The sequence below is a fragment of the Oncorhynchus mykiss genome, chromosome 5, assembly GCF_013265735.2.
Source record: "Oncorhynchus mykiss isolate Arlee chromosome 5, USDA_OmykA_1.1, whole genome shotgun sequence".
Taxonomy (NCBI): domain Eukaryota; kingdom Metazoa; phylum Chordata; class Actinopteri; order Salmoniformes; family Salmonidae; genus Oncorhynchus; species Oncorhynchus mykiss.
The window spans coordinates 69,967,942-70,409,184 of NC_048569.1; the positions used below are offsets into that span (position 1 = coordinate 69,967,942).

Sequence of the window (441,243 nt, forward strand, 5' to 3'; positions counted from 1 at the left end):
GCCTGCAGTACTGTGGTATGCAACAACCCTGTCTGAATAGTCGCTAATAAATATTAAATGTCTCTCGGCAGCATTGCTTTTTGTTCATTCTGAGAATTGTGTGTCTGTTTTTAGAGAAAGTGTGTGGGATCTCTTTGGTGTCGTGAGTATGAAGGTGCTGTGAGAACACAGAGCTGACAGTGTGACGTGATCACCAGGTCAAGGGTTCGGTGACAGTCATACCACTCTGTGTGATGTCAAGGGGGTTCAGTGACTTGGAACTGTCTGTCTGCATACTTCAATATTCTACATCATCTGCAACCACTTCAGAAAACAACTCTATCGACTCTCTCAGTTCTCAGAGTTACACGTCCATAATAAAACAAGCATGCTTCAACAGATGTACAAACTCCATTTTAAAACCAGGACAATAAAATCAGTGACAACAGCTGCTAGCAACAGACTTCTGTGTTCTGTGTGTGCCAGCAGTGTTAAGCATCAGTGAGATGTACAGTATCTGTACCTGTAAAAGAGGGGCAGGTCCTGCTGGTGAGTTTGCTGAGGAAGCTGCCGTCCTGTCCCCTCCTGAAGCCCAGGGTGAGGACGTATTTCTGCTGGGTGGACGGGGGATTGCTCCAGTCTGTGGTTTGGGGCAGCAGGTGACCTCCACTGGGGTCTGGGGGACAGGCAGAGAGGAACAGGAGGGCTGCGTAATTAACATGAATACATTCAAGGTAAATCTTAATCTATTTATTTATTAGGTTAATTTCATCAATGACAGTGTACATCAAAGGCATACAGTACATCTCAGAAGTGAGAAGTGGTGTGTTGCACCATATTTAGCGAACAGCTCATTTCTCTCAAATCAATAGAATCCAATCAGTCTTTTTAGTATATGACCAATATAATGCACAGTATGTGTGAGAGACAGACTTGGGTATGCTGATTCTTCTTGAGTCTGTTGATTGCTATTCTCACAATGCTCTGACATACAAGTAGTGTCTTTAAGTCTTGTAATGTTCTACAGGCCAATTCACCCGTAAATATTAAATTCAAAACCACACACAAATGTCAGCCCTTTCATATGTTACTGCCTGTATGCATAGTGTACCATAAATACGTAAAAATGGGGAAATTGCCTTTTTCATCCCCCAAGGCAAAGTTGACAGAAGCCACAGCAGGGGATGATGTGTTCTCCATAGAATTCCAATGATTGGATTACAACTAGGCTGCATCCCAAATGGCAATCTATTCCCTATTTAGTGTAATACTTTTGATGACAGTTCATAGGGAATAGGGACCCTACATAGGGAGTTGGGTGCCATTGGAATTGGATAGCCTACTGTATTACCAGTGTCCCCCACAATGGATGCTTTGCTCCCAAACCAGGTCACTCATTTGGGTTGTTTTCAAGGCATTGCTGACCCTTGGGTCAAAGTTACATTAATGCTATTAGCCTTAAAAGGATTCACCCCAGACAGACACTCACCCTCAAAGTGGTGATGGATGGATGATGAATTCCCTGCTGTGTCTATGAATATACAATACAAAAAAGCAATACCCTTCAGCAAGACTCACTGAGTCTTATAATAGTAATACTGTAGCCTAGACTTTTGGAGCAACTCAAGTGAATGTTCCTCTTTCCTCTCTCGGTGTGTGTGTGTGTGTGTGTGTCTGTGTATATCTCTCCCTCCCCTGTGTGGTGGTGTTATTGATGAGGCTGGTCCAGAGAGCACTCCCCTCTCCTCTCTGACCACTAACCTGTGTCACCGGGGGTTACTGGTCTGGCTTGTTATCCTGGCTGGGTGGAAGCAAAGAACTGAGCACAACTTTAGTCAAGGCCTTCAGAGATCCTCAGCCCTTTTCGTCCACTGTCTCTGGGTACTACCCTTCCCTTCCCTCCTCCTTCCCCTCTCCTCTCCTCCTCTCTTCCAACCATTCCTGCTGATGACCTTCCTGGACACTACAGCTCATGCCTCACCCCATGGCAGTTTGAGAAATCGAACCTGTCTGCGGACACATGCACCATTCAGAGCCCATGTCTCAGTGTAGAGGGTAATTAAAGTGAGTCTCCAGAGGTTTTGTATTATTTCAGCCTGTAGTTTTGGAAGTAGTGCTCCCTGAAAATGTTGCACAATTGTGTACTATGTCATCCATTTCAAATATGTTATGTCCTGCATTTGAAAAAAAAAATATAAATGTTTTTTTTGCAATACGTATAATACGTTAACGAATTCCAATTCGTACAATATGTTACAAATTTGTAAGTGCTTAAGATCACGTACTGCATCTTTAAGAGTTAATGGAACAGCACTTCTCAAATTGGAACACACTTACATGGGGGGGTAACCAGCTAATGTGGCTACAACACGGTAGAGGGCAGCTTATTTGATCTAGACAGGGATCTGTAGATATGCATTTGTTTCGATAGGAGGGCATGGTGGAAAGATGAGGCAGGGCAGGCTAATTGAGGCACTGGCAGTGTGTGTGTTTGACCCCTGCTAGTTTGAGATGCAGGCTGACAGTGAGTAGAACAGGCTACAGTACAGCCTCCTGCTGAGAGGAAGATGTGGGGGAGAACCAAGTTCATCTCACTCACTCCTTCTACTGGAGGGAGCTCTATCATTTCTAAAGGATGAATCTCATAGAGATGAGTCTATTCCTCGCTCCCATTCCCCCTGGTCTATATTCCATACCTGTGAACAGGTAGTCTGTGAAGGCAGGGTTCTGTTTCCTGAAGGTCTCCTCAGCCTTGGCGATGCAATCCCCCACGGAGTCCCCAGCAGAGCACGGGGTGTACATGACAGAGAAACCATCCTCCATGATGATCGCCTCGTCCAACAGAGCCTGGGATTGTGGAGTCGTGAGAGGCAGGGAAGAGAGTAAGAGAAGACCATTATCTAATTTCCTTTTTGATTTTTTTAGATTTTACCCTTATTTTACAAGGTAAATTGACTGACAACACATTCTCATTTATAGCAACAACCTGAGGAATAGTTACAGGGGAGAGGAGATGAATGAGCCAATTGTAAGCTGGGGATGATTAGGTGACCGTGATGGTATGAGGACTAGATTGGGAATTTAGCCAGGACACCAGGGTTAACACCCCTACTCTTACGATAAGTGCCATGTGATCTTTAACGTCCCATCCAAAAGACGGCACCCTACACAGAGCAATGTCCCCAATCACATTGGGGTATTTTTTTAGACCAGAGGAAAGAGTACCTCCTACTGGCCCTCCAACACCACTTCCAGCAGCATCTGGTCTCCCATCCAGGGACCAACCAGGACCAACCCTGATTAACTTCAGAAGCAAGCCAGCAGTGGGACACAGGATGGTACGCTACTGGCCTTACTCAGAGGTAGACACTCCTAAAATGATGAAAGTTACTAAATGCAGAGCTGATTGAATTGTTCAGGCTGCTACAAGAGCTGCTACAGTAGATCTGCTGATTTGGCCATTGAAGGTTACATTTGTTCTTACTGTTTTCTGTGCTTTGATGGACTGGGGAAAAAAATGTATTGTAAACAAGAAAATGTCTAAGAATTTTAAACATTGCTATGCTTTCCGTTGGGTTGTTGGGATGAATAAAACATTGCAACTGGGAAACTAACGGTTTTCCTGGACTAATCTATTCTCCCTTTAAATCCACTCTGAATGAGAGGGAACAGATTATGGATTGGGGATTAACATGGCTTTGGTTTTACCATAACCTTTTACATTTGTCTGAAGCTAAAGGGAAATATTACCCGACCAGACAATTCAGCTTTCCATCTACTTATTATTTCAGATGACATTAGAATAAACAGATTACAGTACTATGTCAATGAGTTCGTTTTGAGCTTCAGATCACTAGCTAGCTACCTTATTAAATCACCTCTATTGATAAGTTAAGGAGAAAGAGCTGAGGCTTCAATAGTCTGACCACCCAGAGAAACACAACATTATCTCCCTACAGTACTTAGGGAGATAATGTTGTGTTTTCGCCCATTGATTCAATTATTTGGGGGTGTTCTGTTTTGATGGAGAATTTCTGAGCCATTTGTCAGCAGGCAAGAAAATATATCACAATGAAACAAATGGGCTCTAAGATATTTTCTATTAACATTCATTTCCATGTGCATGTTTAGTGAGAAAGTATTGCAATAAAATATGGAATGAGTTAGCTGTAAAGATTATCCATAAAAAGGCCATGCGATAGAAAAACAAAATGCCTCCTTGACGTCAATACCAGTCCGAAGTTTCTCCCCTGCTTATTTGACAAAGGAAACATTCAAAGTAGAAGTAGTGTGGTTCTAAATCTGTGGCCCTCACTGAGGGACTTGAAACCCACAGTGGGTAGAAGGCTGTGTGTGATGTTGGGAGCTAGTTTAAGGGCCGTCAGGATAAACACACACAGACGTATTGAAATTCACATGGGACGGAAATGAATAAAACGGAAGGTGCTTGATGTACTGAATACTAAAATCTATCCCGCACTCATCTCACTTCAAGCAAATGCAAATCAAGGCTCGATTTCAAGCGAATGCAGATCCGTACAAACCCACTTTCAAGGGCAAAAGCATTCATTTTGCCCTCTGAATTAAAAAAAAAAAACTCTTCACCTTTCCTCTGCTAAACTTGAAGTGCAGAAAAGCAACTTCAGCGAGTGTAATTCCCTCTATGTTTGCATGTGTTCCTTCGCCAACCTCCAACATCTTATGGAAACTCATGTACAAAGCTTGGGGTTTATATTCAGTACTACATGGTTACAATGCTAGATATATGCAAGACAAGTAAAGATGGGAAAACATAGCAAACACATTACATGTATTCTGTCAATTCTGTAAATTGTGTGATAGTAGTGGTTGAGGTCATTAAGGTTAGATTAGAGAGAGGACAATGTTTGTGTAACCATACAGTAGTCTAGAGGCTGATTCATTGGATGACCTTTGCTTGCCAGTGTTGAGGTTAGGTTCACTTGGTGCCACCCCGCTGTGCTCTGGTTCATTATAAACCGTTTACTGCTATGCAGCGTTCTGCCTGATTGATATGCAAAGAGCTACCTCAGTCGGCAGTCTTTTAAGTAATAATCATTCATTGAGCTTTTGATTGGGCGGTGGGCCCCTCGTCTCTGCTCTGGGGCCATCTGTTCTCACCTGCCAATACAGTTTGATGAGCTTGCTTATGTGTTCATCTGAGCCCCCGGACAGCCAGTACACCCAGTCAGCAATCATGGCACTCCTAATGACAAGGACAGAGACACACAAAAACTATCAGACAAATTTCAATCAGGATGTTACACTCTGTGGGGAGAGAGGCACAAGAGAGACAGCACACACATTCAATAGCTAGGTGAAAACTGCATACACAATAGTCTAGCATAGCACAGCATGGCACAGGAGAGCAAAGCACAGCAGAGTCAAGCAGAGCACATACAAAACAGAGAGGTTTTCATTCTTCTAAAATGGAACAGCATAGCACTGATAACATTATCAAAAGAACCATCTGCAGCAATATCAAAAAGTCAACCAAAATAGCAGACATAAGACCCAGTTTCAGTGTTTCTGGTGTCCCTGCGATGTAAGGATAACTATATGTCAAGGGAAAATTATTGCCTGGCATCCTGCCATTCAAAAACCTTTATGTCGTTTTTGTGTATTTGTCCCATGTTCTCAGAATAACCAGGTTGCCAACAAAAAAAAAGAGGAATGAATTGCACATGACATGATACAAAAAAAACATAAGGGACTGAAAAAGCATTCTACCACGTTTAGTCTTGGGAGCACTATGCCTGTAAGTGGATCTTGCACAAATGAGTAACTGCATAGCGTAAACGATCACAAGGTCAGGTATTGTTTGTTTTGCAAAGAGTACCTTTGGGTTACTTTAGCATGCCCCATTTATAGCCAATGCCCGTCCATGGCTGGGGGCTCTGTATATGGCACACTGTGTCGCCTTACAGATGTCACATCTGATAATGCATAAATCCTCCACAAACATGTTCACCAATCATCTGTGAAAGACCCTTAAAATCATCCCACCATGCAGTCACACTCCTGTCTGTCTCTACTACACTACCTCTATACTCGTGGAGGCACATTGGATTTGAGTTTTTATTCTTAAGACACTGTGGTAACATAACTGTAAAATCATTTTCAGTGCTTTGGTAGAAAGTGACACAAGCCGCCAGAAGAACACATCACATTTGTCAAATTGATGAAGCAACTCTCTGATTTTACATCAAAGATTTATTCTCTTTTTGGCTGATGTTTGGCTCCCCACCAGAAAAGAAGCTACCAATAAATTATCTTAAGCGTTGGTACTTGTTGGGACAAGGGCTGGAAGAAAGAGGCTGAGTGGCGATGATGATAATAATAATATTCTAGGGGCGGTAACCGAAAGGTTGCTGATTCGAATCCCTGAACCGGCAAGGTGGAAAAATCTACCGTTCTGCCCTTGAGCAAGGCAGTCCACCTCCGACAACAATTGCTCCCTGGGCGCCGATTAAGGCAGCCCCCCGCACCTCTCTAATTCAGAGGGTTTGGGTTAAATGCGGAAGACACATTTCGGTTGATTGCATTCAGTTTTTGACTAGGTATGCCCCTTTCCCCTAGTTGCAGTTCAACCCTGTTGGCACTGGCCAGGTCTCTAGCAGCTAGGATCATGCCTTGGCCTGCCAGGTTGCTGTCTCCCCTGCTTCCAACAATCTATACAGTGGCTGATGGCTGCCAGATGTGCTGTGATCACTGAAAGATAATCCCAGTAATTGGTCATGATTGGTTCATCTGACATTGATGATGATGGCTCAGCTCTAAGGGATGGATGGATGGGCCAGTGGGCCTGGATTGCCAGAGAGAGAGAGGCCAGGCATGGTTGAAGTCATCATCACAGCCACAATCAATGAACCTCATGAGAGCACTGGTGTGTTTGAGAAAGGAAAACCCAATTGCACTCCCCAAAGAGTGAAGCAACTGATTTCCCATTGTTGGACCAGCCTCTATTGACTACAGCGGAGGTTAGGACTCATGCCTGGTTAATGGGCGTGAAGTCCATCTAGTAAGCCCTAGAGTCTTAGCATTCCCACAACAATTAAATGGTCAAATGCATTGGTAGCTTTCAATGTACATCAGAGTGCTAACTCTATGCGATCTCTACAATAAAGCCAAGATTGCGAGAAGCCTGCATCTTGGATTTCCCCCTCATGAAGCATTCAATGGAATGCTAATTGCTGGCATAGTTTACATATAGCATGAAGCTGCATATAGAAACAGCTATTGTTTGGAAGCAGAGTGCCATAGTTCTCAGTCATCTCAGTTTAAAATATATTCTCTTTGTTACAGAGTGAAAGCAAACACCCATTTAAAATCCTGTCATGCCACTCTTGTAACAGAGAGAGCTATAAAAACAGGTTTGCCAATAATGTCAATTGACCCCTTAATCCCCTTTTCTGAGGGTCCAAGGTAACAGGGATGATTAGATCAATAGCTCCCTTACATGAGAGGCCCTGTCTATTGAGTGATGTCACGGAAAGTAGATGTAGCTATCAAAAGCCTTTTAAAAACATCTTCAAAACACTTGGAATTGGAAACCTTTCCGGTTGCACTGTGACCGCCCTATGAGACTAGCCTCCTGCCTCCTCGTCCTCTTGATATCTCCTTTATGTCGATGCTGGCAGTCAATTTGACAGAGTTAAATTCAACAGGCAGACTGGGATTTGGGTTAATTTGAAAAGTTCCTGTTAGTGCTCTCACTCTGGCCACATGGGGGGTATGGACGAACAATAAGAGATTTGTCAAAGGACAGCATGACAACCTAAAAACAACAATCTCAAGACAGAAAAAAACATTTGGGACCGGCCTGACCCCTCATATCAAGATAATGACCAGTCTGACAGCATGGGGCCGTTTGTGACGGCTAGCCTGAAAAAATGGCCAATAGAGGCAGCTTGTGTAGAGACTTCACAATGTGACACCATTAAAGGCTAAGGAAGAAAAAAACAAACCAAAGTGATGGGGAAGGTAAGAGGAAGGCCACAGCAGCCCCACAGCACAGTGGACTACTAGGGGATGGTCAATTCATCATCACCACCAACTCCCTTCACACAGCAGCTCAGCCCAGGTAGCTGTACTGTACCACAACATAGATATGTTCTGATACTCAGGTGACACACCATTGTAAGAATGGTCTTTCAAAGCTGCCGAAAATAACAGCCCAACCCAACACGCCACAGCTGCTCCATTAGCAGCACATGCAGCTGTAGAGAATGGCGTTGTTTTCTACTGGTGTCAGCATTCTACATACTCTTGGCTCCCGAGTGCAAAAGGTTTGGCATTCAACAGCTCTTTTCTCACACAAATCCGAGGTCTGGGCTTGGCTAATCAGATGTATGCATAATGGAAGACAAAAGTGAATTGTATAAGAAAATGAGTTAGTGGTGTGTACAGGATATTTTTCTCTCCATTCACCAGGCACTCAGTAGCCTACCTCCTCTAGTTCCCATAATCATGGCATACATGTGTCTATTGATATACATTTGATTCATTAGGATCCCCATTAGCCAATGGAGACAGCTAGTCTTAGTGGGCTCTGACAGATAACAAAAAATACATTACAGACAAAAGACTTTACATACATTTACAAATATTAAAATGTAGTCTGTGAGCGCGTGTGCATCTTTCAGTTACACATACATGTCAGTACATACAACAAGTATTTCCCACGGGGGAGAGGTGTGGTGCCGTGAGGGGTTGCTTTATATGTTTAAAAAAAAAAACAGGTTTGCTGTTCACTTGCACATTCACTCATGGCTCTGTATAATACTGTACATTTCCTTGAATTTGTTCTGGACCTGGGGACTAAAAAAAACTGGTGTCTCGTGGGGTCAGTGCTTTGTGTAAGTGCAAACAACTTGCAATTTCCAACATGTTTCTTATAAAAAAAAGAAGTGAAGCAGTCAGTCTTTCCTCAACTCTAAGCCAAGCGAGACTGGCATGCAGTGGCGGTTCTAGCTTGTATGGCTCCCTGGGAGAACCCCACCTTCAGCTACCCCACAGCCAACAACAAGCACCATTCTGCACTAACTGTCATTTTTATTCAGACAACATTTAAAACTATATAAATATAAAAATATATACAAAATAAGACTCATAAATATCAAAAAGTAACAAAGACAAATAGAAACAAATTGTAGTATATAAATACAAATACAGAAAATCTAATTATTACACGATTACCCCATTGCTAACAAAAAACACACAAAAAACTAAATTGCACAAATCCTATATCACACAAATACACAAATAGAATAACACTTATAAAGAAGAGAACCTGATTATTACACTATTGCACTTCAAACAAGAAACACACAAACTAAATTGCACAACTGCCATCTAAACCCTGACCTTTCTTGCCTTCCTTGATTCAAAGTAATCAATTACATCATCATAAGAAATCTGCCCAGCAATTGCATGGTTAATACTGATGACAGCAAGGCCACTAAGGCATTCCTGTGGCATGGTGGACCTCAGGTAGGATTTGATGAGCTTCAGCTTTGAAAAGCTCCTCTCTGCTTCAGCTACGGTCACTGGAAGAGTAAGACCAATTCTGAGAGCAGTTAATAAATGTGGATACATTTCTGAGAGCTCCCTTTTGTGTATAAATATCAGCAGCTCAAGCAGGGTCCTGGTCTTTTTTTTCTCTTTTTCGTTTAATGTTTAGGAAAGGCGTGCCGCTAGCGGGACACCTCGACAACATCCGATGGAATGGCAGAGGGCCAAATTCAAATTAAATTACTATAAATATTAAACTTTCATGAAATCACAAGTGCAATACATCAAAATAAAGCTTAACTTGTTGTTAATCCAGCCGCTGTGTCCGATTTCAAAAAGGCTTTACAGGAAAAGCAAACCATGCGATTATCTGAGGACAGCGCCCAGCACACGAATGCATAACAAATCATTTAACCAGGGAGTTGCGACACGAACGTCAGAAATAGCGATATAATATATGCCTTACCTTTGAAGATCTTCTTCTGTTGTCCTTTTTTTCGATAATGCCCTTCTTTATATCCATAAAAACTCAGTTTAGCTGGCGCGCTTCAGTCAATAATCCACTCAGTTTCCCTCCATCAAAATGCATACAAAATGAATCCCAAACGTTACTAATAAACTTTTCCAAACAAGTCAAACAACGTTTAGAATCAAACCTTAGGTATCCTAATACGCAAATAAATGATACAATTTAAGATGGAGAATATTGTGTTCATTACCGGAGATAAATAAGAAAGAACGCGCTTTCCTCCACACGCTTGGAAACACTACAGCCAAAATGGGAGCCACCTAGAAAAACTAAAATTTCTGGGTCATTTTTCCAAAAACCCTTTCTAAAGACTGTTGACATCTAGTGGAAGCCATTGGAACTGCAATTTGGGAGGACTTGGGCTTATAATTATACTAGCCATTAAAAACAGTGGTAAGGTGAAATTATTATTTTTTGGGATGGTTTGTCCTCGGGGTTTAGCCTGCCATATCAGTTCTGTTATACTCACAGACATTATTTTAACAGTTTTAGAGTGTTTTCTATCTAAATCTACCAATTATAGGCATATCCTAGCTTCTGGGCCTGAGGGACAGGAAGTTTACTTTGGGCACACTTTTCATCCGGACGTGAAAATACTGCCCCCTATCCAAAAGAAGGGATTTTTTTCCCCCCTTTAAGGGGTGGATCAGCTTAATATTGTGGAAAGAATGTTGCTTCCATCAATGTAATTGTCTGCATCATTTTCAATCCCCCATATACACGCATGCATACATAAACACATATATACATACACATACCTATATAGACATACATATATTTTTTTAGAATATGCATTTATTATTCCCTGCAAACACTACCACCCTTCCCCAAATTGGAGGCAAACCAATAAACACTTAGGCATCTACCTTCAGTTTATATATCTTATACACATTTTACAGACACAATCTATTTTACAATAGTTATATTTTGTTAGTTTTTAGTCCTTCCTTTGTTTCTGATGTCCATCAAGTTTGATTTATATTTGTAACTGTGATATTTCACAAAAGCTCTGAACCTATATACATTCTACAGACCCTGTATGTTTTACATTGTTTATCTTGTTATTAGTCCCACCCTTCAGCTCCATTCAACCCTTCCCATCTATCTCTCAACATCACCCATTTTGGATTTCTATTTGCCATATATTTTTCAACTGTGCAGTGATGCTTCACAAAAGTATTGAACCTTTCTATTCTCATAACTTCTACAGATTGTAAATTAAAAATATATTTTTTTACTAAAATAATTATTATATTATTGATTGATTAACTATGGTTTTTAAAATCACCCAGTATTGCTATCTGCAGGGTCATGGTCTTTAATGGCAAGTCAGGCAAGTTCTTCAGTTCCTGCACAAGCTCTCTGCCATCCAAGTCTGAGTGTTTTTTATATAGTGCAATGTCATACTAAGGGCCTCACGTTGTTCTGTCAGCTCCTTATTTGAGAGACTTTGGAAGGTTGATAGCACTCAAACTTGTCTCCTACATTTTCCAATGTGGAAAATCTTTCCTGGAGGGCTGAGGTTGCAACATCAACAACGACACTGAAAAATGTCACCTCCAGCTTCATCAGGCATCAATCAAAAGCTCATCAAATGATTTGTATGAAAAGTTCTGCTTTGTGGACCTCAGCCTTTTTTTGCTGTAGAACAGCCTCTACATTCATTCCCTCGCAAATATCATTGGCTGACATTTGTGTAGTCATAAAGCCTGTTGCCCTGTAGTTGCTGAGACCTCTCTCTGTCTTTCTGAGAAGACTGACTGCAACATCCACATGCAATCTGGGAGACTGCATCAGCTTGCTCACATGTTGGATCTGGCTCAAGATGTCATACCACACCACTGTACAGATGCTGAAGTGGTATGATCCCACCTCCTCTGAGAAGGACTGGGCCTCAATCTTTATCACAGGGTCTTTGGTTTGATCCCTCACCTCAATCAGTGCCTCTCTCACCGCTGCTGCCTGATACCTCAGTGCCTCTCTCACTGCTGCTGCCTGATACCTCAGTGGCTCGACACTCTCCCACCTTGTCTCAGTCCACATCTTCAAAGTGATGTCCACATGTTTTTTCAGGATGGCCCATCACTGTGTGGAGGCTGAGAACAAGGTGTACAGTTTGTGTAAGATGCCAAAGTAACCTGTGGCATCAACAGAACTTTTAGCAGCATCAGCCACAATCAGGTTCAATGTGTGAGCCCCACATGGTATAAATAGAGCTCTTGGATTCATTTCCAGGAGTCTGGATTGGACACCTTTGTTTTTGCCTCTCATGTTGGCCCCATTATCATAAGACCTGCAGTCTTATGTCCCCTGCAGTCCTCAAAAGTAATTTTTAGCTACGCTAATCTTTTGAGAATCATGGGATCAAATGTTGGCTCCTCTGCCTCCAAAACTCCCATAAAATGTTCCTTTATGAGGGACTCCTCCTCCTGACAACTGTTCAGTGTGGATGACAATTGAGTTGGAATCTAGAATTATAGAGAATCATTTTGCCAGCTTGATGTCACTCACCATTATTGAAATTACCTTGCTGCTCAACAAATCAATGAGTTCATTCTGTATTTGGTGGCTAAGGTAGCTGGTGGTGTGACTCAAGGTCCATTTTTGGACACGGCTAAAGTGCTCTTTCATGACTGGATCAAATTGTGCCATCAGTTCAACCTCTTTGAGGAAATGTCCATTTGATGGAGAGTACAGTGTTTCTGTGTGTCCCCTTAGTGCCAGATCTCTAATTGTCAGACTGCACAATAGCAGTCAGACGTGTGAACACCTCTCTCCATCTTATCCTCTCATCCTCCATAAGTACCATCTCATGTTTATCAATTGTTTCCCCTTTTTTGATCCTCATTGCCAGTTCTTTCCATGTTTTCATGCAGTTTTGGTGTTCTGAACTGCTGTTGTGTGAAGTCTGCAACGAACTTGCATGTTTCCAGTTTGTCAGACCTGAGTTTGCTAAATTACATTTCTTCTTAGAAAAGAGTTTGTAGCAGAAGAGGCTGTTGTTTCTTTGGGAATACACGGACCAACTTCTAGGGATTGTTTCACCACTCACCAAGGTCTTCCTGAAATACTGGTGGTGGCAACTTCTTCCATCACTCTCATTCCTTGGGAAAACAGAGTTAGGTGGTACCTCACTTGGTTCTCGCAAACTAGTCGTGTCCGAATTCTGTCAGTCAGAACTGAAGGCCAGTCTGTAGACAGTGGTTCATCCTCAGCAGCAGGATTTGGTGGGAATGCATTTCTAATGGTGAGCACATGGACATTAGTTTACACACATTATTCACAGCATTTATAGTTTTATAGTGGTGGAACATCCCACATACATACCCAGTAATAATAAAATCATCATTACCTACAATATGGAAACTTAAAACTTTGCAAAAGGGAAAGTATTTATTTTGTTTATGTTATGCAGGGATGTACACAAACACATGCGTGTGTACTCACACACACACACACACATGCACACACACACACACGTGCTCGTGCACAAACACACCTGAAGAATCCTGCTGGGGAGAAGTGGAAGCAAATGGGTCTTCATCCTCAGGCTCAGACAACATTTGGGAAAACACCTGTGTGGCTGAGGAGGTGGATGGCTCCTCATTCTGAGGCTCCGAGATCATTTCTGAAGAGGCCTGTGTGGCTGAGGAGGTAGATGGCTCCTCATCCTGGCCAGTGCCAGAGGGTGCTCCAAAATATTTCAGAAGTGCCCCTGAATTTACATTGAAATACAGTATATGAGTCTGACACCCTAAATACATTTGTTGCACATTTAAATATATGTCATTATGCACCATTTATAAAACTTTCAGAATAGGAACCACATGAACCATACAACCAACCTCATTGGCTAATACTAGGCATAAGACACCCCAAAAGACTCAATATATCACAAAAGATACAAAATATCAGCATGATATAGACGTCTTCTAAGTAAGCCTACAGCATTGGAAATTCCCCTTACTGAGCTCAGGACATAGTCACACAATCACAGAAAACATTTATGATGTCACCTCAATGAAAGTTAACCAAATCAATAATGTGCTATTCAGGTTGTAATCATTTTGCTGCAGGCTACACACATTATCATGATGAAACTGTGTGAAATTATATCTAATACTATGTAAGCTAGTTGGACAGAAAACGGAATATTGTCGCCCTATGTGTAATAGCATAGCAAGCAACATAGCAACATAGGCTAGTATAACACTATTATTTGTTAGCCTATTTCATGACATGCATAATATTATACTCATAAAGAGATGACATAGCTGCATACCTTTATCTTTTGCGCATTTCTCCTCTTCTTCTTTCCTCTTTTTCCTAAACTGGGCACCTGATGGCTTAGACATTTTCTTATCCATTTGTGTTGATTTGGCACTCGAGCATCAATACATTACCCATCCCCCAACACTGTCAACCAAGAGTCAAGACTAAACCAATTCACCTTGGTGGTGTGCAGACCGGTTTTATATTATTCTTAACCATTTCATAGTGTGACTGATTTTACTAATTGCATTAGTACTGTACAAAGTTAGAGGTGAGCTATTTGATAGATTCCCCCGCTCCCACAACCTCGGGCTTCCAGTGGGGAGACCTGAGGTCAACCTACCCCCACCCCCCTCCCCAGCTCGTACTTCTGAATGGGAGACCTTCCCAGGCAGTAGCCTGCCTAGCTCACAAACTACAATCAGGGTGCCCACTCTGACAAGGTTAATTGACCCACAGTCCCACATGGTGACATGATATCACTGAAGTGACGTGCAAATGAGTGATAGAAAACCAAATTACGCAAATGTCACCATTTGGGCAAATGCCCATGTCGCCCATACCTAAATCCGCCACTGCCGGCATGCATAGTATTAATATTAGCCATCTGATTACAGTGAAGTAGTTCTTTTTAAATGGAATGCACATTAGCGGTGCGCTGGTCACCTGTTTGTTCACCTGCACGCAATTGCTAATAATCCATCTACAACTGTCCTACTGTACTAAAGTGAAAATGCCCGACCCTAACCTGCAAATATAGAAAATTATCTGTAGGCTACAGTCAGAGAGGACGGAACGATTTCACAGGGGGTGCAGGATTTATTTAGCCTAATTTAGATATTTTTCTGCTTATAATTATGGAATTTTGGTAGGCTATTTGTTAGTCTATAATTAAATACATGCACCTTCTCTCCTGTCTTTGTATGTTTCCCTAGAAGACTAAATAAACCCTTGCTCACTAGAATATGTCCTAAATGAGAGAAAGAATGCTTCAATCTAGTTGACGTCGGTAAAGTTCCTCTGCCTTCTCTGCTTCTTTCACAGAGCAAAGACGTTTAGGGACCTTGGGAAAAAAAATATTATTGGGGGGGGGGGGGGGGGGGGGAATGTCTAAATAACATCAGTTTGACCAGTTGTGAGAAAATAGAAAGCTGTGAAAATAACCCCCCAACATGTTTCTGATAAGATTTCAGTTCGGCTTGGACACATGTTTTATGATGCTTATAAAGATAGCACCTCTCAAGATGCTGAAACGAAGAAATCATATTTCTCGACTCCTGAGTCAGTACCATTTTACTGCAAGAAATGCTTAATTCTACAGGAGTTCATATTAAGACTATGTGAGAAGTTATAGACCTACAGTCAGTGTCCATATTTCAGTTTCCATTGTACCCATCTGAACAGTAGGCTACATTTCCCTTCTGTGCCATAGGCTTTTTTGAAGTCCCCATCTTGTGACTGTCAAATTTCTATAGCGCCGCACAATCATCATTCACATAACATAGGCACTGCTATCATCCTCTTTTACCATTTCATCAAATCTTTCCCAAACATGACTTTTCTGGCCCTCTCTTCTCTTTATTTTCAACTCTCCATTTCACAGCTTTCGCTTTTCGAATTAAAACACAGACATTGTCCTTTTTGCCTCAGTGGATAGACCTTAACTTTTGCTGCCCGATTGGCGTGTATGCTATCTGGCGCGTGTAAAGTTAGGCCCTGAAGCTTAGACTTATGTACTAATGCCAGTTAGACAAAAAATAATGAAAGAAAAACATTTATAGATTTTTTAAAATGTATTGTTTCAACCCGACCGCCACCTACCCCGCCCTTCATCCACACAATATTCCATGACCCTTAACCCGCCCACACCGCGGATATAACTGTGGGGACTGCAAGTTATGAGTCAACCTGCGGATCACTAATGCACATAACGGCCACATTTGTCAAGTGATAAATGTTCCTACAACATGTAAAACATATTTGCCAAAAAAAAAGGCTATTAGGATCACAGCAGCATTGTATGGGTATTCAATAATTCAGAGCCACTCTATTCATTACATTTCTGTGCCAACGCAGTTTGACACTAGAGAGAGGAAACCATGACCCTTAATTGCTTAAATGGACAAATTCCTTTGTCTAAAATCCCATTCTTCACAGAGCCTTTTTCCTGGGAAGAAACCCTCTACAGGAGAGACATGTTATAGCATACGAGTGGTCAAATAAACATTCCTATTCAATCTTCAAGGTGGCAACCTGTAATGTAATTGTCTGCAGATGACTGTCCAATGATGGAAAGTGCACCAAATGTCAGGAAAATTGCAAAGCACAATTCAGTGGAGGCACGGTGAGATCCTTCTACTAGCAGGATTTCTTCATGGAACAAAGGGAAGAATCCATCACATTCTCACTACCATTGGCATATAAAAGAACAGAACCATTAAATGAATATTAAATGAGATTGATGTTCGTTAATTATCTGCCCACCTGAAACGGCTTAAGGAATGCATTCACTTATCCATGTAATTAGCTTTGATATGGCTTTATATAATTTCCAAGAAAATGGAGTGCCTTATAAGCAAGGCTAAGCACAAAATCTCTTGAAATTCCAAAACAAAAAAGGTTTTAGTCTATTGTATGACAAAGATTCCATTGTAGCTCATACACCTACTGTACCCAGAGAGGTACACACAAGCAATCTTTACCAATGTGCCATCCAGAAGACACATTTAATCAGTTATTTTCAGCAGGCCAAGATTATGGCTGCTTTTCTCATAGGTAGCCAAGCGGTTAAGAGCGTTGGACCATTAAGCGAAAGGTTGGTGATTCAAATCCCAAGCCGACTAGGTGAAACATCTGTCAATGTGCCCTTGAGCAAGGCACTTAACCCTAATTGCTCCTCTAAGTTGCTCTGGAATAAGAGTGTCTGCTAAATGACTCAAATGTAAAATGTCATAACAGAAACCGCATATGCAATGCCTTGACAAGGTGCATCCCTCAGTTCACTAATCTACGATGATTTGAGCCTAGGCAAAGATGCTGATTTTCTGTTTTGGAGTGTCCAGGACAGAGCAGTGTCAGCATTGGCTGACCTGAGGGGAATGGACAGGAGTCTGAGACGTGTCCGGAGGAGAGACAGAGCACTGTCCACTGCCTGTGTCCTCCTCTCCCTCTCCTCCCTGGATCCCTGACAACTGTACTGTAGCCATTCAGTTCAGGCCCAATGCCAGAACCCCAACACAGAGACCCAAGAAAAGGCAACTGACCTTCCCATTGACTGTTTATCAAAGCCCTAATGCACACGGAAAACTGCTAAATACATAAGGCCGTTTTATTTTTGTATTAGTAGGCAGGTCGCTAAATTTTGATTTAATTGGTCCCCCAGACAATTCAAAAGAGGGATGGAGGGGGGAAAGAGTGAGAGAGATTAACCAAACTTAACCTGCTCTCTGCTCCAGTCCATTCCAATGATGTGGTTCGATAATGATGAAACAGGAAGGGACATTAACAAAATAAATAGCAGACGGTCGGCTGTGGCTCTGGAGCCCTTTGAGATTTATTCCCTCCTCATTCAATATAGAATAAGCACCGTCATATGTAGGGAACTACTGGTGGACACATTAACAACACCGGAGCTGTAGGAAGTGATGGCTTCTAGTATCTGGGTTATGGCAGCGTTAGAAGAGAATGTAATTATGAGTCTAATTGTCCTCTACCCACTACTCATACTACAGTGAGCAGTTAGTATTTATGTGTCTCCATGAACATATTTTTCCTGGAAAAGACGGATCCAACAGTCGGCGAGCCGATGTTACAACCCGCTGACTGGACATGTGTTCATCCTCCCTCTGTAAATGACTTGGGGCTTTAGCCAAAGTTAATCTATCTTCATTTCCTGTGGAGGACCCCCTCCTCACACCCTAGCATTTACCACCAACTCTTACCTCGCCGCGGCACATGGGTTCCCCAGCAGTCGATACACCATGGCCTGGCGCAGATGGTGGCGGAAATAGATGGGGTTTAGCTGGATGGCTCTGGGAAAGAACAAAGAGAAATAAAAAGAGACTAGTGTTATTGAAGAGAGATTCAACCAGTTCAGAATGGTCCTTAGTTTCATTGTCTGAGAATCTGTTTAAACGCACTTGCCTCAAAAACAGCCTTTCTTTGATGCCTGGTGGTTACATTGTACAACAAAATTAAAACAACATATTGCTGAGTTGTTCTTTTGGGTCACTTAAAAGGGGAAAATATTGTTGTCATTGTGCTGAGTTAGAGTGATTTTGGCTGAGGCTGTTTCAGACAAAGAAATATACTTTTATGGCAGATCAGTTATGGAGATTTATGAGGTAATCATAGAATGAAATGTTCAATGGGAGCGAGGAACTGTGATGCAAGAAGGGAAAAGAATTAAGGTCTGATAGGTTTAATGTGAAATGTGAAATTACTCTGTGCAATTATTGTTCCTGATGTGTTTGCCATTTTCTACAAGCCTTGTCCTCTTAAGGCTAGGCTTAAAAAGACACATCATCAAGATAACTACTGTAAAGCAAAATGAAATAAACAAATTAAATGATAAACATTTTGCTGGTAGAGTATGTCTTGACAGTGGATTTAGAAGTGGACATGACATTTTTTTAAATTCACTTTAACTTGATTGGTCAACTCCCCCAGCCCCCCTGCATCAATTTACATAATTTGTATCCTTTTGGGTTCCTGCAGTTCAGTGTTGTGGCACTAACTTTACCCACTCAGAGGGCTGTACGAAAACAAAAAAATAGTCATCAAAGATGTGGGATAAAAGAAAGGAACTCAGTTGGTGAGGGATAAATATGGCACCATAACAATTAGTAGAGACCTTGAAGAGTAGGAATTTGTAAATAAATAGTTAACATGTAAAAAGGCAAAAAATGTGCTCAACCACGCGGTTCATAAGTCAATAATAAGGTACTATAAAGTATGATTTTTTTTTTTTATGCAAATACTTATATTGGTGAATAAAATATTGCATTGTTGACAACACACTATATTATGCAACAAATTGGTGAAACTGCATTTCATGCCCCTTGAGGTCATTTAATCCATATTCAGACTAAATGTTGCCTCTAAAATAATGCCTATAATATTAATACAAAAATTCTACTTTGCCAAATATTAATGATCTCAAAAGGTAGTCTGAACATGTGCGAAACATGTTGGAAAAACCTGGATCATTTCAAAATGGAAGAAAACTGTTTTAGGTGACATTGCACTATACACTGAGTGTACAAAACATTAGGAACACATTTCCACTACATAGACTGACCAGGTGAAAGCTATGATCCCTTAATGATGTCACTATTTAAATCCACTTCAAATCAGTGTAGATGAAGGGGAGGACACAGGTTAAAGAATAAACAATTGAGCCATGGATTGTGAATGTGTGCCATTCTGAGGGCAAGACAAAAAACATTTAAATGCCTTTGAACGAGGTATGGTACTCGGTGCCAAGTGCACCAGTTTGAGTGTTTTCAAGAACTGCAACGCTGCTGGGTCTTTCCTGTGTGTATCAAGAATTGTCCACCACCCAAAGGACATCCAGCCAACTTGACACAACTGTGGGAAGCATTGGAGTCAACATGGGCCCCAATCCCTTGTAGAGCGCTGTCCTTTCTAAAAATAAACATTAAATCTGAGAAAAAAAACTATTGGAAGTTGTAGGATTTTATAGGGAAATATATACAGTACCAGTCCAAAGTTGTCACACCTACTTTATTTTTACTATTTTCTACATTGTAGAATAATAGTGAAAACATCAAAACTATAAAATAACACATGGAATCATGTAGTATATTTGACATTCTTCAAAATAGCCACCCTTTGCCTTGATGACAGCTTTGCACAATCCTGGCAATCTCTCAACCAGCTTCACCTGGAATGCTTTTCCAACAGTATTGAATGAGTTCCCACATATGCTGAGAACTTGTTGGCTGCTTTTCCTTCACTCTGTGGTCCAACTCATCCCATCCCTGATTGCAGAGGCCAAGTCATCTGATGGAACACTCCATCACTCTCCTTCTTGGTCAAATAGCCCTTACACAGCCTGGAGGTGTGTTGGGTCATTATTCCTGTTTTAAAACAAATTATATTGGAAATAAGCACAAACAAGATGGGATTGCATATCGCTGCAGAATGCTATGGTAGCCATGCTGGTTAAGTGTGCCTTGAATTCTAAATAATTCACTGACAGCATAATCAGCAAAGCACCCCCACACAATCACACCTCCTCCTCCATGCTTCACAGTGGGAACCACACATGTAGAGACATCCGCTCACCTACTCTGTGTCTTAGAAAGACAGGGGTTGGAACCAAAAATCAAAAATTCAGACTCATCAGACCAAAGGACAGGTTTCCACCGGTCTAATGTCCATTGCTCGTGTTTCTTGGCCCAAGCAAGTCTCTTCTTATTATTGGTGTCCTTTAGTAGTGGTTTCTTTGCAGCAATTCGACCATAGAAGTCTCATTCACTCTGAATGAGGCCTTCACTCTGAACAGTTGATGTTGAGATGTGTCTGTTACTTGAACTCTGTGAAGCATTTATTTGGGCTGCAATTTCTAAGGCTAAGTAATGACGGACTGTCATATCTCTTTACTTATTTGAACTGTTCTTGACATAATATGGACTTGTTCTTTTACCAAATAGGGTCATCTTCTGTATACCACCCCTACCTTGTCACAACACAACTGATTGGCTCAAATGCATTAAGGAAAGAAATTCCAAACACCTGTTAATTGAAATGCATGCATGCTGGTTGAGAGAATGCCAAGAGTGTGCAAAGCTGTCGTCAAGGCAAAGTGTGGCTACTTTGAAGAATCTCAAATCTCAAATATATTTAGATTTGTTTAACACTTTTTTGGTTACTACATGATTCCATTTGTGTTATTTCATAGTTTTGATGACTTCATTATTATTCTTCAATGTTGAAAATAATACAAATAAAGAAACACCCTGCAATGAGTAGGTGTCCAAACTTTTGTCTGGTACTGTAAATATACATATATTTTTCAAGAGGAGACAGTTAAAGGGTTAAACAGAAAAGGAGGTGGTGTCACCCCCTGATCGGTTTCATCTGCCCTCCAGGTGTTGCCCATCTTCCCCATTATCCCCTGTGTATTTATAACTGTGTTCTCTGTTTGTCTGTTGCCAGTTTGATTTGTTTTGCCTACCAGCGTTTTCCCCTCTGCTCCTGTCTCTCGATATGTTCCTGTTTCCTAATTTTCCCGGTGTTGACCATTCTGCCTGCCCTGACCCTGCCTGCCATCCTGTACCTTTGCCCCACCTATCTGGATTACAAACCTCTGCCTGCCCTTGACCTGCTTTTTGTCTGCCCCTGTTCGATTAATAAACTGTTGTTACTTCGACATGGTCTGCATCTGGGTCTTACCTGAAACATGATAGTACAACCTGTCCATGACTGACCCAGCAGACTCGGACCAGCTGCGCAACGCCATCTCCTCCCAAAGAGCCACCATTAATAGGCACAAGGAATTGCTTCGTAGCCTTATGGAGGGGGTCCACACCTTGGCCCGAACACCATGACAGGGCGTTGGACATCTTGCTGGAGCAATTCTGTGGGTTGGCTCGGAGGCAGCCTACTACGAAGGTAACCTCACAGCCCCTCAGTAACTCGGCTGTTAGCAGCGCCGCCTCACCGGTCACTGCGCTGTCATGATGTGGCCCTTTCTGAGTGTAGATCATGCCCCCCCCCCCCTCACCTCTCCTAACCCAGGATTATTACCTCAGGTCATAAATACCAGGTAGAAACTACCATGCAGTATTGAGGGAGTCTCCCAGAACAGAGACCTGGCCAAACTTCTAATCACCAAAAAGGTGAGAATTAAACAATATTGCTACTTTTGAGAATGTGGGAATAGTCTGTGGACACCTCGCTGTCCCTTATGAGGAGTGTTTCATGTAGTGATCTCATGAAGGACAGGAAACACACATAACTGTATCTCAGAGTGTACATTTCCCAGCTGTCAGGTTTACATCTAAATATTGTGAAATGTATGTGATTACACATAAAACTATTTGTGAAAAAATATGTGCTACTAACCTTCTAAATGAGTATGGATTTTCATATAAAGATTAACTAGTCAGTGGCCAAGCCGACATGAGCATAGACATTACGTTGGCATCATGGACTGCCCTTTTCTACTGAAATCCACTCCTGATGAAATTCACATCAGACTAAGCAAACCGCAGCGTGAGCTGAGGTTGCAAATGGTTTAATTTCTGAGACCAAAACCTGCCGGGTGACGCTGGTGTGTGAAGTGGTTTAAACTACAACTCTACCAAAGGGCAAAACCATACCACATGGAGCATTGGCTACACGGCTGGAAATTGTTAAAATCTGAGACTAATCGATCCCTACAGAATAAGAGCAGATCTAAGACATGAATTACTAGTATGCAGCTAGAAATCACGTAAACCTAGGACGAGAATACAGACAACCGCCAATACTGCTATTCTATGAGAACATTCCTGAATGGTACTCTGAAGTATCCATTCTAACAACATGAAGGATTTTGATATTTTGGGAAACGCAACCAGAGAGACTCTGATGAACTCTCCTGCAGACGGACCTGATTCCAACAGAGAAGACAACAACAACATGTGGTTGTAAATATGAATTGCTAATTTTTTTCAAACGAGCGGCCATTCATGGGCAAACGATTAGCATTTCAATCAATATAATTATAGACTGTGTGTAATGAATCCATGTGGTCTTTCCCGCTCTTTCTCAGTCCACACTCTCTTCCCTTTATCTACCAAGGCGTCATATCGGCTTAGCCCACTAGGGACTTTTTCCATCATTGTTAGTAACCAATATCTACTGCTTGTTTGTTATGTACAGTGGGGCAAAAAAGTATTTAGTCAGCCACCAATTGTGCAAGCTCTCCCACTTAAAAAGATGAGAGAGGCCTGTAATTTTCAACATAGGTACACTTCAACTATGACAGACAAAATGATAATTTTTTTTCTCCAGAAAATCACATTGTAGGATTTTTAATGAATTTATTTGTAAATTATGGTGGAAAATAAGTATTTGGTCAATAACAAAAGTTTATCAATACTTTGTTATATACCCTTTGTTGGCAATGACAGAGGTCAAACGTTTTCTGTAAGTCTTCACAAGGTTTTCACACACTGTTGCTGGTATTTTGGCCCATTCCTCCATGCAGATCGCCTCTAGAGCAGTGATGTTTTGGGGCTGTTGCTGGGCAACACGGACTTTCAACTCCCTCCAAAGATTTTCTATGGGGTTGAGATCTGGACACTGGCTAGGCCACTCCAGGACCTTGAAATGCTTCTTACGAAGCCACTCCTTTGTTGCCCGGGCGGTGTGTTTGGGATCATTGTCATGCTGAAAGACCCAGACACGTTGCTGATGGAGAGGTTTTCACTCAAAATCTCACGATACATGACCCCATTCATTCTTTCCTTTACACGGATCAGTCGTCCTGGTCCCTTTGCAGAAAAACAGCCCAAAACATGATGTTTCCACCCCCGTGCTTCACAGTAGGTATGGTGTTCTTTGGATGCAACTCAGCATTCTTTGTCCTCCTTCATCTGACCATATGACATTCTCCCAATCTTCTTCTGGATCATCCAAATGCTCTCTAGCAAACTTCAGACGGGCCTGGACATGTACTGGCTTAAGCAGGGGGGCACGTCTGGCACTGCAAGATTTGAGTCCCTGGCGGCGTAGTGTGTTACTGATGGTAGGCTTTGTTACTTTGATCCCAGCTCTCTGCAGGTCATTCACTAGGTCCCCCCGTGTGGTTCTGGGATTTTTGCTCACCGTTCTTGTGATCATTTTGACCCCACGGGGTGAGATCTTGCGTGGAGCCTCAGATCGAGGGAGATTATCAGTGGTCTTGTATGTCTTTCATTTCCTAATAATTGCTCCCACAGTTGATTTCTTCAAACCAAGCTGCTTACCTATTGCAGATTCAGTCTTGCCAGCCTGGTGCAGGTCTACAATTTTGTTTCTGGTGTCCTTTGACAGCTCTTTGGTTTTGGCCATAGTGGAGTTTGAAGTGTGACTGTTTGAGGTTGTGGACAGCTGTCTTTTATACTGATAACAAGTTCAACGAGTGGAGGACAGAGGAGCCTCAAAGAAGAAGTTACAGGTCTGTGAGAGCCAGAAATCTTGCTTGTTTGTAGGTGACCAAATACTTATTTTCCACCATAATTAGCCCGGGAATTCCCTCATCGATTCCTTCATTGCCTTGACGACGGAGGGAGAGGAGATTTGATTTCGCTCGCCCATCCAAGGATTCTACCTCGCCTCCGAGGCATCCCGAAAGTCCCCGATGGCCCCGTTGCCGAGAGAACCCGAGGCTACCCAAGGTTCCCCGAGAGTTGCCGAAGACGGCCAGGTCACCGTTTCCCGAGTTATGCGACTAGGCAGAGCTGGGTTGTCTCCAGCGGAACGGCTATACAGGCTCAACACTAAGAGTTGCCTGTATTGTGGGACTCATGATAATTTTGTGTCCTATTGACCGTTAAAAGGAAAGGCTCTCCGGTAGGTGCGGGTACTCTGGTGGGTTTTCTGATTCCTTTACTCACACTCCGTTTAATGCCATTCTGCTGTGGGGCAATCAGTCTAAATCTCTCCGGGTCCTCATCGATTCTAGGGCTGATGAGAGCTTTTTGGACTCTACCCTGAATTCCCGAGCTGGGCATCCCCACTCAGCCCCTCTCCATTCCCATGAATGTTAGAGCACTGGACAGGAACTCCATAGGTCGAGTCACCGACAACACCACTCCCATCAACCTACGTGTGTCAGGAAACCACAGTGAGGCATTCCAGTTCCTGCTCATTAAGTCTCCTCAGCTTCCAGTGGTATTGGGATTCTCCTGGCTCCAGCGACACAATCCCCAATTAACTAGTCTACTGGTGCCATCATGGGCTGGAGCCCATTCTGCCACGCCCATTGCCTGAAGTCAGCACAACCTGCCCCGGGACGTCTTCCTGGGAAGTTACCCTGGACCTCTCCGGCATTCCCGCAGAGTACCAGGACCTCCGGGAGGTGTTCAACAAGGCCCGCGCCACTTCGCTTCCGCCGCACCGACCATATGACTGCAGGATTGACCTTCTCCCTAGCACTACTCCGCCCCGGGTACGACTGTACTCTGTCGGGACCAGAGACCAAGGCGATGGAGACCTACATTGGGGATTCCCTAGCTGCAGGATTAATCAGTCCTTCTTCCTCTCCCGCAGGCACAGGGTTCTTCTTTGTGGAGAAGGACAAGACTGCGCATCGACTATCGGGGTCTCAATGACATAACGGTGAAAAACCGGGGGGGGGGGTGATAACTGGATGTTTGTTACTGACGCCGTCCGCTCCGCGGTCCTGGCTCGGGTCCACACCTCCAGGTTTGCCTGCCACCCGGGCTCCCGTCGGACCCTGGCTTTTGTGCGACAATGCTTTTGGTGGCCTACCATGGTCCCTGACCTGTCCGCATTCGTCGCCGCTTACACAGTTTGTGCACAGAACAAGACTCCCCGGCAAGCTCCGGCTGGTCTCCTCCAACTTCTGCCGGTCCCTCACCGTGCCTGGTCTCATATCTCCCTGGACTTTGTCACGGGTCTTCCCCCATCTGGAAGGCATTCTGCACCTTCATTGGGTCGTTGGCCAGCATGTCCTCCGGGTTCCACCCCCAGTCCAACGGCCAGTCAGAGCGAGCCAACAAGGACCTAGAGACTACTCTGCGCTGCCTGGTCTCGGCCAACCCCACCACCTGCAGACAGCAGCTTGTGTGGGTCGAATACACCCTTCCCTGCTCTGCCACGGACCTGTCACCTTTTGAGTGTCCCCTGGGGTATCAGCCCCCACTCTTCCCTGAGTAAGAATAAGAGGTCGGCATAACTTCTGCCCAGATGTTTGTCTGCCGTTGTCGTCATACCTGGATGAGAGCCCGGTCGGACCTCCTCAAAACCACCTCCAGGTATGGATGACAAGCAGATCGCCACCGGACCCCGGCATTGGCTAGGGCAGAAGGTATGGCTGTCCACCCGGGATCTGCCCCTCCGGGTGGAATCCCGCAAACTCTCCCCTCGGTTTATCGGCCCGAAGTCATTATCCCCTCTGCTGTTCGCCTTTTGTTCCCCCTCATATCCTTTGCCCGCCCCAACCCCATCCACTGAATAATTAACTGGTTTGAAAGCAGAGCTATTAAGCGCACAATCCACATTAACCTATAACATTTTTTTTTTGCCTGTCTGATGCATCTGAACTGAGCTTATGGTCAGTTCTAACATGCCATGGATCTTTAGCTAAGATACTGTCAACATCATCATCATCCCCACTCCCCCTCTGCATCACTCTAATGTACAGTAAGATGTCTTCTAAACTTCTTATGCATGGGAGGATCCTCGTGTCTAGACAGGGGAGAGTGTGCGTCACACTCAGTGGTGTTAAGTATTTAAGTAAAAATAATTTAAAGTACTACTTAAGTCGTTTTTGGGGGCATACTTGGCTATTTATATTTTAGACAACTTTTACTTCACTACATTCCTGAAGAAAATTATGTACTTTTTCCTCCATACATTTTCCTTGACACCCAAAAGTACTCGTTACATTTTTAATGGTTAGAAGGACATTCATGAATGTCCAATTCACACATTTATCAAGAGAAAATCCCTGGTCATCCCTACTGCGTCTGATCTGGCACACTCACTAAACACAAATGATTTGTTTGTAAATTATGTCTGGGTGTTGAAGTGTGCCCCTGGCTGTCCATAAACTAAATAAACAAGACAATTGTGCTGTCTTGTTTGCTTAATATTAGGAATTACCAATAATTTATACTTTTACTTTTGATACTTAAGTATATTTTAGCAATCACATTTACTTTTGATACTTAAGTATATTTAAAACCAAATACTTTTAGACTTTTACTCAAGTAGTATTTTACTGGGTGACTTTCAGTTTTACTTTACTGGGGTATCATCCCCCGCTGTTAAGGAGTCTTTTGGTCCCAGACTTGGCACTACGAAACCACATACCATGCGGTAGCAGAGAGAACAGTCAACAGTCTATGTCTTGGGTGGCTGGAGTCTGACACTGCCTGGTATCGAAGTCCTGAACGGCAGGAAGCTCGGCCCCAGTGATGTACTGGGCCGTACGCACTACCCTTTGTAGCGCCTTGTGGTCTGATGCCGAGCAGTTGCCATTCTGGTGATGTTCTCAATGGTGCAGCTGTAGAACTTTGAGAATCTGAGGTCCCATGCCAAACCTTTTCAGCCTCCTGAGGGGGAATAGGTGTTGTCGTGCCCTCTTCATGACTGTCTTGGTGTGTTTGGACAATGAAATTAAGTCACATTTTATTGGTCGCATACACCTATTTAGCAGATGTTATTGTGGGTGTAGCAAAATGCTTGTGTTCCTAGCTCCAACAGTGCAGTAATATCTAACAATTCACAACACACAAATCTAAAAGTAAAAGAATGATCTTAGGCTTGTGTGCGGCTGCTCGGCCGTTGGAACCCATTTCATGAAGCTCCCAAAGAACAGTTATTGTGCTGACGTTGCTTCCAGAGGCAGTTTGGAAATCGGTTGTGAGTGTTGCAACCTAGGGCAGATGATTTTTACGAGCTACAGCACTCCCATTCAGTGAGCTTGTGTGGCCTACCACGTCGCGGCTGATCTGTTGTTGCTGAGCTGTTCCAATCCACAATAACAGCACTTACAGTTGATCAGGGCAGCTATAATAGGGCATACATTTTACTAACTGACTTGTTGAAAAGGTGGCGTCCTATCACATTGCCACGTTGAAAGTCACTGAGCTCTTCAATACAGGCCAATCTACTGTCAGTTTTTGTCTATGGAGATTGCATGGCTGTGTGGTTGATTTTATACACCTGTCAGCAACAGGTGTGGCTGAAATAGATTAGTCCACTAATTTGAAGGGATGTCCAAATACTTCAGTATATATATTTGCTACTGCTTGACTAAAGAAAATCTTGGTCGAACAACAGCCTATTGACCAAACAATCGACTAATTGAGATCAGCCCTAAACCAAAGTGTCATGTGACTAGTGTAACAGTAAAACTTTAGACCGTCCCCTCGCCCATACCCGGGCGCGAACCAGGGACTCTCTGCACACATTAACAACAGTCACCCACGAAGCATCGCTACCCATCCACAAAAGCCGCGGCCCTTGCAGAGCAAGAGGAACCACTACTTCAAGGTCTCAGAGCAAGTGACGTCACCGATTGAAACGCTATTTAGCGCGTACCACCGCTAACTAGCTAGCCGTTTCACATCCGTTACACTCACCCCCCTTTTGACCTCCTCGTTTTCCGCAGAATCGCTCCACAAAAGCCGCGGCCTACTTCAAGGTCTCAGAGCAAGTGACGTCACTGATTGAAACGCTATTTAGCGCGCACCACCTCTAACAAGCTAGCTATTTCACATCCGTTACACTAGGGTGGGCATTCCATGTTCCTTTTTCTATGTTTTTGTATTTCTTTGTTTTTGGCCAGGTATGGTTCTCAATCAGGGACAGCTGTCTATCGTTGTCTCTGATTGAGAACCATACTTAGGTAGCTCTTGCCCACATGGGTTGTGTGGGTAGTTGCTTTCTGTTTTTGTGTCTGCACCAGACAGAACTGTTTCGGTTGTTCCCTTTGTTGTTTTGCATTTTAGTGTTCAAAGTTTCGAATAAATAATATGAACACGTACTACGCTGCACCTTGGTCCTCACCTTCTTCCACCAACGGCCGTTACACAAAGATAATTCTCTTTGGAGGTAATACGGTCAGCATTTGATTGCGAGGTATTCTAGGTCGGGTGAGCAAAAGGACTTGAGTTCTTGTACATTATCACAATCACACCATGAGTAGTTAATCATGAGACATACACCTGCGCCTTTCTTCTTCCTGGCGAGTTCTTTATTCCTGTCTGCGCAATGTACTGCGAACCCAGCTGGTTGTCTGGACGGGGACAGTATATTTGGAGAGAGACATGATTTCGTGAAACAGAATATGTTACAGTCCATGATGTCTGTCTGTAAGGAGATCCTCACCCTGTGCTTGTCTACTTTATTGTCCAGGGACTGAACATTAGCAAGTAATATACTCGGAAGCGGTGGATGGTGTGCACAGCTCCTAAGTTGGACTAAAAGTCCACTCCGAATACCTCTTCTCCACCTGCGGCATCTTGGAGCAGCATCTGGGATAAGTTCAATTGCCTTGGGGGCAAACAAACAAAGGTTCTAATTTGGGAAAGTTGTATTTCTGTTCAGAATGCTGGTGAGTTACAGCCGCTCTGATATCCAAAAGTTATTTCCGGTTAATAATGTAAGAAATAACAAAACAATTAAAAATACTGCGAAATTGCTTAGGCGCTAGAAGCAGAGCTGCCATGTCTTTTGGCACCTTCTTTCTCATTGACAGGTCCTTAGTGATGTGGACACAAAGGAACTTGAAGCTCTCGACCTGCTCCACTATAGCCCCGTTGATGTGAATGGGGGCATGACCGGCCCTCCTTTTCCTGTAATCCACGTTCAGCTTATTTGTCTTGCTCACATTGAGTGAGAGTTTGTTGTCCTGGCACCACACTGCCAGGTCTCTGACCTCCTCCCAATAGGCTGTCTCATCGTTGGCGGTGATCAGGCCTACCACCGTTGTGTCATCGTTGGCGGTGATCAGGCCTACCACCGTTGGCGGTGATCAAGCCTACCACCGTTGTGTCGTCGGCAAACTTAATGGTGGTGTTGGAGTCGTGCATGGCCACACATTTGTGGGTGAACAGGAGTACAGGAGGGGACTAAGTATGTACCCCTGAGGGATCCTCCGTGTTGAGAAACAGCAGAGAACATTCACAGCCTTTTATGAAGCCATATTGTTCTGTTATTGTGACAGGGCCAGAGCATATCACCATCTCCCTAATCAGGAAATCATGGCAACTTAGTTATTTTCTCTCCTTAAAAGTAGAACACTATTCTCCTTTGATGTCTGGGGACCTGTTTGTCTGAATCTGGTCTGACATTGTCTGGCTGGCTAATTGACATCTCAGCACCACTCTCAATGTATTGTAAACACGTACCTGCAGCTAAGGAGAAAAATCTGCTAGAAAGTGAGATAATGCAATATGAATGTCAGTGCCACTGATCACTTTGGGAAAGTTTTGTTAACTCCTTGCACAGAAAAAAACCCACAAATGCTCAGTATCCTTCCCTAAAACTGTTTATGGCCATACTATTTTATCTACATGGAAACGATTATCTGAGTAGGGCTTGGCTCTTTAAAGCCTCCCAGGTAATTACAGCCATTAATCTGCTGCCTTAACTAAATGGCTGGCATTTAGATGAACGCACAGCTTTTTAGCTATAGTTTCTTGTACGTAAGTGTTCTATTTTAAACTTTACAGACAGAAATGGCAAGTAAATGGCCATTGTTCAATGAAGGTGAGGTTCATTGCTTTTAGGGAAGAAAATGGAAACTTCCTCGGTCACATATATAGCTTGAGAACACACACCGCTACAGTGTAGCACTACATCAGGAACAATAATAATGAAAATGCACTAACTGGTAAAACATAATGACTCAATCATACTTTAGATCTGTACGTACATCAATTCATCTACTGAGAAAAAAAGAGGAAAGTAAATCTAATTTACATAAGGGACACTCAAATTTTCTCAGATGACTTTTTTTCCAGTCTGAGGAGGATGTTGGGATCTCAAAATAACTGTTTGTAGATGACAAACATTTTGTAGATGTGCGATTTGACAATGTCAGAACAGAACAGCATTGGAAGAGAGATGGCATCTACAACCTGAAGACGAGACAGACGCAGCCCTGGAACAGAAAGTCATCCATAAACGCTGTCATCACAGCGGGTTCAAAGACTGCACCATGGTATTTTTATCTGTATTGTTTTGTCGGGTTCCAGCCTCCTAAACTAATACATTCAAAATACATTTATGGGGGAATCGTCATGGCTGTCTTTGATCGAATCCCGCCTTTCCCCTCATCCTGCTCAAAGCCAGCTCCTATGAAGCAACAGAAAATACAGAATGCAGCACATTTACAGCCGGTAAATGCAACAACAACAAAAATACAAAAGGGAAAAAAATTATCTGTAATCCATTTGTGGTTTCAGGAGCTGTGAACATGTGCGCTTGCTTTGAACCCATTGATTTTCTAAGTGTTACCAACTCCATAAAGCAAACTTTCATTCAGAATTTTGTTGTGCAACCAACACAGTACGGCTGAGAAAGAAATGTAGGCAGCTGCCATTAGTTGAATAATAATATTCACTTGTTCAAAGGTAGGGCATACTACCTTATATATATATATATATATATATATGACATACTGCTCCTCTGGAAGTATTAAAAAGCCCTTTTCAAACTTTTCTGGCCAAATATCCTTTTCTAATGTTTGACTGGTTTTACATACTCCCAAAACATATTTTCAGTTCAAAACCTCTGCTCTAAACTACCGGTCACCCTGATCCAAAATGACCACATGCCAGAGCTGAAATCGCCAACAGTAGACAGAGCCCAAAAACGACCAAACACTGTTGACTTGTCTGTTAGTAAACAAGCCTTGAGATCCTTTGTCACTAGTTCATGTTCTGATTCTATACTGCACATCAACATCTTTGGATTAAATATACTTTTCCCCCTTCACCCATCTACACACAATACCCCATAACGACAGTGAAAACATGGTTTTAGAAATCTTCACAAATGTATTGAAAATTTAAAAAATAAATCTAATTTACACAAGTATTCACACCCTTTGTTAGAATCCCCGTTGACATTAATTACAGCGGTGAGTCTTTCTGGGTAAGTCTAAGAGTTTTGTACACCTGGATTGTACAATATTTGCACATTATTCTTTTGAAAATGCTTCAAGCTCTGTCAAATGGGTTGTTGATCATTGCTCAACAACCATTTTCATGTCTTCCCATAGAATTACAAGCAGATTTAAGTCAAAACTAACTCAGCAACATTCACTGTCTTCTTGGTAAGCAACCCCAGTGTAGATTTGGCCTTGTGTTTTAGATTATTGTCCTGCTGGAAGGTGAATTCATTTCCCAGTGTCTGGTGGAAAGCAGACTGAACCATGTTTTCCTCTATGATTTTGCCTGTGCTTAGCTCCATTCTGTTTCATTTAATCATTAAGGACTGTTTCAGTCCTTAATGATTACAAGCATACCCATAACATTATGCAGCCACCACTATGTTTGACAATATGGAGTGGTACTCAGTAATGTGTTGTATTGGATTTGCCTCCAACATAACACTTTGTATTCAGGACAAAAATGCTTTGCCATATTTTTTGCAGAATTACTTTAGTGCCTTGTTGCCAACAGGATGCATGTTTTTGAATATTTTTATGCTGTACAGGCTTCCTTCTTTTCACGTTGTCATTTAAGTTAGTATTGTAGAGTAACTACAATGTTGTTGATCCATCCTGGCTGCTATCACAGCCAATAAACTCTAACTGTTTTAAAGTCACCATTGGCCTCATGATGAAATCCGTGAGCGGTTTCCTCCCTCTCTGGCAACTGAGTTAGGAAGGACGCCAGTCTCTTTCTAGTGAGCGGGTGTATTGATACACCACCAAAAGTGTAATTAATAACTTTACCATGCTCAATAGGTGTCCTTCTTTGCGAGGCATTGGAAAATCTTGCTGTTCTTTATGGTTGAATCAGTGTTTGAAATTCACTGATTGACTGAGGGACCTTACAGATAATTGTATGTGTGGGGTACAGAGATGAGGTAGTCATTCAAAAATCATGTTAAACAATATTATTGCACACAGAGGGAGTTCATGCAACGTATTATCTTACTCTTAAAGCACATTTTTACTCCTAACTTATTTAGACATGCCATAACAAAGGTGTTGAATACCTTCTGAAGACACTGTAGCTCTCCATACATAACAGGTCCAGACAGGGGAAATGTTTAGTTCCCAGGCACTGTGTGCTTCCAAGGGTAAGAAGACAGTGGGGCCAAGACAGGGTGAGTTATGGGGGTCCAGGTCTGGGTCCTAATGGAGGGGGCGGTGGACAGGTGTAATGGTCTGACTAACAGGCAGGTCGGAGGGACAGAGGCAAGTGGAGGTCAGGCAGGTGGGCAGCATGTAAACTGCTCAGAAATAACTAGCTTTATCTCTGCTCCATTAACACATCCTCCCTTTTATACGCATGGAATCAACAGTATACAGATAAATACTTTTCAGACTGCTTTTGGCTACACATGATGGGGGTAATGGTTATGTTATCCTTCTGCACAAAATGGATGTCTATGGGAGTTGTATTCAGGCTGGTTGTGGGTAAGTCTGACTTACTCTCACTGCTGAGTCCTTTGCTGGGTGTTTTTGTGAATATAAAATCTGACAAGCATCCTCATCCTTACCTATGGGAGTGGTTGAGGGCTATCTTCGGTCTCTTCAGTCTCAGGTAACAGGCAACAAGTCTGGACTCAATCAAACTGGCAACCTTAGAAATGTCTTCATACACCGCATGCAAAGATTGTTCAACTGCAGCGCCTTTTGAACACAGCTGAGAGAGAGAGAGAGAGAGACTTTCACTACACAAATCTCACAATTGAGCTACAGAACAATCTCTCCCTCGATAACAACCTGAGTATTTCAACATTAGAACACAAAGCTTCTCAAAATAGACAGAAATTAGTAAAATCTCAGAAGGCAGAATGTTGGCACATTTGACATCAAGTCTAAGAAATACTTTTGCCTATGCAATTATCATATGAACAGAACATTTCAAACAAGTCCTGTTTTTTTTCCTAGGGATCATGGAAAACATGTCAGATGTGTAGTTGGGGTGACCAGTAACACACAAATGAGTCATCAGAGGAGCATAATCAAATGACTATGACAACATTTTAGTGCCACTGGCAAAACTATGCAGCATGTGCTAATTATAGGACCTCTCAACAATGTACGGTAAAGGATTCATGAATTATTAATTTGCATATAAGAGACAGATGTACCTGGTGATGCACTAATGAAATAATTTATTTCAGCAGACAATAAACTGAGATTTTTACATTGTAGTATACCCCTCTGGTCTAGTGTTCAAAGCAGGTTCAAGGAGTTATCCAGATAACTTGCCTAAATATTCTGATATAGTGTAACATTTTACTTTTAAAAAGATAGGCATGGTCTAATAAATTCAGCATATCTAACTTTATATTTTTTAATGAACCAGAAAATGAATAGTTATTTGTGCTTGATCATCAAAGTTTCTCTGGGCATGAACGTCTAGTTCTGATTTACATTTGGCTTGAGTTTTCAACTTATGTGAATTCAACGTCAAATCAACAAAAAAGGTCACCACGTCATTAAAAGTTGGATGAATAAAAGACGAAATGCCCTTTCATTGATGACTTCTTGAAAATCCAATCAGTTTTCCACATTGATTCAACATCATCACATAGATTTTCTGGGTTGAAATAACGTGGAAACAATGTTGATTCAACCAGTTTTTGCCCAGTGGGTTAGCTGGTTAACTAATGTATCCAGCTCTGTAGTATACTGCTCGAAGTTTGCTGCTTTGTGGGATTTTCAAAGTACATACGCTTTGTAATAAGCTGCTTTGTTTTAAGCATACAACATTGTGCCATACAAGACAAACAGATGAACACAACTGTATCTAAAAGATGTATTACATTAAAGGCCATGACATTTGTAACACATGATATCTGTGAAAATAGAGGTCATATACCCTGGGGGAAAGCTGGCTGCTGCCATAAGTTCTGGCAGTTTTCATTTCAAGTTTTCAACACTTTGATTTAAAAAGGTTTGACAATCATTTTACAAGACCGGGGAGGGATGGAGACAATAAATAATGATGTAATCTATTTGTTTAGGAAGTGAACAAATAAATAAATAAATGAGGAAGGACTATGGACAGATTTAATTTAAATATCAAGTACCTCCAGAGCTGTGGTAAAACGACTGGCTGCGATCCCATATTTCTTCTGTTGGTAGTATGAGTCGGCATCCTGTAAGGCTACATCCAGCCATTTGTCAATTTGAGGCAGAAAGCCGAGATTAGGTCCACTTGGAGGACCTACTATTTCAGAGGCTTGACACATAAATTGTGAAGCCGAGGAGGTGACTGGGGACTTGGAGGGCTGCTGGGTAATGTTGTGCTGCTCGTCACCATACACTAGCTTCATCTCCGCCGCCAACAGGCTTTTTAAAGAGATACGGAGGGGTGGAGGTAAGGGGCTTCCCTCATCACACACCCCCTGCTTCTCCACTAGTGGTCTATCACTAACACCCCTGCTGTCCGTCATTCTCTTCTTGGGCCTGGTGCTGTTTCCCCTCACTCTCGCTTTCCTCCTCTTATTTGGGCCACTTTCCTTGGGTGGTGGTGGTGCCTGGGTATTGTGAATCCGATTAACTTCTGTCTCTGTAGCCGAGCTGGGTCTCCCCGGCGGAGCCTGATTATCTGAAAGCTGTGGAACTCCTGCAGATTGAACCATGATGCACCTGCAGGAGATGATCACCAATATGAACAGATAATGTAGACTCATGAGGCCAAATATACTTGTTACTGTGTAGCCTGGCCCAAAGCATTGTGACTGTTTGTGTGTGGAAAGAAATCATCTCAAAGAGAAACATGGTTTAGATGTCAAATTCCTGCAAAATATGCGTTATAGGTTATAAACCAAATTCCTAGTCTACATCAGAACTTTTCAAAGTAGAAAATATGAAGTTTCTCAAACATGAGGTTGGCCTAGAGACAGATTACATAATGGTAGGCCTAACCTTGCCCCCTGTCTAATTGTGCATTAACCAGGGTAAGGTAGGCCTACAACTGTGCAATAATATGTTATATGTAACCTAGACTGCTTTCAAAGTCAGAGATTCTGAAAGTAATGCGGACGCTATCCACAGATCTTGCTCAGTGGCGACATCAATTCGCTGCTAATGGATGCGTTTTTGTAAACATATTAGGCAACACCATATATATTTAATGGCTCTTTGGTATGTAGGCTAGATGGGAATTGTTACTCACCTATATTTTGCTTGCTTGTTATGTGGATTGTATGCATTCGATCATCTGCATTCGGTTCGTAAAACAACATTCTGTTAGACCATTTGAAAGCGTTCTTCAGGTGTTTGGATTCCATGCTTTATCATTCGCGGCAAATTTGTGCAGCAAAAAAAAAACACGCCTGTTCATAAAACACGTATTTGATTCCAGTATATCAACATGAACCAATAGACTTAGGTGAAATGTACACTGTCTGCTGCAACTTGATTACAGTTTTTGGGTATGGCGAAAGTGGCATCCAGACTAGAGTTTCCCCAACTCCGGTCCTCGAGTACAACCAACAGTAGGCCTACATGTTTGTTGTAGACACGGACAAAACAGCTGATTCGACGTGTCAAGGGCTTGATGATTAGATCCGTTTCTCAAAGTGGGGTCTGTGGAGGTGCTGCAGGGATCGGTCCACAGCCAGATCAAAAATATTCATATTTAATTAATATTACTAACAACTATAGGTTAAAATAATTGGCCAAGAGATCCGTGGAATAGGTTTAGAGTGTGTAATACAATAATATGTATCTACAATCTATGTTATTAATCCTGGGCACCATGGGCCCACAAGGATATTTGTGTCCACAGTGCTCCACCAATTAATTATACGTTTCAACTCAATAGTTCCTTTTATTTAAAAAAAACTTTTATAAATGCACTACTTTAAGAATGCAAAGTTTTCTCTCTGCCTCATGGGAAAACATTTAGAATTGCAGAATATTAGCATTAAAGCTGCAACAACAACATACATATTTCTGCACCATGACATGTGTGCTGCGAAACTTTCCCTAATCTTTATTATTATTTTCTGAACACATTTACGTGATTTGTGGAATGCACATGGCATTTTGACTTGGGACCACCAGTTCTGCTCCGATAGTACATTGAATAGCATGGTTACATCTGTATCGTTGTTTCAAATCCAGTGCACTTAGACTGTTGGTATATTCGTGTCATTTGAGGGTCGCATCATGAGCAAAGTAACTTGTTTCATTTTACTTCACCTGTGAGAACCATAAGCAAGTCTAGCCATTCATAGACGCTAACTACCTTTAGGTTTGTTGATGAAGGTGTAGCCTTCCCGGTGGACTTCTGTTAAGAGCCGTCTGACGCTTACTGTTCATCAAATGCGGTACGGTTTTGGAAACATAAGGAACATAGCTTTCATATCAGTGAGAAATATTTTTCTCAAAACAATAGGTTAAATTACACCACACCTTTTATAGAGTTAGGTTTAGTGTTCCCACACGGCCATATCTCCATGTTACAGTGTGTGTTTACGGAAGACAGACTGGAGACAGGAGACCACCTGTGCCTATTAGCTATCTAGGGTGTTCGAACACCTGTGTGTAAGAAAAACTGGGGAGGAAGTCTAGCGGAAGTGCAGTTTGCCTGCTGGAGGCACACAGCCTATACACTTGCTGTGCAAACCTGCTACAGTAAGTGTATATTTTTTGAAACAATTATTTCTCTCTGATATGAAAGATAAGTTCCATATGTTTCGAAAAGTGTATTGCAAGCTACGATTATTGACGTTTCTAAACATTAAAACAGAGCATCGGGATTGTTGTTTACATGGTCCCACCAGTAAATGGTGCTTATAGCTGAGAACCCTTGGGATGAGGCAGAATGCCTTATTAATGCCATGGCTTCTCAAGAGCAAGTGGATACTGATTGGCAGGCTGAAAATTATGCTTCTGTTGGAGCTCCTGACAATATAGGCTACCAGAAGTACCTTGAACCAAAAATAGAACATTATTTGTGCCTTTTATATGGTCTTTATATGGGTACAAAGCATTTGAAAAGTCTCTCTGGAGGAAATATTTAAACAAGGAACTGCGTGCGCTATAATAATCTATAGTTTCAACAGTGAGAATGAAGATGCTCAGATGGCTTGACAGTAACTTGCTATGTTTATAGACATCCCATAACTCACAGCGACATTGTACCTCAGCAACAGCTTGGTGACAGATGTATAATTTTGCCTCTAAGGAGAGTGAATCTGCCATTTGTCTCCAGCAGAGGTAGTTAACATTCTGACCTCTCAAGATTAATGAATGTTCTGCACACATCCATTTTTATTTGATACCTACAGTATATCCATGAATCTGTGTCTGACTTTGCTATTAGTCTACATGTCAGTCTCACATGTGGTAGTCCTAACACAACTTGTGCTTATTGTCAAGGCAATTTTGGGGGTTTTCAGAGAATGTTAAACCTTATCACATGCAGATGGGGATAAGTGTATGAAGTAAATTAATAAAATGTCTGAACCCTCCCATCCCAATCGCTTAGATGGTGTAATTCTGCCATTTTTAGTCTGCTGCATCAAGATGGCACTTAAAACTGACAGACCCAATTAAAGAGAAAATGTGTCAATGTCATCAGATGGCCCCAAGTCTTTTTTGTCTCTTCATTCTCTGGTTTAGAATGTGAAACTGAAATAACACTAAAAGCTTGGTATTGTATGATACTCATTTGCCATTGTGAAGATTTATCATACAACTTTGACTTAGAGTTCCTTAGAAATGACAAAAGAGCTGGAGGGTGCTCAAGTATGGTGTCACATTCAGCTCTGCTAGGACTACACTCAACCTGTCTGTGTCATTTTACCAATACCCTGTACTGTGCTATGGGGTTGTTAATGGTTCAGAGTGAATGATACACTAGACAAAGACTATGAGTGTGTAGAGCCATTTGATCTCCTGTTGTTTTGAGGGTCAAAGTACAGTTTCAGCAGGTCATATTTTCAGTAGACTCAATAAGGATGTCTTAATTTTCAACAATAAGACAGGTGTTGTTTAAATGCAGTAGCCTCTCTAACCCCCATCCAGTGATTTCTTGAGGGTTCTCTCCTGTGGCAGAAAGCTTTTGTTGTTCCTAGGGCTGAGACAGTCATGGAATTTTGGATGACGGTAATTGGCCAGCCAAATGACCACGGTCACAGTAATAACAGTTCGAAATGCACATTTTCTCCTCTCTTCCGCTCCTGACTGCATTTGTTGCATTAGAAATTGAATGAATAGAACGTGGATCCCCTTTAAGTCAAAGATTACATAATGGGTGGACTGGTGGCCATTGCGAGTGTACCCATAGGAGCAAAGCAGGAAGTAAAATATGTGCTAAAATATGTGCTGTGATTTGTTGATTAAACTCAACTGATGTTACAAACAATACATTACATTGGATGAGCCACATCAGTTAACATCATTTGAATGAACATTCTACATTACCATGCAAATTATTGCATTACAATACCAGACTGCCATTGCGAGTGTACCCATGAGTTTACCAGTCAAGTCAAATTGCCAGGGTTAGAGGTTCCAAGACTGTTCTATTTATTATATTTTTATATGTGCTGCTGCTGCATTGTCTAGGCAACCGTAGACTACTTTGCTTGTTTCAGTGTAACAGTATAACTTTAGACCGTCCCCTCGCCCATACCCGGGCGCGAACCAGGGACCCTCTGCACACATCAACAACAGTCACCCACGAAGCCTTGTTACTCATCGCTCCACAAAAGCCACGGCCCTTGCAGAGCAAGGGGAACTACTACTTCAAGGTCTCAGAGCAAGTGACGTCACTGATTGAAACGCTATTTAGCGCGCACCGCTAACTAAGCTAGCCGTTTCACATCCGTTACATCAGCAAGAAACAAAGTTTCATCACGTTGTTAAGAGTCCATGTTATGGCTAAAACTGACTCAACCTCACAAATGTCCGGTCGTCCCATCTTCAATTAGCTGTTTTTTTTTTCACTCAAATGATTATAATTTTTTTTTACGGTTATGATGGTTATTTCATTTTCATGTCGGTCTTCATTCATAACCGTCGGTTACACAGTTGTACGATAATTGTGCCAGCCGTAGTTGTTCCTTTCCAGTCATCTGAGTGACAGGACCATGGTACTGGCACATGTTGCACAGCAGATTGGACCTAGACAATTGACGCAGAACAGCAGACACAGCTATTTCTCTGTTGCCTATTGTTTCCCTTTGATGCATATAAATAGCTGTTTATTCCACCTTTTGCTTACCACTCGTTTTAGTGGCTGGGTTCGATGTCACAGTCCACACGGCCTGGCAAAGTGAAATTTATAAAAGACCTCAGCTCTGAATTATTAGATAGTCCATTAGAGACAATCTTATGGTGCTGTAAATGGCTGTTATATGACTAGTGCGGAGTACATCTGTGTGAAATACTCTTATTACAGAGCAGTTTCTTTGCATCTGTATTTGTCTAGAGGGCAGTTAAGAGCTGTACCATTTCCTGGATAAGTAAGTGGAGGGCTGTTATAGTGTGCCATATTTCACGTTAAAGAAGTGCTTCTGGATACAGCTGCACTTTCTAAAGTCAAGCCGTTATATTTTTCTCTCAATCTCTTTGCTAATAATGAGATAGCAGCTCATCCATATGCATCTACCTTACCCGAGGAGGACCTTGGGAGTATGTTTATGCTTAGTCTAACACACTATTCACAATGAAACAGAAAGCCACGTCACAGAGGCATCCTTGAGATTTCTTGCTGCTACATTTGTTCCTTCTCATAGTTGTAACCCAATACATAGACCTTGCTCACCCTACCTTGGGAAAGATAACATGGATGATATGCTACAGTGGAATCCATCTCCTTGCATGTTCAGTAGTCAAGCGTGGAGAGTCGTAATGACATGAAAGGTGTCGTCGACGTCTCCCGATGGAGAGGCTGCTGCTATGTGGATGGTTTGGAGGAGGGGTGGGTAACTCATTCTGGCTTCCTCTCTGCAGCGGTGGGTCTACTGTTAGACCCTATAGCTTGAAGCTTTTCCTGAGCCCCAAAGAAATCAGCAATGACGAAGGAAATATAATAACTTGAGTGGATATCTAATGAAGAAAGTAGGGCCATATAAAAATCAGTTTGCTCACAAAGGCTGACACGGCTGATTAAATAAATCATGTAAACTGGTTGTAGCTGGAGTCTAACAGCAAACAGCATAGGGAGACAAGGCTAGTACTCATCGGGAGTCAAAGTTAGTACCAATGCTAATGTAGTGGTTCTGGTTAGAGGAGGAAGAGGAAGAGGATGGGGAAGGGTGGGTGCTAATGTAAAATTAATTTAGAATTACAAATAATAATTAATTAAAATCATCAGTCCGTAACTGATTAACAATACAAACAAATTGGTTCAGAAGAGATTCTGACTTCTTTTTCTAAATAATGAACATAACAGAATCAAAGTGAAATGGAAGCTCTGTGTTATTTTGTTACTACAAAAACAAAAAGCTAAATATGCCAACTTTGTAATCCTAGATACCGCTGAGTTAATGAAATGGACATCAATATGCTGCTAACAGTGTATCTTCCTCTACTGTCCCTGTCCCCATACTGGGCTTGAACAAGGGATCCTATGCTTTGCAACACACGTAACCACCTCCTTGCCAATGTACCAACCGTTTGAACTATACAAACAGTACCAATTAGACAGCTCCATCAACGACATTTCAAGCCAACTGTGGAGTGAGTTTACAACACGTTCTTAACTCTGTTCCATCAAGGGTTAAACCAATTTCAGCACTGAACCTTGACTTCAAATCATAAACCTTTACTAAACCTTACTCTCTGCCAATGCGTAATTAAATCCATATGTCATCAGATTTATTTTGGGGTAAATCACCATGAGAATAAGTATCTGGTTCTTAGAGTAACATACCATGGTGTGGAATACATGTGGATGAGAAAATGCTTTCGGGCCATGTCAAGAGCCCTACAATCTTCTACTCCGTATATTTTCATCTAAAACGATACACTTCAAATAAATAAAAAACTGTTGGATATACCACACATTATCTATGTGTCCCTCTAGAAATGCGGCTGAGGTCTGGCTTGCTATGACAATTCCCTGCTTCGGTGGGAAGTGTTCTTTATTCATACTCGGTTGAATAACTTTTGAGGGTGTTGGTACTAGACATGATGCAGGATTTCCAACCACAACATTACTGACGTAATATAATGTATGGTTCTGGGCTAATGTACTTGCCCAACTTTAGTTTAACCTCTTTTTACTAAAAGTAAACAGGCTTGGAGAAACATCTTTAATGTCCAAACAGGCTTGGAGAAACATCTTTAATGTCCAAACAGGCTTGGAGAAACGTCTTTAATGTCCAAACAGGCTTGGAGAAACGTCTTTAATGTCCAAACAGGCTTGGAGAAACGTCTTTAATGTCCAAACAGGGTTGGAGAAACGTCTTTAATGTCCAAACAGGGTTGGAGAAATATCTTTAATGTCCAAACAGGCTTGGAGAAACATCTTTAATGTCCAAACAGGCTTGGAGAAACGTCTTTAATGTCCAAACAGGCTTGGAGAAACGTCTTTAATGTCCAAACAGGCTTGGAGAAACGTCTTTAATGGGGCCCATTACTTTGTATGAATTGACCCCATATTGAACAGCCTTTGTAGTGTATAAATAAATATGTGCTGTATATGAGAATGTTCTAAGAAATGGCAAGGTCAATACAATGTTCAGTGGATCTGTTTCATTAACACACTCAGATCCCCCGTGTGTAAGCCGTTTCCACTGTCAGTTGAGATCTCAGCTGTCTTGGATCAAGGACAGTAAGCTCAGCTGTACCTTTGTTTTACCATCAGATGCATTCTAAAGGTTGCATGGCTGTACATTTGTGTTCTGTGTACTATAGTGAGCTTTACTTCCCACCACTTTGTCTACAACAATACGCTTTTAAGTGATACCATGTTTTAACATACAATAAATTCTCATCAAGAGAGATGCATAAAACGTGCACACAACTACCTGTTTGCCAAAAAGGAGAATTTGGATCCAAAAGCTAATAGTGGATGCAGGATAAGAAAGTGAGCTTGGTGGAAGGCGATGAGAGACAATGGCATTTGAAGGAAAGTGAATTAATAAAAGCATGGTAAAGATTGTTATATTATGTCAGAGAAAGAGTGCATCCATTGTCTTCTCTGTGGATTTCAGTGTTAGCCACAGTGGGCCTGGCAGCATGGATGATTCTGTCTCTGTCAGTGTTATGGATGGTGCTGGCCTAATGCTGTTGCTGAGTGCTAGGCTTTTCACGGGACCCACAGAGTGTCATCACTATGATGTTAAAATGAGCTCACAGCCCAGACTCAGTACCAGGAAGCTTCTCTCTAAAGGAGAGATGCTCTAGGTCGGGAGGGGAACCTTGTAATATTGGATGTTTCATTTATTAATTATAAATGTGAAAAAACAGACATGAGACCCTCAACAGTAACCCATTAAATATAAAGAATGTTGTTATTGGCATATTGATAAACATTGTTTTATTAATGCTGTAGAAAATATCAATGCAGCTCCTGCCTCTGGCATTTCATAACAAATATTCTACTTACGCTGTATGTTTATCTGATTCTGGTGGTGTTTGTCGATGAGTTATTGAGCAATTATACCAGCACTGTGTGCATGTCAGTGAAGTGTTGTCTTTTACTTCTTTCAATTAGAGGCTATTTGTGTTTTTGAATGTACACAGTGATTGACAATGATGTAGATGTGATTGGGATAGATGTTGAGTCTAGCATACATATCATGGCTGATTGATTTGTCTGAAAGCTATATTACCCAGTACCACGATCACCATGGTGACATTCAGGATCATATCTGCGTCATAAAGGATGCTGGCAGGATTTTGTTTCCACCACCTGAAGTAGTTAAACCATGATCTAGACTTTAGGTCTACCACAGAAGGTGAGCTCTTTCGTGAGGTCATGTAAAACATAATTGTTTCGCTACACAACCCTTCTATAACAACACAACACTTCTGAAATAAAACAAATGTTAGTTGCAACAGAAATCAATGCCTTCTGTAATTTGCCATTAATATCAACTGGTGTAGCCTACCACCTCAAGACCAAGTATTGATACATTACAACCCAATGTTCCATTCTACCATATAATTAAAAAGACAGAGACACATTTTCCACTCAGATATTGAGGTTGGCAAATGAACTAAATCACTCTGATTGTAGCCAAAACCCGATGTTCGTTCAATGAATATATCTGAAACATGCTGACTCTATTCAGTAGTCATTGAGATTTAGTTTTTTTTAAACGCTGCTCCACATTTGTTCACATACTCAACTATTTACTAACTCATTTAGGCAATGTTCTGAGGCACATTCCCACTCTCTCTCTCTCTGTTGTCGTAAACTACAAATAATAATAAACAACTTTGTTTTAGAACAGGGGTCTTCATCCTTTTCTTGCCTTATGGACCCCCTCTCATGCAAATCGGCAAACCAGGGAACCCCCATCATGTTATGTTTTTTTCTCCACGTGTCTTGTCTTATCATCCGGTGAATAATAATGGCAAGGAGAAGTAATTAACATTTTAAAATGAATACATTTGGAAGATATTTTTTTGTTTGTTATTTTGACCTCACCACGTTACAATTGAAAGTGTAACATCTGACATAGTCTATTAGCTAGAAAGGTAACTCTAAACTACGGCTGTGATGATTATGGAATTTTGGGTAACAAACAATTAACTGTCATGCAAATAGACATTGTTATTGCCATAATTGTAATTTTTGTCATATTATTTTTTCATAACACATCTTTGAAAACCATACCTAATGAATGCAATACAGCTTTGGTGACACCCCTGTCTCAAAAACCAATGGTTTTGATAGAAATGAAAAGAAATTGGTAATGAAGCTTCTCCTCCTAACCCTGCCATTCTGCTCGTAAAATGATTACCAACTTTACCCACTTCATTTAAGAAAAAAACTGCTATTGGGTAAACTATATCTAGTTGAATATGAAGTTGAATTCCCCCTTCTCCTAAAATGAGTGTAGTAAGACGATAATGACAATTATTATATGATACTGTAATTGTGCCAGCCATACTCCAAACACATCTTCGATTATTGCTGCTGTTAAGCTGGTTAAACAAAGGTTAGCAATGTTTTGGAAAAATTTATGTCCAAGCCAAGAAGGCTTGCCATCAGCCAGCTTGACAGCCAGCTGGTGTGTCAGATACTCCAGTGAGTGTAATTATCTCAAATCAGTGTAATTTGCTCAATATTAGGAGTTCAAAAATAAAGTTGACATCAGTAGAAAGAAGATATTCCCATCTTTTTGGTTAAACAAAGGTTAGCAATGTTTTGGCAAAAATGTAGTCCAAGTCAAGAAAGCTTGCCATCAGCCATTCAAAAGTTTGCACACAACTACTCATTCCAGGGTTTTCTTCATTTTTACTATGTTCTACACTGTGGAATAATAGTGAAGACATCAAAACTATGAAATAACACATATGGATTCATGTAGTAACCAAAAAAGTGTTAAACAAATAAAAATACATTTTATATTTGAGATTCTTCAAAGTAGCCACCCTTTGCCTTGATGACAGCTTTGCACACACTTGGCATTCACTTAACCAGCTTCATGAGGTAGTAACCTGGAATGCATTTCAATTTCAACAGGTGTGCTTTGTTAAAAGTTAATTTGTGGAATTTCTTTCCTTCTTAATGCGTTTGAGCCAATCAGTTATGTTGTGTCAAGGTAAGTCCATATTATGGCACAAACAGCTCAAATAAGCAAAGAGAAATGACAGTCCAAATGACAGTTACCTCTGCTGCAGAGGATAAGTTCATTAGAGTTACCAGCATCAGAAATTGCAGCCCAAATAAATGCTTCACACAGTTCAAGTAACAGACACATCTCAACATCAACTGTACAGAGGAGACTGTGTGAATCAGGCCTTCATGGTCAAATTGCTGCAAAGAAACCACTATTAAAGGACAGCAATAAGAATAAAACACTTGCTTGGGCCAAGAAACACGAGCAATGGACATTCGACCGGTGGAAATCTGTCCTTTGGTCTGATGAGTCCAAATTTGAGATTTTTGTGTCCTACCGCTGTGTCTTTGTGAGACGCAAAGTAGGTGAACAGACGATCTCCGCATGTATGGTTCCCACCGTGAAGCATGGAGGAGGAGGTGTGATGGCATGGGGGTGCTTTGATGGTGACACTGTCAGTGATTTATTTAGAATTCAAGGCACACTTAACCAGCATGGCTACCACAGCATTCTGCAGCAATTGGCCATCCCATCTGGTTTGTGCTTAGTTCCACTATCATTTGTTTTTCAACAGGACAATGACCCCACACACCTCCAGGCTGTGTAAGGGCTATTTTACCAAGAAGGAGAGTGATGGAGTGCTGCATCAGATGACCTGGTCGCCACAATCACCCGACCTCAACCCAATTGAGATGGTTTGGGATGAGTTGGACCACAGAGTGAAGGAAAAGCAACCAACAAGTGCTCAGCATATGTGGGAACTCCTTCAAGACTGTTGGAAAAGCATTCCAGGTGAAGCTGGTTGAGAAAATGCCAAGAGTGTGCAAAGCTGTCATCAAGGAAAAGGGTGGCTACTTTGAAGAATCTCAAATCTCAAATATATTCTGATTTGTTTAAAACTTTTTGGGGGTTACACGATGTTTCCTTATGTTTTGTTTCATAGTTTGGGTTTCTTCACTCTTATTCTACAATGTAAAATAGTAAAATAAAGAAACACCCTTGACTGAGTAGGTGTGTCCAGACTTTTGACTGGTACTGTATATATATATACAGTGCCTTGCGAAAGTATTCGGCCCCCTTGACCTTTCCGACCTTTTGCCACATTTCAGGCTTCAAACATAAAGATATAAAACTGTATTTTTTTGTGAAGAATCAACAACAAGTGGGACACAATCATGAAGTGGAATGACATTTATTGGATATTTCAAACTTTTTAACAAATCAAAAACTGAAAAATTGGGCGTGCAAAATTATTCACCCCCTTTACTTTCAGTGCAGCAAACTCTCTCCATTAGTTCAGTGAGGATCTCTGAATGATCCAATGTTGACCTAAATGACTAATGATGATAAATACAATCCACCTGTGTGTAATCAAGTCTCCGTATAAATGCACCTGCACTGTGATAGTCTCAGAGGTCCGTTAAAAGCGCAGAGAGCATCATGAAGAACAAGGAACACACCAGGCAGGTCCGAGATACTGTTGTGAAGAAGTTTAAAGCCGGATTTGGATACAAAAATATTTCCCAAGCTTTAAACATCCCAAGGAGCACTGTGCAAGCGATAATATTGAAATGGAATGTAGTATCAGACCACTGCAAATCTACCAAGACCTGGCCGTCCCTCTAAACTTTCAGCTCATACAAGGAGAAGACTGATCAGAGATGCAGCCAAGAGGCCCATGATCACTCTGGATGAACTGCAGAGATCTACAGCTGAGGTGGGAGACTCTGTCCATAGGACAACAATCAGTCGTATATTGCACAAATCTGGCCTTTATGGAAGAGTGGCAAGAAGAAAGCCATTTCTTAAAGATATCCATAAAAAGTGTCGTTTAAAGTTTGCCACAAGCCACCTGGGAGACACACCAAACATGTGGAAGAAGGTGCTCTGGTCAGATGAAACCAAAATTGAACTTTTTGGCAACAATGCAAAACGTTATGTTTGGCGTAAAAGCAACACAGCTCATCACCCTGAACACACCATCCCCACTGTCAAACATGGTGGTGGCAGCATCATGGTTTGGGCCTGCTTTTCTTCAGCAGGGACAGGGAAGATGGTTAAAATTGATGGGAAGATGGATGGAGCCAAATACAGGACCATTCTGGAAGAAAACCTGAAGGAGTCTGCAAAAGACCTGCGACTGGGACGGAGATTTGTCTTCCAACAAGACAATGATCCAAAACATAAAGCAAAATCTACAATGGAATGGTTCAAAAATAAACATATCCAGGTGTTAGAATGGCCAAGTCAAAGTCCAGACCTGAATCCAATCGAGAATCTGTGGAAAGAACTGAAAACTGCTGTTCACAAATGCTCTCCATCCAACCTCACTGAGCTCGAGCTGTTTTGCAAGGAGGAATGGGAAAAAATGTCAGTCTCTCGATGTGCAAAACTGAAAGAGACATACCCCAAGCGACTTACACCTGTAATCCAGGTGAAGCTGCAAAAGGTGGCGCTACAAAGTATTAACTTAAGGGGGCTGAATAATTTTGCACGCCCAATTTTTCAGTTTTTGATTTGTTAAAAAAGTTTGAAATATCCAATAAATGTCGTTCCACTTCATGATTGTGTCCCACTTGTTGTTGATTCTTCACAAAAAATACAGTTTTATATCTTTATGTTTGAAGCCTGAAATGTGGCAAAAGGTCGCAAAGTTCAAGGGGGCCGAATACTTTCGCAAGGCACTGTATATATACACACTACTGTTCAAAAGTTTGAGGCCACTTAGAAATGTCCTTGTTTTTGAAAGAAAAGCATATTGTTTGTCCAATTAAAATACCATTAAATTGATCAGAAGTACTGTGTAGACATTGTTAATGAAGGCCAGTCGCCTCTTCACTGTTGACATTGATAGTGGTGTTTTGCAGGTACTATTTAATGAAGCTGCCAGTTGAAGACTTGTGAGGCGCCTGTATCTCAAACTAGACACTCTAATGTACTTGTCCTCTTGCTCAGTTGTGCAGCGGGGCCTCCCACTCCTCTTTCTTTTCTGGTTAGAGCCAGATTGCTCTGTTCTGTGAAGGGAGTAGTACACAGAGCTGTATGAGATCTTCAGTTTCTTGGCAATTTCTCGCATGGAATAGCCTTCATTTCTCAGAACAAGAATAGACTGACATGTTTCAGAAGAAAGTTATTTGTTTCTGGCCATTTTGAGCCTGTAATCGAACCCACAAATGCTGATGCTCCAGATACTCAACTAGTCCAAAGATGGACAGTTTTATTGCTTCTTTAATTAGCACAACAGTTTTCAGCGGTGCTAACATAATTGCAAAAGGGTTTTCTAATGATCAATCAGCCTTTTAAAATTATAAACTTGGATTAGCTGACACAACGTAACATTGGAACACAGGAGTGATGGTTGCTGATAATGGGCCTCTATGCCTATGCAGATATTCCATAAAAAATCTGTCGTTTCCAGCCCCTGCAGTACCTCCGTGGATCCCTAGGGGGCCGCGGGCCCGGGTTGAATACTCCTGCTTTAGAAGGAACCATATAATGAGGATAAAGATAAATCTCTGCTGGGTATGGTATCCGCAATACACACACATCCAAAAAATACAAATTAATAAATTAAGACATATCAGAACGAGCAATGTCTCTATTACACAGGTATAAGAGTTCACATCTTGAGATTGAGATTTGTAAACTAATTGTATTTCCTCAATGAGGCTGGTCTTTTCATTTTATAAGAAGATCATTACAGTGTCAAACTGTTAAGCTCCTGAGAAAATAATCATGCATTTTCCTGCTTCAAAAAGTATTTACACGGTTGCCTGTTGAACATTTGATTCCATCTCCTCTTACATTTCTTGATAGGATTAGATTAGGTTTTTAACAGAATATGATCCTACACTCAGGAACTTCAAACCCCTAGGGGGAAGGAAATACCCCGGGGAATCCTAGTCCTATGTGAAAACAAGGCTAAATAATTCAGCGGCTCAAAAACTGGGTTCTAAAGGTTCAAACATGTGCCAAATCATGTTAATTATATTCTTGTTTTATTCTTCAGAATATTGCAGAGACATTCAAAGACAATGGTCAAAATGGATGGGTGTACATTGGGAATCTCTATGAATGTATTCTAATAGACCAAGCTCAAATAAACGTAGCAGTTTCCCTGTACATTTGAGATTTAACCTGTGTTAAAACCTGATTAAACATAGCACGTTCGCGCTGCTTTCTGCAGAATCTCACATCACTTTTGTTATGGCAGCGGAGATGCACCGCCTCGTTAAGATTTGTGCGGTTAACTGCTCATCTTTTCATATCAACATTGGTGACTATAAGAGTTGGGTAATTTGTCTGGACTTGGTCTATCAACATACAGTTTAATAACCATGTCGGCGGCGTTCTCATTGAAACGTCAGAGCTGACTTGGTTTTTCATCGGACTCTATTCTGCTTGTTATTCCGTTCACTGTCAAACACACAGCAACTGGCGCAGGAGCGGGAGTCGACTGTTTTACCTTCAAACTTAGGGAAGGTATAACGGTTGCACGAAATGTAGCTGGTCCAAGACATTCTGAGAAAAAATGGTAAACTGACTGTTGATAAGCTTTTTGGGAGTATTGACGGTAGAAACCGGGTGCAGTTGAAAAACCTTTGCCACTCCCGTTGCTTCAGTCATCGCAACAGTCAACCATCATTAACTGTGTATTAACTGGGAAAACTCTTTCAAGGATTGCTCCGATTCGACGAGCAAAATAGAGATTCTCCCATAACTCAGGTATGTCTTATAAGCTATCAGCATATTTTACATTGTTTAATGATTTGTCTTAGATCATGTGATTTATTAGGCCTATGTTTTTAAGGCCAGTCTCCATCCTTATTCTATTTGCATAATGCAACTGATGATTCATGCCTCTTGAGGAAAACTATCAAGACGAAACAAAGTTGCAGTTTCTGATTGATTAGTGTGTGTGTGTGTGTGTGTGTGTGTGTGTGTGTGTGCGCGCGCGAGAAAGATGATGAGTAACTGAGTGAGTGTGTATTAGGCCATATTACCCGGAGGTCGATAATTCCAAGTGAGATAATTATTACTACGTCAACAAAGTGATGAAATATTATTATATATTCATATTTAGAAAGTCACATTTTTCCTCCACAACATGATCATCGAATTAATAAACTAGCTCTCAAGACAGAGAATGTGGCTTACAAATAAATAAAACAAGTCTGAAAATAACAGTATTCGATCTCCATTGCAAAATCTGGTGCGACATTTCGTAGTATCAGAGCTTTTATTAATTTTAATTGAATTAACAATTGAGACAATAAGAAGTAAGCAGCTTTGCTAACTTCCCCAGTGTTTTACGATTTCCCTCACATATTCCAACATTGGGGCCAGGCCAGCTCTAGTCTCCTCTTTAGAAAGCACTGCGTCGCTGTTCATGGTGCTGATTAAGACAGTTTGCGGGCCATGCGTGTAGTTCTTGTTCGACAGGAGCCATTTCTCCAGCCTGGCTTTTCAGTTGAAATCACCAGAACTGTGCGCAGAGGCACCAGCCATCAGGCAGTACGGCATCAGTTGCCTCATCTCTCTCTCTTTAAATGAAACACTAGCTTGAGTCCAATTTGACACAGTAAATCAGTACCACAACCAACCCCGTCAACCATTGCCACACATACTGGTCGGGGTTGAGGCACTTATTGGATACTCACAACATGAGATTCATGATTGTATGACACCTTCATATTCAAAGCATTTGAGATATTCCCTGCCTCATACAACTACAGTATAGTTGATAGCTGAAAAGGATAGCATAAATCACAACGCTCCAGTCTCTGTACAGTGGATAGTAGTGATAACACTATGTAGGCCTGAGGCCATCAAATTGCTTGCTTATCTCCTGATAACAGTGATTGTGATCATAAAGGATAGCTTGAGATATGGTTTTTAAATTCACTCAATTAGTGGCACTGCCAAACTCAGTGGTTGTTACCCTCAGGACTGTTTGCCTGTAGATGGCAGTACAGGTCAGATATTAATTTACACACAACACCATCAATCCTGATAGGCCATTGACAGGTCTAGTGTAATTGGGGTATCATAGCGAGATATTGTTGAATTATTCATTGTGGTATGGTGATGGACTAATGTATCTTTATCATGATTTATGTTTGGATGAATGGTGATGTAAAACACTGACCTCAGTGAATGTGCAGAGTGTACAGTAATGTGCATTCTAGGCCTTCATCTAAATTCTGTGGATTACACAGTTGTGCATTATAGACTCTTTGCATAATTTCATGAAGCAGACCTGGATATATTTTATCAAGGCATGCTCACAGCTGATGTACTGATAAGGTCAATACTGATTCAGTGAGAACTAAACTCACTGTGAAATTAAGAAGTTATATTTAATTTATCTGGATACGGTAAGCAATGCACAGGCTCTATTGGGTGTCTGAGTCACAGGTATCATGGTTTGGTGGTCTGTTGGTGACCCTGTGTTCCTCTTTGTAGAGATGAAAGCCAGACAGCTTTGACATCAACCATAATACAATTCTCTTTGTATTTTTCTGCTGGCCAGCTCCATGTCCATCATATGAATATTTACAGCTGTGCTTCCACACTTCACTTTTAATTTGTATTTTAAACAATCATTCCAAGGGTCATGCTGTCTGGCCACTGTCGTTGTCTCATTGTTCATTATTACTGAATCCAGGGTTACATACTGTAGACTGCCAACAGAGATTAGTTGATTCAGTTTGAATGTCTACTGCATAAGAAGAGGGGGAAAGGGAGATAGACAACCATTTAAAAAGATATTCAGAGAAATAGAGAGAGAGAGCGAGCGAGAGTTCTCAACATCCTGTTGAGTACTACAGTGGAAGAAGTAAAAGAGTGAAGAAATATTCACCACTGAATAGCTACAGAGCTATGAGTTTACTTGATGGGTTCCAATTCTTAGTCAAGTTGTCATTGTCAAATGAAGTGGTGAGTGTCATTTAGAAGATTGAATTGTTCTGTTACACAAACCAAGGATTTTAGATAAACCAATATTGAATACAGTTGGGTTATTTGACTTTTGTTTGGTTGAAGGACATGGTGTTGGGTTGATCAAAGTGGGTTGCTGGTACAAACATGTATTTCAGGTTGTACATGAGAGCCTGCTTGGCTAATGGGCTGAAGGTAATGTATCACGTTTGTAATACTTTCTATGTTAAACTGCCATCAGTGCCATGTTGTAATTACATTACATGTTATGCTTCATGTTGTGCTGGAACCTGAGTCATGCTGTTGGTCTGTCCTGACTGTTTACTGGTTGCCATAGGCACAGGAGGGTACTATAGACAGCTCATCTAAATAACAGCATGTTTTCTCTATGAAGGGTCACTGCCTCACTCTGCCTCACGCTCAACAACAAATCATATAACAAGCACAGAAACACAAAACGTTAACTAAGACGCTGCTTTATTTACTCACGTCTCTCAGGGTCACTTTATCGCTGGAGTGTCCTTTCTTTCAATACTTAAAACCTGAATGTTGTCTCCTTGACACACATGTACTGTATGTCCATTGTTCGTGAATCCACTCCACAGTGTGTATTGGAAACAATGTTTTCTCTTTTCTCCATTGAGTTAGACTGATATGTAAGCTGAGTGTTCCCCATTCTTTCAACATGGCTGACTAGCCACCTCATGACTACTTTGACTTTCTAAACCTGGTTCATATGTGTTTGAGGTCTCCACAGACATGAACCATGTCTAGTGTCAACAAGACAAGGTAGTTTTTTTTACAGGTTTATTTTTGTAGCTCATGTTCATTGTCCTAGTCATCTCCATTTTCTGACTTTGTGAACAGTGGCTATCTCCTTGTTTAGCCCTGTCGCCAGGAGACTCTTTATAGTCACCTTTAGCTTTTGACCGTCCCGGTCACGTCAATATGAGCACAGCTCCTCTACCTCGGTCACACAGGCTTGAAACACGGCAATTAGCTGTGCAGTCACAGCTAATGTTAAGGCACTCTGTCAGAGGGAACAGGGGGATGAGACATGGATTACGTCCAAAATGGCACTCTATTCCCAATATAGTACACTACTTTTGACCAGGCCCCATATGGCTCTGGTAAAAAGTAGTGCAATGCAGGGAATAGGGTGCCATTTGGGATGTACACAGAGTCACAGAGCTGACGGATGGCAGAGGGCAAAGCCATGTTACGTAACACAGCTCTGGTGATGGTCAGACTCAGACTCATTGGGTTCATTGAGCAAATTGATAAGACAGCATTAGTCAAATTTGAATATTCCCCATTAGGGAAGTCACACATCAAGTGAATATGGGGAACGGCTTCATTTAGTATCTTTGGTGAGTATGACACTAATGAGCTCAGCTAACAGTTCTGTATGTATTTGGGTGAAGTAGGACTGCATTTGCTGATATCTTCTTTACTATAGTTAATCTTTTTTGTATTCGTAAACCAATATAACCTACCTAGTCATTACTGGGGAATCAGACGCCTTAAAAGTCATATTGATCTTTTTCATGCTCCCAGTACTGACATTATTACTTTCCATTACTTTCCTATTTTTCTGGATATTTTTCTGGTTCATGAAACCAGGCAGTTTAAACTTTATCTTTGCATTTTGAATCCTCACCAGTACTTAAATACTTCAGCGTTGTATCATTATGCAACATTTCCAGGATCTGTCTCGATAGCATAATGGGATTCTAAACATGGCTTGGAAAATTACAAGCAACAAAGCATTCAAGTATTGAATGTGGAGCTCAAGGCAAGATAAAAAAAGTACATTTATTAAATTGTGCTTCCTACTAATTCATGGGCTGTAGTTATTCATTTTAGTCTGTGGTTTTGACTTGCAGCGTTGTTTGCACACACAGAGGACATAATGAAATAAGATCTGAGGGAAAGTAATCATGAAGTGAGGGTATAAAGTGGCAAGTGTTCCCCACATTGATCATCCGACTCATATCCCCTGGGGGATACAGAAGACTGGAGTCAATTATCATCAAAACGTTTGTACATCTGCAGTCTATCTGAGTTATTACTGCCAATAAAGCACAGAAGCTCAGATGCAGATTTGCATTCAAATGCAGAGGATATTTCCTCCCACACCGAAGAAGATAGCATCTTTTTCACTTATGAAAATGGCTGCTTCGTTAGGAGCAGGGGGCCTCTGCCTGTACAGTGCTTAAGTGTAATCGTCCAGGTCTTGTGGAAGAGAAGTGGAGGTCAACTGTTGTTTGCCAACAATCAATTGGGGTTGGCTTTAGCTTGATTAATTTAATGACAACATGAATATATTATTGAGATGTCCTGTTCAAAGATCGGCCGGACCCCTACTGTGGCTCTCCACAGCTAATGCAGAGGTGTGTGTGTGTGTCTGTGTGTTCGCGCTTGTATCCTTATGTACTGGAACGATGGAGCTAGTTGGGTGGTTGGTTGAGTGTTATTCAGAGAAAAAGGCTCCACATTGTCTGTATGATTTCTGTTCTACTGCTTAGCTGATGTTGACGCCCGAGTGTGGCTGGGGACAAACTTGTGTCTTCTCAGCTGTCCATACATACATGTCCCTATGTCCCCACGTGTTTGGCTGCATACGTTGTCACTGTGTGCAGCACGATGATGAGGACTGTGACTATCCGCCTTGACCCACACAATGGGTCCATCCACCAGCCCTGCTCCTAACAGCAGCACTGCCCACTTCACCAGATTAAACGACTGACCACCGCAGTAATACACTATATGGATCACCTGTCTATTGGCTATAGATCTTTCTCACAGGGCCACTGCCAAGGTTATAGATGGCAACATATTGCACTACAGGCAGGCGCTCATGGCTAAAACACAGCCACGGACACTGACTGAGCCAGAACATCCTCATGAGATGGATAGAATAGAAACTGCTAGCTATCTACAGTGCTCACGAGTGTAAACAGTACTAGTTGTACATTGCCTAAGGAATGCCTTTCCAAATACCATTCAGTATACAGGCTACACTCTTAGAAAAAAAGGTGCTATCTAGACATAAAAGGGTTCTTCGGCTATCCCCATATGAGAACCCTTTGAAGAACCGTTTTTGGTTCTTTCCATAGTGGGTTCTTTCCATAGTGGGTTCTACATGGAATCCAAAAAGTGTTCTACCTGAAACCAAAAAGGGTTCTCATATGGGGACAGCCGAAGAACCCTTTAGGAATGCTTTTTTCTAAGGCTGCCCTTTACAGGTAATGAAATTCTGTTATATTAGTTATTTTTTTCTTTGCTGAAGATGTCACTAACAAGCTTACCCCAGAAGCTCAGGGTTCTTTCTCACTAGTGTTAAGGAGAGTTGGTAATGTAATTATTCTAATTGTTTATTCTCTCTCTCCATCCTGAGTAAATGGCCTGCACTCACTGCATTCATCTGAATTACCTGTACTGAAGCAGTTGTACATTACCTTCTATTCTCCACCACTCCTTCCCTTCTCCTTTCTCCATTTACAGAAGTGGATGTTTGACTCTAGTCTCAGCCCAATGCTCCTGCGGCCTTCCGCTCTCCATGACAAAGTAAGCAGCAGTTAAATCTTTTATTAAATTGCTCTGTGAAAAATGTAACAAATCAGTACTTCCATGTGTTTTAGGGAAGCCTTGTCCTCTACCGATGGCTCTGTGGGACACCCAGAGAGAGAGAGGGCGGGGTTTGTACATTGATACGGCTTCCTCTTGCTTTTTAAGCCTAGAAACACTTGAAAACATGCCACACTCACTCATGTCTCCCCCTCGTTCGTCTCGGGTTGTTATTGTTGCAAACATTCAAGACCTGAAAATGTTGTGTGAACCTTGTTGAACAGATCATGACCCTTCCTTCCAGGAAAAGTAGGCCAGGAGCCTGATAGATATGAGGATCATGTTCTCCCAGGCCTTTGTTGGTCAGTGTGGGGAGCAGAGCAGAGCAGAGCAGAGCAGTGGAGGGAGGGAGGAGTGGAATAGCCACTGGTTATAGGAGAAGTGCTGGGACATGTGTTATCACTGCAGTGAGGATGAGACCTCTTTCACCTAGCTATGTGATCTACTTACTGCCTCACTTTGAACTCAAATGAGAACCTTGGGTAGAGCCACCGCTGCCTCTCCACCGCTTCTTCTGTTCTCATAAGCACTGGGCCTCTTAGGAGTAAGAGGGTTCTCCAAGGTTATCTCTGGGGAGAGCTGATATGAATATGCAAGTGAAATTATGGATATGAAGGTTGATCAGACAATTAAATAATTCCTGTCAGCTAGAGCACTTTGGCTAACACTGACCACTTTGCGAATGTTTTTATTCTCAAGCCCCATCTGTTATATTTGAAACATTTTAAGAGTAGGTTTAAAGAAATGCATTTCCTTTTTGAATAGTCAAATGCTTCCGTTTGACTTGCAGGTGAAGATCGTGACCTTTGTACGCCATTTGATGCATTCTGCAGTCTATATCTGGCTGACCTCCATTCAGCCTGGTATTAGAGTGAATCAGTAATGAGCTGAGTGGCCCTAATACGCAATTTTTCACTCTCAACCCTCACACAGCCCTCTAAACTTCTTTGGACAAACGTAATTAAGAGCTTGAAATCAATGCACTATTGCATTAAAAAAAAGCACAAACAGTGAAGACGGAGGGGGAGAGATTTCGCCATATAGTTAATTATAGAGTATATATTACCAAACAACTACTTTATGTTGTTTTTGTTTTGTTTTTGTGTGCCCCTCCTAAACTGCTCAGCCCTGCTTCACTTTTGGTTTTACAGACAAAATTACCACGTCATCCGTGTTCTCGATAAAAGGGATGGTCTATGTGTAAAAACGACAACAGGATTGCAGATTAATGGCCAGACCTGGACATTTACAGTTGGTTATTACCAGTTCAATGTTGGTTTATTAATTTGTTTCCCTTTTTCTGAGGCGTGGTAAAAATGTCAAAATGTTCTCTAGTTATTTAATAGGGCAAATGTGCTTACCAGTAAAAACAGCCTCTTGTGATTCCCTAAACTACAACTATGGTAAATCCCAAACAACCTGGTCATCTACAATAGGTCATTGTGTTGTGTAGAGCTCACTAGACACTGAGACAGTGTATAATCTGAATTTCAGAGAAGTGCAGATGGATTGTCCTCCTTTTTAGAAGCAGTAGCATGATAGACAAGGTGAATGTAAAATGGCTTCAGAAACCCTGTTGTAGTCAGACAGGTATTATCAAATACGGCTGGGTTGATTCTATGGAGGCAGCATTAGTATGCCGAGCCCACAGTCATGTCCCTGCTTGTGATGATATCATCTGTAGTGCTCTCCGTCAAATGTCGCCCCATAGTTTACTTGGCCTTACAAAAATTACCCTGGAGCGTGGCCAAATGCACAGCGAACATGGTTGAGCAGCAGCCAACCTGCACCTGGGAGCAGAGCCTAGGAACACTGTTCGAATTTGCTGACAAGTATTCTTAAGCAGTGAGCCCTGGTGACTATTGGATTATGGGAAACAATAATGTCCTGTCCTACAGGTAGCTCTGTCCTACGGCAGCCAGCAGAGGAGCCGACACGGTCCTTAGACAGGCAGCTAACCAAGAATGCAGTGGTTGATTCTCAGTGGCATTGAACAACACTGAACACACGTCAGTGATTGTGAGACAGATTGGGATGCTGTGATCTATAATAGACAGCCATTGTGGCAAAGGATCAGGTGTAAATCATCGCTAACCCAGATCCCTCATCCCATGAACATCACATGATGGCTGCATGAGGCATTTGCAATGCATTATGTGAGGAACAGATGGTGCCATAATAAATCCCCTCATATCAAGTGCCTATATGTCACATCTCATAAAACAATCATCTGCAGTGTCTTTCAAGTGGCTTAGCGAGCCAGAATGTACTTGTGTGTGTTGCCTTCTTGCCCCATAGACTGTACAGTGAAAAAATCCATGTTGATTTGTCTTGGATATATATAAATATACAGTACATGTGTAACCGATGTGAAATGGCTAGCTAGTTAGCGGTAGTGCGCGCTAATAGCGTTTCAATCTGTGACGTCACTCGCTTTGAGACCTTGAAGTAGTGGTTCCCCTTGCTCTGCAAGGGCCGTGGCTTTTGTGGAGCGATGGGTAACGATGCTTCGTGGGTGACTGTTGTCTGTGTGCAGAGGGTCCCTGGTTCGAGCCTGGGTATGGGCGAGGGGACGGACTAAAGTTATACTGTTACATTGGTGCCGTGACCCGGATCACTGGTTGCTGCGGAAAAAGGAGGAGGTCAAAAGGGGGGTGAGTGTAAGCGATGTGAAATGGCTAGCTAGTTAGCGGTGGTGCACGCTAATAGCGTTTCAAATCGGTGACGTCACTCGCTTTGAGACCTTGAAGTAGTGGTTCCCCTTGTTCTGCAAGGGCCGTGGCTTTTGTGGAGCGATGGGTAACGATGCTTCGTGGGTGACTGTTGTCTGTGTGCAGAGGGTCCCTGGTTCGAGCCCGGGTATGGGTGAGGGGATGGACTAAAGTTATACTGTTACACATGTTAAATATAATTGTCTTACGTCAGATGGCATCACTCCTACACGACCCTCAACCAATATGTCAGGTAGAATGTGGAACTCATCTAAAGAAAATTGAGATTTTGCTCATCCGCCTAACACAAATTCCTAATCCACTTTTGGTAGCTATCCAGCTACTGTAGTAGCCTAGTGCAAGTTTGTTTGAATGGCCATACGGTAGCTAGTTTGCCAGCTTGTTGATTAAGTTGTACGGCACCAAAGTTGTGGGACTGTTTTCAGAAATCAGCATGTATCTGACTCTGACAGCTGGCACTGTGCCTCGCTACTTTGTAACATTTGGCCAACGTGATAACGTGACAGAGAGCAGTCGGCTCTGCTGTTGTACTCGGCGCACTAATCACGGCAGAACAGTTATAATGAAAATAATTATAGTTATAATTTTGCATTAGCTAGAACGTCACTTCACTTCACTAGCTAGCTAGAGGGAGTATTAAGCACTGAGTGTGTGAACTGGCGCTGTTAGCAACCCTGCCTTTTGTTTCATATGTTTGTTTGTTTCATATATTTGAGAGTTGTTCAGCCAGCAAGCAGACACTAGCTAGCTAACGCGTTAACCAGCACATTTTTGTGTACATTCCGAATTTCATAAATACTAATTCTACCACCACAAAACCCCTTAGTTAGATGTAGAATTAGGTAGTGAAAAGTTGCCCACGGAAAAAAACATCAATAGTACCGACAGGTTTATAATTGTTGATAAGATGAACACTTTTGAGAATAAAAGAAGTTCAGTGGACGATATCACCTTAGTAACATTTTCAAATTTTAGGACAGCATATTTTTAGCTATCCCATGAGTGTTTTCGCTTATTAGGCCGTCGCACTATCCGACGTGAGACAATGTGTTAAATATATTAATCTAAATGACTCCAAGGTGTAGGATCAGAATAACAACCTGCAGTTGACCCAGTCATTACTGTGATTTGTTAATAATGAAGTATTGAGCTCCTACAGTATCTCCTTGGCTGGTAGCAGTCAGAGAGATGATGAACCCGGTGAAACGACTTGGCAGGCCACGCCAGCCACTACTGTCCTGGCTCTCAGAATGGACTTTGATTAATGTCCACTGTCCACCCTTACAGTCCCTGGGGCAGACGGACTCAGAGACCAGGTCATTGGTGTCACATTAAAGTGCTGTATATGCTGTGCATAGAGCTCCCTCTGGGTGCTCTTTCTTTACTTTGGGTGTGTGTGAGGACGCCGGAACATTATGTTTCTGTGAAGGGGTGGTGTGTGTTTTTTCCCAAACGCACACGTATACAGCAATGATTTATATATACATTAGGCTAATACATAGCATCAGCAATCCAGAGTTGAAATGCATCATTGTTATACAGTTGTTCTGTGCATCAAGGTTTGAGCTTTCCAGAAATGCCTGTGTATCTCAGATAGGCACTATTGGTATTGTACACACCACTGACACTGCTCACTGGTGTCTAAACGCTACACAATATAAACCACTTTCAAGCTACCCTCTACAACATAGCTCATGGAAACTACCATGTGTGAAGAGAAAACTATTTTGCTATTGATTTGTGTGCTACAGCTTTCAAATCAAAGTTTATTGGTCGCATACACAGTTTAGCCGATGTTATAGCGGGTGCAGCGAAATGCTTGTGCTACTAGCTCCTAACAACAAAATACAAAAAACAAGAAATCAAGAAATGTCAGAACAAATTCCAGTTAGCAACCCAAATAACACTGTATCAATAATCCAAATGCAATCTATGTGTATATAAACAAAAAATATATAGTGAGAATGATATGTACAGCAGTAGATATATTAGCTATGTCAAGAATCCAGTATATAATCAAGTATATGAATATACGGTGTGTATAAACAGTGTAACAAAAATGCAATGTACGGTAGAAGATATATTGTAATGAGCTATATGAAGAGTATACAGTGTGAAAAACACTATAAAATAAACGTGAAGTATCCAGTGTTTAATGTCTCTATATACACGGGACAGCACTATTGTCTGTTTGTATGTGTGTGTGTTTGTGAGAATGGGTATATGCTTGTGTGCCCTAACCCATCTGGACAAGAGGAATACCTATGTACGAATGCTGTTCATCGACTACAACTCAGCATTTAACACCATAGTACCCTCCAAACTCGTCATCAAGCTCGAGACCCTGGGTCTCGACCCCGCCCTGTGCAACTGGGTATTGGACTTCCTGATGGACCACCCCCAGGTGGTGAGGGTAGATAACAACATCTCCACCCCGCTGATCCTCAACACTGGGGCCCCACAAGGGTGCATTCTGAGCCCTCTCCTGTACTCCCTGTTCACTCACGACTGCGTCGCCATGCACGCCTCCAACTCAATCATCAAGTTTTGCGGACGACACTACAGTGGTAGGCTTGATTACCAACAACGACGAGATGGCCTATAGGGAGGAGGTGAGGGCCCTCGGAGTGTGGTGTCAGGAAAATAACCTCACACTCAACGTCAACAAAACTAAGGAGATGATTGTGCACTTCAGGAAACAGCAGAGGGAGCACCCCCCTATCCACATCGACGGGACAGTAGTGGAGAGGGTAGTAAGTTTTAAGTTCCTCGGCGTACACATCACGGATAAACTGAATTGGTCCACCCACACAGACAGCGTTGTGAAGAAGGCGCAGCAGTGCTGAAGAAATTCGGTTTGCCACCAAAAACACAAACTTCTACAGATGCACGATCGAGAGCATCCTGTCGGGCTGTATCACCGCCTGGTACGGCAACTGCTCCGCCCACAACCGTAAGGCTCTCCAGAGGGTAGTGAGGTCTGCATAACGTATCACCGGGGGCAAACTACCTGCCCTCCAGGACACCTACACCACCCGATGTCACAGGAAGGCCATAAAGATCATCAAGGACAACAACCACCCAAGCCACTGCCTGTTCACCCCACTATCATCCAGAAGGCGAGGTCAGTACAGGTGCATCAAAGCAGGGACCGAGAGACTGAAAAACAGCTTCTATCTCAAGGCCATCATACTGTTAAACAGCCACCACTAACATTGAGTGGCTGCTGCCAACATACTGACTCAACTCCAGCCACTTTAATAATGGAAATTGATGGGAATTGATGTAAAATGTATCACTAGCCACTTTAAACAATGCCACTTAATATAATGTTTACATACCCTACATTACTCATCTCATATGTATATGTCTATACTGTACTCTATATCATCTACTGCATCTTGCCATCTTTATGTAAAACATGTATCACTAGCCACTTTAAACTATGCCACTTTATGTTTATATACCCTACATTACTCATCTCATATGTATATACTATACTCTATACCATCTACTGCATCTTGCCTATGCCGTTCTGTACCATCACTCATTCATATATCTTTATGTACATATTCTTTACCCTTTACACTTGTGTGTATAAGGTAGTAGTTGTGGAATTGTTAGGTTAGATTACTCGTTGGTTATTAATGCATTGTCGGAATTAGAAGCAAAAGCATTTCACTACACTCGCATTAACATCTGCTAACCATGTGTATGTGACAAATAACATTTGATTTGATTTGATTTGTATGTGTGAGTGCAGGAGTCTGTGTGTGTGTGTGTGTGTGTGTGTGTGTGTGTGAGCTTGTGTGCGTGTTTTGTGTGAGTGTGTGGGAGTATGTGTGCAAAAATGTCTCCTGCCCAGGACAAAGTACTGGGCAGGTTGCCGGCTAGTGATAGCTGTTCAACAGTCTGATGGTCTGGTGATAGAAGCTGTTTCTCAGCGTCTCGGTCCTGGCTCTGATGCACTGTACTGTCTCTGTCTGCTAGATGGTAGCAGAGTGAACAGACTGTGACTCAGGTGGCTAAGGTGATATTCTTGGCCTTCCTTTGACAGAGTGCTGTAAATGTCCTAGTGTGCAGGTAACGTGCCCTCCGAGGAGTCATGCGGTTGAGGATGGTGCCGTACCGGGCGGTGATACAGCCTGACAGAATGCTCTCAATGGTGCATCTGTAGAAGTTTGTGAGGTTCCATGACAAATTTCTTCAGCCGCCTGAGGTTGAACACGCGCTGTTGTGCCTTCTTCCCCACAGCGTTGTGATGGGACGATCCTCTTTTGGGTCAACTTGTTCGTAAACAATTCGATTGAATATAGGCACAAAAAGTAGAAAAAGACAACAGCAAGAGACAGAGAACAATTCTGAATGGGTTTAGGAAGAACTAAAAACATTGACAGTTACAGTGCCTTGCGAAAGTATTCGGCCCCCTTGAACTTTGCGACCTTTTGCCACATTTCAGGCTTCAAACATAAAGATATAAAACTGTATTTTTTTTGTGAAGAATCAACAACAAGTGGGACACAATCATGAAGTGGAACGACATTTATTGGATATTTCAAACTTTTTTTACAAATCAAAAACTGAAAAATTGGGCGTGGATCAGTCTTCTCCTTGTATGAGCTGAAAGTTTAGAGGGACGGCCAGGTCTTGGTAGATTTGCAGTGGTCTGATACTCCTTCCATTTCAATATTATCGCTTGCACAGTGCTCCTTGGGATGTTTAAAGCTTGGGAAATATTTTTGTATCCAAATCCGGCTTTAAACTTCTTCACAACAGTATCTCGGACCTGCCTGGTGTGTTCCTTGTTCTTCATGATGCTCTCTGCGCTTTTAACGGACCTCTGAGACTATCACAGTGCAGGTGCATTTATACAGAGACTTGATTACACACAGGTGGATTGTATTTATCATCATTAGTCATTTAGGTCAACATTGGATCATTCAGAGATCCTCACTGAACGTCTGGAGAGAGTTTGCTGCACTGAAAGTAAAGGGGCTGAATAATTTTGCACGCCCAATTTTTCAGTTTTTGATTTGTTAAAAAAGTTTGAAATATCCAATAAATGTCGTTCCACTTCATGATTGTGTCCCACTTGTTGTTGATTCTTCACAAAAAAATACAGTTTTATATCTTTATGTTTGAAGCCTGAAATGTGGCAAAAGGTCGCAAAGTTCAAGGGGGCCGAATACTTTCGCAAGGCACTGTATGAGCAATATGTGGAGCTTGCGTTGGCGAGAGAAGACAATGTACCATCTACCTTTAGAGGGGATTAGGGGGAGTTTCAGTAGCCTGAGCTCGCTGAGACAGGTTGCGTTCAACTTAATTATGGAAGAAGAGCAAATTTGGTTTCACATTTTAACTCCCGTTGGCTTATGGTGGATGGCTGATGAATCTGTGATTGTGTGGTGGTGTAGATGGAGGTTGTGGGTAGATTTGATGGAGAAGATTGAACACATTTAGCCATAACTGCGGCCTAAGCTCCCCAGCCCTCTATAGTTCTCTAGTCTGATGGAAACCTACAGTATGTGAATAGCTGTGCTCCAGTGATAACACAGACCACGAGCTCTGCCAGCCCCCTCGGGATAAACAATGGATTCACTAAAGGTTTTGCTGTGTCCAGACTTCTCACATCTCTAGCCGGGGCCTGCTGAATACTAATGCTTTGCCGGCTGGTGTCCATGCATGAACAAACAGACCGATAAACAAACAAACAAACAAACAAACAAACAGACAGACAGACAGACAGACAGACAGACAGACAGACAGACAGACAGACAGACAGACAGACAGACAGACAGACAGACAGACAGACAGACAGACAGACAGACAGACAGACAGACAGACAGACAGACAGACAGACAGACAGACAGACAGACAGACAGACAGACAGACAGACAGACAGACAGACAGACAGACAGACAGACAGACAGACAGACAGACAGACAGACAGACAGACAGACAGACAGACAGACAGACAGACAGACAGACAGACAGACAGACAGACAGACAGACAGACAGACAGACAGACAGACAGACAGACAGACAGACAGACAGACAGACAGACAGACAGACAGACAGACAGACAGACAGACAGACAGACAGACAGACAGACAGACAGACAGACAGACAGACAGACAGACAGACAGACAGACAGACAGACAGACAGACAGACAGACAGACAGACAGACAGACAGACAGACAGACAGACAGACAGACAGACAGACAGACAGACAGACAGACAGACAGACAGACAGACAGACAGACAGACAGACAGACAGACAGACAGACAGACAGACAGACAGACAGACAGACAGACAGACAGACAGACAGACAGACAGACAGACAGACAGACAGACAGACAGACAGACAGACAGACAGACAGACAGACAGACAGACAGACAGACAGACAGACAGACAGACAGACAGACAGACAGACAGACAGACAGACAGACAGACAGACAGACAGACAGACAGACAGACAGACAGACAGACAGACAGACAGACAGACAGACAGACAGACAGACAGACAGACAGACAGACAGACAGACAGACAGACAGACAGACAGACAGACAGACAGACAGACAGACAGACAGACAGACAGACAGACAGACAGACAGACAGACAGACAGACAGACAGACAGACAGACAGACAGACAGACAGACAGACAGACAGACAGACAGACAGACAGACAGACAGACAGACAGACAGACAGACAGACAGACAGACAGACAGACAGACAGACAGACAGACAGACAGACAGACAGACAGACAGACAGACAGACAGACAGACAGACAGACAGACAGACAGACAGACAGACAGACAGACAGACAGACAGACAGACAGACAGACAGACAGACAGACAGACAGACAGACAGACAGACAGACAGACAGACAGACAGACAGACAGACAGACAGACAGAGAGGAGTAAGATGTCTGTTCCTGGTGATCCAGGAGGCCTGAAGGACAGCCAGCAGCCAACCACATGATTAAGATGCCTGGTCTTGTTAGCAGAAAAAAGGCAGGGTTGCCATACACTGTGTCATTAGTTCAAACTGTGTGCTTTGCTCTGTGTTTGTTTCTGCAAATGCAGAACGGAACATAATCTTATTAATGAAGGCATATAAATTGCAATCGGGCTGCTGCTAGTTTCTCTGTCAGGTGTCAAGTTATGAATTTCAAATGAGGGCTTTAACAAATATCACTGGAGCACTCCAAGTTGGTTTGTTTGTCTGTGATTTTTCCTCCCTTCATCAAAGCGTGTGATACATTACAGGTACACCAGTAAAGAACCAGGAAGTGCTCATGAGATTATTTGCTCCTGCTCGTACACGTTCCCCCATATCACTCTAGTCCATACCCATTGTACGGTTTAGGAAGTGGCTCGCTATTTTTGTGCGCAAGTGTGTTCCCAGATGATAGTAGCAGGGGATTTACATTTTTAAAGGTAGTTCTTGGCAGGTCATCCACATTCTCATACAGCAGAGGCTCAGTTTGGAATAGAAATAAGGGGGACATTCGGTGGGATATTTAGTGCAGCATGTGTGTATTTTCAGATGTTGAATGGTGGATCATGCCATTTGCGCAAACTTACCACATCGTTGTGTGATTATCTGAATGCTGGACATGAAGTGGTGGCCTCAAGCATCTTTGTCAGTGAGGTGGGGAATAATAGCAGAGCTGGCTGATTTTTCAAGGACAAGAGGACAAAATGGTTAGCATGAAGTGCCATCTTCAACCGAGACAATATAAAGGTCGTTCCACAAAATGAGTGACTTTTGATATTTTAAGTAGGAATTGTGCACCAATATTGCATTTTAAAAGCCTGTTATATTAAATGAAGTGCCCTTTAATATAGACCACATGGAGAATTCAATAAATCCGTTATCGCTCTTATTGTAAAGTTATTTTGTTGCTTTGGCAAAGTCATTTCTGAAGATTATTATTTATTTCATGTGATTAGTGATTCATTTGTGTCTGTCCCTAATTTTAAGGACAACCCTGTTACGTAAACTGAATTTAAGAGCATAACACGTCAACCCTGTTACCCATAGGTAGACAGGCTAGAAATGTTTTAACAAAAACAATATACATATATTTTAATTTTGCATTCAACTGCACTTCCCTGTTGCACAAAACAAGCTTCCATTCCCCCTGTCACAAGGGGATTTATGGGTGATTTAAGATTAAAACATCAACCCTGTTAAGGTCAACCCTGTTACTTTCTTTGGCACTTAATAGACTCTTACTATAGTCTTTTTTATTTTATTTAACCTCTGGAGATGGGGAAACTTTTTTTAAATTAAGTTGAACCTGTGCTTTTTATGACAGAATGTAAAATATTTCTGAAATCAAACATGTATATTTTTTTTATACCAAGTTACAAAAGCAACTGAATTGGTGGACCGCCACAGAGAAATGTGTGAAATGGCTGCTTACACTACATTTGTGTTGTTGTTGAATACCAATAGGAGGAGTTTGTTGAGATTCACAAATGTCGAAGATTCAAAGCAGTCAGAGCATGACAACCCTGAAGGCTTGAGAACTAACACCCAGACGCAGGCGGAAGCACAACCAAACAGACAATCCCAGGTGCTTCGGAGTTATGACTAATCAGTGGAGAGAGGGCATGTTCACTGATTTCACAGCTTCTCATACAAATCTACATTGTGCAACATACTGTAGAAGCTTTAGAGCCAGGCTCCTAACACTGGAACCACTATGTTCAATTTAGAAGCCAATAATATTGCTGTGCTTCCATTTAGAAGGAAATGTGTTGTTGGGCTATTTATTGATATTTTCATATTATTTAGACAGAAATGTTCCTCTCAGTCTGATGCTGTTGCTTGATTAGTATGCAGCTAAGCTAAGTGTCCAACTACCATCATTCGGTGCACAACGCCAGAAGTAGGATCATGGCAGCACCCACCTTGTAATAAAGGACAGAGATGTCAGAAGTGTTTCAGTCCTCCCTGGTGTTTGAGAGAGAGAGAGGATCCTTAGGAGGCCTGAGACTAGAGGAGTTAAAGCTACTTTGGCTCACGCTGTCTCCCTCAGCTTAAATCAGTAGAGCTGGATAGAGGATGGGACAGTTAAAACTCCTCTTCTGAGGAACTCACTGATCTCTGGCTCTCACTTCAAAGAGCCTCATTATGCTACAGATCCTCTGTAACTGCCTTTACAGGAAGTGGGTACTTATTGCGTTAATCTGAAAAAATCTGTCATTAGCAGTCAGACTGCTTTTGATATCCTTCACTGAAGTTTTGTTGGGATTTGAAACCAGTCCAGCACCATGTGAATGGCAGTTTTGTGACAAGCCATAGTCCCACATACCGTAATTCTGAATTCATGACACATCATATGTGTAAACGTCAGGGTTGATATTGTCCAATCTTAAATGCTCTCCAGGCATATACTGTAGATGCATTCTGTCTCTACTTGACGTAATTGCATAGGATATGAAGATCTGTCTACAGTCAAAAACAAAATACGTTATTAGAGATGTTACCCACTTATTGATACCATATTTTAATACAGCCTGTCATTTACATGCCGTACAAAAGAAGACAATGTGGTTCTTCAATCATTAACATAGCTAATGGCTTCCAAACTTGGTAGTCAGTTCAGTGGACCAATGTTCCCCTATACTATGAGAGGGAAGGGTCAGAGCTCCATTGAACAAGGAATAGGTGCCCCATTAATATTCCAAAACAGGTTTTATCCCCAGGTAAAAAAAAATTGGAAGGCGGCAAAAACAGAAGAACATTTGTTGTCAAGGATGAACAGATTGGTTTCCAAACAGCGGCGAAGTGTATTAGATTACCCAGTGAGGAGTCTCAGCCTGACGTCTGAAATGAGGCCCGAACTCTTGAATGCCTAAAAACAAATCCATATTTGCTGGAGGGACCTCCACGGCTCCCCAAATCCCACTTTAATGTCTTTAAATATCGAAACCTCATTATTCTGTTGTCAGAGAGGGGCATTGAGAGCCAGAGGAAGAGGGATGCCATAGTGGGCATAGGGCTTTGCACAGGAGGTGCACCGCAGAATGTACTCCAGAGATTATAAGGGGGCCGAGGGAGCAGGACTCCATACAGGAGAATGAATAAACCCGAATACCTTTCTGTTGTGTTGGTTCTATAAATTCTGAACTGGTGTAGAAGAAGTATGTAAATAAATCTGGAGATGGAAAAAAAACACTGCTTGTTTTTACAACAGTATTTATTTCCTGGCTTCAGAGTGTGGATCAATATTCCTTATTCTAGTACCAATAACTGTGGCTGTATGTATGTGGCTGTAGTTTTATAGACTGTGGCTGTATGTACATACTGTATGTGGCCGTATTGTTATAGACTGTGGCTGTACGTATGTGGCTGTAGTTTTATAGACTGTGGCTGTATGTACATACTGTATGTGGCCGTATTGTTATAGACTGTGGCTGTATGTATGTGGCTGTAGTTTTATAGACTGTGGCTGTATGTACATACTGTATGTGGCCGTATTGTTATAGACTGTGGCTGTACGTATGTGGCTGTAGTTTTATAGACTGTGGCTGTATGTATGTGGCTGTATTTTTATAGACAGTGGCTGACAGAGCATGAGTATGTGTGTTCTCTGTCTAGGAGTGGAAAAGTGGCAGAAAAGTGGTGAATTTGTGGGATGAGGTGGAGTGATGCTTTTCCCACTGATATGAAACTGGTAAATTGCTCTGGGTGATTGGATGAGTACCATAGCATGGTGATGGGTGCATCCATGGCTCTATCCATGCCTGTTTGAACAGTAGGAGGTGCTCTGACACTATACAAAGGGCTCCTGGGAGGGGTCAGGATTGGTCGCTTTAATTCTCCACTTCAGGTAAAAATAATCTGTGTCCTGCTGAGCCTCAATCTGATAGGAACAGACGAGGCATGAAAGTACATGCAGGGGGATGAGGGCCCAGGGAGCTGTGGTGGCTGAGCTACCAGACAGCCTACATAAACACTGAGGCTCCAGGTGAGTCCGTTCCCTTACTTCTGTGTGATATGGTGCCCTGGTCATGTGACATGTGCCAGGTCTCCTCCCACTGTGCCTGCCCCAACCCCTCCTCCTCTCCTTGGCTGCAGCCAGGTCTGTTTGTCACTAATGGAGCTGCACCACTCAGACCTCAAGAGGAGGCACCAAGCCTTGAAATGGTGGGCATAAATCATGCATCCCGCGCTCACTACGCATCCCCCTTTTAAAAATGCATGCTGTTGAGTACGGCCCTCTTACGGGATGAACACTCCCAACGAGAGAACAGAACAGGAGCATGGCTGAGACAGACAGCCGGGTGAGGCGCTTTCAACAGGGAGCCTCCTTTAAAGCAGACCTGCTGCTATTGCCGATTAATGAATGTCTTCCCACTTCAACGTATTGGCTTAGAAGGCATAAATGGCACTGATCCCATCGTTCATTTATTTCCACTCTGACTGATATTGACAGCACAGCTCGTTGCCGATGTGTTATTTTACCTCATGCTTGAATAAACCAGGACATTTATGCATGGTGTGAACAGTCCTACCAGCTCCTGGCTCTCCTAATGGAACTGGGAGCCCCTTCGCTGACCATTAGTGCAACACAAACAATGATGGCCAGCAACAGAAAAATAACATCAGATTGTGAAGTTCCATCCTTGGTTCCCACTCCTCTCTCTCCATCCATTATTGAGTCATGATGCAGTGTGTCACAGTGGTGGTCTGCTCGGAGAGGGGTTGGAGGCACACAGGTGGTGATCCACTGGCCACTGATTGGGTTGGGTGTTTTACAAATGGTCAATAGAGGCACAGTGGGGGCACACTGACATAGTCATTAACTGTGGAGAACCATTTGTCTAAGCCACTGTAGGGAGGAAGATCCCACCCTGCCCGTTCATGTTTCTTGTTATTGGCTGCTTCACAAACACACACACACACACACACACACACACACACACACACACACACACACACACACACACACACACACAAATCCAAATTAAATGTAACTCACACTACACATTGGGACATTCTTACAAGCTTGACTTACAGCATTATTGGAGATAATGATCATGAATCAGGTCTGAGTTTTGTCATTGTTAATGTCCATGATTCATTTAAAGACTAGAGAATGACGATGCTTCTGAATACAGAACAATATCCCTCTAAGATTTGTGGCAGTTTTTTTACTCCAACATGCGCATAATGACATCTAAGCATGGCTGGAGCGGACACAAAGAGAAGATTTGGCAGATATCTCTTTAGCTGCAAGGTTTTCCCATACAAACAGTAATTTGTTTGTCAGATGAAAAAGACCTGATTTCACAAGTAAAACATTGTTTACTGTAAGCTTTACATCCCCAAATTAATACACCAGAGAGAGGGGAGGAGGAATTACCTTAAAATAGCTTTTAACAAGCACTACGATTTCGGGTTATGCTTATGAATTGTGTTTAACCACACACTAACAGATAGGACAAAAGTAAGGTAACCAATTGATAACTGAACAACAGGAATGGATCCACTGAGATGAACAACCTCGTAGCCTAATGTAGATGAACGGCACTTAAACTGCAATTAGTGACATGCTCTATGTCTGTATGGAGTTTAGAGCCTCTTCCATTCATTCTACTGTAATCTTCTAAAGGGCTTCTTCGCAGTTCCAATCTACCCCTCTGCTGTACAAGAAGTCCATTTTGACCAGCCATTTGAGTCAGATGTGGTAGTGCTTGGGTCACCAAAGTAACGTAGTGCTTCTATTGGGCTTATCAAAACAGCAACCATTGCCTCTGAAGGGTGTTGTGGCTGTTTGCTGCACTCCATTTCATTCATGTCTGCTGCTTTTTCCAGAACATGACATTTTCTTCCAGACAAAAAGGAGTTCTTTTTTATTTTCAGTTTCTCTCCATGTTCTTTGAAAGTATATTTTCCGGTTCAAATCCCTCTAAAGTAACTTAGGGGTAAATAAAACCTTCGTCCTAAAATATGACGGGAACAAAACAACAAATGATATGCTTGGCTTGAAGCTGGAATTGGCTTGCCCTTTTTTACTCTGCACATTTGGGTCTTGCGGCTTGTGCTCACGGCTCAATAATCAGGCTAGTGCTCGGCCACAGAGAAAGAGACAGCAATTTTCTTCCTTGTATCTGAACATTCGACTGCACATACAGTACCAGTCAAAATGTTGGACACACCTACTCATTCAAGGGTTTTTCTTTGTTTTTACTATGTTCTACATTGTAGAATTATAGTGAAGACATCAAAACTATGAAATAACACATACGGAATCATGTAGTAACCAAAAAAGTGTTAAAAAAATCGATGTATATTTTATATTTGAGATTCTTAAAAAGTGTCCACCCTTTGCCTTGATGACAGTTTTGCACACTCTTGGAATTCTCTCAACACCTGGAATACTTCACCTGGAATGCTATTCCAACAGTCTTGAAGGAGTTCCCACATATGCTGAGCACTTGTTCTCTGGTTTTCCTTCACTCTGCTGTCCAACTCATCCCAAACCATCTCAATTGGTTTGAGGTCAGGTGATTGTGGAGGCCAGGTCATCTGATGCAGCACTTCATCACTCTCCTTCTTGGTCAAAAAGGCCTTACACAGCCTGGAGGTGTGTTGGGTCATTGTCCTGTTGAAAAACAAATGATAGTCCCACTAATCGCAAGCCAGATGGGATGGCGTATCGTTGCAGAATGCTGCGGTATCCATTGTGGTTAAGTGTTACTTGAATTCTAAATAAATCACAGACAGTGTCACCAGCAAAGCACCCCCACACCATCACCCCTCCTCTTCCATGCTTCACGGTCAGAACCACACATGCGGAGATCAACCGTTCACCTACTCTGCGTCTCACAAAGACATGGCGGTTGGAACCAAAATGTTCAATTTGACTCATCAGACCAAAGGACAGATTTCCACCAGTCCAAGCAAGTCTCTTTTTCTTATTGCTGTCCTTTAGTAGTGGTTTCTTTGCAGAAATTTGACCATGAAGTCCTGTTTCATGCAGTCTCCTCTGAACAGCTGATGTTGACATGTGTCTGTTACTTGAACTCTGTGAAGCATTTATTTGGGCTGCAATTTTTGAGGCTGGTAACTCTAATGAACTTATCATCACCTGCAGAAGAGGTGACTCTTCCTTTCCTGTGGCAGTCCTCATGAGAGCCAGTTTCATCATAGCGCTTGATGGTTTTTACGACTGTACTTGAAGAAACGTTAAAAGTTCTTGAAATGTTCTGCATTAACTGACCTTCATGTCTTAAGGTAATGATGGACTGTCGTTTCTTATTTGCTTATTTGAGCTGTTCTTGCCATAATATGGACTTGATCTTTTACCAAATATGGTTATCTTCTGTATACCACCCCTACCTTGTCACAACACAACTGATTGGCTTAAACACTAAGAAGGAAAGAAATTCCACAAATTAACTTTTAACAAGGCACACCTGTTAATTGAAATGCATTCCAGGCCTCATGAAACTTGATGAGAGAATGTCAAGAGTGTGCAAGGCTGTCATCAAGGGAAAGGGTGGCTACTTTGAAGAATCTCAAATATAAAATATATTTGTAATTGTTCAACACTTTTCTGGTTACTACATGAATCCATATGTGTTATTTCATAGTTTTGATGTCTTCACTATTATTCTACAATGTAGAAAATAGTAAAAATAAAGACAAACCCTTGAATGAGTAAGTGTGTCCAAACATTTGACTGTTACTGTACATCTCACAGCTGCCTTATGTAACACGACCAGTTATTTTTCGAGTTTCATAACCGTTGAGAGATTCTGCACCGTCATCTTCCCCTGACGCAAATCCATTGTTGACAGGTGGCACAGTGCAGAAAAGAGATGGCTGGTGGGAATTATCTTGTTGTTGCGTGTGCTGTGGCTTCCTCTCGCCCTGAGAATTAGGCCAGGCACACATCATTTGTAGACCTAAATAGGGCAGACACGTCCTGCTCTGACTCAGAGATACATCTGAATTCTAATCCCGTTCACCGTGGGATTTTAGTATTTGCATTATTTAGTGGAGGAAGGCCATTAAACAAGGCTCTGTTAAGTTTTAGCCACTGACATGACTGCCTGTCATTTGTGACTCTATAAACTATAACACTGAGTGGCAAAAGTCATGACCACATTGAGATGTACTGTAGACTGGGCTATGTGATTGTTTTGTTAGAAAGACGGGGAGTGAAACAGAATTGTCACACTAACATTCTGAAGAGCTTCAAATTTCTTCTGGTGAATGCTCATCACATTGAATTTCCAGGAATAGAGGCCTTATAAACACAAACTTCTTTCCTTTTTTTTTTGACCTCATACTAAGCTAGACACTTTTTGAACACACTGCACACATACAGAATCACATCCATTAGCCTCAGACTGTTTGGATCCATTAATTTTCCTTATTCAATTTGCCAGTAAGTCTACAAATGGTGACCTTAAAAGTCTGAGGTCATGGGTCACATTGTACAAAAGCTTGCATTCTAGTCTCTATAAATGTAAATATAAATGTAGAGAGAAATATTCATTACCAGTAAGTGAAGTTGGAAGACAGAATTTCCAGTAATATTTCATCCACACAGATGCCACCTTACATACTGTAATAATGTATTGGCCACGAACAGCCTCATAATGTGCATACTTGTTCTCTATGCTGTAGTAATGCAAAAATAGCTGCAGTCAGTATTATTTAACAGCAGATTATTATAACTCTTATTATTGCTATTTGGAAATCGGTGCTCAGTTAATTATTCTAAAAGGAGCTGCAATATGCTCATTAAAGTGGAAGAATATTCACATTCATGTCTCAGGTCAGCATTTTTCATCCTTAATGTATTCCATGTGTAAAATACCTTGTGGAGTTGCAGTGACAGTAATAAATAATGGAGGGATGATAAATGAACATTTCTAGGCCAAGCTATGCAAGTATGATAAACACACAGCATATGTGTGAATGTGTAATGGCACCGCTGTTGCCACAATGTGCCTTGTAAGGTCCAATCCCCTGACAGAACATCTGTATCAGTGAGACTAGAGAACCCCCACCCATACAGTACCCCACACACACACACACACACACACACACACACACACACACACACACACACACACACACACACACACACACACACACACACACACACACACACACACACACACACACACACACACACACACACACACACACACACACACACACACACACTAACACCCTACCCTTGTTTCAATTCACAATGATCCAGCTCAGTTTAATATGTAATTATTTTACAATATTATGTGTCTCACCTTGGTTTATGACCTGTATCTGCAGTAGATGAGGGCAGTGTACGTAATCAACAAATGTGTCTCTTTGAGGTCTTTAATGAAGGTGGACCAAGATAGGGAGGGAGTCCATATGAATTACCTTTAGAATGGAGGGTATTCAGCTCTTCACTCTCCCATTTCAGATTTAATCAGGCCCTGGAAGGACTGGCTGAGATTTACAGAGAACGAGCAGGAAGAAGAATGGAGGAGTGAGAGAGGAGGGAGGGAGAGTAGGAGGGGTGTGTTGAAAAATAAGACTTTCTCTGAGAACCACTATGAGGCCATTTCCACATTCAGTATAGCTTTTTAATTCCTCTAAGTAATTGTGTGTCTTTTCACAATGGGATTTATTTTACAGTGCAGCACACACTGGGCCTATGCCTATGCTTACTGCCCATAGAGCTCCTGTTGGCTGCTGTACTGCTCCACTGTGGCTGCCGATGCAAGCATAGCAGGCTTTCCCTGAAGTGTAATGGAATGATAAATTAACGATCATACATACAATACTAGGAAATGAACGCTAGCACTCACACATACACAGCTGTGTCCTTCAGAGATAGCTGTTTCATCATGGGTCTCCATTCTCAGTGGTTACAGGAAAAGTCCCTCTATCTAATAGTCATGCACTCCCCCTCCCCAACCACACACGTCACACTATATCCCTGGACCATTCTGCATAACAGGGATCTTGGCCCTCTGCTATCGATTTTCCCGCTGTGTTCACCTGACTCCTGGTATAGGGGTAATTCTCTGATTCAGAGAGGCCATGGCGTATCCTTGGTGATGGCAGACAGCAGTCAGTTCTTCATAAAGGTGTGACAATTCCACACCCCTTTCCTTTACAGGTTAGAACTTTTGTCATGAATCTTGTTTTGGAAGCAGCTCTTCAGAGTAGTCACTAGCTGGCACAGTCACAAAGTCCCAAAATCGGATTTGAAACCTAACCCCAACCTTAACCACACTGCTAACCCTAATGCCTAACCTAAACATTAAATTAAAAGCAAAAAGCTCATTTTTGATTTCATACATTTTTACAATAGCCATTTTGTCTTTGAAGCTGGCCTATCTAAGGGGAAATCGCTCAGTTCTGCATCCAGGACAAGACTCATGACAATAAACATCAACCTGCCTTTCCTTCACCCCACTTTCCCAACTTTCCCCTCTCCTCATTAATTCTTGAAACCTGAGGTCTTATATCCTATTGTCATCTCTCATTTTCAAATGACTACAGCTTAATGTGACACTGCTGGGTCAATGAATACTGGACATATTGATTTCCAAAATACACCTGGCTTGACCTTTGTATTATGTGTGTATGAACACTATACAGTGCCTTCAGAAGTATTCATACCCCTTGACTTATTCCAAATGTCGTTACAGCCTGAATTCCAAATTGATTACATCGTTTTTTTCTCGCCCATCTACACACAATGCCCCATAATGACAAAGTGAAAAAAAATCTAAAATGTTTGCGAATTTATTGAAAATGAAAAACAGAAATATCTCATGTACATAAGCATTCACATCCACAAGTCAATACTTTGTAGAGGCACCTTTGGCAGTGATTACAGCTGTGAGTCTTTTGGGGTAAGTATCTAAGAGCTTTCCACACCTGGATTCTGCAACACTTGCCCATTATTATTTTCCCAAATTCTTCAAGTTCTGTCAAATTGGTTGTTGATCATTGCTAGACAACCATTTTCAGGTCTTGTCGTAGATCTTCAAGTAGATTTAATTCAAAACTGTAACTAGACCACTCAGTTAATGTTTGTCTTCTTGGTAAGCAACTCCCTTGTAGATTTGGCTTTGTGCTTTAAGGTATTTTCCTTCTAAAAGGTGAATTCCTCTTCCCGTGTCTGGTGGAATGCATACTGAACCATGTTTTCCTCTAGGATTTTGCCTGTGCTTAGCTCCAGTCCATTTATTTTTTATACTGAAAAACTCCCCAGTCCTTAACGATTACAAGCATACTCATAACATGATGCAGCCACCGCATTGTTTGAAAATATGGAGAGTGGTACTTTAGTGCCTTGTTGCAAACAGGATGCATGTTTGGAATATTTGTGTTCTGTACAGGCTTCCTTCTTTTCACTCTGTCAATTAGGTTATTATTGTGGAGTAACCACAGTGTTATTGATCCATCAAGTTCTCATAGCCATTAAACTCTGTAAATGTTTTAAAGTCACAATGCAATCCCTGAGTGCTTTCCTTTCTTTCTGGCAACTGAGTTAGGAAGGACGCCTGTATTTTTGTAGTGACTGTGTGTATTGATACACCATCCAAAGTATAATTAATAACTAATAAATAAATAATAAGTTAAAACGGATATTTAATGTCTGCTTTTGAAATGTTTACCCATCTACCAATAGGTGTCCTTCTTTGTGAGGCATTGGAAAACCTCCATTGTCTTTGCTTGAAATGTACTGCTCAACTGAAGGACCTTATAGATGTGTGGGGTACAGTGATGAGGCAGTCATTCAAAAACCGTGTTAAACACTATTATTGCACATAGAGTGAGTCCATGCAACTTATTATGTGACATGTTAAGCACATGTTTTACTCCTGAATTTATTTAGGCTTGCCATAACAAAGGAGTTGAATACTTATTATCAAGGCATAAGGCGAGACCCAGATGCAGATGGTTGGAGTCTTACAATGTTTAATAATCTAAAGGGGTAGGCAAGAGAATGGTTGTGGAAAGGCAAAAAGGTCAAAAGCAGATGGCATCATGAGGAAGGACAATTATGTGGATATTGTGGCGTACAGCAGGAGTTGCAGACGGACGGAGGGCCCCAGTGACCAGAGACTCCTATATGTACTCCTCCATAGCTTTCTCGGGTCCAGACAGAGAATACAATCGACCCCGAGGTGGTGTAGTACCTGGGAGAATATCGATGGCTCAATCATATGGGTGGTGCGGGGGAAGGGAAGTAGCCCGTGCCTTACTGAACACTTCCAGGAGGTCATGGTGTTCTGTGGGGATAGCAGAGACATCCATAGTCTTGCTAACATCCAGAGAAAGGTGACTTGAGGAAGGCTGCGCTGCTTGAAGGTGGTAAGGGCGATAAGGGAGTCGAGATCCATCGGCAATTCCCGAGCAGTTAGCTCATCCTTTACCTCCTCAGATAATTAGTGCAAAAGACTATCAAAAATAACTCTGCATTCCAGGCACTCTCAGCGGCCAACGTGCGAAAATCACGCGGTTGATTTTTGCACGTCTGCATTCTGCAGTTCGCAGTCTGCCACACTATGGGAGTTTTGACGTAAGTCAAGCAGTTTACTGGCCACCTTTCTCCCAGAAACCGGAGACTCAAAAACCTTTCTCACTTCTGCCATGAATTCCTCCAGATGACCACAAATGGCAGATTGTTGCTCCCAAACTGCCGTAGCCCAGGAGAGCGCCCTTCCCGACATTAGCGTAATGAGGAGGTAAGTGGGATTCTCTGGGAGCCGTGATAGGCTGTACAAACTTACCACAGATAGGGGAAAAATTACTGGGTGAATGGGGTTTTTCAGAGGTGGCAGGTAGTCTCTGTGCTAACTTCCTGATTTGCTCCATAATAGCCTGGTTGTGGCATTCCGTCAAGGACCTGAGCCCTTCCAAAAGGCCATGTACCAACTCCTCATGTCTCCTAATGGTGGCTCCCTGCAGGGAGACAACATGGCGGAGCTGGTCCAAGTCTGCTAGGTCGGTCATGGCCAGTTCGTACTATCAAGGCACAAGGCGAGAGCCAGAGGCAGACACTGGAGGCAGTTAGTTGGAGTCTTACCATGTTTAATGGTCCAAAGGGGTAGGCAATGGAATGGTCGTGTACAGGCAAAAAGGTAAAAACCAGATCAGAGTCCAGGAGGTACAGATTGGCAGACAGGCTCGTGTTCAAGGCACGCCGAATGGTCAGGCAGGCAGGTACAGTGTCCAGAAACAGGCAAGGGTCAAAACCGGGAGGACTAGAAAAAGATGAATAGCAAAAGGAGTACGGCAAAAACACGCTGGTTGACTTGACTAAACATACAAGACGAACTAGCAGAGAGAGACAGGAAACACAGGGATAAATACACTGGGGAAAATAAGCGACACCTGAAGGGGGTGGAGATAATCACAGGAACAGATAAAACAGATCAGGGCGTGACAGTACATAACTCCACTTTGACATGATGTGGTATTGTGTGCAGGCCAGTGACAACAATCTCAATTGAATCAATTTGAAATTCAGGCGGTAACGCAACAAAATGTGAAAAAAGTCAAGGGCTGTGATACTTTCTGACTACTTTCTGAAGGCACAGTATATACTGTCGTATAGTCACTCTTTAAAGAAAAAACATTTCCTTCAGGCACACATATTATGACGCCCCCCATTTTATATGGGCTACTGCCTCAAGGCACTTAAACCTTATTGGGTGTTGGAACAAAGGTGAAACCTAATGGGAAAAAGAACACAAACTAACAAACTTTTTTGATATACTCAGAGGACCATTATTAGCATGTTTTAACCACTCTATATAAATGTTAGATTATCGGACAAACAACAAGAAGGTCTGATTTCATTATTACTGAAACAGGATCCAAGTGGTATTGTAACGGTTGTCGTATGAAGAAGGTGTGGACCAAATCGCAGCGTGGTAAATGTTCATGTTATTTTTATTTAAACTGGACACAAAATAAAATAACAAAGAGAATGAACAAAACGAAACAGTCCTGTCAGGTGCAGAAACACAAAACAGAAAACTACCCACAACCCATAGTGGGAAAACAGGCTGCCTAATAATGGTTCTCAATCAGAGACAATGATTGACAGCTGCCTCTGATTGGGAACCATACCAGGCCAAACACCTAGAAATATAAAACACAGAACAAACACAGAATGCCCACCCCAACTCACGCCCTGACCAAACTAAAATAGAGACATAAAAAAGGAACTAAGGTCAGGCCGTGACAGGTATATATGAAGATCCAGTCCATTTAAAAAATGGAGGCCTCTTACAAAAATATTCTATCTAAATGCTTGGCGGAAAGAATTTAAAAGGGTATGTCAGATATTATTCATCCTAATCAGACAGGTTTTTTTACATGGACAATACATTGGAGATAATATAAGACAAGTACTGGAAACAATAGAATACTATGAAATATCAGGGAAAACAGGTATGGTTTTCATAGCTGATTTTGAAAAAGCTTTTGATAAAGTACAACTGGAGTTTATATAAATGCCTAGAATATTTCAATTTTGGAGAATCTGTTATAAAAGGGATTAAAGTTATGTATAGTAACCCTAGGTGTAAAATAGTAAATAATGGCTGCATCTCAGAAAGTTTAAACTGTCAAGAGGAGTAAAACAAGGTTATCCACTATCGGCATATCTATTTATTATTGCAATCGAAATGTTAGCTGTTAAAATGAGATCCAACAATATTATTAAGGGATTAGAAATCATGGCTTAAAAACAAAGGTGTCATGTGCGCTGATTTTCTAACCTCTCTGGATTAAAACCAAATTATGATAAGTGTACTGTACTATATTATGAATTGGATCACAAAAAAATTATACTTTTACATTACCGTGTAGTTTACCAATAAAATGGTCTGACGGGGATGTGGACATATTCGGTATACATATCCCGAAAGAAAAAAATTATCTCACTCCAATGCATTTTATTTTAAAGTTAGCAAAAATAGTTGTGGGTGAATTTTGGCCCATTCCTCCTGACAGAGAAGATGTAACGGAGTCAGGTTTGTAGGCCTCCTTGCTCGCTTTTTCAGTTCTGCCCACAAATTTTCTATGGGTTTGAGGTCAGGGCATTGTGATGGCCACTCCAATACCTTGACTTTGTTGTCCTTAAGCCATTTTGCCACAACTTTGGAAGTATGTTTGGGGTCATTGTCCATTTGGAAGACCCATTTACGACCAAGCTTTAACTTCCTGACTAATGTCTTGAGATGTTGCTTCAATATATTGTGGCAGACCAGGGTGGTTGGGTCAAGACGTTTACATAGATCAGACACGGACAGAGTATGACTAGCTCGGTTTCAAGGGTGTCTATTAAATAATAAATCAAAAGAAAAGGATAGGTCTCCCCCATGAGACCCTTTCCGGGATACTGTCTTCTGGGTTCCGGGTCTTCCTGTATCCTGTCGGGCACACAAACTCAAACTCCCTCGTCTTAGCTCGGGCACCGTCTCCAACTACACGGAAGTCACCTTAATTCCCCAGTCCTCTCCTGTGTGCTGCCCGTCTGGCAGCTTTATGGGGCTTGTACAGCTGGTGAGCAATCAGCCCTTGATTACTCACCAACTCTCCAATCAGACCCAATTAGTCCTGAGCGGAGAGCCCGTCTAGACCTGGCACGTCCAGCAGATGGAGCCATCGCCTCATGATGTATACTCCTCGACGAGTCTCCCCCTGGTAGCTGACCTGCTGTACGCCACAATATCCACATAATTGTCCTTCCTCATGAAGCCATCTATTTTGTGAAGTGCACCAGTCCCTCCTGCAGCAAAGCACCCCCACAACATGATGCTGCTACCCCCGTGCTTCACGGTTGGGATGGTGTTCTCCGGCTTGCAAGCCTCCCCCTTTTATCTCCAAAAATAACAATGGTCATTATGGCCAAACAGTTCTATTTTTGTTTCATCAGACCAGAGGACATTTCTCCAAAAAGTACGATCTTTGTCCCCATGTGCAGTTGCAAACCGTAGTCTGGATTTTTTATGGCGGTTTTGGAGCAGTGGTTTCTTCCTTGCAGAGCGGCCTTTCATGTTAGGTTGACTTTGGTTTTACTGTGCATATAGGTACTTTTGTACCTGTTTTCTTCAGCATCTTCACAAGGTCCCTTGCTGTTGTTCTGGGATTGATTTGCACTTTTCGCACTATAGTACGTTCATCTCTAGGAGACAGAACACATCTCCTTCCTGAGCGGTATGACGGCTACGTGGTCCCATGGTGTTTATACTTGCGTACTATTGTTTGTACAGATGAATGTGGAACTTTCTGGCATTTGGAAATTGCTCCCAAGGATGAACCAGACTTGTGGACGTCTACAATTTCTTTGTCTGAGGTCTTGGCTGATTTCTTTTGATTTTCCCATGATGTCAAGCAAATAGGCACTGAGTTTGAAGGTAGGCCTTGAAATACATCCACAGGTACACCTCCAATTGACTCAAATGATGTCAATTAGCCTATCAGAAAGGCACAATTAGCCTATCTGTTTAAAGGCACACAAACCACAAAATATATGGGGATTGGAAATGATGCAGACAATTACATTGATGGAAGCAACAATCTATCTGCAAAATTAAAGCTGATCCACCCCCCCCCCCCCCCCAAAAGTACAAACAATAATAAAAAATAAATAAAAAAACACTCACACTTGATTATTTTTATTTGATAAAAAAATATATATATAGCTTACGCGATCTGACTTTGCTGATAGCTACTTTACTGAGGAAAAATGTGCTTACTATGACTGTGATATGTGGTTGTCCCACCTAGATACTGTATCTTCAAATAATGCACTAACTGTAAATTGCTCTGGATTAGAGCATCTGCTAAATGACTAAATTGTAAAATGTAAAAATTTAATGTTTTTCTCCTGCAGTATCTGAAGGATTAACTTTTTGAGCAGTCAGTAATCCTCTTGTAATGTAGTATTTATTATCCCTTATGGAATCAAACAAGATAGAGCTCCATTACTGACATATATATTATACAATAGTGTGTTGTTAGAGCTTTTTACAGTTGTCAGAGGCCTCACATTCTCCCCATGCCACGACCAATTACATCAATGAAGAACTTGAAATCGAATACAAAAGACAGACTTCCCTTTACACTTGAAATTATGAACAGTGGAATATGTAAGGTATCTATCAAGTTTCACAACACATACTGGAATTTTAGCCTAAAATGCATCATTCGCAGGGTAAAAATCAATTTAGGTCCATTTCACACTTTCAGGTTATTCTATCTCTCTGGTGTAATTTTTTCCCACTCAGTTTAAACACATTATGCTGCTCGGGGGAACTTAGAGTTCTATGGGGTTGACAAATTCAGCAGTACTTTTCCCAAGGTTTTCCCTTTATTTGCCAAGGAAGAGTGAGGCAGACCGGGAGGATGAGGGGAAAGAAGCTGTGCACTTTTTCCTCTGTTGTCAAAAACAAAGTAAGAGGTCGTTTTTTACATCAAAGAAGATGGAAAGCCCAGGTTTCATAACGCAGTCTCATCAACCTGGTGTCCTGTTTGTTTTGGAATACAAATGAGCAAAAGGCGCCGAGCAAAAACAGTTTCCCCGCAAGGACACTGAATGTGATGTCAATGTCAGGCAAATGTTTCGGGAAGAGGTTGTGCAGAATTCTGAAACAGCCATATTTGCTTGACCTTGCATCCAATGAGAAACACCACTTCTGCCTTACTTCCCCTGGTCACTACTTTATTTATCAGTTCTCTACTAGCGCACTAATGCATTATCATGTCCACAATGCAGACACATCCTACTAAGTTTAGCAGCACAGTAAGCCCAGCTTTATGGCCAGACCAAACTCCCTAGACTCATGGGCAAGTGGAAATGGGAGGTCAAGAAGCTAATATGTCCTCGACTGTCTCAGATAAAATAAAATAAAACTATCTCAGATAAAATCTTTATAAATTAATTTCATTTTTTACTTATTCCAGACACTGTCTGGGACTCCTGATCGAGGGATCAGGTCACCACTAAACCAGGCTTTTGTATATCATAATAATTTCCCTACAATAAACCACACTTTTATTTTTCAGATAGATTCAGAGGTCTGTCCCTTTCCCCCTGCTTCAGAGACACTTCTGTCGTCTCTTGTAGGCACCAAAATACTCCCAGGCACATTATGTGAGTCAGTGGCAGTCAGTGCCGTTTAAGATGAGAGAGGAAAAATTTGAGGTGACAGACAGTGACACATGGACAGACAGTGACACATTCAATACAGCCTTGCACACTCTTGCCTGCCTCTAGCTGATATAGGGTGTGATCATTAGCCCAACAGTTGCAAACGAGAGTTTGGACAAATTCAGGTATTTTTATCAATTTTCAACAGAATCAGCAGAATTATTACACCCCTGATCACGCGTAAACACAGTTCACTTTCATAACAGCCACGTTGTATTCCTTCTCGCATGTATGCACTCTCCTCCTCTCACTTTGTCCCTTTGCTTGTGGACTTCAATGCACAAAACATCAGCTGTATGTGACCAGGCAAAAAAAACTTTACAAGCCAAACCATATCATAACTGCTACACACAGCCTACATCGTTGCCACAATATTAGATAAAGTAACGTCATAGTCAACATAGCTAATAAAATTAATGAGTTAGTAAACCTGCTACTATCATGCAGTGGCATTACAGTGTACAGTCAGTAAACAGTTTAGCACTTACACCGGCGGGCCCTGGTGGCAATAAATTTGGGAAAATCATAAGCTTACCTTGACTTGGAAGTATTGGATAGTCATAGGCAGCTAGCTAACATAGCATCTATCTGCTTGAGCAGGGTGTTTGAGGAGGATAAACTAGCTAGCTGCTTTTGCTAGCTAAGTAAGTGAAACTGAAAGTGAAATAAAATGTCAATCTCTATTTCTCTCTTGCTTCTCCTTAATTTTGGAAGAAATTAATTTGTTCAAAACTGTTCAACTATTTTCTGTCTCTGTCTGAGTCAACTACTCACAACATTTTATGCACGTCAATGCTAGCTAGCTGTATCTTATGCTTTCAGTACTGAATTCATTCTCTGATCCTTTGATTGGGTGGACAACATGTCAGCTCAAGCTGTAAGAGCTGTGATAGGTTGGAGGACGTCCTCCGGAAGTTGTCATAATTACTGTGTATGTCTATGGATAGGGGTGAGAATCATGGTTTTGTATTGTAGTCAATGTACCCAGAGGAGAATGGAAGCTAGCTATCCTCCGGCTACACCTTGATGCTACCCTACAGAGTGCTGTTGAGGCTACTGTAGACCTCCTTTGCAAAATAGTATGTTTTAATCAATTATTTGGTGGCATGTGATTATATTTAGTATAGTTTTATCTAAAAATTATAACTTTTTAAATCTTTTACTATTTACATTTTTCTGAAAATCACTGAGGAGGATGGTCCTCCCCTTCCTCCTCTGAGGAGCCTCCACTGATGTGAGTGTCTCTAAGACCATGCCTCTGTCAGTCTGGGCATCAGACAGAGTAGAACAGGTAGCTGATGCTCCAGACAGAGAGAGGCTGAGGAGGGCTGTAGGCTAGAGGCTTCCTTTCCCAACCCGTGGAAATATGTTTTGCCAGTAGTGGGCCGCAGCAGTCACACTTGTTGACCCCGTGGCGCGGTATAAACAAGATTTAGTGGGCAGTCAATATGTGCCAGGCAGCTCCAGCCCTTCCCCGTTCTGATGTAATTGGAATGGGCTCTCAGATATGGTGGATCCACACTCTCCCAGTTCCTCACTCAGTGATGAAGGGAGAGATCCTGCACGACCAATGAATCCCATTTCACTCTGCATGATGTAGGGCACAGACAAAGTCCCTTAAGACTCAATGGGTGGTCAAACGCCTAAATAATATTGGACTGTATACAGACCATTCATAGTGGTTAGCTTGGATGGTTCAGCATCATAAAGCTTTTAGACTTTTTGTTGTTGTACATTTTTAACATCATATCTAAATGCAGTGCATTAGTCCCCCTTTAAAAAAAGTTACGACACATTTCGTTTTTCTTGTTGTTCTTTCTGTATTGACTGTGCCAATGAGAGAGGATTGTTGTGCTTTGGAGTTGAAATGGCTCTGTAAGACGCATTTAATTTCACTCTCGCCTCTCCCCCCCATATAGATTCATTACAGTTTGATGATATCAGATGATTGCTCTCTCACTCCTGGAACAATAGGCTGCCGGTCCCCCTGGCATCAGATATAAATTTGATGGGCTTTTCGCTCAGACATCAATGAGTGAGTCACTTTTGCCAGAACGTCTGCCTCTAACCATATCCTACTAGAGATGAAGGAAGAGAGAAATTCAATTCAATGACTTGAATGCGAAATGAGTGTGAATGGTATTCTGTTAAAAAATGGTTTGGTACCAAAATCTTTTAGGTTTACAAATATACAGTAGAGCAATGTGCACATTGTTATCACTACTCTTTTAAAACTTGCATGCCTTGATTAGAATGGTGTGTAGCTGACATTGTATTGATATGTGGCACAGGGGAACTCATAGCCTAAAGAGTTTTGTTACAGTAGCCTTCCATATTCAGCTCATTGGTAAATGTTGCAGATCCTCTCACGCTATGTTTTTCTTATTTAAACATGGATAAAGCCGGTGTTCTTTGTTTACAACATACACCATGGCAGTTGTAAATTCATTTGTAGACACTAATGTAAAATTATTTACTTTGTATTACAGATTAGAATGAGCAGCACTATTTGAGAGCAGCCAGCAAGGACACAAACCACACTGTCATTACAGAATACCTGTGGAACTGATTATGGCTTACCGCACTCTCCGACACAAGGGAGGAGCAATCACAAATGGAAGCATTTTCATTTCCATTAATTTAGTTAGAGATGAAAACCTGACCCATTTACTAATCGTGACGTTGGCACGGTTTTAGCAGGGCCTGTGCTTGAGACCTAGTTGGTAGACAGATTACACCATTAGACTATCATACCTTCTCTATATGCGGAACCCCCTGGAGGTGGTATCCAGGAAACAAGTGGTCGGTGGGGCTTTAAATCAATCACAATACTTTTAGAGAGATAAAGAGACCTACAGTACTTTGCTGTGCTTTGCAAAATGTAGTTCATAGTGGATTGGCAGGCAGTTGAGTGGTGGTACATACAGTATGTGACGATGGTGTGGCGTGGGCTCTATTTTAGATTGGTGCTCTTTTCAGATTTACTGGAAGGTAACTAAGTGGGTGAGGAGAAGAAGAAGCAGGATAAGGTGGAGGAGGAGGAGAAGAAGCAGGAAAAGGAGGAGGCTGTGGCAGCGGACAAGGAGAGTGGGTCAGACGACATGGGGGTTGGCCACAGCAGCGGCAGCTGCTCGTAGCCAGGCATAGGCAGGCCGATCATCAGAGTCAGCCTGAGGGGGGCCTGGTTATTACACCAGCGTGTGCTTGGCACCATGCTTTCCTCTCTCCTCTCGGGGCAATGGAGCCACGTGGTGCTGTACCCAGCCTCTCTGTGTCTTCCCCAACATCTGTCCACATGCTTGTTCCACATTGTGCATAGAAAACGACCAGTCTGCATGATGGCAGGCACCTCAGAATGACAGCCCAGGCTGACATATGGAAAAGCTGGCGGTGTTTCATATAATTCTAGAGAAGACCTCTCCAGCTTGGCCCATTGTACATGGGTGGAGAGAGTGGCAGGGTGAATGACTAACATTTGAGTAAATTTCAAGTGTCTCCCTATACAATAGCCACTTTCTGGGGGATCATCTTGTTGCCCATGAAATACAGTATAGCCAGGATGGATGCTGTTGTAGTTCTGACCATGAGTCATATGGTGGGGGCGTCCTCCTCTCAGGCTTTGAAGAGTGAACGTGGATCCACAGAGGAGAAGTGGGTTGGTGTAATTTACATTGTTCGTGGTTCTTAACAGATATTAGAATCCACAGTCTGCGCTGAATGCAGAGCTGTCATCAGAGTATCCACAGGCAAAAAGCAGCTTTTAGATTCAGTGGGTGGAATGAATCTTGGATGAGGTCAGGGCAACGTTTCACTGCTAATGACCAACGTGCATTAATGTGAAAAGTGCATTAAAACTTTCAATGGTTGTCTGTGATAAAAATGGAGCACGTCAATTAAAATATGCAATATTTATGAAATGATATAAGAAACAATGACACTGAACAAGGAAGACCCAGTTAGCTGGAGGCTATTTTTTATTTTCAAATGGTTCAGCTCACTCAAATGGGAAACAGGCTGTGCATTGTCTTTCATTCAGTGAAAGCAACAAGCAACCACAGCATGTGGGTAGCTAGCCCAGTAGTGGCCTTTTGTGACGACACAACTGTCTTCAAGGACAGCTATGCCCACATGAGCCAAACATCATCCACATCACAAAGGATTTACAATACAGCAACCTCTTTGGCAATAGACAGTGGCACAACTTTCACTGTGGAAACACACACACACATATTCTAAAATTGCATTTTTGTGTTGCGCTTTTTCTCAGAGTTGTAAAAGCAAACAGAGCAGAAACTGGCTACTCTTTATTTGACTGATGTAGCTGGCAAGGTAACTACTGTTTAACTTTTTTCCCAGTGCAGTGCTGAGCTTGTAGTGTAACTGACATGTAATGTTAGCTAATGTTTCATCCCTTCTCGACTGAAGTTCCGTCTGAAGAGAATCATCTAGCTAGCTAGCGAGTAGCTACCACAGCCAGTTCAGCTATAGCCTCTAGCTATATGTCAGAGTGCAGTATCTAACAACTGTTGTGTGTATGGAAATGTTTTGTAATCTTTTTATCCCGTTTCAACAGAAGTAAATTAATTTGGCTAGTTATCATCAGTTGATGTACCATTAGAGCTATCCAAAAGTTGGCTAACGTTAGCTAGCTAGCTCACAAACTTTCGGTATTATTTTTACCTCAATCACACTAGATCTGAATCAAACGATGAAACCAGCGTCCAAACGCTCGATATTCTGATGTTTTTTGACGTAGCAATGTGAGTTTTTATTAATGTCAGTATAGCAATGTAACGTTATTGATCTGTCAGTTTCTCTAGCGACTTCCCTACTTTTCATACTGACATGATATAAACAGCTCTACAGACTACACCGTCATGGTGCAAACTCAGTACACAACACAATAGTGATGATGATTGAATACAGAGACTGAATGTTTGAATGCCCAGTCATGTTCATATAATCTCAGACATAAATTACTGCAGTTTACGACCATCCGTAGAACATCCTATATGCCAGTGAAACTGAATATCATGCACTCAGAAATGCAATTCCTCTGCTGAAAATGTAAAACCAAAAGGGGACATATTTGCATGTTATTGTCTTGTGAAGGATGGCTGAATTCTGGCAAAGAGTATGATCTGCTATCTCAGCATGTCTACGGATTCTCCCTTCTCTCTGTTTTTGTTTGCTTGGAAATGTTGATACTGGAGACTGTTATCAAAAGAAACAGTGTAACCTATTATTGATAGAGGTTAGGAAATGTATTGCCATTAATTGGAAGGTTGGTTATGCTCCCACAATGTCACAATGGATGGCAGAAATGTCAAGTTATGTATCACTACTAGATTAGATTTATTACAAGATTAAGGGTATACTGTGCAACTTTCATCAGGTCTGGCTGCCTTATATGGACGAGCCTACTGTATGACAAAAGAGTCTGTATTGAAAACATAACAGTCACAAATAGATTTTTTTGTTGTTGTCATGGCACACGAGTGACCTATTTGATTTGCGCCTGTCTCAGTATACTAATCCATTGATGAGGCCGCAGGGACGCCGTGGTCCAAGAATAAGGGCAGTGTGGCTCAGATGCACAAAGAACGTCTCTCCAGAATGTGCTCACTCCCACCATTTCGTATACATTGTTTCATAACTTAATTGTGTGCATTGTTTCCTTGTCTATCAATTCCCCATTACATATATCACAAGTAGTAGCCTACATTTGTTTAATTGCTAAATTAAATTGTAATTATTTAGCCACTATGGCCTATTTATTGCCTTACCTCCCTCATCTTACCTCATTTGCACACACTGTATATAGACTTTTCTATTGTTGTCACGCCCTGACCTTAGTATTCTTTGTTTTCTTTATTGTTTTGGTTAGGTCAGGGTGTGACATGGGTGATGTATGTGTTTATGTACTGTCTAGGGGTTTTGTAGGTTTATGGGGTTGTTTACCATCTAGGTGTTTATGTATGTCTATGGTTGCCTAGATTGGTTCTCAATAAGACGCAGCTGTTTATCGTTGTCTCTAATTGGGAACCATATTTAGGCAGCCATCTTTGGGTATTTCATGGGTTATTGTCTATGTGATGTTGCATGTTTGCACTCAGTATTTATAGCGGTCACGTTCATTTTGATAGTTTGTTTAATGTACTTTGTGTTTGTTTTCATCTATCATTAAAAGGATGTATTCACATCACGCTGCGCTTTGGTCTCCTCACTACGACGTTCGTGACAATTGTGTTATTGACTGTATGTTTGTTTATTCCATGTGTAACTCTGTGTTGTTTGTGTCACACTGCTTTGCTTTATCTTGGCCAGGTTGCAGTTGTAAATGAGAACTTGTTCTCAACTGGCCTACCTGATTAAATAAAGGTTAAATAAAAAAAAAGACCGTTAATTCATATAATTTCTAATCTGCAATGTTTGTTTGGTTAGGGTTATTTCTGTTGATGCATTCAATTTATTATTAGTCATTTACCGTTCTCATTGTTGGAGTTGACATGTGTTTTACAGAACTCACAACCTATGCTACACTTGTGAGAAGTTTTGTCAATTTATTAATCGTCTTTTGTTTGAAACGCTCCTGTCAATGTTGAGTAAGGATGCACACCTGATTACGCATATAGAAGTAGGACTAGTCTACCTGTACTGCGGATGTCTGGTAGTATTTCTGCTTGTCTTAACTCACCACCACTAATGAGTTGTGGAGCTTCTCAAAGTCATTTTTCTTCACCTCAAACAGCAAGTAAACAAAGTCTGTTTTTAGAATCAATTAATAATGACAATAGTTCATCAAAGGTTTTACACAATATTTCCAGCTCTATCCCTTTCGATAACCACTTGGCATGAAACTGAAAAATGTAATGCTCTGATAAGGTGGAAACCTGATTACTTCTTATCCCCTGCACAAATAGCCTGCAGTTGTGTCTTTTATGGGCTCACTGGCACGGCCCAGAATATTTGATACAATGTTTCAACTTTGCTAGGGAGAGTTTTGGGGCAACCCTGTTAATAGTTGATACAATGTTTCACGATCGTTGCAGACAGACTGTGCATAGCCAATGTGATTTACAGGTTATTTATTTGTATCATCATCTTTTCTCCCTGCATGCCTCAATGTTTTTGTGTTGGCTTTATGTAGGTTATTATTACATAGTTGGGAATGGCAAGAAAAGTTACTTTTAGATTTGTATAATTTTCATTTAGATTTAGATAGAATGTGGATTAACCACAGACAATGATTTTGAGATACAATGACTTTTATAAATGAAATTAAACTGTTCCACAAAAATGTGCATATGAAAATCATAAATGGCATGGAAATTGGTAGAAATGGTAAGATACATTTGCACTCCAAATGGAAAAGCTTGTCGAGCACTGGTGTAGCCTATTACCAGCAACCTCAGGAGCATAACAGCAGGAAGGGGAAGGAGGGTTAGGAGGCTATCTTGATCTCTGGCTCCTTCTTGAGTCATTTGTGTGTATTGATTTTTAATCGAACAGCTTGTTTAAGCATCAGAGAAGTTCAGTACAAATAGCCTAGTTGATTTTATTAAAACACATAGGGTGTGTCTATATAGGCCTATGTAATAATACACCAATCTATTGATTGTCGAAAGAAAAGAGTACTATTGTTGGACCTAGATTTTTGTTGTTGTTGTGACAGCCTTAGTAGAAATGCAGGAAATTACCTTTAGATGCCACAAAAAAATCTGAAGGAGGAACCCCTGCCAGATTATGTCCCACACACTTCTAAAACCGAAGTTGCGCCCCTGGACAGTGGACGAAGAGTGGCTAAGTTTCCCCTTATTCTTAAAAAGAACTTCCATTTTCCAAGTCGCCATATCAACTGTAGCACTTGAGTTGCTTGATATCTATCAGTGCAGTTTCACAATCTAAAGTTATGTTCAAGTGCTTATTCAGTCTTTGGTTCCCTTGAATAGGCAGCTGAAAAAAACATGGAAAATATTTGTACTTACTGCTTCCATCACGTGGACTGGGATATGTTCCGCATTGCGGCGAACAACAACATTGACGAATACGCTGATTCGGTGTGCGAGTTCATTAGAACGTGCATTGAAGATGTCGTTCCCATAGCAACGATTAAAACATTCCCAAACCAGAAACCGTGGATTGATGGCAGCATTCGCGTGAAACTGAAAGCGCGAACCACTGCTTTTAATCAGGGCAAGGTGACCGGAAACATGACCGAATACAAACAGCGTAACTATTCCCTCCGCAAGGCAATCAAACAAGCTAAGCATCAGTATAGAGACAAAGTAGAGTCGCAATTCAACGGCTCAGACACAAGAGGTATGTGGCAGGGTCTACAGTCAATCTCGGATTACAAAAAGAAAACCAGCCCCGTCACGGACCAGGATGTCTTGCTCCCAGGCAGACTAAATAACTTTTTTGCCCGCTTTGAAGACAATACAGTGCCACTGACACGGCCCGCTACCAAAACATGCGGACTCTCCTTCACTGCAGCCGACGTGAGTAAAACATTTAAACGTGTTAACCCTCGCAAGGCTGCAGGCCCAGACGGCATCCCCAGCCGCGCCCTCAGAGCATGCGCAGACCAGCTGGCTGGCCTGTCGGGCTGTATCACCGCCTGGTACGGCAACTGCTCCGCCCACAACCGTAAGGCTCTCCAGAGGGTAGTGAGGTCTGCACAACGCATCACCGGGGGCAAACTACCTGCCCTCCAGGACACCTACACCACCCGATGTCACAGGAAGGCCATAAAGATCATCAAGGACAACAACCACCCAAGCCACTGCCTGTTCACCCCGCTATCATCCAGAAGGCAAGGTCAGTACAGGTGCATCAAAGCTGGGACCGAGAGACTGAAAAACAGCTTCTATCTCAAAGCCATCAGACTGTTAAACAGTCACCACTAACATTGAGTGGCTGCTGCCAACATACTGACTCAACTCCAGCCACTTTAATAATGGGAATTGATGGAAATTGATGTAAAATATATCACTAGCCACTTTAAACAATGCTACTTAATATAATGTTTACATACCCTTCATTATTCATCTCATATGTATATGTATATACTGTACTCTATCATCTACTGCATCTTTATGTAATACATGTATCACTAGCCACTTTAAACTATGCCACTTTGTTTACATACCCTACATTACTCATCTCATATGTATATACTGTACTCGATACCATCTACTGCATCTTGCCTATGCCGTTCTGTACCATCACTCATTCATATATCTTTATGTACATATTCTTTATCCCTTTACACTTGTGTGTATAAGGTAGTAGTTTTGGAATTGTTAGGTTAGATTACTCGTTGGTTATTACTGCATTGCCGGAACTAGAAGCACAAGCATTTCGCTACACTCGCATTAACATCTGCTAACCATGTGTATGTGACAAATATATATATATATATATATATATATATATATATATATATATATATATATATATATTATTTTTTTGATGAAACACCATTTTCCACCACCATTTTTGTATTTTCAGACAGGACATTGCACACCCTTGGCTGAACACAGTGTGCAACATCCTAAATTGGCTGGAAATCTGAAAATGGGGGTGGAAAAAGGTGTTTCATAAAGAAAGTACACATATTTCCCATTTTTCCCACCTTCTCGCAATTGAAGCTACTTAAGGAGGAAAATTATGCCTTTGCAGCCTGAATGGAGGATGCACATCAAGCTAGGCGTTTGTGCAGATGCACTATTGGCTGGCTAGGCTACTGATTCCTAAGTTATCTGATGACTGTGAACAGGACAGCACTGTTTAAGATAACACGGACATTAAGTTGCTCTATTATATCCGTTTAGTTATACCAGCTGAATTACTACAGTCACAACAATGTACTATGTTCCGTGTTACCACATTAATACAATATTGTTATTAGTGTAATTACAGCATTTCTACACGTTTACGAGCAACTCAATGTATACTGAACAAAAATATAAACTCAGCATGCAACAATTTCAACGATTTTACTGAGTTACAGTTCATATAAGGAAATCATTCAATTGAAATACATTAATTGGGCCCTAATCTATGGCTTTCACATGACTGGGAACACAGATACAGTGGGGCAAAAAATTATTTAGTCAGCCACCAATTGTGCAAATTCTCCCACTTGAAAATTACAGGCCTCTCTCATCTTTTTATCATAGGTATACTTCAACTATGACAGAAAAAAATGAGAAAAAAAATCCAGAAAATCACATTGTAGGATTTTTTATGAATTTATTTGCAAATTATGGTGGAAAATAAGTATTTGGTCAATAACAAAAGTTTATCTCAATACTTTGTTATATACCCTTTGTTGGCAGTGACAGAGGTCAAAAGTTTTCTCTAAGTCTTCACATGGTTTTCACACACTGTTGCTAGTATTTTGGCCCATTTCTCCATGCAGATCTCCTCTAGAGCAGTGATGTTTTGGGGCTGTTGCTGGGCAACACAGACTTTCAACTCCCTCCAAAGATTTTCTACGGGGTTGAGATCTGGAGACTGGCTAGGCCACTCCAGGACCTTGAAATGCTTCTTACGAAGCCACTCCTTCGTTGCCCGGGCGGTGTGTTTGGGATCATTGTCATGCTGAAAGACCCAGCCACGTTTCATCTCCAATGCCCTTGCTGATGGGAGGTTTTCACTCAAAATCTCACGATACATGGCCCCATTAATTCTTTCCTTTACACGGATCAGTCATCCTGGTCCCTTTGCAGAAAAACAGCCCCAAAGCATGATGTTTCCACCCCCATGCTTCACAGTAGGTATGGTGTTCTTTGGATGCAACTCAGCATTCTTTGTCCTCCAAACACGACGAGTTCAGTTTTTACCAAAAAGTTATATTTTGGTTTCATCTGACCATATGATATACTCCCAATCTTCTTCTGGATCATCCAAATGCTCTCTAGCAAACTTCAGACGGGCCTGGACATGTACTGGCTTAAGCAGGGGGACACGTCTGGCACTGCAGGATTTGAGTCCCTGGCGGCGTAGTGTGTTACTGATGGTAGGCTTTGTTACTTTGGTCCCAGCTCTCTGCAGGTCATTCACTAGGTCCCCCCGTGTGGTTCTGGGATTTTTGCTCACCGTTCTTGTGATAATTTTGACCCTACGGGGTGAGATCTTGCGTGGAGCCCCAGATCGAGGGAGATTATCAGTGGTCTTGTATGTCTTCCATTTCCTAATAATTGCTCCCACAAGCTGCTTACCTATTGCAGATTCAGTCTTCTTAGCCTGATACAGGTCTACAATTTTGTTTCTGGTGTCCTTTGACAGCTCTTTGGTCTTGGTCATAGTGGAGTTTGGAGTGTGACTGTTTGAGGTTGTGGACAGGTGTCTTTTATACTGATAACAAGTTCAAACAGGTGCCATTAATACAGGTAACGAGTGGAGGACAGAGGAGCCTCTTAAAGAAGAAGGTACAGGTCTGTGAGAGCCAGAAATATTGCTTGTTTGTAGGTGACCAAATACTTATTTTCCACCATAATTTACAAATAAATTCATTAAAAATCCTACAATGTGATTTTCTGGATTTATTTTACTCATTTTGTCTGTCATAGTTGAAGTGTACATATGATGAAGATTACAGGCCTCTCTCATCTTTTTAAGTGGGAGAACTTGCACAATTGGTGGCTGACTAAATACTTTTTAGCCCCACTGTATGTATCTGTTGGTCACAGATACCTTAAAAAAAGGTAGATGCGTGGATCCAAAAACCATTCAGTATCTAGTGTGACCATTTGCCTCATGCAGCACATCTTCGCTTAGAGTTGTTCAGGCTGTTGATTGTGGCCTGTGGAATGTTGTCCCACTCCTCTTCAATGGCTGTTCAAAGTTGCTGGATATTGGTGGGAACTGGGACATGCTGATGTACACATCTACCCAGAGCATCTCAACCATGCTTAGTGGGTGACATGTCTGAGTATGCAGGCCATGGAAGAACTGAGACATTTTCAGCTTCCAAGAATTACAGATCCTTGAGACATGGTGCCGTGCATTATCATGCTGAAACATGAGGTGATGGCAGTGGATGAATGGCACGACAGTGGGCCTCAGGATCTCATCACGGTATCTCTTTGCCATTGTTAAAATGCAATTGTGTTCATTGTCCGTAGTTTGCCTCCCCATACCATAACCCCACCGCTACAATGGGGCACTTTATTCACAACATTGACATCAGCAAACCGAGCACCCAGACAATGCCATGAACTTGGTCTGCAGTTGTGAGGCGGTTGGACATACTGCAAAATTCTCTAAAATGATGTTGCAGGCAGCTTATGGTAAAAAATTAACATGAAATTCACTGGCAATATCACTGGTGGACATTCCTGCAGTCAGCATGCCAATTGCTTGCTCCCTCAAAACTTGAGACATCTGTGGCATTGTGTTTTGTGACAAAACTGCACATTTTAGAGGGGCCTTTTATTGTTCCCAGCACAAGGTGCACATGTGTGTGCACATGTGTAATGATCATGCTGTTTAATCAACTTCTTGATATGCCACACCTGTCAGGTGGATGGATTATCTTGGCAGAGGAGAAATGCTCAATAACAGGGATGTAAAAAAAATGTGTGCCCAAAAGTTGAGAGAAATAAGCTTTTTGTGCATATGGAAAATGTTTGCAATCTTTTATTTCAGCTCATGAACCATGGGACCAATACTTTACATGTTGCGTTTATATTTTTTTCAGTATAAATTGAGATTCTTATTTTGTGACCATGTCTACACAATAGAATCACAACTGAAACTCCCTTTGAAGTGTAGAAATCTATTAAACCTAGCCTTCTCTGACTCCTCTGCCCTATTATTTTAACATTAATAGGGTACAACTTCAACGGTTGTTTGTACCCTCTATCTTTCTCTACTTGGAAAGGCTGTCCGTGTTGCTGAAAATATTCTTTAGGTGAAATCATATATAGTGGCAGTCCCACAATGCTTGTAGCAAACAGAGCAATATTCTTAACATTCTCCATGTGCTGCAAGTAGCCTATCAATTGTGAAGTGCTTGCAGAACAATGGCTCTATATGGTGGCTAAATCCAATCCAGGGTTTAAATAATTATCCCTCTCAGGTGGTGTATGCTCATATGCACTGGTGATCATTCTGTACTAAAAAACAACAAACACTCTGGCAAATAAAATGCAGTCAAAAAGTACCTGTGAATGTGATGCAACAGCAGTACGTTCAGGGAAGTGATTCATTCTGGGAATAATAGCTACTTCAGAAATGCCCACACATTGAGATACAACACAATAGGTAACCTATAATGGGCTGGAGTAAAATCGTGACTTGAAAAGAGGAAGTTAAATTGCAGACAAACGGAAACAAATATTCCTTGTCTCTTTAAAAAATATTTAGCAGCTTTATTGAAGTTCTTTCCAGGGCCACTAGGTGTATCTCTGTTCCATTTTTCGATCAGCGCATCCTCTCTCCAACAGGGATGAGAAGAGACCTCGGCATTTTATCAAGCAGGTGCACCCTGAATCGTGAGGAGCAGATAAAAAAAATATTTCAGTTCTTTAGTTTTCATGTTGTTAAGACAAGGAGGGTTGCGCAAGACCCAGAGCAAATGGTCGTCTGATGAAGGAAAACATTTTGGATTAAAAACACTTATTCCGGCTGAGGGGGACCCTTTAGTTTGTCTTTATTCTGCGAAATTGGACCGAATTATGACGAAGTATGAAAAAGCAAGTTTTTAACCTTTGAAGTGAAAAGTCCTATTTTTTCTGGCAAGGTTTGTGTCCCTGATTTTAAAGAGCAATGCACTCTGAAATAACGGAACATGGCACTAAGGAAAATTGTCTGAGGTGACGACGAGTGGTGGAGATCAAGCCTTATGGTAAATATACATGTACGCAAATATGACTGTTTAAACATGTTACTCGGTCCCAGCTTTTGTGTACTTTTATCAAATGGGGATTTTAAACGCGAGCCTTTGTGTCGAGGTTAATTGTAATCTTTTGGAAAGGAGGTGATAAACAAGTTTAGACTGCCTAAATGTATTTAATTTCATGCATAATGTGTATATTGCATAGCCTATATAATTATCCTAGAGTTATGACGAATTTCAATTGGGGATGATGGAATTGTGGCTACATTAAACGATGGAGCATATGTTGCTATAGATGCTTGACAATATGCTCCTGTTCAGCTCTCTGGTGAAATCTCTCTGTTGGAAGCTCACACACTCACGTGCATGTATGTTGAATATGAAAATGTGATACATCTACTTTCATAAGGGTCAGTTGTGCTGATGCCAGTTGCACAGGTGCTTAGGTCCAAAATGCACTGTCCATTTTAACGTCAGTTGCAGTCCTGAGAAGAGACCTAACCCTATTCAGTGCAATTAAGATAGAACACCATCCTCACTTGATGAAGGAAAATCAATTTCCACCCTTAATTGAAATTAATCAGCCAAATTACTTGATATTAATTGACCCATAATTAAGGATATATACCTCACGTTGAGTCGGGAATGTCTTAGCCTTCATTAATTAATGTCAATGGGTATGTTCAGAGACGACTGAGTAGACAATTAAAACACTCAGCTGGTGGCTAAACATTTTATGCTATGAAGATCTGAATGTATTATATAGTAAATCGAGTAGGCAACGTTTGATGGGCAAGTTCAGCACTATTGGCTATAGGCACGGGGAACCAGAAAACTGGATAAATGCGGTATTTATGTGCGCTCAATTCATAGCCCACAGACAGGACAAGCTACTCATAGCAGTAAAAGACTGGATTAGTTTATTTGGCTTTGGCAAATAGTCGTTATTGATATTATCTACAATATGGATGTTTAAGGTATGTTTGATATGGGGGATAAACTCACCATATGATCTTCAAGCTATTGGTCATTGACTTACATCGATTGCTATATGCATAAGTGGGCATTTTTCAGATAAGCTCCTATACAGTGCGCTCTGGCGTGGTGCTGTTAATTACAGTTTTATTGACATGAACACTGCATGTTGTGTCGTTTTAGCCACATTGGATTTTGCTCCTGTAAAAGCTCATAAAATGAGGTAGTAGGTAGGCCTAAACCAATCAAATCGTACACAATATTAGCGTCAAGGACACAGTTGAATGTGATTTGAAATAGAGAGCGATATGATTAGTTGCTCTCAAGCATTTCGCTACTCTCGCATTAACATCTGCTAACCATGTGTATGTGACCAATTACATTTGATATTGTAACGCAAGCACAAAAAATGATCAATTATGTCTACTGATTTGTGAGAGCAACGAGTAAAATATTAGCTTTTTCCGTAGCCATTTAAGTTAACATCTTTAACATTGAAAGTAACATTCAAAATTGTTCATATAAATGTTAATTTAAATGTCTAGCTAAATAAAGATATCATTTTGACTCACTCAACTCAACTAGAATGTATGGAAGGAGCCAAATTGATTTGAAACAATGGGATACAATGTTGCTAATGCTTAGGCTACTGTTTTTTTTTATTTTTTTTTTTTACATTTATTTATGTTTATTTATATTTTTTAACATCTGTGTCATCAGTAGTTCATACCTCCAAAAGTCTCAAACCATTGATCTATTGTCAAGCCAGTAGCCTGAAAGGTTAGAGCTTCTTACAATAATCTACCTTCTTTCCTTTAGCCCCTGGCAGTCTCTTAACTCAGCTACCCACTCTGTACATGGGAGGGAGCTAGTTTATAAATTATGGAAGTGTTGACTTCTGCGTTCCTGTTGTTTCAGGTGCGTTACTTTAGAATTATATGGCCGATTTAGTGAACTCACCCTCATAATGTTGGTTAGGACATTTTTGGAAAACTTTATTTTTCAGTGCATTATGCACAGTGCCTACCGTTGTGCTAAATCAACAGCCTATGACAAATGACCATTGATGGCAAATTCTATTGTTCAAGTACAGAAAGTCAACTCCAGGTCTCATAATGCATTATTCATCTAATTTCCCTTGTTTACAAGTATTGCAAAAAAAAGTCTGATTGCCAAATTGTCATTGGAATACTACTCTTTTCATTACAGTATTGGCAGAGAGCCTCCAACTGTCGCATGTCTTTGAACATAACATTCTCTGTCTGGGCATTTATATTTAGCAAGATGACCGTCACCAGTTTTTCTTTCTATACTACTATTTTAGATTTTTTATTTTATTTTTAAAAGCTAAATACTTTCCCTTTACAGATTGCATGGACTGTATTGGCACATGATCACAGTCAGACAGTGTGGCTTTTAGTTTCAGATAATAATTCCACAAGCTAATAGACATGTGGGAAGCACACCTGCTTTAGCTATGGGATGGAAAATATGGAAGATATCTGCTATCCTTTCCTCCTTAGATGATTGCTGTGGAGTTTTCTGTTACAAGTTCTGACCTGGTGTTGCTTAATTTGGGGCCATTTTGGAACTGTCTGCATTTTTTGCAAATTTTCTAGCATGGGCTCCAAATGGCCCCTCTAAAGAAGGCTTTGTGAGTATCCTGTGTCATGGATGGTGTTTGGGATTTGCCATGGTAGGTGGTTTTGCATGTTAACTAGCCATTTGCTAGTTATTTAGCCCTACAGTCTTTCTTCAACTCAAGTGGACTGATGGTCTCCTCTTGTCAACATGAGAGCTGAGCTTAATGGTTATTTGCTGTGTTTTTGGTCAGTTCATTATGTCTGACTGATCTGAGGTGGGAAATGGGTGCAGCGAGAGCATCAGCTCTGACAGGGAGCACAGCAGGCTCTGGGAAATGGGGCATTAATCAGGTCGGAAGTGTGTGTGTGTGTGTGTGTACCCATGGAGGGACGTTGGAGCACCCAATCTAATGAGTGGACAGAGGCACAGAGCTCTGCTGTGGGACCTGACCAACCCTCTGGTCTGATGGCTCAGGTTCTCACCTGAGGGCATCCAGTCCTTTTACACTTATTTTGTCCATTTCCTGAAGAAAATCAAAACACATAAAGTGAAGCACAGTATGTGCCAGGGACTCAAAGTGCAAGACAAAGCTAAACGGCTTTAATGGACTTTTATCTCTGTGTCCCTGTGAGGAGTGCAGTTTTTGCTTGTTGCTCGCTTCCTCTCATCTGTACTCCACTTCTCACCTATCCACAGCTGCTGGAGTGAAAGGACGTCTCAGCCAATCGATCAGAGTCCTGTAGCTCTAAAGGTGAGAGAGAGCTGGGCCACAGCAGCGCTCTCACACTTTCCAATTCAGTAGGCTCTGTGTTTTCACAAGAACACCTGTCCTTCCACTCAGGGGGGTGGCTTTTAAAGCCAGATCAGAGCAAAGTGAAAAAATATTGGATTCATATCGAGAATTAACAACCACAAATGCTCCACTAAAGTTTTGACTCATTTATGTCTCTTAAAGAAAGTTTTGCCCTCTATTTGTGCCCATTAAGAAATCAAACCCAAGTTTGAGTCCCACCAGGGGAAACTAGCTGAGTGTAGGTTCTGTGTTTACTCTCTCCAGCTCACAGGCTTGGCCCTTGAGGACATCCCAGTCCCTTATGAGCTCTGCAGTAACTAACTGACTAATTATTGCTTTGATGTAAACCAATTTTAGGGGGCCCCCTGGATCCTAGGGGTGGGCTAAAGTGGAGCCGTAAGACCTGTCTGCCCCAGGAGAGCTGGGCTGGGGAGAGCCTGCCACATTTGTATTAGTGGAAAATATTATCTAATAGTGGAGTTGATAATTTTCTAAGTATGATAATGACTTTCCCACGCCTCCTCCTGACCAGGCCTATTCCCTGTGCCCTGAAGTGAGAGAGTGGGAGGTAGTGTTTCTCACTGAGCACAGGGACACTCGGAGAGAAGGCAGGAAGCTTTTCCATTTTTAAAAATTTCACGCCAACCTAGTGCTTCAGCTGTGACCCCTGGCAAGAAGGCACGAAGATGGCAGTCAGGTGAACCAAGTGAAGGGAAAAAAACAGATGCCCTCCCACACAACCAATCCATCCATGCTGCATAAATGTAGTCAAATTATGAAAACATGTTTTCTAAATACAGGCTCTAACAAGGGCTGTGATCAGCTGATCACTGCCTCTCCCACCTCTACTCGCTACCTGTCCCGGTCTTTATCCATTGATTGTGTTATCAATGTTTGTTCAACTTGTATTCCCTTTTCTTTCATTGTTTTGTTTGGCAGTTCTTGCTTCATTTTGTTCAGTGTCTCGACACCCAGGTGAAATGCAGTTAAATATAAACTTGATTTGAGAGAATTGACCCAATTTGCTATGTAGAAGCACCAATGAAGCTGTCCAGTTATGATGCTGTTTATCATCTTGGTAAACAGTGTAATATGGGGATGTGAGACCAGAGGAGGAGGCTTTCTTAAGGGGGCTAATTAAGGATAAGGGGGTAAAGTAGGGAGTAGTGTAGGCTATAGTGTGCAGTGTGATGCAGGACTTCACCAGAGCTGCTGCAGACGCTGGGAGTAGAGCAGGCTGAATAATGCGCAGCCACGTCACCCCTGTCGTCATGCACTTCAGTGCTCCGCCACGAGCTGCAGGCGTATGCTGGGCACCATACGCTGTGTGTTTCTCTGTGTGTGTGTGTGCAGTTTGTGTGCAGTGTGTGTGTGCAGTGTGAAGCGCTCACGGCTTGCCATTACAGTTTTAACTTCTCCATGTTCCCAGTACTCCAGAGCACTGAGGGGCCATCAGAGTTGATGTGACATGACAGCACAAGAAAACCTGCTACAGTCAGAGGGACTTAAGCAGTAATTGAGTAAATCATGGAATTTGTTAAGTGTCATTAGCCATAATTAAGATGGTAGTAATGATGAAAAACCAAAATGGTGGATACTACTACTTGTATTAGTGATTCTACTACTACCGCTGCTACCAAATGTAATTGATGATATTATTGGTATCAGCGTTCTATCATTTTTTATTAGTAGCACACATAGTGGTGGTGGTCATTTGTCATATGATCATTATTGTTTCTTAATCATCATTTCCTAATGGATTTACTATAGATTGTAGCTTTCTTCTTATTAATGTATGGATGCTGGATGTATTCATCAGTCTTTATTAATAACCCCAGCCCTGGGATTTCCCCCAGTTTGGAGACAGGCCTCAGTGGAGCTGCTGCAGTCAAGTCTAGTTATTCACTTCCTCACAATGTGACTGACATGTTTTACTGAAGGATGGTGATACAATGGACATTGTCACAAACGCTGCTCAATTTGTTATGAGCACAGAGGAGGCTTCTGACTCCTGTTCTTAATTCACAGCGACATCTCACTGTCACACCGCAAAATCCCCAAATCACACTCTGGCCATGGCGAACCTGCTGGCTAAGCATCCACTGAAATAGTCATAAGCAGTCATCTATAAATTCCCCAAAAGCCTTTATTGGAGGTGAAATTAGATCATTAAGGTCAGTGGGAGCTCGCATGGATGTAAACCACACAGTGATGGAAGGTTTAGTCTGTTGACTGACTGCCACCATAACTCTGCTTTGTGCCTCTATGTTCTCTATGCTTTACAGCTTGGGCTGAAATAATAGGCCGTTTGTTTTCCAGAGTACACCTCTATATAATCGGGGACCTTCCAGTGGCTCCTATGGGGAAAAATGTGCTGAACCTCATTAAACGCTGTTCATCTACCATCGTCTCTCAGTCTATGTACTGCATAGCCATGCCTTTTCTGTGGTATTTTGCCACTCCGTATACCCGTCAGTTTATTAATAGGGTAATAAATGAAGTGGTGATGACGTATTGTGATGCATCAGGTATAGATTGTCTATAAGTGAACAATGACATGTTTTTTTACATAACATACAGTCATAACATTGCGTCCCATTTCAAAGCTTCCCATTTCAGCATTGACACTTGGCTGCAGTGTCCCTGAGCAGGTTAGTGATTCGACTCACACTGGGACAAGTTCCTGCACTGGATCTGCACGATGCATGCTTCTCCATGTACTCTGGGAACCAACAACATACTAACAACATGGAAAAAAACCTGGAAAAACAGGATGATACATGAGTTACTCCACTTGCAAAATAAATGGCAAGGTTGATTTCATAGATTTCATTTAATCTTTTTCCTTGAGCTTATTATGTTGGGGTTCTTAAGCAGGGGATTTTCAAAGGATTTGTTAAATGGATATCTTGGCCACGTGTGAAATTTGTTCTCAACACCTGGAAGGGTTTAATCACACACAGAAAGTATGGAAATTGGAGGCAAAGTGGCAACCATTTGTTGTCCCCATTTAGGGAAAGTGAGGAAAATGGAATGAGAAATAATTTTCTAGAAGGAAAACATGAGCATATAGTACAGAATTTAATTGATTTTCCTTTTGATTCAAATGACATCAGGGTGACACTATTGTTATGCTGCAGGTATGACGTAGATATTACAGAGTGTTAAGGCAGCTACCATAGGTTTGTGGCCCAGTGTTGCTGGGATGTGTACAGTACATTACCACCCCAGAGAGATTTAGCTTTGGGAGAGACCTCACTAAACTCCTCTCACCATAGGCCTGTTTGAGTTAGATTGTCATAAGGATTAAAGGACACAATCTGATCTCATCCTCTGTGCACACACTCATTTTACTTCATCTCCCTCACACAGTGCAGCACAACATTGTTACCAAATCCTGCTTTGCTCCAACCAGCCAGCTATCATCCATCCAGCCAAACCTCGCCCCTCCTGGATTCTGAAAAAAGATTAGAGCCAAAGCCTTGGTTTTTATTTGCCTGTCTGCAGTCTAAATATTTGTCCGGTGTGTCAGAGATGACAAAGGCTTGCGGCGAGGTCCATGTGCAGTTTTTCTTAGCCTCCCCATTGTAAAAACCTCACAGTAGTTTTATAGCCTCATTAACAATACAGTACACAATCAATGCCAGAGGTTTTCATTTCATTCCTCTGTTTATCTGTTTGCCTAATTATTCCAGGGCGCAAACTGCTTGCGATGCATTTGTTTGGATGCATATCATTTGTATGCCTCTGTCAATAGATGCGATTTGTTTGAAATTTGGTTTTGTTGCAAGGGTTCAAGTGAGAGTGGTACCAGTAATGAATGTGTTTGGCTATATACAAAAAATAAGTGATTGTAAATATTACCATTGGGTACACCTGGACATCTCATCTGCTGTGTCTGGGATGGTTTAAAACTATCAGACCACTGCAAAACTCCTCCAACCCAGAGCACTTAATTTACATTTACTATGGGTGATATAAAGCTCTGTTCCAACCCTGTATCCTTGTATATTCACACACACATACGTGTACTTAGGTCTACAGGAAGACCAATAAACGGACAGATCTGCTTGACCAACCTAAGTGTTTCTTTCAACATGCTCACAGCTACAGTGTATTTTTAGAACTGCTGTCTAAAAATGTCCAACCTTAGGGTGTGCTTAATGTCTTGGGGTTGTGGGTTGTTAGGATCACTTCATCTCTCCATGGTGTCAACCTACTTCACCACTGGGCCACTCATTTTAAAGTAACTTACTACATGCAGAGGCATCATGCCCATAGGGGGAGCTTGGAACACTCGACTCCTCAGATGTGTCCTGTTTATAATATATATAGATATAGATATTTTGTATACATTTCGGGTTTCGAACCAGCATCTGTAGCAATGCAGTTTGCACGAAGCAGTTTCTTAGACCACCGCGTCATTTGGGAGGCTCCATCCACAAAGTTTTAATGTTTATCAATTGCGTTGCACAAAGTATCACACGACTCTTAAAAATGTCAATTTAAATGTTCATTTAAATTATCACAGAAACAATGAGAAAATATGGAAAAATAAATGATGAAATGTAATGTATAAATCAGCCTGTGTAGTCATCTGCCAGAGAGTATCCCAGAGCCCAATGAAATACATTTGGGACAGATAACTCACACTGGAATCAGCCCGAGCTCAATCCCCGCATCGTAGCCATAAGTAATACTGCCGAAGGCAGCACAGACTCGGGCCACATGACTCTCAACCAAGTGTCCCGACTCTCAGCCGAATTGGCCCAGATCCTCTGTGCTAGCTGTGATCAGTCAAAACACCTCAAAACAAGACATGGTATTAAGAACAAGATGAAACTAGCTGAAACGAGCCACCTATGATTCCCCACATGGCAGCTTCTTGTCATTGTTGCTAGCTATCTGTCTATCCAGAATCACACAAACTTCTGCCTCATTAAATCATGCGCAACGTTTTCGTGACATCAGCTAACCCGTCTATAGAGGATGATCCAAATATAGCTTTCAAATATTTGTTTTATGTACCGTACTGTATGCAAGGTGGAAAGGTTTCTCTCCTAAGATTTGGAAGTAGCCAGTTAATGTGCAAGGAGAAGCAAGTCAACATGTCGCATTACTTCAAGGCTCGGTTTGCAACTTTATTATGTTATTCTTCTGAGCATATTTCCCTAATTAACGTCAATCTCCTTGTTGAGTAAACATGTTCAAAAGGGTGCTCTAGTCATAAGAATATGGATGCTCTTAGAGAATGTTTGGATCTCTTTTCCCATTTCCATGCTAACACTGTCATAATTGAAGTTTCTTTATGTCCCCCACTATGTGTCTATGACAGGTGTCATCGCATTGTAAACAAAATAGGATTTCCTTCTCTCTATGAACATGATCTTCTTAATTCTCCCTCCCTGGTCTGGAAGAGGAGGAGGGCTCCCTTAACTAATGCCCAGTCACTCAGTCAGTCTGCTACTTGCACATGATTGATGAGGTGTCACTAGGCAGACTGTGATTCCCCTGTGCTCTACTTGATGGCAACATAGCCAGAATGTAACAGCCAGTAAAGCCCTGCTCTGTTCATATTTCTTCTCTCCACCTCAGTACTAATTCGTTATTTTTTATTTCCTGCAGGATATAGACCCACGCCTCGACTGGGGTTGATTTATCTGTGGAAGACCTGCTGCAAATGGCTGCCCTGCCTGCGTCGCCAGGATGGAAAACAGGACTGTCAATAGGATGCGGTCTGACGAATAGCAGCAAGTGAAGATGTTGCCTCCGCCAGTGTGAAATCAGTGGGGAGTACTTGCCATGCAAAGAGCCTTTGAAAGTTTTGACAGCCGCACGTTTGGGAGGCCTCATACTTTTCCTTTGATTGTACCCTTTTCTGTGGGCGGACCTAAAGTGGATTGTTGCTGCTAGCGTTGCGGTGTGGTGAGCCCTAGTTGGTGTGTGTGTGTATCTACTGGTGTGGCAGAGGGAGCATGCCCCTGCAGAGGCCTGGCCGTCTGAGGCTGCACCCTGCCTGGAGGGTCATGCAGCCCCGGCTGGGCGTAGGCCTGGGTCTGGGCCTGGACCTCACCTTCCTGCTATGGATACTGAGCCTAGCACAGCAGGCCCCGGTCACGGCCTCTCAGAAACTGGACGAGACAGACCCTGTGGTCACCACCGTCTACGGCAAACTGAGGGGCGTCAAGAAGGAGCTCAACAACGAGATCCTGGGACCCGTCATTCAGTTCCAGGGGGTACCTTATGCCGCACCCCCCACGGGCGAGAGGCGCTTCCAGCCCCCGGAGCCGCCCATCTCGTGGCCGGAGGTCCGTAACGCCACGCAGTTCGGCCCGGTCTGCCCTCAGACCATCGTGGAGGGGCGTCTGCCAGACGTCATGCTGCCTGTGTGGTTCACTAACAACCTGGAGATAGTGTCTTCTTACGTACAGGACCAGAGCGAGGACTGCCTTTTCTTAAACATATATGTTCCCACTGAGGATGGTGAGTTAACAGCAGGACCAACAGGAAAAACAGACCTAAACCAACAACCCCTTTTAAAATATTTTCCTGTATGTTTTGTACTGACAAGAGTGAGAAAAGCATGACCTCTGCATGTTTACGTGCATGACACTGCTTTTATGTGTGTGAGTATGTATGTGTGTGTGCGCCTCTGTGTGTGTGTGTGTGTGTGTGTGTGTGTGTGTGTGTCTGTGTGTGTGTGTCTATCTGTGAGTGTGCGGCTGTTCATCAGTCTCCTGATCCCTTCCTCACGCACATCCTCCTGTTTACCTCAGCACGTCCATTCAGGTGAGACTGGTTCCTCCTTTCCCCTCCTCCTCCTGCTTCTCCTCCTCCTCACTCCTCACTCCTGACTGATAGCAGGTCATCATCTGTCCATTGTGTGTAGGCACAATGAATAGGGCTCATCAAGGAGGAAGCTCATGTAAATAATGATTATTGATTGATTTACTGACTGATTGATTAATGAACTAAGCCAGTAAGAGCAACCCACTGGGCACAGATGTCAATTCAACGCCTATTCCACATTGGTTCAACGTAATTTCATTGAAATGACGTGGAAAAAACGTTGATTCAACCGGTGTGTGCCCAGTGGGAACTCTCTTTGCTACCACATTCTCTCCTTCCTCAGCAGTCAGATAGTGGTGTTGCATGCTCCAACTGTCCTTAATGGAGCTCCATGTTATTTTTTAGTCTTCTATTCATTTTACAGTAAAAAGAATATCCAAGGAATGTGCCAGGAAACCGGGCAAGAAAATATGTAGACAAGGAGGTATGTATGCACTGGAATAAATAACAGAGAAAACAGAGAAGGGAGGGCCGGTGGCATGGGGCCCCAGAGAGAGGCGTCTCCCCTCCCCAGTCAGCGATCCACCGAGAGGTGAGGAGAGGAAGTGGGGCCCTCTGATTGGCTGCCAGGTCCCAGGTCAGAGAGTATCCTGTAATTGATGACGTGTGTGAGGAGTTAACTGTGGTGAGACGTCGGCCACTCTTAAATTAGATGGGCGCACGGTGAACTTGCAGAGTCTAATCTCAATTAAAAGGGATGGTATCGCTGTTCCATTGGCTTGCTCTGGCTTTATCGATCATGGCTTCATCAAGATAATGTTCTCTAGGCTCCTTCCCTCCCCACTCCTCTTTCTTTCTTTCTCTCTCCTTCCTTCTCTCCCTCTCTTCTGCTGGCTGGCAGAGTGGCAGTGCATTGTGCCTCTCAGGGCCGGTGACAGCGCCCTTGATAAGGCGTGTGGTGTTAATGCAGCCACTCTGGCAGGCAGGAGGCTGGGGGGGCGCTCATTAAACATCCTCTCTCTGCGCCCTCTCTCCTCTCTGCTGAGCTACACACACTGGGCAGGGCAACCCCTCTCCAACCCTCCTCCCCTCCGAAGATTTGGGTTCTGGCATATCAGGCTCCGACACTGTTATAGCATTGCCAACATATTCCCACATCATCTCAGATATTCCATCCCACTAGCAGTCCTCCAAGTCCCTTAATTAAACATATATACCCAGAGGTAGTCACACATATAGTATTTCGTAGACATATACAGTAGCTCCAATGTACAGTTGAAGTCAGAAGTTTACATACTCCTTAGCCAAACACATTTAAACTCAGTTTTTCACAATTCCTTATATTTAATCCTAGTAAGAATTCCCTGTCAGTTAGGATCACCACTTTATTTTAAGAATGTGAAATGTCAGAATAATAGTAGAGAGATAGTGATTTATTTCAGCTTTTATTTCTTTCATCACATTCCCAGTGGGTAAGAAGTTTACATACACTCAATTAGTATTTGGTAGCATTGCCTTTAAATTGTTTAACTTGAGTCAAACGTTTCGGGTAGCCTTCCACAAGCTTCCCACAATAAGTTGGGTGAATTTTGGCCCATTCCTCCTGACAGAGCTGGTGTAACTGAATCAGGTTTGTAAGCCTCCTTGCTCACACATGCTTTTTCAGTTCTGCCCACAAATTTTCTACAGGATTGAGGTTAGGGCCACTCCAATACCTTGACTTTGTTGTCCTTAAGCCATTTTGCCACAACTTTGGAAGTATGCTTGGGGTCATTGTCCATTTGGAAGACCCATTTGGAAGACCCAAGCTTTAACTTCCTGACTGATGTCTTGAGATGTTGCTTCAATATATCCACATAATTGTCCTCCCTCATGATGCCATCTATTTTGTGAAGTGCACCAGTCCCTCCTGCAGCAAAGCACCCCCAAAACATGATGCTGCCACCCCCGTGCTTCACGGTTGGGATGGCGTTCTTCAGCTTGCAAGCCTCCCCCTTTTTTATCCAAACGTAACGATGGTCATTATGGCCAAACAGTTCTATTTTTGTTTCATCAGACCAGAGGACATTTCTCCAAAAAGTACAATCTTTGTCCCCATGTGCAGTTCCAAACTGTAGTCTGCAACTTTTATAGGTTTTGGAGCAGTGGCTTCTTCCTTGCTGAGCGGCCTTTCAGGTTATGTCGATATAGGACTTGTTTTACTGTGAATATATATAATTTTGTACCTGTTTCCTCCAGCATCTGCACAAGGTCCTTTGCTGTTGTTCTGGGATTGATTTGCACTTTTCACACCAAAGTACATTCATCTCTAGGAGACAGAACGTGTCTCCTTCCTGAGCGGTATGACGGCTGCATGGTCCCATGGTGTTTGTACTTGCATACTATTGTTTGTACAGATGAAGGTGGTACCTTCAGGTATTTGGAAATTGGTCCAAGGATGAATCAGACTTGTGGAGGTCTACAATTTTTTTGTCTTAGGTCTTGGCTGATTTCTTTTGATTGACCCATGATGTCAAGCAAAGAGGCACTTAGTTTGAAGGTAGGCCTTGAAATACACCCACAGGTACACCTCCAATTGACTCAAATGATGTCAATTAGCCTATCAGAAGCTTCTAAAGCCATGACATAATTTTCTGGAATTTTCCAAGTTGTATAAAGGGGCAGTCAACTTAGTGTATGTAAACTTCTGACCCACTGGAATTGTGATACAGTGAATTATAAGTGAAATAATATGTCTGTAAACAATTGTTGGAAAAATTACTTGTGTCATGCACAAAGTAGATGTCCTAACCGACTTGCCAAAATTATAGTTTGTTAACAAGATGTGTGGAGGAGTGGTTGAAAAACGAGTTTCAATGACTCCAAACCTAAGTGTATATAAACTTCAGACTTCAACTGTATATACCCAATATACCTTTACTAACTAATCATATCATAACTTGTCCCCTCTCTCCCTGTTCCTCTTTGCTTAATCATTTGACCTCCTTTCCTGCCAGTCAGAGCCACCATGTTGAACCCCCCCCCACTTAACACGGAAATTGGAGAATGACAGATGTCACATGACTCTGCCGCTGCCGAGTGCAAGCCAATGAAGTGGCTGATCACACATTTTAATGTCTCTCTTAAATGTTCACTTGATGATGGCAAAACTGCAACAACTATGTTACTGTGTTTTGCTACATTGTCTATTTCCATGTGTTCTTATTGCCTAAAAAAATGACACAGCTTCCTCTAAGTTAGGGATATAATTTATTGATTGCAGTGCTTCATGGGTAAAGCAGTTTGATGAGATGGAAGGATGTTTTAGTCACCACAAGCTGCAACACACTGATGTATGTCTCATTCATTTTTTGGCACTGATCACTCAGCATTTTGCCACTGCAATTATCTACTCACTCTATATCTCGGGTCACTGTGGAAGCACACACAATTCAGGCAATGAGTAGAGCTCAGGGACATCAGTAATGCAGTAAAGAGTCATGTTTTGTGCCTCTCTTTTATATGTTTATTAGTAGGCCATTTTTCATCATTCCAGACCACGTTGATAATAGGATTTCAAATTTACAGATCAGAATGTCTCAGTCACATTGATTGTTTCAGGGGAGAACTAATTCATCCTCTATATCCCCTGTTATACTGCAGAGATTTTCTGTTAATGTTTGTATTCATTCAATGTTTTGTTCCTCTTTGGGCATACAGTGCCTTGCGAAAGTATTCGGCCCCCTTGAACTTTGCGACCTTTTGCCACATTTCAGGCTTCAAACATAAAGATATGAAACTGTATTTTTTTGTGAAGAATCAACAACAAGTAGGACACAATCATGAAGTGGAACGACATTTATTGGATATTTCAAACTTTTTTAACAAATCAAAAACTGAAAAATTGGGCGTGCAAAATTATTCAGCCCCCTTAAGTTAATACTTTGTAGCGCCACCTTTTGCTGCGATTACAGCTGTAAGTCGCTTGGGGTATGTCTCTATCAGTTTTGCACATCGAGAGACTGACATTTTTTCCCATTCCTCCTTGCAAAACAGCTCGAGCTCAGTGAGGTTGGATGGAGAGCATTTGTGAACAGCAGTTTTCAGTTCTTTCCACAGATTCTCGATTGGATTCAGGTCTGGACTTTGACTTGGCCATTCTAACACCTGGATATGTTTATTTTTGAACCATTCCACTGTAGATTTTGCTTTATGTTTTGGATCATTGTCTTGTTGGAAGACAAATCTCCGTCCCAGTCTCAGGTCTTTTGCAGACTCCATCAGGTTTTCTTCCAGAATGGTCCTATATTTGGCTCCATCCATCTTCCCATCAATTTTAACCATCTTCCCTGTCCCTGCTGAAGAAAAGCAGGCCCAAACCATGATGCTGCCACCACCATGTTTGACAGTGGGGATGGTGTGTTCAATGTGATGAGCTGTGTTGCTTTTACGCCAAACATAACGTTTTGCATTGTTGCCAAAAAGTTCAATTTTGGTTTCATCTGACCAGAGCACCTTCTTCCACATGTTTGGTGTGTCTCCCAGGTGGCTTGTGGCAAACTTTAAACAACACTTTTTATGGATATCTTTAAGAAATGGCTTTCTTCTTGCCACTCTTCCATAAAGGCCAGATTTGTGCAATATACGACTGATTGTTGTCCTATGGACAGAGTCTCCCACCTCAGCTGTAGATCTCTGCAGTTCATCCAGAGTGATCATGGGCGTCTTGGCTGCATCTCTGATCAGTCTTCTCCTTGTATGAGCTGAAAGTTTAGAGGGACGGCCAGGTCTTGGTAGATTTGCAGTGGTCTGATACTCCTTCCATTTCAATATTATCGCTTGCACAGTGCTCCTTGGGATGTTTAAAGCTTGGGAAATCTTTTTGTATCCAAATCCGGCTTTAAACTTCTTCACAACAGTATCTCGGACCTGCCTGCTGTGTTCCTTGTTCTTCATGATGCTCTCTGCGCTTTTGACGGACCTCTGAGACTATCACAGTGCAGGTGCATTTATACGGAGACTTGATTACACACAGGTGGATTGTATTTATCATCATTAGTCATTTAGGTCAACATTGGATCATTCAGAGATCCTCACTGAACTTCTGGAGAGAGTTTGCTGCACTGAAAGTAAAGGGGCTGAATAATTTTGCATGCCCAATTTTTCAGTTTTTGATTTGTTAAAAAAGTTTGAAATATCCAATAAATGTCGTTCCACTTCATGATTGTGTCCCACTTGTTGTTGATTCTTCACAAAAAGATACAGTTTTATATCTTTATGTTTGAAGCCTGAAATGTGGCAAAAGGTCGCAAAGTTCAAGGGGGCCGAATACTTTCGCAAGGCACTGTATGTAAAAGAGAGGCACATTTGAAGTTGAGTGTTGTGTAATTCAGGTTGAACTGTGATAGTGTGGTACTTCTATTTCACATCCGGGTTTCCCAAACTTTTTCACTCTGGCCCGCCTTCCAGCTTTTAGGAACACCCCCCCCCCCCCCCCCCGCGCGTGCATTCACTACGTCTATTTCTATGGGCACAAGCACTGTGCACTTTTCACACCCCTCTTGTTGGCGGAGAGAATTTTGCAGGTTTAAAGCTTATTTCTTGCAATTCTACACATTTCGTCATGGGGTGCAAATAAAATGTTGCATTTTTAAAGCAAATTTTCTTGCAATTACTAATTACTAATTACTTACTACATTTTGCCATGTCTAATGTGTATTTATGTGATTTTTGAGTGACTAAAAAATGACAACAAAATCTATAGGTTAAAAAATCTAAATAAATGACTAACATGACAAGAGGAACTGATGATGCACTACCCAATGTGCATTCTACTATTACAACTTTCAAGAGTAAGTTTAAAGCCGGACTGAGTTCCATGCATTTTTTAAAACACTCCCCATCTAGTAAGATATTAGTTAGGTTTTTCTCCAAATTTGCATCCACATTGAGGGTATTACAGAGCTGATTTAGAATAGATCTGTGTGGTTGGGGAAAGTCGGTGAAGCTTAAATAAAGCTCTTTAATCAATTCGGGGATGGTTTCTATGAGCTGCTGTTCAGTTGTTATAGTAGTTCTGCAGTACTCCAAATAACTGGAACCCAGTGTAGTTAGTGTTATGATGAAGGCTGTTTTACACATAGAGTGATATATAGTTGCCCTTAGCACTCCCACCCCCCCTTTCCATTTATGAGGTCTCGTCCCAGTTTTGTAATGGTTGAAGGGGGCTCCTGGGGGAGGTGCAGGACCTCAGGAATAGATTTTTACAGCTCCAATAAGTTTCCAGCCTTCTCCCTACTGTCTCCCCGGAGAGAAGCTGTCTGTAAAACCTGGGCTAAAGTTTTAGTTTTAAAGGTGTGCTGTAGCTTTCTTTATGTGGGCTGAAGCACTGTGGGTGGGTGGGTGAATGTGTATATGATTTGTATGTTCCATGTGTTTCAGTCTTTCTCTGTAAGAGAGATCAAAAGAGGCAAACCTGTGTGTTTGTGTTTGTGCGGGCAAACGTGGGTGTGCATTTGTAGACTTTTCTGTTCACATACAAACAGGCTTGTTCTCTATCAGGAAATCAGAGATAAAGTGTTCCAGTGGTGAATGTAGTGCTAAGTGTATTCAATTTGAGCAGAAGTGTACAATGGCGGGCTCAGCGTTCATAAGAATCAGGCTGTGAGTGAAGTCATTAGAGTTTGGTAGAGTTGGGAAAGGCCCTATATGTTATTCATGGTGGATTGGATTCTCTCTGCGGATTGTGCATGCACATACAGAGGGATTTAACTGCTGCGGCGTGTAGTAAGAATGTGTGAGTCGTGGGACTGCTCTGTAGACTTAACGAGGTGCTTCCAGACTTCATGGCAAATCTAATCTGTTAATTTTCAATTGATCAATGCTGATTCCACTACTGAGAGCCACACTTCAAGTGTATTTTCAATCTGAAAAAGTAATACCTCACCTGGTTTTGATATCTCCGTGCTCTCACCGTGAGTTTCCATCAAATGAGGTATGAAAATGTTGATTGGGAAAGTCTCCCCTGATCTTTTATGCTGTAGCAGGAAGAATGGTGGCTGAACATTTACTATTGTTGTCATACTAAGATGTTTCTGTGAAGGTACAAATGGGATTCCAAGGTTCCAGTGTTGATAGCTTCAGTTATATATTAATGACGACTGTATTATGATAAATAAATGAGTATCTTCATTTTTGAATCTTTAATAAATGGCATTAAACTGAAGATAACAGTCCAGGCATGACACTTATTATAGAGCTAGTAGTAGGGAAACAATGGAAAACTACAGACCTAATATGGCTTTCTGTACTGTTCATTTCTAAGAAATGGTATTTTGATGCAGTGTGAAATGCATTGCAAGCTCTCATGCATATTTAAAATATACTGTTGAATCAACATAGATATTGCTGCCGAGAAGTAACAGCTTTTTACCATAGTTTCAATTTCATATTCACAGACATTCTTTATGGGCCTTTCCAAAATGTCCTTATACTATGTAATGCATGATGGAGTGCAATGATGGAGAACATTCAACAATGACAATGCAATGAGTAGAGAGGGAAATGTTCCCACATTTAGAGTTAGTTTTCTAATCAGTGTCAATAACATGTACTATAGCCCTAGTGTTGATGCACAGACGTACAAGCACTGTACAGTATGCGCATCTTTGCACTTTTACACATGCCGACGTATGTTCATCGCAGTAGGGTTTGATTCTATCACTTCATTTTTTTGTGATCTCATGGCCTATTCCTCGGAATTCAGAGCAGGGTTGAATAGAGGCTCTTTAAGAAAACACAGGCCCGGATGTGCAATGCTGCAGTGAAGGAGAAAGAGAAAGCGAGGGATAGAAAGAGGGAGAGAAGGAGAGAGAGAGAGAGAGCGCCAGTGGGTGATATAATGTTTGGACCGACTTGGTCGGTGGCAGCTGTGATAAATTCTGAAACGCCAATTCACTGCGGCCCATTTTAAAGGGCCAGGCCACACTTTAGTGCAGAGTTGCTGTGTGCCCCATTTGAACTACAGTGGGAAACTGTTAAACATCATCTTCCTTGACATACAATCCACTAATTGCCCAAGGACATGTTTGCTATGTGTCAGAAGACTGTGAGGTATAACTCAAACAGAATGGTAATGCCAATGGCAACCTGTGATGAAATGTGATGGTACAGGAACCTTGATTTCAGGATGATGCAGTATTGGAAAGTGGCTTGTTTGTTGGTTCTGTGATGAGTAAAACCCCATAGGTTTTATATAGGCCTTACATTATGGATACCTGGGACCGTATACTCAGAATACCTTGTACTATACCTGTTTTTTCTATTTGCACTGTAGTCCAAAAGTGTCAATATATAGTACATTAACCAATTGCCATTGATAGTTTTACATCAGTTTAAACGTATTTAATAATTGTCAGGGTGGGCATTTAAATAACAAGTCCACATCATCAGGCTCATTTCTGGCTACCAACTGCACACCCATTCTTGTGATCAGGGAGTATGAAATTTGGTTTTAGCCGACTGCCAAGTCACTTTAATTATGGTTTATGCTAAATTAGGGAGTGTCGGATGAAACAGATTCCGTGCTGCACTTGGCCCTGTTCCCGGTTGAGCACAGTGCATTTTCTCAGTAAGTGACAACTATTGAACCTGAAGAAGAGGGGGGAAGAGAGAGAGAAAGAGAGCGGGTTGGAGTGACAAGCTGTTGCAGATGGCCACCGTGCAGGGGAATCTAAGTAAATGCAGGTTTCACCTTGACTTGATAATGGGAACAAAGCACCTGACCCAGAGTGTGTTAATCAATGGGTTTAAGTTTACCTCCCAGCTGCTACCTCTTCTACAGTCTGGCTGTTTACTGTAGAAAGGTCATTGGCACATTTTAATTCCCATGTAGAAACTCATTTTTAATACTTTTGGCCCCCGTAACAAATATGTTTAAGTGACAGAGGTTAGTCTTGGAATAAGAAGTAATAAACTGTAATTTGCACATACAGGAGTCCATAAATCACTTAGCCAGGAGCCACGTTCTACTGAGGTGCTCCATATCAGAGGGTGTCATTAATAAATGTTTAACCGCAGCAGTTGTCGAGGCGGCTTTCAGATGCATATTAAAGATAAATCCATGAGGATTTGAAACCATTAAGTACCTTCACCCTGTGTTCACTTGTTTTAATGTTTAATTTCAAACAAAAATCAGGAGTGGTCGAGAATGGTACATGTGGGACTTGAATACTTCGGGGACTAAGCCACAAATTACCCAGGTCTCCCAAACTCCCACTTTCCACCAAACATTTCATTATTGGCCTGGAGTTAAAGCCAGTAATTAGTTTCACCAATCCACGGAAGTGTGACTAATTGGAATTTAAGGCTTCTGTCGGTCAAAGGAACAGCAGATAACTTGCTCCCCTGCCCGGCAATCTCTTACACACTCATATACAGTACACACACACACACACACACACACACACACACTCTCCCTCACAGACACACACACACTCCCTGAAGTATCCAGATACAGTCCACCACAGCAAAATCAATGGTCCTCTTTGTGTCTGCACAAAGGCTGCAATAGACACCTCAGTGCCTCTAATTAGACGAGAGCTGTCAATAACTCATCACTCCTGTCATTAAGCATATTGGCAACCAGGAAATGGGCCGCAGTCAGTTTTTTTTCACTGGTTCAGCGGCTCGCCACACTGTCCGTCTCCCATCGGTGACAGTGCATATTGTCGTTATAGCGGGGGTCATTTAATCACAGAGTTCATAATGTGTGCACGCAGCTAGAAAAGTAACATGTATTCTGGTGGGTGGCCTCTCCACTCATCTTGCAACCAGGCGACGCTCTGGTCTGACAGGTAAAGGCAAAGGTGATGATTAATGGAGGGGTGGAGGAGTACATTAAGTGACGATCAGAAAACAGGCAGACTGGGAGAAATCAGCCTTGAGGTCCGGCCGCGCCGAGCAGGTTCCACAAGCAGTTGAAACTATGAGGAGTTCACCTTGAATATTAATGGCTGGGCAGAGCCATCAATCCCTGTGGCAGCCAGGCAGAGGGAGAGAGGGAGAGAGGTAGGTACGGGAGCTTCAGTATCAGACCGCTGTGGTTATTCTGTGTCAACTGTGCAGCCTGCTTACAGCAGAATTGTACGTGGACATGATAGACAAGTCAAAGCAAAATATTTTCAATCCAACTGCAACTACTGTACATTCTAAATAAAAAAGGTGCTATCTAGAACCTAGAAGGGTTCTTTGGCTGTCCCCATAGGAGAACCTTTGACGAACCCTTTTTGGTTCCAGGTAGAACCCCATTGGGGTTCATTGAACAAGTAGACATTCTTATGAAAAATGGGCAGAGGGGAAAAAAAACGAAATGTATATTGTTTTACAGTGTGGTAACTCAAAAATAACCAATCATTAGTACACTACAGTGCATGAAACCAAAACAACTACAGATCTATTAAGCCAAAACAATCACACAGAATCTTATTTGTATATGTTTAATTCCGACAGTCTGCAGAGTGGAGACTTGTTTGAGCTGAGTATACTCCCCTGAGGTGTTAAAGGATGTCAGTGCAGAGTTAAAAGCAGACATCAGAGTCCGGCTGCGCCAATCACATGCCTCACTTTGAGTCAGTAGTCGACTCTATATAGAATGTGCACCATTTCAAGTCTGAGTCACACTCCTTTTTGTGTCTGACTAACTTTGGATCATCCCACTCAAACCGCACCCCGAGCTAGGATGTGATGCTTTGTTGTCTATTTTATGTTTGTGGGTGTTCGCCAGAGCTGAGTGTATCAGTGTCTCTGTGTAAGAGATCTAAGCCCAAAGAAGTTAATGTTAGACATCAATAATTCCATAAAGCAGAATTTCATGTTGAGTCAGAGGATAACATGCATTCTAGACTCCTTTTGTGCTGTCACATTGTGACAAGAAGGGCTCTATTCAATCCGTAGCGCTGAAGATCCGCTTCATAGTGAGATTGACAATTAAAGGCAATGTCTCAAGCGGCAATTACCTTTATATTTTATCTTCCGCGTTCCGGGTTGAATCCAGACCGAAGAATATGACAGTATATAGCATCATCTGCTGTAGTTACATTATTGTCATATGATTTAGGAATTTTTCAGTTGACCCCGTCAGTGTTAGTAAATCATACATTTGTATGCTCTTGCATGTGGTATACAGATGTAGGATCTTAATTTGACCACTCTTTTGTTGCTGAGAATGTTCCATAGCAGGAAATGCAGATGAGCGTTGTGATTTACATACATTTACTGAAAACCCACAGTAACAAGGTTATATTAACAGTTTTGCACTTTTCATGTAGCCAATTTTTGGCCAGGTTAATAATAGCCTAACCATGGATTAAGCAACATTATTCTAGTCCAGTTTCTGCAGGATTATTTTGCTGTGAAATTAAAGTCAAATTAAGATCTTACACCTACATCTGTACTATATGCCACTTTTTGACACCCTCTAGCTATAGTAATTTTAGCATAACCTTTAAAATAGCAGGATCTTCTCTATGAATTATGCTCGAATAATGTCTGACTGTTGCAGGCAGCACAGGACCCAGGAACTGCATTCATGCCATCAGAGTTCATATTGTGGGATCACTAAATTCAGTTCTGCTCAGGGTCACAGTGAAGAATTCCAATAGTATTGGACAGGCAATGGTCAGGGTCACGTTTGCCATCTCCCTCCAGCGCTACTCCATAAAGAGCTTAATCGGAAGCCTTAGCACTTAGACCAAAGGTCAACACAGACCAGAACCACAGAGAAAAACTGCAACAACATTCAGACTCTAGAAACATTACTTCCTGTAGGGCCAAATCATTTTTTGTTGGAGATTGTAACAAATGCAAAGAGCATATTTTCTGTGTTTTTTTCAGGAGGATTTATGACTTGGTGATATAAAACGGCACGCTATACTCAAATAGCTAGCAGCGATTTAGCCACTAAAGCTGTCAAAACTCCAGCTGTTGGTCCTTATTAACCAGTGTAGTGGCATTTAGGAAGCCACATGACAAGCTTGGCTAATTCTCTACCTCCTTCCTCGTAAAAGAAGAAGAGAATAAAACTCAGGCTGAAAATCAGGTTAGCCCAGTCCACAGATTTGAAATATCAAGTTTGTTAAATCACACTGGTCTTTTGCTGGTCCCTGACGTTTGAATAATCGCAGGAAGACAGCCTGGCTTTGGCTTTTAATGTGCTTGATGGTAGTCCACTGTGACTTGGCCCTCTTTGTTCCGCTGTTTAAATGTTCTATCTAGCTGCTGACACAGAGGCCTGTGTTTAATTGTATTCAGGGCTCTTTGTTTGGGATTTTGGAGCGCCATTATGCCAGGAAGTCGGGTTAATTGGTGTTTCTGCTGATAGGAAGGACCTTTAAACAGCTCAAACTGAGTTTGACATCTCTGGCCAGATATTGCTCAATGCCTCTCAAGCCACTGCTATAGCAGATCTGTAACAGGATGCTAGTTTCACTGAGGCAGTGTGGAGCAACAGTTCCCACTGTACTGTATATCACAGGATATCGGAACAGCGACTTGTTATCATTTGCTCTCGTGACACCTGTCTCAGTGCACTCAGCTCCTGATGTCTCAATAATGGGAAAGAAGGAAACCTTAACTACTCACAAATTGTGTTTTCCAAACGTTCCCATATATCAAAGGAGATTTGCACCTGACTGATAACTTGCTTTTTATATCCAAAGGCATTTCAAAGTTTGTCAGGGAGATAAAAGTGTGCCAAAGGAATAGGGTGTGAAATGCTGTTTCTTTTCAAATCATTATATTTCTGGTGTTTCTCTTAAGCCCTTAGAATTTATGGTCACCTGCTTGTCAACTGCAGTGCTTAGATGATGAAGCAGAGGCTCTCCGCATTAGAGTGGCCCCCCCCAACCCTAAGATCCTGCTCTCTGATATCTGCCACTGTCATCTTCCTTCAGCCAGTCATCGATATGCCTTGTTCTCAGTCTCAGCAAACAGGCAGTGCAAATCAAATCAAATAAAATAAAATAAATTGTCACATGCGCCGAATACAAGTGTAGACTTTACCGTGAAATGCTTACTTACAAGCCCTTAACCCAACAGTGCAGTTCAAGAAGAGTTAAGAAAATATTTACCAAGTAGACTAAAATAAAAAGTTATAATAAAAAGTCATACAAAAATAACAATAATGAGGCTATATACAGGGGACACCGGTACTGAGTCAGTGAGCGGGGTTGCAGGTTAGTTGAGGTCATTTGTACATGTAGGTGGGGGTGAAGTGGCTATGCATAATTAATAAACAGCGAGTAGCAACAGTGTAGAAAAGGGAGGGAGAGTCAATGTAAATTGTCCGGTGGCGATTTTATTAATTGTTCAGCAGTCTAATGGCTTGGGGGTTGAAGCTGTTGAGGAGCCTTTTGGTCCTAGACTTGGCACTCCGGTACCGCTTGCCATGCGGTAGCAGAGAAAACAGTCTATAATTTGGGTGACTGGAGTCTCTGACAATTTTAAGGGCTTTCCTCTGACACCGCCTATTGTATAGGTCCTGGATGACAGAAAGCTTGGTCCCAGTGATGTACTGGGCTGTACGCACTACCCTCTGTAGCGCCTTACTGTCAGATGCCGAGCAGTTGCCATACCAGGCGGTAATGCACCTGGTCAGGATGCTCTCAATGGTGCAGATATAGAACATTTTGAGGATCTAGGGACCCATACCAAATCTTTTCAGTCTCCTGAGGGGGAAAAGGTTTTGTCGTGCCCTCTTCACCACTGTCTTGGTATGTTTGGACCATGATAGTTCATTGGTGATGTGGACACCAAGGAACTTGAAACTCTCGACCCGCTCCACTACAGCCCCGTCGATGTTAACGGGGGCCTGTTCGGCCCGCCTTTTCCTGCAGTCCACAATCATCTCCTTTGTCTAGCTCACATTGAGGGAGAGGTTGTTGTCCTGGCACCACACTGCCAGTTCTCTGGCTTCCTCCCTATAGGCCGTCTCATAATTATCGGTGATCAGCACTACCACTGTTGTGTCGTCAGCAAACTTAATGATGGTGTTGGAGTCGTGCTTGGCCACGCAGTCATGGGTGAACAGGGAATACAGGGACTAAATACACACCCCTGAGGGACCCCAGTGTTAAGGATCAGCTTGGCAGACGTGTTGTTGCCTACTCTTACCACCTGGGGGCGGCCCGTCAGGAAGTGCAGGAGGGAGGTGTCCTTAGCTTAGTGATGAGCTTTGTGGGCGCTATGGTGTTGAATGCTGAGCTGTAGTCAATGAATAGCATTCTCACATAGGTATTCCTTTTGTCCAGGTGAGAAAGGGCCGTGTGGAGTGCGATTGAGATTGCGTCATCTGTGGATCTGTTGGGGTGGGATGCGAATTGGAGTGGGTCTAGAGTGTCCGGGAGGATGCACTTCATGGCTACCGACGTGAGTGCCACAGGGCGGTAATCATTTAGGCAGGCTACCTTCGGTTCCTTGGGCACATGGTGGTCTGCTTGAAACATGTAGGTATTGCAGGCTAGGGAGAGGTTGAAAATGTCAACCGAGAGCGTTATCACACAGTCATCCAGAACAGCTGGTGCTCTGGTGCATGTTTCAGTGTTGTTTGTCTCAAAGCGAGCATTAAAGGCATTTAGCTCATCTGGTAGGCTCGCGTCACTGGGCAGCTCGCGTCTGGGTTTCCCTTTGTAATCCGTAATAGTTTTCAAGCCTGCCTCATTCGACAAGCGTCAGAGCCAGTGTAGTAGGATTCAATCTTAATCCTGTATTGATGCTTTGCTTGTTTAATGGTGCGTCTGAGGGCATAGTGGGATTTCTTACAAGTGTCTGGATTAGTCTCCCGCTCCTTGAAAGCGGCAGCTCCAGCCTTTAGCTTTATGTAGATGTTGCCTGTAATCCATGGCTTCTGGTTGGGATATGTACGTACAGTCACTGTGGGGACGACGTCATTGATGCACTTATTGATGAAGCCGATGACTGAGGTGGTGTACTCCTCAATGCCATTGTAGGAATCCTGGAACGTATTCCTGTCTGTGCTAGCAAAACAGTCCTGTAGTGTAGCATCCGCGTCATCTGACCACTTCCGTACTGAGCGAGTCACTGGTACTTCCTGCTTGAGTTTTTGCTTGTAAGCAGGAATCAGAAGGATATAATTATGGTCAGATTTGCCAAATGGAGGGCGGGGGAGAGCTTTTTATGCATCTCTGTGTGTGGAGTAAAGGTGGTCTAGGATTTTTTTTCTCTGGTTGCACATGTGACATGCTGGTAAAAATGTGGTAAAATTGATTTAAGTTTGCCTGCATTAAAGTCTCAGGCCACTAGGAGCGCCGCTTTCTGGGTGAGAATTATCTTCTTTGCTTATGGCTTTATAGAGTTGGTTGAGAGCCCTTTAAGTGCCAGCTTCGCTCTGTGGCAAAAAGACGTCTACGAATAATATAGATGAGAACTCTCTTGGTAGATAGTGTGGTCTACAGCTTATCATAAGGTACTCTACCTCAGGCGAGCAATAGCTCAAGACTTCTTTAATATTAGACACACAAATAGACACACACCCCGACCCCTCATCTTACCAGTGGTAGCATCTCTGTTCTGCCGGTGCATGTAAAATCCTGCTACCTCTATATTGTCCGTATCGTCGTTCAACCACGTCTTGGTGAAACATAAGAGTTTTTGATGTCCCCTTGGTAGGATAATCTTAATAGTTGGTCCTCAATTTTATGTTCCAATGATTGCACTTTTCCTGCATCTTTTCTTCACGCAATAGGCGTGGATCTGTGCCTGCTCCAGTGAAAGCAGGATATCCTTTTCGTCAGACTCGTTAAAGGAAAATGTTTCTTCCAGTCTGAGGTGAGTAATCGCTGTTCTGATATCCAGAAGTTATTTTCAGTCATAAGAGACGGTAGCAGCAACATTATGTACACAATAAGTTACACAAAATGCAAAAAAAAAAAAAAAAATAGCAAAATTGGTTGGGAGAATGTAAAACGTCAGCCATATTCCTCAGCGCCATCTTCAAGCGTTTAGAGGAAATATGTTTTTGACACAATAAAAGGAGGGCTGAGCATTCACTGTGGTCTCTTTAATTATCCCATGGGAGAAGAGGAGCTGGTGATTAATGGGAGTAGGGACCTTTTGAAGGACAGACAGACAGACAGACAGGCTGCCAGCCCAGCAGGAGAGGTGAGAGGAGACAGGCAATGACGTGTCAGATAGAATGTTCCCTCTCTCGCCCCCCTCAGCTCTTTGACATGCCTACTGTTTAGCATAGAAGCGCACCTGCTGTGAGGGTCCCTCTTAAAGCAGAGACAGAGCACTAACTGTCCAAGGGTTGGTTCAGGCGTCTAATGGTCAAGTTAAAGGAAAATACCACCCAAAAACTCTCTTTTAGTATTTGAATTAATTAGTTCATTGTTGACATAGTCCCAAAATGCTTTGCTTGTCAGAAACAATCGACAGAGGAACGCTAGATCCACATTTGGTGTGATGTGTGCAAGGCTTAAAGGAAAACTCCACCCCAAAATGATCTTTTGGTAGTCCATTGTTGACATAGTCCAAAATGTTTTGCTTGTCTGCAATCAAGTTTTCAAGATATGTAACTTTCAAAATACAGAAATCATCCCAATATGATACAAAACGCGGCATCATATGATGCAAAATGCAATTTCTGTATTTGATGTATCTGATATCTTGAATACTTGATTGCAGACAAGCAAAACATTTTGGACTATGTCAACAATGGACTACCAAAAGATCATTTTGGGGTGGAGTTTTCCTTTAAGCCTTGCACACATCACACCAAATGTGGATCTAGCGTTCCTCTGTCGATTGTTCAGCGCGCTGTGTTTTAGGGACCAACCGCTGTAGAAGTCTGACTGACATCGGTCAGCAAATTATGTTCAACAGCAAACTCTATTGGTGTGTCTGAGCCCTTAGAACCGAGCTATATTGACTGATGTGTATAATTGATTGATAAGAAACGCTGTGTCTGTAACATAGCATAGATTAATCTTAAATGACAGAAGGGCACCAAGCTTTGCAGTTGTCATCTATACATTCAGTACAGTAGATTCTATTGGGACTCCATGAGGCTTATATTTAGCAGATTAAGTTTTCAGAAATGTATTCTGCATTGATATCCCTCAAAAACATACGATGGCAAAGCAGCAGCCTCTAGGGGCAGGCTGAGTCTGCCAGAAAGCCCCTCTGACAGCCCCTTCCCCTTCTCCTTCCCTTCCCTCCGCTGGGTCGGAGACACACAGGAGACCATAAGGGAAAGCACTTCCCTTTTGTTGAGAGAAAACAAGCTTGAAGAAATGTGTGAACTCAGGGGCGGCGTCTGACACATCGGGCCCAGCATCGGGCCCTGCAGCCTGACCTGCCAGATTGGAGCTTCTGGGGAGGGGAAGCGAAACAGCGATTTCCGCCAATGTTTGGTATTTAAGACTTGGGAGGAGAATAAAAAGAGATTGATGTTGTGATGGATTGTCATTGACTTATGACCTTTTCCCCCACATTTCAGTACGGTGAGCCGTTGTCAAATGGCAGAGGGAATTTGCAAAGCTATTACCTTAGTGTCTAAGGTAAATCATATGCCTCTGAGTGGAGATGGCTCCCATAATACCTGCCATTTACTGGCCAAATTATCTATTATATTCCTGCTTCATATTTAGTTGGCTCCAGCCTGGCTCTGAGTCTGAGGGTAGGGAGGGGGTGGAGAATGGAAGCCTCCGCATTATTCACACCATGCAGGCCTGGCTTCTATAGTCCTCTTTTTTTCCTATTCAGATATTTCTTTGTGGATGGCTTTTGATACGCTTTGAGAGACAAGTTCAAATGCATTTTTTTTACTACCAGGAATTTATCAGTTGAGGAGATTTTCACCTTTGGAGATTTCAAATCTGTTTTCGAAAATTAAAAACATCCCCAAAAGGGACTTCAAACTGAGGGAGGCTTCATCATATTGTTTTTGATGGCCTGGTGGAAGCAGCAGCAGCATTTGCAACAGCTGTGGATTCGCAAAAACTGTGTTTGTGTGATGAAAGGAGCATAATTGAATTGAAGGATGTAGGAGGCCACGTTATTAAGCCCTACCCTGCCTGTTTGTAAGGAATTAAAACACCTAAAATAAACCAATGGCGGGGATATTAATTGAATCAGAAGTTAGACTTTCTGAGCAGGGATGATCTCTTTCTTATGCTAATCTGACGTCATTAGCATGCCTGCGGTAATCTTTCCCCATGCAGACTGAGTCACTGTTGCGAACTTCATCTTTCGGTCCATCTGAAAACATGATGCTGTCAGCGAGGGTAAAGCCTTGTGCTCCATACTAGCTACTGTGTGTTCATAAAAAGAACACATAATCAATTAGTTATAATGGACATTGAGAACCTAATGTCAGCTTTAATTATGAAGACTGAACCATTTTTAGTAGTACTCATACCATTGTTTATGTTTCGAGTACCAACAAATGATTTATTCTGTGTGATATACTGTCTCTTAGTTCACAGTGTTCCATTTGAAACCAGGTTGCATTTTGCTTCATGGGTTTCCAGGTAGTCCAGACTATGTGCCTGTAATTAAGGGTGTCGTGATGCTTGATCCCAGTCGCTAGGTCCTTGTTGCTAGGTCGAGACACTTTTAATGACTTTGGAATATGAATATATTAAAAAATAATTAGCTGATCTGTGGTGATAATCTCAGTCAAGAGTCAATTAGTAGGTTTTTTTGTTAACGTGACAAAGGTTCCAGAGATAGAGAGGTGACAGTTATTAATTACCTCAGTTTGTCAGGCGCTCTCTATAGAGAAACCCAGACTCAGAGACCAGGGTAAACTGTCTGACATGCCAGCCATAGCCCCAAACAATGGAGAATTTAAGATATTTGACATACTGTACAGGCTGACTGAACACCCTCTCTCCTCTGGTGCTATTCTATTCTGGGAGCCATTTGTTCCTTTCACTGGGCTTATCTATGCCTCCTCCTGTCCTGCCATTCTTAGTTGGACTGTGCCTAGGTGTGGGTAATGAGGATCCTCAGACCTCATTGCCCTTCATTACCACTCGTCCTGATGGGACTATTTCTCTGTACGGAATGTCACCCTCAATGTGTTATCCATTGGCGCATCTGTGGAAAAGAACCCTTACAATTTTCTATCTCTATGAGGGTTTTAGTGATCAGGTCCTCATAGGCTTTAGAGTACAACGATTACACCTAGTCACCCATGTACTGTATAGAGTTATTTTAAAGGAATTGCTCTAATTCAAGCTTCATTGTAATTGTTTTGTGAAGGATAAAGGTTCTCCTATACGTAAAAGATGTTGAAAAGACAATAAATAATGTTCCAGTACCAATACTGTACCAATGTTTTTTCTTTATTTTTACTATTTTCTACATTGTAGAACTATGAAATAACACATATAGAATCATGTAGTAAGTAAAAGTGTTCATATTTGAGATCCTTCAATGTAGCCGCCCTTTGCCTTGATGACAGCTTTGCACACTCTTGCCATTCTCTCAACCAGCTTCATTAGTTAATCATCTGGAATGCATTTCAATTAACATTTGTGCCCTGTTCAAAGTTAATTTGTGGAATTTATTTCCTTTGTGTTGTGTCATGGTAAGGGTGGTATACAGAAGATAGCCTTATTTATTATTCCAACTCCATATTATGGCAAGACCAGCTCAAATAAGCAAAGAGAAATGACAGTCCATCATTACTTTAAGATATGAAGGTTTCTGAAAGTTTCTTCAAGTGCAGTCACAAAAACCATCAAGCGCTATGATGAAACTGGCTCTCATGAGGACTGCCACAGGAAAGGAAGACCCAGAGTTACCTCTACTGCAGAGGATAAGTTCATTAGAGTTAACTGCACCTCAGATTGCCGCCCAAATTAATGCTTCACAGAGTTCATGTAACAGACACATCTCAACATCAACTGTTCAGAGGAGACTGCGTGAATCAGACCTTCATGGTCAAATTACTGCAAAGAAACCATGACTAAAGAACATCAATAATAAGAAGAGACTTGCTTGGGCCAAGAAATGAGCAATGGACATTAGACAGGTGGAAATTTTGGTCTTAAGAATCCAAATGTGAGATTTTTGGTTCCAACCGCCGTGACGCAGAGTAGGTGAACGGATGATCTCCGCATGTATGGTTCCCACCATGAAGCATGGATGAGGAGGTGTGATGGTGTGGAGGTTCTTTGCTGGTGACACTGTTGGTCATTTATTTAGAATTCAAGGCACACTTAACCAGCATGGCTACCACAGTTCTGCAGCGACATGCCTCCCATCTGTTTGAGTTTATTGGGACTGTCATTTGTTTTTCAACAGGACAATGACACCTCCAGGCTGTGTCAGGGCTATTTGACCAAAATGGAGAGTGCTTCATCAGAAGACCTGGCCTCCTGAATCACCCGACCTCAACCCAATTGAGATGGTTTGGGATGAGTTGGACTGCAGAGTGAAGGAAAAGCTGCCAACAAGTGCTCAGCATATGTGGGAACTCCTTCAAGACTGTTGGAAAAACATTCCAAGTGAAGCTGGTTGAGAGAATGCCAAGAGTGTGCAAAGCTGTCATCAAGGCAAAGGGTGTTTACTTTGGAGAATCTAAAACGCTTTCTTAAAACACTTTTTTAGTTACTAAATGAGTACATGTGTTATTTTATAGTTTTGATGTCTTCACTATTATTCTACAATGTAGAAAAATATACAAATAAAGAAAAACCCTTGAATGAGTACGTGTGTCCAAACTTTTGACTGGTAGTGTATATTTTTCCCACATTCCTACTATGATATTACCCCTGTATCTCGTGCGGTTAATTAAGGGCTTGATATTTGCCTTTGTGTCTAAGCCTCTCTACTCATAGCATGTTCACACATTATATGCCCTATAATTATATGCACATTATATGACCTATATGCTCTTTGTGCTGAATAATACTGTGAAAGTAAAGAATAATTTGTCCTGTTGTAGCCTCGTTATAAACCATTCTGTTCTCGTGAACATCAGGTTGGTTTGTACGAGGCTAGTCCTGCGTTACCCTCACCAACACACATGGACCCAGATGAGGGAGGGGAAATTGGATTTGAGCAGAGAAAGTAGGCGCAAAGAACTCCAGATATTTGTTTTGATATACGTAGGTGGTATTTATTTACAGTGCAGGTCGTGGAGAAAACGTTATTTTTACAAAAATGAAGGCTACAAAATTTTCTTAAGAAATTTTCAAGAGAAAAGCTGACAAATTAAACTTGGTTAAAAGTTTGGTTTAAGGCAATACTATGTGTTTAAGGCAATACACTACATAATTTGCATAAGCATGAATGTTTCTAATAATACTGAACAAAAATATAAACGCAACATGTAAAGTGTTGGTCACATGTTTCATGAGCTGAAATGAAATATCCCAGACATTTTTCCAAAAGCACTAAAATCTTATTTCTCAATTTCTTTTGGCACAAATTCATTTAAATTCTTGTGAGCATGTATCCTTTGTCATATCACAAAGCTGGTTAAACAGCATGATCATTACACAGGTGCAACTTGTGCTGGGGACAATAAAAGGCCACTCTAAAATGTGCAGTTTTGTCACACAACACAATGCCACAGATGTCTCACGTTTTGATGGAGTGTGCCATTGGCATGCTGACTGCAGGAATGTCCAACAGAGCTGTCGCCGGATAATTTAATGTTAATTTCTCTTCCAAAAACTGCCTCCAACATCGTTTTAGAGAATTTGGCAGTACGTCCAACGGCCTCACACCAGCCCAGGACCTCCACATCCAGCTTCTTCGCCTGAGGGATAGTCTGAGACCAGCAACCCGGACAGCTGATGCAATTGAGGAGTATTTATGTCTGTAATAAAGCCCTTTTGTGGGGAAAAACTCATTCTGATTGGCTGGGCCTGGCTCCCCAGTGGGTGGGCTCCCCAGGACCACCCATGGCTGTGCTCCTGCACAGTCATGTGAAATCCATAGATTAGGGCCTAATTTATTTATTTAAATTGACTGATTTCCTGATATGAACTTTAACTCAGTACAATTGTTGCATGTGGCGTTCATATTTTTGTCCAGTAAAAATGTAGACACCACCTAAACGGTAGAAATAAATGTAAAAGAAATTGGCATGAACCTGTGGCTAAATCAGGGTACTTCATCCGCTCGCATTCACATCGGAGCCAGTTCTCTGAGTAGCCTACAAAAAGGTTGGCGATACCAAACAACAGATATACAATCTAAACATTTGTATAAATGATACAATTACCAGTCTCTGGCATGTGTTATTTTATAATGCAAAACAAAATGTTTGATGGGACCAGCGTTAGGATAGGTTAGTTAGTAAGCAATGTGTAAAGCGAACGTTCATGTGGGGGGAGAAACGGAGAGAAATGTCCGATTTGAGGAGTTCACATGCACATTCATCATCACAGGCGCCTACATAGAAAAACTGCATCAGCATATGCTTTATTGCCAGAAGCTGAAGCAACCCCTTGTGCCCTCTGAAATAAATTAGGTGAAAACAATCTGGAGGATTTGGAGGAACAAATTTGGCTACCAGAATCAGTGCCAAGTAGAGGGCTAGATAGATAGATAGAAGGTACATGAGGTGAGAGCGCTAGTGAGGAGCAGTCCTGGGGTGTATTCATTAGTCAGATTCTCCAAATGGAAATCGTTTTGCAACAAAACTAGAGTTTCTATTGGACAAATTCATGTAGGCCCCTCCCCGTTTGTTAGTTTTGGTTTCGTTTGGTTCCTAAAGTAGGTGGGTTACCTTGCAAAATGTTTTGCAACAGACGAAACGGAATCGGTCTAATGAATACACCACTGCTTTATACTGTAACTGATGACAGCCTCTGAGTGGACTGTGTTTACCAAAAACATTTATTGGGATCTGTATTTTGATTGGTATGTAGAGTGCTCTTTAGAATGCTTTTTGTCTAATTTGTTGGCCTTTACCAGTACTGCAGGGTTTAGGTTTTATTATTTGCTAAGCAGGGTGGATTGCTGGCGAGAGGCTTTATTGGTATTTGCGCAATATTGATTAAGTGACACCATGGAGAGCTCTCCTCTCACCTTCAGTGGCTGTTTTGTTATTGGTTTGATTACTGTAATACCATGGTGACTGATGCACTTTACATTTAGTCATCATCCATATCTGCAGAGGGTACACAGGAGGAGGTGCTTTCAACAGGCCAATTTTTATGTTCTCCTGAACATTTTTATTGTTTGTCTACTGATCATTATCTTGTCATTTTGTATGTTTTGAACAAATGTTTTTGAAATAGCTTTTCTGTTCTCTACCAAATGCTGATAACAACAGCAAAGCAAAAGTTCCCAGAGTAGAACATATCATACCCAGTACCCAGTCATGCCAGTACTATGTGGCTTTATAAAAAAACATGGCCCAACCCAGCCCAATCCCCTGTTTGATCACTGTAAATGGATATCCCTGGGCCGTGTGTTCACCCTGCTGTTCTGCACCTGAATCCCAGGGAAATAATTCTCCACTCTGTAGTGTCGAGTCTCAGGAGAGCTGGCCATTGTCTAACCTTACTGCTCGTTTAAGTTCAGGGGTTTATTGTCATTAATAAGGGAAGGGAAACAAAATCCCTGAAATGTTCTCCCTCTGTGTTCAGCAATGAGTTGCCCTTTGATGCTGTGGGTGTGTGTTATTGATGTTATTAGTGGTGGGTATTGAGCTATAGAGAATATATGTGGCCCTCTGTTTAAATTTAGAACCGTTTTTTTTATTTTTTATCTCACCTGTCTAATTAGCTGCGGTAGAGACTAATTGTTAATGGCACTGCCATTAATGCTCTGGGTTCTTTTTTTGATTCCAAATGGAGCGGGCTGCTTTTGTGAGGCATAATTAGGTTTTATAGTGTTACTCAAACCAGCCCTTTTTGTGGTGGCAGACAGTCCACACGGTTTTATCAGCCACTATTCTAGAGAGCAATTAGTACGACTACAGCATTTGTAGTTCTTCCGTCCCTTTCTGCTTAAACCAATAGATTAGTATTACTGTGTTAGAAGCACTGCTGTGTTTTTTCTCTCAACCTGCTGTTAGACAAGCAATTATCCAGTAGTTTAGCTTGTGGGGTGGAGCCTTGCTGATTTCTATAGAGTCTTGGTTCTGAATAAAGAAATTCTTAACCAGATCTATGGACTGAAGTGTGGAATGCCAGGCATTAGGAGATGGGATTCCTCCTCATTTGTAATTTGGCGTTGCTCTCTACTAATTTGACGCGTTACATGGTTTTTCAATTCCGCTATGTTTTGCCTGCTCATATATTTCACTTTAACTCCAGCCCATTAGATGTAGGCCTATACCCCCCCCCACACTACTGTGTTGTTTGACCCGTTCCCAAAGTTGTAAAGGATGTTCAACAAACCAAACAAAAACAAACTTCTTCTTCATTGTGTCTCTACTTGTATGGTCTCACTCCAAGAAGTGTGTTTTCTCTATAATCCTGGCAAGCGAAGCGACTACTGAGAAAACAGCAATTAGAGGGAGTCATGGAGATGATTCACATTGTCTCCCAGTATGGAAACCATATGTAGTCTTTCCCATTTCTCCAACAGTAGGAGAGTTAGTACTGTTTATGTCTGTGGGCTGCAGGCTGTTGCATCCCACCAGTTAGCAGATACATTGATCCCCAGCTATCCAATTAGTCCAAACACACCATTTCATCTACACACTGAACTCAGTGCAAAAACAAGTGGATTGGGTTCAGTCAAATGACACCAAATGTTTTGTCTTTTCTCCCTTTGTTAAATTCACCTGCTGAATTGTTTGAGTGAAAGTATGAGTCCCCCAGCCCTGTGTGCCCTGGTCCAGGTATCCTCTTTAATGACAGAGTCGTCCTAGCCTGGACATACAGCTGGAGCTGGGCGTCCTGAGCTGAGCCCTTTAAACCATGTCAGTGGGAGGCTTAGCACACCACATTTTCATCTCCATCCGCAGCCCATGAAGTGGATCTCCTAAGGGCTTATCGGTTACACATCAGAGTAGCCTTTCATGTCCCTTCCACACTGCCATCTGAACCCAAGAAGCTGGATGTTTTTTTTAAGGTGGTGGAACAATGTAGATAGATGTACATAGATGTTGATGCAATCCGTTGTTTGATTTAACAAATACTTATCAAATATCAAAATGTCGCTTGTGGTTTTGATGTCAGTCAGAGAAGTTGAAGGTATTGTTGGTGAAAGATTCACACGGATTGCTGAAGGCAACACGTATAAACGATAATGCACACCCGTTGGAAATTGGATAATCAAATCAAATCAAATCACAGTTATTTATATAGCCCTTCGTACATCAGCTGATATCTCAAAGTGCTGTACAGAAATCCAGCCTAAAACCCCAAACAGCAAGCAATGCAGGTGTAGAAGCACGGTGGCTAGGACAAACTCCCTAGAAAGGCCAAAACCTAGGAAGAAACCTAGAGAGGAACCAGGCTATGTGGGGTGGCCAGTCCTCTTCTGGCTGTGCCGGGTGGAGATTATAACAAACATGGTCAAGATGTTAAAATGTTCATAAATGACCAGCATGGTCAAATAATAATAAGGCAGAATAGTTGAAACTGGAGCAGCAGCACAGTCAGGTGGACTGGGGACAGCAAGGAGTCATCATGTCAGGTATTCCTGGGGCATGGTCCTAGGGCTCAGGTCCTCCGAGAGAGAGAAAGAAAGAGAGAATTAGAGAGAGCATATGTGGGATGGCCAGTCCTCTTCTGAATGTGCCGGGTGGAGATTATAACAGAACATGGCCAAGGCGGTTCGTTGCTCCAGAGCCTTTCCGTTCACCCTCCCACTCCTGGGCCAGACTACACTCAATCATATGACCCACTGAAGAGATGAGTCTTCAGTAGAGACTTAAAGGTTGAGACCGAGTTTGCGTCTCTGACATGGGTAGGCAGACCGTTCCATAAAAATGGAGCTCTATAGGAGAAAGCCCTGCCTCCAGCTGTTTGCTTAAAAATTCTAGGGACAATTAGGAGGCCTGCGTCTTGTGACCGTAGCGTACGTGTAGGTATGTACGGCAGGACCAAATCAGAGAGATAGGTAGGAGCAAGCCCATGTAATGCTTTGTAGGTTAGCAGTAAAACCTTGAAATCAGCCCTTGCTTTGACAGGAAGCCAGTGTAGAGAGGCTAGCACTGGAGTAATATGATCAAATTTTTTGGTTCTAGTCAGGATTCTAGCAGCCGTATTTAGCACTAACTGAAGTTTATTTAGTGCTTTATCCGGGTAGCCGGAAAGTAGAGCATTGCAGTAGTCTAACCTAGAAGTGACAAAAGCATGGATTAATTTTTCTGCATCATTTTTTGGACAGAAAGTTTCTGATTTTTGCAATGTTACGTAGATGGAAAAAAGCTGTCCTTGAAATGGTCTTGATATGTTCTTCAAAAGAGAGATCAGGGTCCAGAGTAACGCCGAGGTCCTTCACAGTTTTATTTGAGACGACTGTACAACCATTAAGATTAATTGTCAGATTCAACAGAAGATCTCTTTGTTTCTTGGGACCTAGAACAAGCATCTCTGTTTTGTCCGAGTTTAAAAGTAGAAAGTTTGCAGCCATCCACTTCCTTATGTCTGAAACACATTCTTCTAGCAAGGGCAATTTTGGGGCTTCACCATGTTTAATTGAAATGTACAGCTGTGTGTCATCCGCATAGCAGTGAAAGTTAACATTATGTTTTCAAATAACATCCCCAAGAGGTAAAATATATAGTGAAAACAATAGTGGTCCTAAAACGGAACCTTGGGGAACACCGAAATTTACAGTTGATTTGTCAGAGGACAAACCATTCACAGAGACAAACTGATATCTTTCTGACAGATAAGATCTAAACCAGGCCAGAACTTGTCCGTGTAGACCAATTTGGGTTTCCAATCTCTCCAAAAGAATGTGGTGATCGATGGTATCAAAAGCAGCACTAAGGTCTAGGAGCACGAGGACAGATGCAGAGCCTCGGTCCAATGCCATTAAAATGTAATTTACCACCTTCACAAGTGCCGTCTCAGTGCTATGATGGGGTCTAAAACCAGACTGAAGCATTTCGTATACATTGTTTGTCTTCAGGAAGGCAGTGAGTTGTTGCGCAACAGCCTTTTCTAACATTTTTGAGAGGAATGGAAGATTCGATATAGGCCGATAGTTTTTTATATTTTCTGGGTCAAGTTTGGCTTTTTCAAGAGAGGCTTTATTACTGCCACTTTTAGTGAGTTTGGTACACATCCGGTGGATAGAGAGCCGTTTATTATGTTCAACATAGGAGGGCCAAGCACAGGAAGCAGCTCTTTCAGTAGTTTAGTTGGAATAATGCACATCCTTTAGAAACTGTAACACCACTTTCTTTGTAGGTTTGATTATCATCAAGCCTGCAGTGGATTTGATTACGCTGCACCTCGGGCTTATTTAGTTGAAAACCCTATTATGAGCTAATAAGTGCTACGCCTGTCTTTATTTCCTGTGTGAGAGTTAGCAAGGACTCTTTAACTCAGAGGTCGGTGACTTTGTGGATTCAGCCGGCCTGGACACATTAGGCTACACTACATTGCTTAAACTAAATTGATTGTGAGCCTTGAGCCATTCTCAGGAGATTGTCTCTCTTTGTCATCGTTTTTCACATGTCGGCTCCACTAATTGATGTAATTAATTTGCTTATTGATGGGACTCACTTGCCTGATGGTTTTAACTTTTTTTGTTTTTTTAATCTGACATTTTAGTCAACTAATGAAGCAATCGTGAGAATGATTGTGTATACTTTACAAGTAGTTTGTGTGAAACTAATGACTTGACTGCTATAATTAATTGACCCCAACAAACCTGAATAAGCAGACTTTTAATGAGATGTGACAGAGAAAAAAAAATCCACTCAGAGCAGTTTACTGTAAAGGAAAAGCACTGAGTCATATGCTCTGTCAGATGAATAGGAAATGTCCCTTTAAGGTTGGTCCATGTGTACAGTGTATATATTAATAACTGTTTTAGTTTTAAGTGTGGATTTAGCTTCTAATGGGACTTCTGTTATATTTTCCAAACTTACTACACTGACTGTGTGCTCTGAGCCATCTCAAGGACTTGGGTGTAATCCATGGAAATTCATCACAATCCAAAACACATCTGTGTGACAGTCCTACATGTTTTCAAGGCTCAAGCACTTCTCTGCTTGGACCTTGAAAACATGTAGGACCAAAGGGTCCAAAGCAAATCTGAATATTACCTTCTGAGAATATTTTAGCACACTATTAAGGCGTATATATATATATTTAAAAAAAAAAATGTGCCAGCATACATGTGTATGACGGATTTCACAGCTGTAAAGGAAGAGGTCTCTTTTCTCCAGAGCTGAGGAGCCAATGGAGGGCTGACATCAGCACAGTACCAAGGTTAGCGGGTTGTATGTTGATCTGCAGGTTTAGACTTTAAAACCATGTCATGCTCCTCCATCTCAAAGCAGGACTGAGATATAGATCCATTGGGTGGGAGAACAAAAGGCCGCCATAAACCCAAGGGAAGGGCAACGTCTTTTTTTTCACCTCTCTTCTCTCGTTTTTGCAGACTATGCACATTGCCTTCATCCTCCCATCCCACAATATGAGAGAGAGAAACATGAAAGGCTGCCACATGGAATAAGGATCTTTCTGCCAGTATAGGAGTATGGTGTAATTGGATGAAAGCGGATGACCTTCGCCTCATTCGTTCACACTCATCTAGTGGCAAAATCTGAGAACAACCAGGTGTTAACATGGAGGTGCTCTGCCCCAGCTAATACAGGTCTCGCCATATCAGCTGTCCTGTCTCTGCTGAGTTAAACAGATCCAAAGAGAGACATCATGGTAGGATGTGAGCAAAGTGAAGCACTGATATTTGGTTTTGCGGGGAAAATACCCCCTGGGCACACACTGGTTGAATCAACTTTTTTTCCATGTAATTTCAATGAAACCACGTTGAACTAATGTGGAATAGACATCGAATTGGCGTCTGTGCACAGAGGGTAGTCATGGATCAATGATGTAGACTCTACTTTGATCTTAAGGGCTTCCAATTGGTTATGTGATTTGATTACTGTGGAACTACGATTGTAGGTATGCTGTCATATTGGAGAGCAGGTAAAACCCTTGTCAAGTTCTTGGGAAGCTGCACGTGGAATCTGGGCCTGCTGCAGTTCATCAGAAAAGGAAGGTGTTAGTGAATTTGTGAATGTGGTTTCTGAATTATGGGTGAAGGATTTAATTACCAACTTGGGAGGGATATTCATTCCAGTTTGGTTGGCATAGGCTTCCTAAATAAAAACTGCATACAAGGCCAAGTTTAGTCACTATTGCATGTTCCTCATTTAAACAATACACAAATAAAGGCCTTTTGTTAGTGTAACCTGCCCACGGAGTTATATAGCTAATAAAATATGACCTCTAAGAACCTGTAGTATTCTAGAAATGTCTCAAGGACTAGTACACACAAGTATTCTAAATAAAAGAATGCAATGCAGGGTAAAGGCTAAATTAAATGGTGTATACTGGAAGGAAATGTATTACTGTAGATTAAACGAAGGATTGTGAGGTGAATGACTGTTTCTAGCAATATGACCTTGAAATTAATCAAATTGTTACCTAGACCGTCAAAGTTCAAGTATGTCTTTTTACAGGTCATGTCCAAGCCAAAAAGTGGTTAGACAGTCTTTGGGGTTCTGGAGGACTTGTTCAACACGTCAGGGCCAGCAGGCCATGCTCATCCAGGAGGGGTTAGCCCTAGTTCAAACACTGCACCATCGCTGCACCGATGGTGCTAAAAAATGTACCTTTCTCTTTGGAAGAGCGGGGATAGAGTTCTGTCTGAAATCACGCAGTGCGCCTCGTCAGAGTTTTGACATTAGTTCAGCAGCCTCTGTCACTCTTTCGCTGCGGTGTGGGTGACACACACCTCTGTTTCATGCAGCGCACCAGAGCAGTTCTTCCACTATCGGGAGAAATGGGAATGAATATTAACATATGTTAATTGCATTCAAATTAAGGTTGCTTCGCTACCACACCTACAACGGAAGCGCAACCATGTCCTCGGATTTTGGAGGTGGACGTGTTAAAGTATCTAGTGTCTGCCTGGCATATCTTTGGTCCATGGTGCACCTGGGAAGGAACCACTTACTAGGGAGAATGGGGAAGGGTACTCTTTGCCTGGTCCAGTCAGTGCCCCCTCCACAAAATATAGCTGACAGAGCTTTTTATAAATATTTATGATAAAACTTGGGCTTATACATGATGTCTAGTAGTTAATTTAACATCTGAAGAATTCAAAAATAAGTCAAATGTATAATTCTTAGGGGGCACGTGCCCCCTATGGGCATGACGTCTATGCTTCTAGTCTGCTCTCAGCCCCTGCTTTCTGGGTCTGTTGTGTGTGTGTGTGTGTGTGTGTGTGTGTGTGTGTGTGTGTGTGTGTGTGTGTGTGTGTGTGTGTGTGTGTGTGTGTGTGTGTGTGTGTGTGTTTGTACGCCAGCCTCTCCATGGAGCCAGCCCTCCACAGATGGTGGCAGCCACAGCGGACCCCTGCATTCCCATGCACAGCACGTCCTGGGGCAATCGCCACAGCGATTTACCCGGTCGCTCTGTTGCCGTGACGACTGAGTGGGAGGGTCAGGATGGGGCCCCTATTAAGTGTTTTTCACCATATGCACGTCCTCCCTGAGTGACAAGATCACATCTAATACTAGAGAGACACAGAGGGCACAGAGTTCCCATGGTCAACATTTCTTATTTCCCCATTCTGTAAATTTTTTTACAATTTCACATCCGGTCCATTTTATTATTTTTCTGCAGGGGGTTAATTGTTCCCTGAGAAGATGCATTGCTCAACACCTGACTTGTAGTCATTTATAGCTGAACCAGAGGGAATATTTTCCCAACCCTTTTTCTTGTGGCTGTGCAAAGGACTATTGTCTTGTGTCTTGATGCTTACATTTAATTTAATTGATTTATAATTTTGCATAATTTGTTTTAGCAGAGACTTCCACTTTGGGTGGCGGACTTGTAATTTGAAAGCTGAATAACATTAGGCACTTACTTAGAATGCTTAATAGTGAGGATGAGACCTTAATATACTTCTTATTACTTATAACTTTGAATTACTGCTGGAGCGGGCTGCGATGTATTATAATTCGAGGAGGGAGCCTTTGAGAAGTTGCTCTGCTGAAAAGGCAAGGATGAGGGCTGGGAGATTAGAGTTTAGGCTAATGGGAATCTTAGGCTCATTTTGAGTTGATATCTCATCTTTGGTCCTGCTCGTGAGGGGATTGGATTAATCAAGGCTGAGCTCATCTGTAATGGATGCTTGAGCACACAATCTGACGATTTGGATGCATGGAATGGACGGTTCTCTCTGTTCCTCCCGTGCATATCAGATCTTCATTAATAAGAGAAGGGAGGGGGGGTGCTTTTCAGTTCTGCACACACAGTCCTGTCTGTCTGTCTGGGCTTTCTAAAGAGTGTAGATGGAACTACATGTTCTACTTGACTTATCTACGGTTGAAGTCAGAAGTTTACATAAACTTAGGTTGGAGTCATTAAAACTTGTTTTTAACCACTCCACAAATTTCTTGTTAACAAACTATAGTTTTGGCAAGTTGGTGAGGACACCTACTTTGTGCATGACACATTGTTTACAGACAGATCATTGCACTTATAATTCACTGTACTACAATTCCAGTGGGTCAGAAGTTTACAGTACATACACTAAGTTGATTGTGCCTTTAAACAGCTTGGAAAATTCCAGAAAATGATGTCATGACTTTAGAAGTTTCTGAGAGGCTAATTGACATAATTTAAGTCAAGTGGAGGTGTACCTGTGGATGTATTTCAAGGCCCACCTTCAAACTCAGTGCCTCTGCTTGACATCATGGGGCAATCAAAATAAATCAGCCAAGACCTCAGAAAAACAATTGTAGACCTCCACAAGTCTGGTTCATCCTTGGGAGCAATTTCCAAATGCCTGAAGGTACCAAATTAATCTGTACAAACAATAGTACACAAGTATAAACACCATGGGACCATGCAGCCATCATACCGCTCAGGAAGGAGTTCTATCTCCTAGTGATGAACGTACTTTGGTGCGAAAAGTGCAAATCAATCCCAGAACAACAGCAAAGGACCTTGTGCAGATGCTAGAGGAAACAGGTACAAAATAATCTATATTCACAGTAAAATGAGTCCTATATCGACATAACCTGAAAGGCCGCTCAGCAAGGAAGAAGCCACTGCTCCAAAACCTCTATAAAAAAGCCGGATTACGGTGACAAAGATCGTACATTTTGGAGAAATATCCTCTGGTCTGATGAAACAAAAGTGGAACTGTTTGGCCATAATGACCATCGTTATGTTTGGAGGAAAAAGGGGGAGGCTTGCAAGCCGAAGAACACCATCTCAACCGTGAAGCACGGGGGTGGCAGCATCATGTTGTGGGGGTGCTTTGTTGCAGGATGGACTGGTGCACTTCACAAAATATATGGAATCATTAGGGAGGAAAAGTATGTGGATATATTGAAGCAACATCTCAAGACATCAGTCAGGAAGTTAAAGTTCAGTCATAAATGGGTCTCCCAAATGGACAATTTTACCTTTATGTAACTGGCAAGTCAGTTAAGGACAAATTCTTATTTTCAATGACAGCTTAGGAACAGTGCCTGTTCAGGGGCAGATTTGTGCCTTGTCAGCTCAGGGATATGAACTTGCAACCTTTTGGTTACAAGTCCAACGCTCTAACCACTCGGCTACGCTCTAACCACTAGGCTACCCTGCCACCCCAATAACCTCAAGCAAGTAAGGACAACAAAGTCAACGTATTGGAGTGGCCATCACAAAGCCCTGACCTCAATCCTATAGAACATTTGTGGGCAGAACTGAAAAAGTGCGTGTGAGCAAGTAGGTCTACAAACCTGACTCAGTTACAGCAGCTCTGTCAGGAGGAATGGGCCAAAATTCACCCAACTTATTGTGGGAAGCTTGTGGAAGGCTACCTGAAACGTTTGACCCAAGTTAAACAATTTAAAGGCAATGCTACCAAATTCTAATAGCGTGTATGTAAACTTCTGACCCACTGGGAATGTGATGAAAGAAATAAAAGCTGAAATAAATCATTCTCTCTACTATTATTCTGACATTCACATTCTTAAAATAAAGTGGTGATCCTAACTGACTTAAGACAGGGAATTTGTATTAGGATTAAACATCAGGAATTGTAGAAAAACTGAGTTTAAATGTATTTGGCTAAGGTGTATGTAAACTTCCGACATCAACTGTATATCACTGGGAAGCCAGATGTGGCAGGCACCAGTCAAAAAGCATGATGACTATGCACTATGCAATTTGATTAGGTTGTGTGATTTTCTGTTTTTGTTGGTCAATATGTGTAATTTATTTCACAAAGGAACTAAAAGTAGCAGATTTTTTTTGATAATTTTGGCAGGTTATTATTTTTTGTCATGAATCTTGTTCTGGAAGCAGCTCTGCAGAGTGGTCATTAGCTAGCACAACCAAAAAGTCCTAAAATCTGATTTTAAACCTAACCGTAACCACACTAAAAGAAAAAAAATGTTTTTACAATAAACCCAATTTTGACTTTGCAGCTGGCCTATCTAAGGTCAAATCGCTCAGTTCAAAATTTTGAGCCACCTTTTTCAGTGTTCTTTTATCATTGTTATGTAGTAACAAGAAAACAAACCTCTTACCTTCTGTCTGTCTGTACTGTAGTTGTGTCGCAGGGGCAGCATACTGAACTGCTATTGTAGCTGCTTTTTATTCTGCCTACAGAAGGGAATGGAAATGGGATGTAAAAGCAAGACTCCCCGTGAATGCAATGCAGACGTTAAATACCTTCGACATGGCCCTTTAGCTCCGATGGGAGACCATCTAAATAAGGTTGCTTAAGATTCAGCGGTTCAATTTGAGGGGAGGTCACGGAGTACCATGAAGCCTACTCAGAGGAGACTTGCTCATCCGACTTGCTCAATTTTGCCAGAATTGTCTGTCAGAAAGAAGAGCCTTGTTAGCCTTCATTTATAGTTGTTTAACGAATTACTGTGATAAAAAGATCAATACAGCTAGAGAAATATGTAATCTCAGGGTTCTCCAGCATTGGCTGTGGCATGTTGAGGGTTTCTTTCATTTGTTCTGTATGTCTCAGGTTTTTGAGACAGGTAATATTTTCTACCCTGGCTGCCATGCTTTTGTTTTAGCTAGGTGGTGTCCTCAACTAGCCTCCGAATTACTAGACTGATTATCGCAATCCATGTAGCGAAACAGAATGTAAGCTTGCAAGATGTTCGGGTGGTTGTATGAGGTTACACCTCAACTGCCAGGGGCCAGTTTGTCAGCTTGTCTTGTACACTGTATGGCATTGCTGTTTCTGCTTTGTCATAGGAGGTTTGGAGTCCCATATCTGGGCCTGTTGTTTTGGGTTGTGATGCAGTGCGGGTCTCTTTCCAGCCTGTTTGGGAATGCAAAGGGATTGTAGGCTGTCAGCAGTGGTTTGCTTTTTGCATGGATAGACATGTGAGCTGGCTGGCAAGCTGGCAGGACGGGACGGGACAGGCTCTTACAGGAAACCCCCCTTCCTCTCCTAATGCAGGAAATGAATAACCCTTTTTCCTTCTCTTCTCCTTATTCCTTTGGTCCCTTCTGCCTTCACACTCCTCTTCCTCTAATTTCTCTCCTCTCATTTTCTCCTCTTTGCCGTCTCTTATTCCCAGCTTTCTCTTTAGGGATGGATTGAAATTTGCAGAATAGTTACCTGGATGAAAATGGGGGAGGGTCATGCTTTTTCAATTTCAGTCAATTTAGTACAGGTGAGGGTCATGTAATTTGTAATTGACACAATTTCAATATTTCTCAGTGTTTTAGAATTAATTACTTATTAGGCTGTATATCGATGTCCTCATCTCTGATTCTCCGTTGGGCGTGCAGTATCAAGTGCGCCTACAGGCTATTTAGTGTAATCTATAGCCTATGGCCTATAGGCTACAAAGTGCATTCTTGGAGAAGCACAGAGCAAAGTTATATTTCGAAGATAGCTGCTGGGATGGTGTAAATAAAACTAAGCTGCATTACACACTGCAGTGGATATTCTCACCCTGAGCCTCGGCCTGCTCTGCTCTTGCTAATCAAAACGTTTTTGTGTGCTGTCTAACCAATCACTGTGCTGTGTAGGCCTATGGTGGCAATTCAGGAGGAGAGTCAAAGGCTTCTTTCGATTATTTGTTTTATTGGGCCTAGTCCAAAAAATGGTGCATGCGGACTAGCCTATAGCCTATGTTCTATTCAGTTTAAGGAGGATAGCCCGAAGATGAGAAGGAGGACCGGAGGTCAACTTTGATAGCTTGCTACTACTATAATTGATTTGATTAAAAATAATGTTTCTTTCCCATGATTTATTTATCAGCGTTATTGACCTCACAATAAGCCGTATTTGAGTAATGTACATCGTGGTGCTGAAACTTGAAACAGCAGTGGCACATCGATTGGGAATGGAACACTCATGCTATTGAAAGTAGGCAAATTCGAGTAGGCATAATTATTTTTATTTTTATTTAACTAGGCAAGTAAATCTTAATTTGAATTAGACTTTACTAACAACAAGAGGGCTTTGTGTTTGAGCCTAAATCTTCCTATTTATGAAATAATACATTTGGGCTCCCGAGTGGCACAGTGGTTTAAGGCACTGCATCTCAGTGCTTGAGTCGTCACTACAGACACCCTGATTCGATTCCAGGCTGTATCATAACCGGCGATGATTGGGAGTTAAATCTGTTTGACAAAAGAAAATATCCATAGATTTGTAAGTCAATTCCTCCACCCACAATGCACTGTTTAAATAGCCTACCTTCGTGTCAGTGAAGGCCATTCTTTTATTAAAGACAGTTGCAAATAGCACAGGCCTAACCCTTGTTAGCTTAAGACTTTGAAGAAAATAAAATGTGTCCGATTATGTAAAGTGATCTTTAACAGCGCTTTTGTCCGCAATGCATTATGCTAGAACCAAGCTGTGAAATGCCCGGGAAAGACATGACTCCGATGCATATTGGGAGATACATTGCATTTGGAAATTATTCAGACCCCTTGAATTTTTCTACATTTTGTTACATTATAGCCTTATTCTAAAAATGATTACATTATTGTTTTTCCTCATCAATCTACACACAAAACCCCATAATGACAAAGTCAAAAGAGGTTTTTAGAATTTTGTCCAAATGTGTTAGAATAAACTGAAATATCACATTTACATAAGTATTTATAGTTGTTTTCCTGTTGGAAGGGGAACCTTCACTCTTGTCTTATGTCCTGAGCGCTCTGGAGCAGGTTTTCATCAAGGATCTCCCTATAGTTTGCTCCGTTCATCTTTCCCTCAAACCTGACTAGTCTCCCAGTCTCTGCCGCTGAAAAACATCCCCACAGCAGGATGCTGGCACCACCATGCATCACTGTAGGGATGGTGCCAGGTTTCCTCCAGACGTGACGCTTGGCATTCTGGCCAAAGATTTCAATTTTGGTTTCATCAGACAAGATAATCTTGTTTCTCATGGTCTGAGAGTCTTTAGGTGCCTTTTGGCAAACTCCAAACTCAATGTGCCTTTTACTGAGGAGTGGTGTCTGTCTGGCCACTCTACCATAAAGGCCTGATTGGTGCTGTTGTCCTTCTGGAAGGATCTTCCATCTCCACAGAGGAACTCTGGAGCTCTGTCAGAGTGACCATCGGGTTCTTGGTCACCTCCCTGACCAAGGCCCTTCTCCCCTGATTGCTCAGTTTGGCCGGGCGGCCAGCTCTAGAAAGAGTATTGGTGGTTACAAGCTTCTTCCATTTAAGAATGATGGAGGCCCCTGTGTTGTTGGCACAGGAGGTTGGTGGTACCTGAATTGGGGAGAACTGCCTCGTATTAATGATAGGAGAGGAATAGGTGGAATGGCATCAAATACATCAAGCACATGGTTTCCATGTGCGCCATTCCAACCATTATTATGAACCATTATCTCCTTAGCAGCCTCCTGTGGTTGTTGGGACACCTTCAATGCTGCAGAAATGTTTTGGTACCCTTCCCCAGATCCGTGCCTCGACACAATTCTGTCTGAAAATTATGTAGACCTCATGGCTTGGTTTTTGCTCTGACATGCACTGTCAACTGTGGGATATTTTATATAGGCAGGTGTGCTCCTTTCCAAATCACGTCTAATCAATTGAATTTACCGCAGATGGACTCCAATCAAGTTGTAAAATATTCTCAAGGATGATCAATGGAAACAGGATGCAAACAGGATGCACCTGAGCACAGTTTCGAGTCTCATAGCAAAGGGACGGAATTCTTATGTAACTAAGGCATTTCTGTTTTTTATTTAAATGAATGAGCAAAAATTTCTGAAAACCTGTTTTTACTTTGTCATTATGGGGTATTGTGTGTAGATTGATGAAGAGTTGTGTATTTATTTAATCCATTTTAGAATAAGAACGTAACAAAATGTGGAAAAAGTCGAGGGGTCTGAATACTTTCCGAATGCACTGTATATTGTTTTGTTTCATTGACATTCAGAAACTGAGCTACAATCTTCTATAGCCGAGGAGACAAAAAATGTACTTTGCTTGGGAAGTAATCTAATTCTGTCACTATCGATTGATTAAGCTATTCATTTTCTGTACAATAGAAGATGTTAAACCCAGACTTCTTTTGGGGAAACACTTGTGACCTTCTCGTTGGGTTAAGCAATGGAAGAAAAGTTGCCAGCAGTTAAAGCTGACATTTTTCTACGTTGGTAGGCCTACTCTGTCTGGGTTGGAAAGGCAGCCCTAACTTTTAAAAGTACCATGATCAGATTCCTAATGATGTCTTAGAATGTATTATTAGCAAACAGGGACAGTTTCATTGCCAATAAGACACACTGATTTGGCATTAGAGAAATAATAATGATAAGCTGAACACAGGCCTATCTCTCTGTCCATTCTTAGCCTGTAATTTTGGTAATGTGTGTGGTATAAAAAAATATTTGGCTAATATGTAAAATGACATAGAATTGCATGAAATGTTGATAAAAGGCTATTTTTTCATGGACCTGTAAACATGATGATAGATTCATGCAATGCTTTTACTTTGAAGGAGATCCTTGTCCACCCATACACTTGTCCACGAACCCACAACAGATGGACAGATCAGTGAAAGAACTGTCCATCTGCTGGTTCTTCTCTGTCCTGGTGCAGAAACATAATGAGAACACCAAAGTGTGGGGGCTGAAGCAAGAGGATGCCATGGCAACTCAGCACTTACCTGTAGCACTGAGTAGGAGGTATGAAAATAATGCATGTTTGAAATCGCAGGGGGATAAAATACACCAGCAGGGGCGGATTGGCCATCTGGCAATTCTGGCAAATGCCAGATGGGCTGGACCATTTTTTGGTTGAGTGGGATGGTAGAAATTGACACACAAAAAATATATTTTTTATATAAAATAAAACAATGGAAAAGGTGACGATTTTTATGCTGTTTCTCTGTTATACTAATCTATAATGAGCCTTTGGCTGATCAGTGGGCAATGGCCAGCCCGGTTTTCTGATAGGCTGAGCTCACGGAAACTCACATTCAAAGTCAAATGCGTCATCAGCGAAGATACCTGCTCCAACTGTCATCAGATAGACAGCTAAAATCATGGCTCGTAAAAAATGGAATGTGTGCCTATAGATGTAGAACGAGCAAATTCTACATTGTCACATCACTCAAAACATACTTTTTTTGTATGGCTAAAACCATGATTTGGTCAAACAGTAAAGTGCATTATCCTCATGATTCCTGTAATAAAAGTGTCTGCCCTGCCCCTGTGCCCTCGCTGGGGCCTGCTGCTGTGATGAGCAAACCACTCTCCCCCCATGCGTTCAAGAGAAAAATGCATTCTGATCATATAACTTTTAAAAATGCAATTGCAGCAAAAACACAGCTTTGGAAACTTCGTCCCCTTGTCTTTGTCGAACTGAGGGTAGCAGCTTTCTGTAGGTGTACGTTTTAGTCTCAACTCAAAATATTCAGCTCAATAGCAGCAAGGTTTTACAACCAAGATATTTGATATAGCTTTGAGATATGGAGAGGTGCGCACGGGAAATGCGCACCAGCCATTGGCCTTCATGGGGTAGTAGCCTGACCTACAACTACAACGTTTTTTAGAACATGAAATGTACGGTTGGATGAATACATGGCTCACAGTGGGTATTGTATTTAGGGAAAGGGGGATACCTAGTCAGTTGTAGAACTGAATGCATTCAACTGAAATGTGTCTTCTGCATTTAACCCCTCTGAATGAGAGATGTGCGGGGAGCTGCCATAATCGACATCCACGTCTTCGGTGGATTAACTGCAGAACTATATATTTTTACCTTGTCAGCTCAGGATTGGATCCAGCAACCTTTCGGTTACTAGCCCAACACTCTAACCACGAGGGTACCTGCTACCTGCCATTAGCAATCTAGTTAATGCGTTTTGAGCTTCCACTTCCTAAGGTGTTGAACCCTAAAGTAATTAGGCTATAAAATTAGGGCTGTCTCGAAAATAAAAAATATATATAATATAAAAATTGGTCGACCCAAGAGTCGTTCTTTCCCCTAATCGATTGGTCAATATTTTTAAACATGTATTTTTCCATATACTGTATATACTGTAAACACCCTATGTGTTTTAATAAAATTGACTATGCACTGAACTTGTCTAATACTTTAAGCTCCCTGTTTGATTAAATAATTAGGACATACAAGTGGCAGTTTGTTAATTCTTCAATCACATTCATCTCTCTACTCCGCCTGTCTGCAACAAAATTGAAACATTGTATCAACTATTAACTGGGTCAGGCTAGGAGCAGAAGCTTGCAGTAGCAAACTTGCAATATTGTATCAACTGTTCCTGGCCCTCACGCCAGTGCTCCGGACAGACACAGCACACAGCTGTAAGGGATAAGAAGTAATCCGTTATTTTACAATGTTTCCACTGGATGAGAGAATGACATTTTTCACTTTCACACCGAGGCCTGTGGTTAACAAAAGGGAGAGAGCTGGAAATAATTTTCAAATGCATTGAGGAACTATTGTCATTAAAAACATGTAACATGTAAAAACAGTTTTAAAAACAGTAAAAAACAGTAAAAACAAACTTGCAGTTTGAGGTGAAGAAAAAAATCACGGATCAAACCCTGCATTTTCTATAAAGAAATGTATTCATTCATTTTTATAATGCAAGAGAAAGGCCATTATATCACATAGGAGTATAGGCTCAAATTACATTTTGGCTACTAGATTTCAACAGTGTATGTACAACGTTTTAGACTGATCCAATGAACCATTGCATTACTGATCAAAATGTTGAATCAAGTCTTCCCAAGTGTACCGAATTGGTAAATTGATACATTTTCAAGTACATAACTATAGAGAAAATACAACAATTATATGGTAATGAAAAAAATTATTTACACACTCCCAGGAATGTCATAAATGATGGATATTTAGTTTCCCTACAGAAAAGACACAGCAGGGGTTCAAACTGTAGAACCCAGGTCCTACATTTGAGTATACGAATTGATTTTATCAAATAAAACTATGCTACATTTTATCTCTGGGACCCTCAGGATAACAAATCAGAGCAAGATTACTGAATGTAAGTACATTATTTACCTTCAAAGGTGAATGTATCAAACCATTTGCCATTTGTTGTTGTGCACTCTCCTCAAACAATAGCGTGGTATTCTTTCACTGTAATAGCTACTGTAAATTGGACAGTGCAGTTATATTAACAATAAAGTAAGCTTTCTGCCCACATAAGCGATGTCTATGTCCTTGGAAATGTTCTTGTTACTTACAACATCATGCAAATCACATTAGCGCACGTTAGCTCAACCGTCCCGCGGGGGGACACCGATCCCATGAAAAGCTCCACTGATCATTAGTAGTGGAGAGCTAAGATAATCAGAAATACTATCAGACATCCCCGAATGGGCACATTTAGACATTTGTGCGCAGGCCAGGTACCCTAGACCTACCTCTTTTATTTGTTTATTTTTATTGTTATTATCTTCTTGTGTTTTGTCCCACACCCGTATGGACTCGGGAGAGGCAAAGGTCGAGAGCCATGGGTCCTCCGAAACGCGACCTCGTCAAGCTGTACTGCTTCTTGACATCCTGCTCACTTAGCCCGGAAGCTGGTGACCGAAGTCAGCGTGCATGCGCCCGGCCCGCCACAGGGAGTCGCTAGAGCGCGATGGGACAAGGACATCCCGGCCAGCCAAACCCTCCTCCAACCCAGATGATGCTGGTCCAATTGTGCTCCGCCTCATGGGTCTCCCGGTCATGGCCGGCTGCGAACCATTCTGAGATCAACCCGGGTCTGTAGTGACGCCTCTAGCACTGCGATGCAGTGCCTTAGACCGCTGCGCCACTCGGGAGGCTAGCCTAGGCCTACTTCTATGCGTAATCAGGTTTGTGTCCTTATAAAAGACAATGAATAAATGGACAAAACACGAAAAAGGAATGAAATAAACCAAAACTTATTTCTAACACATGTAGCATAGGTCGTAAGCTCTGCAAACAATGTGTCCACTCTGTAACGACTGTAATAATAATAAAATATTGAATGCATAAACCGAAATTGCTGTAACCAAACAAATATTATAGATTAGAAATAATGAGGATTAGCGGTAAATGTACTACTGGTGATATACAATATGTAATGGGGAATTGATAGACACTAACAGTCAAAGGGCAAACAATTCACACAATTAAGTTATGAAACAATGAATGCACACAATGTGGCGTGAGAGAACGCATTCTGGAGAGAGACGGGCCTTGTGTGTCTTAGCCAGACTCCCATTCTTCTTGACTCAACATTTTAAATTAAACTCAAGAGCCAAGACACTTCATCTTCACACATACTGTAGGCCTAAGGAATACTCTCACAAATGGTGTCAGGTCCAAAGTAGTACCCATTTATCGAAAACCAATGCAATTTCAAACTAATGCAATTTCACTTATTTTCTAAATTGTATTATATTGCTTGGTGTGCCAAGACAAATACCCTTGCGGTGCGCGTGTCTTACGTTGTCGATGCCTGTCTTACAGAGTGATGGACTGTGCCATCCCACGGCCTCTGCAATGGATTAGTCCAGGCGCGAATCAGACCGGTGTTTCTTGTGCCATGATTTATTTCTTTACTATTAGCGACTGCTTGACTTAAATAAAATCTCTGTCGATCAACAATGACCAAAACAATCAACCAGTCAACTAAATGAGGCCAGCCCTAGTGCACATAAAGATGTAATTAATCTCTATTAAAAAATTATAATAATTCTGGAGTTCTATTTTGACAGTAAATAATAGCAACTATAGTCTATTTGTCAACCCATAATTCATGACAATCACGGGATTAGGTTGCACATAAATATATCTTGAAACATGCATTCCTGCTTGGATCAAACAACTTATTTATTGAATACCTCAATATTATTTTTATTATACTTCTTAATAAAGCACTTTTGATTACTTTATAAGATGATTACTCATGATTTAGGTCTGACCAAATCATGGGCTGATGCCACCAAATGTAAAGGTTAGTGATACCAGAGGAAAATGTTAGTCTGCAGCCTTGTAATAGTAATTAACACTTAATTGTAGGTGTTGCAAGGGAACACATATGACAGACACTCATTTGCAATATAGCCTAAGTCAGTAGCATGGACTTTATAACGTACTGTATAAGGCAGAGAGACAAGAGAACAAGAAGAAGCACAGTGACAGCAGAGAAGGGGCTGAGACAGATAGACAGGCAGAGAGACAAGAGAACAAAAATAAGCACAGTGACAGCAGAGAAGGGGCTGAGACAGATAGACAGGCAGAGAGACAAGAGAACAAAAAGAAGCACAGTGACAGCAGAGAAGGGGCTGAGACAGATAGACAGGCAGAGAGACAAGAGAACAAAAAGAAGCACAGTGACAGCAGAGAAGGGGCTGAGACAGATAGACAGGCAGAGAGACAAGAGAACAAAAAGAAGCACAGTGACAGCAGAGAAGGGGCTGAGACAGATAGACAGGCAGAGAGACAAGAGAACAAATTTAAGCACAGTGACAGCAGAGAAGGGGCTGAGACAGATAGACAGGCAGAGAGACAAGAGAACAAAAAGAAGCACAGTGACAGCAGAGAAGGGGCTGAGACAGATAGACAGGCAGAGAGACAAGAGAACAAAAAGAAGCACAGTGACAGCAGAGAAGGGGCTGAGACAGATAGACAGGCAGAGAGACAAGAGAACAAAAAGAAGCACAGTGACAGTAGAGAAGGGGCTGAGACAGATAGAGAAGGGGCTGAGACAGATAGACAGGCAGATAGACAAGAGAACAAGAAGAAGCGCAGTGACAGCAGAGAATGTGCTGAGACAGACAGGCAGATAGACAAGAGAACAAGAAGAAGCACAGTGACAGCAGAGAATGTGCTGTGGCAGATAGACAGGCAGACAGATAGACAGGCAGATAGACAAGAGAACAAGAAGAAGCACAGTGACAGCAGAGAAGGTGCTGAGACAGATAGACAGGCAGATAGACAAGAGAACAAAAATAAGCACAGTGACAGCAGAGAAGGTGCTGAGACATATAGGCAGCACAACAGTGAGACAAACAAAAGGCTAGATCTGTTGCACGGTTATAGTGGTGAGTTGGATCTCTTGTGGTGTTTTTACAGAATGTCTTTCTTTTGAAAATGAACTGGTTAAAAAAGAGGAGGACCATGTCTTGACAATCACTGGTACAGAAATGGTTGAGAAAAGCTGTACTAATGTTATGTGTCAGCAATATTGCCTGTGTTGAAGTGTGTGTAGGGTCAGGGTATATGGTGTGTGTGTGTATGGCTGGTGGCCTGCCGGGGGGGCCGGGTGGGGGTGAGTTGGCAGTACTCGCAGTGGTGTGGGCTGGTGTGGATAAAATGGCATTGCAGAGTTCTTGTCCCAGTCCGCCCGTAGACAACAGCCATGCTACAAGTCTCCAGATATTCTGTGGAAATTTGATCCATCTTTATCTGACACTTTCTGCCCAATGACACCTTTAATGGACTGAGGTGAGATAAGTGTATAAGTCTACTAAGCATGGTGCCGTCCAGTCCTACTGGGTACACTATACTGTGCATTCGGAAAGTATTCAGACCCCTTGACTTTTTCCATATTTTGTTACGTCACAGCCGGATTCTAAAATGGATTAAAACATATATATTTTTTAAACTCAGCAGTATACACACAATAACCCATAATAAAAAGCAAAAACAGGTTTTTAGAATGTTTTGCAAATGTAAAACAAAAATAGAAACAGAAATACTTGATTTACATAAGTATTCAGACCCTTTGCTATGAAACCTGTCAATATAAGTTCCCACAGTTGACAGTGCATGTCAGAGCAAAAACCAAGCCATGAAGTCAAAGGAATTGTCCGTGGAGCTCTGAGACAGGTTTGTATCGGGGCACAGATCTGGGAAAGGGTACCAAAAAAATTCTGCAGCATTGAAGGTCATCAAGAACACAGTGGCCTCCATCATTCTTAAATGGAAGAAGTTTGGAACCACCAAGACTCTTTCTAGAGCTGGCTGCCCGGCCAAACTGAGTAATCGGGGTAGAAGGGCCTTGGTCAGGGAGGTGACCAAGAAGCCGATGGTAACTCAGACAGAGTTCTAGAGTTCCTCTGTGGAGATGGGAGAACCTTCCATAAGTACAACAGCGCTCCACCAATCAGGCCTTTATGGTAGAGTGGCCAGACAGAAACCACTCCTCAGGAAAAGGCACATGACGGCCCGCTTGGAGTTAGCCAAAAGGCACCTAAAGACTCTCAGACCATGAGAAACAAGATTATCTGGTCTGAGGAAAACCAAGATTGAACTCTTTGGCCGGACTGCCATTCGTCACTTCTAGAGGAAACCTGGCATTATCCCTATGGAGGAGCATGGTGGTGGCAGCAACATGCTGTGGGGATGTTTTTCAGTGGCAGGGACTGGGAGAGATCCTTGATGAAAACCTACTCCCTAGCGCTCAGGACCTCAGACTGGGGCGAAGGTTCACCTTCCAACAGGAAACCGACCCTAAGCACACAGACAAGACTCTGAATGTCCTTGAGTGGCCCAGCCAGAGCCCGGACTTGAACCTGATCAAACATCTCTGGAGAGACCTGAAAATAGCTGTTCAGCAATGCTCCCCATCCAATCTTACAGAGCTTGAGAGGATCTACCAAGAAGAATGGGAGAACCTCCCCATAACAGGTGTGCCAAGCTTGTAGCGTCATACCCAAGAAGACTCTGTAATCGCTGCCAAAGGTGCTTCCAAAGGTGCTTCAACAAAGTACTGAGTAAAGGGTCTGAATACTTAAATAAATGTTTTATTATTTCAGTTTTTTTTTTTTTTATACATTTGCAAAAATTCTAAAATCCTGTTTTGGATTTGTCATTATGGGGTATTGTGTGTAGATTGATGAAGGGAAAAAAACGATTTAATACATTTTAGAATAAGGCTGTAACCTACCTAAATGTGGAAATAGTCAATATGTCTGAATACTTTCCAAAGGCAATATATGTATTAGCCAAAGCTCTCAGATTCAATCTAACATGTGCTCTCCTCTCTCTGCCCATCGACTCCTCCCTCCCTCTCTCTTCCTCTACTAGGCTGGGCTGCCAATTTAAAACGGCACAGACTGTTAGGGTTAAACTGGCTCTACATGTTGTAAGATATACTCTTAGCTTTACTTGTTTTCTTGTTTGTTAAAGTAGAGGAACCTACAAATAACTTCCTGTCTGTGTATTTCTTCAGAGGAATGTTCTGTCATCCCTTGTCTTCTCTGTGGGCATGTCTATAGGGAGTCTGTAGTCAGTTTGATTCTCCTTCGCAGGGAGAAGACCAGAATAAACCCCTGCTTGTCAAGCTATCTGCTACGTAACTACACATACAGTTTAATCTACAGCCCCTCTTCCTGCTTTATTGTGAAATATAGCTTTTAGTTTACACAGCTATTGTGGTCATAGATAGTAGAGCTGGGCTAAATAGACAACAATCCATATCTCAATAAATTGCCTGAATTGAGGCGATAACGATAAATAGAATGAGTTTATCACATAAATGTGCAACACAGTTTTTAAAAAAGTACCCTTTAAACTATTCGTTTAATGGTTGTAGCCATCAACTATCACCCATATTAGCAAACGTATTTCATTTCAAACTTCACATTTCTCTAGTATAGGCTACTTATCGTAATGAACGATATCAGCAAAATGCCTGCGATAAGTGATCGGCATGGTTGGTGTCGATAATCTTCTGTTTATTGTCCCAGCTATGATAGATACTGTAGGTCATCATTTTCAGTTGGTTTATGTCACTGCAATGTTCTTGTGCTTTCCTAACCCGCACTTGTTCTGTGCTGGGTGGGACTGGAAGTGGGTTGTTCTCCAGCGCATTGCAACGCACACAGAGAGGTGATCATTGGCTGTCGTCTTCTGTGCGATCCATAGCCGACCGTATGCTCAACGATTTCCTGCCAGCCTTTTAATGTATCTATAGGACAGGTCGATGCCTCCGTGGGAAGAATTCTATATTTTTGTGTGATGAACTACTTAATCATCTCAGTTGGTCACTTGTGTCAGAAAATCCATATCCATTTTCCTTTTGTCTTTTATTGACCTGTGCTTTTCAAGTCATCAGAAAGGGAGAGGGGGATAGCAGATTAATGGGTCAGGTACACGGTTTCATACTTTGATACTAATTAAAGCTTTCTGAGACTAATTTACTAGTTCATTACCCCTCCCTGGATTAGTGATATGTGGGCATTTACCCTGATAATTCTCCAAAGAGTACACAGGGTTCTCAGCGTTTAAAATAACATTTATGGTAGGACCCACCTTGCATTTTTACCCCCTTTCACCACTCCTCTGCCTCACTGTCTCTATCTCTCTTTCTCGCTTGTTCACATTTTGATCCGCTATCCCAGTGTAGCTCTGCCTCTGTGTTCCTGTATCTCTTTCACCCCCTTCCCTCGTCTGTTTTCATGCCAGCTCCTTTATCACTCTCCACAGAGTAAGGTTTGTCTGTGCAGGGTTGCCCTGGTACATATTTGTACAGTTTAATGACAAACAATAAATGGATTTTAAATGAATTTGGAGCTGTTGAGCGGCTCAGTGTCATAGCTATTTTTTACCAGTGTGCCCTCCATGTGGAGATCTGATAAGAAGGACACACTCTTCCTGCAGCTGAAAAGATCTTGATTCACCGTGCAATATTTCTATGCAGATGTCATTGCTAACATGAAGCACTCTACAAACCCCATCCATTAATCCCTCATAAAATATAACCCCAAACTTCTGAAAAGACTCCCTATGGGGATAACTTATATCATTCCAGGCTTTGATTTCCTAGATACACGTACAGTATACGGAATGTACTTTGATGCATGTTCTACAGCCAGACATGATCGTTGCAGTGTTGTAGCATCGTCAACTGTGAGTCACGTTGAACTGTCAGACACATGTTACTAAGGTGATCTGCCAAAACTGATACTATACAACCATGGCTCAATCTAAGAGATGATTTCCAAATAATTTACATTACATCTTCTGTGCTGTATAAAAGTAACCTGATGCTACTTTGAAGTGTTGTTGTTGAAGCTACTGTGCCTCAATCTTGGCACTCCCCCACCATGTAAAACATATTTTGGATGCTATAGAAATGCATTTATTAATGTCTACATTTGTTTTTACCACACTTATTATATTACGGACATCTTAATGCATACTTGAAATTATATTATGTGAGATAAACATACAGATAAAACATTTAAAAAAACATTAAAACATGATTCCTTAAAGTATCATTTCTGGGAGATTTTAAATGTTACTGTGTCCACTACAAAAACCCTAAATACTTAAATACATGTAATTCTGTCCTTGAAACATTTAATTGAAATAGTGTAGAACTCCATTCACTCCTATGGAGGACTACTCCTACTGGGGAGTGCCAATATGGCCGACCGGTAAAGAGAACTAGGCTATTATAAATGGCCAATGCATAGCATCAGCAATCCAGGGTTTATATTTTTTGATTTAATCTTTATTTAACTAGGTAAGTCAGTTAAGAACAAATTCTTATTTTCAATGACAGCCTAAGAACAGAGGGTTAACTGCCTTGTTCAGGGGCCTTGTTCAGGGGGAATAAAGATCAGCCCCCCTCACAATGGGACATTAGGATCTCGTCACGGTATCTCTGTGCATTCAAATTACCATCGATTAAATGCAATTTTGTTCGCTTATGCCTGCCTGTACCATAACCCCGCCGCCACCATTGGGCACTCTGTTCACAACGTTGACATCAGCAAACCGCTAGCCCACACAACGCCATACACGTGGTCTACGGTTGTGAGGCCGGTTGGACATACTGCCAAATTCTAAAAAACAACCTTGGAGATGGCTTTTGGTAGGGAAATTAACATTAAAATCTCTGGCAAAAGTCGACATTCCTGCAGTCAACATGCCAATTGCACACTCCCTCAAAACTTGTGCACAAAATTTGAGTGAAATAAGCTTTTTGTGCGTGTGGAACATTTCTGGGTTCTTGTATTTCAGCTCATGAAACATGGGACCAACACTTTACATGTTGCATTTGTTGTTCACTGTAATTGGTTGCCCCTATATAATCAGACTGTTCCCTTTTCGTACATTTAATTAGAAATCGAAGATGATTAATTGTGATGTAGTTTTGCAATGTTTCCCCATTCAGCCGATCGGTGGAGCCAGCCAATAGTGTACCAGGCTGGCCAAATGAGTGGCCTTGTTGTTCAGTCCGGATGCAATGCTGCTGAGATGTGCTCATTAACTTGAAAACAGGGAAGGAGGAGATCAATTAGCCAGGCTTGGGTGCTGCTGATGTAATTGAGTGATCTGAAAATGGAGGATATTGATTCAGCATTATGCCGTGCACTAACATTCTGACCATAGGTGGACACCAGGGGATACTCAAGAGAGAGTTGCGACAGTGGTAGTTTGGCAAAGATTATTGCCTTGCAGGAACATTCTTCTGATACCTTACCATAGGTATACACTAGGAGATACAGAGAAATAGGCTTAGGACTAGTTGTAACAGTGATAGAGTTCGGCAAAGATTCCTTCCCACTTTTTAAACTTTTCTTAACTGAATCAACTTGGTCTTGGTTAGATGAAAGAGAAGGTTTGCAGTTTAATGGGTAGACTCATAGAGTAGTTAGTAGATGGGGGATTGTTAATGGAAATCGGCATCCTCCTTGTGAGGGTAAAACTGCAGGAAAACAACGCTTTGATGATTAATTAGCATACTGCTTCATTTCTCAATTGTGTTCCATTCTTTGCAAGTGAGCTTTGACAGCGAATGCTTCTCCTCTGTGCCAATCTATTGTTGTATAGTAGACCGTCAGGGGATTGTTGTTGTTGTGGTTTTGTACTACATTTCACTGAGAAACACAAACAGTAGCAGAGAGCGGAGATAAGAAGAACATTGGAGGAAATCCAAAATCAACATGATTATTTTTTGTCATAAGGAAAATCTCTTCATCTTATCGCTCTTTAGATATTGCTGCTCTATTTCAATTTTTGCATGTTCATTTTTTAAATATTTTTTATTTTGGGGGGGAGGGGTTCAAAACAAGCAGGAGATATTGATATAAAATGTACCTTGGGGTGTTGTTGCTTTGGTTTACTAATGCTCCTGTCTCCCTGGCAAGATGCATCGTTCACTTTTAACCTTCGTTCCACTGTTATTCATCTTCTCACCCTCCGAAAAGTGCCGTTCTTTTTAAGTGGATGACGAAGTTTAAATTTAGCTTTGATGAGACGGGATTGAACTTGGTGCTTGGGATGATAGATACAAAACCTCTCCTGGAGAACATTAAGGGGAGTTGGAGCCATCCATTATTCAGCCTTACAGTAATAGCAAAGGCAAGGCAGTTTCCATGTTGTGGACCTGTTCAACTCTCTGTCATTGTGTTGCCTGCTTTTTAAGCCTCTCTCTCAAAAGGTAATGGGCACAGCTTTAGTTCCTATCAGTGACAATACTGATTGTAATTTTTACATAACCTATCACACACTGTTACGTTCAGAACTTTAAAAACAACTTTGCATTACTTTTGTGATTGTTTTCCAAGTACTGTACACAGTTCATAGGATACGTCATATCCAAACTCCAAAATGTTTTCCCTTTGCAACCATTAGGATCGGCATTTTGTGAGTTAGAGTGGGATATATGCAGGTTCTCAGATGGGAGAGATGAAATATTGATTAAAAGCTAAATTTGTAATTTGTAGGTCCAAATCAAAGGCATCAGTGCACACACTGCAAAATGAAAGAAAGAGCACGTGTTTGAATTCATTTTGGAGCTGGTAAATGATGCCTAATTCTGCTGACGTGCTGTTTGAGAGGAGAGGAGGGCTGGGGTTGAGGGATGTTGATGGCAGAGCTGAGCAACGCAGTGCAGTCCTCTCTTTCATCCCCGCCGCATGGTAATGCAGTGCTTTGAAATTGAAATGATTTGAAAATAGAATACACTGGCAAATTAGCCTGTTTGCTGTCCCGCTGGTGCCTGGGCCTCTTTGAACATCTCCCTTTCCTCATCATCTCACCTCCCCTCGCTGAGGCCTGGCTTCAGAAGCATGCTCCGTGCTCTGTGTCGTGTTGGGAGCCTTGGCTAGAACCCTGATGAACATTGGCTGTCCAGCTCCTGTCAGAGTACAACTCATCTGGAGTCTAGAGACCGAGCATCCAGCTAGCATAACATCATAACATGTTGTTTAGGAGTAGGTGCATTGTTTAGCTGCCGGTTGGGTTTGGCCTTTAGTCAGGGCCATGGGGTGTGGCTAGTGAGTGGGGTAGTCTACAGGTGTCAGGATGTGGGTAGATAGGAGTTGTTTGAAGACAAGCCCCTCCTGAATCACTCTGAGCATCCACAGAGACTTAAACTGGAATGAGAAAGTGAAAGAAACCTAGACAGATAAACAGACACAGACAGACCTAAACTGAAATACAGAGGGGGAGAGACTGACGGACAGAACGATAGCAAGAGAGAGAAGGAGAGAACGGTCTCAGAATCTCCATTTAGCTGCGACATAAAAGGCCCAGTTGAGAGAAAAGGAACCAAACCAATTTGATCAGGCTGCATCCCTGGCAATGGCGGATACAAAATGAATACATAAGCAGATCATCCAGAAAGTAATATTTATGTTTAATAAATTATTTGACTCATGAGGGTTGTTTTATGTGTGGCAGTAATGATGGACTGTTTTTTGTCTTTGCTTATTTGAGCTGTTCCTGCCATAATATGGACTTGGGTCTTTTACCAGATAGGGCTGGTAATGTTGTTTAGCTCAGTGTCTGGAAGATTCCTTGTTTGGTCGTTATCTATGGTAGATTATGGTAGACATGCTCAACCTCAGGGCGACATCTAACTCAACCACAGCCATCTCCACGCTTGATTTTCTCAAGTCCTTTTGATGTATCAAAGTGAGACAAACAGATGCATACCGATACAATTTGTTCAGTACCAGTCAAAAGTTTGGACACATTCAAAGGTTTTTCTTTATTTTTACTATTTTCTACATTGTAGAATAACAGTGAAGACATCAAAACTATGAAATCACATATATGAAATCACATACTAACCAAAAAAGTGTTAAACTAATCAAAATACATTTTATATTTGAGATCCTAGAAAGTAGCCACCCTTTGACATGATGACAGCTTTGCACACACTTGGCATTCTCTCAACCAGCTTCATTGAGGTAGTCCCCTGGAAATCATTTCAATTAAAAGGCAAGCCTTGTTAAAAGTTGATTTGTGGAATTTCTTTCCTTCTTAATGCATTTGAGCCAAGGTAGGGGTGGTATACAGAATACAGCCCTATCTGGTAAAAGACCCAAGTCCATATTATGGCAAGAACAGCTCAAATAAGCAAAGACAAAAAACAGTCCATCATTACTTTAAGACATGAAGGTCAGTCAATACGGAACATTTCAAGAACTTTGAAAGTTTCTTCAAGTGCAGTCGCAAAAACCATCAAGCCCTATGATTGAACTGGCTCACATGAGGATCGCCACAGGAAAAGAAGACCCAGGTTACCTCTGCTGCAGAGGATACGTTCATTAGAGTTACCAGAAATTGCAGCCCAAATAAGTGTTTCAAGTAACAGAAACATGTCAACATCAACTGTTCAGAGGAGACTGTGTGAATCAGGGCTTCATGGTTCAATTGATGCAAAGAAAACACTATTAAAGGACACTAATAATAAGAAGAGATTTGCTTGGGCCAACAAACAAGAGCAATTGACATTAGACCACTGGAAATGTGTTCTTTGGTCTGATGAGTCCAAATTTGAGATTTTTGGATCCATCCGCCATGTCTTTGTGAGAGGGTGTGGGGGTGCTTTGCTGTTGACACTGTCAGTGATTTATTTAGAATTCAAGGCACACTTAACCAGCATTGCTACCACAGCATTCTGCAGCAATACGCCATCCAATCTGGTTTGCGCTTAGTGGGACTATCATTTGTTTTTCAACAGGACAATGACCCAACACACCTCCAGGCTGTGCAAGTGCTATTTGACCAAGAAGGAGAGTGATGGAGTACTGCATCAGATGACCTGGCCTCCACAATCCCCCGACCTCAACCCATTTGAGATGGTTTGGGATGAGTTGGACCACCGAGTGAAGGAAAAGCAACCAACAAGTGCTCAGCATATGTGGGAACTCCTTCAAGATTGTTGGCAAAATATTCCAGGTGAATCTGGTTAAGGTAATGCCAAGAGTGTGCAAAGCTGTCACCAAGGCAAAGGGTGGCTACTTTGAAGAATCTAAAATCTTAAATATATTTTGATATGTTTAACACTTTTTTGGTTACTCCTTGATTCCATATTTGTTATTTTCTAGTTTTGGTACTGTATCTTCACTATTATTCTACAATGTAGAAAATAGTAAAAATAAAGAAAAACTCTTGAATAAGTAGGTGTGTCCAAACGTTTGACTGGTACTGTGTATTATTTTAAAACTTTACAAGATGTTGAGTCAGGACACCTCAAGCAATTTAGGATAAAAATTAAGAGTACTTTATAGTGAATGGATGCATAGAATTTCACCCTAAAAAAACATGGTCTGACTTGCTTCCAAATCAAAAAAAGGTGTGTATGTGTAATGAGTGAACATATAAATTGACAAGAAAGAACATCATTTATGCGCAGTGGGGCATACTAATCAATGATTATAGGAACATGTGAAGCATTGATCAAACATCATCATGCATTGCCAATACTACATCTTGTGATTCCAGTACAATTAGCACTATCTGTATCTGCACTTTTAATTGGATCAATATTTTGCTCTGCTGGGAAATTGGTCACACTCAAGTCTATCCTCTCCTTGTGCTTACTTAACTTTATATTGAATGGAGATGCCACTCTTCATGATCAAATGGTCAAGGCCTGAATGATTATGCCCACACTCGGCTGGCCAATAACAGAGCTGCTCAGCACATGCTCCTGTGAGATTATTTATTTTCAGTGTTTCCCCTAGGATTTTTTTTCAGCAGCAGTGGCAAAGTGGGTGTGACCAATGGCGCATTTCAAAGGTCGCCCTCTTCTCCGCAGAAAATTTTTAAAAACAATTTTAAGCTAATTTCCTTCAATTCTTCCTTCAATTGCCATATGACTGAGAGACAATTTGCAGTTTTAAAGCTAATTTGCTGCAGTGATACACTTTCCCACATGGCTTATACAGTGCCTTGCGAAAGTATTCGGCCCCCTTGAACTTTGCGACCTTTTGCCACATTTCAGGCTTCAAACATAAAGATATAAAACTGTATTTTTTTGTGAAGAATCAACAACAAGTGGGACACAATCATGAAGTGGAACGACATTTATTGGATATTTCAAACTTTTCTAACAAATAAAAAACTGAAACATTGGGCGTGCAAAATTATTCAGCCCCCTTAAGTTAATACTTTGTAGCGCCACCTTTTGCTGAGATTACAGCTGTAAGTCGCTTGGGGTATGTCTCTATCAGTTTTGCACATCGAGAGACTGAAATTCTTTCCCATTCCTCCTTGCAAAACAGCTCGAGCTCAGTGAGGTTGGATGGAGAGCATTTGTGAACAGCAGTTTTCAGTTCTTTCCACAGATTCTCGATTGGATTCAGGTCTGGACTTGGCCATTCAGGTCTTGGCCATTCTAACACCTGGATATGTTTATTTTTGAACCATTCCATTGTAGATTTTGCTTTATGTTTTGGATCATTGTCTTGTTAGAAGACAAATCTCCGTCCCAGTCTCAGGTCTTTTGCAGACTCCATCAGGTTTTCTTCCAGAATGGTCCTGTATTTGGCTCCATTCATCTTCCCATCAATTTTAACCATCTTCCCTGTCCCCGCTGAAGAAAAGCAGGCCCAAACCATGATGCTGCCACCACCATGTTTGACAGTGGGGATGGTGTGTTCAGCTGTGTTGCTTTTACGCCAAACATAACATTTTGCATTGTTGCCAAAAAGTTCAATTTTGGTTTCATCTGACCAGAGCACCTTCTTCCACATGTTTGGTGTGTCTCCCAGGTGGCTTGTGGCAAACTTTAAACAACACTTTTTATGGATATCTTTAAGAAATGGCTTTCTTCTTGCCACTCTTCCATAAAGGCCAGATTTGTGCAATATACGACTGATTGTTGTCCTATGGACAGAGTCTCCCACCTCAGCTGTAGATCTCTGCAGTTCATCCAGAGTGATCATGGGCGTCTTGGCTGCATCTCTGATCAGTCTTCTCCTTGTATGAGCTGAAAGTTTAGAGGGACGGCCAGGTCTTGGTAGATTTGCAGTGGTCTGATACTCCTTCCATTTCAATATTATCGCTTGCACAGTGCTCCTTGGGATGTTTAAAGCTTGGGAAATCTTTTTGTATCCAAATCCGGCTTTAAACTTCTTCACAACAGTATCTCGGACCTGCCTGCTGTGTTCCTTGTTCTTCATGATGCTCTCTGCCCTTTCAAACGGACCTCTGAGACTATCACAGTGCAGGTGCATTTATACGGAGACTTGATTACACACAGGTGGATTGTATTTATCATCATTAGTCATTTAGGTCAACATTGGATCATTCAGAGAACTTCTGGAGAGAGTTTGCTGCACTGAAAGTAAAGGGGCTGAATAATTTTACACGCCCAATTTTTCAGTTTTTGATTTGTTAAAAAAGTTTGAAATATCCAATAAATGTCGTTCCACTTCATGATTGTGTCCCACTTGTTGTTGATTCTTCACAAAAAAATACAGTTTTATATCTTTATGTTTGAAGCCTGAAATGTGGCAAAAGGTCGCAAAGTTCAAGGGGGCCGAATACTTTCGCAAGGCACTGTACCTTGTTCTTATGCTATTTGAGTGACTCAAGCATAATAACAAAATCAATGGGGGCTCCATGATTTTAGATTATCCCTGACTGTCTGGTTTTTATGTTGGGGATTGTCAGTTCTCAAAGATGATCTTATTAAAACATATATAAGTCCATTATCTTTTCTACATACTTCATATAGGGGAAACACTGATCTTGCTATGTGCTCCCCGCAGGATGCGGTGTCGCTGACCCCCTCTCCAGGCAACTTCCCCTCAACAGGAAGGGTGCTTATTACGAGGTGTGTCATTTCCTATATCCCTGTTCTCATTCTGACAGCTCCTAATGAAATCCCCCCTGCGTGCACACACACACACACACACATCGATGTTACCTGCCTTTAAATCCTGTCAGTGGCTGGCTCTAATGAGCAGCAGCACCTTTACAATCCAAAGGCGCTGTGACATTTGGGTCCCCAGGTCCTCTCTGCTCTCCCCAGGGGGGATTCCAAGAAAATACATTTTTTGCTGGCATTTACTACTGATATTTGAAACCCAGCATCAGACCCTTTTTCACTGGGTCCAGAGACCCTTGTCATCAGTTGTTAGAATGTCAGCCATGTTACGGAAATCAAATATTTATGAATCTCCAGTTGTTACCATTTGTGACTGATGTTACACAGTATTACACAGTGACTGAGTGTGCAGTACATGTCAAATATATCAGAATATATAGGTATATAAAAGCATAGGTATGTGTATTGATTCATTAGGGGAGAAAACACACAGTAGAGGGCTGCGGGTCCAGACAGAGATCATTGCCGCACGGTCAGCATTTTTCACGTTGCGGGCGGTCAGACATATTATTTTGGGATGAAAATATATTTTTTTGTCTCACAGATTATTTGGAAACATCATCTTTCTGCTTTGTAAAAGCACATCTTTGTCACATTATTAATCTTTGTCGCTGCTTCACCTTCAGTAGCCTACCTTTCCTATTCTAGTTGGGTGTGTGAGATCAGCCTGGTCTCAGACTAGACATAACATAGGAAATACGTGACACTGAAATTATGATATGTTACATTTAGTGGTTTTACATATAACAAGTATAATGCAAATGACTAGCAACCCAAAGGTTGTGTCCAATCTCATTACCGCAAACTAGCATTAGCATTTGAGCTAATTACCAACTTGTTTTTACTACTTAGCATGTTAGATAACCCTCCCCCTAACTCTAACCTTAATCATTTTAGCTAACTCTTCCCCTAACACTAACTTTTAACCTAACTCCTAACCTTAACCATAATCCAGCTAACATTAGCCAGCTTGCTAACGGCAACCACCTAGTCACCTAGCTAACGTTAGCAAATATAAATTGGAATTCGTAACATATCATACATTGTGCAAATGTAACCTATTGGACTAATGGCAATTCCTAACATATCATACACATTGTAATACATAACATTTGATAAGTAATGGATGATGGACATCCACAAATGAATACATACCATACGAAATGTAACATATCATACTAAATGAAGTGTCTCGGATTTATGTATAGAATAATGAAAAATGCGTATACTGTATATGTGGTCTCATTGAAATAGAGTAGGCTGCCTATGCACGGTTGTAGAATCACTGGCAGTTATCTTTCCAAGGAAATGTCTGAAAATCGTCGCACTCCTAAAAGGTAGGCTATAAAAATAGCTTGCAAAAGTGCAAGTCTCCCCAACTCTGCTTTTCTTCCAAATCCGTCAAGTATATTGTCACATAGCCTAGCAATAATGGGCCACGTGAAAATCTCAATTTAACTCAGGCTATTTCTTAGGTTATTTTTGAGCATTTTGATATCGCATGGGTGCAGTATGAAAAGCTGCGGGTGCAGTATGAAAAGCTGCGGGTGCAGTATGAAAACCTGTGGGTGCAGTATGAAAAGCTGCGGGCGCAGTACGAAAAGCTGCGGGTGCAGTATGAAAAGCTGTGGGTGCCGTATGAAAGGCTGCGGGTGCAGTATGAAAAGCTGCGGGCGCAATACGAAAAGCTGCGGGCGCAGTACGAAAAGCTGCGGGTGCAGTATGAAAAGCTGTGGGTGCCGTATGAAAGGCTGCGGGTGCAGTATGAAAAGCTGCGGGCGCAATACGAAAAGCTGCGGGTGCAGTATGAAAAGCTGCGGGTGCAGTATGAAAAGCTGTGGGTGCCGTATGAAAGGCAGCGGGTGCAGTATGAAAAGCTGCGGGTGCGGGCGGGATGAAGAAATCAGTCCCGCGCAGACCTCTACACTGAAGCACATTCAATTAGCATCATGAAATATTCATGCTGGAATGGTTACAAATTATTTTTGAAGAAAGAAATGTTTGATGTCAGGTCTCACTGTGCCGATACAGTATCCTTTTTCTCTCTAGCATGGAAGAGAGCAAACAGAAAAGATGGGGATGATGTGCAATACCAGTTAAATAGCTGAGTGCAACAGGGTTGAGTCCTGTATGACACAGTTGACATAGTTCTCATATGTTACAAGCTGTACTGTATATGAAAGTGCGGGTTGGAAAATAAGCCTTAACTTCCATGGGAGTGTGCTCTAGATGCATCTTGTTCAATTCTGTGGTAATCGGTCCTGTCAACGAAAGCTTCATCCTAGCCTCTCCCCCTCATCTTGTGCTTTAGCCGTCACACATTTTAGTACAGTATGTCTCCCTTCTATGAGGGTAGAGAATGCTCTCTCTCTCTGGCAGGTGTGACCAGTAGTAGGGTGCATAGTTAGACAGTAGGAAAGACAGGCTGCTGGGTTGGAACTGAAGGAAAATCAGGGCGGTTGCCGAGGCTTTTAGTCCCATATGGCATGGTTAGTTGCCTTGGGCTCGACATGTTAGCCTAGACGTGAGGGAAACCTTGTCATAGGTAGGCAGGCAGCCAGCTGAGAGGGTCATCTGTATATTATGTGTGTTCTGCAAAGCAATAGTAGTCACGTGGTCTTCTCTACCCTGCCTATCTGTATAGTTTGCATCTACAGAGCCTTGAAAGCTGCATGCATAGCTGGCTTAAAGCGGCAATCAGCAGTTGAAACAATAACAAAGTTTTTCGCTAAAAAGCTGAGGGATGGTGCTCGAGAAATATAAGCACTCTCAAATTCATAGACAGAGAATAGGAAAGTATTCAGACCATGACTTTTTCGACATTTGGTTAGGTTACAGCCTTATTCTAAAATGTATTTGGTTTTTGCTCCGACATGCACCATCAACTGAGGGATCTTATATAGACAGGTGTGTGCCTTTCCAAATCATGTCCAATCAATTGAATTTACCACAGGTGGACTCCAATCAAGTTGTAGAAACATCTCAAGGAGGATCAATGGAAACAGGATGCACCTGAGCTCAATTTAGAGTCTGATCGCAAAGACTGAATACTTATGTAAATAAGGTATTTCTAAAAACCTGTTTTCGCTTTGTCATTATGGGGTAGTGTGTGTAGATTGCTGAGGATTTGTATTTATTTAATCAATTTTAGAATAAGGCTGTAACGTAACAAAATCTGGAAAAAGTCAATGAGTACTGCATGCACGCTAAAAACAAAAGGTTCCTGGAGTATCCTTTAGAGGTTCTTCAAGTTGAAACTGTGGGGGAACCCCTATAAGTTCTTCGAATAACCATTTAAAAGGGTTCTTCAAATAACCTTTTTAATGGATCCTTGAAGAACATTTGGGGTTAATTTGATGAACTGCCCCCCCTCCCCTATTATTATTATTATTAATAATAATAATAATATACATAACAATAACAACAATAACACCATATTTTAGTTTTCAGTGTTTATTGTTATTTTAGTGGCAAAGCAGAATAAAACCAATCTAAAGATGAGGTAAACTCCCAGCAGAGCCCCAAGTTGAATGGGCATATCCTCTGGCGTGTTGATGTTAATGTGTTGATGTTTTCTGTATCCATATCCAGAATGATTTTTCAGTGCATGGTGATCGAACAGGTTTCCTGTTAAATTCATCAGAGATGAAGTCTGTGAATCCACATTTTTTAAAATTATACAGATGATTAACAAAACATGCACGACAATATTCATACCTTGGTTTTTGTGGAAAATGTGAATGAACTGTTTTGATAATGGTTTTCATGCACATACCTTGTCCATAATGTAGAGGCCTATCGGATATTCATTGAAGAGGTAAGGGAGGAGGATGATACATGTGATCTGCATAACATACCAATTGACATACTTTTGTGTATGCCTCCTCGTCTTTGTATACTTGCAGAAAAGGATGCAAAAGTGAGCAGTTCAGTCGTCTGCACCCAATACATCTTGCCTTCAACATATTCTTATAGCCTACATATTCTTACCTCTTTGTTGATTTGCTATCCATTGAATTGTGATTTGCACAAATATGAAAAGATAGGTGGTATCACCATAAAACAATATAAATTTACATCATTCAAGGGACAAACCTTCCCTTTAAATTGAGACCTTTACATTTTTCAGATAAGTGCCTGCACCTGCTATCCTTTGAAATTCAAATCCAAACGTTTCAGTTGGGCAGTTAGGTTGCTGCAAGAACGCCCACCAACTAACGAGGTTCCTCAATGAACCTATTGGGGGCAATTTTCAGTGCTTAGAACCTTTACGGTTCTTCAAAGAACTTTGAGGATCTTAGAAAAACAATTATTGAACGCCTAATTTGTAGAGTGTAGAGCAAGGACTGACCATCCAGATATCAAAATGATAGTTTTAACCATGGTTTGAGGCAATACAGTGTTTACATTTACTTTGTTTACAAACATTGGAGTAAAACAAGCTTATATTTTGTGTTCTGATGGGGTACGATAGTTGAACTAAGCTCATGGGGCATTTACAAGTTATATTCTTCAAGAATCAATGGGCCCATATCAATAATGTATAAGTCAAAAAATGTATACACCAACTGCTGATTGCCCCTTTAATGAATAGTGCAGGTTGAGGTTACTATCTTGTTTTAGAATGTTAATGCAGTCAAATCCTCCCCAGCCACACCTGTGAGCATTTGTTTTTCATCTGTGTTTGTTTCTGCTTTGAGAGTGTGAGTCAGTCAGTCAAAGAGCCAGCCTCTCTCTGTTATGTGCCTCTAACATTTGAATAGAGTAGGATGGCATTGCATCAAGTGCACAACACATGGGTGAATGTATTCAGTAGTGTCCTGTTCCTGAGTACCACCTGGTCCTGAGTCATTGATCAAAGAGATCCACAGAGCTGTGAGCCCTGTAATTGGCTGTATAGCCATGTACACTGCACTACACGTGTCCCATGGGCACCAGGCTCATGACTCACTCGGCCCCTGGGAATGAGTTGTGCTGTTGGACTTGATTTGAAAGGTAAGTTCTTGTATATTCTGCTCTTGATCAAAATGTTATGGCACAAACTGCATTGTATGAAATATTTCACCATACAGGCTATATTTCACCATAGACATTCAGGAATTTATCAAAGGATGTGAAATATTTGTTCATGCAACAATATGTTTTATAGCCAGTACTGTCGAAGGTCAGTACTTACTCCCCAGATTCATTGGCTTTTGTATGTTAGAGAGCCCGTTGTTTTTATGGTCAAATCAATGATTGATTGAGTTGGTTTGTTTCCATTTGGATAGGCCTAAGATCCTTGACGAATGTGTCGTATGGATGCCCATGTGCACAATGTGAGATCAATTGAGCTCAAAGCATTAATGACCTAATCTGGTTGGAGCCTCAGGGTTCATAGTGCATTAAAGTGTTAAGGGCCAGGAGCCCCGGAGTCGGCCGCCTACTGCACGCCTCACCAGCCCACCTCTTTTTCTGCATTACAGAGTACTCAAGCGTGAAGTTGCACTTTATCAGTCAGAGATGAACACAAATCAATATCGGCACAACGAGGGATATGGAAATTCATTTGGAAGGGGTGTGTAAGAGCTAGGCTGCAGTAATAAATCAATTTATCATCTGACTGGGAGACAGCATTACTGGTGAGACAGACAGTGTGTGTGTGTGTGTGTGTGGGGGGTGGGGGGGGGGGGGGGGGCGACAGAGACAACGGCACAGGAAAACAGTTTGGCAGTTAGACAGACGGAGAGGCAGAGTAAATAGAGGGAGAGAAAGGTAGACTGAGGTAAAGGGAGAAAGAGAAAATAAATACTGGGAAAGACAGAAAAACAGAGTCTCCCTAATCAGTGCAGTGGAGCCAGGTGCGACACAAAAGTGTTGAGGCGCTCAGTACTCCAAGGGGGTCAGAGGGGTTGAAAAGTCAGTGTGCAGGGCCTGGCCCTCAGTCACTTGGAGTTTAGGAGTGACGTGATGCTGACAGCATGCTGTCATGTTGCCGTCCTGACTGGTATGATCCAACCATCCCCTCAGTTAGGGGACAGCCATGCACAGTCATGTCACAGGGCACTGCAGTGCCTTGCTCCAGCATCTCCGTTCAGTTGCTTTATAAGCCTTACCTTAGCTTATGAGAATGTGATGGTTTAATGATGTGTTCCGATAAGGTAGGCTACAGTGTACTTTACTCTTAACTGTTTTCATTTTTTGTCATGTATCTCACAAAATCAATCTCAGCATGGCTGCTGGGTGAAACGGGATGTTTACGCCAAATGTTCTCTCCAGTGTTGAATAACCTCTGTTTTCTTCTCCAGAATGTTGCTACAAATTATAGAGGTGTCATGCCATTGCCTACTGCTCTAGCGTTCTGGCTACAAGACATGAGGAAAATAAATGACTGGACTATTTTAATAGAATGAACAGAAAACAGAGCATTTCCATTTCCCCCTCCCATCCCTGCCTCTCATTGCTTCCCTGTTTTGGTTTTCCTGTACCGTATTGTCATGAAGGAGCATGATCATAAGCAGGATGAGTTTGAGTGATGTGTGGGAAGGCTTCTTTCATTGGTCATACTGTGTATCTCACTCTTTCATGTGCTGCTCTCTGCTTGCACATGCTTGATCTAGCTCGCATGTGTCTAGACTAGCGCTTTGTCAACTTTGTGTGTCTGTGTGTGCCCCCATCTGTCTTTCTGTGCCCCCCCCGTCTGTCTTTCTGTGTGCCTGTGTGTCTTTCTGTGCCCCCGTCTGTCTTTCTGTGTGCCTGTCTATCTGTTTGTCCATCTGTGTTGTGTTTATAGTACAGTCCATTGCAGCGGTCTTTGTGCTGTTACTCACTAAATTAATCCTGTCTTGGTTTATTCTGCTGCAGTCTGACCTATTTCCTGCTTTATTCTTTTGCCAATGAGGGAGAATTAAGCAATTAACCTCTGTGTGTTTGGAGCCACTTAATACATTAACTTTTCCCATTTGCATTTTGACACTCTGTGATCCTACAATGAAATTACTTCATTTAGGTTCTATTTTACATATTTACATAGTATGAGTCCACTAATGATTCAATCTGGAGTATTCTCTTTTAGCACATTAACATTCACAGACGTGGGCTACTTATTGGAACATAATGTTAGAAGACACCCTCACAAACATCCATAACAATTATGCTTTTGTCTGTTTACTTGAAATTGGGAAAGAGGGGTGAGAATGACATGAGGTAAAGCTGTGTTCTGAAAACACCCTATCTGTTTTACTGGGAACGACTTATCTTACATTCTTGAATCTTTTTGAAAGAAAGGGTCCTATTTTGAAGAGCCTTCTTGTTTTGTTACAGTACTTTGTAACAAAAGTCTTACTATCTCATAGCTACCAAGCGCCACAAATGTGTATGATATTGTTTACATTCTTTCTCTTTCAGTAAAAGTTTTCACAGGGAAAATCACTTAAGATGTCTTTCTCTTTTGAGCGTTTTTAAGGTTTGTGTGTTCTTGTATTATCTGTTTCCTCCATCTTCTCCATTCTTGATCCTAGGTCCCCTTACAAAGAAACACAATGATGATTTAGGTGATAATGACGGGGCGGAGGATGAAGGTATTTTTTGATGCCAAACTGATTTGCATGACAAGGAACCCTCCAATTTTTCCTCTTTGATTTTTTTTTTTACATTTCTTGTCCTTTTTTTGAAAGTGAAGATTTTTTTTCTCCGTAATTTTTGCTGGATGTGTTTTGTCTTTTTTGCTTGATGTTTTAAGAGTATGTTTAATGTCGCACATCATTCCAGAGTACTTAATTAATTGTTAATAATCTAACATAGGTTTTTGCTTGAATTCTTTTTACATTTTGTGAACAAATAAATACATGTTGCATCCCATCTAAAAGAGAGTAACTATTAACCCTTCAATTAAATCGTAACACCTTTTTGCATGATTTTTCACAACTCTTTTCCTTTTCCAAAATAAAATATACTATTCCAACCCTGGGGAATTTGATACCCTGATCAATCCTAACACATAAGTCACCTTCAGTTGTGTTATAAAAAAAACTGTAAGTTTCCTATGCAACATGTATGGATGTTCCTGGATCGTTATGGGCAAAGACCTGTAACATATTGATCACAAATCCCTTCCTAACGAGGCCTCTTCATCACTATTTTACACAAGTTCAAGTACATTATGGCACAGTTATGTAAACCTAGGAATCAAGTCCAAATGTTTAAATCAACAAATCTAAAACGGGCTCCTCACTGAAAAGTAACAGACTGAAGAAAGTACTCAAAATACCCCAAATTAAGTTATTCAAAGAGAAAGTGAGAAAGTTAACTTCCTACTTAATGACAGAACACAGTCTTAATAATGCACATCTCCTGTATAATCTGGTGAAATAAGCACCAATTACAGAAAACTAAACTAGGAATGCGGCAGCTATCTTTGATCTGCAGCAACTTGCGATTTCCTGAGTACACACATCAAAAGATTAGAGACACAAATATACAGTGAAATCCCAGCCAGCCTCTCAAGTATTCACTTGATAAAGAATCCAGGCCAGACTAATAATCCTCTCTAAGACAGAAGACAATATGCTGTTAAAACCAACGCATTGAGATGTGTGAATGAAATGGCCCAAGGACCAATCGGCTTGATATCTCACTGGCGGCGCTCTTTTGACATTTAACCTATTGCCACAACAGAGATATGTAATCAAATAACAACAACAACACACTGCCATGGAACCTCAATGTCATGGAATGTAAGATGTGCAGTTCTCTGTAGGTGCCACTCCACCTGTGGATTTGTAATGGATGGAAGCTTTTGTCCTCAGCAGGATTGTGACAGGGACATTCTCTTTATACTGTAGCTTGTTAGCAAGGCCATCCAGATTTGGCATTGGATGGAGATCCAGTGCAGTGCTTTTACAGCTAGTCTTCTGTGATGTGAGCGCCTGTATAGGAATGCACCTGTCCTCACTTACCTCTGTACTTTACCTACAGCTAGGAGTAGCCTAGCATGCCATGGTGTCCACGTAGGATGCATGACCGAACCCTATGATTAGTAGGCCCAGTTTAGAACAAATGGCTGAATTGCCATCTATTCTCAAAAGCCAGCACACACAATTCCCTGGCATCTATTCCTCATTGATGGATGTTTAAAATGGTTTGACCTCTGTCAGAGATGCCTGGAATCCCTCCAAAGGATTTAGAATGTGCACTTGCTTTTGCCACTCACAAAGATGAAGTGAACACAAGAACAAACAGCATAAAGGACTGTGAATGACATGAATGATGTAATGGACATCCTGACAGACACTGTAGCCATAACCCTCTGTGACCAGATGTGTGTCACTTTAATCTGCTGTTGGCATCCACACAAGAGACAGAGGGGGGCTACATATGCACTGTGTGAATATTTCACTTTCACTTTCACAGACAAACAGACACGCAATCTTTCCAGTTAGTCTTCAGTCCTAGTTTTATTTTACATATTTAATCATTTACCTTGCTGTTATGTTTGTAACTATATGGAGAGATCAGGTATTACTCTCCTGTCTCAATGCTGCTCTAGTTTACACACTTGCGTGAATCCAGCTGCTCTTCTGTGATTCAATTAATTAATCAAAGTGAATGGAAGATGTTAGGATTCTGATGCTCAATTTATGAAAATAATTTAGATTTGCCCTCCGGATCTCTCTCTTTACAGTATCTCCCACTCTTTCCCTATTTCTCTCCCCCCTCTCTTGTTCTCTCTTTCTTTCACCAAAAACGTATGCTTTTGCACACACACACACACACACACACACACACACACACACACACACACACACACACACACACACACGCGCGCATGCACATGCACTCAGCAGCTGCTCAGTCCTAATCAATATTCTAGAAGTTATGGATTGCCTACTGAAGACGTGAGGATTAGAGGTGCCCTGGCATTTTCTTCCCGCTTTCACTGGAAATGTAAGAAAGAGAGCGAAGGAAAGAGAAAGACAGAGTGGGAGGAAGAAAATCAACTAAAAGAACAGAGATGGGCTTGCATTTTGCAAATAGAGCATCATGTTTTGCCATAAAGGCATTGTGGAAGATGCCATCCTACTTTCCTTACTATTTAATTACTTTCCTTAGCTCTGAGACCTCCTGCAAGTGTCCCCCAACACCAAACATCGATAAGATATTGAACATGAATGTGGATATTTTGCACCCAAGATGAAACGTCTGTCTCCTTTGTGGAATATAAAAGTAATCAGAAGCCTATTTTTTTGTATCCCTCCCTATCCCCCATTTAATTCAAACCCAGCGGCCAAACTAGATGTCCTCCCTCAAAGACGGCATCAAGTGAGTTGATGTTATTATGCAAAGTTCAGTAAGCGTAACACTTTGTTAAAGGGAAACGTTGGATGTCTGAAATTGAATTAAAAACTTTTCGTGAAGAATGTTAATCATTAAAACATTTAGGTTCAATCTTGTTTATTAGATTCTACGTTACTGATAAAACTAGCCACCTGTGCTGCTTAAATTGAAATGTCAGTTTTAATCTCTACGCTTCTTTAATGCTGACAGTTTATTGGCCCCCCAAAAATAAGAGCCCATAAAATTTCCTGAAACAAAAAAACAAGATTAATATGGAATTTTCAATCACCAGGAACATGTCATACTTGTCACGTATGAAATGAACGGCATCACGTGCAAAGCAGAAATTGTCTCAAAGCTAAGTCAATGTGTCCGAAATTATGAGAAAACTAAAGCGTCCACAATTTAGATTGCATCTCCAGCTGTCATTTTAATTTGTCCTTTAATCATTTCCTTCCCCTTGCAGACATCCGTGAAAGCGGTAGCCCCAAGCCAGTGATGGTATTTATCCATGGGGGATCCTACATGGAGGGCACTGGGAATATGTTTGACGGCAGCATCTTGGCAAGTTACGGCAATGTTATCGTCATCACAGTGAACTACCGGCTTGGAGTATTAGGTAAGGATTTCCAGATTTTGTCCTTATCACTAATCCCCCACACTAGCTACATATATATATATACCGGACAGTAGACGCCCATCAATGCTTTTTCTTTGCCTTGGGGGGACAGTGTGAAACAGAGTGAAACGGAGGTGCTATGGTTTCACCCTCAATGAGATTATGCTGTCATTTGTTTTCATGAATATCCTTATTCTCGCTTCATATGGTGATTTACCCCTCTTGAAAAGCATCAAGGCTTTAATGCACACAACTCTGTGGCAATATCCTCCTTTCACTCACACCAGCAGCAATATGTGTCAAAGGAAACCGAGCTTGGAGGCACAAGATTTAAGATGATAGTAAATATGGGGTATAATTATAACCATGAATACTTTATGACCAGCCCCCAGCATGAGCCCCAGCTTTTGTCCCCATAAAGCAACTATTTCCAAATTGATTTCTCTCCATAACAAGTCTTTATTTGTACAAATTATGAATATTAGAAAACGTGGTATGTCAGATGTTTTTATTGTGAACAATTTGGCAACAACTTGAATGCCTCCTGAATTTAAACTAGCAACGATAATAATTGGAATTGTAAAACATTAGGCCTGATTCCTCTGGACTGGTTTCATGTTGATAGTGTTCATGTGAAGATTTAAAAGCACCAGTTTTGGTGATGATCAGGTAAGTGGTGTGGCTGTGTTTTCACTAATGCTGGTTCTCCTGTCAAGCTAAGAGGCTGTGGTTTGGTGCTACAGGAAAAATGGGAGCATATTCAATCAGATGTATCTTTTTAGCATCACAAAGAGTCTTGTTGACATTTTCCTCAGTGTTTGTATTTACCCCTGTGGCGGTGGGGTAAGCGGATCAAACCACTCAGCTCTGCTGAATGAGATGAGCAGAGTAACGTTACAGGAGCTAAGCAGATGCTGTGTGATGTGTGACAAGCATGCTCTCTGCTCATCTGACCAGCCAATCAAGGGCCTGTCTAACAAGGCCCAGAAGTGCCTTGGCCTCTTTGGCCCTTTTGTAGTCAGGACTGTGTGTGAATGTGCAATAGGAAGTAACAAAGGGGCCCTGTCATCGTGGCCCCTTCATCTTGTGTGTGTGTATCTGTGTGTGTGTTTGTGTGTGTGTGTGGGGGGGAGGGGGGGGGGGGGCAGGGACGAGGAAAGGCTATTTAACCAATGCTGCTACTCCTCCTAATTAACCTGACAATTAGAGGAGAGCAGAAAAGAGGAGGAGAGAGAACGGGAGAAAGAGAGCGAGAGAGAGAGAAAGACTGGGAGAGAGAATGCTAGTGGTGCTTTTCTCTCCCACTAATGATCCTGCCAACATTATTGCACCTTTTGGGTTCTTGGTAAAAAAAAATCTTGCCACCTGATGATTTGTTTTTCTTTGTCAGGGAAGGCATGCAGAGTCATAAGGAGCCCGAAATATGCAGAGTGGCTGACGTGAGCTTTATTTATCGGTTTGGGTGTAGCGGGATGGATTTGGCCAGTGGCCGTTTCTCGGCCTGCCTCCATGTGTGTGTGTGCGCAGATGTGTCAGGGTTTTGTAAGACGCCTTAATGGAATAATGGAACTCTGCTGTCAGCGCATCATTATCAGAATTGCTCTGAATTTATGGGCCGAATCATACTCATCATGGACTCCTGTATAAGACCACAGTCTGGCCGCGCTTCAACTCACATAAGACCTATTTAAAACACAGCCCTGTGCACTGTAGTGTTGGCGTGAACCTTATGGCCTCAACACATTCTCTGGTCCAATCCATCGTTTAGCATCCTTTGAATTCCAGAATTGTAGAAGCTCACAAATATGACCTTTTAGTAGTTAAAGCCAAGGCTAATAAAGGAGTTAATAACATGTCTAAATCAGGATGGCTTTTATTGTGCTTAATGACTCCCTGTATCAGAACCCAGCTGGCCCTGAAAGCATCTGAGCAACAGAGGAAAGTGATCTACCACCGCTGTCTGGGCATTAGCCAGGTAAACAGCCCAGGTTCCACTGCTCCTCCTATGCTAGGCCTGAGCACGCAGCATGTCAGCGTGATATTGCACCAGGCAGGGCTCCGGGAGCAGATGCAGCCAGCCATGTTCTTCCCATTGTTTACCCTTTCAACAATCTTCACCGCTGCCTTTTGTTCTTGCTGAAATAATTGGTTCTGCAGTTTTTTTATTTAATCATTGCATGTGGCCCGGTGTTGAGGATTATTGTTTTTCATGCTTATTTATTTATTCTCCCTGAAACAAATACCGCAGATAATTTGTTTCATTAGTCTGCGTCTCTTTCCTTTCTGTTGCTTCACGGCTGGCCTGCCCATTGGCCCGACTAACATGTTAGCTGCTGGCCTCAGCCTTTGACTGGTAACCCTGGGCTTGCCTGAGGATCTTTAAGAGGGACATGGAAAGTGTCGGACCCCATTTCAATTAGCAATGCGTCTTGGGAGATGCCTAATTTGAGTATGTTTATTAATATGCGTTTAGCGGTTCTTCAGGATTGCCCTTTCTCTACAAATGCTACATGTATACAGTGTCTTGTATCTTGAGTGGATATTATATACTATTGTACAGTGGCAGTTAGTGCTGTTTAAGATGAGGGAGGACGATTTGTTTTCATGAGAATGGCCATATTTCTATTACAGCATATTGGGTGACAGTCAATGTATGAATCATAACCTCTTATCATATCATCATTCTGAACCGTAGTAACCTCCTTGCATCTGCAAAAAACCCAGCCTTACTTATGATTCAGTACTACACAAATTGGTTTAATTATTTCTTTACTAGCCAACTAAATGATAACACAGGATAAACATACACACTTAATACATTAGAAACAGGTCCCTAGCGGACTGACACAATATGGCGGCTTGTTACAAAGGAGATGAAGAGAGAGCGAGAAAGAGACACTTATCGTTGGTACATTTTAGGACCTACTCTCACAGTAACCATATACTTTGCACACGAACCGCCACCCGTTTGGAGTAAGAACTCATACATTTATTTACGTGTGAATGCTTTCGTTCGCAATTTATCTCTGTCGGAACCAGGCCTTCTTAGGAAGGGTGTTAGGCCTTTCCGCAGCACGCTTGTAAGGCTCTGATTGTCCCAAAGGCCCCCCCCCCCCCCCCAATCTTCTACTGTTGTTCACTCTGGAAGATGCTCCTTCGAAGATAGGCTAGCCAGCTGTGTCGACAGTTCCCATTGGTGATGAGAGTAGTAGATAGAATACAGTGATTTGAGAAGAGTAGTAGAATAGGATGGTTTGAAGAGTAGTAGAATGGTTCGACTTAAATTCGCTTTTGTAGATACTTTACTTAGGACAGCTAATCAGCCGTACCAGGGATTGTTCGGGAGGTGACGTTATTGTCTCTACCTTGTGTTGAGATTTCAGAGTTCAAACCACTTTGGACGTGAGCTGCAGCTCAACTCCTCTCTGGTCTGATATGGTAATTCTTAACCCATCATTTTATACAGTTCTTCAAAAGGGGCGGTTTTTATTTATTTATTTTTTTATTTTTTTTATTTCACCTTTATTTAACCAGGTAGGCTAGTTGAGAACAAGTTCTCATTTGCAACTGCGACCTGGCCAAGATAAGGCATAGCAGTGTGAACAGACAACACAGAGTTACACATGGAGTAAACAATTAACAAGTCAATAACACAGTAGAAAAAAGGGGAGTCTATATATACATTGTGTGCAAAAGGCATGAGAAGGTAGGCAAATAATTACAATTATGCAGATTAACACTGGAGTGATAAATGATCAGATGGTTATGTACAGGTAGAGATTGGTGTGCAAAAGAGCAGAAAAATAAAAATAAATAAATAAAAACAGTATGGGGATGAGGTAGGTGAAAATGGGTGGGCTATTTACCAATAGACTATGTACATCTGCAGCGATCGGGTTAGCTGCTCGGATAGCAGATGTTTGAAGTTGGTGAGGGAGATAAAAGTCTCCAACTTCAGCGATTTTTGCAATTCGTTCCAGTCACAGGCAGCAGAGAACTGGAACGAAAGGCGGCCAAATGAGGTGTTGGCTTTAGGGATGATCAGTGAGATACACCTGCTGGAGCGCGTGCTACGGATGGGTGTTGCCATCGTAACCAGTGAACTGAGATAAGGCGGAGCTTTACCTAGCATGGACTTGTAGATGACCTGGAGCCAGTGGGTCTGGCGACGAATATGTAGCGAGGGCCAGCCGACTAGAGCATACAAGTCGCAGTGGTGGGTGGTATAAGGTGCTTTAGTGACAAAACGGATGGCACTGTGATAAACTGCATCCAGTTTGCTGAGTAGAGTGTTGGAAGCAATTTTGTAGATGACGTCGCCGAAGTCGAGGATCGGTAGGATAGTCAGTTTTACTAGGGTAAGTTTGGCGGCGTGAGTGAAGGAGGCTTTGTTGCGGAATAGAAAGCCGACTCTTGATTTGATTTTCGATTGGAGATGTTTGATATGGGTCTGGAAGGAGAGTTTAGAGTCTAGCCAGACACCTAGGTACTTATAGATGTCCACATATTCAAGGTCGGAACCATCCAGGGTGGTGATGCTGGTCAGGCGTGCGGGTGCAGGCAGCGAACGGTTGAAAAGCATGCATTTGGTTTTACTAGCGTTTAAGAGCAGTTGGAGGCCACGGAAGGAGTGCTGTATGGCATTGAAGCTCGTTTGGAGGTTAGATAGCACAGTGTCCAAGGACGGGCCGGAAGTATATAGAATGGTGTCGTCTGCGTAGAGGTGGATCAGGGAATCGCCCGCAGCATGAGAAACATCATTGATATATACAGAGAAAAGAGTCGGCCCGAGAATTGAACCCTGTGGCACCCCCATAGAGACTGCCAGAGGACCGGACAGCATGCCCTCCGATTTGACACACTGAACTCTGTCTGCAAAGTAATTGGTGAACCAGGCAAGGCAGTCATCCGAAAAACCGAGGCTACTGAGTCTGCCGATAAGAATACGGTGATTGACAGAGTCGAAAGCCTTGGCAAGGTCTATGAAGACGGCTGCACAGTACTGTCTTTTATCGATGGCGGTTATGATATCGTTTAGTACCTTGAGCGTGGCTGAGGTACACCCGTGACCGGCTCGGAAACCAGATTGCACAGCGGAGAAGGTACGGTGGGATTCAAGATGGTCAGTGACCTGTTTGTTGACTTGGCTTTCGAAGACCTTAGATAGGCAGGGCAGGATGGATATAGGTCTGTAACAGTTTGGGTCCAGGGTGTCGCCCCCTTTGAAGAGGGGGATGACTGCGGCAGCTTTCCAATCCTTGGGGATCTCAGACGATATGAAAGAGAGGTTGAACAGGCTGGTAATAGGGGTTGCGACAGTGGCGGCGGATAGTTTCAGGAATAGAGGGTCCAGATTGTCCAGCCCAGCTGATTTGTACGGGTCCAGGTTTTGCAGCTCTTTCAGGACATCTGCTATCTGGATTTGGGTAAAGGAGAACCTGGAGAGGCTTGGGCGAGTAGCTGCGGGGGGGGGGGGGGCTGTTGTCCGAGGTTGGAGTAGCCAGGCGGAAGGCATGGCCAGCCGTTGAGAAATGCTTGTTGAAGTTTTCGATAATCATGGATTTATCGGTGGTGACCATGTTACCTAGTCTCAGTGCAGTGGGCAGCTGGGAGGAGGTGCTCTTGTTCTCCATGGACTTCACAGTGTCCCAGAACTTTTTGGAGTTGGAGCTACAGGATGCAAACTTCTGCCTGAAGAAGTTGGCTTTAGCTTTCCTGACTGACTGTGTGTATTGGTTCCTGACTTCCCTGAACAGTTGCATATCGCGGGGACTATTCGATGTTAGCGCAGTCCGCCACAGGATGTTTTTGTGCTGGTCGAGGGCAGTCAGGTCTGGAGTGAACCAGGGGCTATATCTGTTCTTAGTTCTGCATTTTTTGAACGGAGCATGCTTATCTAAAATGGTGAGGAAGTTACTTTTAAAGAAAGACCAGGCATCCTCAACTGACGGGATGAGGTCAATGTCCTTCCAGGATACCCGGGCCAGGTCGATTAGAAAGGCCTGCTCACAGAAGTGTTTTAGGGAGCGTTTGACAGTGATGAGGGGTGGTCGTTTGACTGCGGCTCCGTAGCGGATACAGGCAATGAGGCAGTGATCGCTGAGATCCTGGTTGTAGACAGCGGAGGTGTATTTGGAGGGCCAGTTGGTCAGGATGACGTCAATGAGGGTGCCCTTGTTTACAGAGTTAGGGTTGTACCTGGTGGGTTCCTTGATGATTTGAGTGAGATTGAGGGCATCTAGCTTAGATTGTAGGACTGCCGGGGTGTTAAGCATATCCCAGTTTAGGTCACCTAACAGAACAAACTCTGAAGCTAGATGGGGGGCGATCAATTCACAAATGGTGTCCAGGGCACAGCTGGGAGCTGAGGGGGGTCGGTAGCAGGCGGCAACAGTGAGAGACTTATTTCTGGAGAGAGTAATTTTCAAAATTAGTAGTTCGAACTGTTTGGGTATGGACCTGGAAAGTATGACATTACTTTGCAGGCTATCTCTGCAGTAGACTGCAACTCCTCCCCCTTTGGCAGTTCTATCTTGACGGAAGATGTTATAGTTGGGTATGGAAATCTCAGAATTTTTGGTGGCCTTCCTGAGCCAGGATTCAGACACGGCAAGGACATCAGGGTTAGCAGAGTGTGCTAGAGCAGTGAGTAAGACACACTTAGGGAGGAGGCTTCTGATGTTGACGTGCATGAAACCAAGGCTTTTTCGATCACAGAAGTCAACAAATGAGGGTGCCTGGGGACATGCAGGGCCTGGGTTTACCTCCACATCACCCGCGGAACAGAGAAGGAGTAGTATGAGGGTGCGGCTGAAGGCTATCAAAACTGGTCGCCTAGGGCGTTGGGGACAGAGAATAAGAGGAGCAGGTTTCTGGGCATGGTAGAATATATTCAGGGCATAATGCGCAAACAGGGGTATGGTGGGGTGCGGGTACAGCGGAGGTAAGCCCAGGCACTGGGTGATGATGAGAGAGGTTGTATCTCTGGACATGCTGGTTGTAATGGGTGAGGTCACCGCATGTGTGGGGGGTGGGACAAAGGAGGTATCAGGGGTATAAAGAGTGGAACTAGGGGCTCCATTGTAAACTAAAACAATGATAACTAACCTGCACAACAGTATACAAGGCATATTGACATTTGAGAGAGACATACAGCAAGGCATACAGTAATCACAGGTGTTGAATTGGGAGAGCTAGCTAAAACAGTAGGTGAGACAACAACAGCTAATCAGCTAGCACAACAACAGCAGGTAGAATGGCGATAGATTAGGCAGAGAGGGTCGGATTAACTACACACAGAGCCTAAGTGCGGCTGGGGCCGACAGATAAAACATAAACAAGCAGAATGGATTACCGTGAATTAATGGACAGTCCAGCCTGCATCAGCTATGTAGCCAAGTGATCAGTGTCCAAGGGGCAGCGGTGGATGGGGCAGGGAAGCTGGACTGGCGAGTGTTATCCAGGTTAGAAAACTAACAATGACTAAATAGCTTGTAGCCAGTTAGCTGGTTAGCTTCTGAAGGTTCTTGAGTGTGTTCTAAAAATGTAAAGATAATAGCGGTTCCGTATCACATTGGGTGAGGCAGGTTACCGGAAGGTATAAACAAATTAAAAATCGAAAAGGGATAGAAAGTAAATATGGGTTCAGTGAGTGTTTGGGACACGGCGATTCAGATGGTTAGCAGGCCTGTGCTAACAAGCTAACAGTTAGTAGACGGTGCTAAACACGGTAGCAGTTAGCGGACCGGGCTAAACAAGCTAGCAGTTAGCAGGCCGAATTTGCAAGCAAGGAGATAGCAAGGGCTAGAGAGTTAGCCTTTGGGGACGTCGCGATGGGGGGAGTCTGTTTATTCCTCTTCATGCGGTGACATCAATGGACCGGTCGTGGGTCTGGATATTGTAGCCCAGGAGCTCAAAATGTTCCGTTTGCGATGGGAATCCGGGGGTGAAAAATAAAATAAAATAATAGATAGGTCCGTTATGCTCTGGTTAGAGTCGCGTTGTTCGAACTGGCGAGAGCTTTCCGAGCTAAAGGTTAGCTGATGACCGGTTAGCTGACCGGTTAGCTGAAGACCGCTAGCAATGTTTTGCTGAAGCTGGTAGTTAGTTGGCTAGTTGGCTAGCTTCAGTTGAGGGGTTCCAGATCCGAAGTAAATATAAATACTTTAGGAAAAAAGCTACGTTGGGTGAGGCGGGTTGCAGGAGAGTATTTAGAAGAAGTTGAGGTTCAGCAAAAAGTTTTAAAGATATGTGAAGAAAAAAACGAAAACGAAACGAAAACAAACGATATATACAAGGAACACGACAACACGTCCTACTGCTACGCCATCTTGGATAGTTGTATATGTTTGTGAGGCTGACACACTCTCTGACCTCACTCAAGGGGGCGGTGACTAGTTACTTGTACAAAGTTATAGAAACAATTTACTCTTATAGTTTCACATCCTGCTCTTAACAAAAACACTTTCATAATGTTTGATATTTCATACACAATGTAAAGCATGGAAACTTCGTACATATAGTTGTTATACTTTCCTGTGGGTGAGAGAGGGTCTGGTTGAAATCATCCATTGCCAAGCTGATCTGACCTATTTGGATTCTCACAGGACAGTCATAACACTAGCCAATGAATGAAAGTTTATAATGTAGGTGCACACAGGTTGAGAGACAAATTTGAGGTGACAGACAGTGACAAATGGCCAGGCAGTGACATTCAATACTGCCTTGCACGCTCTTGCCTGCATCAAGCTTATATAGAATGTAATCATTAGTCCAACAGTTGCAAACAAGAGTTTCTACTGGACAAATTCAAGTATGTTTATCCACATTTTGTTCCGTTTGCGAAACATTTTTCAACAGTATCGGTGGAATGAATACACCGCTGATCACACGTAAACACACAGCCATGTTATATTCCTTCTCACATCTATGTGCTCTACTCCTCTCACCTCGTGCCATCGCTTGTGGACTTCAATGCAAAATTAATCAGTTGTACAGTGTATGACTAGGTAGAAAAACCTTTCCAAGCCAAACCGCTACACACAGCCTACATCGTTATCACCATATTAGCTAAAGTAACATCCTAGTCAACATAGCTAATAAACAAAAAAAACTGTGTTTATTTTCATCAAACTTAACATGTGTAAATATTTGTATGAACAAGACATGTGACTAACAGAAATGGAATAATGTGTCCCTGGACAAAGTGGGGGTCAAAATCAAAAGTAACAGTCAGTATCTGGTGTGGCCACCAGCTGCATTAAGAACTGCAAAGCATCTCCTCCTCATGGACTGCACCAGATTTGCCCGTTCTTGCTGTGAGATGTTACACCACTCTTCCACCAAGGCACCTGCAAGTTCCCAGACATTTCTTGGGTGAATGGCCCTAGCCCTCACCCTCCGATCCAACAGGTCCCATACGTGCTCAGTGGGATTGAGTTCCGGGCTCTTTGCTGGCCATGGCAGAACACTGACATTCCTGTCTTGCAGGAAATCACGCACAGAACGAGCAGTATGGCTGGTGGCATTGTCATGCTGGAGGGTCATGTCAGGATGAGCCTGCAGGAAGGGTACCACATGAGGGAGGAGGATGTCTTCCCTGTAACGCACAGCATTGAGATTGCCTGCAATGACAAAAAGCTCAGTCCGATGATGCTTTGACACACCGCCCCCAGACCATGACGGACCCTCCCCTCCAAATTGATCTCGCTCCAGAGTACAGGCCTCGGTGTTACGCTCATTCCTTTGACGATAAACGTGAATCCAACCATCACCCCATGACAAAACCACGACTCATCAGTGAAGAGCACTTTTTGCCAGTCCTGTCTGGTCCAGCGACGGTGGGTTTGTGCCCATAGGCGACGTGGTTGTCGGTGATGTCTGGTGAGGACCTGCCTTACAACAGGCCTACAAGCCCTTAGTCCAGCCTCTCTCAGACTATTGCGGTCAGTCTGAGCACTGATGGAGGGATTGTGCGTTCCTGGTATAACTCGGGCAGTTGTTGTTGCCATCCTGTACCTCCTGTCTTACCGTATGTGTGATGTTCGGATGTACCGATCCTGTGCAGGTGTTGTTACACGTGGTCTGCCACTACGAGGACGATCAGCTGTCCCTCCTGTCTTACGCGTCTCACAGTACGGACATTGCAATGTATTGCCCTGGCCACATCTGCAGTCCTTATGCCTCCTTGCAGCATGCCTAAGGAACGTTCACACAGATGAGCAGGGACCCTGGGCATCTTTCTTTTAGTGCTTTTCAAAGTCAGTAGAAAGGCCTCTTTAGTGTCCTAAGTTTTCATAACTGTGACCTTAATTGCCTACCGTCTGTAAGCTGTTAGTGTCTTAACGACCGTTCCACAGGTGCATGTTCATTAATTATTTATGGTTCGTTGAACAAGCATGGGAAACAGTATTTAAACCCTTTACAATGAAGATCTGTGAAGTTATTTGGATTTTTATGAATTATCTATGAAAGACAGGTTCCTGACAAAGGGACGTTTCTTTTTTTGCTGAGTTTAGAACTAGCGAGTTAGTAAACCCACTACAATCATGCAGTAATGTTAGAGTGTACAGTCAGTAAGCAGTTACACTGTCGGGCCCGGTGGCAATAAATTAATGAAACCAAAAGCTTACCTTGACTTGGAGAGTTCCAGTGTTGTTTTGGATAATCATAGCCAGGTAGCTAACATAGCATCCCCCTGTTTGGGCAGGGTGTTTCAGTAGGCTAAACTAATGTAGCTGTATTTGCTAGCTAAGTAAGTGAAACTGAAAGTGAGAAAAAAATGACAATGTCTATCTATATAAATTTCTCTCTTGCTTCTTCATTTCAAATTAATTTGTTCAAAACTGCTCAACCATTGTCTTTCTCTCTCTTACTCACCAAGCTTATGCTTTTAGTACTAGATTACTTATCTGATCCTTTGATTGTGTGGACAACACGTCACTTCATGCTGCAAGAGCTCTGATAGGTTGGAGAACGTCCCCTGGAAGTTGTCATAATTACTGTGTAAGTCTATGGAAGGGGGTGAGAACCATTAGCCTCCTAGGTCTTGTATTGAGGTCAATGTACCCAGAGGAGTATGGAAGCTAGGTGTCCTCCGGCTACACCATGGTGCTGTAGACCTTCTTTGCAAAATAGTGTGTTTTAATCAATTATTTGGTGACATTATTATATTTAGTATAGTTTAATCTAAAGAGGATAACTTTTTTAATATTTTACCTTTAAAAAAAAAAATGAAATTCACTGAGGAAGATGGTCCTCCCCTTCATCCTCTGAAGAGCCTCCACTGATTGTATAACATGTACAAGTGCAGATTGATGTTTATTGTCATGAGGCTTGTCCTGGAGGCGGAACTGAGCCATTTCCCCCCTAGATAGGACAGCTGCAAAGTCAAAATTGGCTATATTGTAAAAGTTAATGAAAACAAAAATGTAATTTAAGGTTAGGGTTTGACCTTAGGGTTAGCAGTGTGGTTAGCGTTAGGTTTAAGATCTGATCTTATGACTTTGTGGCCGTGCCAGCTAGAGACAACTTTGCAGAGCTGTCTCCAGAACAAGATTCACGATGAAAAACGCTAACCTGCTAGATAAGTAACCTACACACACATCTGAACTGGTCATGTTAGGTAATCCCAATAGTCAGTTGTGGACTGCGAATTGTTCCCAGGTGACTAGACGCTTTGGTGGAGGGAAAGAGAGGCTGTGGCTGAAGTACACGTGCATGTGCCACCAGCAGGGCTGTGGGGGCTGTGGCCTCAGTGTTCTGGTGACACAGTGGATATTAGTGGTGGCTGGTAGAGCGCAGCAGATGTCCAAGTAAGCATGCTTAGTGGCTGGTCTTTCTGTCCTCGACACCCCCCCCCCCCCCCCCCTCGCCCCACAGGCTCACTAGCCAGACCCTCTTTCTAACCATGCTCTCCTAATATAAGTACATAGTTTGGCACAAGGTCTGCCTCAGGAAGACATAGTCAGAACCAAGAAACCACTCAGGATGTGATGTTTCCTCGTACACGGGGATGACACACAGGGATGAGTGTGGCTTTGTTCCTCTTTGTCACTCCACTGTTGTAATCCTCTGTGGATCTCACCGGGCCTGATGTTTGTATTGGTCTGATTTCACTGGGAGGTTATCTGACTGAAGGCTCCCAGCTAACTGTACTGCCCCCCTACCACTTTTATTTACTGTGTCTCGACTCCTGGGGAAATTGCATTGTGACTCCATCTCATGTGAAGCTGCCACAATTTACGACCAAAGCCCCTGAAGTTATTTTGCCGATAGCTGCGGGGGTTTCTGTCAAGCTGACCACCCTCATCCGGTCCAGCCGTGGCATTTATTTTGCTTGCAGATAGGAGATACTGTGAGGAGCTGACGTGCAGGAGGGCAACAACAGATGGATCGATGCGGACTGACACATCTATCTTTACCACAGCGTGAAGGATAAGCTTGCCTTGCTCCTGGGCATTCCTGTGGAAACCAACCAGTGTGGATGATCAAGGTGCTTGCTGGGCTGAGTGCGGGGAGCAGGGCAGCACGGTGCGGGGCTGCAGTCTGGGCTCCGGGAAAACAGATGGATATGTTTAACAACTTGGAAACAAGGCGTATTGGAGGACCTTGTAGCTCAAGAAGGCACCCTGTTCACACGTACACATGTAGAAGGAAAGTGGGAAAGCATACCTTTCTCTGTGCCAGTGTCATTTTTTTATAGGCACTAACCATCCTCCCTAGCTGTAATCCCTCCTCAACATTTGATCCAGTGTATTTTGCAGTTGAATTATTCATATCTCCTGCAGTAATTTAACACAGCCCAGAGGTGTCTTTCTCTTTGTTATAGCAAAGCTATTCTTTTATTCTGCCTTGCTTGAATAAACCCCACTCTCCTGTCAACTCTTGGCTCGAGGAAAAGCGTCTGTCTGCCCCAGCTGCCATGGCCCGGGATGCTGATTGGTTGGCTGGGTGCTGTAACTTGTGTCATATTTTTAGAGGCGAGTGAGAGGGCTGCTGCTGATGCAGGTCAGCGTTTTCCATTTGGTCCTCTCTTACAGCAGATAATAAGTGAGGATGAAGAATATCTGACATTTACCATGTCGTAATCATGCCATGATGTTCTCCCCCTGCTTGTGAAATGGACACTTATCTGTGAAGATGCTCAGGGGAGGTTTGACCAATGGTGGCATCTCACAGTTTAATCTCATGAGTGCAGGTAAAGTCATATTCCCTCTGGTTATGTCAGTTTCATGAATCTTATACATTACCTAACCTGTTCATAACCAAGATACTTTTCCTTTTCACCTTTGTGCGCCAAGCTCATTGAAAAAACAGGTAAGATTCTGTGCTTGTAACCACCCCTTAGACTCATCCTGGCTATACACTGAGTTCATAAACAGAGAGTTAGAAATGAGACTAGAGTAAGCTCACAGAGGTGGAGAAATATCGGTCAGAGGATTTTTCTTTAGCCCCAGGCCCGATTTGTCTGTGCTCTAACTCTTTGCCTTGACTCTGCTGGCCTTGATTATTGAGGATTAAGATTACCAGAACCTCGCAGGAATTTATCTTGGGCCTGGTGACCTGCAGGCATCCAGCGCCACACCTCCTAGTTTCATTTATTGGTAGGTTTTAACCGAGATCCACCGCTGTAAATTGTCCAAAAATGTGGTTACTTAGAGGTGAATCTGTGCCCCAGAATATTTATATCTTCAACCACAAGCGTGAGGCTGGGGCAGGAGCTAGCCTAGCTACTTACTATGGTTTGGTTAAACCTGCTATGCTTCAGCCAATGTGGACAAAACACTGTCATCATGTCCTTTACAATAGACCATGCTTTCCAAAGGACATGAACAGACAGACATATTCATCATAAACTAATTTGTGATCTCTCTAAGTTACATGTTGAGATCAACAACCATATGGTTACAAATGACAAATTAATTTATGATGATGATGATGAGATTTCACTAGTTCTTACTAGCAGACATCAGACATGCACTGTCTGTTCACTGGGGTTTACAATGACATTGTTAATAGTTTTATATTTCATTTCATTTCCTACAACTAGGGCCGGCTCTAGTCTTTTGGGGGCCCTAAGTGAGATTTGGTTGGTTAGTTTATTTTCTGCAATTCTACACATTTTGCCATGGGGCAAAGAGAAAATGTTAGTGTGTTAAAGCACGTTTTCTGCAATTCTACACATTTTGGCCATGGGACGGAGAGAATTTTTCATTTTACAGCTAATTTCCTGTAATTCCCCCCCAAAAATACATGGGATGGAGAGACATTTTTGCAGTTTTAAATACATTTTCTGCAATTCTACACATGTTGTAATGACTTAATAATATGGTTAATATGGTATCTGAGTGAGAATGACTAACTAAATCATTGGTGGACCCCTGGATGTCAGGACCCCTGGGCACGTGACCTGCCCGGTCTGTATTCGACCAGGATTACTACAAGTTTAGATTGTTGGCTAGACTAACTACCAATCTAAAAACTGTTAACTGACATTGCTAATTGAGTGACTGTCAGTGACTGACATAACAAGAGAAAAAACACTGATGCACAAGCAAGTTTCAAATATTTCTACTGTGCTTACTCTCAATAGTAAGTTGAGAGTTGAGAGGGGGCCCTAAGCGACTGCATATGTTGCTTATGCCTGGAACCGGCCCTGCCTACAACCATGTTTTGACTGCAGTCTTTTAGTAATGCCTTATTTTAGTAAATACATCTGCCAACGTCTCTCTGTCTAATACCATCGCAAATCCCGTTGAAGGTCAGTCTTTTTCCCCTGCAACAGGGCGTTTTCATTCTTTCCTTGTGGAAAAATCAACACAATATGGAGGATTAAAGGAGTAGGGATCCATCTCTCGAATCACGTTGCGTGAACAGTGAGACATCCCATGTTCTCTCCTAATACCGAAATGGTGTAAACCAGGCTGCCTGGGTAGACTGAAAGCTGTATGTCTCATTACAGAGGAGAGAACATAGTGTGATCACAACTTGATTTGCATGTAAAAATTAATACTGCAGCATATTGCATCCTGCTGATTCTAATTACTGGAATAATCATTAATAGGAACATTTAATCATTGATATTAATCTCTGTAATTATTATTAATTTTGTCCCTCTAAAACACAACTAGGAAGTGTCACAGCAGTGCATGCATATCAACCTCTTCATTACCTTGGTTATCTCTCTCACTTTCTCTCTGTTTCTCTCTCTTTCTTTCTCTCCCTCCCTTTTTATCTCTCTCACTTTCTCTCTCCATCTAATGTATTTGTCTTTTCTTCCCCTGACCCCCTCCCAAATAGTATGCTTAGATGTTGCAGCTCGGCTGTGTTTTTAGTTAGTGTGTACTGTCTGTGGGTGTTTCTCTCTCTCTCCCTGTCTGCCTGTTACGATATCGTGGGGACGGCATAAACAGTCCACATTCTTATTTTCAATACACATCTCTCTCACTACCATAGTTTAGGATTGACGGATGAGCACAAGGGAGATTGGTTTTAACGCTGTCTGTCTCCCTGTCCTTCTAGTTTAGTTTAGTTTATTAGGATCCCTATTAGCTACTGCACATGCAGCAGCTACTCTTCCTGGGGTCCACATAAAATGTACAAATACATGACAAAGTACAGAAAAGTTATAGACAATGACAGTACTGTAACAAAACAAAACACAAAACAAAAAATGCATATATTCATAATAATATATATATATACAGTACCAGTCATAAGTTTGGACACACCTACTCATTCCAGGGTTTATCTTTATTTTTACTATTTTCTACATTGTAGAATAATAGTGAAGGCATCAAAACTATGAAATAACACATATGGAATCATGTAGTAACCAAAAACATATGAAACAAATCAAAATATATTTCATATTTGAGATTCTTCTAAGTAGCCACCCTTTGGCTTGTTGACAGCTTTGCACACGCTTGCCATTCTCTCAACAAGCTTCATGAGGTAGTCACCTGCATTGCTTTTCAATTAACAGGTGTGCCTTGTTAAAAGTTAATTTGGGGAATTTTTTTCCTTCTTAATGCGTTTGAGCCAATCAGTTGTGTTGTGACCAGGTGGGGGTGGTATACAGAAGATAGCCCTATTTGATATTATGGCAAGAACAGCTCAAATAAGAAAAGGGAAACAGCAGCCCATCAATACTTTAAGACATGAAGGTCATTCAATCCGGAAAATTTCAAGAGCTTTGAAAGTTTATTTTAATGAAAAGTTTCTTCTTATAAAATGGCGCCGGAAGAAATGGCAGCAATTTTACGGGCGCCCAACCAATTGTGCTATTATGTATTTTTTCGCGTTATTTGTAACTTATTTTGTACATAATGTTTCTGCAACCATATTTTACGGCAAAAAAGAGCTTCTGGATATCAGGACAGCGATCACTCACCTCAGATTAGACAAAGATTTTTTTCTTCAACAAGCAGGACGCACAGGACATTCTCCGAACACCCGACAGTTATTTGCAAGCGAAAGAGACGCAGGTAAAGAGGACACAGAGTGGGGTGCCTTGTAAGGATCCGCAGAAGGTGAGTGGGAAAGCTGCCGTTACTGTCAATATTACTTGCCAACGTGCAATCATTGGACAATAAATTAGACAAGGTATGATCACGAATATCCTACCAACGGGACATCAAAAACGGTAATATCTTATGTTTCACGGAATCGTAGCTGAATGATGACATGGATATTCAGCTAGCGGGATATACGCTGCACCGGCAAGCTAGAACTGCACACTCCGCTAAGACGAGTGGGGGCGGTCTGTGCATATTTGTAAACTACATCTGGTGCACGAAATCTAAGGAAGTCCCTAGATTTTGCTTACCTGAAGTAGAGTATCTTGTGATAAAATTGCCTAGAGAGTTTTCAGCTATACTTTTCTTTATTTACCACCACAGACCGATGCTGGCACTAAGACAGCACTCAGTCAGCTCTATAAGGAAATAAGCAAACAGGAATCCGCTCACACAGAGGCAGCGCTCCTGGTGGCCAGAGACTTTACTGCAGGGAAACTTAAATCAGTTCTACCTTATTTCTATCAACATGTTAAATGTGCAACCAGAGGGAAAACAATTCTATATCCCCTGTACTCCACACACAGAGATGGGTACAAAGCTCTCCCTCGCCCTCCATTTGGTAAATCCGACCACAATTCTATCCTCCTGATTCCTGCTTACAAGCAAAGAATTTAAGCATGAAGCACCAGTTACTCGATCTATAAAAAAGTGGTCAGGTGAAGCAGATGCTAAACTACAGGACTGTTTTGCTATCACAGACTGGAATATGTTCTGGGATTCTTCCGATGGCATTGAGCAGTACACCACATCAGTCACTGTCAATAAGTGCATCAAGGACGTCATGCCCACAGTGACTGTAATTACATACCCAACTAAAAGCCATGAATTACAGGCAACATTCGCACTGAGCTAAAGGGTAGAGCAGCCGCTTTCAAGGTGTGGGACTCTAACCTGGAAGCTCATAATAAATCCTGCTATGCCCTCCGATGAACCATCAAACAGAAAAGCTTCAATACAGGGCTAAGATTGAATTGTACTAAACCGGCTCCGACGCTTGTCTTACATGGCAGGGCTTGCAAACTATTACAGACTACAAAGGGAAGCGAGCTGCCCAGTGACACGAGTCTACCAGACGAGCTAAATCACTTCTATGCTTGCTTCGAGGAAAGCAAAACTGAGGCATGCATGAAGGCATCAGCTGTTCCGGACGACTGTGTGATCACGCTCTCTGTAGCCGACATGAGTAAGACCTTTAAACAGGTCAACATTCACAAGGCTGCGGGGCCAGACGGATTACCAGGATGTGTGCTCCGGGCACGTGCTGACCAACTGGCAGGTGTCTTCACTGACATTTTCAACATGTCCCTGATTGAGTCTGTAATACCAACATGTTTCAAGCAGACCACCATAGTCCCTGTGCCCAAGAACACGAAGGCAACCTGCCTAAATGACTACAGACCCGTAGCACCCACGTCCGTAGCCATGAAGTGCTTTGAAGGGCTGGTAATGGCTTACATCAACACCATTATCCCAGAAACCCTAGACCCACTCCAATTTGCATACCGCCCTTGCACATCCACAGATGACGCAATCTCTATTGCACTCCACACTGCCCTTTCCTAGCGATACGCCCTCCCGTCTAGATTGTGCTTAGCAGGACTATCATTTGTTTTCAACAGGACAATGACCCAACACACCTCCAGGCTGTGTAAGGGCTATTTGACCAAGAAGGAGAGTGATGGAGTGCTGCATCAGATGACCTGGCCTCCACAATCACCCGACCTAAACCCAATAGAGATGGTTTGGGATGAGTTGGACCACAGAGTGAAGGAAAAGCAGCCAACAAGTGCTCATATGTGGGAACTCCTTCAAGACTGTTGGCAAAACATTCCAGGTGAAGCTGGTTGAGAGAATGCCAAGAGTGTTCAAAGCTGTCATCAAGGCAAAGGAATGCTATTTTGAGGAATCTGAAATCTAAAATACATTTAGATTTGTTTAACACTTTTTTGGTTACTACATTATTCCATAGGGTTGTTTCATAGTTTTGATATCTTCACTATTATTCTGCAATGTATGAATTAGTAAACATAAACAAAAACCTTTGAATGAGTAGGTGTGTCCAACTTTTGACTGGTACTGTATACACAGCAACACCTCCCTCATAGACATTCCTGTCTTCTATATTTGTTATATCCATGTATTCCTACTGCTGTATCATCAAAGGTGTGTCTAAGTGAGTCTCAGAAATGGCTAATATTTAAATATTATCTAAGATTAGCAAATTACTAATCTCATGAATTTTGCTTCTGAGGCTACATATGAGCTCATTTGAACCATTTCCTAGGTACCTAATCTAAAACTGAACACCATGATAATATTTCTACAAATTCTATTTCTGATAATAACAAGAAAGAATGAATAGATTTTTGGATTATGTTCAGCAGATGCTTTATCTGGTTTAGCTTGGCTGCAGCAGGGTGGTATATTCTTCGTGCCACTTCAGAATAGCTGTCTTGCTGGACTTTTGGTCTCAATGGTGCAGGGGGTGCTGTCCTGTCAGCATGGGAGGTAATGGGGTGGGGGGGTCGGTGCTGTCCTGTCAGCATGATGGGTAGTGGGGTGGGGTGGGGTTTTGAGTGGGGGCCAACAGAGTGGGAGGTTGCTGGCCCCTCTGGGTGGAGATCTGAACCTCCATGCCAGATTTTCTCACCTCCATGCCAGATAATAGTTCTCTTTCCTGTAGATGTTTGCAGTTGGAGTCCAAATAGTGGGAGTGTTGGTTGAGCTAGCAGAGGTGGTAGGGAGGTTATTTGTTGGACAGGGATCTGAGGTAGACAAGTTGGTGTTGGTTGGAGAGGGATCTTCTGGAGGAAACAGGTTGGTGCTGGGTGGAGAGTGATCTCCTGGAGAGCTGTTGGGGGTGAGTGGGTGGAGCACGGTGGGGGGTGGGCTGGGGTTAGTGACCCTGGGTAGCTGCTCGTTCAGAGCCTGTATGGTGTGCTCTCTGTTCTTCAGCTCCTTTTTTGCTTCTAAAACCTCTCTTCTAATCTCCTCCTTGATCTCCTCTACTTTTGCCACTGTCTTCATTTCAGAGTTCTTCCTTTCTTTCACTCTGGAGTTCTCTGACTTCAGATGTTAGGTTTTCTATCAACCGTCTGTGTTTATTCTTCACCTGGCAGAGTTGGTCACGCAGCTACTCAATCTTTACATCAGTGCTGGTGGAGAGCTAGTCCAGGACTTCTAGAGTTCGTTTAACTCTACAAATTCCGACTCTATCTGGGAGAGTCTCATCTGCACCCCAATGGAATTGGGCTTCGGTCATTTGGGCATTTATTTGGCCATGTCCTCTCTGTCTTTGTTCGTTGGGGTGGAACTTGCTTTTGATGTTTTAGTGTTGATCAGGGACTGGTCATTTTTCCCCTCTGCTTTCACCACTGATTTGAGTGTAAAAAGCTGGCTACAAAGGTGTGGAGAGCAGCTTCACTCCCTTGAACCCTTACTGTTCCATTCAGGTATATGTTTATTGTGAGGTACCTGATATCACTTTCTTTCTTCTTGATCTTCCAAAATCTGTGTGTCTATGTGATAGCCCATGGGGCTGTGGTTTAACTCCGACATGGTGGGGGTGTAGTCATTTATAGGGGACCCTCTCATATGCCCAATCCCAGGCAGAAGGCTTAGATTTAGCGCACACTGTCTGCTGATCTCTAATCTGCTTGTTCTCTGTGTCTGCCATCGACAGAATAGATAGCGTTCTCCTCTCTCAATGCCTGGCCCTGCACACAGTGCACAGAGGGATCTGTCTGTACTGTACTGGGCAGGACGATGAGGAACAGAAGCAGGAGGGAGATGGAGGGATGGTGGGCTGGGTTTTGGAGTTACTGCCCGTTGCTCCGTGGTGCAGCCCCAGCACCAGAGTTGTGATGAAGAGGAGGCAGGGGAAAGGTGGATTTATCAGCGCTGCCCTTACAGGTCCTCAGAGAGCTGTGAGGTGGCCGGGGTTGCCAGTTCGGGAAAACCGAGAGGATGCTTTACAACTATCCAGAGATCATATGTTTACTAACACCCTATCACAGCTTCTGACATAGGAGATGGCTTTCCCCTCTATGCCAATGCTGCTCACTCCAATATGATTGTGAAGCATGCACAAACTGGGAAGATATTTCTAGTTTACATACACACCATGTACTTCTCACCATTTACCAAAGGACCATAGTTTACTAGTGGAGAAAATTGCCTGGTGTGTGTGCAGACTGTTTGCGCCGTGTGTTGTTTTTTTTAAGGAGAGGGGAGTGTGTGCAGTGAGGCAGTGTCACAAGGTGTTTGAGCAGACCAGCTGTAATGAGTTCCTTGTCCCATAGACAGATAACAGCCTCTGCTCCAGACATTGTGGAGGTGGGCTAGCTAGACAGACAGAAACATAGAGCATGCTGCTAGGGACATTTAGAGTGGGAGCCCTACATCCACCTTTACTCAACTCAGTAGTAGTGGTTTCTGGTGTTTGTGTATCCGTAAGTGATATGCGGAATGTGTTTCTGTGTGTGAGAGAGTGTGTCTGCGTGTGTGCACATGCTCAGTAGTTGTGTCTGTTAGTGTGCGTGTCTGTGTACATGCATCTGTGTGTGTGTGTGTCTGCTTTAGTGTATCTGTGTGGTGTGTGTGTTTGTAAGTGTGTGTGAGCACTGTGGTGGGTGCGATGCCACAGGCCTGGAGGGGGGACAGATGTTTAGTTGTCTCCAGAAGCCCTCTACAGATTAGAGTGGTGCTCCCAGGCAACTTCCCAGCACAGGGGGAGAGCATTGCTCCGGGCCAGCGATGTTGCTTAACTATGGTAAAAAGAGGAATCTCACATTTAGCTGGAAACTATCAGCATACCGGCTGGTTGGTTGGTGGAGATCGTTTTCGCAGGTTGCTGTGAGGTTTTCTAAACCAATAATATTAGGGACTGAAAATGAGATTTTTCTTTTCAAACTATACTGAACAAAAATATTGACGCAACATGCAAGAACTTCAGCAATTTTACTGAGTTACAGTTCATATAAGGAAATCAGTCAATTAAAATGAATTCATTAGGCCCTAATCTATGGATTTCACAGGACTGGGCAGGTGTGCAGCCATGGGTGGGTCTGTGAGGGCTTAGGCCCACCCACTGGGAAACCAGGCCCAGTCAATCAGAATGGGTTTTTCCCCACAAAAGGGCTTTATTACAGACAGCTGTCCGGGTGGCTGGTCTCAGAAGATCATGCAGGTGAAGAAGACGGATGTAGAGGTCCTGGACATGGTTACACGTGGTCTGCGGTTGTGAGGCTGGTTGGATGTACTGACAAATTCTCTAAAATGACATTAGAGGCGGCTTATGTTAGAGAAACATTGAATTCTCTGGCAACAGCTCTGGTGGACATTCCTGCAGTCAGCATGCCAATTGCACACTCCCTAAAAACTTGAGACATCTATCTGTGTTATTGTGTTGTGTGACAAAGCTGCAAATTTTGAGTGGCCTTTTATTGCCCCCAGCACAAGTTGCACCTGTGTAATGATCATGCTGTTTAATCAGCTACTTGATATGCCATAACTGTCAGGTGGATGGATTATCTTGGCAAAGTATAAATACACACTAGCAGGGATATAAACAAATATGTGCACAACATTTGAGAGAAATAAGCTTTTTGTGCACATGGAACATTTCTGGGATCTTTTATTTCAGCTCATGAAACATGGGACCAACACTTTACATGTTGAGTTTATATTTTTGTTCAGTATAGTTGATGGCACGGGTGTGATGGAATGTGCATTAAGATTGAAGGTTGACCATCTGTAGGTAAGGCACTGGTTTGGATTTATCCTCTCAGTGAAGAGCTGCTATCGAGATCTCCTACAGGCAGTGGCACAGCACTCTTTGACTCATTTAGGATTGGCTGTCATCCAACCTAGATTTGAATATAGAGAAAATGTTGTAATATATTTAGTTTCCACCACTGTCACTGATCTGATGTTCTGTCACACCAATGATCTCAGAGTGTACTGCAGGATGTAGGAGTGCTACTCCAAAAACTCCTTCTTAGAAGCAGATTGTGTGTCTGTGTCGATGCCTGTGCATGTGGGTGACTAGCAGCTGCCACAGTTGGTCCCTTAGTCAAACAGACAATACTGAGACGGACGTTTATCGTAGTGATTCATACTCTTTAACACGTTATAACTGATGAGTTGTATTAATCACACTAATCCAATTACCTGTAACTTTACCATATGTCTCTGTGCTTAATGTCATGAGGCAAATCCACCCGCCGCTGGCAAGTTAATTAGCTTTTATCCTCAGAAGGCTCGTAAGTCATCCGTTCACCTAAATCAGGAGGTTTCAGTCACCAGATTTACTCTGCTTGTTCACCGTCCTCACTTTCACTAGCTACTGCTGAATGCACGGCTGTGTTTATATCCATGAGAGAAGGTCAGGGCCATCCATCCACATGTTTTGTAACTTCTCTAACAAATCCCTGTAGGTAAGATGTTGCTGCCTTTTTTTGTCAGCCACTTTACACAGTGGGTGTCAGTCACAGCTTCCTAGACAAACCTTGGTACCTTTCACATGTGGTGTTGCTGCAGGCAGTCCAGTTACACCACAGGTCTCTATAGTACTCCATACTAAACTACCCTTTAGCCACTGGTCCTTCTGTCCTGCTGCTCCCCTCATCCACTGATTCATCATGTCCCTGCAGCCACCATATAGAGGACTGACAGACTGAAAGGCACTGATGGCAGCTAGTAGTTATTATGATGTTGCCACTGATACAGTAAACAAACTAAGGATTGAACTACTGCTGTACCTGTCAAGTTATTGACAGGACCAGGTGATGATTCATTTTACACTTACGTCTAGCTTTGGAGTGGGATTGTTACACCATGGTACAAAGAGTCTCTTAAACCGGATGGCTGGTTGCTTAGCTTATAGGATTTTGAAACCTGACACCGTTGTTGTCGAGATTCCATCATGTGTTGTTTAATGTGTGAGCAGGTGTGTTAAATTAATTCTGTCTTGAGACGCATTGGTGAGAATATGCACAATCAATAGAAAAACAACTAGAATGGGAACATTCTAGCTTACAGCTGATGCCTGATGTGGAAGGACAATGCATTCCCTTATTTATTTGCATAGTTAAAACTAAGACAGGAAAGATGAAGCCATATACCACAACATGATAAATTGCTTTTCAATGAGCAGAAAATATATTCCATTCTGGGAATTTCCAAGAGCTCAGCAGCATTGTGGTAATAAGATGGTAGAGGGGGGCATCAAGCAGTATCTCCCTCAACCCCATCCTCCACTCCCTCTCCCACTCTGTCTATTCTCTCTCTTCCTCTCCCCTCGCTCCTGTCACATCAGTCAGGCTCTCTTGGTTTATGTATTTTTAAATGCAATTTTGCCCATTCAAATTTAACAGTAAAAGATTGTTTTCATTAGCAACTGACAATAATGTGGATATTTAAACAGATGAGTGGCTTTCAATTTCAGCTTCCTGTCACGGATGTGTCGTGTTTTACTGCCGTCCTGCCACAAAAGGACCGGAAGACCGCAAAACATGTTTTTCCACCGCTAATGCATATTAGTCAGAGATGTAATTTAAGCATTTTCTTCTGACAACGTGTTTGATCTGTTTCATCATCAGTATTAGCACTATTTATTTGCCTCTTAGCCAGGAACAGTAGCATGGAGACTTCTCACAGGCTTTTAACATGACATTTTTGAGGAAACTCTCCTGGAGAATGTATACACCAGTTAAAGTAAAACACACATGTCCAGGAATCATTGCATAGCATCAGAATGTATTCACTGTTAGCCATAAATGGGATTAGTCGATGAGCAGGAATATTTCTGATGAGATGACTGTCGGGTTGTGGTTCTCATGGTCAGTCTGAAGGATTAGGGTATTTGGACGGATTAAAACAGACAGTTTGTGGGCAGAGAGCAGGCTAACTGTTTCCTTTTTCCATGAAATTTCACAAAATGTCAACACATAGAAAATTAACACACAGTATTGTTTCAGAAGTTTTTGATATGTAACACCTGAGGCCTGGAAGACATTGATAAAACCTCTTGAATCTAGGTTTGGTGTCCCATGTATATTCCACCTAATATATCGAGGCTAAGCAGGAGAAAATGCATCATGAGTGCATGGCTAATTGAAAGCATGGCCTTCACTGTCATGTTCCAGCAGAATCTGTTCAGGACAATTCCCAGCACTGCCTGGCGCTCGCAACATGCTCCGTCTTGAGAAGAGGATCTCTAAGGATAGATGTGCTACAATTATTCCCAAATAGATTGAATTTCACACGCATTCATTTGCTGGGAACAGGGGGCATGATCAACACTGTGCTGCGTCGTTAATACATAGACGTCACCCTCATCATAGCCCGCTGTGTGCATGACTAACACTAGAGACCATTAGTCAAAACCAATATTAACAGGTACATCCAATTTTCATACCTCCCACCATGTGAAGGCAATGCCAGCCCAAGTGGCCATTAATCACCCCATACTGAGTGACTCACCCTGTGCTGTGTGACTAGCGCCAACATAACGCTAACATAACTCTAACGCAACGAGCACACACTAGCAGGAGGCATGTACCAATGAGAAAAATACAGGAAATTGATATGTTGGATGGTAACTTTGTGGAGATGTACTGTAAGCTGTGAGCGTTGGGCTGATAGAGACATGACAAGACTGGTCTATTATGAAGAGGTAGTCAATTCCCCCCTCAGTTTGGGCTGCACGCATCCATCATATTTGGCATGAGTCAGCGTCAGGGGGAGATTGGGCTGGATGGAGGGGGAGGGACAGTACAGGAACATCCTGAATCCTGAAGAAGGGTCTCTTGTCCTACACAAGGGGATGATGGGAGGGGAAGGCGATGGGAGTGACTGTACTCACATGCTCTCTGTCTATCTGAGGAGTGGCTGTGTCATTCCAGAGGTAGCAGCATCACATCACAGAGTTTAAGGCCTGGGATAAAAGTGGTGGGGTGTGGTGAGTACGGCAGTGTGAGTGATAGGTGAGTGGCGGAGCTTAATTCCGGGGGAATCTCTAGAGCCTGAGTAAACAGAGTGCTGCATTTGAGGGGCTGGAGCAGTTGAGCGGTTGAGGCAGAGCCCACCGCCCTCTGTGCTCCATAATCTCTCGTCAGTTCAGCCTGCGCCATATTGTTGCTTAAATGTTTTTGCAGAAGAGGGCAAGCTGTCTGGTTTCAGGAAGTGGATCATACGATTCAGAGGCAGTCAGGCAGGGCACAGCAGAGCAGACCTCTCTCTCCTCTCCCCTATAACTGCTGGGCTCACCGTTCAACCGGCCGACCGGCCGACCGGACATCTGGCAGAGCAGGGAGTGGGGAGATGTTTTACCCTCTCACTGGCACCAGCAGCCAGCCAGACTCTCAATGGAGAAATCCACTGGAGACAGAAAGCTTCTAGCCTTCCCCCCTCTCCCCGTCTTAAACTAAACTGATCTGATTTGGGTGAATGAGCTGGACTTATACGACTGATAGATAGTTGTCTTGTCTTTTTATTGTGAAATCGCATCCACTAATTTGATTAGTGTGTACATCGAGCGGGCTAGTATTGCACAGGGCCAGACACAGATACGTACACATGGCTTTTCATCCAGTAGAGGAGAGTGGGGTAAGTTGAGCCACCCTTGTTTCTAGGAAACCATACATAAAGTTTGTAATTTTACCAAATGTTTAATAAGAGGTAATAATTTCATGAAGGAAGTCTGTGAAGGAAGAAACCACATGAAAAAAGTGTTAAGCAAGTTAGGTCCAATTAAAATGAATTGATGCTAATTCAAGCTTGCGTCTAAACCAAAGTAGATCATTCTAAGATTGTTCTATACATCAGGCCTCTATAAGCGACAATATGAGGTCCTAAACCTAACATGAAAGTGCATCCTCGTAACTGTCTGGGCTAATATAGTCAAAATGTTTGCCGTTGGGTAAGTTGAGCCAATGTACATGGGGTAAGTTTAGATAGATATGAGTAACAGTACAAAGTGTGTTGTGTGTTAAATTATGCTTAAAATTATTCAAAAGCAAAAAAGCTATTGGGTTGAATTGTTTGGGAACTAAAGATTGATATGGTTTTAAAAAGGTAGTGGTAATATTTCATTCAGTGCGAACAGTTTTAGGCAGCTTAACTTATACTGTAAATTCTGCCAAGAGACCACATTTTTTAACAAGCTATCGATGTTGCATTGAGCTGGGTGACTGGAATATGAATGACAGTCATCCAATATACTGTAATAGAAATAAGGCCATGTTCATAAAATGATTGTCCTCCCTCATCTGAAACGGCACCGATCGCCACTGATGTGGACATCTTTGTTGGAAAGAATACTTTATTTCCCTTGATGGAGTGATGCTGAATGTAAAAATGGCTCAACTTACCCCACACTCCCCTATCTTAGTTCATTTGGTTTCTATAATGTCACAATGGCTGTTGTACTGCTTGCTCTACAGTCTTTATTGGGCTGCCTCTCTGCCCATGACGCCAGCATGCCCATTAATGTCTCCCTAAGTTGGCTGTAGTGCGCCGAGCATGGAGGAAGGGGGGGAGGACACTAAATTTGTCCTCTTGACTTGAAGAGATTGTTCATGCAATTATTTGAGGACCTTTCCCTGAGTAAATCAATACAATGTAACAATCTTAGATTGCTTGACACTACTTGACTGATGGCTCTAGTCTATTTATTTTCTCTCTCTCCCTCTCTCTCTCTAGCTCTCTCTTTATATAGAACCCTGTCTTTCAAAGATAATTCATAAAAATCCAAATAACTAGACAGATCTTCAATGTAAAGGGTTTAAACACTGTTTCCCATGCTTGTTCAATGAACCATGAACAATTAATGAACATGCACCTGTGGAACGGTCGTTAAGACACTAACAGCTTACAGATGGTAGGCAATTAAGGTCACAATTATGAAAACGTAGGACACAGAAGAGGCCTTTCTACTGACTCTGAAAAACACCAAAAGAAAGATACCCAGGATCCCTGCTCATCTGCGTGAACGCGCCTTAGGCATGCTGCAAGGAGGCATGAGGACTGCAGATGTGGCCAGGGCAATACATTGCAATGTCCGTACTGTGAGACGCCTAAGACAGCGCTACAGGGAGACAAGACGAACAGCTGATCGTCCTCGCAGTGGTAGACCACCTGTAACAACACCTGCACAGGATCGGTACATTCGAACATCACACCTGCGGGACAGGTACAGAATGGCAACAACAACTACCCAAGTTACACCAGGAATGCACAATCCCTCCGTCAGTGCTCAGACTGTCTGCAATAGGCTGAGAGAGGCTGGACTGAGGGCCTGTTGTAAGGCAGGTCCTCACCAGACATTAACAGCAACCACGTCGCCTATGGGCACAAACCCACCATTGATGGACCAGACAGGACTGGCAAAAAGTGCTCTTCACTGACAAGTCACGGTTTTGTCTCACCATGGGTGATGGTCGGATTCGCTTTTATCGTCGACGGAATGAGCGTTACACCGAGGCCTGTACTCTGGAGCGGGATCGACTTGGAGGTGGAGGGTCCGTCATGGTCTGAGGCGGAGTGTCACAGCATCATCAGACTCAGCTTGTTGTCATTGCAGGCAATCTCAACGCTGTGCGTAACATGGAAGACATCCTCCTCCCTCATGTGGTACCCTTCCTGCAGGCTCATCCTGACATGACCCTCCAGCATGACAATGCCACCAGCCATACTGCCCGTTCTGTGCATGATTTCCTCCAAGACAGGAATGTCAGTGTTCTGCCATGGCCAGCAAAGAACCCAGATCTCAATCCCATTGAGCACATATGGGACCTGTTGGATCGGAGGGTGAGGGCTAGGGCCATTCCCCCCAGAAATGTTTGGGAACTTGCAAGTTCCTTGGTGGAAGAGTGGGGTAACATCTCACAGCAAGAACTGGCAAATCTGGTGCAGTCCTTGAGGAGGAGATGCACTGCAGCACTTAATGCAGCTGGTGGCCACACCAGCTACTGACTGTTACTTTTGATTTTGACCCCCCCTTTGTTCAGGGACACATTATTCCATTTCTGTTAGTCACATGTCTGTGGAACTTGTTCCTTTTATGTCTCAGTTGTTGAATCTTGTTATGTTCATACAAATATTTACACATCTTAAATTTGCAGAAAATAAAAAAGTATCTTATTTTGCTGAGTTTATGTATGTATTTCTCTCTCTCTCCTCTCTCTCCTGCTTATGAACAGACATGCCCAGTTCTCTGTCGTAGATCCACTAGGTAAAACGGCCACTACCCTTATGAGAGATCATATTTTTCCAATTTGTAATGGAATTGTTTATGGGGAACCACATGGCATGGAGACTCACCTAAAATGGACCCGAGTTCACTATCCTCCCTATGTTTTTATAAGCTGCGGATTTACTGAACGTGAAAGTGCTGTGCTTGATTTCACTGAGCCTAGGCCTGTTTTTATAGGACACCATTAGATGGGCTGGAGTCTCCTCAGTGCTTTCTGGATGTGGAACTTCCTTCTAAATCAGTCAGGATTTCTTTATTTTACTCAGTGCCCGTCACTACTGTGAAAGATGATTGTTTGCTTTATGGTCATATCTGACTCCAGCACAATGGAGGGTAAATATTGTTCCTTTCTCATAGCAGACCGACAACAACGTGGTGAGGACATGGTACCAAATCAGAGTCAAGATAAGCTTCTCCAACCTATCCTCCAAATGAATATAGATTATCTATCTTAATATGTCTTGTGGAAATTCTTGCTCAGGGACACTCGAAGTCAATCTTAAATGACTCATTGTTTATTGTCAGCGTGCTGGAAAGATTCCAATAAACTTGATGCACCATAGTGAATGTCTGTCAGGAGCTCTAACGGGGCAGTCCCATTAGTTCCAGTATATACTGCAGACAAGTCATATTTGCATGATTAAGCTTATTCATAATTAATTAATCATTAAAGTTTGCTTCATTCATGTGACCGACCAATACTGGTTCATAACATGTGACAGACCAATACCTCACGAGGCTTATTTTCTCTAAGCTGAGACCTTGAAACTGAGATATCCCTTTCTCTAAACAAGGTTCTGGGCGTACTGCCAAATTGCAGACACTGATAGTGAGGATTTGTTCAATCAGTCACTTGCATGAACACAGAAATTGGTTTATAGAAATGCACCAACATAGAACATAGAAATTGGTAAATAGAAAAGCACAAACATAACATTTTCCATCCCATATGCATGTTGAGTGTCTGCACTGTAAACCAATAGCCCTCCCCATCTCCCATTGAAGCTTAGCGCTGTGTATTTTCCATTACTTAGCGTAATTGTGCGTGCTAATTATTTTCCCATTATGATTACATAGTGTGCTGCAATTTATCAAAAATGTAGTTTTCTTTCAAAGTTGCCTATAAAATGTAATTTTCTTTCCTGAATCCAGACTTCTTCTGTGATGGTGACAAATGTGCCCGGGGATTAGAAGAGCCCTGTCTCAGATTGCACCATCTCCTTCTCTTTCTCTCTCCCTCACTTCCTCCCTCCCTGTCTCCCTTCAGTTTCCCTCTTCCTCTCTCTTCCTCTCTCTTTCTCACTCTTCCTCCTTCCCCTTCTATCTACTCTCTCTCTCCATCTCTCGCTCCCTGCCCTTCTCTCTCCCTCCATCTCTCCCTCCCTCCCCTTCTCTCCATTCTCTCTCCTTCCGTCTCTCCCACTCTCTCTACTTTCTCTCTCCGTCCGTCTCTGTCCTTCCATCTCTCCCTCTCTCTCTCTCTCTCGCCCTCCATCTCTCTCTCTCCCTCCATCTCTCCCTCCTCTCCCTCTCTCATCTCTCTTATTCCCACCCTTTCTCGTAACCACCGAGTTTCCTCATTGTGGCTGGGTGAATCCTGTTATAGTGCGACAGGGCCCTGGGATGGGGGCTGGGGGGGTTTTGGTAGTGGAGAGATTGCATGCATGGCCCTTTCTCCCAGACATAATTCTCACTATGAGACGGATCACACAGTTTGCACAAGGCTCCCAGGTTCCTACCATAGCCACTGGTAAATCCAATTGTGTCGTTATGCTGTGTACTCTACCATGGTCCTTCCCTAGTACTCGTACCCCTGCACATCGACTCTGTACTGGTACCCAGTGTATATAGCCAAGTTATCGTTACTCATTCTGTATTTTCTCCTCATGAAATAATTATTCTATAATTTATATATTTTTCTCTCTCTGCATTGTTGGCAAGGGCCTGTAAGTAAACATTTCACTGTTAGTCTACACCTGTTGGTTAAGAAGCATGTGACAAATAACATTTGATCATCATACAGATGATCCATCCCATGGCCTTTTAGGCACTGCATACATCTCGGTTAAAGTACAGAATACACACACTGTTATCTTGATGGGTAGAGTTTTAACTCCCTTTTTTGCTCCAGCTCGTCGTCATCGGTGAGGTTGACAAAAAACGAGGGGGTGCCTGCTGAATTCTGAACAGGCTGATATACGATTTCCAGCAGGAGCCCAGATCCAGCAGAGGTCATGGATGGACTAGGGTGCATTACATTGATTGAAGTGTGCCCACACACTACCGTTAATGTAGTAACAGTCTCTTGGCTGTGCCCTCTAACCCAATCACTGTTCTGCTGATGTGAGCCCCTGGCTGTTCCTGGCTCCTGCACGGCTCCCAGTACCCAGCGATTAGAGTGAGCTGGACTGATGTTTATTACAAGCTATTCCAGCATGCCTGCTTTATGATTCCAGTTCACATGTTTCCTCTCTTCACATATTGTTTCTTTAAACATGGGGCTTTACTCTGCAAGTCATAGAAAAAGCCTCATATTGTGACATCTCGTAGCATCAAGCAGCACTGGACTGTTATAGGGCCTCCTGTGGCCCTGAATGGTAATAACCCGGAGGTAAAACGTAAATAAGTTGTGAATCAAAGGAAACGGATTGCAGATTTATTAGCATTTCGGAGATGACAAGCGTAAGCCAATCACATAAAGAAGAAGAAGCAGCAGCAGCAACAGATGGCAACAGTGATGGGTGACCCTTAGCATTCATCTCTCCGGCCTGCAAATGAAATGTTACATGAGGGAGAGTGGAGTGGAGATGGAGGAGGCGGCAGGCTAGGATTGCTCATTAGATGGGTAGAGAGGACCCCTCTGTTAACCCCGCCGATCCAGACCCCAAAACGGCAAACAAGCAGATAGATACCTCTTAATTGTCTGTCTGTTTAGCATTCACAGCGGCCCTCTGTGTGCGAGAGGGAATCTGGTTGTGTATGGATTGAAGAGAAAAGGCTCCACAACGCTCCACTAAATCACTGTGTATTCTCGTCCGCTGGGACAGCTGTACTCTGGTGGGTTGTTATTCCACAGAGGAATCATTTCACTGTGGAAAACACAAAACCAGAACAAAAAAGCATTTGGGAAAAATTACGTTCTCTACCGGTGTAAAATGCATTCTACAGGGTAGGGAAAATATTTGCTTGACTCGGATGGATGATGCAGTAACATAATAGTATTCTCTGTGAGTGCTTTGGTCAGACAAGTGGGTTTGAAGGCTTCGGGCGTCCTGGTGAATGACATTGATCCAAGCACATGCTAATTGCCATTGTGCTGGCGTTGAGAGCAGCACCTGTATGTGCATGCATCCAGGGGTCTTTCAACTTCCTGGCTCTCGGGAGGCATCACAACAAGGACTCAAGGCCAAAGCTGCAGTAGAGCTGTCCACCATCTCAAAGACTTGCTGCATAAATGTATATCTAAATGTTTGTGTGTGTGCGAGGGTGTGTGTGTGTGCTTATGTGTGTCTATATATATATATATATATATATATATATATATATATATATATATAGACTGTCAACTATCATTAGTGAAGAACAAATCATCCACAAGAGCTCTTCTTCCACAGCATCGTTGAGTGTATGCATATAACGACTCACTGGTACACACAGCAGGATGTTGAGAGACCTGGCTAGTATCTGGCTAGAGTGGAGGTGGTGGTTCCTACATACCTGTCTCTGCTGTATCACAGACTCTGTGGGCGTTGGAGTGACGATCACTCCATTCTCTGGAGAGTGATGTCAGATGTGCTATTTATCACCCTGGACTCTACTTCAGAGGGGGCTTGAGCATCGGAGAGCACGTCCATGACAGGGGCACTCACTTTGATTAAGACTCCTGTGTTTGTTCCCTACCACTGTCTGAATACAATCCATCTATAGGGCCACCTCTTCCTTAACTCCTCTCTTCTCTGACTCCGATCGTTTTGGCCATTGACCGACCCTCTACGATCCCCCTCAAAGCATCCATCACCTTCTCAACTCCAAACATTAGTCCCATGGAGCTGGAAAACCTTGCCATCCTATAGGCATCAGGCAGGATGTAAACCATCACCTTTGTGTAGTAAAGCCAGTGGAATGATTAAAGTGAGAGGAGAAAGGAGAGGCAGAGGGGACAGAGATTGGTCCTGTTGTAACAGCTCCAATGATTCCACACTGGGGGAATATTGACTGGAATGCGCCTGGAGGTCAATCGAAGTTCACAAGGCAGGACCATATTTATGACAATCTATAAAAACACAAGCCTGGAAGTATAGGCTAGTATGTTGGTGGGCTAGTTGTATTTTTTCACATCAGATTGATTGCTGCTTTTTTGTAATGTTCTGCTAGCCAGCCACCCAACGGTCACTCATTCCTTAAGGGCCGTCGAGGATATTGTTTTTTTAATAACCCGTTGTATTAGCAAGCAAGCAGTGCATTCCTGCCAATCATCTCATCCCTCCTTCCCTCTCATCCCAGTGCACAGTCACCTCTCTTGTTTACACTCAACCACGTCACCCTCTCTGTTCTGCAGCCAGAAGAGTCATTCTGTACTTGTATGACATAGTGGTGTCTCCAATGCATTAATAGGTTGTTTGAAAATGTCAAGGTCTAAAATCTAATTTCCAATGCCAAAAACAGAGTTGTATTAACAGCTAAATCTGAGCTAATTCAGAGAGAGAGAGAGAGAGAGGGAGGGAGGGAGGGAGGGAGAGGGAGAGAGAGAGAGAGAGAGAGAGAGAGAGAGAGAGAGAGAGAGAGAGAGAGAGAGAGAGAGAGAGAGAGAGAGAGAGAGAGAGAGAGAGAGAGAGAGAGAGAGCTCTGACCACAGACCGCTTGGGCCGTCTGTCTAGGTTCTGGGTGGGTATGGGCATAGTTGTGTGTTTGCACCGCCTGTATGTCTCTTGGCCTGCCTTGCAACCACTTATTCTCATTCAACTGCAACAGAGAGGACTTTAGACAAATGCTAAATAGATAGCCGCCTCTCAGGGAAACCATCCCCATTTTAAGACCAGCGCTCAGATCTCTCTTCATGCTGTTCACTAAACAAGACAGTGTCTCAAATCCCCTTTTAGTGTGAAAACATGACTCTGTGCTAAATGATACAGTAGAAGACAAGGCATTTACGTCCCCTTTGTTTCCAGTGAAACAGGATTGCTGCCATGATGAGAACACTCCAGTCAGTGAGCTTGCTCTATTTCTAAAATGTTACAGTAAATTAAGCTACTATAGCAAGATTTATTGTTCTGTTTTTTAGGCTCTGACACACAAGCTTTTCACAGCACATGACCTTTCCTGTGCCTTTATCTGCTTTGTAGCATGAGCCTGTGTGCTCTTCTCAGGGTCTGCTTCTCAGTGTAACCTCCTGCACCCGACATGTGGACATCAATTCCCTATGACAAATAAATGGTTGTCATGCTAGATCCCTGTGCCGCTGTAGCCTGTGAAGAGACCTTTCTGGGTAATAGGCTCTAATAGTCCCTGTGCCTGGATCCATCTTAACAAGAAGGGATCAGTTAAGTTGTCTGCTGGATAGAGTCACCTGGGGGATGGCACTAGTGCTCACTAAGCCTTACTAACCGAGACGAGGAACGGAAACCTCTATCTCTCTCTTCCCCCAGACACTATCAGACTGTGGCTTCGGTGACAAATCCCCTTTTTGTGTTCTGTGAAAGCGGTAGAATAATTTTCTGAAACAGATTAGGCTATCGTTCTGAAGGCGAGTTATCATGTTGAATAAAAAAGAAGCCACAATGTTTATACTTTCTTTTTTGGGTTAACAACACGTTATGATGGTTAATCCTGACTGGGGGATTGCTGCCATGTGGAATCCTTTAAGGGATCTGCCCTAAATTCCATGCTGTCATCTAACATAGTAGCGTTGGTGTGGGTCAGATAAGCTCTTGCTCCCATCGTTGTGCTTCTGCCACCCAAACCAAATCTTTTATAGTAGAACAGAGGGGGGGAGTTCAACACTCCGATTGTCCAAACTGTGAGCAAATTGTAATGGAAATTTGCAGCTGGCAACACAGATGTGCATAACTGAAAGCCCTAGTTCAGTGTGCCAATCCTGTTTGCTGGAGTACTCAGTCCTCAAGAGCCTGAGTGAGTGGTTTTGGGAAATGATGTCCAGCCTCAATAGTAGGAATTTAGGCTTGTTCCACATGATAATGGTCAAATTGTGTGCAAAATCACATGTAAGCATTTGATATAATGAGATTGTTCCATTTGTTTGTGCATTTGCATTTGTTCATTGTGAGTTACTGACATTTTTGCAACGTACATCAGAATAACACTTAGAATATTAAACTGATTCTATTTGACCTTTACAGAAGATGTATTGTCTGAAATGGGCCTTGTTGGAAAACTGTTTGAAACCCATCATGATGCACAATGCCCTTTCCTTTCCGAAGTGAAGTAGTCCACAATGTTGTTGAGTTTTTATTAGGCAAGACATATTCAGCCCCTTTAGTCCAAAGATGTAGACTTGACCATGAAAGAACAACACTTTCTTTATTTCCTGTCATTGGTGTGCTCTGTTATTTGGTGTTATTACTGTAATACGCTGCATGGCAATTTATTGGCAGACAATCATTGCAACTCATGGCACTCCATTTTAAACAGCGCTAACACAAATTCATGTTTGGTCATGTTTCAATTATTCATATTGGCACGCTTTGATCCTAATAACGTCTAAAGTAGCTCAGCAGGCTGTTATCAGCACAGTGTAATGCTGAAACATTAGTACAACACTTGGTGTCAAATCAATAATAATTAGCGAATAAAAGCCATTTATTATTTTATTATTCCAGAGCCATGCATAGTTGTATTGAATTGGCTAGCTCCAGCTAAACATTTGCCCTTGTACAACAGCTTAGTAAATGTGACCCTTAGTGTGATGAAAAAGGGACACATTTTATGTCGTCGTAAAACAAGTTCAATATAGCGATCACAATCTGTCTCCCAGTCCAATGTTGTGGTAAAGCCGGTTATGCACAGCAACATGGCTGCATGAGAGCATTTCTTTTATCTCCTATGTTACCTGTCACAGAGAATCCCTCCACATCACTCCCAGTTCCCTTGTGTGGTACACAGCATCGTTTACGTGGATTGGATTTACTTGCAGATTGATCTGCTCAAAATAATGAAGGGCTTTTGATTTCCCTCGAGTCGGCTGGGGTTCGTCGCTCCTCACTCACTGAAATCATTGCTGATGGCTCTCTCAGGCCTGGCTCCCTCTATCCACCTGGAATGAACTGCTGAAACACAAAGCTTTTGGCATTATGACTGTAGTTAGATTACCCTATCAGTGTGGAGATAACACTCCTTTAATAACCAACGCCTGCATGTGTCAGCTGACAAAACCAAAAGGATGGAGTTGAGGACTGAGGACAGAGATGTGGGACGGAATGGGCTGCCCGTTTGTCGGGTTGAAAGTGTCCGTTTTTTGGGGGGGACTATACTGAAAATGTCCTTTTTATAATATGTACTTTATCGTAATAATGATTTCATCTTGAATTATTGATTTACCTCAGGGTCTGGGAAGAGACTGATTTAGTCCCTGGAGAGCAATTTGTTTCATTGGACTAGGAGGATACAGCTTTCATTAGCACGGTCTTCATTAGCACAGTATACTGTATGTTTGGGGTTCTGTGAGACACGTGTGTGTACACATACACGCACACACACAGTATGATGCACCCATGTACAGTACATCAGCATGATTTCAAATGACGGATCTTAAACAGATCTTCAAGGCTGTTTTTAGCTGCACTGGAAATCAATTGGCCTTCTGTAGTTGTTTTCATGATACCACATCCTGCTTTCCTCCATGGTGGCTGCTGTTCCTGTTGATTTAATTATCATGCTAGCAGTTTAATGTGGTTACATTTTGTCATGTCACTATCTGTCTGCTTGATAGCTTCTTGATTATGTCCACATGAACGATGAAATGCACGTGGTGGTACTGCAGTGAAACAACGTTTGCTGTTCTGTAGCTGCATGCAATTCACAAGACACCATGTAAACCGGATTGTTCTGAGAAATGTGTGAAACATAAACATTTAGAGTAGAAGCTCAAATTTGACACAATGCTTCCATATGGTTGAGGCTGCTGATTTGTTTATGAATACCTGCATTTACTGTCACGATCGTCTGAATGAATGGACCAAGGCACAGCGTACTTAGAGTTCCACATGTTTAATAAATATGAAACTCACCAAAAACAATACAGAAGAAAAAGAAATGTGATGTTTTGGGCTGCTCACAGGCAGCTACAGAAAAACAAGATCCCACAAACAACAGGTGGGAAAAGGCTGCCTAAATATGATCCCCAATCAGAGACAACGAAAGACAGCTGCCTCTGATTTGGAACTATACCAGGCCAACAAAGAAATAGAAAACATAGATTGCCCACCCTAGTCACACCCTGAGCTAACCAAATAGAGAATTAAAAGGATCTCTAAGGTCAGGGCGTGACATTTACAGTGCATCCAGGGAAGTATTCAGACCCCTTGACTTTTTCAAATTTTGTCACGTTATAGCCTTATACTAAAATGTATTACATAGTTTTTTCCCCTCACCAATCTACACACAATACCCCATAATGACAAATCTGAAACAGTTTTTTAGAAATTCTTGCTAATTTATAAAAATAAAAAGAACTGAAATATGACATTTACATAAGTATTCAGACCCTTTACTCAGTACTCTATTGAAGCACCTTTGGCAACGATTACAGCTTAGAGTCTACTTGGTTATGATGTTACAAGCTTGGCAGACCTGTATTTGGGAGAAACTCTCCAAATACAGGTGTGCCAAGCTTGTAGCGAATGGACTGTACCCTCACATTCTATAGATTATTTGGCCGAGGGCCAGCCATGCCTTAAACAGGCTCTTTCTAAACATATCCCTGATAATCGCCTTAAGGGGATATTATCAGGGTGATCTCAGATAGACCCAGAGATAGCACATGAGTGTTGGTGTGAGTTTTCTACCCAGGCTCAGCCCTATCCCTGTGGGGAGGTGCTGGGTGTTTAAGCCAAGCTGCTAATGAAAGTGCCTTCAGCCACAGGGAAGCAGCAGTATCCATCTTCATTAAGTCACACTTTTGTTTTTAACCCACGCTGACCTTCTTTGTATGCACCCACAGTTTCAATGCCACGGTATTCTTTTTCATAGCCACAATTGTATTTCATGCTCTTACTGTAAATAATGTTACAAGTTGTACACATTGTGGACAGATGCTCTTTTTTTTCTCTTGCTTTCTGAATGGGCTCAGAAACGAGCCAAAAAGGAAAATTGTTTCAAACACACTGTTGAAATATGAATCATTGAGGAAATTGTTGGCATCGCGGTGTGCTATGAACATTTGTGTGGTGGACTCATGGAGGGGCATTTGCAGTCTGAATGGGTTAAGCAATCAACTTCAACCCCTAGTGATTTGTATGTTACCTTTCAATTCTGACAGGAAGCCTTTAGCTATTGTCACGGTGTTCAATAGTCACCTGCACAGTCACTCCTCATGGCCTCCAGGCTTTGTAAAGGAGAAAGACAATCCAACCCTCACTGTGACACCACCCTATAACCACCATTTGAATTCTAGTCAGTCTGAGAGAATGACCCCCCCCCCCCCTTTCATAATAACCCTCCCTCTCCAAACTGCATCACAGTCTATTTTATTGGGACATGGTCATTTGGGAATGAATTGTACTCCCAGCAGTGTGGAAGGTAAAAGCAGCTCTGAATAAGACCTAACCCCACAGGTATGGCCGGGCTCCCTGCAAGGCCACAGAACAGCTATAATAGGTGTCCTTCCTCTTCTCAAATGTGTTTTTAATGCCATTAGTGTGCCCTGCCATTATTGTACAATTAGATAGGCCCCTGTGTTAATACACCCACAGCTCGTCCGCCATCATTAATTCTGGAATACTAACAAAGAACACATTTGCCCTGTGTATGGCCAGCATTCCAGCAGGCATTTCCAACGTCGCCCTTGGTGAACTAATTGAATTGCAGACCTCTGACTGTTTTTTGGGACCGGATGTCGATCATTTCAATATACAAGGGCATTACTAGTCATGTAGGAACATTTACCCTCCATGTGTTGCCAGGAAGAGTTATGTCCGTTTGGCCATTAGTACAACCCCCCCTCCATCTGTACCCTCCTTGTTCATCAGCATTTGAAAAACCCCTTGTGAATGAATATGCTAAATGAATCCAGCAGAAAGAGCTCTGCCTGCCTGCATGGTGTTCTTGTTTAGGAGACCAGCCCTTTAAAGGGGGAAATCTTTCCAACCATGAGTTATCAGATGTAGCCCGACGGCCATGAAACACGATAGGGAGGGCGAGTTCAGGGACTTTGGCTGATTGTTCCGGAGATGCTTCAACAGTTTTACACATACATGGCCGACTGCCCACCAATATGATAATCCGTGCCCTCAGGCATCTCTGTGTTATTGTTGTGCAGAAGGAAGAGAGAGAAATAAACAGATTTGCAGTTTATGACCCGTCACTTGCCATCCCATCATGCACTAGTTGCGTGCTGCAATTAATGTTATTGACTCATTGTGTTGATGAATGGAGACAGCAGATGAGTTAACTACCCAGCGTTAACCTGCTCTGCAGCACAATACTACAGTTTACACAATTGTACACAACACCCCTGAGCATTACGGATGAGGCATGGGCAAAGGACAAGGACACATGTGGCCTATTATAATACAATCAAATGCTCTAATTATTCTTGTAAATTCTACAATAGCAATAGAGAACTGCGAAGAATCATAATTCTGACTTGAGAGCTATCTAGCAACAAAAAAAAGTACAATTTGCAATGCCTGAGGTCACAGCAGGGAGTCTCAGTGCTCCTCAATGCTCTTTACAGATGTATGTGCACTGGCTGTTGAGTAACCATTGGATAGTCTTTACAGAGAGCTAGCTCCCACTCCCATTTCTCACTCAGTGTGCCACAGTGGCTCTGTGTGAACTTGGCATGTCACAAATGTCATTGTGTAATTCCCTCTGTCATCCGCAGCGTGGTTGCTGTGGCCGTGGCGTCCGAGGTCCTTGGTGGGCACAGACTAAAGATCTGCAGTGTTGACATGTGTGTCGCCAGGATTAGGGATGAATTAGCAAAGCAGTGCTGGGAGAACAGGGGGCAGTTGTTCATGACTCATCTCTTCACTGTTGCATGAGAGAGAGAGCGAGAGAGAGAGAGAGAGAGAGAGAGAGAGAGAGAGAGAGAGAGAGAGAGAGAAAGGATGAGAGAGGAAGACAGGGAGAAGAAAGAAAAATATAGTTTCCCTCCCTCCTTGTGTGTGTCATTAGTTACCAGTATAGGCTACAACTAGGCCAAGGGGAAGAGCAGGGAGGGTGGGGCAGACAGGGACATAATGGGCCTGGTCATTTACAGTGCCAAGGACTTTCACTCAGACACTGGGTGTGTGTGCGCAGGCATCCGTGTGGGTGGGTGCATTCACAGGTTGGTGGATAAGGAAAGCATTTGAATCGCTCAGGTCCTTCACCTAGCCTAGCAGCCATATTTGTCCTGTGACCCTTCTCCATGGATCAGTAGCCGTGAGCAGACACACACCTGAGCTCTCCCTAAGGCCATGGGAATGAGTGACAGAGCTCAGGGTCAAAAACATTCCCTAGCATAATCGTATAGCATTTGCTTAATTTCCCTTCAAGGTCAATTCTACACGCTAGGTGCTGATCCAACACCGCTCTGCTGCCTCCTATTAAAACACATAACAAATCAAAATGTATTACATTGTCGGAATTGAAATTCCTATTCAGACGTTCATAATTATAAACCTGATCCCATAACCACCAATGAGTTGTGTTTCCATTTGAAATGAGTGGCACATTCTCTCTCTTCCCCTCTGAACTTCCCTTGGAGAAGGTTCCTTTCCAGCTCCAGTCCATCCAAGCAGATCCTCTAAATGCATTTAAAGGTGTTTAAAGAGGGTCCTTGTGGTGCATTGTTGCTGTCAGGACCTGCGTTAACAGCTAGAGAGACACAAGACAGATAGGAGGGTTTAAGGGGCTGAGCAGCCCAGGGCCTGGCGGGATTTAGAGCCCCGCCGGCTTCACTGCACTCCATGCTCCAGGAATTAATAAGGCAGGACTTTACCTCGTCACGTTGTTTATTAAAAGCAGGCCCTCTTTATTTTCCATCCGTCGCTTGTTCTCCCCGCTCGGGTTATAAACACCCAGTAATCGATAGGAGACGTGGGAGGTTGGGGAGAGAGGCTTTATGGGGTTGCCTTTTGTTTTTAAATAGATCCCAGTTAGGCCTGGGATTTGGGCTGTGGTAGGAGGGGATGGAGGTGAGGCTCTGGAGAGAGACAGAGAGAGAGAGTCGGAGAGGCTCATGTGGTTCCAGGCACTCGCTGTGTATGTTAATTGAGGTTATGCACTTACTGTGCTGTGAGCATTATAACGGTGCAGTCATAACACTTGACAAAAGGTGAGTAATTCTATAAAAAAGTGAATTTACATGATACAAGGATACTGGTCTTTAGAGCATACTTTTTAGTTGGAGTGTCAGCAGCATATTTTTTTTGTCTCTGGTGAGCTATTGTTGTACTCCAATGAGTCACTGCATTGAGCTGGCATTTAATGGACATAGCCTTGTCGGTGGAACATGCCTGGAATAATGAACCCTAATCAGAAGGACCTGCTGATATTTGCGCATTAATTTTAACTAGTCATTATTCATTATTTGTTTTAGCGTTTTACCTTTTATGTGGTGGACACACACTGCAAGCAAGATATTATGCCTGATTCTGTTATTAGCATTACACAGTGAAATTGGAGGAATTTGGGTAAAACTCATGACATTATAGGGGAATTGAAGAGACACATAATTTGGTATAGCATTCAAATCTCCCGAAGACTTACCGAGCTTGTCTTGTAATATTTTAGTTTTTCCTGATATAAGATCTACACGAAACAAAAATATATATGCAACATGTAAGGTGTGGCATATCAAGAAGCTGATTTAAACAGCATGATCATTACACAGGTGCACCTTGTGCTGGGGACAATAAAAGGCCACTCTAAAATGTGCAGTTTTGTCACACAACACAATGACACAGATGTCCCAAGTTTTGAGGGAGAGCGCAATTGGAATGCTGACTGCAGGAATTTCCACCAGAGCTGTTGCCAGATCATTTAATGTTAATTTCTCTACCATAAGCCACCTACAACGTTGTTTAAGAGAATTTGGCAATACATCCAACTGGCCTCACAACCGCAGACCACGAGAATGGCGTCATGTGGACGAGCAGTTTGCTGATGTCAACTTTGTGAACAGCGTGCCCCATGGTGGCGGTGGGGTTATGGCATTGGCAGGCATAACCTATGGACAACGAACACAATTGCGTTTTATCGATGGCAATTTGATGCACAGAGATACTGTGACAAGACCCTAAGGCCCATTGTTGTGCCATTCATCCCCCTCCATCACCTCATGTCTCAGCATGATAATGCACGGCCCCACATCGCAAGGATCTGTACATAATTCTTGGAAGCTGAAGATGTCCCAGTTCTTCCATGGCCTGCATTCTCACCAGACATGTCACCCATTGAGCATGTTTGGGATGCTCTGGATCGACATGTGTGACAGTGTGCTCCAGTTCCCGCCAATATCCAACAACTTCGCACAGACATTGAAGATGAGTGGGACAACATTCCACAGGCCACAATCAACAGCCTGATCAACTCTATGCAAAGGAGATGTGTCGTGCTGCATGAGGCAAATGGTGGTCACACCAGATACTGACTGGTTTTCTGATCCACGCCCCTCCCTTTTTCTAAAGGTTTCTGTCACCATCAGATGCATATCTGTATTCCCAGTCGTGAAATCCATAGATTAGGGCCTAATACATTTATTTCAATTGACTAATTTCCTTATATGAACTGTAACTCATTAAAATCTTTGAAATTGTTGCGTTTATATTTTTGTTCAGTATAATATTGCCTCATCGTTTGCCTGTCTGCCATTGTCAGACCACATGAATATTGTTGTACCAACAATGGTATATTGTGTGGGTGCAATATATTAGGATAACATGACATCATGTATTCTTATCATTTAAAGCTGTCGCTTCTCCATTTTCCATCTTCAGCACTGCATATTGCTGTGTGCAGTATATTGTCTTTAATATAGCTATAAGATGGTTATGACTTATAAAAAGCATCATCCACCTGTGTCAGCACAGTTCCACCAAGGGACCTGACTTGTTTATAAGCTGGCCATCTGGCTCGTGACCCCTGGACCAATATTAGCTTTTTCTCTACCGATCATTTGACAAAATGGGAGAATGGAAGTTATCTGAGAGGACAAACCGGAAGCCCAGAATTAGCCCTGTGTTCACAGTGTTCTCTGTCAAAGGCTACACACACACAGACAGACAGACAGACAGAGAGAGAGAGAGAGAGAGAGAGAGAGAGAGAGAGAGAGAGAGAGAGAGAGAGAGAGAGAGAGAGAGAGAGAGAGAGAGAGAGAGAGAGAGAGAGAGAGAGAGAGAGAGAGAGAGAGAGAGAGAGAGAGAGCGCTCTTAGCGAATGACAGGTGTGACTAATAGTGATAACAATAGGAACCTAATTCCTCTTTTGGTCAATGGCAAATGTGTTGCTTTAATTAGAAACCTGTTGGAAATAACCACAAATGCCAGCAGACAAGTAGAAAATCATTAATTAAAGACGCACTATGCAGAAATCACTCTGCCATTTGCTGGTTGCAAGTTCTAATAGTTTGCCTGATTTCCGTTTGTGACAAAACAAGCAAGTATATGGTAGAGAATCATTGTACCATCTAAACCGCTGTGAAATATATTTTCCTTAAAAAATATTGTATTTTCAGCTGTTTGAGCTGGTGTAAAGAAAGAAGTAAAAGATGCAAAAATTAAATTGAAATGGGAAGGATACAAGTAGCGCATTCTCAATAGAACATATCTACCCGATATAACAGCTTCTTAGACTTGCTTCAATGGGAATTACAGATCTATAACATCATTGCTATGTGAATTTGGTCAGGTCGCCCAAAAAGTTACATATTGAAGTAGAAAAAGAGGGAAAAAAAGCTTCATGCAGGACAACTGTGTGAGCAGAATGCTTAGCACCGACAGGCTCGTTTATCATAGTCCCGTTGCTAGGGCAACGGGAGTTCTTGGGAATCATGTGATCCCAGGCAGTGGGTGACTGTCTTCTTAAGAGAGGGGCTCCTGTGTTTCTGCCAGCAAGGAGGGGAAAAGAGGACGAAAGACTGACATTTTCCCAAACACGAGGGTGGAGCCAGTCACAATAAAAGAGATCATATCTTTGTCTTTAGATTTGTTTTGATTGCTTTGGAAAATGCCCACACGTCTCCTTAATTGAACATTTCAAAAGTATGTGGTGTTTACGGAGTCTCATGTTGTGTGTGTGTGTGTGTGTGCGCACGTCTGTGTGTCAGCAGCAGATTAATTTAAATCACAGCACTGGGCACTGCGCAACACTTTCTCTTTGTGACAAACTGGCTCATTGCCCCTTACATGCTTAGGGGCTCTGTCTCTCTATCCATGGGTTAGTTTAAAACAGGGGCAGCAGCCAGAATTCCAGCAGATTTTTGCTGCAGGATCTCTGGTACACAGCAGAAAGCCCTTATGCAATTGTCTCAGCTCATTTGCTTTGAGTTTGCCCGGCTTATATAACAGAATGGCTTCATCGCTGCATGCGGCATTGGCGTCGGGAGGTGGTTGTGGTGGTGGTGGGGGAAGTGTCACTGCTGGCTAATATTTGTCTAATGTCTGCTTTTGGCCTTCCTCTTCCTGCTGCTGTGCACATTCACTGTGCGGTATTATGGTTGTGTTTGTGAGCAGCGTTTGTTCTCCTTTTGGTGGGTTCTGGCCGTGATCATTAATGCTATTGCCAAATCAGCTACACTGCAGCCCGAAATTGGCCTACTACAAACCTTAGGATTAATTTGAGGATAAAATAGGTAGTTTAGTACAGAGATACATACAGTAATGTACCACTGGGTCTAAATTGACCTGGGGCACATGTTAAGAGCAAATATTCATCCCCCTGAGTGCCTGTGTGTACTCAGACTTTCACTTCAATCTCTGTCTTGGTGCCAGGTAATGAGTTGAGAACCCATTTTAACGTGAAGCTAAACATGACTGGAGTTTATGGAATAGTCCAAATTGTCTCTTTCTTCAAAAGCTTGGAGACTCCTATGGGGTGTGGAGGAGGCTCAAAGAGAATTATTCATTTGGTGTTTACATACTAGGTTTGACTAAATGAGACTCTGAGTAGTAGTGGTGGTGTTATGTATCGGCTTTGCCTGCAGGATAGAGAGACTTGTTGAGCTCTTGAGAATATGGACAGCAAAAAGCTCTCTAAGAGGAAATCTCTCAAACATTGTTGATGCTTAATGATCGCAGTGATAAGCACTACATTATCAATGTCATTATGTTTGACTTGTCATTCTGGGTTGGATTGATGTTAGACTTGCCTCTGTTTGCTCATTTTCAAAGAACATTATTAAATGGGCTAATTACTAGGACCAGATGCATTGATGAATTCAAATATCCCGAATACATCCGTTGGTGATAGGGATGAGGATTGAGAGGGTCATTTAGGGGTCATAAGTCAACATATCACCAATTTTCTTTACCCAACAACATTTAGCCTAACTTTACCCTACCATTGTCAATGACATCCATTCATATAGCACATTTTGCAGAAATATAGCAGTTGAAGATCCAAGTTATTTAAAAGGTTCAAGTTATTTAACGGAAAGTAGGGCAGCTATTTTAAACTCATTTTCATTACCGCTGAAAGTCAGACACTTGAGAAACTAGAACACTCATATACTGTAGCACAATGCATTCTGAGGTTCACTGCGAGGCCACACTTGTACATGCTTAATTGATTGTGGTTGACTACAGACCACACTCTCTCTCACTCATGGCTGTATATTATTCCATGATGTATCCTCCTTTACTGCACAGCTTATCCTTGTGTCAGATAATCACACTATAAATATTTTCCATCCCTTGATATCAAATCAAACACCCATCCTGAGCATAGAGAGTATACATTTCAAGGGATAACATATGGAAAGAACTGTCATCCTTGAATGTATTACCACTTTGAAGTATCCTTTTTCATGTTTATGGTGATGCGGTTAGACTCCGTGGTGGAGAGGAGAGGCATGTGAATTTCTCTGGATGCTGGATGTAACAGGATGCTTTAATTGGGTTAGGCTGTATAACAGGCACCCTAAGCTGGAGCTGTAATCTGGGTTTACACTGGCCCAGCATTAATCAGTTTTACATGTCCATTCAGGAAAGGCGTGCTCTGCTCAGCACTGCCAACCCAACAGGGGAGAGGAGAGGAGAGTGACTCTTCCTGTAGTCCATGATGGGGGAGAAGTAGATTGGCTACTATGGCACCAGTACAAGTCTTCTAGTACTCACACAGAATCTAGCAAAAGCCTGGATACACTGACTGGAGTGTTGTTGACCTTGGAAACATAGTTCATTACTTAATTAATTAGGTGCTTTTATTTATTTCTGTCAACATTTAGAGATCCTTAATGATATAAATTAATGAGATTCCTCAATGTCATGGCCAGGGAAATTAATTCAAAGAGGAGACACCACACTGTAGCTTTTACTGTAGCTGTTTAGAACCACCCGTTGTCTTGAAATTGGCATTTTCATCTGCTGAATCCCTTTGTGATGACATTTGTCTAGTTGCTTCCGCGTATCATTAAAAGTCCAGCAAAAGGAAAATCAACCGGGTTTTATTGGTCAACTCGTCAGGGACCCTGTCCAATTAGGCGGTGGAGGGTGGTGGTGTGTGCCTGTGTACTCCACCACGCCATGTGACATTTCACTCAAACCTAGAAAAAAACACACTGACAAGAAATTAAGAATTCATTTCAGACCTGTTTAGCACAGAGGCCCTTATCAAAGAGACAAATGCTTTTGTCTGCAGAGAAACAAGGAGCCGGGCCCCGTACGGCTAAATTGGCTCACTGGCATCTTTTGTGGCTCTGAGTGACAGAAGCCCTAATCATATTCAATGGAAATGAAGTCCAGGAAGCTGGATGGTGGGTCACAATAAAAGGTTTCCTTGATATCACCATGCAAAATCAGCATGCTAAATGCTACCAGACAAGCTGTCCCCAAACATATTGAAGATAAGGGGCTGGCGTGGGGGAGGAGGGGAGGATGGAGGGACCATGGCTTTGCTGAAATTAAATCACAAAGGGAGTTTCTTACAATGAGCTGAAGTTTCAATAATTTGTTGCCAGTTATCCCAGCAGCAGTCCCTTCACACCGCAGTTCATTTAAGCTAAAGGATGCCAGTGGTCTAAGGTAATGCAGAGTTTCTCCAAATAGATTAACAACAAGATGAAGGCTGACGTGCACCTTCTCCAATTTCGTAGAACACATGGCTTGGAGTAACCCTACATTAACTCTGGATATGCCCATTAAGATTTTCACTCAAAAGCTAATAATGCTGAGAGGTTGTGGTTCAGTGTCTCTCTAGGACCAGGGGATAACAGCACACTTAGCCAAGTGGTTATCCCTGATCAGAACAGGTGTGAGCTGTGAGCCACAGCAACGTTAATTGGGGTAATAAGTTGTCTAACGCAAAATTGGTAAAACACATCTGACTCCGACCGCGATGGATTTAAAGAAGAAGCCAATCAATATGGATGAGCAAGAGACATTTTCATATTCATTAAGTACAGTTTTTAAAGGCAGAGAGACAATCGCTGTGGGGATTGGGGTCTTAGATATGATGGGGATGACATTTACAACTGCAGCCTTCTACCATAACTGATTGGAGTGGATCAGAGTTACTGCTACCTAGCCAAGGTGTAGGAATACCCTAACCCTATTATTTTACATTTACATTTGAGTCATTTAGCAGACGCTCTTATCCAGAGCGACTTACAGTAGTGAGTGCATACATTTTAGTACTTTTATTCGTACTGGTCCCCCGTGGAAATCGAACCCACAAACATGGCCGCCTTGCTCTACAAACTGAGCTACATGGGACGTATCAGTGATAGTATCACTCTGACAAAGCAATTAGACAATCCTCACTCACAGAGTAGCTTAGTAGGCATCCCTCACAGAACAATGGATAGCTTTCATGGTATCCATATCAGTATGATAATATACTATTTGATGGTATCCATATCAATATGATAATATACTATTTGATGGTATCCATATCAATATGATAATATGCTATTTGATGGTATCCATATCAATATGATAATATACTATTTGATGACATCCATATCAATATGATAATATACTATTTGATGGTATCCATATCAGAATGATAAAGAACATCAGCTGCCCTTCATAGACATAAACATAAGGGCTAACCAACCAACTAGCTCCCTATATCTTGAATTAACCGCTGCTGGTATTTTGAGACAGTTTTGTACGTTATCTTTGTGACATAGGACTTTATTGCTACTTTTCATCTTTTGAACTGTGGGGGGACAATAAAGGACTGTCCTTTGTTTTTTCTTAGAATTCCGCTTCCTCCTATGCCAATTCCTCCTATCTCTTAATGAGGTTCATCCCTGCCTCGGTGCTGACATTAAGATCCCTTCTTCGAATGGCATATCAATTACTCAACCTGGGAGGCGGTCCAGAGAAGTGACTCATAAATTGAGAACCCCTACTGTCAAAGAATATTGGACATCATCTTTTTGATGATTTTGTTTTATCTCCAGAATGTTAAAATGGGCTGAGAAACTAGCTGTGAAATAGCTCGTTAATCTGTGTCCATGAAAGCACGTGTCTCACATTTTGTGGAATTCGCGTGTAAAAGAGTAACAGTTTGTGAACTTGGCAACAACTATTATTAGTTATCTCATAGTCTTACGAGATGACTGAATGTCCAGTCTGTTTTGGATAACCTACATAATTTTTACTGGTAATTTCAATTGCATGACATGGTTACAGGCCAGCAAGGGGGTTCTAAGTTAGAAATGCAGAATTAGGCCAACATGATTCAAGATGTTTTATACTTAGTCAATAAGGCTCGAGGGGGTGTGGTATTTGACTAAGGGCTGTTCTTACGCACGACGTACCGCGGAGTGCAAGGAGACACAGCCCTTAGCCGTGGTATATTGGCCAAATATCACAAACCCCCGAGGTGCCTTATTGCTATTATAAACTTGTTACCAATGTAATTAGAACAGTAAAAATAAATGTTTTGTCATACCTATGGAATACGGTCTGAAATACCACAGCCTTCAGCCAACCATCATTTAGGGCTGTTTATAATAGGTTATCAAAAACAGTTAGTGTCTTCAGAAACTATTCACACCCCTTGACATTTTCCACACTGTGTTGTGTTACAGCCTGAATTTAAAATTCTGAATTTAGATTTGTTTGTCACTGGCCAACACACAATAATACCCTGTAATGTAAAAGTGGAATTATGTTTTACATTTTTTTAACAAATTAATAAAAAATGAAGCGAAGAGCCCGGGTCTCAATCCCATTGAGCATGTCTGGGACCTGTTGGATCGGAGTGTGAGGGATAGGGCCATTCCCCCCAGAAATGTCTGGGAGCTTGCAGGTGCATTGGTGAAAGTGTGGGATAACATCTCACAGCAATAACTGGCAAATCTGGTGCAGTCCATGAGGAGGAGATGCACTGCAGTACTTAATGCAGCTGGTAGCCACACCAGATACTGACTGTTACTTTTTTTGTTGACCCCCCCTTTGTTCAGGGACACATTATTCAATTTCTGTTAGTCACATGTCTGTGGAACTTGTTCAGTTTATGTCTCAGTTGTTGAATATTTTTATGTTCATACAAATATTTACACATGTTAAGTTTGCTGAAAATAATGCAGTTGACAGTGAGAGGACATTTCTTTTTTTGCTGAGTTTAGTTCTTAACACATACAATTATCTGTAAGGTCCCTCAGTCGAGCAGTGAATTTCAAACACAGGTTCAACCACAAAGACCAGGGAGGTTTTCCATGTCTCACAAAGAAGGGTACCTATTGGAAGATGGGTGAAAATAAAAAAAGCAGACATTAAATATCCGTTTGAGTCTGCTAAAGTTATTAATTACACTGCGGATGGTGTATCAATACACCCAGTCACTACAAAGATACAGGTGTCCTTCCTAACTCAGTTGCCGAAGAGGAAGGAAACCGCGCAGATATTTCACCATGAGAGCAATGGTGACTTTAAAACAGTTACAGAGTTTAATGGCTGTGATATGAGAAAACTGAGGATGGATCAACAACATTGTAGTTACTCCACAATACTAACCTAACTGACAGAGTGAAAAGAAAGAAGCCTTTACAGACTAAAAATATTCCATAACATGCATCCTGTTTGTAAAAAGGAGCTATTGTAATACTGCAAAAAAATTGTGACAAATTGTGACACTTTTTGTTGTGAATACAAAGTATTATGTTTGGGGCACAACTCATTACTGAGTACCACTATCCATATTTTCAAGCATAGTGGTGGCTGCATCATGTTAAGTGTATGCTTGTAATCGTTAAGGACTGGGGAGTTTTTCAAGCACAGGCAAAATCCTAGGGGAAAACCTAGTTGTTTGCTTTCCACCAGACATTGGGAGATTAATTGACCTTTCAGCAGGACTATAACCTAAAATACAAGGCCAAATCTACACTGGAGTTGCTTACCAAGAAGACAATGAATGTTCCTGAGTGGACAGTTTTAACTTAAATCTACTTGAAAATCTATGGCAAGACCTGAAAATGGTTGTCTAGCAATGGTCAACAACCAATTTGACAGAGCTTGAAGAATTTGGAAAATAATTATGGGTAAATGTTGCACAATCCAGGTATGGCAAGGTATTAAAGACTTACCCAGAAACACTGACAGCTGTAATCGCTGCCAAAGGTGATTCTAACATGTATTGATTCAGGGAGTTGAATAATCTAATCAAGATATTAGTGTTTATTCACTTACTTTGACATTACATATTATTTTGTGTAGATCATTAACAAAACATGACAATTAAATCAATTTTAATCCCACTTTGTAACACAACAAAATGTAGAATAAGACAAGGGGTGTGAATACTTCCTGAAGGCACTGTACATATGTGTGATACTTGCGACTTCAGATGTCAACCAATGTTTTTAATTTAGTCCCAAAACACCTTGGTGCTTAATTACATTTTTTTTAAGTACATGATGTATCTTCCCTTTAAATTGTCATTCATTTTTACATTAGTGAAGTTTGACTGTGGTAGGCTGGAGACCTCTTTTATTGTATTGGAGCACTGAACTGTTTACCTGCCTGTTGTCACTGCAGATTGTAATACCAGTAAAAACACCAGATGATGAACAATGAGATCCAATCTCTGTTCGGGGTAGAAAATAAAGCACTTATTGAAAACACAACAGTACTGATATACTGTTTGTTTTATCATCTGAGCAAAGAGGGCAAAAAGTGCACCTGGGAGATCGAAATAGGAATGAAAAATGCACATATATGCATGAATAGGAATAAGGAAAAAATGATTGTTTCATTTTTAGCACACCGCCACCTTTGTCAGTTGATGTGGAGCGGTTATAAAATATTATTTATCTTTCTTAACCATGCTTCATCTCTTCTCTCTCTTTATTTTCCACTTCCCTCCCTCCTCTGTTTCTCACTGCTGGTTATTAATATGTGGGTCAGCCTCAGAGGAGAATGAGGATGAATTAAAATACCAGGAGTGCTGCATCCATCTCCATGAAGAATATGGTGGCTATAATAAATCATTATGAGTGCTTTGATCAGAGCTGGACTGACAGGGACTCTAATCAGCAATATTGGACACAATGCATCAGCCGCAACCCTACAGATATGCTAATGATATTAAGTTCTCGCTGGTGTCCATAAATGTGGGGGCCGGTTGGTGTTATTGACAGAATCCTCGGCTCCGGGGGGAGACTGGGATCGAATAGCATCATTATTCCTCACCGGGGAAAAGTGGGATCAGGCTTTGGAAACCTCTTTGAATTATCGGAATATACATTTTTATGATTAAAGTAATACACCATCTCGAGGATGAAATTTGAAACAAGGAATTTGCTGCCCTGGCCGAGCCATCAAATATGGATTGCGGTAGTTTTGGCCTGTGCTGTGTGAGTGGACGTTAGCAGAGCAGGGGAAAGATATGAGAAAATGGCTGACTGACTGTCTCGGTATTAGGAAGGCCATTGCCTCTACTCCTGGCAAAGGGGATATATCATTCTTTTTTCACATTGTCATAATTGTATGTCTCATCTCTGGGTGAATGGAGTAATATGTGCACAGACATTTTTTTCTTACATATTTTACATATTTCTTAATTCTCTGTCTAATCTCTGTCCAATTCCCTTGTTGGTTAGTGCAGGGTAAAGGACATTCTTAGGATAATTATTATTGGCAGCATGTTTCTGTTGACTGTCATGCTTTTCAGGTCTTCATGATACAAATGTCTGGGACTTTGAACTGGATTCATTAACATGTGAACTGCACTTTTAAATGAAATAATATTTCAATGGTGAAATGATAATACACAAACTAAAACCGAAACACCTGACCAGCTTTTGCTATAGCTGTTGGTCAGAGACAATTTTATATATGAATGGACAAAACCATCAGTCACGTGACACCATTCAAGACTCAATAGTGCATGGAAGACAAATTAAGTCGGTTAAGATGGCGTCTCATGGAGAAAATATTGTAACATGCACAGTTTGAGCTGCTCCTGGAAGTTACATTGCAGGCTAGCTCAGTGCTGCACCCTTTCATGCGTAACTCAAATTGAAGGCCAACCGGTATACTGCAGGAATCTACTAGCAACTAAATGATCCTATCCGTATCACTTCTTCTGTGTGTGATTTAAAAAAAAAAATCAATTCAAGGACATACATTGAGTATTATTGGTGCCATGATTTTCTTCTAAATGTTTGTTGTACTTACATGAAGATTGCAATATTTCCATTCACTATAATGGAGCATCCTGTTTTCTTTATATTTCTTTTTAGGTGTTAGATTAGCTTTAATATCGCAGATAGATTGTGGCTGCCGTCAATGATATTGTCTGCTAATTTCCAATCCCCATATATATATTTTTTGTAAATACATAAAATATATGTATATATTAAATATATATTTTCTTTATTATTTCCCCTAAACCGACCATCCCTCCCCTAATTAGAGTAAACTAATGGACAACAACACTTATGCTTCTACTACCAGCTTATTCATACTATATACATGTTATGTTTTACAATAGTGATTTTTTTGTTTGTTTTTAGTCCCTTCCTTCAGCTCCAGTCAACCCATCTATCTCTGAACACCATCCAGTTTTGATTTCTATTTTGTTTTCTGCAAAAGCAGTCGGCCTTGAACTTCGGTGGCTTCAATGAGAGAGGGCAGTCGTTGTCCCTTGGTCATAGAGCACCATCTGTGTTTTAGTGTGAATGTACAGCGAGTTCTAGTTCACTTCGGGACCATTTCACCATGTCACCCCTTTACATCGCTAAGAGTTTTAGGGCAAAATGAAATGGGAGGAAAAAAACATCTCTGCTCCATCTGTAGTAGCCGTGTTTCAAAAATGACTGCCCCCTGGCCCAGTCTTTTCCTTAACAAATATTGTTTAGAGAAGAGAGCTCCAAGCACCTGGTCAACTAAAGTCTGATCTCTTAAACTCTCAATGTTGTCAGTGGAGTTGAAATGAGGCGGCGGCAGCCATTGGCCCAGAACACATTTGGGTCATAAGCATGTTATTTGGGATGACTCTTTCATTGTGAGTGGTCATAGCACAGTAGTATATCAGTCCACATTTGAATATACACTGTGAGTCAATGTGATATGCAATAGAATAATCTGACGTTAGGCTTGATATGAACTGTAGAGGAACAAAGGGGCTTCTTGGCCACGAAAACACAATCCTGGACCTAACTCTAAACATTACCTCCACATGTTCTGTGTCTTGCAGCCCGTGCCTCTCTCTTCCTTGCCCAGAGGTAAACATGCCCAGCAGCTTGCTCTCTGTTCATTCCCTTGTCTGTCCCTTCCTATCACGGGTGGCGCTTTAATTTGCTCGCCGTCTCTCATTATCTCATTAGGATGGCTGTCAAATGGCTCCAACAATTACCATCCCTGCTCCTTCAGAAAGAGGTGAGGGCCTAATTGTGTGAGCCTGCAGGGTATCTCATCATGAGACATGGTTAGGCCTGCTCAGACTTGGAGTTTACTGGCCACCACCTCCACCACAACAACACAACATCGTGACTCAAACGGGGGGAACCGAGGTTAATTTAAAAGCATTATTTAATTATCTTTGAGTCCTGGCCGGGAGATGAAAGTGATTTATTTTGGTCCAGATCTGATACCCTGTATTCAATCTTTTGGGAAATGTTGTGACTGAAGCACTGCAGATGGTGTTTCATAATTTCTTTTCAATCAGTTCCACCTGCCCTCTGTGATAGCTTAGATATAAAATATTTCACCACCTCCTCTAAAGTGGTTTATGTCCTTGGAGATGTGGCACAAATCTGAGACAAAATCGCACAGAAAATGTATACACAAAAGTACTAGCTACCTCTCCTAGCACTGGCACTAATAAAACTAATACCTCTACTACTGCACTACTACTGTACCACAACTTGAACCACTAATTTATTCTAAATGATATCCTGTTTGATAATGTCAAACATAACAGCAACCATGCTCATGGTCTTCATTTGGAATGTATGATGGAAGGCAGAGAGGGAGCCTGACACATAAGGTCCAGTCAGGGCGGGGTGAGGGTGAGAGCGCGCGGCACAGAGGCAGTGAGTGTTGACCTTGTATGAGCATGTGTCTCTGGGCCGGATCCCAGGGACTGAGTCCTGAAAGGTTGGCTGAGCAGTTTCCCCGGCTGAGGTCCCAGGCCAGTCAGAAAGCAGGAGGGAATCACACACACACACACACACACACACACACACACACACACACACACACACACACACACACACACACACACACACACACACACACACACACACACACACACACACACCCAGTACCATGTGCCCTGCTGACGGGGAAAGGCTTAAGCCAGACTCTCCATGAGTTCCCAGTGTGTGAATCAACCATGTGTTTCCAATGTAGTGCTTATGGTATCCTTTATGTAGGCTAGTTGCCATTTACTGTATTATTTATGTACAGTATGTATCTATGTCTGTATGGTGTTGTAATCTATACTGTAGAGCATATGTAAGTATGTTTGTGCAACAATGCCCTTCATGAATGTGTAAGCCTGCGGGGCCCATTAGCTTTGGTGTGTGTGTCACTTTAAGTAGAGCATCTATGGCGGTGGCAGCTGGGGCCGCTGAGCTGTGGAGGGAGAATGAGCCTCTGTCTCGTTTGCTTCGCGGGAGGTCCTGGAGTGTAATAGCTGGCATCTGCGGGGCTCCCATTAGAAGGGTTCTTGCACCTCCCCAAACTGGGCTCTGTTTTCAAAGCAAATTAGCCAGCACTTCTATACTCCAATGTTCATCCTCACCTCCCGCCAAGGAAGTGTGTCGCGGCTTAAATGTCAAAACATTTAAAAAGCTGTGGTCTGGCTCCTTCATTATGGTGAACGGTCCTGGAATTGTGATGGTCTGTTTAGGTTTTACTCTGCTTAAAATAATACTGTACATGGACGTCCTTCCTGCCGAGGCACCATAGAGACAACTTAAGAACACTCGACCACAAGTCAGCTGCTGTCGCAGTAATTCACAGGAGAGAATACACTTAAAATAAAATGTTTTTTACTGCGATTCAGCACATTTTCGCCTGATTGGACTTAATAGAAAACACAACCTCAACCATCCCTTGGCTCAGTAAACACTAGCTGGGTAGTTTTGTGTGTGTGTGTGTGTGTTTTGTTTTAGGGTCTTGTAGTGAGTTTCTTTGGCCAGAAGAGGGAGTAGGGTCCAGCTGTGATCCCAGAGAGAGACATACACCTGGGTCATCTCTTGTCTCAAAGTGTGAAAGACAGAACAGGAACCTAGGTTATGCTAACGATTAGGAGCTATAGATGTGTCAGTTGTTTCAACAGCACCTAATGAGGTTTTAATGTATGATTCATACACTATAAGTGAGATATTCTAAATGAAATGTAGAACATACCAAACCAATGTGAGACGAGATGTGGAGCAGGGGTGTAATTTGTGAAATTTAGCCAATGTGCTGATATTGTCCAGCAGATAGATGAAATAATTGTTCCAGTTTATGATACAAGCATCAAACTTGGTACACTAATACTAGGTACCTTAAGGAACATTTTAAAGATTGGAGGCAGCCTAGGAAGCCTCCCAGTCAACCAGGTCATCCAAATTTCCTGTTAGAAGAAAATTGGGTAAAATCATTCCAAACAATAAAAAAAGAGTTTGTAATGTTATCTACCCACTAAAAAAATCCCACAGAGAATATAGACAATTCTGACCATAAAGTACTCTTAAGACCTTAATAAGGTTCATATTGAGGTCATTTTAAGCATAGTCCAGCGGCTACGTCATTTTTGGGGGCACTTTGTGATGAAGTATTTATGGCTATAGTGTCATCGCAGATTGTCCATTACCCCTTGTCGGTCATTTCCAATATGGCCACTGAAACATAGGCTAAGAAACCCAAGCTAGGTAACTGGTTGGATAAATGTCACCAAGGGTACTTTGCTCTAGTCAGAGAGTAAGAAGATAACAGAGACGGTGTCAAAGTTCACATATTTATTGAGGACTTGTGGTTGGACATGGTAAAGTTGGATTTGTGTGTGGTTCTTCAACAAAGTAAAGACATAATAAGCAGGTTGCATAACATAACAGGTACATGGGATAAGGATGAATCTATTAAAACAATATAACTCAAATAATTTAAATAAGGAAATGACATGACATCTTAATGTTGTGACTTGTCAAAAATATGCATGGAAAATAGGAAACAAACGCGCTCTTAACTTAAATGCACACAACTGGAAAGAGACTGAGGAAGGGCTTGACAGGATCTAAATACAAACTAAAGGTGTGAATGAGCCTATCAGGGCAGTCCTGATAATTAGTGACAAGGATGTGGAATTGAGAGAGAGTCAACAGGTGAAATCAACTTGGTTGATCAAGTTAATCTCAGTAGTATGCTGCTCCACTCTGAGGGCTTTTGTACATATGCCAACGAGCTTTATGGGACTGGAAGTGATTCACATGGCCATATCTTCATAAATAATTGGTACATACAGCCCAGTGATGGCTTAACATGTTAGAGGAGGTCTGGAAAATACAGTAAAATGGACCAAAGTTGGCATGTAAATGTACGTATGTATCCTTTAAATTGTTCGTAGGAAAGTGGTGAAAGCGTGTGCCAACTTACTGTTTTTTGTAAATGTTTTCATGGCTAGTTCCAATAGTTTACATGTAAACACTCTAAAATGTATGAAATGGTATTTAATATGATATTCTTTTTTGTGTAATTTTTAAGAAATGTTTCAAGAAATCTGTACATGCCACTTTAGGTATAATCCCATAGAAATGCCTTATGTCCAGCAGAGAGACAGGTAACCCATTATGATGAGACCTTTCAGTCTTGAAACAGTGAGTAAACTACTACATAACGATAACTAGCTATAGTGGCATTGCAGACTTAATAACCCATTAAAATATAATATACCAGCTTTCCAAAATGACCTCCAACCAGCTACATTGGTTATTTGGACAGAATTTACATGGACATACAGTATCTTCGTATATAATGCAGTCCAATGATGGCTTAAAATGTTTAAGGTGGTGTGGAGTATGCCTTATGTGTGTGTCCTTTATACATTTCTTGAAATTAACAAAATACAGAACATCATATTTTATATGATAACAGAAGATGGCGCCGGAAGAAATGGCAGCTGTTTTACGGGCGACTAACCAATTGTTCTATTATGTGTTTTTTTCACGTTATTTGTAACTTATTTTGTACATAATGTTTCTGCCACCGTATCTTAGAGCAAAAAATAGCTTCTGGATATCAGAACAGCGATCACTCACCTCGGATTAGACAAAGATTTTTTCTTCAACAAGCAAGACGCACAGAATGCACTTCCGACACCCAACAAGGCCGAAATCCCCGTCATTGGCAAAAGAAAGAGATGCAGGTATAGACACAGGGCGGGGTGCCTCATAAGGATCCGCCGACGTCAAGAGGGAAATATGCCCTTATCATCAATATTACTTGCCAACGTACAATCATTGGACAATAAATTAGACGATGTATGATCACGAATATCCTACCAACGGGACATCAAAAACTGAAACATCTTATGTTTAACCGAATCGTGGCTGAATGACAACATGGAAAACATTCAGCTAGTGGGATACACGCTGCACCGGCTAGACAGAACAGCACACATATTTGTAAACAACAGCTGATGCACTAAATCTAAGGAGGTCTCTAGATTTTGCTCGCCTGAAGGAGAGTATCTCATGATAAGCTGTACACCACACTATTTGCCAAGAGAGTTTTCATAATTTTTTTTCATGGCTGTTTATCTACCACCACAGACGGACACTGGCACTAAGACCGCACTGAGTCAGCTGTATAAGGAAATAAGCAAACATGAAACCGCTCACCCAGAGGCGGCGCTCCTAGTGTCTGGGGATGTTAATGCAGGGAAACTTAAATCAGTTTCACCTCATTTCTATCAGCATGTTAAGTATGCAACCAGAGGGGGAAAAAACTCTAGATCACCTTTACTCCACACACAGAGACACGTACAAAGCTCTCCCTCGCACTCCATTTGGCAAATCTGACTCATGATTCCTGCTTACAAGCAAAAATTTAAGCAGGAAGCACCAGTGACTCGATCTATAAAAAAGTGGACAGCTGAAGCAATGCTAAACTACAGGAGTGTTTTGCTAGCACAGACTAGAATGTGTTCCAGGAGTCTTCCGATGGCATTGAGGAGTACACCACATCAGTCACTGGCTTTATCAATAAGTGCATCGAGGACGTCGTCCGCACAATGACTGTACATACCCCAACTAGAAGCCATGGATTACAGGCAACATTCGCACTAACCTAAAGGTTAGAGCTGCCTCTTTCAAGGTGCGGGACTCTAACCCGGAAGCTTATAAGAAATCCTGCTATGCCCACAGGCGAACCATCAAACAGGCAAGCATCAATAAAGGGCTAAGATTGAATCATACTACACTGGCTCCGATGCTCGTCGGATGTGGCAGGGCCTGCAAACTATTACAGACTACAAAGGGGAGCACAGCCACGAGCTGCCCAGTGACAAGAGCCTACCAGACGAGCTATGCTCACTTCAAGGCAAGTAACACTGAGACATGCATGATCACGCTCTCCGTAGCCAACGTGAGTAAGACCTTTAAACAGGTCAACATTCACAAGGCCGCTGGTCCAGAAGGATTACCAGGATGTGTGCTCCGGGCATGTGCTGACCAACTGGCAGGTGTCTTCACTGACATTTTCAACGTGTCCCTGACTGAGTCTGTAATACCAACATGCTTTGTGAGAATGCCATTCATTGACAACAGCTCAGCGTTCAAAACCATTGTGCACTCGAAGCTCATCACTAAGCTAAGGATCATGGAGCTAAACACCTCCCCTGCAACTGGATCCTGGACATCCTGACAGGCCGCCCCCAGATGGTGAGGGTAGGTAGCAACACATCTGCCATGCTGATCCTCAACACTGGAGCTCCTCAGGGGTGCATGCTCAGTCCCTCCTGTACTCCCTGTTCACCCACAACTGCACGGCCAGGCACGACTCCAACACCATCATTTAAGTTTGCAGATGACACAACAGTGGTAGGCCTGATCACCGACAACGATGAGACGACCTATAGGGAGGAGGTCAGAGGCCTGGCCAACAACAATAACAACCTATCCCTAAACATAATCAAAAGAAAGGCCCTAAAAATTGTCAAAGACCACAGCCACCCCAGTCATAGACTGTTCTCTCTGCTACGGCATGGCAAGCGGTACCGGAGCGCCAAGTATTGGACCAGAAGGCTTCTCAACAACTTTTACCACCAAGCCATAAGACTCCTGAACAGGTCATCAAATGGCTACCCAGACTATTTGCATTGTGTCCTGCCACTCCCCCCCTCAACCTCTCCCTCCCCCGCCAACTCCTCTTTTACACTGCTGCTACTCTCTGTTTATCATCTATGCATAGTCACTTTAACTATACCTTCATGTACATATTACCTCAATTAGACTGACTAACCGATGCCCCCGCACATTGACTCTGTACCGGTACCATCTTTATATAGCCTCGCTACTGTTATTTTCACTGTCATTTTACTGTTTTATTTTTATTTTGTATTTCTTTACTTATCTATTGTTTACCTAATACCTATTTTTTACTCAAAAATTGTTCTGTTGGTTAGGGCTTTTAAGTAAGCATTTCACTGTAAGGTTGTACCTGTTGTATTCGACTCACGTGACAAATAAACTTTGATATCATTGCAATTAGTAGACTTTAAGGAACACCCATTTCATAGTTTTCAGTGTTTAAATGTAAACTACTGAAAATTACGATCAAAGTATATTCAGGAATCAAAGATTCTGGTAGATTTTTGGCACCTTTTCACAACTTTTCTACAAAATATTTAAAGTGTTATTGTTCTTCAGAGACCCTCAAACATGTTAAGCCATCATTGGGATGTACAGTGCCTTGCGAAAGTATTCGGCCCCCTTGAACTTTGCGACCTTTTGCCACATTTCAGGCTTCAAACATAAAGATATAAAACTGTATTTTTTTGTGAAGAATCAACAACAAGTGGGACACAATCATGAAGTGGAATGACATTTATTGGATATTTCAAACTTTTTTAACAAATCAAAAACTGAAAAGTTGGGCGTGCAAAATTATTCAGCCCCTTTACTTTCAGTGCAGCAAACTCTCTCCAGAAGTTCAGTGAGGATCTCTGAATGATCCAATGTTGACCTAAATGACTAATGATGATAAATACAATCCACCTGTGTGTAATCAAGTCTCCGTATAAATGCACCTGCACTGTGATAGTCTCAGAGGTCCGTCAAAAGCGCAGAGAGCATCATGAAGAACAAGGAACACACCAGGCAGGTCCGAGATACTGTTGTGAAGAAGTTTAAAGCCGGATTTGGATACAAAAAGATTTCCCAAGCTTTAAACATCCCAAAGAGCACTGTGCAAGCGATAATGTTGAAATGGAAGGACTATCAGACCACTGCAAATCTACCAAGACCTGGCCATCCCTCTAAACTTTCAGCTCATACAAGGAGAAGACTGATCAGAGATGCAGCCAAGAGGCCCATGATCACTCTGGATGAACTGCAGAGATCTACAGCTGAGGTGGGAGACTCTGTCCATAGGACAACAATCAGTCGTATATTGCACAAATCTGGCCTTTATGGAAGAGTGGCAAGAAGAAAGCCATTTCTTAAAGATATCCATAAAAAGTGTTGTTTAAAGTTTGCCACAAGCCACATGGGAGACACACCAAACATGTGGAAGAAGGTGCTCTGGTCAGATGAAACCAAAATTGAACTTTTTGGCAACAATGCGAAACGTTATGTTTGGCGTAAAAGCAACACAGCTCATCACATTGAACACACCATCCCCACTGTCAAACATGGTGGTGGCAGCATCATGGTTTGGGCCTGCTTTACTTCATCGGGGACAGGGAAGATGGTTAAAATTGATGGGAAGATGGATGGAGCCAAATACAGGACCATTCTGGAAGAAAACCTGATGGAGTCTGCAAAAGACCTGAGACTGGGATGGAGATTTGTCTTCCAACAAGACAATGATCCAAAACATAAAGCAAAATCTACAATGGAATGGTTCAAAAATAAACATATCCAGGTGTTAGAATGGCCAAGTCAAAGTCCAGACCTGAATCCAATCGAGAATCTGTGGAAAGAACTGAAAACTGCTGTTCACAAATGCTCTCCATCCAACCTCACTGAGCTTGAGCTGTTTTGCAAGGAGGAATGGGAAAAAATGTCAGTCTCTCGATGTGCAAAACTGATAGAGACATACCCCAAGCAACTTACAGCTGTAATCGCAGCAAAAGGTGGCGCTACAAAGTATTAACTTAAGGGGGCTGAATAATTTTGCTCGCCCAACTTTTCAGTTTTTGATTTGTTAAAAAAGTTTGAAATATCCAATAAATGTCGTTCCACTTCATGATTGTGTCCCACTTGTTGTTGATTCTTCACAAAAAAATACAGTTTTATATCTTTATGTTTGAAGCCTGAAATGTGGCAAAAGGTCGCAAAGTTCAAGGGGGCCGAATACTTTCGCAAGGCACTGTATGTACCAATTATTTATGGGAATTTGGCAATGTGAATCCGGCCCAAAATGGCCCTATGAAGCTGGTTGGTGGTCATTTTGGAAAACTGATTATAATCAGAGGTGTAGTGCTGCTGGAGAAAGATCACTTAATTAGTTAGTATTCTGCATAACCGCCGGAATAAAATGGCATACTATAACGTTAGTGTAATACTAAAAACACAGCATAATTTGTCATGAAATTTAAGGATGATTGTCCTGAATGTTCTCATCTCTCCCCATAGGAATACATGCCAACCTCCAAAGTCAACCTGAAGCCTATGTGGGTTATGAATTCCTTATGAACCTGTCTTCGATGACAGTCCATCAGGACACTATGAGGTCTACCTGTGTCGATTTTAAGCTTCCTGAAGCAACCGGAAGTGGTTAAAATCACCCTAAACGTTTTTTTTCCATACCCAACCAGCAGTTTGTGATAAATAGTGCATTCAACCCTGTGTAAATTGGTCAGTTCTTAACGTGAACACTTCAAACTCAGGATTCTGTAAAAGCATACCTCAATGAGGATATGTGTTTACTTATAGCTTCCTGTGCCAAACGGAAGTGCCATAATTGGTGTCACAGGGGCTGTTTCGAATGGTTAAAAAAGTCAGATCTTTCCCGGAGAGGGACCATCACCAAAATGACATTCTGAAATCACCACTAAAAATGGCATCACCATAGTCTCCAGACTGTGCCGAGTTCAACGAGACGCCCTGCTTGACCGTAGCTCGCTCTGAGTGCAGCGACCTTGAAAAAAAGAAGGCCCAAAATGAAGCCTGGCCCTCAATGTGATTTGCTTTTGGGTAACAGTGAGAGAACCGTTAGGGTGAGAAGCGAAGCACAATTCGACCTCAGGTACGTTCCTGAGGTCCTCCCGATCTGTGCAAGCCTAACCTTGACCGTGTGGCATTAACCCTTAACAGTAAATCAGGGGTTTTTGTTCTCACAGATTACAATGACTTCTCTCCCCATAGGAATACATTGCCTGCACCCCTAAATTCAACCTGAAGCCTATGTGGGTTATGAATGCCGTATGAACCTGTCTTCGATGACAATCCATCAGGCTACTTACTATGAGGTCTATGTGTGTTGATTTTAAGCATCCTGGACCAACCGGAAGTGGTTAAAATCACCCTAAAAGTGCATATCCATACCCTACTTGCAGTTTGATAGAAATAGTGCATTCAACCCTGTGTAAATCAGTCAGTTCTTAACATAAAGACTTAAAACTCACGATTCTGTAAAAGCATACCCCAATGAGGATATGTGTTTACTTATAGCTTCCTGTGCCAACCGGAAGTGCCATAATTGGTGTCACAGGGGCTGTTTCGAAGGGTTAAAAAAGTCAGATCTTTCCAAAACTTCATATGTGTGATTAGGCAACCCCCATGAACTGTAAATAAGTAATTTCTCCCATAAAATTTCTAAGAAAAACTAAATCTCACACACACACACAGCCTGGAAGGAGGGACACATTGGGGTGCGTAGAGACATACAGTGCCTGCATTAGTTAACCGTACATTTGCAATAACTTCAATTCATTTTTGCATCACGAAAATGACGACATTTAGAAATGTCCCAGAGTCGCAAGACTAGGTGCATTGCGACCGCCTCGGCCCATATAGACGGACCCCAACGTTTCTGTCCGATAGCTCATTCAAGGACCCCGTAGCAAGGCATGGAATAAAGTGGATTTTCAGCACCAACTAGGGTCTTGCTCGGGCACCAAATGACCTATCGAGCCGAAACTTGGGATTCGGGGTCGCCTCAGCTAGGCCTACAGATAACATCAGAACTGGACCCGCAGCTAGATCGTAACTACGTGTTTTACGTTTTTATTATGGTTTGAACAGAAGGCGTTGTGAATTTTGGGCCAGCTCTGAAGTATGTGATAGTTGGCTACTAAATGAGTTGGAAAAAGTGGGTTTGGTGTCAGTTTGTATCAGTTTGGTGTCAGAATGATATCTAATTGACTGATGGACGGTGACTTGCTGGTGACTATTGTCCATTTGCAATATGTTTAAACAGTGAGGTACCATCACCAAAGTGACATTCTGAAATCAACCCTAACGAGCGATGGAGAGGAACCAGAATCACTGCCCAGCCATCCTGTGTTCATCAGGCCAGTCAATTTTGCATTTCTGCAGGATTTTTGAGCATGCCAAATTCGTGATGGTACATGCCCATTGAAACATATTGCAAATGCACGTGCATTTGCAATATGATTCAATAGTGAAAAAAACATCACCAAATGGACATGATGAAATCAACACAATGAGCGATGGAAAGGAGCAACTATCACTGCCTGGCCACCCTGTGTTCATCAGGCCAGTCAATGTTGCATTCCTGCAGGATTTTTGAGCATGACAAATTCATGATGGTAAATGCCCATTGAAACATATTGCAAATGCACGTGCTATTGTGTAAGAGTATTGATAGCTAGCATAGCATTAAGCCTAGCATTCAGCAGGCAACATTTTCACAAAAACAAGAAAAGCATTCAAATAAAATAATTTACCTTTGAAGAACTTCGGATGTTTTCAATGAGGAGACTCTCAGTTAGATAGCAAATGTTCAGTTTTTCCAAAAAGATTATTTGTGTAGGAGAAATCGCTCCGTTTTGTTCATCACGTTTGGCTAAGAAAAACCCTCAAATTCAATCATTACAACGCCAAACTTTTTTCCAAATTAACTCCATAATATTGACAGAAACATGGCAAACGTTGTTTAGAATCAATCCTCAAGGTGTTTTTCACATATTCGATGATAAGTCATTCGTGGCATTTGAGTTTCTCCTCTGAAGCAAATGGAAAAATGCACGCAGCTGGAGATTACGCAATAATTGCAACGGAGGACACCAAGCGAGCACCTGGTAAATGTAGTCTCTTATGGTCAATCTTCCAATGATATGCCTAAAAATACGTCACAATGCTGCAGACACCTTGGGGAAACGACAGAAAGTGTAGGCTTATTCCTTGCGCATTCACAGTCATATAAGGAGACATTGAAACACAGCGCATTCAAAATCTGGGGCATTTCCTGTTTGAAATGTCATCTTGGTTTCGCCTGTAGCATCAGTTCTGTGGCACTCACAGATAATATCTTTGCAGTTTTGAAAACGTCAGAGTGTTTTCTTTCCAAAGCTGTCAATTATATGCATAGTCGAGCATCTTTTCGTGACAAAATATCTTGTTTAAAACGGGAAAGTTTTTTTATCCAAAAATTAAAAGAGCCCCCTATATCGAAGAAGTTAAAGCATATTTTGAAAATCTGAGATGACAGTGTTGTTAACAAAAGGCTAAGCTTGTGTTTCAATATATTTATTTCATTTGCGATTTTCATGAATAGGAAACGTTGCGTTATGGTAATGAGCTTGAGGCTATGATTACGCTTCCGGATACGGGATTGCTCGACGCTAGAAGTTAAGGGGGTGCTAAGTTTTTTTTTTAAAGTTCACATTTTCGACTTTTGACTTTCTATGAAATCATATTGCAAATGGACAAAATATATGCCTTATGCACAAGTAAAAAAAAAACAACATAATAATAAAAGTTGACAAAAGTATATTCTACAGTTCTTACACATGGTTAGTTGACCAAAAAATCAAAATAATTTCAAAAAACGGTCCACTTTTTTAAGGGTTGCTAGGTTTTTGAATTTTTGTTCACTTTTTCAAAATGTTGCTTTTGGATGTTGACTTGTGTTGCATTTGCAATATGAAAAACCACAGTGGAGCGCGCTTGCCACCTGTTGGATTTTTAAAGTGTTACACCTGGCATTTGGCATATCAACTTTGAACGAAACGACGCCGAATTGAGTGGTATTGGACACCGTGTATATGGTTTGTCTAGTGCCAATGACTTCCCATTCATTTTTGTCCATTTCAGGGGGGTGTTCCCTTGCAGATGTTATTGTGGGTGTAGCGACAAGCGATGTCAGAGAGGAATGGACTAAGATATAGAATACAGTATATACATATCAGCATACAAGTATTTTGTTAAAATTGGTTACTTGTCTCTCGGCTGAACATAATACATTCCTATGGGATTTTACTTAAAGTGACGTGTACAGGGCAGGTTTCCTGCTATTTTTCTTCAAATTGACAAAACAAAATATCATATTATATATCATTGCAATCAGTAGACTTCAAGGAACACCCACATTGCATGTAAACTATTGGAACTAGTAATGAAGACGTTACAAAAAACAGTAACAGTAACAGTGGCATATATTTTCTCACTTTTTTACCAAAAGTTTACAGGATAAAAGTTTAAATACGTCTTTAGACATGCAGCAACTGTGTGTGAAATTTAGAGGCTCTATCACAGTCCACAATGTTTTTCCATAGCTGCTGGACTCTGGTCAAAATGACCTCAGTATGACCCCATGAAGGTCTTAAGAATATTTTATGATCAGACTTATTGTCTATATTTTCTGTGGGGTTTATTTAGTGAGTAGGTAACCTTACAAAGTCATTTTGTTATTGTTTGGAATTATGATTTTACCCTATTTTTCTTTTAACTGAAAATCCGTATGGCAGCCATGTTATTAAAATGTCTACCCTGGCTGACTGACATGCTTCCCAGACTGCCTCCAACCTTTAACATGTTCCTTAAGGTATCTGGTATTAGTTTCCCGAGTTTGATACTTGTATCATAAAGTGGAACGATCTCAGGTATGTTTGGTTCTTATTCGCTGGACTATCATGAGCGTTCTTTTCAATGACCTTGTTTTAGGACCATATGGTGTGTTTTTGCACTTCAGTAAGGAAAGATTGAGGAAAATGAGAAGTAGAGAGGGGGAGGGAGTCAGAAAGGGGGAGGGAGAGAGTGGTGAAGTTATTGCAATGAATTGAATGTATTATTCACAGTTGCCCTTCATGATGGCACTGTGTGCTGCTGTATCTGGAGGGGAGGAATTGAGAAGAGGGGAAATCATCCCTAATTTATGCTCTGCTCTTATTCCAGGCCTTGAATCTCTCTGATCATACAATAGACCTCTGAAATATATGTAGGTTCTTCCCCGTAATACTGCTATGCTATCTTTAGCCAGTGGTGTCGTGACTAGGCCCAGTTCAACTCAACTATTTTATTGGAAACATTGAGGTGGAAGAGAATCCACTGAGGTAAGAACTGTAAGGTGCCAACTTTGATCTAAAAGGCCTGCCAACAAATGATAAATCCACATCACTACTCAGTTTTCTGTTTATGGCGACTTCACAGTTAGAGACAAGGAAACTTGGTTGGTTGTTCTTTTCCATCAGATTGGCTGTGGAAAGATCAAGTGAAGACTGCCATGTGTTTGGTCTCATACAGAGTGACATGATTGGCCTGGTAGGATCTAAGGAAGAGGTAAACCCAATGTGAAAATAAAGTATTATCTCCTCTGTACTACCTCAGTGTCTTTGCATGCTAATCACGGCTAAAGGCTTAGTCCAGTAAGACATTTTGGCTGTCAGATTAGGACTAAAACAGCCAGTGACAAGTATACATACTTACATCTCATTCCAAACAAGAAAATTATTGGAAATAAAGTAGTGTTGTGAGCTTTAATTCCTACGGCTAATTTTTTAGATTAAATGAATGCTTAATTAATGAGTGAAGAGGAAGGCATCTATATGCATCATATCATCTCCTCCATCAAGACTTGTCTTTTAACCTCTGAAAATAAAAAAATGTTCATTCTGACTCTTACATAACCCTGCAACATTTCATTTTCTTGTAGTTGATGCAAACCCACGGTGCAGAGATTCAGATGATGGGAAGTTTTGCCATTAGAATTCTTAGTGTTTCAAGTTGTGTTTTAATGTCCCCTTCTTTTCCAGATGCTTGGCATGTAGCCTTAATTATCTGAAGTTTCAGCAGGCTAATAAAATCCCTCATGATATAACACAATTCGTTGGAAGCAATGAGGCCAAACTAATTTTAATTTGATAAAATATGTGAACAGAGGTACAATACCAGTCAAAAGTTTGGACACACCTACTCATTCCAAGGTTTTAATTTATTTTTACTATTTTCTACATTGTAGAATAATAGTGACGACATTAAAACTATGAAATAACACATGGAATCATGTAGTAACCAAAAAAGTGTAAAACAAATCAAAATATATTTTAGATTCTTCAAAGTAGCCACCCTTTGCCTTGATGACAGCTTTGCACACTCTTGGCATTCTCTCAATCAGCTTCATGAGGTAGTCACCTGGAATGCATTTCAATTAATTAACAGGTGTGCCTCATTAAAAGTTAATTTGTGGAATTTCTTTCCTTCTTAATGCATTTGAGCCAATCAGTTGTGTTGGGACAAGGTAGGGGTGGTATACAGAAGATGGCCCTATTTGGTAAAAAGCCAAGTTCATATTATGGCAAGAACATCTCAAATAAGCGAAGACAAACGACAGTCCATCATTACTTAAAGACACGAAAGTCAGTCAATCCGGAACATTTCAAGAACTTTTAAAGTTTCTTCAAGTGCAGTCGCAAAAACCATCAAGCGCTATGATGAAACTGGCTCTCATGAGGACCGCCACAGAAATGGAAGACCCAGAGTTACCTCTGCTGCAGAGAATAAGTTCATTAGAGTTAACTGCACCTCAGATTGCAGCCCAAATAAATGCTTCACAGAGTTCAAGTAACAGACATCTCAACATCAACTGTTCAGAGGACTCTGCGTGGTTGAATTGCTGCAAAGAAACAACTACTAAAGAACACCAATAAGAAAAAGAGACTTGCTTGGGCCAAGAAACACGAGCAATGGACATTAGACCAGTGTAAATCTGTCCTTTGGTCTGATGAGTCCAAATGTGAGATTTTTGGTGTCTTTGTGAGAACGGATGATCTCTGCATGTGTGGTTCCCATCGTGAATCATGGAGGAGGAGGTGTGATGGTGTGGGGGTGCTTTGCTGGTGACTCTGTCAGTGATGTATTTATAATTCAAGGCACACTTAACCAGCAAGGCTACCACAGCATTCTTCAGCGATACGCCATCCAGCTTCGTTTGAGTTTAGTGAGACGAACATTTGTTTTTTAACAGGACAAGTACCCAAAGCACACCTCCAGGCTATGTAAGGGCTATTTGACCAAGAAAGAGAGTGATTGAGTGCTGCATCAGATGACCTGGCCACCACAATCACCCGACCTCAACACAATTGAGGTGGTTTGGGATGAGTTGGACTGCAGAGTGAAGGAAAAGCAGCCAACAAGTGCTCAGCATATGTGGGAACTCCTTCAAGACAGTTGGAAAAGCATTCCTCATGAAGCTGGTTGAGAGAATGCCAAGAGTGTGCAAAGCAAAGGCAAAGGGTGGCTACTTTCAAGAATCTGAAATATAAAATATTTTTTTATTTGTATAAAACTTTTCTGGTTACTACATGATTCCATATGTGTTATTTCATAGTTTTGATGTCTTCATTATTATTCCACAATGTAGAAAATAGTAAAAATAAGGGAAAACCCTTGAATGAGAGGGTGTGTAAACTTTTGACTGGTACTGTTTGTGCTTGTCGGGTGTAATGGTTTACACAGTGAACGCTTCCCTCACAGCTGCAGACAGTTAACAGAGGAATAAGAATGAGGCAATGAGGTCCTGGAGTTACGTTGTGGAAATTCTCATCTACCATACCTACAAGACAAATTACCCAGCTCTGACCACTAATGTTTATGGTAACTCAATCCATAGTAATATTGCCTTGTTCCATATTGCATCCATATCGCATCCATATTGATCCATATTGCATTGATCCATGACCTTGTGTCAATCACATTATCAGAATCATATCAGTACTGGCATAGCATGTCCAGTCTGGATGATGTTTCCATATGACATAAAAATAGGTAAATGGGCCTCCCGAGTGGTGCAGTGATCTAAGGCATAGCAGTGGTAGCTGTGCCTCTAGAGATTCTGGGTTCGAGTCCAGGCTCTGTCGCAGCCGGCTGCGACCGGCAGACCCATGGGGCGGCGCACAATTGGCCCAGCGTCGTCCGGGTTAGGGGAGGGTTTGGCATGCAGGGATGTCCTTGTCCCATCGCACACTAGCGACTCCTGTGGCAGACCGGACGCATTGCACGCTGACGCGGTCACCAGGTGTATGGTGTTTCCTCCGACACATTGGTGCGGCTGGCTTCCGGGTTAAGCGGGCATTGTGTCAAGAAGCAGTACGGCTTCGTTGGGTTGTGTTTCGGAGGACACATGGCTCTTGACCTTAGCCTCTCCCGAGTCCATACGGGAGTTGCAGCGATGAGACATGACTGTAACTACCAATTTGGATACCACGAAAAAGCGGTAAAAATATACATTTTTAAATTAAATAAAAATACGTAGATAATTGTTTGACAATTGTAAGTAATATGTCTCCCACTGGGCACAGACATCCAATTCAACGTCTATTCTACGTTGGTTCAATGTAATTTCATTGAAATGACGTGGAAGCAACATTGATTCAACCAATGTGTGCTAGTGGGCTGCCTCTCCTGGAGTTGAAGGAAGTTTGCCAAACAAAATTTACACAGGCGAGAAAATCGGGGGTCCTTCATTTTCTATTTCCCAGCCTCAAGGAAAGATGCTAATATGAGTCAAGTGTCTGTGGCTCTGATAGCTACTGTAGCATTACTTCAACTGCTGTCTTTCAAAATGGGACTGTCTAGACCTGATGCTCATCCATTAAACTACTCATGAAAGATGAAGTTTGAAATATTTCTAATTAATCAATGAAATAAAACCCACGTTACACAAATGGACATACATCCAAAGTATTATAATGCCAACATATTGATTTAGTCTTAGGACTGTAGCTTCCAAATCATACATTAAAAGTTATTTGCATACCTAAGCTTCTCTGAGGTTAAAACACAATATTAAAGCCCTTAGGAAATGTATATGTTATAACAGAAGTGTGTGGCTTTTTATTAATATGTGATATCAAATGTAATTCAATATATATTATAGGGGAGAGTGTACTGTATAGTATTCTTTCTAACAAAGATATCAACATATATTTCAGGATGTTGTGTATCCCTGGACAATAATCAGAATTCATGTTAACATTATTTTCTCTTGGCAAAACGTATGAGGAAAGTTGAGCGGCGAGACAGGGTAAGTTAAGCCGCACTAGCTTTTAAAAACATGTATCTTTATTTCCCAAACACAATTCAATACAATCACAATCACTTTATTGTTTTTAATAATTTTAAGCATCTTTTAACACAGGTTTAACACCTAACAAGCACTTTTTACTTAAAAAAAACTTGTAACATGGGCCAGGCCTCATATCCCACCGATAATGCCCGATAATGCCTGGGAAGAAAACACTTAAACTTGCCATTGGCGCAACTTACCCCAAGGCAAACATTTTGACTATATTAGCCCACACACCTACAAGGATGCACTTTCATGCTAGGTTTAGGACCTCATGTTGAAACTTATAGAGACTCCAACTGGTTTAGAACAATCTTTAAATGATCTAATTTGGTTTAGATGCAAGCATCCTGAAACTTCTAACACAAGAAATGAATTTGACTTGGAGAAAATTCTTACCACTTTTGGTATGTGGTTTCTTCCTTCACAGACTCCATGAAATGATGACCTTTTCGTAAATAGTTGTTCAAATTAATAATTTGGTGTATGGTTTCCTAGAAACAAGTGTGGTTCAAATTACCCCACTCCCTAGTGGTTTTAGCAAAGAGTTGGAGGTTAGATTATAGTCTTTATAGTTGTGGGCCCAAGGTGGAAGCAGTTGCTAAGAAACTAACAAGTATGGTGGTATATTAGCTGTGCTATTTTTTTTTGTCTGGATGACAAGTTCAGAGAAAAATGTCAGCGAAAAATCAATCTCTTCCACCCTCCTCCTCTTGAGTATTGTTTTCACCTCAGCCTGTCTCCAAATCAAATGAGTCACATGAAAACATGTTCACTCATTATACTTGGTGTGTCTTTGTGTGGATGGAAGCGGAGGTGGAAGCTGGAAGAGGCGGTGGTGGTGGGTTGGGTTGGGTGGATGGATAGATAGATAGATAGATGGAGGGCGTTCAGGGACCTGGTTGAGTGACAGGCTCATCTGAGAGAGAGAGGGAGCGCAAGGGAGAGGGGTGAAGGGTACAGACGGCAGTTGACTTAGCCATTAGCAGAGGTGTAGCGGAAGGCCACCTTGAATGAAATGAGGGGTGGAGGAACACATTTACACTGTCTTCAAGGGAGGCATCCAATTGAGAATAAATTAAGGCAATTACCAGCGCACAGAAAGCGGCAGAAATCAGGTTTAGTGTGTTATTTGTGTTTGACATTGCTACATGCTTGTCAGTGTAAGTCTGTTTGTGCTCTTTGTGTGTGGGAAGGAAGGCGTTGAGGTTTACGATAATGGATCCATGGAATGTGACTCTATATTTTATGCAGCTTGTCTATTTAAATGAGCTGTAAAATTAAAGCCAGGCCCACCACACAACCCACTCCACACTGTTTGCCTTTGCCACAATAGAGCAGGAGGAGAATGAGTGCTTTTCTGAAACAACAACACAGATAGGCAGGATGGTCCCCCCAGACAGCTGTGGAGAGAGTGCAATGGAGAGAAAGACCGAGAAAAAGGGATAGAGCTAGAGAAAACAAGAAAGAGGGGGCTTAAGAGAGATGGAGAAAGATGAGTGACAGCCTTGCTTGTGCATTGAGGGAGGTGGAGAGAGAAAAGGATGGAGCAAGAGAGGGAGGGAGAGAGCAGAGTTTCTGGGGTCTCTTAAGAGATGTATCAGGACTGTGTTACTGTCAAAGAGACAGGGAGTGCATGGCGGTGTGTGGTGCTGGAGTGCAGTCACCGGCTGCCTGTGTCACTCTCAATACAGAAAAGCTCTGACAGGAGACCTACAAGAAAAATGGCTGCTTGATTAGGCCAACCAGCAGGCTGACAACACAAGAAGGATTACACACTAAGCAATTGACGGAGACCACAAAACACAGTCACCCATCCAGCATTCTGTATGCTTGATTATTGTTGGACTGTTTGTGTTATGACTTCAGTATGTCCCAGGGTTTTAGAAGACTATCTCTTGATGATCTGATTTTGTTGTCCTTAAAGGCCTAGTCTGTAAATCCAATATTGGCATCCGTAGCCTCTGAGGCAATCCTCCATCGACATGATATTTATGTTTTGTGTGAAGGGGATAGGCAGTTATTACATATCTGGTTATTTGATTAATCCTTCTCTAAGATGGCGCTAGAGCGCAAATATGTGCATTCATGTCATTTCGATTTCAAATGGAAATGAGAGAAACAACTCCCAGCTGTTGTACTGTGAAATGGGTTTATCTAGTAACTTATTCATGCACATTTGCATCTTGCATTCATTTATTGCGGCAATAAAGCCAATTAAAATTGGTGCCAAAAATTATATTTTCTTCCTTCTGATGTCAGCTCTTCTTTGCAGAGAGTAGGGATGGGTAAACATGGAAAACATTTCAAGCTAAACACACACACACACACTCATTCATCTAAGGAACTGTACATGAACTGGTGCTGGCCCAAGTGTGTAATGAACCCGAAGAGGTGATTAAATGTGTCTCTGTCTCTTTCTCACGAACAGAGCTCTGGATGGATGGGTGCCAGGGGGTGTATGGTGGCACTGCATTGTTTACACGTGCCACATTCAAAATAGCTCTGTTAGGAGAAGATGTTCATCAACATGACACAGCACTGGCTACATATATTAATCAACTTCTCAACTTCTTAAGGTATTAGCCTGTTATATCTGATGTCTAGAGAAATACACATGAACATTGGCATTGGGTGTGTTTGCTTGTCCCTGCTGTAGACCATTTTGTACTTTCAAATCTGATGAGACAATGCTTGCATGTTTATGGCATTGGTACACCATTTGTCTTGGTTCCAGTAATTATTTTGCCTATTTGTCTGCTACAATTCTACATAACTTTGATGACAGTGAATTAAAATGTAACTTCGTTATCCTGTGCTCCTCATCTATTCTCTCCTTACACAACTTGCAGTTCCACTTTCCCCTCTTGTTTCCAAGGGAACAGTTTCTAAGGTTACAAATTTACACTGTTTTTCTCTCTCACTCGCTCCACAGAAGGTCTATGCACCTACAGGAAAGAATCATGAATATGATGTGGTTATTGTGCTGCCAGATCTTTTAAAATATAAGTGATTTCTCCCGGAACATAACCAGGTCTTTAAAATATAAGTGATTACTCCCCGACCATACCCAGATCTTTAAAATATAAGTGATTACTCCCCGACCATACCCAGATCTTTAAAATATACGTGATTACTCCCCGACCATACCCAGATCTTTAAAATATAAGTGATTACTCCCCGACCATACCCAGATCTTTAAAATATAAGTGATTACTCCCCAACCATACCCAGATCTTTAAAATATAAGTGATTACTCCCCGACCATACCCAGATCTTTAAAATATACGTGATTACTCCCCGACCATACCCAGATCTTTAAAATATAAGTGATTACTCCCCGACCATACCCAGATCTTTAAAATATAAGTGATTACTCCCCGACCATACCCAGATCTTTAAAATATAAGTGATTACTCCCCGACCATACCCAGATCTTTAAAATATAAGTGATTACTCCCCGACCATACCCAGATCTTTAAAATATAAGTGATTACTCCCCGACCATACCCAGATCTTTAAAATATACGTGATTACTCCCCGACCATACCCAGATCTTTAAAATATAAGTGATTACTCCCCGACCATACCCAGATCTTTAAAATATAAGTGATTACTCCCCGACCATACCCAGATCTTTCTAGGTGTGCTTTGAAGAATGCTCATTGCCATCCTGACATGAACACCATGTGACTGATGACCTACTCTCTGAAAAAGCAGGACATGACACTCTGTAGATACACACATATCTGGTCATTCACATCATCTGATGGATATGTTCTATTCCCTTGTGATCTCGCACAGGCCCAATTGAAACTCCTCAGAGTCAGACATGTTAAATTTGCCTCAGCTACGTTCAAATGTGATCCTAATCGCTCTCTACATGTGTCAAGTTAATGAATGGTCCTGCGTGGAGAGTCAGGGAAGCAGCAGGAGTTGTGAGAGGGTGGGAGGGAGGGTGGCTGGCCAGTGGTAGCTCCTGCTTTTCCAACTACATATTAATATACTGGCCATGTTGCTTGTTGGACCATTATCTGAGAAAAATAGAGCCTCTCTGAGGATGCTGGAATGTGTGGGAGAGTCGGTGATGAGATAGCAATATTATGTTGATAAATGAGTGGGTTGATGGTTGGGCACAGCTCAAGTGAGCCATCCTACTATAAGCTTGTATTTCCACTGCAATGTTTTGATGAGTGGAGTGACATGTTAGAGCTCGATCTGTAGGAGCACATTTTTTTTGCTTACCATCTGGTTGAAGCATCGACTTAATGGAAATCTCTGGCTGTTTTAGAAGGAATGGATGAGCTTGTGAACACTTGGATGTGTTATTTGTACAGTGCCGTCAGAATGTATTCATACCCCTTGACTTACTATAGTTACAGTCTAAATTCAAAAATGATTAAATACTGTAGACCAGTGCCAGGCAACCATTTTTGCCATAGATTTTCAAGTAAATTTAAGTCAAAACTGTAGCTTGATCACTCAGGAACATTCACTGTCTTCTTGGTAAGCAACTCCAGTGTAGATTTGGTGTTGTGTTTTAGGTTATTTTCCTTCTGAAAGTTGAATTAATCTCCCAGTGTTTGGAGGAAAGCCAGCTGAACCAGGTTTTCTCTAGGAATTTGCCTTAACGATTACAAGCATACCCATACTTTGATGCTGCCACCACCACGCTTGAAAATATGGAGAGTGGTACTCAGTAATATGTTTGGGGCAAATCCAACACAACACAACACTTTGTATTCAGGACAAAAAGTGAATTGCTTTGCCACATTTTTTGGAGTTTTCCTTTAGTGTCTTGTTGCAAACAGGATGCATGTTTTGGAATTTTTGTTTTCTGTACAGGTGTCCTTCTTTTCAGTCTGTCATCAAGGTCAGTATTTTGGAGTAACTACGATGTTGTTGATCCATCCTCAGTTTTCTCCTATCACAGACATTAAGCTTTGTAACTGTTTTAAAGTCACCATTGGCATCATGGTGAAATCCCTGAGCGGTTTCCTTCATCTCTGGCAACTGAATTAGGAAGGACGCCTGTATCTTTGTAGTGGCTGGGTGTATTGATACACCATCTAAAGTGTAAATAATAACTTCACCATGGTCAAAGGGATATTCAATGTCTGCTTTTTCATGTTTACCCCTCTACCAACAGGTGCCCTTCTTTGCAAGGCATTGGTAAACCTCCCTGGTCTTTTTGACTGAATCTGTGTTTAAATTCACCGCTCATCTGAGGGACCTTACAGATGTGTTAAACACTATTATTGCACACGAGTCTATGCAACTTACTATGTGACTTTTTAAGCACATTTGTTACTCCTGAACTGATTTAGGCTTGCCATTACAAAGGGGTTGAATACTTTTCACCTTTTCATCTGTAATTCATTTGGAAAAATTTGGGAAAGAACATCATTCCACTTTGACATTATGGGGTATTGTGTGTAGGCCAGTGACAAAAATCGAAATTTAATCCATTTGAAATTCAGGCTGTAACACAACAGAATGTGGAAAAGTCAAGGGGTGTGAATGCTTTCTGAGTGGTAAAGAAAGCACTAGAATAGATGACATCCTCCCTGACATCTCCATACCTTACATTTATTTTGAATGTCTTTGCATTTCCCTAGGACATCAATAGAAGGAAGGAAATATGCTACAGTAGGTTTTATTTTTAATGAGATATCTGATTGTTGGGCAGTCCCTTTGATTGAAATAGCCCAAGTATTCCTACTCTCTCTTTTCTCTTTCAAACTCTAATGCCACTCGTTTACCTTGAAGCCACATTATTAGCTGATGATGGTATCCATGCTAACCTATATGTGTGTTATAAGTTGTGACCCACACTGTGTGAGGCCCAGGGAAAGCAAAGCCGCTGGTAATTACAGATACTCTGCGAGAAATTATTTCGAATTGACTGATAAGAATTTTGCCTCCCACATTATTTCTGCTGTGCTGGATTCTTTAGCCCATTCTGTCTACTGTGTAGAATGAACATATCTTTGAACAATGACGGAGGTCTCAGAATAAAATTTGATGGTGTGGATCTCATTTCATTTCATCCAATTGGATTCTTTTCTTAGTGGACTTTTATATCAAATTGAAATTCTTTGGCCGCTTTATTTTGCTTATGTAGCTTTTGTAACTATTTCCATTTGTTATAGTCGGACCTAGAAGTGGGTACAGATCATTTGTCAGTCAAAAGTTTCGACCAGGCCTCCCGAGTGGCGCAGCAGTTTAAGGCACTGCATCACAGTGCTTGAGACGTCACTACAGACCCGGGTTTTATCCCAGGCTGTGTCACAGCTGGCCGTGACTGGGAATCCCATAGAGCAGCGCACAATTAGCCCAGCGTCGTCCGGGTTAGAGGAAGGTTTGGCCGGAGGGGGGGCTTTACTTGGCTCATCACGCTCTAGCGACTCCTTGTAGCTTGCCAGGCGCCTGTGTAACGGATGTGAAACGGCTAGCTTAGTTAGCGGTGGTGCGTGCTAAATAGCGTTTCAATCGGTGACGTCACTTGCTCTGAGACCTTGAAGTAGTAGTTCCCCTTGCTCTGCAAGGGCCGCGGCTTTTGTGGAGCGATGGGTAACGATGCTTCGTGGGTGACTGTTGTTGATGTGTGCAGAGGGTCCCTGGTTCGCGCCCGGGTATGGGCGAGGGGACGGTCTAAAGTTATACTGTTACACCTGCATGCTGACTTCGGTCTTCGGTTGAACAGTTTCCCACTACACATTGGTGCGGTCTGCTTTCGGGTTAAGCGGGCAGGTGTTTCGGGGGATGCATGAGTCGACCTTCGCCTCTCCCGAGCCTGTTGGGGAGTTGCAGCAATGAGACAAGATCATAATTGGATATGACAAATTTTGACCAACATTTTCTCTGAGTTGTGAGATTATTAACTGCAATTTAATATGCTTGAGCATTTGTTTTTCAAAACCACCATGTCCATTTTCTTTACATTATTTTTCAATTATTCAAGATGAGGCATGTTTATTATAGCATCCTCCGTCTTCCTATCTTCACACTCCTTGAGCAATTCATCACAGAAGCAATTTGTGCTAATTTATTCAAACATAGACATACAATTTGTACTAGAAATGTACCAGAAATGATATTTTTATAAAGAAACCTATTACAGTATCTGGGTCTGAAAAAGTCCAGACCCGGGGAATTATTATTTTGCATTAGCAGCCAGAACAGTACGCGCCCACACAAATGCTAATTTTAATGCTTGAGCTACTTTTAAATGTCTGTGAATGTGTTCTGGTACAATGGCTCTCACCCTAATCACAATAACACTCGGCTATCTCACTGCTGTAACCATATTTCACCGGGCTTGCGATCACAATGGGCCACACTTCAAATGAAAAACAAAAGACGTGCTGTACACATTATTCATAATAGCCATGGCCAACATGAGCGTTTCCTTCTTTTCAACTCTGTTCATTTTAGTTGCAGGATTTGTTGAAAATTCTATTAACCAGAAAAGTCCATTGAAAGAAATGTAGTGAATTGAGAATCGTCAGAGAGTTTAATAGGCCCAAAGAGAATTAAACGACTTGCCTTGTCTGGCTAATTTCATTAACATTGTAAGCAGTTAATCATTCCCAAGACAGAATAAGCACTGTACAACTCATCCTATAATAATCTGGAATTACAGACAGCCAGGTACCAAATGGTTGTGTGTATGAAATGTGTCTTAAAAGCCCATACTGAGAGGATAACTGAACTCTAGAAGGATTAATAGTGATTCCAGAAAATGGAACTTGTTCAGAGAATGGAATGTGCACTGTTTGTGTTTGTCACCGGTCTCAGATTGAATCTGAAGATTGCTAAAACAAATAAATATTGGTTTAAAATAAAGGGGTGTCCAACTAATTATACTCTCCTCTCCTCTTTTGATGACTCCTGACATCTATTAGTTTGTCTGTCTGTAATCATGTCATTGTCTCGTCAACGTCTAGTATGTCCAACAGTAACCTCATTGGAACACTGGATAGGGCATCATGTTTCCAGGCGTCATGTAAGGACTGAATGTGACTACATTTGCTCCCGCTCTCCATGACTGGAATGACAGTTAGCCCAGCCTTTCATAGGTGAACATTTCCAGAGGCCTTCCACAGGTACAGTTGAAGTCTGAAGTTTACATACACCTTAGCCAAATACATTTAAACTCAGTTTTTCACAATTCCTGACATTTAATCCTAGTAAAAATTCCCTGTCTTAGGTCAGTTAGGATCACCACTTTATTTTAAGAATGTGAAATGTCAGAATAATAGTAGAGAGATTTATTTCAGTTGTTATTTTTTTTCATCACATTTCCAGTGTGTCAGAAGTTTACATACCCTCAATTAATATTTGGTAGCACCGCCTTTAAATTGTTTAACTTGGGTCAAACGTTTCGGGTAGACTTCCACAAGCTTCCCACAATAAGGTGGGTGAATTTTGTCCCATTCCTCCTGACAGAGCTGGTGTAACTGAGTCACGTTCGTAGGCCTTGCTCGCACACACTTTTTCAGTTCTGCCCACAAATTTTCTATGGGATTGAGGTCAGGGTTTTGTGATGGCCACTCCAATACCTTGACTTTGTTGTCCTTAAGCCATTTTGCCACAACTTTGGAAGTATGCTTGGGGTCATTGTCCATTTGGAAGATCCAAGCTTTAACATGCTGACTGATGTCTTGAGATGTTCCTTCAATATATCCACATAATTTTCCTCCCTCATGATGCCATATATCTTGTGAAGTGCACCAGTCCCTCCTTTTTTATGGCGGTTTTGGAGCAGTGGCTTCTTCCTTGCTGAGCGGCCTTTCAGGTTATGTCGATATAGGACTTGTTTTACTGTGGATATAGATACTTTTGTACCGGTTTCCTCCAGCATCTTCACAAGGTCCCTTGCTGTTGTTCTGGAATTGATTTACACTTTTCGCACCAAAGTACATTCATATTTGCATACTATAGTTTGTACAGATGAACGTGGTACCTTCAGGCGTTTGGAAATTGCTCCCAAGGATGTACCAGACTTGTAGAGGTCTACATTTTGTTTTCTGAAGTCTTGGCTGAGTTCTTTTGATTTTCCCATGATGTCAAGCAAAGAGGCCTTGAAATACATCCACAGGTACACCTCCAATTGACTCAAATGATGTAAATTAGCCTATCATTTGAGTCAATTGGAGGTGTACCTGTGGATGTATTTCAATGCTACTCTTCCTGTTGATGTTCTAAGTCAACAAACAAGGGGAGACATTTGTTTCTGGACCCAGCTGGTTTGTGACTCTTTTCTCTGTTCATGTTGTTCAGAATGGAGCTGAGTTGTGCAGAGGTAAGCATCACTGAAATGACTCACAGGCTTCTTCTGACTGTCAGGTGGAGTGTCTACAGGTCTGATGTGAGCTATCTTCTCTACCAAGCCCAGCACTGTTCTCTGAGAGAGGTAAATGCCATGTTGTATGGAGTTTTGGATTGAAATCTTTACCACTTTAGAGGTGCCACAGGGCACATCCACGAGGCATGGAAACAGCTTAAACCCGTCTGGGCAGTGGCTCTCCATGGCTGGCTCTAACATCATTGTTACTCTCTCTGGCCAGGCTCTGATTCTGCATTTCACCTCTGCTATCTGACCTGTATGAATAGTGAGTCCTTTCTTTCCCACTTTCACATGTCGGTGACATTTATTTATGTGTCATTCAGGCAGAGACCATGGTTTCAACAGCTAATCCTCTAACATTCATCCCCTCACTTAGCAGAGCACTAAGATGTTATTCGCTGTTTCTCTGATCAGTTCCTCTATGACATTAAAGCCTATTAGTGGACAGTCTACACAGCTCTAACTGACTAGCATAGTCACATGTATGGCCATTTTCCTGTGTTGAGTACTCAAAAGCCCCAGGAACACTTCTGCCATGCATTAAAGGGGGCAGCATTGCTATCGGCTGCAGTCACATGGAGCTGGCTGCATCTTAACACTTGGCAAAGCGATCTATACCCAGGCCCTCCCTACAATGCTAACCCATGCCCCCGTGTCTAACAACATCTATGCTTTGACACCATTGACTGGACATGAGACCATACACATATTCTCAATGAGCTGTGCGACGTGTTTCACATTGGGTGTTTTAGACTGAGTGTGTTGTGGTGTTGCTGTGTGTGGTGTGGCTGGTTTCTCTGTCTTCACACAGTTGACATGGAGTGGAGACGTTTTGTTTGCAGCAGTCATTGTCTGTCCCTCGTCAGCGACCTGGACCCGTTTCCTGGCGTCTGTCTCTTCAGTTAGCCGATGGCTCTATGTCCTTCTTGACCATAGTGGAAGAGGGCAGCTATCGATCCCTTGCAGGGCACAGTCTCAATATTTAACCTGGGTGTTGATTCTCTCTGTCGTCTGTGCTTTGGATGGTGGGGAGGGGGCATATCCTTCTGCCTCACCTCTCGACTGTGCTCTAGAGGATGGGGGATGGGTGTGTCCATTGGCATCACCTCTCGTCTGACCTCTGCAGAGTGTGGGATACGTGTATCCCTGGGTCTCACCTGCAGTAGGTTTCATCATTTTCTCCAGGTTTTGAGCACATGCCAAAACAGTGTCAATCAGCTCCTGGATGGCTGTGAGGTTGGCCTTCACTTCACCGTCAACCTGGGTGGGGGAGACTGGTCACAGTGTCAATCAGCTCCTGGATGGCTGTGAGGTTGGCCTTCACTTCACCGTCAACCTGGGTGGGGGAGACTGGTCACAGTGTCAATCAGCTCCTGGATGGCTGTGAGGTTGGCCTTCACTTCACCGTCAACCTGGGTGGGGGACACTGGTCACAGTGTCAATCAGCTCCTGGATGGCTGTGAGGTTGGCCTTCACTTCACCGTCAACCTGGGTGGGGGAGACTGGTCACAGTGTCAATCAGCTCCTGGATGGCTGTGAGGTTGGCCTTCACTTCACCGTCAACCTGGGTGGGGGAGACTGGTCACATTGTTCACTTTCCCCTTGTTTCTGTGTTGAGCTGACATTTGCAGGTCTGTGTCTAGAACTGCAACCTAGAAGTTTCTGTGTTGAGCTGACATTTACTGGTCTGTGTCTAGCACTGCAACCTAGACGTTTCTGTGTTGAGCTGACATTTACTGGTCTGTGTCTAGCACTGCAACCTAGACGTTTCTGTGTTGAGCTGACATTTACTGGTCTGTGTCTAGCACTGCAACCTAGACGTTTCTGTGTTGAGCTGACATTTACTGGTCTGTGTCTAGCACTGCAACCTAGACGTTTCTGTCCATCTGCTTCCTCACTGGCTGATTTTGTTCTCTGCTCGAGGATGAAGTTGTCAGTCACACTATGACCAGAGATGTGTTTCTTGATGTCATCTCTGATTTTTGTAAATTATTCACTGAGACTTAATGTGTGTGTAGAAGCACACCCTTTTAGGGTATCTGAGGAGTAAAAAGAAACGTGTTTTGACTTGTTGAAACAAAGTTTAGGTGTAGATTTTTGGATTCTTTTCTCTGCTTGTTGAACGAGTGGATTACTCAAATCGATGGCGCCAACTAAACTGACTTTTTGGGATATAAAGAAGGATTTTATCTAACAAAACAACACTACATGTTATTGCTGGGACCCTTTGGGTGACAAATCCGAGGAAGGTTTTCAAAAAGTAAGTGAATATTTAATCGCTATTTGTGAATTTATGAAACCTGTGCCGGTGGAAAAATATTTGGATGTGGGGCGCCGTCCTCAAACAATCGCATGGCATGCTTTCGCTGTAATAGCTACTGTAAATCGGACAGTGCAGTTAGAGTAACAAGAATTTAAGCTTTCAACCGTTATAAGACACTTGTATGCACCTAAACGTTTAATATACATCATTTTTATGATTATTTATTTGAATTGCGCTCCCTCCAGCTTCACCGGAGGTTGTCTCGCTAGCGGGACGCCTATCCCTGAGAGGTTTGTCCCTGAAAGTACCTGGTTTGATTACTTTGAGAACATTTCTGACTACCTCCGACTCAGCATATTTCTCTCTGAGACCTTCATCCATTTGTTTACATATACTGCTGTAAGTAAAATCAGACAAGGAATAAGAGATTTGACCACCATGTATCCTAAACTCTCTACGGGCGGCTTTGTGACTACATCAGTAACCCTCACCAACCCAGATACCTGTTCTGTAACAAGGGATGCTGCAGGCTTTGTACCATTGCTTACAGTGCCTTTGGTTGGTGTTGTGTTGTTGTTCGGTTGGTGTGTTGTCGTTGGTCTTGGTTGGTGTAGTGTCATTGTGTTTATTTGGTGTGTTGTCATTTTCTTCGGTTGGTGTAGTGTCATTATATTTGGTTGATAACAGTTTATCAAGTTGATCATGCAGGTCAGGCAGGCAGGACAAGCCCTTTTCCTCCAGCTTCAGCAGCTTCTCACACTTGACGCAGTCAATGATGTAGTCAAAGGGTTCTGGTTCATTGGACTCAGGTGACTCTAGAATGTCTTTCTCACTCTCGCTGTCTAGTGCAACTGGCTTCCGTTCCGTGATGTTTGTTGTTTCTAGATGTCCCAGATGATTTTGCGATGCGTCACCATCTTCACTGGATACCTGATGTCTCACTCTGCTCTTTGATGACTCTCGAAGTTCTCCCTGTAGCCTCAGCTCTCTGGATGACTATCGCAGCCTTCTCTGCAGCTCTGCCGTCAGTATCTCGGTGTTGTAGGATCAGCAACCAGCCCTATAGTGTTGCGATCCCGCACGAGCCCCCAAATTCTACCGGTCTCAGACTGATTCTGAGGGTGGCCTTTAGTGATAAAGAGAAACGGATCATCTTAACAGTTCTGGCGCTTTATTTTGAAGAATAGTGCTCGCACTTGGCCAGAACTTCTTCTTTCCCCCACTACCACAGTGCAACATCGCCATCTATTGGACTGACGGACTTACTACTGATAAAGAGTTTAGAAAATAAGAGCTAGATTGATAAAACAAAAACTTTTGTTGAAAAAAATGAAGGGTTGTCTGTTTATAGTGACTTAGTTTTTCAACCCATTACAATTACATTCCCAAATCTGACAAGTCTAAGAGAAAATATGAACACATCTGTAAAGCCTAATGCACCTCTCTCTCTCTCTCTCTAGTGTGGTACAAAGCAAATCCCAGAGCAGACGGGATAAAGCATGAATAAAGTCATGCACCAGATGAGCAATCATAGTGTCTGTGAATCAGTGTAGCTCACCTCTGTCTTCTCTCAAGGTGCCATTAAATAACTCTCCAATTATTTAAAATAATTATGTAATCATCCAGGCCTGACATGTGAGGGGCTTTAATTAAGATAATTAATTAGTTGATTAATGTGATTTTTCTCTGGAACAGAAACTCAAGTCATTCTCTCAACTTCTGAAACACAAGTGTAATTAACACTTTTACCAGAGAGCCCTCTCTTACATCAACACAAACAGTTGGACACATGTTCTGTTCTGTTCTGTATTGAGAGATGGAGGAGGCGGCTAGGACACTCACAAAAACCCTATGTTGTGTGACAAATAACATTACATGTGAAAATATGTATATGAAGAGCTACATTATTTTCTCCAGTACACTTTTTTTTAAAACACTCAATGTAGGCCCATTATGCAATGTAAATGTAAAGCCTAAATGTGTGTGGGTTGACTGACGTGTTTTCACTATCGTTTGTTAATTCACACTATACTACCACGCATGCAGATGAAATATGCCTGTAATATTCTGTTCAACCGTTTTTGGGGGAGCTGAATGTGTCACTGTCAAAGGCCAGTGTAATTGATGCCTCGTCACGTTGTCAGACCATGTTAAGTCTTTGTATCAGCCGTTTTTTTCCTGGTGGAAAATGTCTTCATAATAATTCAAGGTATTTGAATCATTTCAGGTGACCTTTGTGCTTGTAATGGTAGTCAATTTATCCAATTAATTTTAATAGGGTACTCAATTTATCTGGAAATTGTGAGCCCCCTTGGGAGAGCAATAATGTCTATCTGTCTTTTACAAAACAGCAATATTTTTTTCCCTGCCATTTTTCCTCATATCATGATGACGTGGCCAATGAAGGACATTGTAGGGAAGCCCTGTTTCCTTCTTCTATGGTAATTACAACCATCAGTGTGTTACTTCCTCCTGTATTACTGACTACGCATCCATGACACACACAGACCATGGTGTCCATAACACTCTCCTCTCCAGGTCTCTGGGAGCTGAAGGGGGTTCTGGCCAGACATATGAAATGCTCCATCAAATACAATCTAATGGAATATAAAGTTCATGAACTCCATTGTGACTCGTTTCAGGAAACTAGGCGTATGTCGCACATCACTACTTCAAAGGAGAGCCATTTGAATGTAAACCTTTTTGTTGTTGTTGATCAAAATGCATTTTTTGGCAGAAATGCCACCTGGAACATGTGAACTTTCATGTGCCTTAATAACAAACTTGTATGCTAACTGTAAATACAAATTGTTTAATTACGATTCTAGATGGTTTAGCCATGGAAATAGTCAGCAACCTTCCTGCTAGCCAACATACCATCAAACACTAGTGATGTGTGTTGACTGGGTGGCAGAGTCTTTGGGAATTTTTTTTATATGTCTCGCTGACAACGTGATGAAATAATGCGGTTGGTTCTGATGGATGGCTCCCTTGTTGCCATTTGATTTCATTTTCACTGTTGATAGTTACTCTGAGGTTCCATTCTCAAACTCTCCAGAGACTAAAGCACCACAATGACGGCAGCTGTGATTCTGTTAGAAACAATTGATTATTGATTATCAATATTACAAGAGTATGCTAACTGCTAATAATGGGCAGAGGAGTGGTACTATTGATAGCCACAGCAGCCCCAGAAGGCTATCATATTACTATTGAGCCATTAGAATATATGTATTTTTTAAATAAAACAATTCTCCTCTTCTGCCTCTTCTGTTATGACATTGTGCTTTCATGTAGAGTGTAAGAGTGATCTGTTACATGACAGTGATAATTGTCCACTCCCCATCGAAGATAAGAAACTCTAATTGAAACTAAATTCAATCCACACTAAGGAATTTCACACTCTAAAGATTGCCTTTCTAGTCTTTGGACACTCTCGCTAACCTTCAAGTGGGGACCAGGGTTAAAGCGGTAATACACTTTCCAGACAGGCTACAGTCTGTTTATTGTTAAAGACATTCAGTCCATAAATGAGTGGAGACATCGATTCTTATAAGCAGAATAATGAGACAGAGAATGCTTTCCTTTAGAAGCCATTCCCTCTGTGTATTTTGTATTGTTTTTTAGATCAGCCTCCCCACCAAAGGGCCTTTTGCTCTTCAAAGACTTGGTCGGTACGGAGGTATAATTGAATGGCACCATGTTGAATGCAAAGTGGTCTGTGTCCACGCTAACAGATTTATCAGCCCAACTCCAGCCCCTGCCCCTTTGACCTTGCTTTCTGGACGGCATGTCAGCATGTACATACAGCCATTTCTCAGTGGGGAAACACTTAGCCTGCATGCTCAGGAGAATACAAATCTGGCTTGAAAAAATGGGAGTTTGTCTCTTTCACACCGCTATATATCCCCGCTAAGGTTTTGTCCGATTCTTGGTGGCAGACTAGCCATCTGTGGTCAAGCTGTATGAGGCGGTTCTACTGTGTGTTTATGCCAGTGATGTTTTGAGGTTGGTGGCTCTGTCACGACCTTGCTCCTCTTTATGTATCTATTTCTTCTCTCCTGCGGTGCATGGTGCATCATTAAGTGGGTGTAATGAAGTTGTGCCGGGCATTCTTAGGGAAAGGTCAAGCAGAGAGCTTTGGGCCATGGAGGTTGGGAGGAAGGTCTGAGCCTGCCATGGAGGTTGAGATATCCATTAGAGATGTGGCTAGAGAGCTGGGATTTCTATCAACCACACTAGAATAATGAACATGTTGGCCGTGATTTCACCCGCATACATCATCTGGAATCTTGACATGTAGTGAAAGGCGGACTTTTGCTTTTGATTTTAGGAATTTTAGCCAGTGGTCTCACTCATGATAGTTTTAATTGCTGTGTGCTTGGTATGTGGCCTCTTGCCCTACTGTCAAGTGGAAAAGTTAGCTTGATGTTTGAAAGGTTGGCCCATAAAACATGAAAAACTGAAAGCTGGACTGAAAAAGCTTGAAAAACAATAGGTTTCCTGCAGCGTCTTGCTCTGAATCTTATTAACAAGAGCTTTCCTGAACTGCAGCTGTGTTCGTAATAGATTATTCAGGTATGGTGGCCTGTGCTGGTGATCTACTGGGCTCTGTGTGGTAGAGGCAAGGCCTCGGGGGCTAGGCCCAGAGCTGTGTTCTGTGTAGTGCTCTGAGTTGCTCTCTGTGATTATTATTATTTGACCCTGCTGGTCATCTATGAACGTTTGAACATCTTGGCCAATGTTCTGTTATAATCTGGCATAGCCAGAAGAGGACTCGCCACCCCTCATAGCCTGGTTCCTCTAGGTTTCTTCCTAGGTTCTGGCCTTTCTAGGGAGTTTTTCCTAGCCACCATGCTTCTACACCTGCATTGCTTGCTGTTTGGGGTTTTAGGCTGGGTTTCTGTACAGCACTTTGAGATATCAGCTGATGTAAGAAGGGCTTTATAAATACATTTGATTGATTGATGGTTTGGAAATGGTTTGTGCATTTTTTGCATGTACCGGATCCATTCTGTGATATGTTTCACCCTTCAGTCCCACTCCCCTTTGTTTAATTGGCTGAGACCCGGCCTTTCCTATAATCCGTCTAAGGCTGGTGGCTGAGAGAGACAATGGAGTGGGAGCTAAGCAAGTACTTTCCTACTAGAAACAAATCACACTGAGGGGTTTACACTCTTATGTGTTGACAAATTCTCTGGAATAAATTGTCTGATGATAATTAAACCTCTGTCTCTATACATCTCATATAAGTGGCGCATCGGCAGCATTCTGTAGTTTTAAGCATACTTTTTCTTCATTAGAGTAATAGAAAACAATATCCTATTAAATGGTGACTCATTCCATCAGGATTATGTTTTTAGACTTAAGTCATACGGTACTGTCACGACTTCTGCCGAAGTCGGTCCCTCTCCTTGTTCGGGCAGTGTTCGGCGGTCGACGTCACCGACTTTCTAGCCATCGCTGATCCATTTTTAATTTTCCATTGGTTTTGTCTTGTCTTCCTTCACACCTGGTTCTATCAATTGGTCACACCTGGCCCCATCAATTACATGTTGTGTATTTAACCCTCTGATTCCCCTCATGTCCTTGTCAGTGATTGTTTGATTGTATGTTATGTGCAAGTTATGTTCTGGTGTGCGACAGGTTTTATACCCACTTTTATTATTTTGTATGTTTTGTATTTCGGAGTTTTGTGGTGCATTTATTAATAAACGACTCCGTTTATACCAAATTCGTTCTCCTGCGCCTGACTTCCCTGCCACCAGCACGCACCCTTCACAGGTACATTCTGTCCACTTTTGACTAATTCTTATATGTAAAGATGTTATGTCATGACATTCAGCAAGTCCTTTGTGTCACCTCAATATGTTTTGTAAATCATACAGGCTTAAAATACATTAATCATTAAGGCTTAAATACATTATCCCAAATGTAGTTAATACCAGTGTGGGATGCGTACATCATCACCACTATTGTACTATACTGACCATGCAGAGCTGCGAAACATAACAATAGATACCAAATCAATCTTGGCTTGATATGGAACTTATACAGTCACACATTAAGTAGTAGAAAATGGTTTTAATGATCAATAGACCTGCGTAATCATTTGTGTAATGATCCTGTCTTAGTGTATTTAAGCAATAAGGCCTGGGGTGTTTGGTATATGGCCAATATACTGTACCATGGCTAAGGGCTGTTCCTTAGCACATCGCAACGCGGAGTGCCTGCACACTACGGCTGTCCCTGACTAAAAAAAGTATTGGTTGACCAAGAGCCTTCTGTTCTTTCGACCAATCGATTGGTCAAAATGTTAAAATGTCTATTTTTCCAAATATAGATACATCCTATGTGTTTTAATCAAATCATCTATATGCGCTGAGCTTGTCTGATACTTTAAGCGAACTGTTTGATGAAATAATTAAGACACACAAATGACTAGAGGGAGTCTGACCGCAATTGATTTGATTGTGCCGGGCCCAGCTCAGACTTGCTGTGCTGTGTAAGAAAAAAAAGACAATGAGTGACTGTGTAACTAGCACCCGTTGTCTCTCTCTCCTCCCTGCTATAGCGACCACCACATAACATTAACAATGTGTATAGTGTTGTCTCTCTCTCCTCCCTGCTGTAGCGACCACCACAGAACATTAACAATGTGTATTGCACTGTCAGTGTTGCTGAATTCTGAAAATGAATTACAGCCATTTCTGATTGAAAAGTTATGTTACCAAAACCCCTAATTTGTTTAGGAAAATCATTCCTTATTCCCTCAACCCTTGCTCTCTTTACGTGACACATGTATGCATCGGATCCACATGACCAATAGGGCCTTACCTATACTGTAGCATATCATAATCACATCAATAAATTGGTTATAACAAACTCTGAACACCATAACACATGTGACAGCAAAATGTACAGTATGCAGAGGACGTGACAAACTTGAAATGGGGGAATGTTTACTGTTTACGCAGGAGGTTAAGGGGAAGTTAGATGTGTGGAATAAATTTGACTTGTTGTGGAAAATATTGGAGATCAAGAAAAATAAGGAATGGAGCAAACCCTGCGTGCATATTATGTGTGCTAAACAGGTGCTGTTAGATTACAATATATTTTTTCTGATAATTTGGGAAAATGTAAACAACACAAAATAAATTATAAGCGTACAAGAGACGTTTTTTGTGGTTTTTGTAAAGCCTTTATTGCAGCAAAGGCTATAGATATATATGGATGATTTATAAAGCCAGGCACATTTAACAGTTAGGCTATTGATTTTAGACCTAATTAAGTTGTGGTTTCCGCTCTCCTCACTTTTCTTAGACAATTAAGGCAAGGGCTGTTTTCTTGTCTGCTAACTCTGCTGCTGCCTGTACCAGATTGTTCTCACCATCAATATGCTGGTTAACTTTCCTATCAGGCACATAGCAACATGGTCTAGAAAAAGGCGCCAATTCAACAGCGCACTGATATGTTTTTGAAACACAGACCGCGACCACTATCCAACACAGTAGAAAGCGCATTTGTTATAAAATAATATAATTGTATTTATGTTGCACCATTGTTATTACAATAAATATCCATATACAATTTCTGTAGCACATGTCTGAGACTGTGCCATCCCCATGACCTCCACAATGGATCAATCTACTCGGACAGGCACCTCTTCTACACCATACATTTGAAAAAATACATGTTTTGCTACTGCTTGACTAAAGAAATCTCGGTCTACCAAACAATCGACCAGTCGACTAAATGGGGTCAACCCTAATGGATACAACCCTTAGCAGTGGTATATTGGCCACATACAACCAAAGCCAGAGGTGCCTTACTGCTATTGTAAACTGGTTACCTGTCACGTCCTGACCATAGAAAGCCTTTATTTTCTATGGTGGAGTAGGTCAGGACGTGACTGGGGCACCGGACCGTGGATCGTCGCCGGGGGAACCAGACCGCGGTGTTCTAGTTTATTATTTCTATGTGTATTCTATGTTTTCTATTTCTTTGTTGGCTGGGTATGGTTCCCAATCAGAGGCAGCTGTCTATCGTTGTCTCTGATTGGGGATCATACTTAGGCAGCCTTTTTCCACTTGTTGTTTGTGGGATCTTGTTGTTGTGTAGTACCTGTGAGCACTCCAGTCGTTACGTCTCGTTTGCTGGAACTCTATACACACTGCGCCTTGGTCCGATCATTATGACGAACGTGACAGAAGATCCCACCAACAACAGACCAAGCAGCGTGCCCAGGAGGAAAGCCAGGAGTGAAGGACATCCTGGACGTGGAAATAAATTATGGCAGGAGATAGAAGCCTGCCATGGAAGCAGGCGGATGCAGCGAGGGAACAACAGTGATGACGCCAGGGTTTGCGGCCACGACGCAAGCCCAAAAGACAGCCCAACATTTTTTTGGGGGGGAGGCACATGAAGTGGTCGGCGAAGTTGAGGGGTGAGTCAGAGACTGTCGGAGTTATTGGACAAATTGGAGGAGAGTGAACGGAGGGGAGAGTTACAGACCTTCGAGGAGTTGTTGGACAAATTGGAGGAGAGTGAAGAGAGAGAGCTGTTGGTTTGGCATAGTATGCATGGCATTCGCCCTGAGGAGCGTGTTAGCTATCCGATGCCACCTGTGCCAGTTCCTCGCACTTGTCCTGAGAAGTGTGTCAAAGTTCCGGTAAAATTGATGCCGGCTATACTACCAGGTCTCCAGTGAGCCTTCACAGCCCAGTACGTCCTGTGTCAGCTCCTCGCACTTGTCGTGCTAAAGTGGGTATCTGTCCAGGACGGGTTGTGCCGGCTCAGCGCTCCTGGTCTCCAGTGCGCCTCCAGGGTCCAGTACATCCTGCGCCGGTTCTACACATAGTGTCCCCAGTGCACCTTCACAGTCCAATGAGTCCTGTGCTAGCTCCAGTACGTCCTGTGCCTACTCCCCGCACTCGCCCTGAGGTGCGTGTCACCAGCCTGGTGCTACCTGTACCGGTCCCACGCATCAGGCCTCCAGTGCGCCTCGACAGTCCCCAGTCCAGAGCTTCCGGCGACGGTCCCCAGTCCAGAGCTTCTGGGGACGGATCCCAGTCCAGAGCTTCCGGCGACGGTTCCACAGTCTGGAACCTCCAACAACGGTCCACAGTCCGTAACCTCCTACGACGGTCCACAGTCCGGCACCTCCTGAGACGGTCCACAGTCCGGAACCTCCTGAGACGGTCCACAGTCCGGAATCTCCTACGACGGTCCACAGTCCGGAACCTCCTGAAAAGGTCCACAGTCCGCAACCTCCTGAGATGGTCCACGGTCCGCAACCTCCAGAGACGGTCCATGGTCCGGAACCTCCTGAGACCGTCTGCGGTCCGGAGCCTCCAGCGACGGTCTGCGGTCCGGAGCCTCCAGCGACGGTCGGCGGTCCGGAGCTTCCAGCGACATTCTGCGGTCCAGAGCAGAATGTCGCCTCCTGCGAGGGTTCCCAGTCTGGAGCCCCCGGAGACGATCTAAGGTCCGGTGCCTCTGGCGACGAACCGCGGTCTGGTTCCCCCGGCGACGATCCACGGTCCGGTGCCTCCAGCGACAATCCACAGTCCGGTACCTCCGGCGACGATCCAAGGTCTGGAGTCCCCGGTGACGATCCACGGTCCAGTTCCTCCGGCGACAATCCACGGTCCGGAGGCCCCCGGCGACGATCCCCGCCATTGAACAGGAGGTATCCGCGGGATGAGATGGTTCTTCATCCCGCACGTGAGCCGCCTCCGATGCTGGCGGATCCGCGGGATGAGAGGGTTCTTCGTCCCGCACCAGAGCCGCCACTGACACTAGACATCCCCCTAACCCTCCCTTTTGGTTTCAGGTTTTGCGGCCGGAGTCCACACCTTTGGGGGGGGGGGGGTACTGTCACATCCTGACCATAGAAAGCCTTTATTTTAGGTCAGTTTCTAAAACTGTTAAAATAATGTCTGTGAGAATAACAGAACTGATATGGCAGGCGAAAACCCGAAGACAAACCATCTTGATAAAAATATGTTTTCAGCCCACCACTGTTTCCAATGGCTGTCATGTTAAATATGAAGGGAAAACCTCCCAGATTGCAGTTCCTAGGTGGCTCCCATTTTGACTGTAGTGTTTTCATGCGCGTGAATGAGAGCGCTTCTTTGTTGTTTATCTCCGGTAAAGACAATAACGATTCTCTGTCTTAAATTGTATAGGTTATTTACGTGTTAGGGTACCTGAGGTTTGATTATAAACGTTGTTTGACTTGTTTGGAGAAGTTTATTGTTAACCTTTGGGCTTAATTTTGTATGCATTTTGAAGGAGGGAAACCGGTGGATTATTGAATGAAGCGCGCCAGCTAAACTGAGTTTTTGGGGATATAAAGAACGACTTTATCGAACAAAAGGACCACTTGTGATGTAGTTGGGACCTTTTGGAGTGCCAACAGAAGAAGATCTTCAAAGGTAAGGCATTTATTTTATCGCTACTTCTGATTTTCGTGGCGCACCTGCCTGGTTGAAAAATGTTTTTAATGCTTTTGTGTGCGGGGCGCTGTCCTCAAATAATTGCATGGTGTGCTTTCACTGTAAAGCCTTTTTAAAATCTGACACAGCGGCTGGATTAACAAGAAGTTACCCTTTTTTCTGATGTATGACACTTGCATTTTCATTAATGTTAAATATTACTATTTCTGTAATTTGAATTTCGCGCTCTGCAATTTCACCGGATGTTGTCGAGGTGGGTCGCTAGCGGAACGCCTGCGCCAGAAAGGTTTTAAGCATGTCCCAGTTTAGGTCACCTAGCAGCACGAACTCTGAAGATAGATGGGGGGGGGCAATCAATTCACATATGGTGTCCATGGCACAGCTGGGGACAGAGCAAGCGGCAACGGTGAGAGACTTGTTTCTGGAAAGGTGTATTTTTAAAAGTAGAGGCTCGAATTGTTTGGGGGTAGAGGGCGTACCACTGAGAAATGTCCTTGTTTTTGAAAGAAAATCTAATTTTTGGTCCATTAAAATAAATAAAACTGGCCTTCTTTAGAATAGTTAAATATCTGGATCATCAGCATTTGTGGGTTTGATTACCGGCTCAAAATGCCCAGAAACAAATCACTTTTTCTGAAACTCGTCAGTGTATTCTTGTTCTGCGAAATGAAGACTATTCCATGCGAGAAATTGTCAAGAAACATGAAGATCTCATACAAACCTGTGTACTACTCCCTTCACAGACGCCTCACAAGTCCTCAACTGGCAGCTTCATTAAATAGTACCTGCAAAACACCAGTCTCAACGTCAACAGTGAAGAGGCGTCTCCGGGATACTGGCCTTTTAGGCAGAGATCCTCTGTCGTGTGTTCTTTTGCCCAACTTAATATTTTCGATTTTATTGGCCAGTCTGAGATATGGCTTTTTTTTTGCAACTCTACCTTACCTGGAAGGCCAGCATCCCAGAGTTGCCTCTTTACCGTTGACGTTAAGACTGGAGGGGACTGAGCACGCACCCCTGAGGGGCCGACGTGTTGAGGATCAGCATGGCAGATGTGTTGTTACCTACCCTTACCACCTGGGGGCGGCCCATCAGGAAGTCCAGGATCCAGTTGCAGAGGGAGGTGTTTAGTCCCAGGGTCCTTAGCTTAGTGATGAGCTTTGAGGGCACTATGGTGTTGAACGCTGCACTGTAGTCAATGAATAGCAATCTCACGTAGGTGTTACTTTTGTCCAGGTGGGAAAGGGCAGTGTGGAGTGCAATAGAGATTGCAACATCTGTGGATCTGTTGGGGCGGTATGCAAATTGGAGTGGGTCTAGGATATCTGGGATAATGGTGTTGTGATCCGTGACCAGCCTTTCAAAGCACTTCATGACTACAGACGTGAGTTCTACGGGTCTGTAGTCATTTAGGCAGTAGTGTTCTTGGGCACAGGGACTATGGTAGTCTGCTTGAAACATTTTGGAATTACAGACTCGGTCAGGGACAGGTTGAAAATGTCAGTGAAGACACTTGCCAGTTGGTCAGTGTATGCTCGGGGCACACGTCTTGGTATTCCGTCTGGCCCTGCGGCCTTGTGAATGTTGAACTGTTTAAAGATCTTACTCACATTGGCTACAGAGAACGTGATCACACAGTCATCCAGAACAGCTGATGCTCTCAGTGTTGCTTGCCTCGAAGCGAGCATAGAAGTAATTTAGCTTGTCTGGTAGGCTTGTGTCACTAGGCAGCTCGCAACTGTGCTTCCCTTTGTAGTCTGTAATAGTTTGCAAACCCTTCCACATCCGACGAGCATCGGCTATTCAATATAGTCATGTATTGACGAGCTGCCACTTCTTGAACGTGGCAGCTCTACAGTTTAGTTCAGTGCAGATGTTGCCTGTAATCCATGGCTTAGTGCGGATGTTGCCTGTAATCCATGCGGTTGAGGGCGAGCAGTTGCTGTACCGGGCTGTGAGATGCCCGACAGGATGCTCTCGATTGTGCATCTGTAAAAGTTTGTCAGGGTTTTGGGTGACAAGCCACATTTCTTCAGCCTCCTGAGGTTGAAGAGGTGCTGTTGCGGCTTCTTCACCACACTGTCTGTGTGGGTGGACCATTTAATTTTGATTGTGACGTGTACGCCCAGGAACTTTAAACTTTCCACCTTCTCCACTGCTGTCCCTTCAATGTGGATTGGGGTGGTCCCTCTGCTGTTTCCTGAAGTCCATGATCATCTCCTTTGTTTTTTTGACGTTGAGTGCGAGGTTGTTTCCTGACACCACACGAGTGCCCTCACCTCCTCCCTATAGGCTGTCTCGTCATTGTTGGTGATCAAGCCCACTACTGTTGTGTCATCTGCAAACTTGAGGATTGAGTTAGGAGCGTGCATGGCCACACAGTCTTGGGTGGACAGGGAGTACAGGAGAGGGCTGAGCACGCACCTTTGTGGGGCCCCAGTATTGAGGGTCATCGAAGTGGAGATGTTGTTTCCTATCTTCTGCACCTGGGGGTGTCCCGTCAGAAAGTCCAGGACCCAGTTGCACAGGGAGGGGTTGAGATCCAGGGCCTCCGGCTTGATGATGAGCTTGGAGGGTACTATGGTGTTGAATACTGAGTTGTAGTCAATGAACAGCATTCTTACATAGGTATTATTTTTGTCCAGATGGGATAGGGCAGTGTGCAGTGTGATGGCGACTGAGTCATCTGTGGACCTGTTGGGGTGGTATGCAAACTGAAGTGGGTCTAGTGTGGCCAGTAAGGTGGCGGTGATATGATACTTACCTCTCAAGGCACTTCATGATGACAGAAGTGAGTTCTATGGGGCGGTAGTCATTTAGTTCAGTTATCTTTGCCTTCTTGGGTACAGGAACAATGGTAGCCATCTTGAAGAATATGGGGACAACAGACTGAGATTGAGAGCGATTAAATATGTCCGTAAACACACCAGCCAGCTGCTCTGCGCATGCCCTAAGGACAAGACTTGGGATGCCGTCTGGGCCAGCAACCTTGCGAGGGTTAACCTGTTTAAATGTTTTACTCAAGTCAGCCATGAGAAGGAGAGGGGGAGGGGTGCAGTCTTTGTTAGCGAGCCGCGACGGTGGCACTTTATTATCCTCAAAGGTGTTTAGTTTGTCTGGAAGCATGACGTCAGTATCCGTGATGTGGCTGTTTTTGTTTTTGTAGTCAATGAATCAATAATATAATAATTATTTTAGCAAAACATTTTTTTTTAAATGTACAATCTGTAGAAGCTATGAGAATAGAATGGTTCAGTACTTTTGTGAAGTATCACAGCACAGTTGAAACATATATGGCAAATAGAAATCCAAAATGGATGGTGTTGAGAGATAGATGGGAGGAGTTGAATGGAGCTGAAGGGTGGGACTAATAACAACAAGATAACCAATGTGAAACATATGGGGTCTGTAAAATGTATATACAGCTGAAGTCGGAAGTTTACATACACTTAGGTTGGAGTCATTAAAACTTGTTTTTCAACCACTCCACACATTTCTTGTTAACAAACTATGGTTTTGGAAAGACGGTTAGAAGTTCTACTTTGTGCATGACACAAGCAATTTTCCAACAATTGTTTACACACAGATTATTTCCCTTATAGTTCACTGTAATACCAGTGGGTCAGAAGTTTACACACACCAAGTTGACTGTGCCTTTAAACAGCTTGTCAAATTCCAGAAAATTATGTCATGGCTTTAGAAGATTCTGATAGGCTAATTGACATCATTTGAGTCAATTGGAGGTGTACCTGTGGATGTATTTCAAGGCCTACCTTCGAACCCAGTGCCTCTTTGCTTGACATCATCTGGAAAATCAAAAGAAATCAGTCGAGACCTCAGAAAAAAAATTGTAGATCTCCACACGTCTGGTTCATCCTTGGGAGCAATTTCCAAACACCTGAAGGTACCACGTTCATCTGTACAAAAAATAGTACGCAAGTATAAACACCATGGTTCCACGCAGCCATCATAGCTGGTCACGGGTGCACCTCAGCCACGCTCAAGGTACTAAACGATATCATAACCGCCATCGATAAAAGACAGTACTGTGCACCCGTCTTCATCAACCTGGCCTAGGCTTTCGACTCTGTCAATCACCACGTTCTTATTGGAACAAATGACTGCCTTGCCTGGTTCACCAACTACTTCGCAGACAGAGCTCAGTGTGTAAAATTGGAGGGCCTGTTGTCTGGACCTCTGGCAGTCTCTATGGGGGTACCACAGGGTTCGATTCTCGGGCTGAATCTTTTCTCTGTATTTATCAACGATGTCGCTCTTGCTGCGGGTGATTTCCTGATCCACCTCTACGCAGACGACACCATTCTGTTGACATCTGGCCCTTCTTTGGACACTGTGTTAACTAACCTCCAAAACGAGCTTCAATGCCGTACAACACTCCTTCCGTGGCCTCCAACTGCTCTTAAATGGTAGCAAAACCAAATGCATGCTTTTCAACCGTTCACTGCCTGCACCTGCCAGCCCGACTAGCATCACGGACGGTTCTGACCTAGAATAAATGGACAACTACAAATACCTAGGTGTCTGGCTAGACAACTCTCCTTCCAGATGCATATCAAACATCTCCAATCCAAAATCAAATCTAGAATCGGCTTTCTATTTCACAATAAAGCCTCCTTCACTCATGCCGCCAAACATACCCTAGTAAAACTGACTATCCTACCGATCCTCGACTTCAGCGATGTCATCTACAAAATAGCCTCCAATACCCTACTCAGCAAATTGGATGCACTCTATCACAGTGCAATCCATTTTGTTACCAAAGCGCCTTATACCACCCACCACTGCGACCTGTATGCTGTAGTCGGCTGGCCCTCGCTGCATATTCGTCGCCAAACCCACTGGCTCCATGTCATCTACAAGACCCTAGGTAAAGTCCCCCCTTATCTCAGCTCGCTGGTCACCATAGCATCTCCCACCTGTAGCACACGCTCCAGCAGGAATATCTCTCTAGTCACCCCCAAAACCAATTATTTCTTTGGCCGCCTCTCCTTCCAGTTCTCTGCTGCCAATGACTGGAACGAACTACAAAAATCTCTGAAATTGGAAACACTTATCTCCCTCACTAGCTTTAAGCACCAACTGTCAGAGCTGCGCACAGATTACTGCACCTGTACATAGTCCGCCTATAATTTAGCCCAAACAACTACCTCTTTCCCTACTGTATTTATTTTATTTATTTATTTATTTTGCTCCTTTGCACCCCATTATTTTTATTTCTACTTTGCACATTCTTCCACTGCAAATCTACCATTCCAGTGTTTTACTTGCTATATTGTATTTATTTTGCCACCATGGCCTTTTTTTGCCTTTACCTCCCTTATCTCACTTCATTTGCTCACATCGTATATAGACTTGTTTATACTGTATTATTGACTGTATGCTTGTTTTACTCCATGTGTAACTCGTTGTATGTGTCGAACTGCTTTGCTTTATCTTGGCCAGGTCGCAATTGTAAATGAGAACTTGTTCTCAACTTGCCTACCTGGTTAAATAAAGGTGAAATAAAATAAATGAACGTACTTTGGCGCGAAAAGTGCAAATCAATCCCAGAACAAAAACAAAGGACCTTGTGAAGATGCTGGAGGAAACAGGTACAAAAGTATCTATATCCACAATTAAACGAGTCCTATATGGACATAACCTGAAAGGCTGCTCAGCAAGAAAGAAGCCACTGCTCCAAAACCGCCATAAAAAACCCAGACTACAGTTTGCAACAGCACATGGTGACAAAGATCGTACTTTTTGGAGAAATGTCCTCTGGTCTGATGAAACAAAAATAGAACTGTTTGGCAATAATGACCACCGTTATGTTTGGAGGAAAAAGGGGGAGGCTTGCAAGCTGAAGAACACCATCCCAACCGTGAAGCACGGGGGTGGCAGCATCATGTTGTGGGGGTGTTTTGTCAGGAATTGTGAAAAACTGAGTTTAAATGTATTTGGCTAAGGTATATGTAAACTTCTGACATCAACAGTATTTACGGTTGGGATGATGCAGACAGTTACATTGATGGAAGCAACAATATTTCCGCAATATTAAAGCTGATCCACCCCTTTAAAAAATAATAATAATGTTTTGTCCTACTAGTGGTATATGTTCTGATATACCATTGCTTTCAGCCAATCAGAATCCTGGAGTCAAACTACCTGGTTTATAATATGCAATACACTGCAACATTTGTTTGCAACAACATCGTGTCACATGCTCTCTCAGATCAACAGCATCCATCGCCTACAGTTTAGTGAAAGGCCATGTGGTTTACAGTATGAGACCGATATAGAGAACTCTCCTGTGGGAGTTTATTTTGTGAAGGCCAAGCAATTCTGTTTAAGGTTGTGGTTGTGTAAATGCTGCACTGTAGGGATTAAAGGAAGGAGATTTATTGCTTTCTATCCACCCTGCTGGTCAAGTCTCTCTGCCCTCTGTGCTCCCCAGCCCCAGTTAGTTGGACATCATCAGCTTGAGTATTGTAAGTACTGTAGAGGTGAGGTAAACATTACACTACCTCACTGTGACTAGTGTTTTTATCTCCTAAACCTGGGTATATTATTAGAAAAGGACCGGCAAAATAAATTCTTGAACACCTTAAAACTTCTTATGGCTGCAGGGGCAGTATTGAGTAGCATGGATGAAAAGGTGCCCAGGGGTGCCCAGAGTAAACTGCCTGCTCCTCAGTCCCAGTTGCTAATATATGCATATTATTATTGGTATTGGATAGAAAACACTCTGAAGTTTCAAAAACTGTTTAAATGATGTCTGTGAGTATAACAGAACTCGTATGGCAGGCAAAAACCTGAGAAGAAATCCAAACAAGAAGTGGGAAATCTGAGGTTGGTCGATTATCAACCTTGCCCCTATTGAATACACAGTGGGATATTGGTTATGTTGCACTTCCTAAGGCTTCCACTAGATGTTAACCGTCTTTAGAAACTTGTTTGAGGATTCTACTGTGATGTGGGACCGAATGAGTCAGAGGTCTGCCAGCAGTCACGCGCTGGTCACTCGCATTTCACATGAGAGGTAGCTGCGTTCCTTTGCTTTTCTGAAGACAAAGGAATTCTCCGGTTGGAATATTATTGAAGTTTTGACATGTTTCTATGGACAGTAATGTAACTTTTTGACATTTTGTCTGCAACTAGGGAACGCTCTTCATTACTTTGGATTTGTTTACCAAACGTGCTAACAAAAGTAGCTCTTTGGACATAATTGATGGACATTATCAAACAAATCAAACATTTAATATGGAACTGGGATTCCTGGGAGTGCATTCTGATGAACATCATCAAAGGTAAGTGAATATTTATAATGTTATTTCTGATTTCTTTTGACTCCAACATGGCGGATATCTCTATTTGTTTTCTGAGTGCCGTTCTCAGATTATTGCATGGTTTGCTTTTTCCTTAAGCTTTTTTGAAATCTGACACAGTGGTTGCAATAAGGAGAAGTGTATCTATATTTCCATGTCTAACAATTGTAATTTCATCGACATTTATAATGAGTATTTTTGTAAAATTATGTGGCTCTCTGCAATGTCACCGGATGTTTTTGGAACTAGTGAACATAACGCGCCAATGTATACAGTGAATTTTTGTGATATAAATATGCACTTTATCGAACAAAACATACATATATTGTGTAACACGAAGTCCAATGAGTGTCATCTGATGAAGATCATCAAAGGTTAGTGATTCATTTATCTCTATTTGTGCTTTTTGTGACTCCTCTTTGGCTGGAAAAATGGCTGTGTTTTTCTGTGGCTTGGCTCTGACCTAATATAATTGTTTGTGCTGCTTTCGCTGTAAAGCCTATTTGAAATCGGACACTTTGGTGGGATTAACAACAAGATGACCTTTAAAATGGTATAAGATACATGTATGTTTGAGGAATCTTCATTATGAGAGTTATGTTGTTTGAATTTGGCCCTCTGCACTTTCACTGGCTGTTGTCATATCAATCCCGTTAACGGGATTGCAGCCCTCAGAAGTTTATAATCACATATAATTTGTTTTTCCCTCACATACTCTCCTTTTTTTCTCTATATTCTATAATGGGTCTGGCTGCTAAAGACACACAAATGTATTTGCAGTGTTCGCTGCTGCAATAGAGATAGAGAGAGAGAATAAACTAGAGGAAGAAAGAGAGGATGAAACGGAAAAGTGGGGAAAGAGAGGCCGATATTTGCAGTGCACCCCACAGTGAACAGACTTCATAGGCAGCTGTCTGGCTAGCTGTTTGTCTGTCTGTCCCTAAGGCTAAAGGTGTCAGAGCAGATAGCGGGAAAGAGAGATGGATACAAGGAGAAGAAAGGGAGGGGATATGAGAGATGGACAAAAAGAGAGGCAGAGATTGGGAAAGAATAGATAGACTGAGGGAGAGAGAAGGCTATAGGGAGAGATGAAGAGAGAGGGAAATGGGTCCCCCTGCTTTACTCTGTAGTCCACTAGCTCCCCTGCCTGTATGAAAGAGAGCGAGAAATCCATTAATCAAAGGGAAATCATCACTTTGGGCTCAGCGTAGCACTCCCTCTCATAGGGGCGTGTGTCATGGGCAGATGTAGAAATAAAAAAGGTATCATTGCGAAATCATTTCTGTTAATTTAGGACTGGGGACAATGTATTATTGTTATTATTCAATGTAGGATGGGATTGCAATGGAGAGGCCACAGTGCATCCAGGCCCCATACATTACACTATTTATGTTGCCACACTCTGCATTCTTTCTGGGATCACATCATTTATTATAAAGGACAGAATGCCATTTGTCTGAAAGCTTTTTATGACCTTGTTATGATACAACACCATCCATTTTGTGCCAAGTGTATTATGCAATCCAAAGTAGCACGAAAAAGGGACGATCCCCTGCATTATTTATGCATTGCCATTTCTAAGATGCAGTGCTACGTTCTTCATCCCTGATTCATTACGCTGAGATAGGGGATACCATTTATGTCATCCTGGAAACCTGATACAAAATAACGTATTTCCCAAATGGATTTCCATATTCATCCTCTTTCAAAAGAACCAGCACAGCAGCCCTTTTATTGAGATAAAGTCTGCTCCTTACAAGGAATGATGCACAGGACCTAGTACGGTTCTGTCACTGATAGATAGATCAATACCTTATGCTGGGCTGTTTATTTAGATTCTGATCTTTGAGCACTTTTACCTCTCCAGCATATCACAGTAATGGCACCTGTTAAATTCACTTCAATCGGTGTAGATAAAAGGGAGGAGACAGGTTAAAGAAGGATTTTTAAACCTTGAGACAATTGAGACATGGATTGTGTATGTGTGCCATTCAGAGGGTGAATGGACAAGACAAAATATTTAAGTGCCTTTGAACGGTGTATGGCAGTAGGTGCCAGTTGCACCGGTTTGAGTGTCTCAAGAACCTCAACTCTGCTGAGTTTTTAATGCGCAACAGTTTCCTGTGTGTATCAAGAATGGTCCACCACCCAAAGAACATACACCCAACTTTACACAATTGTGGGAAGCATCCCTGTGGAAGGCTTTTGACAACTTGTAGTCCATACACAGACTAATTGAGGCTGTTCTGAGGGTAAAAGGGTGTGCAATTCAATATTAAGTAGGTGTCTGTAATGTTTAATACGCTCAGTGTCCATCAGAGTGAGTGAGAAAGGGTGTCATGCACTGACATGGGAGATCACATCAATTAGGTGGATAAGTGGGGGTACACAGGCACAACAACATACCATTGGTAGTTGGTTGTGAGTATTTACATACTGTATTTACATTCAGTTATAATCAGTGACCTTCAGAGTTGTATATTAAAAAAGACAGCGCTGCCAATTCGTTACACAAGTCTGGAACATATAAGCCTAAGGAAATTACTATCTGGAAAGTAAGCTAGTTTTTCAAACAGCCTTTGTGAGACAGTGACCACAATCAAGGTTCTTTATTCTCTGAGTGTTGTGTAAATCGTTTTCTTAATATAGAATTCATTTGTTTCTTTTCATTCTCACTTTCTCCGAGTTTCAACAGATATATGCAACAGTACAGTCAATTGGATAGTGCCATTTTGTCATACCTATTTTAGTCTTTCAAAAATGATTTCCCTCCAGAGCTCACAGTAAGGGTCCATGCTGCTAGCCTTGGTTCTGTGTTGGAAGAGGTGACGTGGAGGGGGGTTGTTGAAAGGGCCAGATGTGATGGTTTATGTATCAGTGGTGCCAGCTTCCATGGTAGTGTGTCTCAACTTAGCAATGCATATACTATGCACATCATTGTTGTGTTCGAGACCAGGACTGGAGGGGGGGTTGAGACCGAGTCAAGACCAAGACCGGGAGGGGGCAAGGCGTCAGAGACCAAGTCAAGACCGAGACAAGAAGAATGTGAGTTCAATTCAAGACCATGATTGTCATTTTGTCAAATCACCACCATAAATAAGAGTTCCCCCATATTTCTGTGTTCATATTTCAGAACAACATATGGATTCTTAAGACATTGAAAATAGTGAACAAAATGTATGCTGAGGAAAAATAGAGCCACTCTACAAATTATTACAAACTCAAACACAGTGTGGAACATTGGGCATTCTACACGTTAAGAGAAGGGCTAAGGATTTATAAAATAACGATTACAATAATAATGATAATTGTATTATTATTTTTAATGATGTTCTGATTTAATATCTTCAGTTTTTGTTGGAAAGGAAATGGTTAACACTGAAAATAAAAAAAATATACAATCAGGACTTTTCTTTACTGGTCTCTGGGGAGATAAATCTAGCTAGCTAAGTCAGCTAGCTAAAGAGATCTGTCATTCAACTGTATTAGTGTGACATTTTGAGTGACAGTGGAATCAACCAATCACATTTTTGGGGTTTATTTTGGGTTTATTTTACAAAAACATATGGAAAATGTTGCCTTCTTGAAGGCCAACAGGTCACTACGCAACAGTGATCAGTAGTTTTCCCACAGTCTAGCTAGCTGTCTTTTGTTGTCGGCTTGTTTGCAGATGCTGCAGCAGGTGTTATCAAAGAGGATGTTGTTGCTAATTTGTTAGCTTCTCCCTTTTCAATAATTATTTCCAACAAGAAGTTAAGTTTCAAATGATCATCATCTGGTGAGTGGAACTGTGTTTTTCTTTATTGCAGCACACTTGCTGTTGTTAGCCATCTCTTTGAAATAACTTATGTGTGTGAAATATTGTTGCATTTAAAGTGGAACTGACAGCATTTTAGCAACATGTAATCTTATTAAAATCTGCTCATATACACCCCCAGGAAGAATATGACCACTTTTTAAAAACATTTTCTGACAAGCGACTACTTTTCATAAATTCTTAGAATGTTTGGGAATTACGTATACTAAGGCATTTATGAATATTGTATAGCAATATAGAGTAGGAAAGCAGCCGTGCGTTTGGACAATTAATATACACTGCAGTAAATAAAATGGAATAAAACATCTGTCTTGTCCAGGACCGGTGAGCTGCAGCCAATCAGAAACCAGTTATATTTAGTGGTTGTTCTGGGCTCTGGCACACTCAAACGAGAGCTCTCTGAAATAGGAGTAGACAGCCAGAGTGAATTTGAGAACGCAAGAGATATGCTAATTGGATAACCAATTAGTACCAAGCCAGCTGTGATTTACAACCTGATAGCAATATTTTTTGGACTACCAAGAAATGTTTTGTTGAATTATATTAATCATGCATTGAACTGCATCCATATATTCTGCCAACAATGCCTTAGTGTACGTCATGGAATGTTGAGCTAAATATAACCTAATTTTATAACCTCTTATAAAGTTGGGTTTGTAGCATAAACTGGAAGTTTTATATTTTTGACTGATATTATTATTGTCTGTTTGTTTCATATCTGCAAAGTAGTTAAAGCGCTAAAACTTTAGGTCACCGGTTACTTTGTGTGCTCAACGTGAAATGTTTTTTTGCAATGGGAAGTAATAGTTGTATATTTAGATTGGGAAATGCTTAATGGTTGTGTTATGATTGGGACCTACTGTGAATGGACTGCTTATCCTTTAACAATCTGTGTGCGACTGCTGTCTTTCCATCTGCCCTATGCAGTGGTGCTTGGAGAAGTGGGTGTACAAACATTTTGCCAAAAAGCTCCCAAACCGCGTGTAGTTGTGCAGTGTAGTTGAAATAAAAGCTGAAATAAATCATTCTCTCAACTATTATTCTGACATTTCACATTGTTAAAATAATGTGGTGATCCTAACCCACCTAAAACAAGGACTTTTTACAAGGATTAAATGTCACGAATTGTGAAAAACTAAATTAAATGTATTTGGCTAAGGTGAATGTAAACTTCCCACTGTATACACGTGTAATAATGACAATTGCAACAATACTGAATGAACACTTTTATTTTAACTTTATATAATACATAAATAAAATGAATTTAGTCTCAAAAATGTAGTCTCAGAAACATGTTCAATTTGGTTTAAAAAAATGCCAAAACACAGTGTTGGACAAGAAAGTAAAAGTGCAATATGTACCATGTAAAAAAGCTAACGTTTAAGTTCCTTGCTCAGAACATGAGAACATATGAAAGCTGGTGGTTCCTTTTAGTCTTCAATATTCCCACTTAAGAAGTTTTAGTTTGTAATTATTATAGGAATTTATAGGAATTTTTCTTTCTATACCATTTGTATTTCATATACCTTTGACTATTGGATGTTCTTATAGTCACTATAGTATTGCCAGCCTAATCTCGGGAGTTGATAGGCTTGAAGTCATACACAGCGCTGTGCTTCACAGGAAAGTGCTGCTTGATTGGATGCTTACAAGCCTGCTGCTGCCTACCACCACTCTCAGACTGCTCTATCAAATATCAAATCACAGACTTAATTATAATATAATAAACACACGGAAATATGACCCTTAGGTCTGTGTGAAGAAATGGTCTTCACACAGTTCGCAACAAGCCAGGCGACCCAAACTGCTGCATACACCCCGACTCTGCTTACACTGAACGCAAGAGAAGTGACACAGTTTCCCTAGTTAATATTGCCTGCTAACATTAATTTATATTAACTAGATATGCAGGGTTAAAAAAATCTATACTTGTGTATTGATTTTAAGAAAGGAATTGATGTTTATGGTTAGGTACATTGGTTCTACGATTGTGCTTTTTTCACAAAGGCGCTTTTGTTAAATCATCACCCGTTTGGCAAAGTAGGCTGTGATTCGATGATAAATTAACAGGCACCACATTGATTATATGCAACGCAGGACAAGCTAGTTAAACTAGTAATATCATCAACCATGTGTAGTGGTTGATCAACTAGTGATTATGTTAAGATTGATTGTTTTTTATAAGATAAGTTTAATGCTAGCTAGCAACTTGCCTTGGCTCCTTGCTACACTCACTTAACAGGTGGTCAAGCCTGCCACGCAGTCTCCTCGTGGATTGCAATGTAATCGGCCATAATCGGCATCCAAAAATGCAGATTACCGATTGTTATATGAATTTGAAATCGGCCCTAATTAATCGGCCATGCCGATTTATACCTGTGTATAGACTCCACTACAACACTGACCCTTTGTGTTTTACATGAAGTGCACTCTCCTACATTAGTTTGCTGGTATTATGGTTGTTTTCCTTTCAAGAGTCTGTCACACACTGAAGGGCTATAGGTTCACCAGTGCACTAACATGTCTATAATAGATATAAAGGATGTTAAGATACTGTATTAATGTTTCAAGAAAGGAGTGTACATACAGCGCATTCCAAAATACTTTTTCCACATTTTGTTACGTTACAGCCTTATTCTAAAGTGTATTAAATTGTTTTCCCCCTCAATCTACACACACTACATAATGACAAAGCAAAAACTGTCTTTTAGAAATGTTTGATCATTTATAAAAATAAAATAGAAAACTGAAATATCACATTTACATAATTATTCAGACCCTTTACTCAGCCCTTTGGAACACCTTTGGCAGTTATTACAGCCTCGAGTCTTCTTGGGTATGACGTTACAAGCTTGGCACACCTGTATTTTGGGAGTTTCTCCCATTCTTCTCTGCAGATCCTCCCAAGCTCTGTCAGGTTGGATGGGGAGCGTCGCTGCACAGCTATTTTCAGGTCTCTTCAGAGATGTTCGATCGGGTTCAAGTCCGGCCTCTGGCTGGGCCACTCAAGGGCATTCAGAGACTTGTCCCGAAGCCACTCCTGAATTGTCTTGGCTGTGTGCTTAGGGTCGTTGTCCTGTTGGAAGGTGAACCCTCGCCCCAGTCTGATGTCTAGAGCGCTCTGGAACAGGTTTTCATCTCTCTGTACTTTGCTCTGTTCGTCTTTCCCTCAATCCTGACTCCCAGTCCCTTCCTCTGAAAAACATCCTCACAGCATGATGCTGCCACCGTAGAGATGGTGCCACTTTTCCTCCAGATGTGACGATTGGTTTCATCAGACCAGAGAATCTTGTTTCTCATTGTCTGAGAGTCATTTAGGTGCCTTTTGGCAAACTCCAAGCTGTGCCTTTTACTGAGGAGTGGCTTCCACCTGGCCACTCTACCATAAAGGCCTGATTGGTAGAGTGTTACAGAGACGGTGTCCTTCTGGAAGGTTCTCCTATCTCCACAGAAGAACTCTGGAGCTCTGTCAGTGACCATTGGGTTCTTGGTCACTTCCCTGACCAAGGCCCTTCTCCCCCGATTGCTCAGTTTGGCCGGGTGGGGACCTTCAATGCTGCAGAAATATTTTGGTACCCTTCCCCAGATCTGTGCCTCGACACAGTTCCTTCTCAGAGCTGTACGGACAATTCCTTCAAACTCATGGCTTGGTTTTTGCTCTGACATGCACTGTCAACTGTGGGACCTTATATAGACAGGTGTGTGCCTTTCAAAACCATGTCCAATCAATTGAATTTACCACAGGTGGACTCCAATCATCTCAAGGATAATAAATGGAAATGGGATGCACCGGAGTTCAATTTCGAGTCTCATAGCAACGAGTCTGAATACATATGTAAGTAACGAATTTCTGTTTTCTATTTTTTATAAATTTGCCCCCCAAAATAAATAAATAAATACTTAGCCATTGTGGGCTATTGTGGGGTATTGTGTGTAGATTGATTAGGGGAAAACATTTAATCAATTTTAGGATGGCTGTCATTTAACAAAATGTGGAATGATATGAATACTTTCCAAATGCACTGTACTTGGCCTGGGGAAGTGGTTTTATGCGCTGACTGAATGGGAGCAGATAATTATGAGTTTTTAACTCCGCTGATCTCAGGAAGAAATTACAAGTCCTCACTGTCTGAGACCTAGTCAAGACAGAGTACAAATGTATCTGACACCGAGACAAGACCTAGACTCTCAATACGTGGACCAGTCACGAGTATGACACCACTGGTGCACCTAGACCCACAACATATCAGGTCAATATTATCAAGATCCAGTCTTTGACTCTGACCCACCACAACTGTAAAATGTACTGTAAATCCCAATCTGTTCTCTTTGGTAATGTGTTGCTGTTTGTGACTATTCCAGCCTGAGCCCTGTTTCAGCCAGCTGAGAATCCCTGGGCTAATCTGCTGTGCTTCTGAATCAGTTGGACACGCCGATGGGCTAAATTTACTTAATGGCCATGTTTGGCACTGGCTCTATGTGTTACACTCACTGTGTCTGGGTGTGAGCTCTGCTCGGCTCTGCTCTGTATGCTGGGAGAATGAAGCCTTTTACATTAAATTTATGCAGATATTCTGATAAATGCACTGTAGTATTACAACAGTGTGTCTGTCTGAACCACGTTTATTTACAGCTGAAAAAGCGATTATACAATTGGCCTAATGAATTCAATGTTAACATTAGTGCTGTAAATAATAGCTTGCAATGTGTTTTTTGTTTGTATCAGTGCTGTGTGACTGATTTTGTGTGAAAAGCAGCATTCCAAAACACCTACTATAATACTTCCTTTCAGAGCTGGAGGCAAGTGCCGTTAAATGTCTGTGCCCTTGCATCAGGAAAAAAGCTATTGAACATTTACAACTGTCCTGCAAATCTCATTGCCTGGGCCCTGTGGCTGTGGTATGATTTTATTGCATCCCCCACTAGCGTCTAGATAGAGGTGATAACCCCATCTCTCCAGCCAGAGTGCTGAGCTGCAAACTTTCTGATTCCTGCCATAAATTGCATTTTTTTCACTATGAAAAATCATGGGAGAAGAGCGGTGGAAAATACGGAGGCTCCTGGTTATGTTACTTGGCCACCCACAATGCCTGGCCTCACAAAATCAGGGCAAAAATAGGGACAGTGATTGCAGAAACATTCAGCTAGAATAAGTCTCCTCATCCATTCACTTTGTATTATCATGTGTGTGTGCATGCAACCATGTGTGTCTGTGTGTGTGTGTCACAGGGTTCAAAGGGTGGATTTATCATCAGGAAAAGAGATGAAAAGGAGGAACACATTACGTGCTAAGATGGGAAACCCATGGCCCTACATTATGTGATGAGACCTAAACGGACTGTGGTAACGTTATATATTCCACGCTTTACTTTCCAGTTTCTCCAGAGACCATTGTTAGGGGTAGGGACGATAATATGGGTCACTCTGCAATGTTTTATCAGTGGAGGATTGGCTTCTTCATTGGTTTCAACCGCATAGATTCCTGGGGAATTTGATTCAGTAAACAGTGGTATCAGACCCGGCTTAAGAACGTTGGCTTAACTATTTAATCAAAAAAGATACTGTATTAGCACTGTAGTCTATCAAAAGCTTTTTATGTGTCGAGAGCGAGAACTGCACAATAAGCTTTGGTTTCTGATGAAGCATGTGAGATATGTAATTGACGCAGGTAATCTGAGGATAATCGTCTTTTAACAAACACGCTTTGGTCCAGATGTATCAATTTGGTTAAATTTTGAGACGGAATGACAATTTTAGAAAATAGTTGAATATGTGTTTATCAAAGATAAAGAGTGATAGTGAGAGCAATATTCACTAATTGATCATTACTGCAAAGCTTGTTAGCTAGTAGACGACTGGGCATGATTACCATGGAAGCAATGGCAAATTCTGCTCTCTGTTTTATCAATAGATTTAGTTTTGTCTTGACGTTGAAGAGAGTAGTCACTAATGTCCTTAACAAATTTTCCAATTGGGATTTATTCAACCCAGATGCAAATGCAGTAGTGTTGTTTTTATTAAAATCTTTGACGTCCCATAATATTTTAGGATCATCGACTGAATTTTTGTTAATAATTATGAATTCATTCAATTCAGTTTCAAATTGTTCACAGAAAGTAGTATTTTTCAGAGGCTCATTTGTATCTGGTATTAATAAGCATGACGATCCGATACTGTAGGCCCATATGTCAAATGTCTATTTTCTTGATTAAAGAAAATAGAGGAGTAGATAATAGTATGAAATCGAATTCAGGAGAATGTTTTGTGCCTGTTTGAATAAAGTGTACTCTTCTGCTTTAGGGTTATGAGCTTGCCAGGCATCATGGTAGCCTGTGGATTGTAGTTTGTCTTATTAGATTTGTCCCGCATGTCCAGAATGGCATTCCTGTCTGTCCCAATAACCAGTTGGAATTCAGTTAATTGTAACAATATGGCGTTCAGAACATCAAAAAAGTAGGATCATATGAATTTGGTGCATAAATTCCAGAAACTCCCAAGTGATTCCATACATTGAAACTAGTTCAGTGGAGTTTGCCCTCTCCCTTTCTGGAGTGCAGAACTGAGACAGCTGCAAAAGTTGCTGGCTGCAGGCCTCTCTGTTGCCAGTGAATGCATGATTGACAAATCTGGTAAAATGTTCATTTTTTATTTGAAAGCGTACGGACGAATGAGCTATTTTTGTCAAAAGAACTATTGGTTTTGAGTCAGAAAATGTGTACCTAAATGATTTTCGATTATTTTCTATGATTATTTTATGTAGCCGACTGCCACAGCAGCGGAGATGGGTAACATCTGCACATGAGCGCCGTCATAGGGGAAACTCTGCTACGTATGAAATTTCACAATATGCACTTATATGGAGCTTCATGCTACAGATTACATGTTTTGGGGAGGTAGAAGTAGTGAGTATACTGAAGCTGCAATATGTACGTTTTTGGTTGATCCGACCAAATTCACATAGAACTGTGAGTTATAGATCCGTCATTATCATTGAAGCAAGTGTAAGAAGCGGTAGATCTGTTCTATGTGAATTATTTCTATGCTTCCCATTCTTAAGTTTTGTTTTTGCATCTTTAACTTTTGGTTTTGTACACCAGCTTCAAGCAGCCGAAAATACAATATTTTTTGGTTATTGAAAATATATTTTACAGTGGTTTAGATGGTACAATGATTCTCTACGCTTGCTTGTTTTCTCACATAAACTGAAATTAGGAGAACTATTAGAATTTTAGCAACCTCGAAATGGTAGAAGGATTTCTGCATATTATTGCACCCTAAAGACAGCACAGTCGTATTAATTGTCTTACAAAAAAAGAAATAAGAAGAAGTCTGACGAAAGAGTTGCGAGTGAGGAGGAAGAGTACCCTCATGGAGGGGCATCAATGTTTTCAAACCTTGTTTATTTAAGCCAGAACAGCCTATTCTGATGAAGAATTTAAGCAAATTCTACTTCAGATGGTAGCCACCGTTTTAGAAACAAAGGCCGCAGCAGCAGCTGGACCGGGGCTCCGACCCATCCCCAGGATCAACACAGACTAGTGGTTCAGTTGTGGCAATTGCGTTCCAATGCCGACAAATGAGGAATGTTTGTGCTGCATAGAATTTGATTATGTGACTTACAGACATGGAGGAACCTATTGATGATGAGGAGTAGTTAGTTTGCTTTTGCGACCACATGGATTTTGCTGCCCACAAAATCTCTCGTGTCCTGGAAACATTTTCCGTTTTCCAAAAAAGGAATTGGAGATACAACCCTGTTCCAGGTGGGCCAAATGGACAGTTATCTAACGAGTAAGTAGCAAATCTCTTATCATTAACCTCTATGAGTGGGACCGTTAGTGGGTTTATGTATTCACATAAGCTCAAACCACTATATAGCCTATGTTTATTTATCACAATGTTTTTGGGATATTCTATTGTGCCATGTAAGGTCACACAATGTCTATTTTCTCCTCAACCCCCCTTGTCAAAAATACATAGGGCACATATGCTAACCTGTAGAGCACCTAGGCCATCATGTCTACATTATATGGTGCAATGGTAATAACACAATAAGAACACAGCGAACTTCAAATCCAATTTTATTGGTCACATACACATGGTTAGCAGATGTTATTGCGAGTGTAGTGAAATGCTTGAGCTTCTAGTTCCGACAGTGCAGCAATATCTAACAAGTAATCTAACAGTTCCACAACAACTACCTTATATACACCAATCTAAGTAAAGGGATGGAATAAGAATGTGTACATATACAGTGGGGCAAAAAAGTATTTAGTCAGCCACCAATTGTGCAAGTTCTCCCACTTAAAAAGATGAGAGAGGCCTGTAATTTTCATCATAGGTACACATAGACAGGCAAAATGAGAAGAAAAAAATCCAGAAAATTACATTTGTAGGATTTTTCATGAATTTATTTGCAAATTATGGTGGAAAATAAGTATTTGGTCAATAACAAAAGTTTATCTCAATACTTTGTTATATACCCTTTGTTGGCAATGACAGAGGTCAAACCTTTTCTGTAAGTCTTCACAAGGTTTTCACACACTGTTGCTGGTATTTTGGCCCATTCCTCCATGCAGATCTCCTCTAGAGCAGTGATGTTTTGGGGCTGTTGCTGGGCAACACGGACTTTCAACTCCGTCCAAAGATTTTCTATGGGGTTGAGATCTGGAGACTGGCTAGGCCACTCCAGGATCTTGAAATGCTTCTTACGAAGCCACTCCTTTGTTGCCCGGGCAGTGTGTTTGGGATCATTGTCATGCTGAAAGACCCAGCCACGTTTCATCTTCAATGCCCCTGCTGATAGGAGGTTTTCACTCAAAATCTCACGATACATGGCCCCATTCATTCTTTCCTTTACACGGATCAGTCGTCCTGGTCCCTTTGCAGAAAAACAGCCCCAACGCATGATGTTTCCACCCCCATGCTTCACAGTAGGTATGGTGTTCTTTGGATGCAACTCAGCATTCTTTGTCATCCAAACACGACGAGTTGAGTTTTTACCAAAAAGTTATATTTTGGTTTCATCTGACCATATGACATTCTCCCAATCTTCTTCGGGATCATCCAGCTCTCTAGCAAACTTCAAACGGGCCTGGACATGTACTGGCTTAAGCAGGGGGACACGTCTGGCATTGCAGGATTTGAGTCCCTGGCGGCGTAGAGTGTTACTGATGGTAGGCTTTGTTTCTTTGGTCCCAGCTCTCTGCAGGTCATTCACTAGGTCCCCCCTTGTGGTTCTGGGATTTTTGCTCACCGATCTTGTGATCATTTTGACCTGAGGGAGATTATCAGTGGTCTTGTATGTCTTCCATTTCCTAATAATTGCTCCCACAGTTGATTTCTTCAAACCAAGCTGCTTACCTATTGCAGATTCAGTCTTCCCAGCCTGGTGCAGGTCTACAATTTTGTTTCTGGTGTCCTTTGACAGCTCTTTGGTCTTGGCCATAGTGGAGTTTGGAGTGTGACTGTTTGAGGTTGTGGACAGGTGTCTTTTATACTGATAACAAGTTCAAACAGGTGCCATTAATACAGGTAATGAGTGGAGGACAGAGGAGCCTCTTAAAGAAGAAGTTACAGATCTGTGAGAGCCAGAAATCTTGCTTGATTGTAGGTGACCAAATATTTATTTTCCACCATAATTTGCAAATAAATTCATAAAAAATCCTACAACGTGATTTTCTGGATTTTTTTTCTCTCTCATTTTGTCTGTCATAGTTGAAGTGTACCTATGATGAAAATTACAGGCCTCTCTCATATTTTTAAGTGGGAGAACTTGCACAATTGGTGGTTGACTAAATACTTTTTTTGTCAGTTAGAAATGTCCTTGTTTTTGAAGGAGAAGCACATTTTTTGTCCATTAAAATAACATCAAATTGATCAGAAATACAGTGTAGACATTGTTAATGTTGTAAATTACTATTGTAGCAAGAAACGTCAGATTTTTAATTGAATATCTACATAGGCGTACAGAGGCCCATTATCAGCAACCGTCACTCCTGTGTTCCAATATCACGCTGTGTTAGCTAATCCAAGTTTATCATTTTAAAAGACTAATTGATCATGAGAAAACAGTTTTTCAATTATGTTAGCACAGCTGTAAACTGTTGTTTTGATTAAAGAAGCAATAAACTGGCCTTCTTTAGACTAGTTGAGTATCTGTAGCATCAGCATTTGTGGGTTCGATTACAGGCTCAAAATGGCCAGAAACAAATAACTTTCTTCTGAAACTCGTTAGTCTATTCTTGTTCTGAGAAATGAAGGCTATTCCATGCGAGGAATTGCCAAGAAACGGAAGATCTCGTACAACGCTGTGTACTACTCCCTTCACAGAACAGCGCAAACTGGTTCTAATCAGAATAGAGAGAGGAGTGGGAGGCCCCGGTGCACAACTGAGCAAGCGGACAATTACATTAGAGTGTATAGTTTGAGAAACAGATGCCTCAAAGTCCTCAACTGACAGCTTCATTAAATAGTAACCGCAAAACACCAGTCTCAACGTCAATAGTGAAGAGGTGACTCTGGGATGCTGGCAATCTAGGCAGAGTTCCTCTGTCCAGTGTCTGTGTTCTTTTGCCCATCTTAATCTTTTATTCTTATTAGCCAGTCTGAGATATGGCTTTTCTTTGCAACTCTACCTTGAAGACCAGCATCCCGGAGTCACCTCTTCACTACTGAAGACTGAATAAGGTGACGATTAATAATTGACTGCTATTGATATAAAAGATCTTCAGATCTTTATGAGTTTATTCGGAAGACAGCAGCTCTATAAACACTCTTCCGTGGTGCCCCAGGTTATTAACAAGTTAATTGTTGCTAGGTTTAATTCAATCACGTAATCAATTAAACAAATGTTAGGTAATCGATTTGATAAAATAGCCTGTCATAAAATGTTATCAGTCAGAGACACGACATTAATGATGCCCTGTGCGAGGGATCTAAAATAGAATGACGCTTTCATTTGGATTCAGCCTATATAAATTGAAAAGCAGATTACATAATACACCCAGGGGAGTTGTAGACAAGAGGTATTGGTGGTGTGTGTGTGTGGTTGCCATTTGGAACTGGTCCTGGTGTCGCGTATCTGATGACGTCAGAGTGTCTTATGAGTTGAAAAATAAGTGAGTAGATTTCTAAGTGCTAGGACACGATCCTGCTACTTATACAAATTTGAGAAATAGAGCATTTGGCCAAACGTTGTGCTATTTCTGCCTCCTGGATTTCAGAAGCGGTAGGCTCGGTCATTATTAATTTCTCGAGCAATGACACAGGGCCAGCCGGCTGGAATTTGAGTAAATATTAGCTTGACTAGTGATAATTATCGCTATCTCTCATGTTTCCATGTGAGTAGATGAATGGTGTATATCTTTTTTTACCGCTCATTCCGGCAAAACATTGTGTGAAATTGCTGCCATGCTGAAGGGGACCCTATTTTGTGCTTGGAAGCAAGATTTCTGTACAAATAGGATTAGTTTAGCACCAGATGCTACAGCTTAAAAAGAAACAGCAGCCATTTTGTTTTCGTGTGTCACACTGAATTTCCTCCGGCTTGCACGATAAAGTCCTGCCCTGTATACTTCTGTTTGAATTCAGCGTGTGCCATCAGTGACCTCTGGTGGTGAAGAATAGCCAGTACATTTAAAAAAATATATTATTTAGGTGACACTCAAATGTGGATGACGTTTAACAAGTGGTTACTTATGATATCCAGACATTCTCAATTGATTGGATATTAATGTCTCATTCAATTTAACTAATAAGTAAAATTGCCAGACTTACCTTTTCAGGTGGATCTTATAAATAATATCCAATTTGATTGGTTTTCTACAATGAGACAATTCAACTTTTCCACAATAACCTAGATGCGGAAATGCTCTCAGGTTAATTAAAGTTTAATTCCCAAATAGCCTATACAGGTTTGATTTATCATTAAAATTGATCAATCAGTAAAATTTGCTTTTGCAAAGCACTTTCAGTAACCCCAGTACAGAAGGATGTCCCGCCTCCAGCGGGAATCCCATGTGGCTTTGGCCTTAGGGATATGTGAACCTGGTGGTCAATGTACCCTAACATTTGAACTACTTTTTGCACTTATGACAATCCAGACGATATCATCATCTCATTCAATTTAATAATTGAAATTGTCGAACATGCCTTTTCAGGTTCTTCCAATTAAATGAGACATTTTAAACTTTCCAATAGTAACCTAGATGAACCAACTTCTCAGGTTAATTAAAATGTAATTCCCAGATATCCTGATCCATCCTCTGTAATCAATTCAATTTGCTTTTGCAAATTCATTCACATCCAACTCCTACATTACAGTACTGATGGTTCATTAACGTCTATAAATAGATTAAAATCGTCTTTGCAGCTTCCAATGTATTCCAAAACCAATCTTTGGAAAAATAGGATAAAAAATGTTTCCTTTCAAATGTTCTAATAATGTGCAAGCTATCAGAGGGGGTAGTCCCCACTCGCTAATTAGCCTCCACTCATAAATGGATTGATCTCTGACCTCAGCAGCGATATCAACCATAATTATGCCATTGGTGGAAAAACAGCTGAAATTGCAAACAATGCTCTCCAAAATCACCCATCGGGCGCATGCCTTGTAGAGGTTCTCTCCAGTCTAGCCCTGGTGTCTTGCCATACCGCGGTGCACAGCTGAAGCACGTGCAGGTAACGGTAGAGATAAAGGGACAGGTGAGGTGGAGAGAACCGGGACACTAATGACAAATGCAGAAAAGGGAAACATTCTGCTAGCGATGGAACTGTGTTTGAAAACTGAACAATTGAATGTAATTGTAAAAACTTATGATGGTGAACGAACACAAACTCTTCAACAAAATCATCTTCTACAGGAACAAATACGTCTTCTACAGGAACAACTCGATTTAGCCAAAACTAAATACAGTGATCTCCACGTCAAACTAGATAACTCGTCAGATTTACCTACAAACAGGAGCTCAAAACTTGATAACATGAATGCAGTTTTGTTGAAGGTTACTCAAAGTAACAATGTTCTACTCAACATGCTACAGACCAGACAGTTAATGAACACAATGACAAAGTTGGATGACATGTCAGCAGGACTCATTGAAGTCGCTGACCAAATGAATGATGAGAGAACTCAGGTGTGAAGATGGAAATATTGATTTCTAAGCAAGCGGAGGAAATCTCATCACTGAATCTCCCACTCCGTACTCAAGACCTCTTTATGTAAACAATGACAGATATGTTTGAGACCGAAAGGAGCAAGTGTGACACTCATGTGTCCAAAATTGGTACTCTAAGCGCTCAAGTGGACTCTGCAATGTAGCGGAATGCAACCCTTAGGTACAATCTGGTGGAATTCCAGGACGTCACGCGATATTACGTGACTGCCTAACCAAGCAGCCAGAGTCCGATAGTCAAAGGAGTGAAGACAATAGAAGGTTTGAGACTTTGCCTCCCTCATGTGTCCCTCAGTCTTCTCCTCTTGGCCATTTGGCACTGAGTAATATGGCACCTTTGCCAACAAAGCCAAAGCTTGGCTTCTCCTCTTGGCCTTTCTGCCCCAATTTCCCCACAGGATAAGCCAACCCTCTCCGCCCTCTTGGCGCGGAACACCTTCACAAACTTGTCAAGAATTTCCCCCCCTTTGACCTCGTTCCAGGTCAGCCAAGCGATACTGAGGTGTTCCTAGCTGACATAGAGGAGGCATTGGATGGCTACCCGAACACTACGCCAAATAGACACGTGACGAGGTTCATTCGTCTACAACAGCGACACGTGCTTAATGACTACAGTAAACTTTTAACAGCTTTGAAATTAGAATTCAGTGGTTCTGCGACTCGCTAACACTGGCTAACACTGTCAAACAAGTTCGGAATGAACACCCACAAGCTTATTATCACAGGCTTCGTTCAGCTTACTTTGGCCTACTCACTGAAACAGGAAGGGAAGAGCTGTTACCATTCAAACAAATGTTTCTGTCGAACATGTATCCCACCTTCATTACCTACTTGGGACCTATAACCCATGTTGGCTTGCCTATCTTACAACTCAGAGAGCTTGCAAGCACAGCTTTTGAAGCATCAAAAGATCACAACGTTAAGAGCCCTGACCACTCGGTTTTGAAGTTTGACCAGGAGCACTCACTCCAGTTAGAGGGTGCATTATCAAGTATTGGAGTGTTGAGAGATGACTCACAACAACAGTTTCCACCACAAAACCACTAGTCCAATAACCTCCGCGGTCGAAATAACTGTAAAGTATGTCGCCATCGAAATGACTACCGCTACAATCGACCTGTTCGCTACGTTCCTGCCCTTGTGTCAAAGCACAAGGGTAACAAAGTGTTAAAGGACGATCAAAACGTAGACCAATGTTCTCTAGAAGTTCCACTACGTGAAGAACTAAAGTGAGAAAAACTTGAGAAAAGGGTAAAAGATAAGTCACAAGGACTAGACGGGGAATTACCGGACACCAGGTCTGCAGGAATTAACACCCTTAGCAAGGATGTTAAAATTCAAATTTCTCCCGCTCCCACTCGAGACCCTATCTAGGGCCCGCTTGATCAAGAAACAATTCCACAGGCTTTGTCTATAGATTCTGATACAAAGGTTGCGAAGAAAAAGCTAGAAAGCTTTGTTAAAGCCAAGCCCATTCACAATCTGAAAAGTCGATCTGCTTTCACCTTGAACAGCAATGGCACATCACGTCGTTGTGAACGACCACTCCACTTTGTGGGGAATATGTCCACTAAACGCGACTCTAATCATACATACCTGGAAACGGTCCTGGAGGACTGCTTAACCTGTCATGCACTAATTGATTTGGGCGCGACAATATCGCTCATCTCTCAAACATTGTTCAACGTTCTCAAAAGGGTTTGAAGCCAACTAAATGTTGGTTAAAAGTGGAACGATGCGACACTACACTTCGAGGTTTCACTCAAACTACCTTGCCTCTCACATTGAGAGTCATGCTGAAACTACACTTCCAGGACGTATCGCTCGTTCACCCTGTGTATGTTACCAGCTTCAAATCTGAACCCCTGCTACTTGAAGTGGACTTGATGGATCGGTTACTCCCACTGATGGATTGGAAAACCGACCATGTATGGTCACAGGCCAGTGCCTTCTCCACAGACCACACGGTCTTCCCCTAACGCTAGCAGCAACGCAGTCATTCGCGAGGGGTATCTGTCGAAAGCACCCCTTGAGAAAAAGACGTTTCGAAACCTCTTGGTGCGGAATCCGATCCAAGGAGATATTACGATATCTCAACACATTCCATCAGAAAACCTAATGGTCCATTCTTTTCATGATTTCGAGCCAGCAGTCTCTCTGAATGGGCAACTTCCCTCCTTGAAGTTGCCCATTCACAAAAAAATCTAGTTGGGGACGACGACAAAAAATCTAGTTGTAAACTGCAATATGAGAAAAGTGATTAGCAGACAGGCCCCTAGACGGGGATAATCTTAGAGCACATCTAACATAATACTGAGGTGTAACACACTGGTCGTAGAAGAAGTTCAGTGGACTTCTGCCTCCAGAACAAATGGCTAAAATAGTAAAATGCTCTAATCATGTGTTCCTGTGGAATAACATTTCAGAATAAATCGGTAGGACAACTGATCCCCTTGAGTACCAGTAACAATACCACAGTCAGTCCAGCAACAATCAGTAAGAGGATTAGAGACCTCAAGTCAAATTGCTATTGTTAATAGCGACAGAGGAGTTAGTTATCACTCAGATTGCAAAACGTGTAAGGGAATCTCCAGAACACTCTTGTTATGGTCAACACACTTACCACTAATAAATAGAACCCTCAATTCAGGAAGAAAGCTATTAGAAGTCATGAACCATGATCACACTGTGTACGATTGGTTCAGTGTTTAGACTACTTCTATCGTGAGGTTAGCTCCTCCATGGATAACACAGCTATGAAATAGACTTCTTCATACCTATCGCCACCACAATAGTGGAAGATTACACAATAGTGTAATAAAACCACTACAGACTCCCTCGACACCAATTCTGACTGACCGCCAGGCATTGACCTGAAAATTACCTGATTACATCAGACTCATTCTGAACAAGTTGTAGTCTACCAGGATACTTGGTTTTCTTCCCTTGACATGCACCCTTGTATAAGCATAAACGCATATGTACAACGGAACATTCAATTAGGATTTATGCCAGGATCACTTAAGGGTCCTAGCAAAACGCCACCCTGGGAAAAATTTAAAATTTACCCTGAGGCCTTTGACCCTACAGCTACCATACTCACCAGTTTATCCCCAGAAGTCCATAGTTCATCTCTGTAGACTGCCCAAAACTAGTGCCTTACAGCTGTAGACTTATTATGTAGTTATCAACTTAGGATAGCGCTAAGCAATACCCCGCAAATTAGGAATGCCCTAGACATGACATTAGAAACAACGTTATGATAGTCATGTTGCCAAGACCTTGGACGTATATAGAATACAGTCCAATTAGATGATTAACGTGTGATGACTAGATTTTGTATTTGTCTTTTGTTTATGCTTTTATTAATTGTGTTTAGGAAGTGATAGAGCCATAAACAACTTCCCCATACAACCATCAGTTAGTGCAGCAACGCCGCTCATTTGGGAGGAAATGTAATTATATATTTCTTGAGTGTGTGTGCGTGGTTAACATCTGCCTAAGTTACTGCCCAGATCTTCCAGTCTAGATGACCAGACGACAGGTCCGGAACGGAGATCCCCAAACCAGACATCCCCTGGCAATTCCTGTGATGCTTGGCAGCTTCCAGAAAACCTACCAAGGTAGACCATCAGAAGGGGGACCGCAACAGTGGTCACCAACTGGACAGCTGCTGCCCAGCCTTCGAGCTGCCTGCTTCATTCGCATAAACCTTACCCAGGTCAACCACCAGAGGGGGACCACAACGATGGTCCACAACCAGGACAACCCACAGTCATTTTTATGTTGGTTTGCAATTTGCAGGTTAATCGCAAGATTGAACCCAACAAGGTGAGACTGTCATGACGTTGCCCTGTTGTATGAGGTTCATGACCCCCATAAATACCTTTCCCCCTTTTCTTTCCACCCTACAGAATGGACACTTGTAGTAAAGCCCTTCTTTTACATAGAGTATGGTAACATCAAAAGGTTGGGGAAAGGTACAATATTTCTGTAATCCAACCAGTTGAAAGTGTTGGTACTTAAAGAATTGGTACATTGGTACTTAAAGAATATGATGTTAGATCAGTTGGTGTCTGGGACATTATATCAGATTATAAGATTACATAAATTGTATCTTGGAAAGTCCACACATTCTAGTTATCAGATTCACATGGAATTGTTGTACAATTTAAGTGTTTAAATATGAAACTATTTGTGAAAAGACTAAATGTAATTTTAGATTCTAAATGAGAAAATTGTAAACTATGCTCACTCAGTGACCAGGCCCAATTGGACAGACATTGGTTGAGAACTATGAAACACACCTTTCTCTCCCCCAATACAAAATCCCGTTGACGGAAGTCAACCTCAGTTCCCGACGACGTGAGGGCTGGTATCCATACGTTAATTTCAACATGGAGGTGATGATCACCATGCTGGAAGGATGAATTTCTACTAGACCAGCCAGAACTCAGTGCTGGCTGATTCTGGCAAAATGTTATGAACCTTGAACTCTTATTCACTAAAGAAGAAGTGATACATCCTAGAAGACGAGTTATCAGCTGCAGCTGTAAATGTACGTGGCCTAGGAAAGGACAGACAATCTCCTAATAAGAATGACAGGGTACAACATATCTGCACTACGACCAGAAATATTATTCGAAGGACAAGGGCGATCTCTGCTGAGCAACCCAGTCTTCCATCTTCGACCCATCTATCGAAGCGCAGCTCAGTGTAAATATATAGATTGCATTTTCCCTTTCCCAAATGTGCTGTTATTGGAATGCATACATTTCTGTATTTATGGTAGCATAGCTTCTCAAGGTCCGATAGAGACCCAATTGCCTTTGGCCTTCAGTCTTCCGGCTCTTTCAGTTCAAACCCAACCCCCTTTCTTTGTGTAACCAGCCGTCATATCGGTTTCGTCCGCAAGGGACTTTTTCTTTAATGACATGATCCACCCTGTGTATATGTAATTATGTGTGATTATTTAGTAAATAAATAATTAAGCCAATTTTTGTATTACTGATTCAACTTGTTAGCCAGAGTTCGTGAAGATCAAATAATTTTATGACGTCCAGATGAGACTGAATAAGGTGACGATAATTAATTGACTGCTATTGACATAAAATATCTTCAGATCTTTAAGAGTTTATTCTGAAGACAGCAGCTCTATAAACACTCTTCCGTGGTGCCCCAGGCCATTAACAAGTTTATTGTTGCAAGGTTTAATTCAATCACGTAATCAATCAAACGTTAGGTAATCGATTTGATAAATAGCCTGTCATAAAATGTAATCAGTCAGAGACACGACACAAGCAAAAAATAAAGCAGGAAGCACCAGTGACTATATCAATATAAAATGAAGCAGATGCAAAGCTACAGGACTGTTTTGCTAGCACAGACTGGAATATGTTCCGGGATTCCTCCGATGGCACTAAGGACACCACATCAGTCATTGGCTTCATCAATAAGTGCATTGATGACATTGTCTCCACAGTGACCTTTGTACATACCCCAACCAGAAGCCATGGATTACAGGCAACATCTGCACTGAGCTAAAGGCTAGAGCTGGCGCTTTCAAGGAGCGGGACTCTAACCGGGAAGCTTATATGAAATCCCGTTATGCCCTCCGACGAACCATCAAAAAGCCAATGCGTCAATACAGGACTAAGATCGAATCGAACTACACCGGCTCTGATGCTCGTCGGAAGGGAAGCACACACGAAAGCTGCCCAGTGACACAAATCTTCCAGACGAGCAAAAACTACTTCTATGCTCGCTTCGAGGTAAATAACACTGAAACAACAATCTCTATTGCACTCCACACTGCCCATTCCCACCTGAACAAAGGAACACCTATGTGATAATGCTATTCATTGACTACAGTTCAGTGTTCAACACCATAGTGCCTTCAAAGCTCATCACTAAGCAAAGGACCCTTGGACTAAACACCTCCCCCTGCAACTGGATCCTGGACTTCCTGACGGGCCGCCCCCAGGTGGTAAGGGTAGGAAACAACACATCCGCCAAGCTGATCCTCAACACATGGGGCCCCTCAGGGGTGCGTGCTCAGTCCCTTCCTTTACTCCCTGTTCACTCATGACTGCACGGCCAGGCACCGATGACACAACAGTGGTAGGCCTGATCACCGACAATGACGAGACAGCTTAAAGGGAGGAGGTCAGAGACCTGGCCGTGAGCTGCCAGGACAACAACCTCTCCCTCAATGTGATCAATACAAAGGAGATGATTGTGGACTACAGGAAAAAGAGGACCGAGCACGACCCAATTCTCATCGACGGGGCTGCAGTAGAGCAGGTTGAGAGTTTCAAGTTCCTTGGTGTCCACATCACCAACAAATTAACATGGTCAATGCACACCAAGACAGTCTTGAAAACGGCACGACAAAATGTACTCCCTCTCAGAAGACTGAAAAGATTTGTCATGGGTCCTCAGATCCTCAAAAGGTTCTACAGCTGCACCAAGGTTCTACAGCTGCACCACCCGTGTCATAGACTGTTCTCTCTGCTACCGCATGGCAAGCGGTACCGGAGCGCCAAGTCTCAGCTTGTAAGTAAGCATTTCACTGTATGGTCTCCACCCGTTGTATTCGGCGCATGTGACTAATAAAATTAGATTTAATTGCAGCACTCGCGTGGGCAATACACTGGACCACTGCTATTCTAACTTCCGTGATACATACAAGGCCCTCCCTCGCCCTCCTTTCGGCAAATCCGACCACGACTCCATCTTGCTCCTACCGTCCTATAGGCAGAAACTCAAACAGGATGTACCCGTGACTAGGACGAACGCTGGTCTGACCAAGATTGTTTAGATCACTCGGACTGGGAAATGTTCTGGGCAGCCTCAGAGAATAATGTCTATACGCTGTCACGATGAGTGCATTGGAGATGTTGTACCCACTGTTACTATTAAAAGCTACCCTAACCAAAAACCATGGATGGATGGCGGCATTTGTGCAAAGCTGAAAGCGTGAACCACTGCATTTAACAGCGGGCCGCCCCGCAGCATAAACAGTGGCCAAATATAAACAGTTTAGTTATTCCCTCCGCAAGGAAATCAAACAAGCGAAATGTCGGCATAGGGACAAAGTGGAGTCACAATTTAACGGCTCAGACACAAGACGTATGTGGCAGGGTCTACAGGCAATTACGGACTATAAAAAGAAAACCAGCCACGTCACAGACCAACGTATTGCTTCCAGACAAACTAATCACCTTCTTTGCCCACTTTGAGGATAATAGTGTCCACAGTTCACGGATTTGTGAGTCATGCAGTCACTGACAACGGAGCAGAGCGAGGCCTGCATCCAGCAACGTCATGACTCACATTACCTGTTTTTGCAGTCTCAGGAAGAGAGAGGGGGAGAGGGGAAAACTCAACTGAACGATTTTCAATGAATGGAATCACTTGGGAGTTTCTGGATGTTGGGTAAACTTCTCATTTAATATAGACCATTTCTTTCCATTATGGATACATTTAAGGAAAGTGATTCTCCCTTCTTGGTCTTTGCCCTTACCAAGGTGACATTGAGCACATATGTATCATTATGAATACACCCTTAGTTTTGTTTGGGGCTAATGAAAAAGCAGTTATCTATTCTGTTTGCGTCCTTTTGGAATAAGTGTGTTTCTTGAAGCATTGCTACTGTAAATCAAAATGGTTTCTTTATAGAATATCAAGACAGCTGGAATGCTTGATAGGATTATTAAGGCCTTTCAAATTCCACAAGAGAATAGCTAGTGTTGCCATTGTTTTTCTAAAATGTAATTGTTATCTTTAGGGTTGATAGGCCCATGGATGTAAAATAAAAAGCAGGACCCACAGGGAAACCCCACCCATTGGTCGCTCCCCACCCAGAAGATCCTCTAAAAATCGTTCCCCACCTTCCCTGCCTGAATAATGAGCCATTTATGGGGTTCCATCTGTCGGCTTATCCCGTTGTGTGTTCGTTTTTGAATAATCCTTGGATGTGGAAAACGTGTGTGTTGTGTTCTGGAAGGTCAAGAGGAGTTTTGCCGGGTGGATGAAGCCGCATCTCAGGTTTAGTTTGTGTAGCTGGGATCTCACTCTGTTTTAGCAGTTCTGAAATCAGGTCTGGGTTTATGCTGATCTCCTCACCTGCGTATGTCAGACCCCCGGATTCCGCTGTAAGGCGAATAATTTGCCGTTTGACTTGAAAGATGTGTATTCGTACAGTCATACAGTGAGACCCATTCCGGAGAGGACCCGTGAGGTCATCAATGTTAATCAGTGGCATGGGACCCAGCTTCTCCTCTCTGAACAGTTCATAGAAAAGATTGCTCATGAAAAAAGTTGAGTTGCCCACTTCCACACCAGTTTCAAGTCCTGTGACCCCTCACTTTGAATTCACAGGAATGATTTTTGAGTGATTCCGTTTTCTCTTTTAAGAGTTTGATTATCCCTTCCAACTTAGCTTGTGCTGTTTCCAGGTCATGGAGTTGTACCTCCAGCACTTGGCTGTCTTCTGCAGAATTTCCACTTTGGTTGAATATGTATCCACTTTAACAGTGAGCAATGCAAGTTATTAATTTACCAGTTTTAATTGTAAATTGAAGGCAGAGGTAATCTCATCACGAACAATCTCTCGTATAGTAGCGTCCAGCTCTTTCTGCTGTCTGGTGTTCATAGCTGCCATGTTCCCACAGTTGAATTGTGGATGGGCAAATTCTAGCTGCTCGAGTGTAATAGACCTGCTATTTTGACCTGTTATTTCTTGTCACACAATGAATGTCCCATACCTTAAAATGATGTTTAGTATTGCTACATTTTAGGAAATAAGTCTGTTAATTCATAGTAATTTGCAAAAGAAAGCTACGGAAAGGCCACACGTTTCAATGCATGCCACTGGAACCGGAAAACATCTTTGTTAGTTTTGATTACATTTTCAGGCAAGGGAAGGTAGTTGGTCTGCCAATTACGGTTTGTCCTCCCTGTTCTTTTTAGTTGGCTAATTCCAACAACCTTCCAGTCACCTTCTGCTTTCCCAGGCTGTGTGTGGAGGAGTGTAATAGCCTTGGCATGTGTCTGTGTGTGAGTCTGCCTGGCTGGCCCATTCCCGGCCCGGCTGCCTCTCTCCATACAACCCCCCTTCATGCCCCCTCTCCTCTGTGCAGGTACGCTCTGGACAGATTGGGGTTTTGTTTTGCGTTTCCCGTCTCGCGGGTCTTTCCCTTTCATCAGTTTTATTTTGGAAGGGGGGCCGGGCAACGGCATGCACCCTCTCCGGCTGTCCCTTCCTCCCACGCTGGTCCTCTGAAGTTGGAGCTAATTAGGCTTGGCGTGGGACTAAGCCTCCTGTGCAATGCCCTATCTCCTGACTCCTCCACTCCTTTCAAGGTCCTAATAAAGAAGTGACAACATGGTCTGTAATGGCCAGCAGTCACAGGGAGAGGAGCAGAGCCAGGCTGCAGAGAGAACGAGGCTTCTACTGTATCATGATGATTCACAGCCAGCCAGTACTGGACTCCACTGAGAACATATGTTACTTTCCTCCTCCTCCTACTGCTGCTTCTTGTGACGTGAAAAACAAAGAGCTGTATAATGCAATTGCCTCTGTTCTTGTCCCAACAATGCGGCCAGCTGATGACGTACTTTGCAGGTGTTAAATAATATTTGTATTGTTACATACACCGGATAGGTGCAGTGGAATGTGTTGTTTTACAGGGTCAACCACAGTAGTTCAGCGCTCAAGGGCACATAGATTTTTCACCTTGTCGGCTTGGGTATTCAAACAAGTGACCTTTTTGTTATTGGCCCAATGCTTTAACCGCTAGGCAAGTTGCTACACTGTGTTTATGGATTGGCTGTAAACTCTCTCCATTTATCTGTGGCTCATTTAGGTTTGTGGTGCATCCAACTGACAATATCTTAGAAAAAATGTAAACTATTGGAACCAAGACTTAAAAATAACTGATGTTGGCACAAGATGGAGTGTTGGAACGTAATGAACAAAATTACGATTAACAGAAAATTATGCTTAATCCAGTATAAATTAATGCATAGAATTTATTACACTAGACAAAATTCACTAATTCTACAGCACAATCAATCCAATGTATTTATAAAGCCCTTTTAACATCAGCCAATGTCGCAAAGTGCTGTACAGAAACCCAGCCTAAAACCCCAAACATTGCAGATGTAGAAGCACGGTGGCTAGGAAAAACTCCATAGAAAGGCCAGAACCTAGGAAGAAACCTAGAGAGGAACCAGGCTCTGAGGTGTTGGCCAGTCCTCTTCTGGCTATGCCGGGGGAGATCATAACAGAACATGGCCAAGATGTTCAAATGTTCATAGATGACCAGTAGGGTCAGATAATAATCACAGTCGTTGTAGAGGGTGCAACAGGTCAGCACCTCAGGAGTAAATGTCAGTTGGCTTTTCATAGCCGACCAATCAGAGTTAGAGACAGCAGGTGTGGTAGAGAGAGTCCAAAACAGCAGGTCCGGGACAAGGTAGCAAGTCCAGTGAACAGGTTAGGGTTCCTTAGCCGCAGGCAGAACAGTTGAAACTGGAGCAGTAGCATGACCAGGTGGACTGGCGACAGCAAGAAGCCATCAGGCCAGGTAGTCCTGAGGCATGGTCCTAGGGCTCAGGTCCTCCGGAAGAATCAGTCATGTCTTAAGTATAAAACTAACAATAACTCAATAATTCATACCTTCTGAGAGTACTGTAATGTCCAAAAGTTATGGGCAGAGTTAGAAAGCTGTCTGTCAGAGTTTTATAATGTATCTTTACTTTTAATCCGTCTATCTGCATATTTCAAGACATGGCATATGGGGGTGCTGTGAGATACGCAATGGGTGTGCATCTCAATATGAGGAAGGTGTCCTCAATGTTTTGTGTATAGTTTTAAACACAAGTGACCGGTTACAGGATTTGAGGCATTTGACGCTGGTTCCTACTTCACAGTAGCGCTGTAAAAAATCAAATGTGTATGGTAAAACTTATCAGCCTTGTTGAGTCAAGGAGAAAGCACTGAGCTATACGGAAAGACAGGATCCTTCCTGGCTAGTCATGATAGACTAAGATAATGGCGTGGATGGACATGCCGAGAGACGAGTCCGGATGTTTGTTATGTCACAGGCTTCTGTCAATAACAGAATGGGTTCTTCCCTGATTAGTATAAAGATCATCTTTGCTACTGCAGATTTTTTGAAAAATATAGCTATGACCAACTGCAAAAGTGTTGCTATAGCTCTCAAAATCATTGCTTCCCAAAATTTAGCTGGGTTTAAGTAGAGACTACTTCATGGAGGACAATACCATGCTGACTCGTGTGCATTTAGGGGTGGGGCTAAGGCTTAAGATGGTGTTGGGGCCTAAACAAAGAAGAGCTCTCTGGGGAAATGTGAAAATCTTGTTAATCTACCCATCATGTCCGATTTCAAAAATGCTTTACAGCAAAAGCACAACATATGATTATGTTAGGTCATAGCCAACTCAAAAAACACACAGCCATTTTTCCAGCCAAAGAGAGGAGTCACAAAAAGCACAAATAGAGATAAAATGAATCACTAACCTTTGATCTTCATCAGATGACACTCATAGGACATCATGTTACACAATACATGTGTGTTTTGTTCAATAATGTGCATATTTATATCCAAAAATCTCAGTTACATTGGCGTGTTATGTGCAGTAATGTTTTGATTCCAAAACATCCGGTGATTTTGCAGAAATACTCATAATAAACATTGATAAAAGATACAACTGTTATACACAGAATTAAAGATAGACTTCTCCTTAATGCAACCGCTGTGTCAGATTTCAAAACAACTTCACGGAAAAAGCATAATCTGAGAACGGCCCTCAGAGCCCAATCCAGCCAGAGAAATATCCACAATTTTGGAACCAACAGAAGTTAGAAATAACACCATAAATATTCACTTACCTTTGATGATCTTCATCAGAAGGCACTCCCAGGATTCCCAGTTCGACAATAAATGACTGATTTGTTCCATAAAGTTTCATAAAGTCCATCATTTATGTTAAACATTCAACCTTTGTTTAAGTAGGCAAGTCAGTTAATAACAAATTCTTATTTACAATACGTATTCAATCACAAAATAATACAACTTTTACATTACTGTGTAGTTTACCAGTAAAATGATCTGACGGTGATGTGGACATACTTGGTATACATATCCCGAAATAAAGAAAGTATCTTACTCAATACATTTTAGTAGAAATGGAGCAAAGATGAGATCTTGCTATCATGGAAATTAAAATACCTGTCTATTTGTGGAAAAATCTCCCTGATTAACTCTTTAGTCATATCCCAGTTTACCTATTTGCTTACGGTCTTGCCTACACCTAGCGAACATTTTTTTTAATTGTATGAGCAAAAAATACTAAATTGTATTTGGAATGGCAAGCTAGAGAAAATAAAAAGGGCCTATTTATATAATGAATATGAATTCGGAGGGAATAAATGATTAAATATGAAATACTTCTCACTAAAGGTGTCAGTCATGCAAAAGTTATACTTAAATCCAAACTTTTTCTCTAGCAAATTAGTAAGAATGGCTCACCCCATGTTCAAGAATGGCCTTTTCCCCCATTTATTCAGATTACAACTTCTCAAAATGAAATAATCTCCAAAATATTGCTATTTTTAAAACAAGCCATCTAAAGTTTTTTGCAATTTCAGTTAAATCCACCAAATAATACAACAGATATTGTGGTTAAACTCAAATATACGAATTGATTAAAAAAACAAACATAATTTTTTCGATAACATACATTTAAAAGAAAAAAGGTATCATCATTGTAAATTATATCATAAATAGGACTGGTGGAGTTATATCACACATGCAACTAACAAAAATATATATGAAGATGTCTGCTCTACCAAAAATGACAACCAACTAATTGCAGCGTTACCGCAAAAATGGAAGAGGCAAGTGGAAGGGGGAAAATGTAAAGGAGCTTGTCTGTTGGCCCTGCATTAAAGACCAACAAATGGTTAAAGAAAATTGGATGGACATTAGAAATAGATGAGAGAGGTTGAGGGTAGAAGCAGGACAGGGGTAAAAACAAACTAAATATAAGTTTTATTAAATAGATTGTGTCTGTGAAATGTATATAGTATGTATAAGCTGGAAGTAGAAGCCTAAGTGTTGTTGTTCTTTAGTTTACTACAGTTAAGGGAGAGGCAGTAGGGTTAGTGGAAAATAATACATGAAAATACATCTTAAAAATAAATGTATATTTATATATATGTATGTATAGGTATGTATGTATATTTATATATACAGTACCAGTCAAAAGTTTGGAGACACCTACTAATTCCAGGGTTTTTCTTCATTTTAATTTTAATAGTGAAGACATCAACACTATTCAAAGTATCCCCCCTTTGCCTTGATGACAGATTTGCAAACTCTTGCAATTCTCTCAACCAGCTTCATAAGGTAGTCACTTTGAATGCATTTCAATTAACAGGCGTGCCTATAGAAGTTCATAGTTAATTGGTTGAGCCAATCAGTTGAGTTGTGACAAGGTAGGGGTGTTATACAGAAGATAACCCTATTTGTTAAATATTTCAAATCATTTAATTTGAATTTGGTACTCTGTCATTTCACCGGATGTTGTCAAATCGATCCCGTTAATGGGATTTCATCCCTAAGAATTAAGACGTGAAGGTCAGTCAATCCGGAAAATGTGAAGAACTTTCAACGTTTTTTCAAGTGCAGTCACAAAAACCAACAAGCGCTATGATGAAACTGGCTCTCATGAGGACCGCCAGAGGAATGGAAGACCCAGAGTTACCTCTGCTGCAGAGGATAAATTCATTAGAGTTAACTGCACCTCAGATTGCAGCCTAAATAAATTATTCACATTGTTCAAGTAACAGACACATTTTGAACGGATGATCTCCGCATGTGTGGTTCCCACCGTGAAGCATGGAGGAGGAGGTGTGATGGCTTGGTGCTGCTTTGCTGGTGACACCGTCTGTGAATTATATAGAATAGAATTCACGGCACACTTAACCAGCATGGCTACCACAGCATTCTTCAGCGATACGCCATTCCATCTGGTTTGCTCTTAGTGGGACAATCATTTGTTTTTCAACAGGGCAATGACCCAAAACACACCTCCAGGCTGTGTCAGGGCTATTTGACCAAGAAGGAGAGTTATGGAGTGCTGTAACAGATGACCTGGCCTCCACAATCAACCGACCTCCACCCAATTGAGATGTTTTGGGATGAGTTGGACCGCAGAGTGAAGGAAAAGCATCCAACAAGTGCTCAGCATATGTGGGAACCCCTTCAAGACAGTTGGAAAAGCATTCCAGGTGAAGCTAGTTGAGAGAATGCCAAGAGTGTGCAAAGCTGTGATCAAGGAATAGGGTGGCTACTTTGAAGAATCTAAAATATATTTTGATTTGAAAAACAGATGCCTCAAGTCCTCAATTGGCAGCTTCATTAAATATTACCCATCAAACACCAATCTCAACGTCAACAGTGAAGAGGCAACTCCAGGATGCTGGCCTTCTGGGCAGAGTTCCTCTGTCCTGTATCTGTGTTCTCTTGCCCATCTTAATCTTTTCTTATTTTGGCTAGTCTGAGATGTAGCTTTTTCGATGCCAGGAAGTCCATCATGCCGGAATTTCCTCTTCACTGTTGACATCCTCTGGCTCAGTTGTGCACCGGGGCCTCCCACTCCTCTTTCTATTCTGATTAGGGCCCGTTTGCGCTGTTCTGTGAAGGGAGTAGTACACAGCGTTGTATAAGATCTTCAGTTTCTTGGCAATTATTCGCATGGAATAGCCTTCATTTCTCAGTACAAGAATAGACTAACGAGTTTCAGAAGAAAGTGCTTTGTTTCTGGACATTTTGAGCCTGTAATCGAACCCACAAGCGCTGATTGGATTAGCTAATACAACATGCCATTGGAACGCAGGAGTGATGGTTACTGATAATGGGCCTCTGTACGCCTATGTAGATATTCCATTATAAATCAGCTGTTTCCAGCTACAATAGTAATTTACAACATTAACCATTTCTACACTTTATTTCTGATCAATTTGATGTTATTTTAATGGACAAAAAAATTAGATTTTCTTTCAAACAAGGACATTATTAAGTGACCCCAAACTTTTGAACGGTAGTGTATGCACACACAACCGGTGAAAAGTTTTAGAACAGCCACTCATTCAAGGGTTTTTCTTTATTTTTACTATTTTCTACATTAAAGCAAGTCTTTTCTACAGTCTAAAATAAAAATAAAGAAAAACACTGGAATGAGATGATGTGTAGAACTTTTGACTGGTAATGTATGTACAGTTGAAGTCGGAAGTTTACATACACGTTATCCAAATACATTTAAACTCAGGTTTTCCAAATTGCTGACATTTAAATCATAGTAAAAATTCCCTGTCTTAGGTCAGTTAGGATCACCACTTTATTTTAAGAATGTGAAATATCAGTATAATAATAGAGAGAATGTGTATATGTGTATATATATGTATGTATATATATATATATATATATATATATGTATATATATATATATATATATATATGTATATGTATATGTATATATTTATGTATATATATATATGTATGTGTGTGTGTGTGTGTAATGTATATGTATATATGTATACAGTGGGGCAAAAAAGTATTTAGTCAGCCATGAGAGAGGCCTGTAATTGTCATCATAGGTAAACTTCAACTAAGACAGACAAAATGAGAAAAAAAATCTGGAAAATCACATTGTAGGACTTTTAATTAATTTATTTGCAAATTATGGTGGAAAATAAGTATTTGGTCAATAACAAAAGTTTATCTCAATACTTTGTTATATACCCTTTGTTGGCAATGACAGAGGTCAAACGTTTTCTGTAAGTTTATTATCTATCCTGATTGTCTAGTCACTTTTACCCCTACCTACAGTGGGGCAAAAAAGTATTTAGTCAGCCACCAATTTTGCAAGTTCTCCCACTTAAAAAGATGAGAGAGGACTGTAATTTTCATCATGGGTACACTTCAACTATGCCAGACAAAATGAGAAAAAAAATCCAGAAAATCACATTGTAGGATTTTTCATGAATTTATTTGCAAATTATGGTGGAAAATAAGTATTTGGTCAATAACAAAAGTTTATCTCAATACTTTGTTATATACCCTTTGTTGGCAATGACAGAGGTCAAACCTTTTCTGTAAGTCTTCACAAGGTTTTCACATACTGTTGCTGGTATTTTGGCCCATTCCTCCATGCAGATCTCCTCTAGAGCAGTGATGTTTTGGGGCTGCTGCTGGGCAACACGGACTTTCAAATCCCTCCAAAGATTTTCTATGGGGTTGAGATCTGGAGACTGGCTAGGCCACTCCAGGACCTTGTAATGATTCTTACGAAGCCTCCTTCGTTGCCCGGGCGTGTGTGTTTGGGATGATTGTCATGCTGAAAGACCCAGCCACGTTTCATCTTCAATGCCCTTGCTGATGGAAGGAGGTTTTCACTCAAAATCTCATGATACATGGCCCCATTCATTCTTTCCTTTACACGGATCAGTCGTCCTGGTCCCTTTGCAGAAAAACAGCCCCAACGCATGATGTTTCCACCCTCATGCTTCACAGTGGGTATGGTGTTCTTTGGATGCAACTCAGCATTCTTTGTCCTCCAAACACGACGAGTTGAGTTTTTACCAAAAAGTTATATTTTGGTTTCATCTGACCATATGACATTCTCCCAATCTTCTTCTGGATCATCCAAATGCTCTCTAGCAAACTTCAGACGGGCCTGGACATGTAGTGGCTTAAGCAGGGAGTCCCTGGCGGCGTAGTGTGTTACTGATGGTAGGCGTTGTTACTTTGGTCCCAGCTCTCTGCAGGTCATTCACTGGGTCCCCCCGTGTGGTTCTGGGATTTTTGCTCACCGTTCTTATGATCATTTTGACCCCACAGGGTGAGATCTTGCATGGAGCCCCAGATCGAGGGAGATTATCAATGGTCTTGTATGTCTTCCATTTCCTAATAATTGCTCCCACAGTTGATTTTTTCAAACCAAGCTGCTTACCTATTGCAGATTCAGTCTTCCCAGCCTGGTGCAGGTCTACAATTTTGTTTCTGGTGTCCTTTGACAGCTCTTTGGTCTTGGCCATAGTGGAGTTTGGAGTGTGACTGTTTGAGGTTGTGGACAGGTGTCTTTTATACTGATAACAAGTTCAAACAGGTGCCATTAATACAGGTAACGAGTGGAGGACAGAGGAGCCTCTTAAAGAAGAAGGTACAGGTCTGTGAGAGCCAGAAATCTTGTTTTTTTGTAGGTGACCAACTACTTATTTTCCACCATAATTTGCAAATACATTCATAAAAAATCCTACAATGTGATTTTCTGGATTTTTTTTCTCATTTTGTCTGTCATAGTTGAAGTGTACCTATGATGAAAATTACTCTCTCATCTTTTCAATTGGGAGAACTTGCACAATTGGTGGCTGACTAAATACTTTTTTGCCCCACTGTATATATATAAATAAACTTTACCGGTCAAAATCTTTAGAACACCTACTCATTCAAGGGTTTTATTTAATTTTACTATTTTCTACATTGTGTAATAGTAATGACGACATCAAAACAATGAAACCACAAAAGTGATAAACAAATCAAATTATATTCTTCAAGAGATTCTTCAAATAGCCACGCTTTGCCTTGATGACAGCTTTGCACACTCTTGCCATTCTTTCAACCAGCTTCACCTGGAATGCTTTTCCAAATGTCTTGAAGGAGTTCCTACATATGCTGAGCATATGAATAAAAGCAACCATATATTAGTGGTTATGATGGGGTATAGTGGTACTAATCTTACGAGACATCTATAAATTATGTTCTCGAAGAATCAATTGATAAATAAATATTTAAAATTAACATTGAACCGCTCTTAATATTGCAGTTTGTACCTGCATGGTAGTCTCTGAACTGTTTAGCTGAATTAAGGATCACAGTTGTTATCGTTCGTAACAGAGCTAGTGAGTTCTGAATCTATGCCGAAATGGTAAATTTACTCAGACATGTATGCAAAATAACATTGACGGCTATGAAAATATCAGTGGGATCTTTGAATTAGTTAACCTCACATTACAGCTATTATAATATTATGGTCTTAAATCGATTGACTAATTATGGATAACATTTTGAGGTTAAATGATCTTCTAGCTAATATCTTGCCTAACTAACCTTTCAGTCCTGTAGGGCTGTAATAACTTCAGAAAGACAGAAGTCTGCTGTGTGTGTCTAGCATAGCATGTTGGTGTGCTGTATGTTCCTTTCTGTGCAGGTGGCCCGCTTTAGGATATCACTTGTTGTGCATGTGCCACAATGCAGAGAACAATAGCCCCAAGTTATTATTTTGTTTGTTCATCCCAAACTATCCAAATTAAATGTATTTTGGAAAGCAATTTTTGTGTTATGAATAGATGATTAAACAAAACATATTCTCCTTGTAGGAGTCCTGCTCTGTTTTACTCTACTTTTTACTTGGCTGCTCATTTTACACAGGTGTATTGGGCTGTTGACATTAGTTTTTCTTGCTGCCTGCCACAAACACTGGGATTCTATGTGTCGCTGTTATGCCATTGGATAAGGTTAAGCTGTGTCAAAAAGTGCTGTTGGAGCAGGGTCATTCTATGTGACAGCTGTGGTCAGGATACGTCTGGGCCCTGAAAGGCATGAGAGAGATTGATAACCGTCCTCAGCCTTGTACGCATCTGCAGGTCTGACTGAGATACCTCTTTGAAAAGCAAGAGATATCAATTTCTCTCTCAGATAAACAAGGGATTTGCAGTAGCTCCTGGCATTGTTGAGTTTCATTGGTAGTGTGGTGGTGCAGTATCTTATCTGAAGGCAAATCAGTTCAGACTTAAGTTCATATCAAGTCGAAATATCCCATGCATACAATTAAACACTGCTTCATTTTAGTATTGTCAAAGAACATCATTACTAACACCCAGTTTGAGAATGTATGGATGAAATAGGTGAAGCTCAGCCAGGTATAACGAACACTGAGTGGTCATTGCTTGAGTATTTACACAGAGAGCCTCCTGACCACAAGTACATTTCCAGAGCCGCCTATCCAACATCTGCATGATTAACTGTCAGATGCAAGTCAGATAGGAGCCTTTCCCAAAAGTCTGACTGAAGTGGCTGAATTCTAATTCGCTCCAGCTAAAAGCACCTATTTGACCCACTTCCTCCAGACTCCATTCTGGAGGTCAGATGAACAGGCTGGGAGTGGAGAGTGTTGTTCTGAGGTGTAATCAACAACACATTTGAGGCGTGGCACTGCCATGACAGCTCCTTCGTGTTAGCAAGGTGGCGTCAGGTAGAAAATCCCTCCAGCTGGTGCTTATAGCTTCAGCAGCTCTTCTCTTCTTCCCTCTCTGCACTGGGAAATACAGTCATCTGTAACCTATGTTCTGTCTACCATATATCATTTCTCAAAATTGATTATCTACAGTGCTCTAACAGTAGAAGAAAGAGGAACAGCTCTGTGAATCCCAGTACTAATAAGTGATCATAGAGGGCTATGAGGGATGCTGGGGCTAGTGACTAGAGCCCTGGTGGAATTATGGCTGTGTAATCAGTAAAGCGCACAGACACTTCCTAGTCTCAGCCAGACACTTAGCTCCCTGCATAGTGCTGCTCGCTACCCTTGGCCACGCCCAAGTGAACAGACATTGGTTGAGAACTATGAAACACGCCCTTCTTTCCCCCAGTACAAAAGCCCGTTGACGGAAGTCAACCTCAGTCCTTGATGACGTGAGCACTGGTGTACCTTTAAAATGGCTAATTTCAACATGGAGGTGACGATCAATTTGAATTGTGAATTTCGACTAGACCAACCAGAATACAGTACGAGCTGATTATGGCAACTTGGTATGAATTTTGAACGATTATTCACTAAAGAAGAAGTGATACATCCTAAAAGTCGAGTTATTAGCTGCAGCTGTAAACGTAGGTGACCTAGGAAAGGACAGATCTCCAAAGAACAACAGGGAACTTTAACATATCCACTCTTCAACACTACGACCAGAAAGATTCTTCAAAGGACAATGGCGATCTCTACTGGGTAAACCAGTCTTCCATCTTTAACCCATCTATCGAAGCGCAGCTCAGAGTAAATATATATATTGCATTTTCCTTTTCCCGAATGGGCTGTTGTTGGAATGCACAAGATTCTTATATTCATGGTAGCATAGCATCTCAAGGTCCAATAGAGACCCAATCCCTTTGTCCCTTAGTCTTCCCGCTCTTTCATTCAAACCCAACCTTTGTGTAACCAGCCGTCCTATCGGGTTAGCCCACTATGGGCTTTTCATGACATGATTAGTAATCAATGTATGATCTATCCTGTGTATATACAGTTGAAGTCGGAAGTTTACATACACCTCAGCCAAATGCATTTAATTTCAGTTTTTCACAATTCATGACATTTAATCCTAGTAAAAAAATCCTGTTTTAGGTCAGTTAGGATCACCACTTGATTTTAAGAATGTGAAATGTCAGAATAATAGTAGAGATAATGATTTATTTCAGCTTTTATTTCTTTCATCACATTCCCAGTGGGTCAGAAGTTTACACTCAATTGTTATTTGGTAGCATTGCCTTTAAATTGTTAAATTTGTGTCAAACATTTCAGGTAGCCTTCCACAAGCTTCCCAGAGTAAGTAGGGTGAATTTTGTCCCATTCCTCCTGACAGAGCTGGTGTAACTGAGTCAGGTTCGTAGGCCTCCTTGCTCGCACACACTTTTTCAGTTCTGCCCACAAATTTTCTATGGGATTGAGGTCAGGGCTTTGTGATAGCCACTCCAATACCTTGACTTTGTTGTCCTTAAGCCATTTTGCCACAACTTTGGAAGTATGCTTGGGGTCATTGTCCATTTGGAAGACCCATTTGCGACCAAGCTTTAACTTCCTGACTGATGTCTTGAGATGTTGCTTCAATATATCCACTTAATTTTCCTCCCTCATGATGCCATCTATTTTGTGAAGTGCACTAGTCACTCCTGCAGCAAAGCACCCCCACAACATGATGCTGCCACCAGTGGCTTCTTCCTTGCTGAGTGGCCTTTCAGGTTATGTTGATATAGGACTCGTTTTACTGTGGATATAGATCATTTTGTACCTGTTTCCTCCAGCATCTTCCCAAGGTCCTTTGCTGTTGTTCTAGGATTGATTTGCAATTTTCGCACCAAAGTATGTTCATCTCTAGGAGACAGAACGCGTCTCCTTCCTGATCGTCATGACGGCTGTGTGGTCCCATGGTGTTTATACTTGCACACTATTGTTTGTGCAGATGAACGTGTGGTACCTTCAGGCATTTGGAAATTGCTCCCAAGGATGAACCAGACTTGTGGAGGTCTACACACACAAGGTAGATGTCCTAACTGACTTGCCAAAACTATAGTTTGTTAACAAGAAATTTGTGGAGTGGTTGTAAAACGAGTTTTAATGACTCCAACATAAGTGTATGTAATCTTCCGACTTCAACTGTACATACAGTACTACTGTACATACAAATACATACATATACATATACATATATTTTTTTTCTATATATATTTTTTTTCTATATATATGTGTGTGTACTGTATATGTAATTCTGTGTGATTTAGTAAATCAATTATTAAGCTAATTTGTGTATTGCTGATTCAACTTATTAGCGAGGGTTTGTGCAGATAACCAAGTACTTACAACAATCAGAATGAGACCGATCGAGGTGACGATTAATAATTTACTGCTATTGATATAAAAGATCTTCAGATCTTTAGAACTACCCATCCCGGATCCGGGAGAATTGTCATCAACTACACTAATTAGCATAGCACAACGGTCAAAAAATATTACTAGAAAATATTCATATTCATGAAATCACAAGTGAAATATAGTGAAACACAGCTTAGCCTTTTGTTAATCACCCTTTCATCTCAGATCACCCTGTCATCTCAGAAATTATGCTTTACAGCCAAAGCAAGACAAGCGTTTGTCTAAGTTTATCGATAGCCTAGCATAGCATTATGTCCATTTAGCAGCAGGATGCTTGGTCACGAAAATCAGAAAAGCAATCAAATTAAATCGTTTACCTTTGATGAGCTTCGGATGTTTTCACTCACGAGACTCCCAGTTAGACAGCAAATGTTCCTTTTGTTCCATAAAGATTATTTTTATAGCCGAAATACCTCCGTTTCTTGTCCACGTTTTGTTGAGAAATCCACGGGAAATTGCGGTCACGACAACGTAGAAAAAATCTCCAGATTACATCCATAATATCGACAGAAACATGGCAAACGTTTTTTATAATCAATCCTCAAGGTGTTTTTCAAATATCTATTCGATAATATATCAACCGGGACAATTGGCTTTTCAGTAGGAGCGAGAGGAACAATGGCCGCCTTTGTCTATTACGCACAAATCACTCTGAGAGCCACCACCTGACAACTGACGCAATGTTGTCGTTCACGCTCATTTTTCAAAATAAAAGCCTGAAACTATGTCTAGTGGCTGTAGACACATTAGGGAAGCCATAGAAAAAGGAATCTGGTTGATATCCCTTTCAATGGGCAATAGGGATGCATAGGAACACAGGGGTTTCAAAATAAGAGTCACTTCCTGATTGGATTTTTCTCAGGCTTTCGCCTGCAATATCAGTTCTGTTATACTCAAAGACAATATTTTTACAGTTTTGGAAACTTTAGAGTGTTTTCTAGACTAAGCTGCCAATTATATGCATATTCTAGCATCTGGTCCTGAGAAATAGCCCGTTTACTTTGGGAACATTATTTTTCCAAAAATGAAAATAGTGCCCCCTAGTTTCAAGAGGTTGGATTCGGGAGATAACCACTCTGTATAAATGAATGCTTCCGTGGTGCCCCAGGTTATTAATGGTTTAATTGTTGCATTGTTTAATTCATTAAACATTTAATCAATTAAACGTTAGGTAATCGATTTGATAAAATAGCATGTCATATAATTTAATCATAGACAGCGACACGACAGCAGCAGTGGCGATGGCTGCTGCGGGTTTCTGTGTTTTTGTGTGCCCTGACACACAGAGACATGCTGACCAGCCCAGAGGCATGTGAGACACACGGGTGGCGTGCTGGGGATGAGACAGAGACACAGCAGCCTGCAGGCCCAGGGAGAAGCATGTGATGCAGAGCGGGGTTGGTACAGTACTGAAGATTTAACCCTGCTCTGGCCCTTTAGCATTGACAGACAGCCTAGAGGTAGCCTATTTGAGTTTTAGAAGAGTCTGTTATGGTTATTCTTTTAAAACAGATGATTGCCGGCCTCCCGAGTAGCGCAGTTGTCTAAGGCACTGCCGGGGGGGCTTTACTTGGCTCATCGTGCTCTAGTGACTCCTTGTGGCGGGCCAGGCACCTCAGTCGTCAGTCGATGAGTGTTTCCTCTGACACATTGGTGCAGCTGGCTTCCGGGTTAAGCAGGCGGGTATTAAGGAGTGCGGTTTAGCAGGTCATGTTTCGGAGAACGCATGACTCGACCTTTTGCCTCTCCTGAGCCCGTTGGGGAGTTGCAGCGATGAGACAAGATCATAATTGGGAGACAAATGGGTAAAAATATATATATATTTATATATTTACATATGATTGTGGAAATATCAATGCCTCACAAGCAAAATAGACCTCGGTTGAACATTTCCAACCATAACAATGAGAACAAATAAGAATATGGGATAGTCCACACACACACACACACACACACACACATACAGACACACACAACAACAGAAAAGCAGGACTTGTGGAGAGCACTGGATATTCAAGCAATAGTACACATATTCAAGAACTATGACAGAGTTTGCAATGCTAGAATGATGTGAACTAAGTTTGGCACGTTACCATCTTACTTTGTCTCTGTATATTCCGTTTGTGATAATATTAATATTATAATATTATTACAAACGGAATATGCAGGAAGACAGTTCAATTCTCAGAATCTGCAATTAAATGGTAGAGGCTTGAACTGCAGTTCTATGAACCAGCAAGGATTATTGTCACTCTCTATTGCTATCTGAGTCATTGCCAATGGGAACAGAGGAAGAAGGCACAATTAGTTGACAGATTTTGATCTTCTAAATACAATGTAATGCACTCTTAACTGCTGAGAGGGATTGCCATTTTGAGAGCCTTTTTTCTTAATACTCCTCCTTGCCTCTAGCAGGCTAATTTCCTCTCTTCAGTTTTACCCCTTTAAAAAAAGTAATGCCGTTAATTGTGTGTGAGTGAATCATTGCCACTGACCATATCCAGTTCTGTCTTATGTTCAAAGTTATCTGATGAAGGCTTTGAGGGTGCGGTGGGTACCTAATGCTTTCGGGGGTCTTGAGACCTACAGTAGTCAGTTGATTGGAACATTGAACAAGGGGTATGGAGGGATAGGGAACGGGGGATGAGGGGGGCAATATGCTGACAAGCTGTTAGGCCTTGGAGCCGGAGTTAATGGACAGCTAATATCATGAGTGAACGGTAAAAGTGGAGTCTTATCCGTTGGTGGATGTAAAATCAATAGTCTATTAGAGTCGACAGGGTAGGAGAAGCAGTGGAGAGGAGAAGGGAAGAGGAAGCCTAGCGCATCACTGCTTCCCCATCCCAGGCCTCAGCCTTCCACTCTGTCAGCCAGCCCCGCTAACTACTAATGAAGCGGCTGCTGTGCTGCGACGCCAGAACCAGGCCAGCGAGGCCCGCAGGATTGAAATGGTAATGACAAAGCCAGAGAGGACCAGCAGTGGACGAAGCCTCCACACCATAAGGCATGCTGACAGACAATTAAACCTCTTTATCAATCTGTCCCTCTTTCTCCTCAGATGAATAAAAAACTATTCCATGGCAGGCCCGCAACCCTGGCAGGGTCTTGGCACGGCCGTCTGCTACTAGCTGGAGGTTCACTGCCCCCAGTCCCCTTCCATGACTATGAAGACGTCGCTCCACTCCTCTTGAAGGGTATCCAGGGAGGGGGAGTTTGTCAAGTCAAATACAGCCTCCATATTGAGAATAAACATATTGTCTGAGACGACGGCCTGCCTGCCTTCTTGGCTGGTGTGCCTGGCTTGTGAGGCATTGTGAAGCCATATGTGTGGGAGCATGAAGTCACTTAAGCTCCTCCACTTTTCTCACTTTTCTGTCAGGCGTCTGTCAGACTTTAGTTCTGTCAGTTTTCTCATGACAGGGATAGAGGGAGGGAGTTGCGTTCAGATAAGGTTAGGAGTGACAAGACAGGAGCTGGTGCTTTTGTGACTGTCTGTGTCTCATCGAGCAGCTCCCAGACCTCCCAAGAGGACCGCTTCTGAACACTGATAAACTAGTGAGGCAAAAACAGAAATAAAAAGGGGGAGAAAAATCCTCCTCACTGGCTGACATACCCTCATCAATTCAGCCACTTGTACAATCATGCCACGTGTGGGGATGAAATGAGGTCTCATTGGTGAGGCAGAGGACATTAGCAAGAGCCACCTATTGCCTCCCACCACATCACGGGAACTGCTTGCGTTGCTGTGGCTGCAGCGTGCAATGTCACAATGGCTTTGGTGTATTGGCATGAACCGTCCCCTGGGCAAAGTGATCCCATAATTCTTGTGACTCTGTGCTGATTTCACAAACAAAGCAGGGGGAAATACAGTGTATAGACAGAAGCTTGTTGGGGTATGGGAGTTTGTTCCAGGGAAGGGAAGTATTGACCTGGAAATGGCTTCACATGGTGCTCTTCATGGAGCCACAGAGCAGGAGCCTGTTAGGGAAAGGAAGGGACCATTAATGCCGTGTGGGATGGGTGCGTGTGCAACCAACAACCAGAGGACTCACAATAGTGTTACATAACCTGGCCTGGAGTCACTTTGAATCACTGTTAGAAAATGTGCATAGCATGGTGAAATGTCTGATCAAACCTCCACAATGACGTAAATTATACTTTGTTCTGATTACTATATTCCACTCTTCATTGTGTATTGGGTGTGAGACATGCAAGAACAGTGGGGTTTTATGTTTAGAGATTGATTTAGATAAGTCATTACTGTTCATAATGAACCACTTCACTGTTTGGTGTAAGAAACATTAAGATATACAGTGCATTCTGAAAGTATTCAGTTCCGTTAGACTTATTCTAAAATAGATTAAATACACATTTTCATCAATCTATACACAATACCCCATAATGGAAAGGGAAAAAACAAATACCTTATTTACATAAGTATTCAGACTATGAGACTTGAAATTGTCTGACAGCTGAAACTCGAAATTGAGCTCAAGTGCATCCTGTTTCCATTGATCATCCTTGAGATGTTTTTACAACTTGTGCTAAATTCAATTGATTGGACATGATTTGGAAAGGCACACACCTGTATATATAAAGTCCCTCAGTTGACAGTGCATGCCAGAGCAAAAACCAAGACATGAGGTCGAACAAATTGTCTGTAGAGCTCCGAGACACGATTGTGTCTAGGCACAGATCTGGGGAAGGGTACCAAAACATGCAGCATTGAATCTTAATTGGAAGAAGTTTGGAACCACCAAGACTCCTCCTAGAGCTGGCCCCCTGGCCAAACTGAGCAATCGGGGGAGAAGGGCCTTGGTCAGGGAGGTGACCATGAACCCAATGGTCACTTTGACAGAACTCCAGAGTTCCTCTGTGAAGATTGGAGAACCTTCCAGAAGGACAATCTTCCAGAAGGACAACCATCTCTGCAGCACTCCACCAATTAGGCCTTTACAGTAGAGTGGCCAGACGGAAGCCACTCCTCAGTAAAAGGCACATTACAGCCCGCTTGGAGTTTGCCAAAAAAGTACCTTGAAGACTCTCAGACCATGAGAAACAAGATTCTCTGGTCTGATGAAACCAAGATTAAACTCTTGGCCTGAATACCGAGCATCACGTCTGGAGGAAACCTAGCACCATACATACGGTGAAGCATGTTGGTGGCAGCATCATTCTGTGGGGATGTCTTTCAGTGGCAGGGACTGGGAGACTAGTCAGGATCGAGGGAAAGATGAATGGAGCTAAGTACAGAGAGATCTTTGATGAAAACCTTCTCCAGAGCGCTAAGGACCTCTGACTGGGGCAAAGGTTCACCTTCCATCAGGACAATGACCCTAAGCACACAGCCAAGACAATACGGGAGTGCCTTCAGGACAAGTCTCTGAATGTCCTTGAGTGTCCCAGCCAGAGGCCGGATTTGAACCTGATAGATCATCTCTGCAGCGATGGTCCCCATCCAACCTGACGGAGCTTGAGAGCATCTGCAGAGAAGAATGGGAGAAACTCCCCAAATATAGGTGTGCCAAGCTTGTAGCGTCATACCCAAGAAGACTCTAGGATGTAATTGCAGCCAAAGGTGCTTCAACAAAGTACTGAGTAAATGGTCTGAATGCTTACACTACCATTCAAAAGTTTGGGGTCATTTAGAAATGTCCTTGTTTCTGAAGGAAAAGCACATTTGTTGTCAATTATAATAACATCATATTGATCAGAAATACAGTGTAGACATTGTTAATGTTGTAAATGACTATTGTAGCTGGAAACGGCTGATTTTTAATGGAATACCTACATAGGCGTATAGAGGCTCTTTATCAGCAACCATCACTCCTGTGTTCCAATGGCATGTTGTGTTAGCTAATCCAAGTTTATCATTTTGAAAGGCTAATTGATCATTAGAAAACCCTTTTGCAATTATGTTAGCACAGCTGAAAGCTGTTGTCCTGATTAAAGTATCCTTTTTTAGACTAGTTGAGTATCTGGAGCATCAGCATTTGTGGGTTCGATTACAAGCTCAAAATGGACATAAAACATGCTTTTCTTTCAAAAACAAGGAGATTTCTAAGTGACCCCAAACTTTTGAACGGTAGTGTACGTAAATGTGATACAAGGTTTTTTATTTATTATAAATGTGCAAAAAAAAAAAAAAAAACAGTTTTTGCATTGTCATTATCGTGTATTGTCTTGATTTGAAAAACATTTTTTCATACATTTTAGAATAAGCCTGTAATGTATAAAATTGTGGAAAAAGACTGAATACTTTCCGAATGCACTGTACTGCAGGACTTTTTAAAGCAAGATAAACTCCTACTCTTCTGTGACTTGAGTAATCCCTGTAGCCTTCCAGTACAGTATAGGCCTTTCTTTTGAAATTTTATCTTGCTCTCTCAAGTCAGGCATCTTGATGAGTCTTAACGTAGGGCAAGGCAGTGTACAAGCCACTCGAAGAGAGAGCGAGAAAAAATATATAATTTCCATGGTGTTATTGGACTCCTATATTTGGTGACAGGGCTCAGCGGCTCCTACACATCTAAAGAAAGGTTGATATTTACAATATGAATGCATTTCCTCCCCTGAGAGTGCTTCATTTCCCCAAAATACCAAAAGCTGCATGTGGTGACATTTCTGATACGGGGAATGCATGCGTCTCTGGTTCAGGCAGCAGTGGTGTGGCTGCTGCTACTCTTATGCATGATTAATAGCCACAGTAAAAGCTTATATTACCCACGTTTTCCATTGAGCATCATTATTAAATGAGCATATACCAGGCCTGGGAGGATTTTTTTGCTTGTCTTTTACTGCTACACTATGTGCCAATACACTTTCCATGGATATATCTGGCCGTGCTCCAGTCAAACTCAGATTGCTGTGCTGCCAACACCTGTGCTTTTCACCTGTCTGGCCAGCTCTGCTAGGTTTGTGTTGAAATATTAAAAGCTACCTCAGGCTTTCTCTGGCATGAGAACATGTCCTTGCCCTTTTTTTTTAAAGAGTATTTCTGGAACACTCTCACAGGTGCTAATGTCATTATTTGACCCATTAATTGCCCTCATTGTCATGTCAGTTTTCAGTCTGCTATGCACTCTGTTAGCTTAGAGACATCAGCAGACTCATATAATGTTTTGAAGTTAGAAACTCCAACGGCACACAGCTATTCTCAATAGGCCTACTGGCAAAGAAATACTAATTGATACCCAATTACATATGGATGCAAATCACTTCAGTTATTTCGTATGTATTACCTTTTTTTCCCTTAACTGTCTGACAAATTTCATACAGCATTACGGATTCTCTGTCTTCATGTCTCCATCAGGAATATGGTAACCATAGCCATTCAGCCTACAACTCTTTCATTGCTGCAAACTCAAACACTATCAGGAATTTCTTTGAAGAAAAGTTACTTGAGAGCACTTTGAAAGTTTTCTTCCTAACTAAAGAAAATGTCCACATAACTTAAGCTCCACACTGTTTAAAACCACACAGCTCCCATTTTCATCCACTGCAGCTTTGGTTCATTATGTAATCATGCATTCTAAACGTGTGTGTGTATGTGTGTGTAAAGTTTATAGAAGTCGGGGAATGCACATGAAATTAAGAATTATGCAATGCATCAAGCTAGAAGACCCCACAGGGAAGCTTCTGTTAATTTGTCTGCCAGCAGAACAGATACTGCACGTTTCAAGTTGCTTGGACTCTGAAGGGAAATCTGAGTAATGTATTGTATAATGCGACCAAATCTCAATACACTGTTTACCACCCCTCTATTACACACTTCTGTTTCACCTTCGGGCTTTGAGAAAATGCTGCTTTAATGGAGAAACCTGTAGTTTGCTGCTTCCAGCCGAATGCTGGCTACTCTGTTAACAGTGAATTTCTCTCTCTTACAACTGCTTTTAAGCACCCTATCCTCTCACTTCACATTGTCGTTCCCTGAAGCTACCTTTCCCAGCATGAGACATCGCTCAGTGGGCTTAAAGAGCTGGCCCGCTATCACAACACACCTAATTGGACACGCAGACGACCCTCTCCACATCTACATGAGCAGTGTGCTTAATGTCTTAAAGTACACCTCACAAACCAGGAAGATGCAACACTCCATCTTGTCTTACTTCAAGCTCAGTATGAGGAGCAGGGAGAGCAGGTTCATGTGGGGTTTACAGCTACTGTAGCAGGCTTGAATCATCTGTCAAGAGTCTTTTATGGAGTGATATTCATTGTTTGAAAAACATCCAGAAAACAAACAGTGATTCCATGACTGTGATTTCTGTAGTAGATCATGCAGTACATTATAATGATCATCCAACCATGAAGAGTGAGGTCATGTTGGGGAGAGAGAGAGAGAGAGAGTTGTTGGACTTATTTTTTGTATTTATTTCACCTTTATTTAGCCAAATAGGCTAGTTGAGAACAAGCTCTCATTTACAACTGCGACCTGGCCAAGATAAAGCAAAGCAGTGCGACACAAACAACAGCACAGAGTTACACATGGAATTAACAAGCGTACAGTCAATAACACAATAGAAAAAAGAAAGTATATATACAGTGTGTGCAAATGGCATGAGGAGGTAAGGCAATAAGTAGGCCATAGTAGCGAAGTAATTACAATTTAGCAAATTATCACTGGAGTGATAGATGTGCAGATGATGATGTGCAAGTAGAAATACTGGTGTGCAAAAGAGCAGAAAAGTTAATAAAAACAATATTGAGAATGTGTGTGGTGACAGATTGTGTTGAACTAAGGAAAACACCCTCTCCTCCAACAACTGTGGCTAATGAGAACTGTTGTTCATTTTCAGCTTTATGAGAAACGCTGCAATGTTTGATTCATGATACAAAAAAATAACATGCCCCCTTTAAAGGCCCAGTGCAGTAAAACATGATTTTCCTGTGTTTTATATTTCCGCACTATAAAGTTGAAATAATACTGTGAAATTGTGAATATTATGTTAATGCCATTTTAGTGTAAAAGCTGTTTGAAAAGACAACCCTAAAATTTCAGCCTGTTGTGGTGGTGTCACGATAGTTGGAAGCATACTCGGACCAATGTGCAGCATGATCTGGGTTCCACATCTTTTAAACAAAGACTAAACGAAACGTGACGACAATGGAGTGCTAACATGCAACTACACATAAACAATATCCCACAAAACACAGGTGGAAAAAATGCTACTTAAATATGATCCCCAATTAGAGACAACGATTACCAGCAGCCTCTAATTAGGAATCATACAAAATCACCAACATAGAAAAACAAAACTAGAACCCCACATAGAAATAATAACCTAGATTAACCCCCCAGTCACGCCCTGACCTACTCCACCATAGAAAATAAGAGCTCTCTATGGTCAGGATGTGACAGTACCCCCCCCCCCAAAGGTGCGGACTCCGGACGCAAAACCTGAAACCAAAAGGGAGGGTTAGGGGGGGTGTCTAGTGTCGGTGGCGGCTCTGGTGCGGGACGAAGAACCCGCTCAGCTCGCGGATCCACCATCTTTGGTGGTGGCTCTGGTGTGGGCTGAAGAACCCGCTCATCCTGCGGATCCAGCCATGGACCCAGGCTGAACACTGTGCCTGGACTGGACCTAGATGCCATGGAGCGGGACTGGACACCGGCCCGGGCCTGGACATCGGTACAGAGGAAGACTCCTGCCATGGAGCGGGACTGGACGCCGTGTCTGGAATGGACATCAGCGCAGAGGAAGGCTCTGCAGAGGAGGGCTCCTGCCATGGAGCTGGACTGGACAACACCCCTGGCTTGGACATCCGTGCAGAGGAGGGCTCCTGCCATGGAGCTGGACAACGCCCCTGGCTTGGACATCCGGGCAGAGGAGGGCTCCTACCATGGAGCTGGACTGGACAACGCCCCTGGCTTGGACATCCGTGCAGAGGAGGGCTCCTGCCATGGAGCTGGACTGGACGCCATGTTTGGACTGGACATCGGCGCAGAGGAAGGCTCCTGCCCTGGAGCTGGAGGTTCTTGACCGTGGACCGTAGCAGGAGGTTCTGGACAATGGACCGTCACAGGAGATTCCGGACGTGGACCGCCTCAGGAAGCTCTGGACTGTGAAACATCGCCGGAAGCTCTGGGCTGGGGACCGTCGCCGGAAGCTCTGGACTGGGGACCGTCGCCGGAAGCTCTGGACTGGGAACCGGCACCGGAAGTTCTGGACTGGGAACCGTCACCGGAAGCTCTGGACTGGGGACCGTCACCGGAAGCTCTGGACTGGGGAGACACACTGGAGGACTGATGCGTCGGGCCGGCACAGGTGGCACCGGACTGGTGACACACACCTCAGGGCGAGTGTGGGGAGCAGGCACAGGACGCAACATTTCAGATTTTAAAAAGGCTTTTCGGCGAAAGCATAAGAAGCTATTATCTGATGATAGCACAACAGTAAACAAAGAGGATAGCATATTTCAACACCATATTTCAAACGCAGAAATAAAATGTAAAACATGCCTTGCCTTTGACAAGCTTCTTTTGTTGGCACTCTAATATGTCCCATAAACATCACAATTGGTCCTTTTGTTCGATTAATTCCGTCCATATATATCCAAAATGTAAATTTATTTGGCGCTTTTGATCTAGAAAAGTCACTACAAAATATTTCAAAGGTTGCCTGTAAACTTTGCCAAAACATTTCAAACTACTTTTGTAATACAACTTTAGGTATTTTTAAACGTTAATAATCGATCAAATTGAAGACGGGTTTATCTGTGTTCAATACATGAAGACAACAAACCAAGCTACTTTTCAAGTCTTGCGCAACTCTCAACAGTGTTACGCAGTTCCTAGATGGCCGTATTTCTTCATTGCACAAAGGAATAACCTCAATTCCAAAGACTGGTGACATCCAGTGGAAGCGGTAGGAACTGAAAACAAGTTCCTAAGAAATATAATTTCCCAATGAGAAATCACTGAACAGACAAAAAATCTGAAGGTTAATCCTCGGGGTTTTGCCTGCTACATAAGTTCTGTTATACACACAGACATGATTCAAACAGTTTTAGAAACTTCAGAGTGTTTTCTATCCAAATCTACTAATAATATGCATATCTTATATTCTTGGCATGAGTAGCAGGAAGTTGAAATTGGGCATGCTATTTATCCAAAAGTGAAAATGCTGCCCCCTATCCCTTATGAAGTTAACACACTTTGCACGGTGAGTACGAGGAGTTGGCACAGGACGTACTGGGTTGTGAAGGCGTACTGGAGACTTGGTGCGTAGAGCTGTCACAGATGGTGTCCCGGGCTGAGAAGGGTGCATTTCAACACGCTTGCACTGCAGCATACTCCTTTCCACAACCTCTCTCCGGTATCTCTCATTACCTTCTTCTATCAACTCCCACACAGGCTCTGGCTCACTCCCCGGTTCCGCTGACCACCCCATGTGCCTCCTCCCCAAATATTTTGGGCTGTCTTTTGGGCTTTCTCTGTGGCCGCAAAACCCTTCGTCGTCGCTGTCCTCCCTTATCTCCTTGTGTCTCCCGCCAAGGAAGGCGATCCTGTCCTGCCAGGATTTCCTCCCAAGTCCAGGATCCCTTCCCATCCAGAATCTCCTCCCAAGTCCATGTTACCCTCTCCTCCTGGGCACGCTGCTTGGTCCTGTTGTGGTGGGATATTCTGTCACGTTCGCTGGAATAATACTTGGACCAATGTGCAGCGTGATCTGGGTTCCACATCTTTTATTAGAAATAAGTGAACCCCACAACAAACAATAAAGACTAAACGAAACGTGACAACAATGGATGGCTAACATGCAACTACACATAAACAATATCCCACAAAACACAGAGGTGGAAAAAATGCTACTTAAATATGATTCCCAATTAGAGACAACGATTACCAGCTGCCTCTCATTGGGAATCACCAACATAGAAAAACAAAACTAGAACCCCACATAGAAATAATAACCTAGACTAAACCCCCAGTCACGCCCTGACCTACTCTACCATAGAAAATAATGGCTCTCTATGGTCAGGATATGACAGGTGGGATGGAGTTTTGTCCTTCCATGGTGACATCACCATGCGGTAATAACCAATAACACCTAGTTTTCAGTTTTCCCTTCCCCACTCAGACCATTCCCAATCAGATCTAGCAAAATTCTTGCTTGAGAAACTGCCCTTTGCTAAGAAGCTATTTTTGATTATTCTTGACAATTTTAATAGAAAAAAAATCTCAGTAAGGTACTTAATTCTTATCCAGAAATGATTTGATATTGAGATAAAAATGACTGCAATGGACCTTTTAAAGAAAAGTTCTACAGGTAATTAAATAACATGAGGCTGGTACAGAGAAACCAACCAGAGATTAAAAGGAAATAAAACTGGAGAGAGGCCATAGGCTTCTTACAGAATTATTGATGGTGAGATGCGAGCAGTGCTGAAGAGTAAATAAGGCCCAAACACACAGAACGCTGGGCTGCTCCACCAGGGGTGCATGCTGAGATTTGGCGCAATTAACTATCCAGCCTTATGGATGTACTGTAGTGTACATGGAGATGAGAGAGAGGGACTGGCATTGGTTGGCAAAACACTTTATAGAGTTGATTAGTAATATCTTTCTCTTTCATAAGGAATACTTGACACAACAAAAAGCATTTCAGCTATTGAATCTGACCTGTTTTTGTAAACCAAGAAAGATATGTTGCTCTGGGACTGGGACGCCTTGGAAGTGCATTCCATAGATTGTATAGCATGTTTCTAGTTCTCTGTGAGAAGGTAGCTGTGTTAGTTTTTTCCAATACCTCCTTTTGTGGATTGTAATGCAGTATTTCTGTGCTTTATGCAAGGTTAACCTCGAGCTCAAGGGTTTGATAAAAATCTTCCAAACCTACTGTTTTTTTGTGTTCCTGTTACGAATGTCGTCGGGAAAAGGAGAAGAGGACCAAGGTGCAGAGTGGTAAGTATTCATAATACGTTTAATAAATACGAACACTTGAACAAAAACAACAAACGAACAGTTCTGCAAGGTGCCATACACAAAACAGAAAACAACTACCCACAAAACCCATGTGGGCAAGAACTACCTAAGTATGGTTCTCAATCAGAGACAACGACAGACAGCTGTCCCTGATTGAGAACCATACCCAGCCAAAACCAACGACATACAAAAACATAGAAAAAATAACATAGAATGCCCACCCTAGTCACATCCTGGCCTAAACAAATTAGAGAATAAAAGCCTCTCTATGGCCAGGGCGTGACAGTTCCATTGTGTTGACATGTCTTTCTGAGCCATGCAGCCTTCCTTGAAGTGTCTTGGGATAGAAGGATACGTGATCACCTGTGTGTTAGTTATTCACAGTCACATTAATTGTATTGAAATACACAGAGAACACTAAATGCTACATTATAAACTGGGTGGTTTGAGCCCTGAATGGTGATTGGCTGACAGCCGTGGTATATCAGATTGTATACCACAGTTATGACTAAACATTTATATTTACTGCTCTGATTACATTGGTAACCAGTTTATAATAGCAATAAGTCACCTCAGGGGTTTGTGGTATATGGTCAATATACCACGGCTGTATCCAGGCACTCCGCGTTGTGCTGCGCTTAAGAACAGCCCATGGCCGTGGTATATTGGCCATATATCAACCCCCCACCCCCTGGCCTTATTACTTAATTATACACTGGGAAGGCAAACAGGGCCAACAGGTCTGTCATGGAAATTCTAATAAATGAGTAGAGACAATGGTAGTCAGCATTCAAGTTATTTCTTTATTCAAAACGTATTAATAAGGGAGCAGGTCACACCACACACACAAGTGAATAGAGTGAGAGCTCCGCGATTCTGAGTTGGGGCTTGTCTTATACAGCCCAACCTTGTTACATTTCCTTAATCCACCACAACTGTCTCAATGTGTCGAAGCAACCTCTGTGTTATCCTATCCTGAGTACTAAGAACGGTGTGTTCTTAGAATAGAGGATAAGGAGAGACTTCGTTCAGAACATAGATACCTCGTTCAGAACATGCAAGTTTCAGAGTACAGACGGTGGGGGTAAGAACACGAGATGTGCACAGCCGTAGTGGATTAGGTACAGAGTTAGGTGAAAACAGAAATTTACACAACCAGAGTAACAGGATTGTACATACAGTGGCTTCTGAAAGTTTTAACCCCTTGGCATTTTTCCTATTTTGTTGTCTTATAACCTGGAATTAAAATAGATTTTTGGGTGGTTTGTATCATTTCATTTACACAACATGCCTACTACTTTGAAGATGCAAAACATTTTTGTGAAACCACCAAGAAATAAGTCAAAATAACAGAAAACTTAAGCTTGCATAACTATTCACCCCCCCCCCCCCCCAAAAAAAAGTCAATACTTTGTAGAGCCACCTTTTGCAGCAATTACAGCTGTAAGTCTCTTGGGATATGTCTTTATAAGCTTGGCACATCTAGCCCATTCTTCAAGGCAAAACTGCTCCAGCTCCTTCAAGTTGGATGGGTTCCGCTGGTGTACAGCAATCTTTAAGTCATACCACAGATTCTCAATTGGATTGAGGTCTGGGCTTTGACTAGGCCAATCCAAGACATTGAAATGTTTCCCCTTTAACCACTCGAGTGTTGTTTTAGCAGTATGCTTTGGGTCATTGTCCTGCTGGAAGGTGAAACTCCGTCCCAGTCTCAAATCTCTGGAAGACTGAAACAGGTTTCCCTCAAGAATTATCCCTGTATTTAGCGCCATCCATCATTCCTTCAATTCTGACCAGTGTCCCAGTCCCTGATGATGAAAAACATCCCCACAGCATGATGCTGCCACTACCATGCTTCACCGTGGGGATGTTGTTCTCGGGTTGATGAGAGGTGTTGGGTTTGTGCCAGACATAGCATTTTCCTTGATGGCCAACAATCTAAATTTTAGTCTCATTTGACCAGAGTGCCTTCTTCCATATGTGTGGGGAGTCTCCCACGTGCCTTTTGGTGAACATCAAACGTGTTTGCTTATTTTTTTCTTTAAGCAATGGCTTTTCTCTGGCCACTCTTCCATAAAGCCCAGCTCTGTGGAGTGTACGGCTTAAAGTGGTCCTATGGACAGATACTCCAATCTCCGCTGTGGAGCTTTACAGCTCCAGCTTTGGTCTCTTTGTTGCCTCTCTGATTAATGCCCTCCTTGCCTGGTCCGTGAGTTTTGGTGGGCGGCCCTTTCTTGTCAGGTTTGTTCTGGTGCCATATTATTTCCATTTTTTTTAAATAAAAAATGTAATGGTGCTCCGTGGTATGTTAAAAGTTTCTGATATTTTTCTATAACCCAACCCTGATCTGTACTTCTCCACAAAATTGTCCCTGACCTGTTTGGAGAGCTCCTTGGTCTTCATGGTGCCGCTTGCTTGGAGGTGCCCCTTGCTTGGAGGTGTTGCAGACTCTGGGGTCTTTCAGAAGAGGTGTATATATACTGAGATCACGTGACACTTAAATAAAGTCCACCTGTGTGCACTCTAACTAATTATGTGACTTCTTAGGTAATTGGTTGCACCAGATCTTAATTAGGGGCTTCTTAGCAAAGAGGGTGAATACATATACTCGCACCAATTTTTATTTTTTAGAATGTTTTTTTTTTTTTCAATTCACTTCACCAATTTGGACTATTTTGTCTATGTCCATTACATGAAATCCAAATAAAAATCTATTTACATTACAGGTTGTAATGCAATAAAATAGGACAAACGCCAAGAGGATGAATACTTTTGCAAGGCACTGTACCTGTCATTTAAAGTAATGCTAATACAAATTCTCCCCCCCCATGCCTCATCCATAGTGACATCATCCATAGTGACATCAGTCAATGGAATGATTTCACCACATGGAATACCACATGGAATACCCACCCACCATGACTGATTCGTTGAGCACAAAAGTTTTTTCCTCAACACTGAGGGACAGTTTTAGAACAACTAGGCACTCTGTTGAAGTGAGAGAGTTGTAGTTTCTCTTTTTCTCTTTCTTGGCAAACTGTGTGAAAATATTTATCACTGTCTAATTCGGTCTTTTAAAAAAGCATGAACAATGTGAGGGCAAATTCCTGTCTGTAATCCTGTTTGGTCTGACATTGTAATCCTGTTATGTCTCGTGTGGTGCAAACGCCTGTTTGTTTGGCCCTTAATCATGCCATGACCATGAGTGCTGCTCTGCAGGTTTGGATGGGTTTATCAGTGTTTATTCTGTTGTCTTATAAACAAATGAATGGTTATACTGTAGTATATACTGTGTAAATAGTTATTTGTTTACAGGTCTTTATCAACGCTATCTTTGTTTCCCCCTGAAGTCTCATGCTGCAGGCTCATTTGCAGATTGTCAAACTGTGCATGAGAACAAATCAATCAAATCAAGTTGTATTGGTCACATACACATGGTTAGCAGATGTTATTGCGAGTGTAGCGAAATGTGGTGTAGCGAAATGCTTGTGCTTCTAGAACAGACACGTTGCTTATTGAAAGTAATCCCCGTAATCAAGCAGTCCAAAGATTTTCCCAATATCCTGGCATGTCAGTCTACTACACTGTTGTCTTTCTTGTAATCTCTTCCATTAATCTGAATCAAAAGTGATCATCATCCTTTGCCTTATTATTTGTATGGGGTGAATGTGGGATTGCTGACCTGGGAAGTGAGAAAGAAGTCCTACCATCCTATTTAAGTGATAATGCCAGAGAAGCCAGTGTTTTGAGGAAATATTGGTATTTATTCATACTTTATCAAGCTTCCACAAGTCTAGGGTTAATAGCCAAGCCGGCTGGTCAATCGTTCTGTCAATCGTTTCTGTTAGTTTGGTTGCTAGAGTCATTCAGTCTTTTTGTTCTGTATCTATGGGCTCGACCAAGTCGTTCGATCTAAATGTTCCATTGCCATACTGTCTGGAAAAGTTATTATCCCTTGCTTGCTAGCTAGCCAACAACAGCTAACTTAGTCACGTCAAAAAGTGCAGCCAGAACAACAGAAAAGTAGCTGCATTTGCATTTGTTTGAACTGTTTTCTACTTGGATACATCCATAACAATGAGCTAATAAGGCTCTATTTTGTCTGGCATAAAAAATGTGTTCACTCGAAACTAGCCAACAACACAGCTAACATAATCACTGCAAACTGAAGCTGGAAAGACTGCAAACTAGCTGCACTTTGTTTCTTTGTTTATATCCATAAAAATTATGCCAGCTGATGCATGATTTCGACTGGCTGAGAAACTCTGCCTACTTGTCTGTCTCGTCCCAACCCCTGACATGTTCATTATTATGGGACAGCTGGAGATCGAATTTGAATATTGAAACTTGTTGCAAATGTCGGAGTGACAGACAGCAAGGTTTATACAAATCTCCTCTGTTGAAAACGAAATGTTAGTCTAAAAGAAATGTGAGATAATGTCTAGATGATTTTTATAGTGGTGATCAAGTTTATAAATTGCTTGGCTGGGCGGATGAGACAGTGGATTGCGCAGTCAGATGGAACAGAGTAAATAGGCATTTTAACATCGTAGATTTAGCCGGTGGTAACTTGTGGAATAGACATCGGTTGGAATGCGGTTTTAACCGATCAGCATTCAGGATTAGACCCACCCATTGTAAACACTGAAAATAGTACATGCGTTATTGTATAATGCCTATTGGAAAATAATGAAAAGGTTCTCGACAAATAGGGCCCAGTTAGGCTACAATTGTGATAATTATCTCAGAATGGAACTTCTGCTCTTGCCATTCTTAATGCGTTGATGGTACATGTAAAAAAGAAATGGCAATTATGAGGAGAGAGTGGAAGAGAGGCTCTGTGGAACGTGTATTTAGTCTTCCATTTCTCTTCTTCTGCATTTAATTTAGCACCTGTCTTTGCCTTCTCTTCTTTCTGTCCATACTGTGATGAGAGGAGAAGAGAGGTATTAAATGGGGATTGATAGAAAGGGAGAGCGCAAAGACAAAGTGAGAAATATGAATGGTCTGAGCTGTGTTTGTGTGTGTCAGTATTAATTTTGTCAACAAAAACAACTATTTCTCAGTGGCAATTGACGATATTATAATGGGACCCAGAAAAAAACTAAATAATTATTCAAGTGACAAACATGTGACTAAGATTTAATAATATTTTAGTCAAAATTAATAAGACTATAATAAATAAAAAAGTGCCAAAATGAACACGTGTGTGTGTGTGTGTGTGTGTGTGTGTGTGTGTGTGTGTGTGTGTGTGTGTGTGTGTGTGTGTGTGTGTGTGTGTGTGTGTGTGTGTGTGTGTGTGTGTGTGTGTGTGTGTGTGTGTGTGTGTGTGTGTGTGTGTGTGTGTGGACCAGAGGCAGGATGGGAAGGCGGGCAGGCGCTGCAGTAATGAATCTGCGGCCTCTGCCAGTGCTGCACTGTGGAGATGAAATTGCATTGGCCTTTCTGGAGGCTGAGTTAATTGGCTGATTGTTGAGCCCTCTCTCTGGCTGTAATTTATGACTTCCCCTCCATACATGTGTGACTGTGGAGGGTGCACTTGACCTTCTCAAAATAAGGGGGTGGTATTATTTGGGAGGTGTGGATATGCGCTGGGCTTTAACAGGGGGAGGTTGTGTGTTTCCTGACAATTTGTTTAATGTCAAACAGGACAGCTTGTTAGACAGCTCTTTCTTTGGAAAGTTAAAAGCCTAAGCAATTCATGGTTAAACACTCACACGAGGGCATAGGGTATGCGCACACAGACTACACACACACACACACACACACACACAGCATGGGCAGACAGATGGTCACTTGTGCAGAGTAGTGGCTCTAAAGAATAGCCAGAAATTCCCTCCCATATATTACAGTAGTGTTATTGAAGCATGGAATACATGAAGTCAACTGTTACTTCACAAGACATTCCGTAACATTGTCACAATGTCATCCAATTGTATTGTTTCCAGGTTGTCAACCCTATCCCTTCCAGTTTCTGTCATTTTCATTCCACATCACATGAAGAATTTAATTGAGAAAATTACAGGACAGGCTAGCTTGCAGTGTGATGGACTGGGTCCTGCATGTATGGTATTCCCAACCCCAGACTGGACTCGGGACTGACCCAGAAAGCATTTTTTGTCCCTCACCTCTCTGGACCATGGAAACTTTCCACCCTCCCTCCAACTCATCTCACATCTCTCCTTAGGAAATTGTGCTTTGCTCCTTCTCTTTCTGCCTCCCTGTCTCATCCTCATCCATTCCATTCTGGATGAGGGATGAGGGGCGGCAGGTAGCCTAGTGGTTAACGCGTTGGACCAGTAACCGGAAGGTTGCTTGATTGAATCCCCGAGCTGACAAGGTAAAAATCTGTCGTTCTGCCCCTGAGCAAGGCAGTTAACCCACTGTTCCCCGGCCGCCGAAGACGTGGATGTCGAATAAGGCAGCCCCCCACACCTCTCTGATTCAGAGGGGTTGGGTTAAATGCGAAAGACACATTTCAGTTGAATACATTCAGTTGGACAACTGACTAGGTATCCCCATTCCTCACTCTATTTTCTCCCATCTCTCTCCTTCTGCCTCTGTCTCCCCCTCACTGCGTTGACATCTTAGGCACACACACACATACGGCTCATGAAGAACAGGCAGGAATGTCACAGCCGTTAGAAATCACCCGTCCTGTCTGACTTAGAGCTGACTGTACCCTACCCAATTAACCTTTCTGTAGAGGAAGCCCTGAGAACGCACAAAACACAGCCAACGATGATCTATTCATTTGTTTCTGTTCTCTGCCAAGACAATTTATAATGAATCAGTGGCACAGTATCTTTTCATACGCTTGGGTCAAAGTGGTGTGTACATGTGGATCGGTCATTCCACATACAGTATTCTACAGTTCCAAGCCTTTTCTCTCTGAAACCACACCATCATTTAGGTTGGGGGAAGAAATTAGTAATCTATATCAGTCTAGTCAAATTTATAGTCACAATTTCCCTGTTGGAGTATATTTTTCACCGCAAGAGCCTATGATGGGTTATTTTGGAGCCCAATTGACCATAAGTATACCCGAAATTAGAAAACAGTGCTGGGGTTTTAATAAAACATGAAAGGATCACTTCATCACCATTTGGAATTTGTTCCTGTTTGAGGGAGTGTGGGCTGGTGATTGATTCCCATAGGAATGGTGCTCGCTCCTCTGAGTGTTCTGCAGAAGTGAGGATCACGTCATGCCTAGCGATAATGTTCAGATATGCTGCTGGGCCGTGGTAATGTTTTATTAACACTTCCAGTGTGTTCAGCTGCCGGACGCTCTTTGATTCTGTTGATTCACACTCATGTTGGTCTCAGCAGGTTTTCTGTGGAAATCACTTTGCAAAGGGCTGTTTTGATCTCCTGGTTTTATTTACTTGGGCACAGGGCCGCAGGAGGGCTACAGCGGGGCTAAGCCTCTGGCCAGGGGGCAGAGTAAAGGATGTGGTTACGACGTATGTAACTTGCCCCAGAATAAACTCTTGCTCCTCACTGCTCACCACTGTTTGTCTTCACCATGGGGCTTCTCATAGAAAAAAAGAACCTTTCACACAGGTGTCATCCCTAATCAGACACATGCTACCCTTTGGTCCCTGGTCCTCTGTCCAGTCATGTCACTGCTGGTCCACTCTTTTTCAGAGGCTACAGTTGTATTTACAATGCCTTCCGAAAGTATTCATACTCCTTGACTTACTCCACATTTAGTTGTTACAGCCTGAAGTCAAAATGGGTTAAATGGATTATTTTTCTCATCTATCTACACAATACCCCATAATGACAAAGTGAAAACATGTTTTTAGAAATTACAGAACTATCTAAGTAACATAAGTATTCACACCACTGAGTCAATACTTTGTAGAAGCACCTTTGGCAGATAGTACTTTCTGGGTAAGTCTCTAAGAGCTTTCCACACTTCGATTGCGCAACATTTGCCTATAATTTTTCCAGAATTCTTCAAGCTCTGTCAAATTGGTTGTTGATCATTTCTAGACAATTGTTTTCAGGTCTTCCCATAACATTTTAGAGTCAAAACTGTAACCCGGCCACTCAGGAACATTTACTTCTTGGTAAGAAACTCCTGTGTTGATTTGGCCTTGTGTTTTAGGTTATTGTTCTGCTGAAAGGTGAATTCATCTCCCAGTGTTGTTGGAAAGCAGACTGAACAAGGTTTTCCTCCAGGATTTTGCTTGTGATTAGCTCCATTCCATTTATTTTTTATCCTGAAAAAATCCCCAGTCCTTAACGATTACAAGCATACCGATAAGATGATACAGCCACCACTATGCTTTTCATATGGAGAGTGGTACTCAGTAATGGGTTGTATTGGATTTGCCCCCAAATAACACTTTGTATTCAGGAGAAAAAGTTAATTGCTTTGTCACAATTTTGTCTATTACTTTGGTGCCTTGTTGCAAACAAGATGCATGTTTTGGAATATTTTGTATTATGTACAAAGTTCCTTCTTTTCACTCTGTCAATTAGGTTAGTATTGTGGAGTAACTACAATATTGTTGATCCATCCTCAGTTTTCTCCTATCATAGCCATTAAACTCTTTAACTGTTTTAAAGTCAACATTGCCCTCTTGGTGAGTTCCCTGAGCAGTTTCCTTCCTTTCCAGCAACTGAGTTAGGAAGTACGCCTGTATCTTTGTAGTGACTGGATGGATTCATACACCATCATTCATACACCATCTAAAGTGTAATTAATAACTTCACCATGCTCACAGGGATATTAAATGTCTACTTTTTACTTTTTTATCCGTCTACCAATAGGTGTCCTTCTTTGCGAGGCATTGGAAACTGTCACTGATCTTTGTTGTTGAATCTGTGTTTGAAATTTACTGCTCGACTAGACCTTACAAATAATTGTATGTTTGGGGTACAGAGATGAGGTAGTCATTTAAAATAATCGTAAACACTATTATTGCACGCAGAGTGAGTCCATGTAACTTATTATGTGACTTCTTAAGTAAATGTGTAGTCCTGAACTTATTCAGGCTTGCCATAACAAAGGGAATGAATACTTATTAACTCAAGACATCTCAGCTTTTAATTTTTTATTAATTTGTAAACATTCAAAAAAACTTGGAAAAAGTCAAGGGGTGTGAATACTTTCTGAAGGCACTTTATGATACCATAGAATTATCAGCATATACAGTGTGGCAAAAAAAGTATTTAGTCAGCCACCAATTGTGCAAGTTCTACTACTTAAAAAGACGAGAGAGGCCTGTAATTTTCATCATAGGTACACTTCAACTATGACAGACAAAATGAGAAAAAAATTCCAGAAAATCACATTGTAGGATTTTTAATGAATGTATTTGCAAATTATGGTGGAAAATAAGTATTTGGTCACCTACAAACAAGCAAGATTTCTGGCTCTCACAGACCTGTAACTTCTTCTTTAAGAGGCTCCTCTGTCCTCCACTCGTTACCTGTATTAATGGCACCTATTTGATTCAAATTGCTGCACACAGAGCCCAAATGAACAACCCTCCTAACATATGGTAATTTCATGCTAAATGATGGATATATATTACACTTTTTCTCATCTACTGTGTTTTGTACAGAGAAAAAAGATGAGGATGAGGGGAGTTCAGTGAGTTATGATAGTCTTGAATGCATTGGGACCTGGCTAGGTTGTAGGTTGGATGGGTATTAGTTTCCCACTCTGTTGGTTTTTGCTCGGCTCAATTGGGAGTAATTATTGATTCATATCAGATTCAGATTTGTGCCGTTGAGAACCTTTTATCAAAGCCAACAGAACTCAAGTTGTGAAACCCCATTCCAACGTAGATAAACATTTCCCCTTCTCCAAAGACATAATCACTGTTCTTCTATCTGAAGAACCCCAACTCAAATATTACAGTTAGTCAATGAGACATAATTGTAGCATCTCCCTTACACAGCATGGTGTTGATTTGAGCTCATTTCAACAATTATTTGTCAACTTATAGACAAAATGTATTAGCTTGCAAACCCTGTGTGTTTTTTATTAACAACAGTGATGATTGAACTAAGTGATGGCCTGTTAACCCTTTACACTCATAGGAATTGGCCTATATGGATAGACCAAGTCATGAGTACATTCAGTTTCGTTGTCCGCAGCACATTTTCTTCACAATCAAACAGACTCATTCTGTTCAGGACAACCCAGGGTGTAATGCCATGTCATCTTGTATGAGTGTAAAGGGCTACCATGCTAATTTACTTTACAGTCCGACAGTATTGAACATACTGAAATGTCACTCAATACCCACACAATTTATGTTTACCTTTTGAATGGTTGAATATTGTTTTCATCAATTGCTGTGATTGTGGGATTTAAGCATACTGTACTGATGTTGTCATCTTACCTTTTCTGTTTATCTTTCAGTTTGCAGTCTACTAATTATTTGTAATTATGTTCCGGCCCCCTGACCATCCATTCTGAAAAAATTACCCTGCGGCTGAATCTAGTTGATGATCCCTGCTATAGACCAGCTATAGGACCGTATTTCACAAGTAGGAGGGTCGCTGTGAGGGTCAGTGTCTACATACTGAATGTGATGGAAAGGCTTTGCTGTCATATAGAGCAGGTCCATGGTTATTTCAGCGGTGCTGCTGCATGGTGAGTCTGTGTTGTTGCTGTCTGTATCCTCTATGTGGCTTGTCCTGGGAGGGTTTAAAGCCAGTGTTTCATTCTGGGGTAGTGTTGCTAGCAGATTGTGTTGGACAACGTCTTATGATGCCCCTGTCAGAGAAGGGACATTTTTACAGACGTTTGTGTATACTACGACGACAGTTTTTGTGACTAGGACAAGAGTAGCGCAAACAGGGACAAAAAGTGAGGGACAAGAACTGGAAAGCTGCATGTTATGGTGGAGTGGTAAATTTGAGCAAATTTCAACAATGACATTAAGCTGTCAGGGAAGGTCTATTCACATTTTCCACTGAAATGGGCGGAGGAGGAGGGAGGGGTTTTTAAAATGTCAACACTCGACCATGGGCGCTATCAAGAGTTGGGCATTGTGTATTTGTGTTTCTTTCTGCTTGAGTGTCTGTATGTCTCTATTTAACTAAGCTTTTGTGTGTGTTTGTCTGTGTTTGTATCTTAGAATGTTTTTGTAACCTGTCCATATGTGTGTGTGTGTGTGTGTGTGTGTGTGTGTGTGTGTGTGTGTGTGTGTGTGTGTGTGTGTGTGTGTGTGTGTGTGTGTGTGTGTGTGTGTGTGTGTGTGTGTGTGGCATAACTGGAGATGTCTGTCAGAGAGCTGTCATCTTCTAGGTGCACTGGGCATGTCTGTCCTCTCCAGATGTCTGGGCTGTGATTAGATGTCTAGCATGTCAGCCTCATCACGAACAGACAGTGTGAAGCCACTTTGGGGAGATTTAATTGCATTACGGGATGCAAGAGAGAAGGCATCTCCGGGGAGGGAGAAGTCACGATTACCTGCATGGCACTGGGCTTCTGACACAATACAGATCTGCTCAAACTCAAACTGAGTCCTTTTCAACCGCACATCTTATGTTAAATCTGTATTTTTATGTCTGAAAGGAATTGAGATTTCATCGGAGTCCGAAGATGGCGAATTTGTTCTGTAATAGAAATGTCTGCAAGGTTGTTTGGGGGGAAGGGGGCCGTTTGCCAAAGCTCGGATGTCAAACAAGTCTTTGTCCCTATTAAGAACTGTTTAAAAAGCACTGTTCACATTTAAGCATGCCCTCGGAGGGTAGGCTATGCTATTTTTGTATATTTTACTATAACAAATCAGTGCCTCCAAAGCTGAAATCTGTCAAATATTATTATGTCTCTTTTTCTCCCTTTCCTTCTTAATGCCTAACCTCAAAAAGGAGATTAGAGCCATCAACACAATTGTTTTTGTGTCACTGAATTTCAGATCACATTATTGGACTGTGTGTTTTCACTTTGGTGTGTGTGTGTGTGTGTGTGTGTGTGTGTGTGTGTGTGTGTGTGTGTGTGTGTGTGTGTGTGTGTACAGTCTGTAAAATAACAGGAGACATTCATGGTCTGTGAATGATTCAACTTTCCTGAATCAGCTATCTACTGACCACCAGCCTGTTTTAAATAAGATTTATTTATTTCCATTTAGCTATTTCAGATGTCTGAATTCTCAGAACGAGCGCCACTCTTTTTGTTGCATTCTAAATGCTATTAATGGTGAGAAGCTTTTGTCAAATGTGAAATGAAGCCTTTCATCTGTGTGGGGTCTCAGTGTTTTCAGGTGGCATGCAGAGAGAGAGGTGCATGATTTCCAGAGGCATTGAACACTAGCATGGTCTGACTGGTAACCATACCAACAGTAAAACAAGTAATAGTTGCTCCTAACAGAGTGGATTTCATTATTTATAGCTGCCCAATTAGGCATGGTGCATAGTGTATTAGAGCAGAGCCATATAAATCTATTTCATGACCTAGTGAGATGAAGTAACAACAGGAAGTACAATCAGGCAGCAGGAAAGTAGACTCATATTGTGCTGTATGATCCTTATTTTGGAGAATATGACGTGCTTAGTTTTCTGTGACGGTTCCAACACACAACAGCTTGTTTGAAGTCGTTTTATTGCACCGCTAGAGACAGAAGAAGCAAAGCCCTACCTCTACAGATGTTGTCATTAACCAGACCTTGCATAAGTCATTACTTTACATTTGTCTTTTTCCCTTTCTACCCATCCATTTGTTTTCTACCATCAATTAAATTGTTTCAGCTCCTCCAAGTACAGGACGCAGCCAGGAATTATATTACTGGAGCAGATTAGTGGAAAACCCCTTGGTGTTAACATATTCATTCTTCAGGTTATTATACAGGTGTACACTTCCCTCCATTCAAAGGTCCTAAATAGGGAAAATACAATTTTCTGTTAACGATCCAACAGATAATGCAATTAGGACTTTCTCTTGATGTTTCTCACTCTCGTAATAATGGCAAATCACCTTGTTGTGGAGGGGAATAGGGAGCTGGCCATTCTCAGTCTTTTTTCATATGAATACAAATGTAAGCTCTCCGAAAGCCTCTTCACCCATTATGGTGCGGATGTGTACTTTTACTCCGATTACATTTTCCATACATGCAGAGATGTGATCCTAGTGGGTTTAAACGGGGAAGTGAGTTAAAACTATGAAGTCCTGGCTTTTGCTGTCTCTTAAAATCACAGTGCTAATTACAAAAGGGTTCAGAAGATTGAACCCAGGAATGGGATGTGCCAAGTGTGTTTTCTACCCTGTGTGGGCCATGTCCTGCCACCCTGCAGACCTAGCACTGGACCCCAGGGTTGTTCTTCTGAGACAACATTATCCATCAGCACTGTGTGTATTTCTTTTCTCTCCTTCTCCCCTCCTCACAGGTGGCAATCATCATTCCCCAATCAGTCACCATGCAGTCATCAATCAGAAGACACACCTCCTGTTTCCATTACCCAATCACATCCCCTTTCCCTTTCCCTTTTGTTTGATGGTGCGAAAAGGGGGTACCAAGGCAAGTTGCCCATGGGCATACATTACCCGTAGGAATACTTTGTCTAAATACCCTAGATAGAACTGGGCGGACCACCCGCTGTATTTTTGGAGAGTTAGTTAGCTGTATTGAAGTAGGCTAGTCTAGCTTAGGGGTGTTTTGGGATATTTGTTTCTTTCCTTGGGTTCAGCTCAGCCCCTTTTCCTGCCCCCCCGCGCCCCACCCCTTTACCGTGTGTTTAGAAACAAACCATGAGAGTTTGACGATAAATTAGTTGTCTGTGGTTTTTGTTCTCACTGTTACTTTTTCACTGTTATAATTTGCATGAGTTATGTTACAGGTCTCGATACCATCCCCCCTAGACTGCCGGGCCAAAGGGATTCGTAACAAGCACCCTCTCAGACTTGCCCAGGAAGTGTCGCAATATTCCTCCCACCTTGGGATGGGAATGGACTGGGTGCTGGGGGAGATACTTGGTTAATCGCAGTTCTTTGTAACTGTGAGAAATATGGCCTGGTCTGTGCCTTATACATCACAGTGCAGCTAACGGCTGTAAATCTGCCATGTGGCGTGTTGCATCGTTTCCAGGAACTTGTTAGGGATGTTTGGCTACAGCGCCAGGTGTTGACTCACTATGTGTGGACATTAGACTGTAATGGCACTACTTCCATAAGAACCAAACACTGGAGGGAGTCATTATTCCTTCCAGTCATACACATACCCTCATTATGGCTTGTTAAACAGTTCATCTAAATTCACCAAGACATTTTGGAGGACAATTAAATCAGCAGCACATCTTTCATTGCAGCTTGACTCATGGAGGATGTGAAAGTTAATCTAGGGGTGTGTGGACACAAAGATACAAACACAGGGCTTTATGATAAAAAAAAGTCAAAACTCTAGTCAGCCCTGCAGCCACACACACAGCAGTTGAGTCGGGTGGCTGTCTGGCTGTCAGCATTCTCATCCCAACAAAGATCCTGTCACGCTCAATGAAAGATATGAGCTGGATCTAACAGTCAGGCTAATGGCCCCTTTACGGCCCTCCCTGGTAATATCAGCTGGCACAGGCCTGCCCAACTCTGCCCATTCCATGTCGTCTTTGTCGACAGGGTTTTACTTACACCACCATTGGATACGGGGGGAAACTTTATGGGGCATCTGCTATTGTGGTATTGTTATGTCTCTATTCAGTGTAATTGATTCAGACCTGGTGAAGGTTAAACCGTTTAAAGTCAGTCCTTTGGAGCAGGATTTACATAGACCCATTGGTCTGTCTAGCAGCTCAGCCCTGATGGTTATTGATATCCTACTTGTTCCTGTTGAAGAGATCAATTGAAAGGCATTCTTCATAATGCTATTCTGCCACCCCATGGGCTCACCTAGATCATACACGTAGCAGAATCCTTTGGCATGAAGGCTATTGTTGAGGCATTTTGTCTGAGAAATCTTCTGACTAACGTCTGCAGCATTGACAACAATAGATAAATGTAGAGCAGAATAGGGGGGAGCTATAAACAAGCTCCAGTTTCTCCACCCAGGGCTCTAAGCAAGCACACAGCAGGGAGTGTGACATTATGACTCTGTGCAGCTGCTCCACACAAACAGCCAGGCACAGCGTTTGGGAAATGGAAAAAAAAGAAAGGTCTCTGTGAAAATGTGTAATGACAGCTATAGGTATTTGACTCCTCTCAGCAATAATTTCCTACTGAAACCTGTTTACCATCTTGTATTTTATTTTACCATACCTGTCTTCCCTTGACAAGGGATAAGGATGTGTTTTACTGAAATTAGTTTTTTTTTTCCCGACAGTGCTGTGCTGTTTGTGAATACTTGAAGAGAAATTCTAAAACAGAGACCTGCTGTTATTTGTGGGTTTGTGAGACTTCATTCACCACGTGCTGCTGCAGTGCAAGCTGTTTGTGGATCTCACATACCAAGACAGGTTTGACAGCCAGTCCCCAAAGAGAGGCTCACTCTCAGTTTATAGGCTGCAATATTTAGGAATTCTACAGTGAGCTCTTTGAGGTGGGCCCCTCGTCTTTGAGGTGGGCCCCTCGTCTTTGAGGTGGGCCCCTCGTCTTTGTGGTAAACCCCGTCTTCTTTGAGTTGGGCCCCATTGTTGGTGGATCACTGGCTATGAGGATCCATCGCAGCTGCTCTCTGCTAATACAGTCAAACAGCATCTACTCAGATGAATTGAACTATGTTTCACGAGCACCACACAAAATGAATGATTGATACAAACTTAAAACAGAAGCCGGGTGGAGCATGCTTAATTAACACATTTTGTTGCTTAATATGAGCAAGTTTTCCATTCTGAGGGATGTGATGAATGTGTGATCAAGCATACCAGACAGAGCTAGAAATAGCTATCTTGTAACATTTGTGTTAATTTGAGTTTTGTTTTTCTAGGGCTCCATTACACTTGAGCACAGATCACATGCAAACATAGTGCTTCTCTATGTTTGCATGGAAACAGCAGTGCACCCTGGGTAAGGCAGGCAGCAGGACTCAGTAAGATAGCAGGAGCCAGTGAGGCAGTAGGAGCCAGTGAGGCAGCAGGAGCCAGTGAGGCAGCAGGAGCCAGTGAGGCAGCAGGAGCCAGTTAGGCAGCAGGAGCCGGTGAGGCGGCAGGAGCCAGTGGCTTAGTGAGAGTGTTGAATAATGAATAGCATTATTAGTTTCCTGACTTGGTGGGGGAATAGAATGATGAATATGTCTCTCTGTGTGTTTGTATGGGAGAAAAAAGGTAGTGTGAAGCAGTGACATTTCATCTTGGAGAGAGCAAGAGTGACGGTGGGGTGAGACTGGGGGCGGTGGTGGTTAAGGGGAGGTTAACCTAACGTATCAGGCGTAAAATAAAACGCCCAAGGGGAGATCTGGTTTTCAGCAGAAAAGGAAGCTAGGTTGAATTAGCTGTCTCTCTGAAAACCGGATGCATCCGGTTGTTTGCAACTCCGCTAAGGGTGAGGGGAGAGAGGAGGTGGGTTCACGGAATTCACCACATGGTATTTGGTGGCGCTTCAGTGGCTTGGTACAGTACAGACTGCAGATGGGTGCCATATCAGGTGTAGGCCCCAGACGTCACAGCTGTCAAACACGCTCCTCCAGACCTTGAGACTACACTCAGTACTGTACGCTCACCTCCCTTCCCTCCCTGGCCCTCTCTCTGACATCTCATTTGTCCTTCTCTCATTTTCTCCACAACAGACTTCTGGCAACTCAGACGGACAGACATAACTTACAGAAAACGATCTGTTTTCCACAGCTAATAGCATTGATCAAGAAAAAGAAGCTATGAAACACATACATGATATACTGTCACACCAAAAGTGTTGAGCAGTGACTAGACCTCTGACTTCTTCAGAATACATTAAACTGTATTTGGGGTGTCTGAATAAGATTGCTGATGTTACAGTTCTTGACTTTTATTTGAGGTTTAGCAGCCACTTTAGCTAAGAAAGAAAAGTACAAGAGCCCTCCCCTCGCTCTCTGCTTGGTCCGATAACTTTTCCACCAAACAGACAAGAATAACTTTTTATGAAAGTTGCCCTTGCATGTGGTCTGAGCCCTGCAGTGGTAGTTTCGACTGTATGCTGTGAGGGGATAGCGTAGTAGTCTTACTGCAGACAGCAAAGTCCCTCTTGTCGTACCCACTGGGCAAAAGCTGGTTGAGTCAATGTTTTTTCCAAATCATTTAGATCAAAAGATGCTATGTGATGACATTGAAACAACGTGGAAAACTAATTGGATTTGCAAAAAAGTATTTAATGTAGGGTATTTGTTTTGTTTTTTTAACCCAACTTTTAACCTAAATCTAATGACATAGTGATCTTTTTTGTTGATTTCACATTGAGTTCACGTAAGTTGACAATTAGACCAAATGTAAATCAAAACTAGACATTTGCCCAGTGGGTAGGCTCTCTGTGATGACAGACTGATGGAAATGGGTTCTGTTTTGGCAATTTCCCTCTAATGTGGGGGTGGCTAGCTGCAGAGATGGTCTCATTCGTATCAAGTTGGATACATCCTCCATTGTTAGTCATCTCTGGTCTTGGGGAAATGGCGCACTAGGCTATAGCCTATTAGGATCGTTTCAGATGTCTCTCAGGGATGTGCAGAAGGCACAAATGAGAAGTCTGTTGTCATGTGAATTTTGTTTTGTAGAAATTCACTACCATCCCTCTATGGAAGATATGTTGTGTATAGTTTATATGGCTGACGCAGCAGATGTTCCCTTTCATTACATTTATTTTTAGATAAATATGTGAGCTTTGTAAATACAAAACAAATATCTTTGTATTATTCCAAAAAAGACATTTGTACTATTTGTATTCTTCAAACAATCCATTCTTGTTGCTTTTCCCCTAATCATTCCTACACTGTTATGGAGATAATTCCTTATTTGGCGGAGACACATCTCTCCTCCCTGCTATTTGGCCACTTGTCAGGATATGGCATCCATGGTCTACATGATATCATCTGGTATTCCAATATGATAAACTCATGTCAGTAAAGGGCATTGTGGGTAATACCTCAAGTGACCATGTAAATCAACAGTGCATGAGACCACACAAATATACATATGGCATTAATGATCCCAGATTTTACTTCCAAGTGAAAGTCTGTATATAACGGAATAAATCATTTAATGTAAATCCAAAATAACCTTTCAAACAAATCTCTGCAATAAATTCCTTAATAGTCCAACCTCACTATAGTCTGATTCCGAGGCCTCTCATTGTTGCTGTAGAGTTCTGGTGACATTGTCAGCTGTGCTGTTATGACTGGAGGGAGCGGGCTCCACAACATCATTTCTCTGCCTTGGCTCATTAGGAAGACCTTGCCTGCAGCTTGCAGGTTCCTCCCATGCAGTCCCAGGGTTCTGGAGTGACTCTGTGCTCTCCTCTGGGACATACACTGTGATGTCTGTGATGCCCAGACAGCCCTGGGATCATTACCCATGTGACGTCTCTAATATCAGCCTGTCCTCTGTTGACTTAAGATCTGTTTCCAGGTCAGCATCCCTTCTGTTCTCTTTCCACTTGTCGACCACCATCTTAACCACCACTAGTCTACTTACATTTTACAGAGACCTTGGAAGAAGTTTCAGTGTGAACTTGTGGACCCAGAAAAATGTATATGGCTGGCTTCCTTATGCTAATGAAAACTTCACTTATTATGCAGAGTTTTGTATTCTCCCCTCATACTCTCTCTCTCGCCTTCCTTCCAACCACCTCCCACTCTCTTTTCTCTCTCCTTTCTCTCTCTCTCTCACTCTCTTTCCCCTCCCACTCTCCATCTCTCCCTCCCTCCTTCCCTTCCTCCCTCCTTCCTCTTTCGCCTCTGTGTGTTAGTCAGTGGAGACCTGTTATCTGTATGCAAATGTTGTTGTTCTCCTAAGAAAGGGAGCTGGTTAACAATTCAGATCAGGCTCAATCTGTGGCTCTGCTGAGACGCACATTTCAAAGAGAGCAGGGATCCAGTCTCAGGGATGCATGTATGTTCTACCCACTCTGTGCACTAGTACTTCCACAAATATGCATCTACAAATATGCATCCCCCCATTCTGATGGCAGAGGAATCTGCAGACCCTCATACTGTATGTATCAGGTTTGTCTTTGGGCTTTAAATGAATGGCATTTTCAGGAACTGTCACTTTGACAATGCTATAGAATGGACGTTTTGTCCTTGTTTGGGGACGGTTTCACATCCAGCTTTTTCTCATTGCTCATGGAGGTCTTTATTTCCCATAGAAATGTAATCTACATTGAACAAAAATATAAATGCAACATGCAACAATTTCATAGGTTTTACTGAGATATAGTTCATACTGTATAATGAAAATCAACCAGTTGAAATAAATTAATTAAACCACAATCTGCAGATACAGATACCTTAAAAAGAGGTAGGGGCGTGGATCAGAAGTGTGTGGTGTGTGACTATCATTTGCCTCATGCAGCATGACATCTACTTCACATAGAGTTGATCAGTCTGTTGATTGTGGCCTGTGAATGTTGTCCCACTCCTCTTCAATGGCTGTGCGAAGTTGCTGGATATTGATGGGAACTGGAACATGCTGTTATACATGTCGATCCAGAGCATCCCAAACATGCTCAATGGGTGACATGTCTGGTGAGTATGCAGGCCATGGGAGAACTGGGACATTTTCAGCTTCCAGGAATTGTGTACAGATTCTTGCAACATGAATGACATGACAATGGGCCTCAGGATCTTGTCACGTTATCTCTGTGCATTCAAATAGCCATTGATAAAATGCAATTGTGTTCGTTGTCCATAGCTTATGCCTGCCCATACCATAACCCCACTGCCATGTTGGAGGCAGCTTATGGTATAGAAATTAACATTCAATTCTCTGGCAACCACTTTGGTGGACATTCCTTTAGTCAGCATGTCAATTGCACACTCCCTTAAACTTGGTGTTGTGTTGTGTGACAAAACTGCACATTTTAGAGTTGCTTTTTATTGTCCCCAGCACAAGGTATACTTGTGTAATGATCATGCTATTTAACCAGCTTCTTGATGTGTCACACCTGCCACACTTAATGTTAGCTAGCTAGCCAGTTCAAATAATGACCATATCATATAGCTTGAAACGTCTTAAATTGAGCTAATATGTATTCGTTATTACAAGAAAATAAACTAACAACAAGATACTTCTTTATAAGTGAATAGTTTACAGTTGTGAGTGTGACAAAATAAAAGCAGGGCATTCTACCTGAGAATTGTAGAACTTGGACACTCTCTTGTTGACCTAACGTTACTTTATATCCTAATTTGAATTTGGTGCAGGTCATATTGTTCTTCACATTACCTACTCTGGTAAACGCACACTCAAACTGTATTTGCCACATGTACAAGATACAGAAGGTGTAAATGGTACAGTGAAATGGTTACTTGCATAGTGGAGTCTGTAGCTAGCTAGCTAGATAAACAATTAAACATTATCCCAACTCATAACATTACTACCCTGCATGAATCTGTTGGTAGCTAAAGCTAACCAACTATCTAGGTTCAATGCTAGCTAGCTAGCTAGCTAACATTAGGCTATAATTAGCATTGCAAATGGCTCTGAGATACGAATAATATTACTACACATATCATACACTTAATGTTAGCTAGCAAGCTAGCTAGCCAGCTAACATTAGCTAGCTAGCTAAAAGTACACTTTAACTTGCAATGAAAATTACTTTCTGACAAAATTAAAAACGTATAATATCTGAAAATGTAACTAGCTAGACACTCTTACCCATATACGTTGATGAACGCTTCTCCCTCTCTATCATGGATGCCACGGTTGCCCTTAGTTTAAAGATGTAATCCGGAGACAGGTGTTTTATACAACAGCCTTATTCTGTGTGTTTTCTTTTCGCATCATTTGAAATCAAATGCCAGAATATTCTCCATCTCTTTAGCTATCATACTCTACTTCCACCAGAAATTCCATTGATTTCAGAACTCTGTCCTCCAGAAAGTGGAGCACATTAGCAACACCTAAGCAACAGTTCTTCGTGATGTATTTCAAAATAGCCTTGTGAGCAGCGCATCATATTATAGATAGAAGTGTGCTACATGGCAGACCAATCCGAACTCATCTCTCAGCATGTCCAGCCCATCTATTGTCTTAGCCAATCATGGCTAGCGGGAAGGTGCCTTACTTTTTCCGTGGCTAAACCAACTAGCCTCGTAATTTAACAATTTTATTAGTATTTACAGATTACATACAAGTTTGTTATTAAAGCACATGAAAGTTCACATGTCCCAGAAGGCATTTCTGCCAAAAAACGCATTTTCATAAAAAAAAAATGAATGGTCAAATGCCTCTCCTGTAAAATATCGACGCGCGACATATGCCTAGGTTCCTGAAACAAGTCACAAATGGTATACTAAAACTGAGTACAAAGCGAGACCTCCCGGCAATGTCTATTCATCGGTAAGCTTGGGATTTAGCTGAGTCACAAGTCACAATGAGTTGCATAACAAACACATTTTCTCTCCCTGATGACATCACTTCTCCTATAATAACTGCAGCAGGAGCTATAACAATACACCAGAAATTGGAACAGCTTTAAAACATATGAAAACTTCCCTTTAATGCCCTATAAAATGGGGCATATTTTATTTCCACTCTCTAGCCAAGTCTAGACCTACTAATTATAGGCAAAATAAACAATGCCTCCGTGGCCTGTGAAACAGCTTAATCACACACTGTTCAAAAGCAAAGCTGTCATTACATCTCTCATCAACGCCGCTGTGCTGTATTCAGCCCAGAATGACTGGGCCCTAGCTGGCTAACACACTGCACTACTTACCATCCCATGGATTCAGTTCAGCAGCTCGAAACACTCAGTAACAAGACTGAGTCGATGGCCTTGGTGAGGGATTTGTTTAAGGATTGGAGAGGGCTGAACACAAATTAACACGTGTTTATGCATACCAAGACATTCGTACATTATTTCATGTGATGCTGACAGAGTAATTTAACTTGCGCTAGAGACTAACACGGGAGAGAGAAATTGCCATGTTAATACAGCATGGGTGTTTTCTATCCTTTAGCTGAAGGTACATTGTAAATGGATGTCAGATTTAATATTGCCAATTGAAAAATGTCCTCTCTCGCAGGAGAAACATACAGCATTTACCATCAACTATGTACAGTAATTGAAAGATACTTTTGGTAAAATAGTGTATGTGGACACCTGCACGTCGAACATGTCATTCCAAAATCCTGGGCATTAATATGGAGTTGGTCCCTCCTTTTCTACTATAACAGCCTCCACTCTTCTGGAAAGTCTTTCCACTAGATGTTGGAACATTGTTGCAGGGACTTGCTTCCATTTAGCCACAACAGCATTAGTGAGGTCGGGCACTGATGTTGGGCGACTAGGCCTGGCTCGTAGTCGGCGTTCCAATTCATCCCAAAGGTGTTTGATGGGGTTAAGGTCAGGGCTATGTGCAGGCCAGTCAAGTTCTTCCACACCGATCTCGACAAACAATTTCTGTATGGACATCACTTTTTGCAAGGGGGTATTGTCATGCTGAAACTGAAAAGGGCCTTCCCCAAACTGTTGACACAAAGTTGGGAGCACAGAATTGTCTAGAATATCATTGTATGCTGTAGCATTAAGATTTTCCTTCATTGGAACTAAGGGGCCTAACCCGAACCATGAAAAACAGCCACAGACCATTATTCCTCCATCAAAATTTACAGTTGCCACTATGCATTGGGGCAGGTAGCGTTCTCCTGGCATGTGCCAATCCCAGATTCGTCCGTTGGATTGCCAGATGGTGATGCATGATTCATCACTCCAGAGAACACGTTTCCACTGCTGCAGAGTCCAATGGCGGTGAGCTTTACACCCCTCCAGCCGACACTTGGCATTGTGCATGGTGATCTTATTCTTGTGTGCGTGCGGTTGTTCGGCCATGGAAACCCATTTCATGAAGCTCCCGACGAACAGTTCTTGTGCTGATGTTGCTCATTTGAAGGGGTGTCCACATACTTTTGTATATATATTGTATCTTGCGCTGCGTAGAGGTACATCATAGCCTGCTGCAGTGTATTACAGTAACTGGGCTTTCTGTAAACATTTTCACAAATCCCAGAATATACTGTATGAAATACCTACCCATTGATTCTGTTTGTTGTGAAAAACTAGACTGATAGAGTGAAATATTGATCCATTGTTGCATTAGTCCATTAGTCCCTCAGTTGATCCTTGTCTAAGGCAGAAGAGCACATTGATTCTGTACAACTAAAGTCTATGCAGGATTACCCAAGCGCCTCTGTTTTCTGTTTTCCGTTCCGGTGGATCCTGTGTATCCATTAAACAAAGTTAGCCAAGTGGAATAAGCGCAGTGCAAGTGTTTACATTAGCTTTCATTAGTCTCCCCTCTCCCCTGTGTACCTCAACTGGGACTGAATATAATTAGAGTATTGCTGATCCACCCAAACCCAAACTCCACCAACCGCAACCTTACACACATATACTGAATATGAATACATGTATACCTCGCTGAGAGAATAGAACTCGGATACTACGTGGAATACATTTTCTTCAAACATCTGAACCTGTCTAGCTGTTTATTTCCAGATACTGTACATTTATTGAAATATGAAGCTTTTGGAGCGATATACAGCAAAGCCTCAGCATGGAGTTCTGTGGTGTGTTCATTCACATTAGCAAACCGTAGGTTTCGCCCAAGTTAATTTCACGCACAATGTCTACTGAAATGGGATATGACAGGGATGTTAGTATGATAAAAATCTGACATGGCTAATGTATGCAGAATAATGCAGCATCTTGACTGTACAGTAGGTGCTATGTTATCGTCCCCATTATTGAAATGTACATTTAACTTTCATTGCTCTCATTTACCCTAGAAAGGTAACTCTACTGTTGCCTGTGTTTGGACTGCATTTGGAATGGCTTTTTTTCATATGCTAATATACTATATCCACGGACTGAATCCATTATGCCTGTGAAAATCAAACCCTTTATGTTATTTTTAAAAAATCCATTGAGTTAAACACTAGCCCCACTATCTTCCCAACGAGCATTCAGCGAGAAAAAAAAAGGAAAAATAAGAAGATAAAACAATTGTGTGAAAGTATTTTGAGGGAAATTGCAGTGTTGGAATTCTGTTGTTGTTTTCTCTCTTTTTAATGCGCATTGAGGAGATTGGAATTATGGTGTCTGTGTATTTCGCCTGGGGCAGCAGTTTTGGTCTTACATTCATTCATTTCAAGGAATCTAAGTCATAAATAGGACTGTCAAGTCACATCTCAGCAAGATAATGAGAATGCTTGCTGTTGTTAACCTCTGTGTAATAGCCAGCAGTCACACTGGCCAGGTACCTGGGGAGCTGGAAAGGGCTGAGGGAGAGAAGGGGGTACAGAGGAGGGGGTACCTATCCTTTGTATAGATACTGGGGATATTGCAGCGTAGTTCAACCACATGAGGCACTATAATCTCATCTGTCTTCAAAAGTAGAGAATCTCCTTCAAGATTAGGGAAGTGAATAGATAACTGGTAATGAAAAACCATCATAATGGAAAAGGAAATAATTTGGTGAAGAATTCCACCACCTACTGAATTCCAATTAACCCCTGTGTTCAGCTTTAAAGTAAAGAATGCATTGTGTTTTATCAGTGTGCTCCTTCTTTGCCTCCATGCCAGTACTAGCGTATGGAGAGTGCAGATATGAATGTGTTGCTGCTCTAGCACTGTAAATATTCTGTAGCAAATGTTTCCGAGGGGATGATTTTTTTCCAGGCATTGTGTGAAAAAGAGGTTGAATGAGAAAATACAGCACCAACACATTTGGGCAATGTTTCTTTTTGTAATGCCAAGAGTGCCAAACATCAGAATATATCATTCCAAGCACATGCGAAGATTTGTTGCCACACTCTGTCTCCTCACCTTGAAAGGACTGGGAAATAATGTCTCAAACAGGGATCCTATTTTGATATTTTTCTCTCGCCCTCATCTATGCCTTTTCTTTCCCTGAGACTATCCATCTGAAATGTAGATCAATTCAACATCTTTGCTTTTTTGCAATGATTAAAGTATACGCCTTTCTGCCAATCTTTTATTGAGGTGTGCAATGTGTCCTTAGATGGGTAGAGGTCTCTTTCCTCAATCAGAATGTTTGTTTGGCCTGACATGGCTTTGTCATAATCCTGTAGGTTCCATAATAAAAGCCTCTAGTATTTTACACAAACTCTAGGTATGGCAATTAGAGGGAAGGCAAACACTCCTTACCAAGAAATGGACCCGTGAACTGTTATTTTCTTTTCACATTACTTTGCTTCTGGTTATGGCTCTTTCCCAGTAGTTTTTGGTACTCTCTGCCATTGGTTGTGAATGTAATACATGTTAAGTGGTCTTTTGTGTGACACCAATGGAATTATTTATTTTATCTTATTTGGCATTCATAAAACAGGGGAGAGGATTAGAAGCTATAGAGCATAACTGTGAAAAATGTATCTGTGCAGAAAGCGGCATTTCAAGTAAACCATTTTTCCATCTGCCTTTTCTCTTGGTTGGGTTGTGATAATAAGACTTAAGCTGGCCCCAGACACATTGTGACACATCCCATCTAGTAAAGTAAAATACACCATATAGCGAACAAAGAGGGATGGCATGGCACTGAATCCTATACTCCCATGTTTGTAAAAATATTTTGTACTTTAAATGACAAACACCATTCAACATTATGCAAATTGTAGAGCAATTTCCTCCCCAGAGTTACAAACATGGAGCATTGCATTGAGACTCCCTCTCTCTGATCTGCTTACCTTAGCTTATTCATTCACAAAGCACAATTCCCAAAGTCCGCTTTAGGTCTTCCAGCCAATGTTAGACCAAAGAGCAACATAGACACAAATCCATCTGTATCACTCCTCAAGCCTTCACTGTACCATTGCTTCAAGATTACTTGTGTTCACCTCACCTTGCAAAATGTTCCATGGCACGTACTTCTTTGTGATTTCACCAAGGAGAAGATATGATATCGCTGCTTTAGTCCACTATCTTATTTAAGCAGTGATCTGCTTTAGCTGTGCTGTCGCTGTATGTTTCTACCCCAGTAAGTATCTCTAGACACAGCTTGCTCCTTGATCTTAGACTATGTACACCATATGCCTGGAGTGAGCTGGTGTCAGTCAGCTTCATTCACAACTCTGTACTGTTCACTTAAATGGGGGCCTTGCTCTTTTTCATTGAGTGTGTTATGTTCCCTGTTGACACTGAGCATGTAGGTGTATGTAGACACAGATCTGTTTAGTCTGATTCACCGGTAGGCCCCAGCAGTGGTCAGACCCACCGTTTGATTGCTATTCATTTTCAAGCCATGCCTTTTTGATTCACCCCCCATCCCAGCCCAGCTAAATTGAATAAATGAAACATGCTCTTGTAGATTGTTGTTGCTTCCAGGAGATTAGGCTTTGAAAGGATTGAAAAAAGTTAATTAAGAAGTCTGCCTGACTGCAGGTCTCAATGCTTCAGATGTGCATTTTGCAGGAGCGAAAGGTTCTGAGCCAGAGATCGCATTTTGATACTTTGTGTGTCTGTTGAATTGGTCTATTTGGTAATTTTCTCATAACAACCTATATCGACTCTGCATAGCTCTATAGGCGATGGTAAGCAAGATAAACCTCGATGAGAAAGTTGTGAATTGAAAATGAGCCATAAAAGGAAATATGTCTCAGGGTTAGAGGGGAAAGCACTCCCAGGGTGATTTCCCAGGTAATGGACCTTTTAGCATGGAAAACAGAGAGCAAGGGAATAGGGACTGCCATTAAATGGCTTCACTGTTGCTCTTTTGGGATGCATGGACTTAATCAGATATATTTCACAGATGTCATCTTTTATATATGGGTACACATTGATCTTCAGTGTTACAACTCCCTAATTGGACAGAACCATGTGGGATAGGCCCAGAATGAGAAGCAGATAAAATATGATTCTCCCTATAATTGATCCGGGCCTTGCTGCCATCACAACACTCAGAGGACTTGTTGAAGCCATACACCATACGTATCTCGAAGTTACTAACTGGCATTGGCTTCTGTGTTTCTTTTGATACTAATCTTGGCACCCAGAACCAAATCTTGCATTCATATAGCATACATAACGTCTTTACTATAACAGTGTCGGGAAAATAGTGTGGGATCTTGATGTGACAGCAAGTCATTCTCTGAATTCTTTAGTAAGCTAGAGCATCATATATGATACATTAAGTAACTAATTAGCGATGTCTTCAGAAATATAAATCGCAATATTTTTAGAATGCTTTGATGATTTTCTACAACTTCAATGTGTTTCTATGGTAACATACGTTGATACTTAATGCTCTAGGCCTATATGACATGGTAAGACTCCCAATTACATCCTTAAAGATTTTCCGTTTGCAGCCCTGCAGCTGAGACTACATTGAATTATTTTATCCATTGTGTATTTTTCATGTGGTACGGATTAGAGGTCGACCGAATAATCGGAATGGCCGATTAATTAGGGCCGATTTCAAGTTTTCATAACCATCGGTAATCTGCATTTTTGAACACTGATTATGGCCAATTATATGGCAGGCTGACCACCTGTTACGTGAGTGCAGGCAGCAAGGAGCCATGGAAAGTTGCTAGCTAGCATTAAACTTATCTTATAAAAAACAATAAATCTTAACATAATCACTAGTTAACTACACATGGTTGATGATATTACTAGTTTAACTAGCATGTCCTGCGTTGCATATAATCAATGCAGTGCCTGAAACTGTCACTTCTCTTGCTTTCAGTGTAAGCAGAGTCAGGGTATATGCAGCAGTTTGGATAGCCTGGCTCGTTGCGAACTGTGTGAAGACCATTTCTTCCTAACAAAGACCAAATTTATTTGCCAGAATTATACATAATTATGACATAACATTGAAGGTTGTGCAATGTAAGAGCAATATTTAGACTTAGGGTTGCCACCCGTTCCATAAAATACAGAACGGTTCCGTATTTCCCTGAAAGAATAAACATTTTGTTTTCGAAATGATAGTTTCCGGATTTCACCAAATGAATGACCCAAGGCTCGTAGTTCTGTGTGTTTGTTATATTATAATTAAGTCTATGATTTGATATTTGATAGAGCAGTCTGACTGAGCGGTGGTGGCAGCAGCAGGCTCGTAAGAATTCATTCAAACAGCACTTTCCAGCAGCTCTTCGCAATGCTTGAAGCACAGCGCTGTTTATGACTTCAAGCCTATCAACTCCCGAGATTAGGATGGCAATACTATAGTGCCTATAAGAACATCCAATAGTCAAAGGTCTATGAAATACACATGGTATAGAGAGAAATAGTCCTACAATAACTACAACCTAAAACTTCTTAAGTGGGAATATTGAAGACTCATGTTAAAAGGAACCACCAGCTTTCATATGTTGTCATGTTCTGAGCAAGGAACTTAAACGTTAGCTTTTTTTACATGGCACATATTGCACTTTTACTTTCTTCTCCAACACTGTGTTTTTGCATTATTTAAACCAAATTGAACATGTTTTATTATTTATTTATGTATATATATTAAGTTAAAATCAAAGTGTTCATTGTTCACTCAGTATTGTTGTAATTGTCATTATTACAAATATATATAAAAATCGTCCGATTAATTGGTATCAGATTTTTTTGGTCCTCCAATAATCGGTATTGGTGTGGGAAAATCATAATCAGTCGACCTCTAGTATGGATTAAATCTGTCTACCTCAAAATTGGATTTCCAAAATTATACTTAGTGAAGCGTCCACTAAGTCAACTCTTTGGAGTAATAACTCCTGTTTTATTGCCAAAAGTATTAAATTCACAAGCTTGTTGGTTTTACATGTAAAACTGTGCTGTGCGTAATGAGTGTTGTGAATCATTTCCAGGTAGACTCAATAAGATGTTCAATCTTCAAACACTATGAAATACCTTAAAAATACATATACAATTTAGTTTTCTCTCTCATTAACTTTAAATTGAGTTTCATCCTAAGTTTTGACTACATTATAAACTTATGTAAAATATGCAAAGATATAATCAGTGTTTGCATAGGAATGAACCATAGCACAACAGATAGAACAATGATACACCGGATGTGTAAATGTAAAGCATCCGGTTGGTGTTTCCACTCACCAAATATGTGTGACCCACCACCTGAATTAGCTAAAAATAGAATGTCTCTCTTGTGAAGTAGTGATGTGCGACATATGCCTAGATTCCTGAAACGGGTCACATATGGTGGTGAGAGGAAGCCCAGTGGCCGGCAGTGGGAGAAGATGGAGCGAGATGGATTTGGCAAATATTCTGAAAATTTTCTCATCGATTAAACATTTGATCTCAATACAGTTTTCTGTTTCCAAAACTAGAATCTGTTATGAATAGAGTGGGCAAAGTTTTGTAGACTTTCCTATTTGCCAAAGTAAAAAAAAACTGCATTGTTTAGAAGGAGTGCAAGGGAAAATGTAGTTATTGCAAACACACACTTCACAGAGTAGGCGTTCCCTAATAGAAATATGCAAATAAATGGTAATGCACCCCAATAGGCTCTCGCTAGCTCATACTTTGCTCTGCCCACCTCCTTGCTTGTTCTACCCACTATGATTAATTTGCTCCCATTGGAAAAGACAGGCTGTGGTCTATCTTGTTTAGTTGTAAAAATATTTGGTAGCTCTGTGTTCATACCTCCAAGACAGCCCAGTTTGTTGATCTGTTCTCTGTTTTGTTCTCTCTGTCTTCCAGGTTTCTTAAGCACTGGGGACCAAGCTTCCAAGGGAAACTACGGACTCCTTGATCTGATCCAAGCTCTGCGCTGGACTAGCGAGAATATTGCTTTCTTTGGTGGTGACCCTTTACGAATAACTGTTTTTGGATCAGGGGCTGGCGCCTCCTGTGTTAACCTCCTGACCCTGTCCCATTATTCTGAAGGTAACCGTTGGAGCAATTCAACCAAAGGTATAATGCAGAGGTTGCAACTTTTGAACATTTTTGGTGTCGCATGCCACCTTCATTACTGTGTCATTTGAGTTGTGGGTATTTTGTTCTGGAATGGCTGTATAAGGGTGCTGTTGATTATGTGATTTGACCAGCCACTGGACCTTTTATTGTGTAAAACTCTTGAATGTTTACTAACCCAGGGAGAAGGTTAAAGTTGACTAAAGCAGTGACCATGTATACTGTAGAATCTGATGGTATTCCATACCAGAATACCAGACACAGCCCCATTTTATTTTGATTGTATCACTCTCTCATCTCCTAATCCACCTTCCCAAGGGAGCCCCAGTAAATGTTACCATGTCAGTGCATTGCTTCCTCTACTCTTATTGTCTTCAGAGATTAATTCCACAAAGTATTAATATTCATACCACAGTATGAAACACCATTCAGACGCAGTACGACAAATCCTAGTCACTGCTGCCAATGCAGGTGAATGACAACACTTTTACATCGAACAAGATTTGACAGCACAGTGATATATAATCCTTTCCTATGTATTCCTCTGAGCCATCACCACAGGGTCTCTGAGGGCTCTGCTCCTACAAATTTGTAACAATTGCCAAAGTGTATATTGAGATACACATAATAATAATTATTATAAGAATTTATAGAGCTATTCATTACATAAATGATCTCAAAGTGCTTTAAAGCAACACAAAAAAATACAAGCAATTTAGAAAACCACAACCACAACAAAATTGATGGAAGGTCATGAGAGGTTAGGAAAGTTCATGGCTTGAGTGGTCATCGGAGGGAGGTGGTCAAAGGGGGAGAGCAAGCAAAGATGATCTCTGCAGCAAGTTCGGGGGCAGGCAGCACGGTGTCATCAAGGTGTATCGCCGTCCTTGCTGTCAGTGTGGCTTCTCCAGTTCATGGACTCTGTAGCAGGTGTAGCTAGGCTTCACTACTACCAAAATGAAGCACCCACTTGGGTGAAGCTAAGTCACGTGGTGCCAGAAAGCACACCACATTTCAATGATAATTAAAGAGTAGCCTTGTAACTTAGTACTCCTTAGGATCCTCATCACTGCATACCTCTGCCGTCTTGCTTTCGGGCTTCTCTTCATCCTCAACCTCCTGACAGACATTTTACATTTACATTTGAGTTATTTAGCAGACACTCTTATCCAGAGCAACTTACAGTTAGTGCACTCATCTTAAGATAGCTAGGTGGGACAACCACATATCACAGTCATAGTAAGTACATTTTTTCCTCAATAAGGTCGCTATAATCAAAGTCAGCTAGTAAGAGGGGGATGTCAAGTGGCGGGGAGAGTCAAGTGTGGGGCGCGGGGGGGGGGGGGGGGGGTGTAAGGTGTGTTGGGTTGTGGGATTAAGATACTCTTTGAAGAGGTAGTGTTTCAGATGTTTTAGGAAGATGGGCAGGGACTGCTGCCCTAGCTTCAGGGAGACGCTGGTTCCACCATTTGGGTGCCAGGACAGAGGACAGCTTGGACTGGGCTGAGTGGGAGCTGCCCTCTCGTAGGGGTGGAACGGCCAAGAGACCAGAGGTGGCAGAATGTAGAACTCGGGTTGGGGTGTAGGGTTTGAGCAAAGCCTGAAGGTAGGGAGGTGCACCTGCTCCATATGCAAGTACCATGGTCTTGTAGTGGATAAGAGCTTCAACTGTAAGCTAGTGGAGTGTGCGGAGGAGCATGGTGACATGGGAGAACTTGGGAAGGTTGAACACCAGGCTGCATCGTTCTGGATAAGTTGCAGGGGTTTGATGACACAAGCGGGGAGCCCAGCCAACAGTGAGTTGCAGTAGTCCAGATGGGAGATGACAAGTGTCTGGATTAGGACCTGCGCCTCTATTGATGTTGTAGAGCTTGAACCTGCAGGAGCGAGTCACTGCTTTGATGTTTGCAGAGAACGACAGGGTGTTAACAGTCCAGGGTCACGCCAAGGTTATTTGCACTCTGGGAGGGGGAGACCGTGGAGTTGTCAACTGTAATGGAGAGGTCTTGGAGCGGGCAGGCCTTCCCCAGAAGGAAGAGTCTTGTTGAACTTGAGGTGGTGGGCCGACATCCAAGCTGAGATATCTGCCAGGTATACGTGTCACCACCTGGGTGTCAGAAGGGGAGAAGGAGAAAAGTAGTTGTGTCATCCTCACAGCAATGATAGGAGAGACCATGAGAGGATTTATATGATGGAGCCGAGTGTGCCTAGAAACGAGCTCTGGGAGACACCAATAGCGAGAGTATGTGGTGCAGACACAGATCCTCTCCATGTCACCTGGTAGAGCCTGAGATGCCCAGCCTTGAGAGGATGGAGAGGAGGATCTGATGGTTCACAGTGTCAAAGGCAGCATATAGATCTAGGAGGATGAGAACAGAGGAGAGAGAGTCCGTTTTGGCAGTGCAGAGAGCCTCCGTGACACAGAGAAGAACAGTCTCGGTTGAGTGACCCATCTTGAAGGTGGTTAGGGTCAAGAAGATAGTTCTGAGAGAGATAGCAAGAGAGTTGGTCAGAGACAGCACCCTCAAGTGTTTTGGAAAGAAAAGAAAGAAGGTATACTGGTATATAGTTTTTGACGTGTCAATTGTTGGTTTCTTGAGGAGGGGAGCGACTCAGGCTATTTTGAAGTCAGAGGGGACGCAGCAAGTGGTCAGGGATGAGTTGATAAGGGAAGTGAGGAATGGGAGAAGGTCTGGAGAAGGAGATGGGGGTTGAGTGGGCAGATTGTCTGGCGGCCGGACCTCACTAGTCGCATGATTTCATCTGGAGAAGAGGTCAAGGCATAGGGTTGTTCTGTGTGAGTGGGACAAGTGTACTCAATAGGCTGAGTGAATGAGGAGCGGATGTCATCAACCTTCTTTTCAAAGTGTTTGATGGCTGGCATTCGAATCAAAACAAATGCCAGCTAGCCAGATTATATTAGCTAGCTAGCCAAACAAAGAAATTACATGCCAGCTTCAGTTGAGAAACTCGGTGGTCGATTCTGATGATATTATTTTGCTATATTAATTGTTCATCAATTTTAAAAAAAGTTTGCAGGGAAAAATGCCACAAATGTATTAATTATACAAATATTTACAAAATGTACAGGAGCTTTCTGCCTAGGCGACCTTAAGGTGCCATGGCAACCACGGAATCCACATACACTGTAGCTGATGGGAGCTACAGTGTTACAAGCTCATCACCTTAAGGAATCACATTGCACCGTAATCTGAATCTTAATTTCTGTCTTCTTCTGAATGTACATTTGTGGCTTAGATCGAAAGATTTCATATCAACATGTTTGAAAAAGTGATGGTTAAACCAAGTTTTCGTTAACTTATTAGATTGATAAAAATACATGTTTACATGAAAATACATGTGATTTCTTGTTTATAAAAAACTTAGCAAATCATCAACATTTATAAAAAGCATGAAGTCAAAACTGAGCCCATGGGCTGTCATGGTAACACAGACTAGTTACCTCTTTTTACCTCGCTCTTTCTCCATCTCATTCCTTATCATCCCACTCTACATGGTGTCTTCCTACAGTACCTGGCTTGTGTGGTGTGTGTCACGTGTGTTTGATCACATCATATATTATGACAGAAAGTTTTAATGAGCACTGTGCACCCTGTGTGAGAAAAGGATACAGAAAATGTTTTATGATAAGGTACATGGATAGTTCATTATAAAAGCACTAGTATACAGTATAGTATGAGAATGTAATATCCTGATAATTCCTGTGTAAAATGGCGTAACATGTTTGTCTTCAAACCTTGGCAAACAAACTCTGAAATAGCAAGTCTGTCTGTTTGTAAAGCCCTAATCACTGCTAACGATGAAGATGTCTGTCAAGGCAATGGATAAATGTTTCCCTCTGCTCTCCCAGGAATGGCACAATAAACTAATCCAGACAAATTGACTTTTACATGTTTAAGGTTTTGAGGAGAGTTCTCTATTGCCAGCAAATGTAATAGCTGCATTAATTTCATCAAAGTAATCAATATAAAAAGGTATTCAATTGTTATAGTAAAATTAGGCTGTTTATCAGTGAAATTATGAAAATGATATACTGTTCAAGGGCACATTTTGATGTAAGTGTGAATACACATCACACTACGTTTAGATGTGTTAAGTCATGACATAGTTTCAGTGGTAGATGCATGTCATGTGTGTAATGCATTGTGATTCTATGAGGCGTTTTCTCACTCTGGTGGGCTTCCATCTTGTCTCTCTACAGGACTTTTCCAGAGAGCTATAGCACAGAGTGGAACTGCGTTGTCCAGCTGGGCCGTCAGCTTCCAGCCTGCTAAGTATGCTCGCATGTTGGCCAAGAAAGTGGGCTGCAACCTGAAAGACACGGTGGACCTGGTGGAGTGTCTACAAAAGAAGCACTACAAGGAGCTGGTGGATCAGGATATCCAGCCTGCACGGTACCACATCGCCTTCGGGCCTGTTATTGACGGTGACGTCATCCCAGACGACCCTCAGATCCTCATGGAGCAGGGCGAGTTCCTCAACTATGACATCATGCTGGGGGTCAACCAGGGCGAGGGCCTGAAGTTTGTGGAGCTTATCGTAGACAACGAGAACGGCGTCCAGGCCAATGATTTTGACTACGCCGTGTCCAGCTTCGTGGACGACCTGTACGGTTACCCGGAGGGAAAGGACATTCTGCGGGAGACCATAAAATTCATGTACACGGACTGGGCTGATAGACATAACCCAGAGACCAGAAGGAAGACCCTACTAGCCCTGTTCACGGATCACCAATGGGTGGCTCCGGCTGTGGCCACAGCAGACCTCCACTCCAGCTTTGGGTCGCCAACGTACTTCTATGCCTTCTACCACCACTGCCAAACAGACCAGGTGCCCCCCTGGGCAGACGCTTCCCACGGCGACGAGATCCCCTATGTGTTTGGCCTGCCCATGATTGGCCCCACAGAGCTGTTCCCCTGTAACTTCTCCAAGAACGACATCATGCTCAGTGCTGTGGTGATGACCTACTGGACTAATTTTGCCAAAACTGGGTACGTGCGATAGTGAGATCTATTTTAAAATGTTGTGTATGTGTGTGCATGCGTGTCATACTTACACATTTCTATAGTTCATGAATTTAGTACCATTTTGGTTGTGTTCTTTTTTATGTTTTTAAAGCTTGGACAGGATATCAATGTCATTGTCTCATCCAATATTCTTTAACATGCTGTTAATTAATGACAATGACAGTTTCCATGAGAGTGCAATTCTCGAAAGGAAAACATTTGAATCCTATTTTGCATTTTCTTTCTGTATGTACTGTAGTCATGGAAATAATTGTTTTTTGGAACATAATGGGGGACAATGGCTTTTTCCCTCTGCAGTCAAAGAGCCCAAAGGGGCCATCGGGATAGTATTGATCTATAGTGCCTTGCGAAAGTATTCGGCCCCCTTGAACTTTGCGACCTTTTGCCACATTTCAGGCTTCAAACAAAGATATAAAACTGTATTTTTTTTGTGAAGAATAAACAACAAGTGGGACACAATCATGAAGTGGAACGAACTTTTTTAACAAATCAAAAACTGAAAAATTGGGCGTGCAAAATTATTCAGCCCCTTTACTTTCAGTGCAGCAAACTCTCTCCAGAAGTTCAGTGAGGATCTCTGAATGATCCAATGTTGACCTAAATGACTAATGATGATAAATACAATCCACCTGTGTGTAATCAAGTCTCCGTATAAATGCACCTGCACTGTCATAGTCTCAGAGGTCCGTTAAAAGCGCAGAGAGCATCATGAAGAACAAGGAACACACCAGGCAGGTCCGAGATACTGTTGTGAAGAAGTTTAAAGCCGGATTTGGATACAAAAAGATTTCCCAAGCTTTAAACATCCCAAGGAGCACTGTGCAAGCGATAATATTGAAATGGAAGGAGTATCAGACCACTGCAAATCTACCAAGACCTGGCCGTCCCTCTAAACTTTCAGCTCATACAAGGAGAAGACTGATCAGAGATGCAGCCAAGAGGCCCATGATCACTCTGGATGAACTGCAGAGATCTACAGCTGAGGTGGGAGACTCTGTCCATAGGACAACAATCAGTCGTATATTGCACAAATCTGGCCTTTATGGAAGAGTGGCAAGAAGAAAGCCATTTCTTAAAGATATCCATAAAAAGTGTTGTTTAAAGTTTGCCACAAGCCACCTGGGAGACACACCAAACATGTGGAAGAAGGTGCTCTGGTCAGATGAAACCAAAATTGAACTTTTTGGCAACAATGCAAAACGTTATGTTTGGCATAAAAGCAACACAGCTGAACACACCATCCCCACTGTCAAACATGGTGGTGGCAGCATCATGGTTTGGGCCTGCTTTTCTTCAGCAGGGACAGGGAAGATGGTTAACATTGATGGGAAGATGGATGGAGCCAAATACAGGACCATTCTGGAAGAAAACCTGATGGAGTCTGCAAAAGACCTGAGACTGGGACGGAGATTTGTCTTCCAACAAGACAATGATCCAAAACATAAAGCAAAATCTACAATGGAATGGTTCAATAATAAACATATCCAGGTGTTAGAATGACCAAGTCAAAGTCCAGACTTGAATCCAATCGAGAATTTGTGGAAAGAACTGAAAACTGCTGTTCACAAATGCTCTCCATCCAACCTGACTGAGCTCGAGCTGTTTTGCAAGGAGGAATGGGAAAAAATTTCAGTCTCTCGATGTGCAAAACTGATAGAGACATACCCCAAGCGACTTGCAGCTGTAATCACAGAAAAAGGTGGCGCTACAAAGTATTAACTTAAGGGGGCTGAATAATTTTGCACGCCCAATTTTTCTGTTTTTGATTTGTTAAAAAAGTTTGAAATATCCAATAAATGTTGTTCCACTTCATGATTGTGTCCCACTTGTTGTTGATTCTTCACAAAAAAATACATTTTTATATCTTTATGTTTGAAGCCTGAAATGTGGCAAAAGGTCGCAAAGTTCAAGGGGGCCGAATACTTTCGCAAGGCACTGTACATACAGTACCAGTCAAAAGTTTGGACACACCTACTCATTCAAGGGTTTTTATTTATTTTTACTCTTTTCTACATTGTAGAGTAATAGTGAAGACATCAAGACTATGAAATAACACATATGGAATCATGTAGCAACCAAAAACGTGTTAAACAAATCTAAACATATTTTATATTTGAGATTCTCAAAGTAGCCACCCTTTGACTTGATGACAACTTTGCACACTCTTGGCATTCTCTCAACCAGCTTCATGAGGTAGTCACCTGGAATGCATTTCAATTAGCATGTGTGCTTTGTTAAAAGTTAATTTTTAGAATTTCTTTCCTTCATGAATTTGAGTCAATCATGAAGGTAAGTCAATGCGAAACATTTCAAGAACTTTAAAAGTTTCTTCAAGTGCCATGAACCATGAAGCACTATGATGAAACTGGTTCTCATAAGAACCGCCACAGGAGAGGAAGACCCAGAGTTACCTCTGCTGCAGCAGATAAGTTCATTAGAGTTAACAGCCTCGGAAATTGCAGCCCAAATAAATGCTTCACAGAGTCCACGTAACAGACACATCTCAACATCAACTGTTCAGAGGAGACTGCGTGAATAGACCGGTGGAAATGTGTCCTTTGGTCTGATTTTGGTTCCAACCGCCGTGTCTTTGTGAGATGCAGAGTAGGTGAATGGATGATCTCCACGTGTGGTTCCCACTGTGAAGCATGGAGGAGGAGATCTGATGGTGTGGGGGTGTTTTGCTGGTGACACAATTTATTTACAATTCAATGCACACTTAATCAGCAATACTACCACAGCATTATGCAGCGATACGCTATCACATCTGGTTTGCTCTTAGTAGGACTATCATTTGTTTTTCAACAAAACAATGACCGAACACACCTCCAGGCTGTGTAATGGCTATTTGACCAAGAAGGAGAGTGATGGATTGCTGCATCAGGCGACCTGGCCTCCACAATCACCTGACCTCACCCCAATTGAGATGGTTTGGGATGAGTTGGACCACAGAGTGAAGGAAAGCAGCCAACAAGCGCTCTATAATGACACAGGGTGAGACCCAGATGCAGACACAGGAGGCAGATGGTTTGAGTCACTGATATTTATTGAAATACAAGGGGCAGGCATTGAGCAGATCGGGGACAGGCAGAAGTTCATAAACCAGGTCAGCGTCCGAAAAGTACAGTGGGGGCAGGCTCAATGGTCAGGAAAGTGGGTTCAGTGTCAGGGCAGGAAGCCCTAGATAAACAGAGACTAGGAAAACAGGAGCACGGATAAACACGCTGGTAAGCTTGACAAGACGAAGTGGCAACAGACATACAGAGAATACAGGTAAAAATACACTGGGGATAATGAGAAAGATGGGCAACACCTGGAGGGGGGTGGAGACAAGCTTAAAGACAGGTGAAACAGATCAGGGTGTGACAGTACCCCCCCCCCCCCCCCCCCTTGGGGGCTCCTACCTGGTTGACCGGAGTGCTGGCGGTGAAAGTTGGCATTGTCGGCCGGGATCAGGATGTCCTTAGCGGGGACCCAGCACCTCTCTTCTGGGCCATAACCCTCCCAGTCAACCAGGTACTGGGACCCCTTCCCCAAGGTCGAACCTTCAGGAGGCGTCTCACTGTGTATGCCGGAAGGCCCTCGATGAGACGGAGGAGGGGTGGGCCTGGAAACAGGAGACAAAGGACAGTGACACAAGGGCTTAATCCTCGACACGTGAAAAGTGGGATGTATACGGGGCAACAGAAGACTAACAGCAGTGGAACTAAGGAGATGGTTAAAGGACCAATAAAGCAAGGGGAAAGTTTACTGGACTCCACCCAGAGGGGCAGGTCCCGCGTAGACAGCCATACCTTCTGCTCGAGACGATAGCGGAGAGCCAGAGTCTAGTGGCAGTCCGCTTGTCGACGATACCTGGAGGTGGCCTTGAGAAGAGCATACTGAGCTCTCATCCAGGTACGCCGACAGCGGCAGACGAACATTTGGGGTATGGGGTATGTTGACCTCTTCTTTTTGCTCTGGGAAGAGCGGAGACTGATATCCCATGGAGCATTCAAAGGTCGAAAACCCAGTGGCTGTGCAAGGAAGAGTGTTCCGGGCTTACTCCAGCCACACAAGTTGCTGACTCCAGGTGTTGGTTGAGATGAGGCACCTAAGCGCAGTCTCCAGGTCTTGAGCTTGCCGCAGAGCTTGCCGTTCTGAGCACATATTGTGCATGCGGCAACGAAGGCTGAGACGTCAGGAACAATAGTGGGCCATCAGAAGCGTTATCGGAGGAAGGCCAGGGTTCGACGGGAGCTGGGATGGCAGGTGAGCTTTGAGGAATAAGCCCATTCCAGAACATGAGCTCGGGCCGAATCAGGGACAAATATTCAGTTAGCCGGGCCCCTCCCAGGGGTGCCTTGCTACACAGGCTCTCGATTCCACAGACAACTGTAGCTGCCAGATATGAGGTAGGGAGGATGGTTTCAGAGTCAAGCGGTGTGGCAGCGGAGCGATACAGTTGAGAGAGAGCGTCCGGCTTCACATTCTTGGACCCTGGCCTTTAGGAAATGGTGAAGTTGAACCTGGTGAATAACATGGCCCAACAGACCTGCCTAGAATTAAGGCGCTTGGCGGTGCGGATATATTCTAGATTCTTATGATCGGTCCACACCAAAAATGGATGTTCCGCCCCTTCCAGCCATTGCCTCCACTCCTCCAAAGCCATCTTGACTGCCAGAAGTTCCCAATTTCCTACTTCATAGTTTCTCTCAGCAGGGTTGAGACGATGGGACAGGAAAGCACAGGGATGTAGCTTTTGGTCCTGGGCATAACGCTGGGACAGGACGGCCCCCACTCCAACGTCAGAAGCGTCGACCTCAACCACAAACTGACGGGATGGATCCGGATGGATGAAGATGGGGGGCTGTAGTAAAATGAGGCTTGAGGTCCAAAAACGCCCTGTCAACAGCTGGAGACCATGTAAACGGCATCTTGGGTGAAGTGAGTGCAGAATGGGCTCCAACCCAGGATAGAACCAGTGGGCCAGTGGGCAGCATGAGTGAAGGATGCATTGTTGCGAAATAGGAAGCCAATTCTAGATTTAACTTTGGATTGGAAATGTTTGATATGGGTCTGGAAGGAGAGTTTACAGTCTAACCAGACACCTAAGTATTTGTAGTTGTCCACGTATTCTAAGTCAGAGCCGTCCAGAGTAGTGATGTTGGACAGTCGGGCAGGTGCAGGAAGCGATCGGTTGAAGAGCATGCATTTAGTTTTACTTGTATTTAAGAGCAATTGGAGCCCACGGAAGGAGAGTTGTATGGCATTGAAGCTTGCCTGGAGGGTTGGTAACACAGTGACCAAAGAAGGGCCAGAAGTATACAGAATGGTGTCGTCTGCGTAGAGGTGGATCAGAGACTCACCAGCAGCAAGAGCGACCTCATTGATGTATACAGAGAAGAGAGTTGGTCCAAGAATTGAACCCTGTGGCACCCCCATAGAGACTGCCAGAGGTCCGGACAGCAGACCCTCCGATTTGACGCACTGAACTCTATCAGAGAAGTAGTTGGTGAACCAGGCGAGGCAATCATTTGAGAAACCAAGGCTGTCGAGTCTGCCGATGAGGATGTGGTGATTGACAGAGTCGAAAGACTTGGCCAGATCAATGAATACGGCTGTACAGTAATGTTTCTTATCGATGGCGGTTAAGATATCATTTAGGACCTTGAGCGTGGCTGAGGTGCACCCATGACCAGCTCTGAAACCAGATTGCATAGCAGAGAAGGTATGGTGAGATTCGAAATGGTCGGTAATCTGTTTGTTGACTTGGCTTTCGAAGACCTTAGAAAGGCATGGTAGGATAGATATACAGTGCCTTGCAAAAGTATTCGGCCCCCTTGAACTTTGCAACCTTTTGCCACATTTCAGGCTTCAAACATAAAGATATAAAACTGTATTTTTTTGTGAAGAATCAACAACAAGTGGGACACAATCATGAAGTGGAACGACATTTATTGGATATTTCAAACTTTTTTAACAAATCAAAAACTGAAAAATTGGGCATGCAAAATTATTCAGCCCCCTTAAGTTAATACTTTGTAGCACCACCTTTTGCTGCGATTACAGCTGTAAGTCGCTTGGGGTATGTCTCTATCAGTTTTGCACATCGAGAGACTGACATGTTTTCCCATTCCTCCTTGCAAAACAGCTCGAGCTCAGTGAGGTTGGATGGAGAGCATTTGTGAACAGCAGTTTTCAGTTCTTTCCACAGATTCTCGATTGGATTCAAGTCTGGACTTTGACTTGGCCATTCTAACACCTGGATATGTTTATTTTTGAACCATTCCATTGTAGATTTTGCTTTATGTTTTGGATCATTGTCTTGTTGGAAGACAAATCTCCGTCCCAGTCTCAGGTCTTTTGCAGACTCCATCAGGTTTTCTTCCAGAATGGTCCTGTATTTGGCTCCATCCATCTTCCCATCAATTTTAACCATCTTCCCTGTCCCTGCTGAAGAAAAGCAGGCCCAAACCATGATGCTGCCACCACCATGTTTGACAGTGGGGATGGTGTGTTCAGCTGTGTTGCTTTTACGCCAAACATAACGTTTTGCATTGTTGCCAAAAAGTTCAATTTTGGTTTCATCTGACCAGAGCACCTTCTTCCACATGTTTGGTGTGTCTCCCAGGTGGCTTGTGGCAAACTTTAAACAACACTTTTTATGGACATCTTTAAGAAATGGCTTTCTTCTTGCCACTCTTCCATAAAGGCCAGATTTGTGCAATATACGACTGATTGTTGTCCTATGGACAGAGTCTCCCACCTCGGCTGTAGATCTCTGCAGTTCATCCAGAGTGATCATGGGCCTCTTGGCTGCATCTCTGATCAGTCTTCTCCTTGTATGAGCTGAAAGTTTAGAGGGACGGCCAGGTCTTGGTAGATTTGCAGTGGTCTGATACTCCTTCCATTTCAATATTATCGCTTGCACAGTGCTCCTTGGGATGTTTAAAGCTTGGGAAATCTTTTTGTATCCAAATCCGGCTTTAAACTTCTTCACAACAATATCTCGGTCCTGCCTGGTGTGTTCCTTGTTCTTCATGATGCTCTCTGCGCTTTTAACGGACCTCTGAGACTATCACAGTGCAGGTGCATTTATACGGAGACTTGACTACACACAGGTGGATTGTATTTATCATCATTAGTCATTTAGGTCAACATTGGATCATTCAGAGATCCTCACTGAACTTCTGGAGAGAGTTTGCTGCACTGAAAGTAAAGGGGCTGAATAATTTTGCACGCCCAATTTTTCAGTTTTTGATTTGTTAAAAAAGTTTGCAATATCCAATAAATGTCGTTCCACTTCATGATTGTGTCCCACTTGTTGTTGATTCTTCACAAAGAAATACAATTTTATATCTTTATGTTTGAAGCCTGAAATGTGGCAAAAGGTCGCAAAGTTCAAGGGGGGCGAATACTTTCGCAAGGCACTGTAGGTCTGTAGCAGTTTGGGTCAAGAGTGTCCCCCCCTTTGAAGAGGGGGATGACCGCAGCTGCTTTCCAATCTTTGGGAATCTCAGATGACACAAAAGAGAGGTTGAACAGGCTAGTAATAGGGGTGGCAACAATTTCGGCAGATAATTTTAGAAAGAAAGGGTCCAGATTGTCTAGCCCGGCTGATTTGTAGGGGTCCAGATTTTGCAGCTCTTTCAGAACATCAGCTGAACGGATTTGGGAGAAGGAGAAATGGGGAAGGCTTGGGCGAGTTGCTGTGGGGGGTGCAGTGCTTTTGACCGGGGTAGGAGTAGCCAGGTGGAAAGCATGGCCAGCCGTATAAAAATGCTTATTGAAATTCTCAATTATGGTGGATTTATCAGTGGTGACAGTGTTTCCTATCTTCAGTGCAGTGGGCAGCTGGGAGGAGGTGTTCTTATTCTTCATGGACATTACAGTGTCCCAGAACTTTTTTGAGTTAGTGTTGCAGGAAGCAAATTTCTGCTTGAAAAAGCTAGCCTTAGCTTTTCTAACTGCCTGTGTATAATGGTTTCTAGCTTCCCTGAACAGCTGCATATCACGGGGGCTGTTCGATGCTAATGCAGAACGCCATAGGATGTTTTTGTGTTGGTTAAGGGCAGTCAGGTCTGGGGAGAACCAAGGGCTATATCTGTTCCTGGTTCTAAATTTCTTGAATGGGGCGTGTTTATTTAAGATGGTTAGGAAAGCATTTAAAAAAAATATCCAGGCATCCTCTACTGATGGGATGAGATCAATATCCTTCCAGGATACCCCGGCCAGGTCGATTAGAAAGGCCTGCTCGCTGAAGTGTTTCAGGGAGCGTTTGACAGTGATGAGTGGAGGTCGTTTGACCGCTGACCCATTACGGATGCAGGCAATGAGGCAGTGATCGCTGAGATCTTGGTTGAAGACAGCAGAGGTGTATTTAGAGGGCAAGTTGGTTAGGATGATATCTATGAGGGTGCCCGTGTTTAAGGCTTTGGGGAGGTACCTGGTAGGTTCATTGATAATTTGTGTGAGATTGAGGGCATCAAGTTTAGATTGTAGGATGGCTGGGGTGTTAAGCATGTTCCAGTTTAGGTCGCCTAGCAGCACGAGTTCTGAAGATAGATGGGGGGCAATCAGTTCACATATGGTGTCCAGAGCACAGCTGGGGGCAGAGGGTGGTCTGTAGCAGGCGGCAACGGTGAGAGACTTGTTTTTAGAGAGGTGGATTTTTAAAAGTAGAAGTTCAAATTGTTTGGGTACAGACCTGGATAGTAGGACAGAACTCTGCAGGCTATCTTTGCAGTAGATTGCAACACCGCCCCCTTTGGCAGTTCTATCTTGTCTGAAAATGTTGTAGTTTGGAATTAAAATGTCAGAATTTTTAGTGGTCTTCCTAAGCCAGGATTCAGACACAGCTAGAACATCCGGGTTGGCAGAGTGTGCAAAAGCAGTGAATAGAACAAACTTAGGGAGGAGGCTTGTAATGTTAACATGCATGAAACCAAGGCTATTACGGTTACAGAAGTCGTCAAAAGAGAGCGCCTGGGGAATAGGAGTGGAGCTAGGCCCTGCAGGGCCTGGATTCACCTCTACATCGCCAGAGGAACAGAGGAGGAGTAAAATAAGGGTACGGCTAAAAGCAATAAGAATTGGTCGTCTAGAACATCTGGAACAGAGAGTAAAAGGAGGTTTCTGGGGGCGATAAAATAGCATCAAGGTATAATGTACAGACAAAGGTATGGTAGGATGTGAATACAGTGGAGGTAAACCTAGGTATTGAGTGATGAAGAGAGAGATATTGTCTCTAGAAACATAATTGAAACCAGGAGATGTCATTGCATGTGTGGGTGGGTGGTGGAACTAATAGGTTGGATAAGGTATAGTGAGCAGGACTAGAGGCTCTACAGTGAAATAAGCCAATAAACACTAACCAGAACAGCAATGGACAAGGCATATTGACATTAAGGAGAGGCATGCTTAGTCGAGTGATCAAAAGGGTCCAGTGAGTAGAGAGGTTGTTTGGGGGTCACAGCGATTTAGACAGCTAGCCAGGCCATCGGTAGCAAGCTAGCATAGGATAGAGGTCTGTTATTAGCCACCTCTTGAGTTCCGTCAGTAGATTAGTGGGGTTCCGTGTGGTAGAGGGGATTAATCCAAATCACACAACAACAAAAAAACAATAGATATAGTTATAGAGGCCCAAGAAGAAAAAATAAATACAAATAAAAATAAATAAATAAATTGTCCGATTGTCTATTCAGATAGCAGCCGATAAGACAGCTAACGGTTAGCGGGCCGCAGATGGGCGTTCAGGTAACGTCGCGACGGAGGAGCCAGCCGGATAACTCCTTTGGGTAGATAACGTCGGCAGTCCAGTTGTGAAGGCCCGGTGGGGCTCCGCGTAGGCAGTAAAATGGGTCCGGATAGGTGATTGTAGCCCAGGAGTGATTGATGGAATTCTTCAGCTGGCTAGCTCCGGAATAATTGATGTTTGCTCCGGAATCGACGAAAGCCAATAGTCACACGGATAGCAGCTAGCTAGCTGTGAGATCCGGGTATGAATGCTTCTGATTAGCTTCTGATTAGCTTCTGATTAGCTTCTGGATTAGCTTCTGGATAGTTTCTGGCTAGTTTCTTGGAGGATTACAGATTTGAGGTAAATAATACTTTTTTATGAATATAAATTGGTGAGGCGGGTTGCAGGAGAGTGTTTTGAAGATGAGTTTATGGAAAATTAAAAAAAATATATATAAAAAGGTATGTGAATTTAAAAAAATCTATATATACACGACAAGACGAGGACAAAAGACGTCTGAACTGCTATGCCATCTTGGATGAACCTCTGGAGCCGTGAAAATCCTTAAACAACAGGAACATTGGGAGATTCAATGAGAAGAAGCTGATCATTGGGATTGCCCGACACAATGAGTGACACTGCCTATGTTGCGTCCGTCCAGTGCTCTGGCATTCATGGGAACACCCAGCTCCGATACCAGAGTAACATCCATAAAACTCTCATCAGCTCCAGAGTCAATGAGCACCCGGAGAGATTTAGACCGGTCACCCCACCGCAGGATAACATGGAAGAGAATACGAGTGAGTAATGTTTGTTAGAAAACTCCTAGTATAGCTCACCACGGTACTCTTACCTAGCTGACGAGTCTGGTCTTTTACTGGATAGGTATATTTGTAATGCCCTGTAGCACCACAATACAGGAAACTGTTGGAGTTAAGCCTCTCTAGTTGTTTCTGAGGCGACAATCTTGCTCTGCCCTGTTGCGTACGCACTGTAGAAAACCATTCGCTTGTTCCCGATAATTCCCAAGGGGACTCGGGTGACTTCGGATCCTCTCAGGCATACAGGCATCAGGGACTTCCGGGTTCTTCGGGGGCGAGCCGGCAGCTGCGGACGAACAAGTGGGGCCGAAAACAGACCTCTCCCTCCTGTGCTCCCGTAGACGTCCATCAAACCTCATGGTTAAGGCTATGATGGAGTCAAGGTCCAGGGGTAACTTCCGAGCAGCGAGCTCATCTTTGATCTCCTCGGATAGTCCATGAAGAAAGGTATCGAACAGAGACTCCGGGTTTCAGGCACTCTCGGCGGCCTACATGCGGAAGTCTACTGCGTAGTCTGCCACACTACAGGGTTCTTGATGTAATCAAAGTAGCTTTCGGGCCGCCTCTCTCCCGGAGAATCGAATACCTTCTTCACCTCCTCCATGAAATCTTCCAAACGAAGGCAAATGGCGGACTGTTGCTCCAAAACCGCTGTAGCCCAGGAGAGCACCCTACCAGACATGAGCGTTATAAGATCCACTATTCTCAAACGGTGAGGGCTGCAGCACAAAGATAAGGGAGCACCAGGAAAGAAATGCCCGGGAAGTTCCAGGGTCCCCAACATAGATGGTAAGCGGTTCCCGGGAAGCCGGGGTAGGCTGTACAAAATCATCACTGGCAGGGGAATTACTGCACGTCCGGGAGGTCTCCGTTGTGGCATGCTGCCTGATAGATAGTCCACAGAATTGCTCTAGTAACGTTTTGAAACCCTGGTCATGGCATCCCGACAGCGCAAGGAGACTTTCCATAAGGCTCTGAAGTAAGGCCTCATGTTTTTCAATGGTGGCTCCCTGCAAGGAGACAGCGTTGTGGAGACGGTCCGAGTCTGCTGGATCAGTTTGTACTATAACGACACAGGGCGAGATGCAGACAGGATAGGCAGATGGTTCGAGTCTCTTTTTTTTAATACAAGGGGCAGGCAATGGGCAGGTCGGGGACAGGCAGAAGTTCATAAACCGGGTCAGAGTCCGAAAGGTACAGTGGTGGCAGGCAGGCAGGCTCAAGGTCAAGGCAGGCTGAGTGGTCAGGGCTGGGTGTCAGGGCAGGCAGAACGGGTCAGAACCAGGAGAATTAGGAAAACAGGAGCACGGAAAAACATGCTGGTAAGCTTGACAAGACGAACTGGCAACAGACAAACGGAGGTAAAATACACTGGGGATAATGAAGAAGGTGGGCTACACCTGGAGGGGGTGGAGACAAGCACAAAGACAGGTGAAACAGATCAGGGTGTGACATGCTCAGCATATGTGGGCCCTCATTCAAAACGGTTGGAAAAGCATTCCAGGTGAAGCTGGTTGAGAGAATGCCAAGAGTGGGCAAAGCTGTCATCAAGGCAAAGGGTGGCTACTTTTAAGAATCTCAAATATGAAATATATTTTGATTTGTTTAACACTTTTTTGGTTACTACATGATTCCATATGTGTTATTTCATAGTGATGTCTTCATTATAATTCTACAATGTAGAAAATAGTAAAAATAAAGAAAAACACTTGAATGAGTAGGTGTGTCCAAACTTTGTCCAGTACTGTATATAACAGTAAATTAACATTTAACACAGGGCACATATGGAATTTATGCTTCCACATTGCATTGCCAGTTTATGATGGCTCTATATGCCATTCCCAGGCAATGGTGCTCGTTCTGCTGGAAGTAGCCTCCATTCCTCATGCTGTGTAGTGATGCTTTACTCATACTAAGTTCCCCCTTTCTCTTGCAGTGACCCAAACCAGCCAGTCCCCCAGGATACCAAGTTCATCCACACCAAGCCTAACCGCTTCGAAGAGGTGGCATGGACGCGCTACAACCAGAAGGACCAGCTGTACCTCCACATCGGCCTGAAGCCCCGAGTCAAGGAGCACTACCGAGCCAACAAGGTTAACCTGTGGCTGGAGCTGGTGCCCCACCTCCACAGCCTGAACGAGGTCACCCAGATCATCTCCACCACCACCAAGGTCCCCCCACCAGAGGTCACCCCGAGGACACCAAAGAAGATCCCTGTCAACACCAAGAGGCCTAACCCCACTCCCTTCCCCACCGAGACCCAGGACAGTCAGAACCAGCCCTTTCTGGTGGACCAGAGGGACTACTCCACAGAGCTGAGCGTCACCATTGCCGTGGGCGCCTCGCTGCTCTTCCTCAACATCCTGGCCTTTGCGGCGCTCTACTACAAGAAGGACAAGCGGCGGCACGACGTTCACCGGCGCTGCAGCCCCCAGCGCAACACGACCAACGACCTGGCGCACACGCAGGAGGAGGAGATCATGTCCCTGCAGATGAAGCACACGGATCTGGACCACGAGTGTGACGCCATGCACCCACACAAGGTGGTTCTGAGAACTGCCTGCCCGCCAGACTACACGCTAGCCATGCGACGCTCTCCTGACGACATCCCCCTCATGACCCCAAACACAATCACCATGATCCCCAACACCATGCAGGGCCGCCAGTCCTTGCACAACTTCAACACCTTCCCCAGTAGTGGACAGAACAACACCCTGCCTCACCCACACTCACACTCCACCACCAGGGTATAGCCGGACGGACGGACGCTGACACACACAGCACACGCCAGAGCTCACACCCAGCCTGAATCAAACGGATGTGGAATAACTTCTACTCCTGTGAATATATGAAAGGAATATAGGAATGTTGCTGGGACTGGAGAAAAATGTCATTTTATATAAAAGAAGATATGATTAAAAGTACAAAAATATTTCAAATGAAAAAATGAATAAAGAGAAGGATCATTTTTATTTCTGGTATTGCAACAAAACAAGGTCAACTTTTCCAGCTATAGATATCGCCTTCGGAATTTTATATACGATTGCTTGATCCTGTTATCATGGAAAAGAGAGAAACCTCAGTGGAGCCTCAGAGGAGTAGCAGGGCCGCTTTGTAAATGAAAGAAAACATATTGTTTTCCTGAGGCATCAAACTGTAGATTACTCTTTCTGGAGCCAAGATGAGATGCCGCTTAACCAATTTAGGCATGTGTTACTCTACAAGTAGAGGCAGTGTAAGATATGACAAAAACTATCTAGAGAGAGGGGGAAAACTCTTAAAGAATATGCACAATGTAGACATTTTTTAAATGTCTTGGATTCTTTTCATCAATTTATTTTTGGGGAACAGTTTTATTGTATAGAACCTATTTACATATCTAGATATGTACACAAAGCACCAATGCTGTTTAAGTCCTTCTTGGGCGTCAATACCGCAAATCTGCCAGCAGAACAAAAAAAGGGGGATCCACTGGCTTTCTGGCAGATACAGCTTCATCACACAAGTGCTGTCTATACCGAGAGCTGGAGGACAAAGGATACTGGATATTTTTAGCACGACGCGCATGACAATTTATCTGCTTGATGGCTGTTCTGCTGATTAAGTCATAATTAAGAATACTTTTCATCCCCATTGGATTGGTTTGAAGGAACACTACTGATTAGCTTACAAATCCATAGGACTTTGGGAATGGTCACATGGGTGAAGGGAATGGGTCATAATTGGGGACAGCAGGGGAGGGTTAGCTTATGGTAACTACAGTACATACACAATAGCTTGAATGAACATGGGTATAAGGACTAGTTTTGTACAATTTGTGTTGGTACAACTTTTTGATAGTGGTGAATCACTCGCTGTTTGGGATCCCAATGGAGGGACCTTTCATTGTACTCTTTTAGTTTGGATCAATGTTCTTTGCTATTATACATATTGGGTTTCTTATCACCACCCTTGACTAGTTCAAGACCACTTTAATGTAGAAAAGTAATTACCTGCACTGTTGATTTGTTTTGGGGGGGGGGGGGGGGTGCGTATGAATGATTCCTGAGCACAAAGCGTGCCCAGGGCTATGAAGAAGGGAATGTGAAGACTAGGAAATAGTAGAACCTCTTGGCTGCATAGATTTTCTTTCCTCCTATTATCCTTTCATAGAGTATGTTCCGTAGCGCTGTTTAAAGATGAATGCGTATAAATGTGTAATTGAAGCGAGGAGGCCCTCCGCTGACATGGTTGATTAGGGGTTCCTCTCATCCTGTCGTCCCTGCAACTCAACAGAGAGAGAGAAAGAGAGCGAGAGATTCAGGAACTCCCATGGTACACCTCTCCCAGGCAGGGAACAGTGATCAGTCAGATTCTTGCTCACTGCAGTAGAACCGGTTTGCTATCACCCTCGTCTCTCACAGAGTAAATGCCATTTGCCTCTGTTTTTTTATTTTCTACTGAAGATGCTGTACTGTATCATATCAGAGTTTCTGGACTTTTAGTTCTCCTTTTTCTTTAGCATGGTTTACACATGCCTTGGTGTCACATTGTACATGCTTGTCGGCATGTTACCATCACTGTCCCGCTAGCCCCAGTGAGTGTTCCTGCCATCGCAGTGCTAGAGTGCAACTTCCCTCTGCCAGCTAGCGCAGGCAAGTGGAGTAATAATGTGTCATACAAATACAAACCAGAGTGAATAGCTTAAAGGAGGAAGGCGCTGAGGGGAAAATAGTTCTCTCTAAACAGACAAAAGGCCTACTGTACTCAAGCAGAGAGTGGAGACGACAAATACATTAGTAAGAGAAGACTCATAAGTAAGACATAAAATAGTAAGAAACATTATAACACTCCCATTTTCCTGTGTAATAAAAGCCTGGACATTCGCTCCACCTCCTTTACTTACTGCCGCTCTACAGTCATTCAAAGTAAAAACATACACTTCCAAACAATGAGCTGTAGACAAGGTGTAGCTTTTTTGGGGAGGTGAACATAAATTATAACAAAACCTTCACGTGTCCCAAAACTAACACCCAAGCAGTTTCACCAGTCTGTATTACAGTGCTGTGACCTCTTAACAAGGCTGGAGAAATGACAGTTAAACATGTAATTGCGAATTAAACATGTAATTGCACTACAGATAAATGATCAAGTAACATTGGAGAGTTAGCAGGTGAGGAGAATGCTAAAGAAGCACTTACTTTAGCGCGCATAAGCCAGCCTGGATTGTAAACAGAGTTAGAAATGAGCCAACCTGTACTACTCTCCTCTCCCATCCTCCTTCCCTCCCATAACAGCTCACTCTGTGCACCCCCCATTTTAAATTAGGTATGAATATGGATAGTTGCTGCTCACTGTACTCTCTCTCCATCATGCTCCCTCAGAGTGGTGTTAAAATTGTATGAGCCAGTGGTGAAGGAGAGCTTTTCCAAATTTTCATGCAGGACTTCTAGAAGGTAAGAGAAAGAAGGGGGGGGGGGGGGGGTGGGGGGGAGTACCTGAAGCTATAATGTGACCATGTGGCTCATGCCTAACCTGTGTTACCCAGTCCTGGACAGAGGAGGGTCAAGCATTGTGAATGAATGTAAAGCAACGAGTGCCATTTTATATAAAACGCTTCTCAACATCTTTGAGATCTATGAAGATCTATCAAAGGGTGATCGCTCTTTCAAAATGTCTGTGAAAAGGGCGCTATGTGAGTGGGTATGGCAGTTGTATTGTAGATTATTTGTCACTTGTCTTTCTTTCTGGTTAAATAGTAATTACTCTTCTGGAGCACAATAAATGATTTTAATAAGCTGAATTAGCATTGCTGCAACTCTTTTTTTCCCCCGTTATGTTTGTTCAATAGGCTGATTTGATTATATTGCAGAGTAGACACTCACAGTTAAAGAATGCTTGACTGAACTGAACTTCAAACAAGCCTGTAGTCACTCACTTGTCTGTTGGTCTGTCACACACTGTTGGGTTCCTTTGATGTATAGGACTTCGTGTGTCCTAGACCTAGACTGAAAACAAAATCTCAGACAGTGGATCTTTACATGGCTTAAGTAACCAAATGAATACAACCAACAATATGGAAAAACAAATGACTCTTCTGAAGGGTAATGTACACACCAAACCTACACTTACTGTTTTCACATTGGTTATACCACAGACATTCAGCTTAATGCGAGTCACAATTTGTTTTGTATACACTGGTGTATCATTTTTGACAAATAACAGAAGTCCCAGATACATTATCCCCTCAAACCATAATGTAATATAAAAAGTATCAGGGGAAGGTTTCTCAGTTGCTACCTGCTAGGAAAAAGTACAAAGGTTTAGACAGTGCCATTATTTTCTGGCATACTGTATTTCCATCGATCCTGTACACCTGTCACTCCTCCTTACTTGTTGTACATTTTATGAACTTCAAATTTGATTGTTGAACACTGAAAGAGGAGCAAATGTCATTGCTGGTAGAGGTGTCCTCCCTTACATTTTCTCAGTCAGCGTGTAAGGAAAAATAAAATGCAGCTAGTTAGGCTTCAGTATCAAAGTATTTAATTTTATAAATACTTTAGAAAAAGGATATAACTTATTGTTTTTATCTGACATTGTCAACTCCTTTGCTTTGAATGAAGTAAAAAATACCTCTGTCTGGTATTTATTAAGAACCTGCAAATCATATACTACAGAATACCAATGTTAAACTAATTTAGACAAAGCAGCTACCAACCACACCCATGTTTGTTGCATTTGTAAATGACAAGTGGGTGGCATTTCTGTGAATTTTTCTGTAAATAATGCTTTATTATAGCTTACTAATACAAGTGATAATGGCATCCCATCATTTTAGCTGCTGCATTTTATAAGGTATCTTACAAGGTGCCAAATCCAAACACAAGACCTTCAATGTCATCCATATACAACCTACAGTGGTGATCTGTAAAGATGTAATAAAGCCATTTGTCATTCTAAAACAATCTGGACAGTTATATCATTTTCCCTGTTTGAGACCTGAAATAATGTCATAGCAGTCACTCTCACACTTCCTGATCATAGGAAAACATTTGTGTACATTTTCTTTTCTGATTCCCATGCTCAACAGAATAGAGGACAGTCTGTCATATTCTATCGTAGTATTTGCATGCTTTCACTAATTTTAGCTCTTTATGTACTAATTGGCCTTTTAAAGCAATCAACAATGTCTAATGGTTTATTTTTTTGCAGGTTTTGACTGTTTCAGTTGTTGTTTTAAAGTGACAGATATGAAAGATGAGTAATTAAATTGATTTTCACTGCTGTGCTTTCTGTGGTCTGTTGGGGCTGTGTGTCATGGAGGTGTCAATGGTATGCTTTCCTCTTATCTGTACAAATCACAAACATATTTGGCATTTTCCTTTCATGGTAATAGGAAATAATTAGAGACTATCGTCCACTTTGGAAATGGTGACATATCTACTTGTTGGCAGAGATTAATAAATAATTATATCACCACCTGACTTCGACATTTGCTAGCAGGCAAGAGAATCTGCCTTGAGACTGAGAGGGTGGAACAAACAGAGAGTTGTTTATCGCACATGGTTTTGACCAAGGGCACAGATGCTCCTGTCAAAGAGCTGCTCAAATCCTGTTTGATAAGTGTTTGTCATTTCCCATTATGGAGTATTTCACAACATCAAACACTATTGCCTCTGATAACCATTCTTTCATTTACCAGCACTGTTTGATCTATTTGCTTTCTCATCCCTGGGCCATTTCTTGCAAGCCTTTTATAACATTAGATAATTCCTATGTACTTAAGCAATGTTTTGTAAATAAAACTATTGCAGAACTTTGTACTACCTATAGCACAGCAGCATATTTTGTGAAATAGATTGAATATCCTGTAAAAAGTGCAATGCAATAAGCTCTGAGAGTTGGGAAAACCATACCGAAGAGTTGACCCATACCAATCCTTATTTATGTTCCAGATTTGAATGACTGTGGGGAAATAGTTTGTGTCACATTTAAGTTTGAATTGTTGGTTACAAATGGAGGTTCAACAGCAAATCAGCTACACTTCAATCATGATGCCCCCCTTTTTCGAATACAAGGGAGACACTACAATTAAACATACACTTCTATGTGACCCTGTGCAACTGACTCTGCCAATAGACAATGTACTTTGCATTATTGTCTGGTTTGTTCTCTTTGGAAACTTCAAAATAAAGTTAACAGCCTCCTCCCTCCAAACCCATTTTATTGATAATGTAAGGCATCTGTTTGTCTTCAGTGACTTAAGTTTGCGTGTGAAGATCCATGGCTTTCATGAGCATTTTTCATATCATAAATAAGTAGTATCTTATTTTTTAACTTGTTCAGCCTGTTGTCCTCCTGTGTTCTATAACCTCTGTATAAATGAAGAGTCTTCCTATTTTTTACTTACGGAATCTTACACTGAAATAGTTGAGGTCAAATATTACTAGGGCTGTGCGATAAGGCCAACATATGTCACAATACCTTTTTCATTTTTGACAGTATTTTATTTTTCGGGATAGGTTTTATGAGTAATGCTTGATTCTAGGATGCCAACAAATTCATTCTAAGTGGTTTCTACTGGCTATATACAGACACTGGTTAGTCGGGCTTATTGAGGTAGTATGTACATCTAGGTATGGTTAAAGTGACTATGCATATATGATGAACAGAGAGTAGCAGTAGCATAAAAAGAGTGGTTGGCGGGTGGAGGGACACAATGCAGATAGCCCGGTTAGCCAATGTGCGGGAGCACTGGTTGGTCGGGCCAATTGAGGTAGTATGTACATGAATGTATAGTTAAAGTGACTATGCATATAAGATAAACAAAGAGTAGCAGCAGCGTAAAAGAGGGGTTGGGGGGGCACACAATGCAAATAGTCTGGGTAACCATTTGGTTACCCGTTCACGAGTCTTATGGCTTGGGGGTAAAAACCTTTTTGTCCTAGACTTGGCACACCGGTACCGCTTGCCATGCGGTAGTAGAGAGAACAGTCTATGATTGGGGAGGCTGGGGTCTTTGACAATTTTTAGGGCCTTCCTCTGACACCGCCTGGTATAGAGGTCCTGGATGGCAGGCATCTTTGCCCCAGTGATGTACTGGGCCGTACGCACTACCCTCTGTAGTGCCTTGCGGTCGGAGGCCGAGCAATTGTCGTACCAGGCAGTGATGTAACCGGTCAGGATGCTCTCGATGTTGCAGATGTAGAACCTTTTGAGGATCTCAGGACCCATGCCAAATCTTTTTAGTTTCCTGAGGGGAATAGGCTTTGTCACGCCCTCTACACGACTGTCTTGGTGTGTTTGGACCATTCTTATTTGTTGTTGATGTGGACACCAAGGAATTTGAAGCTCTCAACCTGCTCCACTACAGCCCCGTCGATGAGAATGGGGACGTGCTCGGTGCTCCTTTTCCTGTAGTCCACAATCATCTCCTTAGTCTTGGTTACGTTGAGAGATATGTTGTTATTCTGGCACCCGGCCAGGTCTCTGACCTCCTCCCTATAGGCTGTCTCGTCGTTGTCGGTGATCAGACCTACCACTGTTGTGTCGTCTGAAAACTTAATGATGGTGTTGGAGTCGTGCCTGGCCCTGCAGTCGTGGGTGAACAGGGAGTACAGGAGGGGACTGAGCACGCACCCCTGGGGAGCTCCAGTGTTGAGGATCAGCGTGGCAGATGTGTTGCTACCTACCCTCACCACATGGGGGTGGCCCGTCAGGAATTCCAGGATCCAGTTGCAGAGGGAGGTGTTTAGTCCCAGGCTCCTTAGCTTAGTGATGAGCTTTGAGGGTACTATGGTGTTGAAAGCTGAGCTGTATTCAATGAATAGCATTCTCACATAGGTGTTCCTTTTGTCCGGGTGGGAAAGGGCAGTGTGGAGTGCAATAGAGATTGCGTCATCTGTGGATCTGTTTGGGCGGTATGCAAATTGGAGTGGGTCTAGGGTTTCTGTGATAATGGTGTTGATGTGAGCCATTACCAGCCTTTCAAAGCACTTCATGGCTACGGACATGAGTGCTACAGGTCTGTAGTCATTTAGGCAGGTTGCCTTTGTGTTCTTGGGCACAGGGACTATGGTAGTCTGCTTGAAGCATGTTGGTATTACAGACTCAATCAGGGACATGTTGAAAATGTCAGTGAAGACACCTGCCAGTTGGTCAGCACATGCCCGGAGCACATGTCCTGGTAATCTGTCTGGCCGAGCAGCGTTATATATGTTGACCTGTTTAAAGGTCTTACTCACGCCGGCTACAGAGAGCGTGATCACACAGTCGTCCGGAACAGCTGATGCTCTCATTCATGTTTCAGTGTTGCTTGCCTCGAAGTGAGCATAGAAGTGATTTAGCTCGTCTAGTGTCACTGGACAGCTCGCGGCTGTGCTTCCCTTTGTTGTCTGTAATAGTTTGTAATAATAGTAATTAACTCTTAAAGTGAAGTCTCTGTATCTTGTTCTAATTAAATACATGAAATGTGGATGCAAGGTTCAGCAAAATAATTTTTGTGCCAGATCATGTCCAAATCATCCTAAAGTATAAAAAAATGACTAACTCAATGAAGTTACTTGTAGATGATTTAGAAGATGCTAAATCAGGTACCATTGCCTAGAAGTTGCCCCAATGGAGGGGGTGGGGGTCGGGGGGGTTCGATACATTTTTATACATTTAAAAATATTAGATTAAATTATCTCAGAATCGTTTTGGTAGAGTGACCTACATTTTTTGGATGAGACAGATCAAGTTTAGTTGAGCAAGAGTTGTTGCAGAAAGGGAAAGAAACATTGGTGTCATAAAGTGGTTTCTGTGAGAATTATGTCGGGGGTGGCAGTTACCCCGAGGGGGCTATTTACCCCACAACTGAACATGCATATGCTTGATCAAAGGTGAGTATATGAGGACACCCAGGTATTGATGTTATACAAACATTTGCTCATAATTGTAATGACATGAATTTGAACTTGAACATCTCCATGAGTCTTGAAAACCTGGACTTCAATATTGGTGATTCAACTACAACCCTGAAATGGCACCTGCTTGAATCATATACCACACTTAGTTGTGAACATTAGCTTTCTTTGACTTTGATCTCAATTCAGTTCAACCTGCTTGCTCTATTTATGCAGTATCTCAAAGTATACATATTTCCATGTTGTTAAACAAAGTTAAATCATTTTGGACACAATATCTGGAGGACTACTCCAGTACATGTTTTCCGTTTTTAGAATAATGTCTCTATTCAATCCGTATCGCAAATTGTTCCCGTTCCGGGTTACATCGTGATTGAAATTTAAAAGCATTGTTCCCGTGTTTAGCGGAGAGCGCAATCACGGTAAACACTGCATATGTCGGCTCAATCGGAAATTACATTTACATTTCTAGCACGTAATCTGCAACGCGTCAGCAATACAGATTAAATAGATGCCTGAGACACGTGTGTGTGCAGGGAGAAGTTTGTTAATTATACTGCATTAACATTGCTAGAGCAGGAGCAATGGCCCTTTACCATGCTTTCCCTGGCTAACAATGTCCAATCAGAGCTTCTTAAATGTCCTTCGGAAATATCTAGAAATGTGAGTGTTTAATTGTTTATTGTCAGGTGTCAACATTCATGAATGTACTTCAGTGTCTTTTTAACTGAACAGCTCAAATCTAACACCGTATGGTCTGTCTGTCTGCCTGCCTGTCTGTTTTCTGTCTGACTTTCTCTGGTGTAATGAGAACAGCTCAACATTTCATGGGAGAATGTCATACAGAGACAAGAGGACTGAGCATGGGGGAATTATTTAAAGTCAGGCAGTATCCTCAGATACCCTCAGACACAATGTTCCCGTCGCTGTACAGCTCAGTATACGTGTTCCAGGCTGCACCAGAAGATGGACGGCCTACTTCTCAGGCATCTCAGACATTTTGTTACAATCCGTGTAGTCTTTCTCATCCCCTGCTTCCCCTCATTGTAAAGCCCTTCTCTACCTCTGTTCCTCGAGTTTATTTATGAAATGCTGTGATAGAAAAGTACAGTACATGCTCAACATAAAATGTAACATTGCTGACAGCCTATTAGGTCAGCAAGGGTGATTCTGGCTTGTTTTCTTATACAATGAACATAGTATATTGACAGAAAGCCAAAGGAAGAGCCTGCAATCTAAGGGTGGAGTGTATCCAGTCATACCATTGTGTCAACTGAGAGTCTAGTGAGAGTCCTTCATTTGAAAATGTAGCAAGGATACCCTGTCTTACAACTTCCTCAGTCCACAAAATGATTTCATCCTTTACAAAAACCTTGGCCAATACTGTAGTTGTGGATGAAAGTTTCCGGATCTCCCCTCCGTTTGATAACACCTGAAGACAGAGTGGGGTGACATGGATGTAGTGGATGATAAAAAAGGATTAATTTTGTTCTTTGGCGGAAAGTTTATTGAGGTGTCGTGTCTGAGTGAATGTTTTTTTTATGCCTCTGAAAAATTACTCATGAGCTGCAAACAGGAAATTTGAAATGTGGGATTTTGTTTCTTCTGATATTTCTATCATGTGTCAACAGCCTCTTTGGTAAAAATCTGTGGCAGGGCTAAAGCTGATGATGTCGTAGTGTAATAGCCCCTCCCCTCAGCACCATTTATGTTCATTGCATCATGCTTTCATTTTGACAATTACAATGTCAATTTAAATGTTTTTAAGAGAATTTATGCCCTTTTAAAAAAATGTTTACTGCAATTCAATAGGCATACCAATTGAGATTCTCTGAGAGGAATATAACCCTGTGACATCATATTTGACCAGAGTAATGTATTTTCTCTGCTGTGTGGACTAAAGTATTGTGCAATATATACATTGTGTTGAATCAGTCTACGTATGTTTGTAAGACTGTTATTCATGCCAATTGTGTTTGAGTTAACTACCCTGTGTGTCAAGTGATCAAATGTAATCCAATTATAAACGTCTGCATCGTAAAGCAATAATGCCCTGCATGTAGAAAAGTGTATATGTCACGTTGCAAACGTAATAAGAATTTAGCACAATCAATATTTTCCATCCACCTTCATCAAGCCCGAAATTCGACCTTAATCTTGAGTCCACCACGGGTGCATAAATCAGACCAACCACACAGCCTACCTCAAATCAAATCAAAATCAAATCAAATGTATTTATATAGCCCTTCGTACATCAGCTGATATCTCAAAGTGCTGTACAGAAACCCAGCCTAAAACCCCAAACAGCAAGCAATGCAGGTGTATAAGCACGGTGGCTAGGAAAAACTCCCTAGAAAGGCCAAAACCTAGGAAGAAACCTAGAGAGGAACCAGGCTATGTGGGGTGGCCAGTCCTCTTCTGGCTGTGCCGGGTGGAGATTATAACAGAACATGGCCAAGATGTTCAATTGTTCATAAATGACCAGCATGGTCCAATAATAATAAGGCAGAACAGTTGAAACTGGAGCAGCAGCACGGCCAGGTGGACTGGGGACAGCAAGGAGTCATCATGTCAGGTAGTCCTGAGGCATGCTCCTAGGGCTCAGGTTCTCAGAGAGAGAGAAAGAAAGAGAGAAAGAGAGAATTAGAGAGAGCACACTTAAATTCAAACAGGACACCGAATAGGACAGGAGAAGTACTCCAGATATAACAAACTGACCCTAGCCCCCCGACACATAAACTACTGCAGCATAAATACTGGAGGCTGAAACAGGAGGGGTCAGGAGACACTGTGGCCCCATCCGAGGACACCCCGGACAGGGCCAAACAGGAAGGATATAACCCCACCCACTTTGCCAAAGCACAGCCCCCACACCACTAGAGGGATATCTTCAACCACCAACTTACCACCCTGAGACAAGGCAAATGCAAGGGGGGGGTTGCCATCCCAGACAGGATGATCACATCAGTGACTCAACCCACTCAGGTGACGCACCCCTCCCAGGGACGGTATGAGAGAGCCCCAGTAAGCCAGTGACTCAGCCCCTGTAATAGGGTTAGAGGCAGAGAATCCCAGTGGAAAGAGGGGAACCGGCCAGGCAGAGACAGCAAGGGCGGTTCGTTGCTCCAGAGCCTTTCCGTTCACCTTCCCACTCCTGGGCATTACTACACTCAATCATATGACCCACTGAAGAGATGAGTCTTCAGTAGAGACTTAAAGGTTGAGACCGAGTTTGCGTCTCTCACATGGGTAGGCAGACCGTTCCATAAAAATGGAGCTCTATAGGAGAAAGCCCTGCCTCCAGCTGTTTGCTTAGAAATTCTAGGGACAATTAGGAGACCTGCGTCTTGTGACCGTAGCGTACGTGTAGGTATGTACGGCAGGACCAAATCAGAGAGATAGGTAGGAGCAAGCCCATGTAATGCTTTGTAGGTTAGCAGTAAAACCTTGAAATCAGCCCTTGCTTTGACAGGAAGCCAGTGTAGGGAGGCTAGCACTGGAGTAATATGATCAAATTTTTTGGTTCTGGTCAGGATTCTAGCAGCCATATTTAGCACTAACTGAACTTTATCCGGGTAGCCGGAAGGTAGAGCATTGCAGTAGTCTAACCTAGAAGTGACAAAAGCATGGATTAATTTTTCTGCATCATTTTTGGACAGAACGTTTCTGATTTTTGCAATGTTACGTAGATGGAAAAAAGCTGTCCTTGAAATGGTCTTGATATGTTCTTCAAAAGAGAGATCAGGGTCCAGAGTAACGCCGAGGTCCTTCACAGTTTTATTTGAGACGACTGTACAACCATTAAGATTAATTGTCAGATTCAACAGAAGATCTCTTTGTTTCTTGGGACCTAGAACAAGCATCTCTGTTTTGTCCGAGTTTAAAAGTAGAAAGTTTGCAGCCATCCACTTCCTTATGTCTGAAATACATGCTTCTAGCGAGGGCAATTTTGGGGCTTCACCATGTTTCATTGAAATGTTCAGCTGTGTGTCATCCGCATAGCAGTGAAAGTTAACATTATGTTTTTGATTGACATCCCCAAGAGGTAACATATATAGTGAAAACAATAGTGGTCCTAAAACGGAACCTTGAGGAACACCGAAATTTACAGTTGATTTGTCAGAGGACAAACCATTCACAGAGACAAACTGATATCTTTCCGACAAAAAAGATCTAAACCAGGCCAGAACCTGTCCGTGTAGACCAATTTGGGTTTCCAATCTCTCCAAAAGAATGTGGTGATCGATGGTATCAAAAGCAGCACTAAGGTCTAGGAGCACGAGGACAGATGCAGAGCCTCGGTCTGATGCCATTAAAAGGTAATTTACCACCTACACAAGTGCAGTATCACTGCTATGAAGGGGTGTAAAACCAGACTGAAGCATTTCGTATACATTGTTTGTCTTCAGGAAGGCAGTGAGTTGCTGCGCAACAGCCTTTTCTAACGTTTTTGAGAGGAATGGAAGATTCGATATAGGCCGATAGTTTATATTTTCTGGGTCAAGGTTTGGCTTTTTCAAGAGAGGCTTTATTACTGCCACTTTTAGTGAGTTTGGTACACATCCGGTGGATAGAGAGCCGTTTATTATGTTCAACATAGGAGGGCCAAGCACAGGAAGCAGCTCTTTCAGTAGTTTGTATGCAGCTTGAAGGTTTAGAGACCATGATTATTTTCATCATTGTGTCAAGAGATGTAGTACTAAAACACTTGAGCGTCTCTCTTGATCCTAGGTCCTGGCAGAGTTGTGCAGACTCAGGACAACTGAGCTTTGAAGGAATACGCAGATTTAATGAAAAATGTACATTATTAAAATGGGAAAAAATTGCTCAAGCAGAAAATGTTGCTAGGACTGTCTGGAAGTTAGAAACTAAAAACTAGCTGTTATTGGCAGAGAGGTTTGGAACTCTCTTAGTTATTGGTCTATTAACCAATTAGGATACTGCATGGTGAAGTCACCATGGAAAGCTGAAAATCCCATTCATGCAAACCTGCTGACTAGAAGGTCCTGTGTAGATTTAATTTTCAACGAGCAACTATCAGAAAATAAAATGGATCAAATGTTTTCACACTTTTAGAGTGTTAGATTAACCTGTCTACGATACTGGTTCCCAATTGGGAATCAACCCTCCCACGTGCAGCTGGAACGGTGGCGCATGGAACGCAAAAATATTCTTAAAAATATTTAACCTCCACACATTAACAAGTCCAATAGCTCAAATGAAAGATAAACATCTTGTTCATTTAGCCAGCAAGTCAGATTTCTAAAATGTTTTACGGCGAAAACATAGCACATATATATGTAAAACCACCACCAGACACAGCTCATTTCAATAGCCAAAACATGCAATCAACAAACGCAGGATTAAAAAATAAATCGCTCACTAACCTTTTGAAAATCTTCATCAGATGACAGTAATATGACATATTACACAGTACATATTTTTTTTTTCAATAATATGCCATTTATATCCATAAATGTCCATTTACAGTGAGTTCACCTTCAGAAATTACTCAAAAACGCCCGCAGGAAATCTATGTAGCGCGGCAAGATAACGTAAAATAGACATCATAAACTTTGACTAAATATACATGTTCTACATATAGTTAGAAAGATACACTGCTTCTTTATGCAACCGCTGTGTTAGATTTATTTTTAACGTTACAGAAATCGCACACTATTCCATATTGTGAGACAGCGCTCAGTTCCAAGCTACATTTCCACGTAATGTTGGAGTCAACAGAAACACAGATTTAAGCATAAATATTCCCTTACCTTCGATGGTCTTCGTTCAGAATGTTCTGGAAGGCTTCATACTTACCCAATACATCGTTTGGTTTCAAGTCTTGCGTCTTTGTATTAGCTACTGCTAATAACATCAGCTGAAATGCACCCAAAACGTCCTCTGGTCCGGATAAGTTGCGCATCAAAACTTCAAAATTACACATTATATGTCGACTAAACAGGTCAAACTAAGTGCAGAAGCAAGCTTTATGATGTTTTAGACGTGCAAAACAAACTTCAATTCAATCGCCCATCGTCTGCCCTTCTCTTCAGTGCTGGAAACAAAGGAATGACTGTGACCAATTCGCGCCCATACGCACAGCCTATTCTCTCGTGGCACGCACTAATTTCACTCCCATAGGGTCAATTCTCGCGCGATTTGAACGGTTTGAAGCTCTAATGAAAGAGGACATCTAGCGGAAGAGATAGAAAGTGTCCCCAGAATCATAGCTGGTTGGGAGGGGTGGGGGCATGACGTCAAAGTTGCTCCAACTTTCATGGCCACAGAAACTAGTTTGGAAGAATGCCTGCCCTGTGAGTTCTGCTATACTTACAGACATAATTCCAACGGTTTTAGAATCTTTAGAGTGTTTTCTATCCAATAATAATTTTTATTTGCATATATTAACAATTTTTGAAAGATTTTTTTTCCAGTTTACTAGGGGTACCCAATCTCTCCAAAGGGGGCGTATATCTGCCATATCCTCAACAGGTTTTTAATCAGCTTTTGTACAATTAAGTGATAATGCCCGGGAAGCCGGTGTTTGGAGGATATATTGGCACCGGCTTCGAGGGCAATATCACTTTTATACAACGACTTACCAACATATTCAAATAATGATTGACATATTTTCATAAAAAATATACATTTTGATTAATTTATTCATAAAGACCTCACCACGCTAAAATTATCTGAGAGGTACCAAGACTATCGTGACCTTTTGTTGTGTTTTATTCCACAGCAAAATCTCTGGCACTTTCCACAGATCAGACCATGAGGAGTTGTCCCCCCTAAAGTTCCAAAACTTCAAAGAAAATAACCATAACATGATTTGTCATCTGTCTCAGGTCAGTGTCTCTATCTTGAAATCCCTACAATATTATCAGTCTGAAAAACATCAATGTATAGTACGGGCTAAAGAACCAGCAACCCTACAACATGTTTTAATCGTGGGAGATAAAATAATAAGTAACTTAGGCTAGCTTGTCAAATGTAGGCATTTCAATCCAATTTCAGGACCTTTTGCTCTGCCATGAGCACATGGTAGAAGTGCACGCTGCACACGCTAGACTGGAGGACTATCAGGAGAAATTGCGGACAGTGCAAGTTGGGTAAGACAGGATCAAATGTAAGTAAGATGTTATAACATGAAGTAGGCCTAAAACAACTGTAGAGGGAAAATAACAGCAGATATGAGGTTAAACCTAAGTCAATAACACTTTATTTTACTACCAATTCTCACAGTCTCATGTAAGAATTACAGTTGAAGTCGGAAGTTTACATACACCTTAGCCAAATAGATTTAAACCAGGTTTTACACAATTCCTGACATTAAATCCTAGTAAAAATTCCTTGTTTTAGATCAGTTTGTATAACCACTTTATTTTAAGAATTTCATCACATTCCCAGTGGGTCAGAAGTTAACATACACTCAATTAGTATTTGGTAGCATTGCCTTTAAATCATTTAACTTGGGTCATCCACAAGCTTCCCACAATAAGTTGGGTGCATTTTGGCCCATTCCTCCTGACAGAGCTGGTGTAACTGAGTCAGGTTTGTAGGCCTCCTTGCTCACACAAATATTTTCAGTTCTGCCCACAAATTTTCTATGGGATTGAGGTCAGGGTTTTGTGACAGCCACTCCAATACTTTGACTTTGTTGTCCTTAAGCCATTTTCCACAACTTTGGAAGTATGCTTGGGGTCATTGTCCATTTGGAAGACACATTTGTGACCAAGCTTTAATTGACTGATGTCTTGAGTTGTTGCTTCAATATATCCACATCATTTTTCTTCCTCACGATGCTATCTATTTTGTGAAGTGCACCAGTCCCTCCTGCAGCAAAGCACCCCCACAACATGACGCTGCCACCTCCGTGCTTCACGGTTGGGATGGTGTGCTTCGGCTTGCAAGCCACCCCCTTTTTCCTCCAAACATAACGATGGTCATTATGGCCAAACAGTTCTATTTTTTTTCTTCAGACTAGAGGACATTTCTCCAAAAAGTATGATCTTTGTCCCCATGTTCAGTTGCAAACCGTAGTCTGGCTCTTTTATGGTTTGGAGTAGTGGCTTCTTCCTTGCTGAGTGGCCTTTCAGGTTATGTCGGTATAGGACTAGTTTTACTGTGGATATAGATACTTTTGTACCTGCTTCCTCCAGCATCTTCACAAGGTCCTTTGATGTTGTTCTGGGATTGATTTGCGCTTTTTGCATCGAAGTATGTTCATCAATAGGAGACAGAACGCATCTTCTTCCTGAGCGGTATGACGGCTGCGTGATCCCACTACTGTTTGTACAGATGAACGTGGTACCTTCATACATTTGGAAATTGCTCCCATATGGATGAACCAGACTTGTGGAGGTCTACAATTTCTGAGATCTTGGCTGATTTCTTTTGATTTTCCCATGATGTCAAGCAAAGAGGCACTGAGTTTAAAGGTAGGCCTTGAAATACATCCACAGGTACACCTCCAATTGACTCAAATTATGTCATTTAGCCTATCAGAAGCTTCTCATGTCATGAAATCATTTTCGGGAATTTTCCAAGCTGTTTAAAGGCACAGTCAACTGCGTGTATGCAAACTTCTGACCAATTGGAATTGTGATACAGTGAATTATAAGTGAAATAATCTGTCTGTAAACAGTTGTTGGAAAAATTACTTTTGTCATGCACAACGTAGATGTCCTAACCAACTTGCCAAAACTATAGTTTGTTAACAAGACATTTGTGGAGTGGTTGAAAAATTAGTTTTAATGTCTCCAACCTAAGTGTATGTAAACTTCTGACTTCAACCATAATGTTCATCAATATTTCACAAATGTCAGATTTCGAAGTGGTTCCAAACATCAAATTTCAAAGTGTTTAAGGTGAAGTTCATGCATTATCTTCAAATTCTTAAGGTTAGTTATTACCTCCAAATGTTTAAGGTAAGGGTTAAGTTTTGGGATAGGCTTAAAACAAAAATATCAAAAACAACTTCCTATCACTGGATTCAAACTTGCAAACTTTGTAGTCAGAGGCAGATACTTTCGCCCATCCACCATTCCCATTCCCAACACCCAACACCGAAACCTACTTGAACGTAACACTGTTGCCCTTAGTGGCCGGTTTCGACGTCATCTCCTGAGTTCCTCAGACATGGATGGATGTCGAATACTGACTTGTATCACAGGTGACCTGGCTGTTATTTTTAAAGGTCCATAATAAACCATTTGTAAAGGTATTTACAAACGTTTTCTTGCCATTTATTTGTCATTACTCCCACATTTGTAAATGTTAGTAGGTTATTCACACATGTGTATATTTCCTTAAACACATCTGTGTTGTGTGCTTATTATTTTACCATGTACTGCAGGAATGTTTACCAATGTTTTTGTGATAAATTACACAAGTCATTGAAAACATTTCAGAAGTATAAATAGCACTCACTTTGGATTAGAGACTGCAAAGTACTTGACTAATTATTGGTAAATGGTTTAAAAATGTGGGAGTAATGATTAACACAGACAATTTATAAATGGTTTATTATGGACCCTTAAAATAAAAGTCACCTGACCAAGCATTCAGACACAACCTGTGATGCAATTTCCGGTTGAAGGACAAATGTTTGTTTGAACTGTTCACAGGATGTTAATCTGATTAAGCAGTTTATTTTATGAATCCTAGTAAGCCTACATAGTCCGGTTATGCATTACTTTATTATTATGCCATCTTATATCAGGTTTGTTTTCATTTTCATTTTTTTTTTGTTTTAGCTTTAGGCTTACTCTAGTTCCAGCGTCCTGATCTACCTTCTTACTTTTTACGTCCGGGGCTCCTGCCCTCCCCCTCAACAAGCGAAGCCCCTGGTATTAAAGTAAACATCACAGATAGCCTACAGATATTTAGAATATAAATTTAGAATAGAAACTTGTTTTAATTGTTAGTCCACTTCGCTTGTTGTCATTAAACCTCTCATCTGTCATAGAAAATCATGTTTGAACTTGACCACTGCATATCCATGGAATTGCAATGACATGTTTCCCCATCCTTCACCCATCCAAAACCAGCCAGGTGCTACAAATAGGTCATCACTGAGGATTATCTTTGGCAAGGTAAGTGCTGTTACAGCTTTCATCATGATTTCGGCATTAAAAACTAAAGGCATAAAATAGTCAATACTAGGCCTACTTACTGTTAACAGCAGTTCCAGTGACTTTTCTTAGAGTGGGCTAGTGTTTGTAAGCCAGGTTCCAAGAGACATAGTGATAGGTGGTAGTGATGCAAGGGTTGACTCAACCATTTAGACAGGCAGCCCAATTCTGATTTTTTTTCCACTAATTGGTCTTTTGACATCAGCTCTTTTTCAGAGATGATCTGATTGGTCTAAAGACCAATTAGAGAGAAACAAAAATGGAATTGGGCTACCTGTCTAAACGCAGCCCTATAGTCAAGAACTTGTTATTTTCAAGGCAATCTGCACCTCTTTTAATCTACAGTAGGGTAATGTGGTGTAACATTACAAGTGCAATGGCCCTCTACCATGCTTTCACTGGCTAGCAATGTCCAATCAGAGCTTCTTAATTTTCCTTCTGATATACAGTGGCTTGCGAAAGTATTAACCCCCAAGGCATGTTTCCTCTTTTGTAGCCTTACAACCTGGAATTAAAATATATATATATATATATATATTTTTTTTTTTGGGGGGGGGGGGGGGGTTGTATCATTTGATTTACACAACATGCCTACCACTTTGAAGATTTAATTGTGAAACAAACAAGAACTAAGACAAAAAAACTGAAAACTTGAGCTAGCATAACTATTCAACCCCCTAAAGTCAATAATTTGTAGAGCCACCTTTTGCAGCAATTACAGCTGCAAGTCTCTTGGGGTGTGTGTCTATAAGCTTGTCACCTCTAGCCACTGGGATTTTTGCTCATTCTTCAAGGCAAAACTGTTCCAGCTCCTTCAAGTTGGATAGGTTCCTCTGGTGTACAGCAATCTTTTGTTATTCCACAGATTCTCAATTGGATTGAGGTCTGGGCTTTGACTATGCCATTCTGAGACTTTTAAATGTTTCCCCTTCGTGTTGCTTTAGCAGTATGCTTAGGGTCACTGTCCTGCTGGAAGGTGAACCTCCATCCCAGTCTCAAATCTCTGGAAGACTGAAGCAGCCATCCATCATTCCTTCAATTCTGACCAGTTTCTCAGTCCCTGCTGATGAAAAACATCCCCACAGCATGATGCTGCCACCACCATGCTTCACTGTGGGGATGGTGTTCTCAGGGTCATGAGAGGTGTTGGGTTTGCGCCAGACATAGCGTTTTCCTTGATGGCCAAAAATATACATATTTGTCTCTTCTGACCAGAGTACCTTCCTACATATGTTTGGAAAGTTTCCCACATGCCTTTTGGCAAACACCAAATGTGTTTGCTTATTATTTTCTTTAAGCAATGGCTTTTTTCCGGACACTCTTCCGTAAAGCCCAGCTCTGTGGAGTGTACGGCTTAAAGTGGTCCTATGGACAGATATTCCAATCTTCGCTGTGGAGCTTTGCAGCTCCTTCAGGGTTATCTTTGGTCTCTTTGTTGCCTCTCTGATTAACGCCCTCCTTGCCTGGTCCATGAGTTTTGGTGGGTGGCCCTCTCTTGGCAGGTTTGTTGTGGTGCCATAATCTTTCCATTTTTTAATAATGGATTTAATGGTGCTCCATGGGATGTTGAAAGTTTCTGATATGTTTTAATAACCCAACCCTGGTCTGTACTTCTCCACAACTTTGTCCCTGACCTGTTTGTAGAGCTCCTTCATCTTCATGGTGCCGCTTGCTTGGTGGTGCCCCTTGCTTAGTGGTGTTGCAGACTCTGGGGCCTTTCAGAACAGGTGTATATATACTCAGGTCATGTGACAGATCATGTGACACTTAAATAAAGTCCACCTGTGTGCATTCTAACTAATAATGTGACTGAAGGTAATTGGTTGCACCAGATTTTATTTAGGGGCTTCGTAGCAAAGGGGGTGAATAGATATGCACGCACCAATTTTCTGTTTTTAATTTTTTACATTTTCATTTCACTTCACCAATTTGGACTATTTTGTGTATTTCCATTACATGAAATCCAAATAAAAATCAATTTAAATTACAGGTTGTAATGCAAAAAAACAGGAAAAACGCCAAGGGGGGTGAATATTTTTGCGAGGAATTGTATATAGAAATGTGACTGTTTTATTGGTTGTTGTCAGGTGTCAACATTCATTATTGTACCTTGTGTCTTTTTAACTGAACAGCTCAAATCTAACACCATATTGTCTGTCTGTCTGCCTACCTGTGCCTGTCTTTCTGTCTGACTTACTTTGGTGTAATGAGAACAACTCAAAAGTTCATGGGACTATGTCTTTACTTAACTTAACCAAGCAGCCACAAGTTCTCTCCATGTCACACAGAGACAAGAGGACTGAGCATGGGGGAATTATTTACAGTTAGGCAGTTTCCTCAGACATGATGTCCTCTTAACTGTACAGCTCATTATATGTGTTCCAGGCTGCACCAAAGATGGACGACCTGCATCTCAGGCATCTCAGACAGTTTGTCACAAACTGTGTAGTCTCTTTCTCGTCCCCTGCTGCCCCTCCTTGTAATGCCCTCGTCTACCTCCGTTCTTTGAGTTTATTTGTGAAATTATATGATAGAAAGATTGGGAACAGTACATGTTCAACATAAAATGTAGCGTTGCTGACAATCCATTAGGTCAAGGGTGGTTCTGGCTTTTTATACAGTGAACAGAGTATATTGACAGAAAGCCAAAGGAAGATTTAAGGGTGGAGTGTATCCAGTCATACTGTTGTGTCAACTGAGAGTCTAGTGAGAGTCCTTCATTTGAAAATGTAACAAGGATACCCTGTCTTACAACTTCATCAGTCCACATTTACAAAAACCTAGGTCAATAGTTGTGGCGCAAAGTTCCTGGATCTCCCTTCCCATTGATAACACCTGAAGACAGAGTGGGGGGAAATGAATGTAGTGGATGATGAAAGAGGATTCATTTTGTACTGTGGCAGGAGGTTTATTGAGGTGTCCTGTCTGAGTGAATGTTTTAATAATAGCCCCTCCCCTCAGCACCATTGATGTTCATTGCATCATGCTTTAATTTTGATAATTACAATGTCATTTTAAATGTTTTTAAAAGGATTTATGCCCCTTTTTTCAGCAATTCAGTAGTTAAGCCATTACTTGTTCTCTGGAATTCATCCACCTGAATGGGTAGAGGGGACATAGTGACATGTTGGTTAGAGTAATGTATTTTCTCTGTTGTGTCATCTAAAGCATTGTACAATATATACATTGTGTTGAATCAGTCTACGTATGTCTGGTGGGTACAAATGTAAGACTGTTTTTTGTGTTTACCCTTTGGGTCAAGTAATCAAATGTAATCAAATTATAAATGCCTGCATCATAAAGAAATAATGCCCTTCATGTAGAAAAATATGTCACGTTGCAAATGTAATCATAATTGATCACAAACAATATTTTTCATCCACTAATATTTTCCACCAAAAGCTCCAAATTTTACCGTGCTCTTGAGTCCACCACGGGTGCATAAATCAGACCAACCACACAGCCTACCTTAATTCCAACCCAGCGGGAAGTTGCTTTGACCTCCTCTGGTCTTATAAAAGATCCAATGTCACTGACTCTTTCTCTCTCTGGGAGAAAATGAGTTTGGGTGCAGTAATTTCTTGAAAGTTGACACGTTTATTGTGTTGTGATCTGCAGGACCTGAGTGATGAAATGACACAGGGTGGTAAAGTGCTGATCTGCAGACACTTCTCTTGCTTGTTAAGACCGCGCCACACTAAAATATCCAACTCGACCAACGTCTGAGAGGTACCAAGACTATCATGACCTTTTGTTATGGTTTATTCCACAGCAAAATCTCTGGCACTTTCCACAGGAACAGACCATGAGGAGTTGTCCCCCCTAAAGTTCCAAAACTTCAAAGAAAATAACCATAACATGATTTGTCATCTGTCTCTTAAAGGTCAGTGTCTCTATCTTGAAATCCCTACAATATTATCAGTCTGAAAATTATCAATGTACAGTATAGAGAACCATGCAACCCAGCAACCCTACATAGTTTTTTATTATGGGAGATAAAATAATCTATTTTAGACTAGATTATGTTTCAAAGTGCTTAAAATGTAGGCATTTCAAACCAATATTAGGACCTTTTGCTATCAGGAGAAATTGTGGACAGTGCAACGTGGGAAAGACGGGATCAAATATAGGTAACATGTTATCGCAATAAGTTGTCCTAAAACAGCTGTAGAGGGAAAAGAATGTTTTTGATACCTAGCAGAGATTAGGCTATACCTACGTTAGTAACACTTTCTTTTAAGGGTCCATAATACACCATTTACACTCTATAAGGCAAATAAACAAACCAATATCTGTGCTCTTTTGCCCATCTTAATATTTTATTTTTATTGGCATGTCTGAGATATGGCTTTTTCTTTGCAACTCTGCCTAAAAGGCCTGAATCCCGGAGTCACCTCTTCACTGTTGATGTTGAGACTGGTGTTTTGCAGGTACTATTTAATGAAGCTGCCAGTTGAAGACTTGTGAGGCATCTGTTTCTCAAACTAGACAGTCTAATGTATTTGTCCTCTTGCTCAGTTATGCACTGGGGCCTCCCACTCTTTCTATTCTAGTTAGAGCCAGTTTGCACTGTTCTGTGAAGGGAGTAGTACACAGCTTTGTACGAGATCTTCAGTTTCTTAGTAATTTCTCGCATGGAATAGTCTTAATTTTCTCAGAACAAGAATTGACTGACGAATTTCAGAAGAAAGGTCTTTGTTTCTGGCCATTTTGAGCATGTATTCAAACCCACAAATGCTGGTACTCCAGATACTCAACTAGTCTAAAGAAGGACAGTTTTATTGCTTCTTTAATCAGGACAACAATTTTCAGTTGTGCTAATATGATTGCAAAAGGGTTTTCTAATGCTCAATTAGCCTTTTAAAATTATCAACTTGGATTAGCTGACACAATGTGCTATTGGAACACAGGAGTGATGGTTGCTGATAATGGGCCTCTGTATGCCTATGTAGATATTCAATTAAAAATCAGCCATTTCCAGTTACAATAGTCATTTACAACATTAACAATGTTTACACTGTATTTCTGATCAATATGATGTTATTTTAATGGACAAAAAAATAGATTTTCTTTCAAAAACAAGGACATTTATAAGCGAACCCAAACTTTTGAACGGTAGTGTACATTTCCTTAAACATCCTGTTTTGTGTTTTTATTGTTTTACCAGGTATTGCAGGAATGTCTACCAAAGGCATGCCCATCTTTTTGTGAGAAATTACACTAGTCACTAAAGACATTTATAAAGTATTCATAAACAATAAATATCTCTCACATTAGATTAGAGACTTCAAAAAATACTTGACTAGTGATTTTTTTATTTTTTTTATTTTACCTTTATTTAACCAGGCAAGTCAGTTAAGAACAAATTCTTATTTTCAATGACGGCCTAGGAACAGTGGGTTAACTGCCTGTTCAGGGGCAGAACGACAGATTTGTACCTTGTCAGCTCGGAGGTTTTGAACTCGCAACCTTCCGGTTACTAGTCCAACGCTCTAACCACTGAACAAAAAAATGTTTCTTACAGACCTGGGGTCAGCCCAGGTAGCCTAGTGGTTAAGAGTGTTGGTCCAGTAACCGAAAGGTCTCTGGTTCGAATCCCCGTGTTGGCAAGGTGGAGAGATCTGACGTTTGATTATTGGGACGTCCCAACTCTGATGTTGACAATTTACATGAGTAAGGGTAGGGGTTAGATTTTAGGGTAGGGACACCCAATGATTCTGTATAGCACTAACCGTTATGTCACCTGACCTAGTATTCAGACAAACTTTTATGCAGCTTTTGGTTGAGGAACAAGTGTTTGTTTGAACTGTTAAATGACCTCTCTAATTAAGCTGATTTTACATCCCAGCTTTTATTTTCTCAAACATTTTAATGAGTCCTTATGCTACATAGTCCGGTTCCGCATTACTTTATTATTTTACCATCTTAAGTTTTTATTTTTTAGCTATATCTATTTATTTTTATTTTTTTAGCTAGGCCTCTAGTTCCTGCATCTTGATCTACCTGCCTACTGTGAGACTGAGAAACATCTGTCCCCCCCTCAACACCAAGCAAAGCCCCATGTATCAAATGAAACATCACAGATGGCCTACAGGTATTTAAAATCAGTGGAGTAAAGTACTCAAGTAAAAATACATAAAGTACTATGTAAGTTGTTTTTTGGGGGTATCTGTAATTTACTGTTTATATTTTTGACAACTTTTACTTCACAACATTCCTAAAGAAAATAATGTACTTTTTAATCCGTACATTTTCCCTGACACCCTGTCACGTCCTGACCGTATAAAGCCTGTATTTTCTATGGTAGAGGAGGTCAGGGCATGACTGGGGGGTTGTTCTAGTTTATATCTTCTATGTGGGGTTTTAGGTTCGATTTTCTATGTTGGTGATTTGTATGATTCCCAATTAGAGGCAGCTGGTTATCGTTGTCTCTAATTGGGGATCATACTTAAGTAGAATTTTTTCCATCTGTGGGTTATGGGATATTGTTTATGTTTAGTTGCCTGTTCGCACTGCATTATCGTCACGGTTTGTTTATTCTTTATTTGTTTTGTATTTGCTTAAGTTTCACTTTATTCATTAAAAGTATGTGGAACTCAAAGTACGCTGTGCCTTGGTCCAATCATTATTACGAACAATGTGACACACCCAGAAGTCCAATTCACACACTGGCAGTATTAAGAGAACATCCCTGGTCATCTTTACTTCCTCTGATCTGGCGGACTCACTAAATATAAATTCTTAGTTTGTAAATTATGTCTGAGCGTTGGAGTGTGCCCTGGGCTATGCACAAAAAAAAGAAAATTGTGCCATCTAGTTTGCTTAATATAAGCAATTTTAAATGATTTATACCTTTACTTTTCATACTAAAGTATATTTGAAATAAAATACTTCTAGATTTTACTCAAGTAGTATTTTACTGTTTGACCTTTACTTGAGTCATTTTCTATTAATATGGCTGCAATCCCGATACCGGGAACGATATGACAACTACCAGTGAAAATAGAGGGCGCCAAATTCAAACCACAGAAATCTCATAATTACAATTCCTAAAACATGTGTCTTCTATCATTTAAAAGCCATTCTCGTTGTTAATCCCACCAAAGTGTCCAATTTCAAATAGGCTTTTCAGAGAAAGCACTACAAACAATTATGTTAGGTCTCCACCAAACCACAATAAGCACAGCCATTTTCGAGCAAAATATAGCATTCAGAAAAACCAGAAATAAAACTCATCACTAACCTTGAATTATCTTCATCAGATGACACGCATAGGACTTCATTTTACACAATACATGCATGTTTTGTTTGATAAAGTTCATATTTATATAAAAAAATCTGAGTTTACATTGGCGCGTTAGATTCTCTAGTTCCAATAACATCAAGTGATTTTGCATAGCCACATCATTCAACAGAAATACTCATCATAAATGTAGATGATAATACAAGTTATACACGTGGAAATATAGATACACCTCTCCTTAATGCAACCGCTGTGTCAGATTTCAAACAAACTTTACGGAAAAAGAAACGCATGCAATAATCTGAGACGGCGCTCAAAAGTAAAAACACCACAGCCGCAAAGATGGCGTCAACATAAACAAGAAATTACATGATAAATATTCCCTTACCTTTGATGATCTACATCAGAAAGCATTCCAGGTCCACAATAAATGTTTGTTTTGTTCGAAAATGTCCGTTATTTATGTCCAAATACCTTCTTTTGTTAGCGCGTTTGGTATACATATCCAAACACAAATTCTGGTCAGCGTTATATCGGACAAAAACTTCAAAAAGTGATATTACCGGTCGAAGAAACATTTCAAACTAAGTACAGAATCAATCATTAGGATGTTTTTAACATATAGCTTCAATAAAGTTCCAACCGGAGTATTCCTTCTTGTCTTCGTGAACAATGGAACGCAAGTGACTACCATGAGGAAAAAGCGCAATCACAAAATGGCTGCTTGATGGACATCTGATATATTCTGCTCTCATTCACTCCCACAGCAACATAGAAGCCTCATTATAATTTATATTGATAGGTGACATCTAGTGGAACCCCTAGGCAGTGCAACATCATTTATATCTCAAGGGGATTTCATTGGGGACTCTGGTGAATACATACAAGCTCAGATTTCTGACTTCCTGTTTTGATTTCAACTCAGGATTTTGCCTGCCAATATGAGTTCTGTTATACTCACAGACATCATTCAAACAGTTTTAGAAACTAAATGTTTTCTATCCAATACTAATAATATGCAAATATTAGCAACTATGACTGAGGAGCAGGCCGTTATATATGGGCACCTTTCATCCAAGCTACTCAACACTGCCCCTGCAGCCATAAAAAGTTAAGGCATCTTTACTTTTACTCAAGTATGACAATCAGGTACTTTTTCCACAACTGTTTAGAATAGAAACTTGTTTTAATCGTTAGTCCACTTTGCTTGTTGTAATGAAATGGTATAGAATAGTATAGAATACAGTATATGCATATGAGATGAGTAATGCAAGATACTGTATGTAAACATTATTAAGTGGCTAAGATACCGTAGAATAGTATAGAATACAGTATATGCATATGAGATTAGTAATGCCAGATATGTAAACATTATTAAAGTGACTAGTGTGCCATTCCTTAAACATGAAAAGCTGAAACGACTTGAGTCAATAAGTATTCAATCTCTTCATTATGGCAAGCCTGAATAAGTTCAAGACTAAACATTTGCGTAAGTCACAAAAGTGGCATGGACTCTGTGTGCAATAATAGTGTAACATGATTTTTGAACCACAAAGACCATGGACGTTTTCAAATGCCTTGCAATGATGGGCACAAATAAGAAAAACAGGCATTGAATATCCCTTTGAGCATGGTGAAGTTATTAATTACACTTTGAATTGTGTATCAATACACCCAGTAACTAAAACGATACAGGTGTCCTTCCTAACTCAGTTGCCGGAGAGGAAGGAAACGGCTCAGGGATTTCACCATGAGGCCAATGGTGACTTTAAAACAGTTACAGAGTTTAATGGCTGTAATAGGAGAAAACTGAGGATGGATCAACAACATTGTACTTACTCCACAATACCAGTGGAGTCTCATCAGAGGAGGAAGAGGAGGACAATCCTCCTCAGTGATTTTCATAAAAACAAAAATGGTAAAACATTTAAAAAGTTACCCTTTTTTAGCTAAAACTATCCTAAATATAATCACATATCACCAGGTTGGAGGACAACCTTCAACCTATCAGAGCTCTTGCAACATGAACTGACATGCAGTGGTGTAAAGTACTAAAGCAAAAATACTTTTCTACTTAAATAGGTTTGGGGTATTTGTACTTTGCTATTTCTATTTTTGCCAACTTTTACTTCACTACATTCCTAAAGACAATCATGTATTTTTTTCTCCATACATTTTCCCTGACACCCAAAAGTCCTCGTTACATTTTGACAGACAAATGGTCCAATTCACACACTTATCAAGAGAACATCCCTGATCATCTGTGCTGCCTCTGATCTGGCGGACTCACTGTTGTTTAGTGCCTCTGCTATCCATCAATAAAAAAAATGAGAGCATTTGCCGTCTGGTTTGCTTAATATACGGAATTTGAAATGATTTATACTTTTACTTTTGATAGTTAAGTACAGTTTAGCAATTTCATTTACTTTTGATACTTAAGTATATTTAAACCTAATACTTTTACTCAAGTAGTATTTTACTGCGTGACTTTCACTTACGTCATTTTCTATTAAGTTAACTTTACTTTACTCAAGTATGACAATTAGGTATGAAAATCCACCACTGCTGACATGCTGTCCACCCAATCAAAGGATCAGAGAATTAATCAAAATCAAAATAAATCAAATCAAATGTTATTGGTCACATACACATGGTTAGCAGATGTTAATGCCAGTGTAGCGAAATGCTTGTGAATTCTCTTGGATTCAAGAACACAAGCATCTTAATCTTGTGCTGAAAGCATAAGATACAGCTAGAAAGCTCCGACAGTGCAGTAATATCTAACAAGTAATATCTAACAAATTATAAAACATATACCCAATACCCAGTAAACATTAAGTGACTAAGATATCTTAGAATAGTATAGAATACAGTATATACATATGAGATGAGTAATGAGTAATGCAAGATATGTAAACATTAAGTGTATAAGATGCCGTAGAATAGTATAGAATACAGTATACATATGAGATGAGTAATGCCAGATATGTAAACCTTATTAAAGTGACTAGTGTTCCATTCCTTAAAGTGGCCAGTGATTTCTAGTCTATGCCTATCTGCAGCAGCCTCATAAGAGAACCCTTTGAAGAACCCTTTCCACAGAGGGTTCTACATGGAACTCTTAATCGTTATACCTGGAACCAAAAAGGGTTCAACCTGGAACCAAAAAGGATTCTCCTATGGGGACACCCAAAGAACCCTTTTGGAATCCTTTTTTCTAAGCATATAGTGGTGGCTGCATCATGTTATGCTTGTAATTGTTAAGGACTGGATAGTTTTTAAAGGATAAAAAAGAAAGGGAATGGAGATAAGCACAGGCAAAATCCAAGTGGAAAACCTGGATTAGTCTGCTTTCCACCAGACACTGGAAGATTCATTCACCTTTCAGCAGGACAATAGCCTAAAACACAAGGCCAAATCTACACTGGAGTTGCTTACTTAGAAGACAGTGAATGTCCCTGAGTGGCTGAGTTAAAGTTTTGACTTTAAAAATCTACTTGAAATGGCAAGACGTGAAAATGATTATCTAGCAATGATCAACAACCAATTTGATAGAGCTTGAATATTGTTTTCAACGATAATGGGCAAATGTTGCACAATCCAGGTGGAGAAAGCTCTTAGGGACTTACCCAGAAAGACACACAGCAAAGATGCTTCTTCAAACTATTGACTCAGAGGTGTGAATACTTATGTAAATGAGATATATATTTCATTTTCAATAAATTTGCTAAAATGTCCCAAAGAAATTCAGGCTGTAACACAACAAAATGTGAAATAAGTCAAGGGGTATGAATACTTTCTGAAGGCACTGTTTAAATAATGTGGGCTTATTGTCGTTGTCTTCCTGTGTGCCTTGGCATATGCTAGAGAATGCCATGTCCCACCAAATCAAAATCCATGATCTGCAGTTGAGCAAAAATCTTCAGTGTAACATTGTCACGTTCGTGATGACAACAAAACAATAAAACACACAATGAAATGTGACTTACGTGGTGCAACAAGCACATACACAAACAATATCCCACAAAGCAGGTGGGAGAAAGGGAGTCCTAAATATGATCCCCAATTAGAGGCAACGATTACCAGCTGCCTCTAATTAGGAACCATACAAACCAGCCACATAGAAAATAAATTACTAGAACACCCACCTAGTCACGCTCTGACCGAGGGCTCTCTATGGTCAAGGCCTGACAAACATATTATATTATAACCAATAATTTGATTGTCTGAGCTCTATTTTCACAAACCTAACGCAATGCTAAATCTAAGTGCTGGCGGCAGCGCTATAGGTTCGGAAGGGGAGGGGTCAGAAATGTTGTTTGCTATTTTCACAACCATAAATATGGGTGCAGTTCTTGGCGGTGACGCGAAAGGGCTGGGTTTTGATGAATAAACAAGTTGTGGGTGTGTCGAGGCTTGGCCCCTCACTGGCCGATCAGAATGTGCTCCATGGCTAAATATGTGGTTGTATCAAGTTGTGTATTTACTGTCTTTCATGTATTGCGTTGTCATCAACTCCAATTTGAATGTTAGTCTGTTATAGCTAGTTCGTTACATAGCCTGCCCCATATTTGAAAAATATGTTGAACATGTTTGGAGTCCACATTGTTCCAGCTGCATTGCTTCAATATGAAAATACATTTTTAAACATAGGCTATAGCATTCACAATGATATAGGGGCTACTGTAAATTGCAGTCTGTGGAAATGCCAAACAGAATCAATGAGCAAGGCACCGTAATTGCTCCTCATGGACGTATAATACAGACAAGGCAACATAGAGTTTGGAGGGGTTTACGCACATCCAAACTTTTCACAGGAGCTGGATAAAGATCCAATATAAAGAGAAAGGGGAATGTCTACTCACCATGGGCCCGACTCCACAAGGGGGCAAAAGTGGCTTAGCCCCATCAGTTGAAACGTGTGCCCCTCAGTTTTTGTTGGCAAAACGGACAGAGGGTGCCGCAGTTTGTGTAGGGGGGCTATGGAAAGCCATTTGGGTGGTTAGATATGACTCCTTTGGGTTTCTGTAAAATTTGTGAATAAACACTTCTCATCCTTGGTAGGCTTGGTGAATAAAGTGATACACCTCCGCCTGTAATATTTGATTTTGATTTATAAGGGCGGGGTCAAGTTTACCCTTGAAGCTGCTTCACTCAACTCTGCCTCACGCCCCACCACTAAAGAGTTTAGTTAGCTTCTATGCTATAAAAAGCATTCGTGCTATTAGCCTATTTTGCTACCTCAAACCAGCGAATCTGCCACTGCCGCGATGGATATCAGCAATTGGCTTCACTGAAGTACCCAAACAAAGCTAAAGGAAAAGGAGATCGATGAGCAGCATCAAATCACAAAGGACACCTCCAAGCTCAGCAGTGATGATTCTGCCGAGCTCCAGCTAGCTCGTGTGTGCAGAGCCTACACACCCTTCCACAAGCGCTGCCAGGATAATGGCTCCACAGCCCCCTCCACCTCCGACTGTTCGTGACAATCTTAGAACAGAGGAGCCAGCCAAGGTTAGCCTAGAATTCTACCCTAAATGTTAATTTGTCCCAAAAAATTTATTTAATAGCAAATGGTTCATACGAAAAGAGAGGCTCGAATACTCGGTTACTGCAGAAGCAGCATTTTGTTTCCCATGTCGAAAGTTCTGTGTTGGGTCCAATGTTAACACAGACAAGGCCTTCACCCAAGCTGAGTATTCTAACTGGAAACATGCTACTGTTAGTGCCAAAGGATTCACTAGGCATGCACCAAGTAAAAAATATTTGAAATGCACTGCACTGTGGAAAGAAAAAACATTTCTAAGTGCTATGGGAACATCGGTGTCATGTTAATGATGTGCAGTTGGCACGAAGTAGTATGTATTTGTCAGAAGTTGTGGACATTCTTAAGTTACTTGTTTCAAACCAGCAACCACTAAGGGCAACATTGGATGCGATAGAGTCTTGAGGGGAGGGGAGCTTTTTCTGTTTGGTGCTAAACACCTTGCCTCACAATGCCACAAACACGTCACACGATATTCAAAATGAAATCATAGGGCTCATGAGTGGGGCATCCGCAGCTACTGTACATGCGAGAACTCCTTTTCAATTTGACAAATGTGTTCAGTCAGTGTAACAGTATAACTTTAGACCGTCCCCTCGCCCATACCCGGGCGCGAACCAGGGACCCTCTGCACACATCAACAACAGTCACCCACGAAGCATCGTTACCCATCGCTCCACAAAAGCCGCGGCCCTTGCAGAGCAAGGAGAACTACTAATTCAAGGTCTCAGAGCAAGTGACGTCACTGATTGAAACGCTATTTAGCGCGCACCGCTAACTAAGCTAGCCGTTTCAAATCCGTTACACTCACCCCCCTTTTGACCTCCTCCTTTTCCACAGCAACCAGTGATCCGGGTCAACAGCATCAATGTAACAGTACAACTTTAAACCATCCCCTCGCCCATACCTGGGCGCAAACAAGGGACCCTCTGCACACATCAAACTACAGTCATCCACGACGCATCGTTACCCATCGCTCCACAAAAGCCACCGCCCTTGCAGAGCAAGGGGAACTACTACTTCAAGGTCTCAGAGCAAGTGACGTCACCGACTGAAACGCTATTTAGCGCGAACACCGCTAACTAGCTAGCCATTTCACCTCCGTTACATCAGCATAGAAGAAGCATGGTACAATAAAACCCTATACGTGCATTAATTTTAAGCCCAAGCTCTGCCCAAGCTCTACCCATGCCCACGACGTTCAGGCCCTACCCTACCCAGACCCGATTACTTCTGCCATATTTAAGGCTCAGAGTCATGTAAAAATCTTCAGAATCTGAAAAAGTTCCATTCATCTGATTGTGTTGTCATTGTTGCATTATGTTGTAAACATTTGCACAGCGTGTCAATAATATGCATGCAGTCTGTGTGGATGGCTGAGCTCGTGCAGATGATTCTCAAATCAAATCACACCCCCCCATCCTTGATTTATCTAGCTAAGTAGCATAATTAGCTGTAAACTGGTCAAGATGGCTTGTTCTCAGAGCTGTACAGTTTTAACTTGTTTGTATAGTTAACTAACTAACTAACTAACAATCAAATATATGCACTGTCACTCGAAAACGTAGCACCCAAGTCTTTGCAAAAAAAATCTCCCCTCACATCAACCCTCAGCACTGCGACGCGCGAGTTTGGGTAATTCTTATCTTGGTATTTATATGCAAACTTCACGCCTCAACAAGCTTCTGATTAGTCAGAGTCAATAATCCTGGCCACCATTGATTGGCAGTTGTGTGAAGCAAATGCGCGTGCCCACAGAACAGTTTATCGAGGTTAAGGGAGGGTGTGAGAGAAACATCTGCAGGAGCTCAGCCATCCACATAAAGAGATGCGGGTGCAATTATTGAACTGGGAACATTTTCATGCTGGGAGAAATTTTACAGCATGACGTCACAATCAGAACACAGTCAGAACAACTCGGAACTATTTCACGCTGGGAGGATTTTTACATGACACTCGGCCCTGCCCGAAACCCGAAATAACTTCCTCCATTAGTATATCCATTAGCTGCTCCTCTCTGACTCACTCGATTTCTCCCTGAGTGCAGGAAGATCGCTCTGCATGCACTATGCTCATGGTGGCTCTGAGTCTGTGTATCCATAGCAACGGCTCGACTTGGGCTGCTCTGCCAGAGATATTAAAAAAGGAGGATATAGGAATACCATTGTGCAATGAATGGAGAAACATATTACACCCCACCCAGCACACTGTCGAACAATCGCGTTCACTTTATCATACTGCGTCACACGGTTGCTAAGCTAATCGTCACTCAATCCCTTCTCAAAGTCAGGGTAGGAGTCAAGAAATGCACGTATTTTTCTCAAAAGTACTTGTAAATGTCACAATTCCAAAGCTGTACAATATTACAGATAGCAAGTTAATTATCTCATATCACGTAAAAAATGTGCAATGTTATACTTCATTTTGACAAAATCCATGCTAATGTTGGGTTTTTGACTCTCATTCACTCCTTGAAGGAGAGCTCACCTTGTCCCAGAATCATCCAGAATGCACCACACGGCACAATGACATAGAATTGGCAATGTACGCAATGTGCGTTTATATACAATTCTAATGGAGTTTCCCATCTCATCAAAAGTATCTCTGGCTCTGCTCAACAAACGAAGAGACCTCTAAACTCTGACAAAACTCAAAGACATTTTTGACATAATCTCTCCCGTTTAATATTTGTAAAGGTTTAAGCACTTCTGACACCATGTTATGATCTTAGTCAGATATGACTACTGCGCAGCAGAGCACGAGCAAAATGTTCATGATCAATTTAATGATACCCAAGCCCTAGTTATTGATGAAAAAACAGGCCCTTCCCGGGCCTAACACCATGTATAACGTTGGGGCCCGTCGGGCTTGGGATGGGTAGCAGAGCTCTATGGTACACCAAAGGAAAGCTCAAATAATCCAAATGGCATTTTAGGGGGATCTTGCAAGAAGATTCCAGGGAGAATGGAATGATTGATTACTCAGGAAGTTCCAAAGAGCATCAAGGAGGCAGCAACTCTTCTGAAAAAGTAAGAAACAATCTATAGTAGCTTGTTCGTTTTTTTCAGAATCTTGGTGTGATAGACAATGGCATCATTTCAGCAAAAATCTAGGGTATGGAATTGCAAAATGACTTTCTTAGCCAGCCTAGGTTTTCAACAGCCTTGCTTTAGCGTATAGGGCTCTGTCCATGTTGCTGAAAGAGCCCAGCGGAGATTTTGCATCAACCTGCCACTTCTTGGTCAAAAGCATTCAATGGTGTGGCATTTGTGCTTTTATGTTTATTTTGGTATAGCTTGATATAAGTCAAATTCAATATAATTACAATGCATGAACACCCTGGGTAGAGCTACATATTGATATGTTCCATCATAGAACTAGATACATTCTATTATGGTTTTCTTGGTAGCCTATTGGTTTTCGTGGTTGTAAATGGAATATTGGAACCATTTTACAGATTACACTCACACTTCTCCAAAATTGCATTGCATGTGTGCCACTGATGTTCTCACCATGAAACCAGGACTGTGAATCATGCTAACACGTTTGGTTTTAATTTAATTCAACAAAAAACAACCAATATGTTCTTGTTTTTTTAACAACAATAAATATCATAGATATCTTAAAATCGGCAGGATAAAAAAGACGCGAGGCATTGCTGTTGAACCAGCCTTCATTATATTAGGCCTAGGGCAGGGGTAGCCTACGGGGGGGGGCTTGGGTTCTGAACATATGAAACGGAAAACAAGCAAATGTTACAGGAAAATAACTTCTAAATACGAAGTTCACTGGTATTCACCGATATTCTCATCTCTCGTTTCATGATGGGCATGGACACATGTAGTTTACTTCATGGAGGGGGTTTTACACACGTCCACAAAGGGAGCTGCATGGCTAAAGTAATGTAGGCCTGCCTACAATACACAGATTAAAAGGTATGGACTGTCTTGACTACTTGACGATTGTTTTGGGCAGGACAAAAAAAAATTGCGTGAGCGTGCATAACTATTCACCACCACAAAGTCAATACTTTGTAGAGCCACCTTTTGCAGCAATTACAGCTGCAAGTCTCTTGGGGTATGTCTCTATAAGCTTGGCATATCTAGCCACTGTGATTTTTGTCCATTCTTCAAGGCAAAATTGCTCCAGCTCCTTCAAGTTGCATGGGTTCTGCTGGTGTACTTAAGTCATACCACAGATTCTCAATTGGATTGAGGTCTGGGCTTTGACTAGGCCATTCCAAGACATTGAAATGATTCCCCTTTAACCACTCAAGTGTTGTTTTAGCAGTATGTTAGGGTCATTGTCCTGCTGGAAGGTGAACCTCCATCCCAGTCTCAAATCTCTGGAAGACTGAAACAGGTTTCCCTCAAGAATTTCCCTGTATTTAGCGTCATCCATCAGTCCTTCAATTCTGACCAGTTTCCCAGTCTCTGCCTATGAAAAACATATCCACAGCATGATGCTGCCACCCCCATGCTTCACTGTAGGGATGGTATTCTTGGTGTCATGAGAGATGTTTCCTTGATGGCCAAAAATATACATTTTAGTCTCATCTGACCAGAGTACCTTCTTACATATTCTTGGGGAGTCTCCCACATGCCTTCTGGCAAACACCCAATGTGTTTGCTTATTTTTTTCTTTAAACAATGGGTTTTTTCCTGGCCACTCTTCCATAAAGCCCAGCTCTGTGGAGTGTACGGCTTAAAGTGGTCCTGTGGACAGATACTCCAATCTCCGCTGTGGAGCTTTGCAGCTCCTTCAGGGTTATCTTTGGTCTCTTTGTTGCCTCTCTGATTAATGCCCTCCTTGCCTGGTCTGTGAGTTTTGGTAGGCGGCCCTCTCTTGAAAGGTTTGCTGTGTGGCCATAGTCTTTAAAAATGTTAATATTGGATTTAATGGTGCTCCGTGGGATGTTCAAAGTTTCTGCTATTTTTTTTATAACCCAACCCTGGTCTGTACTTCTCCACAACTTTGTCCCTGACCTGTTTGGAGAGCTCCTTGGTCTTCATGGTGCCACTTGCATGGTGGTGTCACTTGCTTAGTGGTGTTGCAGACTCTGGGGCCTTTCAGAACAGGTGTATATATACTGAGATCATGTGACAGATCATGTGACACTTAGATTGCACACAGGTGGACTTTATTTAACTAATAATGTGACTTCTGAAGGTACTTGGTTGCACCAGATCTATTTAGTGGCTTCATAGCAAAGGGTGTGAATATGCATGCACCACTTTTTTAATTTTTACATTTTTAATTTCACTTTACCAATTTGGACTATTTTGTCCATTACATGAAATACAAACAAAAATCAATTTCAATTACAGGTTGTAATGCAACAAAATAGGAAAAATGCCAAGGGGATTAATTATTTTGCAAGGCACTGTAAGACACTAACCCACTCTGATTCAGAGGGGTTGAGTTAAATGCGGAAGACACGTTTCAGTTGAACAATGTGATTTTCTGGATTTTCTTTCTCATTTTGTCTGTCATAGTTGAAGTGTACCTATGATGAAAATTACAGGCCTCTCTCATCTTTTTAAGTGGGAGAACTTGCACAATTGGTGGCTGACTAAATACTTTTTTGCCCCACTGTATATATAAATAACAATTATTATTAATTTAGTGCGCCCAAAAGTCTCTGACTGCATGTGTGAGTAAGGGTATGAGTACGCAGAACCACGAGCCACTGCGGCCCCTCATGATGTGTTCCAATTTTTTGTGTCCCTCACCCCCATCAAAGTTGTCCATCTCTGTTTTAAGATTGAGATACTGTACTGCACTATATAGTAGGCACTGGCAGTACATGAACAATGAGTTATATACTTCATTAAGCTAAAGTAATTTCCCTCTCAGATATCATGTCTCCTTTAAGCCATTCTATAATCCATCGTACCCAGCCATTATCTATATTTAGCACTAACGAGTAGAGCACTAGAGCTGTTCATACAAATCTATGTAGAGGTGTTATTTTCTGGTACAAGAGCACAGATTAACGAAAAACGTAAAACGTTTGAAAACAGAAAGGTTGCAATCAGTCAGTAAAAGTTATTCACTTTTAAAAATCAAAATATTGGTGGTAACATGAAGGCAACTTAAAATCCTTCCTCATTAAATTGGTGTTACTCATTCATGTCTCAATTACCTACCACTGATTATTATATAGCTGTCTACTACTAGACTTACATACCACAGCTTCCAAGTTGGAAAGTTGGAAAGCTAGCCTTCTGGTTATCCTTTCACAGCCTCCGTAGCATTAATATCGACCTTAGAGACCAAGGAGCATTGTTAATAATCAAAGATGGATCAAAAACCACATTACTAACATTTATGTTATGACCTTTATATCACAAATTAATGAGTACTCCAGACTGCTCACAGAGCAACATAGTGTATCATTAGGCACATTTCTTCAAATAAACACAGAGAGATATTCACTAAACATTGTATTTTAGAAACAATACAACATTCACATAGATAGAGGCTAATGTTCCATAACATGCAGGGGGGGGGGGGGGGGGGGGGGGGGGGAACTGGGCCCTGGCCAATAAAATGTGTCCTACAGTGTGCACAATCAGCATTATATTTAGGCTATTCTGATAGCCTAATTACTCAAGAGTAAAGTGATTGTCAATCAGGATATAGGTCCAGGCAACATGCTAATTAAGCTCATATACAGCATCACTCGGAAACTCTTACATTTGGTAAGTGGTAACAGTTTCCATTATCCATCCAAAGATGTTGTGTTCACGTCAAGTCAAGTGACACATGCTCTATAACTGCAAGAGAAACTGATCCTAACTTCACTGTTTGTCAGAGTAATCTGGTTAGAACCTGTATGATTTCAGTGACTAACAATTGATTATCAGTAAACATATCAAAATATATTCAAATCAAATCAAATGTATTTATATAGCCCTTTCTGCTGTACAGAAGCCCAGCCTAAAACCCAAAACAGCAAGCAATGCAGGTGTAGAAGCACGGTGACTAGGAAAAACTCCCTAGAAAGGCCAAAACCTAGGAAGAAACCTAGAGAGGAACCAGGCTATGAGGGATGGCCAGTCCTCTTCTGGCTGTGCCGGGTGGAGATTATAACAGAACATGGCCAAGATGTTCAAATGTTCATAAATGACCAGCATGGTCAAATAATAGTAATATCACAGTGAACAGGTCAGGGTTCCATAGCCGCAGACAGAACAGTTGAAACTGGAGCAGCAGCACGGCCAGGTGGACTGGGGACAACAAGGAGTTATCATGCCAGGTAGTCCAGAGGCATGGAACTAGGGCTCAGGTCCTCCAAGAGAGAGAAAGAAAGAAAGAGAGAAACAGAATTAAAGAGAGCATACTTAAATTCACACAGGACACTGGATAAGACAGGAGAAGTACTCCAGATATAACAGACTGACCCTAGCCCCCCGACACATAAACTACTGCAGCATAAATACTGGAGGCTGAGACATGTGGGGTCAGGAGACACTGTGGCCCCATCTGATGATACCCCCGGACAGGGCCAAACAGGCAGGATTTAACCCCACCCACTTTACCAAAGCACAGCCCCCACACCACTAGAGGGATCTTCAACCACCAACTTACCATCCTGAGACAAGGCTGAGTATAGCCCACAAAGATCTCCGCCACGGCACAACCCAAGGGGGAGGGCGCCAACCCAGACAAGAAGACCACGTCAGTGACTCAACCCACTCAAGTGACGCACCCCTCCTAGGGACGGCATGGAAGAGCACCAGTAAGCCAGTGACTCAGCCCACGTAATAGGGTTAGAGGCAGAGAATCCCAGTGGAGAGAGGGGAACCGGCCAGGCATACCGGCCACTATATCTATTCCTAGTTCTACATTTTTTGAATGGGGCATGCTTATTTAAGATGGTGAGGAAGGCACTTAGGAGGCCTGCGTCTTGTAACCGTAGCGTACGTGTAGGTATTTACAGCAGGACCAAATCGGAAAGATAGGTAGGAGCAAGCCCACGTAATGCTTTGTAGGTTAGCAGTAAAACCTTGAAATCAGCCCTTGCCTTAACAGGAAGCCAGTGTAGAGAGGCTAGCACTGGAGTAATATGATCAACTTTTTTGGTTCTAGTCACGATTCTAGCAGCCGTATTTAGCACTAACTGAAGTTAATTTAGTGCTTTATCTGGGTAGCCGGAAAGTAGAGCATTGCAGTAGTCTAATCTAGAAGTAACAAAAGCATGGATTCATTTTTCTACATAATTTTTGGACAGAAAATGTCTGATTTTTGCAATGTTACGTAAATGGAAAAAAGCTGTCCTTGAAACAGTCTTGATATGTTCATCAAAAGAGAGATCAGGGTCCAGAGTATCGCCGAGGTCCTTCACAGTTCTATTTGAGACGACTGTACAACCATCAAGATTAATTGTCAGATTCAACAGAAGATCTCTTTGTTTCTTGGGACCTAGAACAAGCACAGCCATCTTGACTCGTGTTATCCATGTATTGTTGTCATTTGCAAAAAGCAGAAAACATCAGTCAAGAGGAGTGACCTTGGCTGAAGCAGTGTTAAATGGGCCGGCAATGATTATTTTAGTGAGATATTGCTGTTATTAGACCACCATTTTCCTATTTCTCTTTGTCATTGATGCTTGACAGGTTAGGCCTATAATTTCAATTATCTCACTTGGATGAAGCCCTCTCAAGCAAAGATTATTATTAACATATATTTTACTTTATTTATCCAAGCGAGTCAATTAATAAAAACAAATTCTTATTTACATTGACGGCTTGGTGAAAATGATAGAGATAGTGGGTTTGATATTTTTAAACTGCCCTCTTAATTCTTTATAAATCTCTATAATGTGAAGGCAGAAATAAAAAACAGATGCCTTTTTACAAAACAGCTAAATAGTAAAGCTGAATAAGAGTACTTCGGTGCTCTCACATTTACTGTTTCAATCAAAAAAGTGTTTCCATTTTGTCACTGTAATCCAATGACTTATGGTTTAAGAACATAATTAATTGAAAATGTTGGTTAGAACCCCACTATTTATCTTATTCAGCTGTCAGTTCAATACCATCATTTATATTGTGCTACCGTTTATTTTTCAGGGACATCAATTCAACAACATCTACTGTAATGAGTAAAAATGACGATACATAAGGACAGACTTTGAAGGGTTAATAACTGAAAAGGATTCATTTCAGTATGGACCCTTATCGACCAGCTTGAGACGACACTCATGTTCATTTGAATAGTATGTGTGCTTCCACTGAAGTCATTCATTGAACAGGCTGCTAAGTACTGTGGGTATATTGCTTTTGTACAGTGTATCCATGAATCAATAACTGTAGTGCACCACCTACTCTTTGATATTGATACAGTATGTCCATTCATGAACAGAATGATGTTCTTGGATGTTATTGCTGATGGGCTTGGTGCACTCAATACACAATGCATATTGATCCAAACAGAATCATTCAAAATGGCAAAGCAAGATAACAAGCATTATGTTGAACTATTACATGATCACATGCATTATTTGAAAAATGTTGATTTCACAGTAATACAGTCCCTAGTGAAACTCACCCCTTGCACAGTCTTCACATTTTGCTATCTTAAAATGTTATCCCCCCCACATATGTCTTCATACCCTAGAGTAAATACTTGGTGGAAGCACCTTTGGCAGTCATTACAGCTGTGAATAATTTTGAATAATATTTGACCAACTTTTCACAACTCTTAGGGCAAAATGTATCCATCGTTTTTGTCAAAATTGCTGAAGCTCAGTAAATTTGGTTGGGAGTCATTGATGGACAGCAATTTATGTAAGTCAGAACTGAGGCTGGACCCCTCAGGAACACTCAACAGCTCTTTGAAAGCAATTATCGTGTGTCTTTTTCATTAAATATAGTGTGATTGTGTAATTGCTTAAAGATGACATTTTTCAGAAGACTAAGACAGGGTTTCCTCTAAGTTTTTACCTGGGCTTTTCTCCTTTCATATTTACAGTGCCTTGCGAAAGTATTCGGCCCCCTTGAACTTTGCGACCTTTTGCCACATTTCAGGCTTGTTTGGCGTAAAAGCAACACAGCTGAACACACCATCCCCACTGTCAAACATGGTGGTGGCAGCATCAAGGTTTGGGCCTGCTTTTCTTCAGCAGGGACAGGGAAGATGGTTAAAATTGATGGGAAGATGGATGGAGCCAAATACAGGACCATTCTGGAAGAAAACCTGATGGAGTCTGCAAAAGACCTGAGACTGGGACGGAGATTTGTCTTCCAACAAGACAATGATCCAAAACATAAAGCAAAATCTACAATGGAATGGTTCAAAATTAAACATATCCAGGTGTTAGAATGGCCAAGTCAAAGTCCAGACCTGAATCCAATCGAGAATCTGTGGAAAGAACTGAAAACTGCTGTTCACAAATGCTCTCCATCCAACCTCACTGAGCTCGAGCTGTTTTGGAAGGAGGAATGGGAAAAAATGTCAGTCTCTCGATGTGCAAAACTGATAGAGACATACCCCAAGCGACTTACAGCTGTAATCGCAGCAAAAGGTGGCGCTACAAAGTATTAACTTAAGGGGGCTGAATAATTTTGCACGCCCAATTTTTCAGTTTTTGATAAGTTAAAAAAGTTAGAAATATCCAATAAATGTCGTTCCACTTCATGATTGTGTCCCACTTGTTGTTGATTCTTCACAAAAAAATACAGTTTTATATCTTTATGTTTGAAGCCTGAAATGTGGCAAAAGGTCGCAAAGTTCAAGGGGGCCGAATACTTTCGCAAGGCACTGTATTTTGATCCGGACAAACCTCCCAGTCCCAGCCGATGATAACATACCCATAACATAATGCTGCCAACACAATACCCTGTAAAATGTATATTACTGCTTAATTGTTAATTGCTTCAATCAGTGAACACAACCAGCACTTGTTAGAGACAGGCTTCTATTTGAGCCAGGCATTTATTTCCTTAATGCACACAGCTTTTACTCAATACCATTTTGAAAAGACTACCACACTGTTTATTGTGACCAGTATGAACCAAATCCCTTTCAGATCAGACTTGCAAAGACTAGGCTCTAGGCTGCCTATCATACACCCTCGATTTTGTGCTTCAGCACCATTCTCTCACTAGTGACACCTCCTTGCACCGTAGTTGCAACGCAATCACAGCAGATAAACTTCAGTATTCAACGTTTGTCCAGGTCCCCAGGGCATCGAGAGATGCCTTCAATATCATCCACTAGGGGCAACTAGTGCAGTCTTTTACATGTTATTTTCTTAACTCATCAATGTATGGTCTCGTGTGGTGCAGTTGGTAGCGCTGCATTTGTTACTTCGTCAAGTCCTACCAGCGTGTTTCCTGTGCGTGTGCAATACCAAAGCTCTGGGTTCAATTCCCACAGTGTCACACCCTGATCTGTTTCACCTGTCTTTGTGCTTGTCTCCACCCCCCAGCAGGTCTCTTCCATTATCCCTTGTGTAATCATACCTGCATTTGTTACTTCGTCAAGTCCTACCAGCGTGTTTCCTGTGCTTTAGTTTTGACCTTTCTGTCTAGCCTGAGCCGTGATACACTCGGAACCAGTACAAAAATGTATGCACTCCCTACTGTAAGTCACTTTAGATAAGAGTGTCTGCTAATGAACTAAAATGTCTAATCAAATCAAATCAAATCAAATCAAATTTTATTTGTCACATACACATGGTTAGCAGATGTTAATGCGAGTGTAGCGAAATGCTTGTGCTTCTAGTTCCGACAATGCAGTAATAACAAGTAATCTAACTAACAATTCCAAAACTACTGTCTTGTACACAGTGTAAGGGGATAAATAATATGTACATAAGGATATATGAATGAGTGATGGTACAGAGCAGCATAGGCAAGATACAGTAGATGGTATCGAGTACAGTATGTACAAATGAGATGAGTATGTGGCATAGTTGCATAGTGGCATAGTTTAAAGTGGCTAGTGATACATGTATTACATAAGGATACAGTCGATGATATAGAGTACAGTATATACGTATGCATAGGAGATGAATAATGTAGGGTAAGTAACATTTTATAAGGTAGCATTGTTTAAAGTGGCTAGTGATATATTTACATCATTTCCCATCAATTCCCATTATTAAAGTGGCTGGAGTTGAGTCAGTGTCAGTGTGTTGGCAGCAGCCACTCAGTGTTAGTGGTGGCTGTTTAACAGTCTGATGGCCTTGAGATAGAAGCTGTTTTTCAGTCTCTCGGTCCCAGCTTTGATGCACCTGTACTGACCTCGCCTTCTGGATGATAGCGGGGTGAACAGGCAGTGGCTCGGGTGGTTGATGTCCTTGATGATCTTTATGGCCTTCCTGTGACATCGGGTGGTGTAGGTGTCCTGGAGGGCAGGTAGTTTGCCCCCGGTGATGCGTTGTGCAGACCTCACTACCCTCTGGAGAGCCTTACGTTTGAGGGCGGTGCAGTTGCCATACCAGGCGGTGATACAGCCCGCCAGGATGCTCTCGATTGTGCATCTGTAGAAGTTTGTGAGTGCTTTTGGTGACAAGCCTAATTTCTTCAGCCTCCTGAGGTTGAAGAGGTGCTGCTGCGCCTTCTTCACGATGCTGTCTGTGTGAGTGGACCAATTCAGTTTGTCTGTGATGTGTATGCCGAGGAACTTAAAACTTGCTACCCTCTCCACTACTGTTCCATCGATGTGGATAGGGGGGTGTTCCCTCTGCTGTTTCCTGAAGTCCACAATCATCTCCTTAGTTTTGTTGACGTTGAGTGTGAGGTTATTTTCCTGACACCACACTCCGAGGGCCCTCACCTCCTCCCTGTAGGCCGTCTCGTCGTTGTTGGTAATCAAGCCTACCACTGTTGTGTCGTCCGCAAACTTGATGATTGAGTTGGAGGCGTGCGTGGCCACGCAGTCGTGGGTGAACAGGGAGTACAGGAGAGGGTTCAGAACGCACCCTTGTGGGGCCCCAGTGTTGAGGATCAGCGGAGAGGAGATGTTGTTGCCTACCCTCACCACCTGGGGGCGGCCCGTCAGGAAGTCCAGTACCCAGTTGCACAGGGCGGGGTCGAGACCCAGGGTCTCGAGCTTGATGACGAGCTTGGAGGGTACTATGGTGTTGAATGCCGAGCTGTAGTCGATGAACAGCATTCTCACATAGGTATTCCTCTTGTCCAGATGGGTTAGGGCAGTGTGCAGTGTGGTTGAGATTGCATCGTCTGTGGACCTATTTGGGCGGTAAGCAAATTGGAGTGGGTCTAGGGTGTCAGGTAGGGTGGAGGTGATATGGTCCTTGACTAGTCTCTCAAAGCACTTCATGATGACGGATGTGAGTGCTACGGGGCGGTAGTCGTTTAGCTCAGTTACCTTAGCTTTCTTGGGAACAGGAACAATGGTGGCCCTCTTGAAGCATGTGGGAACAGCAGACTGGTATAGGGATTGATTGAATGTGTCCGTAAACACACCGGCCAGCTGGTCTGCGCATGCTCTGAGGGCGCGGCTGGGGATGCCGTCTGGGCCTGCAGCCTTGCGAGGGTTAACACGTTTAAATGTCTTACTCACCTCGGCTGCAGTGAAGGAGAGACCGCATGTTTTCGTAGCAGGCCGTGTCAGTGGCACTGTATTGTCCTCAAAGCGGGCAAAAAAGTCATTTAGTCTGCCTGGGAGCAAGACATCCTGGTCCGTGACTGGGCTGGATTTCTTCCTGTAGTCCGTGATTGACTGTAGACCCTGCCACATGCCTCTTGTGTCTGAGCCGTTGAATTGAGATTCTACTTTGTCTCTGTACTGGCGCTTAGCTTGTTTGATAGCCTTGCGGAGGGAATAGCTGCACTGTTTGTATTTGGTCATGTTACCAGACACCTTGCCCTGATTAAAAGCAGTGGTTCGCGCTTTCAGTTTCACACGAATGCTGCCATCAATCCACGGTTTCTGGTTAGGGAATGTTTTAATCGTTGCTATGGGAACGACATCTTCAACGCACGTTCTAATGAACTCGCACACCGAATCAGCGTATTCGTCAATGTTATCTGACGCAATACGAAACATCTCCCAGTCCACGTGATGGAAGCAGTCTTGGAGTGTGGAGTCAGCTTGGTCAGACCAGCGTTGGACAGACCTCAGCGTGGGAGCCTCTTGTTTTAGTTTCTGTCTGTAGGCAGGGATCAACAAAATGGAGTCGTGGTCAGCTTTTCCGAAAGGGGGGCGGGGCAGGGCCTTATATGCGTCGCGGAAGTTAGAGTAACAATGATCCAAGGTCTTTCCACCCCTGGTTGCGCAATCGATATGCTGATAAAATTTAGGGAGTCTTGTTTTCAGATTAGCCTTGTTAAAATCCCCAGCTACAATGAATGCAGCCTCCGGATAAATCGTTTCCAGTTTGCAGAGAGTTAAATAAAGTTCGTTCAGAGCCATCGATGTGTCTGCTTGGGGGGGGGGGATATATACGGCTGTGATTATAATCGAAGATAATTCTCTTGGTAGATAATGCGGTCTACATTTGATTGTGAGGAATTCTAAATCAGGTGAACAGAAGGATTTGAGTTCCTGTATGTTTCTTTCATCACACCATGTCACGTTGGCCATGAGGCATACGCCCCCGCCCCTCTTCTTACCAGAAAGATGTTTGTTTCTGTCAGCGCGATGCGTGGAGAAACCCGTTGGCTGCACCGCTTCGGATAGAGTCTCTCCAGTGAGCCATGTTTCAGTGAAGCAAAGGACGTTACAGTCTCTGATGTCCCTCTGGAATGCTACCCTTGCTCGGATTTCATCAACCTTGTTGTCAAGAGACTGGACATTGGCAAGAAGAATGCTAGGGAGTGGTGCACGATGTGCCCGTCTCCGGAGTCTGACCAGAAGACCGCCTCGTTTCCCTCACTTTCGGAGTCGTTTTTTTGGGTCGCTGCATAGGGTCCACTCCGTTGTCCTGTTTGTAAGGCAGAACACAGGATCCGCGTCGCGAAAAACATATTCTTGGTCGTACTGATGGTGAGTTGACGCTGATCTTATATTCAGTAGTTCTTCTCGACTGTATGTAATGAAACCTAAGATGACCTGGGGTACTAATGTAAGAAATAACACGTAAAAAAACAAAAAACTGCATAGTTTCCTAGGAACGCGAAGCGAGGCGGCCATCTCTGTCGGTGCCGGAAGTAATAAATCAATGTGAGTGTTAATTTCTTTAATATAACTCCAAAATATATTTTTTATGATTTATTTCCCTGAGCCTCCTTGGGATACTGAAATGCTCAGTCCAACTGTGTGGGTGTGGGGATACAAATGTTATATATATTTACATACAGCCCTCATTGGCTAATAGAATAGTATAGAGCCCACCCTTTAAAAAACAACAACAACAAAGGCACATGGTATTCAACTGGAGTACTTTGTTTTGTCATAAAAACAAAAGGCATACATCACGCCTCTTAATTTTCTATATCATTGTTGTACTGTTTTCAATAGTCACCAGAAGATGCAAGACCAGAACAGTCTGTTTACATGGTGGACTATCCTGGCTTATACCCTGTCTGTCGTCTATGTATTGCCTTTATAAGCCTCTGCGTCTTAGCCCATGGTATAATCTCAGTATCATCACAAAGTTTGTCATAATTTTGTGAAATAAACTTTGTGATGATACTGGAGATTATAAATTATACATTTATTCTAATAATTAAGCACTGTTGAATTGCAATTCTTTTTATGTTTTCTGTTGTTGAAAGTAAATAAAGCAGACTGCAATGAAACGTGTTATTCTTCAGAAATTCTCTTGCCAGTTATTTACATAAGATAATAAACAGATCGTAAACAAAATTACAATGAAAGTCAGAATCATGGCAAGTAAGTATCTTTTCAATGTATTGTTTTACAACTCAAGCTCTGGAAGGTATAACTCAAAATAAAATAAATGTATATTTTGACCCTTAGGAACACCTGTTTTAGTGACTAAATTTCAATGGAATCTTCTGTGATCAGACACTTTCTTATCCGGCATAGCACATTAAACACATATCTGCACCGAAACTATGTGCATAAAGCATTGACTCTTACACATGATAAGGAAAGACATGCACAAGTAACATACAGTTACTTGTGTAACTTTGGAAAATACCTACTCATTCAAGGGTTTTTATTATATTTGTTATTCTTCAAAGTAGCCACCCTTTGCCTTGATGACAGCTTTGCACACTCTTGACATTCTCTCAAGCAGCTTCATGAGGTAGTCAACTGGAATGCATTGCAATTAACAGGTGTGCCTTGTTAAAAGTTCATTTGGGGAGCTTCTTTCCTCCTTAATGCGTTTGAGCCAATCAGTTGTGTTGTGACAAGGTAGGGGTGATATACAGAAGATAGCCCTATTTGGTAAAAGACCAAGTCCATATTATGGCAAGAACAGCTCAAATAAGCAAACAGAAACGTCAGTCCATCAATAAACAAAATGTAAAGAACTGTAACGACCGTTGGTAGAAGAAGGTGAGGACCAAGACGCAGCGTGGTAAGTGTTCATCATTATTTTAATAAACTGAACACTAAATACAACAAGGAACAAAATAAACAACCGAAACAGCTCCGTCAGGTGCAAAACACACTAAACAGAAAATAACTACCCACAAAACCCATGTGGGCAAGAGCTACCTAAGCATGGTTCTCAATCAGGGACAACGACAGACAGCTGTCCCTGATTGAGAACCATACCCGGCCAAAAACAAAGAAATACAAAAACATAGAATGCCCACCCTAGTTACACCCTGGCCTAACCAAAATAGAGAATAAAAAGCCTCTCTATGGCCAAAGCATGACAAGAACTTTGAAAGTTTATTCAAGTGCAGTCGCAAAAACCATCCAGCGCTATGATGAAACTAGCTCTCATGAGTACCGCCACAGAGAAGGCGTTCATTATAGTTAACTGCACAACAGATTTCAGCCTAAATAAATGCTTCACAGATTTCAAGTAACAGATATCTCAACATCAACCTTTCAGAGGAGACTGCGTGAACCAGGCATTGCTGCATGAATCAGGAATTGCTGCATGAATCAGGAATGCTGCCAAGAAACTGCTATTAAAGGACACCAATAATAAGAAGAGATTTGCTTGGGTCTGATGAGTCCAAATTTGATATTTTTGGTTCCAACCGCCATGTCTTTGTGAGACACAGAGTAAGGAACTGACGATCTCTGCATGTGTGGTTCCCATCGTGAAGCAAGGAGGAGGAGTTGTGATGGTGTGGGGGTGCTTTGCTGGTGACATTTATTTAGAATTCAAGGCACACTTAACCAGCATGGCTACCACAGCATTCTGGAGCGATACGCCATCCCATCTGGTTTGTGCTTAGTGGGACTATCATTTGTTTTTCAACAGGGCAATGACCGAACACCTCAAGGCTGTGTAAGGGCTATTTGACCAAGATGGAGAATGATGGACTGCAGCCAACAAGTGCTCAGCATATTTGGGAACTCCTTCAAGACTTTTGGAAAGGCATTCCAGGGGAAGCTGGTTGAGAGAATGCCAAGAGTGTGCAAAGCTGTCATCAAGGCAATGGGTGGCTACTTTGAAGAATCTGAAATCTAAAATATTTTTTCGTCAATTATAAAATACATATTTATTTAACACCTTTTTGGTTACTACATGATTCCATATGTGTTTTTTCATAGTGTTGATGTCTTCACTATTATTCTACAATGTAGAAAATAGTTTAAACGTGTCCAACCGTTTTACTGGTACTATAATATTAATAAAACAATAACTTTATCGAAAGAATAAGGTTAGGGAAATAAATTGTTTAATTCAAACCTGAAAACAAAGTGCAAGTTACATCACCATCATACCATAAAATCATACACAGCCGCTTGCCCTCGCATTCAGGTGCCACACAGGCAACCTATGTCATATTGTCTTTCTATCGTAGAGTAGTCCTCAAGTACGTTGAAGTTTCACTCTTTCTGTTCTGGCAATCAGCCAAATCTTAGCTTGGTCTTTGATCTGTTTGTGCTATATAGCCAACTCCTGTGCATTGCCAACTGCTATGGTGACATGGCATGGATAACTATCATACATTAGGAGTTAGCACGACAGCGTAAACATATTTGGGACCAGGCTAAAGCATTTCTACGACCTGCACCACTAGCTTGGAATGTACAGCTGCCATCGCCATCACCATCAACCTAGGAGGGTTAGGAGGAACCAGTTCAGCTGCTTCTCTGCCAGGTGATGTTACCCTGTCTGTCCTGTTGTGTGTGTGTCATACTCTTTATCCTCGTCTTCACCAAGTTGCTCCTCATCAAAAGCATCTTCCGCCAAGAAGTCCATAACCTCATGGTCTTCTTCATCCTGCAGGCCTTCCTCAGTGATGACCTTTTAGCACATAGGAAGGGAATCATGAATGGAAGGGAATTGTGAAGCTACAAGTTATCAACCTGTTTGCAAGGTGACAAAGTTATATTTTATAATCCTAAAATGTTCACTCTAACATTTGAGAAAATATCCAGCGTAATTTAATTTCTGTAAATCCATAACTGAAATAATATGTTCATGTATGCCTGCAGCAAAGTCAAAGCTAGATCTACAGCCTAAGCTTTCTTAAGTCACATGATATATCATAAGGTTTATACATTCATTCTTGTATTCAACAGCCAGAAGGCTTACTAAGTTGTATGAATCATATCACAGATAAACAGACACCCAGCTAATGAGATACAGTGCCTTCAGAAAGTATTCATACCACTTGACTTATTCCAGATTTTGTTGTGTTATAGCCTGAATAAAAAAATTGTCAATATACAGTGGGGCAAGAAAGTATTCAGTCAGCCACCAATTTTGCAAGTTCTCCCACTTAAAAAGATGAGAGAGGCCTGTAATTTTCATCATGGGTACACTTCAACTATGCCAGACAAAATGAGAAAAAAAATCCAGAAAATCACATTGTAGGATTTTTCATGAATTTATTTGCAAATTATGGTGGAAAATAAGTATTTGGTCAATAACAAAAGTTTATCTCAATACTTTGTTATATACCCTTTGTTGGCAATGACAGAGGTCAAACCTTTTCTGTAAGTCTTCACAAGGTTTTCACACACTGTTGCTGGTATTTTGGCTCATTCCTCCATGCAGATCTCCTCTAGAGCAGTGATGTTTTGGGGCTGTTGCTGGGCAACACAGACTTTCAACTCCCTCCAAAGATTTTCTATGGGGTTGAGATCTGGAGACTGGCTAGGGCACTCCAGGACCTTGAAATGCTTCTTACGAAGCCACTCCTTCGTTGCCCGGGCGGTGTGTTTGGGATCATTGTCATGCTGAAAGACCCAGCCACGTTTCATCTTCAATGCCCTTGCTGATGGAAGGAGGTTTTCACTCAAAATCTCACGATACATGGCCCCATTCATTCTTTCCTTTACACGAATCAGTCGCCCTGGTCCTTTTGCAGAAAAACAGCCCCAAAGCATGATGTTTCCACCCCCATGCTTCACAGTAGGTATGGTGTTCTTTGGATGCAACTCAGCATTCTTTGTCCTCCAAATATGACGAGTTGAGTTTTTACCAAAAAGGTCTATTTTGGTTTCATCTGACCATATGACATTCTCCCAATCTTCTTCTGGATCATCCAGCTCTCTAGCAAACTTCAGACGGGCCTGGACATGTACTGGCTTAAGCAGGGGGACACGTCTGGAGTCCCTGACGGTGGAATGTGTTACTGATGATAGGCTGTGTTACTTTGGTCCCAGCTCTCTGCAGGTCATTCACTAGGTCCCCCCGTGTGGTTCTGGGATTTTTGCTCACCGTTCTTGTGATCATTTTGACCCCACGGGGTGAGATCTTGCGTGGAGCCCCAGATCGAGGAAGATTATCAGTGGTCTTGTATGTGTTCCATTTCCTAATAATTGCTCCCACAGTTGATTTCATCAAACCAAGCTGCTTACCTATTGCATATTCAGTCTTTCCAGCCTGGTGCAGGTCTACAATTTTGTTTCTTGTGTCCTTTGACAGCTCTTTGGTCTTGGCCATAGTGGAGTTTGGAGTGTGACTGTTTGAGGTTGTGGACAGGTGTCTTTTATACTGATAACAAGTTCAAACAGGTGCGATTGATACAGGTAACGAGTGGAGGACAGAGGAGCCTCTTAAAGAAGAAGTTATAGGTCTGTGAGTGCCAGAAATCTTGCTTGTTTGTAGGTGACCAAATACTTATTTTCCACCATAATTTGCAAATAAATTCATTAAAAATCCCACAATGTGATTTTCTGGATTTTTTTTCCTCATTTTGTCTGTCATAGTTGAAGTGTAGCTATGATGAAAATTACAGGCCTCTCTCATTTTTTTAAGTTGGAGAACTTGCACAATTGGTGGCTGACTAAATACTTTTTTGCCCCACTGTATATTTTTTTCTCTCACCTATCTACAAAGAGAAAGTGAAAACAATTATAAAAAAGTATTATTATAATATATGAAATACAGAGATATGTTATTGACATAAGTATTAACACCCCTTAGTCAATACTTTATAGAAGATACTTTGACTGCGATACAGCTGTGAATTTTTTTGTGTTAGTCTCTAAGAGCTTTGTACACCTGGATTGTAAAATATTTACCCATTATTTATTGCCAAGTTCTGTCAAGTTGATCGATTTTGAATGCCGTCTGGGTAAATAACTCCAGTGTAGATTTGGCCTTGTGTTTTAGGTTACTGTCCTGTTGAAGGTGAATTCGTCTCCTAGTGTCTGTTGGAACGCAGATTCAACTAGGTTTTACTCTAGGATTTTGCCTGTGCTTATAGCAGTATTCCGTTTCTTTTATATTAAAAAACTCCCTCGTCCTTGCTTATGACAAGTATACTTATAACATGATGCAGCCACCACCATGCTTGAAAATATGAAGAGTGGTACTCAGTGATGTGTTGTGTTGGATTTCCACCCCACGCTTTGTATTCAGGAAAAAAAGTTTATTTCTTTGCCACATATTTTGCAGTGCCTTGTTGCACACAGGATGAATGAATTTTACTATTTTTCATCTGTACAGGCTTCCTTCTTTTCACACTGTCATTTAGGTTAGTATTGTGGAGTTAATACAATGTTGTTGATCTATCCTCAGTTTTCTCATATCACAACCATTAAAAACGTATTTGGGATCGGTGTCCCTTCCGCGGAACGGTTGAGCTAATGTAGGCTAATGCGATTAGCACGAGGTTGTAAGTAATAAGAACATTTTCCAGGACATAGACATATCTGATATTGGCAGAAAGCTTAAATTATTGTTAATCTAACTGCACTGTCCAATTTACAGTAGCTATTACAGTGAAAGAATACTATGCAATTGTTTGAGGAGAGTGCACCATTTTGAACATGAAAAGATATTAATAAACAAATTAGGCACATTTGGGCAGTCTTCATACCAAATGTAGAACAGAAATGCAATGGTTCATTGGATCAGTCTAAAACGTTGCACATACACTGTTGCCATCTAGTGAACAAAATCTAAATGGCACTTGGGCTGGAATAATACATTATGGCCTTTCTCTTGGATTTCAAAGATGATGGTATAAAAAGGGTTGTTTTTATCTTTGTATTTTCTTTTACCAGATCTATTGTTTTATATTCTCCTACATTCCTTTCAAATTTCCACAAACTTCAAAGTGTTTCCTTTCAAATGTTACCAATAATATGCATATCCTTGCTTCAGGGCCTGAGTAACAGTTAGATTTGGGTATGTCATTTTAGGTGAACATTTAAAAAAGGGTGGATCCTTAATTAAACTCTGTAAATATTTAAAATCACTATTGGCCTCATGTTGAAATCCCTGAGCAATTTCTTTCCTCTACGGCAACTGAATTAGGAAGGACGCCTGTATCTTTGAAGTATGATGCACCATCCAAAGTTGAATGAATAACTACAGCTTAATGAATAACTTGCCATGCTGAAAGTTGCGAGACATTGAAAAAACCTGTGCTTGAAATTCATCACTTGATTGAGGGACCTTACAGATCATTTTATGTGTGGGGTACAGAGATGGGATAGTTATTCAAAAATGGTGTTAACCACTATTATTGAACACGAAATGAGTCCATGCAACTTAATATATGATTTGTTAAGCAAATGTTTACCACTGGACTTATTTAAGCTTGCCATAACTCAAGACATTTCAGCTTTGAATTTTGAATTAATTTCTAATTATTTCTTCAAACTAAATTCCATTTTGACATTATGCGGTATTGTGTGTAGCTCAGTGACAAATCTCAATTATATATATTTTTAAAACAGGCCGTAAGACAACAAAATGTTGATAAAGTAAAGGGTGCGAGTACATTCTGAAGGCGCTATATCTAGCTAGCTAATAATAATAATACTAATATTCCCTCTCTTTGTCTTTGTATTCAAATTTGTATCTTATATTTTATTATTTATTACTGTTATTGTATTATCAAGAAAGAACCAAAAACCAGAGTTAGCATTTTGTTGGACAGTGTATACCATGTGTATCCTGTACATACGACTAACAAAACTTGAAACTTGATTCATTCTTTCTTCTGACTGGCAGGCAAGCTACTAATCCAATCACCAGCCAGTTCGTTTAAGCTCTAATACTGTCACGTTCTGACCTTAGTTCTGTTATTATATCTTTGTTTTAGTATGGTCAGGGCGTGAGTTGGGTGGGCTGCCTGTTCGTTTTTCTATAATTTTGGATTTCTGTGTTCGGCCTAGTATGGTTCTCAATCAGAGGCAGCTGTCAATTGTTGTCCCTGATTGAGAATCATACTTAGGTAGCCTGGTTTCACTTTTGAGTTGTGGGTGTTAATTTTCCGTGTCAGTGTTTGTGCCACACAGGACTGTTTCGTTTGTGTCATATATTCACTTTTATTGTTTTGTATTTCAGTGTTCATTTTGATTAAACATTATGGACACTTACCACCTGCGCATTGGTCCTCCGATCCTTCTCGCTACTCCTCGGAAGAGGAGGACGAGATCCATTACAGAAACACCCACCACCAAGAAAGGACCAAGCAGCGTTGTAATGGGAAGCAGCAGCAGCGGCCGGAATCGCAGGACTCCTGGACATGGGAGGAGATTCTGGACGGCAAGGGACCATGGGCATAGGCTGGAGAATATCACCGCCCCAAGGCTGAGCTGGAGGCAGCGAAAGCTGAGAGGCGGTGGTATGAGGAGGCAGCACGGCGGCATGGTTGGAAGCCCGAGAGGCAGCCCCAAAAATGTATTGGGGGGAGGCACACGGGGAGTGTGGCTAAGTCAGGTAGGAGACCTGAGCCAACTCCCCATGCTTACCGGAGAGCGAGAGGGACCGGGCAGGCACCGTGTTATGCGGTGGAGCGCACGGTGTCCCCAGCACGCATGCTTAGCCCGGTGCGGTACATTGCAGCACCTCGTATTGGCCGGGCTAGAGTGGGCATCGAGCCAGGTACCATGAAGCCGGCTCAGCGCATCTGGTCTCCAGTGCGTCTCCTCGGGCCGGTGTACATGGCACCAGCCTTACGCATGGTGTCCCCGGTTCGCCAGCACAGCCCAGTGCGGGCAATTCCACCTCGCCGCACTGGCCTGGCTACGGGGAGCATTCAACCAGGTAAGGTTGGGCAGGCGTGGTGCTCAAGAGCTCCAGTGCGCCTTCACGGTCCGGTCTATCCGGTGCCACCTCCACGCACCAGCCCTCTGGTGGCAGCCCCCTGCACCAAGCTGTCTCTCTGTCTTCTCCCTACAAGTGCTCCCGCCTGTCCTGCGCTGCCAGAGCCTTCCTCCTGCCCAGAGCCGCCCATCCGTCGGGAGCTGCCAGAGCCGCCAGTCAGCCAGGAGCTGCCAGAATCGCCCTTCACTCCGGAGCTGCCGGAGTCTCCCGTCACTCCGGCGCTGCCGGAGTCTCCCGCCTGTCCGGCGCTGCCGGAGTCTCCCGCCTGTCCGGCGCTGCCGGAGTCTCCCGCTTGTCCGGCGCTGCCGGAGTCTCCCGCCTGTCCGGCGCTGCCGGAGTCTCCCATCCGTCCGGCGCTGCTGCAATCTCCCGTCCATTCGGGACCCGTGGCTTGGGTCCCCAGTCCGAGGTCGGCGGCGAGGTTCGCCACTCTAAAGAGGCCACAGAGGCGGTTGAAGAGGCAGAGAAGGACTATGGTGGGGTGGGGTCCACGTCCCGCGCCAGAGCCGCCACTGCGGACATACACCCACCCAGACCCTCCCCTATAGGTTTAGGTTTTGTGGCCGGAGTCCGCACCTTTTGGGGGGGGGGGGGGGGGGGGGTACTGTCACGTTCTGACCTTAGTTCTGTTCTTATATCTTTCTTTTAGTATGGTCAGGGCGTGAGTTGGGTGGGTTGTCTATGTTCATTTTGGTCCTCCGATCCTTGGTCCTTTCGATCCTTCTCGCTACTCCTCCTCAGAAGAGGAGGACAAGATCCATTACAAATACATAATGACGATTACAGTGCATTCGGAAAGTATTCAGACCCCTTGACTTTTTCCACATTTTGTTAAGTTACACCCTTATTCTAAAATGTATTAAATTGTTGTCCTTATTAATCTAACACAATACCCCATAATGACAAAGCAAAAACAGGTTTTTACTAATGTAACATTTACATAACTACAGTGCCTTGCGAAAGTATTCGGCCCCCTTGAACTTTGCGACCTTTTGCCACATTTCAGGCTTCAAACATAAATATATAAAACTGTATTTTTTTGTGAAGAATCAACAACAAGTGGGACACAATCATGAAGTGGAACGACATTTATTGGATATTTCAAACTTTTTTAACAAATCAAAAACTGAAAAATTGGGCGTGCAAAATTATTCAGCCCCTTTACTTTCAGTGCAGCAAACTCTCTCCAGAAGTTCAGTGAGGATCTCTGAATGATCCAATGTTGACCTAAATGACTAATGATGATAAATACAATCCACCTGTGTGTAATCAAGTCTCCGTATAAATGCACCTGCACTGTGATAGTCTCAGAGGTCCGTTAAAAGCGCAGAGAGCATCATGAAGAACAAGGAACACACCAGGCAGGTCCGAGATACTGTTGTGAAGAAGTTTAAAGCCGGATTTGGATACAAAAATATTTCCCAAGCTTTAAACATCCCAAGGAGCACTGTGCAAGCGATAATATTGAAATGGAAGGAGTATCAGACCACTGCAAATCTACCAAGACCTCGCCGTCCCTCTAAACTTTCAGCTCATACAAGGAGAAGACTGGTCAGAGATGCAGCCAAGAGGCCCATGATCACTCTGGATGAACTGCAGAGATCTACAGCTGAGGTGGGAGACTCTGTCCATTGGACAACAATCAGTCGTATATTGCACAAATCTGGCCTTTATGGAAGAGTGGCAAAAAGAAAGCCATTTCTTAAAGATATCCATAAAAAGTGTCGTTTAAAGTTTGCCACAAGCCACCTGGGAGACACACCAAACATGTGGAAGAAGGTGCTCTGGTCAGATGAAACCAAAATTGAACTTTTTGGCAGCAATGCAAAACGTTATGTTTGGCGTAAAAGCAACACAGCTGAACACACCATCCCCACTGTCAAACATGGTGGTGGCAGCATCATGGTTTGGGCCTGCTTTTCTTCAGCAGGGACAGGGAAGATGGTTAACATTGATGGGAAGATGGATGGAGCCAAATACAGGACCATTCTGGAAGAAAACCTGATGGAGTCTGCAAAAGACCTGAGACTGGGACGGAGATTTGTCTTCCAACAAGACAATGATCCAAAACATAAAGCAAAATCTACAATGGAATGGTTCAAAAATAAACATATCCAGGTGTTAGAATGGCCAAGTCAAAATCCAGACCTCAATCCAATCGAGAATCTGTGGAAAGAACTGAAAACTGCTGTTCACAAATGCTCTCCATTCAACCTCACTGAGCTCGAGCTGTTTTGCAAAGAGGAATGGGAAAAAATGTCAGTCTCTCGATGTGCAAAACTGATAGAGACATACCCCAAGCGACTTACAGCTGTAATCGCAGCAAAAGGTGGCGCTACAAAGTATTAACTTAAGGGGGCTGAATAATTTTGCACGCCCAATTTTTCAGTTTTTGATTTGTTAAAAAAGTTTGAAATATCCAATAAATGTCGTTCCACTTCATGATTGTGTCCCACTTGTTGTTGATTCTTCACAAAAAAATACAGTTTTATATCTTTATGTTTGAAGCCTGAAATGTGGCAAAAGGTCGCAAAGTTCAAGGGGGCCAAATACTTTCGCAAGGCACTGTATTCTGACCCTTAACTCAGTACTTTGTTGAAGCACCTTTGGCAGTGATTACAGCCTCAAGTCTTCTTGGGTATGACGCTACAAGTTTGGCACACTTGTATTTTGAGAGTTTCTCCCATTCTTCTCTGCAGATCCTCTTAAGCTCTGTCAAGTTGGATGGGGAGCTTCACTGCACAGCTGTTAACAGGTCTCTTCAGAGAAAGGCACACACCTGTCTATAAAAGGTCCCACAGTTGGCAGTGCATAACAGAGCAAAAACCAAGCCATGAGGTCAAAGGAATTGTCCGTAGAGCTCCGAGACAGTATTGTGTAAAGGCACAGATCTGGGGAAGGGTACTACAGCATGGAAGGTCCCCAAGAACACAGTGGCTTCATCATTCTTAAATGGAAGGAGTTTGGAACCACCAAGACTATTCCTAGAGATAGCCGACCAGGCAAACAGAGAAATACGGGGAGAATGGCCTTAGTCAGGGAGGTGACCAAGAACCCGATGGTCACTCTGACAGGGCTCTAGAGTTCCTCTGTAGAGATGGAGAACCTTCCAGTAGGACAACAATCTCTGCAGCACTCCACCAATCAGGCCTTTATGGTAGAGCGGCCAGGCGGAAGCCTCTCCTCAGTAAAAGGCACATGACAGCCCACTTTGAGTTTGCCAAAAGGGACCTAAAGGACACTCAGACCATGAGAAACAACATTATCTGGTCTGATGAAATTAAGATTGAACTATTTGACCTGATGCCAAGCGTCAAGTCTGTAGGAAACTTGGCACCAACCCTACGGTAAAGCACGGTGGTTGCAGCATCATGCTGAGGGAATGTTTTTCAGCAGCATGGACTGGGAGACGAGTCAGGATCAAAGGAAAGATTAATGGAGTAAAGTACAAAGAGATCCTTGATGAAAACCGCCTCCAGAGCACTCAGGACCTCAGACTGGGGCGAAGGTTCACCTTCCAACAGGACACCGGCTATAAGCACACAGCAAAGACAATGCAGGAGTAGCTATGGGACAAGTCTCTGAATATCCTTGAGTGTCACAGCCAGAGCCCTGACTTGAAACGTATTGGACATCTCGAAGAGACCTGAAAATAGCTGTTCAGTGACGTTCCCCATCAAATCTGACAGAGTTTGAGAGGATCTGCAGAGAAGAATGGAAGAAACACGCCAAATAGAAGTGTGCCAAGCTTGTAGTGTCATACCCAAGAAGACTTTGAGGCTCTAATCACTGCCAAAGGTGCTTCAACAAAGTACCAAATACTAATTGAGTGTATGTAAACTTCTGACCCACTGGGAATGTGATAAAATAAATAAAAGCTGAAACAAATCGTTCTCTCTGCTATTCATTTGACATTTCACATTCTTAAAATAAAGTGGTGATCCTAACTGATCTAAGACAGGGGATTTTTACAAGGATTACATGTCAGGAATTGTGAAAACTGAGTTTAAATGTATATATTTGCAGGTGGGGCAAAATAGGTGGGGCAAAATAAATACAAAATAAATATATATATATATATATATATATATATATATATACAGTACCAGTCAAAAGTTTTGACACACCTACTCATTCAAGGTTTTTTTGTTATTTTTACTAGAATAATAGTGAAGAAATTAAAACTATAAAATAACACATATGGAGTCATGTAATAACCAAAAACGTGTTAAAAGAATACAGATTCTTAAAAATAGCCACCCTGCCTTGATGACAGCTTTGCACACTCTTGGCATTATCTCAAACCATCTCAATTGGGTTGAGTTCGGATGATTGTAGGGGCCAGGTCGTCTGATGCAGCGCTCCATCACTCTCCTTCTTGTCCTGTTGAAAAACAAATGATAGTCCCACTAAGCACAAACAAGATGGGATGGCGTGTCGCTCCAGAATGCTGTGGTAGGCATGCTGGTTAAGTGCCTTGTGCCTTGAATTCTAAATAAATCACTAACAGTGTCACCATCACACCTCCTCCTCCATGCTTCACGGTGGGAACCACACATGGGGCGATCGTCCGTTCACTTATTCTGTGTCTCACAAAGACACGGCGGTTGGAACCAAAAATATCAAATTTGTACTCATTTGGAGTCTACTGTATATTGCTCGTGTTTCTTGGCCCAAGCAAGAAACACTTCTTATTATTGGTGTCGTTTAATAGTGGTTTCTTTGCAGCAATTCCTGATTCACGCAGCAAGGCCTGATTCAGTCTCCTCTGAACAGTTGATGTTGAGATGTGTCTGTTACTTGAACTCTGTGAAGCGTAAATTTGGGCTGCAATCTGAGGTGCAGTTAACTTTAGTGACTGGGTCTTCCTTTCCTGAGGCGGTGCTCATGAGAGCCAGTTTCATCATAGCTTTTGATGTTTGTTTTCGACTGCACTTGGTCTTTTACGAAATAGGGCTGTCTTCTGTATTCCACACCTACTTTGTCACAACACAACTGATTGGCTCAAACACATTAAGAAGGAAATAAATTCCACAAACTAACTTTTAATAAGGCACACCTGTTAATTTAAATGCATTCCAGGTGACTACCTCATGAAGCTGGTTGAGAGAATGCCAAGAGTGTGCAAAGCTGTCATCAAGGCAAAGGTTGGCTACTTTGAAGAACAACACTTTTTTTGGTTACTACATGATTTCATATGTGTTAATTTCAAAATGTCTCTCTCTTCACTATTATACTACAATGTAGAAAATAGTACAAATAAATAAAACCCTTGAATTAGTAGGTGTGTCCAAACTATTGACTGGTACTGTGTATTTCACAGATGGGGAAACAGTGACCACATCACGATAATGATTATTGTGACACATTTGGTGGGGAAAGATCCCATTCCTCTTATGGGATTCCTCTCATAGAACTATTTCCTTTGTGGTTAAGGATGAGGCCTGGCAGTTTTCAAAGAGATGTTTTGCTTTCTTTTCTGTGGCTGAGTGGATCCGGCAGCTGTGTATCACACTGTGTAATCCCCTGAAATCAGGAGAATGTGATAACATGCGTCTTGGTGAGAGGTGTAGGAGTCAGGCGCAGGAGAGCAGGGATGTCTGAGAAGCGTGTTTAATAATATAGTCCACCAATGCAAACGGCACAGAACAAAAATCCCAAAACTACGCTCTCGAATAATCGTGCAAACACACGGAGGAACAAACACAGTTCCGACACTTTACATACACGTGCGTAATAGCGAAAAAACAACAAACATCAAATACCATCGAACGCAATACACACAAGTCTAATCCTGCACGAATTACGGCAGGTAACAGGTGCCCTATATACCCACAGAAATCAAAGCAATTGAAAACCAGGTGTGAAAAGGAACACAGACAAAACAACCAGAAAAAGAAAAAGGGATCGGTAGTGGCTCGTAGACCGGGGACGCCGAGCGCCAAGCGCCAACCGAACAGGGAGAGGAGTTACCTTCGGTAGAAGTCGTGACAGAGAAGTCCCCTGATAAGACAATCTTGCGATAACAATAACATCTTGGACTGCCTCTTTTCATTTTCACTACCCCCTTTATCACTTGCCATTGTACTACTACTTTTTTGGTTACTGCATGATTCCGTATGTGTTACTTCATAGTTTTGATATATTCACTATTATTCTACAATGAAGAAAAATGTGAAAATAAAGAACTTACTTAATCTTGCCATACCAAAGGGGTTGAATACTTACTGACTCAAGGCATTTCAGCTTCTCATTTTGTATTAACATTTTTTTTCTCTAAAAACGTAATTACACTTTGACATGATGTAGTATTGTTTGTAGGCCAGTGACACAATCTAAATTGAATCAATTTCAAATTCAGTATGTAAGACAACAAAATGTGGAAAAAGTCAAGGAGTGTGATTGCTTTCTCAAGGCACTGACATGTACAGTGGGGCAAAAAAGTATTTAGTCAGCCACCAATTGTGCAAGTTCTCCCACTTAAAAAGATGAGAGAGGCCTGTAATTTTCATCATAGGTACACTTCAACTATGACAGACAAAAAATCCAGAAAATCACATTGTAGGATTTTTTATGAATTCATTTGCAAATTATGGTGGAAAATAAGTATTTGGTCACCTACTAACAAGCAAGATTTCTGGCTCTCACAGACCTGTAACTTCTTCTTTAAGAAGCTCCTCTGTCCTCCACTCATTACCTGTATTAATGGCACCTGTTTGAACTTGTTATTCGTATAAAAGACACCTGTCCACAACCTCAAACAGTCACACTCCAAACTCCACTATGGCCAAGAGCTGTCAAAGGACAGAAACAAAATTGTAGACCTGCACCAGGCTGGGAAGACTGAATCTGCAATAGGTAAGCAGCTTGGTTTGAAAAATCAACTGTGGGAGCAATTATTAGGAAATGGAAGACATAAAAGACCACTGATAATCTCCCTCGATCTGGGGTTCCACGCAAGATCTCACCCCGTGGGGTCAAAATGATCACAAGAATGGTGAGCAAAAATCCCAGAACCACACGGGGTGACCTAGTGAATGACCTGCAGAGAGCTGGGACCAAAGTAACAAAGACTACCATCAGTAACACACTACGCCGCCAGGGACTCAAATCCTGCAGTGCCAGACGTGTCCCCCTGCTTAAGCCAGCACATGTCCAGGCCCGTCTGAAGTTTGCTAGAGAGCATCTGGATGATCCAGAAGAAGATTAGGAGAATGTCATATGGTCAGATGAAACCAAAATATAACTTTTTGGTAAAAACTCAACTCGTCGTGTTTGGAGGACAAAGAATGCTGAGTTGCATCCAAAGAACACCATACCTACTGTGAAGCATGGGGGTGAAAACATCATGCTTTGGGGCTGTTTTAATGCAAAGGGACCAGGACGACTGATCCGTGTAAAGGAAAGAATGAATGGGGCCATGTATCGTGAGATTTTGAGTGAAAACCTCCTTCCATCAGCAAGGGCATTGAAGATGAAACGAGGCTGGGTCTTTCAGCATGACAATGATCCCAAACACACCACCTGGGCAACGAAGGAGTGGCTTCGTAAGAAGCATTTCAAGGTCCTGGAGTGGCCTAGCCAGTCTCCAGATCTCAACCCCATAGAAAATCTTTGGAGGGAGTTGAAAGTCCATGTTGCCCAGCAACAGCCCCAAAACATCACTGCTCTAGAGGAGATCTGCATGGAGGAATGGGCCAAAATACCAGCAACAGTGTGTGAAAACCTTGTGAAGACTTACAGAAAAGGTTTGACCTCTGTCATTGCCAACAAAGGGTATATAACAAAGTATTGAGATAAACTTTTGTTATTGACCAAATACTTATTTTCCACCATAATTTGCAAATACATTCATGAAAAATCCTACAATGTGATTGTCTGGATTTTTTTCATCTCATTTTGTCTGTCATAGTTGAAGTGTACCTATGATGAAAATTACAGGCCTCTCATATTTTTAAGTGGGAGAACTTGCACATTTGGTGGCTGACTAAATACTTTTTTGCCCCACTGTAGGTAGGGGTAAAAGTGACTAGACAATCAGGATAGATAATAAACAGAGCATCAGCAGCGTACGTGAAGAGTTTGTCTGTGAGTGAGTGAGTGAGTGAGTGAGTGAGTGAGTGAGTGAGTGAGTGAGTGAGTGAGTGAATGAGTGAGTGAGTGGGTGTGTGTGTGTGTGTGTGTTGGAGTGTCTGTGTAGTATGTGTGTGTCTGCAGTGAGTGTGCATAGAGCCAGTGCAAGAGAGTCTGCACAAATAAATAGGCTGTCAATGCAAATTGTCAGCGTAGCCATTTGATTAACTGTGCTTCAATCTCATCGCCTGGGGGTAGAAGCTGTTCCGGAGCCTTTTGATCCCAGACCTGGCACTCCGGAACCTCTTGCCATGCCGTAGTAGAGAGAACAGTCTTGGGTGGCTGGAGTCTTTTACAATTTTTAGGGCCTTCCTCTGACACCACCTGGTATAGAGGTTCTGGATGGCAGGGAGCTCGGCTCCAGCAATGTACTGGGCTGTGCGCACTACCCTCTGTAACGCCTTATAGGTGGATGCCAAGCAGTGATGCAGCCAGTTAGGATGCTCTCAATGGTATGGCTGTAGACCTTGTTGAGGATTTGAGGTCCCATGCCAAATCTTTTCAGCCTCCTGAGGAGGAAGAGATGTTGTTGTGCCCTCTTCATGACTGTGTTGGTGTGTTTGAACCATGATAGGTCCTTAGTGATGTGGACACCGAGGAACTTGAAGTGCTCGACCTGCTCGGCCCTCCGTTTCCTAATAGTCCACGAACAGCTTCTTTGTCTTGCTGACATTGGGGGAGAGATTGTTGTCCTGGCACCACACTGCCAGGTCTCTGACCTCCTCCCTATAGGCTGTCTCATCGTCGTTGGTGATTAGGTGGGGTTGACTAAGCACGCACTACTGAGGGGCCCTCGTATTGAGGGTCAGCTTGGCAGATGTGTTGTTGCCTACCCTCACCACCTGGGGGCAGACTGTCAGGAAGTCCAGGATCCAGCTACAGAGGGAGGTGTTCAGTCCTTAGCTTAGTGATGAGCTTGTAGGGCATTATGTGGCAGTACGCAGAGCTGTAGTCAATGAACAGCATTCTCACATAGTTGTTCCTTTTGTCCAGGTGGGAATGGGCAGTGTGGAGTGCAATCGAGAGCTGCCGTGTGGGTTTCGCTTTGTAATCCGTGATAGTTTTCAAGCCCTGCCACATCCGACAAGCGTCAGAGCCGGTGTAGAAGAATTAGATCTTAGTCTCGTAATGATGCTTTGATGGTTCGTCGGAGGGCAAAGCGGGATTTCTAATGAGCGGCAGCTGTCGTCTTTAGCTCAGTGCAGCTGTAGACTGTAATCGGTGACTTCTGGTTGGGATATGTACCTACGGTCATTGTCGGGACTACGTTGAGTATTGGGGATTTGGGCCAGGTCCGGGATGAGCAGTATGTCATTCGCCTCTGACTCGTTGAAGTAGAAATCCTCATCCAAATAGGTGACTATGTCGCTGTCGGCAGAGAACGGATTGTGAACTTTCATAACAATGGCATAACGCAACCCAGTGATGGAGGTGTAGCCTATGAATAGCAACATTTGTTTTTCATTCTTCTGTTTTGCCCAGCTCACAGACCGTGTGTGTGTGTGTCTGCCAGCCTGTCTGTCTAGGAGTTCCAGATGTGGCTGGAGGTGTGGTGGTGGCCAATGGAGGGCAATTTTACTGGAGCACATGTAGGAGCTCATCATCATGAAATAAATCTGTAACAGCTGATATAAGTAGGTATCCCATATTAGGTACTACTACAGTGCTACCTAGTACATGTACCACCGGAGGCTGCTGAGGAGAGTATGGCAAATAATAACGGCCCAGAATGGAGCAAATGAAATGGCATCAAACAACTGGAAACCATTTGATACCATTCCACCTATTCCACTCCAGTCAATACCACAAGTCTGTTCTACCCAATTAAGGTGCCAACAACCTCCTGTGACATGTACATATGGATTTACAGTACTAATTCATATTTTATTAATGTACAGAGTCCACTTGGACCCAAGAGAACAATCCAGACTAAGAAGTTAGATGGCGCCGGAGGGGATGGCTGCCGTCTTCTCGGCTCTTAACCAACCATGCTATTTTGTTTGTTTTTGTGATGTTGTTCGTAACTTGTTTTGAACATAATGTTGCTGCTACTGTCTCTTAGGACCGAAAATAGCTTCTGCACATCAGAACTGGAATTGGACGAGGAGTTATTCTTCAATGAGTCGGACGCGAGGGATATACCACAGACACTCAACCAGGCCCAGATCCCTGTGATTCGCTGGAAAAGGAAACATAGATTTCGCAGAAAGAGATCAAGATGACTTGTGAAGATCATTTGACAAGTGGCTAATCTGCCTTTGCCTTCCGTTCTGCTAGCTAATGTTCAATTGCTGGAAATTAAATTGAAGAACGTGATGCACGTATATCCTACCAACGGGAAATTAAAAACTGTAATATCTTATGTTTCACCGAGTCGCAGGCTGAACGACGACATTAAGAACATACAGCTGGCGAGTTATACACTCTATCGCCAGGACAGAACAGCAGCCTCTGGGTAGACATGGTGCACGATATCTAAGGACGTCTCAAGGCTTTGCTCGTCTGAGGTAGAGTATCTCATGATAAGCTGTAGACCACACTATCTACTAAGAGAATTTTAATCTGTATTTTTCATGGCTGCCT

The 441,243-nt window shown here is 42.1% G+C and overlaps 2 protein-coding genes across 3 annotated transcripts in view; one reads left to right on the forward strand and one right to left on the reverse strand.

Annotated features, from left to right (window-relative positions):
- Window positions 1–36,776, reverse strand: part of LOC110524459 — a 54,514-nt gene extending 17,738 nt beyond the window's left edge. The window contains exons 1-7 of the mRNA XM_036979053.1: window positions 36,370–36,776; window positions 35,279–35,840; window positions 33,737–33,882; window positions 18,253–18,342; window positions 5,119–5,203; window positions 2,676–2,826; window positions 503–655 (exon numbers count right to left, since the gene is read on the reverse strand). Coding sequence (XP_036834948.1) covers window positions 503–655; window positions 2,676–2,826; window positions 5,119–5,203; window positions 18,253–18,342; window positions 33,737–33,882; window positions 35,279–35,833 — 1,180 coding nt within the window. The 5' untranslated portion in view covers window positions 35,834–35,840; window positions 36,370–36,776. The remainder of the gene's footprint in view (window positions 1–502; window positions 656–2,675; window positions 2,827–5,118; window positions 5,204–18,252; window positions 18,343–33,736; window positions 33,883–35,278; window positions 35,841–36,369) is intronic.
- A 61,137-nt stretch (window positions 36,777–97,913) lies between these two features.
- On the forward strand, window positions 97,914–380,389 carry nlgn1 (neuroligin 1). 2 transcript variants are annotated; one of them, XM_021604119.2, is made up of 7 exons: window positions 97,914–98,327; window positions 107,296–108,153; window positions 171,676–171,735; window positions 174,957–175,109; window positions 357,319–357,531; window positions 361,754–362,543; window positions 375,058–380,389. In XM_021604119.2, exons 2-7 carry the CDS (start codon window positions 107,646–107,648, stop codon window positions 375,872–375,874), a joined length of 2,541 nt encoding a protein of 846 aa, XP_021459794.2. In that variant the 5' UTR covers window positions 97,914–98,327; window positions 107,296–107,645; the 3' UTR covers window positions 375,875–380,389. The 2 variants fall into 2 exon arrangements, with proteins under 2 accessions (XP_021459794.2, XP_021459796.2); XM_021604121.2 differs by lacking the exon at window positions 171,676–171,735.
- Window positions 380,390–441,243: the final 60,854 nt, after the last annotated feature.

What these genes read in the sequence shown, in the direction of transcription:
- nlgn1 (XM_021604119.2), top strand. Translation starts at nt 107,646, where the DNA reads ATGCCCCTGCAGAGGCCTGGCCGTCTGAGGCTGCACCCTGCCTGGAGG. An exon ending in ATATGTTCCCACTGAGGATG is followed by an intron (nt 108,154 to 171,675) that starts GTGAGTTAACAG and finishes TCTTGATCCTAG; the next exon opens with GTCCCCTTACAAAGAAACAC. An exon ending in ACTAATTTTGCCAAAACTGG is followed by an intron (nt 362,544 to 375,057) that starts GTACGTGCGATA and finishes TTTCTCTTGCAG; the next exon opens with TGACCCAAACCAGCCAGTCC.